The sequence below is a fragment of the Lutjanus erythropterus genome, chromosome 8 (assembly GCF_056507025.1).
Source record: "Lutjanus erythropterus isolate fLutEry1 chromosome 8, fLutEry1.hap2, whole genome shotgun sequence".
NCBI lineage: Eukaryota > Metazoa > Chordata > Actinopteri > Lutjaniformes > Lutjanidae > Lutjanus > Lutjanus erythropterus.
In genome coordinates, this window is record NC_139324.1 from 18,058,892 (window position 1) to 18,564,177 (window position 505,286).

Genomic DNA, 505,286 nt, shown 5'->3' on the forward strand with positions numbered 1-505,286 from the left:
ATAGGAATGACCAATTAAAGGTGTGGGGAAATAATAGCGGCACACTACCAAGCTACATGTTTGGCCTTGTCACCCCACTTTAAGTCCCCTGAATAATATGTGCTGCCTGGAGGGGATGTCCCTTATATAAGCCTGTGGCTTCCTGAATGTGTGCAAATAAAAAAGAAAAGAAAGAAAGAACAAGAATTGGCATAATCTCATCTTCGTTCCTCTTTTAGTCCATGGCTCTTTCTGACTAAACCCTCATTTGTCCTGCATTGTATAAGAGGAAATCACTAATTGTAATGCAGCTGCTGTCAATTTTAAGTTAATTTGAGATTTGTAGCTCACAGTTGCTAAAGTTACAGATGGGCTTCTTAGAACTTGTGTAACTATTCTCAGTACCTTTTATGAATCGAAATGGAGCACACCGTTGCAATTGATCTTGAGACGAAGTTCAAGTAAAAATCTAAGAAGATTTTCATATATGAGGCCAAAAAATCATAAAGAAATGTTTTTTTTTACCAAGTTTGGTGTAGAGGAAGTCAACTGGCCTGCACAGACCACCATCCAGGACCTGCGGGATAAACTGGAACACCAAACGTGAGTCAAACCTCATATTAATCTTTTCTTAGTGGGGAGTTTCATATAGTTACATCTTTATTTCCTGGTATTATTCAACAGTAAATTGTGTTAGGTGCGTGTGAGAGAGCAAAGAGAATGAGCAAAAGCGAGCAGGCAAACAACCAGTCATAAGACAAACGCAGAAAATAAGTTGCACAACTTGAATCAAGATAAATTTGCATCTGATTTATATCTGAGTTCCCCTTTTTATTTGAGGAGGACAGTGCTGAATGGAAGCTCCTGTTCTTTCTCTTAACAGAGTTTCACCCTTGATGAATTCCAAAAGAGGCAAAGGGAATTCAGCTGGAGGTGAGCCGGTCCCAGCAAACACACGAGGCTCCTCGTCACATGTCTGCAATTTACATTCATTAGCACACAATGTGAACCTAAATGAGACAAATGCTCCTTTTCCATATGTACAGTAAAGGACCACAGACTGCGGCCCTGGACAGTTTTCAAGGTGGAAGAACTGAAACACTGGACTGAATCACACAACTTCAACTGTCAGGAGTTACCATGTATTTCTACCCCATTTTTCTGATAGGTCACTGTCCTGATCAGACGCACAAGTGTGTATGTGTGTGCATGTGAGGGTTATCCAGCTGTGAGAACAGATCTGCCCATTAATTAAAAGCGCCCAGAGGTCTCAGAGCCTCTGATTTAGATTTAACAGCCTGTTGTCCAATGAAAGTACATCAGAGCGTTTTGTGTGGAAGGATTTCAGTCGCCTGCACAGAGCTCTGACTTCAGCGCCATCCAGCACTTTGGGGATGAACTGGAACAAATTTTGAGTCAGGCCTTATCACCCAACGTTCCAAAATCTGGTGGAAAGTCTGAAACTAGATGAGTTGAGGTTTGGGTCTGGTGTCCGCATACTTTTGGTCCAGAGTCACTTACATGTAAGATGTCAAATAAAAGTGAAAGGTTCCATAATTTTCACTGAAATGAAGTGAAACTGAATTGTAGAGCAGCATTAAACAAGACATTCTCAGATGATATATAAACAACAAAACTGCACTGGAGTACATGTACATGCTACATTTCACCACTGAATGGTGTTTTGAGAAGGAAAGAACAACAGTATGGATGCACAATAAATACTAGGGCAGGTAATTTATTGGCTGGGAATGAGAAATTTACTTATTATTCACATAATGAAATTATTGCTGATAAATGTTATCTATAATAATATCTGATTTGACAGATCATGTCAAAGCATTAAATGTGAATTTGTGGAGTAAAATTTTCTGTAAAAGCAAAAGTATATTTGTGAAGTTTTTGGATGATAATAAACATCTGAAGAGTCTGAACAGGTCTTTGTTTCTGTTGTAATAGTGATATCAGTTAGATTTGCTTTGGTCAGAGCTATGCAATATTAAATCATCCATCTTTGCTCACTACATCTTAGCGTTTCTAACCCTTGGTGTGAATACACTACAGGTTGAAGTTATTTTTAAAATGTGAAATAATCAGTTATCTAATCAGTATCGACAATGAGAAGCAGTGCCTGGTTGCATAAATGACCATAAGATTCAAAGTTGAAGAAAAGATTCTGCACTTTTCATGTGGCTACCCAATCAGTGCTGATGGTAAATGTTGTCATGCGAAGGAATAAATTCTGCAGTGCTGCTACACTGACTGAGAAAAACAGAGTTCTTCTGCTGCAAAACCTGTTGTTACAGGATGTTTCAGCTTGGATTTCTAGTGTCCGTCTTTGGGTAGCCAAGGGGTGTATTTTTGCCACCTAAGGCTATATTTTGGCCAGTAAAGAAGCTATAAAAGCTAGCATGGTGATAACACAGCGGCATGGACGTGGGAGTCACAAGCTCACCCACAGTGCATCCTGGTACATGTAGGCACTGCTGCACGGCTCTGTGAGCAGGAAAACTCACTTTTCTTGGCCAATGTAGCAAAAAATGAGGAACTTATTGCTTCAATTGACTCCATCTACCATCCAAGACATCTTCACGAAAAACTGCTAAGTTTTCAGTTTAAGTTTGTCCCTTAAGCAACATATTTCCCTAAGCTCATGGGTTCACTTAGGAGTGTTGCATAAAGCCTCTCAGGCTGTTTCCTTGCCCACGGCTGTGACTGTCGTAATACAGAACATGTGCACTTCAGAAAAATGTCAAACTGGACAGAACATGAGAATGCTGTTCTCCTCAAACAACATGAACAATATGAGAAGCAAGAATGTGATCTGCAGTAAATTTAAGGCAGCCATAAAAAAATGCACACAAGCAGAAGATGTGGACAGATGTAAGCTAACTGACAAAATCAGAGTGAGAATTCTGCTGTGAAAAGAACTGCAAATGAAGTCATGACAAAACATGAAATTATTACTGTAACAGCAAGAACAACAGACAAACATTGACAGGAGTTAACAATTCAATAAAACAATTCAGACAAAGTTAGTATATGAGACAGAGTTCGGTTAAGATTTTGTTAGTCAGACTCAACGGATGCAAACGGTGAGTTTAAGTCTGCCATTGGTCATCCTGGGTTTAGCACTGTCAAGGGCATGTACGATTTGTAGTTTAATATGGTTTAGTTTATTCGAAAGAATCGAGCAATACCTGCACATATGGCATTGTCACAATGAAGTCCAAGACTTATTTCCATTGTGATTGGTTTACAGAAATACACATACAAAGGAAGGGCATTTTTCCCTGTTTTTTAAGTTTGAGTATAAGTCTAGGAGGATTTTCATATATGAGGCCCAAAGTCCACAAAGAAATGGTTTTTTACCAAGTTTGGTGTAAAGGAAGTCAACTGGCCCACACAGAGCACCATCCACCGCCTCTGGAATGAACTGGAACACCAAACGTGAGTCAGACCTCATATTAATCTTTTCTTAGTGGGGAGTTTCATATAGTTACATCTTTATTTCCTGGTATTATTCAACAGTAAATTGTGTTAGGCGCATGTGAGAGAGCAAAGAGAATGAGCAAAAGCGAGCAGGCAAACAACCAGTCATAAGACAAACGCAGAAAATAAGTTGCACAACTTGGATCAAGATAAATTTGCATCTGATTTATATCTGAGTTCCCCTTTTTATTTGAGGAGGACAGTGCTGAATGGGAGCTCCTGTTCTTTCTCTTAACAGAGTTTCACCCTTGATGAATTCCAAAAGAGGCAAAGGGAATTCAGCTGGAGGTGAGCCGGTCCCAGCAAACACACGAGGCTCCTCGTCACATGTCTGCAATTTACATTCATTAGCACACAATGTGAACCTAAATGAGACAAATGCTCCTTTTCCATATGTACAGTAAAGGACCACAGACTGCGGCCCAGGACAGTTTTCAAGGTGGAAGAACTGAAACACTGGACTGAATCACACAACTTCAACTGTCAGGAGTTACCATGTATTTCTACCCCAGTTTTTGGAAATGACATGATCTGACAGGTTGCTGTCAAGACCAGTCACACCATATGTAAGTCAGTGAAGATGCAGAGGGCTGCAAGCAGATTTTTTTCCCCAATTAATTGGTTAATTATTTAGCCTATAGGCTGGTTTGCACCCGGCCTCATTTGCATTATTTCCCATGATGCAGTGCTGAGAGTTTAAGTTTGCAAGAATGGTTCATATTTAAACCCGATTAAATCATGGTTCAATTCATTATGTTGCAGCAAACTAGCTTAAAATTAAGAGTGATTAAATTTAAACCTCAGTTTAGTTTTTATTCTAAACCTAATTAAATTTAGTTCTTAATTCTTTAAACTCCGATTTAAAATGTCATCCAGTATTAACTTTAAATTTACACTTGAGCACTTGTTCAAACAGCCTCTCAGTTGCTGTGCCATGCCATTTTTAATATTCTATTATTTGGGTATTTAGGCATCTGCATAGACTAACTCTTCCATTAGCAGCAAACAATCTAACATTTTGTTTAGAAATTTCAGATGAAAGTTTAATGGTTTTCTCTCCTCTTAAAGGCTACTTACTAGGTTCAGGCAGCACTCAAATTAATTTTTTATTCATTTATTTTAATTTGGGTAAGCAAACAAATACATAGGCCTACTGATTAAGCTTAACGCTAAACTTGGATTTACTTGACTGAGATGATTTTTAATGACTTTTTTCATTTTTAAAAAGAGGTGTAAAAAAAAATCTGTCACAAGTTTGCTTGTTTGGTCTAACCAACAGTTCAAAACTAAAATATATTTACTTAACAATGGTTTAAAACAAAGAAAAACATCAATTCTTCATATTCAAGAAGACATAAACCCATTCATTTTGACATTTCTTACTGATAAATGACTGAACCAATAATAAACAGAGAAGAGAATAATGAAGAAGTTTAAAAGAAAAAAAATCACCATGTGGCAAAGCTGTTAACAATGCGTAGATAAACACTGACAACATACTGATTTTTTAAGATGTCAGAAGCCAAGAAGGTTGGAGACCGCTGATTTAATGTCTTGTATTTCAAAAGCTTGTTATATTCATAACATATATCCATCACGTTGAATTGTCATCTGAAAAATAAATGTAGTGGAGTGGAGTTGAACTATAAAGTAGAATAAAATGGACATATTCAAATGAAGTACCAGTACCTCTAAATTCCACTTAAAGCTACGGTTTCCTCCACCATAACCACAAAATATAATGTCAAAAATGAAATTAAAATCTAAATAAAATTCTCCTCCCTCTTCCTTTTAACTGACAAACGTACCTCTCGCTGCGTCTTTGTCTGGAAAGGTTTAGGTTTTTTCGTAACCAGTACATTTACTCAAATACAGCACTTCAGCAAACATACTTAGTTACTTTTCACCACTACATGCAGGACATTAACAGGAACAAAAGATAACAAGATTCAAGATTCACTTTATCCTTACTCAGGGTGGGAAATTTATCTTGGACTTATCACCCATACTGCAGTCATAAGATACAATGTCTTCCATTAACAAACAATACACATACAAAGTTTCTTAAAAAAACACACACACAAAATAAACAAGCAAACATATCAGCAATAATGATACAAACAAAGGAGGACCCTGTTTCCTAAGGAACCTAAATTGCAACAGGCCAGCTGCAACCTCCACAACCTCAAAAAACTTGTCATAAATACATGTCAAAATACTACTACAAAATAAATACATCAGAATAGCGTTCTAAATTAAATATTGTTGTGCTGCAGAGATGTCACACTCTACAGACTTAAAGCGATAGTTCACCCAAAAATGAAATTTCACTCAAATCTGCTCACCCCTGTGCTGATGTGAGGATGGGTGAAGATCTCCAGTTCACAAAACACTTCAGTGGAAAACAGCGTTGCAGCCAAATCCAGTACAACTGAAGTGAATGGTGACCAGTTTTAAAATGTAAAAAAAAAACACAAAATGTCTCCATACTGCTGGTGTGGTATAATCCAAAAGGTCTGTAAGCTAAGACATTAAAATTTTACTCAAAAAGACGTCATTTACACCGTGTCTTTAGCCTAAATGTCAACTGTAGCCTCTGATCCGCATGCACACTTTTGTTTTGAGTATTGAAAGCTCGTTTTGACCAATTTTTGATTTAATATTGAAATTGTGACACCACTACTATCAACTGTCACTGCAAGGACCTGTGCTGTTTGACCCCTTTAATCTTCCATGCAGTTTGCATCAGCCACAGCATCAGCTTAACAGAAAGATTTCCAAATCAAGCTGCAAAGCTACATCTCATAAAGAACCAACATGTCTGTCCAATAAAAATAATAATAATAATAATAAAAATAAATAAATAAATAAAAATGATGAAATACAAGTGAGTCTTTAAAAGTTCTTTGGCCATTGAAAAGTTCTGGGGAAAAACATGAATCCCCAATTTGAAACTGAGATCTGAGGACATCAAGTTTTCATATAAACAGAAAATATCACTTTGAAAGAGGAAAATATATACTTGTGCCAAATCATTTTGCTGTTGAACCCCAGTCTGAGAAAGGAAACCACTGTAGAAGTGGGGTTTGTTGAGAGAATATTCAACACGCGGTGCGTGTATGTGCGTGGGTGTGGGTGGGTGTGTGCGGGGTGGTGGGCGTGCGCGTGAAGGCTATCCAGCTGTGAGAACAGATCCGCCCATTCATCGAAAGTGCCCGAGGGTCGCGCAGCCTCCGACTGCAGATTGACCAGCCTGACGTCCAATGAGAGCGCGGCAGAGCGTGACTCACCCTTTCCCGCCTCCAATGGCAGCGCGGTCGAGAGGCGGACCGCAGGAAGCACACTTGGTTGAATGGCCATTGAAGCAGCAATCAGCGGTAAATATGTTATGATGCCACGCTCCAAAGAGACACCGAGCGGACTGTCCGAGGATAAGGGAAGGAGCGCACGTTGGCACGGGGTGGACACTCTGTGAAATGCTGCCGCTGAGCGGCTGCGGAGTCGCTGCTGTGCGTGGAGTCCGGCTGCAAACCAAACCAGGAGTCGCTCTCTGGGGATTTGAGCGGTGATGGACAGCTGTTTGACATCGATTCGGCGTGGGGGTTAGGGATAAATTGACCGTGCAGTGACACAGGCGATACCATGGACCAAGGTGCTGTCTTTAGCGGCTGCCTGAGGAGGAGGAGGAGGAGCGGCTGCTGAGTTATCTCCTCCGCTCCCATCAGAGCCAAGTGAGCGAGGAGGATCGTGATGATGCTTTTTGGTCAAACGTCAAGCTCCCACCGCCGTCCAGGCTGCGATGTGTGCTCACTACAGGTGCATGAAGACCTGACGGGACCAAACATGGGATTCACCTTTTTATCTGCCTCCACCTCCGTCCTCTCTGTCCACAAACCGCTGACAGGAATACAGGAAACATGTCCGCAGATGTAACGGCTTCAACGCGGGGGATAATTGATGGTTTTGCGCTATGCTCTCTGGGGACTATCTGAGTTGTGTAATGGTTTTATTTCGTCTACAGTGCGCACTGCCGTGCAACCTCCCAATGGATGGCAGTTAATTGGGCTCAATGATGTAGAGCCAATTCCACCTGGATCTCATGTTCCCTCCTCTCGTGGCGGAACTGGCTCCCCTGTGACTTTTGCGCATGGTCAATTGTTTTTATTCCCAGAGCTTTTCGCCGCTCCCGGTTATTGCTTTGGTTGATTCCATCTCAGTTTTTAAAGATTTTAGAGTGAAAGTTTGCCTGTAAAACACTTGTCAGTTTTAGATTTAAAGCACCCAAGCTGTCAACAGTGACCAACTATGGAAAATTCAACGTATGAAAGAGACTTAATGTTAAATAGTTCCCTAACATAAAATTTCAGCCGAACAAAACTTTTCCCGCAGTGTTTGTTTAAGCACAGTTCTGTTGTTGTGTCCCGTCCTCCACCATGTCCAGATCAAACAGTGTCAGCCCACCCGGAGTCGCTGCGCCCGGGCTGAGGGGAGGGACCGAGCACAAATCAGCCTGGGGCGAGTCTGAGTCCGTGGCCAACGGGTGCCCATACTCAGCCAGATCCCCGCGCAAGAAGCTCACCCGCACCAACAGTCGGTGGAGGGAAGAGGATGATCCGGAGCACCGGCAGCCCGGGCGAGCCTCCACCACCGTTAGCAGGGTCAGCTTCAGGTCCAGGTCGGCTTGGCAGGACCATGGCGAGGAGAACCGAGACAACAAGCGCGCGTCCCCGAAACGTCCAGACGGCGAGGTGAGACCCAAGTCCGTGGAGTTGGGTCTGGAGGAGCGGAGAGCTAAGTCGAAGGGCGACGAGGAGGAGGTCATGCCCGAAGTGAACTTTTCTTTCGTGGCGTGCTGCACCAGCGTCATGCACATTTTCAAATCCAAGAAATTCCAGTCGGATAAGTTGGAGCGGCTCTACCAGCGCTACTTTTTCCGTCTCAACCAGAGCAGTCTGACCATGCTCATGGCGGTACTGGTTCTGGTCTTCACGGTTATGCTGGGCTTCCACTGCTCCGGTGGGACAGCGAGGCCGAGCGTGACTTATGTGGTGGTATTTTCTGTGGCCATCTTCCTCACACTCATCCTCATGGTAGTGTGCAACAGGAACGGCTTCCACCAGGACCATATGTGGATTGTGTGCTATGTGGTCATCCTGGTGGTGTTGGTGATCCAAGTGATCGGAGTGCTGCTCGTTCAGCCCAGAAGTGCCTCAGAGGGGATCTGGTGGACCGTGTTCTTCATCCATGTCATCTACACTCTGCTGCCTGTCAGGATGCGCGCTGCGGTCATCACTGGAGTTATACTTTCCGCCATCCACGTGGCTGTTTCTTGGATGTTAAACGGCATGGACGGCTTTCTGTGGAAACAGGTATGTGCAGGAAATGTCTTTTATTTATAAACTATAAGAATAATGTGCGCAGAGAGCCAAGATTTCACGCCTGCAGTATTGTACTGTGCGCAATAACGCACAGCACAACATTGTAAAAAGAAAAAAGTTTAGAAACCTTATGGTGTCAAGGCTCATAACTCAAACTCTTAATTTTTAAAATAAATTAAATCTCTCTCTCTTGTTGAGATTATTTACTTTTTTATTTAGATAAGTTGGAATCTTTGAGTTTTAGAAGCCCCCCACACATACACACACACATTTTATTTAAAAAAAATGTTCACAGTAAGCTGTAAACCTGATTTCTCAATATTTGGGTGACTGGAAATTAAATGGTTACAGTTTAAATTATTAACCATCATTCACTTTAATTTCAATTCGTTTACTCAAAATTTTTAAAAATACACTATTTTGGGGATTTAAAGAAAAAAGTTAATTGTCTCATCAAAGTGGTAGTTAGTCGGTAAAACTTTTTCAACACTTCAGAGTTTTGAGTTGGACTCAAAACTCAAACATCTTATGAAGCAATTTGTCTTGAAATCTTGCTTTTTCTTAACTCTCATTTTCACAGTGAACACTGGCATTTCCATTAAAGCTTCCTGCCGCTGAACTTGATTATTCTGCCAGTCAAACAGAAGTAGTAATATGATAATAATAATAATAATAATAATAATAATAATTTGATTTATTTCAAACATTTAAAAAAATGTAGAAAAACCCAATACAAAACAGAAACAAACAATAAATAATGATCAGACTTGCAATGAGAAACATAAATTAACGTTTGATGTCTGAAAATAAGTAGGAAGAAGCAATATGCTTGTCTAGCTTAATCCTAGTCTATACTAATGCATCAATAATCAAACTGTTACATAAATCCACTCTCCTCTCCACATAGTAATAATAACCTTTATTTAAATATCACTCTGCTTACAATGTCATAAAGTGCTTTAAGAAAAGAAATAAAAAGCAGATAAAATGAGAATAACATCAGAGAGAGCAAACACAACAAAACGAATAAGATGAAGTACTTAAGAATAAAAGAGTACACAAAACATGTTTGAAACATTTCCAGAAGCTTTCAGTTGTACCTGAACAGTAGTATGTTAATGAGTAGTCTGTACTATATGAGCAGATCTATTGTGGCTGGAAAGAGTTCCTCACAGCAGTGGCATGCACAGAGGTGCAGAGAGAGAGATGCAAGGTCAATTCTTCACACAGCGACTAAGGTCACAGTTTATGTTTCACAGTGAACGCTGCTGAGGTCAGACTCTCCCAAAGTTCGTATTCATCATATCAAAATGACAAAGATGCACAGGAGATCCAGAGTTGTTTGAGAGAGACTAGGGAGGCTGTGAGATGCAGCCATGTGGAGATCATATGATGACGGGCTTTTCACCACTTTTTTCAAGTGTGGCCATTCAAAACAAGTTTAAAGGCAAAATATTCATTTCCAAAAGAAGTGCAGTTTTAAACATAGTCCCTTTTGATCATCTCTTATGACCCACTAGAAGTGTGTGTTGGTGGCTGTAGTCTTTCAGAAACCCTGCCCTCTAGTCCTGTAGTTCATATTTTCTCATTATTTTGCTATGCTCGGGAGTCGGGGTGCTTTATCAACCCAAAATGTCGACATCTGATGCTCTGGGAAAGAGACTCAGCAATCGGCTATCTTTCTGGCGCGTTTATGAACAGCTCGGACAGATTCCACTGATTGTACCTTCAAACACTTCTGCCCTCAGAGGTGGTCCAAACTAGATTATTTGAACCATATGATGACCAAAGTTTAATTTTTTCCCACAGGTTTTCTACTAACCAAACAGCTTTTTGGTTAGCTAGAAGTTAGGTGCACTTTGACTGATCTTTAACGCTCAACCATTTTCTGGCAGTCTGCCTCTTTGAAGCCAAAAATAAGTTCATTCTTCCTACTTGACACTTTTTCATCAATCATTAACAATAATTGGGGAAGCAACTAACTAGAGAGGATCTAAGTTGACTTTTAGTAAAACAAATGTTCAATGAATCAACAAATTCTTTTTTATTTGTTTTCCCTACATAAATCATATTCATTCAACTTTGTTTCACTCTCTAGTTTTCCCCTGGATCCACAGCCCCCTCTGGAGTGGCTCTATGCCTCACAGTTTGACAACCACTGTGTCTTCTAAAGAGGCAACTAGGCAGAGCAGGGGGGTATTCGAGGGGGGGATATTAGGGCAAACATCATACTTGGAAGAGAGTCTGGAAAAAGGGGTATTAAAGGAAAAAAAGAAACAGATAAATCAAATAAGTGATGCTTTTTTCCTGGCCTGTATCTGCTCTTTGTTATGGTTGCAGGCTATTTCTTTAACAAACATAAAATAACTTAATTGATGAATTGAGCTTGTGATTGGTAGATAAAGACTTTGCTATGGGATTTAGCTGCTGGTTGCCACGGGAACTGTATCAGCTGCCTTGTTGCTCCCCAGGCGTGCAGTTTAGCACAAGTACATTCATACAAACTGCAGTCAGAATTTCCTTTGTGGTCCGAGTTGCTTGAAGTTTTCTATTTCTTTTGAAATGTGACTATAGGCAGTGTTGGAAGAAGAATTCAGACCTTTTACTTCAGTAAAAGTACCAACACCTCAGGGTAAAATTACTCTACTACCAGTTAAAGTCTTGTCCATGAAATTTCAGACACAGTGAAAAATGTTAATGACGGTTTCCTAAAACCCAAAATTCTCAAAGGTCTTGTTTTGTCCACAATTTAGTGTACTGTCAAGGAGTGAAAAAAACAGAAAATATTCACATTTAAGAAGTTGAAATCCGAGAATTACAAAAATTAATTGTGTATCAGAACACGTGGCAGATTAAAGTTGACAACTAACTGATTAAACAACTAGTTGTTGCAGCTCTTGCAGCAGCATTTTATTTTGTTTTAAGCTTGTGACTAGTTTTTATACTATGGGGCATTTACATAATGTCTATGATAGTCTCTAGTCGTTTAAACGTAGAGAATCTGACAAATCTTCATTATTTCACAGCTTCCTGACTGATCAGTATCTGAAAAGACAATGGACAGTTAAAATCTGGAGGGACATTAGGCCATTTTTCAAGCTAAATTAACATTTAGCTGTGAGACAACAGCTAATGTTAGCATTAGCCACCTGCTAGCTAACATTATCGTTTGAAAGTGTTTCGTGATATGATAGGAAAGGCATCTCATTTTATCTGTTGATATACCAGAATTAAATGATGCCTTTCTTATAATATCGTGTAACTTTATCAAATGTTAATGTGAACTGGGGGATGTTTAATGCTAATGTTAGCTGTTGTCTCACAGTAGCTACTGTGTTATCAAATATGTTGTTTTAGCTTGAAATATCGCCCTGTGTCCCGCTCTGGATTTTTATTGTCCATGGTCTCTTCAGTGGCTGATCAATCAATACTTGATGAAATGATAATTATTTATCAGATTTCATATGTTTACAGCTTACAGCCTGAAACACAGCAGTACAACAGCATTTTAGCTTCCAACCCTGAGCATAATGCCAAAGGAAAATGGCTGCCGTGTGACTATGGTGAATTGATAACACCTGTGTTTACAGTACTATTTTATGTCAATATGGCTGCTGTGAAAAAAAAGTCCTTTGTAGTGCAGTCGAAGCGAAAAGCTGCACAAAATGGAAATACTAAGTTTAGTAGAATTATCTCATAACTATACTTAAGTACAGTAACTGAGTTAGTGTGTTTAGTTACTTTCCATTGCTGATTACAGGTGAAGCACAGAGGATGTAACTTTTTTATATTGGACTTTAATTTGGAAACATTTTATAACAAATAAGAAAAAAATAGATGGTCTGAGGTGTGTCCAACATTACCAAAGGTCAGAATACTATCATGATCTTCTGTTGCATGGTTTTAATAAATCTGATTACATTCACCTCTACTGTTACATCTCATTGTGATTGATAATGCAACATGACACACATCTCAGCAGCCAATGTGTCACAGTCACACGTTCATTCAGCTCTTTCTTTCGTTCATTAAGGGTGAGTAGTAATTGTTACAGTACAATGTACACAGTGGCTTCCTGTCAGGATGGATTGCGTGTATTGTTTGTTGTTTGTTGTAGTATTCCTGTCACAGACTCTTTCACGTAATGACCTCAGTGCAGAGGATGTTTATCTGACATTTGGGGTTTCATGTTTTATTTTTGACCGGGTTTATTCATAACATCTTTAAGCAACAGCTTAAATATGCAGATAATCTAAATCCTGCTCTTAACCTTTAATGTTGGCCTCAAGCACTTTTCTAACCATGGATTTGAATCATATTTAGGACTAATTATTTTATTATAAAGTAAAGAACAGACTGCGGGTTAAATCCCTGAGATGGAAGCTGTTTTAAATAAGAAAAAGTTGTTTGCTCTTAAAGCTTTGGAAAGACTGATTTCAGGTTGTTTGTTTTACTTCGTCTGGGCTTGTGGTAAACTTGCAGTTGATTGTTTCAGGGGATACTGGTTTAATGTGCTGCTGAGCCTATGTGTTCCTCATAAAATCCTTATGCCTTGGGTAGTATTTTTACAACGTCAATATTACTTTTAAAACATTTCTCCAATGCTGCTGGACTTTGTCTGTAATAAAGATGCTTACCCAAATGGTTTAATTTTCCACCACTATTATTTAAACTTGCTCTAAATTGAATCGTCTACTGAAATCTACAGCTCTATATTATTAACCCCAAACTGCTCTCTGTAGTGTGTTTGTGTGTGTTGTAACTTATAACTCCGCAGCTCCTCTCTCCCACCACATTGTTTGGGCGACTCACTCAGTAAACTGTTTTTATCAGGGCTTTCTGCTGGTCATAAACATTTTCTCTAACAACTCTTCTATAGTAAGTGCTTCTATTAAGAATGATTATGGAGATAGTTACCCATTGTTAAGGTCTTTTGAGTCTAAGGACCTCCCTGAAATGAGATGATTTAATTCAAAAGAGGTTTACACTTGAATCTTGAAACGCATTATTTGGCCAAAAGTATGTGGAGACGCCCGTCTATGTACTTTGTTGTACTGTTGGTCTGGGGCTTTCTTTCATGGTCTGGGCAAGGCCCCTTTGTTCCAATGAAGGGAAGTCTTGAAGGGATAGTTTGGATTATTTGAAGTGGGGTTGTATGAGGAATTTACTGATAGTCAGTGTATTAGCTACAGCAGATGGTGGTCGGCGTGCCCCAGTTTGGAGAAGCAGAGAGGAGAACTGCTGTGGAGCAACAAAACATATTTTAGCCCCTTAAAAAAGACCTACCTAAAAAAATCAATATCAGTTTAAGTGTGTGCGCCAGACTTAAAATAGTTTCACTGCTTTACTCTGCCGTCAGACAGCCATTTCCAGCTGCTGTAGACAGGGACAGCAGCAAAACGCCACAGAAGTTAACTGCTTAATATGCTGATACTGATGTAGTCATTTTCTTTAGTCTAGATTTTAGTCAGTGGCCTATCAGGTAAACTAGGTCTCCAACATGATGTTAGTGAAAGCATAAAACATACATTTTAGATGAATTAGCTTGAGATATACACTTTGAAATAACATCAAGAAAACAAAAGAAAATATTCAACATGTTCCTGCCACGGTTTTCTGCCAGTTATTATAAAAAAGCATTCTGATTATTCTATATCAGCAGAATAATGTCTATATGGATAGAAGGTTCAGGTCTCTATAGTTTTCGCCGTGTTGGATAAATAAATAGTATGTTAGTCTACTTTTGAAGCCTTACAGAGGGTCAGACATGAGCTATTTAACAAAAGACAGCATGCTCCATAAATCAGAAAAAGATGTCTAACACTATATCTGGGCTGCCAGCTTCAGAAAGAGAACATGAAGTTACACATCATTGAAAAGCCCAATGAAAATGAACAGTTATGACTACTTATTCAGTCATCATCAACATGCAAAGAATGTGTTTAACACTGGAAAGGACGTTGGATTTCACTTTTTCATGTTTTTGTTTCTTTGGGGAATCTAATGTTTGGTTACATAAGCAGAAACCAGGCTGATAGTTTAGTTTTTTTGTGTGTGAATGGCATGTGACCCCGCATCTATTTGTATTTTCTGTGAAAGCCACATTGTCATTTGATGTGTTGATGTGAGTGTGTGGGAACGAGCTGCTGTATTTGTTGTTCTTTCCTCACCATGCTGTTGTTTTTAGCATATCTGTTCTCCCCTATTTACATAGGACCCAGCTCCTCTCTCAGTTAGACCACCGCTGTTTGTGTGAGATCCCATGATAATGACATTTCTTGTACATTGGTTTCTTGGAAAATGCTGAGTTTCCCCAAGTCTTTATATAGAATCAGTCTTGTAACCTTTTATTTCACTGGACTTAACACCTGTACCGGAAATCACTGGATTGCAGTTTCACTTTCATTTTCAATACTGATACGGTTGTTTTTTTCTTTGCAGACGCCATGAGAATCCAGGTGTCAGGAACCAACAGTGCTATTTACATCTGAGTGCAAATATCCAATGTGGCTCTTTGCACCCCTGTGTATATAGTTTAGCAATGTAAAAACAGTCACCCAGTTGTCTGTAGACAAGTAGCCAATGTGGCTATTTACACCCGCATGGCAGAGATAAACCATAGTCTTTTCTTAAACCTAATCACGTGATTTTGTTACCTAAACCTAACCAAACTTGGGCTGAAAACTGAATATAATAATAAAAACCGCAAAATAATAAGTAAACTAAGTTAGATTTAAAGTAAACACTGACTTCTACTTTAACACGAGACTCAAACCCCAGTTTCCTGGAGGTGAGTCCTGTGTTTAACCCATTCATAACCCATAACCCCCCTCTCTACTGAGACTTTGTAGCTCATTAGAGCTAAACTAGGCGATCTGGTGTAAATGGCTCAATTGCTGCCATGTGACTGTTACTCAGCGTTTTTTTATTTGTATTTTTTTTTTGGTGATACATTTCTTACATAGCTTTTCTTCTTTTAGCTCTCCATTAGTTTAACTAGTAAACATCTACAGAAAATCTGAGATGAATTAACTTTCTCATTGTCACTCTTCACTTGATGTGGCCCCAAAGCCGCCCTGTCACCAGTAGAGTATCAACCATGTGATTCACCTCACTAATATTGTAGTTCATGATGCATGGAGGACTATATTTGAAAAGAAGCTTTCAGCTGCAGTGCCCTCATCTTTGTTGAAATTCCCAGAGATGACAATATCCAAGTGACACTTAAAACACAGGTTTGTTTGGTAAAGAGAAAACAATGCTGTTCGAACCCTGGTAGCACCAGATAACAACACCGGGTGGATTTAAATGTGAGTGGGTGTCTACCTGTGTTTCGTTTTGCCAAACCCTGAAGCTTGTTGAGACTGAATAGGAAATGACATTGCAGCACAGTTTGTTTCATAAGGACAGTACAAGGAGACCAATTTTGACAGGATATGATGCAGGACAGAAGTCTTGTCCTGCTGTGACCTTTTCCAGGAACCCAGGAATTTTTTTTAGGAGTTCATCCTGTAAGCAAGTATTTGGTGATTGAAACATCAAAAGGTCTAAAGGTGACTGGGTTAATACAGGGCTAAGTTTGGTTAAAAACTAAACATTTTTAGCAATCCAAAATTTATACGGACTTTAGACAAACAAAATTTGTATTTTTCTCTAAAGATGTAGAACAATTTTAACCCATGCACCAAGGCAGCTTTTGACTTGCAAATCATCAAACCATTCTAGTACTTTATGACAGCTTAGGAAGCTTAAGGTGGAGTTTGCGGTGCTCAGCTGCAGTCACTTGTGTACAGCAATGTTATTGACATCTGAAAGAGTAGATTACTGCATGTAAAGTTTTCAGATTCACAATGGACAGTTAAAATAAAGGATAAAGATTAATTTGACAGAATCATTGATACTGTATTTTATATCCCCTGCATTTTTCTCACTTGTGAAATCCCAGCACCCACATTATCCACAATGCACTATCACAACTTTAGGGTAGTTTAGGGCCAGCCAATGTTGACTCATGTGACATCACGTGAGACAATCAGATTAGATATCAGATTTTTTATACAGCTTTCACAAATGCAGTAGGTACTCCCCGAGCTTTGACAGACTTCGATCTGTACAATCAGTTCCCCTTTAAAGGTGGAATATGTTACGTCATAGCGTTTGAGTCAAGGCAGTCGATGTAAAGCTAAGACCGTTATTCCAAAAACAAAAGCCTGCTGATCTGAAAATACACATTCTGGACTTCAAGTTCAGGGACTTTCTGCCTTACTACTTTTGAGACTCTGTTGACATATTGTTCAGTTTAACTGTTAAATGACTATTTAAAATAATTCAGTGTTAATTTTATCTTCATAAATAAAAATGAAACGGGTAGTGTGGCCAAAACAAAGACAGGCGTTCTGCACCAGAATGGAAATTTCAAAGTAGAACATCCTGGCTGTAGTGTTGTTATCAGTGAGACCAGTATTTCAACTTAGTGTTTTTCCTTTCCTTTATATCAGGGTAATTTTATGATTTAGTACAGTAAATATATTGCACATTTCTCCTTAAAATGACCAATTGAATCATTGAATTCCTCCGCCTTCCAATCAGTGTTAAAAAAAAAAAAAAAAAGCAAGAGCAATAAACACAGTAGCCAAGTGAGAGAACCACAAGTCAAACAGTTTTGTATGGTAAGGAAAAAAAAACACTGGAAAAACTCTATATATCCCTTTTACATTGGTTTGCCTTTCTGGTGTCACCTCTGCATATCTCCTTTTCAACATCCATCATGAGTAACAACACAATTACTTTGTTTTGTCATCTCAAATCTATACTGTGACAATTCTCAAGATATGGTGGAAATGCAAGCATGATTGTGTTGAAGGAACTCCTGAGTTATTTCCTAAGTTTGTTTCTGCGACTATGTGGTTGCTTCCATTCTTCTTCTCTGCCCCCTCCTGAAATTCAGGGAGGAGGGCATATAAGCGGACCAGTTGCAGTTGGCAGGATGCCAGTGGTAACAGGGTTCTCTGCCTGTCTAATTGAATTGCTTGGTGCCCATAACGTGTGGAAATTCAAAACAGATGTCCACATCATCTCTCTTCCTTTACCTGCCTTCTTAAAGCAATCTCTCCTGGTCCCGACCTGCTTCAGGATATGCTTTTAATTTCCCTGTGAGACCCCTGGAGGACGAGCTACATGTGCTCCAGAGTGATGAGAAAGAAGTGTCCCTCGTGAAAACTGTCTAAATCAGACTCTAAACATCAGATTTCACATTGATGGGTTCACCTTTAATCCTCATCCCCTGTGACAGCGGGCAAATTTCTGCTGCTGTTTGCTTTGTTTAATTGTATTTCACAATGAGAGCCGCCAGAGGCTGAGGAGCATGACAGACGATGCTGCTGTTTTAGAGACCATATTTGAACCAAACATGGACGCAAGGCAAGCCTGAGTACCTTTCAGAAACCGCTGCTGACGCATTCCCCTGCGAGTCCAGAAAACTGTGCTCGGTGCTCTTGTAACTTAGCAACAGCTTCTATTTCACAAACACCATCCAACTCCTCTCATAGTTTCCCTGGGAGCACCTGTGTGTGTTTTTTACCTCCAGCCATGGACTGCGTGCACATCATTTGGTGTACTGGGTCCGACTGAGACAGATAAGTTGTGTGGACTCCTCATATCGTCGTCCCTACGCACTGTGTGCAGGATATGTGCAATCCCTGCTGTGTAAATAAAACCATTATTTATAAAATCTGAGATACGGCCAAAAATACTTTTTGGTTTATAAGATTTTTAAAGGGACAGTTCATCCTCCAATGAAAAATAGACATATTTTCCCTCCTACCCGAAGTGCTATTTATCCATTTTGATAGTTGATTAGTGTGATTTGCCAAGTTTCTGCGATATTTGCTGAGAGATGTCTGCCTTTTCTCCAGTGTAATAGAACTAGATGACACTTGTCTTGTGGTGCTCAAAGTGCCAAAAAAGTACATTTGAGAAACTCGACAGCAATGTGTTTTTCCAGAAATTATGACCCATTTACTCATATGCACATACAGTACTATGTGTACAATTTAATGAGATCCAAGTGCTAAATAAACAGCTTAACTACTGTTGATGCACAAAGCAGCCATACTGGATTTTCTGCTCACTCCTTAAAATACATATTCATCAGTTCATCAGGTTTTTTTAAATCACAGTGCTACAGTGGTAGAGGGCTCAGTAGTTGATGTCTGTCAGGCATCGTGCTGTATGACGACATTAACCATCAGCCCAACTGTAACTGATGTCTGAGTGTTTTCTTTATTATTTAATAATGATTAGAGAAGGTGCTTGTAGTTTTGTTTCCATATCATAGAAATATCACTGCAGCAAATATGTGACATTTAAGCATGAGTAGATGCATGCTTCCCTCTGCACAGTGATAGTTGACACTGTCTGCTGAGAAAGGCTGAGAGATGTGGATGATTTTTTCTCCTTGTCAGACAACTTACTGCATGTTTAATAAAGAGAAAACATCCTCTACTTGTGATGTCTGCATGTTGCTGTAATTATGAGCAAATTCTTTGACAGTGAAATTAAAAAGTGAAGGATAGTTTCCACATTGTTGTGTTTCCACTGTGGTGAGCTGAATAACACTTGGCTGTTGGCTTCATTGCTTAATTCTGCTCATCTGACATTCATTAACTTTAATTTGTTTGTTTGCTATGTAGGAATTCTGACTCGTGGTGATATTTGTAGGGGGAAGTATAAGTAATTATGACACACATCTATAATATGAACTTATGCAATTCCCCTGAGAGCTTGTATTATAATAAGGCTGACCAGTCCAGTTTTGTGATGATGATGATTGTTACTGATGCTGTGGTTTTAGGTTAGGGAAGTAAATAATAATTGAATCAGTCTTCATTATTCTGAGCAAAATCAGTTTTTTTCATATGTAGACTAAATTGCCATTTTGATACCACTTCATTATTGAGTCTGACAATAGCCTCTTGTTAGCCTTTTTCTGTTTGGTATTGGTGTGTTTTCACCCTAAGCAACAGGATGTGGCTGATATATCCAGAAGCTTTGTTAGCAGTGGCTAGGAGCCATTAGCCTGGTGTTTATTACGCATATTATTGTGCAATTTTCTTTTCAGCTTACACTGGGAACTGCTCAGGCTGTTATATTTATAGCATTTACCACTGAGACTGATATGTGCTCTCAGTGTGATGCCGTTCATGTGCATCATACGCTAAATATTGTGAATATCAGCTCTTCAGCACTTAACATGACATCCTGACCTGAATGCAGGAGGTGAAGAGGATCATTGCTGCTGGTTATTTCCAGAAGGCTGGGGTCAAGTGTCCTGTATCAAGTGAGGAGGAGGATGATTGCGATCATTAATACTGTGTGACTGCATGGCCAGGTGATTGGAGGGGAGATGAGAGGGCATGCCATCCTACTTGTTGCCAAAATGACCATAAAGCATCCCCCCCGTCTCCATCTTCTCGTGCAGAGATGTTATTTAGCTGAATATGTTAGTCTAAATGTGATTTTTTTTTGGTCTGAATGCCCACTTAAGCTTTTTTTATCCCTTCACTGTCACTTTTTGTGTGTACAACTAAGCTGTTAATGCCTTTCAGAACCTTTTAAGACTACTTGAATGTAAATTGTTACATACATATGTACAATTCATTACACTGAAAGAACAAATGCAGCAAAATACAGAGAGTCTTTGGAGAGATCAGGGAGGCAGTGTGATGAAGCCAGGAGGAGGGTATAACAGCAGGCTTTTCATCACAATTACAAGTGTGGCATTTTAGAACGATTGTAACAGTTTCGCATTTAGATGTGGTCCTCATGTAGCTGATCATCACAGTGGAGGTTTTGTTTTTTTATTTAAACCCATTCTTATTGCAGGTTGTTAAATACTGACAGATTTGTTACACTCACTTGGCTTCTCATACTGATGCACAAGGTACCATCTAGTATCTGATCACATGTCCCCAGCAGCAGCCTTGGTTTGATTCCAGCGTGCTTCTCCCCTCAACGCTCTCTCTCAACCTGCCATTTCCTGTCTGTCTACAAGCTTTCCATGCAAATAAAGGCCAAAAGCCTTGTGATGCATGTCACATTATGTAACTTAAAACTGATAACATTTACCCCTGGTTTCATACTCCAGACTTTCTCACTCTTTATACTACGCTACCTGATGCTGATGGGTTAACATTTAAGTTACCCAGAAGACAGGTATGCGTCTCAAACAGATGCTGAAGTTTGCTTTGTGTGTCTGTATGACTTACCGAGGGACGTGGCAAAGATGGAAGAATGAGAATGGGCTGATTATGACTGCCATACCTGTAATAGTTGTGCATTTGATGCATTAAAACTTTGAATCTTGAACCTTGCTAGTGTGATTGAAAAGCATGAGAGTTGAGCTGAGGGTGTCTGTCTGCTGGCATTTATCTGTGCCTTAAATTGTTCAGAATTCAGTCCAGATTTTGATTGCACAATCTTTTCTGAAGGCTCTTCCATCATCAGCTTTAAATGGATTTTGATGGTCATTAGGAAACTCAGGTGGTACCAAGTTTTTACCCATTTAATGTGCTATTTGTATCCAGGGTCTTGATTACTGTCAGACATGGGAATGTTATTTCACGCCTCAGCCTTGTTAAGTCTGTGGTAATCTGCAGTGTTAACATTACTGGATGATGACACTTAAAGTTAGAACACGACCCTGTGGTTTGTTAGACTATGAGAAAATTGTTTTTCCAACAAGTGATCTGAGAACTGACTAAACCACTGAGATATAATATTAGGCAATAACTAATTTACCCAGGAAGTAAACAGTTTTCACCCACACACATTTTATTGTTAGTCACTTTATTTTTAGAGCAAATTCAAAAACCAAAACATGCTAAAAAGACTCTAAATTTGTGTAAGCAGTGTACAAGTAAAGGAGTTGCGCAGTTGTGCAAGTAGAAGTTCTTTCTTTGTCCACAATAGCTAATAAATGATAGGCATGCATAGGGCAAAATGCTCACTTGGGCTCTTTTTTTCACCCTTCTCATTCTTCCTAGTGAGCCTCATAGCACTTATATATTGAGTCTGGCCTGTATATCAACCAAGCATTCCACTTTGAGTGGACCTATGAAACAGTTGTGAAGCACAGCACACATCTATTACCAGTAGACATTTTTTAAATGCATTTATGTAAGAAAGACTGTCGTCACTATCCAGACTAGAGACAGAGGAGCGTTTTGAGCTGTTTTACTTTAAAACCACTGTTTCTTCCTCATCAGTCTCTGTGCAAGACTTCACACCAGCTTTCAGTAATTATCTCTGCCAGGCGTAAGCCTTGAGGGGATCATGCGTTTGGTTGTGTGTTACATCTGTCTGTCTTTCAGAGGCTGTAGCACGCTCTGTGAAGGTAACAGTATCATATGAAACTGAAGATGATCCAAGGTATTCATTAGAACCAACCGTGTCATGTTGGGAAAGGGGCTAAATAACACGCCAAATTTAAGTTTTGGCAAGGGAAAAATTGGCATAGCTATTTTCAGTGGGGTCCCTTGACCCTTCATCTCAGTATGTCTGAATGAAAATAAATTCGGTGGGTACCCACACCTCTCCCAGTCACAGACATGCCCACTTTATCCTAACAATTATTATAAGGATAAAGTGGGCATGTCTGTGAGGGATGTCAAACTTAATCACAGAAGGGGCCAAAATTTAAAACACAGTCTAAGTTGCGGGTCAAACAGGATTAAACATTTATTGAACAGTTTTTCTTCAACAATAACATAAAGCAAAATAAGAATATTTCAGCTCAGAATATTTAAACTCACATGTTAAGCTCACATATCTAGTCAGCAACAGTATTTCTGCCGAGGCTTACATTTGAAAATGCTTGCTTTTTGTCTGGACATAAGATGTTGCACACTTAAATCATGCAGCGCTTCAAAAACTGTCTCTTCGTAAATGTCCAGGCTGATTTGGATGATTTGGCTATCTCTACTGCCACTATAAAACTAACTTTCACAGCAGCTTCACTTTGTGATTTTGCTTTTGTGAACACAGCCTGCTGTGACACCAGATTCTTTTTAAACTCTTCTGCTTTCTGTAGCTTCTGCTTTGTGTCCAGGTTTTCGTACTCGTCCTGATGTTATGTCTCATAGTGCTGTCTTATGTTATATTCTTTAATTACGGCCACATTAGTTCCTCAAACAAGGCACACAGGTTTGCCTCCGATGGCGACAAACAGGTTCTCTGCCTCCCACCTGCTTTCAAAGTCCCCTTTTTGTTTGGCCATTTATTTTGGAGGCTAGCTTAAGTGTCACTGTAAAAGTGCTGACTGATGCATTCATCTGCTGACCACTGATCAATGTGTCATTAAAACAGCGGGGAGGAGGGGTTGGTGCACAGGTCTTCACTTGTGTGGCTGCTGTTGCAGTGCATTGTGGGATTAGTAGTATGAGTGATGGGAGTGCTATTTACCGGCGGGCTATTCATAATAGACATGAAATTATCTCGCGGGCCGTATATAATTGTATCGCGGGCCAGATGTGGCCCGTGGGCCTTGAGTTTGACATGTCTAATAATAAAATCATACATTTTTTTTTGCGTGCATTAAACTTTTGTGGATTTAATGAGCACAGTTGTGTTCATGTGTGATGGTGCAGTCATTTGATTGTAGTGAGACCGTTTCTTTGAAACTTAAGCATGATACTAGTTACTTGGAATTAAATTTAGTTATGATGATCTAATAAGCTCTAACATAAACCTTCTGAATAGCCACAACCTCCACTGGGACAGGCAGGCTCCAGGCTCCAGTCTACTAATAGCTAACATTAAGTGTAAAGCATTTACAATTATAGCTTTTTTGAGTTTCTACAAAAATATATGTTTCTGTATCTAAACATTATTAAAAACGTTGCATAAATCTAGACAAGAAAACTCACACTATTAAATAAACTATTCAGTTCTTGCATTTGGCAGTTGTTGTGGCTTTGTAAGGGGTTATTCACCATCTGTTGCCTGGCAGAGAAAACAGAAAAACAGAAATTATCCACCTGGAACTCCATCACTAGGGAAAAGTGAGAAAACAGGATTTTCTATATTTTGGGTGACATAACCATTTAGGCCGTGTGGCTTCTAATGATCACATCTACTGTGTTCCTCCACTGTGTTGGAGAATATCTGGCCCAGTACAGAGCACATACAGAAAATGTCTGTTGCATATTACTGCTGTGCTTTGTGAACTCTGTGACTTTAGGTGAATTCCCATCGACTCTTTTCACACAGCCTGTTCAAGGAGGGAATGTTGCTCTTATCATGATAAGAAAAAGAGCACAAGAGCAGAATCACTTGTTGACCAGCGTGGTCGTCAAGATACAGACACTGTTGTGTTGCATGTCAAGCCTCTTCTACTTCCAAAAACGGCGTGCTACATACAATCACACACTGGGGCGGCATGACAGGCCTTCTTTACGACAGTATTGAGGACTCATGAGGAACGATATCCTGAGACGTTAACACTTAACAGAAAAAATGTTTCATGTTATGTTTGTAAGAATTTATTATAACTGAAAGTGGTGCAGGTCTGTTATACTGCCCCTGAAATACAGGTTCCTTTTAAATATAATGCTGGAGTATAAAGTGTTAAGATTCATTTCACCATATTTACGCTCACGGCGAGAAGCTTAATGGGAATCTGAAAAATCGTTATGGCTTCCTGATTGATCAGCAACTGAAAAGACTATTGATGGTGAAAATCTGGGGAGACGTCAGGCCACATTTTGAGCTAAAACAACATTTTGATAACCCATTAGCTACCGTGACACAATTGCTAATGTTAACATTCCACCACTTCCTAGCTGACAGTACCATTTGATAGTGTGACACAATACGATCAAAAAGGCTTAAAGTGATTTTAAAATATCACTACACATCTTGGACACATTTATTTAATGCTAGTGTGTGACATCAGATGAAAATGCTCTATGGTGGAGTAAGCATGATATAACATGGGGGCTGCCAGATAAAGCAGAACAAAAAAGGAAACTTAAGGCCTAACCTGGGCTTTATGGATTTTTTTTAGAACAAACTCTTCTCCATTTTTGTTCAGGCTCATGCACTAAAACATACTATAAAATAACTTCCTCATAAATCATCCGCTAGGGAGAACGGAGTCACCATCTCTACAGTACATCAGTATGGACAAAAATACTACATTCACATTGGTAGGCTAAGCACACAGAAATGATGCATTTACCTCATAAATGAGTATGATCACTTACTCCTTAAATTCCACTGGGAACTATGCATCTGTGGTGTGGTTTTGATCTGTCCTCCACGAGGCTTTCATGTCCCACCAGCAGCATTTCAAAAGTGGAACATTCTTGCCAGACTGATTTTGATAACTGATTGTACAGGTGATGGTAACGCTCTGAGAATCACAGCAGTGTGCCAGCAAAGGCAGCCAAGAAGACTGCTCGCAAGTAATCACAGCACGTAGATGTTTCAAAATTCAGCTTTGCAAATGTTTTGTCAGGAATCAAATGAATCCAACATGTCTGTTACACATTATACACAGAGTTAGTTTTGGTGAGAAGCAATGACTGCAAAAACCTTGTTAGTCCCCAGGAGAACTCCAGAGGGAACTTTGTTTGTTTTATTAAAAATAAGCCTGCAGTAGATGTTTGCAGCAGTGTCTCATTCTGGCTGTAAAACAGGGTTGAGAACAGATAGCAGGTGGATAGGTGTGGGGTAATAAATACAATTTATAGTTTCATATGATTTATTAATGATATTGTTGTTGGTTTCATAGTTCATCACTGTGGCCTTTAGGAACATTAGACAGGTTAGTAAATTAGACATTAGACAGTCAGTAGAAATGATACTAGTGTAATAATCCACTCATCATGTTTATCACAACAAGCATTACAGTGTGCTTTTACTAACGTGTTAGGGAATGTGATATTGATTTGCTCCTCGCAAAAGACGCGTCAGGCTTAGCTCGTTTCACAACCTCAGTATTGACTCAGTTTTTCTACAGTTGTTGAACGTCAGGAGCCCAACGGTCATTTCCCATGGTCAGCCCTCTGTGGCTGCTCTATTGCCTGCTGCTGACAGCTCTTTGATATGAGGAAGACGTTTCCCTGCAGTTTCCTCCATGATTTTTTTCTTTATGAATGAGTCACTGACTTAATGAGAGCTGTGTCCTCTAAAAATGTACCCTCTAAGTGTGCTGGCATGGGAAACCTACTGTATCTGTTACATAGCCATGAACACGCGAACAGATTATTTCCTCTTGATGAATGAGAGTCCAGGGCACAAAGCAGCTGAACTGCTGACTGGCTGGTTCAGCTTGGATGGAGGTCTTTATTTATTCACCTTTTCACTGCATAAAGCTACTTCTTTGTACCAAAACGAAAGTAAAACCCTGGACAGAACTGTCCACTGTGATATTTTTTGTACATTTGTAGTTTTAAAAAGATCTACAGTCGCATTCCAAGACGCACTCTTGTGGTTGACCCATTTAAGACAATTTGAATGGCATGGAATTTGCTATTTACTATTCTCGCCATCATCAATACAATAGAAGAAGTAACAGTATGCGAAATGTATGTGAGCTACAAGGTTGCTACTTTCATAAGCTCTCTTAGCTTTTTTGGTCTAATAAATAAATAAGATAAACTCACAAAATGTTAAAGGAAATATTCTTACACCTATTGTCTGAAATAAACTGCACACCTCCGGAATTAAAGTTTCTCTTTTTCGGCCTGGTTTGGTTGAAAAGAAATCCTTAATCCACTGCATTAGATGTGAGAATATTCTACCTCTCTGCTTCCTCTCTGATGCTTGAGCCTCTCACTCCTCTCTGCTTAACATCTGTCCTGTTCTCGTCTGCTTGCTCCATTGCCTCTGGAGTCAGAGTCCTGGTCGAAGTCATTGTAAATCACCTGGGTGCAGTATTCCCTGTCTTCAAACTGGCCTTCCTCAGTCTCAGAGGCTGTGTTCAGTCCAGATCCAGCCCTGTTCATTGAAAGGCTGCTGAGCCTGGTTCTGGTGCCCACGGTGTAAACTTAAATACGCCAATGATGATGAAACTGCAGGTTCAGCCACACTCGAGACATAATAAGGCCTCTAGCTGCAGGCCTAACAAAGCTAACAGCAGCTAGTATGCTAGCTACAGCCAAGGATAGTTCATCAGAGAGTATAACATGCAGCTGGTAACGGTTACTCTGGTGATAAGCTTAGCTGGACATATTTTACACATTGCTTCATTTACCGACTTAAGGGTCTAAAGAAAGAGGGTGTTGTTTGCCATACAGATTGTGCCCTATTTCATAACTTACTTATGAGGCTGAGTTGCACTACGAACGGAGCATAACATGTTAAGCTGCAGTGAGACTATCATGTCTATTTTGGTATAACTTTTCTCGAGTGATTTAGTTTTTTGTCTCCCCCAACGCTCATCATCATTTCACAGTTTCAGCCTTCCACTCTCCTCAACATTTTAGCTCAATTTTCTTTTCTCTCTCTCTCTCTCTTTTTTTTTTAACGACCGGGCTTATAATTTGCATGTGCACATTCATGTCACTTTTCATAGTATTTGCAGTCCATTACATTGTACATGGTACTTGCACAAAGCTGTCCAACTTGTGGATGGTAAATGGTTAAGATAGAAACCATTAAACCACCCAGATTAGTTAGAATTTGGTATTCAGACAACTATTACTGTCAGTCTCTGATATTAGACCCACCAAGGTTGACCTAAGAATCTGTGTTTTCTTTCCTTTGAACGGTTATAGCGACAATTTAGTGACATAGTAGCTCCTTGCTCATGGATGCCCAGGTTGATCATAAGTGCAATTGGTGCTTGTATTTCCTGCGTTGTGCATCTTTAGACACCCACTTGTCATTTGGAGGAGGCATGTTTTGCTCCTCCACTGAGAAAACTTCCCTTACAGAGCTACATTTGTGCATACCACTATGGTTCAGTAATCTTAGAGTTCCCATTTTGCATTCCTGTGCTAGATTATTGTTCTGCATGGTGATAACTCTAACAAGGCAATTGTCTCGCAGTGAGTCAGCAAAGAAAGAAAGCCTAAGAGGGTTTGTGTCAACATCACAACTGTGATTCTGTCACAACTATTGCTGGCACACATGCAATCAAATGTTCTTTTGCTTTTGTAATCTGAAAGGCTCCCTGAAACATTTTTTTAAATACATAATTTCCTTATCATTGACAGATTCTTCGTATTGCTTGTTGTTATCTTGTTGCTGTGCAACCAGATTGCTTCCCAGAGTATTGTTCCCTCTTCCTAGAAGAGTCCTAAAGTGTAAGCAGGCACTGCTGCTCCAGTGTTTGTATGTGCATGGTGGCAGAAAGTAAGTCCACAGACCTGCCAGCCTGAGGACCTTTTTTTTTGTTTTGTTTTGGCCATTTTTGTCCACAGCTGGGGTGACCTCATAGACCACGACTCCAGTCCAAAGTAAACTTCTTGACCTGTAACATTTAGCCGGAGAGCAGTTTGTTGTAAGCACAGACAAAGAGTGGTGGTTTAAAAATAGCAACGACTAATGTGTTTTAATGTGACCCAGCTTCAAAAGAGGACATTATGTTTTGTTTTTCTGCGTGACTGTGTGTTGTGCCACATCCATTTTTATTAGGTGAGTCCCCCTTTCTGCCGGCTGCACAGGGGATGTTTTCCTCTCCCATCTCGCAAGCTTACCTTATAATCAATGAATCAGAGGCACTTAATGAACAGTGAAAGCAAATCTCTGCAGCGGCCTGCAGCTGGAATAGGAATCTGATCCCAGGTTAAACCTCATGAATACAACTTGTATTCTGATGTGCATGTCTCTGAGCCTCATGTGTAAAACCATCTGTCCATGATATCCAGGGAAACAGTAAAGCCAGCCATGAGAGAGGGACTAACTGTGTCTTTCACTTTCCACCTCGCCATATGCTTCCCAATATAACCACAGCCTCTGACTGCATATTTACTCATCCTGTTTTTGGTGAGGGAGGGCTTTGATAGTTGTTCATGGAGAGGGGAGTCATTGTTTTGGCCATTTGTAGTGTTCACCTCACACATTTGTTGTTAGTTTGATGATTATTTATAGAATGTCAGTGTCATAAAATGAAGTTAAAAATACCATATGTTAAAGCTACACCAATCAGTAATTTGAAATGGGTTACTTTGTAGTATTTTGGCCTCCAGTGTTTGGGTTTGCACTTACTTAGTTACATAAAACAGACTCCTTAAAGCAGAATTGATTGATTTTGACCGCCTGAGGGCAGTAGAACAAGCTATAAACACATTGTTGCCACATAACCATGGCATAATATCATGACGTTGATTTGACCATGTTAACAAAGAGTTGCCTAAATACACACACACAGGTATGGAGCAACATTATCATTCATTTTGAGTTGTGTTTGTGCCCATGTTCACTTACAGGTGAACAAACTATCATGATAATTATGTTTCATATCGGTCGTGTAATCCAAAGGATGGTGAATATTTTTGACCAAATAGTTATTCCTAAAATATTGTTACAATATCATCAACAGTATTGATACCGCAACAATATTTTAGGGACGACTATTGATGCTTTTGTAAAATCATCATCAATAATATAATGACTAAGTGGATAAAGACAAATAATAGATCAGCTAGAACAGTCTGGTAAGTTCATCACTTTACTGTTATACAGCCTTTAAAAGCAGGAAGAAACAGCAATATCATGTTATAAGAAAATCCAAAATCTATCATGATATCTAGTCACTTATCACGATACGATATAATATCGACATAGCACACATAGTCATGTAGCACAATAACTGTGGTCAACTTGAATTTTTGTCACTTATAATGGAATCTGAGGAATCTTTTCGGTTCGTGTTCACTAAGGCAAAACTCAAACAGTCCAGAAATTGTAAACCCAAGTCATGTGATGGAAATGTCGTTTGATTATTGGTCACGCTGTTGACCCAATTTCTACCTCGATATCAAATGTCATGGACCACCGTCAGGTTCTGTTCATGTTGATGTTGATCTGCAGCAGATATCAGCAGACTTTAGCAGACTGTGCGTATGAATGTCTCATAAGGCAGCTGGTGTGTTAAATCATTTAATAATGCATTTCTGACCTCATCATAAGTCCCCTGCCAGTCAACATTTTGTAAGTAAATGCGCTATTAGCTCACCAGTCACTAAAGCAATACTTGTCAACCAATCAGAGACTGCGCTCTTGACTTGTGTGTGACAGCGCTGATCAGTACATGTATTGATACTGTAGATTGATGTGCTGATCTTGCATGTGATTGACCTGTCAAAATAAAATGTGCGACATAATAACGATTATGACGTAATTAGCTCAACCTCACAATAGATTGCGGTTATAGTTACAGCCCTAATTCATGTAAAATTTCAGACTACTCCTGCAGCCGTCCCTACTGTCCATTTGTACTCTTAGTATTTACTCCTCTTTGATCATACAAAGTGAATGAACTAGTCACTTGTCTCTTTTGCATAAGTTTGTGATTTAAAAAAGACAGGTGTATTATTATTATTATTATTACAGATTCTTGTTGCACAACATAAAATTAAAATAGTTAAAGCATTGCAATATCAAACCATTTTGTCACAGTGTGTAACTATTTCTCTGTTCAGACAGTGTTGTTGAAGACCCCTGATCTGATCAAACCATGTATGCAGAGCACAAAACGTGCTTGCATGCACAGTAACATAGCACGCCTCACAGGCTGCCTTTGTCAAGGTGGCACGAAGAGTCCTTTGAGCCCATTATGTGCCATTATGCTAAATGTGAAAAGTAATTCCATTATCATCAGTAATGAAGGCAAATCTATTGTCCTGTCGTCAGGTCGTTGATGGAGAGAGTGGGCCAAAATGGTGTTTTTCTGTTACTCATACAAAAGATTCACTCGCACATTTACAGATGACTCACCAGTGAAACAATAGTGTGAGAAATGTTCCTTGATATAATTACACAATTGATCATGCAGTCTATTTACAGGCCCGTGCTGTAAAATTTTATGCATTTTTTAATTTCATTTAAATGTTTAATTTCTTACTGATGTTCTGAAAGATAAATGTTTGATTTTTTTGGACCTGCACAGCAGTCTGATCTGGTCTACTTGGCATCAGACCTCACTCTAACTCCCACAAACCCCCTTCATAGTTTTATAGAGGCACCATTGTGAGAGAGACATAAAAGCAGCCTGGTCTGGAGGGAGACTGCATAACAGAGGCTGGATGTGGGGCAGCATGCCCATCGCCAATTACCCCTCCTGCACTGGGAGTAGAACAATTTGGGGCACAAATATCCCATATGGAGAGCAGGCATACAACAGACAGAAAACTAATCTCAACTGACAACCAAATGATTGTTTTCATTATAGATTAGACTGTTGGTTATTTTTACGATTATTTGATTGAGAACCCAATGTAAAATCTTCCAACCAGCCAAAAAATCTAAAGACATTCAGTTTTCACTGATAAAAGCTGGATCCAGAGAATGTTGAACCACTTAAATTATTTATTCATTATCAAATGCTTTCAAGTAGTGAACCAAGTGAACAGTAGTCTAAAAATAGACTCTCTTTGATTAGACGTCTCGGTTTGCGAATGTATCCACACATTGTTTATTCTCACTGTGGGGAATCATGTCGTTTTATGTTCTGCATTTACACAGCGTGTACTGATTGAGGAGCTGTGACTCTGTAGCTGTTGCATCCTAATGTTATACAAAGGAAATGGTTTCCCTCAGAGAAAATAACTGTTGTCTGAGTGTATTTATTCTCACCAGAGAGAAAAAAAAGAGTGTCTGCACATCTGTTTATTCTTTTTATATTTAGAAAGGGCTGGCTAGATTGAGCTAAAACTGGCTCTGAAATTATAGATGGTCCATATCGGGTGGGAAGAGTCGTCTTTCAGCTCTGAGGTTATCATTATTTTGTGGCTGGTTGTCAAGGAAAAGCCTCGGTCCTCAGATCCCTCTTCAGTGATGCTTCCCACATGTATTATGACTGCAAGGCAAGAGCAGTAACAGGGTGTGATAAGGCTCAGACTAGTCTCCCCACCTGGCCTTATATGGATGGAGTTTGAACCGCAGGATACAACTGCTCACGAGCCACAGGTCAGGGATTAGTTAGAGCTGTCATCCTCATGGAGCTTCCTGATCCACATTTCTGCTCTTGAATAAAACCCATTCAATGAATTCCCAGTGAATGTAGCCACAGAAGCAGAACTGCAGGCAGTTTGTGGATCTCAGAGAATATACTGTATACCATACAACTCAGATAAGAGGTAGAGCGCTCTTATTGAAGCCCAGTAGTCAGATTACATATGTAGAGTGTTTAAGTTTCATTCATCAGTGGCACAAAAGCTCTGACTTAATAATCATGCAGATCAAAGCTTATTTTTTACCAAATCAGATCAGTTTGCTGGATCATCCATTCAGACACAGGATGGGATTATCTTTGCCGTTTGCACCAGCAGGACTTATGCCTGGTCTTAAGCTTAGTTGGCTGTAACTTAACATTCTGAGTCTAACCTTATAGTTACACCATCTATGCTTAAAGTGATAGTTCACCCAAAAATGAAAATTCACTCAATATCTACTCATCCCTGTGCTGATGTGAGGATGAGTGAAGATCTCAATTTCAACACTTTCAGCAGAAAACAGCATCGCAGCCAAAAGAACTGCGTGGAAAATTAAAACAATACAGGAGGTAAATGAATGATATTCAGTTAGAAATAACTGTGTGATGGTGTGAGCTGCACTTATCTGTCCAGCTGACCTTTATGTGACATTGATGAAGCGAGTTATTTATCGAGACAGAGCAGCCAACATTCTGAGTCAACGCACGACTGGGAACACAATGTGTTCTTTTTACGTGAAGAATTAAATAACTTAGTAATTTATAACATTTGCCAAATTTACGAGAAAGCCCAAACAATGAAGAATTTGTCACGGACAAAATATAACAAAGTTTAAGTTTCTCTCAAAATTGCACAATTTTTAAGGGAGTCTGGGATGTTGCCACTAGTTGTTACTATTTCAATGGTGAAATCAATTAAAACAGACATTGTCACTAACATCTGGCCATCTAATATTTTTGAACAACCATTTATGTCCTCAGTTATTTCTCTCTAAGTTGACTGTTTCATTTTGTCTCTCTCTCCTCTTATTTTCTTACTCTAATAAACTAAATTTCTTACCTCAGTGTGAGCTGAAATTGCCTTTTCTCTTTGATCCTCAGTAATGTTGCCGCAAATTAGAAATGATTAACTACAAATTAGCAAACAGCAGGAGATTGTTAATAATGTATCCTAGCAACACAGGCTATTAAGCAACAGCCATAGTCTTGTGGGCATTTAAAAAACCAAAAGATGTTCGCAATTTGAAAAGTAGCATTGTCTGTCAGCCACCAGCAGTGCAGATCATGTGTTTGAGATGATATGAAATGATTGTTTGACTATAACACTTCCAATGCAGTTATTCAAATGATGAGATTAATAAGAAGTACTTTCTGCAAAATTTACTAGAAGCATCAGAAGTAAGTCCTTGTCACATCCAAACTAACCTTTTTTTTAGGTGGCTAAAATCCATCTACTGTAGGTAACTGACTATGGATAAGTACCTCATACAGCCTGACTTCCAGTATTCTGAATCATTACTTTAACCCATAATAAAAACCATCGCGATTACTTGTTTATATTTTGTCTCTAAATCTGCAGCTAGAAACATTAGTTATCAAATAAATGTAATGGAGTTAAAAAGTACAGTATTTGCCACTGAATTGCAAGTAGCAGAGTAAAGAACAAGTAAAGGACTTGAATGAAGTACAAGTGTCTAAAAATTGTACTTTTTCGTGAGTGACCATGGATTTACAGCTCACTATGACACCCACGACCCTTCAAACTGCACCGTCTTCTATATTTACTGTGTTCATTGTTATATAGTTTTCCATTAAAAATGTTTCAGATTGTTGTAGATTATAAGTACATTTCAAGGTTTATAAGCAACGTGTGAGGTATTTCAACCAGAATACACCAGCTCAAACGGGTTACTAAGTGAATACTTTTACTTATATATCAAGCATAATTTCCTGTACCAAATTTCCACTCTTAAAAGAACAAACTGGCCAGTGAGGGCTTGTAAATATGTGCAGGGAAAGGTGATTTTGGGAGAAAAAAAAGATTTGCTACGCAACGTCTTCATAGAGTACAATAGTGTAACATATGCATCCATTGACATGTCTCTTTGTTGCAAACTGGAAATTTATTCTTTGCTACAAGTGTGAGAGAGAAATAGCCTGTACTTGGACTTCTGCGAGAAGCTTTGCTTCTTTGCAGAGTTCACCATGAACAGATTTGGTGAGGTTCACTAATGGGAGCTTTGAACAATGAAGCATAAAGCCCTTGCTCTCATTTACGCTGTAAGACTAATCCACTCACCATCAAAACCATCAAAAGGTGTGACGTGTGTATTATGAGAGGAAATTAAGCAATTATCGCTTCTTATAATAATGAACACCTCTTCTTTCTCACCCGTCCGATCCATCCTGTGGTCATGTCTACAGAAAGTTGCTGTAGCTGTTGCCATGAAAACACCCAGCTGTGTTTGATGTTGTGCGTCTCTCCTCCTTGGTCTTGTGCCTTGCTAATGGCTTTCTCAGCTTAGCCTGTCAGAAATAACACAGCAGAACAATAGCCAATAGCTGGAAGAGAACCTCTGGCATTCTTGTTGCAACAGAAGCACCGTTGTTGGATAGTTGGTTTGTATGAGTGCCTGAATGGACCTGTGTACTTTTCCTTCATATGGATTCATATGTAATGTGTAAAAAAGCCTGTAGGGAGTTATTGGAGTGTATGTTTGTCTTGTTTATGGATGCTGAGCTGCTGTAGAATCCCTAAAGCCTCTTGGTTTTAAATGTTAAATGTCAGGTGCTTGCAGAACAGATAGCTTCTGACCAGAAACACCACATTTACGTTTGTCTGGAAACTGACTCAGTAACATAGGGCATATGTAGTTTTGTAGCACTTTTTTTTTAAGGAGAAAACACCAGATTTTCAAGAGACTAGCCAGTTGGTCAATTCATTTGCTAGGTAATGACTGTGAAGTAACATAAAAAGTCTAATCATCATAAAATGTAATCCAACCCGATCAGGCTAGGGGTAATAAAAATTAAACACATTGGAGCGGATGATATAAGTAGTTAAAGAGTGAGCCAACTCGCTTCCTTCTCTTCTCTGTTGAGAGAAGCACATGCACAGTAACAGTAGGACATTAGCGAGAAAATGGTGGTGGGTAAAGATGAAGTTAATGAGCTGAAGCACAAGAGAGCATTTCATTTACTCTGGAAACAGGGGTTTAGTCGTGTGGGGTTAGAGGATGTGGGTAGGGCTGTGACAGTAACCGCGTTGCTGTGATACCTACCCCGAGGTCGAGCTCATTAGCATCATCACTGCAAATTTTATTTTGAAAGGTCAATCTCACAGTGTATTTCAGATCAGCCATGGATCTATTAATACATCCATGGATCAGTGCTGTCACACACAAGTCAGGATAGCATATAGATGCTTGCTAGCTAGCTAATTAATCGACATCAATCATCAGCTAGCTAGTTACATCTAATGGCTGATGTTGGCAAAATGCAAGCTAACTAGCTAACTAATGAGCATTAATCGTCAGCCAGGTAGTTAGTTATTGTTTTATCGTTAGCTAACTTAAGATGTGACGATATACAGAATATGTGGCTATCATAGGTCCTCCAGCAACATCTTTCAACCATCCATGACCAACCAAAACTTTTAACCATCTTAAGAAGTTGTTTTTCTTTTCAACATAGACGAGTCTAGCACAGAGCACAGAGCTAAATACAGGAAACAGGAGAGGAGAAGGTTGACCAAGGTTCCTCTGGGTACCAAGCTTGCTCAACTGTTATTGGAGCACAGAACGAAAAGGGGTGGGACTTAGGAAAGTCAATTTTACATGTACAGCATGAATACTCAGGTCATGGCCTGACGATCAGATGGTACAGTGTGAACACATAAATCGTGAACTTTGGCTTTACGTTGTCGACGATTGACTCGTACCGTGGGAATAAACATTCTGGAATCGCACAGTGTAGCCCAGCTTAAGTCGACAAACAAAAAGGTCAATAAAGTTGCTCATTTGTACCACAGACACTTTACTGGAGTACTCTGGAGATGTGGTGCTGTAGATACTGCATGTAGAGATATGTTGTAATGAAATGTTGACACTACCAAACAACCGTCTGAAGGGTTTGGCAGACTCAGCGCTGCAGTTGGCATATTTTGAAAGGTGTTACAGTGTAAACTGTCACTGAACAGGCCAGTTGTAACTGAGACTCGGTCCAACAGGCTTCCAGGGCCTACAGTCTGTTTTGGCTCGGTGTTGTGGAAATCACAGCGTGGGTGTGTTTGATCACTCAGACAGAACTGTCATGGCCGCTGGCTCCCAGACACCCAAACACAACAGACGGGTAGACACAGAACATCACACGGGCCGTGTGGATAAAACTGTGGAAACAAGTGGAGGCAGTGCAGAGGAGCATGGGACATCTAACTGACACGCATGCATGTCTCTGAGTTCAAGCTCATGCTGACATTTATTAGTGGCCACAAAACAAGCTCCTACTGTGAATAACTCCTATTTTGTTGGAGGGTTCCTCTGCTCTGCTCCCTGGTTGCTATTTTAACTTTTTCTGTTATGCCCCAATTGGAAGTCAAAAAAGTTTTACCATCATCCCTCCAAAACTGGTAAATTCATTGCATTTTTATCAGTAAATAAAAACTATATTTGGACAAATTATGTCAAGAACATGAACTACATATTCCGTTTCATGTGGAGTGAATGGGGGCAAAAAAAGTAAATCAAACCGCCAGTTTTACACGCAGAAGACACAAGGCTATCCTGCTTTTTTCACGATGACCTTGAGAACGAGACAAATGGATGGGTTTGCCTCGAGAGCATAACTAGTTTTTCTTCTCTTCTCTGTCAAATGTCTTACAATTCAGAATCTTGCATGTATGCAAGATCTATAAAACTCAGATATTCACAGACGTTTTTCACACGTTTTGACTTTTCATAGAAGACAGAACATTCAAGTCAGAGAAACTTTTGTCAAAGAGCTGATCATTTATACACTGTAAAACCAAATGTTCAAAATAAATGAAATGTGTAAGTAGTGAAAACTTTGTTTAGACATCCTATTAATGTAACACTTTGAGTGACAGTAGAATTTTCTTTCTTATGTGTTTATTAAAATAATTATAACATAATTTTCAGTTAAAATGAATTTTGGGTGTTTATACCTAAAATAAATCACTTCTGTTACTGAAAATATTTGAGTTGGCTAATTTTATTTTACCTGTAATCAAAGAGTACACAAAACCATATCTCTCTGTATTAAAGCTCCCTAACTTAAACCCCCAATTTTTGAGATATAAACTCAAAAAATTGACTGATTGCCTCATTTTTGTCAGTACTGCTAAATGGTTCTACAGTCAGACTTGGCAGGAAAAGCTCTGCTCTTTTTGAGTTGGCTGTCAAAGACACATGGCAGCACTGAGGATTCTGCTGGGAGAGCAAATCCCCCTTAATAAACATGTGCATAAACAATGAAGAGACAGTTCTGTCTAGATTTCTTTGGTGTGAGTTGCTGTAGAAATGTCTGCCCCCTCTCTGCTGTAATGGAATTAGATGGCACTCGCAGTGCTCAAAGTGACAAAAAATGTATAAAAAATGCAATGTCATTTTCCGGAAATCATGACATGGTTACTCAAGAGTTTTATGTAGGTATTATTTTATGGTAGAATCTACTGGAACTACTTTCTTCTTGCAGTAGAATCTAAAACATCTACTTTTCTTTCTACTAGAAAGAAACTAATCTGCCCATTTAAAATCCTAGAACATCACAGATATCAGAAAAATGTTTCAGAGGGTTTATTACTTTTGCTTTATTTTTTTTATTTGTCCTGTGACCTGACCAGGGTTGATATTAATGATTCTGATTCCAGTTCTTTGAAGGACCGGGTCAAAACAGGTCACATGTTTATTTCATTTTAACCACATTGAACTGACTGGATAAAGGAGCATCTCACCCCTGTGAAGTGTTTTGTAGCATAGCATTTATTAAATTGAGGTGATTCACATAATATGTGCTATTCAACTGCTAGTCAAAACAACTTAGCAACAGCTGAGTAAAGACTCGACTTGGGATTTAATAAACGCATTAGGAGACAGGGAGATGTACATGCATGTCTATGAGCATAGGCAGATATCGAGGTCAATATATGGTAGGTTTTTGTGGTAAATTGATTGGAAATAAGTATTAGTGAAATGTGTGTAGAAATTGATAAGCAATTAAAATTTATTCACGATTCCTATGGAATCTGATTCTGGATGCCCAAACCTAGACCTCACATGTGCTACAAGATGTGATGAACTCTGTAGAAAGTAATTGTAGTTGTAAAACATGCACATCTTACAAAAAGTGAACCAGATGCTGGACTAAGAGTGTGTAATAGCCAGAACAATAGAGTCAGCAAATAGACCAAATGTTGACATGAACAAACTAATGTTGATTATTTTTTTGATTGGCATTAAATAATTAATTCATTTAATTGTGTATTATTATAATGGCCTTAAATTGGTTTGCACATCCAGTCATGTAGATTTCTAAGAATTGATTCTAAGAATTTCTTGGAGAAAAAGAATACTAAAAAAGAATCTTATAATATATTGATGCCTCTCATTCACTTCCACTGCACACTTGTGGATATTGTTTGTAAATTAGCTTAATTTGGATTTCCAGTTATTAAACATCAGTGCTTCTTTTTTGTCCACATTAGTCACACTGGCATGTCGTTCTTAGTACCTGATATTGTCCACTTTTGGCTCTGTTTGGACTTGGTTTTCAAAATGGTGTTAAGTAATAAAGTAATAAATATACAGAATAGGGTAGAGCTGCACATATACTGAGTGAGGCTGAGCATTAATATTTATCCCCTGCTGTTTCAGAGATGGTATGCTTGGTATGTTGGAGGCTTGGTACTTTCTTTCACTAAGCTCTCTCTCTCTCTCTCTCTCTCTCTCTCTCTCTCTCTCTCTCACTCACTCACTCACTCACTCACTCACTCACTCACTCACTCTCACACACACACACACACACACACACACACACACACTCACTCACTCACTCACTCACTCACTCACTCACACACACACACACACACACACACACACACACACACACACACACACACACACACACACACTCTCAAACACACACACACACATAAACACAAACTTTCTGACTCTCTCTCCCACACACATTGACAGTTAATTGTCCCTGAACAGGAATTATTGGTTCATTCAGCTGTTACTACTCCTAAGACAGCCACGAGTCCCTCATGTAACATTACATTTGAGCACTTGCGGTGTACATTAAAAAAAACATGACAATAATTTTCTAAATGTGTTATCTTTTCAAACAGCGCAGGATCACAACTCTGCGGGTAAACAACAGTCTTTCTCTTATATCAGCAGCCACACAGTGTGACTTACGTTAGCAGTGCTAGCAGCAGCCTGCTGAACGGGTTTGTTCCAGTCCAGTGGTAATATGCTAGTTTATTGTGACATAGTCTAAATAAACCTTCCATTTTCCAGATCAAAATGATGTCAAACCATACTGGTTTTACAAGCTTTCACTTTGCTGATAACAACATTTGAGCAGTAGCGAGGGAAGAGATGGGCTGCCGTCTGCTAAAGCTGCTGACTCCACCGGTGGTGGACGGCTGTGTAACATCTTGGAAGCAACAGTTAACTGGCATTGTACACTGATAAATATTGACGGATAGTTTAATTGACTAGCACTCCTCCGAGTCCACCTGTTGCACAACTGTATTTCTACAGTAGCCCTCTTGCTGCCGCAATCACAAAAACAAGCGCTCCCCCCTCTCTCTCCTGTGTCTCCTCTTCATTTACTTAAATCAGACGGCGCTGAAAACAGCGACAGGAGTGACACTGTACTGTGTCGCACCATCAAACTTTCATAATGTGCAAGTGTAGAATAAGTTCAGGATTGCAAATGTAGCATTAATTGAATCAAAATGTAAAGACTGACACACTGCATTGTCTTGTATTGTATCATGACAGAGCTGATTCGTATCGAAACGAATCATTGGCCATTTAAAGATTTATAAGACATATCGTATCACTGAACATGTATCGAGATACGTATCGAATGGGTCTCAGTCAGTGAGATACACACCCCTAATGGAGACACTAACTAAATCCTACACACTGCTCCTTTAAGTGAAACCTAACTCCTGTTGTTAGGGGTCTTTCTCTCTTTCAGTATTTCTTGCTAGTAGAAAGCTCAGATCAGGTCCCACCGATCCATTTGAAGCCTAAACGATACATTTTTACCTAGTCAGTTTGTTAAAAAGTCACTTTTTCTCTAAGAAGCAGGAGAATTCTGATCTGGACTGTTTTGTTAATAGGGAGTTTGCAGTTTGCTCTCATTTTGAAGAGGATGTTGGAGGCTGAGATAATAGGCAGCCAACTGGCACAGAGACACAAATGTTGCTTACATGGGAGTACTAAATGTGGGCATCCAAACTAGATACAAAACACCAGGTCTCAATGTGTAGCCAACTTTATGTCCATCTGCTCTTGAATGGGCCCAGACTTCAGAGAGGATGGAGACTGTGATGCACAGTTGGATGTACTAAGTAAAAAATTAGGGTTTTTGCTGTCAAAAAATGGTTATAAAAATGTGCATAGAAACTTCTCAAGCCATTCCTTTCTTATGTCCATCCATGAGTTTAAGATGTTTAAAACACTCACGTTAGCCAAAGTTTGGCTGAATCCTCACGCTGCCTCTTACTCTCCCATTGGTCCAAGCTGCATTGGTCTGAATTCATGTTGTAATTTACAAGATCAAATTGTTGCAAAGCGAATCATTCAAAGACCTACTTTCTATGTAGACAAACCACCAGACATAACTCAAGTATTTGGTACCACATGATTTAATTTTCATTAATTTATCCCTCTTTGCACTCAGTCAAGCTCTGTGTTGTTGGACAGAAAGTAGAGCGTCAGTATGGTCAGTGGGTGAGACTGAGCATGGCTGGACAGGACATTATGCTGCAGGCATGGTTTGAGAAGTTTTTATCAACATTTGGAAACTTCTTTTAAGTGCTAAGACAAAATATTAATGGATGACCAGAGCTGACGAAACATGAATGTTGGCACCAAATTTAATTGGAGTCCATCCAACAGTTTGATCATTTTTGCATCACAATTTTCATTTTCACTGAAAAAAAAAAAAAAAAAATCATGATAATGAGGCATTTGTTAAGATCTGTGCCAAACACACACATTATAGTGAATCGTGAACCTCGTGGTAGCACTGAATGAAAAGTCAGGGATCACCAAAATCAGAGGGGTTCATCCTCAGGTGACCATGAATGTTTAAACCAAAGTCCATCTTACAGTTGATATATTTCAGTCTGGAATAAAATGGTTCAAATGACCGACGTTGTCATCCATAGAATCACTAATGCAGCCAGTGATTGCCACTGTGGGCTGTTAATCATACGTTGTAGCCACACTGCAGCTTTGTGGATGCAAGGTGGGCACTATTTTTGTTCAATCAAGCTTTTATGTAAATCAAGTTCACAGTTCAGCCAACATTGCTCTTACAGTGTAACACATGACCATACACAGACATGAAGACATTAGTGTACCAGTGTGATAACAAAGAATGGTGGAACTTTTACTTTTTTCATATATACACAACCATATATTTTCTTTTCATAAGCCCAATAATTATCCCTCAAAGACTGACTGCACTGTGGCTTTTGTTTCCCACTCAAAGAAAATATGCCAAATGACTTCTGCTGACCGTGTGAAACTGAGTCAACATATACTCTAAACTGATAAAATAAAGACCTGTCACAACAACATGAGAATGAATTCTCGGAGTGAGCACAGAAGAACTGAACGCGGCCCTCGGTGTTCAGGTGTGTCACTGAAATTCATCACAGACCACACACACTCCTTCCCTGCTGTAACGGCTCACTTTACAGCATGTTGTGAATATATTTTAAATAATAAAGTATCCTGCTGTTGTAATCTTTATTGATCTTTATTGAAACTGCCTTCGCCTTGTGCTTTGCATCACTGTCAGTGTTTATAGTTTTATTTAATTATTGTTATCTTGCATGAAAAGCAGACTCATGTGGACTAGTTTTTTTTAGTGTTTTTAGTTTAGTATTTTAGTGTTCTCTGAATGTAAATATTAAAAACACTGCAACTGCAAAAGTTGTGTGGGATATTCAAAAATGCTGCATGTTTCTTGCACGTCAATGTAAATTAGTTTTAAGAAACCGTTTTTTGGTATGTGTAGCAATAGAAAATCTGCAAAGAATCTTAAAAGACGTTTCACAGAAGTTTCAAACAAAACAGTACCTTTTTTTGTTTTCTTAATAATGGTTTCTTTTCCGTTTTTCTGCCAATTTTGCTGAAAAAAGCATGCCACCAAAAATATAGAGGTATATCTGTTCAAAACAGTTCATGTGGGGCCAGCTCAGGGAATGCATGGCGAGTATTACTACAGGACAAGTCATCCCAGGAGACAAATTCGTGTTTCTCATCGTGTTTCATCATTCGGGCAGACTAAGGGACGCCTTCTCAGTCCACTTCTTTTCTCTCTCTAAGCTCTGGGCTTCTCCAGTAACACGGTGAGTGTGTTACAGGATATTTGTGGCATTGTTTTAGACCATTTCATAAGGCTGTGTTGGTTCTGAGGCCTTGAGGTAAGAAGGAGACTGAATCCTTTCACCTCTCGGCTTTGAATACATCCGTGCAGGCAGACAGAATTCCTACAAGTTGTCATATCTTTCTTTTGTCAAGGTGGATAGCAATACACTGGGTGCACGGACCTACCTGGCTATTAAAAAATGGATTTGTTTCCTGTGAGAGTTTTCAACGCACTGGAGGAAAATAGGTTTGAGTGCTAGGTGTTGACATCAAAGAGTGCAGCTGTGTCTCCTGTATGGCCTGTGTTGAAATGCAGGGGTCTATATTTGGAAGAATCTCTAGTTAGTCAGTGTCCCCTCTCAGTGTCTCTTCTCTTTTGATGCATGGTATGAAAAATTAAACATGCTTTTTCTTCTGTTTGTCAGTGGGCTTGTCTTTCTTCTTCAAAGGCATGACTCATAGACTGACCTTTTGGTTCCCAGGAGTTCAGCGTCTCCTGTGAGGCATTGAGGGCTGCTTGAAATCATTTGGCGCCCCAGAAATGTGCCCAGTCAAAGTAGAGTGGGGCGATATGTTAAAATTTTTCAAATGACCATCGTCAGCCCATCATCATCATCATCCGTATCTTCTACTCACCTCCCACCTCCTCCCATCCTCACCAGTCTCAGCTGGGAGATGTGCACAAGTGACGAATTCACTGTTATGCATGCTGCGTACATTCACTACATCCAGTAGATGAAATAAACTCACAGAGTGCCTAGAAATTACAAGTTCTGACACGAAACACAAAACACGAAAACGTACACCTTCTGAATTCATGTCTCTCTCTTTTACCGAACTAAGGCGACCTTAATCAGCTGGTTAACTCCTCAGAAACCTCGACAGATAAACATGTAAAACTCACCAGAACCATCTTTGTTAATCTGTCCACTCTTCCAACAATCACCAACTCTGGTTTGGTCAAAATAAATCCTTAATTCACCATGTGAAAACAGTGCAAAGAGTCTTACTCTGCAGGCTGTTTTCCTCTCACTCGTCACCCAGGTCAGCTCACTCATGGTCGGCTGAGTGGGTGTGAACTGCGCCGCTGGATGAGAGTGTGGTGCAGAGCAGAGGCTGTCACTCTGCAGACTCTTACATTAGCAGAATAAAATGACAAATATCGCCCTAAAAATTGGCCGAAAAAAGCAAATGGCGATGGATGCAGCCCATCGTTGACAGACAATATATTTATTAAATCGCCCAACCCTAAGTCAAAGCCAAACTGTTAAATTGCTTCTTGTTCACATTTTATTTCTGAACAGTATATTTTTTGGTGCTTTACACTCTTGAGATGTCAGCAAGCTGCAGCATTGAAGGTCAGAGGACATGGGGAGGGACATTTTCACACTTGGTCCAGACAGTACTTCAGTTTGTGACATGGTTTGTGTCTTCGCTTCTTGGGAAGGAGATTGTTTTGTTCTGTGTTCTCAGTGCAAACATTTTCAGCTGCCTGCTGACATTTTTAAAACTGCAGTAATCAATATTATTATATTATTGATGAATTAAATGACTGGTTGTAATGTGAAAGGGATCCCTCACAGCGATAAACCCACAAAGATTTATCTCAGTAGCTCCCCTCAGCTCTCTCAGGGGCTTTAGTGTCTTCCAGCTGATTTAACAGGTGCAGTCTCTGTGTTTTCATCAATTGGATTTCCAGCAGCTCTATTAAATGAAAAAGATCTGATAAATCCACTGTACACACAACCAGCACCAAACAAAGAGGCAAACAAAGCTAGTGTCCAGCTGAAGAGCATAGTGGAGCATTTAGCCTTTAAAATGTCAGATATTTGGGCGCCCCTATAGCTCAGTCGGTAGGGCGTGCGCACCATGTATTGAGGCAGTTAGTCCTCTGCAGCGGCCGCTGGTTCGAATCCCGCCTGCGGCTCATTTGCTGCATGTCATCCCCTGTCTCTTCACCCCCCTTTCCTGTCATACCTTCAGCTGTCACTGTCAATAAAGGCAAAAATGTCAAAAAAATAACCTTTAAAAAAAAAAAAAAAAAAAGTCAGATATTTTAGAAGTTGGTGGGGATTAAATGAATTTTGGAAGGAGACTTTTGGTTAGCTGGGCTGTTGCTCCTCATCTTTCTAGATACACATTTCTCTGTTGTTTTGCTGTCTAATAAAGGCATAAAATACTAAAATGCTCCACAAAACAAAAAGTGACATAGCACCCAGTGAATGCTTATGTTGCTCTGTGTCTGCTGGATGTGTAAATGAAAAAAACAACTGTTTGCTTTGCATGTTTACCATAACTTTATATGTTTAGAATATGTCAGTGTTGTTTACACCTGCTTTAACTGACCAAAGTGGCCAGAAATATCAGTTAATGCTGCTTTACATATTTTAAAATCGATGCTTTGCTAAGTCCCTCCTCCGAATAGCAACGGTCCAATCATAGATTAGCAACCATAGCACTGGAGCAGTGTGCATGTGGGGCTCGAAGAAGAGAGATAATGAGTTGAGTAAAGACGAGCACAATCGTGTGAGGAATGGATTAAACTTTGTCTTTATCTGCACACTAGCTGTAAACATTAGCATGTCCAGCTAACTAGCTTACTACCTGTAGTAACATTACCTCCAACCAAACTTGGCTTTGCTAAACTCATGGTAGCTGGTCAAAAGTCAACTATAGTTGTAATCTACATTCATTTTGCATGCTATGTAAATCCTTGTTGACTCGATCATAACATGCTGTTTCAGAGTTGGATCTATTTGTTTGTCTTTTGTATTATATGAATATATTATGTAAAATATAAGCTAACAATAGCTGACTATCAGTGCGGTGATCAGTTGTCTGAATGAAATCGATGTTTGCTATTCAAATAAATGTTTAGCTAAAAGGAGCTGAATCACCACTTTATGGGTTGCTGACATGTCCTGTTAATTTTGCTCAACTTACCTGGTTGTTGGTTATTGAGTCTGTTTATCCTCCTTATTTGTTCATATCAGGAGCATGGACATATCATTGTCAACAAGCTAATTAACTTGAAGGAAAAATCTTCATGACAAGGTTACTTTACGGCCTGTCGCATTTTAAAAAAAGACAGCAACTGTAAACATCCCATACAAAACATGAGACGCGTGTGAAAGCTAGCTGGGTCTGTGACAGTGATGAAATGGCTCTGATTATATAAGAAAGTAACTCAGATGGTGCAGATTACATCAATAAATTAGGTCTCAGTAATGGTGACAAATGACCAGATTACCTATAGATGTTTTCTGTGTAAGAACACACTAAGCCAGAGATCTGTTGAGAAAGAGTGAGAGAGGAGCTCAAACAAACTGTTTGCATGTTTACAGGCATCTCCTACAGTTTCCTCCTGGGTCATGTCTAGAAGGGAACCCTTGATTTGCAAAAACCTCATGGAGAACATGTTTTAGGTTAGAGTAATCACTCTTGCAAGATTTTTCGCAGGTCCCATCTAGACACGACTGTCCTCCTGCCAGCGCGGCCCAGAGGGAGAGGAGGAGAGAGACTGCCACGCTGTTTTCAGAATAAGTCGCTAAATTTGTTGCTACTCACTTTTTATAAGTAAAGTCACTAAAATGGTCTGAAAAGTAGCTTATCTGTTGGCGACACTGGTTGTGCTATGTGGACAAGCTGGTTGCGCACGCATCTGTGATGACGCTGCACTGAAACCAGTACCTTTTAAGCAAGTTTTGATATTTGCTTTGCTGAAAATTTAAAGTAGACATTTTGTTTCATCAGCAGATCATAACCTCTTGTTCCCTGTGGCCGTAGTTCGTAGTGTATATGATGATGGTCAGCATTAATGTGTCCAGTGTAAGGGGCGGTAGCTCTCATATTTAATACGGACTCTGTTAGTTCTCTTGACCAAAGTTTTGTGGTGGACCCAAGACAACCAGGTTTGGACAAACATTGGCTGAAAACACCCTTAAAAGTGTTCTTGGTGGAAAGCATGTATGTGTTAGTTTGCTGTACATTGTAGGTATTTTGAAGTATTTCTCTCATAGTCTTTGGGTCATCATTACAGTTTTCAGCAGTTACATTAAATGATGGCATTACAATATAGATACAAACATGGCCATGTTCAATACAACATGCAAAATACATCATGCCTGTAGAAACATGAAGAAAAAACAAGAAAAACATAGAAAGTAATGTTTCTATCATTAGTGTGAGTATTTGCTAGCATGTAGATGTAAGTATATGTAGGTTTACTGTATGTACTTTTCATATTTATTTGCTTTCTTTTTAGTTGTGAATTTGTATTCATTTGTGAAGCGCAAACATGTTTTTTTAAAAGCAACACAGTCTTTGCAGGTGCTGTAGTTCATTGCTACTCTTTGGTAGCTAAAGAATGAATGAATGAGTCCAGACTAAATACTATGAATATTCACCTTCACCTACTAAAATATAGTAATGCATAATGTAAGTACATGTAAGTAATGCAGTAGTCTCCATGTGATTGTTTTCTATTGAAAACGGAAAGCTTTTCATTAAATGAGTTAAATTTTAATGTATAGTCGTAGAGTGCACTTTGCCTTCCCAAAGCAGAAATAACACAGGTGTCTAATAATAGCAGCCTTATAGGATCGTCATAGTGATAAGAAATATATTGCATACACAGAACTCGTACAACAAAACCTGTCTTTGGTTCATGCAATTTGATCTGCAGCTGGTTTGTTCCTGGTTACAAAGGCATTAATACAGCAGCTGACAGCTTTCGAGGTAAAATCCGGCAACAAATAGCTGCAGGAACTCACATGAGAGACTTTCACCCTCTTGTACATTGCCCTGCAGAATGAGGCTGCAGAGGGCTGCTCACAGTAATCAGCATGGAGCACATGATCAGCATTTATCCTTAAAACACACAATGTGCCTCAGTGTGCTAGCCAAGGGGGTGTACACTTGTGATGAATATAATAATCTAATCAAAACTAAAAGTAAAAATTGGTCTGACACAGTGTTGCAGTACTTACCAAGGGGCAAAAAGCGTTAACAGGGGGCTTTTTGTTACTGTCGTAGACTTTTGCTAAAAATAAACTTCTAGGTTTGCCTCAGCCAGTCCAAGAATTTGAGTTTTTGGAAATTCAGTAAATTGAATTTCGAAAAATGCTGATTTGCATTTCCATTCCGACTTTTACTGTGGTAGGTTGTGCTGAGTCGCGCCCGAGATGGACCTACACTCAAGTTGGGTCAAAACGTGTTGGACCTGCCTCCAAGCAGGCTGCAATGACGCTTCAGCGACTACAACCAACCTGTGACGAACACAATAATTGCGCGTTGTCAGCTCTCAATACTTTTGTAGATTCTAACTCGGTCTCTGTGGTTTGAGGTTAAGTTTCTCTCCTGCGTCGCTCTTTTTACTGTTCCATGTTCACTTCCAGCCTTATAGGGGTCATGTTAAGTTTCTGCTAATGAAAATCCAACATTTCCCAATTTTGCTGCTTCATAATTAATGTTTTAATAACATAACAATGGGCTTTAATTGTAAAGAATTTATTGGAAGTTAAGTGTTTATCAACTATTTTATAGCCACTCGACTCAAGCTATACTTGTTCTCAGTTAGGACACACCTTCAAGTGGGTAGCCCTGTTCTAATGCAGATGCAAATTCCTGTCATACTGGTCTGACATGTCGAGTAAAACCAACTCAAGCCAAGCCAGCACAGCTGCAGAATAGGGGTGATAGCTTGAAGCGTATGGCCGCTGACCAAGCTGCTGTATTTGATCAACTGCGAATGAGAATGTGTTGCTTTTGGTCATGAAGCTACTGTAAGGAGTGATACTCAATCTGAGAGTAAATAATTCATGATAAGCCTGGGCTTTCAATTTCAGGTCAAAATGCCCTTTTAGTACATCAGCTTCTTGTCGACTATCACAAGAATGTTCACAATGTGATCATGTCAGCCACAGTAAACACAACAACAAACACGAGCCTTCTATAGGATTTTTTTTTTCTTTTGCAAACTGTATGTTTGCACCTCAGTGGGTGGGAAGTCTGGCGATTTTAGCTTGTGATTATGATCTAAGTTTTTTGCTGTGTACCAGTGTATTAAACTGTGTTATCAGGAATACAGAACGTTGCATTACAACAGCCCAGGACATTATGTTTTGGTTCAGTTGCTGTTGCTGTCATCATTTGTGTAGGCTGGATGTTGGCCGCCAGTCCTCCACAGACATCATGTTGTGCATCTCTGAAAGATACACAGGAGTATAAATGAAAAGTCTGTTGAAAATGTGGCGAGAGCTCAGGAGTAGAGAAGAAACTCTGAGCCTCGGGGTGGATGTAAGAAACACTGAAAAAGAAAGGTGTGGGAGAGATGTAGGAGGGTAAAAACTCAGACTGCTGGGTAAATATTGACACCTAGGCTGTCTTGCTCTGTTGTTTTTATGACCTCTGCTGGCAATTATTAATCACCTTCTGAAATAATGTCGTACACACACACACACAGACACAGACACGAGCACAGGGACGATGTGAACTGGCACGTTTCAGGTTACTATCATCACTTAATTTGCAGACTTATTAGACATATATCAGATTTCTTACGTTGTTGCTCTGTATATGAAATAAAATCATCCACCTCAAAGTGAAAACTGAGTTATTAATACTGTACTCACTAAATCCAGTAAGGCTCCTGTAATAAACAACCACAGGACACATTAGGCCTCGTAGCTCTATCCCTCTTTAGATTGCTGAAGTTAATGGAGCTGTGTTTTCTTTACAGGAGATAATGAGGTAAATGTTTTGACTTTTGCGTCCATATCCAGTCATTTGGCTGCAAGGTACTTGTAACTGTTTGGATAACTGTGTTCAACATTTTAGGTATTGTCCTGCATCTGTAAAAAATCATTCATTAATTTATTATGTCTTAACATGAGGGCGGGGCGGCTGTTTAGCTCAGTTGGTGGAGCGTCCGCCCCATGTGTGGAGGCTGTCGGTCTTCTGTGGTGGCTGCTGGTTTGACTCCCGCCTGTGGACCTTCGCTGCATGTCATCCCCCTCTCTCTTCACCTCCCTGTCTACTCTTGAGCTGTCCTATAAATACAGGCAAGAAAAGCCCAAAAATATAATCAGAATTTATATATATGGTGAATATTTTACTTTTTTTTTTTTCTTTTTTTTCCTTATTAAAGACATGGCTCTGCCAGACAGAACAATGTCAAATGAGGCATAATAACTGTTAATTATCGATTAATATATTTTAAGCAGCTAAATTCTTAACAGCGCTTAATTGATTAATGACTGATCATTAACATCCTTACTGGGATCATGAACTATATATAAATAGTTTATATAAACAGTGTGATCACATCATAATATGATTCTACAAAAGAGATGAATTCTTTCCAGGTGTAGTTTACATGTTATTTAAGTATTCTTCATGCAGTCATGGACAGCTAACAAGCTAATTTATGGACAAATATACACACAGTTGCCAGTTTATTAGGTACACCTAGCTAAAACTAAGGCAGTCACATAATAGCCCTATACTGAGAGGTGTTTTTGATATTTAGTCTGCCCTGACCAGGGTGGACAGAATATTAGAAACACCTCTCAGTATAATGTAATACAGTTCAACAGCTCCACAACCTGCATCCTCCAAAATGATCATAGAGTTAAAAGAAAACCTTCTCTAACAGTCAGTGGTTTGTGCACTACTGTTTTGAAGCCACGAGTTTGGCATCGAGGCCGTCGCCATCTTTGTTTTTTGTAACCAGAAGTGACCATGTTTGGATGAGAGTGTGGAGCTGGTGGGTGACGCACTGGCAGTTGGGCGAAGTTTGGTTTTGGTTCGTCTGTTATGTAGGAAAAAAGACTGCCTGCCCGCCCGGCCACAGACTTTCTCATATAAGAGCTAAACAGCACACCAAAACAGAAAACAAGAAATAGGCAGTGTTTTTCACAGAGTTTTGATTCATATTTGATCAGCACTGTCTACTTTGACAGTTTGATCTGAGTTTTCTGAGCCTGCGTTGCTCTGGATGAACTCCACACCCTGCTTTATCATCTGGTTTACTCTGAATGGGACCATATTTTACAACATGAACATTATGTTGGATTGAAGAAGAATTAAAACTAGCAACTGAGACCATAAACTCAACATATGCTCAGGATCAATAAATGGAATTGATCAGAAAAGTCACATGAGTTTCTGAAAATAAATCTATACAGTGGCATTTAATTGGACACACAAACTAATTATTATCAATTGACTAGTTATTAACCCTCTATGGTAATGTACCCATTTTCAGCCTTTTACACTCACACAATACTTCCTCAATTATGGTGTAGTACTTAGAAAAAGAGGCAGGATTTAATAGCTGTGTTTTAATTTGTCACAGGACTCTGTGGAGGTCATTTTGAATCTCTTTTTTGTGGATTTTCTTTTTTCTATTGTTTAATAATCTGGGGGGAAAAGACTTTACACTACAAGATGTGAAGGAGTTTAATTTTTAATTGTCAATGTACTTTATTTTATAATTGAGTAATGAAAACTGTTAAAATGTAAATGCTACCTGGACATAACATCTCTTCGCCATGGATTCCCACCAAAACATTTTTAGTATTGTGCATTTAGGTTTATTTAAAGTTCAGTCAATATAAAATAGGGTGTGAAATGTATTTATACTTTATTTTATTTTAACTTAAAGATGGCAGCAACAACAAATGGTTGCAAGATACTATATGTCAAAAAAGACACACCAGGAAAAAGTGAATAGAGGTTGTGTTACTGTCTATGCTTACAGTATTTGGCTTCTCTACAGCTGGAACTTTCCATAAATCACTATTTTATTTCATAAATCAGTGGCGTTGATATGGTCATGTTTTAAACAGCTTTCTCTTTACATAAATGTGTCCATAAATTTGCACTTTGCTCAACATACGTAATGTGACAGATGTGTTCGTGGTGTTGAGTACAGTTTACCTGCAGATGTTCATTTGCTGGTGTGTATTGCACCGTATGGCGTCCATTAATCAAATGATAACAGAAACAAGGATATACAGAAGAGTAAAGAGTAAAACACCTGTGGGAGTGCCATTAGGCAAACAGCTTTTTTTTTGCCTGGAGTGTTACATCACATGTTCTCTCTTCAGTGGTAATTCAGCTGTTTGTGTATAAACCATAATCTGCTACTACAGCTCGCATGGAGCACCGTTGCTTTTGCAGGTTCTTGAGCTGAATTTAGGTTGGATGTGTTTTAACCATTTTCTGTGAAAATGACTGAGTGCCCTTGACTGTCTTCGGTTCAGCTGGTGTTGAATATTATGAAAATGAGTCGGCGTGAGCGAGGTGAGCAGAACAATACGCGTGAATCACCGAGGGAGGTTACTGAAAATGGTCTTCCCTAATTATGCATGTTAAATTTGAGAAGACATTGATTTATTTACATCTCTGAATGGCGATCATCAGCAGAGACCTAATCAGTTCTCCTCTGCAGTTATTTGATAATAGATTTTATTGTTCTTACCCTGGGGATGATCTCTGTATTAAACATGGGAGCCATGTTTTTCTGTGCTCATTTTTCTCTCCGTGCCAAGGAAAAGCCCATAGGTTTCCAAATAAGGCCTGGGTGAGTGCCGGCAGTATTAATAGAATAAGACTGCTGCTGGGGAATATTTGTATTGACCTGGTGAAAGACTTTATCTGATGCATGCCGTTTCCATGGCAGTGTGGGGGTGGGATGCTACAAGACCATGGTGGAGCTCCGTGTGCAGCTGCAGCTGACTGGCTAACTACACTGTAGGTAGCAGGAACCTACCTTTTAAATGTCAAATCTGGATGGTTTCAAGCTGATTTAAAGCAGGAGTCTGTGTTTTCCACATTTTTATGGTCTTAACAGAAACTTGCACATCAAAACAGACAGACATCAAGTCTCCCTGAGGGAAATAGTACATCCATCTCTGCTGGACTTATTCCTCAAACATATTTGTAATGTTAATGAGCTCCAAATGGACATGAAAACAATATTTTTTTCTGTTAGCTGAGTTTCAGCTGTCAAGAGGCATTAGCCCCCAAATATTACAGGTTCTTGTTCACTGAATGTTGCTGAGTCATGCAACAATTTAGGACAAAAAATCCTTATCACCGAGATAAAAAAAGAAGTGTGTCCTGTGAAATTACAGTATTAGTCAAGACATTAAAAGAGATGTGATATATTTATTAAACTAAATCATAAAATAGCTATAACATGTCATCAGAGATTAAGTAAACATACAAAGTTGAAATACTGGCTTCACTGTCAACACTGCTACAGTGAGTATGTTCTTCTTTGAAACAGCTGTTGTTATTTCCCCATTTCAGGTTTATTAGAGTATTAAAATTTATGCTGAATGTTCACCAAATGAGTAAGTATCTATTTATGAGTCATAAGAAACCGGTAATAATTTTGTGGAAGGAACAGATGTTTATAACGGTTGAATTGAACAATATGTCAGTAGAGTCTGGCAGGCAGAGAGGCAGGCAGTCACTGAACTCCAACTCCAGTGTGTGTATTTTCAGGCATTTGTTTTTGGAATAACAGGCTTAGGCCCTTAGACAGTCAACAGTTATAAGGGGACAAAGGGAAAACAACTAGCTTCAACCACAGATCATATGTTAAACAGAACTTCAACTGTCTGTGGCTTCAGTTTACTCTTTATACTTACAAATGTCGCCTTTAACAGTTAAGATTCTAACAGTTTTGACTCTTGAACAAGGACTCTACTCGATTTACTCTACTGCAACATTATGCAGAGAAATCCTTTCGCCTGTAAAACTTTCCCTGTACTGAGAGGATTGTCTCTTTGATGCGACTCTGGCGTGACTCAGTTGGATTACTTCCTCATGAGGCCATTTGCTGCCTCTCGCTGTTCTGATCTACATACAGTATAGTTGGCTTTTCAACCACAGCTGGTTACACTCAATATGACAAATCTCTTTTGAGCTGCGTTGGGTGTTAACTGAGCTGTATGCATACGTTATAATAATCAAGTTCTTCTGCAGGGTTGCATATGTTATTTTTGTGTTTATTTAAAGGCAAACTCTGTAGCATCTTCCCAAATTAACAATGTATTGAACATAATCCTTCTAGATCCTCACTTATGAAGTGTGTGGTGCTGTCTGTATCTGCAGAGACTCTGTCCCCTGCCTGTATTTTTTTATTTTCTCATTATTTTGCTGTGCTTGATAAATTCCTGGGCTTCAGTCTGTTTGGCAGTGGTTTGTAGCCCCCTGCCAATACAGCACACAAGCTCTGAAGAAGGGACTCTCAATGTAACAACCAATAGTTACATCACTTTCTCCACCCTCTGCTCTCTGTCTGTGAGAGCTGCATAAAGAGATATACTATACACTCGTGCAAAAATGCAGAGGCAAAAAAGACTGCGGGTTATGGTGTGAGTGTGTTTACTTGTGTTTTGGAATACAACCATGAAACAATAAGAAAAAAAAAACGTTATCTGTGTTGTTCTCGCTAACGGTGCTCGCTCTCTTTTTTCACTCTGTGTCTCTCTACCTCTCTGTTGTTTCACTGAGCCGGGGGGGAGGGGCTGTTTTCTTCCAGCTAATCCAGGTGTGACTTTAGTGCACCGATTTCTAAATCGATATTTTCTTGTCTATTTTCATCTGAATTACTGTCAGCGGCACGTCTGTTTCTTTATCCTCATCTTTGTCCCATGATTGTTTGAAATGAATTATTTCTCTGCCTTTGAGACGTTTTTTGAGAATATCTTCTCCAGATGGTTAAACATATGCAAATATAGCACTGGTTTATTTGCAGTATGCAGCATTTTGTACAGTGAACGGCTCAGTAAATCACACAAGTTTTTCAAAGAAACACGGCTATGTCAGGTCATCTTCACTGCTGAAGATATACTGATTGTTTTTGTAGTTGACTAAATTTTAAATTTTGCTTGGGGGAAGTTGTAAGTTTGTAACATCTTGTATAATTTTCATTCAAACCTTCATACAGGTGTACAGAGCTGTCTTTATGACCTGATATTTCTCACTGTTGATGGATCTGTCATGCTAATAGTTGCTGCAGCATCTCCAACGATGAAACCTCTTTCTCCTTTGCTATTGTTGAATTCTCCAAGATTAATACTCACTGTGTGCTGACAGATGCTGCTGAATTATGTCTGATCATTTGTTTACGCTGAAGGAGTATGAATTGTTTAAGCTTGGATACTTTGAGAGCTTCCTCGGGGAGAAGAGCTTTTTACGCCATTTCAGTAAATGGTCAGTTCCTTGACAAAAGTTTCTGCGACTGAGATGCTGTTTGGTAAGTTTTGTAAGATCATGGAAAATAAATCTGTTTCTGTAAACTAGTATTTATCTAAAAAGTAATTTGTCTTCTGTCAGTCAGTCCAACGTTTCAGTTAGATAAGAGACATAAATAGCAGAGTAACCTTTTCTAAATTCACCACCTTCTCTCTGTCTCACACCTCGTTTCTTAATTTTCCTTGGTCGTGCCTCACTTCCAGGCTCGTCTTCCGCCAGCCACTCCTCCCTCTGAGTGTGCTTGGTTTTTGCATGGAGACCTGCTGAGGGGTTTTTGACTTGATAAAGACATGCTGTGTTTGTTCAGTTTGTTCCGGCAACAGAGAGGCCCGTGGTGTGAATGTGATTCAGCTGGCTGATTCAGCCCATTAAATGGCTCTATGAAAAGAATGGGCTGCTGGCTTTGACTTGCTGCTGGCTGCCAGTCCCAGGACCCACTGTATGCCTGGCACTGAATGGAAACAATGTCTTTTAGCACTGGTGCCTTGGACACATGACAGCATGCAAGCTGTTTGATATGTGGAAACTTGGACAGGGTCTATGAAACCTGAAGGTACTGATTTGTTGCAAATTAAAAATTCTGGTTTTAGTGGGGCACACACATGCAAGTGTGGACCAACAAAGGCTTTCCCACAGTGTCCAGCTACCTCTCCTATGTAGCCTATGGTCCACCAGCTTCTGTAAACCAACCAGTACATTTACATGCACAAAAAACTGATGCTCAAAGAGGAAACTGGACAGTTCAGAATTTTGGCCTTCATTTGGAAGCATTACTTAATCATTTTATCTGTGTGGTGATACAATATGCTGCTCCCCATCTCTTTTGTGTGTGTGTGTGTGTGTGTGTGTGTGTGTGTGTGTGTGTGTGTTGGAGGCCTGACATAGCAGTAAGAGAACAGACGTTGTAGTGAGGGCACAGCTCTTCCTCCCAACACAAATGTGGCTAAAAAGAGTGACCCCATCTGTGTTCTTTTGCAGGCTTTTTCACATATAAACCCAGCTGTTACCAAATAGCAGTGAGGTGGAACACTGATGCGCTGATATTGATGATATGAGCATGTATTGCTACGAGTAGTATTTCCTTTTATCCTGCTGCCCCGCTGTCAGAGCAAAACTTTCCTTGTCTTACACCTCTAACACGCTTGGTCAAAAACATGGTTATACATTTACATGACCAAGAAATCTGCTTCATCTAGCTGCGTATGACAGGCAGAAAATAGGTTTCTCCTTTTTATAATGTGTAAGAAATTAGCTTACTGCAGAAAGCTGGTAGTCAATCTGGTTACATGCATTTGTGGGTTTCTGGAGGATCTGAAGACTTTATGTCACACCATGGCACATATGCAGTCAGATATTCAACAGCCAAACTATGAAGTGCCTAAAATATTATGTGGTGTTCCTTAAGGCTTAATATTTGGCCCAGTTTTATTCAGTTATATTTTAGCTACATTTTTCATGACAAACCAGTTGGCTTTATAATCTAGTTATCCTCAACTAAACACTGATAACACTGTGTCTGTGCTTATTGGTCTTGGAAAGATGAAAACTTGTTTTTGATAACAGTAAGCACAAAAGTTTCAGTTTCCACAGTTCAGGTTCAGGACAAATATTTTTTAACTTCTCATTTTTCATAAACATTGCTGTTACAATATATATGTGTGTATTAGGGCTCTCAAAGTTAACGCGAATTCCTTTTAACGGCACTAATGTTTTTGATGCACGATTAATGCATGTTCTATTATATTGGCTTGACACATAGTTTGAATCAGAAGCGAGCTTCCCTGTCACCTGACAATGTAAACAGGCTTGTCTGTTCAGAAGTATAGGAGGAGGGAGATGAGTGAGTGCTGATCGAGCTGCAGCTCCACCTGAAACCTGGTAAAAGTGAAAATAAGGCTGATCCACAGCAGAGAGAGAGTGTGTGAATATGGACAGATGTGTTGACTTGATATAAAAACATTTTATGATCATGAATCATAATGTTACCATACACTTCTGTGGTGCGTGATTTTTGAAGTCCAATTTGTGTACTGTGAAATACTTAATTAATTCATGCTAATTGATCATAACAGTGAGGGAGGAGAGACGAGCTGCAGAGAGGAGGGAGAGAGGGAGGGGGAGCGAGTGAGTTAAGTACCAACTACCAACTGATATAAAAGCTTTATTGATGATGAATCCTGATGTTGCTGTACACTTCTGTGGTTTGAACACTACAGATAAAAATATATGTTTCTGTAAAGACCAAACTGACAGACGCTCATCTCCTCCACAAAATATTTGTCACTGCGCTGGATTATGTCATGATGAAGAATCCAAACTCAGTCTCTCCTCTTCATCTCCTCGGTGTGTGTCGGTGCACAGTTTGCTGTCTGCTGTTGTCTTAAACATCCTCACTGATGTAAACTGTCAGAGTGACACTGATGTAAATGATCCTGTTGCCTTAATATAAAAACATGAATATTGTGCTCTGTTTCATCATTTTTTAGACTGAGGAGAAAATCATCACCTTTATTCAGCCCAGAGGACAATATTTTATTAAAGAAATAAACTATTATTAACAATAATAATACTAAATAAATAAATCCATATAAATAGCGACCTTTTCACCACCACCTTTACAGCTGGTTCTGTGGTGTTGGAGTTTTAAATCTGAAGCCTGCAGTGCACTAAAGAAGCTTCAATTGACTTTTCTATTGCTGTTTTTAGTGCATTTTGGCCTTAAATTGAGCAGGTCAGTATGCTCATCTGTGCCTGATGGACTGATGGGTTTGTCATGTTATTATTTGAACATTTTTTTTTATGCCAAATGCAGTGCCTTTGAGGGTTTCTGGACAATATTTGTCATTGTTTTTAGTTAATGTATTTTATTTAATAAAGTTACATTTGAATTATACTTTAAACACTTGAAAAATATCCCTTTAAGGTACATTTTGAATAAATAAAAAATGTGATTAATTTGCGATTAAATATATAAATATACATAAATATATAAATAGTAATACGTGATGGAAGAGAAAAAGAAGATTTCCTTCCTGGCCTGGTTACCTGTTACAGTGTAAATTGAATTCCAGCTCTGCTGCACGTTGAATCTTGTTGGATAAGTCTGTAATTTGTAACACATTATCAACTAATGACCTGTCTTCTAACAAATCTGTCAGAAATCTCAAAAAGCTCTAAGCTTTACTTTGAGTTAGAGGGAAAACAGCTGCAGGCCTGGAAAACCTACATCAAACACTTCATTTCTTTCTCACCACCTTTCAGCCTCATAGTTGAGAAGCTAGAATTGGGCAGAATTCAGCACTTTTATTTAAAAAATCTGAAACAATTAGTTAATTAGCACTATAGTTACATATTTATTTTCTATCAATCAGATCAGTTAATCAATTGCTTGTTTCAACTTTAATAAAGTTTCTTTCCTTACTTCATAATGGATGCTCTTCATTGTCTCCTAAAACAAGCTGCTGGTGCTGCTGAAATCTGTGACCTGGAGGGTCCAGGTGTACATTCAAGACTTAAGCTATGTTTACATTTTGCACTAGATTCATAAACACCTGCATACACACTGTTCTTTTTACAGATCTCAGTCATCAGTCACCAGGAAGTTGTGCACCTGTTTGGAGAAGAACCAAACTTGCTCTGTTGTTCATGCACCAGTAGTGTAATTCACAGCAAAGCAGTCCTCACTCTGTGCTTGCTGATAACACATTAGAAGTTAAAATTAGTGATGCATTTATTGTTTTATTCTCACATTGCTGCATATCTGGTGTGGCAGTCTGTGAAACAAGCTCAAGGAAAACATGCAGTACACACACTCTTATAAATGTTGAGACTGTTAAGAGATATGATGCTTAAATGCTCCCAAAAAGTCACTCAAAACCCTGTGAACTCAGCTCTGCCAAATTTCTGTACACCTTTTGGAAAGAACATGTGGAGCTAGACATATTTTAGCAGAATACTAGTCTTGGTTTATTATTTATTTATTTATTTTCCTCAGAAAAGATGTGAGTGTTAGATACAGACAGCAGCACCTGAACTAGTCCCTTTGTTCAACTGCATAGAAGAGGTTAATGTTCAACAGGGCATAAAATCTCTCTGCTGGGTGTGCAATTAAAAGAGATTCATTATTTGTCTGGAAAAAAGTGTAGTTAGTAGCAACAAAAAGGAGAGAGAAAGGGAAATGACAAGTGGGATCTGGACCTGGGACTTGCACCTGAACTGCTCACTGGGATGCTCCTTCTTCGAGCTCTAAGTCTCTCTCTCACCCTCTTCCACAGATAGTGTCCAACATACTGATCTTCTCCTGCACCAATATCGTGGGAGTGTGCACCCATTACCCCGCTGAGGGCTCCCAGAGGCAGGCCTTCCAGGAGACCAGGGAATGCATCCAGGCTCGCCTCCACTCCCAGAGGGAAAATCAGCAGCAGGTGAGAGCAAGCACGGATATATGGTGACAAGAGACAGGGATGAATGAGCGGAGGGAATGTAGGGTCCAAAAAGCAGCAGAAACAATGGTGATTAAATCAAATGAACTTGACTTTTAAAAGAATACTTTTGCATATTAAACACATGGTGTACACTTAAATGTTTTCTGTGAAAAGTGTGGACAGTAGCTTGATCCTTGGTGAAGTATGGCAGCTGCAGTGATGGATGCAGGCTGCCTGAGGGGCAGGGGAAAAATAAAGTGAAAAAGGCACCAGCACAGTAGCCACAGTATGTGCCAGAATATAAAATAGGCTAATATGAGATTCACTCATATTATATTTAAAAGAGACTGTGTGCACACATGTGATTCCTTGACTTCGCCTGCCTTCTATCTGTTTGTGTTTTAACCAGATCATTTTAAAAACTGATAGATTTTTAATCCAAAGTTGCCCTTCTCAGGCATCAACATGCAATAACAGAGAGATTGTGGTCTTACATTGAACCAGGTCTTTCTTCCTCACCAATTTAGAGCAAAGAAATCCACCGGGTTATTAAAATTCAGATCTGATTTAATTGCCACAGCTGAGACACAGCGGAGTCGTATCAGTTATTATTTTGTTCTTAATTCATCCTAAATTGGACAAAAGAGGCTGTACCTGACAGTTTGTGGCTGTTTAGTTCAGAATGTACTCTCCTCTGTAAGGGACGTACTGCAGTTGGGGAATTAAACATTTTCCAGTTATCTGTTTTGTGTGTTTTGTAAAAGCATATCTTCTCATAAACGCCTCTCCCCACCTATGTATGTTTTTGTATTTGTATTTCCAACAAAGGGAGAAACTCTGGGAAAAACTGACACCTTTTATATCACATAACACCTTACTCTGCTGGTAAAATATGGTGTAAGTTTGTACTGTGACTTCTTTTGACCTCATGTTCTGAGCTTGTATTGTGTCTCTTTTAACTAACCAAATTCAGAATGCTTTGCAGCTGTAAATGGGAACAAAACACTGCATCACAGTTTTCCAAGCTCACCCAACATTTGTTTTACCTACAAAGAATAATCTTTGGTTTCAGCTCACCTTTAGCAACTCATATGACAGATTTTTTATGTAATTTCTTTCAGCTTTTGTACTGATGATTTAAACAATTGGGTATCATATCAGTCACCTGAAAGGTTTGGACTTTTAATTTTGAAACACTGGATGTCCAAAATAACTCCCTCCACTTTGCAGCTCTATACTTTTGTCTATACACCATTCAAAATGGTGCAGCTGGGAAAACCTGTGTATTTAAAGATGGTTTACTTTGGCTACTTGTTGAATCAGATAGCCAAAGTAATCCAGATTTATTTAAATGGGAGTAGGGTTTTTTATCACTGTTGGCTACAACAGAGCATTTCATCTTGGTGAGTGTTTTTCTCAGAATGAGGAGAACAAGTTGAAGCTCATATTTTATACTGCATGTCAACCAGCACATTTCACAGAAAATCACAAGTGGGGACAAATACTTTCCATGAACACAGTTAATCTAATAGACCAGTCTTCATGCAGAGGACCTGTTTCTTCTGAAGTTATTTGTATAAACATTATGGTTTAATCACTATGAAGGCCTTTGCTCATTTCTATTGGGGGCGTCTGTTGTTCTCGGACTTATTCAGACTTATTAATCACATTGTCTCCCCTCAGACAGACAAAGACCCACCTCTTAATGAACGTACTTACCCGTATACTTGTCCGCTGAACTTACTCTCCCCCCACGCTTTCTTTCAGGAACGTCTCCTGCTCTCAGTGCTTCCCCGTCATGTTGCTATGGAGATGAAAGCTGACATAAACGCCAAGCAGGAGGACATGATGTTTCACAAGATCTACATCCAAAAGCACGACAACGTCAGGTAACAGTAGGCGCCTCCCCCTTCCTTTGAGGGAGAGAAGATGCGATGATGAGGGGAAACAGATCGAAGCTGATATAAATAACACATCTCCACAGATCATTTCAAGCTTTCTGTTACTAATAATCATATTTGCCTGCTCACACAAACCTTTTTAAGGCTGCATTGAGCTGCATTGAGTTTTGGCCACAGGAGGAGAAAGATTAGACTGACACAACACTCACAACAACAAGCCTTTGTATTCAGTAGTACTACAGTATATTAACTCATCAATAGAGAGTGGTCTGGAGAAAATTAATGTATTCAGCTCCACTGAGTCATATGATGATCTTGACTTTTTAAGGTGCTACTGAATCTGATTCAGAAAAGTTCAGAATGATATAATATTATTAAAGTCTATTGCAGGTCGAACAGGAAACTTGGACATGCGGTAAAAGCGTACATGAAACTGAGTAAAAAAACTAGTTAAAATCTCTGTCAAACCTTTGAATGCAAACTTACTGCTGTGTTGATTGTTATGTGAACTTTGCAAACAAAATAATGTTATTTTTAATTTGAATACTCCACTGAGGATGCACCAGTGACATCTTTTAGCCAAAAAAAATCAATATCAGGTCAAGTATATGCTATATTTAGAGTATAGTCATTGCTTTTCCTCGCTCCCGGACAGCCCATTCCAGTGGGAAACCACCGTCTCTCAACCACTGTGAATTTAATAAACAGTAAAGTAATCAGTGATTCTTCGTCACAGAACACAGGAGTTGCTGCTGCCTCGATCAGTTAGTGTGTTTGTATTACTTTGTGACTTTGGTGTTTTGAAAGGTTAGTTCTGACCAAGTCACACAATAACACAAACAGCTCCTGTGTCTTCTTCTCATATGCTCCTCCAGGAAGTGATTGGTCCTTCTATAAAAGATTGTTTGATATGGTGTCGACTGAATCTCAAAGAGTGCTTGTATGTGGAGGAGATATGAACATAAGGTTGTCCAGGATGGATTAATCCAAATGTAACCCTGGACACAGTAATTCCATAATTAACAAAGTAAATTCTACCATGAAAGAAATCAGTATTATTGATGTTTGGCGAGATCTACCCATCTAGCCGAGACTACACTTACTACACTTCACCACACTCCACTTACTCAAGGATTGATTATTTTTTTAAATTTAAGAGAGACAGGTTCAGAATCCAATCATGTGATATTGGAACTATTGATATGTCAGATCATTTACCGATAGAGATGATGGAAACTAAATTCAAACATATTAAACAACCCCCCCGGTAAAAGAAAAAAGGATTTCAAAGAAAACAATAATTGAGAAGTGTCCCCATCTATTGTGTGGGATGCATACAAAGCAGTATTAAAAGGTAAAATAATTTCCTGTTTCTCATCACTAAAGAAACTCAAACAAGAGAGGCTCAACAATTTGTACTGTAAAACCAAAAAAAACCAACAACATAAGAGTAGAGCAGAATCAGATAAGGCAGTAGCAATTAAGAAACTGCAAAATGAGATAGATGAGACATATTCTGATGAAATTAAAAAGGAATTGACATTTATGAAACAGGGTTATTACGAGGCAGGAAGCAAAGCTATGAAACTAATGGCATACAATTAAGGAAACAGCAGGCAGACAATACTATAAATAAAATAAGATGTCCTAAAACAAAGAAAATACAGTATAAACTAGAGGAGATCCAAAGTAGCTTTGAGGACTACTATAAAAAATTATACTCCAACCAAGACAATGGTATATTGAATATTTTTGTGTCAATTTACAAATCAGGAAATGGATGCAAAATAATATCCAGATTATATAAAAGTTTTCAGGACTCCTCAAAGGCAACCACCCAACATGTAAAAAATAAATTGGAAAGAGAGGGAGGAATGGTCATATCTGAAGATGAGTGAGGGGATATATGCAAATCACAGTGGATAACTACATCTTCACACTGCTGGAGGGAATCCAGATGGAAAAATGTCATGAGATTTTTCATTATTCCTGCCCAGAAGAGATATCAAGGTGTTGGAATGAATTGTTGGAGGTTTTGTGGCACAGATGCAGGCAATCATTATCATTTATTTTGGGATTGCCCCAAAAATTACATCCTACTGGTGGGAAATTCATAAATGTATTTCAAATCACTATTTCATTTGATGCTCTGACAGTGTATATGGGTACTGTAACACTGAATCTTCAGACTAGAACAGACAAATACCTAATGAGAATATTACTTATCGGAGGGGGGAAAGCTGTGACAAGGAAGTGGTTACAACCAGATGCTCCAACATTAGAAATTATTTATGAAATCTACACAAACCTTTTCTATAAAAATGCAAATAGAAAAATTTAGAAGAATGTGGTCAAAATGGATTGGGTTCATCATTTCACAGAGACTTGACCTTCAATGACCTATGAGGAGCGGACTCAGATAAATGACTGTGTGACATTTTTTGTTCAAATGTTCACAATTACTAACAGTAAAATGGAAAGGAGGAAAAACAGAAGTTAGACGAACTTTATTTGACTAAGTTTAATGCCATTATTTGGGTTATGTCTGTATTATTATGTTCTTATGTAAATGTGATTTATGTACTTGAATGTCTTGCAAACCAGGAAAGTGAGTGATGACAAGATTAAAACAGTGATAATTCTAAATATAGTGTACACTTAAACTGATATTGAATCTTTGAGATGGGCTTTTTTAAGTGTCTAAAATAAGTGTTGCTGCTGACCTTGTCCACAGCAGTACATCAGACCTTAATCTGAATATTTTCTGGTGGAACCAAGTGTTAAAGAAAGGTTTAGATCTGCTTAGTTTAACAGTAAGTTTAGCTAAACTATGATTAGCCATAATCTTTGCTTAAAATAATATTTGCTGGTGCAACTTAATGCATATTTATCAGACATTATAAATTATAAGAGTAAACTCACCACTACTAATTACATAAAGTAAGGTTACTGTTTCAGGTTTACACCTTTAAGCTTATACCTTCAGAACTGTCATGAGGAGGAGGTGCAGGTGTTGTGAGCAGCTAATATATCAAATGTTCAGGATTATGGTCAAAACAATGTTGAATATGTCGGTGCAACAGAATTGTAAGATAAACCTTGATATAGTCCAGATTAATTGTGAATGGTAATAGTCGTCGTGATGGCCCACCCACAGACAAAAGGCAGAAGAGAAGGGAGAAGTGCAGACGTTGCCATGACAATGGGCTGCATGGTATTTTCCCAGAGTATTTATCACCTGTCTCTACATACTGTATTAGTAACCATGCAGAGAAATATGTCATGACAAACAGTTGCTTGCCCGCATAAAGAAAACAACCAAGAGTATGAATAATTAATTTTATGTTAAACAATAGATTTATGCCTTTAACACCTATTTCAACCTACAGAACTTATAGCATATTCCAAAAAACAGGATTAATGTTGTTATACTCAGATGCAGACTCAGATTTTAAAGTCAGCAGGAGGAGGTGGAGGTGATGTGGAAGGACACCCTCTCTTCAGGTGTGCCATCTGATTGCTCTGTACACGCTTAGAAATAAAGGTGCTAAGTAGAACCATAAAGGGTTATTTGGCTTGTCCCCAAAAACTATTTTTGGTTTCCAGTAGAACCTTTTGTAAAGGTACCACTTGGAACCCTTTCGGAGGAATTTACCTAGAACGCAACATAAAGGGTTATTCCTAGAACCCTCTCTGGGGGTTCTATCCAGAACCTTTCCACCATCTAAGGGTGCTAACAAGAACCCACAAAGTGGTATCTACTAAGAACCCTTTTTATATTACAAAAGTTTCATCTAGAACCCACCTAGGGGTTCTACCAAGAACCCTTTTATATTCCAAGAGTTTTATCTCGAATTGACTTGGGGGTTTCTAGCGAGGACCCTTTTATATTTTAAGGGTTTTATCTAGATCAGACCCTGGGGGATCTACTGAGAACCCTTTCATATTCAAAGGTTTTTATCTAGAATCTATGAAGGGAAACCCTTTTATATTATGATACAAAAAAAACCCTTGATGAAAGATGTCTCTTTTTCTTCCTAAATTGGTTCTTTGGATGAAAAGGGTCCTTGATGGAACCTTTAGTCTTCAAAAGAACCCCTGGATAAATCTTTTCTTCAAAAAAGGGGTTAGGTAGAACCTCTTCTCCTTCTCCTAAACAGTAGAGGTCTGTAAGACTGAACATTTGCCATAAATACTGTATCAGCACTGAACACCCAGAGCATTATGTCGACAGGTTCAGGTCCTTCAGTTATTTCAGACGACGGTGGGTTTGTGTCTATTAATGGCAAATACTTGCTTCAGTAGTGAGATCTCTTTCCCAGTATTTGATTTATTTACCAGCGTTATTTTTTGTTTATTGTATCTGTTTCATCAGCTGTTCCACGTGTTACGCCCAACTTATATTTAAATTGACCCTTCCAGGCTATCCAAGGACTGATGTAGATTAGCTACCTAGTATTCTAGCATTTTGTTAACATTAGCTAATATAAGATGTGACTATGTTCCTTTTACAGGTCCCCCAGCAACATCTTTTAACTATAATGTGGTTTTCTTTTCAACATACGCGAGCCTAAAACATAGCAGGAAACAGGAAAGGAGAAAATTTTGTCGACTTGACGCTGGGTACCAAGCAAGGAAGGGTCAATGGCTTTCATAATGTTAAATGTTGATACATACCACTGTTGGTTTATTTCAAATGTTCCTTACCCTTGAAATGAAGCAATGTTTTGTATGCAGTTGATATCAGTGAATATAAAACATTTTTGTATAGCTGTCTGAATGCTTTCAGAAAACTGAAGCAGCTCACACTCAGACACATGCACTCTTGATTGATAAATATTGATGTTCACCTTTGCAAATCACCAGAGCAATCAGTTGGTCAATATTAGCTGTTTCCAATACCTCAGGAACAGTCCTGATGGTAGTGTTGTAACTTTACACTGTTGCATATATCTGCTAAATAAGCATTGAGTAAGTGAGTTTGAAGGTTCAATATTGACCTTTTGAAATAGCATTTACAAATACCCTCTCAGTCCACTTACTGGAAATTCCACAGAGCTTTCACCCACATCTCATGGTCTTCATCAGTGCAGTTGTCAGGGGAACATTTCAGGTTTTATCAAGTGAATAGAATAGAATAAATATCTATGAACTAATAATTAAAATCAATGCATTTCTCTTCCTGTATGCTCCTTTAATGAAGCCTCCCTGAAAATAATTTTGTTGGGTAAATTTCTGATGTTATTCTGCCTGCTGAAGAAACCCTTTCCAACTGTCGGTCAAAGTCGGTGAGGATTATGAGCAGGCTCAATAGTGTTTACGTGCCACTGATGTCTTGCTTTTGATGTGGATTCCCAGCACATATTGGAATTTGCATCATGTGACAGTAGGGGTCATATATGGATAGGAGATCACCTCTTCCTAGTTGATGCTTTCACTGGTTTTGGTGTGGAGGGGTTCTTGCAGTTTCAGTGAGTTGAATGACTGGTTTATCTTACTAGGCTTTAGTGTTTCGTGTGAACACTAAGCTCACAAAGTAAGAGATCATTTTAAAGTGTGAAACCCTGTAGTTCAGATGCAGACAAGCAACTGTGGTTAGGTTTGTCACCACCTTGTGGAGTAATAAAACACTGCATCAAGGTGATACTGAGAAACTATGTGTGTGAATGCGTGTGTGTATCACACTGTGCAGTGAGAGTTCTATGGCCTGTGGCTGTCACAGTCAGGTGGAAGCCCGAACCTTGATACATAATAGGTGTTATTGAAGCCCTTTATCACTTTGATGTGTCCATTTGAACCCTCAGGGGTCACAGCATCAGGTCACGTACTTAGAGCTCTTATGCACAAAGGCCTTTTCATCACCATTAATGCGATCATTATCAGGAATTCTGCTTTTTTTGTTGTCTAAGTTTAATAAGAGTTCAATAAAATTAAGAGCGTAGATTGTATTTGTTGTTATTGTACTTAAGTAGAGTTTTCAGGTGTCTGTACTTTACAGACAGTATCTGTTTTCTTTTTACTTTTATTCCCAATTTTAGTAAAAAATATCTGTACTTTACACAACTTTCAAAACATTTCATTGCACACTTCTTTCTTAACATCTAGGTTCGGTACTAACAGATTACATGAAATTGGGATCACGTAATTAGATTACAAAGAATATGTAACTATAATCAACCTGGATTACAAATTGTGTAATTACATTATAGTTACGTTGTCATGGATAACTTGATTATGTTCTTGATTACATATTGAAAATATGTCAATTTTAAAATTATGTAATGTTTTCTCATGATAAATGATGCTATATTCACTCTGTAGAAAGTGTGTTGATATAAGGGGTGTCTTAGAAAAATGCTGCACAAAAAAGAGCCACATGCAAAAATGTATTTTATTTGCACTTGAAAATTTTTGAGAAAAGGAAAAAAAATATTTTTGATGTGGTGACCATTTTTTGGTACAAGGTATAGGATTTTCAATGTTTGATTTTGAAGTAATCCAAAAGTAATCAGATTGAATTATATTTTCTTGTAATCCAATAGATTACTAGTTACAAAAATTGCAATGTAATTTGTATTCATTAACTGACTACATTCAAAGTAATATGACCCATCTCTGCCCAGCATCAAGTCCATAATTTTAACCTAAATGCATGTCACAAACAAGAACGCATAGAAAATACGATTTCCTGGTATTTTACACAAGTATCTGTACTTCTACTTGTGTAAAGAATGTGTGCACTGTTGCCACCTCTGGGCAGGGGTGATAATTAGATCAGGACATATCCAGGGCATGTGACAGAAGTTACTGAAACCAATGTGCACTGAGCCACATGAGCACTGAATGAGCATGCATAAACAGACCTATAGCCATTATAGCAATACAGCTGTTGGCTACAGTTAAGAGGAAAACACCACAAAGGTTATGTCAGTTCACAGTGGATGGATGCATTGTAGCTGTCAAGCTTTAACAAAACTCAGTGCTCACTCCTGTGAAGACACTATGCTTAATGTAATTAGAAGACACAGACAGTAATCTGCATGTTGAGTTACAGCAAACACAAACAAGACTAAAAAAGGAGAAAAAGAAGGTGAAGTGTTGTTTTGGTGCTGTAGAGTGTCTTACTGTAGGTTTTTTGTGACTCACTGGGGAGTAGGCGGCACATTAGCAGCATCCGCTAAGCTTGGCTGAATTCTGTCTGTGGTCATAAGTGTGTGGTTAATGGGTAGCTAACCAGGTGTGACCTGGCCTGTCGGGGAGCGGCCAGTGGCTTTTGGTAATTGGGGCTCTGCTGAGAGGCTGAGTAACAACAGGAAGAGAAGTGACAGCTCCCACTGCTGCAACTAAAGAGTAAGAGGGGGAGCAGAGGGAGGTAGAGACGAGGTTTGAGGGCCTGGAGCTTGTTGCTACAGTAGATATGCATTAGAGTGTGTTTCAACTGCCATGTCCTCTGTTCTTAGTTGAGGAGTCCAGCGCAGTTGAAAACAGATGTACCTGTTTTTTTTAGCCTGATGTCAGAGTGAATTGTCAGCTTGTTATCCTCCTTTTCCCCATTCAGTCTGGCATTGCCTTCACTTTAGCCAATTCCCCTGGGCGAGGGGGTATTTGATTTTCTCTGATCAATCACAGAGACCAGCGTCATTTTGTGTTGACCCACATACGCTGTCATGCCAACATACTATGTTTTCTACCCACAGTCTATGGTTTTGTGAGAGAGTGTGTGTGTGACGGGTGGTTATGTCACTTTAGTTAGCCACAAAGTGTGTGGATAAGCTATGTGTTGTGTGTACTGCCACAGAAAAACAATCAGAAGTCCCTGGAATGTTACAAAGGCGTCTTCACGGCAGAGTTGGTCCACGCTGTGAAAAGCTAACATTAGCTAGTTAGCAGCTGTAGTAGATGTAAGAAATATGCAGCACGAGTTTTCTTCTGGTCCTCACTTTGGTTCTTTAGTTGACTTAGTCATTGCTATCATGGTTCTTCTATCTTGTCTTAAGCAGCCACAGTTGTTGTTATTAAACTAAAAAGATATTACGTGTTCCATTCACCTGAGGGCATGAACGTCCGCAGGATTCGTGTGGCGTAAATTTCGTCATCAGAGAGTGTACGCATAGGTTATAATAGAGGCCTTTCTCCTGCTCAATTCTGGTGCACAGCTTGAAAATGGCATGAAATAACCTTTATCCTGCCCTGTGGAACCGATTGGCTAGTCATTAGTCACCTTGCGGCACTCATTGGTTGTTTGTTGTTTTTTTACACAAGTAACTGCTGTTATATGAAGTGATGTGAAGCGGGTGGATTCTAAGGTCTGGACCCAGGGAAAGCGTGCAACACAGTTTATTCATTAAATATGCATAATTACATTATCCTTTGACCCAACCAGTGCTTTTAGGCTTTTACCAGGTTAAATCAAGTCTTCAAGATTTCAGTTGTCCACAAGTAAGTCAATCAATCAATTTGGCAATGAAGTTGTATTCAAGTCTCACATCTGCAGCTCTTCTGTCTTCATCTGTCTACACCAAAGAGGGAATTAGCAGCATCAGTGTTTAAAAGTTAAATCATTGTAACGTTTGTTACCATTGACAATATTGTTGAGGTTCAACAAAAGGCACCTCAATATATTTGCTAATGATTGCATCCCAGTAGCAGCATTTTGTACAATAATTCTGCAGTACCTTTCCCTAAGAGTGTGACATCCCACATGTGTTTGTCCCTGGGAGTAAAATGATGTCCTGTGGCTTCAGCAATGAGGCCAAAATGTGTGCTGACTAAGGTATTATGCAAGAGGGCTTTGGGGTGGATGTTTTGATGCTGCTGGGTCGCCCTGTCAGCGTTTGGGAAATATTCAAAACGCTGTGACTGTGGCTGCTGTTGCTGTTATGTAGGCCAGCAGCACCCTGAAGAGAAAGACATGGAAAGAACATTGCATAAATTAGAAGAGCTGACCTTGCCTTTGTTCTCCGTGTTGTATTTGAAGTAAGGGCAAGAACTGACGCTGCACAGCAAACACATGGTGTTAGTGTGTGTGATGTTGTTAATTATGCGTGTGGGCGTCACATAAGGCTTGACCTGAGAATATGTCCTTGGTGAGCCGATAGCAACACACATGCACGCAGCAAACATACAGTATATATACACACACACGTTTGCCACTATAACGTTTAAGTAAAGGAATATGTAGCCTATTAATTGTTAATAGATTATTAATTGTCATTTAGAGGATTTGTATCCATCCTAAAGAGGTGTCCAAATGGGCTGATACATAGGGCTGTGACCTTATGGATTTTGTCTGATCACGGTGATGAAGTAACATGCTCCCGGGGGTTTGTGATTAGCTCCTTTAAGGACTGATTGATGACTAAAGGGTTGCAAAACAGAAAGAAAGACAGAGGGAGTAGTGAGAAAGAAAATAACCATAAACAAAGACAGTTCTGGATAGGATGAGTAATGCACAGACGTAAATGGAAAGATGGAGACAAAGAGACAAAGAAAGAGAGGGAAAAAAAATCTGAGCCAGACAACAATGTGAAGAACTGAAGGGTCTGTGAAAGATGTTTTTTTTTTTTTCTCCCAGGTCGAGGTTAGCACTCCACCAGCAGAGCAGTGGGGTTAAGCAGCTGGGGGGGGTGGGGGGGGTAAAGGCAGCTGGCTGGGGGCAGTGGTACTGTCAGATGAGAGGGGATCACAGGGTCGAGCAAAGCCAGCTCAGCACAGCTTTGGTTCAGCTGAGACTTGACCCAAAACAGATTTTGTCATGGAGGCTCAGCAAACAAGAGAAGGAACCACCTACTTAATATATCACTCTGTATTTGTTTTCTGTTTTTCCATTTTTCCTTGTCAATCTATTTCTCTTTGCCTCCTACTAAGAACTATCAAGACAGTTTTTTGAACATCTACATTGCCACTTCCTCTTCTTACTCAAATTAAGACATGCTTCATGCTTCATGTCGAAACATTAGTCGCTTCACCTTATTTTATGTGCGTAATGCCTCATCATTCCAGATCTAACATCAGTTGTCCTGCCTCTTGAAGCAACGGTCTGAGATTAGCACTCCGTCATCATGACTGATTTGTATGTGTCTGCAAGAGGGATTAATGTGTTTATCAAACAGTGATATTGTATCAGAGTTGTTAAAGTCAGATATATGCTCAGTGGTTGATGACTGTCAGCCATCTGTGATGGATGAGGGAATCGTCAACTGGCCCAACCCTAATAGTTAGCATACTACAAATAGTTAACATTACCTTTCATTCATTCATTCATTGTCTGTAACCACTCATCCTTGAAGGGTCATGAGGAGCTGGAGTCTATCCCAGCACATTGGGCAAGAGGCAGGGTACACCCTGGACAAGTCACCAGTTCATCACATTACCTCTCTTTACAAAATTAGCATTCCAAGGTTGGCTTCTTCTCCTTTGCACGACCAGGTTCACATTCTCCCCCTCCTTCTATTCTGTGGGTTTTTCCCATACAAATAAATACCAGTGTTGCTTGATTCTTGCTTATCTTCATTGTTTACTGCCATAGTGGTGCAAATGGATCACGCACATTGATGAAGTTTTCTTTCAACTTGTGTCGTAGCCTGTGATTCAGCTGTGTGATCATCATACAGTCTGCACATATCAAACTTAAACATATAAGATTGAATGTTATCACATGGCTCAGAGGTTAAATGGTATTAATATTTTAATTGGGCTCACTCTTATATGTCCGTGTGTGGGTTTGCATTGTGCTCCCTGTTTTGGCTTCACGTGCTTCACTGATGTGGTGATGCAACTATATTAAAAATAACCATTTCTGATGAGGAATCCCTTGCTATGAATTTAGACATAAATGTTTAAAAATGTATTACCTTTTTTGGGCTGGCAGGCTGCTTTGAATGTATAGGGTGACAAGAAGGAAGGTAGGTTTTAGTTTTAGTCTGCTGCATTATACATATTATTTTCATATCAGGGTGTTCTTTTTTGAAGCACAGATGCACAGCCAGTTTTTTCTAACATGTGAGCAATGCAGCTGTACACGAACCTCACATTTAATACTACTCACTGTTTTTGTGCATTCAGCTTTGAATGTTGAATTGATCAGTAAAGGCTGATTGTCCCAAACTCAAAATATAAACTGATCTGAAAGCAAACAAACAATTTTAGATAAATCTCCGAGGCATTCATATTTTCACAGAACTGTGTGGTTATTTTAAGTCCTTTCACATCTTTGTGTTGCTATCAGTTGGGAAAACTATTGTCTTAAATTCTTGTGGTTTCAAAGGACACAACATCAAACAACCTGTAAGCAAGTTAACCCTGACATCGCAGCTCGATTTATTTCATCAGTCCTTTCCCCTTGTGAGTCTCCAGTGCCTCTCAGCTCAGGATTTCCTCTGCAGTCACTGTCACTTAGAAAAGCAAAACCCGCGGATTTAATGTTGTGTACTGAGTAAGTCATCACCAAGGTAACGATTAAATGGGAGTTAAAGACCCCAGGTCTCTTTCTCATACCCTCTGTCCCTCTCCTGTTTTTGTAGCTCTCCACCCACTGTTGCCTCTGTGGCCTTCCTCTCTGCTTCACTGTGTCCATGAGGGAGGGTGGGAAGGGATTGATAATCCAACAGGAAATCTGCGCATTATGCAGTTGACTAAAAATAGCTTCATCATAAGAAAGCGAGCATAATCTGGCTTTTACACTGCAAAAATACACGTTCTAAATAAATTTAAGATGAATGATGAACTTTGAATCTACAATAGTAGTGGCATCTTTTATAACTGAACATTCTTGAATCATGTGTCTTTCTCCAAAAAATGTTCTGCCCTTCTGTCCTATGTTTATAGGACAGCCCATATAACCTTTGAGTAAATAAATCTTTTCCCTAAAAAAAAAAAGTTGCTTTATAAGCCAGAATGCACTTTTTGAGACTGTTTTTTATCTGATTTTATTCCTATTTATTGTCTATTATGATGCTATATTTTATTATGTCACTATTTTATCATTGCACTGCAGTCACTGATCGAGAAACAAAATTTCGTTCTCTTGTGTATGTAAATGCACAGTGAAAATGACAATAAAAATCCTTGATTCTTGATCCTTGATCCATAAAATGAACCATTCCTAAGTTCTGTCCACTTTATCTCTTCATGGTGGCTATTTTTTGCTTTTACTGATTGAGTTCTCTGACTTATTGGTCTTTTTTTTTTACTACTGCTATGTTAAATTTCAGCCCCATGAATGACAGTATCCAGTTTTATAACACACATGGTTGGGTTAAGTGACCTCCATATCATGTCAACTTCCATGTCCCAAGATGGCTCCCTATTTATCTCAATGGAATTAAGACCCTTTTCATGATGTTTCCAAATTTTTGAGTAAGTTTTCAGGTTCCTCAGCCACATCTTTAAACCAAATTCAAAATTTGGTTTTCTTTTCAACATAGACACACCTAGCACATAGCATATCTAAGTACAGGAAACAGGAGAGGAGAAAGTTGATTGAGGGACCAAAAGGGGGCGGGACTTAGTAAGGGTCAGTTCATAATCATGGTTTAATGTCAAGGTTTAAGTCAGTTTAATGAATATGTCTGTGATTTGGACTAACAATGTAAATGTTGAGGTGCACTACAGTTTGTTAAAATTTTAAAGAGGCTTTACATGAAAAGCAATGCAATGAAAGCACTGATTACTGCATCCACACTTCCCTTCAGTCTCTCTAGAGCATCCTTCCCTACATCTCCCTCTTTCATCCTTCTGTCTCTCTCTTGCCTTCCTCTTCGAACGTCACTGATTTTCCCCAGCAAGACAGACTTGTCTCTGAGCTCAGACACATTGGTCAAGTGTCTGGTTTCACTCGACCTCCTATGCAACGGTTCGCAGAAAGCAATCAATTATTCTCAGAAATGTGTACCCCAGAGTGGGGACTCCTAATCCTCTTCAGCCTGAGACCCAAATTGAAGAAATTTAGGCATCTTGAGACCCAGGTTCATTAGAACATGTTAGCGCTCCTGACATGTGGGCAGCCAAGAGAAAAAGTCAGTGAACCCTGAAAAAAAAAACACTGCTGTAACACTCAGACAAAATATCTGTTACATACATGGTATACAAACTCACATAACTGTATGGGCGTGTGTGAACATAAACACCCACACATCCTACTCACACATACTGTACTGTACAAACACACCATGTTCTTGGCTGTGTAGCAGGCACCTATCCTGTGAGATTCATGTGAGCTTGTTTGGTCTGAAGCTTTTGTTTATTTATAGTTCTCTCTTGTCCTTCCTGGGGGTCTGACTCAGAAAGCCACTTCTACATAGTCAGGAAACTGTTGAAATATCTGGCTTCACAAAATTCAATAATGACACTGCTCCCTGGCTGTTATTATGTAGCTGGATAAGAGCTGGCTCTGTTAATCTGGGATTTTATAATCCAGCTGCGAACGTATTCTCACATCAAATTGGACAAGGCTGTAACATATATATATGAATCGTCTGCAACATGGACACGTAACTTTACCAGTAACCACAAGAAAATGTGGTTGATGCAGGAGCAAGTGTAATACAACTCATGGATAAAAAATATTAAAAGAGAAAATAGAAAATACAGTATAATGATTACCACCCACTCCCTCACAGGATGTACATTTTGAAGTGTGAAATTTACTTAATTATTTATCCTTTATTTAGCCAGGAGGGTTGCATTGCGATACAATATTTCTTCTGCCAAGGAGTCCTGGTCAAGATGGGCACCGATAATAAATGAAAAGGTTTCATGTGAAAGTACAGATGACATATACCAATCTGATATAAAACATGCATCTCATTGAAACTACCACCACATAATTTCACTAAATCTGTCCCGTTCATCATGGCGTCATGTTAGACTCTTGTCAGAAATTGTATTTCTAAGGTATTATACAGTATACAGACTATTATCCACTCCCAATTTTCCCCTCAGTGGTGTCATCATGGTAGGGCACTGGAGGGCTTTGTCTTTTGAACTGTGTGAATTTTAGATGTCCCCTCCCTCCTCTTTTAAAATATTGTAACCGACTGAGTGATGTGATGTTAACTGTGCGTGATTCTGTCACTGTTAAGAATGTGTTATGTTCAGCTAGAGTCAAAAGTTCTGTTATGGCGCTTACTGAGTTTTCCTTAATGTCAGTGAACGTGTTTTTCCAGCAAAGTTTGCGTGCCTTAGACGCTGTGAAGCCTGTCAGTCAAGATCAGCACCTATAACAGTGATTTGTGTGAGATACCCACCTGTGATTAGCAGAGGCTCGATGAGGGAGGGTTGTTGTTATTCATGCTTGTTCTTGTGTGTGTGTGTGTGTGTGTGTGTGTGTGTGTGTGTGTGTGTGTGTGTGTGTGTGTGTGTGTGTGTGTGTGTGTGTGTGTGTGTGTAAGCCCATGAGCAGGAGTTGTTGAATTAGCCACAAATGCAGAGAACACCTTGTAAAAGTGGACAGTTTTTTTTTTTTGGCATTCAGGTATAAAAAGCCAGCAAACCGAGTTCACGTCTCGTAGCCTCATAGTCAAGGGACGCTACAATATATTCAACAAAACATTTTACTGTACCCTTTTGTCACACTGCACTAGGGAAGTCAGGTTTTTTTTTAACTTTATGCCAGATTACATTAAGAGCTGTAGTAATATCAAATATTTTCAAGCCAAATTAAAAAAAATAAACCTGGCTAAAAGCAACATATATGTCAGGGGGATGTATTATCATACAGGTCCCAGTGCCATGTGTTTTAAATCATGTGTTTTAATGTATTCATTGTGACTTGCGAGGAGCTTCAGATAAAAAATGAGCTCTGAGCTAACTCTGGCACTGTAATTTGAATAAAAGTATGGCCACTGGACAAGCTGGTGGGACTGAGCAGCTTGCATAAGAGCAGCAGTGGCATGACTAATCAGTGAAGTCAGGGAGTAATGTCAGATTATGACAACTGCCTTGTTAACTTTTGCGAATGTGAATCAAAAGAGTCAGCTGACACTTATCAGCTGATGGCCTGTTTTGCCTGAATTAACACAGTGCTCCATTCAAAAATGAGTTACTTAATGTTATAGCCAGTTGGCCTGAAAACACTATCAATTATATAACTATAAATACATATACCATTCTGTAGCAATAATGGTCTAGTGCATGGCTTCTTAATGTTCAGACCAAGAAGTCCTGCACCGAAATACAACACTAGCATTGATGACAGAACATATTCTCCATGACATTTGCTGGTTATCACTAGTTACAGTGCAACCAGTAGCCATCTACAAGTTGTCATACCTAACCCCTTTTTCAGCACTCCAATAAACACTTCAGTGGTGACTCAGTGACGATGTACCTAGCCACGTTTGGCTGATTTGTAGCTGTGTCGCTGGTAGTGTAGTATTTGATCAATGGAGCCACAATGCACTGAGTCAAGCTCAGTATTTTTGTTATATTTAGTCATGTTTGCCGACTTCCTTCCTCACTCGCTGACGTATCCGACGTATCCTGGCTTTTCATGGAAGTTAGAGCAGCTAGTAGGCTAGTAGGAAACCCACCACTACCTTCCGTATTCTTTGCGTTTAAACATTCTTCCATGTAGCGTTTTTAGACATTTCAATGCAGAAATGTTACATAATCTACCTTTAAGTAGCAAAAGACACAAGGCTGGTTTTGCCTTCTGAGTTTGAGTTATAAAGTTCATCACATGTTTCACCTCAGGAGTAAATCAATGATCAGAGAATAAATATGCTTATTGAAGAAAGAAATGTCGAGCGTGAGATGTGACTTTGTGCGGTAGAGGGTTATGATGCTTCACAGAACAACTTGAACCATTCAGGACAAGCTTGTGGGTTTTCTCTGTCTCCCACAGTGAGTGCTGTGCCTATTGCTGCCTCTACCTGCCAGCCTGTTCCCCTCGTCCTTGTTTGTTTCGGATAGAAATGATTAAGCCCGATGAGATCATCTATCCTGCTGTTGTGCCACTGTTGGGAGAGTAATGAAAATGGCTTAAATCACAAAAGACCTTTGCTATATCAAATTAACTCGTTCTCAGGGAAGGGAGGCTAACTTTGTACAAGTGTTAAGTTACTGGCAAATGCATTTGGTCCCACTCTCTGTCTCCATGCCATTTTGTCAGGACACAACCTCATTGGTACAAATGGTACAATCTGGAAGATATTACAGTCAATTTATCACATTAAGACATGACTTTACAAAGCCACTTCAACCACAATCTCACACCTTTCACTTCCATCCCAGGCTTCAGTGGTACATCTTGACCGAAGTCATTCAATCACCCTTCCCTACCTCAATACAGTTTTCTGTATTTCAACTCTTGTCTGGTGTATCAAGTTGAAAGGCCGTAATGGTTTCCACATCAAGTATTTTGTGGGCTGTAGCAAGGCAGGAACACTTTCTAAAAAAGCAAAAAATGTTAGAGAAGAGCTGACATTTGTTGAGAGGAGGAGTAGAGTCTTTTGCAGTGATGATACTGGGAGATTTATACCACTGCACAATTTAGAGTCACCACTTAACCTAACCAGACTTTGGAAGAAACCTGAACACAGAAAGGACCAGGAGGTCAGAAATCCCAGCCTTCTTTCTGTGCGCTAGCATGCCACTCAGATCTAAACTCCAGAGATCAAACATGAATTTGCAGAATTGCTTCAGAATTAGCTATTCTCACAGTGATGATTGCAGTGGAGGGATGTTGTATTGTTTTATTATGACATTTTATTTTGGTTGAGGTGGTTTGCAACAGCATGGAGTCATAAGTTTTGGTCTTGGTCTCTTCAGGAGAGAAATGCTGACTTGGCAATGGGTGGTGCAGGGAATTGATTCTCAGCAGCCCTCTGGGTTTTGCTTAGTTTTCAAACATAAACATAATTGATTATGTTCACATATGGGAAGGCGATGAGGAAGCATGCTCTTGTTGCAGCACCCATATGGGTGGAATAAGGGTAGAATTAATCCTCTCTGGGCTGAACATGCATGTAGATCCCTTGACTTTGCATGGCTGTTTCTTTTATACTTGTATGTAATACATGTGCAACTATTTTTTATCAAAGCTGCTTCTTGGCAGAAAATGAATCAACCTGCTCGACGCACATAGTTGAGATTTGGGAGGGGTGCACATTGGCCTTTCTGTGAACCTCTGCAGCCTGAGGTTACCCAAGCACCCTTCTCTATGTAGATTCACAGAGACTTTTACAGTGAATGCATCTTCACAGAAGTATTATTCTGGCTAGATATGTCACAGTGACGACATTTTCCCACAAGACCAATGTTACTGATTGTACTGGACATTTTACAAGAAAAGATGTGAGCAGTGATGCTCAGCACCTCCAGGGTTAGAGCACTTACTTTGATTTTTAACACTAGATCTTTAGATCACCCCTTTTAATTTGAATCTAATACAGACTTAGAAAGTTCTCTCTTTAATAAAGGTGAAATTCTGCACTTATCATGTTGATGTCTGGTCAGTGGTGATGGTAAATGTGTTCAACTGAGGCAATATATTCCTCATTGTGTGCTATATTGACCAAGAAAACTGAGTTTTCCTGTTCACTGAGCTGTACAGCAGTGCCTACATACCAGGATGCATTGCTGGCGAGCTTGTGACTCCAATATCCATGTTGCTGTGTTATCACCACCCTAGCCTATAGCTATTACTTTGTTGGCCAAAACACAGAATTAGGTGACAAAAAGAGTAATCTAGCATGCCCCCTGGCAACACAGCGGTGGAGACTAGATTTCCAAAGTGAAATAACATGTAGTTCTTCCTACATCACTGTGACATCACTGGATGCAGGAAGGACAACAAATGCAGCAGAAGAACTCAGTTTTCATACAGTTAGCAAAGACACTGCAGTGGGAACTGGGAATTCCAAACAAGGAGGAGGACGAAAGATTAAATTTAGTTTCCTCTGTCTTTGTGTTTCTGCAGCATCTTATTTGCAGACATTGAGGGTTTCACCATGCTGGCATCCCAGTGCACAGCGCAGGAGTTGGTGATGACCCTTAATGAACTCTTCGCCCGCTTTGACAAGCTGGCAGCGGTAAGATCAATCACACACATGTTCACTGTATGTACAGTTAAAGCCACAAACTGCTCACATTTTCATTTTGTGTTTTCATTCTAATATAGTTTAACTTTATTTTGAAGAAAAAATGTGTTTTTTCTTTTGCAAATAATTCATCCAATGCATGTCAAAGAAGGGTTAGGGTTAGTTGTTAATGTTAGTGGGCAGAAAAGGTAACACTACATAGAAATAATTTATCAATTCCCAGCACACATATAGAAACATGTTACTTTTAAAAGATACCACTCATGAAACATGGCTTGTTCAGGCAAGATCCTGTGTCATACTGAATATATTAGGCATCCACTGTTACACTTACATGTGACATCAGATTTGAGGACAGACAAGCCTGATCACATTTCTGGTATTCTTGAGAACTTTCCTGCATGTAGTGAGTGTGAACAAGGTGAATAACGAAGTTATCAAAGTTTATTGAGTTATTCACCTCAGTAGCCTTACTGACCATCCTGTATATAATGGATGCAATGGATAATTAGTGGCAAAGGTCTGTGGAACAGCAAATGAGTTACAGTTCACCTGCTTTCACTGCAGTCTGGTTTTTATTTAATCCGGTTTTGCAACAGTATCTGACTCACTTGGTACATGAGCATGTAGATGCAAGAAGACGTTGTGTGGCTCTTAGTGGTAATTTCTGTGCAGAGCTGTACCACTTTTACTTTCATCAGTATACTGTCACAGGTGTGGAGAGAGACTTAAAAAAACAGCATGCAGGCAGAACTGAGGTTAACAACAAATTAACTTATGTGAGCTAAAACATGGTTAAGAATATACTTAAAACCCAAGTTAAAAAAATTAAGTCTGAGAACAGTTTTGGTTTAGGTTTTTGCTGCAACATGTGGGCGATCTCTACTTCTTTGCTACCTCATGTCTCTCCAACTGGCAGTACAGAAGGTGAAACCAAATCAACACACTTATCTGCCTCAGTGTCTTATTGCGTCAAGAGTTCATATGATATAAGATGAAGTAGTTCAGATATATAAACCAGGGATGACCCAAAATAATCTATTTACTAAATTCACTGCAATCAAAACAAATCCATCACAGCATCCACCACTGACATCTATACAATGAATGAGAGCTCTCCAAAAGTGAGGCCAAAACATTTGGATCGCCCCCTGGTGGCTGACTGCAGTATAGGCCACAAGTCCATCCCCACCCATTTTAATAGATAGGACGTGGGTCAACTAAAACATCAAAGTACACAATAAATATGTTTTTCCCAAAGATGGTTTCAATAATTTTTTGTAGTTCTTACAATGCTGATGCCTGTTCAGGTGTTTTAAAGAGGTGGGTTCATGCCATGATTGACAGCTGTGCCCTGCTCTGAACACTACTGCACAAACTCTGGCTCCAAATGATGTCACCAGTGCAAGATGTCAGTGCTCATATCAGGGATATTTCAGCTTCATTTTTGTGCAGTAGGAGGAAGTGGAATGGTGACGTCTATGTATATTTATGTCAGTGGTGTCCACACACCTGCCCTGCGTCTCCTTTTCAGCTGTGAGGAGACAGGGAGAAAAAACTATAGAGCCCAGTGCACCGATCACAGCACCCAAATGTCAAGGGCCAATATAAAAACCTTTCAAAAGCCCAGAGCATGTTTTATATTTTCACAATAAGAGAAAAGTCCCACACTTCAACCCACACAGCTATGATATAAGAACAAACAACAGTATTGTGGTAGTAGTAGTGTCTTTGGCAACTTACATGAGAAAAAATCACCTTATTAAAATGTGGAAAATTCTCCCCGACACAGCCAGCCCTTCCTACCGATTCTTTGGCACACTGCCTCCCTGAAAACAGCACCAGTCCCCAGCAGTAAGAACTGGATAGGTCCTGCTGTTTACTGGTGTTGATTATATGATGTGATTTCAATCAAAAAACCTGAATTCAATAATATCTTTGTTGCTTTCCCCAATATACTGGTGGCAGGATCTGTCTCACAACACAATCTTATGATATCCATAAGATTATAAAGATAGAGATACTTAGTTGGCCATTTTTAGATTTACAAATCACAGATATTCACCACAGTTATTGATAACAACTTCACAAATCTAAAATATAAAGCTCAGGACTTAATCATCTGTGTTTTATCACAGTTGGGATGATTTTTAAATGACAGATGCTACAAATCAAGCTGTCTTGTGTGACACTTCAAGCACTCTGTGGGGCCTTCTGGTGGCCACAGGGGCCGTAAGCAGACGTATAATTTGCTTACCCGTCAGGCATAGTACAATGGCAAAAACTTTATCCATTGGTACACGATGGTCCTGTTTCAAGGCTCACCTCTGGTGTTCCTTAGTTTGATGCTCAGATTAGACATGAAGCCGTGAATATGTGCACAGTATGTAAATGTCAACAGACCATCAAGTGTTTGGCAGAGGAGTGTTACGATCACAGGCTCCCCAAAGTTCACTTATATGAGAAAGACTAGAGGAAGACAGTTTGTCTAAAGCTCGAGGAGCAGTAAAGGTGGACGTACTCTTTGAACCTCCTGTTCACAAAGAGGGACTAGAGGGAGATGGGCTCTTTTCAAGATCCTGTGCATGAGGAGGGCTACAGGAGGAAAGGCTGTTTTGAAGCTCATGGACAAGAGGAGTAGTAGTTGCAAGGTAAATAAGACCTTGGGCCGTTTGTGATTTATACCATCTGAACTGTCTGAATATTAGATGTATTATTAAAACACTGGTAGTAGAGTCCTGAATAATCCATAACATACAGTGGTTCTTGTCTTTCAAGACTTTAATCAGCATCATATTTTAAATTCAAGTTGACAGAGAAGGTACTTGGACATTAATCCAACAGATCATATGGAACACATGAAATACAATGCAACTGCCACGACAGGAGGGGAACCAGCTGGTCCATTAAAAATGAATGGAGCAATGGACTTGATGAAGCCAGAGTGGGAAAGGTGTAGCAGAATTGACTGAATACTGATACTTGACTGCAGCTTGCCTGTGGCAACACCTTCTCTACCTCAGCATCCATTTGTTCAAACGTGTCTGTGAATATTCTCAATCATCCAGGTCATGGTATTCGTATCAAGGTTGTAGTAGGCAACTGGACTTGATAGAGTTCTTGAAGACGTTTCACCTCTCATCCAAGAAGGTTCTTCAGTTCTGCCTGACTGGTTTGGGAGTACAGGTATTAAACTTCATTGGGTCGTTAACACCTAGGGGAGCATGTGACTCATCCGCCTGCCCTTCCATGAAGTTTAATACCTGAACTCCCAAACCAGTCAGGCAGAACTGAAGAAGCTTCTTGGATGAGAGGTGAAACGTCTTCAAGAACTCTATCAAGTCCAGTTACCTACTACAAACCTTGATACGAACATTTGTTCAAACCAAACACAGTTTCAAGGTGTTTAAATATTTCATATTTCACTTAGAACAGGGGTTCCAAGTCTGGGGTCTGGATCCACCCAAGGGGTCGCTAGATGAATTAGAGGGAGTCAAGCAGAAAAAAAAATTCTGTAGATGTGTGCTATGCAACAGTAGACTTATTTTTACAACCTTTGTTTTTTCACAATGAATTATTGAATACATTTATTCTCATCAGGCCTATACAACATATTAAATAATACAACAATCTAATCACTCTTTGCGTGAATTGGTGCCAGCTTATAAACACACAACATCACAATATTATGTAGCTTTGTTTTAAAATGATCGGGAACCAGTATCATTCACGCTAAACCCTGAACTTCCAACTTTAGACACTTGAAAAATATCCCTTCATGGTACATTTTGAACCCCCAAAAAATTGTGATTACTTTGCGATTAATTGTGATTAACTACAGATAGTCATGCGATTAATTGCGATTAAATATTTTAATCAATTGACAGCACTAATATTTAACACTAGCCAGTAACAGTTCTCAAACAGTTACATTAGCTGAGACAACATTTACACCACCACCACCAAAATAAGTGAAACACCTGAAAGCAACTGTCAGACCCAGGCTAGCTGCTCTTAGCACAGAGAAAGCAAGAGGTCTCACTCTGCCACTATTTCCCGTACCATAAACATCAGCCACATGGTCATTCTGTTCTTCTTCTCTGGAACAGGCAGACTACTGTTTGTTCATAATGTTCCTTTTGACAGTTATTTATATTTGTGCATATTTCAATACTACACAGATATTCCATCAGTTTCTTCGTTCAAGTCCAGTTATCCAGGTTGAGTAAAGTGTGCAGAATGAAAAGTTTCTCCAGCTGCTCCAAAGTCTTTGAACAGCTTCTGTCTTTGAAGTGAGGAATTGCACCATAATGCGCAATGTAATTTTCTTTTTGCTGAAAGTTGTTTTATAAAATTGGTACAGACCAAAGTATCTTTCAGGTAGCAGTATCAAAGTCAAGGTATTGGTATCAGTAACAAAATTTTTGAGTAATACCCAGCTCTAGTCGACAGCAACCACACTGTCAAGGCTGCCTGCAGTTTACTGGCCTCCTGAGCTCAGGTATTAGTCAATTCCAATTATCTCAAAATGCCTAGTAATGGGTCTGATTAATTAGAGTTATAGAATACAGACCGTATCATCCAATACTGACATTAATAAATGTACAGTGTTCTAGTGTTTAGAGATGCAGCTCCAAAATCTGTACTTCACATCTGCCATCAATATCCTGCAGCCAGACATGTGTTTATAGCACATTTCTAATGTCTGAGCCACAGCCTCATAAACGGCACATTCATGAATATTGATATTTTCTTCTTCTTATCCAGAAGCTTCATTGTTTGCCAAACTAATGTTCAATGTGTGTCATTTGTTTATGAAAGGTGAAATGATGTGCTAATCAATATGTATGAGTGAACAGGCATTATAAACCAGAGGCAGTGCTGCTGACACTTTTATGTCCATGCCAGATGTACCTTGTCTCTGTGCGTGTAGACATGCACACACACACGCACACGCACACACACAGATGCACACATTCACTGTCTGTGCTCTTTACACAGTGGGTCTTTTTGTATTTTCCCAGAGCCATGTGCTAAAGAGATACTCAGGTGGCTATCATGAGACACAGCGTTCTCCCAAGCACTACAGATCCACACACACACACACACACACACACACACACACACACACACACATACACACACACACACACACACACACACACACAAAGATGCAGCTATTGTGGAAATCTCACTTTTTGTGGAAAAGTGTTTTCAGCTCTGTTGCTGAATGTGCAACATTGATCTTATTAAAAATGTTAAGAAGGTAAACTTATCAAAAAACATTTTTTAACATGATTTACACAATCAGCATCCACAGAGCAACATTAGCATTTATTTTGAGACATGTTTGTGACCACCTGGCAAATGTAAGTCCAACATCCACAAAGTCCTGAGAGAAATATCTGGTTTGTTAGCTGCTGAATGTGTAACAAGCAAGGTAAAGCAAAGCAATGCTTTTTCAAATCAGATGAGTCTTTTGATGCTAAGCATAGGTATAAAATTTTCTTTGTATTTCCACGCCAAAAACACATTCCTGGCTGTACGCCTCCTCTTGTGTGGTGTGTGGTAGGGGTAGTGGGTAAGCACAAATTGTTATTTATGGGAAATGCGTCTCTTAATGAATTTTTCAGACAATTGATCTACTATTAAAGACAGTAACTGTGTCCAGCATAGCAGAAAATTGAGGTGTAACTAGAATACAGTTACTCATATTTTGTATTTTAAATGCATTGTACATACACACAATAGTGTTTGGTACACACAATAAACGCCCACAGGGATTAAAAAAAAAAAAAAAGCACTCACACAATAAAAATCCCAGGTTCTGCTCATCACCTACGGCAGCCATTGAAGGATGAATGATGCATGTGAACAGACTGAGCTGTACAGGCTACTGTATCCATGGGACAAAATGTTAAAGTGAAGTCTTTTTTGTACTTCACACACAACAGAAAATAATGAGTCTCTGTACATTTCAGTAAGTTATCTTTTCCTAACAGGAGAACCACTGTCTGCGGATCAAGATCCTGGGAGACTGCTACTACTGTGTGTCTGGGCTGCCAGAGGCGAGGGCCGACCACGCTCACTGCTGTGTGGAGATGGGGTTGGACATGATAGAGGCCATCTCGTAAGTCGCCCCCCCCCAGGGTTAACAGGGTATCACTGGTTAACGTGTGACTGCAATAAAAATGGCTAAATATGTAAAATGATAATGAGAGCTCTTGTCTCCTGAGAGTATTTGCAGTAGCGGTACAGTCAGTGGGAAACTACTTGATGGATGATTGCCAGATGCAGTTTTAGTTACATTTCATAAGAATTGTTTATTAGTAATAGGAGCTGGAATAAATAACGTTGCTTGTTATTTAGAAATACTTTTCTGTTATACATCCGAGAAGCACTGGTGCTCTCACTCTCAGTTAGCTCCTATAAATCATCACAAAGCTGAACTGACATCTGACATCCGATGCCACTATTCTTGAGGTTACTGTTAAAGACTCGAGGCTGACACATTGATTGTAGTCGTGAAGGATGTGAAATGTGTGTTTCTCATTCCCTGAAGGGCCTCCCTGCTCCTCAGTGTTTTTTTTTTTTTTTTTTCAGCAGTGCCCCAAGTCTCAGGATCTGCCTCACTCTGCTCTGTTAGCATTATCCCCTCCATACAACAGAGGAATTCTACTTTCGTATTGTTCATTAGTTTTTCATGTTCTTTTCTTTTTTTTAGTTAGTTTCCAGAGGAGGTTTGTTCATTTCAGTTTAGTTTTTATTGTTTAAAAAGGTTCATTTCTAATCTTACTTTAAAAAAATGATATGGGGGTTGTGTAAAACTAGATGTTTCCTGTATATTTTGTGTGTGTGTGTGTATATGTGTTTATAATTTCATTTATTTTATTTTAGTTAACTTTACACCATATTGTTTCATTAGTTTTCATATTTGCTCGTCTAGTTTTTGTTTCAGGTTCAGTCAACAAAATGTTTTTCTCACACCCAGTTTTAGTTAACTATAATATCCTTGCTAAAGATGTTTTCCACATCAGCCATACTTATATGAAATAGTAGCATAAACATAATTGTTTTAACGATACTAATTAAGGTCCTGTTCCATTTAGTGTGGCAGAGCCTTTCCTGTGAGGCAACATACATAACAATAGCAGAACAGTAGCCTGACTTTCTTTGACTTTAATGGAATGAAACCATAATTACTATTAGTAGGAGTAAAACAAAAAATGAGAGGCATATTTATTTGTAAGTCGCACTGGTGCTCCTTGTTAAAAAGGTTAATTGCACTGTCTCAAAATTTGCAGACTGTAACAACAGTCTGTTACACTATTTTAGGCCATCTTCTTTCTCATCCAAGGCTTTTAATGTAAACAGAAAAAATAAAACAGGATGAAGAAACATTTAGAATATCGGTTTTAAGTGTTTGTGCAGAGCATTTGTACTGCCATGATAAGCCATGTCCAGTTTACAGAGCACTACATTGTTCAGTCTCCGAATAAAATACTCCCTCACCTTAGATGATTGACTGCAGGTTTTTTTAGCCACAGCGTCTACTCCTGAGTAGTCATGCTTTGAGCAGGCGCAGCCATCGTTGTAACGTGCTATTGTCATAAAGGATGATGTTAATTACATTGATGAGTTCCAACCCCCACTGGGCCACAGAGTGCTGTTCAGCCTCTTTATTCAAAGTTTATTCATATTGAAGGTGTCCAAATTACACCAAATTCAACGCTGTACTTCCCCCGACACACACCTGCACCTGAAGTAGGTCACTTTAAAGATCATTCACAGTCATTTTTAATGTTTTTTGCAGGCTGGTACGGGAGGTGACTGGGGTGAACGTGAACATGCGAGTGGGCATCCACAGCGGCAGGGTTCACTGTGGGGTCCTCGGACTCAGGAAGTGGCAGTTTGACGTCTGGTCAAATGATGTCACTCTAGCCAACCAGATGGAGGCCGGAGGCCAAGCTGGGTATGTCTCTCCAGTTGGAGTCACCCTTAAACTAACAAACAAACCAGTTAATTTTGCTGAATGTGCATGCACTGCTTATAATGTTCTGCATATGAATGTATCTGTATAATGAACATTTATGTGGGTGTTTATGTTGTTTCCATTTCAGACGTATCCATATCACTAAAGCCACTCTGAATTATCTGAATGGGGACTACGATGTGGAGGCGGGAGCAGGGGGAGAAAGAAATGCCTACCTGAAGAAGCACAACATAGAAACCTACCTCATTGTGGGCTGCAGTCAGAAAAGGGTACGGTCCACCTTATTGTCTGAAATTGCACAAGAAGAAACACACACATAAAAAGATACAGCATGTTGATGCATTGATTGATTTTTAGCCACTTGGGGGCAGAAGAACTCCACAACAAGCTGACTGACACACAACATACACACACAGCGACTTATTATTACCTTGTAAAGTTGTTATGGCTACTGTATCAGCAAATATTACACATAAGGCAGCGCAGACTGCCTCACTGTGCTGCCTTATGTGTAATGGTTGCATTATTCAACTGGACTTGTGTTCCTGTCCACTTGATGAATGTGTCATTTTTTTGGTCTCCATCAGCTCCTGAAAATATCTGACTCTTTAGCCCCTAGTTTTTCTTTTTTCTCCACGTAGATGCTAACTGCGTCTGTACTGGGCAGATCATGTACAGTGTATTAAAGCTGGGGTAGGCAATTTATTTTTGGTGTCATTGGTCACAAGTTCCATAATAACCTTAAAGCATAATGTAATTGAAGAACTTCTGCAGAAGTAGACTTCTGCTTATCTTCTTGGCTCCATCTTCAGAGAAACTTTGGCCAATCACAGGCCGGTAAGATAGTTGACTGTTGAGTCTCTTTCCAAAGATGATGACCCGGGAATGAGACTCAACAATCAGCTATCTTTCACCAGAATTGCGTACTGCACCTTTACTCAGCTGGTGCTGGAAATGACATGCACATACACAGAGGGGCGGATTTAGTGATTTTGAAGCCTACAGCAAACACAGGATTAGAGGCCTGCACATCCTTTGTTCTCCCAGTTTTTCAATACTTAAATAAATAATAGATCATAAAAATAACTTTTTTTTCATGGTGGAGAGCAGAGGATGAATTGAGGGGTCACAGCCTCAGCCCTGACACCAGATGTCATCGCCAACATAAGTTGGTAGCGCTGGTATCCAAGATGTTTTGGCTTTTTGGCAGGAAGTCGAGACGTGTCGTCCATTTTTATGTACAGTCAGTGGTTTAAAACATAGGTAGGGGTGTGTCATATTGGATTATTCACAATATATTGTTGTGTTTTTTCATGATAAAAAAAAATATTATGATAATGCCAATAGAGTGTCTAAGTTACACCCCCTCCAGTAGACCACCATGATAGACCAAAAATAGATTAACAAATTATTTATGGATCCCACTTGAATTGTGCCACGAATTACACATGTTTGTCAAATTATAAAATAGTTTTTCAGGTTAAGACAATCGCAGTTTGTCGTAAAACTGTTGAAGTATAAGACTGTGAAGCTACGTTATTAGAAAGATTACACACCCAAAAGTTGCATAAGTGACATCATGATTTTCTTCCGAAAGCTGACGTTAGCCACTGAAGGTATGATACCTGTGTGTTTTCATGCCAGGATGTAGTCGCACAACAGCAGGTTGTTCTCGTTCTTTCTCTTCACAGCTGATGGAAGCACCAGAAGCTGCTGGATAAAACAAAGTTACACGGGGCAGCGAACTAAGTGTTACTGACATATATCACCAAGCAGTTTCACACAAAACTAAACTAAACTATGTTAAACCTACCACAAACTTTCTTGAGACTTTCTTGGCTTGTAAAATTATGTTTCAATTTGACAGACGTGTGTAATTCATGGCACAGTTTGAACAGAATTGAAAATTGATCTGACTCTTGCCATAGACTACTGAATTTAGGTCCCATGGAGCACACCGGAAGGGGCGTGACTTAGGCACTCTGTATTATGACTGGTTGACAGAATGACGTCAAACAGTCACACACAGCAATAACCAGCACGCCTGGAAGCAAAAGTACCAGCGCTGCCAGCTCCATGATGGAGGTGTTAGTTCCACAAAAGATCAAATGTACCATAAACCGGTAATATGTAAGAGGTGAAAGAAGACTGTAACAACAAAAGGAGGCAATACAACAAACTAATTTCAGCTGAGTATGAGGAAAGCCAAAAATCCTGGTAAGACAGCTATCTTGAGTTCTAAACCAAAAATATTTAAATACCCTGAAATATTGTGATATTATTTTTGGGCCAGATCGCCCACCTCTAAACATGGGGCCAGTGACTAAGCTGCCATATTTGATGATTTGGGAGTGAGAACATGTTGCAAACTAGGTCATGTTTTAATGTGAAGCTGAGAGCTGGTGGTACATGTGTATCAAGGCTTGAAACAACACAGTGTAACTTTGCAAAAAAATTCACTGAGACCATTTATTTTCATGTGGGTGTTAAATTATTCTGAAGATAACAACATGACATTTTTGATAAATCATCATAACCAAACTGAAAGTGCTGCTAATGATGGAGCTAACAAAAAAAGTACACACAGCCAGTCCATATTGTACATATCACTGTTTATAAACTGGGATTTGGTCCCATGTGAACTGTGTTTCTGGGAGGAATGAGTTCATCTGTGCTTCACTGCGTGAGCTCCGGTTTGTTTATGACTGGACTGCTTTAATCAGCTGTCCTTGTCCTCCAGCAGGATCACAAGCTGTGACTATAGATAGTGTGTCATGTGAAGTGATATCTTCCTCTCAGTTTGCTGCGCATGCTGTGAGACAGAAGGATGATTGTGCAGTCTAATTATTTTGGTTATAACTTTTTATTTTTTTATTTTTGAAAAATACACCCTAGAGCCAGCATGCCATACTAATATCAGACGAGTAATAAATAAAATAGTTACAGATGGTATCTCCGGATATCATATTTTAACACAACACCCAAAGCAAAAGTGATTTATTATCCGGAGCATGAAAATACAATCAGTATTGAAGTTGGTGGATGCTTTAATTTACTGCTTCTCACAGTATGATGAATAAATAAATGTTAAACGTTGGTGTTTGCAGTGGGAGGAGATTTTCTTCCTGATAAAATTCTTATCCCACACAGGAAATGATCACACTTTATTTTAGACTTCACTATAAACAAGCATTCAAAGTGTTAGTCAAAAACTAGAAATAATTTGTTCTTTATTTGACATTAAACAAACAGCTATACCCTAATAAGATACCATACACCCAATGGTGCAATAATAAGACATAACAAGCCATAGTTTGTATCAAATTATAATAAAATAATAATTATAATAATATGTAATATTTAATATATAATAATCATAATTATATGAAGAATTTGTTCTTTAGAATTTAGGGTAATTAGTGACACATTACAAAAGAACTGTACTGTAAACTGGGAAAAAATACACTTTAGTTTACAGTGCAGCTCTGTTGAAAAATATCCTTAATTGCCCTCTAATAAAGGGTCTAATAAAGAACATATTATGTCTAATTTTCGTCTAATTTAATACAAAGTACAGCTTGTTATGTCTTAGTGCACTGGAAAATAATGTGGGACCCACATAACAACACAATGTTTGTTACTACTGGTTTGGTTTTGACTGCTTTATGGTCATCTGGTTCTGCTGGGACGAAAAAAAAGTTACGTGAAATGTGAATCAATGGATTCAGAACCCATCTGGGTTTGAATTATGATTTGCACAATACAACAATATCTGTGCCTTTAAAAATATGGAAGAGATGAAAAGATTAGCTGTGATCAAGTTTCAGATCCTGGTGAACCTTTAAGCGTTTTTCATCTGAATGAACGCTTGGCCGCCACAAGCCAGTTATCACTGTGGTAACTTTTCTGACACCTCCTGCTTAAAACCAAAAAAGTCAGAAGGATCGTGAGCAAAACTTTACTTTACAGTACTGGCTTTGATCTTAAAACCTAGTATTTCTGTACTGCAGAAATGATGCAAGATATATAGGCTGTTTTTCTGGAGGGTCTTAATAAAGATGCAGTAAAGAGTGTGAGTATCTTCTAACCAAGTAAAAGTTGAGTCCCAAAGTCAATGTTATGAATCTGAGAGCTCTGTGATTAAAAAAAAAATCTATCAAGGAGGTGGAGAATGATGGAGAAAGTATTCTGATCTTTTACTGAAGTAAGGGGGAGGGTCATTACAGTGAGAAACTTTCTCAAAATAATCATTGTATTTTGTAATTTGTAGTGTATGTTATATTTATAATATGTATTTTGTGATATTAAGTAATTATTTTGAGATGCCAAGTCATTATTTAAACATACTACATAAATCAGTGATACTAAGTCCTTATTTTGAGGAAAGTTTCATATTTCACATGATATATTTATATATTTTTAATCACAATTGCAGAAATGGGCTTCCTTATTAAGTATAAGTCCTGAATTGAAACTTCTGCTCAAGTGCAGTACAAGAACCTCAGAGGAATACTTATAGTATTTGGAAACGTACTTGGTTATTTTCTACCACCACAGAAGGATTTTGTAAGTTCATCAACATCCAGTGAATATATTTTAATGCACATCACTGTCTTTATTTCTTACAGAAAGAGGAAAAGGCCATGATAGCCAAAATGAACCGACAGAGGACCAACTCTGTCACCCACAACAGCGGTCACTGGACTGACCGTCCGTTCTACAACCATCTGGGTGGCAACCAGGTCTCCAAGGAGATGAAGAGGATGGTGAGGACCATTTAAAAAGTAGTCATTGTTATTTGTCTCATTAAGAGTCTTGACCCTCTGCTTTGTAGAGCGGCTGTTATACTTGTCGGTGTTATTAGAGTGCCACAACCAGGTGACTCTCCTGCCAATATCTCATCTCAGCTCTCATTTGGCAGTGAAGCAGACACATTGTTAATACCCATAATCCTTTGATCTGGAGTCCTGATAAGCAGCGGCGATGGCCCTTCATGACACACACCACCTCTCACACCTCTCAGCACTCGGGGAGACAACAGCAACGTGTAGGCGGCCTCGATGGAGCGGGTACCACAATAGATTGTCAGTCCACTGCTGCCTGTTGAGCAGGTGGAGAAAAAAAAGACCCTGCTGAATTAGATTATTTAGGAAAAGCTTCAAATACAGCAGCAGAGGGAAGGAATCAGATTGGGATTCATTTGTATTTAGCCGTTTCTGCTCAGCAGACCCTGAAAACAGTGACTCACTCAGTGAATGGATGCACCCACACCTGACACACAGACACACACACTTTTTGTGTTTATTCTCACATCATCAGTCCGCCCACCTCTCTCGGTGAATCTATTATAGGGAAGAATGTGAGGAAGCCCAGGCCTCATGTACAGTTCTGATTATGTTTTAATTTCACATTAATGTTTTACAGCGTCTCAAAAATGTTTTTTCCCCACCAACTTTTTTAGACTGCAGTCAACTGAGATTCTTTCTGTCGATCATTTTGTTTTTTTGTTTGTTTTTGTCAGTCAGTGTGCATTACAAAAACAGGACAAAAACATAGGGACTTACAAAAATGCAAGGGGATAACATTTCAGAATTAAAAATAAGGGTATCTTATATAAATATAGTTTTGTATTAGCTGGTACACTTTTTTTAAATCCTTTTGACAACAAGTGAAACGGGTGGTTGGTGATCGAGTTTCAGCTCTTGTTTTTTTAGCTGCATCATTGTACACAGAGCAACACAAAAGCATGGCAGGCTGTAAACTTTACAAACCAAGTCTCGAAATCACAACAAACCACAAAACTAACTATGGTGGAAGTGGAGTAGACTGATGACGCACAAGTGATGCGCTGCAGATGCTGACAGTACTGTCAGGAGAGACACTCTGGTGCGCAGCAGAATGGATGATTTTACCGTCTCTGATGTTTTCACATCACAGATGACAAATAAAAGCCATTAAAGTGTGAGTCTTACTGGTAAAGCACTGATATTGGTAAAGGCTGATATTGGAGTTTAGTGTGCTGCTGAATAAAAAAACAAAAGAAACGAATAATCAAATATTTGTACTGAACAACCAAGTCTGACTGGACTGACAAACTGACACAGCCAGGTGCAGCTTGACGTACCTGTCATTCCCTGCTTTTATTCTGAATGTTTCCACAAATCCTGCTTCAAAACAGCTTTTTAAGACTGTGTGCTCAGTTAAGTAATCCATGTGCATGAATTTCTACATCAGTTCTCTTTGCAGAGTGTCTATTTTTGCCTGGATGAGAATAGGCACATGGCAGATATTCATTTAATTGCACTCCTCGCCCCCTTAGTTTACTTCAGAGTGACAAAATCATTTTGCGGAGAATGATGCAGTGGGTGAGGAGGTTAGACACAAGAATTTCTTGCGAGAGATAGGAGTTTGAGTACCAGTCTTGGCAATCTGGAAGTGACAACAGTTTGTTGACTTACCTTTTCTATTTCAGTCACACTTTAGTTAGGTTTAAAACAAAGATACCTTGTTTAGGCAATAAAATTATTTGGTTTGTTTTAGGAATAGATCATGGTTTATCTCTGGCATGAAGGTGTAACTAGCTATATACACTTGGATGTAAATAGCCACATTGGTACAAATAACATTGTTGGCTACTAACACCTGCATTCAAATAGTAACTGCTTTTTTTTTTAAAAGAAAAAAGCAACAACAGATTGGTGGCAAGAAAAAAAAACAGTGTAACTGAACAGTCAAAGAAAAGACTGCTGCCTACTAAAACTCCAAACACAAAATCTCAGGAAAAAAAAAAAAAAATAACCCAGTAAAATCAGAAACACTATATCTGTGCTCAGCATTAAAAAAGTTCCAGGATCAGGCTTATCTCCTGTCATCCTGGATGAGTACATTCAATTACTGGTGCTGACATCACGTCAGCGGCTGTGATGATTTTCTTCATTTGCCTAATATCATCGTGTCACCGAAGTGTCTGTGTGTTCTTTACGCCCTGACTCACAGAGCCCTCTCAAAGTTTGCAGAAACATTAATGCTTCTGACATCAACTTTATTTGCAACAGTTTAGCCCATCTTCATCATCCCGCCCATCACTCTCCCCCTTTTCTATCTCCACACTGCTCATTAATCACTCGACAGCTCTGAAGATAAAGCGAGTTGTAGAGAATGAAGAGTCAAAGACGCACAGAGGGCATGAGAGAGAATATTTATATAGATGGGAGGGAGGGGGGTGTTATGGATAGATACTCTGTCTCGTTCTGTTGATCCAGGCACAGATGGAGCCCAGCACTGGACTGTGAATGACTTATGAGGCATCCATGAGTTCACACATGTACTTCTCTTTACTACTGCTTATTAAACTGCTCTCATATGGCGAGAAGATGAGAGGAAAGAGTGAAAACAGCAGGGATGCTTCTATTTTAGCTTCTACGCTGCAACTATTTTGGTAATCAGATCATTCTCAGGCGCGAGAATTAGAGAATTAAATGCTTGTCTTTGTCATACATGGAAGTAAACTGAATATCTTTGGGTTTTGGACTGTTTGTCAGAGACGACAAGACATTTTAAGACATCACCTTGGACTCTGAGAACATTTTTAAATCACACTTTTACAGATAAATGATTCACAGATTAAACAATAATGAAAATAATCAGCAGTGTTTGCATGTAGAAGTCAGCTGTGCTCTTTGTTCTCCCTCTGAATTGATAGTGATTTATTTATTATCCAGAAGAGGGAGCTAGAGAGATGCATTTGATTACAACATTGTAGTACAGTTGTATGTGGACATGGATGGATTACTGAATGAGCCTACAGAGCACAGACCGAGGGGCACGAGGGGACCCCAGAACCAGAGCCTCTGCATGAGGGTAACATTATTTGATGGAAAGACCTCAGAGACAAGTAGGAATGTCATGATCACATGTTTAATTCTTTTATTTCTTCACATTACAGCTGCATACTGAGGCATTTTAAATCGGAGTTGCAGAACTGTATTCTACTTCTCTGGACTTAAACCCAAAAAGGCAAAGTTAAAAACTTTTAGATTAATTTGTTATTGATTTGTTATTCACTGTAAAAATAAACTCTACAATGCAAGTTTATGTTTATTATCTACAGAGTAGAATTATGTGATATGTGAAGAAGAGGGTGACTATGAAATAATATGACAACATGCATAACTTAATTGTGGTAGGATTTTTTTGGATATTAAATAAAATATGGGATACTGATCATTTCTATAGTTTCAGTAGAGATCAGCATAACAATGGTGAAATCACAGATATTTCCTCTTCCCTCCTTTTACCCCTTTTGCCATTCTTAAGTTGGATATCCTCCCAAATTAGAGCATCGTAACATGATAAAAATAAATACACTCAATTCACACAATATTGAATGGGATATATAGGAGGGGCAAAACCCCGAACAAGACAAACAAAACAAGAAAAACAAAAAAAGCAAAAATCCCCCAAAAATTTAGAGTGAAAAAGCAAATTTCAATACAGTTTCAGTGCAATTTTAATGGAGGGAAGTAGAAATGGAGTTGCAGCCATTTATTATTTAAATTTGAATTAAATTATGTAATTAATACATTTAATTCAAATTACCTAACAAACAGAACAATGTCCTCAAACAGACTTCAGCATTATAACATTTATGCAGGAAAACTCCACTAAGTTTGTTGCCTGTTCCTCTTCTATCAATTTATGAACTTTTCATGACTTTTCATTCTTACTCAAGTCCATTTTAGGAAAAAAAAACAAAAAAAAACTTAGAGGTGAAATTCATCCTGTTTGTCTGTGAAACACTGTAACTTCTACTTTTCATCCGTTTCTATTTTTCACTTGTATGATCACTTTGTCTGATCTCAAAAAACTAAACAAACTGCAAAAAACTTAAACTTCTTTGCTTGTTGACCACAGTCCTTGTGTCCTGCTGTGCAGAGCTGAGAATGAGGGAGATAAGAATGGAGTGGTGCCAATCTTCAGCCCAGTTTGACACAAAAATGTTCATTTTTAGCAGACACCTGCTTGACGTTTCCTTCCTGCTCGCTTGTCTCAGCCGCAGGGAACCTTTTCTTTCATACCTCCTGTTTTATTTCATTTTCTTTGGGTCAGACTAGTTATTAAATCATCAGGCCACCAAGAACTGTTATTTTCAAAAATTATAGTGCCAGAACTGAAATTGATAATTGTTAAATTAAACAAGCTGATGTGCAATCAGATGGATGATTGCTGGGCTGAACTCAGTTTTTAATTTAAAGAATTGACACTTAGGACATTATAATGATTTGTAACAATGGTACAATAGAAATTATACTGCCATAAAAAAGTACAGCTACATTTTTTTTGGATGAATCATATTAATTCAAAATTGATTTAAATTTAAATGAAATGATTTGGATGGTGTAGATAAATAATTAATCTGCAAGTTTAAAAGTGCAAGTTTATGCTGAGCTGCCTTTCATCAAATAAACTTATATATATCCTTCTGTTTTTGATTAATGACTTTGGAGATTTCCCAGGCTATAGTTAATTATTTTTCATATTGATTAATATAGATCATTTATGATTCAGCAAGTATTTTTTATTCTTGCAAAAATATCAGGGAAAAAAAAAAATAATCCAGAGCCCAAAGTGATCTTTTTTGTCTGATCACCAGTCAAAAACACAAAGATATTGCATTTACAAATGGTATAAAACAGAGAAAAGCAGCAATTCACATTTTAAAGAAGCAAATGTTTTTTGCTTAATAATTTACCTAGTTTTGCTAATTATGGGCAAAGTTAAAAAGTGAGCGCACTCTGGTTCTCTTAATGTCAAGGCAACCGGCTAAGTTTTTGTGTTTAAAGTCAAACTCAATCAATTTTGCTGACCTAAATCTTTTGATTTGTTGAATTTACTTTTCTTCTTCGGATAAATTTGAATCATTGAGTTTCAGAAACCCCAAAATATCTTTATTTCAAATTTTGTTAACAGTGAGCTTTGAACCCGGTTTGTCATTATATGGTGCCTGAACATTAATGGTTAGAATTTAAAATATTAAATTATTAAGCATTATTCACTTTCACTTCAATGAATTTACACAACACTTTTTGAAATAAATCATCTTAACTAAAGATTATAGGTTGGGAAGCTTTTTTTTAAATTTTATATCAAAACTTAAGAGCTTAAGTTTTATTCAGAACTCCAAAAAAATGTGAAGACAGTTGGCTTGAAATGATAAGTTTTCATCCAGTTTTTCTACACTTTTTAACACTTACACTAGAGGTTGCCATTTCCAGCTAATTGTCTGTTGTTGTTTTTTCTCTCTCTTTTCTGTCTCGCAGGGCTTTGAAGACCCCAAAGACAAGTGAGTAGTGACTGTGTCTCAGTTTGTTTTGTCTTTTTGTCTGTTTGAATCTGGACTTGTTTTTAGTCGCTCTCACAGTCAGCAGTCAGATCTTGAGAAAATAAGTGAATCAAGGAGCCACTTTGACATCAATAACAAACATAAGCCCTGAAGGTAAATGTAATTACCACTGTTAATGACTGGTAGGTCAGAATTAATGACTTCGAAGTAGCTGTTTGAGTCACTGGATGTCACTGTGAGCTTTTAGAGGATGACTGTTAGTGAATAAGGATTCGGGTTAGGGATCTATGAGGCCCCTTAAGTCCTGCAAGGTGCACTTCAAATATCCTGCATTTCTAAATAAACCCAATAGGATAATTAACTTCAGGTAATTAACTGTTTGTGCACTCAAGATAGTAACTTTCATGTCAGTCTGCAGGGTTTTATAAATTAACGGTAGAGAATATACTGGAGATCTTCTCATTGATGTACCTTTTAAAAATTTGACACAGCCTTTTTTTTCCCACTCCTTTAGTCTCAGTTATATAAAATAACAATACAAGGGAAATGTTTTACAAATATATTACATGTGCATTAAAAATAGGCCCATCACAGAATGCCCATAAAAATGCAACTGACCTCAATTCAATTAGCTGCAAGCAACACTGTACCTTAACAAAATATTAAGGCAAATGGGGAAAAAAAGAGCTCATTTGCAGTGCATTTCAGAACATACAAAGACTCACATAAGAGAAAATGTTTCAGTCTTGCATAGTGCATACATAAACTGTATAAAAGGAAATTTGGCAGGCTTCATCTCCTCATTGACAAGACTCTGCAGGCATATAAATAATTTCAGCCGCCCGTCCGATGCAATAAAGCCTTATCAGCAGCACTCTTCATCGTACTTCATTTGTTTCTGTAGCCGGTTGTGTTATCTCTCCATCTTCATAACTACTGATTTCTGACTGATCGCATTGTTGTTTCTATGCTGCTGGGTGAATGGCAGGAGCAAAGGTTCTAAGAGTTTTAGATTTATTAGATTACAACATGATCTATTTTTTTTTTTAAATGTCCCGAGAATGCACTCAGAGTTTGGTAAGACTGCTTTTTCCTTTTATGCACCCTGGGCTTGAAATCCAATATACCAGCACAGGGTAGCACTCAAATCTTTAAATACCTTTAAAAGTCTTTTACATGCTTTTTTAAATGTGAAACTGCATGTGAGGCCATTTTGACCAGGACTCCCTGGAAGAAGAGATCTAGTATCTCAATGGGACCTTCCTGGCTGAATATATGATAACATAAAAATGAACTAATTTAGATTTAAAAATTAAGAGTTTTTTTTAAATACCATGACCATTTAAATGAATGAGACTGAGAATTTTTCATTGACCCCTGGCAGAGAGCCACTGATCACTAGGGTTCCTCAGACGCCACTGTGAGAATCACTGTTATAAATCAGGGTATCAAGGTCATTTATTTGTCAGTATACAACACAGGGTTGCAAAACTTGTAATCCATTCATTCTACACACATATGGAAGATATATACTGAATTAATAGAATAGAATTAGAAAACAATAAAAACAATATATACATTTATTTATACACATACTGTATGTACAGCCAGGAAACTCACCTGATATACATCAATACATCAAACACTCCAGGAAAACATGTGGTGTAGACAGAATTACGTAACCACCTGATGAAAACTTGAATCTGAAATCAATATTGCATATTCCCCTGCAGAAAACTCTTATTTCCTCAATAGGCTTGTTAATTATATGATGAACACAAGACTTTCTGCCAAAATTAGTACAGTTCTGCATATTTCACATGAGAGATTTCCATCTGTGCTGCTTAGTCTGTGCTCCTCTCTCTGATTTGAAGGGGGAGGCTCTTAATTTGAAAAACCTGAGGCCAATTAGATCAATATTTGATTAAAATCACAAAGTTCAAGATAGCCATTGTGGATCAAACCTGATCAAACCACACCCACAGAGTTCTGATGAAACAGATTTGCTGAGTTTGTAAGTGGTTAAGGCTGTTTTTTTCTGTTTATATTGTATTGGATATTAGGATGGTGTATTAAGGCCATTAGGTTAAGAAAATATATGGACCTGGCAGAGAGGGGTAATATTCCAAGATTAAAGTCATCCATTTATGAGAAACAAAAGTGAGATTATGAAGTCATAAATTTGCAAGATAAAACTCAGAAATTGTCTAAAATTAAAGTTACATTTTATTAACTTTGCAAAGTTTTGATTTAACTTGACTAGATCTTGATATCACATCATCCAAACCACGCATCAGGAACTACAACCCACAGGACAGATGCACGGATATGAACAGCAACTGAAGTGGGATTGGTTGCACAGCAGGACACAAGACAACAGATCGTCAAATTAATCAATCCTCAAGTATTTCCTCATTGCTAAATCCAAAAACAAAGCATAATTTCCATGGAGGCAGGAAGTAAGGGAGCTGAGGGGCTGCAGCACCCCCGAAAACCAGGCACTGTAAAGACCTTCAGCTGATACAACTGTGATCATGATCTTTGATTACCAGTATCTACACTGAAAACTGAAATCTCTGTTACCAGACAGATAGATCCACATTATCTAAGCTATTTTTTTCCCCACAAATTTATGACTTTATAATCTAAGAGAATATGAAGGGTTATTTTCATAAATTTGTGATTTTCTTCTTAGAAATTAACCACTTTACAACAAATTTACAGCTTAATCTAAAATACTAGACCTGTCCCTCAGCTCCACATTTTTTTTTTTAATCTGGTGGCCCTTAAAAGCTGTTATATATATTACAGTATATATAGTATATATCCTGTAGACAAAAGCAATAGTGCTGATATGATATAAAACTTTGTTTAACCATCAGTGAAGTGTAATTTACTTGTAAATTTATGACCCCCCTCCCCAGTTCCATTTTTTCAACCTAATGGCCTAAATACACTGTCTTAGTATATTATATTGTTTAGTATTATATGAATATAGAGTATTTGAAATAAAAATTTATGATTAGAAAACCAGTTTTCAGGGATCCTTAAAAAGGAATATTTAAACAAAAAAACATAAGATCTTCAGGTCAGTTAAGCTTCACTTAGCAGCATTCAGTTATCAGCCTGTACTTGAGAACACTTTGTTTCTGCAGTGTCTGTGTCCAGCATTTGTTGTGATGATTTTTGACACGATTAGTGTTGACAAATTAAGTGATTATGCAGCCCTTGTGATTGACACAGCGACAAATTTGGCCTCAAAGTGATTAAATGTCTTTGTCTTCGCTTTAAGTCACTTCATGTTGCTGTGGAAACCCAGGCAGCTCCTAACTGGCATTCACTGTACTTTGACCCACATGTCTTGTAGTGTCTGTAACTGTGTTCAAATTCTTTGAGAGTTTAAGTCTTTTTTCAGAATGTGTTGCGTCATTTTGTCTAAATTCAAAGGCGATACAGTCCATGTCCATCACTGTCCAGTAGAGACGTTCATAAAGTGGTGCAGTGACTCATCTCATCCAGAATCTAAAAAAGACAGAGGAGAGGATGTTTCATGCAAAAGGCTGTCAGCGATCAGAAGACTGCAGTCACTTATAAAGGAGTTGTCCTCCTCTGCTCCTCCCAAACTGTTCTGTATCTGTGAGTTTGTTCTGACATCATGCTGAGCTGGAGCGTCCACGCTGACAGCCTCTGCTCCGGGCTACAGCACAGATCCTGCTTCTTATGCAGACAGCTTTCTGAGCTCAGAGGAAGTACATGCTGCATGTTTTTCATGCTCTACTAGAAAACATCACTAGATATGATATCACAGCTTAGTTTGCAAATCTGTCTGTACGACTGGTGCAGTCAGTGGCGTGTTCTGTCTGCAACAGTCTCATATTCAGTCCATTAATGTGGAGTTGTGAAGGCTAATATCGATACCATAACCTGAATGTCAACCATGACCAGATGATTCAGGAGTAGAAAACGTGTTTTAAACTGCTACAAAAATTCTCTGCTGCCATTATATTAAAGCCTTACTTGCCAAAGATTACGACATTATTTAGGGGTGACCCTATAGCTTTGGGGTTAAGATGCCATTCTTTACTTTATACTATGTAATAAACACTTCAAATGCCCACTAAATACTTTTAAACAGTATATATATATAAAAAAAGATTTACTTGTGCCTGACAAACTGGGACATCTGGTCACCTTACAAATCAGTAAGGTTGCTCCATAACTGCTGGATGTGTAAACGTGTAAGAAACTGTTGTCTACCAAGTTTACCCTTTTTACATAAAGAGTCTCAACTTGTTATCAATTATTGAAGGTTTGATTTCAAAAGTTTAACTGCTGGACACAAGATGTCTTCTTTACTTTAAAGTCGAGTCTGGGTGCATGTTCACTGGAGGCTTCAAGTTTAAGAGAAACTCCTCCTGAATGATGAATGTGAAAAGAGCCTTCTCATATCAAACTAAACATCCAAACCACACAGTGAAGGTCAGACATCCAAGTGAAGTCACAATTAGCAGCAAACCTGACTCATCCAACATGAATGCAGTTCTCAGTACATCACATACATTTTCTCTGTGTGGGGTCGCATTCATTCACCCGCTTCACTTTTCATTTTCCTCACGGGGGTTTCCCACCGAGAACATGAAAATTTTGAGGAAATACAGCCTCACACACCGGCATACTCACTGTGATCACAGTAGCATGGCATCTCCATCAGCTGCTTAGTGCTTGTCAATAAGGCTGGAGAGTTCCAATCAATCTCAGAGACACTTTGTGGATTTTGTGATTAGTGCAAGACAAAGCGGCTCATCAGTCTTTTGTAATTGAAGGGAGTGATGGTGTTTTAGGTCAACTGTTCCTTCTTACTTTGCACATGATTAGCTAAATGTTACTGTGGGTTGTTAGGCTGTCATACAACAATTACAGATGATTTGCGGTGGTTTCTACCTTGTGTTAAAGAGAAGTAGCTTCTTGTTTTGTTTTGTTTTTCCTAAGAAAAAGTTAAGCTGCTGTAGAAACTGCAGAGCCTTTTCACATGTCCTGAGATATAAATGTCACCTGGTCTCATCTTGTGTTATTCAGGCATTTCATTTTCAGAAACACGCAGGAGAATCTAAACCCAGAGGACGAGGTGGATGAGTTCCTGGGCCGAGCCATCGATGCCCGCAGCATCGACCGCCTACGCTCCGAACACGTCAAGAAGTTCCTCCTCACCTTCAGAGAGCCTGACCTGGAGAAAAAGGTTAGCGCGTACACACATATACACATAGTGACACACACTGCCAATACAGAAGCAAATAATTGGCTGTGACAAGCAATCTTCCCTGTGCTAAAAGCTCTCCCCTGCTCACTCTTTTCTGTCCCTTGAGGAAGTCAGTCAAAGCAAAGTTTAACAGAGAAAGGGAGGAACTGGGTTTTAAAGGGGGAAGAGATCACTACTAAAGGAAAGAGGAAGTAAACTGCTTCAGACAGTGAAGGACAGGCTGAGAAGAAATGTAAGAGTTTGGATCAACGCAGAGGAGTTTGGGGAAGTTCTGTTTTCAAGTTTCAATCACTTTCTTCCTGTCATGGTAAATGTGTGAAGAAGTGAGGACCTAAAGCAGATCAAGAGCACTTTTGAACTGTTTGCAGAGCTGTTTTTAAGACTTAATTTATATGGCAAGTCCAGGTAGGGTTTCAAGACTATCATGTGTCAAAGTAGACTTATTACTTATTTACTTAGTAATGAAATAAGAAAAGCAACTTTGTTTTAAAGGTGGAGTAAGTGATTTAGGGGAAAGTTGGTTGATTGACAAATGAGACTCAACAATCTTTCTCCAGAATCATTAACTCCATCTTTAAGTTCTGTGAAAATATTTTTGACAGTCATGGCCAGAGGCTTAATGTTTTCAGGTTGTCCATACATATGTACTTACATACGCCTGGCTGTCCATCCGTCCCATTCTCATGAACACAATGTCTCATATAATATTATAACAATATTTCTTCAACTTGGTACAAATGACCACTTGGACTCAACGTTATCTGATTAGGTTTTGGTTTTCATAAGTCAAAGGTCACTCTGCCCTCACAAAACATGTTTTCGCCATAACTCAAGAGTTTATACATTATTTATGTATAAACTACACTATTTATACATTATTCTGACGATGGTTAAAAGATGGGGACCTGTAAACACAACAGAAATATGTATAGTCATATCTAAAATAACCATTAGCAAAAGGCTAATTAGCTTGCTAACGGTTGATGTAGATTAGGTAGCTAGTTAGCGAGCATTTTGCTAATATTATCCATCAGATGTAATGTAATGCTAACTAGCTAAGTATGTCATCTTTTAACCATTGGTTGTTTTTTCAATGTAAACGAGCCTAGCAGATAGACAGTACGAAACACGAAAGGGCAAAGTTGACCGAGTAGACAGAGTGAAAGGGGCGGGACTTAGAAAGTTTCAATATAGTTAGAACCTCAGTTTTCCTTAAAATATACTTAATACATTATAATACTACTACTACTCCTACTACTACTACTACTACTTATTATTATTATTATTATTATTTCCTACAAAGTCTTTACTATATGCAGTATGTTATGAGTGTGGACAGACATAGATGTAAACTCCAACTTCACTGGTTGGCAGAGAAATGTGACTATGAATTTTTTTTTTTAGATAATTAAAAGGGGTTTTAGCCAAAGACTTATGATAATTTTCTAAGCCAACTATCTGTTATTTAGTTTTTGTTACAGTGCAAATCTAAATGTGTAAATACAGGCGCTTTACTGGTCAGTAACAATATAATATATCAGTACTTGCGGCCAGTTACTAATAAATAGGCTAAAAAAATTTACAGTACAGAATTGCTAAATTTCTGACTAATTTTGCTACATTTATAACTGGTGTCACCATTATACAGTGTCCTCCAAAAAACCCTGTCCAGTTATTATTTTTTTTTGTTTGTTTTATTCATTTGTAAAATGTTGACCTAAGTACATCTTGGTTGGTTTGTTAATGAAATGTGTTATGCATTTATTTCACAAAACACATTTCAGCACATTGTTTTCCACATATTTTCTAGGATATCTCAAATATCAGTACAGTCCAAGTAAATTCTGAAATCTTCAGAAGCAAACTGTTTCAGGCCTAAAACCTGACATAAAATAACAGCATTTGAACATTTCCTTTTCAAAGTTGTATTAACTGTTTTTTTTTTTTACATAACTGAGACCAAGGCCTGTGCAGATTCATACTAATCAAATATTCAAACTCTTGTTCGAGTTTACCAGCTCAAAACCGAAGACTTAAAAGTTTTCACTTTCTAGTCTCAAGGCAAATCAAATATTGATTGGACAGGGTATGAAGGGCATTGCTAGAAAAAAAAATCCCAGATTCTGAGAATAAAGAGGTAGAAACTGAGAAAAAAGTTGTCATTTCAAATATGAGAAGAGAACTCAAGAATACAGTGCAGAAAATCAATTCCAACAGCTTTTGAGTCCAAGTTTAAAGTTCTTTTTTTTGTGATTTATGTCTGACTTGAATGCAAGTTACAAGTGTGCATTAATATGTTGCGTTTAAGTGCTAATACCAAAACATGAGGTTTGTCCCTGCACTGATGTGACAAAGTCTTTTTTATTTTGGCCAATTGATTTTTGCATTGGTTTTAGTTTGCTTTCAGATGGACAGGGAGGGAGAAAAAAAGTGTTGTCAAATGTTAAAATGCTGTTTTATCCTCAGTCCTCTTTGTGTTCCCTCCTGCAGTACTCCAAGCAGGTGGACACCAGGCTGGGTGCTTACGTCGCCTGCGCCTCCCTCGTCTTTCTCTTCATCTGCTTCATCCAGATCGTCATTGTGCCAGCGTGAGTCAACACTTTGATATACCACTGAGTAGACTCTGTGAAATATGCCCCCATCACCAACTCAAGATTTTCTAATTAAAAATGGGATGACAGTAATTTGGCTCTTCACAGATACTCTGTCATTACTGTCAGTTTGCCAACAGCAGGCCTAACAGAGACAGATGCTGAAATCATCCATGTGTCCCCTTTATGCTAACACTGCCATCCACAATCCTAAGTAATGTGTATTTTCTCAAATGTGATAAAATGAGAGCTTATAACAACTCCATAAATGAAACATGAGACAAGAATAATGAATATGCTGTTTTGTTCTCATTATTTGTTTTTGTAATCACACCACAGTTCTACCCAAATAGAAACATGAATATATTTATAAACCACACAAACTGTTTTTTCTATAGAGACAGTTAAAGGGTAGTTTTGGGATTTTTGAACCTAGATTCTATTTTCCCGTGTTTTTCTGTCTAAGCGACTAATGGGGATAACAATTTTTTGAAATTAGACCAGTATTGAATGATTTTAGAATAAGACTTAATATTGAATGACACTTGGCTAGACACAAAGTGGAACCGTCGGAACAAGTAAAATATAAAGACAAACAATTTATTTATTTCTCCATGATGTTGTCAGACATTTATAACAATCCGAGCCTGACAGTGGCGAAAACAAGCATGTTTAGTGACATACTTAGTTGGGGTGGCGTGCACGTGCCCCAGCTAATTACATATCTTGTTTCACTGCTGCTGGCTGCCGCGCTCTTCCTCAGTGCTGGACCACGGTCCCATTTCTCACTTTCACACAAAAACATGGGAAAATAGGGTCCAGGTTAAAAAATACCTAAGTTACCAGGCCAAAGTTACCTATTACAGTATACAATATCATTATGTATTCAAAACCTGTAGTAGGACTGTAAGAAAACACCAGAAAAGTCAACAAATACAAGGATAGGCACCGGTTAACTCACAGTTTAAGCTCACTGTTTTGACAAACTGTCCAGTCCTCTATTTATTTTAATTGTACAACATTAGTATTCTCACATCATGGTCATCTCACTTCATGATTTCCCCTTTGGTGCTCACTGCTGCCCGGTTCCGGGGCACTTATCTAATTTGCCTCTGTGAGTCAGATATAATCAGACAGGTTGTAAACAAGTTGACAGTTGAGGCAGATTATCTAAACCACCTTATTTGAAGGTAAAACTCAGAGTTCGTCCTCCCATAATGGTGCTAATAATTCCTCAGTGGAGAGGAAAATTGTGCGCACACAACCACAGTAAGTACAGTAGTGGAAAGTTGAAACAAGGAGTCAGTTTGTGAACTTTGTCTGAAAGTTTGTGTAATGACATTCACATTTGCTTTCTCCTTGAAGTAACTTTGGTTATAATTGATAAGGGATTTGTTTGCAACCTGTCTGTTCATCTCACCACTCGTACTTGTCTTTCTGGATACAATCACTATGCAGTATTATTATTATTATCTCCCCCAGATGTAAGCCTGTCTGTGACCAACAGGGCTGGAGCTACTGTGCATGTCTGCAGCGAATCGCATGTACGACTGGGCCTATCAGTCTTTGGTGTTTTGTGCACATTAATGACTGTAAGCTCAAAGACTTCTCATAGTTGCTGTGATTCAAGACATCACCAACTTTTAGGATAAAAACAAGGCTTACCTTGCTGCTGCTGCAGGCTCCATTGTGGCCTCTGTCAGGGCTCAAAGACAGACATCAGGAGATCCAGGAGAGATTAAACTTCATCTTAATCAGCAGCATCTGCAGATGAATTCTATGCCTGATATTTTAGAATCCACTGAACTTAGGCACGATGCAAACTGGATAAATCAGACTTATCAAAATTGACTGTAACTGTAAATGTGAGAAGTTGAATATGATAGTGGTTACTTATTAAATTCAGTTAATTCTCAATTGCGACAACTTCCACTGGAACATGAAGGATCCGACCTCTGAATAGGCCACATCAGTATATTTAGAATTTCAGGGTTTTTTTTGTTTTGTTTTACAAAAATGTAGATTTCTTAGATTTCTCCTTACAAGGTGCCACACCTTATGTTAGGTAAATATAAAGAAATAATGACATATTCTTTAATACGCCAGCTGTGGACAGTCTTTCCAAATGTTTAGTCTATCCCTTCAATCTTTGGAGCCTCACACGTCCTGCACATTGCTTTAGTCTTCAGAGTATCTGTTGCAGCCTCTTCCCTCGTCAGCCTTACAATCAGAATAATAAAAGTGGAAAAAAAAATTAAGAAGCAATTTTCATAACACAAAAAGCTGAACGCATGATTTTTAAAAGAGAATATCAAATCAAAATCGGTGTAATTGAAGTCAGACAGGAGCCAAGATTAAAAAAAACTCTTAAGATTTTGTCTCACGGCACACCCTCCTCTCTCCTTTTTTATCTCAGACTATTCTCCCTGCCCATCGCTCGGTATTGATCTTCTTTAGCCTGTCTCTTTATTAACCTTTCTCCTCGATCCTTTCATCATCCCACTCCCCTCTTGTCTTTTATTCCTATCTTTACCTCTCAGCCATCCTCAGAGTCCGTCCCTGTCTCTTCACCTCCTCCTCCTCCTCATCTGTCCACCGCTGTTTAATCTGTTTTCCTTAATCATTTTCAGTGTAATCAGGCCTTCTCTCCTGTGTTTACTTTGGTCTCCTCCTTTCATTAGGATTTTATGTAATGCACACAAACATTTACTTCCATATTATTTAAATTGACACAAAGCCAAAGAAATAAACAGTGTATGTATATAATAATGTCACCTGACTGTGTCATCTGCAGCTCCGATCTGATGATGGGTTTCTTCGTCACCTGCCTCATTATCCTGATGGCTGTCATGTTCGTCTCTACCGTGTACTGCTGTCTCGGGGTGAGTTGTCTCTGCTTGTGCAGTAAACTTGACGCCTTGTGCAGATCAGACATCAGTCTGTCTTGAGTGATGAGAGATAAGAGTGTTTTTTTTTTTTTAAACAAGGATGCAGTTTTATAGAATATTTATCTCAAATGTCATCAAGAACAGCGAAGGACTGCTTCTTATTTCTTTCAGACATTACAGAGACAGATCTGTTAAATCTTTTATCAGGCTGTAGTTTGATGCTGTACTTGCCTTTGATTCCAGATAAAGTCAGTGATCTAGAAATTTTAACATAATCTGCTCTTGACCTCATAGCAGGTTCTTTCAGATAAGAGTTTTTAAATAATTTTCTTAAACAAAGGGAAAGTGTCACTTTTCAACTCTACTATGAAAGTACACATTGCTACAGAGGTACTTTTGGATGTGGGATTTGTGTATCTCAGTCTGACATGGTTTTGTCAGTCTGTTGTATGTGTACCTTTTAACTAAGATGATCGGTCCACTGTGGGCATTGAGATGATTGATATTCAGCTTTTTCATGATCAAACCAGTTGCAGTGGACAGCCGCTGAGCCGACTCCACTTCTAAGTCAACACCTTGGTCAGGGGTACTGATGGAGAATACTACTGGAGAATAAAACTGGAAAATTGACCAAGCATATATATTGTTGATGGTGGGGGAAACCAGAGCACCCATGGGAAACCCACGCAAGCACGGGGACAACATGCAAACTTCACACAAAAATGCCATCTCCGACCCCTCAGCCTTCTGGCTGTGAGGTGAAAATGCTTAACACTGTGCAAATTAAACTTGACAAATTCGTAAATGTGTTTCCTATTTTGTTGCGACCATTTTGCCAGATTCAGGAGAGTTGCAGGTCGTGAGTGTAGCTTGAATTTGCACGTTGTGTCACTCTTAACAACTGTTAAGTCTCTGATTGCCCCATTCAATATTCATGTATTTCACATATCACAATCATGACATCAAGTAGTTCTAGGGGGCCAGTGTGGGGCAACTTGGTCCAAAAAGGGCTAATTTCACTACAAATGGGTAGGAAAGGTGTTAAAGTATGAACCTTTATTTTAATCTTATTTTTTAACAATATGAAAATAGTATGAAGCATGATAATCTAGTACACAGCGAATAAATGATTCCTTAGATTATGGTGTAAAACAAAAATGGAGAAAGTGGAAGTACAAATAAGATAAGATAGAAAGCATCAAAAGAAAAAATAGGGAAAAGCTATATGCACAACAAGAAGAATATAAACACAGGAAATATAAAAAAATTTGTGATGTGATTTAGACACCATTAAAATGAAGTCCTTTATTTATTACTGTATTATTATTTTCCCCCTGTTTAATGAGCTTTTTTCCTCCTTTATACTTTTTTCCTGTGTTTATGGTTAAGGAGAGAAGTCATGACGTTAATGATGATCATGATACAGTTTGCATCATAATTAATGTTCTTATGTGATTTTTGTTTCACGACTTCAGCTTTGTTATTTGGTGTGCTATTATTCATTGTAGGGTTACGAATGACTGTTGTCTAATCACTGTCGGCATTAAAAATCAATCACTCTGCTAGTTGATCATAACATAACAGTTATTATGTGGTATTTGTGTGTCCATCCACAAACTCAGTAATTTAACACACTTTTTCACTTCTTATCCTCATTTCTTTAACCCTCTGAAAATTCCACCCAGAATCCTTTCTTTTTATAGGAACAGCACTGAACAGCACTTTTTTGTGTGTGTTTGTTGTGTGCGCACGCTCGGATGTGTGCCTGAGCACACTTTAAGTCAGGAACAGGAAGGGTGATGATGCCAAAAGCAGAACTCATCTCACAAAGGAGGCTTTTCTCCTTCTATTTCCTGCTCTCGCCGCCTGCTGACAGGTCATAAGACACATGAAAGATTTGTGGAGCTGCTGTCGATGGTTTTCACTGATGAGTCATGGTTCTGTTTTGGAAGAAAAAAAATCTTCAACTTGTACATCTGCTGAACTTACAGAGTGGACTTTCTGCAACACTTTGTTTGAAGGGGTGTGCATAAGACCGACATAATACTATCATAACCACAACATGACACCTGTCATAAACATGTTTATTACACATACTTATTAAGTACTCTATACTGATTGGTCAAGTACAGCATTTTTTGACAGTAACCATATAATAAATGGAATAATGTGCAGCACACCCCTCCAGGGTGATTCAGGACCCCTCTTCAGTGCGTCATGGTCCGACACCCACCATTTTCACCCACCATGCTCACTGTACATTTATCTCTTACCTATGATTGCTGCCATTAAGTGTCATTCGCTAAGCTGACATTGTTTGAGATGTCTTTGTTATGACAACTTAACATTAACCACAACCTCCGAGCCTGTCAGTTGCCAGTTTGACAGGAAAATACAGAGTTGAGTTGGTTGTCATGATGGTATGGTGTCATGTCGGTCTTATGCACACCCATTCAGATAAAGTGTTACCAGTTTTTCTGTGTCAGTGACAAGGTGACAAGGTAACTCTCAAACTGACCTGCAGATGTGCAGCGTGCATTTAGGGATTTATTTACCTAGTGGTTGCAGATGAAATCCAAAAAAATAGTCAAATTAATCAAATTGAATTCAATAAATGTTCTGAATTATTTCTTTTCTTTCTTCACAGCTCTTCCCAGTCCCTCTGCAGAATTTTTCTAAAAGGATAGTCCAGTCCAGACTGAACAGCACTCTGGTGGGCGTCTTCACCATCATCATTGTCTTTCTTTCTGCTTTCATCAATATTGTAAGTTCTCACTTCCCCAAATAGTATTATTTTTCTCCTCATAACACTGTTAAAGCACTGAGCATTTTGTAGTCGTATTCAAAAACCACCCATGTTTCATAAAAATGAAACACATTGTGATCATTCTGAGATGCCCGATTGTCCTCTGCTGTGTCCTTACTGACCTTTGACCTTGTTCAGTTCACCTGCAGCAGCCACGACCTGCGGAGCTGCATTAAGGAGGAGCTTAACATCAGTCTGGACAGTGTGAACGCCTGCCACGCCCGCCTCCTCAACTACAGCCTGGACACAGAACATGAGTCCTGTGGGGACGACGCCCTCATCTGCAACTTCCCAGAGGTATCATCTGCATAATGTGATTTCTTACTCAAAATACCTTGAGGGCGTGTTTTAAAGCAAAAGAACATAGTTCATTCCATGGTTTATTTCAAAGAGAAGGAAATGTAAAGGTAGTAGAAACTGAGGCTTCAACTCAGAGGAGCAAAAAATTTGTCTGAAGCAGTAAAGCTAATTATTTTTAAGCGTTTTTCAGGGAATTTCACCTTTTATGACCAACTATGTTGAGTCGCTTTTTATTTTACACTTTGTATCACATTAGACACAAACTAGCAGTAATATGCTCTTTTTAGACCCTCATTAGACTTTATTAGAGGGTAATTTACAATAGAACTGTTCTGAAAACTGAAGTGTGTTGTTTCCCAATGTTAGACCCTTATTAGACTTTCTTAGAGGGTAACAACAGAGCTGCACTGTAAACTAAAGTGAAAACACATACATGCTACTTTTTTAAAACAATGTTAACCAGGCCAAAATTATAGAGGTAGAGGAATATTTTGTCCACAGGTGACTGCACAGACTTCTGGTAATATTGCACACAGATAATGTGATTTGATCAAAGAAGCAAGGCATCGGTCTTGGCTCCTCTGCCAACTGTAAAAAGAATTTGCAGAAAGAATTTGCTACATATTCTGCCAGTCAAGGAGTCTAATTCATGGGTAAAATGTTTTTTTTCAGTCTGAACGCCAGGCAAGAAACAGCAGTGTGGCTGTAAAGTACTGTTGGTTTTAGAACAATAAGAATAAAAGATGCTCTCTATCTCCTGTAGTGAAACACTTGTAATTGTATAAGATTTTGATGTTGTTCCGCTGACAAGTGACTTCATTTTGAACAGTAGCAGAACAAATGGATGCTAAGTGAGGGTAATTGCAGGTGTAAGTGTTAACATTTGGTTTGTACAGTAATGTGTAAATTAACAGTTAAGTGGTCAAAATTGTGGGTTTATTGGGTGTTTTATAATACCTCTGGATGTCACTCAGTCAGTTAGAGACATGTTACAGAATATAGAGTTTGACTGCTAAACATAAAAACAAATGTACCTTTCATAACGTCCTCTCCCTCAGTACTTCTCGTCCTGCGTGCTGCTGAGTCTGCTGGCCAGCTCCGTCTTCCTGCAGATCAGCAGCATCGGTAAACTCTTCCTCATGCTCTTCATCGAGCTGCTCTACCTCCTCATCCTGGAGGTGCCCAAAGTGAGCCTCTTCGACAATCAGGACCTGCTGGTGATGGCCAACGTCATCAACATTGCGTGAGTATCTTCATTTCTGCCATATGTCTGTGTGTTTTTACGTCTGTAATGTTTATATCTTTGACAGTGTGCAGATGTTCTAACTGCTGATTGGCTCTTCTCTGTTCCTTCCCTCACAGCGAGCAAATTAATGGAACAAGGTGAGACTGATGGCAACTTCTATTACCACAGAGACCCAAAGCATCGCCTCTGTCATCTGATTAAGCTAACAGCATCATTATCACTGTGCCAGCACAAATGTGACTATAATGACCTACTGGCAACAGATGCTAACGCTAATGAGCCAAGATTTAGAGGGCAGCTTGTTTTTGTGCCACAGTGTTCCTGCAAAGTACATCCTTACACTCGCAGAGTAGAATTTAATGTTATACCTGAGTGTTTGATGATTTGGTAGTTCAGTACTTGGAACAAAACATCTGAAAGCCTAACGTGTGTGTGTTTTGACCTCCAGCTGCGCGATGGACTCCAAGGTTCCTCTGAAGATCATGACCCCAGTGGTCATCACCGTCTTTGTTCTCGCCCTCTACCTTCACGCCCAGCAGGTGGAGTCCACAGCCAGGCTCGACTTCCTCTGGAAGCTGCAGGTCAGTTGGTGTGTGGGCTTGGTAGCTATATTTTGGGGGTCCAAAGGTCAGGAGCCCGGGTCTGACCAGCCATTGTGGGACTAAAAGGCTGGACCCCACAAGTTTGAAGGGTTACTTGAGGGTTAAGACTTGGTTTTAGGATTAGGGTTAGACTTAGGTTAGAGTTGGGGTAAGTCTTAGGCACTTAGTCGTGATAAGAAGGACTAGAGTAAGGGACTAAGGAATGCAAATGGTGGGTACCCACAAATATAGTAGTAACACAAATCTCTGTGTAAGTGTATTTCTATATTTTGGGGGCAAATAGCAGTTCTCCATGAAAATGTTAGGGTTATGACTTGGTTAGGAGTAAAGTTAAAGTAGGTCTCCAGGGAAGGAATATTAGTTACTGTAAAGAAATGTCCCCATAAAGGAGCTATATGGAATTTTCAGAACACTCTGGTTAAGTGAACTGCAGTCTGCATCCTGTTGCTTGCACGCATCCTCACACTCGGGAGGCATGAGTGAGTAGGTTTGGGCAGTATCCATTTTTTCATATCTTCATACCCTCCTATATTTTACTGGAGTATACAGTAGGAGGTATTTGTGTAAAACTGTAGATTGTACTTCAGGGGCAGAGACATTTTGTCTCCTTTTTAACTAGAGACTAACTCCTGGTGGCATAAGCTGCACACTATAATACAGCATCTCCCCATCAGTATAATAGAAAGAGGGGTGTCTGTGTTTATCATGATAATGAAAATCATATTGTCTGGATTTCTTAATACTCTGGTCTACTGTATATCTTTATACTGCCCAAGGCTATGAGTGAAGATCTTGCACATCAGCTAAAACAGCACCATGACATAGACAAGACTGATTGACTGGCAATATGTTGATAGATGAGATAAGTAGCATTAGACTTGTGTTGTCGTAGGTGCTGGTCATTTGTTGACATCAGCAGATTTCATGTCTAAGCTAATGTTATATTGTGTTGCACAGTGTTGCCATGGTAGGGGAGCTGAAGAGAGGCAAGGCAATTGGGAGCAGTCAGGATTTTTCTGAAAAAAAAACTTCCTGAGTCCTTCATGTAAAGATCAGTCCACAGGCCGTGCAACTGAGAAATTAGTCAAAGTCTCATGTTTGTTTTGTTTGGGTAGGAGTGCTTCATGGACATGCATACACAGAAATCACAAAAAAAACCTCCAGGGCATTCTTTTAAAACAATTAAAATGTCATGGCACGTGTTTTAGCATTACATGTCTGACTGCCTGACAAGGGCTTGATGCCAAAATGATTCACTTTGTATGTTTTAAGGTCTAGCATGACCATGCCATGACAATTAAGCATTTTAGGTGTTTTAAAAGAGAGTGCCTCGGAGTTATTTGTGATTACGATCAATACCTGTAAATTGCTTCACATAGTAACATTAATTGATTGAAATGTGTGTGTGTGTGTGTGTGTGTGTGTGTGTGTGTAGTGCTGGCTTACAGATCCGAGACTCCTTTAGGGAACTCTGAAAGATGTTGCAATCAAGAAAGCCAGTGTTTTTTGGATATTGCACAATACATTTTTCTGGCAAAGATCTGTCTGTCTAAAAGACTGAAACAAGAAACAACAAGAAAAGGATGCAGGCCTCACCAGAACCAACGAGCGTGACTGATTTTCTGCCGCTGGCCCCCTCTGCAGTGTGGCTGAGCTCGGTCAGGTCCACTCCAGTCCTCCTTCCCTTCCTTGTCACTGGTTTCAGTTCATTCAGTTCATGTTCTCAATCAAAAGCTGCAGTTTGCATTGATTGGCAGTACGCCATTCTCATGTGTCTATATTACCCTTTACCCTTTTGCCCTCTCTCGCTTCTCTAGCATCTGCTCTCAGGCTGGCTCATATTATGTGAGACCAGCTCTCTTGAGACGGACAGCCAATTAAAAAAGACAAGAGACAACCTGTGACTGTGAACATATTTATTTAAAGGACTAACACACCAAAAATCAATCTTTTGAGTAACACATACTCAGCCACTGTTGTAGTGGATTGTGCTGCAGGAGTGGTCTGAGAGGTGTTCGTTGTTGTGACTCTTAGTCTCCATTGGAATACATTGTCATGAATCCAAGCTAAAAACTTTTTGTTTGATACTCAGATGATTTTAAGTGAAGTGTTTATTCAACAATCAGAAGAGTGTCTTAAGCGATGCTCCAGGGATCTGACATCTCATGGAGTTACTGAAGCAGGTTGTGTTGCCTGTGGTTGGTAATCCAGTCAAGGGGATAAACAAGTTATTTATCTAAATAAACTCTGAGCTGCTGGAGGGGTCTTTATGTTACAGCTCACTGCTGTCACTGATGGCTGTTTTGAGGAGGGTAAAAGTTTAAGTCCAAAGTTTGTTTTTGATACTTAGCAGTTGTGGTGAAGTAAATGTGAAAAACTGGCCTGAGGTGTCATTCAGCATAAAGTAGATATAACGGTGTCAGCAGTAGTAGCTGTGGACCCACATTGACAGTACATACCATTATCATATCCTCTGGGAATTAGGGTTGGGCAGTAGGTTAAAATATAACCCCCTCCAGTGGTTTCAGCTGGGTCATGTATGCAAGCGGCTAGTTTGCTATGGTTAGCATGCTTCATATGTTCACTTTATCCAATAAATAAGCAAAATAAACTCACAGAATATCAAGAAAGGAAATATTCTTACATTAATTTTCCTTATTAGATGGGAAAAATGCAACATACACTTTCTGATTCCAAGTTTCTCTCTTGTACAGAACCAAGATGTTTAATTACCTTTTTAACTCATCGTAGAATACACTTCATTCAAACTCAACACAAAAACAAAATAAAACTCACCATTCTCATCACATCTTTTTGGTTAGTCTTTCCACTATTCACCAACTAGGGTTTGGTTGAAATAATTCCTTAATTAACTGCATTAGATGTGAAAATATTCTGGCTCTACAGGCTGTTTTTCTCTCACTCGTTCCTGCCGCTCTGTGGCTCAGTGGATGTATACTGAGATTCTCTCCCTGAGGAGCAGTTCTCGCTCTTCTAGGAGGCTGACAATTAAATGAACAAAATGAAATGACAAAAATTGATTTGCTGATGGAGCTACATGAAAAGTCAGGGGATCAGTAATGTCAGAGGGATTCATCCTCTGAGGACCATAAATACAAAATTTAATGGCAATTCATCCAGTAGTTGTTGAGATATTTCACTCTGGATAGTCAACAGTATTGTTTTTCCCTTTATGATTCTTTCCTTTTTAATAAACATCTCTTTATTGAATTTTCAAAATATCCTGGTAAACATAATACAAGAACATCATATAGAATATAAAATATAAAACCACCCTCCAATCCTCTAGTCTCTTACTCATCTTACCAAACCATCCCTGCAATAATAATAGAAATTGCACAAAGGTATATAACAAAGAAGAAGGATCCCATCTGCCCTCCCAACACACACACACACATGCACACACACACACACACTAGCAGAGGAACAGAACTGAATCACACACACATACAGCTACACAAATTGATCCACACATTCTTGCTTTCCAACTGGAAGTTGTCAGAGGTCCAAAACTTTGTGCCAATAAAAGTACGGTAAAGGCCAACCCAGAACGGAACCAGATCTGTCTATTATTAGAAAGCCGGGACACAGACCCATGCAGAACCGTGTAATGCTGGACCCAAACATTGCCAGTATTGATTTCACAGCTGATTGCTACTAAATAAAGTTAACCTAATGTAACATCAGCAGCCCGAACCTGGCATTGAAGCATGAAATCCATGCCAATAAAGTTTGCAAAATACAACCAAGTTTTCTTTAATCCTCTGCTGCTGATTGAAACAGCAAGGCTAATCCACTCATTATTTTAGACTAAAAGCCCACTCACTGTCAGGGTGAAGGATGATAAACACGACTCGTTTAGGATCAGCTTTGCAGTTTTGCTGCATCTAGCATATTAAAAGATAACTTTGACTGTTTGCCCTTTGACCCATAATAACGATTGCTTGTTCTTGTTCATATCGTGTCCTTCAAGCACGATATGAATGAAGTCTACGTTTTGCTCGGCCTTCTTCCCTGTGAGGGTAAATTTAATCATTTTTGATTTTAGATTGTACATGACATCCTTCCACCATCTGGCATGAAAGGTGGTTTACGATCTTTACATCTAAACGGAAGAATTGGTTTCACTCAGGGATTTAAAAACTGAAAGTGGTCAGCACTGATTTACATTTATCACAGGTGGACAGTGGATACAAGACACAATCATTAACTGTTGGATGTTTTGTTTTAAAGTGGAGGTCATAAAGTCCTGTTCCCATTGTGTGCTAAATAAATCTCAGTGAAATTACCTTTAGTCCAGCCTGTGTAATTTCTCTATTTAATCCCCACAGGCCACAGAAGAGAAGGAGGAGATGGAGGAGCTGCAAGCCTACAACCGCCGTCTGCTCCACAACATCCTGCCTAAAGACGTGGCCGCCCACTTCCTGCAGCGAGAGCGGCGTAACGACGAGCTCTACTACCAGTCGTGCGAGTGTGTGGCAGTCATGTTCGCTTCCATCAGCAACTTCTCGGAGTTCTACGTGGAGCTGGAGGGCAACAATGAGGGAGTAGAGTGTCTGCGGCTGCTCAACGAGATCATAGCTGACTTTGATGAGGTGAGATGTGAACAGATCCAGCTGGAAGTTCTGTCTGCATGTGAGGAGCAAGTTTTAGCTGATTTTACTTACTTAATGCTTGTAGCACAGCACTTTAGCACTTGAAAGGTCATGAGTTTGAGGCCTGGTTCAGATAAGTTTTCCTGCACCGTTTAAAACATGTATGCTATGTCTGTATTAGAGAGGATGGATTAAATACTGAATCTGACTGTATAGTTGCACTTTTTATGATTGTATATGTCACAATAAAGTTGATATTTTACCTTTACTTTAAAATGCGAGACTAGTTATACAGATTTAAAGTTTATAGTGCTCGATGAAGGTATATCTAATGCTAAAAGTTTAATCAAACATCCAGTAGACATGCAGCAACATCAGCATTGATTTGAAATTGTGTCTTACCACCTGGTAAGGTGCCAGGGGGCTGGACAGATTTTAAATGTGTAAAACAATGCACCTTTTATTTTTTCTTTGTTAATTTTCACAGTTGTAAAAGAAACATTGTGTACAAAAGTATTGGAAAAACAAAGCACCTTTGTAATCCAAGATTAGAGGTTAACTTGATGTTTAAATAGACAGAATGTTGCATTGAACATCTTTTTTTAAATTCAGGTTGACGCTTAAATTCTATCTGCTTAAACAGCCTGAGTAAAAACTTTTAAAGTGTCTCTGTTCTTAACAACAGACAGAGAGTTAATGGGCTAATTTGCCTCTTAATAAAATAATGATCTTCTAATAAATAATGTAAATATCCATAAACCTAAAATGTTAACAGGCTAGTTAAATAAAATCACGATGATATACAATACTATACTTGTCTTTACATAAATTTAAGGACTTGTGCCCACAGACTGTCAGGTGAATAGGCCTGTTCTAGATGATGCATTATGTTCACCAGCTCATCTCCGATCATTCTGCAGTGTGGTCAACATTAGACAAAATATTTAAGACAATGGAAGGGAACCAAGACTCCAGAACTGAAAAAACAAAAAAGTTAACATCATGGTGGAAATAGCATGTTATGAATGTATGCTTTGGAGAATAAGTGGCAACTGGGGGGAAGAGGTGTCTGTGTGTGACTGGTTCTGGGCTTACGTTAAAATTGAAGATGGGTCTAAATATACATGAAGTTGCTCTGTGATTATGTGATCCTGTAGTATGATGAATGAAAATATATGTGTGATGCTTTTTGTTGTTTTTTTCACTCTGGATTTATGTACTGGAGTCTGCCTTCATAACATAAAATATAAAAAATGTCCTTAAACATTAACATCAAAAATATTCATCAAATTTCAGAACTAAAATTCTTTGCTATTATAGAGGACATAAAAAATCCTTAGATTTGGATTCAGATTCAGAACCATTAGCCAAAATTATCATGTAAATGCATAACTAAACTTTGAGCGACATGCCGTAAAGGCAGGTGTGTCATGAGTAAAACTAAAGTGGACATAAAAAGGTGCTATTGAGACATCCCTATTATATACTTCAACCCTGTCTCTCCTGCCACCACTAGATCATCAGTGAGGAACAGTTCCGTCAGCTGGAGAAGATCAAGACCATCGGCTCCACCTACATGGCGGCCTCCGGCCTCAACGACTCCACCTACGACAAGGCCGGGCGCTCGCACATCCGCGCCCTGGCTGACTACGCCATGAGACTGATGGACCAAATGAAGTACATCAATGAGCACTCCTTTAACAATTTCAAGATGAAAATAGGTGAGCTGCAGAAAAGGATGAAGGGTGTTCCTGTTGCTTGGGGATTTTGCTGATTGAGTAGTAATTAAGTCTTATGCATCTTATATTTGTGTCCTTTCTTAGGTCTCAACATTGGCCCTGTGGTTGCCGGGGTGATCGGGGCCAGGAAGCCTCAGTATGACATCTGGGGGAACACAGTGAACGTGGCGAGTCGTATGGACAGCACTGGTGTACCGGAGAGGATCCAGGTAGAGGCACTGCCAAAGTATTGTCGTGTCGTTTCACTAAATGAAAAGCAAAGTAAAATAAAATATTTCTCAAAATAAGTACTTCTACACAGTTAATGTTTAGATAATGATTTGTCAACAATTGTTGTGACACAGCAAAATTGTAAATTGTAATGTCATAACCATCAGATACACAAGTTTTTTTTTATGCATCCTATCACTTGAATTCACACTGATAGTTTTGTGCCACATCAGCACTGTCACTGAAAATCAGCCTTTAATAGTAACAAAAAAATGTGTTCTCTCTCAATATGAAACAAATCAAAAAAACATTAAAAACAATTGTCCTGCTGTCACACTATTCACTTGATATAGAAAGAAATTATGAATAAAAAGAGTCATTAAAGCAATACTTGTGGAGCTCAGGACTGCTGTCAGTTTTGTTTTGCCATCTTGGAGTTAGCTCCAAGCTAATTTTTTTCTAAAATTAGAGATTCATCTAATGTGCCTGAGCTCTGGAAAACTGCCTTTCAGACACGGCTGATGGCTGGATTTAGAAAAAGTCTCTTCAAGTTAATGAAAAATGTTAATTAAAAATGGCCATATTGGTTTCGCTCTATCAGATGTGAAATCATTAAAACTTAATAACTCAAAGCTACTTTGAACACAGATGGAACCCTTTAATTTCATCTCCGCCGTCTCTACTGCACCTTCTGAAAAACCATTACACAAGAGCAAATATGAACCACTGCTTCCTAATGAGCATGAAAGTGACAAAGCAACAGCACAATTACTCTTGGACTTTCATAATATTCAGTATTCAAATACAGACAAGCCGAGGAAACTTGACAAAAGAGTTGGTTTTATACAACTCTATAAATCTGATTTATGTTTGTAAACCATGCAGAATGATAGATGAAGCATAAATAAAAATATAGCATTAAATTGTGTTTGACTTGCACTTCATTTTCAACTTGTGTTTAATTGAAGACAGTACAAAGACAAGATATTTAATGCTCAAACTCATAAACTATTGTTTTTCGTTTTGATGCCTGCAAAACTTTTCAAAAAAAGTTTGGACAAGAGCAACAAAAGACTGTGGAAGTTGTGGAATACTTAAAAAACACCTGTTCAGAACATCCCACAGGTAAACAGGTTAATTGTTAACAGGTAACAGTGTCATGATTGGGTATTAAAGGGTCATCCTCGAAGGGCTCAGTCCTTCACAAGCTGTTATAACAGCAAAGCTTCATAGTAAGGGTTCAGGTACTAGACTGGCCTTCCTGCAAGTGTAACATACAACATTGAGAATGAGTACATATTTACCAAACACAATTAAGTTAATCAGTTTGAATATTAAATATCTTGTCTTTGTATTGTATTCAATTGAATATAGGCCCAAATGTTTTTGCAAATCATAGCATTCTGTTTTTATTTATGTTTTAAACAACATCTCAGCTTTTTTGGAACTGGGGTTGGTGACTAAACTCTCAAGCCACATTTCAAAGAGCTGGATAAACTGAGTTTACTTTGGTCTGTCCCCCACTGCACGCCTGGGTGCTAAACAAAGACAAACTAATAAGATAAACCTGTCCACTTACTGTTCCTTCCTGCCTCTGTCCTCAGGTGACGGCAGACCTGCAGCAGGTACTGAGCTCCTATAACTACACACTGGAGTACAGAGGTTTGGTCACAGTCAAGGGCAAAGGAGAGATGATGACCTATTTCCTCACCAGTGGACCATCTAACAGTTAACCCCAACTAAATGATGAACAGACATGCTGGGGTTGGCGCCTTAACTCTGCCTCTGACATAACAAGCAGGCTCATGGACCTCTTACAGCGGACTGAGACTGACTGGATTGTCCCCTCTCACTGCGCTGATCCTTTCTTAAACCTGCTGAGGCCACAATGGGAAAAGGATGAGGAGATTCATCCTGAAGCTCAGCCTGCAGAGGAGACTATGAGTGATAGAAGCCTAACTTGCCTGAATTTGCCATTGAGACCAAAGATGTCCAATCGGTGCAAAAAGACAGATGTTGCCAGCTGTGTGAGTCTAGGTCCTGCAGGAAAAACGCTCTTGAAGAAACTTTATTGGCTTCAATCTGCAAGATTTTCTGTGGGTTTCAGACAAACCCACAGGAGGACATGAACTATGTCACTTCCTCTCTTTCTCTCTGCCTTCTCCTGCTGAACTATATAGGTACATATAAAACAGACAGTTTTATGTGTATGTATATGATTTATGTACTGTATGTAAAACACATTTTGTCCATTTTGTCGTGATAAGAGGTACAAATATCTCAAGCGTGGACCCTCAGCCAGCACCGCAGCACTATCCGTCCTTGTATCGGTATCTGATCACGTCAGTAATTAAGAGATGGATGGAGGAGCCGCAGTAAGTTGTCTTATCGGGGAAGAGTGCGTCTTACGTGTAAGAAGGTCTGTCAGAGACAGGTAGGACTGATTTTTGTATGAACAGAGAGAAAACACTCCACAGTAATTACAGACAGCTTCTCGTCAGACATAAAAATTCACAAACTCACACTACAGTATCGTCAGCAAATACATATATGAAACACGATGTCAATGAAGAGCTTTTTCTAATCTTCGACATTTTGTATTTTGACTTCAAAACACCAAACTCTATATATACCCTATAAATATTTTAAGATTCTATATTTTGTACATTAATATATTAGAGAGCTATCTATAAACACCGATGTGTATTCAGATGTACATACCGCATCACTCTCATGTTGGGATTTCAGAAGTCCTCACTGGTGTTGCCTGGTCTTAATATAGCACCACTTTAAGCCTCAGCAGAGCGACGCCCCTGAATGCCTGTCCTTCTTGCTCTTTTCACTGAACTGAGCATTTACGATCTGCAGGACGTCAACTGCTTGCTGATTAGATGGTGTTTCTGACAATTTTCCCTTCACTAGTGTGTTTGAAACTCACGTTGAGAAGAAAGTGTTTCAGCTGAAGTGGGTGCGCTCTCTGAATGACAAACTAGAAAACAGGAATGGATTTGTCCTTTTTGCACACCAGTGCTTTCAGCCGTCCACACCTTCCTGCATCGCTCCACACCCCTGTCTTGCTTGCTCAATCAGATGGTACGACCCAATGAATGTTCAATGATCTCCGATGAGGCCTTTAATATGAACTCTATACTGACGATGGCGATGATGCTCATCCTGTGGACGGGGACAGACGATCCCATGTGGAAATGTGCCCTTTTATCTGCAGTTTTGTTTTTTTTTTTCTTATCAGAGCAGTTTTCTTCAGTATTACCGAATTACTCAGCATGTCATCAGACAAACGGTGTTAAACCTGGCGGTTTCACAGATTTGAGTGATCTTTTTTTTTGTGATGTTATTACCAAACGTTACAGCTGGTTCTGTTTGTCTTGGCTGAGTCACAGAATACAGTAATCAGTAAATATCTGGACGGTGTCAAGTTTTTACCTGAGAATATTGAGGAATTTAGCACATTCAAGATGGGAGCTTAAAGGATAAGGCTTATTTTATTCAATATTTTCTTATCAACATATCTTATGAAAAGACCAGCATCAACAAAGTGTTTGTCTATCTCTACACACACTGTACCTTCACCCCCCCCTTACAACACTGTAAACACTATACTTTTTAGCCAACAGGACAAGTAGAGCATTTATTAAGACTGTGTATTTGATACACATTTGTTGTCCCAGGACGTTGTATACGGGATTGACTGTGGGGTAACTGTGCCACTACTACAGAGATTAAATAGAATCTATTATTAACAAACGCCATTTCAAATTGTTAGAAAAGTTGGACATTAATTCTGCTAATTAAATTTGAATTTAAATAATACATTGCTGCTTAAATCAAATCAAATCAAATTATCATTCTGTTTCTTCTTCTTCTTATTATTATTATTCTTAAAATCAGAAATTGATATTTTTCTTTTGCATGTAGTCCTTTTTTTCCAACTAGATTATTTTGGTGTGAGTTGCTGAGTTTGGGTGAGTAGGTAGCATTTGGTTTATGTTGCAGAAAAGAAAAAAATAAGCTTAACAGTTTGCAGTACAAAGAATGTAATTTATACAGAAAAAAGAAAGTAGTTCCTTTCATGAAAGTGTTAACAACAAGGTCTGTGGATTATTTTGAGTTGCTGGGTCATGATTTCTGGAAAGAGACACTGCTGATGAGTTTTTCATATGAATTTTTTGATGCTTTGAGCACCTCAAGGTTCCCAGCTCCATTGTATTAGTGAGAGGTCAGACATCTCTACAGCTGATACCAACTAAACTGCGCAACTCGCACCAAAATAATCTAGCTGGATAAATAGCAATACAAGCTAGGAGAGAAATATGTGTTTTTGACTTTTTAACACTGTCCATGTTAATGTCTTAATTGTTTTTGGACAACAATGGAGCTCTAAGGCACTGAGGAATAAGATATATCAAGGTTTGAGGTGATACACAGGCAGTACTTGTTAGCAGGATCAACGCATTGGTGATTTTGGTCTTTTATTAGCACCTGCCTTATCCTTTAAATGTTGAGGGTTTTGCTTTTAAGTTCCTGTCTTATTAGGACAAAAGAAACTTGGCACTTATTCCAAATGTTTGCTTTGAGCCTGTTGAATGACAATAAGCTTGCACTGGTCTACTCTGGTGGTTTCTGTTTTGTTAATGTACTGTACTGCTGCAACTATTCTCTTCACACACCACTACTAAATAAGTGTCATCCCCTCTGACTCAGTGAATGCAGTGCCGTTCTACACCCACGTGAGCCCCTTTCTCTACTACTGCTTATTGTGCAGGAATGTGCCATTAGAAAACACAAGGGGTTAGAGAGATGGCACAGATCAGAGACGAGGGATGCAGCTTCAGTATGAGGTGCCTGAGCAGATCCTTTTTTTTTTTTAGGTTTAAAGAGTAGAAGAAGCTCACCTCCTTTTCATTTCTGCAGCTGAGGATCCTCATGATGACTGATTGGATGAGAAGGGTGAGGCAGCATCTGTGACAGAAACCAGCTTCAGAGACAAAACCGTTTGTTGTTTTGTTGTCATGCCAAACACTATGCTCTATTTTTTTTACAGTCAAATAAACTCCTGAGATGTTTCACAGGTACAACATGATTGTTTCTGCTTAATCTGCATTTGCAATCAAATCACTAATGCATTTAAACAAAGGTGTGTTTACTTTGTACATGCTGTTGTCTCAGTATACTCATATAGGACCAAAGCTCAAGGGTCTTCATAAAGAGCAAGACAACAGAAATATGCTATATGGACAAAATGGTTTTGTATTCTTAATCAGTTTTTCTTTTTAGTTTTTTGTTCAATTCAGTTTAGTTTCAGGTAGTTTCCAGAGTGGGTTTGCTTGTTTCTCCTTAGTTTTTATTGTTTAAAAATGTCAACAATTATAACTAATATTTAAAACTATTTTCTTTTTATCATAATGTGGGTGTATTTGTCAGGAGGGAGACTGTAGAAGTTCAGAGTAGGTATTACAATACAAATAACGCTTTGTGAAGACAACAGACTCACAGTCTGAGTGTAGACATCCCAGTCTCAGAGATATGCACCAGTGCCTCCTCATGCTACATTTTAGTTTTTTCTTCTAAAGTCTACTTCATTGTCATTTCAAGAAACTAATTTTTTTTTTCCCCCACACCTAGTTTTAGTTTTTAGTTAATTTTAGTTTCTTCTGCTTTCTGCAAGGCCCCTTACTTTCAGTTCCTGTAAATCTGAAATGCTGCAGAACAAAATATTTTAGACCTGCTTCTGACTTTATAGCAGCAGTTTGGGGAAGAACTTTTCCAGTTTCAATATGACAATGCACCCGTGCAATAAACCAAGTCCAGAAAGAACTCAGCTCAGGTATACACATACATTGGCTATATACAATAGTTTGTTAGAAATGAGACATTTGCAGTGAGAAACTGCCCCCCTGTTAAAGCTTTCTTATGTAACATTGTTTGAAACCTCTCTACATGAGCTGGCATTGTGCTCAAATTTGAAGCCATTTTTATGTGTTCACATAGCTCACCAACAGATGGCAGCAGCACTACATCTCTTAGGTTATATATGAGGTTCTTTGTCTTCTTTTCATCATGTTTATATATGATTGAAGAGATGGAAGCGAAATGCTAATCTGCTGATTAGCACCCTGAGTGTCACCTCATCCATTACAGCTTTAATATCTATATTTATATAGAAGTCAAATCACTGGCTATTACATTGAATAAGAATGAATTAGGGACTTGGTTATTAGTTGATTCAATAACTCGTGCAATGCATTTAAGTAGCAGCGCTGGACTCAATTTAAATTAAGCAGCTTTGGATACAATTTAAGGATCTCGGATGGCCAGAAGTGGAAAAACAGGCCTGCAAGCAGTAACCACAATGGTGTTTATCTGGCTTTTCTCAGGGGAACTCAAGCACATGTTGGAGCAAACAAAATCCTCAGAGCTTTAGATTTAATGATTTTAACCTTTTTGAACAGCCAACCTGTGAGCCCCTGACTGTGTGAGCTTTGCCACAAATACATCATCACCAGTGACATTCACTTGAAGCATGATGAGATCAAATTGTGCCTCAAGTAGGTGGCAATTTATACCTGCAGTTCTCTCGTCATTGAAAAACACACTTACTGCTAGGGAAAAATATATACCCCTGCTCCATTAATCTACAGATAAAGGAAACTGCTGTTACTTGTAATAAGGCACCCACACATAACATCAATTATAATAACTGTATTCATAATACCTCTTGTGGGAAAAAGCGTTTCAGCTGCATCTGAATCATGAGGCAATCTGTTGCTTGTTGTTGCTCCAGAGATAAAAATGAGTTTGGGGGGAAAATTAAACAAAACTCAGCAGTTTTACTACATTTGGCAGCTGAAACTCCAGTGCTCATTTACCATATGCTGCAGGCTCCCTTCTCCAAGGTTAGATAAACATTTTCTTTAAATTATAAAGGACCTGGATCTGATATACTACTTAACAGGATATTTTGAATCTTCTTCATAATTACAGCAACAAGCATCAGATCTCATTGAATGCCCCATTAAGCCCCAGCAGTGCCATGGTAAAATAAAAAGGAAAAAAGACCACATTCAATATTTGTTGAAGAATGGATCATCATTGTAATGGTAATGTCTCAGATTAGTTTAATGTTCACTGTTCCATAGCTGAGCTCAGAGACAGAGTCCTCATACAAGAGTAGATATGTTTCAAGTGGACTGAAGAGGACCAGAGCACATGATGATGAATCAATGTGCCTTCGTGTGCAACCAAAAATGGAGAAAATCCAAACTCTTCTGGTCTCCAATATGCTTTAAATCCAGTGTTCCAACACATTTTTTGTGCCATATCAAATCCATTCATTCCCAGATCTTTATTTCCTGAATTTAACATTAGATCGATTTTTTCATGCTAATTTTTCTATTCTAATCATGACTGTGGGACTTTAAAAGGCTTGCTGTTACACTGTAGTGTAAAATAAAACAAATGAAAATGTGAAAATTTGTACAAGACCACATACATTAAAATTTCAGCAGTTCATTCGCAAGTTTTAATGACCTGGAAATGATCACATTCATTTTCCATATTTGGATAAAACAGTATAAAAGCCTTGAATTTCACTGTTCCTATTTTACACAACACTCCCACACTACACATTTACTGCAACTGCTGTGTGTGGAAGAGGAGAATGTGAACACAAACAGTCTGAGCCAGTGACGCTCAATTCTGATCCAATCAAATCTGAGCCATATTGTGAAGAGGGCGATTAGGTCATGTAGGTGTGGTACCGCTGGTGAAAAGCAGAGGACATTCAAAGAGCATGATGATGAATCATACGAGGTTCAAGTGTTGCAGCGGACCCTGACAGATCTGTAGTGCAGATGCCAGATGGACACAGAATGAAGCTGCGTAGATATACTCCTTTTCATTTTCACTTTTAACCTCTTCCAGTGAGAGAGAGAATTAAAAAAAAGGTGTTATGACAATCTTGGCATCCTGTTGAGCTACTCATGAACAATGAACAATAAAGTCGCATGACTCAATTCTCTACTCTTCTCCATTTGTTTTCTATTATTTGTTGGGATGATGCAGGAAGCAGCGAAATATTCCCACAATTCGGTCAACAAATCTCACACTGCCTAACCATGATGAATGTGGCATCTCCTGGCTGTAATTATGTTAAATGTGAACACTGTACTCATATCCATTACAAAGGCAGAGTGTGAGAGACAGAGTTTTTTTTGTCTTCATAAGTGGCAGGCGCAACCGTGTCTGAACCAGCTCAGTGGGAGGAAAAGCACACCAGAGGCTGCTCAGATGATGCGGGTTGCCTCTGGCCCCGACAACACAGCTACGCATCTTTACTGCTGCCAACACAGACCTGTTTATTAACATAGTCACTTGACACTGGCATATGCTTGAGGCTGTGTGGGCGAGGAAGTAGGGTATGAATGTTAACAGGCTGTTTCTGTCTACTGGAGCAGGAGTTACTTTGTGACAACCAGACACCAGTATGTGTTTAAAAAAATTAAAAAATGGAGCAGTTGTAAAGCAACAAATTAAACAAATAAAATCTGTATAAATCTTTACCAAATGTCACTGAACAATCACTCTGTAAATAAATAGCAAAATGAACTGTCTATAAAATGATAAATATCTGCAAATCATTTTCTTCTGAATACAGAATACATTAAAAACTGAGATGAGGGCCACACATACAAGGCAGCATTGCATAGTTTTATACCAAGTCCTAAACCAGAGTCCTGCACTGGGCCAGGTACACAAGGGTGCATGTGCAAAAAAATGCATCTAAACAGTAAGGGGAAAAAAACACAAACATCCATATAGCCTAGCCTTCAACCAAGCTTACATGTTTTGTTGGCCAAGCTCAAGAAAATAGTTGGGCAGGGTACTGAACCTCAACTATGTTTGGGTACAGCCAGAAGTCATCAAAGCCTGGTTAAATTCTTCTGGGCCACATACACTGCATCAAGCATTTTTTATGTACCCCTGTGACTTGTTTTACCACATCTGCACTCCACATCAACATGTTGCACCTTCAGAATTTCACATTGCACATTCAGAAATTAGTTAAAAGATTAGGGGGCCCGTAATAGTGTCATATAGTCACATGATAAATTAATTAATGCAAAAACACTTGCTAACTAGCCGGCTAAATTACACAACTCATTAGCTAGCTTGTTACCTAGTGTTTTGCTCTGTAGCAAAACGCTAGCTAACTAGCTAGCTAATATACATCAAGGAGGAAGTTGACCGAGTTTGCTCAACTGTTATTTGAGCACTGACCAATATGAGATATGACTTAGGAAGGTTCAACTGACATGATTCTCTGTGACGTTTCTGATGCGTTTTGCATTTTAATCTGGGTTAATTATGATTTGATCTGCTATTTTCTGGTTTAAATCATAATTTTGCTAATTTTAGACAGCATTTTATTTTCTTGTACAGGTGCTTTGAGTAATTACAAAATATTGTATAAGATACATTTAATGAATTTTTAAACCTTCTGGTAATGAGAGTAATTACCTGTGCCTGTGATATATGCATCTCCCCCTGCCCCAAGGAGCGCGCTCGTCAAATATTCCCATACAAATAAATGCAGGGGGGAAAAGCATCAAGTGATAGAGTTATCAGATTAGGTAATTATCTAAGCCAGATATGTAGCTAGAAAAAAAAGTTTGTTCTCACCGTCCATCTCTTTCTTTTTTGACTGTAACTCCTCCAAACTGCTTTTTATCTGGAGCATTAGTGACTTTTCTCAGATGCCTCTTCGATTTTTTTTTAGGCTTAAACAACATTATAAGAAGTTGTTTGGCAAGAGCTTGAATGTAACAGACATTTAATTATAAGTAAAAGTCCTGCACTGCAGGTTTAAAATGAAAAAAGAAAAAGGTTTTGCATTACTCAAAGCAAGGTACTGAAGTATCAATGTGGTGTTAGTACTGAAAGGTACTGTATTTTGATACATTTCTGATAACAACTACAGCACTTTAAACAGAGTAAGTGCATAGCCTATAAGTGGGGTTGCGTGTTAAATATAACAGGTAGCTTCTGAAATTTTCTGTAGTTTTAGAGGTGCAGGAAGCAATGGTCTTGAAAAACTGGTCATATGCAGGACTCTGGCCTAAACTATGGCTGCATTTAAAGGAATTAAGAGTGAATATCATAATCAAACAATGTGGTAGGGAGTAGAAAACTCCCAAAAATCAATCCAACAAGTTCGACAAATGACTGGGGCTGTGGCAGAGTCTCCTCCGAGTCCACACTGAGATCGGTCACTGTCCACTGGTGCTGGGATGAACAGGACGACTGCGGTGCTGCAAGATTTTTGGTTTCTCTTTCTGAACTGGGTGCATTGTTTCTTTTTCTTTTTCTTTTTTTGTCGTTTCCTCTGTCCTCGGGCTGGCCAGGGTCATCACTGCTGCATTTCCAGGGCACGTGCGAGACTCAAGGTCCAAATGTCCTTTGTGTTTTAAGTTTTTGTCAAACATTATAGTCTGGCGCTTTTCCCAGTGGTTGCCTCAGTCTGATTTGCAGGGTCATGAAGGCCCCCACTGCAACATGGAAGAGGATCTGCCACATGTTTCTCAGTTCATACAGATACATGTTGGACAGACAGATGAGTGCAAACGCCAGGAAGGACTTACTGTTCCTCCACACAGAGAAGTAGGCGAACAGGTAGCACTGAAAAGAGAAGGACAGGAGAATTCGAATGCTGCACAGTGTGTGACTGACATTGACCAGCGAAATGTTTTCATCACTGATGTCCTTCATGGGACAATAAGTCTGCTCAGTAAGTAAGAAATCCTGTCTGATAACTTTGTTCCCCCCATCAGTCTACCAATTTGTGGTGCTCCATTTAGTATTAGGAGCTGCACAAAAGGAGCTGATGAAAATGTTTTAGAGGAGGTAGTGGGGTGAAAGGCATTGAGCTTTTGCTAATGTTAGTCTAGCTGACAAGCTGCTGAGCTGTAAAGTGCAGGGCTGTTAGTCAGCCAGTCAGCCAGTGATGGGCTGCTCTTACCGCAGACTATCACTTACCTGATACAGACAGGCTGCTGTGCCGAGGAAGAAGGCAATCACATAATTAAAGTCTTCATCGTCGTTCTGCAGACAGAAAGAAAAGGGTGATTTTTTTTTTAGCACAAGTCATCCATATCTAGACAAAGCATCGTGAAACCAAGAAAATTCTCAGGCTTCTATATTTCTTTTTTTCAGTCTTATCTAGTTTAATAGGATATGATGTGACATTTACTTTTCCAAGGAAGAGAATGGACAGCATACGTCAGACTGACACTCTTATACACAAAAGTTAAATGAAGTCTACAAATTTTTTTTAAAGAAAATTCGGGTTAATGTCAACTTGGGTCTTACAGCATTTGATACTTTTTGCCATTAGTTTTATGGGTTATGATAACTATGACATTGTATGGTATAGTGGTGAAACAGAATATAGTTGGCCCATGATCCGTACAGATTCATGTATGGGATACATGTGAGGTGTGGACCAAATTCAACCATCATTGTAAAATACAGTTCTACTGCAGCTGTTACTTTTTAAGTAACAATTCCCTAAAACTCGATGGAGACTTGCAGTGAAAAGACGAGACAGATGCCTGCTGTGTTTTACTCTGAAGCTGACTTAAAAGTGGTCGCTTTCACACCCACTGAGTGAAATCCTGTAGGCTGTGACTTTCGTTATTTTCGGTAGTGTAATTTGGAAACTGGGCATGCCGTCCTCATTGATGAGACTGTGTTGTTTCTTGCAACTCCGGCAATATATGCTGCCTTTCCTTCGACACACGACTCTGCTTGCTCACCAGAGCAGCCCTGTCTCTCGGCCTGTCTGTGACACAGCGATCAGTGTTGATTCCCATTCCCTTAAGTGACATGTAATCAATCAGTCTGTGGAGTACACTGTATGGTATGTTACTATGATCTGATTCATGTCTTAGAACTTTGATACAACCCGAAACATGAGTTTTGTAATCCCTGTATTATTATGTTACAAAGTCAGACAGGACAGGAAATACAAGTAGCCAGGCATTTAGTCAGTTTATCTAAACTGCTTTGTTTGGAGGTAAAAACAAAAGTAAGCACATGCATAAAGTCAGTAATAATTCAAAGATGTCCAAGTTGAGCAAGGATGTCACGTGGTAAACTGCCAGAATGGAAAGTTTGGGTAATTATTGTACAGTCATTTTCTCTTCTAATAACTCAGAAATGAAGTTAAGTTTGTTATATTTATTACATTCATAATTGTAATATTACTAATACAACTGACAGCCCAAACTATGAAAATAAGACTCTGGTTGTGTGAAAGCAGATTTTCCCTTTAAGAGAAACTAAATCTGTTTGAATGCCATCTTTGTTATGTCCTCACCTGAAGTATGCTCTCTATAGCGTGGACTCCTCGCAGCAGGTTCAGGCCTCCACAGAGGACACTGAGCACACAGGACACGATGCCTGGGAGAGTCACTGGCTCCAACATCTGTGTGGGAGCTAGAAGAGAGACAGGACATAGTATTACAGACTCAGCACAATGTGCCTTGACAAATGAACTAAAAAGGCATTAAGGGAAAATCTGCTTTCCAAAGCATATGACAAAACATTTTCTGAAATGTCATTATGAATAAAAACTATTAGATGCAGGATAAATGGATAAATCCTTGAATAGAATTGATAAGTCAAGCATACATTGTTTTTAAATTTTCTGTCTTCCAAAACATTCTGGCACAGTAAAAGGAGTGATGCGTCACTATTATCAGATTAGCATACTTCATCCCCCAGGACAAAATGATTTATGTTCTCAGAAAATGGAGATTGGCAAGGGCAACCAACAGAGAGCGAACAAAGCGTGGAGAGCGGCCCTGAAGAGGATGTCAGGGGGAACACAACAGCTCTAAGTGACCCGCGGTGGCATCACTTAGCTTGGGGCAGCTGAGGTGTGACGGTGCGTACAAGAGGGTTGTTTTCTGGAGCAATTGAGGGGAAGGGGCCAACAGTGGAGCCGTTTGACTTAGCAAAGGGATATCTGACCACCAGATACACAGCACCATTAAAGCCACTGTATTTCTTTTATTTATTTTTTGTTTTTAATGATATTTACTGAAAAACACCTGGGGCGACATATAAACAATCTGTATTACATAAACCTGCATATCCCATTTCTCTCACATAAACTGATATTTTAAAAGAAGACTGCACAGTGAGAATGTATGTATACTTCAGTTTGACTACAGATAGCTGTGGGTAACATGAAATATGAGGCATAGAAAAACATTTTTTGTTTAGGATGTTTGCCAATGTCATTGATTGTTCTGTTCTGACAGTGTTCTGTAAAATGCCAAAGGCATAATAAACTTAACTTAAATTCTTCATATTTTATTTTATAAGTTTATATGTGTATTTGTTATCATTCTTTTATCTATATTTAAGCCATTATTTCCCCTTATTAATAATCTTTTTGTTTTGTTGTGATATATGAAGCACTTTGCAAAGTCTGTTTGAATATGAGCTCTGTAGAAGAATCATTGATCATCCTTCTGATATTTAACAGTTAAGAGATTCTGCTAGAAATATTTACAGGTGCATGTGATGAATTAGTGGTAGGGAGCTATAAATAGCCACAGCCGTGCGTAATGACAGCTGTTCTGGCACTGTTGGAGAACCTCGCTGATGCAACATAATCTGTGAAATTGCTCTGCTTCTTTGCAGTTCTTCTCACTGACAGGTCTAATAAGGAGGTGACACAGGTCCAAGTATGCAAACTGATAAGAAGGCAATATGACTGACACATAAAACAGAACCAGACTCCCAGCTTTATAAACCCGACTAAAAGAATGAGGATGCATATATCTCTCTTTGTGCCAACACAGTATTAGTATTAGGGTTCTATGCATCTGGCCCCTGGAGTTTGTAAAAGAGCCAAATCAGTTTAAACTGATATACACCCACATTTTATGTTGTCATGCTTCCAAAAGTTTCCTGATGCAAGTATACACTTTTCAGTGCAGTTTAAAGTAAAAAATGTCCTCTCATATTGAGGGAAGCTGAGAAAATGTTTAAAAGGTAATTGAAAGTGAAGGAGAAAATGAAAGAAAACACTAAATTAGCCCTTAATCTCCAAAAAGTAATTATTTTAACAATAAATGTTGAGTGTTTCATGCTGGTATAGATTATTTAATAAGATAATAATAATATAAAACTGTTTATGATATTCAAAATTACAGCTGAATTAAACTTTATTTTTTGTTTAAAAATCAAGCAATATCTTTCAGCAAGATAATTGCCTACAGACATATTCTTTCATGTGACACTGTGCTCTATAAACTGATGCCTACTTTTCAACTATAATTTGAAAAAAAGGATGATGTTGATGCGCTACAGTGCAAAAACACGAGAGTAGAACTACTACAACTATTAATAAAGATGCACAGATGGTCTTGAATCTTGGCACCGTGCTGCATGTTTAAAACATAAAAACAAGCATTTTGTCTACACGTTTGATATGAACTGGTCAATAACCAAACAGCTCAAAAAGCAACATGAAAAAACTCCCAGGAGCACCAGTGCATCCAGTATTGTTCCTCTACTGGTGTTGTAAATGATCTAGTTTTGAGGAAATCACCTTTGACCTTTCTATGTCATTTTGTTACAAAGACCAGTGCTACCAGTGTTGATGCCAAATAATGAGAGTGAGATAAGAAAATGTTTTATTGATCCCTAGAAAGGAAATTAAGTAGGTAGTCTGTAAACCTCTCAGATAGTTGGATGGAGTATGTATAGGGCGCATATATGTGTGTGTGTGTGTGTGTGTGTGTGTGTGTGTGTGTGTGTGTGTGTGTCTATGTGTGTGTGTGTCCTACCTATACCCTTGTATTTAGAGGGCATGTGCACTGAGAATCCATTGATAGCCCGCAGGTCCTCAGGGGAGAGCTGGTAGGGCGGTCGCAGCTTGATCTCTGTCTGCATGTCAGCCAGGTTGATCTTGGTGGACAGGGAACGCGGGCTATTGTAGCGCTGTTTGGTTTTCTGGATGAAAGTGTCTGATGGATGAGAGTGAGCACAACAACAAGGTGGTTAATAACAAAGGGAGCAAAACAAGGGAGATAAACAGAAACAGATCATTTGTATGTAAGAGTAGGACATTCTGTCAGGATTAAAGCAAGATTTTAGTCTTTGCAGTTTATAAAGTTTATATCCCAAACATTCCCTGGTTTAGCTTTTCAAATGTTTGGAGTTGCTGTATTTATCTGTTGTCATATAACTAGAAATCAAATGTTTTTGCATTTTAGATTGTTGGTTGAACAAGCCATTTGACCATGCCCACTTTGGGCTTTCAGATCTTGTGATGAACATTTTCCATTTTCTGACATTTTACAGGTTACACAATTATTAAATGTGTCCCTAAAAAAATTAAACACTTTCATCAAAAATGGCAATAACCATGCAGCCCTTCTCAGGATGCACTGTACTGTTTGGTTGGGATCTTTGTAGTAATAATAATCTTTATGTATAATCTTTATAATCTATATATCTCTTGTCCACAAACGTGGAAATTTGCCTTCTGCTTCACAAGTTGGTTTTAAAGAAATACATCACATTAAATTACAATACACACAATAATAACAGAAAATACACAGTGCAGACAACAATAACAGGCTGCAATCTAGATCTTGAACTAAATAATTGTAATGTGTTGTTGTTATTTCAGTTTTGGTGCTACCACATTCCCTTACATTCCCTTGCCTTTTTACATTTACTACAGTTGTATTCCACAGAGTACCTTTTTTGAGCCCAAGATGTATGAATGTATTTTGTTCAATTCAGTTTTTTTTTTAGGGATACCAGAAGAGAGATTATGAAAAAATGTAACAATGAGCAAGAGCAAGATTTTCTAGTCTATAAAAAGAAACAGTGAAAACTAATCTAATTAAAACATGCTTTAACGCAAAGCTAATTTTGTAGGAGAAATGTGTATGTGTTCTTATTTAACAATTGATTTTTTTTCCTCATTATTGATGAACAAAGACACCAATGCCCTTTAAATCTGTGGTGACATCATAAGGTTCACCATGTGATAGCTGACACATGCTGTAAAACTCCCTGGAACTCACCAAATTCAATAAAGGAGTATGGTCGCACAGCGCTGCTGATTCGTTTGGTGTCATAGGTGACAATAAACTCCTTCTGTAGCTCATCCAGGAAGCAGAAGGCCAGCACATTGGGGTAATTTGCGGTGCACACCATCAGGTATCCAACACCCAGTGAGCTAGTGAAACTGAAACACACACATGCACAAACATTATTGCTTTTCACACACTGCACTTTTTTCTCTTGACAGAAGCCCTGACTGTAATTAGGACACCAAGCTAAATACAGTACAGATTAGAAGAAAAAAAAAACACAATGGCATTTTTGATTCTGCTGGCTGCTGCTCTAGACACAGAACAAACACTATTTCAGCACATTTGTGCCTAAAATGTGCACATTCACAGCTAATTAAACACAATACCACATTCACATTCATATGCATCTTGGCTGCTACTCTATCTTTTGGCCCTGCAGCATTAATTGATACACAGAGCACAAATTAAATTCCCCAGATACAAAGACTTCTACATTTTCTGAACAGCTCAGAGCACAAATGAGGTGAAAGCCTGTTATCACAATATCTAAATTGATGTGAAGCATAAATGTCAACAAACAGAACAGACTGATGTGATTATTATCATGTGGCTAGACAAACAAATAAAAGTATAGAAGACATCTGAAGAATGAGACTGAACCTGACACAAGCATGTCACTGTGCAGCCGTGCAGTACCTCAGAAATCAAGCAGCTGACTAATATACAAATATCAATGGGGGAAGGTGACAACACAAAATGTTGTACACACCATAAAAATGGTGGTGTCAATAACCATGTCTCCTCTTCAGGAACTTTCCTCGGGGAATAAGAACCTAGGAGGAACTCAGTGTGTTTTGACTCAAGGAACGAGTCTAACCCCCCAGAAAAGTCCCTGTTTGGAGGGTAGTACTTTCCAAAAGTACAAGAACTTGGGGGTGGGGCTTGTGGTGCGGAACATTTGTAATTGGTCAAGTAGCATAGCAGCATTTTATTTTATTTTCTGCAGCCACAAACCATTTGTTTTTTGTTCACTGTGCTTCAACACATCAACAGAAAAAAAAGGCATACAACAGATGGACTGACCGATGATGGGCAGCATCAGCATTCTTTTATAGTGCATAAAAATGATGTGTAAAAACAGCAGCGGCTTTTTAGTATGTAAGCAAACTTATTTGCCTGATCTTCACAGGTCTTTAGACAGTGGTGGAAACACACCCAACAACAAACTGGAGGAAATTTTCAGTTCCTTGAAAGGTAATTCCTGGGACTAAAAGTTCTGGTTACTTTGGGTGGAAACATGGCTAAAATCAATGTGAATGTATTATAAATATTACACTTATAATAATTATGTAAAGTTAATTTTATACAGCTGATTTCAAGAGCTGGCATCACAAAATGCTTCACAATAAATGGCAGAAGATTCAAAGCGCAATTGCAAAGGGTAATTGCAAAATTACAATACGATGCAAAATAATCACAATCTCACTACAGGGTCTATCAAAAGTATATGTTCAGCTTATGACTAGTGCATCACCACATCTGTCATCTTACTACCAGTGATCTCTGTTTCCTTTTATCTTAAAAGCCTTTGGATAAGACGCATGGACCATAAGTCCCTATAATATTTTACTGATACCACATCAAAAAACATGTCATAAACTCACCGTTGAGTAAAAAGAGAGAGTAAAGTTAGTCTTCAGGTGTAATAATCCCATCCGTTACAGTGTATTCTAAATCCCTATAAATATCCAAATAAAGTCACTCATTAAGTTTACAGTTTACAACTGTGTTATTTTCACACATAATAATACAAGGAATCTCATCCTGCTTTCATGACACAGAAATATAACAGAGATAACAACAGCCTGTAAAAGGCCCACAATATCACAGAACAGATTAACCTGTGACTTTAAACACCACTTGCCTCATTCTGACATTCACTGAATTCTGACTCTCTCTTCTTCAGATGCTTCAGGCTCTAATTGATTAAAGAGACTCTTATCAAAGGAGATGGGTTGTTGAAAGGTATAGCTGGCTCATTAATGGCCCAATTCTGAGTTTCTTTTGAGCTCATGTTCTCTGTCTTAATAGGACTAATTAGCTCTTAACAAACAGTGCATGGGAGAGTTTCAAAGCATTTCCCTAAGCACCACTGGGGCTTTTAGAAGCATTTTGACACCTCAAATGAAGGCCTGGCTGTCAAATCACTCAAATTAAAAAGCATTTTTCCGTCAAAGTTGTGTTAGAGCGGTCAAGAGGAGAACAGAGAAACTGTCAGCAGTAGACTGATTAATCACCCATGGGTGTCAGTGGATGACGAAAATGATCTAAATCTCTGATGCTAAATCTCTGTATTTTATACCATGAATTGAAAATATGTTAAGTGAATGAATTAACAGTCATAAAAATACTATTCTTATTTAGCAAGTACAAACAGTAATCCAGATTTAATAGGGTATTTATTTCGCAATGATGACCCACTCACTAGAGCCACAGTGATTAATCACTTATTATTTGCCTATTAAATTAATTGCCAACTATTTTGACAATCAATTAATAGAATCAATGTTGAGTCATTTTTTAAGAAAAAATATTTTCAGCTTCCTAAATGTGAATATTTTCTGGTTTCTTTACTTCTCCTTCATAAATTGAATATCTTTGGGTAGCAGACAAAATAAAATATTTTAGGTCACCTTGGATTTTGGGTAACAGTGACCAACATTTTTCAACACTTCCTGACATTTTACGGACCAAACAACTAATTGATAAATTGAGAAAATAATCAAGCAATTAATAAATGAAATTAAAATAATTGTTAGTTGCAGCCCTACCACTTACTGTACAATATCCTGCTTATTACACGGCTACTTACATAAAAATAATATTTTTTCCCAGAATATTGATATTAAAGAATGATTTTAGTGATTTAAAAATGTTTTTATTGTTTCCACAAAGTCCCCCAGAGTTTATGATCATAACTGCGCCCACAGCAACAATTTGTTACTCATAGCAGTGGTCAGCTATTCAGAAACAACAGACTGTAAAATGCTGTAACTGACCTATCAGAATTGGGTATTCAACAAAGCCATGTAATAGGGTTATTAAATATATGGTTCGAATGTATAAACAAGAGTCCCTTTAAAGTGACCAAACATTAAGAAAACAAAATCAAAATCCCATGTGACCTACTTGACATTATATGGTCCAGTCCTAAGTGTGCAGCGGTCAGGGAACTGACTAAGTTTCTTGGAGAGACCCTTGAGGTGCCTCTTGGTTTCCTGAAGCTCTTTGTCCTGCTCATAGTCAGTGGATGCAGAGAGAGGCAGGCCATCCCCGACCCGAACCACAGAGGCGAACAACACCATCGACATCTTAAAGCTCTGGTAATCTCACTGAAGACCTGCAAACAGATAAAAAAAGGGAAGAAAGCTTGATGAGAGTGTAGCAAAAACAATTAACCATTTAATTTTGTTGTCATTCTCATCTAAAAGAAAATATTTGTTAAATATGATTAAAAAAAAACACTGGTGTGAGATCTTAAATAGTTATGGATACAAAGCACTTTATAAACTAAAAATGCCAGATATTCATTAATTTTAGCTTCTTAAATGCTTTCCTCCTCCTCCTCCTCTTCCTCCTAAATGCTATTTGATGTTGGACTGTTAGACAAAACAAGCAATATGTCAATATCAGCTTGTGCTCTGAAAAAATGAAACTGTCACAATTCCCTGACATTTTACATACTAAATAAACAGTAAAAAAAAAAAATCAGCAATCAATAATCAATACAAAAATCAATAATGAAAATAATTGTTGCGCCTGAGAGCATATATTGCAATTCAACCCAGAGTTTTTTCATTGTTTAGTTTCAGTCCTTGTTTAGAGCTTTCATGTTCCTTTTTTTCATTCCCATCCTACATGGGTCAAGCAAAACTCAGACATTGCTTTCCAAAGTCGGAAACATCCCACTTTAATAATTTCTAGTTTTATAACAATTTTAGACATTATATTGATGGCACTCAGGTACTGTTTATTTTGCTGTATGGGTAATGTTTATTATTGTGAGGCTGTAATAACTGCTAACTTTCCTTTATTGCCTACTCAAAAACACTTGAGAAGTCATACATTCATTCTCTTATTAATACACATTAAATATTCAACAGTTTACAAGGATACAAAGCACTTTATAAATTACAGCAAGATTGTATGATTAGATTTCAGTGATTATTATTATTATTATTATATTATTATTATCTAAGCATCTTAGCAATAAATGTGCAAGATTTACATCCCATTATAGGTGGGTCCCACCTCAATAAAATATAAATCTTCCACAATAAGATGAATCAAATATGTATATTTATGATGTTTTTCATTTTTCCAAAGAGCTGAAGGGGTACACACACTGCTATGTGCTGATATTGCTTATAATATGTTGTGTGTGTTCTACATGTTGCCTTTGAGTGTTTGCAACCCTATTAATTTCTTACCAAATTTACATCTCTTCAATTTTTCATTTCCCTATAAACCTTGGGTGTGAAGTGAGTGATCATGGTGCTTGATCTGTGTGAGGCACACTGTTGTAGCTGCATTCTAAGCATAAAGATGAATATCTTATATACAGCATGATGTTGTCAGCAGCTGTTAGAAACAGTTAGGAGCATTCAAAGTATGTTTTGATAGTAAAGAAAGCTTTAAAAAATTTAATTATTAGACAACTGGAGAACACATCCACACTACAAAGGAAAGGCAAGGCAAGGGAGCTCTTCCAGAACAAAGCAGAGAAGTTCAAAAGAAAGTGTTCTGACGGTGGGAGAGCCTATATTAGGTGCCGTTTTCTCCAGAGGTATTTTCATGCCAGTGGAACATTGTGTATTTTTTTTTTTATAGCTGGTTAGTTATCAAACCCAGTCACTGCTTTGTAATGTTAAAGGTAGAATATGTAGTATTTCTTGTCAATGCACCATTCAAGTTGACCCATCCTCCCCGGCTCAACAAACTAGAGACATGGAGAGTGAATGAAGTGGGGGAGTGCCATTAGCAAGAAGAAAGTAGTGAATCACAGAAGTAAAATAACATCACAGCTGTTAAATAGGGGTGCCGCAATTTCAACGTTAAAGGGATAGTTAACCCAAAAATGAAAATTTGGTTATCATTTACTCACCCTCATGCCAGTTGAAGGTCAGGTTTATTTTGTTAGTCCACAAAACACTGCTGGAGTTTCACAGGGAAACAGTGTCGCAAAATCTCCCAAACAATGGAAGTGAGCATATAATGACCGAATTTTCATTTTTGAGTGAACTATCCCTTTAAATTGAAAATCCATCAAAATTACCAAAATCAAGTCAAAATCAATATGGCAGACCTCTCTTCACAGTACTCATTGCTGGAAAAAGGTCTGGCTCCACACATTGATGCTCTGCTATATGGGGGGAAAAAAAACCTTCCTGACTTGTTTACATTTTTAAACCAATCACAAACATCTTTGGTGGCACTAAGCCATGGGTTGCAGCAATGGTGCTGGCTATCAAAACTGGCAGCTCTCACAGACAGCGAACGGGGCAGAGAGACAGAGACAGCGATGTAACCATTGGTCACTACAGTTTTATAGACCCCCAACCTCACAGCCTCCATGCTGTATTGGGGGGGGACCTAACCACAACTGCCAAACAAGCTGAAGACCAGAAATGTCCTGAACACAGCAAAATATGAGAAAATAATTAAGTAGAGGCAGAGTCTATGCAGATACAGCCATCACCACACACTTTTAGTTGGTCACAAGTATTGACTTACAGTAGAAGGAGTATTTTTATAAAAGTGTAAAAACTGCCTTTCAGGAAACTCATGCAGAGTATGCATTTCCATGAAAAAATATGAAATGTTGGGTGCTCCCATAGCTTGAATTGCTGAGGCACAACACATTTAGGTTACATGTTGGTGTCACAGTAATAATGTTTAAGGGCCTTTTCTGGGCTCAGTGATGAACATTAGCTGTCGGTGGGTGTTTGGTCGGTGGTGTTAGAACCATGGACAGCTCCATACCATTCATGAAGGGGCAGTGAGAGGAAGCATTTAATCATGACGTACTTCCACCGCCTTCATGGCAAACATCTTCAAAGCAAACTCAAGAGCTCAGCATTATCACCTGGTTTAATTAACTAATATAACGAAGAGATAGTATGATCACGGTTTGACAGAGGATTTGACGCCAATGTTAGCTAGCTAGCTAAAGCTTAGGTGCAGTGGGTCACTAGCTCATGAGTAGGTTTACTAACATATGTCGACGTAAAACTAAGCCCAGCGGTTGTTGGTATTAACAGCAAGTTTCGTGTTTTCAGACGTTTCCTCATAATGTAAGTGGCAATAATGTAAATGAACGGAAAACTAACCGACTAGCTTAGCTACACCAGGCTAGCCACCGTTAGTGGCTAACTAAATTAGCTTGTTAACCAACCGCCCAGCTAACGTTAGCAGGCTACAAAGCTAACAGCTAGCTACTTTGCATACCCAAAACTCCAGGCAAAGCTATGGATAAACCTGAACAAAACACACACGTCTGACAAACTGAGATACTTAGTTTAGTGTTTAATACCTGGTAAACGAGTGTAGCATCATGTGGACATCTGTGATATGCAGCTATGAAACGTCAGAAAGCAGAGGCAGCCAGCAAATCACAGGCAGCGGTGATCACTCTTAACGTTTACGTGGCTGTTCCGCTGTGCATTATGGGTAAAGACAACCTCTCATCAGCATCACAGTATTTTTTACAAAACGTTTCATAGTTCAGTGAATAATATTTAACATTTAATCTAACTTATTTTTATTATATGTTATTTAAAATATTATCTGCATTTTATTTTATGTATGCACCAAGAGTGAAACACTTTTTCTTAATGTGTGAGTAGGTATGTTGTTCTGGGTTAACATGGTGCAAATATTTTATGGGGTCCTTCAGGAAAAAAAAAAAAAAAAGAGAGAGAGAGAGAATATCTGGCTTAACATATTATGTTTTCCATTCAGAATACAATTCTTACATTAAATTTAGGTAAAACACTAATTATTATTTTTTATTATTATTTAAAAGTAAAATAAAATGTACAATTAAGAGATTCCTCTCATGATTGAAAGCATGGTTTATTATCTTGGAACATTAATAATCAAAATTCTAATCTGTTGGGGGTTTTTTTTCATTCTAGACCACCACATTTGTCTTATGCTCATTACACTGAATCAAATAACACTGCACTGGTTTATTGGAGAAAAAATATATTAAGATTATAAAGACAACATAAGCCTCTTTTGCCATAGGTTCTAATTATAGCAAGTTTAAAATTGGACCCAAGTAAAATGGTTGCCATATAGTTCCATGCCAAATTGGCAAATAATTATCAAACATCACATCTAGTCTTTTATATCTGTGGTTAAACTTATGTCTCAAATTTTAAAATGCATATTTGAAATTAGATTTAGGTTTATTACAATATTAAATAGATGCTCCTTGTTTTGCTTAAATAAATCAGTTTTTCATTTATTTTTATTTCTCAGTTCTTTTTCATTCATTTTTGTATGTCTTCAAATCTCTCTATCTCTTTGAATCTAATGTTATTGTCTTTTTAAGTTGTTAATTTGTCTCTTAATTTATTGAGTGTTGAATAATAACAGCAGCAATCTTGTTTGTAGTATTATGTTACTATATATATATATATATATATATATATATATATAACAAAATACTACTAAATAAATATCCAGGGTTGATAGATGATAAATAGTTTGCTACTGCATTATATTCACTCATTTCTCTTTAACTGAGAATGTTAATATTCATGAACTCATTTGCTTTGTGATAGATATTTTGTTTCATAATTTAAATTTTCACTACATTTAGGTTACTTGCTCCAGTTGCAACTTTCCCTTTGAAAGCCAGCAACAAATTAGCCCTACTCCCAAGCTTGCTGCAGTTTTTTTTTAATGATAAAATTAAAATAACATGAAAAATGAATAATGTGTACCCACAGCCTGCCAACCGGTAGCGCTCCACTCAAACCTGAAATAGGCCATTCACTGACATCAGCATTTTTTTCTTATTTTCATACATTTCCTGTTAGAATATGGAAGAAAATACTTAAGCTACAGGAAATAAAAACAAAAGTACAGAGATGGTTAGTGGCCTCATCCTTCACACATTCCCATGCAATCTTCCCAGAGCCCAGGCAATGTGTCAGCCTGAAGGGACCTCCTCAGTACCCTCATGGCCTGTGTGTGTGTGTGTGTGTGTGTGTGTGTGTGTGTGTGTGTGTGTGTGTGTGTGTGTGTGTGTGTGTGTGTGTATGTGTGTGTGTGTGTGTGTGTGTGTGTAAGAGCAGGAGAAAGCCAGACACACAGAGTGAAAGTGGATGATGGATGTCTGCTGCTGCTGACAAGTTGATGAATAGCCACAGGTCTCGGCAAATGTTTAGTGCAGAGGATGTCAGGTGAGAGGAAGGCAGTGCCGTCATTCACAGTGACACAGTCTAAACAGAGGTGCAATCACATCAGAATTCAAATGTCTCAGTGTAAAATGTGTCTTTCCCAGGATGTCATCATTATATATTTCAACTATGAGCTCAGGAATCCATGAGAATTACAACATATTTAAAAAATCTACTCGCAGAGCATTCTCTTGGTTCAACTGTTTTTGACATTTTATCCAGGATATTCATGAAATGTGGTTTTGAGGGACTACCTGTCTTGGATAAGAATTAATATGATAATAGGTCTAAAAGTCTGATGACTGTTGTCCTTGGAGACAGTTAAACTCATTACACCATCAGAGCAAGCAACCAACTTGACAACTGAGCCTTTCTAAGTCCTGTCCCTTTTTACTTTGTGCTCCAATAACAGCAGGTACCTTTCTCATTTCCTGTAAAAGCAACATTTAGTTCAGGGATTCTCAAAGTGGGGTGGGGTCTGTGAAAAGCTTTGAGATTCATCTATTTTATTTACTTTTTTAAGCAAAAAGATTCATTGATAAATGATAGGTCATCAGTTACATAGATTGCATCATAAATTGTCATCACGTCTACTGCCTGACCCGCTGTGCTTATATAAATCATATACACACAGTTATGGCCTGGCTCTGAGAGCTGATAGCAGATAACAAGTAGCTTTTAAATATATAGATAAATAAATAAATGCCAAATTAACCACAACTATGAAAAACTGTACCAGATATCAAAAACTGTAAAGCATAGCTCCTCAACAGGGGTTATGGGTCCCCTCGGGTCATAGATTACATTCTTATCTAACGAGTCTGAAACTCTAATACACTTCACTCCCTTCATTTAAGCAGGCGTCACCCACTATTGTGGAAACAACAAAATGGACAAATTTTTAACACAACCAACAACAGCGACAATTGAATAATGATGAAGCACATAAATATGACAACGAGTACCTCCAATATGGCTTTATTGAACTGGACGGGCTAGAATCTAAACATTTTATTTCATGAGGGGAGTGTGAATATGCTCAACAAAATCACAGGGAAACATCCTCTGGGGAATGACAATATCTAAATCCAATTTCATGCCAATGTGTGCAGTAGCTGGAGACATTTTGATAACTTACTCTAATGTAGGACAAACTAACAGAAAACTGACAGACTGTCTCATGCACCTTTATCTGTCTGACTTGTTTAGAGGTTCAGGTTAGATCTCCACAGATTTTACAAGATCATTTTAGTAGTCATAAGGAGTAACATAAAAACTGTTGTATTCTATCTTTTGTGTCTCTTCAGGAGGTATGTGGACACACCTGTCCACATACTGGAGGGCAGAGGCGGGACCAAGTCATTGTTTTGTAAGTCACAAGTAAGTCAAGCCTTCACTCGCAAGTCCAGGCATCCTGAGTCTAGTCCCACGTCCTTAACTTTGAGTTCTGAGCCCAAAACAAGATGTAATGTGCTCTTCACCAAATGTAATGCTTCAACTTCCACTGTGAAACTCAAAATGTTGAACAAACTGGAAGTTATTGCCTCTCTGTCTGTAATTTTTGACCCACACATTTTGCAGAGTCATGCTGTCATGTCATGCTTAGGTGTCCACATAATTTTGGCTTGGAGACTGTCCACTGCTCTGTTCACTGGACAGTCTCATTACATTACAAAGTTGGAACTAAGAGTTTGATTGGCATGGGCATTCAGAGACAGCATATCTAAATGCATCTGTGGAAATTTATCTCAGTCTCTGCTGCATCGCATTTGATCATTCTTGCTGAACAAGTCTCCTATGAGAATTAATTTAAAAAAAATGCAGCTGCAGACTATTCAAATATTGAATTTTCTCTGGTGTTGTGAAAAAGTGTGTAGCTTAAAAAACAAAACAATATATTACTGAGAACCAATAATAGAAGATAATTTGAACAAAAAATATATTTAACAATATACTGCAATATTTTATTATGTTCAATAGTTAAAGATCATGTATGTTAAAATCATGTAAATTAAAGTTGTATAGCCTCCAGGGCATTGCTGACTGCTGCCAAATAAGATTCAATACCTGGAAAGGATTCGATCTTTACCTCAAAGGTCGTTTCCACCAGAAACACTTACAGACAACAGTCAGCTGCTACTATTTAACATGGCGTGTGGATTTCCATAAGTCTAGCTTACGTTAATTTGTAGATACATCTATTGTTAAACATGGAAGCTGTTCATTAAAGGCCTGTTCATCTCCCATAGATGGCTTAACCAGTCAGTCAAGGGTAAGCATATGACATTTTCATGGTACAGTTCTGATAGATGGGATGGAAACTAATTTACCACTTTCTATCAGCAATATCATAAAAGGGATGTTGCTCTTATCAGTGTTGACTGACAGCTCCATTGAATAGCACAGAGAGTGAGCTTATGGATCTTTCAGCAAAGGGTACAAATCATTTTGATTACTGCCTTGCGAGAAATGAGCTAAAGAAAATCTTTATCTCAGCCAAGCAGATACTCAGAGGTCTATTTATTTCATTGACTTCTTGGTGTTTTAACTAATTTGTCCCAGTGTAGGCGCATCGAACAGCAAAATAAATGAATAAATCAACAATGGGAAGTTGCTTTTTAATGATGCTTCTGTAAAAAGAAGAGGTCATGGGGAGGGCTTTATTAAAAAGAAAAAAAGAAGAAAGGGGTGACACAAAGAAGCAGAGGTGAAGCAGAGGTTGGGCAGGTGGATGAAGGCAGAGCACAGATTGACGTCAGAGAGATAAAATTCCGAACAGCCCAAAACACAATTATCCATAAAGGGTAAATGGCTTCTGTTAAGGGTACTTGCGTCCGAGCAGACCTTGACTTTGTGTGAACAACCCTGTGCCCTCCATTTCGTATGCTCATTTTGCACAGGTTAAAATGTTCGTCCCTCCCCTCCAAGAAAACCCACAAAGAAGCAATGAAGCAATGGAGGATTGAGAGGGTATTTCTGTCTGTGCTCACAGGCATTAATCAGCCTGCTATGGCTCAAAGCCGCATGCATCCTAACAACAACAGCACTTAATCTAAGCAGACCTGTGCGTGACCTGTAGACGGCAGACACTAAACACAAGAAACTTCAGTCTTAAAGTCACTCTCAGGGTGAGACTTGAGGTGGGTACTATGAGGACGCTGAAACCACTGACAGGTGAAGTGAGTAATATTGATCATCTCATTACAATGGATCCTGTCAAGGGGCGGGATACATTAGGCAGCAAGTCAGCAGTCATTTCTACAAGTTGATGCATTAGAAGCAGAGATGTCAAAATACCACAATTTTAAACTTTGATACAGTACAAGTACAAAGATGATACTAAATACCTCTTTCAATACCATAATAAAAAGAAAAAGAAAGTCACTGTTTTCACTGGTCGCTGTCTGACAAATTTCATAAAAGACATTAAGGACTGAGCTGAACCGAGGTCCTGGATGAGCAGATTCAGTACTTTTGCTGCTATAAGTAACAAATATTGTATCGTTTTAAACTTGTGGGATTGAAAAAGAACTGAATCAATTAATTATCAATACTATTCTTTTGACACCACTAGCTGGAACCAGGAAAAAGGGCAAGCAGAAGGATAAGAGCCTGGATCCACTTGAGGTTTTCTGCCTGTTAAAAAGAAGTTTTTCCCCCACCGCCTCAGTGCTTGTTCTTGGTAGGAATTTGCTCTGTTTGAAAAGACCCCTGAGATAACGCTGTTATGGTTTGGAGCTATACAAACAAAATTAAATTGAACTGAATTGAATTGGATCTGGAGTGGTTTTGAATTGGGTCAGATTATGATGGCTAGATGTCGGTTGTCTAGCCAGCAGTATGGCCAGTGTTAGGTGTGTTAGCTTCACATGCAGCCCAGTCACCAGTGGTTTCTCAGGGGGGAGGGTATGTCAGAGTCTCTTCCTGGTGAACTTACAAAATGATCCATTGTGGCTCCTGGAATGTCTGTACACTTGGGATAATAATACAGTGAACTGGCCAATAGTATGTAGCTAATTACCCATCATCCCATACCCCCATTAAGAACCCATGCTTTCCAGTTTTTGATATCTCATTAATTTCTTTTTACTAGTTTTGATTAATTTGGCTTCATTATATATATTTAAAAGTTATGTGCTATGGTTTCAGTGCCAGGCCATAACAGTGTATTTATGATTTATATAAACACAGAAGGTCAGGCAGCGGTCTTGATGACAAGATTCTCACTGACGTCACTGTGAACGGGGTCACTTTTAGGTCCAGTGCCATTTTCCAGCTATTTCTCATAATAAAGCCATCATTGTCAGAACTGCTGAGTGCTGCTCGTGGTCCATTTGTTTCCCTTCTGAGATGCAGAACTAGAAAATATGTCAAAATAAACAGGCCCAAAAACTGCTTTCAGCAGGACTGTCCATCAGCCCCGTGACCTGACAAGGTCAACTTCCATTTATTTTATTGTGCCAACAGTGTAACTCAGTGTTTCTGCTAAAATAACTTAAAAGATGTTCTCACGCTCTGGATATTCTCCAGTGCTGCATCAATGAAAAAATTATCACATTATGTTTCCACAGTGTCTATTTTTGCTTTGCAAAGTTTTAACGGTGTTTTCTAACTTTGAACACAGAAAAAATTCATTATTCAGCACATAGCACCAAGATTTGTGACTACAGATGAGACAGTAAACACTGGCCATTAAAGTATACACAGTGGTATTGATGGCACTAAGAATGATCAGTCATAACAGTAATGATGTTCAAACTTTTCTATGATTCTTTTTCACATTTATTTTGTTACTTTTAGTGGTGGTTAATTACCACTATAATCTGCTTTAATGGGGCTGCTTAAACTGAGTAACATGAATGTTGTTTAGTGCTTCCCCTCCATTTCCCATTAAATTAACTAGTTTGAACATCTTCACCTTCATTTTTTATGAAACAATAAATGGCCAGTACTCCCTCAAGTATCAGGGTGTACAGATGTGTCATCTTTAAAAATATGTAAAAGGAAATTGTCATTCTATTTATTTCATTATTTCTAATTAATTATTGACATGTATGTATAGATATATATTTTCTTTTCTTTTTCTTTTCATCATTTTTCCAGTATTGCTGTTTATGTATTTCTTTGTTTTTATTGGATTGCTGTTTACTGAGTGGCAAGTTTTGCTGCTTGTGTGTGTGCCACGAGGGGATTGTGGCATCGCTTGGGTGTGTGTGTGTGTGTGTGTGTGTGTGTGTGTGTGTGTGTGTGTGTGTGATCAATGGACCTGGGGCCTATGCTACAAAGCAGGTTCAACAAACCAAGTGTATCTTTAAGTGATCTGGCTTGACTAAACCTAACAAAGGCAGTCCAGGATTAGCGGTCACACGAAGCTAGTTATCAACTCGTCAAGTCAACTTAGAGTTTCCCGATCAAGACATGAGCGCCTTCACAGCATCTGACCAATCGTATCATGGACAAGACACCTGACAGCACACCGGCAAACATTACTGCATGTAGCTACCACATGCAGTGGGACAGACGGCAAAAGAAAAAAAATTGTTTTGTGTATAATAATAAAAATAACGATAATTCATTTATTCTATAGAGTGCTTTTTAGGATCCTCAAAGATAGTTTACATCAGTTAAAATGATCAAAGAAAACACACTAAAGTATTTGTAATGCACAACATTAATCACATATTAAAATCAGTTAAAGGTGTAAGTTAAAATCCTCTCACTGGTTTTCCAAAGCCTCTCATGGGCTCTCAGCTGGGTTTTTCATAAGGGTGCCTGTTTTCAGGTAGAAAAAAAAGACTATGGACACAGAGCCTTAAAATATCAGTAGCACCATCATTAGAGCAGGAGTAGATCTGACTATAATTACATTTGTGTATTCAGGTAAATTAATGTGCTCCTTAGACATATTCTTATTGTATGTGAGACAGTTTTAGTCTTATTCTTTCAACTGCACCCGGCGCTGTCAAACTGATTTGGAAGAGAAATATATAATTAAATACATTTACAGATCATGCGTATCTGCAAACAGATCAGATGATCAAATGTATTAAATCAAATAACTATTCTTCTTTATATGGACACATTTAGCATAATGCACCAGTTGGTCAGAGCGCAGAATAAAACACGACTTAAAACGCAAATAAAAGGTAAATATAAAAACATAATTCATAGTGACCAGCAGGCTGACTTTCATGTTTTTAAGTACAACAAGTTAAATGCTTTATGTCTTCAATCAGTCATTGTTGTAGGATGAAATGGGTGTATAAAAGCACAATGAAAAAGAAGCACAAAGAAAAACACTTCCCTTCATCCACGCACTCAATATGATATGATATGATAGTAAAAATAATATAGTTAATGTCACTACAGGAGAGACTCTTTCCTCACTGTATACACCTGCTACCATACCCTACTGTTTTTACAGTTAATTAAAAGGTAAAATGAAACACTTTAAATGAAATGTAATTAAAAAAACTATTTAAAATATTACAATACAACCACTGCCCATTTCTATAAGCTGTCAACAACAGAGGTGAAGTCTTCGTAGCTGCTGTACAGCTCTGTTGTCCAGATCTTCTTCTGCCCTGCAAAAATGTAAATGTCATTATTACAGGGAGATTTACAGACAGGGAGATTCTGCACCCATGATAATTCGTGTCCCACTACTGAGGACCGTCCTTCCCTTTGCGCTTGTATTGTGTAGCTCTGCACAGTGGAGGTCTGAGTACAGGAGAGCAGAGTAATGTTTTAATGTCTCCAAGGGGCAATTTGGCTTGAAAAGAACATCAGTAAAAAATATTGCTAACTATAACTATCACAAAGGCTTAATTTGCCTCTATGTAGTTGCTAGGGTTCATGGGAAGTTAAAGAGTAAATATGTAACTGATTACTGTTCTTTCTGTTTACAGCATTACTTAGAAGGTAACTATGTAAGTGATTATGAATTCTGACAGGATAAGCAAATTAAACACATTTAACTACATTTATAGAGGCAGAACAACACCAGTAGTTTTATGGAAAACGTTCACAATCTTTCCCTGCAAGTTCTTGTTGAACATAACAGTAAAAAAAATAAAAATAACAACAGGGTCACGTGTTTAATTTGTTAAGAAGTATGCAGGCTACACTTGGACCTGGAATCATGTGTGGCAGACTGTTGCTTCCACGCAGACATTTGTAGTAGGGCACGTCTACACTGTTAATAGTAGTGGTATGTGCCACCCTGTAAATACTCATGTCTGGTGGATCCTGGATGTACTGCAAGTGTCACTGCTGGCCCACCCATACCTCATCAATGGTCTCCGTAAATACACATACATACATACAGTGTGTTACAGTCACTTTAGATACACCACATTATCTATATCAATACTGTAATAACTGTTTGTCTTTTATACCAGGTGTTTTGAAGAGGCTCACTTCGCTCTTGTCAGCCCAGCCGGACCTCTCAGCTCCACGGTGGCCATTTAGATGAACCAGAATGTTTCTTGAGCCCTGAGTGTGACCCTCCACACATGATGCTTGAGCTGCTCCCTGGAAATGTAGTGGCGGGCAATATCGTCAACAGAGACAGACTTCACCCTTCTTATTTATGGTTCTTATTTCTTATGGCTTTGATCAGCAGGTCTGTGCAGCTGTAGGCCATTGTAGACACTGAAAAAGACACAAGGCAATGCCACAACAGCAGTACAAACATTATAATAATAATAATAATAATAATAATAATAATAATAATAATAATAATAATTATTATTATTATTACCATTATAACATGTTTAAGTTACCATGGCGATCTACCCCGGTAGGAAGTAAACCACCGCTGTAGGACTGGAAATCCAGTTGATACTACAAGTTACCTTGACAACCACAAACACTGCTTCATACTCCAGGTCCCTTGGAGCTGTCTGCAGCTAAACTCATCAGACTACTGGACTGATCAGCCTAATATTTTGTGCACATTCATCACTGTGTGCTGAAGGGCCTCTGTGATTCACAATGTTTGAAAATCCGTTTTTTATACGTCCATGCCAGTGGCAGCCCGGCCAGAGACATTCTGTTTTGGGTCATCGTCGATATCTTTAAACTTTATACTTAGAAAAGTACGTTTTAATTACAGTTACTAATCAAAATGTTGGTGATTACAAATAAGTCATATCCAAATATTCTTTTCGGGTTACCTGGCGGAGATTTGAAGCCTCATTTTTTAATGATGTTCTCAGATTTACTTAAAATGGTCTCTCACTGTGTTTGATTAATAAAAGATAATACAAAGAAAATTTGTGACTTAAGCACCTGTGATCTATAAATCTCAAATCAATTTAAAATAGATGGCGTCTGCCTTACAATCAGGGATTTGGTAGATGAGACCGCAGTGGACTAAACAGCTGGTTGTCAAACAAAGACAAATATGTCAATCACATTAGTTATAAAGCTGATGGAAAGTTCATCACAATACCCAGACATGACCAGCAGAAAATCCACTTAAGTCAAGTCTTAGAAATATGATTTGATATATAGCTATGGAGGAAATGACACTTTTAAATTTCTTTTAATGTTCTTGATGTTAAGCTGTTTTTTTTTTCATGGCCATCAATCTACTATTACTGTGGCGTAAAGTTGTTGTTCAGTTGTTCTTGACAAACCATGTTTTGCCAAATATTACAAACACATTTTTATTTCTTTTTACATTTCCTCAGTTTGAAGACTCAGTTCTTCATTTCAGAATTGGCACAAAGACAATATGTAAAACTGCTCCCAGTGAATTTAAGAAAGTTTACTGACTGACTGAACTCTGTACTGTATATTTATTCAACTCATCAGTTCAAGTTTAAGACTTCAGGTTAAAAGAACTAATTTTTCTAAGTTCCGAAGTTTAATTAACTTGAATAAATAAAACCTGGTTACTTAAGTTAATGATAAAAGATCAGTTGATTCCCCTGAAGTCCTGTATGATTTTTTTAAAGGTGTTGTTAAATAACACAAGCAAAACAAAGATGTGTACATTTTATAAAAACAAGTGAAAAAAGTTTTGGAAATGTTTGACTTTATTTTATTTTATCTTGGAAGGTCCTTACTGCATGGGGCAAACTGTACGTATGGCTGGGCACAGAAAAAAAAAATCAACAAAGGCAACAATGACTTCTTGGCATAAGTGTGACAAATTCCCACACAACATGGATACCTTTGGGATAAGACAGAGGTGGTCTTTCTATTATTCAGCATACGTGTGATGTCACTGTGGAGGCTCCTAAACAAAAACAATTGGACACAGTAAACAAAAGGTCATTGCTTCCCCTCAGGAGGAGATTGAACACCTAATTACAGTGATATGTCAACACCTAACTGTGTAATGCACTCTTTCAAAATGCTCTTACATACCATGAAATGCTAAAGAGTCACGTTGAACACTGAACACAAAAAAGTGTTTGGTGCCAGCCAGAACATCTGAGACGGTTTAACTCGGAATGAGACCATTAAGAGTCACAATGATAATGTTTGACGAGAAACGCTTCAGTAACATCTACTGACAATACGTCTTATTCAACACATGTTGTCATGATACAGCACAGAAAAAGGACAATTCAACTGTTTGTTTTTTTCTCGGGATACAAATGTAAACAATATTTAATTTGGTGACCTAAGGGCTCAAAATTATTCCGCTGGAATGCAAAATTACAAACAAACTAGTTCCCTTTAATTGTGTTTCGCTATCCCTGAGAACCTTATTCATACTGAAAGAAACCAAAGTCTTGAATAATAAAACACAAGTTCAGCTACAGATAAGCCTTTAAATATTTATAGTGGCCAAAGCGTGGGAGTTGAAAACACACAGCATAAAAAAATTGCCACAAAAGTAATGATTATGGCTCTGAATCAATGATGTATATGCTGCCAGAGGAGGGAGGAGGGCTGGAGCTTTCACTCACTTAATTCTTAATTACTCCTTGGATAAACTGTGAAGTCATCCCTGGGTATTTGATGGAGGGCATGGGAGATCAATGTCCGAGCTAACTGAAGCTGAGTGATTCCAGGCCGAGACACGGCAGAGACCGAACCGTCCAGGGTGCTCTCGTTCAGGCTCTGTGGTGTTGATCAGTTCAGCAGAAACACATGGGCATAAAACAGATTCAGTACCCTTAAACAAAAACCCTGAATGCCTAAAGTGTAAACCAGTGGCCTGAATGATTCTAGCATCTCCGTAAGCAATGCGTGAATGCAGAGGGAATGGGAGGAATACTGGGTGGAATCCATGATGACTTCAGTGCACGAAGGGAGGATGAATATCTTGGACATTTTATTGTCAACATGCAATATTTAGCCACTGGATGTGAGCATCTCCCGTAATTATGTAAATGAGCCCTGCTCTCATTAAAACACTGATAAAATCCCATTCTGAATGAACAACAGAGGAGGTGCGAGAGGTAAAAACATCACTACAGCTCTCTATGTCGGTAATATTTGGAAATGTACGAAGCATGGAAACATCAAGGAATATTTGGCATTTCATTTTCTTGTTTCTGGTCCATGACTTGAGGGAACTGCAAGGGCACCAGGCCTCTGATTCTCTTCCACTTATCATTTTTAACCATTTTTTCAGCAATTCCAGCTATTTTATTAAGTTAAGGCCACAGTTTTAAGCAAACAAAGTTGGTAAATCCTTTCTAAAAGCAAAACGAATCATGAAAGCCCAAAATCATACAGAATATTGACCTTTAGCCAGGATTTCACCTACCTCGCGTTGCTACAGTATTTTATTACCCACAGTAGCACTCACATTGTACTGATTTATCTTCCATCTGATCTGTGAGAACAGCAAAACAATATTCTGGATGCTTCTGGACTTGAAGCTTCTGTACAAACATATTGGAACCAAGAGGTGTGTAATCAATCAATAATCACAATGTGTCTCATCTAGAGACGGAGCAGGGTTGATGGGACTGGATCAGGACCCCTGTGGAGTGATTGACAGTGCAGCCTCCACTTTTAACTAATGATGCCCACCACCGCCCACTACCACGGGTGTGTCAATCAGTCACACAGACCCCCAGGGCGAAGCAGGGGTCAGTATTGCATAGATACAGTATAGGGTGTAGCTTTTCACATATGCAGTCACAGTGTTTGGGCAAAAAAAAGAAAAAAAGAAAAAGAAATCACTTTTTTTCTGTGTATTTTCTGCCCATCAGAACATCCATGAAAAAAGAAGTCTCAAGTGGTCGGTCTAACTGTAGGTACTCTGTTGGTATTATTACAAACGTGATCACCATGGTGTAAAAAAATAGCCTTTCGCTGAGGTCATCAAGTCTCCCACGTCAGTGCTGATAGGCCCCTTGCCAGGGTCAAGGGTCACAGTGCAATGACAAACTGTACAGTGCAACGCCCCCTCCCTGCACACCGTCCTCAGAGCTCCTCCTTCCTCTTGACGACCTTTTCCTGATCACGTCCTCGTAGGCTGCGCATGAAGCCTGTGAAGCCTGCCTCCTGTGGAGAGAGGAATGGTCAGAGTCAGTAAAGCACAAGTTTCAGTAATCATTTCACAACTGGAAGCAATTCATCAGACTTGAAATGCCTTTTTGTAATCCAATAGAGATCAGAGCCTCGTCCTTAAACATTATCTCAACTTAGCCTGACAGCATGGAGATAAGAGTAGTAAAGACAGGAACCAAACATTGTTGTTCAAGGTCAGTCTGTTTAGCTCCGTCTATAGAAAAAGTCAAGATCTGTCCATATTATTCTCTTCTGCCAATTGTCTAATACTCCACTCATGGCTGTGGTGAGCTGCATGCATGACACTGGCCATTTATTCCATAAATAATTCAGTTATTCAGTACAACATTTTTGTCTGCCTGTAGTGATCCGTCCACAGGAGAAATAGTCTAGTTGTGAAAAAGTACAGCCAACATCCGCTCGCTTTGAAGAACACATGGTGGATTACTTCTGAAACAAGGAAAAGAAATAAGGGGTGGGAATCACCAGAGGCCCCATCATACGAAGTTATTACGGTACTTAAAGGAGCAATATGTAGCAATTGCATCCATAAATGAGTACTGCAGTCCAAATAATGAGTTGGAGCCTTAGACTGTATATTGAAGAGCTTGAATCTCTCTTTAATATATGAGCTATGGTTGAAGCGAGTTGGTTCTTCCCACCCCTTCCCTCCAGATGCAAAGAAAGTCAGGCAGGCTGTAGAAACACTGCAAGAGCGCAAGAGGAGCACAACAATGTAACAAGCAATGACAAGTCCTACACTGTAAGAAGACCAGCTGGTTATTACTGTCAATGGTCTGTCAATGTAAAGCCTGCTGCTGTCCTAAAAAAAAAAAGCCCACTGCTCTGAAAATACACACTCTGGAGTTTGAGTTCAGCGGCTGCCAGACTCCCTGAACATGTGGCTCAGTGTAACCATTTTAAACATCTATGGCTTCTACAAGATTATTAATGATTTCGTATGACTTGTAAACAGATACAAACTCATTCACTGAACATTCAGCATTAATTCTAATGCTAATTAACATGAAAATTCCAGCCTGGAATATTCCAATTTAGAATGTTTACTTAATCTCTGATGACATATCATGGTCATCTTAAGATAAATTACATTAAATAAATTACAGATTTCTCTTTTAAGACAAGATCCAATATTATTCCGATTTTGAACATTTTCACTTATGTGATATAATTATATTATTGTTGTTGTTGTTGTTGTTGTTGTTATTATTATTATTATTATTGTTATTATTATTACCATTATCATCATCATCATCATCATCTTCGTCGTCGTTGTTGTTGATATTATTATTACTATCAATAATTGATGTAATAAAAGATACAATATTGCTACCCAAAATACTGTGATACATTTTTTTACCCTCACCTCTAAGACAATTTCTAATAGTAAAAATTGTGCCATTATGAGTTTACATGCTGTAAACACGTGTTTACATGCACACTGCTTCAGTGGAACATAAAGAAACATAGTTCCTTCTTTCTCTATATATGTGATTCTAACAATATTCATATTTTATTGTCTGGATCTTGGACTCACTGTACCAACTGAGTTCTTTCAGCAATTAAGAAAGCCATTTTGGTGTCTGTCTGCCTGGACACTGATGTACTTCCTTTTTGGCGAGTAGAGCAGCATTCTATTGTTTGTCTTCAGATTTTGTTTATGTTTTTATATATTTTCAATACCATGTCTAATACACAATTAAATTAATTAATTAATTACTTAAACATAGTCTTGAAAGTACCAAAGTAGTAAAAAACAAAACAAAACAAAAAACGTCTATAGTAAGTGCTCATTTGAGAACTCAGTTCAGTTTTTATTGTCCTGCTTGAAATTTGATTTGCAGCACAACAAAACCAGACACTGTTCAATGACTTTTTCTGTACCAGCACTGTATGCAGGTTATTAATAAAACTGTGTGCCTAGGATTTTTTTTCTTGTGCTGTAGTTTCAAAATAGGTATGTTTTTTTTAAAATACTAATATTGTATTGCTGATAAAACAAAAGTAGCCAGCCTAAGCACATACAAAAAATTGGCATGAAACGCCTTTGGCAATGATTGTTTGAATTATGTACGTGCAACTGCAAAACAGAAACAACGTTCAAAGTGCAGTCACAAGCAGTCCTTTTATAAAATAAATAATAAAATAATTAATCATTTAATATCATAGTAGATATCTTACAAACCGTTTTTTTATTGTTGCATCCCTAATTACGACTTTATTCTAACTTCATTTGAATTGGAAAAAAAAAACAAAAAAGAAACTGAAAATGGAAAGACATTAAAGGAGAGTCCAGATTTACAACCAAATGACTGATATAATTGAGACAACTCAAACTGGTCTGACTTTTTAGTCAGGAGGCAAAAACGTTTCAGTTCCAAACCCACACACACTACAGGATAACGTCTACAGACTGTTTGGGATCATGCTCTCCATGATCCCTGAAACATTTTCTATGGTCAAACTGGAATTCTGATTGGGATCTGGCAAATCTTTGTCTTAAACAGGGAGCCTATGTAAGCTAGTCACTGGCTTTAGCATACACGCGGTGTATGTTGTGTGTTTTGAGTATGTAACCACACCAATTAATGGGTTTATATGAACCTGCTTACTTTATTAAAAAAGACAAAGGGATTCTTGTTTTTGAGTGTGTTGAGTTTCAGAGACTGCACATACCAAAACCCCCCCAAAAACTAAAAAGCATGAGAACAGGTGTATGTAGTGTCACTTACCCCACGATCTCCATTGTATTTTTCCACAAACTTGCCATAGTTGTAGTAGTTAAATGTCGGGTAGCCCTCCACCCCTTCCTGCTTACAAAGCTCGTGGTTCTGTCCTTTTGTACAGTCCACAGCTGCATACACAATCTGAGGGAAAACAGAGCAATCACCTTTAGTGTGATGTTATACAAAGTATAATGTAACACAGAGCTAAAGATTTCACTTGTGTAGGCATTTCACACGCTGTCACCTCAGATGAGATGAGTGGGAGTTTACCTTAAGGAAATGAAATGGTAAAACATAAAAGTTAAATTTAGTGGAAATCAATAACTCCTTCTTTCAGTAACTTAAAAGGCAGATTATACAGGATTTGTCAGTTGCTGTTTGTAAATGCACCAGAAAGATAGTGGATTGTTGAGTCTCATTCCAAAGTTGTCAGTTTTAGGTTGGTTACATGTCTTGAGTACTGCAAAATAAGAAGAAAATAAGAAGATACGGGCTGGGTTTCTGCACAGCCACCACCACACACCTTCAGTGGATCATAAATAATGATTGAGAGGGATTATTTTTATACAAGTCTACACATTGTTTATTTTTTTTAGGAAATTGCTGCAAAGTATGCCTTTAATACTAAAAAATAAAAGATTTAAAAAAGTTTGAATTCATCAGATCTTTGACACATTAAATAAATGTTCTAATAAAACGTACTAATAGCATATAAGCATACACTGCAGCAAGAAAGCCTTCATTAATATATGTTTGAGGAAAAGTTATACAATGGAAACCTGTGTGTATTTTCATGTGTTAAAAAAAAGTTGGCGGTTGTTTCCTCTGATGATAAACAAAGTGCTAACCATGATGAAGTTTAATGTAGGTACTCATTTGCCCTGCCTCTGGATATTATGCCTCCTAAAACCTTTTGAAAGCAGGTTTATAGAGGATTTGGCTCATATTCATATCATTATATTTCCTTGTTTTATTGTTCTGTAACAATGACTTTAATTCACACCTGACATTTTTATTGTTTGGGCTCCATTAGTTATTCTTTCAGTGTCTCTTCAGCACACAATATATTTCTGGAACAAATAAACTTCATTATAATTTTAGATCAACACTAAAAAACTGAACACAGTTGATATTGGAAGAGAAATTTAATAGGGAACTCAATATTTATCCGGTGTAAAATGGCCATTTACAATCTGTGCTTGCATGTATTCAGCTGTTCTAGCAATGAGTGGGCTCAACACATTCTCCTTGTCCAAATTTAGCCTACAGTACTAGTTTCTCTTTCCAGGTTACAAAAAATGACAAATGCATTTCTCTTCAGCTAAACTATTTGCAGTGGGCTGTAGGGAGAAAAAAATCCCACAACAATCACTCCTACATAAAAACAACAAGAGAGATTTATGTTGCGAAGCTGTTGCATCGATTAGTGACAAGCTGCCCCAATGAGGCGTAAATGCCGCCTCACTGATACATGACTCACTCAGTGTGTCCTTTTGGACAGCTGAAATGTCACCCTCTCTCAGGGTGCTGAGCGCTGCACATTGAACTTGTCACTATCAAATAATCGCTCCGCGTCCATCTGTCTGCTCGAGCTGAATGTGGAAATGACAGATCTGCTGCTAAAGGAAAACATATTAGACACTTTTTTCAGGCCGTCCAGCCGTGAAGCAACACTCCAAACTTCTTGTCCTAATTATAAAATACAAGGGCCTTAAGTTTTTCTTTTCGGGCAAACGCAAACATTCAAATAGTGAGAATCTGCATAAGCGCCAACATATTGTTCATGTGCATCAGCAGCAAAGACATCTGTGAACACAAAGGGTAAGTCAGGGAAGGAAGTGAGTCTTTTGCATAGTAGGGAAGATGGAGCCTATAAAGGGATGTTCCTCCTCTAAAGTCTGTTAATCAGGTGTCTTAAACTAGGCCTCAGTGTACTCCCACAACCAGAGGATTTCATGGACTTGCTCCAAGCTGTGTATATTCAGCAGGTTTGAGGTGTTTAACCTTTGAAATTTAGCTTACACTGTGTAAAATCAACCACTTTATCTGAGTGACATTTTTTTAAACTGTGACCACCTCTAAGTTAGGACAGTTTGAGACACACAGAGAAGACTTTAAGCAGCAGAATCAAAAGCAGTTGCAACAAGGAATATAATGTAACTACTGGCTCCATCTGACTGCTCATCCCCGAGTGTAATCAATCAGAGTTGCTGTGAATTGACAGCAGAAAATGAAGCCATGGAGTCACTGTTCTTCAAAGGTCCGCAGCCAATTCCGTTATTGATCCATTTTTCAAGTGACAGAGGACCTCACATCATGTCATTGATCCAATAGCAAAATTTCTGAGTAGCAGCATATTACCAGTTGGCTTGGTCTCATTCCACCAGAATCACACCAGAGAGCAGAGCAATAATCAATCTGAACTGATAAACTCAGAACTATGAGCATTGGAACTTTGCTGTGAGGACAGAACTAGCTCTATGTAGATGTCCCCAAGCTGGTCTGCAAGGCTGGTGCAAGAGCAGATCAATAAATATTTCAATCACTCAATATCATTTATATTAAAGAGAGACAAAGTAAATTTAAAAGAAGTGCTTTCACAAACTCCTTCGATTTTATAAATGTACTCCTGTATTATAATACATACTGAAGTTGTGATACAGACCTAATTGTGCTCAAATTAAGGATAAAACTAACAATTATTTTCATAATCAATTCAAAATGTCAGAAAATAGTGATAAATGTTGAACACTGTTTCCCAAAGCCCAAGATGAAGGTGAGGTGATGTCTGTTTTTCCACAGCCCAAAGATATTTGATTTACTGTCCTAGAGGCCTAAAGAACTGAGAAGATAATCATATCTGTGGAGCTGAAATCAGAGAATGTTTAACTTTTAAATTGTTTTCTTAAAAAATGCCTAAACATTATATCACAATAGATGGAGATTAATTTAATAGTTGATAGCTAACTGAGTCATCAATCAATTATTGCAGCTCTAGCTCAACTGAACCACAGGAATAGAATGAATTAACACAGCAAGTGAACCAGACCATGAACGAAATACTACTTTCAAAAGACAACAGAAATTTCCACTAAAAGTAACAAAAACAACTGTGAATTATTTCATCTGAAATCTGATTGACCAACCCAAGTGCCACCTCATTATCCTCACGCATGATTGGCTCTCTGTCCAGTGAGAGTTTGGACCAACTGTTCATAAATGTGCAATTGTTTTCTTTTGTGTGCAATCTACTTTTAAGTTTTTTTTTTTTTTTACAAGGTCACTGTTCTTTAAGGATCACTTTGCAACACAGGGATAATGAGATGTTAGTTGTAGCTCCCTTTATGCTACGCACAAAAAACGTGCAGAAAAAAATATATACAGAAAATGGGTGAATAAATAATAAATAAAAATACTGAATTCTTAAAAATAAATCTTTTTTTCATGGTGGAATCCTGAGGATTAATTAGTCTCACAGCCTGATGAGAGGTAGGAGGTACAGTTTCTTTTTGAGAACTAGATATAAGTACAGAAGTATTCTATTACAATTGTCCAGTGCCACTGTCGTGTTGTGACTGGTTGGACTATTTATCTATCAAATAAGAATTTAAGAAATTGTAATATACCGTAATGTTAATAATTAAAATAGGTATGAAAAATGGTAATATGAATAACAGATGTGTGTGCATATGTGCATGTGCATACACATATTTTATGCCACCTCTGTATAATTCAGTGCCTCACTTGGGCGACCCCAGTCAAAAAAGTCTGGACTGGCTCCTGCACAAAAGACAGCTGTGGTGTTATTTATTTAAATGTTGATTTTTCAGTTCAACTATTCTATTTGTTTTACTCAGTCTAATTTAACTTTAAAAACTCCCTGTAATGGGATGTACAATTGTGTCTGTGATGTGATGCAATTCCTGCTGCAATGGGATGATGGGGTGGATAATTATCACTTTTTATCACAAGCAGGGTCTTATTTTCATAGCCCTGGCCATCATTTGCATTGGTTATGACAGCACTGTACTCATTAAATGAATTGCTGAAATCTGGAACACAGCCATTGCAATAACAGAGTCAGACAAGGCAAGAAACTGTCCTGACCAAGTAGTAAAGAAGCCAACAGTTTATCCAAAATATCCTAACCACTGTATATGGAGGGGAAAAAACAAACAAAAGTGTGCCCACCTGAAACATCTATATTAATTGCTCATTACACAGTAAAAGTGTGCACACAACTGCAGCAGGTATGACAAGTAAGATATGAACCAGGAAGCCTCTAAACTGTTGCGGATGTTTAAACACAACAGACAAATAATTTTACTGTTGTCTTGCTGCTAATGTTTCTCGATTTGTCTAACTTGTTCTTCACAATGCTGCCATGTTGCCAAATCTCAGTGTAGGGTCATAACGTTGCATTAAAGGTAGGAATGATGAATGACCTAATCATGAAAGATGATGACTTACAAAAATAAGACCCAAGTTGTGATAAACCCAAATTAACCTTTAATAAACCAAAGAGACTGATATATCTGCCACCCCTCTTGCCAAGAGAAACAAGGTGTGGTTTATCAAACTGGCGACGACTGCTGGTAATAAATGTATAGCTTTGTTATGGAAAAGTGCTGATTCTCTCTCTATTTCCATGTGGCTTAAAGACATTTCCTCATACATGGCATCAGAAAAAATTATGTTCAATTTCAAAATAAAAATCACACTTCTCCTGATCTGACTTTAGGAGCTACATGGGTAATATTTCACAGCTTGTGGAGGGTTGACGATAAGTTATATTTTACATGTGCAGGCATGCATTGTGTAGACATGTCTAGTTTAAGGTGTCCCTGTAGCTCAGTCAGTAGAGCGTGCGTCCAATGTACTGAGGCTATCAGTCCTCTGCAGCGGCCGCCGGTTAGACTCCCACCTGCGGCCCATTTGCTGTTGGTCATCCCCTTTTTTGTTTTCTCCCCCTCTGATATTATTTTTTTTTTTATTACAGTCCTTGTCTGGGGTTGGAAGGGAGTAATCATGTGGGATTATTATTTCATCTTATTTATTATATTCATTCTTATCTTTAAAATTTGAATTCTGTGTATTATCCTGTAGGCTGCACTGGGTTTGAGAAAAATTCAATAAACATATTGTTAAAAACTAAAGGAAGGGATCCTTCTTAACTGAGAACCAGCTGAATATCAACAAAGAAGAAAGGGAAAGTTACAGTGTCTCAGGAAGTTAAAGTCTCCATTAAATGGGGTGTTTAAATGTGCACAGTGTAGTTACATCATTTACAAATTACAATGGATAGCATGGAGAAATGGGAGTACCAGTGTAGAAAGCTAAGCAATGTACTGATGTGGACAAAGTCAGCAGCCAAATGTATTTTTACGCACCTAATAAAAGCCAATATCAGTTTAAGTGCACACTATATTTATTATTTAGATTTTCACTGCTTTACCTTGCCATCAGACAGCATTTACAGATGAGAAACCACCATCATATAATCCAAATATCACCCTCTCCAAAGCCAACACACTTCTTTGGCAAAAACTAATTTCACCTTGCAGACCACAGCTGTTGCTCATCTAATGCTGCCTCAATTGTTGTTTCTTAAAGCATTCCTTTGGATTTCCCAAAGTTACGCAAAAACACAAACAAACTAAGAGATCGAGGCAGCTATTGACCAGCAACTCCTGCGTTCTGCAGAATAAAATTACTGGTTTTGCCAAAGTAGTCTGGTGGCTTTGGAGTGAGTGGTACTTGGGTTGTATAACAGCAATCTGTCGACAGGACACGTTGTCTGACAGCAAGGTAAAGCGGTGAAACTATTCTAAATATAGAGTACACTATGTGTTGCTGCTGATCCTGTCTACATCAGTACCTAAAAGTGCCTCATACAACTCCACTACAAAAAATCCAAGCTATCCTTTTAACTTTACGTTGACTATAGCAGCACCAAGACAGGCTATATTGGACAAATCCTTTAAAAAAATTTAATTTTCTGATGAAACAGTGTTCTTATTACAGACAACAGACAGCTTTTGGACACAAGCAGTTCCAGCCAATGTACCCTTTAATGCTGGTATTGATTAGTATTTGGGGAAAAGACAAATAGCTCAGGACAAACCCTGAACACAGCTCTCCTGCTGTCATACAGCACAGAATGAGAGTTTTAATTGTTTGCATCTTCAAAGCCCAAGCTAAGCTTGTGTTTGTCTTTGGTAAATGAGCCGAGGGCAGCTAATAGACTGTGATCAGCACTGGCCTGGTACAATACACTGGGGCTCGGCTTTATAAATAGAGAGGATTGCCAAGTAAACACATGCCCAGTTCTCAGATTTACTCCTGTTCAAACACAACTTCACACCTCCACTGGCCACTGGAGGGACAATGAATGGGAAGAGATCTTAAACTTCTGCATTTATATAACCTTCACAGGTATGAGGGTCCCCTGGTCTTGCAGCTTGTGGGGGTTTCATCATAAGGATACTGATCCAAACATCACAGCTGAATGGTGAAGCAATGCCAAAAAGCCTTAAGCTGTTGTGGCCCCGAGATACATGATCTCAAAAAAACATTTCTGACTGTTCTGAAAGTTCTAACTTCTCTCCTAAAATACTAAGTCAATATTTTTTTCCATTAGGTTATCGAGATCTCAGTAGTATGTGTTTCTTGGTGCCATTTTGAGAATCATTGCTCAATTAAGGGTATATCAATTATATATATATATATATAATATTTTCATGTCTCAGTCTATGAGTCAAAGCATTGCAACTCCTAATTCCAAAAAAGTTGAACCGTTGTGTAAAACGGAAATTAAAATGGAATTTAAAATTTGCTAAAATTTTTCAACCTACATTCAATCAATACAGTACAAAGACAAGATATTTAATGTTCAAACTGATAAACTTAGTTGTTTGGGTAAATATGCACTCATTCTGAATTTGATGCCAGTAACATGTTTACTACTGTGATACATCACCTTTTCCTTTAATAACACTCAGTAAGCGTTTGGGAACTGAGGACACTAATTATTGAAGTTTTGAAGTGAAGTGAAATTCTTTCCCATCCTTGCTTGATATACACCTTCACAATCCTGTATGGGGTCTGGGGACTCTTACTACAAAGCCATACTGTTGTAACACGTGCAGAATGTGTGCTGACTTTTGAAGTTACTGCTAGTAACAATCTGGATGGCCCTTTAAAAATGTCCCTGATTTATGAAAACATTTTGTCAGAGCACACTTTTCCATTTTGTATCAGTCCATCTCAGATGAGCTTGGGCACAAGATAAGACTGCAGTGTTTCTGGATGGTGTTGATATATGGCTTTCGCTTTGCACGGATGGGTCTTAACTTGCATTTGTAGACACAGCAACAAACTGTCTTTATTGACAGCGGTCATCTTAAGTGTTCCCAAGGCCATGTAGTAACCCTCAAATTATGTGGGTTTTTAATGCAGTTTTGAATACAGTGCTGCCTGTGGGGTCAAATATCATGGCATTCAATGTTTGTTTTCAGTCTTGCCCCTAGCATGCTGAGATTTCTCTGGATTCTATGAATCATTCAATGATATTATAGACAACAGATGAAGGTGTTGTAGGAGAGATCGCTAAATTCCTTGTGGTTTTGGGTTGAGAAATGTTGTTCTTAAACTCTTGGACAATTTGCCCACACAGTCTTTAACAGAGTGGGGAACCTTGCCCCATACATACTTGATGTTGAAGGTTCAGGTAACACTTTAGATTACAGTCCTCAAAGTACTGCGTAATTATTCCCGAATTACAGTGTAATTATTTTGAATAACACAGTACCAGCACAGTAGCTACCAATATGTGTATATATATATATATATATATATATATATATATATATATATATATATATATATGTATATGTAGGTACTACACTATAGATTCTCCCAAAAACTACCCCAAATGTCCAGATAATTGCTCAGTAGATGACGCTTATCATGTTATAATAGAATAGGTACCCAGTAGTTAAAAAAATAAATACGATATAATTTCTTTGTAAAAATTGTTACCCCCCTTATTCCATCTTGCTCCATATTACCTACATAAATATATTGGTAGTTACTATGCTGGTACAGCAGTTTGTTTGTTTTTTTTAATTAAACCTAACTCCAGAGTAATTACGCAGAACATTGTGGGATGTAATCTAATGCATTACCAATCTTCCAAACAGATGTTTTTTGAACATTCTACAAATTTGAGGATTCTTTTGTTGCCCCTTTCCCAACTTTTTTGGAATGTGTCGCAGGCATCAAATTCAGAAGGACTTTATCAGTTTAAACATTAAATATCTTGTCTTTGTTCTGTACTGAATTGAATACAGGTCGAAAAGTATTCACAAATCATTGCATTCTGTTTTATTTACATTTTACACAACACCCCAACTCTTTTGGAATTGGGATTGTATTTCTTTCTAAGATTAAAAAAACATTTGCTTTCATAATGTGGAAGACACGCTGTTATTTCATTACATTGATACATTTCAGTGTTTACTCCAACAATGAAGGAATCAAAGGCGTGTGTGAGTTGTTGAAGTTGTAGCTCAAGGGTGATAATCAAAGGACAAACACATGTTCAGCTCGTCTGTTGAAGTTTTATGTTATCGAGAAATGTTACAAAGGATTGCCTCAGAAAAATAGATGAATAAACTGTTGAGAACACGTCAGTTTTATACCATCTGATAATGATTTTGAAAAATTCCAAACAAATGAGAGAGTAACATTGCCTGAGCACTATTGGAACAATGTGCTGTTAACATCAAGTATCTCGATGGAACTTTAAAAATTTAAAGGCATCACTGTGTTTTCTTTAAGGTGAATGTTACTTTGACATGATAAATTGTACCTCAGAGTATTGCCAGACACGCGCCCAAGTTTTGCAAGTGTGTGTGTGTGCGAGAGAGAGAGTGAGTCACACAATTATGGAGGTTTGGAAATACTGAGCCCTGCAGTCAGAGGGTATTAACAGGAAGAGCAGGAGTGGGAGTATGTCAGGACACGAGTCCTAAGGGAAAAGGAATGAGAGGGAGTAGAGATGATGGAGGAAGAGGAGGAGTGTGTCCTGTTGTGATTGCATGAACCTCCAATAACCCCAAAGCCCCAAGTGTGCCGAAGATTTGATGAGAGTGTGTGGGCTTTAGCTAAGTGGTCAAATTCCTAGCTGACACATGGAGACAAATACCAGGAATGAGGTGGATGAAGTTGTAAATTTTGAGCTACGAGTTTTCAGGATATCACTGTTTAAAGGTCTTATTAAATTATTACAATTTCAATATGTGGCTGCAGCCTTTCATGCTAATTTCAGAATATCTGCTTATTTTACAAAATTCTGATCTGACACCTTCTGAGCTGTCGGCAATATCCAAACAGCATTTGTGCTGAGTACAAAAGATAATTGATTATCAAGTGTCACAACATTTGACCATTTAAATCAGGGGTTGGCAATTATTTTTCATGGAGAGTCACATGAGAAATTGGTCAGGCTGCTGTGGGTCAGACACAAATGATATAAGGTCCTGGTAATGGCCAAATCTCTAATAGTGGAATGGACAGAAGTGTTCTATATAGGGCACTTCTATTATTGATCACCTTTTCTAAATTGCCATGTGACGAAATGTGGGCTAATATTTTGCTGGTAATGTCCAAAACTGGATGTTTCACAGTGTACCATGCATGCTGCATACGGGTTGCCACAATAGTAGCAGCAAAAGTAGAAGAAGAACAGCATAAACAGCATGGATATACCAACACTGAGTGAATAAAGTTACAGTTTAATATAAAAAAAATACAGCACGTTATCATTACCAATGAACACAGCACTGACCCCTTTCAAAATAAAGGTCTGATAACTGTTTAATGGCAAACAAACTGCTATTGACTGTCTTTGCTAGTTTTTTTATGGTTTTTCCTATGATGCCCTTGTGGGCCACATGAAAGCTTTCAGGTCTGATTTAAATTGAATTTGCATTTGACTGCACTACATACAGATGGGAAACCATACTGAATACACAAGAAGGTTTCAAGAATGCTCAGATATTAGGGGAATTATTGATTTATTTCATTATACCCAGAGTCACATGACAAGATCGATATCAATTCCAACTCTGTGAGTACAGTGCACATATAGGCCTGTGTGTCTAGCATTTGTTCAGCATATCTTAGCACACTATAAAATAACAAAGTGTACAGACCACTGTAAAAACAGTTAGATTGCAGTTTTATATTTTATGACTAACAACTGCTGGGCAAATTGACAGGATGCAGCATCTCAGACAAATGATTGTTCAGTGTGAATATGGCGGTAACACTTTATAATAACCACTTTTAATAAACAGTAAATTGATAGTTAATTAAACTTAAATAATAGTTATTTTACTGTTAAACATTCAAATAATACTTATATATTCTTTATCAACCATTTATTATGTAATTGTAGAGTTTTATGAACATCAGATAATATTTATAGACACACTGGCACTGGCACTGTCCACAGCACTGAAAGGTGGGCTGCAGGATTTAATTCTGGCCTGTTAAATTAGCATTTAGCATCTGCTGGTGCCCAGGTGAAAAAAGGACAAAGAAATGATTACTTGCTGTGTCACACTGAAAACCGTCCGGTTCCGGCCTCTGGCAACTTGGAACTTGCTTGAGATTTGAAGGTTAAGACTTCAGACAAAGTGCTGACTAATTATTTTATATAACACAAACTAATAAAGTGTTACAGTTATGGTCAAGTTTAGTGGTTTGGTAGTTTATTTGTCTACCCTTTGTTTTGCTTCAAAGTTATGCACCTTGTTTGTGTTACATGTTATTCATAGTTTCTTTTATGTTACATAATTTCAGATATTTGTTTCTGCATGCCTAGGTCCCATGTTGGACAGAATTTCTTTCTTTTGTTATTCTTTTTTTTTTTTTTGTTCTGTGTACTTTTGGACAAGTGTGTCATGTGTAGGCTGTTAAAAGTAAGCCTGAGTAGGACAGGTTGGAACTTTTTTTTTTTTTTGCTTTTAACAGAGGCTAACAGTTTCTCCTTTTGTCTATTCCTTTGTGCTAAGCTAGGCTAAATACATCCCAGCCTCAACATTTCACTGGAAACAGAGATGAATTAATATTGATCCTCTCTTCTAACCGTGGGTCATGACAAATACCTAGTTTTGTTACTTTAAGTGTCCGCTAGAGCTGGAGGGACCCTTGCTGCACAACAGTGTGTCATTGAATGAGTGAATGAGCAACACTAACCTTGCGGTCCTCTTTGAAGAGCTCTGCTGCTGTGGTGAAGTGGGGAACAGAATTTTTACAATGTGGACACCCTGGAAGAGGAGAACACAAAGACAGGACATAATTGCACCACAACATCTAGATTCATGTCACTAACAGCACCATATACAAGCAGTAACATCAATACAAAAAAAAATCACTTCCACACATCATTTATTCGATTCTCTAACATGTTCATAAAGCCTGTGGCCCCTTCACAGTTCCACAGTTATTTAGAGCTTTACGCCACATTAGAGATGGTTCACTTGTATGTTATGAGAGACTGTAAATTTTTTTATTGCTGTCATAAACACAACCTCCCCGGCTCTGTCTGCTTCACCAGCCATCCGTATACATTGAGTCAGTACTTATACAAATACAACACAGGGTACCACAACTACAGATCACATTTACAGACAGCGGGTTCACTGCTCATAGGTGGAGGCAAGATGATTCAACTGTCTACATGAAGGCTGTCAAGGTTGTATGTCAACTATAAATCTGTGAGGGATTTTCTGATTGTAGATACATCATTGCTAAGAGGGGAATGATGTGTTTGCACAGCACTTGAAATCAAGCGTAATAACTGTGATGACGTCTGTTCCCTCCGAACCTCTGTTAAAGTCTGACTTCTGGACTGTAGACGCTGCTCGTTTGTTTTGTTCTTTTCTTGCAAATGTCAAGAACCCCATTCATCTGTTGATTACAATCAAACTGCTGTTGCTGCTGTTGGAAATGGTGAAAATAACAAGAACACTTCTTGTGTTGACAAATAGATTTTCCAAGGAGACAAAAAGCAGCCTGGCAGTGGGTGACTGGATGAAAGCAAGTCAAACAACCTGTGACAAAAGTCATAAATTAGAGTTGGAACTGATCCAATCCAATATCAGTTGCTGATACTTCACTCATTGGTTATCAGACAAATGTCACCAATCCATGTACCGATCCAGACTCCACAGTCTGATGTTTTTGTACATGCAATTTTAAGCCTATAGCTGTAGTGGTAAACAACAAAGCTAAGTAAAAATCAAGCCCTTGCAGTAGTGGTCCCTGGTACCTGGACCCGGTCATGGCAAAGGAAAAGACACCAACTTGGGATGCCAATTTTGCAAAGAGAGCCTGACATAACATTAAGTATTTGTAGTATGCTAAATAATGTAAAATACCATACATAAACATATGTTTGTGCATTCAGATTGGTTAGTTAGTAGACACAGGTCGTAGCAATAGTCATATTAAACCCCAGCCTATCTTTGGCAGAGACCATGAGAATGGACATCTCTCATACTATGATGTAGGCTCACTGTTTTGGAGCCACGATCAAGATATTGTTTCTTTCATGTTGGTCATCTTTCATCTGGGACAGCCCAAAATAGCCCAGTGTATAGCAGACTTAAAATGTACAGGGGGAACTTAGGCTGGACCATGAACCCATCATAATGTAACATGAAACAGTCTGCGACTGAGTAAAATAGTAACATTAAGCAACTCAACATGTCCTTAGCAACTTGTAATTAATGGAATTGGACTGGAATTGAAGATTGTGCATCTCTATCATTTATGAGCTAAATTTCTAAGAAAGTATGTGGATAATTTCTTTAATTTTTTTGATGGAGCATCTTTTTCTCATATGCCATCAGCTGATACACGTGACAGGTTTTGACAAGTTTACATAATGCTAATTCTGACGGTGGGATCACCGACGATGGGTTTCACAGAGGAGAAATTGTGGTCTAACTGTACAATGAGTACAGTAGTACAGTGCTGAGTGTTGAGCTCATCAGTGATGACTATTTTGGTGGACAAACCATTTGCTATATATGATTTTTGAATATGTCATCCCAAAACCACTGGGATTAATCTGCCTCTGTAACAGCCTCCTTCTAGCATAACAGTTTATTAAAGCTTATAAAAGCAACTTGTATCAAAATGTATAAAATAAAATATATTCAGCTACCCATTGTTGACACTGGCCCTGTTCTAAACAAGATGTCAGGAGTGAGTCATTAAGAGCATTAACACAATGATCCCTCTGTAAATGGATTTTAAAGGCTACAAGTGCACTCACTGATGGCGGCCACAGTTATAATTAGGTATTTTTATGGTAGTGTACATGCCCACAAGCATTCACAAACATACTGATAAGTCTATCTTCAGCTCAATTATAAATCAACCCTGCAACCATTCATTTGCCTTCCTTTTCAGAGCTGCCTCTCTAAGCCAACATTCAGTGCCACTCAAAAATCCATTTCCTGCTGAAATAACCTTTTAGTTGCATCATTAAATTGCCTTTAAAGGTTCTGTTGCCATTCTGAAACTGGTATATCAAGACCAGTGGCTGCTGGTGAATTTTACTCCGGGGGAAAATCGCGAAAATCTGGCAAACATCTTGGTATCGCACCAGTGTATTTTAATATACATAAAGGGCCTTTATTTGTACTTGCAGAACTAAATGACCATGTTTTATAACCTAATGGAACATGTTAAGGTAAGTTAAGGTACTTCAATTTGTGCAAATCATTTTTAATAATTATATTTTATTTTACTATTTATGCTGAAAGACTAAAGTAAACAAAAAGTACCTCAATAAGTATGAAAGAAATCTGATACCACAAACATTCAGACAATGGAAGAAAATTATGAACACACAAAAAATTAGAAAATAACAAGCTTTAAGAATAAATAAATAAATTAATTAAAAATTGCCATCTTGTGGCTTAAAATTTACTTTTGCACATAAATTATCCCAGAGAGATGTAAATGTCTCAGAGACTCTGTGTTTATTTGTCTTTGACAGGTTTATATAAAGTAACTACTTTAAGGTGTCATCCACTTTTCTACACAAAACAGCAACTATTTCAAAATTTGTAAAAGACCAAAACCACACATTCAGCTTCTGTCATCCAGTGGGGGAATGTAATGTAATGCAAGTATATTTACTCAAGTACTTTACCCAAGTCCAATTTCGAATTACATCCATCAGATTCTTTAACTCTCAGCTTCTCTTCTAATCTTCTCCTCTTAAAACACGTTGTTTATAGTGACTTCACGGATTTTATGACTCCATTCTAGCAGCTGATGTGCTAAACTCCTCCAACTATCAACACATCTCACTCTGCTGTATTAATTATCAGATGCAGATTGAGCAAGTCGCTCTCTGCTGCCACTCAGAGGTTGACGATGTGTAAACCAGCAGCATTCAGATGAATGCAGAGGGCGCAGGTTCTGTGCGCCCCACCAAGCTCCTATCTCTTGTATTGAGAGGATCAAACTGCACATGTACAACTTATAGCGAGAGTAAACGGATGAAAAAATTGCACCCCAAGCCGGAAACACATGACCTATCTGTAACTTTGGACATCGTTAAACATTTATTTTAATGAAGATTACACCTTTTACTCACCAACTACACAATACTGTCATTGCTCATTTAAAGAAATATACAGTATATATTTTAAAGTAATTAAGTCTTCATCACTGAAGTTTTAGGATGGGTGGAGAGGTGGGGTGGCGCCCAAGCACCCTATATTGACGAGCCGCCACTGATCAAGACACACAGTAGTGTGACATACGCCACATTTTACCTTCACATGAAGAGAACAGACCGACCAGACGCGTCACTCTAAGTGCTCAGAGACTTCCTGAGTGGAAGCAAGAGCACATAAATTAACAAAGGGCAGGCAGCACACTAAGTACACTAAGTACAGGAATCTTTCAGGTTTTAACTCACAACTCACATACCTTCTATCATCCAAGATGCTTAAAAGTAGCTAAAGGTAGATCTGCTGTTGATAATGAGACCTGGCACTGTCATTTCTCTCCTCTAACTGCAAATTTTCACTGGCCTTTCTCAAAATTATTGACAGAGACAGACAGTGAGGTGGAGAGAAAAGCAGACAGATGAATACAAAGAGCCTGCCAGGTAGATGTACTTCAACAGACTTAAGTCCTCTGTCTTTTCACCATCAGTATAAAAATGTGCAAACTACTGAAGTAACACCAAAATGCTTTGCACAGAACTAAGCATCACTTAGCACCATTTATTCACATGACACCAAATGGGTATTTACTAAATTAGACAATGCTTTAGTATAACACTGCATCGATGCAAAAGGATTTATCAACTCAGCATTGCCTGAGGTCAGGAAAGAGCTGACAAGAGAGAGATGTGATAGCTTAGTTTTAGTTTGGGTTCAACAATGAAGATTTGAAACTTAAAATTAATAACCCAAACCTTGGTTTAATGGAGCAATATGTTAAGACCTTAGCATTCAAAAACAAGTACTGCAGTCCAGATAGATAGTATATTAAAGAGGTAGGGATGCACCATTACCACTTTTTTTGGACCAAGTAAAAGTACTTACATTTGGGTTCTTGCCAATACAGAGTATCAATATGGACACTTAAATAAATTTTCATCAGATGTTCCTCACTTTCTAAATGTAACAAATTGTTGTTGCTGTTTCCCGCTCATAACATTTGCGAACTCCTTGACCTCTGTGTTGCTTTGGTTCTTTAGATGCTTTATCAAATTACTTGTGTCAAAGGAGATACTTTTCATAACGTGGTATTGGGTGTGGTGGTATTGGAACAGTTTTATGAATATGAGTACAAGTACATGAGCACAGTATCGGATCAATAACTGATGTTGGTATTTGTACATGCTATAAATAGGCTGAAGCAAGTTGATTCCCTGCTCCCCTTCCCCCCAAACTCAGACAGGTTGCCTGCAGGTTGCAGGGACACTGAACCTACACAAGCAATTGTCAGTTGTCTGTCAGTGTAAAGTTTAGACCATTATCCTGAAAAAACTCCAAATATACACACTCTGGAGATGAGGTTCAGTGACAGCCTGCCTTACTGCCTGCCTGACTCCATTAAGATATTGCTCAGTTAAACCATGATTATAAACATCTACTCCTGCTAAAAGATTATCTGTGATTTCTTATGACTCACATATAGACACTTGCTCATTCAGCACTAAGTTTAACTCACTTTAAAGTGAGTAAATATGAAACGGGCAAAAAATGGGCAAACAGAGGTTTCGCATGTGCATGGATACATACTGTCTGTTTTGTAACCATTGTTGTTGAAGAAGCCAGTGTTATATCATGGTAATTTTATGATTTCATACAATAAGTATATTACATATTTCTCCATTAACTGACAATTCAGAAGCATCTCTACCCTCAGTGTCTTAACAAGGAGCTATATCTCCTCATATGCTCTATTTAACGCAAGATCCCTTACTGATGAGACACCAGTGAGCATGGTGCAGATGGGGTGAGCTGGGTGCAGATGGGATGGGCGGGGAGGTAGGGCAGCAGGTTGTTGCTGCCTGATGCACATCTGGAGCACCTCTTTGTAGAGAGAAGCACCAAAGGGCCCAAGAGAGGCAGCAGCCTGACCGCTGTGCCCTGTCTGGCTTTGAAGCCCTCATCAGACACAAAGGTGTAAAAACAGGGACAGAGGTGCATGTGCATGTCTATGAGTGAACTAATAATCAAGCGAGTTAGCCACTCTGTATTCTTTCTGCATCCGTGTTGTGTTTGAGAACTCAGATGAGGAGTGTCATAACACTGGGTCCTTGCATTTTTAAAGAAATCACTTTCAAAGACAAGTTCATAGACAGAAACCCCCCTTTCTCTTTGTGGAGGTCTAATTTAAAAGAAAACCAGCTGAGTTATTCAGTGCCAAGGACCAGGGGTACTCTTGAGAGTTTCCTCAAGAGATTCTACACTTAAAATTGAAGTCTGACTTCACTCAGTAAGACGTGTCCAGTCAGAGAGCAGATTAATTCAATATCAGAAATGCAGTCTACTAAATTTCTAAATTGTTTGTGTTTGCTGTTTGTTTGTTAAAGCTACCTACTAACTCAAAAAAGGACAAATCTGACATATTAGCATCTTCTTATCTTTTATGGCTTTATGGATCTGTGTTTCTGTCCATCTGGTGAATGTAAGTCTACTCAGTTCAGTTTTTGTCTCCATCAAACCCAGAAAAGGCTGGCTCTTATGCTGCTAGATGTTACACTTTCCTCAACAGTTAGTGATTAATTTTGTCTGTCTGCTGTTTGGTATTCGACAGGCAACGCACATCGGGCTTTTCAGGGCTTGTTTTTTGAAAATAAGTGCCTGCTGGAAACTGAGACAGAACCAGACAGAAAATGTGGCATAAAACCAAAACAAAGAGCTACAAAAGGTTAAAAAGCTCAGCAGAGCTGCAGAGATGGTATTAATTCTCTGTGGGGTCACTGCTTTATATGTGATCATTTGATTCATTGTTACTATTAAAAATATTAGCAGAGCTTTAAAAGCCATTATCAATTAAATGCTATGACACTGATCACACACAAAAAACACTTCACTATGTCCCTCACCATGCTGTAATTGAAACTGCCAGCTGCTGCAAAGACATTACTATGGAAACATGTTGGTATCAACATGGCAGCCTCCATGTAGAAGGACCGCGGACCTCTGTAGATATAAAGGGCGCATTCTAAGGTAAAAGAAACATTATACATGAATAAAAATATTAATATAACATTCTGTTTCAGCCATATTCTGCCAATAGACCCCCCTAAATCTTACACACTGGTCCTTTAAGAGGATAACCACTTTTTTCTGGGACATCTTTTGGTCAATTTTGCTTTTTCTCAGGACTTAACAATAAGGCTGCTTCATAAGAACCCTGAGATATGAGGTGGAACAGTGATTTGTTTCCTTTGTTTTTATCTTGCACAAATCTATTCTCAGACACTGGAGTCATTCCTCAGTCTCCCCATGGCTTAGGTGGGGTTTATATACTGTGCGATGAGGAGCTTGACAGGCAGTTCTGAGTTATGTATGCACACTGGTTTAAACACAGGATATGATCACACAAGCCCAACACAGCAAGGCTGTGATCCCAGTTGGCTCCAACAACTTCACACACACTTAAAATTTTGATCAAAACAGGCAAGCATATCAAATTCAACAGTTTGTGAGACGTATTCGGTGCCATTGACAGAATGGACTCTCGGGAGTAATTCCAGACCTTTCAAACTTCCAAACTTTTTTGTTAACAGGTGTTAAGTAGAGTTGATATAAATTACTGTAATCTCTTACAGGGAGCGTAGAACATGACCAGTGCATGTTTTTTCTTCTTTAGTGCCTCTCGAAAATCCTCTGATCCAAGATGGCTGACGCTGGAGGGTTTGTCTTCCCAAGACTGTTCTGGTGGAGGAGGTGCCTGGGGACTGCAGACATGAAAGAGAACAAAGCAGTGTTTATTATGTGTGCTACATGGAGGAAAAACATTACATTCTATTTATTTTATGGGGTAGAAGTAGTATAAAGAGTGATATAGTGTATAGATCAGGGGTTTTCAAAGTGTGGCCCTGGAGGCAATGGTAGCTCTCAGGAAAATTTTGGGCTGGAAAAAAAAATGCTTTATAGTTAAAAAGAAACTGCTAACAGGTGAATCTAATTTTAAACAACATCTTCAGACCAACACAATGGGTTTTCCTCGGCGGCCCTAAAACTCTGAGAACCCTTGGCATACATTGTATTTACCTGACCATTTCCGAAAAAGAGAAATGCTAGCATGTGCATACTAGTGATATAACAGGACCCTCAACAAGTGAGGCTTAATTTCAGCCTTGGTTAATTGGCACACTGGACAAAAGAAAGTGCGGCTAAAAGGTTTAAGTTTTAGAATTAAATGAGACAGTTTAAACGTGTTAACTTTGCACAGGCAGTGTTTGTTTGACAGCAGTAAAGAAGTGATCGAGCTGGGACTCACTTGTGCATGAACTCGATGATCTTGTCTTTGCTTCGGAGCTGTGGCAGCGTATACATCTCCTCACCTTTCTCGAAATACTTAAGAGTTGGGAAGCCGGAGATCTTGAAGCGATCCCCCACAGCCTTGTGGACTGTGGCATCCACTGCTGCCAACACACCCGGACTCTGTAGAGGAATAACAACAAGCAAAAAGAAATAATGACTGTAGAGTAATCTGTCCAATTAGACCAATTAAAGTCCCTTGGACTAAGCTGTTACATGACACCAATTAACTCCAACTACTTTAGAAACAATCCGAGTTCAACCTTTGCAAAGCAGCACACTCTGTGTATATAAAAGTGCTGCATTAGTAACACTATAAGTGGAGCAATAAGGAGAAAAATAAATGATATGCTGGGTCTTAAGGGCTCAGGGTGAGAGAGGCTCCAGTCCATCCATATTAGATAATGGCCCGGCTTTTCCCATTGACCTCCAGTACCGGGCAGAGAGCCACAAGGAGAAGGTCCAAGCGTCGGGCCGGGGGGACACTCATGTATGAGATAATTGCTACAGTCACCAGGCTGGAGTTTTATAGGCCCTGCCCCTGGCTGGGGAGTGTTAGATTACCACAGAGGACAGAATGGCGGAGTGGAGAGGCGAGGAACACACCCGACTAATCAGAAACACATCGAGAGCCGGGCTGCAGGACAGACCGACCAGCGCGTCAGCTGTATCAGCCAAAAGTCTTCAGGCCAAGAGAAGGGATTATTATGATCTGTTAATGAGGCGCCGTAACACCTGTGTAGTTGTGTTCATCAGAGTGTGAGATATGAAAAATGAACAAAACACACAGGCCTGTGGAGATGCATGCTGTGCACATGTAAACACAAGCAAAGGTCATGAAACTTACGTCTGCACCCTTGTTGAGTATTTCAGCAGCTTCATCATACTCTGGCTTCATCTTCTTGCAGTGTCCACACCCTAAAGGATTAAAATCACATATTAGAGCCTGACCGATGACGTATTTCTGATACTTGAGAGTCACCAAAACACTGATAATTAATACCTCGCATTTTTGCATAAAGACTAAACAAACATTAGTGGTAATAATCCCTCCAAACTGGTAATTAAATCGTAGAGATAAAGATATGAAGTGATATGAATGACATGCAAACAGCCAATCATTTAACAGGTGTGTTGTTCATGTGTGTGTGTGCACGCATGCACGCATGCACGCATGCACACACACACACACACACACACACACAGAGTAAACCATGAATTTATTTAAAATTACAAGAATCATAAAAAAAAAACCATTAGATAGGCTAAGGCTTTAAAATTTCCAAGGGAAAGTAAGACTAGTTTTGAGGGCAGACTATACAATAAATGTCCATAATACCTGAAACCAGTTCTGTCAATATTAGTGTGTACATGAGGGAAGTTAAGTAGTTACTGGACTGTGTACAGTAATTAGTAGATTTAAATGAGAGATCTGAGGAAGTCTTGAAGCTTCAACAGAAGAGCTTTGTAAAAAAAAAAAATAATAAGGTCACTGTAGGGTAGTCAGTCCAACCACGTGATGCAGGGAACAGCTGCGATGCAACAATATATTGAATATCACAATTAAAAATGACTCAATACCATATGGGACAATTTTTTGCACATGCTTAGGTCATGACTTGTTAGGAAAGCCGAAGCACTTTAAGTTAAAAGGAGAAATTAATGTTATATCAACCAAAATACTGTACATATCAGGTTAATGGTTTAATAAGGGGCATTTTTTTTCAAGTTCACATTTCAATATAGCAATAAATATCATATCATGGACTTTTTAATTGTAGTATTATGGTATATGGTATATGGATAAATAATACAAACACAGCATATGGAAACATATCATCTCATATTCATATCATCTGAAACATATGAAACTGCACACTATAAAACATTAACAGTATGTACTGATATGTCAATGATATCAGCCTGCTTCTGTATCTACAACAGTCATATCAGTGAGAATAAATAACCTCTCAGTCTGGCAGGAAATAACAAGAAACAACTGTATATTTCTGGAGAAATTACTTCCATAAACCTAATGCTGAGAGCTTTGATGGTGCAAGCTTTGCACAACATTACAACCTCAGAGCTGTCTTGTTGAATCAATGCATCAACAGCTGTAATTCTCTGGTGTCTTGCTGTTTCACCCTGGTTTGTCAGTGGGTTTACTGCTAGCATGCTGAGGGTGAAACTGTAAATGAGATGACACGAGTCTCTCATGTTTAGCAGGAGTTAAGTCATGTCTGATTACTTCCTACATGTTTCACTCTCTGGCTGGCATCGCTGTGTCTTATTGTCAGAGTTAGAGACAAACTGAGTGAGACTACGAGCTGGGTGTGAGTGAGTGATGAGTCCAGCAGTGAAAGACAGAAAGCAAGGAGAAGATAAAGGAGTAGGTGTAGGCAGAGCTGGGCAATGTGGTTAAAATCAATATCAGAACTAGTGGTGCGTCATAAAATATTGTTCATGATAATACCAATAAAATCTTAAATGTGTCATGACTTTACATTAACATTATCATGGCTTTGTTTGGCAGTCGCAAACACAGCAGAAAGTAATGTTGCTGATGACTCTGCTGTGGAGGATACTTCCAGAAAAAAAAAATGTAGTGACCTTGGTAGCGGAAAAATGTTTTTGTGGAATCTGACCGAATGCAAAACAACCCTCAGATCTACAAAAAAACACAACGTGGAAGCAGTGTAAGGACTCTTAACAGAAAAAGACGGCAACACAGACAAAAAAAAACAAAACAAAACACAATTCACCATCTCAAGCAAAAGCACCTGGAGTACACAGTGAGCAAGAAATGAGAGTATAATGTGAGATCTAGCAGCCAGAGACAAACTACATTGGCACAACCTAACATAAGCTAAACCTTTGGTACTTGCACTCGTTGACAGAAAAAGCGGACAGTGATAAAAAAGCAGTTATGTTTTCTGTGGGTGCAGATATGATGGCAATCCAGTCTAAAAGGAAGGTTTCAAATTTGGACAGTGAAACAGTGAAAAATGAAACATGTAACACAGCATTCACAAATGGGTCCTGCAGGCAAAATTCAAAACACTGGAGGAAGTTGTTTCCCCCCACCTTCTCCTCCTCAGAATCAAAACTGAGGCAGGTTGCCTGCAGGTTGCAGGGACATGGACCTCACAGCTGGCTCCAGAGAGTACAATAAACAGAACTAGTCTGTTTGAGAGAATAATCAAGCCCTGAATCTACAGTCAAGTGCAAAACGAGCACTACATTATACTTCTACAATCAATTTGATCAGCTTTTTATAATTGCATCAATCATCTGTCAATTTAAAGCTAAGGCCAATATCCCCAAAAACAACTCTGAAAACACTCTGGAGTTGGGAGTTCAGTGACTGCCTGCCTTATTTACTGCTTTCCAGACTCTACAAAATGGCTTAACTCAACCCTTAACATCTACTCCTTCTAATAGATTATTAGTGATTTTGTGTGAATCATACACAGACACTAACTTATTTACCAAACATTTGGTATTAAATTTAGCTCCACATAAAGGGAATAAATGTGAAATGGGCAGTGTGCAGAATCACGCTTGCCAAAACAAAAACACATTTCTTTTGGAAATTTCAAAGAAATAACTCATTGCTGTTGAACAAGCCACGATTTCAGTTTAGCATGTTTCCATAATCTCTGAGGACATCGCAAGGTCATTTTATGATTCAATACAGTTACACATACAATATATTACAGATTTCTCCTTTAATAAAACATTCCTAAAAGAAAATGTTTTTCAAAGACAGCGCTCCCAGACATGAATGAAGAATACTGTGATAACACAGCAGCAACATGATCTTCTGCACACTACAATGTCCACATACATGTGCTTCTGTGTTTGTGTGCTGAGGTGTGCAATTAATGATAATATATTTTTCGTTTTTTTATCATGTTGTCATTAAAGTTGTTATTACAAAATTGTCCTGCAGTATTCTGACCAAATATTAAGGCAAAATTGTTAATATATCTATTGTGATATGGCAATATATTGTATATCAATCCTGTATGTGTAAAAGAAAAACTCATAACATTCTTTTCCCGACAAAAAGTCACAATTCAATTCTACTGAGAGTCACTTAATGATAATATCAATTAACTCCCAGCTGTAGAGAGGGCTGTGGCTTACTCAACTTGAGCGCAAAAATATATCAATCAGCCAAATGCTGTACCTCTTCGTCCTTTAATTAAGAAGCTGGATAGTATCAGTGATGTTCTTGCTCTATATAACTCTGTATTATCTGGAGGTGGTGTCTGTTTGCAGGTGTATGTGCACATGTGTTAGCAATTGTTCTTTTTAACAAATCTGTTGAAGCTATGAGGATCATGAATAAATTCCCTGTTTTGTGCGGAGGTGTGTTTAATATTGCATGAGCAGCAAGAACACTGGTGAACATTTTATCCTTAAATCTAAAAAGACTTTTAAATACATAACACAATATTTGTCTCACACAATGTACAAGATGTTTCATCTTAAGATATAATGAATATGCCGTTTGATCAGGGATGAGCAGTGTGTGTATGCGCTCACAGTGCTGTTGTGCACAGATGCATGAAACAAAGTTGGTATATTTCCAAAACCTGGTAAATTGCCCTTGTCAAAACAGTTCAGGAATTCCCTTATTCAATATACAATACAGTGCTGGTGCAGGCTATAAATCAAGTCTGATATGACTTATGGGAAAGAAAAGCTGCTTCTTTTTCAACTCAGTCACTGTAGTGTGTGATCATCAGATTGTGTTAAGGCTTACCGGAGAAACTGAGGGAAAGGACTGTTCGACCCTTCAAACTGATGAGTAAGAAACAAAACCAAATGTCTCTTCCTGTGCTATGCATCAGCCCTGCTCTGCATTCAGAACAAGTGGTGCATGAGGGGCATGATCAGTGTGTGTGAGTGTGTGCATGTGTGTGTAAGTGAGTGTGTGTGTGTGTGTGTGTGTGTGTGTGTGTGTGTAGGGGGAGGCTGAGAGAAACACACTGAAAAATTGCTGACTCAGGCTGAGTGTGGGGCAGAAGAGCTCAGAGTCAAGACAACGAACAAACTGGCCACACATCACAGTTGCTGTAATAAAAATGGATACACGTTAAAAAGGAAAAGGCCTGGTGAATTCACTCTGCTTTACAGCAAATGTTAGATGTTAGGGTGTTGTTAGGTCATCGTCTCTGGGTTTACTGCTGCAGTAAGCTCAGCCTGTGGCTACCTGCTAAGTGGCCAGTCAGGAGAGCTGTTAAAATCAGACTTAATAACTTCCCGATGCAGCAGCTGGAGCTCAAAACACAAACATTTAGGAAACAAACATCATTTACAGCCAGATCCGCTGGAACAGCCTTCAGTATTGAATAATTTTCTGCGCTTTCTTCAAACAACACTGGCAGAGAGGAACTTTTGTTTGGGTCCGGAACATAATCAGGGTCTGGGAAACAGAGCGTTCAGCGGGAGATTTTGCCGCCGTAAGGGACTGCACGCAAACAACCCCTGCTGAGTGCTGTTCAGAGGACGGTGAGAATGGCTGTGCTGAGAGGTGGACAGAAATGCAAGCTGATGGTGGTGGCTGGGAGACCATTAATCTCACTCTGACAGCAGGGCCATTAAGAAACTGCATTGAAGCAGCAAGGCTGGGCATCTGTGTGTGTGAGACAGAGAGATATGCGGTGTAATTGTGTGCAATAAATGTTTGTGTCATGGTGTGATATATGTTTGATATGTGTCACTGTGTGTGTGTGTGTGTGTGTGTGTGTGTGTGTGTGTGTGTGTGTGTGCATATGTGTGAGAGCTGAAAAGATTTAGCTGCCCGCCCTTGATCTGAGTGTGTGGGCGAGTGGCTGCTGTCCGCAGGGTGGGTCAAGTGCAGGACAAGCTTCTGTGAAGCTGTGACACCAAGTAAGGACCGGGAGGACTGTTGTGCTTCCCCTATTGGTCAAACAGACATCCACTCACACATTTTTCTGCATATTTAGGATGGTGAAAAAAAAGTACCCTGAGTTGTTGAGTCATGTTTTCTGCCCTAAATAATGATGCCAACTAATGACACTCTGCAACACTGCAAGTTTGTTTGATAGTGTGTGGTGACTGGTACATGGTAATCTGCAAGTGAGAATATGCTGGAATACTCACTACAAACCTAAAACCTAACAAAGACCCTGTGTTACTATCTAAAGAAGTAAAGTTTGACAACAGTAAGTCTCTCCGTCAGAGAGACTTGACATTTACATTTTATTTGTTTCATTATTTCATCATTGATATTAGGACCTAAGCAAAGTCAGGCAGTTAATATTTTTGGTGCTTTTGTTTTGACACAGGTTTTAGTGAGATTTTAGTGAAGATAAGGATTTTATTTCCAGATGTTACAAACCTTTAGACGAAAGAATGAAAACCGTGTTATCAACTCTTTTCACGCAAAATCAGGTGAAGACACGATATCATTAGTGATGATCTGCATTAACCTGGTGCAATATATATGCCAGTATTTATCTATATGTGTCTATGTATGACTGCACATCCAGTGATCAATAGTGACGTATTTCTTCAAGGGAAAGACACTACTGTCAAAAAAACACAAAAACCGCTTTGTTGCTAATTTTGAAAGAAATTGTACTATATCACTATAATTGGACTATGTACTATATATGGGTTTTCAAAGTTGCCATAACTAGCGAGAATGTTGGTACATTTCTGAAAGAGAATTAAATCTGTTCTGTAGGCTAATGCATCAGAACTAAGCTACACAGATGTGCATGATACCAAAGCATGAATACACGTGTGTTAATTAAGTGACTTGAAAGTAGAGCAATATATCAATTTTGTATAGATATTGTAATATGAGAGTATATATATCGTCTTTGGATATTGTTAAATTGTGATATGTAAGTGCTGTCTTTTCCTTGTTTTAAAGGCTGAATTACAGTTAAGTGATGTACAGTAATTTTCTGAACTTACCAAACTGTTCTAGCTGTTCTTTCATTTGCCTTTACCAACTTAGTCATATCCACATTACTGATCAGTATTTATCAAAAATCTCATTGTGTTAATATTTTGTGAAAGCACTTATAGTCATCCCTACAATATTGCTGCAATATTGATCAGTTTCAATATTAAGTTATTTTGTCAAAAATATCATGATTGATTTCTTCCATATTGCATTCAATATATATATCCCCTACTTGAAAGGCATGGTTTTGGTGCCAATAACACCTGTGATCAATTGGCAGAGAAATTGTACTTTAGATGAGAGGACGTGAGTTCAACACAGAGATAGCTATGTCATGTGTTTAGTCTAGCTTGGTAAAAAAATTGGGAGCAGAGGAAACGGCCTAGCTCAGTTCAAGGCAAGTTCCAACAACTCCTGCACTGTCTGTTTGTATTCTTATTTAGTATGTACAACAAATAAAACAATATATGCACTTAAGTATACACTATAGCTACTTTTTGACCAAAAGTGGGTCCAAGTGGCCACATCTACATCATCTCAGTCTGTCCTTGTCTGGGCGTCTTGCGTAATGGTTGTTTTCACATTCCTAACACACTGATGTGATAAATCAAATTATGTCACTTGGCTTCAGCTTTTCAGCAAACTATTTAAGAAAATGTATTTTTTTCACGACATCTTTCTTGCCAACTGGCAGAAGTTACTTTAAATATTAGTACAAAGTATTTTCGAGATTTAGGCAGTGAATAATGATATAGTGGATGTAGCAGGTCCCACTGCACTGTGTGTGTGTGTGTGTGTGTGTGTGTGTGTGTGTGTGTGTGTGTGTGTGTGTGTGTGTGTGTGTGTGTGTTAAAGATGTGTTTTAATCACTTCAACAGCTAGTGAGAGTGTGTTTGCCCTCTGGGTGGAGTGCAGTGCTCCCAGCAACCTGGAGGTACGAATGCTCTGCAGTATATAAGTATGTGCTTAAATTGTGAAAACAATGACTCATCATTATGGTGAAAGTTAGGGAAAAGGCGCATATTCTTATTTACTTATTTATTTATTTTTAAAGCACAGAGACTGAGATGAGCACAGGAGGTGATGTATTTAGAAGCAAGAAGAGGTGGTTAACGTAAAAAAATCTAGAGGTCCAAAGACTGGTTTGCACATACTTCAGATTGTGTAGCTGAGGCCCCTAGAATGGGTGAATCTATTTGCATGATTTTACAGCTATGGGTCACATTCATCCACATGCAAAAAGTCCTTTGGGCAGCTCCATCGCACACAGGAGGGCTGGACCAAAGCAAAGCAATCTGGAAGTGGAAAAAAAATCTAACCCACTGATAAAATCTGGCATGTTTACAAAGTTCTGCGTAACAACAGCAGTATGGTGCGTGAATAAAAATGACAAGGAGGCTTATGTGAACCATATGGCACCAATGAAGTATTCTGTTGTGAGGAGGAGCTTGTGTGTGACTATGTGATACAAAAAGCTAAAGCTACTGCAGCCAGATTGTCTTTGTTTTTCATTTCTTGATGTTTTTTCAGTTACTTTCTCCAGCTGCCTGTTAATACTGAGCATGACAGTGAAACTGATGTTATTTGTGTGACTAAACAACAGTTCTACTCGAGAGAATCTGCAAGAGAATGTTTTGCACAGCAGGATGGAATGCAAAGCTCTTCTGAAACACTGCTGCACATATTTTACAATTTAAACTACTGAATTCAATGCATTTATGACAGTGAAAGGGGGGTTCTTAAAGGACGAGACTGGAGATGCAATACTTTATTTTTTATTTGCTGTCAATAAATCCCTTAGGAAGACCAAGACTAACAATGAACTCATCTACTTGGCATTGTCTGTTTATCTCACCCCTGATATATCTTATTTTCTTGCAGTGCCGGTCCTCAGAAACATTTTGTGTGACTGTGACATGAAATGCATGTATTATCATGGTTATCAGGCTATCATCTGTGGTCCATTTCAATAACTCACTTTCAATAGTGTACATTTAATACATTATTCAAACTGCGCCCCACTAACAAGTGTCTGTCAGGTGAGGAATAACAACTAGTAAAAAGCTACTGATTGCATTGCAACTAGTGGCATCTTGTGAGTGTCGTGGGAATTCGGTGCTGTCATCAACATTATTAGTTGTCATGGAGGACTTGGCAGTTTAATATGGGAGTGAGAAGAAAAAGCCATCTTAGAAACAAACATGGTATGGTTAAGGAGAAAAACTTCAGGGAAAATGGATTAACTCGTCAGATCTTGGAGTGACAGACGAAGTGATGTGTCTTATCTGTTGTCCACGGAATTTAAATGCCATTATGAGACCAATCCCAACTCCACAGACAAGCTCATGGTTTTTTTTGTTTGGGCCTCAATCATATACTGGCTCCCAAAATTTTCTTTCAGTCATCAAAACTTCCAAAACCCTTAGTATCAATCAAATAATGGATTGATTATGAAAATAATCATTAGTTCCAACCCTGCTCTTTTTTAATATGCTTTCTTACTCACAGGGGGCGTAGAACATGACCAGGGCTGCAGGATGTTCTTCCAGGAAGCTGTCAAATGACTCGTCGGTCAGGTGAAAGACCGGGGAGTCGGTCTCCGACCATGGCACCTCAGGGGTCTTCGGCTGGGGGGCCTGAGGACTGAAACAGGAAGGAGGGGAAGGCAAGGGCAACATAGGTGAGGGACAATTTAAAAAGCAGACACATTGCAGCTGGTGTGTAATTTGTATGGAACAAAAATCAGACACAGCTGTAGTTTGCACTCCACCCAATACGACACACACTACCACACACACACACACACACACACACACACACACACACACACACACACACACACACACACACACACACACACACACACACACACACACACACACACACACACACACACACATCTGGACTGAAGCAACCCCGCCTTGATGACGGAGCACAGTGCTGCAATGCCAAGACCGAGTGGACACAGATATAAACAAGTGTACACTCCCTGAACTTGTGCACAAATACACAAAAAAGTCATTTAAAAAGACACATACACACATCAACAATTCTGCAATCTTTTCTCATCATCACACACTCTGTCCTGAGCCAATGTGCTGAAGCGACATGAGACTGGATATCTAAAAAAATGCTAAAATTATGTAACTGGGGTGCTAAGAATTGCTGCTGCATCTCCTCCAGACACTTATCTTTTATCCAGAATGTCATCTGTCTAATATACATCTCTCTGATACATAAAACTCTCAGGATCGTGGGTTTATCAGGGACTGAAGCTACACTTTGGCTTTATCAGATGACATCTTTGGTTGCTCTTGTACAACATAAGGTGCAGTTCCCTCCTGGGCTGCCTCTACAACATTATTGCTGTAACACTGCAGCAGAGGGCCGATATCATCACCAAGGATACCGACTCTCACCCATACTTCTATGTCCACTTAATGCTGTGAAACTAGACTCTAGAGTCAGGACTAGGATCACATATATGTGAAGGGATGTTGGTACAACATACAAAAGCAAATCAACAGCTTCTTAAAATAATGGCCTAAGTCATTTTTATCAGGTTTTTCAGAAAACACAAAAAACTGAACCCAACATTGAATATATGATATTTATTAATAATTAAACTCAAAAAAGTTATGGCAATAGATGACTTTTGACATACTAATAACAATGTCTGTCCCTTATGTAACATACGAGTATAAAAAATAAATGACCTTTGTGACTTAAGCAATTTTAAACCTTTACATTTTTTGTTCAATGTATTGTATTTTTCAGTATTTTTTATTTAATGTATTGTCTACTCCATCTGAGTCTTGGCCTGGTACATGCTGCTTCTTCTCTTCAACCATGGTCTCACTGTCATTTTCAGTGGATGAGGCCTGATCAGTGTTAGAATTGTCAAGTGCTTCTCCTACCAAAAAGGAGAAACATTTCAAGCCTTTGAGGTGTTACGGTCACAAATGTGTGATCATTCTGAAAAACATTCATTGCCTTGTGGTCACTTGTGTTAAGCTACATCAGGGATTTCCAAAGTGGTGTGCATGCACACGCTGCTTCTAGACACTGCACATCAGGCATACTATAATATTGTTGAAATGATGTTATGATTACTACTATTATGTTCAAGTGATATTTTCATTAAATAAAAACACAAAAGTAAAGAGGGTCCTTTGTAATCTTTTAGTTATACACAATTTCTAGTTGTTAGATTACGATACGGTACTCAAATCTTTGTTAATTAGATCATGTAATGTTGAAAAAAATGAAACAAAAACTACAGATGAAACGTTTGAAAAGACAGAAAGAAGTGCATCGAAAGCCTATCACTTCTAACAGACAGATTCTGGAGCATTCCACTCTTTGCTAAATGCTAGCTTCATGGACTTTGCTATTTTGCTGACTAAAAAGACTGAATAAAAAGACTAAAAACTATGCAATATTTATAGCCTAGCCTATATTATAGTAAACCTCATCACTTACCAATAGGGGACGAGCCCTGAATCATGGAAATAACTTCAGTGGCTAGGTGGATTTTCTTTCTTCTTGAAGTAGCTGCCATCTTAAAAAGTTTGTAAGACTGCCTAAATCACATCGTCTTTTGACTCAGGCAAAATAAAATAAGTCACACTCCATTATACTACAGGTATAGAATTGCATGATGTGTTCAACTGATGATGTAGGCAATTTTATCAGAGGTGGCCAGCATCATGAGGAGATGATTTAGGCAAAAAAAAATATTTTTTGTCAAAAAATTACTTGGGCCAAAATGTTCCACTATTTCAAGAGTGTGGCTCAAAACTAACTGTTGGATTCTGACCTCTATTGCTTCTGTTGGCAAAAAAACAACAGCTGTATTGTTTGCCATTGGTGTAGAATTTTCTGTCAGTATAAAAAGCAAAGGACAGTAAATTAGTCCAGTGTAAAAGGGTGAAACAAATGAAACTGACTGGGGAATAAAAAAAAAAAACAGACAGCTGAACGTAAGAGAAACTTCATCAAAACTTGGGAGGCAAAGTAGGGGTGATAAACGGGGGAGTGTAGATAAAAAATCTGAGGCAGAGAGTGCTACAAAAAGAGCACAATGGACACAACGCCTCAAAATATGAACGCAGCAAATCAGACTATTCTGGGAAAACCTTTCAAGACTGTTAACTGCAAAAACCCTTTTCAGCTTTTCCTCATCTGCAGCATCTCCAGATGAAAAAAGGCTCTGACACGACAAACTGCAGATGTGATGAGGCTTGCAGGAGGCCGGTCTTCCACCTTTTTATGAACATATGGAGCATATTTATGTGCCAATGAATAATCTTAATATAGCGGTGTAAGGTCAGTCCGTTCATGCTTTATTCTTTTTGTTTCGTGCCAAAACTAGAATTACCACCACAGTGGGTGGTTGGTCAAGTTGCAGCTTACATTCACGTCTGTTCAGACATATACAATACATGTTGTGAGGTCTTTGAGTGAATTAAATAAAAAGGTGCATGTCCAAAAATGAGTGCGGCAGTTCAAATAGTGAGTTGGAGCCATAGAAAGGATATTAAATAGGTTGAATCCTTGTTTAATATACAGTCAATGGTTAAAGCAAGTTGTTTCCCCCCGCCGCCTTGTCCCTAGACTCGACAAAGGTCAAGCAGGCTGCAGGAACACTGTAGGAGCCCAAGGTGAGTGCAACATTGTAATTTGACAATAACAAGCGATGTGAAGTCCTCCACTATAAGTTGACCAGCTGATTATAAGTTTGTCAATATTAAGCATAAACTAAAATTAACAACAGTCTCCCAGACGTGGGTGTATCAACAACGTGGATTTGTTTTTGCATCAGTGTTAACACTGACATTGCAAAGAACATAATGTTTCAAATCATTGAGTGGTTTTCACTTGTGAAAGACTTGTGAAGTGATTTTAGTATGTGTGAACATTTTCAGCACAACAAAACTGCATTGATACTGATAACCATAATAGTTTAATAATCATGTTATGAAATTCTCAGGTCTAGCCATAATCAAGTTGACCTTTGAACTTTTGGGCATAAAATGTCATCACTTCACCGTTTTGACCATTTTCACAGATATAAGTGAAATTTTGCCATTAGTATCATAATTCTTGAGTTGCGGCCAAAAACGTGTTTAACAACGTCAGAGTGACCTTGACCTTTGACCGCCCAAATCTAATCAGTTCATCTTTGAGTCCAAGTGGACTAAAGTTTGACAAGACAAGACAAGTTTGATGGAATTCCCTCACGGTGTTCTTGAGATATCATGTTAACAGAAGTGGGACATATGGACGTACGGACATACAGGCGTACAACCCAAAAACATAGTGCCTCTGGCAACAGCTGTCATAGGCACTGTGGCATAATAAAAAAGAAGTTACAACTCTGTTTAACCACTGTTAATCACTATTTTAAATGAAATATGAGGTGTAATTACACTCAGAATTATCACCCAATTTAAAACATGGCAACCGTTCTGTCAGCTTGATTGCCTGATTGCCAGCCTGGCAACCACTTCTAAATTATACTGCCAGCCCTGAATAAGCAGTGTAGTAAAAGCTTAGGACTGGGGAGGGAGTTGTTATGCCTTTGGGCTAAAGAGAGTGTAGCTGGAATACATCCTCTGCCTGTCTCACTCCATTTCCTGTGATAGCTGTGAAAGCCCCGCTCTGTGCCCTCTGGCTACAGCCCTGTGGACAGTCATGGCTTTCCAGCCAGGCCCTTAACGCAAGTGGAACAGGGAGACGGAGGAGACAAGGAGGCAGGAGAGCCAAGCTGTGGTAGGAGTCAGGAGGTTATGGGCAAAGAGCGTGAGCCAAGGTGAGAAAGAAAAATGAGACAAGAACAGAGCAGGTGTAGATTGATAACACTGTGGCAAGGTGAGTCAGGGTGAATAGAGGAAAGAAAAGGTGTGATGAAGACCGCAGTAGAAGGAAAAGGTGATGCCAGAAGTAAGGTAAAAGGTAGAAGCAGTTTACTTATTGTAGGAGACAGAAGGCAGAATGTAGTTTGGCTTCGTTCTGTCTTTTTATTAGATAAAACCGCTTTGGACACAAAAATCCTGCAGTCTGCACTTTAACAAGTCTACATGCATCTTCAGTGGGTGAAGTGATTGGGACCATACTCACTTTTTCAACCAGTCTGCAATATCTTTGGCTGTGGCTCCGTAGTTTTCATAGTGGTACAGGAACTTCCCCTTCCTAAGAGACAACAGAACACAAGAACAAGATGATCTCAAAACCATCTGTCAGCAATGGGCATGATTATAGCTTGGTCCTATTCAAACAGTTTTCAGCACTGCCAATATCAGATCTGTCATTTGATACAAAACATCTTTGTAAAACTTTACTGGCTGTACTTTGACATCATATTTTATTTAAAAGAAATACCCCAACAAAAATCTGTCTTCTGATCATTACACACTCACTGCCTGTAGTAGTAAAAGATGGATCTGAGAAGTTTGTAGCTTTGGATTCACAGAAATTACACTGGATTCAAAAGCCAAACCCAAAGACTTAAAAGCATAAAACACGTCAAAACCTTCATAGAAATTTCTCAAACCACTCCAGTAGCACAATATAGCCTACTTCTCCACTGATCCATATGTTCAGTATGTTACAATACTGACAGTTGGGATTTAGAGCTATGAAGAGGCAACACTGCAACAAGAAAGCAGCTTATGAAATCATTCAAGGACAATTGTTTATAACACAGTAAACATAAGGATCAACAGTAGTGGAGTGGTTAGTGCTACAAAAGTGTTTTCTATGGATATTTTTTCATACGAAACTGAGTCACAGTTGGAATCCATTGTTACTGTTGTCCACCTGCTGTCCTCCACAAAAGAACATCTTTCCAAGTGGTAAATAACATTTGGATCTCAAGAGATCTTCAGTAGAATATTTCTAGAACAAAACCTCTCAAATACAACAATGTTAATTATCTTAAACAAAACAAAAGAATTTTTAAACTGGTTATGAAATTTAATCCTGATGTCTCTATATGACCTACATAAGCAAACAAGGACACCAGTGAGAAGATAGGCTATTTCTATATACAGTATAAGAGACAAAGACAATGCTGTGTAAGACTTACAAATGAACAAAATAGCCTAATGATATACATCAGGACATATCTGATCAAAACAGAGACAGGGATGGAAATCGAGAACTAGATCCTAATTGTCCAATCCACTGGAACGGTTTGCCTCCAGTTTATCAATTTCTTTTCTCTTCATGCCAGCATGTTTGTCTGACAGGTACACAATGCAAAAAGAACGATATCAAACTCATGTATATACACTTCTGAAAACTGGCAACAAGGAGTCATGGCAGATATGAATAAACAATCCAAACTGTGGCTTCATTTTACAAAAAAGATGATAATATTGCTTGTTGTAATGTCAAGAATGCGTGGAAACAGCAGGAATACACTGATACATCTTTCTATGCTACATGGACTTAAACAATTCAGGAACAGTAATATTAATTTTATTTACACAGCACCTTTAGAAAACAAGGTTATTAAGTGATTTACAGTAAAAACAAATGCTAAATGAAACAAATAATAAAAACAATTAAAACGAGTAAATAAGTAAACAAGTCTGCACTTGTATCAATAAAATCTTACCAGTTCCCATCCCTAAATAGAAACAAGCAAGCCCGAGAAATCGGCTTGTCCAAGGATTCAGTCATGATAGTTTTTTATACTTGAGGCTAAGGAAACAAATCAGTCAGCACTCAAGAAGTGATGGGGTTTGATTCTTTATTTCTTCCTGCAGAACTGACACTGAAGAAACTGAGTAATCTATGTCATGTGTGGCGAACAAAAAGAATCCTGAACACAATCATAGCAAACAGTAACATAACCCAGTTTCAAACACAGAGAGCTGGGTCAGACCTTTGAGACACAGAACAGCTCAAAACCTTAAGAAAATGTTTTATGAGAGCTGACAAAAGCCTCTAAAAAAGTTCAACAATGATTGATACTCTTTCCTCTGTGTCAAATTATGTATCTGAGTTTAAAAGTGCACATAAGAAATGCCAGTGACCAATCGTAATGCATTTGAAATGAGCTTGAAGCATCTCCTCAGCTCCACAGTCTGAAAAGATTCCAAACGTAAGCAGATTTCCTTCACAGGAATAAGTCTATCTACTCTGCTATTCGCTGTGACTAAATGAAGCCTGCAAAGCGGATGCGGTGGCTCAGCCCAGTGCTGAAGAATCAGTGTCAATGGTAACTGGCTCTGGGCAGTCTGATTCTGCAAACACAGAGGGTGATGATGACCGTGGTTGCAGCTCCCGAGATACAGAGCAGACACTATTAAAGGTGATACACGATTACACACCCTGGATTTGGAGCTTAAAACTTGCATTTTAAGTAAACTGACTACTGTGGCGGAGAGCTGCTGCTTGGAATTCAATCAGTGAGATTTATGACCACCTCTATATCCACTTGCTTTATCTCTGCTGCTGTAAAATAGACCAAAACCTTGTAAAATCAAGTTGTGCAAATGTGAAATAAATGTCATTTTCCCAACAGTCTCTGGTGTTTTTCTTGGTTAAAGGACATAAGAAGGACAAAGAAGAAAAGTAATAGTTTCACTTTTGTTTGTTTAATTGATAGAAAAGTTGAGGTGTGCTGCTGTGTTGGGTAGTAAGCTTTCTTAATCTGCAGGACAGGAAAGGTAAAAGACCTTGAGCACAGTTACAGCGGGTGCAACAGTGAGATAAGTCCAGCGGTGTTGATGTCGATTTACCCTGCAGTGATTAGCTGCTGTTTATCAGTGAGGGGCTCATTACTGAAGCCAATGGGTTCGGATGGTCGTTAGCTAGCCCTGCGCTGACATTAATGTGCTCCCAGCTAACGGACTGGCTCAGGCTCAGCTACACATGAGTGCATGGGCGTGTGCGTGTACCTACACACACACTTGCACAAGAAAGAATTGCATGCGTACAGGAAGAAGGCAAGAGCACACACACACACCGACTAAACCACAGAGGCACTTAATCAGTCCCGGTCTAATTAAAAGGCCAGACTGGAATGAGAGAGTGTTTAATGTGGAAATGGGGATGATAAAGCTAGTGCAGGAGGAATAAGAAGCAGAGAACAAAGCGGGAGCTACGCAGCACGAGCATACGGTTAGCAACACTGTAAATATGAGGACGGTGCAGGGATGCTCTGGCTGGGGGGTCTGCATTAACAAACACTATCAGTCACACTCTGAGCACCTACTGTGAATGGGGCTATAAGCTTTGAGTTTGTGTGTATGTGAGTCCAAATGCATATTTAGACATCAGGGCTGAACAGTAAATTATCAGATTACCAACTGCATAAATGTCATCCAAACACTAAAAAGAAACACAGCTACATCAATGCCACATGCTGCCATAACATGTTCTTGAAGATGACCAATTAATAATTAAATTTGCCAACTTCCTTTGAGTCTTCAGGCAGACAATGCACTGTGTGAACGCATCCCCTCCAATCTTTTCAGTGGGACAGCTGTATTTGCGCAGTGTGGTTCCAGACGCCGAGGGCTCTAGTAAAAAAATATGCAGCAAAGTCTGGCAAAAAAGTTAAAAAGTTCTCAACTTTAGCCACAACTCTGCCTTGGCCAATCAAATACGAGTGAACGAACACTGACTTAACCAAACATGGATTCAATCCAGTGGTAATAACTTAGTGGAGTTATTACTGTGCAGTGTTTTTACTCAAACTACCCTTCCAGACTGATTGTCACACCAGTATCTGAAGAAACAATCCTGCACCGAAGTCCATTGCGTTATTTTTGTAAGGAACTGTAAGGAAGTTTTTTTCAGTTTTTTTGTCTAAGTGACTAACTGATCAATCAACTGCTCCAGACAACTGTGCGCCATCAAAGTAAGTCCACTATAAGAGCTTGTTTTTGCTATTGGTAAGTGTCTCAAAACATTGTGGGAATGATACAGCCCTTTAAAGAGTAAGATATGTTTTGTTTAACCAGGAACAACTGTTTTTTTGTTTTGTTTTTTTTTTTTTGCTCTCGCCATATTAACCAGACTCCCTTTGCAAAATTGTAATTGTAACATAGTCATCCTATTTTTATTTAAATTCAACAGAAACAAAATAAAGCTCATCAAAAATGTCTTGGCTTACATTTCCACTCTTCCAACAATCACAAACTTTGGTTGTTTGGTTGACATAAACAATATTCTGCCTGTATACACCATTTCACATCGCTTCTCTGATATCTGCCCTTACTCCTGTCCTGATATTTTCACATATAGTGTGATGAATAAAGGGTTTATTTTGACCAAAGCAGAGATGGTGGTTGTTGAACAGTGGAAACACGAGCCAAAAAGACTGGTGAGTTTAATTTTTGTTTCTGTTGGGTGTGAATGAAGATGATGATGAAGATGTTAAAACTGCAGTTATCAAAGGGACTAGTAAGTTTGGTGAGAGCAAAAAACAGCTGTTTCTGGTAAAAAAAATGCATCTTACTCTTTAAACAAAGGTATATCTCTGTCATGATCCTTTACATAATGCTGTCAGTCACTTAGAATAATAATCTGAGCCTGTCAGTGGCAAAAACAAGCCCTTTTAGCAGACATACTTCCATGGTACAAGGTTCCACTGAGGGATTACATTGCAGCTCAGTTTTGCTTCTGATGGCTACATCAATACTGGACCAATTTCAAAAACTGTTGTTCCTATTATCAAATTTAAAAATTAAAAAAAAATGAAAAAGACACAAACATCCATAAAATATCAGGTCTTACAATATCTCTATTCTTTACCAAAAATAAAAAAATCAGCATTTTATCCAAGCAGAACTCTGGTTTACAGTACATCATAGCCAACCACACAGCAGCACCTGTGTCCTACTTGCTCCCTGCCAGTGACACCCAGCTGCACCTAACAGTTTTGACCCCACCCCTCCAGTGAGTTTACTTTTTTCAAAGGGAAAACCAGAATATCCCAAACCTTGTCAGAAACTTTCTCCTTCACACCTGGCAGAAGTAAGTTCTAAACCTCAAGGGCCACCATTGCAAGTTGTGAGTCTGTCGCCATCATGTCTCTTGGTGCTTAAGAGGTCTGGACTGGACTTTCTGTTTGAAGTAGCCCTACTCTGATGTTCTGAGCCTTGGAAGTGAGGGCTGAGCCTAAAGTGAGACGGATGAGAGGACTCGACTCACTCAAAGTAGCAGAAGGTTGGATAGCCTTTGACGTTGTACTCCTGCTTGAGGCCATCAAACTCAGCCGGGTGCACATTCATTCCTGCCAGTACCTTAAGAAAAAAAACACACACACAAAATTAAGGGAAAATGAGGTGTGAGTTTTTATGGAGCTGAAGAAAAGTGAAGGCAGGGAGACAAGAAAGAGAGAGGACATGAAACATCAAAACAGAGGGCTCCAAAATTAAAAGATGGATTACTCCAAGAATGAAAAGAGACTGCACTGTGACACCACATGAGGATAATGAATGTTGATGAGCATGCTGCAATCAAACGCTCACTTTATGTAATCAACTTTTTATTGACATTTTAATTTAAATCACAGGCAGAACAGAACATGAGAAATTTACACGAAGAAACCCCTGACTATAGATGTGATTTACACAAAGAAAACCTACACAAGAAGAACACTTTTAATATTTGAAAAGCAAGCACGTTTATCCAAGAAAAGAGACAATGTTGCCATTTTAGATTTTGCAAACTTCTAGAAAAAACAAAACAAAAGGTTTTCCTGGTGATAGTGCCTGAAGAACAACTACAGAATGTTGACACAAAATACAAAACATCCACTTTACAGTGGCATTTTTAGAAAGGCTAATGCTAAACTCTACATTGTCATACTCAAATTTTATCATACAACCTGCACTCTGGCAGCTTCATCTGTGCTTCGAATGTTATGTCGAATATAAATGCTCTGCTCAATACACTTTAAATGTCAGCAGGAAAAATGTGTTAAAATGAGCATGTGAGCCTGAATGCCAAAGGCTAGTTAATATGATGACATTCAGTACTTAAATTGTCAAATGTTTGGGTGTTATGCTAATTTAAACATGTTAAAATGCTAAGACGTAGTTAATGTTCAGTACATAATGTTTAGGTATGGTGTTACCTGTTTCTTGGTTTGTGAACATGCTGACATTTGTTTACCAATGTGTGCAGTCAGTCAGCATATTAAAATGTGAATGTTTAGCATATTACCAGGTGTTGATTTATGCATCAGCATGTTTGTGGTGGACACAACTGTTAGCTTTAATTTAAAGAGTTTAGCCATTAGTTTTGGAGGTATGTAAGGTTTTGAGCAAGTGGAACTTTTGATATACTAGTTGAAATTTTCACTTTGAGACACATTGGACTGTAAGCATTTTTAGTATTATTCAGTCTTTTATATGTCAAAAAGTGATTTTATGCAAAAGGGAGGAAACATTTCTGCATGATGCATTTGCTTTACTGTCCTGTGATATGAAAGAAGATTGTGTTTTTCAACGGGATGTAGTGTTCCAGTCCTAAAATTATAGTGTGTAAGAGTCAGCCCCAAATTCAGTTATACCTAGCAAAAATCCAGTGCCTAGAAGACAACATGTAAGTAAATAAATCGCGAATGAGTGAAAATACTCTTTGAATACAGACATAAATCTATTTTTGATATAAAATCAAACCGCTTCAACTTTCCAGGTTCCCCTTGAGGAAAGACTGTACAACACACTGTTCGTAACAAAAATAGCTTGAAGAATGTCCATGAATCATGGCAGGCTCTCTGTGCTTTCTGCACCTATTCAAGTTGGCAGTGTTATTCAATAATCACTGTTATGTAGTACATATCAAAAATGGTATTTGGAGATAATACTGAATAATACAGACATGATACAATCAAAATAACTCCCACATTAATCTGAGAGTTGTATTTAGCTACTTCAGCTTAACAAGATGCAACACTTCAAACACCCTTCCTGTGTCCATGACACAGAGACAAGAAATGTGTTGTACAACCTGGCTGACCACCAATTCAGAATTCAAACCACTTATCAACAGCACAATTTAGTCTCTTGCAATAACAGACACACAAAAATCTATCAACCTCACGCACACATACACACAAACCTGTCTATGTTCTATACAGGCAGCTTGTATGCACACTGTTAATTTCCAGTTAAGAGGCTTAATTTTTCACTACTCATAAGCCTGATAATCAAACAAACATGCAGTTAATTATCTTTTCATTCATTTCCTGCTTTGTGTGAGGCAAACACGCTGCAGTACTCTTCTTCACTGTCTCCGGAGGCAACTAGCCTCTCTGTACTCATTCTAGGTCGACGTTTTCCCTAAGATCCTTCTTCCTCTGGCACTTGAGAAGAAGCATTTATGAACACAAAGCATTTGTTTCCCTAGCTGATCACACAGGCCTCTGGTTGCTTTTGTGCATGCATCTCTCCAATGCAGTTGAAAAACATTTCAACAACTGGGAACAGAGCACTCCCTCCCAAGTTTGCTTACTATTGTAACACTGCCTGTCTGCAAACAGACAACACAGGTCTTTAGGGGACCCATGAGACCAGGGAAGAGAAGAAAATGGGATGAAAACAGAGGGGAGAGGAAAAGTTAGGAAGTAAACACAAAGACTGGGGCAGGCTAAACTGACATTTAATCTATACAGAAGTTGTAAACTTCAGCTCGAAGGACATTAGCCCTTAATTGTGGCTGCAGGTGCCAGCTAAAAACCAAGTAAGAAAATCATTTAATACACTCCCTGATTGTATACCTGTACAATAATATAAAGCACCAAAACCATTAAAAACTGATTTCTAGACAGGATTGGTAGGCTTTTGAATGACTACTGTAATTGGTTGGGTGGGTCGATGCAAACCAAAACACAGATGAAGTATAAATCAAGTCCAGCAGAGAGGGGATCAGGACTTCTGAATTGCCTTTAAAGGCCATCTGGGTTATTATCCTGCTGAATCAAAATCTATGGCGCAGAACTTGCTGAGGTATTGTACTTGTGAGAAGTTTTGCAGGAAATACAGCTATGGAAAGCTTTCATTTAGGCCAGAGTGACAGACTGCACTTTTGCAGATTGCCAAGCTAACCATCCAGACATTCGCTGCTGACACATCTCATCTAATCTGCAAACATCAGAGAAGGACGGCTGCAGATCAGAGGCTGCTAACGCAATAAGACAGTGGACCAAGTGTGCAGGGGAGAGGGGATTTAGCAGACTTACATATTTCCCCTTGGTCTCTGTGGCTGCTTGCTGGAAGATGGGCTGCATTCTCTTACAAACGCCGCACCCTGCAACCAAAATACAACATGGAACAACAGAAGTTATTACAGAGGACTCAATAGGAACCATCGGTCTGACAGCGTCAATACAACTGTCAAAAGATTTCCCATTGTCTGCCAAGGGAATGTTTTTTTCGTCAATAGCAGCTGGCAGTGTGCTATCTGCTGTGAAAGATATAATGGACTGAAAACACTGACCATAATAACTGAGCACAACATATGGAAAAGCTCACGTATTGTATTTACTATTGAGAAGCAACAGGGAGACAAGACAGATGACTGCTTACTGAGTTACCACAATTAAAATGGTGTTCAAGTGATCAGCAGGTTAATCATTTAGCCAATTTACAGAATTGTATTGTTAAAGCCTTCTATTGAGGGAAATGCAGTACACTCACTGTCTCCAGTTCTTAAAGGAACAGTATACCCCAAAATCAAAACTATGTATTTTTCCTCTTATCTGTAGTGCCATTATACATCTAGATTGTTTTGATGTGAGACTGACCTTCTCTCAAATATAATTGGACTAGTGTTGTCAAAAATATCAATAAATATCAATACTTAATATCTGAAATGCTTTCAATGCTCATTTTTCACAGTATCGACATTCTGGTACCACCTGTAGTGTTGTTTTCTCTTTTCTTCGATAGTGATGTTGACACAAACCAGTGCACTGCCAACATCATCACATTTGCTATCAAGTTATAGCCTTGTTATAATTATCTTTTAAATAAAATCTTTTTTGTTATTTTCATGTTATGGAAAACAGTATCAAATATCAATATTTTTCAAGGCATTGTATTGAAATGAGAAATTCCAGTATTGCAAGAACACTAAATGGGATTAAATGGCACTCGGCTCGTAAATCCACAGACCTTGTTGTGAGCAGTTTCATGTAGGAACTATTCTCCTTTGAGTAAGAAAGTGGTTCCAGGAGATTCTACCAAAGAAAAAAAGCAGTTTCTATGCCAGATTGCTCAAAACAAGGTCTGTAGATTATCCTGAGTAAGAGGAAAAACTGTGTTTTTGATTTTGTAGTGAACTTTTCCTTTTTACAGTGTAGTTTTATACTACTGCAAATTGAATAAATCTGTCTGGACTGCCAGGTGAACAAAAGAAGCCATTAGAAATGTCATCCAATTTTAACATTTTTGGGATATTTTACAGACCAAACAATTAATTGAAAAAATAATTGTTTGAGTGATCATTCATGAAAAGTTTTCACCCTATTCTTCATTATGCGCCAGGTTTGATGAATATAGAAAAAGTCATCACAGTATTGATTTTTACAGTATAATATTGCCAGGCATGCCCCACTTTATTGATTAAGTCCAGTGACTGTATTATCTCTCTCCAAATGACGCATCTTATGTAGTACATTTTTCATGACTTCTGGACAATAATAGCTGCTGTCAGCTTCCCTGGGCACACTGTCCTCCGATCACAATATGTTCAAGCAGTCCAGCAAGAAGAGCACCATTTGTCCTAGTTACCATGAGCTACTGAATGCTGTGATAATGAAAAGACTCACAGGGAGCATAGAACATCAGGAGAACAGGCCTCTCCTCTCTCTTCAGCAGCTTCCTGAAGTCCTTAAAAAGAATGAGAAAGACGGGAGAGGCAAGAAGATGATTAAGAAGCTTTATTATGTATAAACAAAAGATATATACAGCATATAAAATAGCTGGAAGTGTAAATGCTAAATTTGTCTAAGAAAAGCATCACTAATGTTGACTAAAGCTTAAAGTCAGCAGTCACATACAACATCTTGATTCCTCCGACAGCTTGCTCCAGGGCAGAGTTCCCAAAGCATCTCTCTGTTTAGCATACAGAGCTTTAAAATAACTAAGCACGCCATCAACTTTGCTTTTTCAGCAGTTTATTAGGCTGTGTATATTAACACAGAGTCATCACATCAGCAAAGAAAGACAAAAAAAGGACTTTTTTTCTTAGGACGCCAGCAAACCAGCCCCCCTGCTAGTGTCTTCTCCTTATCATCACCTTCATCAACTCAGCTACTGTGCTAAAAAAAAAAAACATATTCAGCACAATCTTTTGTTGACACCTTCAACAAGCCTCCAGGCATGAGTGGATAAGCAGGTGAAAACCGACAGGACTCCTGTTCATTAAATCAAAGGCCTTTCAAAACGCAGTATATATCTAGTGTCTTAGGTTTCCAGGTCGTGGGTGGATATGTGTTAGTAGACAGGGCTGCATGCGTAAACTCCAAGAACTACACTGGGCAGCTCTTTGATGATAAAGCCCTGATATGTCACTTTTATGTGTGGAGTTCAGTGTTGCAGAGTGTGGATATGCTGCTGCTGTGCTAACTTCAAAAGGGGATCAAACCCTATAAAGACGGGAAAGGAGGGGAGGCCCTGCATCACATTAACTACTTTCTCACTGTCTTATGACAGTAACTGTGTCAGCATTAAAGGGATAGTAGATTTTTTTGAAGTGGGGTTGCATGAGTTACTTATCAATACTTGGGGTATCACCTACAGTAGATGGTGGTTGACACAATACACAAGTGTATGCTACAGTTGGAATATTTCATTGGCAGTGTCATCATCTACTCACCCTCCTGCCAATTGAAGGTCAGGTTCATTTTGTTGGTCCACAAAACACTGCAGGAGTTTCACAGGAGAACAGCGTTGCAGAATGTTCCAAACAATGGAAGTGAATGGTGACCAGTTTTCAAATGGAAAAAAACAACAGCCCCAGAAAACATAAAATGCCTCCATACCACTCATCTGGCATAATCCAAGTTTCCTAAAGCCCTGACATGTCATTTGCATACCGTCACACCACACACACACACATCCAGTTCAAACAGTGTGCATGTGAACGTGGCTCCAAGCTAAGGATCTACAGTGAAGATTCAGGTTAAAAACATGGTGTAAAATAACATTTTTTTTAGTCATCTAGGCATGTTAGGGCTGTTCGCGAGATTCTGCAACAGTATTTCTTGTAAAATTCCAGCAGTATTTTGTGGACTAAAAAACTAAACCCAACCTTTCATTGGTGTGAAGACCAGTGAATAATGTCAGAATTTTCGCTTTTGGGTGTACTATCCCTTTAATTTCACAACGCAGAGCATCTTAGTTGCCAGTCTTCCGCTGAAACAACCTGTTAAAGCAACCAATGAGATAACAGCTGTATGTGATGACACAGGCAGAAGAGACCACAGGCAGCAGAGGGAGAAACTGATGGTGGAGTCTTGAAAGGAACCCCAGACCTGCGGAAGATCTCATGAGGGATCATTTTAACATTTGTGCAACATCACAATGAAAGAACAACATACACAAATCTCATGAGAGTTTCACAAATCAAGGGTTCCCTTCCAAACAGGACCGAAGAAAAGTGGATCCCCAAACTATATAACAAAACATTAAAGACAGATTACAATCTTGCTAGTAAATGTATTGCCTGGTGAAATGTGATTGTGATTCATCAGAAAAGATCAGAAAAGTCTGTCTAACAGCAAGGTAAAACAACAGTAAAAAGAAAAGCGTACACTTAAAATAATATTGATTTTTTTTTTAGCTGGACCCTTTTTTAGGTGGCTAAAACATATTCTGCTACTGATCTCGTCCAAAGCAGTACATTACTTAGCTTCTGTGCTGGTACTCTTCTGGTTCTCCAAACTGGGTGTATGTTGACCTACACCTACAGTAATACAGTGACTTGTACTTGATACCTGATACTTGATAAGTACCTCATACAACCCCACTTCAAATAATCGGAACTCTCCCTTTAATGTTCTGGATGTCTTCAATTAACAGTGCAACAAAAGCTTCTTTAGAATTTATCCAAAGCTTGAAAAGTTCTTTAGGTCACTACTTACTTTTTCTGTCTCTATGTGGACAACGTCTTTTGCCTCAGGATTCTCCTCCCACAGTGGGGGCCCTGATGGGTCTTTTAAAAATGCTACCATGGACTGAATGGAGAAAAAAACAGAAAAGAATGCTGAATCAGGAAGAGTCTGAACAAAGGCAACACTTGGATCATGAAATAACTTGTCAACACTGGCACACAAATTATCCTGTAAACAACTGAGTGACTGGTATTGATTAACTTGAGCATTGCAGAAGTCACACCTAAATTTAGTGCAGGCAGCACTGTAGGCTGTGCCAGGTGGAAGCTCATATAAACCAACGTGTTCATGCATCCAAGAGGTGTAAAAGCTATTTCAATACCTTTAAGTGTCTGGTAATGGGCTTGGTAAAGCTCGCTGTAAATATAATGAACCATATGCCTGCAGAGGCAACAGCAGGAAATATTTCATTCAGTAGCGCTATAACAATGACACTGTAGACACGGGCAGAATATTTAATGATTACGATGTTATTATCAGGATTGCTTGGTAATGGTTTAAACTGAGACTTTTGGTGTTTTATTGTTTCAGAGGCCTTTCCATCTGTCAGGGAAAGAAATATGGAAAAAAAAAACACTAGCAAACAAAATCATAAAATTCAAAACAAAGCAGCAATAATTCCCAGATTTCCTTATGATGAGATTTGTCATTAACTCAGAAACCAACAGAGGAAGTCAGTACATATTTTAGAGAATCTTAATTAAGACTGAATAGTTTGTTTTTTATATCTAAAGCACAGTTTGACTTTCAACACTCACTGTCACTTGTGGTGAAAGAGGGGAAAGTAGGAATTGGTGACCATCGATTTTTTAGACTTAAAGCTACTACAAGGAACTTTCATATTTTGATGATTCTGGGGGCCCCTATGGACATAAAGTCAAAAATAAAATTCTCTTAACAAAAATCTCCTTCTTTTTAACAGTCTGACAATGGTTTTGTCTTTGGCCACGAGATAAAAGTCAAATATTCCCTCTCATTCAGCTGTTTCCTGTCTCTACCAACTCCTGATGGAAATATCTAGCTCTTTAGATGCTAAATGCTTGACTGTGTTCAACAGCTAGTTGCTAGCTATGTTTGTCTGCCATTTGGTGCAGTTTTAAAAGTATAAAAACAGCCACCTCATATGGATGAAAATGAGGCTTTGAGAGTGAGAGTGAACCAAAACAGGAGAGATGTGAGCCAGACTTCTAAAAGACGAGCTGGAACTTGCTGTATAGCTCCGTAGAACCGAGGGGAGCTGTAGATTCAGATTCATCACTGTGAGCGACCACCTTTCATATTGTCATGCTGTTTTAACATGGGTGTAATAAAAATATTGATTATAGCCAGTGTAATCAATATCCTGCTAAATGTGACCAATATTATTATTTTCCATAGAAAACCAGGCAAAGGTCTTTAGAAATAATCTTCTCTTTAATGGACTGGTTTAAAAAAGGAACCAGAGAGAATCTTAACATCAAGCAACCCCCAGCACTGTATGTGGCGTGTTTCATATAGAAGAAACAAAAGATGATTTTGGTTGGTTAATAAAAAACTTACATAGATTGACAATATAGGCCACAAAACTCATTTATAAAATTTTGCTACATTTTTTTTAATAATTACAATCCCAATATTAGTCAGAGAAATCACAGTTACATATTTTCACTAAATTACCTCTACACAGTCATAATAAAACAGAGGTAAGTTGCTTTTAACGTACTAAATGAGTACATTTAACGAACATATAAACACTGGGCTCTGCAGGAAAGTATAATATGGTGCTGCATTTGAGCTGAAAGCTCATGTAACAAATGCAGAATTTCAGCTGTGCACTCACCTTGAAGGTAGCAGGCCTGTTGTACTCCGTGTGGAATGTCCCATCTCTGCAAGACACACGGAGCACAGTGCTCTCAACACCAGGAGTAAACGGTGAACAACATGCTTCTTAAGCTGCAAACACAGTAGTACTTCCCGGAAACCACTGAGGTGTGGAAAAGTGTCTGACAGCCAGTTTCTGTTACTCACTTGTAATGCAACAGCTCTGCTCCCCCACGTTTGGAGCTTGGGTCCACCTTCACTTTCTTACAGAGTTTACGGCCCTCTGAATCTCTGAAAGAGATGGAGAAAAAGAGATTAAAAGACAAAAATAAGGGTCACATTATGGAGTGATCTAAAACACACATCCCAGAATGCCACAGTTATTAAATTGGACAAAAAATATTAAGTAAATTATTTTGAAAACATTTGTATCCATCACTTTGAAAATAATAGCCCTGCATTTGATTAAAATCTTATGCAACATTTCATACAACGCCGCCCCCCCCCCCCAGAGTCCTTCCTTCATTCCAGCAAAAGAGTTTATTTAAATTCTTCTTGATGAAACTGTTGAGACAGAAGGAGCAAACAGATCTGTTCTAAGCTCATCATCTTTATCGCCATCTTTCACATAAGGCATCATTTTTCTTTTGTCTTAATATAATTATATACATAATTATCCTTCTTGTACTGCCACCATTATTCATTTTTTGTTTGTTAAGTTTGGGAATATACTTCAGCATGTTTTTGGTTAAATCTTCTGTGAATTAGAATCAGGAACGGTGGAAAGACGATGCTACATGAAGACATAACTGCATTAACATTTCATCAGATCAATCTAATCACATGTACACCGTTACAAAACAAGGCTCCCTGCTCCATTTATCAGTTGTTCAAGTGTGCATACACAAACACATACATTTTGCAAAGGAAATGCAATTATGATTATAACCTCTACTGTGGGTATAGCATAGAAATTGTGGAAAAATTAACAATGTATAAAATGTATAGAGGATTATTTATGTAACTGAAAAAGGCGATAGTTGGAAAGGAAATAAATATGCATCTAACCACCTACGCATACTTCACACTTGCTACAGTGAGGCATTATCAGCAGCATGAAACACTCTTCTCTTCTGTAATAAAGCGCAAGAAAAATATGAATTCATTTAGAGGGAGAGATGGCGAGAGATCTTAGCTGAAGAGAAGGCCTGATGCTAACAGATTCAAAGAGGTGGAATTCAATTATGCATCCAAGACCCACGGCGAGCCAAATATAATATGCTCAGTGTAGTTTTGTATTATATAAGGAAGAGTTAATCTGTGTGTGCTGTATTGACAGACAGTATTTCAAGTAATGATTGTGTGCTTCATGCCATATTCTGCTGACTCATGAAGGCAGATGGCACTGGTCGGGACACACCAGGAGCAGATGTGACCTCGACATGTATATGGAGATGACGTGCAGTCATCCGATTGAAAGCCAGTCTGCTGCTTCCAGTTCCTTGAAACACTGTGACAAGTGACAAAGGCAAGGAAATCCCAAATGTGAGAAGTAGACAAGGGAGCCTTATTCAAGTAGACATCCATTCAGACGTGTTTAGACATATATACAAATTAAACAATAATGTGTGTCTGATATGTTTATTTCTACAAAAAAAAGCATAATTTACATATTAAAATCCTTAAAAAAAAAGGTGTCAGCTCTTTCTACCTCATTAAAAATTCCAGAATCTATGAATATGCTAAAAAAAAAGTTTTTCTGCCAGACACAAGATGTCTCCTACTTCACCGTTATGTCAATTCTCAATATATGTGCACTGGCAGCTTCAAGTTTCTACATCACACTTGTGTTGATCAGCTGCAAACTGGGCTTGGATTAATTTCCAAACTAGTTGTGATGTCACAAATCATGCTGCTAGGCACACCCCTTAAAATCTAATTTACAATTAGAACAGAAAAACTTTTTACACTTTTCAATTTATAGTTTTGTTTTTCCTACATACTATAGTTTACAATGCTCACCCTATAACAGACATACATCTAACATTACATATATTTATTGTAAAACAATCTAAAAAAAAACAATCTAAATATTTTTCACAACTGAACAACTGTTCATTAAAAACTATAACCTGCATCATAGCTTTTATTTTGCAGTGTTTTATAAGATTTTTTTCGTGTTAAGAATATCTGTGGATCAGTTTGGAACATCTACACTAATCACAGCCTCAGTTTCTTTGTGCACATACCTGTACCTTTCCTGCCTTATAAACATGGATATGCATCTGTTCACAGACTGCTGTGATTAGATGCATATTGTTTTCATACAAGACAGCTATGAAAATGTGAAAATGTTCACACACACACACACACACACACACACACACACACACACACACACACACACACACACACACACACACACACACACACACACACACACACACACACGCAAACACACACTTATCTCATGCAAAATGTTTTAATAATTAGTTGAAAACTGAACTAAGCTGTATACTGCTGTCATGAAATACCACTAGGTATTGTTGACTGGAGGAATGTGAATAGGTCACACACCTGAGTCAGACCAGCAGGTGTTACTCATTTGGTCTTACATCTACGGTAAAACTGACTAACAGAAAAAAGGCTGCATGCCATTATACGTCTTTACTAAAGTTTCTGTGAATCAACCAGTGAAACGGCAGTACCTTTCAATGACAGAACAAACAAAAGCAGTGAGACGTTACATGACTCACTAGCTAATGTTCAGTACAAAAAGAACAAAGGCTATGAATAGCATTTCAGCAGAGGTCAGTCCACCGGAAGAGCACAACTGCTGTGCATTCATCTCTTGAGTGATATTAGTTGATGCGTCAATGCCAAATCTCTAAAGCTGCAATGAGCAGGAGGTCCATGGCAGTGAAGTAAAAATGTATGAGTGGCAGTAGATTCCAAGAAGAACTAACCAAAACTGCAGCTTCTGAGATTTGAATATTGCACTTGACCAGAATGTCTGATATTATTTTGTGCAGCCCTCATTTATACAGTAAACAGTTGTCAGCAATGAAGTTCACATGCTGTTCTATTCATTGAATGGACAAGAAAATGTTCTCCATTCATGATTATTTGTCTGCTGAAGTAGATTTTAGAATATTTTACTGTTGACCATATGAGCACGAACTAGAGAGCTAGAGTTGCATGATACATTTATTTTTCAGAACTCAGGTCTGAGTTTTGTTGCTCAGACTATTGTTGCTAGCAGTTACAATAACATACTCACCAAGTTAACTGCATAGATTTGGGAATGTGGTGACAACATTAAAAAGAAGACTGACAGAGCAAGAAACACCAGCATTCAGACCATCAGACAGATTTCAACTAATTTCACGTTAGCCAACTTATTTGGGAAAGAAATTAAATTATATAAATAATCAAATTATAACCCACAGTCTGTTGTAAACATCCATCACAGTTTTTTGACCTTCATTTGGGGTGCGCTCAGGTTTGGTCTGACTCTCAAATTTAAACATTTAACACAGCTTTCCTTTCCTTTACAGTGTTGTTCACTTATCCCAGCTAGTTGAGAAAACTGGCAGAACACAACACAATAAATTATGTCCCTATGTGTGTCATGTTTTAGGCACTATCCAGTCACTCCTAATTTTTTGTTGCTGTTCTGTTTTTTCAGAGTTAGCTACCGTTAATGTTTCTGATTCTTCTGCAAGAAACATGTTAGCAGTTTGAGTTGTCTTAACAAACCCATACTTTAGTAGCCGTGCCAAACAGACAGATTCATAGACTGTTTAACCAAAAGCTGAAAAAGCATCAGGAAGTTTGTAGAAATATAAATGTTTCAGAAGGCTTTAAGTATGGGAATAAAGCTTGGTCACCACAGGGAGCCACATACATGGAATATTTGGTGGCCATTTGGTGGATTGTTTAAATCTGTTGGATTGTCCCATGACCAGACCAACAAAAATATCGGCCAAACCTACAAAAATAAGTCTTACGAAACCAGAATTAAAGCACACTTAGCAATGTTTGAAGACAAAACATTTGTACTCTCTTTGTGACCAACAAAAGGGTTTTTAAGACTCAAAAGTGTGTACCCTTTCTTATACTTTTGTGATAGGTTTTTGATGTACCCAACTAAAAACACTTGTATAACAAGGTGGCTAACCAACGTGCACCTTTAAGGTTGAAGAATCACATAAAAAAGTTAGAGCCAAAACTTCATATTAGGCCAAAGTCAACAAAATCCCTTTTGTAAAGGATTAATAATGGATTCATCATGCAAAGAGGATGAAGCCCTGTATGCCATTTAATTATTACTCTAAACCAAAACACAAATCCTAATCCGTGCTGTGCTTGTTTGTGCTCTGCCATTCTCATTCATCCTGACAAGACCATGTTTCTTACCATGTTTCTATCTCTGCGTTCTAAATTCCCAGAAGAATGGGAGCAGGGCAGAACAATCCTGTACTCCCTTCCTGTATGAGATCATCTATCCCTCTGGCGGATCCCTGTTGGCCAACACTCAGGTCCCTGTCATCTGTTCAAAGTGTGTCATTCTGGCCTTGGTGGCCCTCTTCCTTGGCAGTGCTGACCGTTCTCATGCTGTGATATGCGCGCCACTCTCTCTCCCCCTCTGTCCACCATGAGCTCACAGCTGGAGCTTCGATTTGGAACCGGCCCATTTGAGATGGTGGAGAAACATGCCAAATAGCACAATGCTTTGCTACAGAGCCTGGCACCGCATCCATGCGTCCTGCAGTGATGAACCCGGCTCGCTCTAGCTCCCCTGGCAGGAATCTGGTCCAGTATAAATCTCTGCTTAGCGATAGTACACACTCTAGCAGGCTGGAGTTGAAGGAACAAAGAGATGATACCATACTACCCCAGACAAAACGGGTAACTGAGTCAAAAGGTAAATAGTAAAAAAAGACTTTCAACATGGAGAGTCTGTGAAGGAAAACATGGACACCAACAGTTCTGATAATTCCTTCTGATTGTTTTGAGTTTAGCTTTCCTTCCTTTCCATCTGCCTGGTCTTCAATCCCAGATCAGCTTGAGAGACATTGTGAATGCTGCAATGAGCACTAGGTGTCAAAGGGGAGTTACTGCCTTCCTTGCAGTTTCCTGTTTTATGATACAGTCTTTCCTCTCTGGAGAAGAAGACAGTTCGTGCAGCTGATGGGTTGGCAGGTTTAAAAAAATGAAATAAAGTAAGTGGAACTGAACACCAGGAAGGGCAGAAAGAACAACAAGCCAAAGTCAGATCACTGGGGAACAAAGCTAACTGTGCTTAGAGAAAACAATTCTTACTGGAGTCTTGGGAATATACAGCATTTGCTTAATGTAAACACTTCCACCGTGTGGGCTGGAGATAGATGTACCCCTGAGAGACAGATGACACATAAAGTATATTGTTATGCCTTTAAGGGGAAAGTGTGTGTGAAGTATGAATTTAATAAAAAAAAAAATCTAATATTTTTTAAAAATCCACATGACTAGAGCTGCGCCTTGCTTTTATTTTACTGAATATCTGGCATTTTTTAAATCCTTGACTGATTAGTCAATAAAATGTCCAAAAACTGAGAAAAATACCCATTAATGATTTCTCAAAGCTGAGGATAACATCTTCAAACTGCTTGTTTTGTCTAGACAACAGAGCCAAAATCTTGTTTACTTTAAGTCTTTCGAACTGAGAGTCCCTCATTTAAAACAAGGGTTCTCAACTGGAAGTTGGAACCCCCAAGGGGGCTGCAAGATAATTTCTGGGGGTTCCCAGAGGGTTGTAGGAATAAAATAAAATAAAATATTGTGGAAAGCAGCATGGAAAGAGAGCCAGGACGCAGTGGAAGGAAACCTGACAAGACATTAAACATCACAGACAGGCACTCAAAAGTATGAGTGTGGTAGTTTTTATACAGTAATCATCATGCACAGCAACCTGATTACTCTGGGGGTTCTTGACCCAAAAAGGTTGGGAACCACTGATCTGAAAAATAATTTTGGCAATTTTAGATATTTGCAACATGAAACTTTTTTCTTTTTTTTTCTAAAGTTAAATGAGGAAAAATGTATTTCTATTTCTCAAAGCAAGGCATCAGAAGTGCATTGATGTGGTGCTGGTGCCATGGTACTGTATGGCATAGGGTTGGCCGATTGGACAACTATATCAGCTATCGACGATGGGCTGAATCCACCGATTGCTTTTTTTGGCTGAATTTTAGGGCGATATTTTGCTAATGTAATAGTCATCCAGCAGCACAGTACACACCCACTCAGCCGACCATGCGTGAGCTAAGCTGGATGAGAAGTGAGATGTAAGCAGCCTGCAGAGTCAAACTTATTATACTCTTTTCATGCGGTGAAGTGATTTATTTTGACCAAACCAGAGTTGTTGATTGCTGGAAGAGTCGACAGACTCACAAAGTTTTATATGTTTTTCTGTCGAGTTTAAATGAAGTGGGTTTTCTGGGGAGTTAACAAGCCAATTAAGGTTGTCTTAGTTCGGTAAAAGAGAGAAACTTGAATTCAGAAGATGAACAGTTGTATTTCTTTGTTACAAATGGAAAATAAGTGTGAGAACATGTAATTTCTAGAAACTTTGTGAGTTTATTTTGCCTATTGGACATAGTGAATGTATGCAGCATGCGTAACATGGTGAATTCGCCGCTTGCGCACATCTCCCAGCTGAGAAACAAGAGGACGGAGGAGGTGGGAGGGGGGATGATGATATCGCCAATTGCCAATGGATGGGCTGATGATGATTGTGTGGAAAATTTTAACATATTGCCCAACTCTAGTATGGCACTACTCTAAAATGATACCCAGCCCTGGAATCGACTAACTGATTTTCGCACTACAGAAAGTCTGACAAAGAACCACATGAAGCATCATGTAAGAAGGCAGAGAAACAACACACTTTAGCACACATCAATAAGCAGGTTATTTCATGATCATTAATGTACCATTTTAGGATAAAACCTAGTCTACACAGAAAAGAGAGAACTGAAATGGTATATAAGAGATGTAACATTAGACCAAAAGTTCCAGCAGCTCTAATAAATGAGTGGCCTCCTGTCAAACTGTGCTTGTACAATAGGAGCAGCGGAACAAGGCCCCTTACACCCTGGTGGAAAAGCCATAAATTGCGCAGATGGATGGTGGCAGAGACATTCTTGGGAGGACTAAATTGCTCTGCCTTTACAACAGCTGTCAGAAAATTTCTTGGACAAAAGAGGCCGTAATGTTGAAAGAGACAGGGAGTCAATGGATGTGATGGAGGAAAGTCCTACAATGTGTTTCTTAAAAATCTTCCCATTACTTACCCACAGTTGACCCAGGCAATAGTCCCCTGGCCCTTTACTGTCTGGGCCACATCTGATAGCAGTTTCAGGTGGGAGTCCCCTGATGTGGCTGCAGACACAGAGAATAAACTATGGTCAGCCTTTTACCAAAACCGTTCAATAGCTCACGACATCCCAGAGCCTCGAGACACAGAGGACACTGTCATGTCAAACACAGCGGAGAGGAATTGAGTTACAGTGGAGCTCAGTGTCTTACTAAAACACCAAGTGCTAAAGAAAGAGATCACTGAGTTTCGGATGGAGGGGTGATGGAAGAGGGTTTTCTAATACCTTTCACTGGATGGGTTCAGGGAGTGGGTTTAAGTTACATCAGCTTTCAACATCTTACAATAGTGTGACTAAGCAGGGGATGGGAGGATTATATGGTGACACAAAGACCCTGCTGAGGCAGACCAACTTTCCAGCAAAACAGGGGAAGCACAGCAGGTATGTTTTGGCAAACTTTAGTTTGTACCTGGATGCTGCTTACTACCATATTCTGAGCCATGATGAGCATCAAGTGTGAGCTCATTCAAGGACGACATGGAGTTCATGACCGCTGGAGACTTGCACAATCTACCGTGTCAGAGAGAAAATATTGCTGAGCTGTGCAGCTTGCTTTCCGTTAGGAAAAAAGAGAAACTAGTGAGTAATAAACTGTACCAGCTATAACATTACCCACAGTGATATTACTGATTTTCATCAGATATGGCAAGCAAAATAGATTCTTGTGAATAAAGTAAACGAAGTGCAATATTCTAGTCCTTGTGTAACACAATACATCATTTTTATACTTCCCTTGAAACCAAAATGTGGTTTATTCACTGCATAAATAGAAAGGTTCCTCTCAACGCTCGAGGCCAAGGCTATATTTAGATTTAAGGGCACTGCCATAACTCCCCAGGGTCCTGCTTCACACAGGGTTGGTAACAAAAACATCTGGCAGTTCAGTGTCATTTTATTGCCATGTACGAAGCAGGAGTTGAGCAGGTACTGACTGATAAATTTCATAGTATGCTCATTGTTAAAGTTTGATGGGCAACAGGGATGTGACTGATTGTAGAGGGTCAATGGCTGACGATGAGTAAAGAACTGGACAAAATTGTCTTTCAGTGTTAATTCTGTCAATTAAAATTTTGACAAAAAGTATTTGTTGATGTCCTTTTATTTTAGGACTAAATTTTAATTGCAACTGGTGACTTGTCCAGGGTGTACCCCGCCTCTCACCCAATGTCAGCTGGGATAGGGTCCAGCCCCCTGCGACCCTTTGGGAATAAGCGGTTACAGAAAATGGGTGGATTGAATTTTAATTGCGATGTAAATAAAAAATAATAATAATGACAACATAAATTACGACAAAATCTCTGGCTCTTTTCGGTCAGACAACCTACAACCTACAACCTATATTAGATCACAGTAATCAGCCATCCCAAATCACAATCTAAATGCCAAGGTAAAGAACAGTTATGCAAGTTGACTGATCCGATAACATGTAGACTCAGGGCATGTTGCCTTGCTCCGTTAACACTCAAGACCGACCAGTGTGGGCCTTACATGATACATATTTACAATACTAAAAAGTATGTTTTGTCAGTTAATTAATATGATCAGTGTCTGATAACCAATAATGATACATCAATAATGACAGAGGCATTTATTTTTATGTGATATGAAAAATGTGTTTAGTCATTTAGTCAGCTTAGATGTCTAAACACAGCAATACTTAATTCTCATTCAACCTTTTATAGCCAGAAGAAATATCCTTCAACCATTACAGCATCATCAAACTGCCTGAGAAAATTCTGACTAAAACAATAACTAAAATTATGACCAAAACATTGACTAAAGCTCATTTTAAAATTCTTGTCAAACTTAACACTGCTCTCTTTACTCCAAAGGGGGAATGAATGTGATGTGGCTTGTAGTGGTGAGATAATTGGTTAGTGAAGAGGACACTAAACCAGCACAGAAGAAAATCTGTATGAGAGGGGGGACCTTTGGTGCCTTTAAAGAAGTAAAGTGTGTGACGTTGCAGCCAGTGATCAATCAGACCCACCGCTGGATATGTGGAAGCCTTATCCAATGCCCTTACAGAGGCTAATATGAGCCATGAATTATGAAACAAATAAATCTATGACTGCGGGGCTGTAAGTCCTCTGCTGCTTATTGAGGGGTAGGAGGGTATTCTGAATGAAAAAATGACTAATACCAAGCAGCTCCTTCTATTAGCCTGCAGTGTGCATTCCTCTCCTTCTCAGAAATATGCTAATGAAAACAGAATTAAAATCTACTGGGATGCATTAGGGGTTCCCTAATGGTTGGAAGAAAACACTGCTTTATAACTCTCTTTGACCGCATAAAGTGTTTTATTTTCTATTTAACTACTACTCCCTAATTCTATAAGTATTTCCAAGTTCATTATTGAGATAGACTACTACAGGCTAAAGCTGCAAAAAATATTAATTTGAATATATCTTGCGATACTAATTACATCAGATTTGGGAACAAGCCAGAGCACAATTGCACTTTATCACAGGATGTCCATAGGAATTTGGCGTTTTAATGTTTGACAATTACAGAATTTTCAATTATTCAAGCAAAAGTGGTGAAATACCAAAAATATGATTACCTGCACTAATCAATGGCTATTAAGTTCTCTTATTATGTGCAATGGGAATGTGCCCATTGTGTGTGTGAGTGAATGGAGTGTGGACTGGTAGCATGGAGAGGTGCCAATTTACCTTTAAAAACTGCAGAGGTGCCCTTGAGTAAGGCTCCGAACCCTTAACTGCTCGGGACATTGCTTTCTGTAGCAGCCCATCACACTATCACCTCTCCCACCAACTGCATGTCTATGGGTCTGCATGTGTCTGTTTCAAGCATACGTGTGTATAATTAACCATGGAGTGAAAAAACTGAAGTTCCTCCAAGGCGGATGACTAAAGTATATATTTGCCTTCTCCGTCATATGTTATTTTAGAATTGTTGAGCTAACTGTGCCTGTACTGTACTCAACTTATTCACAATTGAATGAAATGCCATTTAAATGTCATCTTACATCTGTAAATTGATATATTTTATATTCCTTGAGCTGGTTTGTTGGAGCAACACATAATGTGTGGAGAGACAATAAAATGTTTCCAGTCTTAAGCATTTTGTGCATCCTGTTGTCACAAGTGATCTATTCTTTGAGAAACCTTAGCTGTTGGAATGCAACTGTGGTGTTATGATGTTATGTAATTATGCACTAGTACAAGTACATAATGACATCAGCACTAAAAACACATCTCACTCCAAAACAATTTTCATCTAAGAACAAAAAAACAAAGAATTTATAATTGAAGGGGAAATTTTTCTTGGTTGACATACTGGCTAAAATATTGTATGACAATGAAATATCTATGATCTGTGAACAGTGACGAGCTGTTTGATAGTCATTTAATTAATACAAGCATTATCCATGAGACATAGCTGTAACTGTCTGACAGGACTGCTGTCTCCGCCTCCTCCCTTGAAAGGAACAATGGATGCTGAACCTGAAATTTATGCTGCTACATATGAGACTATATGTTGTACAAAACATCTGATATCATCCCTTTTAATCAGGTCTATAGTCTAGGGATGCATCATGATTTTCATAAAGCCATTAAATTATAATAAGCACAGATTTGCAACAGCTGCTGTCTAAGTTTAAAAGTGGAACATCAATGTAAAAAGAAGTTCTCTGCCAAGTCCAATGATGCCTGACGCAAGGCTCTATGACAAATGGTTCAAGAGCTATGAAAGGGGATGTGACTAAAGTATGGGGGTGAGGCAAACCATCACCAATGAAAAATGAACCATGTTTAAGCTGGCCCCACACTACAAGAGTTTTGGTCTGTTTACTTCAGATTCAGCCCTCATGGGAAATTTGGTCAGTACCGGATTTGGCCCAGATTATTAAGTAATGTGGGGCCGCGTTAATAATTTTCAAACATGTTTCTTTTTTTGAGTTAAAATCTCAATGATTACATCAGTACAAAAGTGAAAGACAGGTATTGCCAAACAACAGTAAATATTTTACCCCTTGTGACTAACGTTAGGTTAGATGTTGAAACTGGCTTAAAATCTAACCTCTAGTTCTCGCTGAAGAATAGACAACCCACGCTGCTTTCATGAAATCACATGAGACCAACTGACTAAATGACAAACTGAGCTGAATATACAAATTGTATATTTTATGTGACTATCTTCTGTTCTTAAAAAATATATTTTCTTGGCACACTCAGTTCTGATCTTTCCTGCACAAGGACAGTAGAGCATTTGCTACAGTTCTCTGACTGTGATCTGTGAAGGATAGTCCAATAGTTCTCGGTGGATTTGATTGAAATGCCCATCCAACATATATTCTTAAAAATGCCCATTACAAGCGGACATCTTCTCTAACCTGTCTTGGTGTAGAGCACTAGAACGTTGGTTCTTGTCCTGAGCAGCTTCTTGAAGTCTTTGTGGTCGCTGACCTTCTCTATCAGAGGAGAAACTTTCACCGCCTCCAGCACCGGTAGCAGCCACACCTGGTGAAACACACAAAGACAAACACAACAGTTACCAAATCACTTGTGTGATGATGCCAACATATAACAATACAGACCTCAAGTATCGAAAGCTGGTATTGAATGTCTGGTCAGATTCCTATACTTCACATTTGTACACTTTGATCACATAGTTCCAGATTTCATTAAAAATTATTCCACTTTAAGAGTCTATTACTAAGGCAATGTCACCCAAACAAATACAACAGAGCAGACATGCATTTCTCTTGTTTAATAGTTCCCACAGGATGATTCCTATTTTGGTGACCTTTCCCTTATCAGACCATATGTTCCACTTGTACACATGAAATCTAAAATCTAATGCACAGCTGCTAAAGCTCAAATAGTTATAAAATTAAATTATCAGCATGCTGTTTATTCTGCCTGACAAATTCATACTGGTTATAATGAACCTTTAGGGGCCACTGCTAGGATTTGACGTATTAAAAAATTAGTGTGGAAAGCTATGTGGCAAATAGATATATCACTATCAGTTTCATATAAGTGAAATGAGTGTGATGCAGAGAGGCAGAGCTACAATCTTCTAACACTGCAGCAGTCCAAAGCACTTTGAATCAGATGTCAGAGTGGCAGCAAGGGCTGACTGCTCTGGTTGCTTGTCTTATCTCTTTGCTGCAACTCGTAATTGCCATAACCAAAATCAGCAGCTTTAACTTGATATTTACGCTGAACTGGAAAGCTATACCAGAGCTCCAACACTGCACATTAAGTGATGTTTTTCACCAACTATGGCACAAGCGAGACAGGATCTTGCGTCTGATATCAACCTGGACTCAACATGGCTTCAAAGTCAGCAACAGGTGGTTACATATGCATCATTAGTCTGAATCGCTTCTTCCACTTTGCAAACACCAGTCCTTGGGCTAATGGTGTGAAACACTTAATATGAAAAACAAAGCCCATATTGAGAGGCTTACACTTTAATCAAAGACAACTGAGAAAAAAAGCAAGACTGATTACACTCAAGCCATATGAAGTTAATTCCATGCATTCTAATCGTCTCTGTGCCATCACCATTCATTAAAAGCCCTTCCTTTCTGCCTACAGAGAACTAAATTAGACACCAAACATCGTCTGCTCGCTCAGCGGATCTTGCCTGATGACTGGTATCACCTGGAATGAAAACAAGCACCTGTCAGGCCCATTTTCTAATTTTAATTCCCAACTGGATGCTCTTCTGAGGTGAGTCTGATGAGAATCTTAAGCAGAGAATTTAAGTGTCCTGATACCTATATGTACGATATATCTGAGAAGAATTATCAGTCTATCAGAGTATTATTTTTATTTTGTCACTTGAATTCAGTGCATGAGTCCGATTATGTTGATGATGTGACAACAAAATAAACACAAGCTCTGTCAGTATTTGGCGTACGTAGTATGTAAACATCATTTTGAAGGGTGGGCTAATTGGTGGCTAGTGAGGTGACCCCGTCTGCATAGTTGGCCATTCAGTGGAGAACAACGAGCCAGGGGCAAGACTAGGAAGAGATGAAAAGAGATGGCAGACAGTCTTACTTATCTAAGTGAGATAGGAAATGTGATGCTTGATAGCAGGATTAAAATGAAGTAAATCGATCAGGATTCTTACTTAGTCACTCGCTCACTCTCTCTATAAACACTGGAAAGGTCAATTGTAGTAAAAGTCCCACTCCTTTTCATTCCATAATCCAAAGACAGTTGAGCAAGCTCAGTTTCTCACAGAACCTTGGTCAACATGCACCTTGGCTTTACTATGTTTACCTATGATGAAAAGACAACCATTTTTTTAAAATGGTAAAAGATGTTGCAGAGGGACATGTAAAAGCAAAATATACATACTCACTCTCATCTTAGTTATGTTTGCAAAATCACAGCTAATTAGCTAGCTACTTACATCTGAGCGCTAAGGTTAGTAAAATACTTTAGTTAGTATCAGCCCAATGAGAATTGCTCACCTGGTGCATATGTCAAAAAACAATTTCTAGCTTCATGGTTTAATTCCAGGATATGTGGCCCACTGAGTATGCACAGTAGTGTTTCTGCTCCTCACCCTGCTCAGCCCAAAGAGAGATGTAGTTTCTCCCCTTTCAGTGGACTACCATGGGATTTAACTTTGAATAAAATATGAACAGCAGTCAATGGCGAGAGACAAATCCTTTATTGATCCTGTTTGAAATATGCTACTACACTATATGCTAATTACAGTCTTAGTCAAGACAGCCACAGTTTTGCCATAAAACTGTTTAACTATAAGACTGTGAAGATATGGAAGTAGAAAGACTAGGGCTGGAGTCATTCATTGACGTAATTAATGACGAAAATACGTCAATTTGCGTGCGTGCATCGTGCGTCGATGCGTCGCTATGAACTGCTGCGCCCGGTCAGAACATAGATCCATTCAGAGAACAAGTGGCAGGGAGCAAGACTCGCTGTGATCACCTAAAATGTGGGTGTATTTTAGACAGAGATGCAAAAGTTTGTCTCTCTGTAGCTGCACAACCTGGACACGGCTTATCACAGCAGACCAAACTGCTCTGCACGAGTGCTGGAAATGAAGCACTTAGTGACCTGTCTTCCTCCTGCAGCTGCAACATTGCCCTGTTTACTTTCTGTCAGCACCCAAACACAATAAATGAAGACTGTCAACACGTGTTGCTGTTACAAGAAGTCACTTAAGATAGATTTTCTAGAAGTCGCCCCCGTGTTAAAAGTGATGTCTGCACCACTGCTGTTAACTTTACACCATGCATCATCTCACGGTATTATTCTGCCATTTTGTACTTTCCGTTCACTTTATCAGCCACATATGAGATAGAAATGGCTAAAAATAATGTTTAAGACTGTCTGTAATACATGTAAGTCGGCATAAAAATATCGAAAAGTATTTCTTAGGCTCACACTGATGCAAAAGTACACTGACAGATCATTTTACCTGCGTATGAATCAAATTTGAATCAAAATACTGATTGTCCAGGTCAGTGAAAGGTTGACAATAATTACTGATTAAATTAATATGCATCACGACTCCTTTTGAATTTGAGGTGCAGTATTTTTCTGATCAGGCATCTAACATTAAGTCTATTAAATACGGTAGAAATTAGACAAATTTTAAAATACGCCACCATTATTATTATTATTATAATGCGCTTTATGTGTCTATTTTTCAGATTATGATTGAATAAAATATTGAAATATTAATGAGACAAGTTTTTGCTATGTGTTTTAGATGAATTAACTGTTATGCAATTATATCTATAGATTAATCAATTAATCAAAAAAAATAAACAATAGATTAATCATTAAAAAAAAATCGTTAGGTGCAACCCTAAGAAAGACTACACACCCAGAAGTTACATAAGTGACATCATGACTGTTTAAGTATCAGACTGTGAAGATATGGAATTAGAAAGACTACACACCCAAAGTCACATAAGCGACAGCATGACATTCTCCCTCCAAAAGCTAATGTTGGCCACTGAAGATACAATGTCTATGTGTTTTCATTCCGGGATGAAGTCACACAAGCAACAGATCTTGCTTGTTCCTTTTATTCCCAGCTGATAAAAGGACCAGGAGTCACTGGATAAAACACTTCAGGTTAGAGAATGTTACAAGGGACCGTGATTAGTGTTGATGACACAGAGGAGAGATGTAGTTTACTGAGTAGTTTTACACAAAATTGAACTAAACCACAACAAACTTATGACAAACTGGAACTTTCTTGTCTTGTAAAATTATCTTATAAATTGACAAATCATATGTAATTCATGACATAATTCAAATGGGATCAAACAATTATTTAAATTATCTGTGTCTCACCATTGACTATTGGACATTTTTTCCAAAGTAAGGTCCCATGGGGACTGGAAGGGGAGGGACTTCACCTCTTTCTAGATTTTACATTGTGATGACACCACAGGTTGTTAACATCGCTATTCTTGGCTCTAGGAATGTTTTACAAATATAAAACCTACATGGATCAAAAATTCATAATACTAAGTCATATTTCTAGGCTTTACTCTTCATCCATGGCTAATCTGCATCAGTTATCAATTGTTTGCTAGCCAGTTAGGTAGTGAGACAGTTGACAAAGGTTCTGTTACATAGCAGGCTTGCTCAACTATTACTGGAGAACAAAGCAAAAAGAGGCAGGGCTTAGGAAGGGTTGGTGTTCCTCTGGTACAAATAATGACAAGGTGAAACAGCTATCTAACTTTAAATGGTGCCTTTGGTATATAATACTGAGGGGGGAAGGGAAAACTCAATGTGGCACAATTTTTTACAAAACAGGAAAGTGATGAAGTGTACCGCGGAGTTGAATCATCCCAATATTAACTAAATAATGTTGCTGAGTTCCAATATCTTGTATGAAAGATGTTTACATATATTTGCATTGTAAATATGACTTTATTCTGGGTTAGACATGTAGGCACACTTAGTTTCTCCAAGGATGTTTAAGGGAATACTCCACTTTCCAGCTAGCTGATTTACAGAAATTACAACAGAACCCAGAGTCACAAAACATCAGAACATCTCATATCACTCCAGCACTATAATCCACGTCTACGATTGATCCAGGTTCAGTATGTTCCAAAGAATACAAATTTCTCCAATAAATCAATAAATACTGTATGCTTCCTTCAGCAGACCTTTAGAGCTACGAGGAGCGTTTAGAAAAGTGTATATTGACGTTTCTGACAATTTTATAACTGCAGTAAATCCAACATGCATACAGCTGCCATCTTCTGTGAATGATTAAGTTAAGAGCCATCTTCCAGGCAGTAGTGTTTGACACCTCACAGTTTTCCGCATATAGTTTTGTGGCCAAAGTGACTGGAGAATGTTAGTCCAAGCAAGTCCTCTTACCTTGATGAAGATATTTTCATCAAGGATTATTAAGTCTAACATGGAAAAAGATCTGATTGCAAAACAGCTGCTTTATTTTGTAAAATGCAGTTTTTGAACAAGTCATGCTGATGCTGACCACCAGTCATACATGAATCTGAAAACCACCACAGGTTATTACTTAGTTAACAGACATATTTCTAGGCATTTCCTGTAGCATGAAATGTACTGGCTGATATCTACACCTACAGTCCAGGCAGCTGGGACTGACACTGATGCTGTTGTCAAGCCAACCCTGCTGATGGCTGTGATATGATGTGATTCTTCCACCAACTGAAGCGTGCGTCATCTTTCAGTGACAGACATACAATAATAGAAATAACTGGACTGTGCTGACAGCTTCCCCACAAGACATCATATATGACAGACCCATTCAGAATCAGCATTACTGCACTGCAGATTATTTAACACAGGGTTTTATTACAATGAAGCACGCACACAGGTAGATATTTTAGAAAACATGAATGTAGCAGATCAGTGTTACATTGAGTGCATTCAAAAGATATGAAAAGTGGAAGTAACACAAACGAAATGATAATAAAAGCAATTGTGATGAGAATTCAATTCATTTTCATGGTCCCTGAATTATCTGTTAAGTGCTGGTGCTCCCCTGCTTTCTGGGGCTGCTTGCCTCAAACAATAAATGGCAATTTTTCAACTTGAACTGAAACAGATAAATGCAAGCAAGTCATGATAAACTACAGAGCAAGACTCCAATTTTATCAGATCACAAGAGTCTTAATCAAACGCTTGTCTAGTTATCTCTCAATAGTTCAGTCCACAAGCACTTTCATCACATGGACCTTTTTGGCACGTCTTAAGGATAAAACAGGATTCATAACTTTGAGCCCAGGAGGACATATATGTAGCATTTTTTTTTTCCACAATACAATCTCATGAAAATGGACGCTTTTTCTATTCATTGTGTTAAAATTATGAGATCTGAATAAATTAAACAAAGTGCATGAATAACCAACCCATTTAAGTACATTTTTGTCACTTATGAATATGTGTTCAAGAACTCACATTCAATGCTAGGCCTATTTATATGTGGCAGCTCTAGGTCCTAATTGCATATGCACTTGAAGCTCTTGTATTTTATGAAACCTGCACAATGGATCAAAATGGAGTGTGCAGGGTGGGTTCAGTACAAGAAAAAATGGGCATATTACTGGATTCAGTTTCTCACTTGATGATAATGAAGGTCTGTATCAATGGATTTCAGGAGTAAGAGTTCTCTTCCTCTTCATAACCACGCCCCCACCCCCAAAACACAAACACACAAATGGTGCACTTAGACTGAAGTTTCATACATCCAATAGTCCCACTGACTTCCAAAGCAGCAGGGATAATAGCATCTCAGTGAAATGCATATATGCATCTTAATGTATAACAATGAGGGCATGATGATCTATTTTTTCCTTGAATTTCTAATAACTGACCCTCATTACCATCACTAAGTGGGATGCCAATCCATGAATATGTACATAGTTTCTTGCACTGAATCCATCATGCACTCTTCACTGTAGTGTGGTCCATTATAAAGATGATGGGTAAACAAGCAGCATTAAAACTTGCCTTTAATGGAACACAAGATGCAGCTCCAATCAGTAAGCTACACATGATACGAAATTAATATTTCACACCAAGTTGCAACCAACGATTATTCGATCCACACATCTTTTTAATGAAGAATTTGAAAATGTAAATGACAGTTACCAGGGCATAAAACCAATGATAGTCTAACAATGGCAAAATCAACATGTGTTGAAAAGTAAAATTGAATCAGGACCTTAAAATTGAAAGTTAAATAAAATCTTGGATTTCGAAAGTTGTGACACCCCTACTATCAACAGATATTTTTTTTAATTTTTGCTAAGAACCACACACACCACACAGAAAAAAATAGATGAGACCCTGAATCTAGATAAAGCCTTGCTGTGCGGCTTCTCTAACCCTTTAATATGTGCACTGAAATGAAAAGCAAGTCGCTCCTCAATGCACATGTGCTGCTTACACAGCCTGGGCCTTAGTACAGTCAAAAAAGCTAATTTAATAGATTTTTTCTTATTTCAAATTCATGTTAATTTGACAAAGACTGAGTCTGACTGTTGATATAAAATGTATCAAGTGGGAACAAAGGATCTGACACATAATAGATCATCACTGATTATAGGATTATGCTGGTAATATTCTATTTTTCAGCTGTCAAAAATCAAGTGAAAAAAACTAAACCAATGATCAACTGTATTGCTTGATTTATGTTAACATCCTTCAAGCCAAAAGTAATAGTAAATACTGTCTCAATCTTGGGTGATAATAATTTCACTGTCAGAAAAACTGTCAACAGATTACTTAAATCCACAGTATTAAAAATTTGGAATAACTCATGTGAATATTGCTCATGTTCATAGAGTAGAGTTTTGGTTTTGCAAAGACACTTGTGAGGACAACAGCTTTGCTTCACTGACCTCTGTCCCCTCTCTGTCTCAGCTGGCAGGTGACTAAGAGAGAGAAACCCCGCCAATGACTACCAATCACTGAGCTGTGTACAACAACAGCTCCGGAGGCTTCTTACACTCTGCTGTCACTGTGCGAGAGCATAATAATGGTGCATACCTTCTTTCCCATTATCACTATCTCCTCAATACACACTACAGGGCTCAGCCTCACTGGTACAAACCAAATCAATGGAGATGAGATACAAGGACAGAGGACAGCAGAATGATTTGGTGTAACAAACACAAACAAATTTTTCACACATTTCCACAGGTATCAAGCTCCACGAGGAATGCCAAATGAAAAAGAGTAAGACAAAGCATGGAGAGAAGCAAGCATTTTTTTTTTACCCTAGTCCAGTAGAATTGTGACTGGTACCATTTACCATCTTTATGCTGATGATTCAATTCAAAGGCTATAATTATTTTTCTTGATGAATTTGGTTATCAATGTGTACTAGAGATGTAACAATATATAACTATATCACAATAAAAAATGTCACAATACTGTACAGTACTGTGAGAATATCTACCATGATATTACATGATTATATTTCATTATTATATGTTACTGACTGCTGCATTGTTTGTGTTTTGCAATAGTACATACATAATAGAAACATTAATTCATGCCATTTTTTGCACATTTAGTTCATGGCTGACTACTACTTTAAGTTAAAATAAAAATTAAGTTTTATACGAACAAACAATACTGGGAACATCAGATTTATTATTTAATAAAGGACATTATTTCAAGTCATTGTTTCTCTTTGATTTTTAATAGCGTGATAAGACCTTTTATCATGTGTTACTGTACTGTGAGTTTTTGGTACTGTTACATCCCTAATGTATGCGTACTAAACTGAGTGTATGCACTAACACTGGTATATCTGTGAAAAGCATATATGGTATACTGGCCCGCAAATGTATCAAGGCCTTTTCACACTAGCAGCTTTTTTTTGTTTCTTTTTCTGGCTGTGTGGTGCATACTTTCACTCACAATGTGTTTCTAACTAAAATCCATTGCCTGTTGACTCACTACACTTTTTTTTTCAGAGAGCAGTATTTATTAGCTATATTATAGCCAACAAAGAAGGAATAAAAGATATAAAGAAATTGTAAAGAACAGAGGGGGCAGGACCAGTTTTTTTTTTTTTAAACTTCCTCTTACCGCTATTGAACATGAACAATATTATTTACGTTCATTATTTGTTGTTAATGTGCTGTTGAGGATCCAGTTTGTCTTTTTTCTTTTTTCTAGCTTGTTTTTATTTTGTTTGTATTATTTTAATATATTCAATAAACTTCAAACTGATCTCAACATTATATTTAACCAGGAATTTGTACAGATCAGTGCAGTCCAATCAGTGAAAGGTTTAAGTGCTATTTCACAGTAATTAAACAGTACCGGTTACTAGGGTTGGGCGACTGGATGAGTATATTGTCTGTCGACGATGGGCTCAATCCATCACCGTTTGCTTTATTTGGTCGATTTTTAGGGCGATATTTGTCATTTTATTTTGCTACTGTAATAGTTTGCAGAGTGACAGCCTCTGCTCTGCACTGCGCTCACACCCACTCAGCCGACCATGAGTGGGCTGAGGTGGGTGACGAGTGAGAGGAAAACAGCCTGCAGAGTCAGACTGTTCAGACTGCTTTCACATGGTGAATTAAGGATTTATTTTGACCAAAGCAGCGTTTGTGATTGTTGGAAGAGTGGACAGACTAATAAAGATGGTTTTGGTGAATTCTACATGTTTTTCTGTTGAAGAGTTAACAAGCCAATTAAGGTCGTCTTAGTTCGGTAAAAGAAAGAAACTTGAATTCAGAAGGTGTATAGTTGTATTTCTCAGTTTAAATTGGAAAATAAGTATGAGAACATGTCATTTATAGACAGTTTGTGAATTTATTTTGTCTATTTGACATAGTGAACGCGTGCAGCATGCGTAACATACTGAATTCACCACTTGCTCACATCTCCCAGCTGAGACCTGAGAAGGTGGGGTGCTTGCCCAATCAGACATGTCTGGGCAGGTTTTGCTTGCCCACTGGTTAATTTTAGTTGCCCTGGGCATTCGGGCAGCCGTTAATGTCGGACCCTGATTGGCTGTACCCAGGTATGTCAATTTTTTCTCGTTTTTATTAAGTAAAAGGAGCCCTAGGTTACATTCACATGTTGATTACATCTTTTTTGCCATGGCGCAATTTATTTTTCAAAGCTTATGACTTATTCGCAAAATCATGTCACACTTGATGTGAATATTCAAATGGGTTGAAATTTCACCTCCAAAATATTTGAAAATTTGTGCTGTTTTTTTTTTTTGTCATCACTGATATGTAAAGGCCTTTAGTCTAACTTGTGACATTAAAGGCCAGGGTTTACTGAAAGTGACTCCAAATCCACAGTGCTGTGACCATGCTCAAAACCTGGGCTCCGTTCAAATGCCACAGAACCAAACAGATGCCAGCTCTCTGATAGGGTCTCAATAAGACAACAGCTTAAATGTCAACTGGCACATACCACGTGTGACGTCTCAAAAAAATCCATTCTCATAATTACAATGTACCTGAAATCCTTGCATCATCAATCATACCACAACCATGCATGAGATAACTGCAAGGTTAAACTGGCAGGTGATTACATAATTCAGTGCAGGAAAAACTCAGACTCAACATTCAGAGGAAACCCATTAATGCTTCATATATCAACCTTCCTTATCTGCCATAAAGGTATGTCCTGTCACGTTCCTATAAAGAAAGTGGCGCTTTCTAAACAGCAGGTGCCCAGCCCCTGCTTGCGAGCCCACACCCTCCATCTGCTGTGACAAATCTGCTTAATAAATGGTATCCAGTTCTAGGGGCAGCACTGAATCAGCACAAATCACACCAGTGTTTTTCAAGTACTTGCCTTGAGTTTTGTCTGACTAATGAGCCAGTCAGGTGTGTGTTGGTGTGTGAACAGCTCCTTGTAAAGGAAGCTATGCATCATTCAATAACACACACAGGGCACTGATTTAGAGGCTTCTTTGCTCCAAAATGAACAGAGGAGCAATCAATTAGCAGCTTTAACAACTATTTCAACTTTTAGCAATGAGTGTCGGGGGAGAGGCTCGGCCAACCAACCCGGTCCCAAGCCTCTGTTGTGGGATAAAAGTGGTTATCGAACCTCCATATTTACTGGCCAAAATGTGTCTGCAGAAAAGGAGAATGAAATAAAGGTCAAGTACTGAAAGCCAGCCTAGGATGATTAAAGTCCTGTTTGTTTCTTTAATCAGATATCAAGTGTTATCATTTTCATTCATCATTTTGCTCATTATGGATTTGTGTCTAAACAACATTTAACATTTTACACTACCAAAGCTTTGTGGGACTACTTAAACTACTAGTAAAGCTAAAAAGATTTAATTAAAATTGATCAGTTTATCAACAGAAAATTGGTTGTCACCTTAACAGGTCCCAGTTTTCCCTTCATTTATTAGTCTGCCAAATATTTTCATCATTAATCTTTTAGATTATAAAATGTCAAAAACTTATGAGAAATGTTCATCACAAGTTCCCAGAGTCCAAACTGACATCTTCAAATTGCTTCTTTTGTCCAACAAGCAGTCCAAAACCCAACAACATCAAAATATTTGGCAACTAATTTTCTTTCGCTCAACTAATCATCAACTAACAATCCCTTGCATCTCTAAAATCAGACCTACAACCTGCAAACAGACATGGAAAAAAAAAAGAATTCATCACAATGCCCATTAGTATTCTTGAGCTGTCTGTTTGCCATTCAATGTGTATGGAGAATTGAAAAAAGAAAAAAGCAAGGTCTCCCCAAACCCAGATAAATTAAACTAAACTCATTTTTTGAATTCACAAAAGTATACGGTTGAACCTTTGTTTATGTGTGATCATGATAGTGTGTATCCTGTGCACAGTGTCTGAAATTTTGGCTGAGAACCAAATGCCAGTAAAATCTGTTTTGGGGGGACAAATCAATAAGACCACTCCTCCCACAGCTGCTAACCCAACTTATTCTGTGAATCTGAAAACGAAATGTCACTGAGAGCAGGTAGGGTCACATATATTGATTATTCTGGCCTAAAAAAAGAAACGGTATCACTGACAGGGAGACAACATTTTGAGTTTACCAGCCAGGGGCAAGTGAACCAAACAGCTCATTTTTTGTGTGTGTCTGGATTAAATTGTTTTGACAGGCAGACCTCTACCACCCAGACAGTTGCCCTCTAACAAAGTGCTGCAGGGTTTATACACACCCTTACGGAATCAGCTCCATGGACTACAAAGTGCTACTGTACCAGTACACACATGAACAAACACACATGCCACACTTGTTCATAGACAACACAGGTGACTGGTGGTGGGTAATGGAGATAAAATTAGTCACAACATTATAGCAACAATGATATGTCATGACTTGGGCTGCAGCAACTAATCATTTGCTGTTTGTTTGTTTTTTCAATAAAATATTTAAAAGTAGTTAAAAGCGTCAATCAAACATACGAAATTGCTTGTTTTGTGTAACCAAAATATAAATAATAAAATAAAACAGCAAATCCTTACATAAAGAAATTAGAATCATGTACTGTTTGGCATTTTGTTTCTGAAAATGACAAATAATTTAAAAAAGAATATTAACAAAATAACAAAACAAATATTATAAAATAAAAAATAATTAAATTATTTGAAAATGGACTGCATTTATATTGTGCCTTTCTAGACTTCAGACCTCTCAAAGCACTTTACACCACATGCCAACACTCACCCATTCACACACAGAGAGGCTGCCATCCTCCTCATCAGCAGGAGTTTGTAATGCTCATTCAAACACACACCGATGGCACAGCCTTCGGTAGCATTTTGGGGGTCAGTATATTGCCCCAAGGACTTCGACATGCAGACTAGAGGAGCCAGGGATTGATCCACCAGTTGTGGATGACCCACTCTACCACTGAGTCACAGCCATCCACAACACTTGACATAATGTCCATTTGACTCTCATGTTAGAGACTTAAATGAATTTTCAGATTTGATGGGTATCTTATGATGTGACAGACTTCAGCAAAATTAATCTTGTTGCTAGTCATTTACAGATGAGAACTATGAATCACTCTATCTAGATTTGGGAACTTTGTCACAGTTCTTATACAGTCCGGTCCTCATGCATTAGGACAGTAACGCATGTTCTACTGCTGTGTCTTCATAGTCACGTACATTGAATTTAATTATGAGGATAAATAGCAACTTTAAACTTTAATTTGAGGGTGTTTCCATCTAGACACAGGAACAGGTCACAGATCAATAACCAAATATTAAATAGCATGACTTTACTTACAGGAGAAATCCGTAACATATTTACTGTAACAGCCATGGTGTCCTCCTTTGAAATTTCTATTTCACATTAATTTGAGTTCAAATTAATGCTGAACGTTCACTGAATGAATAAGCATCTGTTTATGAATCATAAGAAACCATTAGTAATGTTGTAGAAGGCAAAAATGTTTGTAAGGGTTAATTGAGCAATATGTTAATGGAGTCTGGCAGGCAGTGAAACAGGCAGTCACTTAACTAAGAAAGTGTATTTTTGTAATAGTGGGCTTTTGATATCAGGATAACAGGCTTAACTTCACACTGACAGATAACTGAGAATTGTAGACAGCTAATCAGGACTCATCATTGCCTGAGCTTCCCCGAGTCTGGGGAGGAGGGGTTGGGGGAAAACAATTCACTTCAAACCATAGATTGTGTATTAAATAGGATTTCAACCTACTTAATATACCAGCACCAACTCACCATTTGGACAGCAGTATTCATTTTTCCATGTGCAATTGCTTCTTCAAGGTTATATTATCCTGTCTAATTGATTTTGGTCCCTTAAAATTGCGGCACTGTGTATAAAAGGGAAACAGTTTCTTTGCCATAACACTCCGAGTCAGCACTTTAACCTCGCAGTCAAGACTTCATTACAGATCCAGGGAGCTGTGGCACAGTGCCAAAATGTCAAATAGTGTCACTGTCCAAATGCCTACAGAGTGCACTGTATATACACACCCAAGCTCCACCCTTGTTTGCAAAGGCTGCTGATCAACAGGAAGCAGTGCAGGAAAAGGTCTGTATCAGTATTAAGAACAGTGGTCTGGTGGCATGAATAGGACAGATACACACTTCCGCACCAATGGAGCAGAAATGATTAGTCAGTGAACTGTTAAAAGGACCATACCAGTGTGTTTGCAGGTTTTAGCTCCCTCAAATCATGAACAAATTAGGAATATTCAATATATTTGTGGACCATTTTTGTTTGAGATTTTTGGGAGTATTTTATTATAGTTCCAGACAACCACTGTCTTCCATTTTAGTTTTGTAAAATAAAGTTATATTATTATTTCTTGGTAATATAGTTTAAGCCAGAAATAATTAGACAAGTCTGCACAAACACACAACAATAATGTGACTTTGACAAAAATGAATACAGACTGGATGCTCACTGTGATAGATTACATCAAGACAACTTCAAGAGTCTGTTCATTTATTTTCATAATGTATGAAAACACATATTTAAAACTAATATAGTCTAATACAGCAGTTCTGTAATTAATTCTACCTGCATGAAGGTTATAATGTTCGGTTCTTCTTGAAACTAATTTAGAGCGGAGCTGATTTATGACGACTTTGGAGGATGCAATTTGTGATGTTGAACTGTACTGTGTTATACAGTGGGGTGCGTCTGTTATTGCATATCCTCACTAATAAATGGGGTGGACAAAATAGAAAAACCTGTGAGTATAACACAAAACAGCTCCACAAACCACATCATCCACATGATCAAGAAAAGTTTAATCGACACCTCTCTACAAATAAACTCAAAAGTCACAAAACAGTCTCTTGTTGCCTCACTCAACAAGAGACTGAGGACAATCTTCTTTTCTCAAAAGTCTTTAATGAAGCCTTTCAAACTGGGGCACTGGCATGGCATAGTTGTGTGCTTACTGTTGGGGAGAATGGGGCTATTCTCACTGCCATTCGCACCACCGTTCAAGCAACTAGCTTGCATTTAGAAATCCCCAGATGATCGGTATGCAGCAAGATCTCAGATTGTCTGGTATCGCGAGACTGCTCTATCACAGTTTTAATAAAATTTAACATTATATTATTCATGAAGGGAGGATTAATCAACTCGTTGCAGAACAGACATTTTGACATGGCATAACAGGAAACTTACAGTTGTATTAATGATTGCTGCAGTCCACTTAAGGGAGGTCCTGCTATTGTGCACGTCCATTGCAGGACTGCTCTGTCAGACTGCATCAGCTTTAGCTAGGCGAGGAGAAACTACTCTTTCTATCAGAAAGAAAGTAGTTCTGACAGATTCAACTGTAGAAAGAAAGTAGTTCCTACATGAAACCGCTAACAGCAAGTTCTGTGGACTATCTTGAAAAAATGGGGTCGTGATTTTTGGAAAGAGACAGTGATGTTGATTTTTTCAAATATATTTTTGGTGCTTTGACTCCCACAAGCTGAGTGCCCCTTAATCACTTTATATCCAAGAGAAGGCAGACATTTCTACCGTCGATATCTCCAAACCTTTGCAACTCACACCAAAACAATCTAGATGGAGTAATAGCACTACAAGCCAGAGAAAACTTAGGTGAACTGACCTTTTAACTTATTCTTATCACCACATAAAGTACAAATCTTAACATGAGCCACCAGCCAAATGCTGGCAAAATATGCAAATGGATGGTAGATTAGCTTCATTCACCAGCCACGGGACAATCTACGAAGTGGCTGGTAAAATTTGTTCATTCATTATCCATTTAGCCAGTGGACAAAAGAAGCTCATTTTGCACCCCATGCACTTGTGCTCTATAAATACACTTGAACATGAACTTGAACTGTTCTTCAAAGAGGAAGCTTGATGGTTGTGGTCAAGAGCTGCAGCAACAGCTATATACAGGGACCTTGTATTTAGATTATTTACCACAGTCACTTTAAGTTATTCACCAGCTCAAACATTGGCTGTGTAAACCTTAATAGTTTGAGGAGCAATTTCACAATGAGAATTTCATTATATTCTTACATTTTATGGAATCAACATTATCCTAGATAGATTAGATTAAAAGTAAATAAATATAATGGTAAACTACAGACCTGCTTTAACCCATACTGTGTCATTTTCATTCAGTGAAGATTAGTGTATGCTGCCTGACAGTCACATGACCTGGAAGGATACTGTAGTTATTTCTTTCAAAGGGCATTTCATCAATAGACCAGTATACAGTAGCAGGCTCACACCCACCTGTGAGTGGCCAACACTGTTGTGCAACACATAAAGTTTTGAACTTTCATTTCCTTTTATAAACTCAGCTGCCTGAACAGATGCGTTTCTGAGACTCTGACTCCTGCTAATGGCAACCGCCTAACCTTAGTTACAGCAGGGACCAGACAGCAAACAGCGCAGTCATTTAAACACGAAGGTGTAGTTTAGAAAGAAAAGGTGAATTAGCTAATTAGCTCATCACCGGGTCTGGTTCTCCTGAGTTGACCGTTGACTCTGTACGTTAGTTATGGCTCAGACACAGGGGAGGAGACCCCGTGTACACAAGCAGGCGACCGCTGGTCAGAAAACCGCTCTGTGTGGGCAGTTACATAAACACATACAGTGATTTTACCTGCGCCACAAAAACCGCAGCACACCCACGTAAGTACGAGCTAGTTAACTAAACCTGAGCCCCAAGTTCAGTCAAGGGCTGTCAACTTTACCTCCTGCACGGAGAGGCTAGGAGACGCGGTGAGGAGCTATTCGGATTTTTTTTTTTTTCCTCCTGAATTCCTGAACGGACACAAACACCCTCCGGCAATGTCACAGAAAAAACCACAACCGTTCACACGACACACAAACAGGAGGCTCGTTCCACTCACCAGCAGAACCAACATGATCATTTTCGCTTCTCTCATTCGACTCCCGAAGCGGTTCCAAGAGGCCATGATGCCGTTGCCACGTCTGGATACGCAAGCGCAATCGGTTTTCCACGGATTCTTGGGCACGGCGCAAGGCTCCATGGGAGATGTAGTTTTGAGCGGGTATTCCGTCGGTAGGGGTTGCACCTGCCTTCTCCAAGCGACCGGATACCCCTGTCATGTCTTTTGAATTGCAAAGATGATGTTTGTGCTAGACTCTACATTATTTTGGTTTTATCAGCATAACGCGGCCGTATCGCAAGACAATTAATTACACAAGAGGGTAATTAGTAAATTGACTTGTGACTGAATGGCCCTTAATTAGCTCTTTATCAATTCTGTTTCTGTTCCTTTAGAAAATTTGGTTTGATTATAGCTGTGAAACGTGGTCCACAGCATCTGATTTATGCAGTGCTTGGGCCAATATGCCTATATTAGGTAAATGCAAAGAAACTGGTGATAACTTTAAAGTAAAAACAAAACAAAAAAGGTTTTATAGCATATTCTACTGTGTAGCCTACATAACTAATTAAATGTACCCATGAAAGCTTCATATTTGGAAATGGTAGGAATAAAATAATGAAAAACGTGCAGCAGTCACTTGCATGAACCTTAGTTTTCAGTTTGCCCATCAGTTGTATAAAGAAAGAAAACAGCAGTTCTGAATGGAGTTGTTTTTACTGATTGTTTCCTCATCACTTTCTTCTAATAAAAGTAATACACACCTGCTTATAGTCAACATCATGTTAGTCAGTGATAGAATAGAACGTAGTTGAATAGGTGTGGGGGTTGTTTGTGCTGTATCAGTGTGATGTACAGCTGCATAAATTAATGTTTATTTGAATGGGGTTTGGTTTACACTGATTGCTTTCCTTATCGTGATGATGCACGAGAAGTAATCATTTTGGCAACACGCTTGTTTAAATCAGGGTAGTCACTAGAATAGAATAGAAGAGATGTAAGGGTTTGCTTGTGTTGTATCAAAATGATGTACAGCTTGCATAAATGAATGTTTTTTTTTCAATGACATTTGTTTAAGAAATAAAAAACCATGGAGAATTCACTTTAATTAATATTTTTTTTTCAATTCTGTATGCCCATCAACTTTAGTTAGGCTGTGCTGTATCAGACTGAGGTATACATAATAAAAGCAATGTAAATAAGTTCTGAATTGAGTTTGTTTTGTCCTATTTTTTCCTCATCAGGACCTCCTAATAGGCTAGAAGAGAAGAGAAGAGAAGAGAAGAGAAGAGAAGAGAAGAGAAGAAAGTTGTTTGTGCCTCATCAAAACTGTGTAGACTACGGCTGCATAAATGAATGTTTTTTTTGAAAGGAGTTTGGTTTATACTGATTGTTTTCCTGATTGTGCTATCAAACAAGAAGTAATTTATACATATTTCAATCCTACACCACTAGAATAGAACAGAATAGAATAGAATGGAGTAGCGGGGTTTGTTTGAGCTGTATCAAAATAGTGTGCATCTGCATAAATTAATGTTTTCTAAATGGAGTTTGGTTTATACTGATTGCTTTCTTTATTAGGATGTCGAACAAGAAGTAGCCTAATAATTTACATGTCTGTTTAAATCCTACACCTAAATACTCACTGGAATAGACTAGAATAGACAAAACTAGACTAGAATAGAATAGAACAGTATAAGAGGACAGAATAGAACTGTAAATAGAACATTTTTGAACATTCCCTTCATTATTTTTCAGATCAGTTTGACCATCAAGATAAACAAAAAATATATAAATTCTGAATGTAGTTTGGCTTGAATAGAATAGAATAGAATAGAATAGAATAGAATAGAACAGAACAGAAGGGTTTGTGATGTATCACACTACTGTAGATCTGCATAAATTAATGTTTTCTAAATTCAGTTTGGTTGATATAAATTGTTTCCTTATCCTGATGCGAACAAGTAATAATTTACACGTTTTTAAAATAGTTTGCTAATTTTAATGCACAGCAGGATTCGTAAAGAAATAAAACAACACAAACTATTCGTCTGAATAGAATGAGACTTTCGTCCAGAGTCTAACCATCACTTCTATGTGTTCACATTCGAGTTTCACTCCCTACAGGACAAAACAACAAAGCAAAGAAAACACATAGATGCCCAGCGGGGTTATATTGCCAGGTTACCCCCGTACACAGCAGGTTGTGTGGAGTCCAGGACAACAACATGCGGGGCAAACCTTTCCCAGAAGTCTCTCTGTCTCTCCCAGGTCCATGCTGTGATTACTGTCTGGGTTTTTTTTTTTGCTCTAAACGGACGCGCTTTTGCGACACTCATCCAGCTCTCTGGGGGTGTCCATGCGCACTTCTTCCCTATTGCGCTTGCAAATCGGCCCCATCTTTGCTTACTACACACACACACACACACACACACACACACGCACAGACACACACGCGCACACACACCCTCCCCACCCCACCCACCCCGGTCCCTCCTCAACCCGTGGTATCGTCCGACGCTCAAGGAGAGAGAGCGCAGTAGTTGGCTGCAGGTCGCTCGGAGAGTGACGCACACAGCGGCTGAGGACACACAACACTAGAACCCGTCTATTCTGTCTCTACTGAGTCTGATTCTCTCCTCGTCTCTGCCTCGCATTGTCATCAACTTGGGGAATACAAACACATTCGAAGGTAAGAGGAAAAACACTTTTTTCTTTCTTTTCTTCGGCAACATACCTGACAGGACTGGTAGAAAAGCACTTTTTAGGTGTGTTGTGCGTCAGTTTCCAGCTTGTGTCTCGCTTTTATGCGAAATTGATGTAGCTCGACTTTGATTTAGGTGCTGTTTTCTATACTGGAGATAAAATCAGCACGATAGCCTGCTTTGACGTGTGTAACCTGCTTAGACAGAATTAAAAAAAAAAAAATCCCCCTCCATCATTAATGGATACTCGCAAGCTTTATTCAGCCATGCTGTGGGGTCCGTTTTTCTCTGGACCATTTTTCTGTATCAGCAGGGTTTGAGCAATATGGCTTTTTTTATTATTATTATTCTAAATGTCAAGCACTTTTCTGCGCTTTTGCCCACTTTGACTGTTCGAGGCGAGGTGATTTGTCCGTTGATAGCATGTGTTATTCAGAGCAGTTAGCAGTTCCTTTATGCCGCGCCAGTTTTACTTTCCACTCACGTTTCATCCCAGGATCAGAGGAGCATTTGTGGGCTGCAGGAGCTGCCTGCCTGCCTGCCTGCCTGCCACATTTGCACCGTCTCAAACTTACTTTGCGCTGCACGCTGTCCTGTGAGTCCCGACCCAGATGAGATGTAAACTTTAAAAAATGAACCTTCACGGGAAACTTTATTGATATGGTCTCGAAGGAAAGTGCATTGTCTAAGTGTTGTGCGTCTTAATTGCATTGTCCTCCACAAATTGTCTTTATTTAAATGTGGTAGCCTAATTTAGACCATGAGTATGTGGCACAAAAGTGACCACCTTGTTTTTCTTCCCTGAACTTTACTATATTTTGTCGCCCGACTTGAAACAGCCTACAATGACCTCATTGCTCATAAGTTCCAATTAACAATTTGGCTTTTAATACGCAACTTTTGAGCACATACCGACTGTTTTATATTCTTTCAGTCTCTCCAAATCCCAGCAAACGTTCGTGGGACTAATTCTGCATGAAAAACACTTAAAATCAGCTCACAAAGTCATTATTCATGAGCTTGTCACTTGGTTGAATTGCTTCTCCATTTCTCCCCGATACATGCAGACACTCCAGATCTGTTTTATTTAAAATTCTGCAGAGGGATGAGTGTCCGACAGAAAGCTTCACACAGTGGGGATGTCGAACAAAAACAGACAGCGCGATAAAATAGGACATTTCCCTCTTCTTGCATGTATTTTGAGTTGATTATTCTGAAATGCATTGTTGGAGCGGGAGACGGGGCTGCGTTGATGCAGGAGAGCGACAGAGGGCAGTGTTGAGCAGCACTGTACAGCTGTGATGAGAACACCTTTGTCAGGTGAAGTCAGCAGCATCATGTGCAGGACTCTCTGCTCCACAAGTGTGTACAGACAGCTCGTCTGTGCAGCACACTGGACAAATGAAAACCTACAGGGTCGTTGCTTTAATGGATTATTGCTTGTGTAATTTTTTTTTTTTTTCTTCAGGTGATTAAATGTCAAGCACTTTTGAACAAGCTTTTATCTGCAGGCGGTTTAGCAGGAACAGCTTTCAGAGGCATTTATTCCATAGCTGGCATTTTTCGAGGCTTAAAATATCACATTCGACTAAATTAATCAAACAACTTATTCACTTGAGAGCTGTTCTCCACTACCAGTAACCAGCACTACCACCACTGGGGCTTTAAGAAGCTTTTTTAGAGCAGCACGCTTTTCTTATCTGTAATTTTATTGGTGTCTTTAGCAGCGTCAGTGACAGACACTGTATTATTCATTAACACTCAGATGGCTTTCAAATGCTGAGCATGGCTTGTTTGAATTTTGGGAAACGTGTCAGATGATATAAGTTTGTGTTGCAGCTTTTGTTTTTTAAACCAAACTGTAAAAATAAACTTTTTTTACTTATGAAATATAGACTGCCTTAAAATTTTTAAGTTGATTGAATTTGACAAGACAAGTTGAGGTAATTTTGTAATGATTCAAAAATAAATGTTTATAGTCAAATAAACTTAATATGAATTCAGTTGTACTTGTTCAGTATGTTTAAGAAATTAAGTTGAACCCACAATTTTTCAGACAAACCAAAGGCTCTGGGGAAAGTTTTAAACAATGCAGGCCGGGAAGTCTGCTAATATGCTGATCATGTTTCTTTAGAAACTGAATTTAATGAGTTGATAGAAGCCTGTACAGTACATTCATTCAACTCTTCATTTCATCCCAAGTTAAAAGAGCTAGAAATTAGAGGAACTCATGTTGATAAGTTATGAAGTTGGTGAAAAAGATTAGTTGTTTAAATGGCTTTATTTTATAGTGACTCTGCTTCTGGCTAAAATATGCAATGGAGAGGAATTATTTGTTGTTGTGAAATCATATTAGCTATAATTAGTGATCCAATTAAACAAATATTCATATTATTAGTTTTGCTACAGTGTTATTTCTCTAATTGTCTTTCAGTAGACTAATAATTGCACACAGTCCTGTTTCATTAACGAATCAATTCCCCCTGTCTGGAATTAAAAACAGCACTTGGCACAACTCTTGCTTTTATTTGGTTAATTTATCAACACGTGCAAAAGCCTTATATCTCCCCCGCCTTTTGATTGATATTCATATATTCTTGCAGGTTTTGTCCGGCCCACATGCTTGTCTTATGGATGATTAACGCTTTTGTTATATGAAGAGCTGTTTCAGTATCCTGGGTCAGTCCTTTCAAATGGAAAACAGGTTTTCATCTTTGATGAACTTATGAGGGCTCTTGACAGGTCCTGGTGGGGACCAGACCAGCAGAGCAAAAGAGATCCGATACAAAACAACTCTCTCTCAAACTCTTCTTCTTAGACCACCTTTATGTTCACTTTCCCCTTCTCTCTATTTCTCTACTCGATGTCCTTGTAGATACAGTGTGTGAAAGTTTTTGATTATATGAGGCTGTATCTTTGTGGCATCTGATGTCGACATAAATAATTCATTTTCATTAACAAATATGGTAGGTGCGGAGTAGATGAGCTGGCAGCTTCTTCATCAAATTTTTAATGATGCATATTTAAACTGTGCAACGCGGATTATTTCTGTTGTCAGGCATCATTTGAGAGGGGACAAACGGATATGAAAGTTTAATGTCTGGAGAACTCGATCTGTCCTCTCCTCCATCCAATATTACCTCTCTAAGAAAAAAAAGATGCCATGATCAGCACAGTCTGACCTCCAGGAGTGTGAGGGGTGATTGGTGTGTGTCTGTCTGCAGCGATAACGGGAATATACAGATAACAGATGTGACCCGGTCTGTCTCTTCATACAGTTACCCTTCAGATATCCTCAGGTCTATAATAGTAGAAAATACGTTTTAAAGGAAAGACGTGTAATATATTTACTGTAATAAGCCATAAAATAACCATGATATCAGAGACTGAGGAAACATGCTAAGTTGAAATACTCACTAGTCTGACAATAACGTTACAGCCGTGTTGTCCTCCTTTGAAATGTCTATGCCAGTCTGTAACTTGTTTTATTGTTTGCCAGTTTCACCCTAATTAGGCTTCAAATTAATGTCAAATGTTTGCCAAATGAGTAAATGTTTGTTTGAGACATAAGAAATCATTAGTCATCTCAAAGGAGTTGATATATATATAACTAAACTTAAATTAAGCAATATGTTAACTGAGTTCAGCAGGAAGTAAGGCAGGCAGTCACTGAACTCCAATTTCAGAGTATGCTTTTTTTTTTTTGAGAAATTGGCTTTTGTTTTTAGGATCACAGGCTTAATATTACATAGACAGACTGACAGCTAAATACATAGACAGTTCATTAGCTACAGCAGATAAGCAGCAGTTGTCTCTTGTCATCGTTGAATTATCTTGCGCTCGTCTTATGCTCCTGCAGTGTTCCTGCAGTCTGGAGAGGAGGAGGCAGAGAGAAACAACTCGCTTCAACTGTATATTAAGTAGGATTTCAATCTGTTTAATATACCGTCTATGGCACCAACTTGCTATTGGAACCGCAGAACTAATTTTTGGACACGCAGTTGTTACATGTTGCTCCTTCTTGGAGAGAAATCCTCTGTCTTCCCAAGGTTGACACACTGTTTTGTATTTTCAAAGTGCAGCTATTCACCGGCCCAAAGCAAGACGGAAAGTGGAAAGTGACAACTTCTACAGCGTGATATTTCTTCTGTTAGTGTGTCATTCAGCCGTTTGGCTTTTCATGCACGTCAAACAAGCTCTCCAGGACATCTGTCGCCTCTCATACGAACCAGACCTCAGTTTATTTATGCGCTGTAACACCTCATGCTCTTTTTATGAATCCTGACTTGAGAGCGGCCATGACAAAGATGCATTTCCACGCTTTAAAACCCAGGAAGGATGCTCTGAGAACTGCTGCGAGGCAGTGAGTGACTGGCTGAGACGTGCTCTACCGACCGTTGATCTTGATTTTGCTCCCTTTCTTTTTTTTTTACACTCGCTGAACCTTGCGTGTGAAAGTGAAGCAGAGAGATTGTAGACTTTTAAAGTGGCCTTCTTGAGCAGGATTCACATGGTAATTAGGTCAGGGCACGCTGAGGAAAAACAAAGCTGCCCGCATGCAGAGAGAGAAGAAAACATACCGTGGTTTTGTTGAGATGTTTCAAGGAGAGAGAAGAGACACACGGAGAGATGCTTCCTTAAAGTGGCTCTAAATATTCAGAACGGTGAAGCCGCATTGGAGAGTCTGTTGCTCTCTGTTATGTTAATATAATGCCAGATTTCAAATCACAGTTTCAGCTACTGTGACTTGCGTTGGCAGCCCTGGCCTCAATATTCACTGTGGTCTTTATACCCAGAATACAAAGCTGTGCTGCCTTGTCACCTGAGTGTGATTATGCTGTCCCACAGCACTGACATAAATGTTGCCATTTTCTATTCACACCCCCCCGAAGCCCAATTGAGGTCCCGTGCCCGAGAACTCCTCATTTGATTTCATGAAATTACTCCTCAGCTATTTGTCGACTTGTGCAGCAACATGCAAAATATTTTTTTGTAAGCTGACATGACCGTTCTGTGGCCAATTTTACTGTCAGCCACAAGAGTATAGCTTGACAGACACATTTTGCTCCCCTCCAACAGCACCCTGATGAGAATCCGCCTTTGACTTTTAGTCCAGCCTTTTGTTCAGCGGGTTGAGAATGTGCACGATAACCAGACAGTTTGAGCCGTGAGCAGAGGGAGGCCGGCGGTCTACGTGGTGCAGTCTGAGCCGGTGGGTGGAAATGAATAATTCCACGTTGTCTGTCTGGGTCCCCTCAGACTCCCAGGATCTCATTGTTTCTGAATGCAGAGTGCACTTGGCGTGGCCTTCGCTTGCTCGCAGCGTCTGTCTGTTTGTAACCTGGCCTCGCTCTGCCTCAACACACAACCTCGTCGTCTGTGAAATCTGATACAGCTGCAGTGTCTCTGCGCTCTGTCTGCAACCTTGCTAATTAATGCTTGATGCGACCCAACAGTCTCAATTTGTCTCTGGAACGTTATCATTGTTGTTTGCCCTCCTTTCTCCTGTGTTGTTATTACCGTACCTTTACAAATGGGGTGAATGGAGATGAAAAGGGCAAAGCAGTCTGTCAAGCAGAAAAATTATCTGCAGAGAAAAGTGTTTCACTTAATATGCTATTTTTTAATGGTGTTTAAAGTGGTAGTTAAGAGATTATTTGATGAATCAGTGTGTTGATCAATTAGTTTTATCAATTACAGCATTGATCATGTCAAACATTAGTGTTTCCAGCTTCTTACTTTTGAGGATCTGCTGTTTTTCTCTGTTTTATGTGACTGTAAGTTGAATATTTTTGGTTTTTGACTGTCAAGGAGGTAATTTAAAGAAGTCTCTGTGGTATCTGGAACAGTTTTCACATTCAATTTTCTGAGATTTTATAGTCTCTACATTTAGTTAAAGGCATAGTTCAGATTTTTTCGAGTGTTGATAGTTGGTGTGTTAGACAGGGAGAAAGGCACCAGCACAGAAGCTAAGTAATGTACTGCTGTGGATGGGGTCAGCAATAAAATGCATTTTAGCCACTTCAAAAAGCTCCATCTAAAGAAAAAAATCAATATCAGTTTAAGTGTATCCTTTATTTATAATATTTTCAGCACTTTACTTTGCCATTAGATATCCCTTTCTGAGGGGGAAACAGCAGTTATATAAGTTGAATATTGCTCTCTCCAAAACAACCAAACTCCACAAGAGAAATCAGTCATTTTACTTTGCACAACACAGGAGATCTGGCCTACTGCTGCCTTGAGCATTTAGTGTATTTGTGTTATTGTGTGACTTCGTTTAATCAAAACTTTCCCTTTAAAACACTGTAGTTGCACAATAACGCAAATAAACAGAGTGGCAGCAGTAAACCAGCAATTTCTGTGTTGTATGAAGTAGGATTACTGATGCGGCCGATGAGTTTGGTTCATTTGGAGAGAGTGATATTTGTCTTTTATATCATCGGCTTCCTAACAGAAAAGGCTGTCTGATGGTGAAGTAAAGAGGTGAAAATATTATAAATATAGCCTACACTTAAACTGATATTGATTTTTTTTAGGTGGTCCTTTTTTAAGTGGCTAAAATACATTTTGTTGCTGACCCTGTCCACAGCGTGGGGCGTGTCAACCATCATCTACAGTAGTACCATACAAGCCCACTTCAAAAAATTCAAACTGTCCCTTTAATTAATTAAACAAACAAACAGCTGACAAATTAATCAATAATGAAAATGATTTGTTTGTTACAGTGTATTAAGTGTTATTGTAAATTCTCAGACTTGCACTGACTGCTTGGCAGTCAGAACATACAGTTACACTGTGTTTCTCCTCTTTTGGTCATTTGAAGGACAGCTTTTAAACTGAAGGTGTTTTCCTTACAGCGTCAATACCATTCAGTGTTTTCCTTCTTTTCACACATTCTCATTGCTATCCCTCTTGGTGTTAGATGAGGTGTGTGTGTGTGTGTGTGTGTGTGTGCAAGCATGCGCTCATGCATGCCTGTGCGCATGCGTGCATGTCTGAGCAATTTGATTTTTCTCTTTGTATGCGTGCGAAGCGGACGTGAAGGCATGTGCCTTTTCTCTCCTGTCCCTCCTCTGTTCAGCCCCGGCAAGGTCTAAGCAGGGCGAGAATAAAAGGGGCGCGAGAGGAGGAGAAAGTGCTCCCACAGTTGATTTGGCCATTGTGGGGGGAGGAACACTATTCCCATTGATGCTCTGGACGCATGGCTGAAACCCCCAGAAGCTTTAGGAAGGGAGCTTATTCAAGTCTTGATGTGACCCGGAGGACTGGGTTGGAAGATGGGTGTTGAGCCCATTGTGGGGACGGTGGGAACATTGTCCCCGCTCCGCTGCTTTAATACCACTCTGAACCACTGGCTCAGTGAGCTGGATGGGCTCTCAGGTTGTCCGTTTTTGCTTTACAAGACACTGGAGAGGTCTCTCATGTTAGAGGTCTCATGAATTTTCAAAGTCCTCATAAGAGATCTGAGAAACACTGTCCAAGAAGGTCCCATCAAAGTATCTATTACAAGCTTTTAATTTAATTTAACTATTTAGCGTACATGAGCTGGGACAATTTAATATCCTGTTATGAGAGTTTGACCTGTTGTGAAACTGTTGTTGTGGTTCCTGGTCGTACCGTTTCTTGACCTTCTTCACGAGAGACACTATTCGTCATTTAAAGTGTAATATTATTTTAGAGGTAGAAAGGCATGAAAAGTTTATCTATAATCTTGATTATAGAGATGAAAATTATCACAGTTATCAGTATTGTTGCAGTATTGTTAATTAGGGTGAAGGAAAATATTGATATTGCAACATTATATTTTGTGACAGTGACAACAAGGTATTTCTTTCAAATTCCTGAGTTATCTGATAAGTATAATAACTTCTTTTGTGTTGACATAAAATCACCACATTAAACCAATATGTGAACAGGTGACAAATTAAAGTAAAAACCAGAATAGTTTAATGTGTTGGATCAGTACACCATGAACAGCATTGTTCTAAAACTAAGTCCCTCATTTGGAGTTTTAATGGTGGTGCTGATAAACCGCGTCTGACAAGCTGCTGCAAAAATAGAGCTGTTTAGCTGAGTTTTGTTCTGGTGACTAAAAGTGGAAACCACCCAGTGATAAAGAAATTCAGGAATTTTATTTTAACTGCAGACAAAGTGAAAAGTGTGCACATTCTCTCAAACACTAATAAGATGTTTGATAGAACAAAACAGAAACAAACAATGCTGATGGTGACACACTGTAAAAAAAAAATTTGGACAAATCATAATTCTAAGGCAACAGCATTTACTAAGTATATGAGTTGTAAATAAAACTCAAACTCTTAAGTTGTGAAAGAAACAAAAATCCCCAGCCTTTAATCTTTAACTGTCATTTTTTGTCATTTACTTTTCTTCTTAAATAAAAAACTAAATCTTTGATTTTTAGAAACAAAAAATGTATTTCAATAATTGTTGAGTAAATTCATTACAGTGACAATGTGAATAATGGTTCATTTAATTTTCAAGCAAACTAAATAATGACAAATTGGGTTCACAATTATTGAAATACAGATTTCTGGGGCATTAAGAAGAAAACTAAATTACCGCTGCAAAAGATTATAGGTCAGCAAAATGTGCTGCAGTTAATTTCAAAACATAAGAGGTTGACTGAAATTTAGTGAAGCCATTTGTATTGAAATTAGACCTTTTCTCAACTGTTTTTTAACAGTGTAGAAGCCCTATTCTGATATAAATGTGGTACTTTTAAACATTTATCTTTAATGTAGAGTATACATGTGTCTTATGAGCTATAAACACTAAGTTGAAATGATAATACATGAAAACATGAAATAGACAAATATTGTTGAACACCATCAGACTCTTACTTTTTTTTTTTTCTTCAGCGTTCCTCTCAAGGATCTCTGGGTCTCAGGTATTTTACTTTGAAAAGCTCCATTGTGCACTGCTTTAAAAACCCTCCTAATGGAATAAGGCTCATTTCTAGCCTGCCGTACCCTCCAAAATGGTTGTATCTCTTCCAAATGGAGTCACAGGGTGAGAGCTAAACTCCCTTCTTGAGTCTGTGCTCAGTCAAGTAATAGGTTTGCAGTAAGCCCTCAAACAAGGCCTGGATTAGGACATACTGGAGGCTCCTGTGGTATTTATCTAGCTATATATTTACACACTGACAGGAAACAGTGACTAAAACATGTCTTGACATTTATTTCTTTTGTGTTTGGGATTATTTGCCATTGTAAGAGACTGTCATGATTCAGTTTGTCATCTCAACAATACTAACTTGTTTGGGGGGGTATTAGCTCAAGCAGATCAGAGTGTCTGATGTGTTTACCTAAACTTTTATTAGAGTTGGTTTGTTTCCAGTATCAGACTTTGATTAACTGCCTCTGGTAGGTCGTATAACTGGCTCATTAGAGAGCACAGCACATGCGTCTCCACTGGTCAGCAGTCTGGTGTTTGTGAGTGTGCCTGTTTGTTTGTGTATCCATGTGTCTGCGTGTGCATATGTGTGCCTTCTATATTCACAGTAATGGCCAGGAAATCAGCAGTTAGCGATTGCCGGCAGCTGGTCTCCACTTTCACTGTTACCCACAACCCTCCATCGCCGTAGCACATGTAATTGGACAACCACATGTCAGGCTGTGATTTGCAGTATGAGCCTAATGATTCCGCAGCACTAAATCTGATGAGAGCAGTTGTCCCTTTGTCAGATGTTGGCTGGAAATAAAATGTAATGGCTATATTCACTGGAGAGTAGAGAGTAACTGGTGAGAACGTTCTCACCAATGTTGTTTCCATGTACTCCTTGACTCCTGATAGGATTTGTCCCAGCTCTTGTTTTGCCTGATCCACATAAATTCCCTGTCATAACTGAAGCAAAAAAAAAGGCATTTACGCCGGACTGTATGACCTTGTCAGGGTGAATTCTTATATCATGATATGTCAGAAGTGTTGTCTTTTCCTGGTTTTAAAGGTAGCGTTAGAGTATTTTCTGGACTTAGGAGACGATACTAGCTGTTCTATAATTTACCTTTACCCATGTCATTATACTCATTATATCCACATTACTGATGATTAGCAAAAATGTCACTGTGTTAATATTTTGTGAAAGCACCAGTAGTCATTTCTGCAATATTGTCACAATATTGACATTGAGGTATTTGGTCAAAATTTTAGATTTTGTCCATATCGCCCAGCTCTAGGTTAACCTTGATAATGATAAATGTAACAATATTTTTAAAGAAAATACATGACTGACGCCACTGAACTCTCCATGTTTTTATTAGGAGAGTCCTGTACATCATTTGTACATCCCCGTCATCAAACTGTGTCCTAGTCTAATATGACCGCTAACTGAGCAAACTAGCTAATGGCAGCTACAGCACAGTTTGTACCCATGCACTGGTGGCTTCACTTACAATGCAAGATTACCGCCATTAAAAAGTAACTTGTTACAACCAATCAGATCAAACTCTTGCCAAAGCTGGTCAGGAGAAGAGCGAAAAAATCTTTTCCATGGAGCAAAGCCTCTTAAATTCTGATATAACTAATGCTATCTCAGTATCTGCACTAGTGTCTTCAGAAGCCATCATTGTTTGGTTGCTTCCTTCTCGCTGGCGTCATACCTAAAACCACGCCTGTAGCTGCCAAGTAGTCCCTCCTGGGATGCTGATTGGCTGCACCACTTTTGGTGCAGACACAAGCAGATAACTTGAAGCCAGGCAAGACGGATTCCTGGGTGATCTCACAAATCCACCTGCCCCGCAAGGTAACCATTGTAGTGACCTGTAGTAAAAATTGCAACACCTTGCCTTTTTTCTTGCAACAAACTATTCAATGGAAAATGTCATTGCAAGTGTCTAACCAATATTTATTTTCCCCATCTCATCTTGCTCCTGACACAAGTGTATGACTGCCCCATTTAGTTGTCACCCTACAGTAAACAGCAGAGCAGAGGATGCATCACAAATAGTCTTTGAACTGCTGAGGAACGCAACACGGACGAGTCTGGTGACAGGTGTAGCAGCTGGAAAATCAAATGCGCTGCAGCACACAGATACACAAACCTTGCCGGGGCTGTTTTTTTTTTTTATAGTTTTTTTTATTTATCATTTTGTTAATCTTCTATTTTTTCTCATTTACATTTATATGACAAGTTTATCTTTCCGTGTTAGAATCCAGAGCCTTAAAATGTTTATGCTGCGTGTATTATTACTGTCCCTGACCCAAAGACACAAGGCCTGCATGTTGGATAATGACATATTTCCTAAGCTGCTGCACTGAATCAGAAAAAAACCCTTTTGTTGCCTGATCTTATGATCTGTTCACTGTTTCAATATATTGTGTCCCCTCACGGTGAAACACACTATCACGCTGACTTGGTAATATCATCTTTCACATGTCATTCATAGTTCTTCATTCCTCGCAATCCGATTCAATGAACAATTTCCTCCACAATCTGCTTTCAGTGCCTCTGGTCAATTTTCTCTGGAAGAGTCCGCGTTAAGAGTTATATATATCTGTACATGACACTGCTTGATTCTGAATTGAGGGATGAGCGACAAGGGGAAGCAATAACAGAGACCACATACTCTTTTGTGTGGCAGCAATAGGCCTATTTCACATCTCAAATGCCAAAACATCTCAACATTCTCACAGAGAACCAGACCGTGCTGTTATTCTGTGTCTGCGTTTGATAGCTTTTCCTATTTGACCTGGGTAGCAATGAGCACCTAGCTATACCCCAGCTTAACCTGCCAGACGTTCAGGAGAAATTATTCTACTCCGTCTTCTGACCTTTTTGTTCGGCTCTTGCCAGAAATCTCTTGGTCTGAATCCAACAGACAGACTGGAGTTTTTCTACACCAAAGTGGCTGATTTGTGATTCATGGCGCGTGTGAGCTTAAGGCTCATTTCTGGAGTTGAGGCTTGCAGGGGGATGGTGCTGCAAGAGTAGCTTTAATCAAGAGCTCATTAGTTAACTGGTGCTGAACATGGAGAACATACACAACCACATGTCTATGAAATGAGCGTAACAGCTAACACTTTGAGTGCGGACCCTTCAGAATATGACCCAGTAGTCCTCGTTTGATGTTTGACATGAGGATCAGCTGCGGTGCAACATAAAAAGGTTGCTCTGTCTGTCACCAGTGACAGGTCTGACAAACAGGGGTGAAACAAATGCACTGTAAAAAAAAAAAAAGACTTCACTAGATTTTTCTTTTAGATTTGAATCGAAATTAAACTAAAGGAACAGTAACCCCCCCGTGCTATTTATCCATTTACATTGTTTTGGTGTGAGTTGCAGAGTTTTGGGGATATCAGCCATAGAGATGTCTGCCTTCTATAATTGGACTAAGCTTGTGGTGCTCACCAGAAACTAAAAATAAGCTAAAAAATTCAAAACCAGTGTCTCTTCCCAAAAATCATGATCCACTTTCTCAAGATAATCTACAGACCTTGTTAGCTGTTTCATGTAAGAACTACTTTTTTCTGGTAGAAAGAAAGTAGCTCCAGTAGATTCTAAAATTGTTCTGGTTGATTTTACTGCAGAAAGAGAGTAGTGATTATGAATAAATATATATTTTTGATTTTGTGAACCGTCCCTTTAAATTTTGCATAAATTTACATAAATTGAACAGTTGCTGACCTATAATCTTTTGTTGAGGTAATTTACTTTTCTTCTTTAGATAAATCTGAATCTTTGAGTTTTAGAAAACCCAAAATGCATTTCAAAAATTGCTGACAGTGAGCTGTGAACAGGATTTGTCATTATTTAGGTGCTTGAAAATTACTCAACAAGACATTATTAGATGGTAAAACTTTTTCTGAACTTAAGATTTTGGGCTCAAAAATCTAAATCTATTTAATTATATTGTATTGAAATTTTGAGTTTCTCAACTTTTTCGTTTTGACAGTTTGTCTAAGTCAAGTGAGTGAAACAAAAGTAAGATGCATGTAAGTTTGACCCTCTCAAGCTTCAAATATTCAGTTTGTAAACACATTTTTTGTGCCCCACTACCTCTACAACGCTGCTTAGTTTGGTTTGCGGTTGGCTTTGGTTACTATGACGATAGAAGTGGCTCTTGGCGGGGGCAGGAGGGTCTGCTTCAGACCGAGGCAGACAGAGAAAGAGAGGAGTGTGACAGTGATTAATGTCCTGGCAGAAGCAGAGACAGTCGACTCTCAGGGCTCCGTCGGCACCTTCGGAGTGTAAAGAAGCATGCCGGCCTCCAACCAACACAGTGTCTCACTAGCACAAGAACTGGGAGAAGTTTAATCACAATCACCTGAATTATTTATTGTACAAAAATCTATTACTTTTCGACTTGGAGGATGAAAGCTGGAGTAAATTGAAATGTTGGATTAAGCCAAGAAGGAAATGAGATTCACCTGTGTGTCTCCTAAAATCAATCCTCACTATCCGGCTGATTAATGGAAAAACATTTGTCTCAGCGTTTGCCGGCTGCCACTCGCCTCCTATTCTGAAACATCAAACAAGCCGAGGTGGCCTTTTGCAGGTGGCGTGGGGAGAATCACGTGGCGTCGCGGTTACCGTGCAGCCTGTTAACAAGGAAGTGAAGTGATGGAAGACCAGAGGCCACACGTCTGTATGATAGAGATAAGTAGCCAGCTGTGCTTCCTCGTTCCACCGTCTTCCCCAACAAGAAGCACTGCCTCTGGATATGTCTTAAAGTGATGGAAAGCTCACAGTATCTGCCAAATAAACATCTTTTTTTTTTTTTTTAACAATATTTAGATAGTTTGCTTCTGCACTTGCAAATCTGCAGCTGTGCAATGTATCTATGTACATTTACTCTATTATTGCACTTAGAGGAAAAATCTGTGATATATTCACTGTAATACATCACAAAATGACCATGATATGTCATGATACATGCTAAATTGAAATACTTTTCTGACAACATCCGCAACAGCCGCAACATCTTCCTTTGAAACTTCTATTCCAGCCAGTAACTTGTGTTATTGTTTACTGTCTGGCTGAGCATCCTCAAGTCCTGGAAGGAGGAGGCCGGGGGAACAACGTGCTTCAACCATAGATTGTATTTAAAATAGGGATTTGACCTACTTAGTATACCCTCTATGGCTCCAACTTGCTATTTGGACTGCTGTACTCATTTTGCAATTGTTACATATTCCTTTTCAAGTACAAATCTGAGACACTTGTACTTTACTTGTGTATTTCCACTTTATGCAGCTGCATACTTCTACATATCAGAGGCAAGTAGCGTACTGTTTCTCTCTGCTACATTTGTTGCAAAAACAAAAGCCTACTGCTGAAAAAATACACACTCTGGAGTTGGGGTTCAGTGACTGCCTGCCAGACTCCATTAAAATATTGCTCAATTTAGCATCATAAAGATCTGCTCTTTCTAAATTATTATAATTTCTCACAACTTATAAACAGACATTAACTCATTCTGCTTTAGTTTGAACTCTAATACACATGAAACAGTCAAATAAATGGACATATTGGCTGTAGTGCTGCTGTTGGACAGGAGATCATGTAATTTCCTATGATCATGGTCATTTTATGATTTAGCATAGTAAATATATTATAGATCTCTCCTTTAAGTAAAATTTTGAATGCATGACATTTACCTCTGGAGCATTTTCACAGTGTGCTGTTAGTACCTTTACTTAAGTAAAGGATCTGAATACTTTTTCCATGTCTGAGCCACATACATACATGCACACACCTTATTCTCCCTTCATATTGGACACACTTTTGTATAAAGGAATGACCTCAAAGCTTTGCTGCAATACCTGTTCCTCTTTCATGTCCCCCACCTGAATCTCAAGGTCCATTACAGCTCCTTTTGATGATCTTGGTCTCTGGTTTCCGCACTTCACCACACTTTCCCTCCCCTGCCCCTTTGCTCAGCTGCTCCCCCATAACACAGCGGCTGAAAGAAGCCTCTGTTGGGCTGCTGTAGTGCACAGTGTCCATGTGAGCGCCATGTACTGCTCGTCTTCAGAGGGAAAAAAGCCTCTTCTTCTTCCTGTCCAGTGACCTCTGCACCTGGTGCCCCCGCCCACCACCTTCAAGCACTCTTTGCTGTCTGTGACTTGACCCTCTTCACCTCCAGTCTTATGTCCATAGCAGCTCAAAGCACACAAACTATTTGATGTCGGTGTAAGAGTTACTAAAGACATGATGAATGAGCTGCAGACATACTTGCATTCCTTTGTGTATTCATTCAGCGACAGAAGGTAACATTACCTTGTCATTTTCCCCCCTCACCTGTCGAGCTTCTTCACCGGACCTCACTGGAATAAATGTGTGGGCCTGTTATCATATTCCTGTTTACAGAATGCTAAAGAACCACAGGTAGTTTCAACAGGAAGGAAGTGGAGCACTTTCTAGCGATGTGTAAATCAGCTGCTGGATGTTTGATGGCAGAGTAAATGTCTGCCCCCGCTCACAGCAGATTGCTTTTGCTAGTCTTGGCCAGCAGCCCCATTCATCACTCGCCATGATAGCAGCTTTAGTCAAGCCCTTTTTTAAACCATGGCTGGGTCCCAATAGTGGTCCTGAGTGTGTTTCTCAAAATGACAAATATATTAATGTTTGAAAAAACATCTGGATACAGCACATGGTGTGTTGGGAACACCCAACTCATTTGTAAATTAATTTTTAATAGTACTTTTAAGTCATACTGCATCATCAGTTATAGTGTTACAAACATTTTATGTCTTTATTTATAGGACAGATAAGATATGAAATGAAAGGGGGACAGTATGGGGGAATGACATGCAGCAAAGGGCCGTAGATGGAAGTTGAATCTACAGCTGCTGCAGAGGATGCCTCAGTACATGGGACGAATGCTCTACCAACTGAGTTACCAGGCCATGTTGATGACGGAGGCCATGACTTCATTTACTTTACCTCTGCTTGCACCAAAGATAAGATAGCATGATACATTAAACCATTACTGATACTTATGGAAACATCTAACAGATGATATACATACATGTTCTTTAGCAAATAAACACTACCCTCAAAGTGGAAAACACCTCCGTTTTGTACTTTTTGACTCACCGAGTTCAAATTTTTTTTTCACCATTACTCTGGCAAAACCATTAGGTTTATTTTCATCAGACTCAGTGTGGGGAAGTCCCTTGTTTCTGACTGACTGAGGAGAAAAGATCCACAGTGCAGCTGTCCAGGCAACACTTACATCCCTGTTCTCCCCTACCAATGGCGTCTTCTTGTACTCTTCACTCTGTGAAAAGCTAATCTTAGCTAGGTTGTGATTTTTTCTTGTTTTTACTGTGTCAAGAAGAGCAAACTGAAGCTGCAGCTTCTAGCTCTGAAATGTATCTGGAAGACCTCCAGATTTAGAATATTTTAATTGTTTAATTTAGCCTGACTCATAGCTGCTAACTAGCTAGCTCACTTTCTTAAAGTAGTCACTGTGCAGTGAAATGGTCCTCGTCATTTTTTTCCTATTCTATAAAATTTTTAGATGAATATTACAGCTACATTAATGTATATGTTGCGTTTTACTGCTGTAGATGTTTAAGGTTGAGGTAAAACTACTTCAACTTCATATAGTGCAGCGTAGTTTAATCTACAGCAATGCATCACATTCTACAAGGTCATTATATGTTTGCATAATTTAAGAACTTGTGTGTATCAAAATATGTATTGAATATCACAGGATAGCCTAAAAATATTGAGATATTTTGGATCAGCCATATTGCCCAGCCCTTCAGTCGGGAGATAACAGGTGACAATGTGTTTTATGTTTGAAAAAAACCCCAAAAAACCAAAGACTAATGGATGAATCACTCAGCTGAGAACAACCATGTGAAAACACTATAAAAATCAGAATGAACATCAGCCTTGTCCTTTCAAGATGAAAAGCTCTCAAACATGAGAAGGGACTCATCAAATGTATCACAGTTAATTTTGCGGAAAGCAAAAAGGCCAGTGCTTTGGAAAAAAAAAAATTAAATATGGTATCTTTTTTTTAATGAAGGCTGCATTGGATTAGCATTTTTAACACCTTTGAGTTGAAAAACTTCAAAATAAGCTAAAGCTGATGAATTTAAGTCCATTGTTCACTCTCCTTACAGCTCTGGTTTGGGAAACTATCTGGTTCTTTCGCTGCTAAATGTTCTGTATGTTCACCAGCTAGTCTCTAACTGTGTGTCTGGTGCTGGGCAGGTTGTGTGCTTTGGGTTTATCAGAGCTTGCTTGCTGAAAACAGCTGCCTGCAGCTGCTGTAAACAAGGCTGACGAGGGCACAAAGATCATGAAACTATATAGCATGTGCAATAAAAACAAAACAATGGGTAAAAGAAGCTTAAAAGCTTGTTAGTGCTGCAGAGTTGATGATAACTCTCTTTGGGTTTGTCGCTACCAGGGATTCCACTCACATTAAATGTGTATCTTCAGGGATAAAAAAGACAAAAGGGATAGATTGGATAATATGAAGTGGAGCTGTATGAGATACTTATCAATAGTCAGTATATTACCTACAGTAAATGCTGGTTGGCACCCCGTCAGTTAGAAGAGGCAGAGAGGAGCGCCAACATGAAAGCTGAGCAACGAACTGCTGTGGACATCAGCAGCAAAAGGTATTTCAGGTACACTATATTTGGAATATTTTCACCTCTTTACCATCAGACAGCCTTTTCTGATGGGAAATGTGGCATTTTATAAGCCAAATATCTCTTTATCCAAACAAACCAAACTCCATAGACAAAATTACTTATTGTACCTCACAGAACATGGGAGCTGTTATTTTGTTTGTGTTATTGGTGAACTCTTGAGTTTTGGATTCGCCAAAATCACACAGTAACATGGACAAACTAACAAATTGAGGTTGTGGTAGACCAGCAGCTCCTTTGCTCTGCAATTTTGCCACGCCTGATCTGTCCCCTGTCATTCTAATGTGTCCTTGCAGTCTCTTACTGTATAACTGGTTCAGTGTCCAGAGATCTGACCTTGTTTCTTTGCCTCCTCTCCGCACTAAATCCAATTTACATCTAACCCACAAGGCTTTATTTACCTCATTTGCTAACACTGTAGTGGTTTGTTCTGTCCATAAGCACCTGGCTGGCTGAATGGTTGTATGATGAAGGCAGATAGATGAATATTTACGTTACGTCATCGCAACAGCACTACCAATTACCACGGGGTCAGACCGGCAGATGTGTGTGTTATTTAGACACATGCTGCTCTCTCATTTTCCGCGGCTCTCTTGGTTTCACTTCTCATCTCAGCTCCAGTGAATTATGATGCCCTCGGGGAGCAGAGAGAAGACAACAGGAGAGAAATACTCGTCTCACAGCTCTTTCAAACAGTGCTCAGCAACTTTCAGGTTGCAGACACGGGTGCTGAAGGTTTCGGAGGCTTTGACTGAAGGTCAGCGGCTCAGACAGCTGGCTGGCACAACTCAAGTCTGTTATTACATGCAGATCTCTCAGTTTATGCGCAGAGGGGCTCTGTACTTTCTTGTATTGTACACTTATCAGAAAGGAGTTATGTGAAAATGTGAAAAAGTCAAAGTGATCCATTCAAGGACCTGCAGTTTTTGGTTTTATTTTTCCACCCTGGAGGTTGCTCCTTGGGTGCAGCATTGATGCTGGGTGCTGTCGACACTTCTGATGTTGAATGGTGGGTTGAGTTCAGAGGTCTGTGCAGCCCAGTCAACTTACTTCACACCAAACTGGGAAAACCGTTTCTTTAGATCTGGCTTTGTGCACGGAAGCATTATTGTGTTGAAACAGGTTGTGTTCCCCCAAGTGTCGCCACAATGTAGAAGCATGCTATTTTAAATATCACTCAGAAGCACAAACATGTCCCTCATTTGAACTGCAACTCCAAAATAGAAAGTTGCGTATGTGAACAGGGTTGTGCAATTACAGAGAGTTCCAGTCAACAGACAGTGGAAGTAGGAAGTTGTTTCTCTCTCAGCTTTAGTTTTGTGCTCAGAAACTCCTTTGACTATCCCTCAGTAACCGGCCCCAGCCACCAGCCACCCCGATGCCCCTTGCTGCTTCGACAGCGTGCCACTGCTGGCATGACGCCCAGACACCCTTGGCAATTTACAAACCTGCGGTTATGGCTGCCGTACCCACACGTCTTTGACTTTGCTGAAGATGTGCTCCTATTCATTAAGGTGGCACAAATGACAGAGGGCTGCTTGTATTCTGCGGCGAGAGGGATAAACAAGACATAAAACACAAGGCTGTTGTTCGGGGACAGCCAATTTGTGGTGGTTAGAATGTGTTTAACTTCAGGTGTCCTCTCTCTGTCCCGCTCTTTTTCTCTCCGTCTTTCTGATTGTCTCTTTTCCGAGTTGAGATTTGTTTTTGTATGAAAAAGGTAACCTGCAGGCGATGTAAATGAGTGTTTTCCAGTGGCTGCATATTTCTATGAGAGATTTATCTGAGCAAGGAGCTCTTGGTGAGTCTTCAGTTCTTTGTTCTTTTGTCAGTTGTGTGTCTTGGATTAGTTTCATCAAACACTAAAAATGATTTCTATAATCTTCAACAGGTAATGCATTTTCAATCACGGCACTCTGTAAGATCTGAAAGAGATTTAAGTTTTAACTTTTTGTTTTGTCTTGTAATTCCCATCAGCTTTCTCAGCTCTGCAGGCGCTGCCAACACAATATAACAGCTATTATACCTGAGTATCCTGTTTACACAGCAATTTGCCTGTTCTATGAAGGCACGCAGCCATGTATGGTATCAGCGGTTTTATGAGATTTTCAGTGAATGTACCATCGTAACTATCCAGCTGTTGAAACCAACATTTATCAGCACTTTCCAAAGAGAAAAGCTTTCAGGAACAAAATGTGTAATTATTTCATTTGTAGAGCTAACAGCTCATGTAACAGATACATGAAAACCTTTTGGAAAAAGCAGGGCTATCAAGTCAGTTGGTTGCTTTTTTGTGTTTGTCATTTAATAATTCAAATTCAAAAACAAAGTGTCATATTTTTGCGATCTTTTTAATCGTCTCAGTTGTGACACCATGTAATGCCACAGTCAGAGTGGCTCTAATCATGATGTCAGGGACACTGACCTTAAATTTCTTTAACCATGTTTTGGTGAGTGTGTATGCATCAGTGTATTTTCTCTGCATCATTTATCTTTAGGAGTCTGATATTTACACAGACATTTAAAAAAAGACAAAGAAACAAATTGTCTGATTTCAGGCTCTCAAGTGTAAATATTGCGAGTTTTCTTTCAGTAAACTGAATATCCGTGGGGTGTGGACAAACAAGACATTTGAGGACGTCGCCTCGGGCTTTGGGCAAATGTCTTCTGAAAGTCTTTAAAGTGACAGTTCACCCTAAAATCAAATACAGATCATCATTTTTTGCCATTTTTCCGACTAATTGATTAATCAAGTATATGATGGACAGATTCATTGACAATGAAAATAACTGTTAGTTACAGCCCTAGTCCAACCTATTTTAAGTTTTTAATTTAGGTCCCTCGCCTTAGCATTTGATCTTCAAGCTTGTTTATGTGAGCACTATGGTAATATTGCACCACAGGTACTGCATTGGACTTCATTGCAGTAAATAGCTTTAAGTCACAGTAGTTTTTCCCCAAAGAGTGGCATTGAACTATACAGTAATGGTGGATAAAACTGTTGTATAGATAACTGAAGGCCTGATTCAGCCTTCACTCCTGTGAAACAATGTCTAAATGAGGGCTTCTGTTATTGTTGTGCTTAAATGCTGGAACATCATACTTTGGTTTTCTGTCCATATTAATATGAATTAATGGACATAGAGATAGAATTAATTATTTTAGTTTAGTTTGTTTCACTCATTTCAATGTGTACTGTACAAAACCAGTTTTACAAAAACAAATAATATGCTGTAGCTCCATCCACTTAAACAAAGTCCATGGCTGAAAAAGGAAAGAAGAAAAAAGGAAACTTATATTATCCGTACCTTTCTTAAAAATACACCTCTGCTTTAGTGTCATATGCACATATTTAATTTAGAAATAAAATTTCCTTCTATGATAAGTTTCATTTGATCTAAACAACTTCTGTAGACTTTCAGGTAATAGTCTGTTTCTGGTTTTGTACACGACTATTAATATTTTTAAATCAAGTGAATCTTTTCAACACGTGACTTGATAAACAGTTTATAAAAAGTGGTATGTTCTCTGACATTCACCTTGTTTTCTAAGTCTTATTGCTCTTTTCTGTAATACATTCAAAGGTTTAGTTGCACCACACTGCTGTGCAATAACCAAAATATGGAAGAATAAGTGAACAGTAAAGAATACAAAGTGGAGAAAAATCTGTGTCCTTTACTTTGGCCAAAAGTGCAATATTTTTACACACTTTTCTTTCTATATATTGTAAATGAAGTTTTCAAGTAAATTTTTGTTCTGTTATGACCTTCAAAATGTTGCTCTTTCAATATGAACTTCATCTGCAGCCACTGTGATTTGATCATGCTTTATTCTATTACCAAAAGAAATACTATCACCATCCACTGTAGATTCCCATTTAACTTGAAATATGAGCAGATAACCACAGTATTGTGTTCAAAATTTCAGATAGACTGAAGGAAGCAAGTGTTAGCTTGGAATTAGACATCTTTCTGTGCTGCATGTAGTGGAAACAAGTAGCTCGGTGAGCAGATATTGTTTCATAATTTGGAAGTGGTGTAATTTTAGATCAGTATTATAAAGCAGAATGGAGACTTTGTGATGACTGAGGCTGCTAAGCTCTCTGATGCAGCAGAATGACCTCGCTGCCGTGAAATATTCTGAAATGAAATGACCTGGCCTGGATCCAGCACAGTGGCCCTGCCTCTGCTGACAACAGCCATTTGATACTGAAGACAGAGGACGGGACAAGTCCTCTGTGCTACTGTATACGTCTGTGTGTGTGTTTGTGTGTTTCTGACACTCCCTGTGATCTAGTGTGGTGGCTCGGCCTCCAGGGACACCCAGACAGCTGGCTGGCACAGGAATGTGACGAAGACTAAAAGACTTAAGCCACCTCGAGCCATCCTCCTCTTCATCCAATGCCACTCCTCTGTTTTTTTTCTCTGTCTTTTCCTATGCCAGTCACACGCACCACAGGTGGATTTCAAAGCCTGTACTGTAAACCCAAGGCTGTGAGAAAAGAATCGAAGATGTGCAAAACTGACAAGAGTGAAAAGGGATTTTTTTTTGGCTGACGATAAAAGCATTACTTTCCACTCAATCAGACGTATGTGTAAGAACCACTGAGTGGATTGATTCAGAATATGCACTCCGGAGCTCATTTTTTGTAATGGATGTTGTGGCTGTGAAGCTTTAGTGCACCTCGTTGTTTGAGTTTTTTATGTTTGAACGACTACATTCTTAATAAATTGATGCTTTTTTATGGGCTCTCTTGCTGACTGAGTCAAACCCATTTCAGGCTTACTGTTTTTCCTATAAATGATTCACAACGGCGCTTTAATTGTGCTGCATCTATCAAGATTAGGAGCACATCATCCTGCCACTACACTGTTTGTAGCTTAGTTACTTACTGGAATGGCACTTAATTCAATGGCTTCTGTCTAATTTCTTTGTTCAAAAGGTCCTGAAATGTATTTTCTTTATCAGCTTCGTAACAAGGAGGCTAGGTGTCAAGTTAAGTCAAGTCAGTTATTGATAAGAGCCTGACCAATATATTGGTTAACCAATATTATCAGCCTGATATTGGCCTGCCACAGCTATGTCAGTCTATATCCATCAACATTTTTAATTTTGAGGGATTATTGCAAAAAATGGGTTTATTTATATATTCTATTTTCTATATATTTTATTCTGTATAAAGTATATATTGGTATCTGACCCCAAAAGAGGAAAGAGGGCCAGATACACCAGATTTTTTCTATGATGGAATAAACTATTAGCTGAAGAGGAGCAAAAGTGATGCAGAAATGAGGACAATTCTGGTTCCATAAATGTGTATGTTATACTAAATCAGCTTAAAGGGATAGTTCACCCAAAAATGAAAATTCAGTCATTATCTACTCACCCTCATGCTGATTTAAGGTCGGGTTTATTTTATTTTATTTTTTTCCACAAAACACTGCAGGAGTTTCACAGGAAGACAGTGTTGCAGAATCTCCCAAACCATGTACGTGAATGTTTACAGTGTGAAGTTTTCAAGTAGAAAAAGTTTTTTAAAAAGTTTAAAAAAAAAGTTTTTTTTTTTTTGAGTGAACTATCCCTTTAAATCATTTGAACATTTCAGTGATTACATGATAGAAGAGGTTCCAGCTTTGTTTATTGTTGTATAAACTCTTTCAAAGGTTACAAAAGCATTTACAACTAAAACACAGCTGCATTTTTTTTTAAAAATGCAGTAAAATATCTGATTTATCTGTCAATCCTTGCACCAAGTTAATTTAATTAATATATTAAGTTAATAAGTCATTTAAATTGAAATTTAAGAATTTCAAAGAAAGATGAGTTATGAGCCTTTTAATGTTTATTAATTTTATCTGATATATAACATTTATAAAAGTAGCCTCCAGGCAAAGCAAGTTGAGTTTCCCTGCCTTTGAGGATGTGAGAGTTGGTTTTCTTTTTGATACCAACCAAAATGTGTCAGTGCACCAAGAATAGACAACTCTGAAAGTACTAAAAGCTGGCATCAAATGACTGGTCAGGTTTGTAATCTTATATTTACTCATTGATCAGCTCGTTCCTGTTTTTATGTCAACATTCTGATGTTTAACTTTTGATGAAATCAGTTTTTTAGTCAGTGGGGTTAGAAAGCTGCTCACATGTTTAGACAACACGTAACGTTTGAAAAATTTTACTTCTTTGATTTAAAGAATCAAGAAAAGTATCAGTATGGTATCAGCACTAAAAGTATTTTACTAGTATGTGTATAGAAGAAATTCAGATTATACTCTGATACCCTGATAGACTTTTTTCACAGCTGTCATATTGATATGAAATATAATATGGTAAATACAGGTGTCATCAATGATACTAATTAAAGTCTTGTTTCGTTTAGTGGTGCACCTGAGCAGAACTTTAATTAGAATCAATGGGAACACCTGTGTTTACCCGACTGTTTCGTGGTTAAATGGCAGCCGTGAAAAGGGTCTATTGTTTTTGATAAAAAGGTTTATTCTTTACCTGGAACCAGTAAAATATAATATAAAAAATATTACCTCGTGATCCTCTCTCTGTTTTCCAGTGATTCTTATTTTCAGGTGATTATACCCAAATGAAAACAAGCTCATGAATGGTACATTTAATTTCTGCCATATTCTCCCAATAAATCAATGGAAATCTTACACACCAGACCTTTAAGCATTGAGATATTCATGAACGCTCATTTATTCCATGTGTTAAGTAGCTGAGTTTATATCTTATGTCCTCAACAACCCCAAATTGTTTTTTGTGGACTCCTGGATACTGTGGAGTGCAATGAAGCAGAAATTGAATAAAGGTGTTGTTAAGGTTGGATGCAGTGTAGGAGAGGTCTCATTCATGCTTGATTGAATCCCCGTAAGCTTTGATCTGCTGCTTTGAGAGGCTGACAGGAGAGGGAAGCTTGAATCACCACTTTGATTTGGTCGTAGAGTTGTGTGAGGAAATAGTCTATCTTCACTTGGCTGATGAAACCTGAATGAATTATGTATCACTTACAAACTGTCTCATGTTGGCTGTTGCAGTAGGTCCCAATGATATGTAAAAAAAATAAATAAATCATATTATGATTATTTTCACAGATATTTCAATTGCGATTTGTGGTTCTAGTGGGAATTTACATTTCATTTTCACTGGAAAAACATAAAAATGATGATGATGTGATTTTTGCTGGGTTCTGTACCAAACAAACGTGCTCCCTTATGTCTGGAGAAAAGGATTTGTACGCCAGGGCACCTCTGTAGCACCGCCATGCATTTCTATTGGTATGTTGTGACACATTTTATCTTCATCAAAATATTGCAGCTTCTGTGATTTGGATATTGCACGTTGCTGTATTACAATTATGATAACATTTCAACCATAAAGGCATAGTTCAGATTATTTACAGATGTTACAGATGTATCTACCTGCAGTAGATGACGGTCGGCATGTCCCCGAAGCACGGAAGCTAAGCAACGTATTGCTTTTGATGGCGTCTGAAACAAACATATTTCAGCTACCTTAAAAAAAAGACAGCTCTAAAAAGGCTGATATCAATTCAAATTATTTGTTATATTTACAATGTTTTCATTGCTTTACTTTCCCATTATACAGCCGTTTCCAATGGGAAACAGCTACTATAAAAGCCAAATACTACTCTCTTTAAACCAACCAAAATGATTAATTTTACCTCACAGAACATCAGAGTTGTTGGTCTACTCTGCTGCTGCCTTTATCAATTAGTTTGTTTGTGTTACTGTGTGAGTTTGGCGATTTAAAAGGAAAGTCCTGATTCACTGAAGTCACACAACAACACAAACTAACTAAAAGATCACAGTAGTCTAGCAACCCCTGTGTTCTGTCAGGTAGGTTAGGTAGGTTAATTTGAACAGAGTGATGTTTGTCCACAGCAGTACATTGCTTAGCTTCTGTGCTGGTACTCCTCTCAGTTTCTCCGGCATCTACTGTAGGTAAAACACTGACTATCAATCCGAACTCTGCCTTTAAGTTTATTCAAAGTGCTGTCAGAAGTAAGTTAATCATGTTGTGCTTGCTCAAACATTTCTTCTGGGTGAGTTGGAAATCAGTCGGAAGCAGACTTTCAGATTGAGAATGCACACTGATATCCGTGCACATACACATTCAGACAGTGTAACACGCTTTAGTGCTTCCTTTTATTCCCCCCCTCAGGCCATGCTCTCTTTGAACCTAAATTAATAGCCTCCTTTACTGCGTCACATATAATTTGAACCTGTCTCTCCGTTCTGCAATTCAATCTTAATTGCTAAGTACTTCCATTTCAAGAGTTGTTAAGCAAACGGCGTGTATGACAGATGAGTCTGTGGCAGTAAACACCAAATTACTTAATCAAACGCTCTCTCTATCTTCCTGCTGCCTTTCAGAAAGTCAGGAACTCTTTGCTGTTGTCCCAGGAGAGGAGTTCGATAAAAAGACGGGGGCATTGTAACCTGCCACTTTCTTTTCTTTACTTATATCCTCTCACCACAATGATGAATGGGGGTTTCATTCCTGTACTTTAAAAGATGGATTGGGAGCTAGATTCCCTGCCACTCGTATGTTAAATGGTCTAATTTTTGCTGTCTCCTGCACCTCTTCTTGTCACACTTTGAAAATTTATCTCTGTCTTTTATTCTCTCCTATTTACTGTGTATCATCCTTATCATCTGGGTTTCTTTTTAATTCCTGACATCTCTCATTTTGGGGCTCTCTTGTGGCACTCTCTTATCATTCTTTGCTTGATGTCTTTCTCTTACAAAGTTTCTGCATTTTCACTGAGCTGCCTTTTCAATTTTTTGGCTCTTTCTGCCTCTGCTCCAGGTGGGATTTCCATTGATTAAAACCAGACGTGGCCTGCACTCCAGTGTTCACCTGACCAAGCCCAGCTCGGGAAGATGAATCACTTGCAGTCGTTTTCTATCAGTCTACTCTCTTTCCACATCCATCCCCCTCTCCTGGCTGTCGACTCCAAAATGAAATGAGCCCCAGACTGATTGTGTGTAGGTTTAGGAGACAATAAGGTGGTGCACTTTTTTTATTTTTATTGTCAGGTTTAGTGTTTGTACGCTGGGTTTGAGGTAACCATTGGTGCTTGAGGTTCTCTCAGTTGGGTCAGAGTTCTTTCTTTTTAACTCCCAAAAGAGTTTTGGTAAAGGAATGACAAAAATCAACCTGTTCAGTATAAAATTTCACAGCCTGTTGGTTTGAACGGTGTACCTTAAAACTTTTTTAGCTCAATCCTTTGCAGAACACAGCACCTCAGTTTGGATTGACAGCAGTTAAATTTATTCCAGTGGTGACCTAAGGTCAAGGCTAAAAACAAAAGTGTCAAAACATCCACAAAAACTTATCTATCCACTCCTCCACCATCACCCACCTCTCTACCATTGCCATCAGTGTGTTACAAGAAATCCTAGTTTTGCCAGAAATCACCAGCATGCTCACAATTTGCTACTTGTGGTGGAGTTTCCAAGCAACTGAAGTTAGACTTGTACAAAAGTTTTTGGAACATGCCAAGCATACTTTGAGGTTTTGTTTACACTGCAGGCAAATCAGATTTCGTTCTCAGATCATCTCTTTGAGACAGACTGTCCACACTTTTATTTGCCAGCGACCAAATCTGATTTGTGTGTCCAGACATCTGTCTGCACGGGCTGCTGTTGTACCAATGTATGCATCAGAAGCTACATATACTAAGGGCTTTCCAGTGAAGAAGCATGAGGAATGGGAGAACCTGTGCAGAAACCTGTTGTCCAGACTTTCTAAAATCAATCAGGATACAATCTGGATAAAAATACCTATTTGGGCTTGTAGTAGTTTCTCCACAGCATAGATATGGATCAACGGTGTAGATGTGAATTATGCTGCAGTAGTTGTTGGACACGTTTCCATGGACACTAATGTTTTGGCCATTTTTTGTTGTGACATAAGGTCACCCTGAGTTAGTGCTATTCTGCTGCGAATCCATAGTTGCCATCCTCTACAAAGGAGAAAGTTACAAACATATCTGAGGCACCTTTCAGGGCTTCGGGAGAGAAGTGTTTGATGTTCAAAGGGCACAAAAGCTAACACAAAAATAGACTTTAAGTCTGTAGCTGTTTGTAATAGTTTGGCCAAGGCTTCTTATGCCTTTGTCACACAGCATGACTTTCACGCTATGCAGCTTTTAGCTTCTTAATCAGGAATATTGATGATGTTGTGCTTTGCACACTAGATGACTGATCAGAGACACATTGTAAGACCTTTCACCTGAGGAGTCCCCTACAGAGCTGTCTGGTCTCCAAAATACATTTTACCATGGAAAGCACATGCTAGAAGGGACATTAGATTATTTCCTGTCTCCACAGTGCTATCTCAGTGCTGCTGCGGTAGAGGCTCACTGGCTGCTGCTATGCCGCTCTTCTGTCTGTCTCTCCCCCTCAACCTCTCTCCCTCCCCAGGCCAATGACTGTTGCATGTTGCAACTGTTGCATGGCTCCCTGAGCCGTCACAGACTCAACCAGATATTAAACCTGCTTGATATGTCTCATGCATCTGCGAGGCATCAGCAAACTCTCAGCAAGCTCTTCATTGTGTCCGTGATTGTGCTTTTGTCGGTGATCTCCAAAACCTGATGGCGAGTATCCTGTAATGTGAGCTCAACTTTAGTTCCAACTGAGGGTGACTCCAACTTTGTGGCAGAAGTTTTAGGAAAGCCCTTTGCCTTTTGGAAGTCCCAGACATCCAGCCCTGACTTCAAAACCATTGGGAATAGCTGGAGCACCAAGTGTGATCCAGGCCTTTACACCCAACATTAGTGTTGGATCTCACTAATGCTCTTGTGTCTGAATGGGAGCAACAGGGATTTTCTCCAGCCAGGTTCAAAATGTGGAACGTGTAAAGTCTGAAACCAGGAGAATGCAGGCTATTACAGCAGCAAATTAATGGACATCGTGAACTATCACAGACTGTATCGGTGAAATGTTAGCTTGTCTACATACTTTTGAGCATGTAGTGAGGATTTTTGGAGAATTATTAAAGTCCCAAGACATTAAGGGTTAAAAGGTCAGAGAACATCATGTTTGGTTCATCTCTGGCATGATTAATTCTTATCTTTCATATGTTTTCATACAGGGAGAGTTTCTTTCTCACATTAGGAGTTGGGGCTGCTGGCTGAAAGCTGTGTTAGCTTAATGCACACAATACATTAGGCTGATGGAAACATTTCACTCAATTTTCTACCCATAATTTACATAGTGGAGGGAATAAAAGCATATGAGCTGTGCAGCCTCACCAGCTGAAAGGGGTACTGATTGCCATAATACAGCTGATTCCATGTCTGTTTGAATTTGCTTTGATGCAGCTGCATACAGCAAAGGAAACAGAATTTAGTTTTAGTTCTGTGTAAGACTTCTGCAGGCAAGCTCTCCCCCTGAAGGTGTGTTTTTCTCTGGATTTGCGTGGTGCTGCAATGCGCCCTTCCTCCCCTCTCGTCCCTCTTGTTTCCTCCTCCTCATCGCCCACTCTCTTTCTTTCTTCCTCAGTCGGGGTGATACTTACTGCTGCTTTGCTCAGCTCAGCTCACTTCTTCCCTTGATGGCATCTGACCAACAGGGAGAGGAGAAGTTATCCTTTCTCTTCTTCCCTCTGGAAGCTGGTGTCCTTTGGCTTTATAAATAATTCCTCGCCCCAGTCCTTTCCGATCCTTATCCTTATCCTCAGGGCCCCATGCCTCTGAGCCCAGTGTCTCTTGGAGTAAATATGCATGCGAACGGCAGGTGCAAATGGTTTTCTTCTCCTCTCAGTGCCACATACGGCTCGCCCTCCTACGAGAGAAGTTACCACTTCAGGACTGCATGAAAGAACCAGTTCCTTCTTTCTGTATTTTTTGAGTGTAGCTGCTCTCCACCCACTAAGTCAGGGGATTTAGCTGGATGGTATCACTGTGCTATGTTTTAATGATGCAGCTACTGTCAGAGTTTTCTTCTGTTGAGATGTGAGGTAGAAGAAAAGTGAGAGGGAAACGGAGATCAAGTGTTTGGGATAATGAGGGACAGAGGGTTTGAGTGTGCGCTGTTGGGGATATTCTCTCAAAGCTTTGATAGGAAGATTCAAGTTTCCGGATTAGAGATGGGGAGCACATGCTCTGTACACTGTGCAGCAGCCAACTCTGACTGCTGAATGAAAACTGTGCTTCTATATGAACTGACCTGCTACATTGATTTAACTGCAGCGATCTAAGCGTTGAAGTTCAGCAGCGTTTTATCGAATCTGTATCCAGTATCGAATTTCTTATTGAATCCAAGTTCTTTCAAAATATGGCGCTGGTATCCTCTGAGAATAGTTCTGGCTGTGGTTCAAACACATTGACCCTGAATCCAGTATTGAATCAAATTAGATTTGCTTTGAACATTTGCTAGTAACTTAAATCAAAAATAACTAAAACATGTTCTTGGGTTGATGACTTGTTATTTATTCATGCATTTGTATAATTTTTGTTTTGTGACTAGTATGAAAGGACTACGACTTTGATTTCATTGTGCAGCTCAGTGTTGTGGAATGATAAATAAATGAACCTAGTATCTTGAATCTTCATGGTTGAATGCACTTTATTGAAAGTCACTTTGGATGAAAATGTCAGCTAAATATAGTCACATCATGTAATGTATCAGTGCTTGACAACTGACCCTTCCTAAACCTCTTCTCCAAACAGCAACTGTTCAATTACAAAATTAGCAGCCATAACTTGGCGCTGTCAAACTTTATTTCTCTACGTTCCAGAGGTGGGCATGGGGCGCTAATGTTATGTTCACACTACCAATGACAACTCATCAAGCTAAAAATAATTTTCAATGGAAGCATGAAAATGAGGTCCAACACTTGTTGCAGTGCGTCAGGTGTGAGGTGCTACATATGAAAGTTGAGTCTCATGAGTTCTTCTTATTAGCATTACATTATATCAGCTATCCACGCTGCTAGGGAGAATCATCATTTCAATTAGCAACGAGAAGCTGCTTTTGTTTACCTCTCTGTCAAATCAAATACTGACTAATTACTGCCAGTTTTGCAGTCAAATCTGCCACTGTTATCACTGTAACCTACATGTGCAGTGCGAGAATGGAAAGCTTGACAGATGTAGCAACAGTAACTAAGGAGGGTGGGACTTAGCAAAGGGTCAATGGTCGGTATATTACCAACAGGGAACTGGATCTAAAATGGAAGTGACCGTCCCAAAACAAATGTGTGTGACAAAAGTTATAAATACCTTATAAATAACTAAGTCAGATAGATTACATATTAGCTTTAGTTAAATGAGCTGCACGTTTTATACTTTGCCTTTTGCAACTGAAAAATAATTTAAAGATTTGATTTTCACTCAGACTCAAAGCTTAAAAAATTTGAATATTTTACCAACCTGGACCTGAATCCAAAATGGAACTGGCTATCTGAACCCTCTTGGTCCCGTGTGACTGTTGTTGTGTCTGTGTTATTTGTGGCTAATCAAGAAAAGAAATACAAAGGAAGGATTAATTTTCCTCCAGCAATTGTGAGGATTAGACTCTTAAACATTTAGAAGGCAGCTGTTTCATTGATGTTCAGTTCTAGTTTGTTTTTCATTCTTCTACAGTTCATCAAGCCTGACTGTACCATTATGTAAATTTGTGCTACAGAATGTGCTGTTTGAATGTAAAGCAGAATGTGAGCATAAATTCAGTTACTCATTCAAACCACAGTCAAGAATCACATCATGTTTGCTTTTTTTTCGCTAATTAGGGTTAAAGCACACAGAAGCAGAATGAGTTACACCAATTAATGCAACAATGAAAAAGAGCACGGTGATTTTAGTGTTTGATAAATATGTTGTGCGGCACACTTCACATCACTTGAGCGCGACAGAGTATCACATGTTCCTCGTGTTTGTGTCAAGTGCTGTAAAATGGATCCAGGTCTCGTTCTGCCTGCTTGGCAAAGCTGGCGCGGCCATTTGGCTGCTGCACAATTTGGACGTGTGGATCAATATTCAGCTCGATAAGTATAATGTTGGTCTGAAGCTGAGGTTGCTGCTGCTGGCTGCCTGCAGACAATTCAATCCCCCCGCTGTGCACTTCACTCTGCACCCGCACGACAAACTGTACCTGGAACGATCGAGTTCAGTTACAGACACGTGCATGTGAGCCTTTCCCGCAAACAAGCAGTCAAGGACACAGAAATAGAGACGTGCACACCAAGAGCACTCATGTACACACATACACTGTAAATGTTCCATCACACGCACACACACACACACACACACACACACACACATACAACACCCAGTACTGTAACCACATTTACTCCAGGAGCAGACTAATCAACAGCCTGGGGACCACATGAACACTCTGTTGGAAAGACTTTATCCCACAGCAAACACCTGGTCCAGGGGAGTAAAATGCACTCACACAAGCTGACATACACACAGGCACACAGCAGGATTGTGCTTCAAGCAGCACAGACTAGTTTAAAAGCAATGTCCAACATGCTGCAGGTCTTTTGTATCTCCTCTCTCTGATGTCTGTCTTACTGCTTTCATGACCACTCTTATTTCAGTTCTTTGATGCATCGTTTGCAATAACTGAACTTTAAATGAATTTCAGTCATTTTTCATGAAAACATTTTTTTTCCAAATCCAATATTTAAAGGGAAAATTGGCCTCTTTTTATGTGGGCACAGTGTTAATGGTAAAAGGCAATCAGTTGAAAAAATCAGCTTGGATTTCTACTCTCTGCCTCTGGGTAGCCAGGCGGCATGCCAGATGAGTATTTTTGTTACCTGTGTTTCGCCCAGCAAACAATAATTATAGGCTAGACTGGTGATGCACTGCAACATGGGTGTGAGTGTCAGAAGCTTGCGTGCAATGCATCCTGGTACATGTAGGCACTGCTGGCATAACTCTGCAAGTTGGAGAACTCAGCTCTCTTGGTCAATATAGACAAATCCAGCAATGTGCCGGAAGTTTAAAAGCTGCCATTGCTGTGATGGCATCTCCCTGCAGTATGAGCACAAATGAATGTGAGTCGTCATAAGAAGTTTACAGTTTTCTACTTTTAGACTTACTTTTTGTGCAGCATTACGTTTGACAACAATGTCTAGGAAGTCATGAAGAAGCTGTGCAGTTCAGCTGCTCCAACAGATGTGTCAAACTTCAACTCTGGACAAAAACGAAATGCAAAATACACAAACCTTTACTTTATGAAGAGTGCCACTGTCTGAGGCCAGAGACTCTACAGAGATTCAGTGAGTGTACAGAGGACCGGACACAGGATGTGTCAGAGTGGATCAAAAATATTAACAGAAAGGATCCTTGTTCCTGAAGAACTTACATAACTGATGAAAAAACAGAATTCATATATATATATATATATATTTAATATATCTTACTCAGTACTTAAACACTTAAATGTAGCAGAGATGGCCCGTCTTTTCTCTTCTCTACTGTCCATTTCTGGCCATTGTCACAACCAACGTTTAACTACTATGTAACATTTGAATAACGTTAATAAAAGGAACCTTCACCACTTACTGAAGGCCGCTGTCAATCCAATTATCTGTGCTGTCACTATTAGCAAGTAATAGCAGATACAGTGTCTAGAGGGTAAACCCAGATCCACAAGATCTTGCAAAAGTGGACATTTTGACTGAAAACATGAAAAATCTCACGAGAGTCTCACAAATTTGGCATTCCCTCCTAGACCCAGCCAGCGGACACAGAGAGTTACGGACACAACGTGCCACCGCAGCAATGGCAGCGTCAAAAAATGGCTGCTGGATTCGTCTATAGCACTGAGTGTTGCTTTGATTGATTACATTTACAACTGACACTCATTGAACATTCACATAAAAAGTGGTGATTTTTTTCCTGTAAGTAAATAAAATAAATCATACTATGGATGTGTACAGGATTAACACATTATACAAGCATATTTTGATTTTTGAGTATTTGAGAATATTAGTGCAATAGATAAATATTGACTAAAGTGTGTTATTTTGACTAAGGTGAAAATAAACATGATAGAGAATGTTAAGGTACCAGTAAAAACTCACTCATCATCACTGCTGGAACTTTTTAAAGAACTGAATCACAGAGTTCTCCTCTGTTCTTCTCGCAGGTGTTAGCTTGTTCTCATTAGAGGCTGCTGTTTAACGGAGCTGTACTCCTGAATGCCAGCAATGTTAGCCCACAGACTCCTCTTCACTGACAAGATGAGGCTACCGCAGCCAGGCCTGAAATGATAAGGAAGCTGGATGACCTTTATCACAGCAGACATTTTGACTTTTTGTCAAAATCCAGGTGGAATTAAGGTTAATGGTGCCTCTGTCGCATCCAGGTGACCCTGTAAGCGCTACCAGTGAGTCATGCAGAATACCAGGATCCTGGAAATGGCATAGCTGCATGATATGCAGCCATAGCCTAATTAATATATTGATCACACCTGCGCTCTTTCAGCCATGATTTGTTAAGTGCATTTTGTTGCCATCAGCTAGACCTGTGTGTGGACACGTTGCATGGTGCAGGTTTTACTGAAGCCAGAGAAAAGGAGAAACAGAAAAAACAGAGAGGCAGTGTAACAGGAAGGTAAAAAACCCCCAGAAAAATCAGTTTTGAGCATGCCATGTTTTAAAGTTGTGAATTTAGCTTGTCCAGCTGTATAGGTACTGCTAGCAAAGGGCTAGCGGCTAGTGCAGGCAAAAGGCTGTGTTTAGCTATAGCAACTAGCAAGCCATGCTAGTTTAGCTACCATTGTTTGATAGATGTTTTCAATGATATGTTATGATAACTGTTGTAAGTACACACACAGTGATGCTGGCACAATAGGCAATTTGAAAAGAATAGGAGACAATAGATCTTTTTCACAGCATCCATTTTGACATGAAATAGCAGGGTGAACACAGGTGAGACTAACGATACTAATTAAGGGTCTGTTCCATTCAGGTCAAACAGAGTCAGGGTGCTGCTATTGTGCATGTTGTCAAAATGGCTGCTGTGAAAAAGAGCTATCTGATAATGGATGGGATGTCAGATCAGTGTTTGCAGATAGAAAATACAACCATACCTGGACTTAAAAATTTTATGTACTGAAATAACCTGGGAAGGAACCAGGATACTACATTGAATGACAAAACTATGCTATGAGCACCATATTACACAAAGGCATCATCTGAACAAGACAGCATATTAGCATATTACATTATATATATATAGAGTAATGCCTCCATCCCCATCTGTCAAAACAAAAGCCCCAGAACTACACATTGCGTAACTGCTGTACCAGCCGCTTTGTCGGTGTGTTGCTGATATGACAGTGTGATCAGTCGTGCTGATGTGTGACTGAAATAAGATTTCATTATGGATTTACTGAAATGGCAAAGTGATCAGAAATTTGTTCTTTTTTTGGAATTATTGATCGTATGTCATACAGCTGTTAAAATTATGGTACAAGTATGGTTATTATCGTATATCTGGCAACAATGTGTCTGGTAAATGCAACATTAATTTTAAATAAATTGACCAAGTAAGTAGAAAAAAATCATATAATATAGTTATAATAGGCCAAATGATTTTGCCTTCTTTTTTATCACCAACAGCACCAACTTGGGATTATTCTACATAAACATTTACTATTTCACCCAGCTGCGGCACAGTATTGTCTGCATGAGGTGATGTCATGTTTCTGAGGACTTTTGCATTCAAATAGTATAGTTAGCTCTCCATCATTTCTCCAAGCCGGTTGGTCAGCCGTGCACTTTGTAGCATTAAAGCTAACGCTGATGTATTAGAAGCCCCGGGCTTCTATAATGGAAGTGCCACTTAATTACGACAGAGACCCACTTGAGCTTAGTGAGCAATCAGATAAAAACACATGACACAAGGTCTGAAATTGCTTTTCACGAAGATGGAAGTAGAGGAACACACATATTTATATAATGCTTACTGACAGTGTATACATGGGAGTGTGGATGTGTAGGTGCATGGATGCAAACAGCCACCCTGTCGTCATTTGCATTAGTGATGCTTTTATTCCCTCTGCAGCTTTTACATTTAGACGTCGTCTTAGATGTATTAGCTCATTTGTCACCACTCTTGCAATAACACAAGTGACCTCTCTGTCTCTGAGAACAGGTTCAGAGGTCACGTCGTATATAAACAGGTGTCAAGTGCTATGATGGAAAGCCAAGGACATATGAAACTGGGCTGGAAACCCGGCCAGGCTGGTAAGAGTACGCAGCAGAATAACAAGGGTAATGGATGACTTAGCCTGACAACGTGATGCCATGGTTTCAGGTTGTGCAAGTTAAACCGCATTGTCTGTAAGAGTCGACCTTTTTGGAAGCAGCATGTATGTGTGTGTGTGCTCACGTGTGACCACGACCCGTCTACAACAGCCACCAGCCTCTTGGGTGTGTTGTATTATTAAACCGGTGTAATTGCAACTGTCTCACTACATCTCTCTCTCTGTCTTTCAAGCACAATTGATTTCATGTATTGTGTTAAACATAGAGGGTCTTGCAGCAGAAGGTGCTGTATGTTGTTAAAGGGACCGTTTATGTGAAGTGAGGTTGTGCGAGGGTCTTATCAATAGTCAGTGTAGATGGAGGTCGGCAGAGAGGAGAAGCAGAGAGGAGAACAAGTACAGAAGCTAAGCAAAGTATTCCTGTGTACAAGGTCAGCAGCAAAATGTATTTTAGCCACTTAAAATAAAAGGTCCCTCCAAAAAAAAAAAAAAAAAAAAAAAAAATCAATATCAGTTTTAAGTTTAAGGATATTTAAGTTTAAGTGTTAGGATATTAAAATATATTTGCTCCTATACCTTTCCATCAGACAGCCTTTTCCACGGGGAAACTGCTGATACGTAAGCCAAATAATGCTCTCTTCAAAGCAACCAGACTCCTTAAGGAAAATCAGTTATTTTACCTCACACAAGAGCTACTGGTCGACCACTGCCTCAGTTTGGTAGTTAGTTTGTGTGTTAATTTCACCAGTGGAGTCTGGTGGTTGACTAGAGAGCAATGTTTGATAATGTATAACGGCAGTTTCCAGAAAAGGCTGTCCGACAGCAAAGCAGTGAAAATATTCTACATATAGCATACACTTGTACTGATGATGATTTTTTTTAGGTGGACTTTTTTCCAAGCTAAAATCCATTTTGCTGCTGACCCTGTCCACAGCAGTACATTGCTTAGCTGGTACTACTCTATGATTCTCCAAAGTGGAGGTCTGCTGACCACTTCATACCACCACTTCAAATAAGCCAAAAGATCCTTTTAAATTGATTCACTTTCAGTGATGCAGCCTTGTGAATTTACTACGGTTCTGATTCATGGCTTCTTGTCTGTTCCAACAACAGCTGAGACTAAAGGTATTTTAACATTTGGAATATTTCATTAAGTCCAACTGATGGAAACTGATAAGATGGTGTGACAAAATACTACTAGTACACACTAAACTATTAGAACTGTTGGTTATTTGCAGCTGCCTCTCTGCACTGTCAAATCCAACATCACAATACAGCCTCATCTCTTTGAATAGTCATGTTTTCTGTTGGCTTTAAAAAAAAAACATCCTGTCTGTCCTCTGCTCCTGGTCGTGATGCTTCTCTGTTTGTTTTGTTGTGTTTGTTTCAGCCCAGATTTGTCCTTAGGCTGTGGATTGTAAAGATTCAGTTTAAGTGTTAGGGGAGTTTTGTATTTCCCCCATGCTGAGGCTTTTAATAGTTTAAGTGGAGGACATTGTTTTCCAGATTTGTTGACAGAGTGTGATTGCCCTTTTATGTAGTCTGATCAGTGCAGGTATCTTTGCCCTGTTCTCATTCATTATTTGTCATGTTCTCTGAACAGTTCCTCACAGAACTCTGCAGACATGCTTTTAAAATGGACACTAATTATTTTGATAAATTCTTGATTTGTAAGTGGACTCTGGGAATTGACTAGATCCAAAGTTTTCTGCCATAATCTAATTGAAATATCTACCAATATTTGACATTTTAAGCACATCTGGACCCATATACTGGAGTGGCAATGTTATTGAGGCTGATGTTTGTGTTGGTCAGTATGCAAAAATGTGACAGCACATAATGCACCAATAGTGCTTGAGGTAATTTAGAAACAGTGTCATTACACGGTTTATCTGGCAGACTCATTGTTTACTCGGCTCAGTGTGAGTGGAAAGAGAAACAGCACAGCTGAGCAGAGAGAAGCCCTGTGTGCTTTTCCTCACTGATACTCATTGCGTGATGTAATTTTGCTGTGTTGTTAAATTTTGGACCTAAATAATTACACTTTTGAAATGCTTTGTGCGTTTTTTCAGTCTGTAATTTTTTGACCACACAAATGTAAAGTGTATTGCGACATTTCAAACAGCTGTGTTGACAGACATCACTGACGTAAACAAATATTCATCAGCATCAGAAAACATTAATTACTTACTTTAGATTCAGTTCCTCTCAGGCTCCAGATTTGTAGTTTAAGTTTTGGTGATGGAGCTACACCATAGTTTCTCAAAGTGCAGCCCACGGGTTAATGGGGGCCCTCAGAAACAATTTGTGTGTATCATTTGGTTTTTTATGTGATACAAGTGCTAAAGCGATATTTTTTAAATGGTACCAGTGACTGAACAGTGCCTGAACCTTTTTTTTAAAAGACGAAGTACAAAATGACAGTCAGTGACATGACAGCATTTTTCATTGCTTGCATCATATATTAGCTGTTATTGGTTTAAAGTATACTATATATAATATAAATGAATACTAAATACATAACAAATTTACATAAGAAATTCACATGATAAATAAAACCTAATTCAAGTAGAATAAATTAACACTACATAACAGTTACAGCACTAATAACAGCTAAATTAAATAGAGGGGAACTATTTCAAGAGACAGCTCAGGCGTGTGGCAACAGAATTAAGCACCATAATCTCTGTTGTGATTTGGTCTGGTAGGTACTGGCTGTGTGGGAAGCGGTGACATGTTGGCACCAGATTCTGGCACCTAACTCCAAAAGTATCCTGACTCCGTTTCACCTGAATGGAATGCAACCTTAATTAGTGTCATTTGTAACATGTGTGTTTACACCACTATTTCATGTGAAAATGGTTGCACTGAAGAACGTCTGTTGGCATGATAAAACATTAATTGTTGTCGTTCTTATAATGAACCTTTAGTTTGAACACAGTTTTGTGCACTGCAGCCACACAGAGCTGTGTCTGTATTGTTGTTGGTGACTGGGAAGAAAATTGAGAGTTCAGTGGAAATCACCCTTAATGGTCATCAGAATCAGAAGGATCAGAAGATACTGGACTAACAATATTAGACGGCTCTATGACTCTACAGCAGAGTATTGAGAGGTTTTTTTGGACGGCTGCTGGTTCAGTTTGTATCATGTAGTGTGTCCTTGTTAAGTTAAAATCCGGATCTTGTGTTTGAGACTTTGGGTGGCTTAAGAAAAAAAGTTTGTTTAGCAACAACACCCTGCTACACTCTGATGTAAACTGGGAAGCTGCAGGCAGTAATTCGCTCCTAATTAGACATATTCCCTTTACTGCCCTGAAGGAGGAATATTAAACTACACAAATATATAGTGTGTATGTGTGTGTGTGTGTTGTTTGTGTATTCTTGTGTGTATGTGTGAGATAAACTCCATGAGTTGTTGAGTTGTGAACTCCTGCTGCCTTGTAACTTGCCTCTTCACCTACTTCCCGCTAAGTCTTCATTAAACTGTCTGATTCAGTTAGCAGTAACCGGGGCTTAATGAGGAGAATTTGATTTTCACTGCTGGATCCGATGGCGACCGTTGATAACCACTTCTTATGGACAGGAATGAGGCAGACGCACTGTGGTGAGCTGCAGAAGTTTTGACAGTCCAAAAGAAAGTTCCAGATTGGAGCACAGGAGTGTGATCTGAACCTCCTGACTGCTTTGTCGGTCTCATACTGTAATCAGAAGTGCTGCTGGTTATAGAACATCTCAAGTTCTCCACACGCAGACTCACACGCAGACACACACATGCCGGCTGCCAAACAGGCAGATGACTTTCAAGGACTAATTCAACATTAGAAAAGTGGAGAGACAGTAAGTAGCTATTCTAATTGCTGCTCTATCTATCTATCTATCTATCTATCTATCTATCTATCTATCTATCTATCTATCTATCTATCTATCTATCTATCTATCTATGTGTATGTATGAATGTGCGTGTGTGTGTGTGTGTGTGTGCAAATGCATTGTCTTAAGTTAAGGGAGAGAGTAACAGAGACAAGATAACATAATGAAAATACTACTGAGTAAAGCTCCTAATGGCTTTCCAGCTCTGCTATTAAATATCAGAATATAATGATGTCTCATGCATTTTAATGTAGATTCAGGCCAGTTATGACAGTCACCATCTCTTAAAACTTAAACTGGAAACTGGTTATGAGGCCATTCTGTACAGAAAAACATTAATTTGGGGAATACTGAGATTGTGTGATTTTATAGGAAAAGAACAGGTAAACAGGGCTATGACAGATTTTTTTCTTATCACAGTGACAAAGAAGCAAACTGCTGCAGCATGGCCCAAATAATTGCATTTCATTGGACCTTATTGAAGCATACTATCATTGGGGTAGCTCCTTTAAGAAATAGGGTGGTGTGTAATGTACGTGCAGCATGTGAGTGAGGGAGAGCAAGTGGGAGGTGCTGTAATCCAGCCTTGAACTACTTTAGGGATGAAATCCACATTGATAAATCCAACACTGAATGCTTTCTGTACTTTCTGTACAGTTGTTGTTGTTATTAACATGTTGTTAGCTGCCCACTGGCGATCCCAAGATGCTTTGGGTGGAGTCAACCAATCAAATGCTATATTCCTGACTTATATGTAACAGTGTTGATGCGGACAGTTGATGGTTTTCTTAAAACTGTATTTAAAAAAAAGCAATATATCACCTTGCTCATAGTATCAAAATATAGTGAATTGTACTAGAGATGCGGCGATTTGAATTTAAGGGTCTGATCTGCTGATTCCGATTTTGGCTGATCCCAATTTTTAGTCAACAATAATTGACAGCATTCACAAACATTTTTGCAACTTTTCTTGTAAAAATTAATTTGGATGTTCAGAATAAAACACTGACTATTTAATATTCATTAAATACTATTTTACATTTTCTCCAAAGTCCTCCAGGTTACAGCCAGGTCTTATTATAGTTTTATAATAAGATTATGAATACGGGGAACGGCATCTCGCGAGATGTCGTGGTCGCGATTTCACGTGAACTCCCGTGAAAGTAAATGTAAACAAACTGGAGACAGACACTTTGCAACAGTTTGCTGCACTAAAACTTTGCCATGAGAAACACAGACGCAGAAGTTAAACGAGTCTGGATGAGAAAATGTTTGAGGAGACACAGGTTGTTTATTCTTCAGCCAGAACAGGAGGTGAGATTTTAACTGTCTCTCTGTGAACAGCAGTCTGCTGCTGGCTAACATTAGCCTGAAGAGCTAAAAGGTTTACGGCTGTTTTGCGACAGCAGGTGCGTTCGAGATGAGCCAGGCCTGCGCAGAATCGATCAGCGGTGATTGCTGCACAATGCATGCCGGTTAGATTTGTTTCCGACTTGATCTCGACTTGCTCTGACGTCATGCACACGTGGGCAACGGTAAACTCACGAGATTGAGGCGGCCGCAGTGTGTAGAGCCAGGCGCCACAGTTGGCTTTCCAAAGACTACAAGCGCCTGGCTGTCACCTGATTGATGAGCTGTCAGGCTCTGATTGGCTCTTAATTTTGACAACAAACACCACATGTTGTATATAATACTATTTTTTTGTGTAACTGTAATATTTAACGCTGGATATATTAGTCTGATGTAGCGCAATGACGTTTTAATTTGTCAACAAGCAGATGTATTGTGGCTCATAATAATAATAAAGTTTTTTTTATATTTGACTTATCAGAAGAACAGTTTCAAAGTGCTTTACAAGGCAGACAAAAGAACAAATGTTCCACGTAACAGAAGGGGATCTCTGTTTCTACTTCAATCAGTGATCAAGAGCACACTTTATTGCTTCAGCTATGAACGTGGTCTTCAGACTTCAGATAACCTGCAGGTGATCTAACAGGATGTTAGTGTCTCTTCCTGTATGATCTCTGAACTTTGCTGGAAACTCTCCGACTTGACTGCAGCTTTTAGTCTCACCTCCTGCTGCAGCCTCCTGATCTCTTCTAGTCTTCAGGCGAGGCGCATTTCATCTCGATCGTACCTATTGTCAGCAGCTCTGTCTCGTTGTAGACTGTCTGTCTTCTCGGAATCTGTTGCTAACACCAAATTCATGCTAGCATGTGTCTGATTTTGTGTAGCTGTGATCAGCACTGTGGTGGGTGTGTTACCATGGTCAGTTTGTCTGTTGCACGCATGACGCGACCGTTCTTTCTGATGCACAGCCCTAGTGATGTTCCCAACCAGATTTTTGTGTTTGGTTTCCACCCAGTAGTATAGCAGTGTTGTAATCTTCACTGTTCTGATCACACAAAAAAGTAACTCAGATTTTTATCCTTATGATGGTGTGTTTGTTATATAATGACATTTTTCTTAAAATTACATTTAATAAATAGTACATCACTTTGCTTGTGAGCTGTTGCTGGCTTGTTCATGCAGTGACCTTACACTGGAGTACTTGCCATCAGCTCCAAAATCAGCTCAGCTTTCTTTGGTATTAGATTTCTACCAATTAATGTAAAAGTGAAAATGTCTGAGTCAGAAATAAATAGACTAACTGTCTGAGCTGTGTTTGCCTCGTTTCATGCTGGCCTTTATGTGACCTTAATTAATTGCTTGTTGAATGTATGTTGCTTAAAACTTTTAGGTAAGTTCATTAAATGTTATTTTGTTATCGCCGATTCTTGTGGACCTCTGACCTTGAATAAAAATCAGATACAGAGTTAGTAATAAGTTTGAGAACCCCTGCTGTAGACTTTTAGACTTGTGAGTTTTGCACAGTTGTGTTGTCTAATAATCAGGCTGAGTTGCCATCTTACTTTCACTTCATAACATTGCATTTATACTATCTTTTTTTCAGTTTGTAAGAGGATGTTATTTTGTCCCATCTTCCTATGTATTATCAGTGAATGCCATAGTACTGTCACTATCATTTTCAATCATTTTCATTTCAGAAAAATGCTGATTTAAGAGTTCTGTAACTCAACTGACAACTGAACCTCTACAGCTGAGTCAGTCTTACCCACACTTGTTTTCATTTTTCGGTCTCTGTTTTTCTGGCTCTGGCACAAGAAGACGATGTCCGTAGACATAATCCTGCTGACAAATCTCTGATTGGCTCGGTTGTCTTCTCTGTGGAAAACAGCCATCAGTGAACATGACACAAGACCTATTTGATTTGCCAAAAATCTGAGTGTTTCTGAGTGTTTGCAGTTATTCAGAAGTCTGGAACCAGGGCCCTGTTCTTCAAATTTGGCTCACATGTTATCAGAATAAAATATTCACGTTTATTCTCATTCAGCAAATTTGGTACTTTGAAATCTTTTTGAGTATGAAGTTATGTTGAGAGGTTTATTTATTTAAAATAATTTAATATATTATTTTCAAGATTAATTGATTGAATATTTAGTCTATAATATGTCAAAAATTGTGAAAAATACTCACAATTTTCCAGAGCCCTAAGTGACATCTTTAAATTGCTTCTTTTGTCCAACTAACAGTTCAAAACCCAGGGACTCTTTATTTACTGTCATAAATGACAAATTAAAGCATTAAATCATTACATTTAAGAAGTTGGAATCAGCAAATGTTTGACATTTTTCCTTTCAACTAATTTTCTTTCGAGTAACTAATCTATTAATCAGCTTATCGTTGCAGCTCTACTGTTAAGATATGACAAGTTAATATGTTTAACAAAGACTGATGTTGGTGCTGCATGAAGTTGAAGTTCTCCTCGATGCAAAAACTATTCAGTGATAATCATGAGCCTGCTATGAAAATGAAAGCTTTCTGAAACCTCTTACAAATCAATCAATCAACAATTTCCAGCAAAGTCAATAGTCAGAATCTTTGAGTTCAGTTTATGTCTCACAGTTTCTCAAACTATATTTGGTTTGGTTCTTTTTAGTGTACAGACTTTTATTTTGCAGTATATTTTATCAAGTATAATTATAGGTAACACTTCATTATGAAAATTGAATTGTTAATAATGATTTGCAACAACAGAACTTAATGATGTCACAATAACATGTTCTCTTCAAATACCATAATTAAATCAACACTTTAGTTACAAATCTGAGAAAGTGAGCAGTTTGTATTTGAAAATCTGGTCATAGTGCGGTTTAGGATCATCCTAAAACGTCTTGGTCATGGTCTGGCTAACTATCAATAAACTTCACATTTGCAGGTTTAGACTTAAAGAATTGTGACTCTGACAGCAGTTCAAGATGAATTTTAAACCAGTTTTGAAAAACGTCAACTTGGATTGATAACTCGTTATCAATTTACGAAGAACTGGGCCTAGTCATCGGCTCTGATAGTATCTGCTGTTATCAACTTGTTATTTATCAAATCATATCTCTGCAGTGTGATTTGCATCTCACTGAATGTAATGTGCCTGTCAGTTATCTGCTAAATAAAACTTTACTGAATTTGAGTAGTTCCAGACTTTGTTTGTTTGACTGTCTGGGGTAGAGGCATCATTTCAGGAGACGTGTGTGTGTGTGTGTGTGTGTGTGTGTGTGTGTGTGTGTGTGTGTGTGTGTGTGTGTGTGTGTGTGTGTGTGTGTGTGTATGTGTGTGTGTGCGTCTGTGTCTGTGTGTGTGTCTGAAAGAGAGTAAGACTATAGGTCACAGACTAAGCAGTTTATGAGAATTCTTCCCCCTCACTTGTTGCAGTGAATAAAGCCTGATCCCACACTGACATTAGAGATTACGGGGACTTTTTTTGTTTGAGTGGACACTTCCCGCTGCTTAGCGCTAAATTCTCAGCTTAGCTCCATAGAAAATCCCCTTTACTGCATTTGTGTACCTGTCTTTCTGGCTTCACAGTCTTGTAGCTGGAGCTGGAGCATCTGGTAGAAGAATTTTGAACTGGATTTTAATTAACTGATAATAATTTTGATAATCAACTGTCATTAATGAAACCAAAGGCCAAGTATTCTCTGGTTCCAAAGTTTTTTCTCTGTTGTATACCATTGTAAATTGATTTTAATTAATTTTTAGACCCTTGGTCAGACAAAAACAAGAAATTTGAAGATGTCACCTTTATAGCTGCAACAATTAGTCATTTAATTAATTAGTTGTCAACTATTAAATTAATCACACACTATTTTCTGACTTTTTATGGACCAAACAACTAAGAAAAATGATGGACAGATCAATTGTCAATAAAAAATTATTTACTTACAGACCTTACCTTAGATTCTGGGAATTTCTGATGGACATTCTTCGATATTTTCTAATATTCTACAGACTAATAAGGCAAATAAGTTTGTTGAAAAACTAATCAGCAACTAATGTTTTCTCACACGAAAGCAAGATTTCTAGGCCGGGGCATCTCTGCAGCACCACAGTACATCATTATAGTGCGGTTATGTCATACATTTTACCTTCATCAAGAAATTGCAGCCTTGGACATGTTCTAGTTCTGATATTTGGATTATTTGCGCAGCCTTAACAACAATCGATCTCTCTTTTATTAATTTCTGCCATTCTGTGTGGAAGTGAAGGAAACAGCAGCCATATTACGGCAGCTGACGCTGCGAGAAGGATGGCAAGTCTGAGCTGCTCTTTCAGGTTGCCGTAGAAACCAACCAGGGCTATTTGTTCCAATTTGCTCTGAGGCGTTGAGATCAAAAAGCTTGGAACCCAAAGTGCTCTCTGCATATTAGCATCTGTGTTTGATTCAACACAATTAGGCATCCATTCACCTCATTTACATCTATACTGTTAATTTACAGTTGCAACATATTTAGGCTGTGCTTTCGATGCAGCACAAGGCTTCTCACGTTATATGGGTTTTAGGGTTTTATGTGTTTGAACTGTATTAAACTTTGTGGTTTGTTATTGTCCAGTCTTGATGTAAAGGCATCTTGCAGGTCCGTCTTTTACTCCAGCCCCCCAACCCCATGAAGTCTCCGTTTAAATGCTGTTCCTGCTCTGCCTTCTCTGCTCCATTGATAAGTTGGCGGTTTGTTTACGAGAGCGCCAGCACTTCTTTGTGGCTCCGCGCTCTGCTTATGAGAAGGAGGCGAGCAGCTAGAGAAAGACTCACCCCTCCCCCTCGTCTCTCTCTGTCTCTCCCTCCAGAATCGGTTTGAAAAGGACAGACGGCCCTCTCAGCCCCCTCCCCATACCCCAGTGATGCTTAGCTGGTGAGTACACTTTCATCTTTTTTTCACTCAAAACTTTTCATGCCACTTTTGTGCATTTCTTCGATTACTTTCTGCATCTTTTACCTGGATTTCTGCTCTGCATGCTTTCCACAACTCAGTTTGGGTTTTTTTTATTTTGTGCTCAATTTTGCTGGCAAACATCTCTCTGGTCTTGTGGATAGCCTCTACGATGAGGGACTGTGGTCATTCCTTTTTGTTCATTCTCATCTTTACTGAATGTCTTTCTTCCTCCTGCCCCCCAAAAATCTGTAGCTTCTGTAGTAAAGGTAAGGCAGCCTTTTTTTCAGTGAAAGCCCTTTTTTCTGACAGAGTGAAGTGATTTGAAAAGCAGCAGTGAGAGTATGGCAGTGGAGGGTGGAGGGGCTTTCTACAGGCTGCTAATGGACAAGTTTTACCTCTCTCTCTCTCTCTCTCTCTCTCTCTCTTTCTCTCTCTCTCTCTCTCTCTCTCTCTCTCTTTGTGAATCATTCTGGTGCTGACAGCCTTCAGCCTAATTGACACTATATGGTGAAATCAGTGCTCAGATGAGATGTGACCTCATACACAACTGTGACATCACCTCCATCAGAACAGACTGTGACTGTCAGTGTATTTGCATGCCTGCTGCTAATTTGATTTTTACAACAATAGGGTCCCTCAACACCTGAGGGTGATTTTTTTTTATTATATTATGTGAAAGAAGGCAATATGAGTGAGAGACAAAGACACACAACAAAGGCTCCAACTGGACCCAAACAGAGGAAAATAAAAAAGAAGGGTCTTTATCATTACGGCACTGGTGTCACACTTGAAAGTTGTCAGTGCAGAGTAGTGGTGAGTGGGCAGACCACTCCATCTTTCCCCTCTCAGTTTCACAGGTTATCAGCCTGAGTGATTGAGTCACCGATATTTTGTGTGTTGTCACTTAAATATTTCATGGGTTTTTGAGGTACTTTTTTTTTCATTTGTATGTTAATTCAATAATTTAATTTCATGCAAGTTACATTAGATTACACTGACCAAATATTGATATTATATCTATATCATGATATGAGACTAGATATCATCTTAGTTATTTTTATATCATCATATTGTTACATGCATAAATGTTGTCTTTTCTAGACATATTAAGATATATATCCTATGTTGTGGCATAGCCTAAAGATTTTGACATATTATTTATAAGCCAGATCCCCCAGCCCTAGATTACACTAGATTTATAACGAACTGGAGTCTCTTGGTTTGTAAAAGACAGACAACAGACAACATTAGTGAGTTAAGTAAACTGTGATCAGACTAATCTATTTCCTGATGATCAAGTCCGTTGTTGAAAATTTTTCTACAAGTTTCTGATAGCTGTGAAATGTTGTTTTAGAGTTAAGGGTTAGTTCATAATCTAACAATGAACAACTAATAATCAGTGGAGGTTTGTAAACATTTTATTTTAACATGTAATAGTTGCATACTATTAGCTGTTATTAGTCTTGTCAGTCATTGTAAAGAACCCTCCAGATTCAAATAAAAGGATGAACAGAGGACTGAAAAATACACATTTTTTTTTAGCAATATGTATTGATATTTAAACCATCTTCTTAAAGGATACTTTAGTTGCAACCTGTTTTTTATTTGCCATGGTGAGCAATTTAATTTGACTCGCCACTGAAAGTACAGCTGTGGAACGTTGATGTAATGATGTAACGACCCTCTGCTCTTTTTTTATTTTGGGTATTTTTTTCAATATGAAGCATCTACATCATCATCATTAATCTGTGACTTCAGTTTGGTATTCATGGTAATCAACCTCTGCTTTGTTTGCATTAAAAGGGCATGATTAAGACTTTATGTAGATTAATACATCATAAATACTCTGTTGTCTCCCTTCAGGCATAATTAGAGATTATGTGAATTACCCAAGAATCCTGAGCCAACATTTTGCCTGGAGCCGTGTTTTTTCTGGTTTTGTTCAAAACATTTTTTTTTCTTAGTTGTCTTCTGTAGCTGATCATTTGAAAGATAATTGTTGAGAATAAAGTTTTTCATTCATGAATTGCATCAAATTCAGATCATAAAAGAGTGTTTTAAAGCGGATTTATGGTTTGAACACATACAAAAGCCCCAAACTCCACAAACAAGATAATCAAATCTTATCATCTCTTGTAATAACCTTGATGATTTATCTGCTGCAGAACATCAGCTGCCATCTGCCATCAGTTATTAAATGTACTGGAAACAAAATGAGGACCAACTTTATCACAGATGTGAAAGAAATATTTTTAGGCTGGCTTTACACTGTGATACTTTCACACAACTTGACAGTTACATGAAGCAAATAAAAGTAATCACAGTCTCATTCAACACGATTTAATAGTTTATTTCACTAAGATTAGCTGGCAAGATTGGTATTTTTTTTCAATAATTGTTTTCTCGCTAAATTAAATCAAGTGGGATTTGTCATTATAACTACATTTGTATCTCTGTAACTTATTTTGTATAGTGTTCTTGCTGGATATCACTTCAGCTGTATTGTAATGCTTTTTCTTCAGGCACTGGTCGGCTACTTTGTTTCATGATGGCTGTTGCCGCCTTGTGACATCAGTATTAAATTGTAGCTTGTTATGATTAAATTTTAGATTACAGCTCTGCTCCTCATCAAAATGTTATATTAAAGCATCACTATAACTAATCTAGCAGTAAAGATATTCACCTGTTAACTAATGTATTGTCTATGACAATAATCTCCTTTGGACGCATCCAATATACCATTTTCTGTGTTATTATTTTATGCATTTCAGCGATAAATTGTTGTCAGTTGAAATCAGTTAAAATCTGTTGAAATGTTTGGAATGTGGAATATTTAATGTGATCACCTGACACGTTTGATTGGCTGTTGATAAGTTGCTGTTAGGGTTCATCACCTGATCATGGCCCTGAATAAAAAACAGATCCTGTTCTTTTTGGGATGAAACAATGTTCAAGCTGGTATTGAACAATCCTTTACTGCCAAAGACAGAAACCTTCAACAGCCAATTCATCATGAAAAGCACAGACCGCTTCTGCTCCAATCTCACCCTCTTCTTGCTCTCTTTTTAATATCCCTGAAGACCAGCCCTGGCATTTGCTCACGTTCTCTTGTTGTACTCCCCGTGCTTAGCACTCGCCTCCTTCTCACTTATTCTGCTCAATTCAATTTGTGGCCTAAATGTCTTTCCCTAATATGTGTCATTGGAGCAGAGCAGCGCTGCTCCCTCTCTGGCTGCTCTAAGGAAGCTCCTCTATGTTTGTCTTGGTTCTCTCTGCTCCTCTGGGAGGAGATCAGGGACTCCAGTCGTGGTTGGCATGTTGTCTCCTCCAGTCCCACTGTTGTTTGCTGATATTTAGTTCAGGATGACAATAAGCCGGAAGAAAACAAGCTCCTTTCAGGCCAATAAGAGAGAGAAGGGCTGGACTGCGAGGGAGAGAGAGGGACCTAGAAAAAAAGGGGGGACAGGGGACTCATCCTTAGATGGGGATTCTCTTTAAAGCTTTCTGTTTGTGGCCCCTAGGGCCGAATTAAGTGAGCGTCATTATCCCTGGCAAATTACCACGCTGCCTTTGTGGTCCAGCCATGGTACATTAGGGCGCCTTAAAACGTGGCCGAGCCGTGCCCATTCAGCTCACAAAGAGAGGGGCCGCTGGCAGATCCTTGGCCTGGCTCACAGAGGAGGCATTCACACCACATCGGGGGGATGGTGACGGTGATGGAGAGGGTCTTCTGCGATGAGTAAAAATCACTCGGACCAAGGCCGATGTGACATCGTCCTCAAGCACATGCCAGCTAATGATGTCATCACTTGGCTACATGTGGAGTTTGATCAACCATGGAAATCCTGAATCTGATAAGGAGACTGAATGTGGTGTCCGTGCCAGTTCTGTAGACCATTAACCATACCGGCATTTGGATCCAGTCTTTCAGTGGGCTAATTGCTAATTAGCCATGTAGCAACAAATCATCAGCTCACTACAGATTAGGCCGTTTTTTCCTTCAAAGTTTGAAATTTAAACTCTTAAATTACACCCGCTTTCAGATCGCTGTCCCATCTTACCCAGTAAAATCATGGATGTAAAGGTTGTCTGGATTTGACCTGAGAGTTTATTTGTATATAACATGAGAGTTTATATGTTTATAACCTGAGGACGGCAAACCAGCACTTACAGAGTCAGGAGGAGGGACAGAACAAGTAGCAAATACAAGATGAACTATTGTTGACTTGATCCACGTGTCAAATTTAAGACAAACTAACTGAACTATCTTGTTCCTGTGTATGTTAGGATCTGCTCTTTCAGATCTCACAGGCACTTGATTTAAGTGCTGAAACAATGACTTGAATATCTTTAGCTTCAAGATGGCACCTTGGGCTTTAGAAATTTGCTCATTTATGTTATGATCACTATCTCGCTATGATCACTTTTTTGTGTAATGACAGTTTAAACAAGGAGATGTTATACACTTGATTACTTAATTTAAGAGCTAAAGGACAATTGTCAGCTCTTTATTTTGTGTAGTCATTAATGGACTTCCAGTGGTTGTGGTGCAGGAGGTAGAGTGGATTGTCCACTAATCACAGAGTTTTTGAACTGTCCTCATGTCAGTGTGTCCTTGGTGTGAATAAGTGAATGAGAGTCAGATTGTAACATGATTTGTAGCTAAGAGAAAATTCAAAAAACAGGAATTATTTAGTGTATGAGGGGTACAGAACTTAGTATAGTTTAACTAAAATCCTGGATGTCTATGGAATTATGATTATGTTATTTCATCCCACAGACACTCAACAACTGAGCGAAGTTAGCCTAATGTTGCTGTTTTACATAACTTCAGTCTGTCCTAAGGCATTTATTTGTTTCTTGGTTTATTAGTTTAGCTCTCCCTCTGATAATTAATGTAATAACTTATGTAATATTTTTTCACCTCCATTAACTAAGCGTCCCCTGAAACTGCTCGGAGACTCCTGGCTCTGCTCTGCTATATTTCATTACTTTGAAGCAATTTATGTCATATTTATGTTGGTATTATCCTGTTTGATTATGCATTTCAAATTCAAATTCTGAATTTATCTCATTTATCAAAATTTATTTATTCAAATTTATTCATATAGCCTGACAATATTGACCTTAATTTAAAGAATTTCCTTTATGGATCTCCAATCTCATTAAGTTCTTTTTTTTTATTAACTTTTTCATGCCATTTTCATGAGTGACCACTTTCTGACATAAGGGCAGGGTGTGAAGTCGTATATGGAATTATTGGAGGGTTAATTATGCTAATTTACAATTCTCATTAATGTGCACTGGCAGATCACTTAAACAGTTCTTTGAAGTTATGAGTGTATGCTCAATCAGACGTGGCTAGGTTTGGGTACTGAAATCCAGTGCCCACATGACCAATACATATCAGACTGATTCATGACGCAGATTACATTGCCTCGTATTGGTGTCACACGCCTGAACTGTCTATTGACTTAGTTATCCTCTAATGCAGACATTACAGACATCTGCTCTGACAGTAAGTATCCTTCCGTTAGCTAGCAGCCACGGTAAACACAGTTAAAATGCCAAGCTAAATGGTCTAAAGTCTATCTGCATTTCATTCAAACTATGTCCAACTAACAGTTTCATAATTGTGTGTAAATGAGATAAGCATCTGACGTCACATTGGATGCAATTGTTTTGATACCCCACCCTAGACATGGCACACTCATACAAGCCCACTGTACAAAAGAATGTAAGAAAAACTTAACATAAGAATATGAAAATGTTCTTGCATGAGGCCCAGTGTGTCTAACAGCCTGCTTCACATGTTGTGAAAAGTAAACCGAGTGTTAAAAACATGCACCAAACTGGATGCTCACTGGATGTCAGGAAATGTCTTCAAGGGGTCCTGAATCTCTCTAGCTGGTTAAATTTCTCAATTATCTGGCTGCTTCAAAGCACATTGAGACACTGGTCTGGCTTTAAGATGTAAAGTAATGAGCAGGTGCATGGTCCATGGAAGAAGAAAGAACTGGAGATGTTTTGTTTGACCTGGGCATTGCTTTAGTTTTTCGTGGGGCCGTTTGAGATGATTGGATGAACCTTTTTTTCTTTTATCTCTCCACCACTGGGAGGAGGAGGAATTCACAGAAGTTGTAGGAGGATATCTGAGAGGGAAGAGCAGACGCTGTCTGAGACTGTGTGAAGGATTTCAGCCATTGCAGTGGGCTTGCAACATATAAACGTCTGTCAGTTATGGATGGCATCCGTTACAAGCTTTGGTGGAAGTTTAGTCTTGGTTTTGGACATCAGCATGTGGCTCAGACTCAGTATAGAGCGATCAGAGTTGATCCTCTGGGCCTGAAACGGTTGAATCAAGTCTCCGCCAAACGCCCATAAATTCAGAGTGTACCAAGAGCTATAATGTCAAACTCTTCAAAGGAAACTAAATAAGAGGGCTGCTGAAGGCACGGTAAAACTTCTAGTGTGTGAAATGTTTGTTCTTGGCACCTTGCCTTTATTTATCATCTAATCAACTTGAAACTTTACCTCAACGATTGATGTCTCCTTTATATTATTTTTCTTTCCGCGATAGGTGGGGTATTTCATTACTTTCCTACATTGTTTCCTGGTTTTATGAACTCAATCCCTTTGCTGAAGTATATGAAGGAAGGGAGGAGGCTTTTGTCCAGGGGCCTCGGTGGAAACCCAGAGCCTGTAAATCCTGCACTGATCTTTGGATCATTAAACTGTGAGCCCTGCGTCCTCTGGTTCTTTATCACCAGGCCTGGATCCCAGGCCATAATGGAGGCTAACTGGCTAATGATTAGCTGTCCTCAGCAGTTACTCCAGAGCTGGCTGCTGCTGCAGGTGCCTGTTTGAATGGGAGGAGGCTATGAAAACATAAATCTGGTCTCAAATACTCTCTCTTTTTATCAGCCCAACTTACTGTCTTAATGACAGAAACTATTCTTCAGCTTAGTGTGTAATGTAAGTGATTTATGTATGTATGGAGTGATTGTGGATTTGTACTTTTTAAGCCACTTGTGGCCTTGACAAGTTGTTAAGCTATTCATATAAATAATCCACACACAGGTGGAGTGGTTTGTGTACAGGCTCTTGTTGACAAACAGCATTTAACTCCTCTTCGTGCTGCTGAACCAATTGCCTGATCTCTAAACGTTATCTAGATTTATTGAGCTGAGAGGAAGATGAAACTAACGACTGAGGTAGTGGTTTGGATAATGATCACCTTTTCTTCATCTTTCTATCAAAAATCCTTGATTACTTTAGGTTATTCTGGGACTCAGGAGTGGAGGAATGTAAATGTGATTTATATTAGACTAGGATAGAAAATACCAATGATTATTGTGTCTTCACTTACAAAGTTTGAATTAACTATCTTTGAAGAGGGCTTTGTGAGGACACCAAGATTCTCTTACCTTGGTCACATCACAGACTCATCCAGCATAGAAACTGATCCACAGTCCTTGGGAACTGTGGACACTCAGGTATCAGTATTTTTTGTGACCATGGCCAAAGGGTAGTGGTTTGTAGGAATGTCTTCTCTCAGACATAAGCCCCTAGCATTTCCAAGTGGTATTATTGTTGTGCTGCTGTAGTAAATACAACAGGTGTTGTGTTGAAATCTGTTTCCCCGCTGCAATGTGTTCCCCCTTACTTTACTGTGCTATGCCTAACCATAATGTACAACTGTGGAGGGCACCGCTATGGGAAACACTATCTGATGGGGGAACAAACTGCAACACAACACCAGATGGCTTTCTGTTTCCTCTGAGCTTAGTTCCATGAAGAAATTATCAAGAGTTTTTTGGAAATAACAGAGAACAAAGAAGTATGCTCAGTGAAGAGGTACACTGAAATAGTTTTATATTGAATAGTTTTACATTAAATTTAGTAACAGACATAAGCTATTGTAATGATTGGTATTGTGTTGTAATACCATAGTTTGTTTAACTCGGGACTGGCATTGGGGTATCAAGGGATTAACCTTAGAAAAAAAACATTTGGAGAAAAAGTGTGAAACGGTTCATTAATTTAGGCTGTTATGGAGACATAATTTTCCTAGGAAGATCATGCCCAGTGGCAGACCAATGAAAACAAGGCTTATAGGGAATCAATCTATACTCAGATGCTGTCATTATTCTATAGCAATTACATTGTAAATTACATTTACTTCACAGTGATAAGTTAAAGCAAAACAAGTTACGGAGTTACAAAAGTTCTACTTAACTTTGATGTTGGACAGTTCTGCAAAAGAACAAAATCTGCCAAACTTTGACCAGTGTCCGTTTTTGAGCTTTTAATACCATCATTTTTTGCATTAATTATGAAGTTAATTGAAACACATGGTCAGGAAAGGTTACCTTGAATTTAAAAAAGCTTATTTGACATCTATTACATGCCCGTGCATCCTAGAGGAGGGATCCCTCATCTGTTCCTCTTCTTGAGGTTTTTGGGAGAGTTTTAACTCACATGAGTTGACAGGTGGATGGATGTGCCTTCAGCAGTAATGCCAGTGCTGTACCAAATCGTCACGGTGAAAGGGGAGCTGAGCCTGAAGGTAAAGCTTTCAATTTACCAGCTGATCTATGTTCCAACCCTCACCTATGGTCATGAGCTTTTGGTAGTGACCAAAAGAATGAGGTCATGGATACAAGCGGCTGAAATGAGTTTCCTCCATAGGGTGGCTGGGCTGAGCCTTGAAGATAGTGAGAGTAGAGCTGCTGCTCCTTTGCATCAAAAAGAGCCAGCTGAGGTGGTTCAGGCATCTGATTAGGTTGCTTTTTTTGGTGGTTTTGTTTTCTGGGCACGTCCAACTGGGAACAGACCCAGGGACAGACCCAGAACTTACACAGGGGATTACATATCTGGCCTGGGAACACCTTGGGGTCTCCCAGGAGGAGCTGGGAAGCATTGCTGGGGAGAGGGACATCTGGTTAATGTTGAGACCTGAAATGAATCGAAGGGTGAGGTGAGGGTAGAAGGTGTCATGTGTTACACAGATTATAACGTTATTGTGATAAATACAATTGACTTGACTTAATTTATCTCTGATGGGAAGGCAAAGTCCAGTCTTTGGCATCAGAGTCTGACATGCAACATACTCACCCACAACTCTAATCTCAACATCATCTCTGCCTCACAACGTATATTGGTAACAGTATTCCTAGGGATACTGAACTGGTTTGCTTGATCACAAAATGTGATTACTGAGTCCGTCTTGAACTTGCTCTTAAAAATACTCACTTTAGAAATATCTAGGAGAAACCATGGACAGTCCAGGCTGATCAGTCACAGTTCATTTGGTCTACTTATGGCTTTCCTATAGCTGTTGTAGCTGTTGTGGTTACATATGGAGCCTGTAACCCCCTAACACACAGGCATAAATCCAGTTTTATTGTGTTAACATCTCTGAAATCCTAGTAGAGACCTTTGATTTATTTTGGGCTAAACCAGCCTCACCTGGCAAAGCAGAACTTAACTGTCTCCGCTTTGATTTTTCACTCAGTGAGAAAAACTGACTCTCTGCAGCCAGTGGGTTGTGGGTTCCTGGCTGTAAACTTGCAGTTTGCTGCTTAATCATTCAGTAAGGATTAGTGGCACTGTGTGTTTTCTAATTATAGGCCTGGACTGTGCACTCTCCTCCTCTGTGGGGTCAAATCTAGCCCACCAGGCCCTCAGCCAGCGGCTTACTCACAGCTACACTCAACTGCCATTTTCACACGTTTATTTCTGAGTCGTTAACTTGCCATCTTTTTATTGTTGTTCTCTATTTTTCTTTTTATCACTTTGTGCTCTCTCTTCTGTCTGTTTCTCTTTCTCTCTGTCTCTTGTTGAGCTCGCAACAAAGACTTTTCATTTGAATAAAATAAAACTCATTGAGGTAGCTGTCAAAATAAATCACTTCCTGTATCAAGGAGGAAACAAGGAATTGCCTGAAAGAAAAGGACAACGATTCTCTTTTTTCCTCACAATCAATCAGTTCCCTTTCACGTCTTTTCACATCTTTTCATGCTTAGGGAAGAATAGATTTGATTAACCCCTCTGGGAATCCTCATTATCCATTTCCATTACAAAGGTGTTTGTAAAACACTTGGATTTGAAAGGCCTGAGTACAAAAACATAGATCAAAGGGATATATTGATGCCTATATGAGCTCCGAAAGACAATAACAGAAAAATGATGGCTGCCAGTCTCAGCTTAAGCGTCTGTCTTAACAACAGGCCAGATGTGTGTCCTGCATTGTTGAGGTTAGTGATTTGTTTTTGATAATTTTGACTGCTTTGTGTCCCGGCTATGAACTGAGATGCTTGAAACAGAGGTAGGCTCCAGTATATGAGCTGACAGAGAATTTTGAGATCAGAGTGGGTTTTTTTCTCTGCTGGTGTCTCCTCTGATGCCCACTGACATTAAAATGCCTTCTTTCACTTCCTAGATGAAGTGAGCCGAAACAGTGGGCTTGAATTATTTATTTATGAGTTTATTTTTATTATCAGACCCTATTAGGGCCTTCTGGGGGGTTCCATTGTTAAGCTGAATCAATTTCAGTTCTTCAGGGGACACCTAGGAATGGTTCAATCCATTTTTAATCAAAGCGCCTTATTAAACAGGAGTTCAGATCAGATTAGTGTGTCTATTTTCCCATCAGTCATTTGACAAGTCTGTGATGTGGAACCACATGGTGGTTATGAAGATAACTCCACATTCTCCGAAATAATTAATAACAATCTCAAAATAATTTATTTACATCATTAAATGTGTTATGATGCAAAAGATTTAATTAACACTGTGACATTTTGGAAAATATCCTTGCTTGCAATCTTAAAGGGATAGTTTGGGTTATTTGAAGTCGGGGTGTATGAGGTACTTATCCATAGTCAGTGTTTTATCTGCAGTAGATGTGAGTTGGCACATCCTCAGCTTGGGGAAGCAGAGAGGGGCACCAGCATGGAAGCTTTTGCAAGGAAAAATGACTGATTTCGCTCATGGAATTTGCTTGGTTTGAAGACAGCAATATTTGGCTTATGTAAGTGCAGTTTGTTGCCAGAAAAGGCTGTCTGACAGCAAGGCAAGTGGTCAAAATATTCTAAATGTAACAGATTGGACCTTTTTAAGTGGCTAACATACCTTTTGTTGCTGACCCTGTCCACAGCAGTACATAGCTTCCATGCTGATGGTCCACTCTGCTTCTCCAAACTGGGACGGGCTGACTGTAACTAATATATTGACTATGGATGAGTACAGTGGATGTGCACATATAAACACGTTTGTTTTCCTGTGACGGACCCTTGTGAATGTGGGCACATGACTAAATTTACATTACATGAACCCAGAGATTGGTCTGAGTTGGCTTTAGCTTAGTTTTATTTATAGCTGGCATTAACATGTGATCTCTATCTTAATAACTTGTCTATATAATGACATTTGATCAACGGGCCTTTGCATTTACACCTGTATTAGTAAGTGTTCTTCACATCACCTCTTAGCCCATATTGTGATTGGCTCTACATATGCAAATTTGTTAACAAACATGTCAACATGTGAACAAACCAGCAAACATGGCACATCCCAGGTCAAGGGACAGATGTAACTGATTTTTGTAAGGGAAGACTTACAACTGCTGTTATCACTTGTTAATTTTGCTTAAGTTAGCAGGGCAGGGTGGATTTTTTCTTAAGAATAAGGTCATGTTGTGTGTGTTTCATTTATACGTGGCTGACATCTGATCACAATGAGACCATGACCACCTCCAGATGTGGTGTTGCTGACCAATTGCAGACCAATTTCAATGTGGTCATTCATTTACACCTTGAATTAAAACACAATTTCTTTATTCAGATAAGATACACAGATACAGATTGCATATTAATAGCAGCTGTAAATGGGGCCTAAAATTGTAGTTTCACCAAATATGAAATCTGACGTTATTCAACAACTCCAGAGACTATTTACAGAAGAGAGTGACTGGTGTGAATTTTGGCAAATCACAGCTGAAGTGAAAATGAAAGTGATTTATTTTCAGCTCATCTTGATACTTGAAAACACAACAAAGGTTCTCAAAACGTGGGGGAGGATAGGACAAGGTGGTCGTGCCAAACAAATAGAAATCAATATCACAAAACTAGGCCTGACGAATTCCTACCTCTGAAAACAAAAACACAAAGAAAAGACTAAAAAAAGAACTTCACCAAAACAAATAGAGTTGTTGCCAACCAGTAATCCTTGTGTCTCTAGAAAAAAGTTAGTATGCGAAAAGTGTAAATGGTACCCCAACTCACCTCACAATGCAACAACATATGCAGATGCTGGCAAGTGAACATCACCTGCTGAGGTAAACGCCACACAAACACACACACACTATTAGTTGAGTCTGCGACATCGCTTCTTAAAGGTCACCAAAGTTGAAAGTCCACGCAAAGCACAGACACAAATTCACAAATGTGCGACCGTGTCTTTAAGGTGTGCTCCTTTATTTAGTTCCTTAAATGATGATAGGTCGGCTCTACATCTGAGGGAACCAATGAGCAGCATGACTGGACTGCACAGCTGGAAACTTTTCTTGCCTTCTGATGAGGGGGCATGCCAGAAAAAAGTTTGAGAACCCCTGAGGTCTACAAGTTCCAAGACTTTGCTCCTTTCACAGAAAGGATTGCAACAAATACCACTTGAAGCTGCTCTGGTGGATCTGCTCTTCATTAAAAACCAATATACAGATTTTAGGCCAAATGCTTGTTTGGCCTAAAACAAATGTATTTCAATACGTGTTTTATCCTCGAGTTTCTCGCCTCCACATTAAGTTACATTTTCAGTTTGCTTGGACACATGTATGGAAAAGCTGTTTTTTCTCATCTACACGTGGCTTTCAGTTAACTTTGTCCACACTCTTGTATAAACCTAAAGGATTTTATTTCATTGCTCTCACCTAGTTATGCCATATTGGAAGAGATACATTCACTTTGACATATCAAAACGGGATTACATGTAAGCCTTGTTCTTGTACAGGATGACCTCCTCTTTTTGGTAGAATTAGGTTTCTTTACAGAAATAATTACTCTGAGGTTTGGGGCTGAGAGATTTCTTTGTGTTTTCAATCTCCGGATTCTTTTGTGTGTCCCCACCACCCCAACTTTAAGGAGCCGGACTGATAGAGAGGGTCTTATTAGTTCTGCTCTCTGTGAATATTAAAGTGTAGAACGAAAAATAGAGGAATTCACAAAAGAGTCGTAATTGAAAAGGGTGACTATATCAACCTTAATAAACTGCATTGATTAGTTAATGGTTAAACTGGTAATTAGATCTTTGAAAATCTCTCTCTTTGTACAGCTGACTGATAGCTCAGCTCTTTGTAGCTGGAGAATTGTACGTTGTTCCCCAAAAGATATCTTGGATGCTTAAATTCTGGCACATTATAAAAACCATCCACACACACTCTCTGATGAAGATATCCACACTGCAGCCTCCAATTTACAGCTCAGCTTGATCAAACTGCTCATTTACAGAACTAATGAGAAAATGAACAAAAATTAAGGAATCATTTGGTTGTTGTATTTCATCAAGAAAAGAGGCTGCATTTCTCTTTCTGCTGCGGGTGATTATATCACAATTACAACACAACACGGTCTCTTTGGTGAGGGCGACGGCTCCCTTTTGGAATCATAAACATAGTGTTGGAGGCGTGTTGTGTATCGGGGCGGTAAACAATGCCACCAGTGATCAGACTTGTTTTCATTTTCATCACCAAATTTCCTGGCATAATGCCTGGGTCACGCATCAAGAAGACCGTAACGAGAAATTGTGTTGTGAGACCACATAGCAATTAAAACAGGATACAAGATGTTTTTTTTTCTAATTACATCACAATGGATTTAATTATAGCTGCATGTTTTGCAAAGCAACAGTGTTGCAAATAGTGTCAGGCTTGATCATCTGTCTTTTGTTGGTGACAGGATGTCCCCTCGCTCTCTGGACTGTAATCAGTGTCAGAAAAGACACTTTGATATGGGAACCAAACACTTGCACTATTTGGGAGATATAGGGGAGTTTAGAGGAAATGGAGCAAATGATCCACTTCAGCCTTTTTGTCCATCTCTCCATTTGATTCTAACATGTAACTGTCTCAAAAGTAATTTACACTTAATGATCTTTTAAATGATAACTTAATGATCAGTAACCACTGATGAACTTTCTCTCAGAGGCTGAGAAAACGCCCATTCTGAGCGCTAAAATTCCACAAAGTTTGGTGGCATCAAATAAAAAAACATGTACTCAAAGGAAACTTCTTAAAAGCTGAACCTGAGAGAGTTCAAAAGCGATGTACTCTCTGACAGCTTATAGTGCTCCTGCAACCTTAATTCCCTCCCCACAACACTTCCTCTTCCTCCTTTGCTTTCTGTCTTTGTGAGAACAGCAGGGTCTGACAGCCCCAAGCTGAACAGTGTGAAGTTTGTGAAATGGAAATGGCTTTGTGGTTGCTCATAAACGTCTGACCACTTTATCTCTTATGGTGTGTGTGTGTGTGTGTGTGTGTGTGTGTGTGTGTGTGTGTGTGTGTGTGTGTGTGTGTGTGTATGTTGTTCAGATAGCTACATGTGTCCACATTTTGAGATGGACTTAGTTTGTCTGAGAATACATCTCCACTGAAGACTGCTGATCAGATTTTGCTTTCGTGTTCAGTATGAAAATAACCAAAAACATTACTTTTACAATATTTCTGCACAAGCTGCAGAATTTTCCTCCTCGTGCAGTGCAGAGCATGGGCCATTGTTACAGAAGACAAATGTTTTCCTGATTTTCTAGGGCATCCATAATGCTTTGTATAGCCTCCATGTTGCAGATGCCAAAATGGTAGAATCATTGAGTGTAGAAACATGATAAATGTAGGTGCCTCAATACAAGGGGTCACTGAGAGGTTTGTTGACATTTTATTTTTAGGGTTGTGCTTAAGACTGAGATGACACTGTCATAATCATGCAATGACAGTGTCATGAACATGAAGGTCATCAAACTGGCCATCGCTGGTCTGGGAGGATGTGTGGTCTCGGTCGACTGGCCGTGCACACCCTTCAAAAAACTGTTACCATGACTTTTTGTGTATTGGTACAAAATCATACAAGGAAGTGGAATACATCATGATAATTTGTTGTGTGGCAGGCTTAACAACATGATCACCTGCTGGAGACACCTTTGTTTGCTCAAGATGTAATTTAGCTACAATTGACTTCTGGTACATGCTACTACGTTTCCTTAGTAATTGTCGAGCTGCATGTTTTCCACTCTGAGTCAACTCTCTGTCTCTCTGTCTCTCTGTCTCTCTCTATCTATCTATCTATCTATCTATCTATCTATCTATCTATCTATCTATCTATCTATCTATCTATCTATCTATCTATCTATCTGTCTATCTAAGTGTGTGTGTGTGTGTGTGTGTGTGTGTGTGTGTGTGTGTGTGTGTGTGTGCTTTTAGGTTTACCTGAATTACAGTTGTAAAATGTTACTTTGCAAAGATCCAGATTTCAAGCTGTGGTCTGCATGAAAACAATACACAGTACAAGATATATTTTTGACAAAAGATTGAGTTGTATATTTCTTTAAGAATAGGAAAAAGGGTGATCCAATGTGGAAATGTATATTGTGTTGTGTGCTGTTTCTTCAAACTACTTGTTTATTCACCTAAAACCCGGACCGTTCCCCAGTACAATTTGGCTGATTAGATTCTCACAGTGTGTTGACTGTGTTCACAGTCGTATTTTTAGTCTGTCTGGTTGTCATGAGATCACATGAGATGAATTTTTATGCCACAGGAGCAGGATGAGTGTCTTGTCAAAATCCATGGAAAGTGCCAAACTAACAGACACATACGATCCAAAGTGATGTTATAAATAAATTTTTCTTCCTACAAATTGAAACATCAACAAAGGTGTGGCCAAGTAAGTTTGATTTTATTTGAAATTAACAAAGATGAGCTGATCTGTAAATATCTTGACCTGAAATTGTGTCTGTGTGCATGTGTCTGTAAAATTCTTTCAGTAACATAAATGAAAAAAATAACTAGAGATGAATTACTGTTTTGCAGTCACAGTGTGCATTTGATGCTTCTTGTACCTGTTTTTATCAAAGTTCACTGAAAAATACCAGTATTTTTTTTAAAGGAGATCAGTGTAAAGTGATTCCTATCTGGACTTCATGTCCTCGTGCATCCAGTAGATGTATATGTTCTGCTGCTGTTGCTGTGCTGTCTGTTCTCAGGGCTGCAGATGTAATTAGGTGCTTAATCAGCGGCAGTGGACACACCTGGGCCTGGTGTGTCCCATGCAAATAAAGCCAGACAAGCAGCTCTCTTTGCTCCACACACCTTTGCTTTAGGATTTTTGTTTCTCTTTCTTTGCTTTTACAGTACAACATCTATGAAGCACATTTTTCACTCACCCACCGTCTACACTATGACTGTACAGATTCCTCCCATGTTCTTTTGTTCCCGCAGTCTAAGAGCTGTAGAAAAATGTCTCGTCCAGCTTTTTTCTGTTTCTGTTTTTTGGTGTTTTTTGTTCCTTTTGACTTGAAAAAAGCACATTTCCCCACTGTTCCCTACAGTTTACAGTATATAAGCTCCTCTTGTGACGAGCACGGCTCAGAAACATAGAGGGAAAATGCAAATTATGCACCAGACCCCTTCATAGAAAGCAGTGGTTAAACAATGATAGGAGACGGTTAAACGTCATTATTTATGCTGAGGGTGGTATTTTTAAAATCTGTTTCACCTGTATTTTGAATTGATATTTTTAAAATAATGAGCTGCATTCATTTGCACAGTGTCTCAGTCAGCACTGTGCTGAAGCTGTGGGTGAATGTGACTCGCTGAAAATGGGCCGAATGCTTATTATATCACCGATCAGACCAATTAATGCAAAGGTGACAGTGTTTGGTTTTTCCTGAGGTGATGCCGCCAATGCTGCTGACCTGTTGCATCTGTTGTGGCAGCAGAGCGGAGACCACTGAGAGTCTGAGGAGACTAGTTAAGCGAGGAGCTGCTTTGCTGAGGCTGCTGCATCATCTCCAATTGATTTTTCTCTGGACAGTACAGGGACCTGAACACACACACACACACGTATACTGTACTTCCTCACAGACATCCACACTCTGACAGTCTTCTTCTTCAGTGTCACATAACGTCTTTATTTTTGTCTTTTTATGAGTAGAGTACGTGTGTGTAATTGGAGGCTTTTGAAAGCAATTGTTTACCAGATTGTTATATAACTGTCAACACCAAAATGAATGCTTCTTCTAAAATTCCTCATTTTGGAATCACAGAGGCGCTCTCGACTGACTGTGTTTTTGTGTGTGGTTGGCAGGTGAGCTTTTATTAAAGTTGTGCAGCCAATCCCCAAGTAGCACAATGGTAGAGAGTGATGAATGCCCGCAGCTAAAATCCAATAAGATGGATTTGGTGGGAACAGCGGCTCCCACTCACTCACTCACTCGCACACCATCTCTCTTTCTCTCTCTTTTCTGTCTCATACTCCTTCCACCTCGCTCCATCACACACGCCCAGTCGCTCATCCACCAGCGGGACTCCAAATCAGTCATTTGTTCGTGCCAGATCAATGCTCTGTAATCAACAGGGGGGGCACATTGCTGGCCTTTAATGGAATGCCTCCTACCTGTGCTGCCCGTCTTGCAGTCTGAAGTGGATTCACCGAAGCGGTCGGTGATCAACAGCAACAGACACGTCAGCTGTCTGCTGGTGTCTCCATTGTGCATGACCATTCAGTGCTGAGAGATTGCAGCCTGCTGTACAGGGCACTTTGAAGGCTTTGAGAAACAGCCGCATGAATGCAATAAGCCTAGACTTAATTACATTCACACAAGATTTGTATTGGATTCCAGTGTTGCTGCCTGGCAGTGAGGGCGAGCAGTGCTGACTTACTGTACATTTAAACATGCCCCTGACTGTGTGTAAAGTTTAACTGGAAGAATTATGAAAGCATAAACGAATGAATGAAATCTTTCTTGCCCTGTAGGGAATGCAACTTGCATAATTTACCTTTACAACATTCATATTAAAACTTTCAGCAATTTACACTAGTAATAGGTTAAAAAAAATCAAAGGAGCAATATCGAAGACACTGACCTAACGCCGTGATATAAAGAAAGCTCTGTTGCCAGGTTAGATTTGCTGAGCAGGTGGATGCTGCAGGTGACAAAGGGTGTGATACCTATTCTTGTTTTCTTCCTGGAGATGATATATCTCCGCCCCAGCGGGTGAAACTGCATCTTCACACAACAAAGGGTTGGATGGATTTGCTTTGATCTCATGAGTTCATGAATAGTCATTTCACTGGTACTGCACACCAGGTTGCTGTACCTTTTTACCCGAACTGACAACTCAACAGTGATGGCTGTTTGTTAACCTGACGCACCAGATGGTTTGTTACACAGAACCGTCTGAGACGTCGTCCTTGGAAACTGTTTGAAAAATGGCAGGCACTTTCAAAAATACTTGGCATTTGATCGGATGGATTATGTGTGTATCACCAACTATGTCTGTAATCACATCAACAGATCATATGAGTTGGGGGAAGAGGGAGAACATCTTTTCATTTGGAAGACCCTCAGTATTTTTTGTTACTGTTCTTTAAATAAAGAGATACACCTCAGTTCTGATTAACTATCAGATATAAGCATCTATGCCATCGTGCAAAATACCTGGTGCAAATCGGTGGGGCTCCTTTACTGGGTGCCCAGTGTCATGCTGAACTCTTAGCCTAAACAGACATAATTCGCAATATATAAGATTTCATGTATGCAGGCCAAGGCAATCAACAAGACTGTACTCTAAATAATAAACTCTGCTTTCTCTTTGACATATTTTCCAGACTTAGTCCAAATTGTAACCGTGATGTCAAAGCAGAGAAAAAAAAGAAAAAAGATTGTACATGGTAACATTAGGTTTTCCATACTACACAATATTTGGATTGTGGGCTATTTGAAGCAGCGCCATACATGGAAGATTGCTTTTCCAGAAACAACCACATTTTCAATCGCGATTCATATTTGTGAATAAATATTTTGCAATTTGAATAATGAATACTGGACATAGATTTTAAGAGATATTTTTAGAGACAGTTGCAAGTGAGCCCTGAACGCCAAACACCTGTGGTTCAGCCACAGGCGCATAACTTGAAGCATGGCAAGATGGATTCTTTCATGATCTGGTGGTCTTGTGAAAACAGCTGCCTGACAAGGTAAGCTTTTTGTTGCTATTCTTAAACAATCTATGTTTCTGTTTTCCTGAGAAGCAACAGCCACACTAATGATAACTGACCTGTCCATTGTAAAGGTGGATAATATATACATTACATTATATTATTCTGTCTCAAGTCTTTTGGGGGAAGATTGGGTGGATTGTTAGATGTGACTTTGACATTGGAGACCAGTTCTGCATCTTTGAACTGAACCAAATACATTTAGTTCTAACGATAACTGACTCTTCAGCAGATCAAAAAATGATATGTCATTTTTAGGACAGTCACATGGGTCACTCCTTGAAGGCACTGACAGACAATTTTTTTCATGTAGGTATCAGGACTTTTAGTATGGTGGAATTCTTTCCACCAACACGTCATGCAGAAAGTTAATGCAGTAAAATAATAACTGTTTCGATCTGTAAAAATTTGTGTTCTGAGATTCCTTAAAAAGTTGTAGCACTGGTGTTGTCATTGAAATTCAGATTATCATCTCTGTCTTATTATTGGAGCACCAGTTATGAAAATGCTTCAAATTCTATCAGAATGTTTTTGCTGTGACTGAGATAATGGCCTCTTAGTGTAATTTATACATTGGGATAGATGCAAATTTAGGCACAAGCAAACAGTCTGTGAGCAGAGGCAGATTTATCTGTACATTTACAGGTAAACCTAAGGCTTTGTATAAAACCGTGGTACTTTTTTGGGTGTGACTGAAATGTGTCTGGTCAGATTTCTAATCTTGTTTGTTTATTCTTTGAATCTATTACTTTACACACTTTTGTAGGAAGACAAAGTCCTTGTATCTATGTGTGTGTTTAAACAACATTCAACATTTGAAAACTTCGTCTGTTAAATGAAAAAAGTGTCAGAGTTTGTGTCAAGAGGGTAGTAGAAAAAAAGAGGAAGGAACCCAGTATGCTGAGAGGAGGCCAACTGGTTCAGTTCAAAGTGATGATTTCATGAACAAAATCAAAATACAAAACCAACAAATGAGGCCAACAAAAGCAAACAAATCGATGGGACAGGCAAAATCCCCAAAAATCCAATAAAATAGGCAGAAAGTCCAACAAACAAAGTGAAATCCAGCAAGTACTAAGATACTCTGGGAAAGGTCTTCAGCGCTTAAACTAGACTAAAGACTAAACTGACAAAGACCAACTGGCAAAGAAAGGAAGGAGACACACAAATACACATGGAGGCTAATCAGGGGCAAAACAATCAGTTATCGAAAAAGGAACAAGACAAAGACAAGAAGTAAAACAGCAGAGACATGAAGAAAGGCAAACAACAAAATCCCCAAACCATGAAAAAAGATATGTTTTAATGGTCCAGTGTTTAAGATTTATGGAGGTTTATTGGCAGAGTATGGCAGAAATGGAATATAATCCCCATTAACACAGTTGTTGCAGGGATGTAGTTTGAATATAAGTTTTTCAAAATGTGACCTTGTAGCAACTTAAGTGTTGTAACCAGTGTCAACAGTTCCACCAATTTTTTGGGGATTTGAGGCAAGGTGTTCGCAATATGCAAGCTCACAGTTAGATGCTACTAAATCCTACACACTAGTCCTTTAAAAAAACAGTGTTGTCATCATTTTGATGCAGAAACACAAGTATCGCAGCGGCACTAGTCAAAGAATTCCAAACAATACCCAGCCCAATTTCATTACTGGTGTTGTGTAATTATCTTACAGGATGTGAAACAAAATTTGATCCCTGCTTCCTGGTTGCTTGTAGACATCCTGAGTTGCTCTGCTGCCCATTAGCATTCCACAGGGATATCAGGTATGGGGCTCGCAGGTTGTCATAGTGTTTACTGTACCAGCTGCTTCTCTTTCGCATAGGTAATGTGAATTTTTCTGGTCCCTTTAATAATGGTGTTTTGTCATTTTTACTATGCCATGTAAAAGCAGAATAAAAATGGAGAAACACTTAAAAAGGTGACAAACAAGCAGTCCAACACAGAGCAACCACTCCTTAGCTCCACTGGCTTTCTAGTCCTGTATTTTGAATGATTGGTGCCTTCAATTCCTCCAGTATCTGCTGTTTTGTTTGATTGCTGTTTAGCTGCTGTTTTCGCCAAGCACTGCTTCGAGAGATGTGATCAGTCACAATGTCCAATCTAGGTGCACAATGCCCATACAAATAGCTTTTTTTCACATTAAAAAATCCAAAGCTATTCCAAACTGTGACAATTTATTTGCCCGTTGTTTTTCATTCATTGCTCGCAGTGTTCTCTGACAGGAAAGCAGCTCGCACAGAAACAGCATGTTAAGAGCTGGACAAGTGGTCTGTGTTGTGTCTGGATGACCGCAGCCCTCTGAGCTCGGTGCCGCCGTCCCAGCCGTGTCACTCATAACATAGACACTGCACAGACACAAAGAGCTCTTTAAACAGCAGCCACCAGCTTGTCATCGGGCTGCCTGTGATTGATCATTTTGACACAGTTCAGTAGTGCGTCATTATTGTGAGGGGTCTTGAAAATGTGTCTCTTTTAGATGAGCTGTCATTCCTAATAAAATATTACTGTGGACTAACTGTAGATCAGAGAAAGCTGATGATGCTTAGAAAAGGAACAGGGAGTTTAGATCATTGCAGTTAATGCTTTGCTGTGTTTAGAACTGCTGTTTTTTTCTGCTTTTCCACCTTTAATTTTGCATTCCTCCTGTTGGAATACTAATTCAAACATTTACTTGGTTCTTTCTTGAAATTCCGACTCCTGCGAGAGAAGGCCTGGCATTTGCGTTGATCAGTCATGCACTCAGATCATGCCTTCTTCCATGTTCCCATGTGTACCATGGTGTCAATTAAACCTGAGGTCTGCTGTGCTCTAGCGGGCTGACTCTGTCTAATGGGGCTCCATGCAAAGAGACTACCCATAATAGAATTACTAATGAGACACACTTGCGGAAAGGGCTCAGTTATCATCACCATCTCATCTGCAGCGAATATTCACTGAGCTGTCTCACTCTCAGAAATAAAACATTAGAAACAACTGGACAAAACCCTGAGCCTAGCCATGAGACTTCATAAGAGCTCATGATGCATTAAATTCCAATGAGCTCCAAACCTACCTGGCTTCCTGGTGATTAAAGCTGCTTGTGTGTGTGTGTGTGTGTGTGTGTGTGTGTGTGTGTGTGTGTGTGTGTGTGTGTGTGTGTGTGTGTGTGTGTTTCGATTGGGAGGAGGAAGTGTGGTGTTGTACAGTTACAATTCAGATCTATCAGGGTAGAGAGGAAGGGAGCTGACAAGGAGCAGAAGGGTTTATTAGTGCTCTTCTTTCTGCTCCGTGCCACAGAAATAGAACAGAGAGAAGATGAGCGATGCTGCTGTGGAAGAGAGACCCACACACTTTCCAGCAACCTGAGAAGAAAAGCAAAAAATAAAGTCAGAAATATAAGGCAAACGGAAACTGAATAATAAAATGAAGGATTTTACAAAGCTGTGGTTTTGTAAATCTGATGTCAGCCAGGAGTTTATTGAATGATGTGTTTATATTTCCAGTAGCAGTTGGAGTAAATGGAGGAACTGAGCCATTGTCATAAACAGCAATTGTCATCATGGCTGAATGGACAAAGAAAAGAGCGTCACATAAACTCAAAAGTCAAAAGAAAACAGAGGGAAAACATCTAGTTACAGTATTTTAACTGAGTAAAAATACCTCAGGTAAAAACATCAATCCTAATGCAATTTTATTTCATATGAATGGTGGCCTTGAACATTTGACACTTGAAATCATGTAAATGCTCTTTCAGTTAAATCTTTATCTCTAAAAGCAACAACAGCCACTGTTTGGTTGACTGATCTCTGAGAGTGTGCAGTAAAAAAATACAATGGCTATGAGAGCTTAACACTTAACAGCTTGCACATTCTCTTTTTACGTCTAACTCAGACGTTTCCATATAGCCTAGCTTTTGACTACAGGAGGCACTGGGAAACAGTTTGACCAACTGTAGTCCCGTGTGAAAAAAATGCGGCCCTCTCATTTATTTGAATGAGCCCAGTCTGGTGCCACAGCAGGGGGTGTAAACAGAGAGGGCTCAGTATCATCCAGCAAAACAGCTGAACCCGCCAATGAAAGATAAAATAATTTACCCTTCTTAAATCCTGCACCTTCTAGAAACTCGGTCAGCTTTCTCCTTTCCTGTTTGGTGTACTTACGGTGCATTCCATTTAGCTTGGAGATCGGATCTGGATATGATGTCATGCTTGAGTTAACCACGTTTCAGTACATTAAACAAACTTAAAAACCTTTTTTGGTGCTTGATAACACATTATGTGGTATTTTGCACAAAGACACACCATAGCAACTTGTCCACCAACAGAAATTGGACAGTACTGTGTAGGGATGTCCCGATACAACTTTTTCACTTCCGATACGATACTGATATTGTAGCCTTGAGTGTTGGCCGATACCGATATCAGCACGAATCATACATACTTTTATTTCTTATTTTGTAGTGTGGAATGTTAGAAAAGGCTTGATCAAGTGATGTTACTCAAACAGAGAACAATAGTCAGCAACCAGAGTCACCTAAGGATAGAAGTGCTGGAGCAGAAAATGGACTGCTTATCGGAGCGCTTGTATCGGAGATTTTAGATGCAGTCCGATAAAATCCGATACTCGTTTTTTGGCTGATATCGGACCGATATCCGATATCAATATCGGATCGGGACACCCCTAGTACTGTGTGAACGACTCCAGGGGGTGTTCCAGGTCAAATTCCCAACTGGAAACTCAGAAAGTCTGACTTCTCAGTTCAAATGGATGCATTATTATATATGCTATGTGCTAGGCTCATATATTGTTGAAAAGAAAACTAAATTTTGAAAATATTTTATGATGTTGTTGGGAGACTCGTAAAAGTGACTTATGTAGTCACATGTATGTTAGCATGTCAGTACAACATGAGCTAACTAGCTGGCTAATATATATATATATCAACTATCTAGGTGCATCTGGTTAATGTTTGTGAAATGCTAGCTCACTAATCTACGTGAATTATTAGCTAGCTATTCACCTAGGATGTGACTCTTTTGTGTCTGTGTCTCTTTTTCAGGTCCTCAAGCAACATCTTTTAAACATGTTCAAAGTTTGTTTTCCTTTTTCACAAAAACAACCATAGCACAAAGAATATAAGACAAGGAAACGGGACAGGAGAATAGTGACAGAGGCTCTGCTAGGCTCAACGGAGCAAAGAGGGGGTGGGTCTTAGGAAGGGTCAATTGCCACCACAAAAACTTTCAGGAGTTGAAAAATCCTGTGCAGGTTTCTTTTAACGCAGAGCTGATTTCAGTTTGAATCCCAGCTTAGCCTCTGGCAAAGGAACAAAATAGGTTTTGTAACTCCAAAGCTCTACCCAATACATCCAGGTGTCACCTTGTTTGAGTTACGACCGTGAGCAGCAACGATAACTTCAAGAAATAGCTATAGTTTTATTATGGTATCATTTGATTCTGGTGCCAGTATATACTGTTTATTGCAACAGCAGTTTTTGCTGTTTTTCCAAATAAACATTTTTCTGTCCTGTATCCCAAAAACAATTGGTGAAAAAGCTGCGATTTTGCCCTATACTCCAAGCCACCGAAGTCCAATCAGTCACCTGGAAAGCTGTGGGTTTGAATTTGATTGATTATGAGCAGGCATAGTTGCTGAAAGGGGTTATTTTTTTAAAGTTACACTATATATGTCCCCAACCTATCTCTGTACTGAAAAGTGCCCTTCAGAGATTCAGCTGATATAAGTTGTTCTCTCAAATGTTCATAGTATTTTTTAAACAAATAGGTATGAATATCAAAAATCATATATATAAACATGATAAAATACTAAATAAAACATGAAGTGTTTAGAGTTTTGGGTGATATTATGGATATCTAAGCAGCAGGCAGGCTGTAAACAAAGTTGTTGTGGCTCCTTAAGGGGACTGGAAGAATGAGTGATTATACCTTCAGGGTACGTGTGTGTGTGTGTGTGTGTGTGTGTGTGTGTGTGTGTGTGTGTGTGTGTGTGTGTGTGTGTGTGTGTGTGTGTGTCTCCTTGTCAGCACTGTAGGTTTGTGTTATTGTGAGGTTTGTGATATGGAGGTCCCTTAATGCACTCCTGCCAGTGTGCAGGGTGAGTGATCAGGGCAGTCTGTGGGATTGAATCCAGCCAGGTCTGCCCAAACACCAGGCTCTGTGGCAGCCGGGGGGCTCTGTTCATTGCCCCCCTGTCTGTCCCTGAGCATGGCCACTGCTGATGGGATCATGGCTGTGGATCACTACTGCTAATAACACTCTACACCCCTCCTCTCTCTAATTGGCAAGGGGTATTGCTGCTTCACACTCACAAACAGAACTTAATTGCCATGTCAGCACAGGGAATACCAATCATACAGCAGGGAAGAATTGCTTTTTGGCCCTTTTTTCTATATTTGTAAAGATTTTGCTTTATTGTACAGCTGGAATAGTAAGTCAATTAATGATTTAAATTATGTTTAAAGTAAAAATGCCAAATGTTCTCTAGTTCCTTCTTATCAAATGCTGGTTTGCTGTGTGTCTGTTTTATAAAATTGCAAATGGAACACATTTGGATATTGGCAGCCTTACTTGATGTTTGTTCAAGTTGGAAGTAGAGAGCAACCAGAAATGTGGGGGGGCGGGAGGGTGGGGGATGGTTGATAATAGAAAGGATCCCTTGCTGGATTACACCAAGAGGTGTCAGGAATTCTTTGTATGCCACTTACACGCCGGACCATGAGGACGATTCCTGCAACAATTTGCAGGTGTGTATGTGTGCACGCATTGCCCACAAAAGTTGGATGATAATTTAAAGCTCAAAATTTTATAATTATGATTAACTACATCTAATGTGAAAGTGGTCCCTGTTATGACAACATCACAGAGAATTCTCATCAAACTCTACAGCTTTGTAGAGGTTTTATGGCACACTTATGTCTCAGAGCTCTCATCAACCTTGTTTCCAGCACACAGACAAAGTCGCAGCTGGTGAGTAAAGGAGAAGACAGAGCCAGACATTTTTCTCAAGACTGAGACTGAACCAGAGATAGAATGAGAGGAAATAACATTCAGCAGGAGTGAGGAAACAACTGATTGCTTTCTGTTGTGTTATTGTTAGACTGGTATATCTGAACTATCCATATAAAACACCAAAGTTGCAAACAAAAAAGGTAAATCAACAGCTTCCATGTTCTGCAAGACAAAATGACTGATTTTGCCCAAGGAGTTTGGTTGGTTTGGAGAGAGTGATATTTGGCTTATATACTGTAACTGTGGTTTACCGTTGGAAAAGGCTGTTTGACAACAAGGGCAAGTGGTGAAAATATTCTAAATATAGCATAAAACTAAACTGACTTAAATACAGCTATTTACAGGATACATAGTGATGAGTGTATCTATGTAAGTCTATGTAAGATTATTAACTGTAACAAATGTAATAAAAGTAAACTTTGATGTAGTACTGTTCATACACCTAGATTACATGTAAGCCTACAGCTACACATTTTCTTGAGTAAACTCTAAGTTGTTATGCCTCCAGAATAATAACACAATAGCTAGATATAGCAAGACCAACATAAAAAGTTTATGTCAGAAGAAGCCAGTTGCATTGTAGTAATGTCAACCGTGACCTCCACTGTGTGGTAATGTATTTCATGAATAAAATAGACATATTACATATCTGTCCAGGAGGAAGAGGCCAGTTCAGGATACGTTTTGAATCCCTTCAAATCCGGCAATTCAATTTTCTCCAGGTGTTGAATGACCAGCCAATGTTGCCTGTTGACTGTCTCTTTTTCTTTGTGCTGATCCTGCCCCAGTATCAGCAAATAACCACCAAATATAACATCAAAAATAAAATATTTTAAAGAAAAAGCGCTCCTGCTTACTTTTAAATGAGCACCCTATTACCCACTGCAAAACTGTGCCTGGGAAAATGTAAAGACAGGCTCTTCCAGTCTGCATGCCAAAAATCATTTTGTGGGGAACTGGACCTGGGGACAGGTATTTAACCATATAGAAATAGTCAGTCTTCTCACTGATGGTCTCGTTTGCTTATGTAGGCCATATAGAGGCATCAGGATTAGACTGAGACTGTTTCATCACCAGTTAATAACAAGTTGAGTTTGATTTAATATAAATGATATACATTTATTTATCCACTGTATAAACAGTTTACTCACTCTCAGGAACAGTAATTATTCTTTAAGCATTTCAAATGCTCAAGTAAATATCACGTCATACACTATGGACATCAAGATAAGTCTGTAATAATGATTACACACATGCAGCAACAACAGTATCAACACAAACACACATTAGCTGCAGAGTTTTGTGTGGTTCAGTATTTGTGTTGGTGTTGCATACTGTACATGCTGCAGCCACACACTATGTCTCTTTGCAGCTCTGCTCATCATATCAAGTGATATGTTTTGATCCGCGCCCTCTTTGAAGTCGGATGTAATAAATTTGCTCATCAATTACACTGTCTGGCTCGGCCTTCTGTGCGTGTTTTGTTTGGTGTCCGCTCCAGTTAATTAGAACAGAACGTGTCGTGTCGTCCTTGAGATAGCAGCTAATAAGTGTGAGCTGTCTGGATCGCTGCTTCATAATGCCCGCTTTGCTCTCCGAGCAGAAAGGAACAGCATGCAGAATGGAGGGGTAGCCCAGTGTGTGTTGCAAATAACGCACAGGCGGTACTCGTGCACTCTGCAGGTCGTGTGTGTGTTGTGAGGGCGGCCTTGCTGAGAGGTCCTGCAGAGTTCTCAGACCTCACATTCACACTCTGTGTTGAAGTGTGAGCTGGTTTAGGATTCCTCGGATGGTTTGTGACATTCCAGCTCCTCGATGTTTGAAGCGATGAGATAGTCCCGACACCACTATCTCATGTTATCAGCTGTTATCAGCCTGGCCGCCATCGCCCTGTTGGGTCTGTAAGTCATCACAGAGACATGTTTAAAACACTACGCACTGAAAGATCTGAAAACATGCTAGGTTCTGGAGAAGGCCCAGAGACCACCAGGGTCTCTGAATGCAGAGCTGGAAAGTACATTTACTTAAAGGGGCAGTTCACCCCAATATCAAGAGGCGGACAGACATCTAGACAGGTTTGGTGTAAGATGCAGATTTTGGAGATGTCACCTGTAGAGATGTCTGCCTTCTCTCCAATATAACTCAGCTTGTGGTGCTCAAAGTGCAATTTCATGTGTGGAACTACCTTTTTCTTAGTAAAAAGAAGTGGTTTGGTGGATCCTTGTGTAGACAGAAAATACATGAAACTGCTCACAACATTCAGCCCATCGTTGATAGGCAATATATCCGTCCAATTTCCCAACCCTAGTAATGTGCTACTAATCTACCAAGTATGATACAAGCATCTAAAATAATATGAAATGCTCTTAGATGTATCCATCAGTGATAAAAACAGAATCACATGATATTTTTTAATAATATAACACTGTGAAAGGGGCCATTCTGTATAATGAGTTCTTTTACTTTTAATACTTTAAGTACATTTGCTGATAATACTTACATACTTTTACTGAAGTAACATTTTGAATTCAGGAGTTTAACTTGTAATTTGTGCTTGTTACTTGTACTTTTTGATAAATTTTAGACTACAGTACTACTTTTACTGAAGTAGGTTTCACTGTACACATGGACTGATGTGGAATTTCTTGGCTAATAACAATAACTGAGAATCATCTATTGTGGTTGATACCAATCTAATTTACAGATAACATTATACTTGAAAAAAATGTGAAGAGGTAAACAAAGGCAAAGGCAAACAGTTTGGATTGACCAGTTAATTTTTCTACCAAGAATCCAATTTTTGTAAACCAATATTACAATTATTTTCTTGTAATTATTACAAGAAACAGTATGTCTTCATTATTTTCTCCTTTAAAGTGCTAACAGGAGGCAGTGCAATTAATTTGAAGTCCTCTATCTGCCAGGGACATGATTATACTTGCAGTGTTCAATCACATTTCCAGAGTAACTGCAGCTATTTATATCCAATAATTACTTTATTCCATTACTGGACATAATTATATTGGCAACAGCTATAAAATGCATCCCTATGAATATATTGTAAAATTGTAGTCTGTAAGAATGACAACAGGATTTGTTGACTGTATTTATTTTGGTAGACCGTGCAACAAATATGAAATTGGGCTCTGTGGTCTGTCGGGCAGCAATTACTGATTATTTTCTTAATCAATTAATTGTTTCTAAACTTTTACACTAGTCCTGTGCCCACTGCAAGCTCCCTGAGGTGTCATCTTTCAAAAGCTTATTTTGCCTCAAGAGCAGTTTAAAATGGCTTCAGTTAATGTGTAATGAACAAATAAAAGTTGCAAATCCTCTCATTGAGGAGGCTGGAGAATGCGAATGTTTGTTATTCTATTCATATTTGATGAATAACAAATGATAAATCAGTGATTAAAGTTTTGATTGTCTGAAAATTGTTGCAGCACTAGTGGTGTAATGTGTATCTTTTTGTGGTTTGTTCAAGCTGAAAAGTTCAGATCCTGCCCTGGAAAATTTATTCAAACTCTCTATACACATCTAATCAGTTCTTATTTTGCGCAAAGAGCATAGAAGCTCAGATAGCAGATAGATAGAAGCTCATATTAACCCCCCCCAAGCCTCCTTTTTCTTTGTGACCTTTGGCTCTCCAATTAACAACCTCTGCTCAGAGCATTGGACGGCCCTCTTTTGTGGCCGTGTCAAGTCAGAGATGTGTTGGACAGACCTTTTGTTTGAGTGGTTACTCATGTCTCTGCCTTTTTGTTCCCTAATAGCCCATCATCTGGGCACTGTCCCTCTGACCTCGCGCCTCTGACATGTCGCTCTGCGAAACGACAGAGAAAAGGCCACAACTCTGAAGACTAGAAATGTACAAGAAACTATATGAGCATGTTCTGAATACTAAATGCACTGAATGCATTAATAGGTTGTGCTGAGTTTAACTGACAAATCTGAGACTACTGGTTTTGATAGATTTGTTTTAGTTAATAAACCAGTTATACCAGTGATTCTCTACCTTTTTGACCCCCTGACTTCTAAAAAGAAAGCACTGTTTGCAGCCCCTTGTCACATGTTTATACTGAGTTATAAGAATCAAAAGACATTTTCCTGTCTGGTATTTTTGGGGAGGTAAAGTTATCCAGTTTTTGCAAAAGCAACAAACTAAAATGAACCAAAAACAGATAATTTTGTGTTTCATGTCCTGTATGGTGTCTTAGGAGCAGAAAGGAAAGACAATTAGTCTTCAACAAAGTTCATCATTATTTAACCAAATAATGAACACTGCCTGGTTTTAGCTTCTCAAATGTGAGGATTTTCTGCTTATCTCTGCTTTCACTGTAAACACAATGTGCATTACTGTTAGTCAGAAAAAGCAAGCAACCCAAAGACGTCACCTTGACTTCTTTGAACCTGCAATGGGCATTTTTTAGATTTTTCTAAAATGTCAGATTAACCAACTAATTGTATGTTTCAAAACAGGATGGATACAAAATCTAGATTCATATTGAAAACTCTTTTATTAAACATTAAAGAAACACTTAAGCGTTTGAAATGGTTAGTTTGGATTCACCAAAATCACACAATACCTTTAACAAATTAGTAGATGAAGACAGTGGTAGACCAGCAACTCCTCTGTTCTGCCTGGTAAAATGACTGATTTCACTCATGGAGTTTGGTTGGGAGCGATATTTGGCTGAATGTAAGTACCTCATACAATCCCACATCAAATAATTCAAACAGTCCCAAGGCCTCTGGTGTATTTGATATTTTTCAGAATTTTGTCTATTCAATTAGACTCACTTTTTACGTTGCAAATAGTAATTTTTCTAAATTCTTCGTTCACAGCTGTGCTGAACAACAATGTTAAATCCTTTTCCATTGATATTTGAGTGTCCTGAAACCACGTTACTGGGATTGGTTTGCCTGTGCAGCCTGTCCCCTATAATGCACCTGAGCTCAGCCTGTATAGTAACTCTCTAATGTGAAACCGGTGGCCAAAATTGAACAGTCTCTTACTCCCTGAGTTCTCTGAACTAGTTGGGTGAGTTCAAATCAATACACGCCCGGGGGCCCCCAGTTCACACAATGAAACAGTATCAGGTAGACACAGGGAGAAATGCAGTCGATAATATCACATTATGGTTTCAGTGTGTGTGAATGAAGGTGTGAGACTGTGGTTGACAGTGCCAAGTGAAATCATAATAGAGTTTCTGAGGGCCAGACACAGTGTGTTATTACAGACTGGGGATGTGGAAAGGTATAAAATGGCTGGCTGTTACAGGTGTGTGCTTCAAGTGGGTGGTTTGAGTCTGTGTGTGTGTTTCCCAGGTTTCCCAGTGTATGTCTTGGATCATATGTAAATGTACACATGTGACAGCACGGATGTGTGTCTCTTTGTGTGTATGTGTGTGTGTGTAAAACAAGAAAAATAGAGAGACACTGTGGGATCCCCATTAATAGCCATTTCTTTGGCCTAAGCCCATTATCCTTCAGTCAAACCTTTCCTTAATCACTTCTGCTCAAATCATACTCTTCTCCTGATTGTTGCTGCTGACATGAAATAGGAATCCACTCGTACAAGAGGCCACATTTGTTTGGTCATCTATTCAGTGTGGTGCAGCTGAAGTCATACAAAAACCCGGACACTGAAATCTAATAAAATCAGGGTGACGTACTCGGGAGCTCTTTGAGATTGGACATTGTTGCTTTATTCTTGTGGAAATATAATTGTTTTTCTGAGCTGGTGTTTCTTGGTTGACTTAATGCAATCTGTTGAAAATTGTCAAATTGTTGCAACTATTCACAGTCTTGAACATATCTATGTGTTGTCACAAGGGTTTTACATGTTAAGATTGCCACAACATGAAAGTAGAGAAAATCAGACTCAAATATCCCTGAACTTACAAACCCCAATTAAAAAAAGGCGAGTACAAACATAATGCAATTATTTGCAAATGATTTTCAACAAATATTCAGTGTTATGACAATATATGTAATATTTAAACTGATAAACTTTATTGGGTTTTTTTTGTAATTATACACTCACTCTGAATTTGATGCCTGCAAGATGTTCCAAAAAAAAAAAAAAAAAAAAAAAAAAAAAAAGTTGGAACAGGGTCATGTTTACCACTGTGTTACATCATCCCTTCTTTTCACAACACTCAGTAAGTGTTTGGGAACTGAGGGCTAATTGTTGAAGTTTTGAAAATGAAATTCTTTCTCATTCTTGCTTTATATATGACCTTAGGTGCTCAACAATCCCGGGTCACTGTTGTCATATTTTGCACTTCATAATGCACTACACATTGTAAATGGGAGACGAGTCTGGACTGCGGACAGACCAGTGTAGAACCCACGCTCTTTTACTATGAAGCCATGCTGTAGAAAGACATGCAGAATGTATCTTGTCTTACTGAAATAAGCAGGTATGGTTCAGCACCTTGCTGAAAATTTCTTTATGCATCTAAAAAGTGCTAGAAAATTGTGACGTATGATGCAAGAGATGAGTGCAGGATTAGCCATAGCCATAGCCATAACATGGTAACAATGGTGATGTGTTTATAGTGACATGTCTCAGTGTGATCTCTGTGTTATTAAATTCTGAATTGCCTAAATAAACTCCAGTATGAGCAGACATCTGACTTTGTATGACTCCACTCGCATTTCGTGCTTCTTTCATCTTCCTGATTGGAATAGTAGAAATATAAGCTCCCTTGGTAATAGTTTCATTTCCAAGTGTGAGATGAGCACACGTAAAAAAAAAGTGGAACACACACAGGTATGTAGGTTGTATCCATGTGGGTATGGAGAGGAATATTGATGTAGATGTGTACAGATGTGTTAAAAATGTACATGTAGAAGGGTTTTCATGGATATACCCTCCTGGAAGTAAAGATGGAAAACTGAAAGTTCTTTTAGGACTGAGGATGATATGCACTCTCTGTGCATATACATATATACATATGACCTGGAAAAGGTTTTAATGTAAAAATATCAAAAAGTTTCTGTTCCCTCTGAAATACTGCATTTTCCAAATAAAAATAAAATATAAATAGCAAGGACTGAATTAATATATTCATCTGCTTTTACCATTTCATGTCCAAATTCAAGCACATTTGTGCTAATGCAGAATAAAAGAAAAGTTGCACAGATGGTGAAATATCATTTATTCTTTCCTACTAGCACCATCATTGTCAGGCTAATTTCAGTAGTACTCAATCAAATGATAATCGTTTTGATTTGTGATCAATTTTAGGGAATGATTTCATTAGTTTGAGTTTTACTGTGTTGCTGAAACTCTGGCTGCTCCTCAGACACCTGTGTCTTCTGTTACAACTGCAAGAGTAACTTAATGTTATTAGCCTAATTTGAGAGAATTAATTATGTAATCTGAGGACATGATTTAGTAAGTCAAGGGCAGCAGTTATTAATTTGATGGAACAAATTACTAATTAGTACACACAGATTATTCATTTGACGATTTAAATTACTAATTTGTGCGGAAAAGTTCTTCCCCTGATCCCTTCCTGGCTTTGTAGAGACATAACTATAAGACAATTACTTACTCGTTCAGGAGCTTTCAACCTTATCTGACAGTCTTCGTCAGCAGATGATATTATCTCAGTTGTCATGGATCTGTAGATTAAACATTAGCTGTGCCTGAAATAATGTATTATTCACTATAAAGTGCTGTATATCTATTTTTCTGATTTTGAATCTGAGGGCGGGTTCACTCATAAACTTCTCGTTCCTTAAACTAACCAATGTGAGGATGATACATTGCTTCAGTTTTCCAGCTGGTCTGGTTTGTGTTCACAAAGGAAAAACTCAAAGTGTCTAGAAACCGTAAACACGCCGTTTGGTGGAAATGTTCGATTATTGGTTTGAATGTGCAGTCGGTGGGGAAAAAGGATGACAAATGACCCAATTTCTACCTGGATGTCATACATAATAGAGCACCAACAGGTTCTGTTCATGTCGATGTTGATCTGGAGCGCATGTCAGCAGGGTTAAGAGGACCGTACATATAAATGCCTCATAAAACAGAGGGAATCAAATAATTTAATAATGCAGGCGATTCTCATTTTGTCATGAGTCCAGGTTTGCCTCCTGCCAGTTGACATTTGGCTAGAAAACACACTTCTAGTTCATCAGTCACCAAAACCCAAGGAGAAAACATTTTTTAAATGGTAAAATTATATACAGTGGTTCGCTTCTGTGATTGGTTCAAATGCCGTTCACACCAGAAATGAACCACTCCAGAGTTCACTGGACAGTGGTCTGGATCCACCCTTTTAAGGCAAAACAGAGTGGCTGTTTGGTCCAGACCAAAGTTTGAGTCCACTGTTCACAGCGACCCAGTAAAAGAAGTAGAAAGCAGTATTGTCCACTGCAGTGTAGACTACTATCTGAACAAAATCCAAATTCAATGGCACAAAATGATGATGAATAAAGTTGGAGTTCTGGAGAAAGTTAGGTCATCTTATACTGGGAATGGGAATGAAACTCAGTGATCAACTATCTTACCGACCTGTGATTGGATGAAGTCTCCTATTATGCTAGATTTTCTTGAGTCTGAAAACAAAGCCAAGAGAAGGAGCAGAAGTCCAGTCCTTCCTCTGATCACTTGAATTACAACATGCTGAAAGGTTATTATAGAATTTTTGGCCAATGATGCCAAAAATAAGATGCCTACCACAGTTTTAATAAGTGTGCAAAATCTCAATTTACTGCTCATTAAAATGATTCACTGTCTGTAATTTAGGGAGCGTGAACGAGGAGGTGATTTAGGACATGTCTACAGTTCCATGACAAAAGAGAAAAACCTCATCTGCTGTGATTTTTTGGAAGGGAGACACACACATGCTCAGGTAGCAAACCACACACATCCAGTGCCTTTTCCCCCTTCCTTCCGTCCCTGTGTTTTGCTGTCTCCTCTGTCTTTCACATCACAACTCAGTTGACAGTCCCACAGCTATATGAGTATATCAGATGGCACCTCCCCTCAGGCACCATAATGCCTTGATTCCACCACAGCTTCTGATTTGATATCGGACATAATCCAGACAGCGCCTGCCAGCCTCACCACCTCATCAGCCCTGTCACTCAATGTTGTCCCTGAACGCACACACACATACATACACACACACACACACACACACACACACACACACACACACACACACACACACACACACACACACACACACACACACACACACTGTTTTCTCCAGTCCGAGGTCAACCTTGCCTCATTCTTGTAGAAGATCCTTTCTCCGCTTGTGCCTGCCTTCTCAAGCATAAGTGAAGGGGCTCAATAACAAGAGATGCTTGCCATGACCCCTCTGTCACCCTTTCTATTCCAAGAAGAGAAAGAAAGAAGATCTTCTATCTCGCCCTGTAACCATCTTCATCACACATTCTTGCATCCTTCCCCCAAGTGTGTTGCCTACATACTTGGCCCCCGTTCCCTTGAGACCCTCATGAGGCCCCCTGCCCACCCCCCATTGCAGTGCAGGCATTAAAGAGATTGGTGGGGTTGAGCTATTGAGTTGAATTAGACATGGTCAATGTAGCTTTGGCTGGACCAAACCCCCTGAGGGCAAGAGTGGGAGAAGTTGAATAGGATGGGAATATGGTGGCAATATGCATCCACAGTGTGGTTGTCAGCATTTATCACAATGTTGTAAGGCTGGTTTGATTTGTTAGTTTGATTAAGCAGAGATACATGTGCAAACCCCAACTCTAAAAACCTTACCTTGTGTAAAACTTAAATAAAAAAAGAATGCAACAATTTGCAAAAACCTTTTGCAACTTATTTCAGTTGATTACAGTACAAAAACAACATATCTAATGTTCAAACTGGTAAACTGGTTTATTGTATTTTGTAAATATACACTCATTCTGAATTTGATGCCTGCAACACCTTCCAAAAAAAGTCGGGCCTGTTTACGACTGTAATACATCACCTTTTCTTTTAAACAACACTCTGTAAGTGTTTTGGAACTGAGGAAATTAATTGTTGAAGTTTAAAAAGGCATTTTTCCCCCCATTCATGCTTGGTATACGATTTTAAGTGCTCAACAGTCAGGAGACAGGTCTGGACTGCTGAAAGGACAGTTAGGTACTCAAACTCTTTTACTACAAAGCCATACTGTTACATATGTAACACATGTTACGCATGTAACCAATATGTATTGGCATTGTCTTACTAAAACAGACGTTGTCTGGGTGGCGGCATATGTTGCTCCAAAACCTGTATGTACCTTTCAGCATTAATCGTGCCTTCACAAATGTGACAGTTGCCCATGATACCACAGGCACTACCTCCATACCATGACAAATACTGACTTTTAAAGGTGGCGCTGGTAACAATATGGATGAGCCTTCTCCTCTTTAGCCTGGGTTACTGTGACAGCAGGTGTTTTTTTAGCACTTCACAACTTAAATGTGTTGCAGGCATCAAATTCAGAATGAGTGTACACAAAAAAGTTATTCAGTTTGAACATTAAATATCTTGTCTTTGTACTGTGTTCTGTTGAATATAGGTTGAAAGGTTTTGCAAATGCTTGAATTCTATTTTTTTATGTACATGTTTTACACAGTGTCACAACCTTTTTTTGAATTGGGGCTTCTAAACACAAATTCTGAGCCGTACTGTACCTATTTTGTCATGAACTTCGTCCGAACTGAGCAGAAACGGCAGTGAGATAAAAATGACAAGTGTGAAATAAACTCTACTGCCTTTTTGCTCTGTTTAAAACCGAGATGCTTGATTTACACTCAGAACTGGAAACATCGATCTTGAGTTGAGGTCCGTGAGGAAACAGGTGTTATTTCCTTCTGTTGTAATTCATTTTTTGTGTGTGAGGGAGAATTCCTGTGAGCTTTTGGATGAGGAAGTATTGATATTCCTGTGCCATACATGCTAATGATGAGCGTTGGGAGGACTGTTGCAGTCTGTGTAGGAACAACACATTTTTCATGCACTTAAAGCTCTGGAGGGGCTTAGCTTGAAATCCTGCTAAAAGATGCTTAACAATGATGTCTAATCACTTCTAACGAATCAAAGAAGAAGGGAAAAGATTCCTCCTCCGGGAGCGTTGCTGCAAAAATTACCAATTACATTTCTTATCTGCTATCCCTGATGACAGATTTTTTTTTAAAAGCAACAACATTGATTTATTTTATTTTATTTTTATACCCGCTGGTCACACAGGCTTCCTTCCTTGTTCCGTTCCAAACTGGCATAAAATAGGCAGTTCTTTTATACAGGTGGCAACTGCTTCCCACAGGGCCAGAAGCAATTTAATCAGTGTCGTAACAGATTCTGATGAGAATTCACTCAGCGAGTTAGCATTGAGTTGTAATTAGAGGTACTCCCCTTGCAGGCTAAAATGGAGCAGGCAAAGGTGCAGTGGACTCGGGAAACTCTTTTGGTTCATAACTGTCTCTGGAGTGACGGAAGAAAGAAATGAGGGAGCAGAGTTCAAACCAAATAAGGAGCGATAAGAGGATGAGGGGGTTCAAAATGAGATTGGGGAGAGACTTACAACTGGTTCGAGGAGGATCGACACACCTGCCGAGAGGCCCTGCCGCCTGGAGGAATGTGATGGGCTCTGACAATCGCAGGGATGCATTCTGAAGAGCAGCAGTTATGGCCCTCCTGTCGGCTTCTTTTCCCTGAGTCTTCTCTTTAGCCGAAGGCGAACTGTAACATTTGGAGCCCGGGCTGTCAGAATGAACCATCATCTGACACGACAGTTTCAGCTAAATGAAAGAGGGAAGTGGGAGAAGGGAATCAATTTTTTTATGGAGTGATCATTTTTAAATCCTTAGGCCCGTTTCTTTGTCAGCTAAGAATATCTACTCTCTACTGCTTGAAAACCTTTCTCAAATGTATTTATTAAGACAACCCCTTTGAAATGGAATATCTCATTTTGAGCGGCTTCCCCACATTTATCACGATCACTACGTACTGTAACAACAGAAAAGTAACAAAATAGAAACCCAGTTATCAAAATGATCTTTCCAGTCATGACTCCTTACAGGGGGTGTCAAACGTACAGCCAAAGTAGTTTGTAAGGTGGGGGATAACTTAACTTTCTTAATTATTAGTTTTTCACTTTAGTTGATGTTGTGTGGTGATACCAGTACTACTACACAGGAGAGAAAATGTCTGGAAAATTAAAAGAATTCACAGATCTTGTCAAGTTGCTCAAATCATAAAGAAGTAAAATATTAAATAAAGTAAAATTATTCAGTTTCTAAATACATAAATGTTTTGTGCATTTGTAGATCCACTGTAATCTGTGTGTTGGAATGCACTTGTAATGACAGTAGACTGACTGAATGTGGAGAAACTGAGACATTATTGATTTTGCATTTTCCTTAGACATCTCAGGCTGTTGATCAACTGTTTTGTAAATGGATGGCTCATTAATTCAGCCTTTGCTAAGCCCCTCCTCTGAGCAGCGGCTGTCCAGTCACAGGTTAGCAAACATAACTAAGGACCACAGGCCTGTCGAGCTTTGTATTTGTTTCCATGTTGAAGTTGAGTGTGTGGGGCTCTAAAAAGTGTGATGCTTGTGTTGTAAGAGTGTGGAGGGTGGTGTCTTTTTTTGGTCTTTCAAAAATCTTCAAATACACAAGAGCAAATGTGTGAGGAATGGATGTGAAACACATTATTTTGGTCATTATGCTCACTATCTACCTGTGTGAATGAGTGCAAGGTTGTAAGTTGTGCATGAGCACAGCTTTTGTTAAGAGAAGTACGGCCCAGTAAAGTGAATGACTGAACGCCTCGTCAAAACCATTCATTCAGTCATTATCTGCTCTAACATTAGCTGCAAACATTAGCATGTCTGGCTAACTAGCTTACTACCTGCAGTAACATTACCGCCAGCCAAACATGTAGTAGATACCACTGATTAAACTGGGATTTGTTATGTGGGTTTTTGAGGAGAAGGGTGCGGGCTGGTCAATGACAACACATCTCTCTCTGACTCGCTCTGTTAAGTCTAAACTGGGTTAATTTAGCTCTTATCCTGGCTCTTCTCCTGGGGTGATCATGGTCCTGGGGGTCTGGGTGACCGTCTCAATGTCCTCCGGAGTAAATCTAGTCCCTTCTCTTCCTTTTTCAATGTTAATGAGGGTATTTATGTCATCTATCAAGTGCTGTATTTTATCCTCTGAATTTTATTTTGCCGGGGTGTAGCTTTAGCCTCACTGTTAACGTATTAACATGACATCATATCGTTAAGTAACTTAAAATGTTTTTGACACTTTTACAGGGTTATTGTTTTAAAATGTGTCAGATGGAAACATTAAAAAGTCAGCTGGAGACAGACTTCTCAGCTCACTTAAGGAGTTAAGCACTGGCATTAGCTTACATTAGCTAGGTGCATTTATGAATTCTGTTGTTATTTATTTCTCTGTGGATTCGAAGACCTATAATTTTAAAAAATTACTGTCAATATCAGATGTATGTTAGATCTGCCTCCATTACCACTGTAAACTGTGAGAATAGAGAGCTTGACAGATATAGCAGCAGTAACTAAGGAGTGCAACAGGTTTAATTATGAACATTGTTGGAATGTACTTGTACATCTGATCACTAAAAAAAAAGGAAAAACTCGGGGGTGGTGTTATTTATAGGTTATTGTGTACTGGTTTTACTGGTCCAGCCCACTTGAGATCAAATTGGTCTGTATGTGGCCCATGAACTAAAATAAGTTAGACCCTGAAAAACTCACTGAGTGACTCCTGACTGGCAAATAGTTTTCATTGTTTGTTTTAAGTTAAGTCTCGTTGTTGTTAAATTCACATCATGTACAATGCATATACCATTATCACCTAATTCTAAAACATATTGTTCACATTTGCCCACTTCAAACATTTCATTGTCCTAATCACTTCATTTCCTCCTACCGCGTTGCATCAGTGGGCAGTCCGCCATCCAGCTCTCCTCGGGATACTGTAGAGGTCTGTGCCGAAATACACCCAACCCGGTTCCCGCTGCTTGACTAGCAACTTGCTGTTCTGTTGCCATAGATACGTGTTGGCATTGGCAGCGAGTTTTAAGAGCCTGTGCTCAGGAAAGGCTGAGAGGTACTGGCTGCAATCTGGAGAAAGAGTGGAAATGATTTGTTTTAAAATGAGAGCTTACCTTGTTTATCTAGGTTGAGACTTCCAAAATTATCTTCCATCAAGGTACTGTGGACTTTTTTATTATAAGCCACGGGGAGAAAAAAAAAAAGTTGTTGTACTGCTTTGGGTTGTTTACAACAACAAGCCGCACCATGCTGAAGCATCCCAGTGAGATATTAATGTAGTACACCTTAACAGGAAATACACCGCCTCTAGCTTTTAAACATTTAGGTCAAATTGCGTGTCTACTCTAAATTGTCAGAGCACACAGCCAGAGGTAAAAGAACACATTTACATAATTACTGTACTTTATTAGTTAGTGGTACTTTCAGTAATTGAGTACTTAAACTTTGACTTCATTTCCAGACTTTTACTTCACAACATGCCAGAGGAAAAATCTCTCTGTTTGTCATACAAATTTATCCAGCAGCTTTGGTTATTAGATACATTGCAGATAGCAGAAATCTTAGCTTGCAGGCCATGGACAGACAATGTGCTTTTATCAGTGGTATTGAAGAGTAAGGACCACAGCTTCTAGTAGGACCCAAATTACATTTGCAAGTATGTTTACATACTGTTAAATGGGCCGCAGTGGCGCAGCTAATTAGCTATCTAGCCTATAAACTGACATTAGCAGTGTAGTTTTTCCCCAGTGAATGTTTGCAAAATGCGTGTTCATGTTTGTGAGTTAGATAAGAAGGAACATTGAGCAGGAAAGTTAATGTTGTTCAAAGTCTGTCGCTCCTAGAACAGATAGAACTCCTAGAATATAAGAGAACAGTGATGTTATTGCTGTATGCTAATATAGTTTAGAATAAAGCGATTTGATTGGCTGCTTAGAAATACTGAAAGCTCTCCATCTACATAGATGGAGAAACAAAATAATGCAAATGGGGGCTCTATCATTAAACCGAAAAACATACGTAAAAACACATACACATACAAAAAATACTCTCTTAGCAGCAAAACTTGCAATGAATAACAATGAACAATCAATTCAATGATCAATTAATTGGTCATTAAGATCAAGTAAAATTTAATCAATGTATGAGCATCATTTACAGAACTGTATTGTTCATCACCGAGGATGCTGACATCATAACCATTATAACTACAGTCATCGTTCTTGGTGTGGACGGCCCCTAAGAATCTGAAAACCTTGAAACAAGGCATATACTTAATGGTGTGGTGCCCCAGCAGAGTTTCACAATACCCCCAGTCCCCTAACCACACAGCCCTGTACATGGAGGCACCACCAGTGTAGAGACTGGAAATTTTTCACAATAAGTGTTCATCTTTCATGGTGGCTGTACTATTTCAGGACCGAAAAATTTCCTCTTTCTCTGCAGATACACCATTTTCACAGCATGACGGCAGTAAACCTGTCTCCTCACTGATCACAAACTTATTGACAAAGAGACGTGTCTGGACATCTATTAGTCCAATCCACACAAGTACCCTGTAAGTCCTTGGCATATAGTACACCTTTAATCGACTCATCTTATCCAGCAGGATGTCTGAATGACTGACTGACAGACAAACAGTGGCCCAGTGAGTCTTCTAAATCCACCGTGTGTGTGTGTGTGTGTGTCTTGATGGAGACAGCTCACCCAATGGTATGGATCGTCCTGGTTCCTTGCTGACAAACTGCTGCTAATCCAGAACACAGCAGGAAGGGAAATTGGATGGACTCTATCAGGCCTCTTTGGAGTGGCCTTGAAGAGTCTTGCTTGGTATAAAAACACACACACACTTGCATACAAGTACACATACGCACTCAGGAGAGGATGTTGGCGCACAGCGTGTGTCAGTCCTGCCCACTTGCTGTGACCCAATATGGTGTGTGACCAGCTGTCCATGGCTGGATCTTGCCAGTCTTCAGAGCTGAGACGGTCAGTGTGTGTGTATGTGTGTGTGTGTGTGTGAATGTGCGCATACATCTGGGTTTTCTTAAGTGTGTGACATGACTTTCTACAGACATTTTTGACATCCACACACTAAACTCACCCTGCTGCTGACAGCACAGTTCCCTCTGTGTGTGTGTCCATGCCAAGATAACTCATCCACCAAAGTCTGAACTTACAGCAGAGTCCTGGTCATCTGTCATGATCTCCTGCCCTGCCGCCTCTCACTCCAGCTTTTAGACTAATGAGAGGATTTGTAGAGTCAGCCTTTGACTTTCAGGACTCGCTGATTTAATGTGAATAAAGCACCTGCCAACTCCACTCCTATGGATGATATAGATAAAGAGGGGGTGTCCTAGTGGGGAAACATCATACCCGGTTAGCATAATGTTCTCGGTTTGATTTCACCCAGGAGAACCTTAATCACATGTCATCCTGCGCTGACTCTCCCCATGCTTCACGTCACTCTCTACTGTCAGGTATCAAATGAAAGCGAAAATTGAATGTTGCTGCTGAGGGAGTGATTTTGTGCACTATACTAAGGCAGGTCTCTCTATAATATTTCTGGTTGTATTGTACTGCTTTCTGCTAATGCTGCATCAATGCAGTCATGTCTCCTAGAAATTGTTTATATCCCACTAAAATTCAGCAAATACACTTAGAAAACAAAACAAAACACTGAGAGAAATGTAATGCCGACTAAATAACATTTTCTATTAAAGGGGTATTTCAGATAATTTGAAGTGGGGTTGTATGAGGTACTCATCAATACTCAGGGTATTACCTAATGTAGATGGCGGATGGCAAATCCCCAGTTTGGAGAAGCTAAAAGGAGTACCAGCGAAGAAGCTTCGTGCTGTGAACGGGGTCAGCAGCAAAAAAAATATTTTAGCCACTTAAAAAACATCCACCTAAAAAAATCAGTATCAGTTTAGATGTATATTATATTTAGCTTTCAGTGTTTTCAGCACTTTACTTTGCATCAGACAACCTTTTCTCATGGGAAACCGTATTCACATTAGCCAAATAGCGCTTTCTCCAAAACTACTTAACAACTAAACACCATAAGCAAAATCACAGATTTTACCTTTTGGAACAAGGCAGTTGCTGGTCTACCATTGCCTCAGTCTGTTAGTTTCTTTGTATCATTCATCCTGACCCTGTCCAAAGCAGTATACCTAAATCATGATATTTCCTTACCTTAACCAAAGTGCTTAAGTTGCAGGAGTCAGGACACGAACCCTGGCCGGTGTCACAATCCTGCACTTTATACATTCAGCATCTAAACCAACCACCTCATCGCAACTTCAGTGTGTTACAGTAAATAATTATACAGATTCTCCCCCCAAAAAAACATGAAAAGGAAACTAGAAGTTCAGGAAAAAACAGGTGCCCATCTGTCCAAAGTCTCCAAATTAATTAGTAAAGTCTTCACATTAATTATGAAACAAACAGACTGATCATGAGATGCTGAAAGTGAGAACATATAGTCACTCTTTTTAGTTTTAATTAACAGCACAGCTGTGATATTTTTAAACACTGAAGTTTATCTTTTTCACTTTGGTTAAAGAAAGTATCAGTGCTATTCAATTTGGAAAGTCACTCCGACTTGAGACAAAAAACAAATATGATTGATAAAGCCTAAATAAAGGTATTACATCATGTTTATGTTTACTATGTGATAAGGTGACTCAGAGATATTATATAGGAAAATTATAATGGTCCAAGGATTGAACCATGAGGGACACCACATGTAATCAAGGAGACAAGCCCATTCAGACCATTTTTTTTTTATCATTCAAATATGATGAGACATTATAGAGTCTTACAGTGTCAAATGCTGGACTCATGTCAAGCAGCACTGATGACAGAAATCATCTCCACCACATGTTTTCTTGTCTTTCTTTTTATGCTGTACAGTCAGTGATTTTTAAACTTATTAACATTAAGAAAAACCTGTGAAGACAGAGAAAACTGAGCTTGACTTTGAAGTGGTGTTTGATCTGAGAAATCCCACTGTGATGCGATCTTGCAATGGTTTTGGTAACGGGAAACAGAAACCAAATGCAGACAAGCAGCAAATGGCTGCTGGCTAAAAGATAGTTTACTTGGTTGTTGGGCTGGATTACAGCCTGCAAATGGGAGACAAGGTCAGTCATCCACTCATAGGTAAAGGTACCTGGGATGGATCAAAAACTAAGATAGCAACAATCAAATCGCTGAGGAGAAGCAAAGGCCTCTCATATTTTTCAAAGAATCAAACAGCTAAATCATCACTGCAGGCAGGTAGTGAGGCAGTCAGCTGATACACATGAGAGGAACATCGTGGGCAGGTGCTGCACCACTGGGTGGTTCCTAATCTCTTTTTGGTCTGTCCAAACTTAATGAGATCAGGTGTTTTCAGCTAACTAAAACCTGGAAGACACCAACTCTTAATCAATTTAATGCACATGTGTGAAAATATGCAGAGCTGGACGATTTCCAGGGACAGGATTTAGGGTCTAGAAAACAAAGACAGAACACACACACAAAACTCAGGAAGAGGTAGAGACATGAGAGGGAGACTATGTAGATGTCAATGGTGTCATCGATTTTTGAGAGTCTTGACTTGATGGTGCACTCCAACATTCATGCTTGCTCTGTAAACAACAAACAACTCTTTGAAAATCAGACATCTGTGGCGTAAAAGCTGCTGGCTCAAGTGGCCTGTGTGTGTCCTGGAGAAGAGATTTAAGCTTTTTTTTCCTGTTGTTGTGACGTTTCAGTCTGGTGAAAAATAGATGTCGTGTATATGTATGGCTGAAACTTTTTTGACACAGAACACATAATTTTGTGTCTGTCGATGATATCTTAATGATTCAGTGTGTAAGATTTACAGAGGGTTATTTGAAGAATATGGCTGAAATTGAAAATAATATTAAATAAATGTTTTAATTTTCATATAATAAATAAGAATCATTGTGTTTTCATTACCTTAGAATGAGCCATTTATATTTTCAGTGGAGCCAGTCAGGGACAGACAAATCAATAGGGCCCTGCACAACGTCCACTGTTGTTTCTCCTACATGTTGGAGGGTGAGGCAGTGTGTTTACAGTCTGGAAATGTACTGCTAGATGCCACGAAATCCTTCTGACTGGTCCTTTAAAGAAGCTTTGTTAAACACCTTATAAAATTGAAACAGGCCTCTATTTGGTGAGATCAGAAGAATCAACACCAGACTTTTTAGTCAGGGTCAAACACAAGAGTGTCTTAAAAGTCATAGAATATTCAAGTACACAATAAGAACCCTATATGTATGATGGCGGCCTGAAATGGCCGAACGATGGGCTCTAAATCTTGAAACACATCTTGTCTGGCTGAATAAAGTCTGGTGCAGAGTACATTAAAGACTTCCACCTGTTCCATCAACAGTATGTTTGTTGGCAGTAGTTGGGGGCCTGTTGACTCCACTGTTTGTAATGACAAACATGGGCACTCTGTGCATTTGCCTAATTAGTTACCAGCTGTAGTGAGAGGGATAATTGATTGCAGGGCAATATGGTTGATTTGCAACTCAACCAAGCTAATAATTTGTTATTGATTGAAGCATTAGTGAGGAAAACACTACAGAGAGATGTAACCCAGCCAAAGTGCTGCAGAAAGTTGATGCTCTCAGTTTTTAATCTACTTAAATAATATTACACCTCGCTAAGCTAACATCGTAAGGAGCGCAGGGCGGGAGATGATGAACTGCTGGTTTCAGCTCAGCACTGTAGACTCATATGTTATGACTGGAGGAGATTGCATTTACTCAGGAAGTACGAGTGTGTCTGTATGTGTGTGTGTTTTTTGTGTTGGAAACTGTGTGTGTGTGTCTGCTGGCTGAATCTGGTTAAATAATACTAGACTAGATATTATTCATGTGTTGATTTGCATCACATACAGAAAAAAAAACTCTTTTTAGTGTACAGGAATCAGAGTGAATAGTTGTGCAAACATTTTTCCAGCACAGCTCTAAGAGGCACAAATTTAAAGTGATTTCCTTTCTGCTTCACTGACTTGAGGAAACGTCTGCCTCATTGAACAGTCCACAACTGCATTCAATTTTCTCATTTTAATCAGCCATTAAATTAACTCCCAAAGTTTAATTGCACATCTTAAATAATTATCTCAAGGTTAGAGGTTAGGTATTTCTTTGAGATGGCTCATTGCTGAAGCATTAGAGTTTTCTCTGCAGTTTTTCCACTCTGTGTCCTTCATACCCTCTATCTCTCCCTCTCTGCATTTTAGTTTACTCAGCTTTATATCTTGTCTTTCCAGCCACCCTCTAGTTATCTAACATCCTTGCTTTCATCCCACGGTTATGTCCTTTTTACCAAATTTTATACCTTTGCATTACTTTCTTGCTCTGCTTCTGTTCCTCTATGCTGGATGCAGAGCCGGAAGCCCTCAGGAATTGAAAGTTGGAGAGAAGAAATGATTTTGAAGTGACTCAGAGAGAGCTGCTTTTCTTTTGAAGCCAAGTGTAAAAAATGTTGCATTGAGGTGCTGAGGTTCTCTCTTCTCGTCTGCAGCTGTATCCCAGAGGCCCACCTTGGCAGTTAGAGGAGAGGTCGTCACCATGACAGTGTCCTCACGGGACTCCACGCCCTCGTCTATGGCCGGCCTCTTCCTGCTCCTCCTCCTCCCGACTGCTCTCGCGCAGAACTCTGCTGCCCTGACAACCCCGACCGCGTCGTTGTTTGACCCGCTGACCCAACCAGAGTGCACGAAGAAAGAACATCCAAAGGTTTCCATTCAAGGTCAGACATCATCTATAACTACCGCCACTATATGATTACATGGACGCAAAAAATCTGGTTACTGGAAGAATCAGAATCTTTTTTTTTTTGTCGCTCTCAATGTACTTAGACAGGAATTGAATAGACACAATCTGACTCTCTGTCAGAGTTTTACAACAACAGGATTTTATCAGGCATAAAAGAGGTTAGCTATGCCCTAAGGACCCCTGTCTTACTTCCTGGTTTAAAAAAAAGCAGATATACTGCTCATGCATGGGCAAACTTTCTACTTTTTTGACAAGTTTATTAAATAGTATTGCTATCATATGTGTCTCTGCCATAACAAGGCAACTCTTTGGCCCTTTGAAATGAAATTTAAAAAATTAGCATTTACTCAACTCTGTAAGACGTCAACTCTGTTGGATAATACATCTTATGGAGTTGATTAATTAATTAATAATAAGAAAGGTCAGTGCCCTAAATAGATACCTGTATAATGTATAACACCTGAGTAACTGATTACTCGAAGTGGATGATTATGCACAGTATATGCATGTCTATATACAGTACATCGTGTGCAGGATTTGCTGTATATTGATAGTGACAGTGCACAATGATATGTACATGTTAAAAGCAGGACTGTGCATTTAAACTATAAAAATATAATCTGTAAAAATGTCACCTAGAATGCTGGTTATGGTCATTGTAACACCTTTGCTGACATACATCATGTCAGTAATCTAATTTCTCTTCTTATTTTCTACACTGTTGAACCATGGGTAGCTTATTTTAAGATTTCATATTTATTATCTGTTTTTTTACAAAGAACATTTGGACTGAGAGCAACGTGAGAGAACGGGCTCTTATTTACAGGCCAAGTGTGTATGAATTAAAAAAATAGTCATCTGTTCAGCTGTTGATACAGACTTATTTAGACTGAAACCTGCTATTCTTTATTTTAGTGTCAGTTTCGGTTTTTCAAAGATGTTGGATTTAATTATTTGAATACTAGGACGCACTGCTTTAAGTAATGATGTTGACTTTACTTTTGTTGCGCTGCTGCCACAGCAGTGTAAAAACCTTGCTAGAAATCTGATGAAGTGTACACATGGAGGAGAAACCTGGCCTCTCCATGGCAGAGATTTTTAAAGATACTGTGTTTTATTTTCATTTTGTGTGCGATTCTCACCTTCTGAGATCATTAGCAAAATCACTGAAAAGAAGTCAGACGGGATAAGAAACACGATCAGACAGGTTGTGAATAAACCCAAGGTCAGACAGGCTTCTTTGGAGAAGACACATGCAAACCGTAAAATTAATACTCAAACTTTCACTTGTAAACATCATTCACAGTTTATAGACATACTTTCTACTTCAACCCTGACTTGTCGTGCAGACACAATTTCCTTACAATGAGAGATTGTTACTCACATTCAAGATTACCTCCAAATTAAGTGGTTTAGATAAACTGTTGGCTGTGTTGCTGTGTTCCTAGATCTCAGCAGTTACTTTGGTAAATAAATTGTTATCATAACTGATAAAAATGAAGGCTTATGAGGAACATATGGTTAACCAGTGTATTTCCCAGCGTAGATGGTGCTACTTCCCCAGTTTGGAGAGGCAGCACGAGTACCAGCGTGGAAGCTAAGCAATGTACTGCTGTGGACGGGGTCAACATGCTCTAGCAACCAAAAACAAAGTAAAAAAAAGTCAATATCAGTTTAAGTGTACACTATATTTAGAATATTTTCACCACTTTACCTCGCCGTCAGACAGCCTTTTTTGACAGGGAATGGTCGTTAAATAAGACAAATATCACTCTCCAAACCAGCCAGACTTCTTTGGCAAAAACAACATTTTACCTCACAGAGCACTGGTCTGCCATTACTGCGATCGGTTATTTTGTTTGTGTTAATATGTGAATTTGATGTTTTAAATGGTAAGTTTGTATTAACACAAACAAATTAAAAGATTAAGACAAGTTTGGACCAGCAAGTGAAGTCTAGTAAGTTCGGGAAGAGTGATATTTTGTCTACATAGCAGCGGTTTCCCATCAAAAAGTCAGGTGACAAGGTAAAGCAGTAAAAAAAAAATATTCTAAATATAGTATACACTTAAACTGATTGATTTTTTTAGATGTGCCTTTTTAAGTGGTGTTTTGCTGCTGAACCTGTCCACAGCAGGACATTGCTTAGCTTCCTGTACAGATACTCAGACTGTTTCTCCAAACTGGGAGCGAGCCAGCCTCCATCTACAGCAGGTAATACACTGACGACCAAGAAGTACCTCATATAACCCCACTTCAAATAATCTAAACTACCATTTTGATGTTGAGGAAAAAGGAAAAAGAAAAAAGGTTGTTTTTAAAATCTTAAACTTTTCAACAGTCTGAAAAAAAAATCAATAGTAAATGTCAGATTTTGGTGTCTGGGCTATAGTTTCCTTCTAGACCAAACAGACCAGTGCTCAACAAACATACAGCAAGGAAGGCATTCTCTATTAACAGTATATTGATTGAAAAATGATATATAATGAACCCATCAGAGGGTCAATTTGTTCTCTGGCCATGCTCCAGGCTTAAGGCAGAAAACCTTTTGTGTGGGTTGCTACAAGGTGCTCCGGAAGATAAGTAACTGATGTGGAAGCAGAAGTTATGGAGTTAATTTCAAAATAAGCCACATAATGCATTTAACATCACAGGGTGACACATAAAATTGTGAGAATAAGTGAGAATGGGATCTACCATAAACCTGTACGGCTGTTGTGGTTTAAAATCTCTCTCATCGCCTCTTAACATAGGCAATGAAACGGTTTGTGCCTGCTTTATGTGTTTCGAATGAGGTTCAATGCAGCAAATTATTGCTATCATGTATCTTTAGGCAGACAGTTCCCCGTATATACTTGCCTGAGAGAGTTTAATATCTTTGGATGTAACAGTCTACACAGGTTTTCTATGTGCGTGAACATATACATGTCACGTTCCAGCAACAAAATAAAGTGTTTTCATAAACATATCCCTATGCCAGCTGCAATAAAACCACACGGTTTGGTATTCGGAAAGGTCAGCATGCAGCTATAAAAGAACAACAGAAAGCAAAAGGGGACAAGATAGAAATGATTGTGTAGAATAATGGCACTCACTATCTAGCCCGTTCATCTGTACAGTGGGCCAAGAAACAAGGTCCTCCTCGCGGCGTGAAATGGAACAGAACAGTTTGGGGCACAGAATCACAGATAGATATGGCAGAATGAAAGGTAAACACGCACAAAATTGCTGTGTTTATTTTTGAATAGGGTTGTTTGTGTTGCCTCTGCCCAGAGCGGTGACTAAGATTGGAGGACCAAAAAAATCACTGGTGGGGATCGAGGGCAGAACCACAAAAATTGAAGAGGTGGCCAGAAGGTTTTCTTGTGATTAGAAATACTCTACCCCCTCCAAACCGTATTGCAGACATTTCCTCAAGTCTTGTTTTTTCCTCCTTTTGCACGGCAGTATTGTTCCCCTCCAAGTCTCCCTCTGTGCTCGAGGGCCAGCTCACCCATGTTGTAGCTCTGAACTCTGGCTAATGGAACTGAAGATGGACATAAAGAGCTCTGTGCCATTTGGTCCTTTTATGCTGGACTTTCTGTGTTATTGCAGTTTTAAGTTTGAAAACTGGAGCCTCTTCCTATTGGATTTTCTCGTGAAATGGCTATTTTCATTCCTCACAAGGCCGAGCTGAGGTCACTTATATGCTCAGTCTTTGCTTCTGTCCTGCTTCACCCACCAGGCCTCCAGATGTCCAGATTAGCCCGAGCTCCGCCAGTGCTTCACTTCAAAGGCGTGCCGCTTGAGAATGGCTCTCATGGCAGGGAGCTGCAGGGCTGCTGGCCTGTCAAAGCGGGCAGAGCAGGGGCATTATGTGGAGGCAGCCGTATAGAAAAGGCCTGCACAATGAAAGTGTCAGCGAGAACCTGAGATTAGCCTCTGTGATTGATGAGCGTTTTATAGCGGCTTGTTGAAGCGCTACCTCAGTCACCTGGAGGAGGTCGGGGAACGGGCTAAGAAGATTTCACTGTGGGCATTCAGGAGTCTGTGCCCATCTATACATGCTGTAAGTGCATGTGCCTGTAATGACAAGTAATTGTTTGTGTTTGTCTGTTTGACTGCCTATCTAAGTGGGTTTTGTGTGGCAGTTAGTGTCTCTGTGTGCGATGCAGTGAGATTTAATTCTGGCAGTGTGTCTCTGAGCAGGGTGAAGAGATCCCCTGAGTCCAACCCTCCACTGAAGCTTGCTATCTGTATTACAGCCCTGCTTCGTCCTCTTGTTTTATGCATTTCTGCTTTGGCTTCATGAACGCTTGGTTGACAATTTACACCAGCCTGAATTTGTCATGTTGGGACAAATTTATTGATGCATTTATCACTAGTTCAGCAACTGTTTAGGTCTGTGGACAGACGATTAATCTTGAGTCTCTTCTGGGCCTTTGATAAAAGATGTACTCTCTTAAAGTAAAACTTTATTACAACTTACTTTGTTTTCAGACTGTTCTATCAGCTAAGATATAGGGTCAGTCTGCAAACCCTGATCGATGTTTACAGCTGACAGTTAGGGTATTAATTTTACTGTTCACTGTCATTTTCTTTTTCAAATAACTTTATTTAACCTGCAATAAATTATTTTTTTGGCACTTGGGGGCAGAGGAAACACGTTATGAACACTGACATATTATCACTGTTTGAAATTGGTATAGCAAACTTGTTAGCAAACAGTTGCTTTTTTTTTGCACCTGATGAACGCAAGTCCAATATTTACTCTCTTTTAGGTGTTTTTAGTCTCCACCATCTCTTGAGGCAAATATCTGGCTCTTCAGCTGTTAAATGCTCTGCTGCTCTGCTCTGCTTTTTCTTAAAAAAAAAACAAAAAACAAAAAAAAAAAACAGCTGCCAAAAAGGACAGTGAACTCAAACAGCTCAATTGCGAACTGGACAGCTACATAATGCTCTCAAAATCTCTGTAATGTTGAGGGGAGCTGCAGGTTCAGGTGATAAATTTCCACAAGTTCGTTATTCCAACTCCCTTCACATTGTCACATTCTTTTCAGATGTTCACACAGTCTTTATTAAGATATAAGGATTTACATAATATTCACACCCAAATGCAATAAATACTAGTTTCTGGACAGAAGTACATGTCAAAAAAGGAAAAGGGTCAACACGTTACATAATGCCCCAATGAATATTTATTAATAAAGTTCAAGATGGGTTTATACCCGAAACGTTGTATGATGTTAAATGTTCATGTTCATGAAGCATTATCTAGTGAGTGGACTCTACTTCTCCTTTTATAGCATAATAAAGAAAAATAAATTAAAATGGTATAGTTTATGGATACAGACTGTAAAATTTTACAAATTTTAAAGATTTACATTTTTAGTAAAAAAAAAAAAAAAAAAAACTACTGAAAACCAAGTGCCCTCAAGGTAACTTTCTTTGTGTGTGCAAATGAAGAAGAAGATTTAAAATTTAGAAAATGTATTTATATAGTGCTTTTCACAGACATGAGTCACAAAGTGCTTTACACAACCTTTAAAAACAAATACAAAAGAGGAGGAGAAAAGAGAGAACACAAGGAGAAAGACACAGTGTACAATGTGACAGCACACTAAAAACATAAGTGAGGACCTCGTAGATACAGGTCACACAAAACGCCTGTCTGCTGAACGTAAGAGTGGAGGCAAAGAGTTCCATAGTTTAGGTGCTACGGCCTCAAAGGCTCGGTCACCATGGGTCTTAAGGCAAATACTGATAGCAAATTTAGGTTATTGGACCTAAGAGGGCGAGCAGAAGAATAAGGGTGGAGAAGTTCAGCGATATAAGCAGGTGCTTGGTTGTGAAATGTTCTGTACGTTAGAGTGAGAATTTTAAAGTGTATCCTAAAAGAAACAGGGAGCCAATGAAGAGACTTGAGTATGGGGGTAATATGGGACTGTCTATTTGACTAAGTAAGTTATCTTGCAGCAGTATTTTGGATTGCCTGTAGGCGATCAAGGCCAGACATGCTAAGTGAGGAGAGAAGTGCATTACAATAATTGATGCGAGATGAGATGAAGGCATGAATAAGCATTTCTGGTTAAGTTTTTGAGACTACAGATCTTAGTTTATTAATATTTCTTAAGTGGACAAAACAAGATCTGGTCAAGTGTTTAACGTGTGTATCAGATCATGTGGATTGATGGAATATGACCCCTAAATTGAGCTGAGCATTGAGTTGCAAGTAATTTTCTGCTGTCCAGTCCCTAATGGCATTCAGACAATCACGGATCCTAGATAACCTAAAAACCTCATCGGATTTAAATGAAAAGAGGAGCTGATTGTCATCTGCAAATAAGTGGTACGAGATACAAAATCTGTCAATTATTTATTTATTTAGTTTAGGAGAAAAGCAGGGGCCCCAGGACCGAGCCCTGCGGTACATCACAAGACAGCAGAGAGGAGTCGGACACAAAGTCTCAGATAGAGATGGAAAAATTCCTATCAGGGAGATAAGAAGACAACCAGTCTAATGCTACACCTGATATGCCCACCCTGTCATGTAATCTCCTAATCAGGAAATGATGGTCTACTGTGTCCAACACAGAGCAGAGGTCCAGACGTACTAACACAGAACACTCACCTGCATCAGAGGACATTAGAATATCATTTGAAACCCTCAAGAGAGAAATGTTGAGGAGTGCTGTTTGCAAAACCCTGACTGGAACTTAAATAAATAAATATTGTGCCTCACCAATGCAGCAGTGAGCTGATTGGCCACAACTTTCTCTAAAATTTTTGATGGGATACATGTATAAAAATGTATACACACAGGTTTATAAGTTTAAGTCAGGATTTAAACGTCCTTCTCAAGTCTAAGAGAAATGATTGGTTTAGAAAATCATTTTGGACGCGTGATTTTTCTCCTGCACTGTTACAGAATATTAGAGAAAGATATGGTAGGATATAAATACTGTAGTTGACGTCAACAATATGTATGATCAGGAGAAGATGCAGCAGACAATCTAGACCTCTCAGCTATCAGCTTTACTTTGGCCTTGAGAGCATGTTTTTCACTCCAATCTGCTGGAACACAGCAAAAACACTCCAGATTGTATGTTTGTGTGTCTGCTGTTCCAGAAGACGTGCCAGCGTTTTATGTCAACCACACCACAGATGCATTGCAGGAATATGGCATTGGAATCACGTAACCTCCACCCACAGGCACACACTGTACGAGCCGCCAGCCCGCTCTTGATTTAGATGGATGATACTGGCTCTCAGCATAAGACCGTGGGGTCTGATAAGAGCATGGCATGAGGGCAGAGAGTGGAACGCTCTGAATCTAGATATGGAGTCTGTTTTGGGGAATTTATGGAGTCAGTTGTGCATTATGTTATGAGGTCCACCGAGCTGGTTCTTGGAATGTGTGTAAAGGGTCGGCCTAGTAAAAGAAATAGATAAACTCTCCACCTCTATCGCACCCGGCGCAGCAATATCCATCAAGGAAACAAGATGTTTCATAAGGGAGTATGTGTAGGAAAGTAATGGTTGACAATAAGACCTTTGGCTCAGGTACCACTACCCCCTCCTTCACAGAGAGAATGAGGAGTTGTCTGGATGGAGCTTCTGATTTGCTCAAATAACTCTGAAGAGAGACAAAGGAAGTAAAAAACAACTAGTGTCATTGCTCATTTCTTGTTCAATTCCTTGCAAATCTGGTCGATCCATTTGCTTTTTATACCCTCTCCTTATGCCCTGCCTGCCTGTATTATTCTCTCTACCCATCTTATCTCCCCTCCTCTCATTTGTTCTCCTTCTCCTCTCCAAGTTCCTCCTTTTTCTTGCGCCCTCCTTTACTTTCTCCTCATTTCTCCTTTTCCATCACTTTTCTCTCTCTCTCAGCCTTCTCTTTTTCTGCTCTATAATAGTCAGAAAAATGTATTGCACACTTTGTATGAGTCCCTCTATCTCTTTCATCGTTTGGGTAATGGTGCTGTCTTTTAGCCGTCGTGTCGCCATCTGAAGGGCTCTTGAGCATGAGAGCGGTGCCCCTGTAAGACAGTTCACTTGAAAGAAAAAGTATTCGTCATGAATTTCTGATCTTTTTTTTTTTTTTTACGTTCTTCTCTCACTTTGCCACCTGTCTCTTGTTTCCTCATTCATGATTACAGTGGTGGGCTTAATTGGAGTGGTGCTATCAGAGCCGCGGTGTGTTTGCAGCCATCAATCAGGTGGCTGAATAGAGCTGAGTTTAGAATGCCGCTGGGGCCAGCCTCTCACCCACTGTTGGTATGTCAGGATATCTGATGCAGGCCCCAGAGATAGCAAAGAGAAGCAGAGAATAGAAAACATTTAAAGGCTTTATTGCCACTTTAACTGAAAAGTAGAACGGCGGCAGGAAAATTGCTCTCTTTGCTTTTCTGTGTCCATGCTGTCTCCTGTTCCCTCGGATGGCCCCTTTTCAGACATGTGCCTCATTGTGTAAACGCGTTGGTAATTTCACATGCCGTCCTCATGTTTGAATAAGCCCATGAGTTACCTTTTTACAAAAATCAAGCCACCAAATTTACCAGGTCACACCTGGTTTCTTCTTCTTCAGCATTTCTCTATACTCCTTTAAAGCTACTGCAGGGAGTTTTTAACTGGTTATGAAAAAGTCTATTATTAATTAAGTTCATGTAAGTTCAATCAGGAAAGAGAAGTGAATAAAATAAAGATAAGGTTTATTATGACAGATGATTTGTGAAATATTTGGCACGTGGACTTAATTTAAGTTGAGGGGCGTCTGTGATCAGGGCTGCAGAAATAAACCCCCATGAAGTCCAGACACTGGTGGTGGTGGTTGAGGACTCTGCTGAGACTTGGAGGATGATGAGGATGATGAGGATGATGAGGATGATGAGGATGATGAGGATGTTGAATCTGCGAAGACTGGGTGGTGATGAGGAGGTGGAGAGGTGCACATAACATCAGCATCAAGGGACAACACCGTAAGCACCATATTCTTTTTTTCCTTACATTTGTTCAGTGGGTGTGTACTGTGACACTGAATTAAAGTCGGTCCCTGAGCAGCGGCTCTCATTTGTTCCTCAGACGCAGAACATAATTTCATAAAATGACAAAAATAGCCTAAAATAAATCACACAAAAAACAACACACGATGGACACACAAATTACCACTAGCCAATATATTCGTCCAACCCTACACTGTGCAGGAAGTCAGACACTGGAACGCCCTACAGAATCCATTTGATTTTCAAAATGAAACACCCTGTGGAGACTCCCAATCATGAAAACAGACAGTAAAAGAAACCATTTACCACTTCTACCAAATCAACAAAATCTAACCAAGTCAAGATAACTACGGACAAAGACAACAAAACATGGACTTTTGCAATTAATATTATCTCCGGCAGTATCTCTGATGTCCATACAGGATAAATCATTTTGATGGCATTTCTGAGCAGTTCCACCATCCTAAATTCTCTCTGTAATACATTTTTTTGAGTATCCTACCTGAAGAAAATTAAACCTGTTTCATCACTTAAACACCCCAATAGTCATCAAACCATAAAGGACTGTCCACACCATGTACCAACAATAACTATAAATGTATAGTTTTAAAGTTGTCAAGTGAAGGAGTCCACAACTCTGAAGTTGAAGTCCGGACTCTACCATCCACTTGAGAGCGATTTCTAAAACTATACATAGTTACATAAACAATACATAGTTCTTGGTGTGGATGGCCCTCAAGTTGCACTAAACTTTCTTACCAACTTCTTGCAATGTGAATATTCTGGAAAAAACACTTAACATTCAGAATGTGAGCAAATAGAAACCAAGTAAGAGTAACAAACGATTCAACTGCTGTCAGATTGCACAAAATAAGCAGCAGCAGTTTATTTTACTTAGTAAATAATGAAAAGAAGCATAATAACTTGCAAGGAGCACTTAAGAATGAATCTGCAGTATAGACCTGTGCACCAGTTTGCCTTTGTCTACGGGGATGCTTAGACTAGAACAAAATCCATCACTGACGAAGCTTGTTGGAAAACTCTTCATCACTATCATTATTTTTCAATTCCTTATCTCCAGGAGCACCTCTCCGTTCAAATATGACATGAACATTGAACACTGACGTACTATCCTTCACAGTTGTTTGAATAAAGTTATCGCTGAGCATTTTATGTTTGAACACCAAAAAGGTATCACTTTAATGGGTAGATGAAGCGGGCAATTTAACAGATATGATGTCTGAATGATTTTGATGATAACTATGTTTGGCTGTCTGTCACACTCTCTTTCTGAGAGAGTGTTGCTCACATTTCTGTCAGTTTTATAAAACAGCTACGGCACTGTGAGCAAATTGTCAGTAGCCTTGGATGTTGCTTCGCCATTGGTTTTGTGAGAAGCAGACAGACATCTTTACCGGTTGCTGACTGAGAGGCTATTAGCCTCCTGGCCCTGGCACCATTCCTCCTGTGGCTGCTCAGTCCCCAGTCTCTCCAGGCTCTTTCTCAGCACTGCCCATAACCTGCAGACCCCACTATCTGAGTTCAGTCAAGTGGGAGGAGGGGAAGGGGGAGGATGGAGCGGCGGAGGGATGAAAGGACGGAGGGATAGAGGGAGAGTTGTGCTCCACTGAGGCACGGCAGCTTCTCTCAAACTATCACCCTCCACAAGTCAGCCACGGCGAATCTGAAGTTAGAATAGGAGAGATAGTGAAGAACGGCACAGGCAAGGAGGGGTGGAGACTGGAGCGGGCAAAGGGCGAAGAAGAGTGATATGAAGAAGACCAAACAAAACATATTTCAAGGGATTTTGGCCAGATAAGGCTGAGGTGTGAAAAGATCTGGCACTTGAGGGAAAGTTTTGTCCCTTCAGTGCTGAACAACAATAGAAAATGCGGGGAAATGTGCCGTTCATGGTGCTGCTTTAGCTTTATTTACACAAAATGTGCTTACAGTAAATGGATATTGTATGTAAATTTGTGTATTGTGGAACAATACACGGTGTCATTATTTGGCCACAGCTCGCTGTTGAACGAGCTAAATCTATTCAGAAAGCAATCATATATGAGTTAATTGACACTGGAGGTGATCCTTCATTCACAGAATCATTTGCCAGATGGCAGATAGCAGCGAGTCTTCATGTGACCTGTTTTGTTAACAATATTGGATCGACCACCTTGCCCCGGAGATAGCCATTTTTAATATTGCCTCTTTTCAGCGTGTCTTATTCCCATTAGCAAGACATTGTGTTCCTGTGTACCCCCCTGAAGGAAAATGATGATAGACAGCTACCTTTAGCACAATATGTGTCATTCATAGCTCATTAAACAGTGCAGTGCTCGAGGCGAGAAATCAACTAGATGTCTGATTATAATGCTAATGATAAAAAAATGATATTGTGCAGCATGTTATTAGGTGAATGTTTGCTGTCCAACTGAGAGTAAAGAAGTAACGACGTACTGAGGTTAAGAGAAATAAACAATTTTAGGGCTGCAACTAGCAATTCTATTCATTATTGATTAATCTCACAAAAAAATTCTTGATATTTCAATAAGTTGTCTGGTCCATAAAATGCCCAACGTGACATCCTCAATTTTTTTTTTCCACAGCCCAAAGACGTTCAGTTTACTGTCAAAGGGCTTTTCACACTGCATTTAGCCCCAGGCTAAGGAAGCTATTAGCCCCAGGCTAAGAGAGCCTGCACAATAGCACAATCAGATCACATTGGTTAACCCCAGCTTTAGCCGAGAGCTCGTTGGCTCTGCTCCGGAGCAGAGTTTGTGGGATTATCCCCTGAAAATCAAATCAATCAGTGTGAATCATATAGCTCTAGGCTTAGGTTAGCCTTGGGTCAACAAAATGTTTGCGTGAAAGGGGGAAAGTTATCCCAGGGTTATGTGAAAAGCCCCAAGGAGGACTAAAGAAACCAGATAATGTTCTCATTTAAGAAGTCAGAGAAATAAGAGAATTTGGACATATTTTCTATAAAAAATTACTCAAAACAATTAATTAATTATCAAAATAGTGGCTAATTAATATTCCAATTAGTTGCAGCTCTACACAATTTTGCTGTAAAGTTTTTTTGTTGTAGAGTGTCATTCTCTATCAGTGGTTTGTTGTACACTTATAAGATTTCAGATATCAGTCAACGGCCACAGTGGTCTACAAGGACTTAAATGGATTTTAAAGCCATTTCCTAACCTGTGCACAGTATCTCATTTTAATCCCACTCACCCAATCCTTTAATGCCTTTAATGGTACCAGTTCTCTCATTTTGTATGCCATCTCTCTCTTTGTCTTTATTTCTGTCCCTGTTTGGCTTTTACGGAGCTCTTCTGGGTAATGCAAACATGCATAGCAATGTTGGAGGACTGAAATAGTGAGAGCTTAGGATCTGACTTATTTCACTTTTATTTACACGCACAGCCAAAAGTAGAGCAGCGTGGTCACCTGGTCACACACCACTGCAGTTCAAACCCTTAATGTGCTGGTACAGGTTTTCTTTTTTTTTGTTTTGTCTGATTTCTGCAGTCCAGCCTGTAGTTGTCGCAGTTGTTGATTCCTACTTTTAGTCTGTGGAGGGCGTAGACCATGATTGTTGGAATAGTGCTAGTCTGTGAAGCAATGTTGGCATGGTGGCCACAGTCTGAATTGCAGCTCATGTAACACACTTTTCCCACAGTCATTACAAAATAAACTGCAAAATCATAAATAATTTTTTCAGATCTACACACACGCTTATTTTCACAAGGTGAGCTATTAGGCCAACTAAAAATCTTGAAAACATCTGTTCAGTAAATTATTTTTGTTCCTTGCTTGAGAAACCTTTTTAGAATCGGGAATATAGTGGAATAAATGGCACCATTGTGGAACATAGTTTCCAGTTGTCTTAACATATCCATGGTGTAGACAAAAAGAGATGGTGTACACAGACCACAAGCACCTGATCCATCAGGAACTTCCCATCCAAATTTGTTCAATGAGGCGGAGCCAGAGGCACCACTGCCTGAAAATGGACCTGGACTTCTCAATGGAAAGAGCCACGCTAGCATGTCTGTGACACTGTGCTTTGAGCTAAATGCTAACATGCTAGTGCAAAGTAGGTGAAATAGCAAAATATTAGCAAGCTAATGTTTGCTAATATACACAAAACAGTGTTGCCGAGGGTGATGCAATTTTTTTTGCAGTTATTTGGTCATAAGCCAAAGTATTGATGATGGCGTTTGATTGTTGAAATGTAAGGAATCACCATAGTTATACCAATTCAATCTGAGGCAGACATGATTGTGTTTGCAGATTTCATGGCAGTCTATCCACGAGTTGTTGAGACATTTTACTCAAAACCACAAATGTGGAGCTCATGATCACCAAACTCATTAGTATTCTTCCTTTGGGGACCATAAATGTCTGTACAAAATTTCATGGCAATCCCTCCAACAATTTGTTGGGATGTTTCTGTCTGGACCAAAGTGGTGGACTGACTGACTGCTCTGCTTTGCCACCCATAATCATGCTGCTAGCATGGCTTAAAAATATGTATTTTACTGCTCTGTCACTTGGATGTCTCTATCACAGGGGTTCTCAAAGTTTTGATGACTTGAGTGCCAATTTAGTCAGCACATGACCGAGGGACACACAGGAAAATCCATGAGCTAGGATTTGTGATTGGTCTCATACTGGTGTTCACATCTTTGCAGATGAGGCAGATCACTTTTTCTGTCCCCTGAGGTCTTATGAATTAGAGTTGATCAATTTTTCCTGAAACCTCCTTCTCTCCTCAACCTGCAGCATTTTTTCCTTGGTAGCTGACTTTTCCATTTCACTTCCACATTAAACCGTAGAGTCATCCACCTAAATCGGTGACTTTAGTTAACAGCACTAGCAGTGATGACAGAAAGTAAATGCTGCAACTCTCGCAAGGTGCCACTAGTTGCCAGGAAACCAGTCATGTTCTACAAGTTGTTATTCCTAATCTGGAAGACACTTGTTAGAGTGGCTCAGCTTGATGCAGTAGCTGAGTAGTGTGTAGATTTTGGCTATTGAAAGTTGAAGTACTGAAATAGAATGATTCAAATATGATGCAGGCACTTCATGTCACATCGGGGCTGCTTTTGGTGCCCTGGCCCCACTTTGAGAACCCCTGCTCTAGCAGGTTGTTACAGTACTAAGTGTTCCTTCAGCTAAAATTTGTGCCATCAAGTGCCAGATTCTACTTTATACCTTTTATGTACACAAAAAAGGTACACATATGATCTCAGGAGGACCCACTATGCCTATTATGGTACATCTGTGAAACCTTTCAGGACAAAAACCCTATTTGAGTTTGCAGCATGCCCCTAATGGCCGACACCATCATCCATCTTCCCAGCTCAGAGATGGACAAAGTTTGATGGGCCAGCTGACAGAATATGGAGGGACTAGACAAAAGTAAGATAGGATCTTTAACAAGCCTCACCCTCGGAGCTCCAACTTGAGGAAATCTCACATAACATGCTGGTGCTAAGCAGGTATGATCTTTACCATGTTACCACCTTAGTTGCCAATGCTATTGTAGTGCTAATATTTCCTAATTAGCACCACATATAAAGTGAAGCTGAAGCTTATGCAGATTAATTAGTTATTTAATGATAAACCAAAGTATTTGATCTGATGATGGGTTGACATGAATGTGTATGCTAATTTCATGGCAATCCATCCAATAGATGTTGAGACATTTTACTTAAAACTCCAAATGTCCACCTCATGATGACGTCATTAGGAGTCTTCTTTGGGGGACAATGAATATCTGTACGAAACTGCATCACAATCCATCCAATAGTTGTTGAAATATTTCAGTCTGGACCAAAGTGGTGGACCAACTGACTGACTGGCTTTGCCTTTCCTGTGGCTCTAGCTAGCATGGCTCAACACATCTGCTGCTTACTGCTCACTCTTTTCAGTACAAAAATCATGTTTAAGTTTGCAGCATACCCTTAATGGCTGACACCATCCTCCTATCTCAGAGACAGACAAAGTTTGATGGGCCAGCCAGCAGATGAGCTCAGTGGCTCAAATTTGGAGGGATTAGATGAAGGTAAGATTGGATCTTTATCAAATCCAGCCATTCCTCTGAGCTCTAACTTGTGGGAATCTCACATTCCATCAGGTTTTAAGCGATAAACGGATCGGATTGCTGGTGTTGTGTGGTTTTCTGTGTGTATGTGTGTTTGTTTGTACACACAGAAGGTTTTTTTTTTTTTTTTTTTTTGGATCCACAGTATGTTGTGCTTTCATTCCCTCCGCTCTATAATATGTTGGCATTTTCCAGCTTTGACTGCTCTCCATCCGGACTCGGTCTAATAGCGACTCAGATCAGTCGGGGTGCCACTTCACTCTGCCCACATGCTGGCTGTGTGGGAAGAAGCCGAATGTTTAAAAACTGTTAGATGGAAGGAGATAGAAAGGTTGTGATTTATGTCTGTGTGAGACGAATGTCTGCAGCCACTGTCCTCATCCTTCTCCTCATCCCTCTGGCAGCCACGGGCTAATGCGTTAATCCGTCTGCCTGCCGATTGCAGAGGGGGAAAAAAAGGACACCATAATCGTTCATCAAGTCCAGCTTGGGGCCCGTGAGTCAACCATGAGGGAGGGGGCTTTCATATTCATCCTGCTTTATTGTCCCTTCTTTGCACCGCCACCCGGCCAGACAGTTATGAGGGAAACAAGTGAGCAGCGCCTATAAAACCACTTGTAAGCAGGAGGATAAATGTCAGTCAGTGAAAGACCCCTCACTGTCTGGAAGGCCTTTCTAAGAGAGTAAACAAGCTCAGGGTTCACGAGCTCTCTTGCTTCTGAATCAAACTCACAGCTTTTTTTTAATAAGCTTTTGAAGAGATATTCATGATGTGGGGAAATGTTTATATGAGCGTAATGCTTCTCAGGATTTCAAGTGATTTATGCTCCACATTAAACTCTCTGAACTGAACGCTAACAGCTCCTGTTTTTACTGTTAGGAGCATAATGCTTCTATGGGAATAATTCTCTTGTTATCTATTTCTCCACTGCACTTTCTTATTTTATGGTTCATGTCATATGCTCGCTTTTAATGGTCTTATTTTATGGGGAGAATAAGTCACTTTAACAGTCTGTCATTTGTCTAAATGACATCATTTTCTATTTCTGGATGTTTTCCAGAATATATTTAGTATGTAACGTGGGGGGCGGTGCTTGGGTTTGGGTTGATGGGTGCTATATTTTAGCCCTGCAGACTGGACTGAGATGAGCCTCAGGTTGCAGTATAGTTTTTATGAGCAACAGTCCTGTCTCTGTTCTCTGTTTTAGCCACGTTTCTCCTGTTGTATAATCTCTCCATTTCTGTCTGCTTTCATCTGCAGCCTTTTCTATTCTTTGGTAATATAATATGACTTGGAGAACAGATGGAGAACAACACAGGATAAGTCTTCAGGCAGCATGTACACTTACACCTACAGTGTTAATGGAGCATCAGTGACAAAGCTTCTTTTTGGCAGAAAATGCAGTATACAGTTTTAGTATAGTACAGAGGTGTAACCAAGTCATTGTTTTGCAAGTTACAACTAAGTATTTGCACTCACATTCCAGGTCAAGATAGATATGTCCCAAGTCTTAAGTCCTAAACGTTTGAGTTTTGAATCCTAAACAAGCCATGATGTAAAAAGTAACAGGGAGTTTCCAGCTTAATTGATTTACAAAGTTAAGTAGCTGTTAATTAATAATTGGCTCACTAATTGTATTACTATTATCATTATTTTACTGTTCTTTGTGCAGCTTACAATATCAAACAATGTTTGAAGTTGTAATTTTCAACCTGCATGTTTTGCAAACTGTGATTCGTTTGTGTTGACCACTTCTTAATTTCTGTATATGAACAAAATTTTTTTTAATATAATTTTTTCCAAGTGCATCTCAGTAAGATAAGATAAGATAAGATAAGATAAGATAAGATAAGATAAGATAAGATAAGATAAGATATGTTCTTCAAATTTCTCGCCTCCAAATTTTTAGATGCTCTCAGATTGGTTTAAAATAAAGTTGATCTGGGAATTATGGGGAGATTACTGTAAGTGTTGACTTAGTAGTTGCTTCAGGAAATAAATTGATCCATGGCACACTTTTTAAATAACATACTTTTTCATCTTTGGTCTTGGGAGAAGTTACCAAGTATTTTCAAGTCAAAAGGCGCAAGTCCAAATGAAGGCAAAAGGCACTGGTGTTAAAGTCTAAGTCAAATTGCATTTTTTTTTTTTTTTTTTTTGTCAAATGAAGGCTAAATTTGTGGCTTGAGTCTGACTCAAGTCCAAGTCATGTAACTCAAGTGTTGTTTTGCACTCTTTTGTGCATATTAAAAATAAAAGTAGGTGTGTGAGGATAAAAAGTTAAGACCATACCTTAATTTTCTCACCTCCACACACCTAGCCAATCACAGCGTGAAGCAAGCGTAGAAGACTGCATAAAAAATGGTCAGACGCAGCCCATTCAAATTTGACAAAGAGGTATGGGAGTAGGAGGTTTTAGAGAGTACAACTATCTGACAAGTGCTGTGAGTGAACCAAATCGATGCCTTTAGTATCCTGACAAACTGTTTACTACTAAATTGCTTTACAGTTCAAAATCTCAGAATCAAAAATACATATTTTCCCTCTTACCTATAGTGCTGTTCATCCATCTAGATAGTTTTGGTGTGAGTCACAGAGTTTTGGAGCTATCAGCCACAGAGGTGTCTGCCTTCTCTCTAGTATAGTGGAACTAGATGGCACTCAGCTTGTGATGCTCAAAGTCCAAAAAAAACTGTTAACTGTTATAGGAATCATGACCAGGTGACTGGTATAAAGCAGGGAAACATATTACAGCTCAAAAGTTCTGAAACTGGAAAATTTCACGTTAAAAACTGCACAGCAATTACATCTTCAACATTTCAAACTTTTAGTGTTTGTGTGCTGAGAATCTTTTGAATGTTAATGACGTGTTGCTGTGCATGTTAATCAGTATTTAAAGAACTGGGGCACACATATACACTCTGTTCACACATGCTGCAGTTTTGTGCAAACATGTGATCGTGCTGGATTCTTTGAGTCAACTTCAGGACTGTTTACATAAGATTGCGAGTCTAAAGATGGCCCACACTCCCCTCTGCTCCTCCAGCTTCGGCCTCTGCAGCCATTAATCAGAAAGTGATGAGCAGATGGTCCTGCTCGCCTCCTTGCACCGGCCTTGTATGGTTTCTACACCCACCCTGCATGTCAACGATGGTCAAGCTGTAGATGCATGTTTGAATGTGAGGAATGGAAACAGTCTTTGTGCGTATATGTCATATAAATATTTATAGAATGAAGAAGAGATGACCTCTTGCAGAATTTGCGCTGTGTTAGAATTATACAGGGACAGCTAGTGATTTATTATGTGTGCTGAGGTTATCACTGATGTAATCCTGTGTGTATATAAAGTTCTTACAGTCTGTGGTTTGTTTTTGAAGGTTACATTACTTCTCTGATCTGGCTGTCTGATAACAATTATTGTAGTACCCTCTTCATGTTTTTGCTGCCATGTTTTCAATGAGACTAGAGCTGTTGTTGATATAATGAAGCAGTTATATATTTTTTTTTTTTGCTTCAGACAGTGCTAGTGTGATTTTCTCATTTATGTGCTGCTGGGCACTACATATATTAAATATGTTACAGGTCCATTGAGAGCTGAACAATTTGTTAAAAATGTCTGGTTTTGATATTGTAAACATTATTAAAAATGTAATTATTGTCTGTAAATTGAAGTCAATGTCTATTTTTGTGGTTTAGATAGTATTTTATTACATGAAATGTCTTACGGTTACTTTGAGAAGTAATTAAGTAGTAAGTAGTAAGTAAGTAATTCATTAAGTTTAAATTAAGACAGGGACACACATTACGACAGTTGAGAGTCGATTATGATGATGACATTAGAGTGATGACTGATTGGACCATGTTTGAGCAGGAAAGTTCCAGTCTGGGTCAGTTGACAGTGGTCAAATAAAATCCTGTATAGTATTGTGTGGTATGCAAATTTCATTTAAGTTTCATTTAATAACTCTGTGCTTTTCTTCCTACTTTTTCCCTGCTTTTCAGGCTTTTTCAGTGCAAATTGCACTGCATATAAACAGTGCAAACAGCTGGTTGCTGTCCTGGTTTGTTTTGGTACAAGAACATGCAGTACAGCTGGTGTTCATACAGGATTTTAGGGGGTCGTCTACCGCCAGAACTCCACTCTTAACTGACCAGGCATTCAGTGTGTTGTCTACTGTGAAAAAAAAAGATAAATGCAATGTTTTCTTGCTCTGTAATTAACTTTATCAGTTTTTAAAAGTTTATGTCTTCAGGGGAATGGGCAGGTTAAGGGTTTGAGAACCAAAGACATGGCACAGATGTTGAAAAATATTAAGAGATGGAGAGAAGAGAAGTTTTAGTCTGTGTCATGGCAATATGGACAATAAGAAAAAATATGCAATAATGGAGGTCTCATCCTTTAAATTCGATTTTAAGTTGTATTGCATTGAAAATTGCAATGTATTAAATATTTAAACATTTCATTATTAGATTATTCATTCAGCTCATCTTAGCTCAACTGCAAAACCTTGAGTGAAGCTCAGTTCAACAACAGCTTAGTGAAAAAATACTCTAAAAAAATCATACAGAAAGTTAGTTGAATCAACTAATCTTTTCTCAGTAAGTTAATATAATTATACAACATTTCTCATGTTTACATTCAGAGCTTATGAACATGAGTTCTAACTTGAAATCTTTTGACTTGATATGATGAGTTGAATGACTTTAATCATATTACCACACTTCCATGCATTGTAGAAAACATATATAGAAAACAAACATATATTTTGTATGTCTCTAATACACTTTAAGATAATTCATGGTTGCTTCATTAAAGTGCTGCAAACATATTTTCTCGTGTACAACTGAATTAATATCAAGTTTATGTGACTACTAAACTTTATTTGTTTTGAAATATCACAAAATCACCTCAGCATCTATTCTGATTTAGTCCAATTAAAATGTTACAGCCGCTCGGACACTAACTTTTTACAGTTTAAACAAACAACTTATTTTTACAGTGTACGCATTCCTAATCAACATCTGGGAAAAAACAGATTGTTGCAGGTAACTCTCATTTCACTGAAGTCCCCTGTCAATACTGGCTCCTTTAATTACAGTTGGTGTGTTTCCCTGTATATTTCCCTTCCGACGAGCGTGTGTGTCATATCTGTATCATAAATCAAGAGCACCATACTGTAGTGTAGCTGCAGCCTTCTGTCTTTTTATCACTCATATCTCTAGTTATGTTTGCAGATGACAGGGCCATATGGGCCCCATCAATCCTAAACCCCGTCCCTTTGCATGATGGAGAGTTGTTTCCCTGTTCTCTGTGACTTCTTTCCAACACTTTAATGTAGTCTGGCACCCGCTGCCTTGAGCTTATACAGGCCACTTTAATGTTTAAAGAAAAGGAAGGTTTAAGGTTTTAAATGTTTGATGACTGCTTGAATGAATGAATCAAGTTATCAGCAGTGTGACCGAATGTTTCACCATTTCTTGGTTTCATTTGTTCATGTTCTGAAAACGCTTTTTAGAACAAAGCATGTCCTACCAAAACAAAACAAACAAAATTACTAACACTCACACATTTTTGGTAAAAGAATATATTGTAAGTGTTTGTTGCCCTTCTGAAACAAAGCTAAATAAGGATTATGGTTCAAAATGTGTATTTTGATAAGAGATGACTCTTAGCAACTCTCAGAAATAAAATGGCTGCTCACTCCGACAATGCTGTGAAATGAAAAAAAGTACAATTTTGTCAACTCTGCAAGACGTCAGCGCTGTCAAATATTCCTGATGGAGCCGACATCTCTGCTGACAGAGGTTATATCTTAGTTTTCTTTAATAATTGAATAATGTGTTCGAAAAGAGTTCTTTTTCAGTTTAATAAAATTAAATAAATAAAAAAATATGTTACAAGGTGTAATAGCCAATAATTTGATCCTTTAAAATATATTTCTCCCAGCATAATTGAAGAGTAAAAATCAACCCCTCCCCTCAAAATACAGTAGATATTAGACGGGAACTGTGAAGTGAGCAGGTTCACAATGTTGCCTGTATTGATTTTTGAATCATCATTCAAAGTCTTTCTTCTTTCTCAGAGCTTTGTAGAAATAGCTAAAAGCTATTCAGCACTGCTTTTCAGGTTGGTTAAGGGAATCTGAATTCCCACTAACCGCTGTGACACTGTGTACAGCGTAGGGAATATGGTAAATCCCTTTGTGCTGCGCAAAACTCCCATGTGGTGAAATCCGGTTAAAGGTCCACTCTTTGGGTCACACAAAGATTGAAGAGTTCTGCTCTTTTCCTGCAGTTTTCTGTGACATTAAAAGCCCCGCCAGGCGGCCCCTCTGCTCTGCTGCTCTGAAATTTTGATTTGTAAAAGCCGGTTTCAAGCAGCGCTGAGGTTTCAGCCCTGCTCATCACACAGAGCCGTGTTTGTCCCTCTGTCAGGTTGCATCTGGATTGTTGTGCTGATGTGGCCTTGACACCTTTGTCCCTCTCTGCAGGACAAAAACCATCGCAGCGCAGGAAACTTTCCCTGCAGTGCTCACTGCACTTTTTACCATCACAGCTGTGACTAATAAATTTTCATTATCAGTTAGTGTGTTGATCATTTTTTTTATATAATTCCTTAATTAAAATGACTAAAAAAATCACACATTCCCAGGGATGATATCTTATTATCACTGGATAAAAGGCCTCTGTGTGCATTCGTGAACTATATTGTATTCTATGTGTATTGTTTGTGAATGACACTGCTTTTATCTCTCTCTCAAACTTTTTTCCAATATTATACCCTTTAAAATATTTTTTCAGACCAGCACAAAACATTTTTGGTAGAGAAAAAGCTTATATAAAAAGATACAATACAGCACTGTGCCATCATATTCTTCCTGATACTGGCAGTATTTTGTTTGCTCTGTTTTTGCTTTCTTTTTCATGTCTTTCTCCGTGTTTTCAGCTATATTACTGCTCCTTTTCAAACACAAATCCATTTTCTTGATTGTTGGTTGTCAATCAATACCGAAACTGGCTTCCTGCTCACAGTGAACCTGATTGTATTTGTTTCTTTCTTCTCCTCGGAGGTTTTACAACATTTGACAGTTTTCAGCAGTTAATGATTGCACTGAAAACAGGAATATTGAATATAAAATGTGGTTTAATCAAATTTACATTTACATTTTTATTGAACATACTTTAGTATAATAATATCAGGGATTATGCATGACTGATATTTTTTAAATGTAAAAAAATCTCATGGACACCATGTAGTGATCAAAAGTACCCCTCAGGGTACTTTTGCCCCCATTTAAGAAACTGAACTGTGGCCTGATTGAGCCTTTGCTAACCTCTTTCTTTCTTTCTTTTTTTTTTCCCTCAGCGCTCAGTCCATGGATCTCCTCTTTTTCCCACCCCGGAGTGAGAGACTACTCCCAGCTCACCCTTGACCTGACTAGAAATGAGCTTATTGTGGGTGCCAGGTAAGAAACTGTAAATCCACTCAGCTTTTCACCCCACAGAGCACATTACTGAGAATGTGATACCCTTTCTGACTCACTTATAGAGTGCGGTTTTTCGGATAATGATGCTTCTTAAGTGCTCTGCTGAGGCCTCGTTGGACCAAGTCAAGCTTTGGATTTGGCAGAAAGGATAAATACAGAATACATGTGTCATACCACAGTAGTGTGTGTGTGTGTGTGTGTGTGTGTGTGTGTGTGTGTGCGCGCGTGCATGTTCTTGTGAGCTGACATGAGTGCAACTTTCGCCTGGTTTGACCCTGTTAAAACTTCATGTACACACAAATGCATACGTGAAACTAAAAACAATGACTTAAGGCTGATGGACAATTACAGTATAGCCCTTAATTGGCTTTGCTTTAAGTTGACAGCGGCTGAAATGGGCTGTCTCTTCTGGGGTACTTAATTTACATTATTAAACTTTTTTTTCTGGATAAAAGTCTGTCATATTGTGCACACACTAACATATCCTGTTTCCCTCTCTCCTCAATCCAGAAACTACCTGTTCAGACTGGACCTCAGCAACATGTCGCAGATACAGGTAGGCATGCTAATGGATCTATTTCTCTGCTTTCTGTCACTGCTGAGGGTCGTTGTGCTCTGGTGGTTTTAGAGTTGTAATTTCTTGTGAATATGTTGCTGTCTTCCTGTGAAACCAGGGTTTATGGACCCTGGTTTGATTTTTAAAAAAGCAAAAGTGAGAATTATTAACTGGAAAATGTTGTATTCTTCACATTTTTGTGTTTTCGTTTTGGTTGTTTTTTTTTTTTTTTTTACCATTTGTCAGATTATATGATGATATAAAATATAGTGAGAACAATGCAGCAGTTCCTCTTAAAAATACATTTGAACATGTATGTACGTGTGTAGATTTAAGATACGAGTTCAGGTTGTGGCTGGAGTCTGACTAGTCACATGAAGGTCCATAAAAGATAAACTAGTGCCAGCCTGCGTGTGTGTGCATATGTGTGTACGTGTGTGTGTGTGTGTCCTGGTAAAAGAAGCACAGAGCCAACGATCTCATTCATTCTTTACATGTTTGTAACGTCTGGTGTGTACAACCATCTGATTAGATGCTCTGGGAGCAGTTTATCACAGAAGTCTAACAGAACGAGTGACGAGAGCAAACAGAACCCTCCCGTCACGATGATATTTTAATGCTTTGATGAACTATTCAACCAGACATTTTTTCTTACACTACAAAGACTGTTTTTTGTTAATGAGACACAACAAAACAGCGGGTGAGCAGTCCTTCCCTCTGTTGACTTTTACTTTCATCGAATTCCCAGACTCCGTTAAAAGCTTCTTCACAGCTGTCCTGTGTGTTGGAAATAATATCTTTATTTAATTTCATCAAAATTTTTACTACAGTTTGTCACTCTGTAAGGTTACAACCAAAGATGTTCAGATGAACCACTTAAAATTTCTCATATAAGTGTGATGTTGTCACATTTATACAGAGATGATATACACAACTCCATTACTTGAGTAAAAGTATCCTGGTCAAATATTACTCCAATACAAGTAGAAGTTGTTCAGTCGCATTTTTGTAACCTGCTACCTGATAATAAATTAAATCAAAATATTAAAAGGTATAGATAAAAGAATCAGTCATGTAACGTCAGAGCTTAGTTTTGTATGTATATGATGTATTTATAAGAATGTTATGGCAGAAAATATCATTGTATTTTTACATTATACATATTTTGTTCTTATAATTTTGACTTGACGTGTAACATTTCACTGCACATCCTGTGGCGTGGTCCTTTTGGGGAAACACAGAATCTTACATGAGTACAATATTACTTGCAGGATGTTATATAACAGATGACAAATGACAACAATAAAATAAAATGAGTTTGAACTGTAAAAGAGTCCCAGTTGCAGTGCTCATATGTGGTAGTTGCATCAGTGAAAAATTGACATTTCTGACCACCTTGTTTGCTGATTTTATTGACATTTTTGTTGGGGTTGGCAGTAATATGACATCTTTCCTTTGATTTTCTGTCAGTAAAGTTGACATCTTTGTAGGTGATGCTTTATGTCTGGTGAGCCACAACAACCTTCTGAAGGCAGACTTATTCCCAGCTGTTTCAAATATTTAACAAACAAACAAACAAAAACACAAACAAAACAACAAATCGGGGCAGAGGTGGCAACAACACACACATTCTTTACTCAAGTAGAAGTACAGGTATTTGTGTAAACAAAGATTTGAAGTACTGATTCAACATCTTTATTCAAGTTAAAGTAAAAAGTAGCTGTCTGAAGAACATGTTTCTGTGTAACTGAACCTCACCTTTTCTCTACAGTTGATTCTCCTTCTGTCTGTTTCGTCTCATTATGTCTTTTATGTTGTTTTTTGTCCTGTGTCTTTTATGTGTCTTTCATCTTGTCACATCTTTTAGGTTTTGTTTTATTTTGTTTTTTATCGTGTTACATGTTTTTCATCTTGGTACACTGATTTTTGTCTTGTTACATATTTTTTTTCGTTTTGTTTTTCATCTTGTTTTTGTCTCATTTTTGGTCTTGTTATGTAATTTCTGTTGTCTTGGTATGACTTTTAAATCATTTTTCGTTTTGTTATGTCTTTGTCATCTTGTTACACATTTGTCGTCTTGTTTGGCTTTTACATTATTTTTCATCTAGCTACATGTCTTTCGCCTTGTTTACAGCTTATTTGTGTATTTTAGTCTGTTGAGTGTGTGATATACACTGATGGAACAAAAAACCAATAAGATGCATGTAAGCTGGATTTAGTCTTGATGTTGTGAAGGTGGCGCACTATGATGCAAAATAAAAATAATAGATAATTTTAGAGTTATAAAGTTCTAAAAGTTAATAATAGGGATATGTATTGACATGACAGTTGAAATTACCTTCTGCTGAAGATAAGAATCAACATAATTTTTTTTGTATTATCCTCCATGTTGCAGAGGATATAATTAAATTGTAGGGTTGTGTTGAGTGTGTTCACATAGACACTTGCATTTTTGTGTGTCCTCCACCTGTGGGTGTAGTGTGTGTGTGTGCTTCGTGAACGGCCTGTGGTGATGTGAGTGCAGAGCGGTAAAGGATCTTTGGTATAGCTGCAAGTGTTAGCTCTGGGGCACAGAGTTGCCGTACAGTTGCATCAGGCATCACAGATGACAAGCCCCCGACACTCTGTGGGACTGTGTATCTAAACTGGTATATGACTGTCACTGAGTAAAGAAAAGCAGTCTTTATATAACACAGAGTGCAGCGCACAGTTTCCGTGCTTCAAATGACTGCAGGATATCTTTGTGTCAGTTTGCCAAAGTTTTCCACCGCTGCAAGGCAGATTTAATTAAGGTTAATGTCATTTCTTTAAGAATGTAAGCGAAGGGGACAGGAGTGTAAAGCATAATAACACACCATGTACTCTCAGTCAATAAAAAACAGCAATACATTTTTCATCACTGAGTAAATGCACTGTAGACCGTAGTGGTGGTTTTGCATGTTTTGGCCCATTAAGTACACATCCTGTGTACTTCCAAAGCGTACCCATATTAGACTGAGAGACTGATTTTCCACTTTCCATGCTAACATGGGATTCAGATGATGCCAGACAGTGCTATATAAAAATCATCAAGATAGGGAACTTGCTGTCACTGTGAACATTTAGTGTGCTTTATTTTGACAGTTTTTGAAGCTCTGACATTTGAGATTTGAGATTTGACTGCTGAAAAACAATCAAGCTGTGTTAATGGATGATAAAAGCAGCATGGGCATGTCAAACAGCACGGGTAATTTGTTAAATTCATGCATGAAAACACACACAATAAAGAATCAGTATTGGAATTATTGTCCTGGTATGTGTAAAGGTGTGGATTTGACTCAGTTTACGTTCATTATAGTTACACAGGACAGCTACAAACAAGAACTGTCTCTTTTTAATTATTTGTACCTGCAAATGCATTATCATGTGACTTCTTAATGGAAAAAAACTAAATAACCAAGAGTAGCTCAAGAAATCAATTTGCAGCATCAGTTACATTATTATTAAAAGGACAATGACAGGCATTATTTTACACAACATTTCCCTACAGGATGAAAGCACATCACCAGACTTGACTTTGTCTGACAAAGTCCTCTTTCACAGCAGCCACGACTGAATGACATGATGTGTACAGCTGCCACCCGTGTGTCACTGCCGATATCAATGCGCCTTTTGTCTGCGTGTCCTAGTTGTCTGGTTTTGTAGGAGAGAAGTTGACTTATGAGGCTTTTCATTTGTTTTCACCCCAGTTGTGTTGTTCTCTGCAGCTCTATGAAGCTGTCTTTGTCCTGAAAAAGACATCTGCCATCTTAACATCCTCATGACATGTTGGAAGCATGCACATATACACACAATCTCCCACACACATACACTCAAACATACTACCTGAAGTCTCTAAATTTGTCTTTCTCCCTCACACACACGCCTACATACACATCCTCAGCTTATTGTGAGCTATAGAGATAAATGAGGTAGATCCTTCTTCACTCTGGCCTACGCGGAGGTGTCATCCGTGATGCCAAGACTGAAATCAATGAGAACATTATACAAACTGCCCAGTGAAGCAGAGAGGAGGGTCTGTACCCCCATGCTCATTTGCCAGTGAACGAAAGCTGTCCAAAGAGACGGAGGAGGGCGGCATCTTAAAATACTCCCTTTCTTTTGTTGTATAACCGAGTGGAAAACAAACCCAAATCTCCCACTTGCCAGTCCAAGCCTCTGCTTCCACATCAAAGACTCGTTTCTCCTAGGCATTTCCTTTAGATTCCTCAACCAATGATATGTTGCTTAAATATCCACACCACCTGTCACTGGCTGAGGCTGTTTTCACATTGGGTTTGTTTGTTTCTGACCAAACTTGAGTTCAACTGCACTGCACTCCCTCATGACCCTCGGTTTTCTTCATCAAAGTGTAGCTCTACTAACATCACCAGGAAATTATGTCAGCACCTGTTTCACTGGCAAACAAGAACAAGTGGTCTGAAGGAGTGTGATGACCATTGTTGGGAATAACAGAAAGCAAAGTAACTTACTCCACATAGATCACGAACCCTTGAATATAAAACAAATCACTGAGATCACTTGAGAAATAAACAAGTTTTTTTTATCCAGAAAAACTGCAGCATCTCCAGGTAGGGCTCGGTATAGTTAAAAAAAATCTGATTCCAGTACCGATACCAGTACCCTTAAAGTGATTCAGTCAATACTTTTTTCAACTTCCATACTTTTAAATGTTTCGTTTGGCATATCAGCACACTGAAGTGCCAACTCTGTCAAATACCCCATGCTCGACTTCATTAGCACAGACATACAGACTGTATATAGGGTTACAGCTACTAGCTGCAGGAGTAGGCCAATCCTGCTGCACTAAATTAAAGTTTTCTATATATATATATATATATATATATATATTCTGAATATAGGTGTCGTTTGACTGGAGAAGTTTCGATACTAATTGGCACTTTGTTATTTCAGTCAGTTCCTTACAGGTGTTGAGGATTGATGCCCAGCTCTATTCATTGGTCAGTCTTGACCTGTCCAATATGGCGGTGACACTAATGTAACGCCTCAACAAGCTGAAGCAGCCAATGCAGTGTCTACGTATTCTATGGCCCTCAGGTAATAAATGTGTAGCTTACAGGTAGACAATAGTCATTGCTGCCATCTGGTGGTTGAGGATAATAACACCTATTGGTGATAATGGGTACAATGATAGATGAAAAGTTGACACTTGTCACTAAATAATAATACGTAATGCTCAAGTGAAGTACAAAAAACAATATAGCTACACTAAAATAATGTTTTATGTGAGGTTCAATAAGAAGATTAAAGCAGATATTTGAAAGTAGCGCAAAAGCTATCCCAAGTAACTAATTACTACACTGGTTGGCCCCTTTTTATCCAAAGCAACTTACAATAAGTAATTTCAACCATGTGGAGACGATCCAACAAGTGCAGGGATCATGCAAGTACATCAGACTCGTCAAATATGCTGCAGTGCTACATTTAAAAACAAAAAGATGAATTTTTTATTATGGGCCACGGTGCAGTCTGAGCAGTTTTCAGTCTGTGGTGGAAGATGTGTGAAGCAGCAGACAGACATGATTTTGTTGAGTGGTGTGAAACAACTAACTCGTTCATTTTGTTGAGTTCAGTGCAAAGACGCATATTTGCTAAGGTTTTTTTTTTTTTATGTTAATTTATTCATTTTTCAAAACAAACTGGCAAAACATGAAAGCATCTAAATCAAAACTGCACTACATGTAGGTTATCAACAACAATATAAACTATATAAGGAAAAATACAAGAAAAGATAAGAATGCAAAAAAGTTTGTAGCAGTACAGCATAAATCATCTGTCGTCCAATTTGCACGGGACTAATGTTACCCAAGGACTTCTTGTAATATGAACAAACTGTGGAAGTCATGTTTGATCTTACTCCTGTTTGAATCTGCCATTATAGTAATTTGTAAAGTAAAAATTTCACTGCAAATTATCAACCAGATTTCACCAAACACGGTGGTCCTGTGATAATGTTAGTCCAGTGTGAATTGATATCTCTCTGATTTGTTTTTGTTTTCTATTGTCAGACAACTGACCAAATATGAAATTTGATTGCAGTTTCATAATGTACTGAACAACAGTCAGCAACTGTGCTGTAAGATCAACTATATTGACATTTAAAATAGCTGAAAATGTGTATGTGTGCTTGTAACACATGGAGTTCTATATAATGTATCTTTATTATTAATGTGTCTGCTGCACAGACACTGCTGCTCCACTTCTGAAATGTAGACACAACCTTCACATCATATTTGGGGGTTATTGTCGATAAAGTCGAGCAAAATACAGGTTTTGTTTATCCAATGTGAATGTGCTGCACAAAACACCAGTGTTTCTAAATCACATGTGGTCTCCTGGTAATACAAGTTGTGCGTGAATAGGACACAAGATGTACATGGTCAATAAGAAAATCATGCAGACACAGTCCAGATATCAAAACATTTTATCTTTTGTGAGGTGGAGAATGGTTCTGAAAAGTTGGGCTTCCACTTTATATTAAGTCTAAAATTTAGATGTCAGAGTCATGGCCAGGTTTAACAAAATTTCCTTTAAATTAGAGGTGCTACTCTCCATTGGAATAACCTTGTGTATTTCTTGCTGCAATACAGTTGGGGACTTTTCTTTAATCCCCCTGGAGCAAGTTCCACCGTCTCACTAATAAAAGGAGCTCAGCTGATAAAAGACACTAGACTTTCCAGAGGGCTGGTGCAAGTCTGAAATCAGCCCTCACATCATTAACCAGTTGCAGTGCAGTTCATAATGCCATGATATTGAGGTACTGCTTCTGTTTGTCCTAGCTTTAGCCTTGAATTCTCTCTACATTTAGTCTGGCTCAATACAAAACAAGGCCAGTACAAGCACTGTTTGTGAGGTTGAAGGGTCAGCAAATATCTGCTGTTGAATCATGATTGCTGTGGATTTTGTAGTATTTCCGTTAAGCTTATAACCAGTATACATACTGTATATCATGACTGAGCTGACAGTTGTATGTTGGGAATATCAATCATTATTTTTGGGAGCTTTTTGTGCCCTTATTCATTAGTACAGCTGAAAAACAGAGATGAAAGCAGATATAAATAATTTCTTTACATGAGGTAAAGGGCTGCAGGTTGGAATCAAACCTGGGTCACTGCTGAGGATGGTGATAATTCAGTATACTCAGTTCAGCTTGAGAATTTAATGATAAAGATTTGTTTGCTCATGTACTGACACCTGGACTCCACAACGCTCTTAGAAAAAAAAAAAAAAACATCTCATCCCATTGGTCAGTGGGGCATTTTATCTTTCTCGAAAAGGTCGCAGAGGTAGTCTTGTGTGACATGCAATGCCTATCCAATGCACCATAACTATTTAGCGGTCTGTGTAAGCTCCTCTGCGCTCTGCTGATGCTGCAGCTGCTTCATTGCTTTGCATGTGTCTCCACAACCACCACTGCTGCTGCTGCTGAGCTTTAATCAACATCCACACCCCTCAAGCATCTACCTGCTCTGACTCTTTTCTCTGACGGGAAGATATATGCTGTCATCATTCCCCAAACTTCTAATGTATGAGGAGGATGAGCTTAGGGCCAGTACACTAAACATTAACTTTCCTATGGGAGTATTGATTGTGTTCTGAATACGTACGAACAGCAGCACAGCTTGACTGGAACCAATCACAGACGAACACGTTCTTGTCCCAGCTTGTCGACTACTGAGGCTGCTTTGTCACACCCCTCTGTGTCTCATACTGATGCACAAGGCCCCCCTCAGGGGCCGTATGAGATACTGCCAGAAAGCCTTTTAAAGCATTTAGTTAGGTTTAGGCACCAAAACTACATGATTTGACATTACATATGTATGTGATGCCAGTGAAGCTAGTTGCAAGACAAAAGTCAAAAGAGCATGTGATCATGTGACGCACATAACGTTATGTAACTTAAAACCTTTAATAATGTTTTCGTTTCACATGGGACATGAGCCTTCCTAGCTGCCCCACCTCCACCATATGTGAACTTTCTCGTTCTTTGTACTTTGTTGAAAGCGTGACAAAACATTGGTAATGCAGTTGTGTTTACTGCAGTTTTGAATCCATTTGGAATTATCCACATGTTGGAAATTCCTGAAGCTCTGAGTTATGTTACATGGTGACGTTCTTAAAAATATTTTACTCCATGGAAGCTATTTTTAAGGATGGCTTGATATCACTGTGTTGGCCTGGGTTGGCCTTTTTTTCCCTCTGATATCAGATCCAGTGATTTTGGCCGGTATCAGACCAATACGGATGAGTATTCTTATATGCAATTCTTCTTTTTGGTCCTTTTCTTGTACCTTGCATGTCTTTGAAATGTAGACGAGAAAACCACTTTTAAAAAGTCACCTTAAAACATTGCTCTCACAACTTAAACCACGTCAAAGCTAAACACTGTGTGCTTGTAAAGTCAAAGACTCAACCTCATTTGAAAGTAGCATCAACTGGCAGTGTGAAAGCGAACTGCAGCAGCTCCACTCAGGAACCGAGTTGACCTGTAGAAATGGACCCAGCCCTGAGGGACACAAAGCATGACTGACTTTACCTTAAAATAAAGGTCGTCCATTGAGAGCAGGTGAAAGTCATACTGATGCTATTTAGAAACGACTCGCTGATTGATTGAAACGCAAACCAAAGAGGGTGGCCTGCTCACAGTCTAATCACAATGCTGCATTCTCCACTCTCCCATTCATCTGTTGGGACTGGTCAGCCAGAGCTTTCCAAGTGGGCCATTATCACGGCACTGTAACCGCACACCGCTGTCACCATCACTATCCTTCCCCCCCTTTTAGTGTCCGCTTTCGTCCTCAGTGTGAAGCTATTAGAGATTGTATGTATTAGTGTGTGTGTGGTTTGTGTTGGTGTGTGTATCATCCAATGGGCTAACCGTGACAGCACCAAATTAGAGACCAATCCGCCTCACACCTAAAGCCAAAACAACCACTCTCTCGGTGCTAGCAGAAGAGATGAAGGGCTGGACGTGTTTTTCTTGCTCTGTGTGTGTGTGTGTGTGTGCGTGCGTCCACATGCCAACTTTGCAGTATTTCAGTGGCAGCAGGTTTTGAAGGCAGACCATGCCAGAGGGGAGGGGGGGGGGGGGGGGGGGGGGGTGCACTGAGGTGCTGATTCCAGGGCTTTTAAAGGCTCAGCCCGGGCCGTTCTCTTCAAGCACCTGGGAGAACACCTGCCACGGCTATTAGTGAGCAGGGAAGCGTAGAGGAATGAATGTGTAGGCAATCAGCAGAGAAAGAGGGTGAGGGAGACAAGGAGAGGCAGGGATAAAAGAGGTAGGCATCCAGGAGCAGGAGAATGAAAGACAGAGAAGATAACAGGAAGAACAGGAACGAGAAACCGAAGCAAACAACGAGAGAACACTACTGAAAATCACACACACGGTGCTAAGATGAAGACAAATGAAGAGAGGAGCGAATGTGAGAGAGAGTGTGAGGGAGGTGACAAGCTTTTCAGCGTGCTCCAGTTCAGCGTTTTCTCTCCGGACGTTTTCTCAAGTGAGCCACTGTGTGTGTCTCTGTGGAGTCGTACAAAATAGTTTCCTGCTCAGGACACGTCCATGGAGAGCTCTCAAAGCTTTCAGGGATGATGTTTCTTACACAGGCTGCCTCCCTGTTTCTTTGTTTTTGTGGTGGAGAAGCAGACAAAGCAGCTACAGGTTTTCAATAAATACATAAGAAAAACAATTCCCTACTTACTGATAAAAATATCTGTGTGCAATCATTATATTATGAAGACGAGATGATAGGAGGGTACAAACAAAGGAAGCAAGTAAAGACACATTTATGCTAAATCTTGAATGAACTGAACAATTGAACATATTTCAAATTATTCTAATCCACTATTTGAAGACACAAACCGGTCTTAAAACATTGGAACATGACGGTGTTGTTTTGATAGAATTGCATTCTATATGGATTTTTTTCCCCTGATATTTTTTACTTGAAGGAGAATTACAGTTTATTATAACTTACATTTTAGTTTTGCATCTTTGGCAGTCAGTTATGGAGCATAACATTAGCTCAGGCAAAGAACCAAAGTTGCATTAGTTGATTGGCATCAACTGCTGCACACCATTACTGGTTCATTCATCACCTGCTTGGCTACCAGCTGACTTTTTACATCCAATCATATTCATGCAGGCGTACATGGTGGCTTGTATACCACAACACCTCTCACCATAAACACTGTGGATAGCTTTATGACAGTGTCTCATGTGTTACAATGCACACCTTTAGTCGGACTGAGTGGCATTACATCCTGCAACATGGCTGCCTTTAGTTGGGAAACTGCAAAACGTGAAGTAAAACAATTGATTATCGGCATAAGTTAAAGGCAGTTGGACTTGACAGTGATCCTTATAACTTACCAAAGAAACAGTAATTAATGGACATTGACATTTGGCCAGGAATCGGGTTTCCTGATATTTATATGATAGAGAGGAAGTGTTGAGGTTCTGAATGCAATGCGTGACTGAAGATGCTAAATATTTAATTCGTATAACATTAGTCAATAGAGTACATAAAGTAAGATTTTACACAAAGATTCAACTCATCTGACAAAAAATGGCATCTGCAAACCCACATTTCACTGTCTGGATTCTAGTTCTGTGAATTGCAGTGAATCATATACTTCTCTTTTCTTTTGCTTTTGACAGTCTGCTGCTCTGGTTTCTTGTTGAATCTATTTGTAAAGTCAATCACACAACAGCATTTTAGATGTGCTTTTTTGTGTTTTCATGGCCAATGCTGCCACTCAGTCATCTTCTTGCTACTCAATGGATGTAACCGCGGTGACTCCGTCCATTGTGACATCACATGCAAACCCCCTATTGTTGATTTAAAAGTAGAATCGATAGGATTTGTCTGTGCTGTTTGTAAAGGTTCCTGAAAGATAGTTGATTGCAGAGTCTCATTTCCAGGATGTCAAATACTGACGTTTTGGGTCGGCAAAGCATCCTAAATACAGCAAAATAATGAAAAAATAAGGAAATACAGGCAGAGGGCAGATTTTCTGCAGATACAGACACCACCATACACTTCTAGTGGATCACAAGTGATGACTGAAAGGGACAATGTGTATATGAGTCTATACATTGTTTTTAGGCTAGTGTTGCATACTGTGCCTTTAAATAAGATCTAATGTTCAAATATGTGTTTGTCAAAGGGAATAGACCTTTTCTGTGAAATCAAACTGTATAACCATTTATAAATCACTATAAATGGTCACTTCCTCTGACTACAACCATCAGATATGATAAGATTTGGGAAAATGGCAGAATTATGTCTGACAGAGCAAGAAACTCAGGCAGTCAGATGATCAAACAAGTTGTAAACATGCTCCCAGGTTAGCCAACAGTGAAATTATTTCCCATTATCCTCTGTAAACATCCACCACTGTCTACAGATGGACCATGTGGTTCATATTTCACCCACAGTACTTACAGTGCTGTTTTTCCTTTGCAATAGGGAATTATTACTGATATTTTGGGTGCACTCACATTTGTTTTTTCAACTCAGCTGTTAAACTGCTGTCTCACAATCAATGCGCTCGTTTTTTTTTTGGCCTCATCAAACTTTGTTTTAGCGATGTTGCAGAACTGCTGTGTTAACATAACTGTTATACCACGGTCTGGGTGAATACTGGATTCTGATTGGTTGCAGGGCGTCCATCATTCCTGATAACAAAGTAGTTCCGGTGAAACTGTTCACAGTTTTAAATAACTGCACTGAATGAATAACTATAGCAACAGGGACACACTCAAAGCCTCTGTTTACAATTTATTGCAACACATTAACCTGCTTATGTTTAATTACAACACTAACTGACATGTCCTCTAACCTATTTGGAGAATATGACAATTTTGATGACTGAGACGCAGCAGAAGAGCAAGAAGCTGAAAAGAAAATAGAGAAACACACATAGGGAGCTAACAGTGGGAGAATAAAGTGCCTCATCCTTTTACCACTACAGGATGCCGACTATAACACATAAGATTCAAAAACACTGCTCCTCTGAACTTATACTTTGATATTAATCATAGTTATTGTTAAGGGAACCACGGCATTGCTGGATAGCTAGTCTTGTTGCTATAACATACTTTCAAATTATATTTACTTTTTGTCAACTGTATGCAATATTATTGACTTGTTAGCATAACGTCAACTTTCTAGTTCATAGCCTAGCCAAAAAGTTCTATTAGCTGAGTGGGCTAGAAATATTGCCTGTTGCCAAATTGTTTTCAAGGTCTGTGCTTTTAACGAGAGTAGTGAATGTTTCCATTGCATAGGAACCTTATGGGATCATAGTTATTTTTCCAGGTATTAGTCAAACCCTCAGGTGTTACCAGGGAACATGGTCTCTTGCCAACAAGCATTATAATGGAAAATTTAAGTCAATAAACTCAATCATACACAAAAAACAAAACAAAAAAAAAATAGAAGAAAGATAGAAAGATGTATCACAAGTCCATTTGAGTTTAGATGTGTGAGTAAATGACGTCTTATGTCATCATCTCTATTATAATATGTGTGCAAACACAAAGCACCCTGTGCTTTATCCACACACTGTACCTCAGACACAAACACACACACCATCACCCATCCAACTACCTCGCTGTGGGACCACACAGCCATCCTACTCTGGGAGAGCTGAATCTCAGATGCTGCTGCATATTCTTAGATTTTTGTGTCTCTGTCCTCCTTCTCTTTTCATTTTTAAACTCCTCTCTATCTCTCTCTGTCTCTTTCTTGTGGGATGTAGTGCTGGTATCAGTGCTGGTGGTGGTGGGTCTGACTGCAGTCCACCCACACGTTCTGTCCTAGCAGCACCCACTGAGCTCTTTCCCTCTGTTGTGCCGGTCGGGCCTGATCTCCGCTGCAATCAGAACAGCAGCAGGAAGGTGGTGGGAGGTGTGTGTGTGCGTGTCTGTGTGTGTCTGTGTGTGACGGGGGATAAAAAGGAGGAGTGGGAGAGTGGCAAAAACAGCAGAGGTATAGAAAAGCTCAAGTATTCAACGGGTAAGAGAGGAAAACGAGAGCTGAAGTAAGAGCTCCGTTTCTGTCATCTGTTTCACACTTTATTTTTCTTTGTATTGGGATGGAGATCTGCCAGATGTGCTATGAGCAACCCCACTGTTGTCAAGAAAAAAAAATAAAGAAATAACAGCAACTTTTGATGGGCAAACTTTTCATATATGAGATGGGAATGAATGCAGCACAGTGATCTCTGTCTTTCTCTCTCCTCCTTCCTTATCTCTCACTTTCTTTTGTAGTTTCAGAGTAATAGAAAATAACACAAGCGGAGCCCTGTTTAGATGGGTCTTTCTTTCTTCCGCATGTTGCAAGGCACTAACAGGAGATAGAATATTGATTTGTCTCCCGCTAACATATTTGTACAAGACCGCAGAGCTACAGGATTATACTTTATGTCTTTGTATTTGGCTGGATTGTTTTTTTTTTCCCTGGTTTGTGTGAGTCATGGTAGTCAGTGTTGTCCTTGTCAATTTGTGTCCAATGCAGCATTCCAGAAAACCAGAAAGTTCCAGAAGGTTTTCCGACATCCACCTACAAAAAGGGCAATGAACACCACTTAAAGTTGGAGACTACTTGTAAACTTGGGGCAAATGCATCTACCCCAGCCTCTTGAGCAGTTGTTTGACATCACACAACAATGGCAACACTAGGACTGTGACAACAACCGCATTACTGCAATACCGTGGTCACATGATGCTTACTGTAGTGTTGAGCTCATTACCATCATCACCACAAATTTTATTCTTACTGGTCCATCTCATGTTGAAATGGATTTACTAATACACCTATGGATCTGCACTGTCACATACAAATCAGAAACACAGCCTATGATTGGTTGACGGACTCAACCCAAAGCATCTTGTGGGCCGTCAGTGGGCAGCTAACAACAACAATAACTGTTTGTTGCAACAAATGGATAAATAACTACAGAGGATATTCAGAGTTGGATTTATCACCAGGGATTTATTTTACCACATCTCCAAAAAAGATGCTACAGACAAGACAGGATTTAAACGCTTTTGAAAAGAATGCAAAGTTGTAAAGGTAAAGCGCTACAATTAACATTAGCTTAACGTTAGCCTTTTCTGCTCTGCTTACTTCGGGGCTAACCCCCTTTACTTTTCGAGCAGTGCTGTCACTCGACCGCTGCTTACTTTCTCCCTTACTTGCATGCTGCACACACTTCTGCACTGTCCAGTCCTTAATGGAGCTGTGCTACGCATATGACAGTATGCTTCAGTAAAATCCAATAAAAAGTCATTAGGAGGCTGCATTGCTCAATTGAATGTACACTGGTCAAAGAAACTTGTCACTTTGTCAGGGTCAGCCATGTGTTGGTGTTGTGCATCTGGAATGCTTTGAGTACGGAAGTTCAGTGTTTTATATGGGAAATTCTGACCTTCGATGTTGTCTTGAATACAGCAAAATACTGTGGAGTTCGTGTTTTTAGCCAAGACATTTCTTCACACCCCACTGCTCTAAGCCCATTCCTGACATGCTGTATAGACACATACACTCATGTAATCACTGCAACTATAATGTGGTTGTAGTTATATTCTGTTTGCGTATTTCTGTCTGTTCTCCTTTTTCTCTTGCACTCACAGATGTGCAGTTATTTTTCGAGGTCAAGGCATCAAAGGCTGCAGCGTTGAAGTCATGTGAGAAGATAGTGAAGAATGTAACTCCTGGTATCAGCCACCCAGTTGGTACGGGGTCACAGATGTACTGACCTTACTTTTTACTGAGCTTAAGTACCAGCATTGACAGAGATGGAAGAGGCTAGGGATGGAAATAAGGAGAGGAAGAGGATAAGAATGGGAAGGAGCTGTGCTGCAAGTAGAAATATAGGAGCGAAAAGAGTATATTATATTATTCTGTTCCTTGCTGACATTTTTGTAGAAATTGAATTCATGCATTTTGTACTCTGCTCTGGAAACTAAAAGAACACCATGTTCTGTAAATTGAAAAAGCAGAATGGGAAGTGCAAAGATTATTATATCACACATTTAAAGGAATTCTCACAGAATAGATACAAAGATATTTGCCAATTACTTACACTAACCTCCTGCAGGCTTGAAAGGTGGCTCTGAAATGTTTGTATCTGTCCTCAGGGAGGACAGCAGCTGCAGTCAGCTTGGATTCACAGCAGTTGGTTGGATGGACTCCAACAGTGACAAAGTTTCATGCCAAAAAAAAAAGAAAAAAAAAGAAAAAAAGAAAAGTACTAAAATGTCCATAGAAACTTGTCAGATCACTTCTGCAGCTCACACAACTTTTCTCATATGCTCAGTGTGTGTCCAGATGGACATATCTTAATCAGAATATTTATTTGTTTTGTTTGAGGCAAGGCTGGTCATTATTGTTGAATATGACCAGTTTATTTAATTTATTTAGCACTTTAAAAAGCAAACAGGTTTTGCAACATAACTAGCGCTTGGTCCATTAGCTCAATGCTAATGTAGCCCACTTATCGCTATTTTATTCATTATATGAACCTTTAATTTTGTTTTCGAGTTATGTACTGGAATAAATGTCCTCTGAACTGCTCAAAAAACAAAATAATATCTGCTGACTTCCCATTGCTAGCTCAATTACTCTAGCTTCACCACTCCAAACTGACAAGCTACGGTTACATGAAAGGGTCAAAACACAAACTCAAATAACAACTATTTGGAAGAGAAATTGAGTGCCAGGAGAGGGCAGCACATATATTTATATTTCATTTATTGTTCAATACTTGGCGGGCAGGAACAGCTAGATGTAGCACTTCACTTAAAAAAGTGTATATTTTTATTCTATTGTACTTACCACATTTAGGTTTTTGTTACTTTATGACATTGGTGAATCTAAACTAACCTTTTAAGACACTCATCACACTATATCACAACCAAACTAACTGATCAATTCGAGGTAGACCAGCAACTCCTGTATTCGTAAAACTAAAATGACTGATTTTATCAATGGAGCCTGGTTGAGCAATATTTGGCTCATACAACAGCAGTTTCCTGTCAGAAAAGTTTGTCAGATGGCATGTTAAAGTGGTGAAAATATTCTAAACATAGCATATACTTAAACTGATATTGATTATTCTAGGTAGCCAAAATATGTTTTGTTGCTGTACTTTGCTTAACTGGTTCTCCTCTCTGCTTCAAATTGGAGGAATGCTGACTGCCAACCACTGTAGGTAATACACTGACTATGAATAAGTACCTCTTACAACCCCACTTAAAATAACCTGAACTATGCCTTTAACTTGTGAACCCATTCAAAATAAAGCTCTTAACAGAAACTGACCACACATTAAGCAGTATGTGGACAATTGAATGAAAGGGGTACTTAAAGGTACGCTTGCACAAAACAGCTCTTTAATGACAACAGCAGGAGTAAATATAATTTGTTTGTTGCTCCCTGAGCAGTGCGTGCAAGTGTAGAGAAGTAAAGAGAGGAGATGGGAGGGGGGAGGGAGGTCTTTGTCAGTCCATCAGATAATCCCTGCATAGATAAGACAGCAACAACATGGAGGTGGAACATAAACACCATATTACTGTCTGCATCTTCTCATATCTGTCTCCATCCACCTGCCTTAACCCACCGCTCCACTCTTACTTATTTTCTCTGTCGCTTCCTCTGCCATTGTGCATTCTCTAAATCCGATCTAAGGAAAAAAATCACAAGACCTCTCTCATCTCATAAACATTATATTTGCTCCTGATGTGGGACTGCTGTTGCATTTATATCAGGTTTATTCCTTCAATGAACCTTTCTCTCTGTGCCCATTCATTACACTGCTCTGCTGGTTTTCCATTGTCATTGTAAGGAACAATCAGGTTGTACATCAGTATGCAGACGCTTCTACTCCAAACAGCGTTGTGTGCATTTTCCACTGTGCTACAGCTGATAATCGACGTACATACCAAAGCAAAGCTGCTCATTCATCCAAACCAGTGTCTCACGTCCGTGTAAAACTAAGACATGGTGGGAGAGGGTTGAAAAACATGGTGAAAAAAGTTCAGCTTGACTTCTGATTTTTGTCTCTTTAAGCTCCAAAACACACACATCCTCACTCTGATCCCGTAGGTATGCTGCTGTGTAACTGCACTGATCCATGTGGCAGAGCACAGCCAGGCGTTTCCCACTGATTGGTTTGCCCTTTTTGTAAATGCATGGGCGTCAATGGAGTGGTGGAAAGGGACGACTGTGATTTTTTTCATGATTTCACTCCAAAAATACTCTTCTTGGTTATACCCAATTTCAGAACCCATTATCCACGGTATGATTGGACCCAGAGTAGAGTCTGGTTTTCTTTTTAGCTGTTTTTTTCCCAGAGCAAGACTTACTTGCTCTTGTGGTCACCTCTATTTTGTGGTGTCCTCATTTTCCACGTGGGAGACTTTTCTTTTTGTTTGTTGTTAGTTTTTTTTTTTTTTTTCCTGAGAACATGTCAGAAGTTCTGAGACAGGAGTGGTCCCCCGTGTGTTCGGGGCCTGGGATTTGTCCTTGACGTGGTGTTTGTGTTAGGGGTTGTTCAAGTTGAGCTGTGGTCTCTGGCTCCCACAGCCGGCTGATGATGAGCAGCCCCCAGGTGGCTGTCCTGCTGTGCGACATGATGGTCTGTCTCCTCAGAACTAAAGACCTCTTTACCAGATGCAGGGCTGGGATACAGGCTGACAGTGGCACTCAAGCAAAACTGCACTGTGGTGGTTTGCACTGTAATCTGTTTTTAATACTCAGAAATGCAGAGTTTGAAAGTTATAAGATACATTTTGCTTTGCTCTTACTGAGTGTTCTCTGTGCAGTTTTTAATATATTTTATGGTCAGTAATTTAAATGATTCTTGCTATGTTTTGGCTAATGTATGTTAGTTGTTAGTTGTGTTGTGTTATTGATGTTTCACATCATAAAACCACTGTGTCAGATTTTAAAATATTTTTTAGAATATTCAGAAAACGAAACACAGGCCATACTGTAAAATGTCATGACATTCAATTAATGATTCATTAATTATATTTTGATGTGTATAGATACAATTACTTTATTTCCTTCTGCTTTTTTTATGTATGTTGTTTATTTATTTGTTTGTTTTTTCTGGATAATTGTTTACTGATTGGGTATTTTTTCTTCTTGTTTTACAGTTGAGGACAAAATGATTAGTTTTTTCAAAATTTTCCCAAGCGCTTTTTTAACAGAGCAAGGAATTTTCAACATAGCATTTCTTAACATACTTGTTTTCTTTAGAAGGCATAAATTATTTCTATTTGCACACAATAACAGAATTATTTCAGAAAAAAACTTACCTGGGTCAATATTATTACCCTGTTAAGAACTGACCTTTATAACGAGCCATAGCACAAACCACTGTTGTACAATGATGTGCTTTAGCTTTGTAATTCTCAAAGCTTGTAAAATCAAGTTAAAACTGAGGGTTATCTTCCAGTTTACACACACTATACAAACTTCAGTAAGGGTTTGAGCTGTCACTTGAGAAAGCATCATGCCAAAAACAAAAGAAATCAGTTTAGACTTGATAAAAAGAATTGTTGATGCTCACAAAGCAGAAGAAGGATGTACAAAGTTATCACAGCGTTTCCAAGTGTCAAGAACTGGAGTGAAAAGTTTCATCAAGAAATTCAAAGAGAGCCACACAGTACAGAACAAGTCTGACAGAGGTAGGAAGCGAAAGATTTCAAAGACTCTGGAAAGAAAACTAGTGAGAGACGAAGAGTGAACTGGCAAGATACTAGTGAATGACTTTGCCAAGTCAGGAATTGTAGTTTCAAAGAAGACAGTCACTAGAGCCCTGCACAGGAATGGACTGGGAGGTTGCAGACCAAGAAAAACTCCACTTCTGCAGAAGAAACAAGCCAGAGTGAAGTATGCTAAGGACAACCTGGAGAAAGATTATGCATACTGGAAGTGTGTCCTTTGGTCAGATGAGACAAAACTAGAGCTCTTTGGCCATAGAGATGTTGTTTATGTTTGGAGAAAGAAGGGAGAGACGTATAACCCAAAAAAACACCGTCCTCACAGTGAAACATTGTGGTGGGAGTATTATGCTGTGAGAATGCTTCAGTGTGTCTGGAACTGGGAATCTGGTCAAGGTGGAAGGAATCATGAAGAAAGTATATGTGCAGATTTTGAAAGAAAACCTCAAGCAGTCAGCAGCAAAACTGGGTCTGGGTCGTCACTTTGTCTTCCAACACAACAACGACCCAAAACATACATCACTCCTGGTGAAGAACTACCTCCAGAAGACCAAAGTGAACATTTTTGACTGGCCTGCACAAAGCCCTGACTTGAATCCCATTGAAAATCTGTGGGGTGAACTGAAGACCAAAGTCCATGCCAGAAGACCATCAAATCTGGAGGAGCTTCAGAGATTCACCAAAGAAGAATAAGCTGGGATTCCTCAGGAGATGTGTCTGAGACTTGATGAAATCTACAACAAACGACTGCAGGCTGTTATCCAGCAAAAAGGATACATAATTGAGTATTAGGATCAAGGGGGCTAATAATTTTTACCCTGGTAGTTTTTGTTTTTTGTGAAATAATTTTGTTTCTGTGTGCAAAGTAAAATAATGTAAGCATCCAAAATAAAACTGTGATGTTTGGAAAAGCTGTGTTAAAAATTCCTTGCTCTGTTTAACAGCACTTGGGAAAGGGGACTATGGGGGGACTAATAATTTTGTCCTCATCTGTATCTGTTTCTTGTTGTCTTTTGTGTTGCATTCTCCATCAAGATATGTTTGGTTAGTTTTGTTTTTGTTAGTGTGTTTTGTTCTGTTTTTGTTAGGTTAGTCAAAGAGCTGTTTTGACTGTTTGCTGTCGTTTGGTCCCAGCATGCATTGTTTCCCTGAGGTGGGTCAAGGTCAGGAGGGCAGAGCCGACCTTAAGGGTCACATGGTCAAGTGTCACTGGTTGTTCCTTTAAACAGGAAATGTCTTGCGCAAACTCCCTCATGAGCAGAGGTTGTTGGGAACGTCCCAGCAAAAATAAATGCGTTTGTTATTGTAGGTGTTTTTTGTTGAAACATTGAGAATTCCTCTGGGACATGAAGGATTTACATTTGGTTATGCTGAAGACACACTGACCTTTTCTCAGGCAGGTAGTTAGTGAGAAGTGGAGTATGTTCCCCCCCATACATACCCCAACATGCATATGTAGATTTGTCATCTACATATGCATGTCACATACAGCTCCAGTTCTCACAGGGCTGAAGAGCAGAGTGGATTCATGGAGAAAGCAGAGGATCAAATGAATGAAAGGCCACAGGATGAACATTAAGCCGACCCCCTCAGATATTCATACCCTTGATTCACCAACAGCATCAAGCTCCTCTCTCTTGCCCTGAGTTTGATGACTCATGACTGATTTCATTCACACTGTTCGTTAATTTCTCTGCTGTAATTTGGCTGGAGATTTAATTATTGATGTGGTCTTTGTCAGACTGTGGGGATAATCTGTGTGCTACAGAGCTGAGAGCAAGAGGAGGCTACTTGTCACCCCGTAATGTGCCGCAGCTTGGCGAGCCGGCTGGGAAAGAATAACGATCTCTAATGGCATGCAGAGTGTTTTTGCAGTGGTACCTGCATGTATACATAAGGCTCAGTATCGATTTTGGTTTTTACAAAAGTGGTTTTCAGGAGGGCTGTCCCTGACTAAAATGTTTTAAAGTTGAATCAGATTCGGCCATCCAATACAAATAACTGACAATTCTCTCTTGTGTTTTTCTGTTTAGTGTCCCACACTAAATTCATATATCAGCCTACATCAGTATGTTTTACCACCAAGACTCATATTTAGATGCCTTTTCTTCATTATCTGTGATGTGAAAACAAAAGATTTTCACACAGTCAGAGAAAGTAAAAATGTGTTTTCTCCTTTATAAAATCAGCACATTGCAGAGCCTCGCTCTCCACCGGCCGCTGCTTGGGGCAGCCCTAGTTTTCACATGGATTTGTATCCCTATGTGCCAGAAAGTTGTTGTGTTGGCTGCTGCCAGAGAAAAATAATTGCATCTGGCTTTGTCATGAAACAATAAATACATGGTGTACTTTCAAAAGACTGCTGCAGACTGATGACAAAAATATTATAGGAATATTAGAGTAATACTGCAGGCAACAGTGTGTCTCTTCACCACATCCACTCTTCCACAACTACATGTTGCTACTTGCCATTTTGATCATTAAGGTAACACGCTTTATAGAGAATATTCTTCACAATATAGAGAAAAAATCATTATTTGTAGTATATAGTTAGGAGAATGTTAGAGATTCAAGATGAAAGTGACAGAAAGGCGGGACTCAGAGAGAAAGGCTCAATTACAAATCCGTCTGCTACTTCAGTACCACAGACAGCGCCATGGATTTATCAATACACAACACAGCTGCACAGCTGGGCTACTGATATTTCAGAGCCGTAGTCAGGCACATAGATTCTTACCTGGATAGACCTCAGTTAGATAAAGCATCAATGAGTCAGAAAGACTAGACTCACATACATACATATATACATTTTTTGTCATTTTACTAACAAGGGGGGGCCTCTGTACACACTACATAAGTTTGAAACAGTGGGGTTAAGAACTCTACTGAAGAATCCAGTCAATAATATACTGTAGTATTTTACCCAAAAAGGTAGGTCAACTTCACACAAATGGCAAACAAACTCAGTGGATTTTGAGGAAAAAAGTAAAAAAGTGAAATGAAAGGAAAATTTTTAAAATGACCAATAATATCATCCTACCTTTTTAGTGTGAGATATATGGGGTGAACTTCACACAAATTATAACAAAAAAAATTTGATAAAATGTTTATTACTCCAAGTCATATGAAAAGTCCTAAGAGATCTAAGTGGTGGTTTAAAGGTGTTTCTTAACCATTCCCTGGTACCACTTAAAATAATTTAAATCATCAGTCTAGGCTACTTGTGTACACAGAAGCCTGAATTGGCATTAATTGATACAAACAGTGCCACTGCTTAACATTATTTAAACACATTATTTAAATATCACTTAAAGTAGCAATTTATACTTTTATATAACTGTCAAAATATTTGTGACTGCCAAACTGCCACTAATAAACATAAGTGTTGCCAATGATGAACATAAACTTCTAAAACTTGTAAAGAAAACTAAAAATAAAAAAAAAAGCACTGTACTGTTATAATTTTCCATTTGCTCTGTACTGCATCCGATTCCAAGTCTCATGTAAAACTCTCAACTTCTGGTTGATTGTGGACAGAACTGAGCTCTTTGTGGTTGCACCTACAAGAGTATGGCAGCATGAGTGGAAATTACAAGCAGTTAGTACGTTAGTACGCATTTGTAATCAATAAGCAAAACACAGTTTCAAAAGCCTCACAGTTGCAATTAAATGCAACTGAGAACATTATAACTTTTATAAAAAGGTGTACTGGCACCTAACAAATATTATTTTTGCTTCATACAAATGTTTGTCAGCCTGTGGTCTTTTCAAGAGGAAAAGGAAGAGAAAAATGTGAAAAAATGAAAAAGGAAAGCACGAAATAGCTGTAATCAGTATGATTCACAAGGATGAACAGCCAATCAGCTGTCTCACACTTACTTCCTCTGCCTTAGACGCCGACTCATTGTGTTGAATTGGCCAAATGGCCACTGATAAGTAAGAAATCTACAGACAATGGTTGGCCACACACTGCCGGAAAGCGCCACCTGTCTGTTTGGTGCATCGAAAACCAGAGAGCCAAGACAAAGCTCCTGATTATGCACCAATGTCTCAGTGTAACATTTCTAAGGGTTAAACCACAGAGCTTTTCTGCTGGTATTTAGTAAGTGGAATTTTAAGATTCCTTTTTTTTACCCCTGTTTTCATATTTAATAAGTAATAAATGTTCTTTTAAATGAAAAAAGAAAAATATGAGCTCTGTGTGTACAATATGTCTTTAAAATCACGGTAATGTGCACATTTATCTGTGTTACCTGCATCTTTAGCTGCCTCTGTGTGGGTGCATGCAGTACAGTAAGTGTTTGAGGAAGGGAAGGAATAATCTACTGCTCTGGTTGGTTGGTCATGGAGAGACTGTCTGCTTTCACCTGTCAGCCTCCCTAATGTGGAATTACAGTGAGTGGGAGGCAGCAGCAGGGGTGAGTGGGCAACCACGTACAGGCTGTTAGCACATACTGAACCATACAATGTATTCAATTCAACATTTTTACATCAGAGGAGGAGAAAACAGCTTCCCATTCCCAGCTGTGATCGTTTTGTTGTAAAACACCCACTGCTGTGACTGTAAAACTGTTATTTTACATATTAATTAACTAAAAAATAATCACTCATAGATAGCATATTTCTATATTTCTTTCATATTACCAATGGAGGACTCATATTCAACTCTTCCTCTATAATTACCATAGCATTTTCTGAACATTTCATTCTTTTTTGTATCTAGTTAAGCATAAAATCAGTTGTGGACAGCTCTGCAATCGTGGCTTTCAATAGGATGTTACGTCCTGTCTTCAAAATCTTGCAAACCTTGTCATAGTTGCCATAGAGGACAACATGTCTATTTAAGAACTTTCCATTTATTTCATGTAAAGTAGGGTGATGTATCGTAAGCACCCACTATCAATAATACCAAAATATCAACTACTAAATTTGGCAATGAATACTTGGTTGGATTGTTAGTCGTGTTTATGATCAGATATTTCCAGCTTTAAATTCATAGTTATGCTAATTATGTATTTAAAGATACTATATTTGTATGTTTATATTTAGAAAAAGCTCTTGGAGAAGCAGAGGAGAACCAGAGTGGAAGGAGTACTGGTGTCCACAGCAGGACATTGCTGAGCTTCTTACACCAGTACTCCTGCTGCTTCTCTAAAGTGGGGTTGTATGACTGCCATCTGCTGTAGATAATACACTGACTGTCATTAAGTATCTCATACAAATCCACTTCAAATAATCGGAACTGTCCCTTTAAATATCCTGACCTCGTCATTCCCCACCTGCTTCTCTTCACACCTGTGCCTCGTTCTCTCATTAAGTCCCAGTTAGAATAAACTTAGTTGCCACATTGATTCCTCCTTTTCCTGGTGTTTCAACCGTTCCTGCATGCCCTGTATGTATCTTGCTTCCTCAAACTCTGCTTGTCAGTAGTTTATATCTGTATTTAAATCCACTGCCTCTCTATAAGCCTGTTCATCGACACTGAATTCTTTTGATTCAACCTGCTCTGTCAGCCAGCATGTGGATTCTCTTCCCTGTTGCTCGTACCTGAACCTGACAGATGGGTATTGTTAAAAAAATATTAGATATTGGTGCTGCCACTGAGATACTTTCCAGTTTGAGGAATATAATCTGCCCTTGATTTTCATTAAATGAAATGCTCCAAACATGCCAGTACATCAGTGTTTAGTGATTTCTCAACACAAGCACTCATACAAGAATTTTACATAAAATTACCTGTGATTTAATTAGTAAATATATGATCAAATAATGTATGAAGCAGTAAATCTGCCCAAGCATTTTATGTAAACTGCACACAAGTTTTGGTGTTTGTACTGACACATCATAGCATAGTGATGTTCAATACCCAGCTCTGTCAGCACCACGTCATATATTCTAAAATGTAAAACAGTACCCAGCCTTAGTGTGAAATTGAATCATTTTCGAGAGGGCAGTCAGGCATATTTGTTGAACTAGACTCACTCTGGTGCTGCAGGATGAAACATTTGTCTAAATGCAGCTTTTCACCCTTGAAGACAGGCTGAAATAGTACAAGTTGTCAGGAGTGTTTGTAGCATTGTGTTCATGGCTGAATGACTATCTGCTGCTGTCTGTCTGCTGCTCTCTGCACTCACTGTATTTCTCAGCACTGTGAACATTTAGCCAGAACTTTTCAAATGGTCTGTGTGTTGAACAGCAGACACACACACACACACACTCTGAACTCTCCTCCTCCATGTCTGCAGCACTGTGTAGATGAAGGTGTAGGCTAGTGACCTCATGCTGCACTGAGTCAGTCTGTCTGTGGAAAGTGGTGTTTGACAGGGAGACAGAGGTATGAGCAAAGGAGCTGGTGGTTGACGTGTGTGTCAGTGCACGTACGTGTGTGTGTCAGAGTGAGTGTGAGAATGAAACACAAAGGAGAGGATGTGGGTGTGTCCATGAATCGGTGTTTAGAGGCAATGAGCTGCAAGACAAAGGGTTGTTGAAAGTCATGTTTCATCCATCTGTGGTTTTGTAAGTGGCTTTGTAAACCCTGTGTGTGTTTGTGTGTGTTAGTATGTGTGTTTACAACAATGACTGTCAACCCATGGGTGTTTATATATTGTATGTAGTTAAGTATCAGCACTTTACTCAATTATTCATTCATTTATTTATTTTCCCATTTAGTGGTAAAGGTGGCATGATTCTGGTGAATTTTCATATCAAAGTATACTTTAAAAGGATAGTTCAGATTATTTGAAGAGGGGTTATTCAGCCAAAACCCACTTTGTCTAAAGTCACCAGACTTCACTGGCAAAATCAGTCATTTTGCCAATGAATTTTGACTACCGCTGCCCCGATCCCTCAGTTCATTTGTGTCATTGTGTGACTTTGGTGTTATAAAGGTTAGTTTGGATTCCCCAGAGTCACACAATACAACAAACAAAGCGACAGATGGTGGTAGAGGTAGATCAGCAACTCCCGTGTTCTGTGAGGTAAAATTACTGATTTTGTCAATGGAGTTTGTTTGAGTGAGAGAGAGAATTTTTTTTTTCTTATATAACAGTATATTATATAACCATTTCCTGTTGGAAAAGGCTGTCTGATAGCGAGGTAAATTGGTGAAAATATTATAAATATAGCTTACCCCTTTTTCATTGATACAGATTTTTAGATGGGCCTTTTTTTGGTGGCTAAAATATGTTTTGCTGCTGTCTGCTGGTACTCCTTTCTGCTTCTAACTGGAAGCATGTCAACCGCCATCTACTGTAGGTGATACACTTGACTATTGATAAGTTCTCCAAAAACCCATACTTCAAATAATTCAATGGATCCCTTTTATTATTGTGATCAAATGTTTTTAGATTTAACATGACAGAAGAAAAGAGCCAGATCATTCCATAGGATTGGGAACAAGGCCAGTGCAGTTCTATATGGCCTGATATCTGTTTCCAGTACATCCAATATTAATGTCCCATTGAGCTTCATAATACATGAATTTAACACAGTTGTGAGTGTGTGAGAAACACATGAACACAGGGCTCACAAAGTAATAGCAGCCAACAGTTTTAAAAAATGAAATCACAGCAAGGAGTTGGAAAAGGACGAGGTGTGATGAGACAGTTTGCATTTGGAATGTGTACTGCACCTCTGAAGTTCTGCTGTTGGAGTTCAAAACTGCAATTTAGTATTTTGTTCCTGCTGGGGTTGATGAAATCCTGTCCAAACCTTTCTGCCACAACAGATCCATACCCCTGCTCAGTATTGAAGGACCGATTTCTCTTCACTTTATTGAAGACACGTTTGATGACACTGCATATTCAGGTCCCAAAAACCATATTTCCCCCAAACAACACAGACAGTTTTCTCCAATAACAATAGTTTTTGAAGTTTTTCTGCCAAAACATCATTCTGTCCAACTTTTACTTCTTGAAGGACACTGCGCCTCAGACTGCAGTTCTCAACACTGCTCACTTCAGGCCTGGATTTGCCAGCAAATAGCTTCTCCTGCTGGGCGTGACATGCATGCAGTTTCATGCTTGCAGTCTGAAGCTCTCACACACTACATGATATAAACACAACAACTAAAAATAATTATGTTGTGATAAAATTTGGATTTCTCTCATAGAAGTCCAGGAGCAGTTAGGTGCAAAAAAGAAATCAATAGGACCAGAGAAACAACAAAGCCTCTTTTATTAGATTATTTTCTTACCATTTGGACAGTTGGCAGTGAAGAGGCAGACATGAAACAAGAGGAGATGTCTGACAGGTCCCCAGCCTAAACCGTGGCATCTACTGTAACCATTCGGCTACCACAAAGCGTTGTGACATAGCTAGTAGTTAGCTAGTGCTATTACAACACACACACAAAATGGGGAGGATATGCAACAGCTATAAACTGCACACAAGAAATAACAATTTGAATGAACTTAATTGCTTGTTTCAGCATTAAGTAATTATGTTGTTTTAACTTGGGTTAACTTGCCATTTCCTTGGGTTAGATCAACTCAATTTATTTGGGTTGGTCCAACTAATTACTTTAGTAAAGAAAGTTGATCCAACCAAGGTTAATTAAGTTGGTCCAACAGAATTGCTTCATGTTGAAAGACTTGGTCTGGACAATTTAAGCACATGGAAATACTTTCCCATGATTTCATTAAAAAAGAATACCTTTTGAGTGTAACTCAGACCTTCATAAAAAAAAAAAAACAAAAAAAAAAAAACAAATATATATTCAGATTGCAACAAGCCCTCAACGATCAGCAGGGAGAATACTACAGAGCAGCTTCACTAAGTTATACCCAACAAGAAAACAATTAAAAGCTTGTTTGTGCTGAACACTGAACATCAATACACAAATTGAATTAACAACCCTCAAAAATACAAAACAATCGCTGCATTGTCCTCAGGGGTGAGTTAACCATGCAGACAGGCTGTTTAGCAGTACAAGTGTGCCCCAACAGTTGTAATGATAGGTGACAGATATCGCTGCCGTTTCATAATTAATTAAACTCATCTGTGTCTAAGTTTCACAATATTGCAGTCTCCTGCGCTAAACCAGGAGAAACCAGTGCTGTTTTCTTTGTATGCAGGTCTGGCTGGAAGTGCGACACATAAATGCCATTTTTCTTTGTCACGCTACAATCATGCCAATAAAGCTAATGAATTGAATTGAATAGAGAAATACCAGACAAACATATGTGTTTCTCCAGTAACAGTCCTGAACACTCCGAAACTTAACAGATGTCACCTTTTGTTATCAAACTAATGATTAAAGAAATAAACATTGTGTTTTCTGTTTGGACCTTTCTCCTGCAGCAGTCCGAAAAATGTCCCACTGGTCCATTGGACCAAAAGCGCATTTGTCTTACAGCCCATTATTTGGAAAACTAATGCCTACTCTTTTGAAGGCCCATTGCTCCTAAGATACAGTGGTTAGGGTTAGTATGTTATTGCAGAAAGAGGAAAGACAAAGTATTTTCAGGGTAATAGGCCTTCAGAGCGATGGATGTTTGTTTACAGAACAACAGGCCATTGGACAAATGGGTTTTTGGTCCAATGGGACGTTTTTCAGCCTATTGAGATTTTAGAATAATTGGCTGTTGAAACAATGGGATTGCACCTTTTTCTGTTTGACAAAACACTGCCAAACTGTATTTAAAACCCAGCCCCTGAAACAGGAAGCAAAGATGATAAAATTTTGGTCATGAAACTACATGGGAGCTATTAGCAGCAATTGATGACATTTCTAAAAGTTGATTGCATGACAACATATAAACTCAAGATCTATTACGCAAGGACGTTTGTGACCTTTTCAAAGGGCGGCACAGAATCAAGAAGTAAAAGTGTAAAGTTAAAATGGTGATTCAGTGACTGAGTCATTTTGCCTTTGACATTAGTAATCAAAACCAAACATAATCTGGGGTTTACAGAACCATGTAATATCAACAGTGTGTCTGACAAGTGGCTAGGACAAGCACATGATGCGTCACTGGCTTCCCACCTGTGAACACTGCCAGTGGTGTTCACTCCTGTGTGGCTGTATTGGTGATTGAGTGTTTCTCCTCTGCACCACCTGGACAGCAGTTTGTGCCAGAATTAGCCATATTGTCAAGTTTTGTGTGTGTGTGTGTGTGTGTGTGTGTGAGCATGTGTGTGTGTGTGTGTGTGTATGTGTGGGCATGTTGGATGTGGGTAAAAAAGCAGATTACATAGAAGAGGAGACTGAATGGAAAGAGGGATGACACTGAGGGGCTGGAAGTGACAGAAGAATCAACAGTCTGTAAGAGTAGGATGCTCTGAAGTGAGGACACCTTGGAGAGAGCAGATACTGGAGATAGATGATCTTCCTCTCAGTGAGGTGGTGGGTGAATATGCTAATTTTTTACCCCCCTTGTCTCAACGTGAGGTAACATTTAGAGGAAAAAGCCTGCGGTGAAGTGTAGCAGGATGACTGAGGATAGAAACATGAGGAGCCTAAGAGGAGGTAGTTTATGAGACACTGATTTTTCCCTTTCCTATGAATTTCTTTCAGTTTTCTGATTTGCAAATTACGTGATTACACGATTTAGAGCGGCAAAAAAAGTCCTCACACACTACATATGTAATTCTCTTTTATTCAGATGATGTTTCGGCCCGCAGGCCTTGTTCATGATCAGCATTCACAGTAGGACGCAGGCACCGCTGTGTGGCATAGCCTGTTACTGTAACACATCTGATGGTGTCTAGAAAATCTTGTTCCACCAGTCACAGCCACAGTTATACATATGCAAATACACCTAAGGAGAACACACACGGGTAAGCTCACGCACTTCTTTTGCTTTTGACTCTAAAAAGCAAAAAAAAAAAAAAATCGATTTCATTTACATAGATTATATTTTGTTTGTATTATATGTGATATGTCGGGCATTTATGAAAATTTGTTGGCCACAATAATTTTTATTTTGGATACAGAAAACAATATTATTCAATGCTTTGAGAAAATTTGGCACATTTCAGTTGGTTTAGTTCTTGTTTTTTACCCAACAGGAATGTTTTTATTTCACCTTGTTAAAAACAACTTTGTCAGTGCAATCTAAACTGGTCAATGTAATACACAGATTATGACAGCAAAGGAATTATTTTAGTGAAGATCTATTAAAAAGACAATTATTGTGTCAGATTGCAAGTATTGATCATATTGATATTGTGGAGGTCTCAGAAACTCAAGTATCAAATATGATGCAAATGCAATTACAGGGTTAAGGCCTTTTCACACCCTGACAACCACCCAACTGCAAGAGCGTTTCCAGGCGGTCATCGCCTGTCCAGCAACCGTTTCTTACCACTGTCATCAAAACCACTTCCCCTCTGCCACCTTCTGCTCATTAAAATGACCAGACAGAGAGTTACCACAAGTGTGCCACTGTGCAAAAAGGCCTTTAGTTGAGTCTGCGACTTTGTCAGTCATTGTTCACAAAAGTTAAACTTCACTCGAAGCAAAGATGCAAATTCACACATGGGTGACCGTGACTCAAGAGGGCTGCAGCTGTTCAGAACTTCAGACACTATGCTTGAATCACTCATATCACGTATAGAGATTTAAAGGTCCAGTGTGTTCTCTTCCATGGAGTTGAATCATCATGTTTCTGTAGTAACACAGAACAGACAAACCAAAGACAGGCTCTAGATAGGGCCTTTTCCTGTACAGTAGGAAAGGGAGAGTGACTTTTTTGGTTAAATATATTCAAAAATATAATACATGCTAAACAATGTACAACTGACTGTACATATGATGTAAACATGTAATACATACAAAAACTATGTGTTAGGGAATTTTCCAATTTTAAGTATCATACTAAGACCTTGGAGTCATTGAGAGGCCTGCACTAATTCTTTACAGACACGATGCCTTTCAGATAAACAAGGGAACAACCTGATATTGTTGCTATTGTGGCTAAGATCGGAGAGAACGGAGGAGATGTGACTGTGATCTGTTTTGGATAACATTGACCCTGAGCTGTGGAGCCAGGGGTGCTAAGCTGTAGTCTCAGACCTTGTGTATTCATAATTCCTGTGTTTGGATTTGCAGACCAATAGGCTAATTTTATATGCTGTTGATGTGTTGGGTCTGACCTTATTTGGGCATAGGTTCATCATGACCTTATCTGTGAATGTTTAAAGACTGAAACTCCAGAACTGAAGGGAACATTAATGCCAATCGTGTACTGGTTATTCCTTCATTCTCCTTGATCAAGTATTATTAAACCAGTTTCAGCATGAGACATATTGGACTCCTGTGTACTTTTGGGCAAGAGATAAAATCCACGACACTATGTGATTTAATAGACAAATTTAGTTTAGTTTATAAATACATTAGTATAGTATGCATTAATTTTGAATCAATTTCAAAACAGATTTACAGAAAAAGTTGAACATCAGCTCTGGATGAACATCAAACACCTTTATCTAAACGTCAATCAAACAGAGGTACATTACAGAGAACACTTAAAGTCATAATTTATAGTCATAACTATTCATTCATATCCATGAGGTGACAGGTTTCTCAAACGGTGGATCCAGTAGCGTTCCCTCCTGGAAAATAAAGTACTGAAATTACCTGCTCTTGGGGGGAGTGATATCCTCTCAATCTCAATATATCTTTGAGAGGAAATGGGATGATTAAATTCAACAAAATGTGCTGCTGCTGCTGGATAATTCATGTTCAGCAATACAAGTTTTCAGTGCTCTAGTCATCATTCCAACATTTGACTTACCACAGCAAAACCTAAGATAAATAAACCATTTTATATGTTTTAATGCTCCAGAGCAGGTTGGATGACTAAATATTTAAAAGAAATGTTCCTCTGAAAAGCGTTTACCACTATCGATGTGTCCTGAGTGTTATTGGATTGAATTTTGTCACACTCAGGACATTTTAGTCAGAATGTCTTTAAATGATATTTCAATGCATCATCTTAGGTTTACATATTCCTCTAGGTAGCTCAACTGTTTCTTAATATAGGCTGTTACTCAGATTCTTAACTTTTTAGGCTGTATGTTTAAAAAATGTTTCATATTTTCAGTATTTTTCATACGTAGACTAAATCACACCAGTCCAATCCCATTATGTTGCTATACAAATCTATCTTGACTGTAACAAGTGCCAAACAGCTTCTATTCAAACAACCATTACTCCCCTGACACACTTATTTACAATATTCATGAGTTATAATTAGTTGTCACACATGATGTTAGCAGTGTGTCAGTGGCCTTATCAACACAGTGCCACATTTCAGGAACGACCACATTTGCAGCCACCGCTGCTCAGAAACAGTCTTTACTTCATTAGTGTTTCCCGCTCTCCATCTCTCTCGTTTTTCCTCCTCTTTCTCTCTGTTTCTGGTAAAAATAGAATTCATTTTCAAGCCCAGCCACCATCTTTCTGCAGTAAAAGTGATGAATCTTGTTTCCTGCTAATTGTATTTTTTTTTCTATTTTATTTGCCTATAAAAAATTCATGTTTTCCCCCGCTCTTCCCTCCTTTAAGAAAGATGCTGGGGGCAAGATATTCTTATTGTGTCTAAAGAGTGGCGAAATTGGGAGAAATTGGGTGTCAGGCTCTGGTTTAGATTGGGAATTGATGGCAAGGAGAGCACATGGCTGTTGGCTTTACTAATAGATGGAAATGAACTCTTAACATGTATCTGAGGCTACAGGCGCAAATAATAAACAGACTCTGTGGCCTTCAGTGTATTTGGGCATGAAAAATGTCTAACTCATCTCAGGAGAGGCAGACAACCATTTAATTGCCTGGTATTTTGTGCATCAGGGACAGTTATTTAAATTACATTTCAAGTGTTTTGTTTTGTTTTTCTTATTTCTTCTATATTTAGGCTTCTACAAATTACAAATTATCTGCAAGTTTGATACTGATATTTGAACACAGACTCTCCTCACAGATGCAAATGAGTTTGGAGTCTCTTGGCTTGCTTTCAGTGTCCAAAGGATGTTATCAGTGAGTGGAGACCGAAATGCCTCTGCTAATTGATCCTACGCCCCACTACTTTTTGCTCTGTGTTCCAATAAAAGTTGACCAAGCTTGATAAGCAGCAGAGCCTTGGTCAACTCTCTGCTTTCCTGCTTCCTGTACTTAGATATGCCATGTGCTAGGCTCGTCTACGTTGAAAAGAGAACTACATTTTGATGTTTAAAAGATGCTGCTGGAGGACCTGTATAAGTGACCTATAGTCTCATCTTAAATTGAATAATGTCAGCAAAATACAAGCTAACTTGCTAGCTAATCTATAGCTAATCTCAGTCATTAGCATAGATGTGTTACATACAGCTGAACCTGAACATGCAGGGCCTATTCAGTCCAAACAGAATTGCTCACCTGGTGCAAACTCCAAAATAGTTTTCTAGCTTCCAGATTTACTTCCTGGTTTTACAGCCCACTGAATATGCGCAATAGCGTTTCTCTCCTTGCCCTCAACTGCGAGTTCCCTCTCAGTCCAAAGACTTCACATTGTGATGATGGCACATTTTTAAATCACTTATATCAGCCCCAGCAGCATCTTTCAACCGACTCCAAAATTTGGTCTTTTAATCGTAGACGAGCCTAGCGCAATGAAATGAAATTAGCTTGCACATTCGTCTGGTTCCAACGCTAGGTTTCATGTTGAGGTTTGCCTGACAGTGGCTTCTAGAGGTCATGACAGTTATGTCTATTTCTCAGAATCCGAAGTGAAAGTATGGATGTTGTTTTAGTGCCAGAAAACCTTTGACCCCTCATGCCCACTGGATGTGTCACTTTCTAGTTGTTTCATCACATCTGTCTTTATAGTTCAAATGTCTACTGGAAGTGTTTCAGAAGCAGTTTTAAGCAGTCTGTTCGTTAGAAATATTTCTAAAAATGATTGACAGTGTTTGGCAGTGACATTTCTTTGTTTTACAAGCATTTTTGAATACACTTTGCACCTCATTTGTGATTGATGTAACAGATACAACAGCTTGCAGTACTGTGTGCAACATGCTGTCTTTCATTTATCTTATATCTGTATTTCATAAATATTGCATATTAGAAAATGAAAACTATAGCATCCCTTCTCCTGAGACTTGGAGGAGAGGTGACATGTTTGTTTGAAACACAAAAGTGGATGTCACACTTCACAGATGCAAGCTGTTTTGCCAGAAAATAAACCTGATGTGCAAATACGGTGTGAGAAAAAAGTTACATGTGCAAGTGAAACAGACTGGGTCTTGTGCCTAAACGTAACCAAACATTAATCACCTAGCATTGGCAGGTCAAATTGTAAAGAGGATTTTGTTGAATTTATATAGACTATTTTTTTCAGTTTTGAAAGTTGGGATGTCTAATATTTCTACTTTAGTAAAGAATAACAGCCCTATGATATGTCATCAAAGATTAAGGAAAGGTGATAAATTGTAGTACTCTGAAAACAATGCTACAACCAATTAGAACAAATTTCTACTGCAGCCTGAAACTTGTTTTATTGTTTGACTGTTTCATATTAATTCGAATTCAAATTAGTGCCAAATATTTGCTGAATGAATAAGTGTCTGTTTATGAGTTGTTAGAAATCATTATAAACCTTGTGGACGCTGTAAATATATATGACGGCTAAATTGAGCAATATGTTAATGGAGTCTGGCAGGCAGTGAGACAGGCAGTGAGACAGGCAGTGAGACAGGCAGTCGATGAACTCAAACTTCGAGTGTGTATTGTCAGAGCAGTGGGCTTTTGTTTTCAGGATAAGAGGCTTAGCTTTACATTGACAGACAACTGGCAGTTATAAACAGCTAACTAACCTACAGTGTAGGACTCTTCATTGCTTGTTATTGTCAATTACAATGTAGAAATAGTGTTGCATTCCTGCAGTGTTCCTGCAGCCTGCCTGAGCCTCCTTGAGTCTGAGGGGGGAAGGGGGAAACAACCAAAGACTGTACACCATGTATTGTTACTTATTGTTCTCTTCTCCCAAACTTGTCTTTTAATTTTGTTATCTTTTGTTTTTTAATTTGTCAAGAATCTTATCTTTTTTTCATTTTGTTTTCATAATCCTCAGTCAACAGAGGTTGAACTGTGACAGTGAGTGAATCAGGGTACTGACCTATTCTCTGCACTACAAATGAATAATTATTCAGCAAATGAGAACAGAATCAACATAAATTATGTGAAAATATTCTGCTCTGTGTTCATGTCTTACCTTTCATTGTGTTGGATTGTTGTTAACACAAACATTTTTCAGAGAAAATGCTGCCCACACGTTAAACAGCTTTAATTCATCCTGTTGATGGCAGCCAGACCATTCAAGCTTGAAGCTTCGGTACAGAGGGAAGGTATTTGAGGGAGAGAGGATGTTGAGGCGGAATTGGTATTCTCACAGGCTCTGTGTGAGCGTGGCTTTGTTCCAAAGTGGTGTGAAGAAGAGGAGATGGACAGAGAGAGGGGGCGGGGGAGGGAGGGGCAGGGGGCACTTTCTGGTGAAGGTCATCGGGTTAAGCCGATGGGGATCCTTGGAGACGGGGCTCTGCCGAAAAGATGGTAATGCCCCAAGCCATGATTCATCGCGAAGGCATCCATCACCCTGTGTGTGTGCGTGCGTGTGTGTGTGTGTGTGTGTTTACAATGACGTCATCCCATCAGTCCCCGGGCTGTCAGGGGCTGACAGGCAGGGGCTGTGGAGGAGCAGTGTTTTCATTTCAACAGGCGGAGTGATGGACTGTTGCAGCGGGGGCGGGGCTGCGCTCTGAATGGCAGGTGCCACGCTGTTCGCTGTGCTCATGGGAAGTGGATTTGAGGTTGTTGCTGGCTGTCTGTGTACTGTTTGGAGGCAGCACAAGCAGCATGACTAGACGGTCGAGCTCCTGCAGAGCGCATTAGCTGCTTCTGGTATTTTTATTTCTTCGTCTTTTTCATGTTCAGTATCTGCAGCTCAAGTTTCATTTTAATCACAGTTTACTTTATATAGCCGTCCCCTGCTGCTGTCTCCCTCCCCGGTGCAGTCTGCAGCAGGTTAATTGAAGGGAGCTGCTGTGGGAGACAGGGAGATGAGCTGTAACTATCAATACGGGCCAGAGCCCATTTACCGGTGCTCTACCGGCTGCAGGAGCTAAACATAGCTTTATAACACTAATGAATTTGTCTCAATCTCTGACTCTAACCTGAGCAAAAGAGAACAGAGGTTTTGTCTGGATTTTATGCCTAGTTCAGTTTAGCTTGATTGAAGCTGTGCTTATCAATACTTTAACATGAACAATTCATCAAATACATGGCATGCTTTTGTTGTAGTGCATTTCCTTTATGCATTTAACCTTAATCCATTCGACCGGGGGACCTGCAGATCTTTTTGAAGGAAACAGACACAGATGCAGTAGACATTTTTTTTCAGATGACATGAATTACATAACTAATAATGTTTGGAGAGGAAAACTTAATGGTTTGTTTCTTGCAGCAGTTTATTCTTTGGGTCCTAGGGGACCTCTATCTGTAGTCTTTGTATGTTAAAAATGTTGGTAGGATGACCATTAATGTGAAAACAAACCTATTGTAAAAAACAAAAAACAAAAAACAATTGATCAAATTTGTTGCTTGTCTCTGGACTCTGCAGCTCCCTTCAGCTCTGTGGAGCATTTTAGTGTGTTTTTCATGGCCCTCAGCTATACTTATTTGGTTCACCCTCAGCGCTCTCATCAGCCTGTTTTCCAGCTGCATCAGCAAAATTAGCAGCCATAATGAATGAAGTGGAGAAACTAGCAGCTAAAGAACAAGCTATTTCCCTCTGGAGTGGGTGGAAACAAGAACAGAACCATAAGAGAGTGAATGTTGGACATAGATTCGTCAAGTGACTATAAGCATGACTCTGCACGTATGTATGTTTTATTATTTTGATTGACAGAAAAATCTAAAGGCTGTCCATCATTTTGACAGTTTAAAACAGTCAGACCAATCCACCATAACTTAAAGTAATTCACACTGTCAAACATACAATGTGGAGGTAAATCTGTCAAAAAAAAAAAGAAATTCCATTCAGAGCGTATGGGTATCATTGCTGACCTCGACATTGTACTCATCGTGTCCCACTATCTGGGTGTTTTGCAGAGCTACAGTTTTTTAGTGCACTCTGCGGGCGCTGCAGGAAAAATAGAATCATACATCGGCCTTATGTGGTGTTGACATTAAAAGTTACTTGTACTATGTTCATCTTTTCTGTCCATGCCCTTACACATGCATTATGTGCAGGTTTGTTCTGTATATTATAGTATAGTATAATGTATGAGTTGTTTTTGAAAATTAAATGCTATTATTAAGTACAGAGGTTCCATACATTTTTTTCTCAGCCAAGTAGGGCTGGGCGGTATACCGGTTCGTACCGAAAATCGGTCTTTGTTTTCGTTATGATATGAATTTTTCATATACCGTCATACCGGTGAATAGCCCAAACAACGTCCAGAACGTGCGCGGTGGCAAAGTGTTTCAGCGGGGACCCATTTCACTGCTGCGCACCAACACCACAGGTATGCTTGCTTGAACATGTGTACCAGGGATGTTCCTGGCAACTAATTTCTCTGTTGATTAGATGCCAAATTTAATTTAGAATAGTCACTAAGAAAACACAAGGCAAAATGTATTAATTTATAATGTTAAACACTGTCCGAAAAAAATACTGTGTGTATTAAGAGCAATTTGAAGACGTTAATCACAGTCTACAATCGCCAAATCGTACTTTATTTAAATGCCGCTGAAATGCGCGCTACTTCGCGCTGTGCAATACAAACCTTACATGCTTATGCTTCACCTTTTTAGACTGAAGAGGGTCACAGTGTCTGCAGGTAAAGGACCCAGAGCTTATGTTAGCTTCCAGCCTGACACACAGTGTGGCTAACGTTAGCAGCTAGTAGTAGCAGCAGCAGCTCCGCCTGCAGGTTTATGTCTGTGTCTGTGCTTAATGCGGTCACATTTCTCCAGTGGAGTGAATATATATCAGCTTATTCTGTCACAGTCTACAATCATCCGTCCGACCTCGCTGATGTAAACATCTGGTGTTGCCACGGCGATCGGTTCATACAAGCAGGGTGAGAGGAGCTGCTGTCTGACAGAGACGCAGCCCCGACTAGTGGCGTGCGGCAACAGATAACTGGCATCATGCATGAATGAAATATTGACAATAAAAAAAATATTTTAAATGACTAGTATTTCTGGTGCCGACTAGCGTGGGTGGGGACGTTTAATTGTATAGTCGTCCATGTGATGGTAACCATACTTTGAAGGGGTCATGCTTTTACCTGTCTGGACATAAAAAAAAACAAAAAGAAAACATGATACAGTCCTTGTGACAGTAAAATGGGCTATATGAAGACCATCAACTGCAGTAATTCTGTTCTCAGTAGAAGAAATTGTGGGTAAGAACACTGTTGCATGAAAAAAAAAAAAAAATACCGTCAAATACCGTGAAACCGATCTGATTTTTTAAAAAAACGTGATATGAAAATTTTGTCATACCGCCCAGCCCTACAGCCAAGTACCCTTTACAAAATAAAAAATGTATGTCCCTTGAAATAATTGGATGTAGCCTACTTTTTTTTGCACTTCTGCTTTACAGACTTTACACTTCCAGTTGTGAGAAAGAACAATAAAAAAAATGTTAGACCATTATTTTAGGTTGTTATAACAGAATGTAATCCATAAGATATTTTATATATTATATATTGAGCCATGTAGCATTCTGTAAAAAAAAAAAAAAAAGAATAAATGTAAAAATTTAAATAAATAAATCTGCAAAGTTTTCATACACCCATGGGCAGAGTCCCCAGCTGTTTGAGAACCGCTGAAATAGGCATTGTCAATCATTATTAAAAAATGAAAACTGAACAAAATGCATTAGTTGATCATTTGCCACCAGGAAGCAGAAAAACTCCAAAACAACAGGCACACTGACATATAATAACTTTATAAAGTGGTTTCACTTGTATAGAGTTATGTACATATTTCTCTTCAGTATTCTTTTTGCCCTGGTTTGGTCTCCATGATCTTCTGAGCTGCTAAATGTTCCACTTTCCTTCCAGGCTAGCTGGTTCTTGACTTTGTGTGTCTGCTGCTGGGCAGCAAGTGCACACTGGGCGAGTTTGTCGATTAGTGGAGCTTTAGGTTCTCTAACAATCAAATGTGGCATCAAAAATGTGGATTTCCTCTGCAGTGTTTTGGCAGCACAAATGGTTGGCAGTGTGAACAATCAAAAAGCAATCACTCACTGATGAATGTCTATGAATATATGCTTATAGCAAGTAATAAAAGAAATTCCAGGACAATGTGCAGATGTTTGACTAGCTCATTAGGCTGTGGATAGGACCATTCAGTCTGGTGTTTTCGCTCATTAGCTAGAATTTATGCAGAGGCTAATCATCCAAAATCATGAACTTCCACTCCTTCAAGCATAGTCGATTTACTCCATGATCTGTGAAATAAGATCTATTTATATACTTTAAACACTCTGCAAGTTGTAAGTTAACATTTTGTCCCCAGAAAGATTTTGGCAGTACTTTTAAGTTCTCATTAAATGTTTTATTTCCATTTAAATTCCTAAAGAGCTATATTCTCTGCACAAAAGGATTGAAAAAAATGTGATTAACTCTAAAGTATATTTTCCCAGCAGAATTTCTCACTAAGTCTTGGGGCTATACACTGTGTAGTCCCTTCTGCTGAGCTTTAATTAAAGCAAAATGAGGATCCAAAAAAAGGCTCGAGCGATATCACTGCAGGATAAAATCACACCTAAAAAATGAAAGTGTCCGAGACTGAATATATACGGTGAGCTGCACCATGAATTAGCTTTAGTTTTTCCTCCTGCTGTGTACTGTTTGTTTGAGTCCTTCATTTGGCTCTTGGAATACTGACCCAGTTTAGCAGTGACTCTTGGTTGGCCTCAGTTACGGGCTCCCCTGAATGTTTGGTCACAACTTTGTCCCACTGGCCGATTGTCCTGGGAAGGCAGTTCGCAAGATCTAGATAATTATCTGCTGTGGGTCCTCTTGTGTATCGCAATAATCCCTTTGGGAGAGGAGAGAAAAGAATAAAGAGAAAACAGACAGAAAGATGGGGAATCAGATGGATTGATCCCAATAATGGCAGACTTTTTTTTACTTTTAGACATTTAGGCAACCTTCCTACTTGGGCAGTGAGATCAGAGAAGAGGAGGAGATGGAGGAGGATGAGTAAAATGAGGCCAATGACACACAACAGGGGGTCCTCTGGCAACTTGCACATATGCACTTCAAGCCAAGAGAGGGACATCTCTCAACCCTCTTAACAAGAGCCAGTGCGGCTCTGGTGGCCAAGCAGCCTGTGTGTACGTACATGCATGAGTGTGTTTGCAGAACAGTCCTGCAGTGCTGCTGCCTGCATCCATAATTAAGCCCAAGACACAACCATCAACAGGAATATAATTGGCTGGTAGAAGTGAAAGGGGGGAGGTGGCAGAGCGGAGGCGAGTGCTGCAAACTTTCCGAGCGAGAGATAAAGAGGGGAAGAAAGAAGAAGAAGAAGATGGAGAGAAATCCATTTACATGCTAATGCCATCCTCAGCCCTTCAACTGCCTCGTTGGGTACCTTGCCCGCTACCCTCGAATAAGCTCTTGGCTGGCAAGCCGGTCGCCATGTTTACACAATAAACAAACAGCAATGAGGTTAAAGTCTTTTCATGCATCTTTTTGTGCGTGCCTACAGTATTAGCAACAGTCAGTTGTTGCGTAACTGTTTTGTAGTATCTGAAGGACTCAGCTGACTGCTTTTCGGCCTCTTTGTCATCCCTGGGCTTTTTCTTGTTTTTGTCTCCTAGGCGACAGAATGGGCACCGGACGAGGAAACCAGGAGGTCCTGTCAGAGCAAAGGCAAAACAGAGGTAACCTCGATCCCGCCCCCAATTACAGCACTTCATGTCAGCGCCGCCTGGCTTACAGAGAGGCCATCTTGATATCTTCTGCCTGTTGCAGTGAGGGCCTTATGGGCCTCATGGGAGGGCTCAGTACAGAGCAGCTATTTCAGACCCTTCAATCATGAGTTGTTTTTCTTGCAGAGAAGAGAGAAAGGGCAATGGGAAGGAAGGAAAACGCACACAAGACAGCTTGGGGCAAGATATCGAGACACAAAAGGACGTCTTTTCAAATATGTCTGATAACCGACGCTGCGATCAGCTGTCTTATTTCGATTATTTTGTGAGAATTGATTGCAACGTCATTTTTATCTCCCACAGTGCCTACAGAGTGAGGGGTGATACCTAATCCACAAAACAGACAATCAATTCTTTGCAAAGCCTGTGTCTCCAAAATTACCTCAGTTCTCTGCCAAAACACAAAGCACCACCATTTACAAAAATTGATACTTTCATTACTAATAAATCGATTTCATGCCTTTGTTAAAACCGATTTGACTCTTTTTACTGACACACAGACTTGATTTATTGTAGTGTGTCCGTCAATACCACAAACAGGTCTTCATTCAGAACCAACAAGGATTCTTATGTTTGAACAATAGACTTACAGGAGTGAAAGCATGCAGACACTGAATTGCTTTGCTTTTGGTTCCAAGCCAGTCTGACACCAGAGGACGTGGTCGATTGTTCTTCTCAGCAGCATCAAAGAATATTTAGCCTGCCGCCTCAGCTTTTCTCTGCTCCACTGTAACTTTTTGAGAGCTTTCTTCTTCGCCAACTTCTCTGCAGATTGAATGTCAGAACTACATCAGAGTCCTGCTGGTGAACAAGACAGAGGTCATGACCTGTGGAACCAACGCTTTCCAGCCACTATGTATTACCAGAGAGGTACGGACAAGTATTTTTTTGTGTGTCATTTTGTATTATGATGAGAAAGCACTGTAGACTTAACCTGCTGCTCCCTGTCTCTCCTGTTTTCTCTCCCTCTCCCTATCTTTTCTTCCATCACAGGTGGGCAACATGAGCAGTGTGCTGGAGCGGGTGAACGGCGTGGCTCGCTGCCCATATGACCCTCGTCACAACTCCACAGCGGTGGTGACAGAGAGCGGAGAGCTATATGCTGCCACCGTCATCGACTTCTCTGGCCGCGACCCCGTCATATACCGCAGCCTGGGCGGCATGCCACCTCTGAGGACTGCGCAGTACAACTCGAAATGGCTCAATGGTACAGTAACACAGCAAGAAATACTACATACAATGTTCCTGAAATGTTTTTTTTGTTTTTTTTTGGGGGGGGGGCAAGACAGCTGCAGGGGAGAGAGAGTGGGGTGATGACATGCAAAGGGCCATAAGCGTGAGTCAAACCCACAGGCACTGCACAGGACTCACTGCCTCACAGAACACTCTACCAACTGAGCGAACAGGACACACGTGCACTGAAATGTTAATTGGAGTATAATTTATTCTAGTTGAGTTTTTCATGAGCTCCAACTAATGAATATTTTCATTACTAATTTGTGATGATTATTTTTTCAATTAAAGAGATAGTTGAGATTATTTGAAGTGGGGTTGTATAAGGTACTTATTGATCATCTGTGTACTAACTACAGTAGATGGAGGTTGTCCCCCCTGTTTGGAGAAGCAGAGAGGAGTACCAGCAAGAACAGTAAGCAGTGTACTGCTGTGGACAAGGTTTACACATATGCTATTTCGTATTTCTATTTTCACCACTTTACTTTGCCATCAGACAGCCTTTTCTGGTGGGAAACCACTGTTTTCAAGTGAAATATCATATCATATTTCTCCAAACCAACCAAACTCCAAAGGAGAAATAAGCCATTTTGCCTCACAGAACATGGAAATTGCCAGTCTACCACTGTCTTGATATGCTAGTTTGTTTGTGTTATTGTGTGACTTCAGTGTTTTAATAGGAAAGTTTGAATTCACCAAAGTCACAGAATAACACTAATAAACTAAGACATTGAGGCAGCGGTAGACCAGCAACTCCCGTGTTCTGCAAGGTAAAATTACTGATATCATCTATGGAGTCTGGTTGTTTTGGAGAGCACAATATTTAGCTGATATAACTGACTTCCCATCAGAAAAGGCTGTCTGACGGAAAAGTAAAGCAGTGAAAATATTCTGGCTACAGGGCACATACACACTGAGGTGGGTCCACAGCAGTACCTTGTTTCGCTTCCATGCTGGTACTCCTTCAACCCCACTTCAAATAATCAAAATAATCCCTTAAAGGGGTTAATCATGCTTAAAAAGTGAAAAGCAAATATTAAAAGGTTCCCAGAGCTGACAGTGATGTTCTCAAACTACTTGTTTTGTCAAACTAACACAAAACTCAAAGATGTTTAATTTACAGTGATATAAAACAGAGGAAAGCAGCCAATCCTCCAATTGGAGAAGCTCCAAGCAGCAGATGCTTGGCATTTTTGCTTGGTAATAACAATAAACTGATTATTAAAATTGTAGATGAAGTTTGACTGACTGGCTCAAGTTCATTTCGGAGTTTACTGGTTTGAGTTACAGCTTTGTTATTTCACAGGGTCAGTGTTTTGTCTCAGACGTGAGAAATCTAATCGAATAGGTTTAGTAATCTGATCAGATCTAAACTCTTGTTGGATTTCAAAATAATCTACTAAAGGTGAAATTGTAGGGTGAAGGCTTGTGTCAAACAATCTCTGGAAATTCCTTCTGTTACTTTAAACATTTTCCTGGGCCTGGCAGGGGCAGCAGATGGGCCAAGAGTGCACTTTTCCGTCCAACAGAATCGTCTCTTTTGTTACAGCCAAGATAGATCAATCCGACAGGGCTGTTTTCAAAGGATTACAAAGACTGTTTGGATTTGAAGTTGTGTGTGGAGCACAAAGCACAGGTTAGGCATAGGAATCGGTGGGATTTATGGAATGGTGGAGAACATGAAATGCTGTCAATCCTGCTGGTGTTGGTGTCAATAATCTCCCTGCTGCTGACACTGTGCCTTTTCCTCTGAACACGCTGCAGCGGAAATCCATTCACACACACATCCTGACTCCAGCAGAAATGTAGATGGACCTTCCACTGGAAGAGGCTGTCACACACCGCATTTGTTATGCAGAAATAATTAGATTACTGGATTCATGGAGGTGTATAGAAAAGAAAAGTGGGAGGAGTTATTTTAGGCTTTATCCAGTATTCTAGAAATAAAGGTCAAATTTGATTCTGCTTCACAGACTATTTTAGGCTGACAGTTGGAGCACTTTAAGACTTGAATGGACATGAACCTGTCCTATTTAAATTATAAACAACTGTGTTACAAAATATCTGGCTTTTATTTGATTTTTTAGGCCATTTGCATTTTGAGTAATAACATCCAATCACAGAACGTAATATTCTACTCTGTGGTTCAAACGTCTCAAACATTTAGCTGTTTTTATCCGTCTACTCTCAGGTTTTGGTACCACACCTGAAAACTACATCCAGAGCCACTGGCTTTTGCTAAGCTGCTAAATTTGAGCCCCAAACTTGACCTGAGGCTGTATTTTTGCTTTGTTTCATCCTTTGCTGATTACTAGTTGGTCAGGTTAATGCAACATGCTGGCTACACTGTTTCCCTCTTCTCACTGGGCATTGTGCATCTACTTCCAACATATGATGCACAATCAGGGAACAAAATCTTAATAAATAACATTTGAAAATAGTGAAATTCCTTGCAAGCCTGAAGCTTTACCCAACAAACGATCAAAGAGCAGAGCTCTCAGAGACGAAGTGATTCTGCTGCAGCCAGAGTGGTGCATGTGTGTCAGAGGAGACAAGAACAAAAAGTAAAGTAAAATGAAAATGCAGATGATTCATGTTGGTCTGGAAATTCAAGGTAACATCTTCAAACTGCTCGTTTTGTCTAATCAACAGTTGAATACCCAAAGGTATGTAATTTACAATGTAATGAAACTGAAAAAAGCAGCAAGGGGTCAAATTTAAAGGAAAAATCTGTAATATATTTACTGTAATAGCAATAATAATCATAATAATAGCAATAAAATGAACATGATATGTCATCAGAGATTAAGGAAATATGCTAAGTTGAAATACTAGCTTCTCTGATAACAATGCTACAGCTGCGGTGTCATCCTTTGAAATTTCTATTCTGGCCCATAACTTGTGTTATTGTTTGCCCATTTCATGTTAATTAGCATTTAAATTAATGCAGAATATTTGCCAAATGATTAAGTTAATGTTTATTAGTCGTAATAATGTTTCAGAAGCCATAGATGTTTGTAACTGTTAAATTGAGTAATATGTTAATGGAGTCTGGCAGACTATAAGTTAGGCGGTCACTGAACTCAAACTCCAAAGTGCGTTCAGAGCAGTTGGCTTTAGTTTTCAGGATAACAGGCTGAACTTTACATTGACAGACAACTGACAGTTATAAGTGGCTGATGAACTTACAGTGTAGAACTCTTCAGAGCTTGTCATTGTCAAATTACAATCTTGTGCTCGTCCTGCGCTTCTGCAGTGTCCCTGCAGCCACCCTGTGCTTCCTGGAGTCTGGGGAGGAAGGGGCGCTTCAACCATAGATTGTATATTAAATTTAATTTCAACCTATTTAATATATAGTCTATGGCTCTAATATGCTATTTGGATTACAGTGCTCGTTCTTAGTCATGCAGTTGTTAAACATTGCTCATTTAGATGCTAGAGACAACAAACGCTTGATGTTTTCTGCTCGATAAAAGACTTAATCGATTAATACATCATCAGAGGTGTTAATTGATTTTCTGTCATATGACTAATTCATCAATCAACCAATCATCAGAGCTCAGTGTAACAAACAAAAATTAAGATCTGTCATGCCAGCTGTGTAATGATGAGAAGCAGGTTTGGACTGTAGAGCGCTGACCAGAGCAAAGGAGAGAGGCATGAAGAAGTTGAAATGGAAAGATTAAATGCAAGCAAAGATGGTAGATGGGAGAGGGTGAAGGTGTGTGTGTGCGTGGTGGGGAGAGAGGAGGAATGAGAGAGTTACGGGGCAAGGAAGACGATGAGGATGAGAGGGAAGCACAGAAGATAGACTGAGGAGTCAGTGAGCGATGTAATTATTCCTCTCGGCAGGGAGAGGGTGAAATTACAACACACAGCATGCTTCACACCACACAGAGGCTCTGCCTGTGTGTGCATGTGAGTGTCTGCTTGTATATAGGACTATATATGTATTTGGACTGTATGCAAGCTGCATGTGCTTCCGTGTGCGTCCAAGTTAAGTACGTGTGTGCGTGTGTGTGTGTGCGTGCGTGTGTTTGAGAGCAACACACATGCACAGAGAGGGAGTAAGTGGGAGGGAAAAGGATGAGTAGCAAAGTAGATAGTGTCCCCATCAGCATAATCACAGCCGGCTGCACACACAGTCAAACACACATGTTGCACTCCACTTTAGCTACACACACATCCGTGCCGTCACAGACAAAGCCTGCTTTGCTTCATGGCTTCTGTGAGGGTTATGGAGTTGTGTTCCCGGTGGATTTGGGGTGTGAATGAAAATCTCATTTCCAGCTCTAAGCCTCTCCAGTTCAGGAGAACTGAAGGCAGGGAGGGGGTCCTGGATCTAATCAATCTGTTCCCTTATTGGATTGGTAGCCTGCCAGGCACCGGCCAACTGTGTCCCATCATGCATCTGAATGACATGGGGAGCTATAGAGTTTCCTGTGAAATAATCTAAACAATTTCTCTGTATTTCTCTCAATCCCCCAGAGACTTTATATATAACAACATATTTATTTATATTCCCATTATTCACTCTCACTCCCCTCTCAGCTATCATAAAGGTGTGTTTTAAAGTGTGCATGTACAGTCAAAAGCAATGTCACAATCCCTGTATTTACTCACACAAACACATACAAATATATGACATTTCAAGCTTTCTCAAGCGTTTTTAAAACATCTGATTAGCTTTAGCAAAATACTTTTGGGTGCACGGGTTGTGTTTTGGTAAGACTTTACAGTAAGGGTATATGAATCATCATTAATTCATACCTGGAAAAAGCCTGAATTCATGTGTTCATTCATTCATGCAGTACTGAACTGTCAGGAATGCACAAGAATTAACAGTATCTCATACATAAATCGTGCGAGAATAATATTATAATTAATGTAACAACTAAGGTATTTCAGTCATCACGATTTCTGACTTTTTAATGATGAAAAACCTGAATAATTGGTGATTGAAATGGATGAAATTATTTATAATGAAAATTATAATCTAACAAGAAGATTGCACTAATTAGAGCTGGTCAGATAGTGAGGCACCTACTACAGTGTAAACACATCTGCCAGATGCTGCCAGTGGAGATGACATGACCCCCACATACATTGTCCCGAACTGAAACAAGATTTCGAACTGAAGCAGTTGTTGATCCTTTGCAGACCCAAGTCACCGGTTAACAAGAGAGAGAAGTCAGCCATCAATGGTCATATAAAGCAGAGCGGTCAAAATAGTACTACTGCCATGCAGTTTTACATCTCCACCAACCAATCAGGGTACAGTTTACATCCATGTCTTGCCAGACTCATATAATGCATGTTGTTTGTAATAATATTCATCCTTCAGTCCAAATTCCCTCAAGGAGTTCTGAGATATAACGTTCACAAGAATGCAATGTCCTGAGAACATAATGCCTGTGGCCACGTCTGCCACTGACGTGGAACCATAAAAAAGGGTTTTTCAAAAATTGTGAATCACAGAGATAATAATTAGTAATGGTACACATAATAACAATATAGAACTGATTTTATTTGAACAATCAGGAAAAAGTAATGCTTAGTTAGTAGTGTCCCTGTTCCTTTTTGCCCTGCGGAGTTACATATAAAGACGACATGAACATCATAATAAGTAAGAAATCTTGATGATTGACATACCTTAGTATTAACATGTTGCTCTTGCATTTAGTCATGCATGCAATGCTATTTATTCTTGCACATCCTTTTTAGTACATTAAGTACTATATGTATGAATTCATGATAATTCATGTACCCTAATTATAGCGTTACTGTTTTTTTGTATCAGCATAACAAAGAAACATTCATATTGAAAAATTTAAATTGTTCACTGCCAACTAAAACTGTTCATCCAGAATATATATGCATAATGTTCACATTTCATTTGTTTTCCTTAATCCTAACAAATAGAGCATAGCTTTAGTTGATGATGCTGACATCAGCTACTTCACTCAGGCTTTAAAATCAGCGGCTCATTTCAGTGTCTTGACTATCAGCTGACTGTTAACATCTCATCATATTTTTACAGGTGTGCATTGTGGCCACTATAACCCGGCACCTCTCACTATTATTCTGCTGATATCTCCATTCCCTGCTGCTGCTCCCTCCACCACTGTAATGTATTTGTTATGTGCTAAGCCCTTGGTGTTGTTGACTAGATTTAATGTTGAAGTATGTTTTTATTATGTTGGATTAGTTCTCCAGCAGAATCTTTGTCACGGCTTTAAGAGCAGCAGAGAATTTTCTGCCATATTTAACCACATAACCATCAGTTAGGAATGTGCATAAAAGGAATGTGACCAGAATGAAGAATGATTCATGCAGGACTGAAAAATATATCCAAATAAAATGTTAAATTTCATTCTGTTTCAGTTGATAATTCTTATGATTATTTAATGATATGTTTTTAATGAAGACCAGAAAGAAAAAATGAATTGAATTACTTTATTTTGAATTTAACCACCCTACTTTAAATTCAAGCACTGTATTTATCAGGTCACACAGATAATAGACTTAATAGGCTTTTAAAAAAAATTGCCCTCTCTGTACTTTTTATGAAGAATTTCCTCAGCAGCTGCACTCATTTTCTCACTCCACGCTGTTTCTGTTGTTGTGTCACATGTCAATAGTTCATCTGAACAGCACACCTGTTAAATGATTGGCTGTTTGTTTGTCTCTTGTGTCACACTCCATTATCAGGGAATATTATGAGTCTGTTTATGAGGCACGACATTGAACATTTCATTGTTATATATATACATGTGTATATATATACATATATACATATAGATATACATATAGATAGATAGATAGATAGATAGATAGATAGATAGATAGATAGATAGATAGATGGTCAACACTGACCATGATGTTTTCCTACATTCATTTAAGTCGCCTAAACCCAGAAACACGTGGGACACAGAATGTTTGTTAACCTCAGTCTTCAGTGTTGAAGTCCTGTGCTTTGAATCACTGTAACTTCTGTGCAGTGCAAAAAAAACTAGTTGACACTGAACATAATTGAGGCAGAAAGTACATTTTCTCCAAAACCATTTTGGCAAAACTAATTAGTACAAACATATTTTGTAAGAGATTGAGTCAGACATTTTTACTTGCTCTTTCTTGTTGTCTTTTTTTTTTTAGCCTCCCACTCTCATCCAGAAGAGAGGCATGTGCAACAAGAAAGCACAAAATTAAAGAACCTGTGTGTATGATTTAGTGGCATGATTGCAGATTGCAAACATGTTGCCAAAGGCCCTTCAGGATTGTATTTAGAACCAGTGTTTGGTCTGTCTTTTCTGGGCTACTGTAGAACCCATGCCCAGACACTGTAGAACCCATGCCCTTTGTACCAATTGTAACCAATTCTTATTTTTGGCTGATTATATACTAATGAAAACATACTTATGAATGTTATATTCCATTCCGTCCGTATTCTTCCAATAAGGCCCTGTAAAATCTTACACACTGGATCTTTAACAAAGACTAAATTAAAATAGTCTATCTGTCCTGTTTGGAAATAACCAAGCTATAAGGCCTCACCCCTCCCCCTTTAATTACTGTAATGTATCCTTTTTACATTCGTGCAGGATGTGTTTGTGTGCATACTAAATAGCCTTGCTCTTTGTATTGTAACTGTGTTTGATCTAAAACGTCATGTGATGTTAGTGATGGCAGCCACACTTCTCCAGCACCCAACCAGCCTGCCAGATTGAACAATCTGTTTACCACTCAGCAGGATGCTGGAAAAACTCTATCCGTCACATTTGCACCCACGCAGCTCCAGTAATGTTATGCAGAATCTGTCAGCTCCACCTGCCCTTTGCCTGACACTCGTACAGTATGCATAAACACAGGTAGGCAAACAGAGAAAAACTCTGGTGTACATCTACAAAGCAGCTCAGGCATGCTACACACACACACACACACACACACACACACACACACACACACACACACACACACACACACACACACACACACACACATTATCCCTTACATTACATGGCTGATACATGCATAAACACAATTAGCTCCTTCACATGGCCTCTAGCTTGAGGTAAAGTAGCATTAACGCACTACACTGATTGTCTTTTCAGACTATGTTGCAGTAATTGACAGTCAGCCAACAGGCATGACACCATTCACGTGTTCATCTGCACGCTTGTTAGCACCAATTAACTTCTAAATGGGGGTTTACATTACAGTGATTTTTTTTTTTTTTTGTCACCGATATAAATATTAAAAGGTGCCTTTGAGTGTCATGGATGATAATAATAATAATAATAATAATAATAGTGATGATGACAATACTCTGCTTTGTCTGTTCTATCTTCTTAATGACACATTTGCTTGTTAAGCCTTTGATAATAAGTGCAGATTGAGGATGCCCTAGTTTGTTTTTTAAAATGACTCTGTTGAACCACAATTCAAAAACAATGTCTGATTTTCATTAGTTAATTTTCAGTAAATTTTTATTTATTATTACTTTTGTCAGTTTCAACTTATTTCAGTGACCATTGCGGGGTTTTCTTTCTTTAATAAAAGGGTACCAACAATTTTGTCCATGTCTGTATATATATTTAAGCTGAATATCACTCTTTCCAAAACCACTAGACACCCTTAGGAAAAACAGTAATTTTACTTCACAGACCACAGGAATTGATGGACTTTACTGCCTCAATCGGTTAGGTTGTTTGTGTTATTGTGTGACTTGTGTCTTAAGAAGTTGAATGAATTAACTGATCAAGGCAACGGTAGATCACCAACTCTCATTTTTTGTCAGATAAAATGACTGTTTTTTCTTCAGGAGTCTGGCTGGTCTGTCTTGTATAATAGCCGTGTCCCATCAGAAAAGGCTGTCTTTAATAATAATAATAAAAAACTAAAATTTGTTACTGACCCTGTCCACAGCAGTACATTGCTTAGCTTTCATGATGATCTTCCTCTTTGCTTTTCCAAAGCTGGGGCGTGCTGACCACCATCTACTGTAGGTAACAAACTGTACTGATAGATAAGTAGCTCATACAACCCAGCTTTCAATAATATGAACTGTTCTTTTAAGTTTCAGAAACTTTAGAACACTATCTCAGCTTGTCTCTTATTGTCTTTTTACGTCACATGTACCTTCACCTGCGTTCGGTTCAAACCATGGATTGTTTTTTGTCATAGATGTGAAGTGGAATTAGGAGGCTGCTGCGGCTCTGTGGACAGTAGATTTGTCTCTTCCTGCTAGATTTCAAAAACTTATTCTCTTGTAAAAGGCCTTGCTAGTCCCTGAGGCATATTCCATCATAGCTGTTAACAGGTCATGCCCACTGTGTGTGTGCGTGTTTATAACATCAGCATCTCTCTTGTTTTCTTGTTTATGGGTGTGCATGCATGTGTGCAAATGAAGCTTTATTCTGCCATTCGTGTTTGTGCCTGTGTGCAAGTATGTGTGAGTGTGTGATATCACTCGCGATAAATGGGTCCCGGTGGGAAACTGAAGCGACAGCAGCAGAGGACTATTTTTTCCGTTTCATCGTTTCTGCACGCGACTAGTGCTTGCCTGAAAGAGGTAAACAGAGCAGTAGAAAACGGTAGACACGAAACCTGAGTGATGAAGTCACAAACAGCACTGTGGATGTTTCTTTTTCTAAAATTTTCTGTTTCAACCTACAGCTTAAAAATCAGAAATGTGACACAAATGCAATTATTCTGTTCATAAAACAAGTGGGATTTGAGAGAATTAATCTACAGTTTCATATAGTGACAATAATTGACCTCGTTTCATTTTTTCATATTATTTGAAATAGAATTCTGGCTTCTTGATATGTCAGCTTCATTTTACAAATTCAACAGATACGTGACACCAACATGGACTCAAATTATTACCACATGTAGAACGTGGTGTTCTGTATTTTTCTAAGATGTCTGCTTTTCATTGTCAGTAACTCTATCTGTACAACCAACCAACTATATCTGTATTTGAGTAGAAGACCAAAACCGGATTGGACAAAAGTTTTATTTTCTAACATGAGATTCATTGGCAATGCAATTGTTGCACCTATAAAGTTTCAACATAATTTTAAAAATGGCACGATTAATTCTGCAATGTATTGATAGATAGAGAGAGAGAACGATAGATAGAAATAGATGGATAGAAAGATAGATAGTCCTCTATTGATTGCAAACTGGGAAATTCTCATGTTTCAGCAGCAAATCATAAGACATAGTATGTGGACAGTAAGTATACAATACATATACATGTAAACACCAAAAGACAAAAATAGATAGAGAAATAAACCCCTTTCATTTAACAAAGTCAAAATAGTTGACTACAAAGCATAAGAAAATCCTTGGCATACTCTGTAAATATTAAGACAAATATCTATAGAATATCTGAGAATATAGAAAATATATACAAGAATAGACTATACTAAAATGTAGAAGTATATAAGCGTATATACACTGAAGCAAATGTAAAAAAAATTAGCATACTAGAACACTGTAGAAAAATATCAAAAATGCAAAAAACATAAGACAAGTGTGCAATGATATTGTTGTACTGTTGATTTGTTGATTTGTGTATATCACCACATTATTGTACTGTACTTTTCATCTGTCTCAACCTTTCTTTTTATTTTTAGGTAAACTAACCATTTATGAACTGTCTGAAGCTCACCACCACCGCCTCCCCTTTAAGGGAGAAATATGTAATATATTAGCTGTACTAAATCATAAAGCAACTATGGTGTCTCATAAGAGATTAAGGAAACATGCTAAATTGAAATAATGGCTCTTCCAAAAACAAAACTACAGCCAGTATGTTCTCCTCTGAAATTTCCATTCTAGGCCAGAATAACTGGAGGAGTTTTTTTTTTTTTTTTTTTTTTTTTTTTTTTTTTTTTTTTTTGCCCCTTTCACATTTATTAGAGTTGCACAATGTTTGCAGAATGAGTTGGTGTGTTATGAGTCGTAAGAAATCATCAGTAATCTTTTAGAAGGAATAGATGTGTAAGCATTAAATTGAGCATTATGTTAATGGAGTCTGGCAGGCTGTAAGGCAGGCAGCCAGTGAACTACAACTGCAGAGTGTGTATTTTCAGTTCACTTATAAGCAGGATAACATGCTTCGCTTTACATCAACAGACAAATTATTGACAGTTATAACCAGCTGATCAACTCATAGTCTGGGACTCACTGTCACTTGTCAATGTGCATATATAATGTGCTCATCTTGCACTCCTGTCTAGTGTCCCTGCAGGCATCCTGCTGGACATCTGAGTCTGGGGAGGAGGGGGCAGAAGGAAACAACTTGCTTCAGCCATTGATCGATTATTAAATAGGGGTTCAAACAATTTGCTATGCCACTTATGGCTCCGATTCACTATTTAGATTGCAGTACTCATATTTTAGCAAATGACTTTTTTCTCCTTTAACTGGGGGGGGTATTGAAAAATCAGAAACTGAAAAAAGATGTCTTATAAATCAAAAGATTCTGTTTCTCATTGGAAATAGAAACTTAACAGGAAAGATATACGGGTCTATAAAATATCCCTCAGTTGAAGTGAATAACATTGGTGCATTAAATCAGTGATTGATTAAAGTAGATGCAATCTTTTATAGCCATGCAGAGTTAATCATAGAGCTGACCTTTTTCAGAGTAAAAATGAGCAACTTCAGAGAGAAGTTATAAGAATGCATAATAATGTCTTTTTGTGGAATTATTTGTGCTTTCCCAAATAATGTATTCATATTCGGCTGGATCCCTGCTGAATACTGTGTCATTTTAAAGGTGTTTTAATGGACATACTATTCATACAGATAGATAGATAGATCTGAAATATATCTACTACTTAGTTGCTTACTAAATATTTTCTAAATACTACTTAAACACATACTTCAATGAAAACTGTTTATGCAGTGGTCTATGTATTATCCAGAGCAGCCAGGACATCGTTTTTGGAAAGACACGCTGCCATTGAGTTTCTCAAATGTGATTTTTAAATCCTATGAACACCACACAAGTTCTACTCACTTCAATTGTATAGAATTGTCTACAGAAATATCAAACAGAAAAACTGTCTTCAAGCCAAAGCTGTCTGCAGGATTAAATACTGCAAATTAAGAAGAAGTACTGATTTGAAGAATTAGGGTGAACTGATCCTTTGAACCGTTACAAAGACTTTGATGTTAAACCTCCAGAAATGCAGATGTTTAATCAGCCTCAATGTGCTGCATGCAAGACTGCATGGAAGTTTAAGCTCACTGCATGCTTACAGCAATGAATTAGTATTCTGTGATAAGTGTGTTTACAAAGGATGACAGTAACGTCCCTCTCAAACAGTTATTCAGTCTGCTTTACGTGATAACCCACCCAACAGGGACGGCCATTAATCATTTGCTGTGTCACCCAGGGCAATAAAAGCAGCACAAGCATCCAGTTAAACAGACATAGCTCCATGGATTTACCATCAAAACATCAGACGGATTTATTAGTAGCCATTTTTTCTCTACTCCCCTCCTCCTGCCTCTGCACCTTCTCCTCTCATTTACACATTTGACTTTGAGGCTCTTTTCCAGAACATCTTAAGTAGGAGTGCAACAGTAGAATTTTGAAGTTGTTATTGCAATCAATAATAAGGAGTGGAAAGGTCAAAGGAACATCTAGAAGATAAATGTTGCAAATATTTTTCTTTCCTGGGAGTCACTTTATAATGATCCTCTTTCCCCTCCTTCCTCCCGGCAGAGCCCCACTTCATCTCAGCCTATGACATCGGCCTCTTCACCTTCTTCTTCCTGAGGGAGAACGCAGTGGAGCACGACTGCGGCAAGACGGTCTATTCACGAGTGGCGCGGGTCTGCAAGAACGACATAGGTGGCCGATTTCTCTTGGAGGACACCTGGACCACGTTCATGAAGGCAAGGCTCAACTGCTCCCGCTCAGGCGAGATCCCCTTCTACTACAACGAGCTACAGAGCACCTTCTACCTGCCTGAGCAAGACCTCATCTACGGCATCTTCACGACCAATGTGTGAGTGATTGCATATGGACACGTGTCAGTTTCCTGATGTTGCTCAGGGAATTTTAAACATAAATGATCTACTTTTACTTAGTGCTATTAACTTCACTTCATTCACTCATGTTGACTATACACAGTAGGTTTGAATGTTCCCTCCTTTAAATTTTAAAAATATTTCTCTGTAGGAGTTCATTACTTTTCCCAGGAAAATCAGCATTTCTCAAAATAAAAAAAACATAAAATCAAAATAATGATGTAATATCTTTTAGTAAAACAACATTCCTCTCACATGTATACATTCTCATCCACACAGAATGAATTGATCCTCTAGCCTCTTACAAGTTTTCATACATCCAGGTTGTTATGCAGATATGGAGGCATATGTGACCATCTTTATAGCAGTGACCTGTGTATAGAAAATCTCTTACACGCAGCCGTGTGTATTCTCTGTCCATGCTTTGAGGCACAGGAGGGTTGTTGTTGGCTGTTAAGTCGATGCCCCTCCTGCTCTGGATGGAGGCTTGTGTGCCTTATTCCGTCATTTGTTGAACCACCTGCATTTTGTTTATCAATTTTGCGGCCCGCTTTATTCATACTTACTCTGAAAAATAATTAGCCTTGCTAATACCTCTGGGTTTCAGCAAGTATTTTTCTTTGGAAAAAGGAGGAGGTTTTGATTCAAATTCCTGGTAGTACAGGGATTTCAGTTCCCGGTAATCAACCCTAGTACAGATCCCTCCACATTTTACTGTACCTGACAGACACATTTACACATGCTAAAGACAAGCCAACACTTTGTTCATTATTTAAAAGTATAACTTAAAAATCTTGACTGTCATTGTTATTATTACTCCTCTGGGAGCAGTATTATACACTGTTATACTGTACACTTGAAACTCATTATTTCCTTCATAGTCACCAAATTTGTAATTGCATACTTCCTTAAGGGGCTTTGATCAGATAATTAATCTCAATAAGCGTGAATAACAGTGGTAACCTGATGCAGTGTTTATATTCAGCTATAATTCAAATTCAGCAGAATATAACAGACGGAATTCAATGAGCTAGAAACAGTTTGGACATTTTTCGGACATTTATCATCTAAATTAGCTCAGTGTGTGAGGATGATGAAAACAAATTAGGTGATGAGGTGGGTTTATTTTTAGAACAGTTCATCTTGAATCTGTCATTTAGCCTTTGTTATGTGTTGATAGTGACAAAGAATCTACACAAATGAACAAATACAAGCTTTTGCTTGTACACCACACAGGTCAAACAGAGAACAAGGCATTAAGTGTCTGTAATGTAACCCTTTTCCATGCATTAGTCCTCAACATTGTCCTCGCTGTTGAATAGAAAAGATGAACAACCCCCAGAAAACAAGCTGCAGCTGTGCTGAAGAGCCCTTTCAACACCAACAAGAATATTAATGGGGGAACAGTGACACACACACACCAAAACACTTCAACTCCAACCTCTTATCATTTAGCCCTCAGATTTCATCACTTCATAAAGTTTGCTACTCCAACAGTTTCCCACCTATGCACAGAGAAGCTGTTTTCCAGAGTTTAGAGCCTCCCTGCTGCTGCTAATGATCAGTGTGGTTGCATGCAGTTAAGCTGGATATGCAGACTGACTCACACTCCCTCTGGTGTTCGACTGCTCCAGGTGGGGGTGTTGCATACTTCATTACAGAGAGGAAACACTCAGAGCCAAAGTGTGTATATCAGAGCTCTTGTTGTGCTTTTTATTAGTAAAAGTGTAATTGCATCATATTTTTGCCTGAACCAAAGGTGGCAGCGTCTGTCCATGAGTTTCACCGGCCAGCTCTTCAACACCATAATAATCAACAATTATACTGATATTAATAATTACAGATCACAATGTTAATCTGTAAAAGTAGTTGCTGTCCCTTAAGTTAAGGAATATTTCTAATGATTTTGGTGAACTCATGACCTTCTATCAGGTTAAATTTTCTGCTTAAGTAGGTTAACTCTTTGGTCTGAGACAAATAGCAAATTAACACATAATAACAGCTTTTGTAGTGTACAGTTTAATGAACACTGCAGCCTCTAGAGTCCATTAGCAGGGCGCCAGAGGCAATTAAAAAAAGACTAAGGGTTCATACAGGTGCTGGAAATCCTTGAAAACACTTTTTACAATTTTTAATGTGGTGTTTTCCAGGTTTAAAAAGTATTTGGCTTTTGGATGAACTGCTTGAAAGTGCTTGAAATTCTAACATGCAACTTCTCATCATGGGAAAGTCTGCACTTATCATAGCAGAGAATTTTCTATTATGCTAATGTTACACAAAGGACCATCATTAGGCAACAGTGAAACAGGAAAGGTTTTAGTGAAATTGAAGTAATTTGTCAAGAGATTGTTTTATATTAGCTCAGCCAGGTTATACTAAGTCTTACAGACAGTAGGACCTCTGTAAAGGAATAGTTCAAGATTTTGGTAAATATTCTCATATGCTTTCATTCTAAGAAAAGAGATCAACTAGAGACCATTGTAAACCTCATCATGTGAAGAGGTCACACCAGCTGCAACATTATTACATGAGCACTCAGCGCTCATGCGTCGGACCGGCCTTTATTTTAATCTCAAATACACTCCTGTAAAGTTGTGTGACTGCATCTTGCACAATTGCGACCACAGACAGTATGATAATTAGTGGATGGAGCATTCGTGATGTCACCCAGAGGTTTCTGAAGAGACACTTTGAAGCTCACGGTGTGGTGGCTTCAATCTTGGCAGTGCCTGACTCTGCTAAGTCCAATCAAATAATTGGCAGAGCAGTGGAGCATAGGTGGAGGTGAGGTGGCCAAATGAAGCGACTACTTAGCAGCTAGCCACCTGTGACTGAACCCACCTTTCAGTCAAAGCAGACACTCCCCTGATTATGCATAACTTTAAGCATTAAGATAATTTATTATGGTGAGTTACATAAAAATTCTGCCCCCACGTACATTTGTCATGATGGGAAATCAGTTATAGAGTCCAAAGCCATTTTTTTTTGCTTTTGAAGTCAGCTTCAAGTGGCTATTCAAAGAACTACAGATTTTGGCACTTCTGCATTGTGTGACATTATCATATTGGCAAGATCTGTCCACCGACAAACACACAGAAATATAAAAATTTGGCAAAATACTCAAAACCACAGTAGGTCTCTCACACACACCACACCGCATTTGGCCATGGTAACACTGAACAATACCAGCCACACTGTCGGGGCTGGTAATAACAGTGGAGTTAGGACCAACATACATTACATGTGGATTTAACTGAATCTGTAGCACACCTGATAAACAAAATTGCTCTCCGTACCTTATCAGTATTCTGGAAAGGCAGTTAAGATATAGGGTTGCACATTAAGAAAAGCAGTTTGTGGAGTCACGTGCCAGTTCACAAATCATGCAGTTTTTGGTCTAGGCACAGTCTCTTCCTCTTTATCCCCACAAAACAGAAACAAAAGTCTCGCTATGATAAGTGACAGAAAGAAAAAGGAGCATGAGGCAAACTTCAATGGAAACAGAAATAATTTTACTTTAGTCTGTATTTCATTGTGGTTACTTACCAAGTGAAAAAATATACAGATAAAGCACTTCAGATAATGGCCAAGCAGCAGATTTAATCTACCACTAAATGCTGAAATGCCATTGAACTGAGAGATGGTGCAAATATCAAGCATATTTGATTTTCTCCATGTGATTCTCTCCAGAGACGAGCTGCAATCCAAGCACATGTTCACATATCTTTTTAAATTTGGCAAGTTGACTTTAAAGTCTTCAGATCTGTGACTCGAGTCTGACTTTAGTCCAAGCATTGTCTTGGACTGTACCGTGTGTGTGTGTGTGTGTGTGTGTGTGTGTGTGTGTGTGTGTGTGTGTGTGTGTGTGTGTGTGTGTGAGCAGAACCTGGGTGAGGTTGTTGGTATTCAGATGTATTCTGGGTTCTGTCAGGGGAGACGCTGAATCCTGCCTCTCACCTTCTGCTCCCTCACCTGTTAAACTGCCGGTGTTTGCCACCACATGGCTGCTTTCCCTCAGCATGCAGCCATCTTTAGCGAGAGTGTTAGGGATGGTAAAGAGACTAAAGAAAAGAGTAGCCAGGGGGATAAAGAGAGAGGGAGAGAGAGAGGGGAAGGAAATGCGACAAGGTAATGAGAAAAATTACTGAGCTCTAATCTTTTGTCCATCGTCCTTTGTCTCCTTCTTCCTTGCCCTTCCTTTCTGAAGCAACTCATCGGTCCTCCCTCCAAAAACCGCCTCCCTCGTCGGGGTTGGATATGTTAATGCAATCACCACAAACACTGTCTCCATCTGTCTGGCCTAAATTGAACAGGCTCACAGCTGCTCCCAGGAGTTTGGGGCTGTAAAACAGAGCAGAAAGAGTTGGAACAGAGTACTTATCCCCTCTGTCTGCTCACAATCTGGGCCAGGTCTCAACACTGTACACTGACCTCCTCCCACTCTGTGTTACCCTTATGACATATCCTGTGATATTCCATAGACCATTCTTTGAGCCGATGTCATGATTATTTCACAGTGTTAGCTGAAGGCAAAACGAAGGAAAGACTGGTGGCAAACACAGAGGCCCCATAATCAAGCTGAAATTTCATCCTTCCTGTGTTGTTGGGTGCCATAATCGAAGAAGTAATGGCTCAGAATTTAAGTTTTATGTCAGACCAGCTGTCTCTGCCAGTCAAAAAAACCTCAGAACAACTATGAAAGCTGTGAGATGTGTGAGCCATGAGAAAATAAACTAAATGAACTCAAAATAATATTCTCACACCTATTTACATTATTAAACAGAAAATTACAGCCAATCACCTTCTGAATTTAAGTTTCTCTCACCTACCAAACTGAGATGAACTTTAAGTGGCCTGTTAACTCTGTGAAACTGGCTTCACCAGACACAGACGTAATAAACCTCACCAGAACTGTTTTGTCCAGTCTTTCCACTGCTCCAACAATTGCCATCTCTGGTTTGTGTTAAATAAATCCTTAATTCATGGTGTTAGATGTTAAAATAGTCTGACTGGCTGATATCCTTTCACTCATTGTCTTGCGTCAGTGCAGAGCAGTGCCTGTCATTCTGCAGACCATTAAATTATTCAAATAAAATGAAAAAAATCATCCAAAAACAACCACCACCAGTCATTGATATACTAATCTAATCCAACCCAACTGCAATTGTAGAAAGATGGTCCATCCATTGAGTGGGCGTGTACAGGTCAGCCAGTCTGCTCCCATTGGTTAATGTGAACTTTTTCAAGTTTCACTCGCAGCCCTGGGGAGTCAGCGACCATACATGTTCAGAAAAACTCAGATTTTCTTCAGCCATCTTTAAAAAACAAGCCAATAAAATTTGATAGCTAATGTTAGTTAACATGTTTAGGAAATAGTTTTGCCTCCACCAAACCTCCGCTTCATGACGCGAGAAACAATTAATCAACAGGAAAACCAGGAAATATTTTCGACATAAAATATGATCTAGTTTCACCCAAATCAGTGAATAAAGTTATAAAGTTGTGCCTTTGTACAGTCAGGCTCAGCCCTCAGACACACTCTGCTCCAGTGGATGGATGTATTCTCCTTCCATGCTCCAGTGGTGTCATGAGCAAATAAAATTTACTGTACACCCCTGAGTTCATAGTTTAATTTCTAGTAAATGACTACATACCAGTAAAAATACCCGAAAATACCTACAAAAGAACTTTTATAGCTTTTTTACTTATAGCACACTACATATGAGATAAAAACACACCAATTTATACTTAATGGGAACTTAATCAATATTTCAAGTAATTCAAGCAAAATGCAAAAGTTATTTGGCTTCTCAAATGTGAGGATTTGCTGGTTCGCTGTTTTGTAGTTAACTGTAAAAGATCTTTGAGGTTTTAGTTGGACATTTTACAACCAAACTATTAAAGAACTAGTTATAAAGCAAAATCAGAACCTGAAATGTAGTATCAGACCTTTAAATGAATGTCAAAAACACTGGATCCTGCACATTACAATAGAAATCAGTAGCATGTCTTTTTATACTGATTCTGCCTGATAAACACTGATGTTTTCATTCCCCTCATTCCCAGTTTGTTTCTGTTAAAAAAAATGTTTTTTAACTGTTTTAAAAACTGTTTTCACTATCTGAGTAGTGCTTCTCATGAATGGCATACTGATTTTGATGGGTAAAACTGGCAGAGTGCCACTGTAATAAATCAGTCAAAAAAAAAAAAAAACTATAATAATAATAATAAATTGAACACAAAATAGCACACAACAGATAAATTAGCAATAGAATTAATCACTGTAGTCCTACTTCGGAGAGGGAGAGGAGGGAGAGGAAGGGGAAAAGGAAGGAAATAATTCAGCTGTAATTTTATTGAGAGGTGCAGCAGCCATCGGAGCCTGTCGAGCAGTTATGTAGTGGAGGTTTTAGCATTCCATCAGAATAAGGACACTTAAGACCTCCGAGCACGGCCAGGGCTTTTAATTAACTCCAGGCCCTTATTGGCAGGGTCCTTCTGTCGTGGGCTCAGAGCACAGCAAGATTCTCCTGCTGAGGTGTCTAACCTGCCATTACTAACTAATTATGAGCCTCCTTGTCTATTTCTGGGTGACTTCACTGACCCCTCCACTTCACTAGTTCTTATAGGGTCTCATATCTGAGAGGTTGGGGGTGCGATAAAGAGGAGTTCTGAAGCAATTGGTCCATAAATTGATAAGAATATTGACATGAAATATTTGACACAATTATGATAAATTATTGATCTTTCATTCATTTATGGAGCAAAGCTGGCAAACATTTGCTGATTCAATCTTCTAAAATATGAGAATTTGCTGGCTTTTTAAAAAATATATCATTAAGAATTAAATATCTTTGCGTTTAAACTGTTGGTCTGGCAAAGTAATCATTTTAAAGAAGTCGGCTTTGGCTCTGAAAACTTGTGAAGGACATTTTGATATGATAAATTGAGGGGAAAAAATGACAGTGTAACAGACTGAATTGTCAGAGCTTCTAGGCAGGATTAAGAAAGGGAGTGTCATCTTTATATCCAAAAAGTGTGGGTGAGATTGACACTGTTTATAGCTCCTCCTAACAGCCACGCTCGAAAGTGGTATAAAAAGCTGGTAAAAAACGTGTAGACACAGTTAATGTTTAAATACGGAGCCTTTCTGTGTGGAGTCTGCATGTTTTCCCTGTGCCTGTGTGGGTCTCCTCCAGGTGCTCCAGTTTCCCCAACCATCAAAAACATGTATATTAGGTCAATTTTCCCGTCAGTACCCCTGACCAAGATGCTAGCTTAGAAATAGAGTTGGTCCCCGGCGCTGCATGGCAGCAGCCCACTGCTCCTAATACTAGGACTGGTTAAATGCAGAGCCTGAATCTGACTTAATAATTGTACTTGGTCACAATAAAGTATCTTTATTGGATAATTTTCAATAGTCAGTATATTACCTTCAATAGATGACAGTCAACACGTCCCCAGTTTAGAGAAGCAGCAGCAGGAGTGCAGAAGTAGGAAATTAAGCGATGTACTGCTGTGGACAGAGTCAACAGAAAAACATAGTTTAGCCATCTAAAAAAGGACCACCCAAAAAAATCAATATCAGTTTAGTGTACACTATATTTAGAATATTTTCTCCACTTTGCTGTCAGACAGCCTTTTTTTTAACAGGAAAACCACTGTTATATAAGCCAAATATCTCTTTTCTCTTGTTCAACATAATTTTACATCACAGAACACTGAAGTTACTGATCTATCGCTGCCATGATCTGTTCAGTTTGTTCGTGGTGTGTGACTTCAGTGGATCCAAACTAAACTTTTAAAGCACTTAAGTCATACGTACAGTAACACAAACACACTAACCAATCAAGGTAGCGGTTGACTGACAATGTTCTCCAAGGTAAAATTACTGTTTTTGCCAAATGACTCTGGTTAGTTTGTAGATAGCATTATTTGGTTTCCCACTTGAAAAATGCAGTCTGACAGACACTAAATAGAGTGTACACTTAAAGTCATATTGTTTCTTTTAGGTGGCTAAAATAGTTTTTGCTGCTGACCCACTCCACAGCAGTATATTGCTCAGCTTCCTACACTGGTACTCCTGCTGCTTCTTTAAACTAGGGGTGTGCTGACTACCATCTACCATCTAGGTGATACACTGACTATGGACGAGTACCTCATACCACCCCTCTTCAAATAATCCAGACTATCCCTTTAAAGTAATTGTTCCTTGTATATCAGGCTTCGTGGGAAATGAAAATTAAGTTAATGAGGTGATTCATACATGACTGGTTAAAGCAAAACATAATAATAACCTACCTTTTTCAAGCAGAAATAAGGTAACTGTAACATGGCAATTCAGTCTAATTACCAGGCTAAGTACTCATTAACTGCAGTCCTAATGAGCCTTATGGTCACTCAGTGCCATTAAACTTTTTCATGCATTTCAAACTCACTGGGACACCTACATAGTATGTGCAACCTGCCATGTGGACGCAGCACACCTCTTCATAGGACTCCTAATAAACCTCCTATCCATGAAAAATACGTGACTGACTCCTGCTGAGATCAGACTCGACGTGGGTGAGAAATGATATGCTGGGCAGCCAAGTAAAGCAGGTCACATAACTGTACAATATCTCTGATTTTACGTTCTCTTCCTGTCGTATCAACTTGCTGACATCAAATCTACCTTGAAATGAACTGCGAGCCCCCAGTGGAAGCCTGGGCCTGAGCTGAATACAGTTTGACAGAATCTGTACCAGCTTGTGTACCAGCGGTTTTTTATCATTCCTTTCACAGATATTCTTTAAATTGAACCCACTATTTTCACTCTGTTTGGTTTCTCTCACTTAGGGCCCATTTACATTTGATTAGAAGCACTGTGAAAATAGGTCAAGTCACGCTTCAAGTCAAAAAATACTACAGCGATCACATTTTATCTCTCAGATGGTCATTATATTCAGGTGAACTGTGCACTTCTGTACAATAGCTCAAATCTAACACCTGGATTTTTGTGCCACCTATTGAACCTGTGGTGTTGTTTCATTGTTTAGTGTAGGTGTTGCTGACTCAGGCTGCCTCTGAATGTGACTGTTTTGGGCCAAAGCTGTTGCTTTTGCTGGCGTATTGTTGTGCAGTATAAAAATATGTATGGATAATCCTGGCAGCCTCGGTTCAATTTCTGGTCCCTGCAGCCATGAAGCTCTGCTGAGTGGGCCATTTTCCTTTTCTGCTGCGATGCAGGTATTCACTGAGGTTGAAACATTGGCCTTAATGTAGTTTTAGCTGTTCCTTTTTTCACATAAAATGAGGTTAGATGCATTAGCTAAAAACCCGAGGTTTCACCTGGACTCCGCTGGACTCATTGATGTGTGTGTACACAATGCATGTGCAAAGATCTGCTCTCTTGTCAAATCAGTTTATTTATACAGCACATTACAAACAAATGTTGACCAAAGTGTTTTTAAGAGAGGTTAAGAATAAATAAGAGAAAGAAAGAAAGAAAATAAATAAAATTAAATAAAATAGCTAAAAAGTGATTGTGATGCAAAAGTGACTTCCAAGCCCTTTTAAAAAATAAATGCCTTCACAAACCCACACCTTTTGAAAAACATCCAAATCATCCATTTTAGCATAATATTTAAATTCTAACAACACACATTCTCTGACCAAAAACTAATAAACAATCACAACCCTGTCCTCTATCTATTTTTTATTTCTTATTTAAATAAATTGGCAACTTTGCTTAGCTGAACAGGAATTCAGCAGTTGACCTTTCCTCTTCTTTCATTTTACTGTACGAGAAAACAAATGTGAACATCTGTTCAGTAAATCGCTCACCAAAAGATGCCAGTAAAGTTCTAAGTGCTCTAAATAAGGACATTAATCTAGAACGTTGTACAAAACAATGAAATATAGTCTCCCTTACAGAACAAAAGGGACACTCATCTGAGACTGTAGGATTTAACACTGGTACAAATGCATTTTCTGCCACAGTTTAATGTAAACGACGCCATTATAAATCAACAGACCGTCTGGTCAACAGTAGTTGATCAAACAAGCTCCACACAGGTTTGACCTCAAATTTAACTGTGAAATAATTCATCCATGGTGTGCCTTTGAGATTTTCTTTATTTAAGCTGATGAAATCACAGATTTCGGTGGCATCCATATTTGACTGACCACTTCTGCCAGCAGCCTCCAGTCTTTCACAGTCTGTATGTTGTGGCCCGATGCACAACCTGCAGAAAAAGCCAGTCTCATGAGGTGTTAGTTGTTCATTAAGAAGGAAAGGAAGGAATAAAGAAAGAATTCAACGGCCATACCGCACAGAAAACAAGTGAATAATAAAGATATAATGCAACACATAATGTAGACATAATAACAATCAAATTAAAAAGACTTAAGAAAAAGTAAGTTCATGAGCAGAAACATGTAGGGAGGTGGTTTAAAACTTGTAGTAGCAGATATACCAGCATCCAGCCTATAAAGATAAGGTTATTGAGTGAGATGCATATCAGCCACTTGTGTTTACCAGACAGACTCCCTGCTGTACTGATCTGTACTGATTGTGGCTCGTAGAAAGCCAAACAGACCGGCTGACTGAAGAGTTCATTACCTTTTGAACATCTTTTTTTTTTTTTTTGGCTGAACTGTGCTACACCTCCAGGCGCTTGTGTGGGAAAACTGTCCTGGCATTTAAAGCGATAAATTGTTGAAACAAGCATTCGGATCCTTTACTTGAAGGATAAGTCTGGTGTTATTTTATATTTTTTATTGTCAACAAAGCTTGCCTAAAACCAACAATATGTCTGTGACACAGAGGAATAAGATGCAACAGACTTTGGATACACCCACAACACTTGTTAGTAGGATCAGCTGACTGTTGATTTTTGTCTATTCAGGTGATTTGTTGACATTAAGAAAAATATAGAATAACACCAGCCACAGTGTAAACATATTCAGGAAGTGTAGAAGACATATTGTAGGATCAGTGGGGAGCAAAACAACTAAACAAAATGCAGGTGGTTAAACATGTGACTAAATCAGCCATGCAAGCCTCCACCCAGAGCAGGCAGAGCATCGAGTGCAACTTTACAGCCAACAACAGCCCTCCTGTGCCTTAGAACATGGAGAGAGCCACGCATGGCTGCATGTAAGGGATTTTCCTTTGCTGTCATCGCATGCAATAACATGTAACCACTTGGATGTATAGAGGATCCAGTCATTCTGTATGAATGACACTGTGTACATTTGAGAGGAATTGTTGTGTTACTAAACGCTATTACCAGTGATCTGATGAATATTACATTTCATGTTTAACTGATTTTATTGTGAAAAATGCTGATTGTCCTGGGGATCTTAATGAACTCCTACAGAGAAATATTTTTAAAATCTGAGGGAAACATTCAACCCTGCTGTGTACAGTCTACATGAGTCAGTGTTCAAACTTTGAAATGTCCAAATCCTGTGCTTTGATTTAATGAGTGTTCAAATGAATTAAAATTAATTACTGATGTCAGTTGAGAGGCAGTGATACTGTGGTAGGAAGCTAAACAATGTAAACATATTCTAGCTACCTAAAAAAGGCCAATGTAAAAAAAAAAAAATCACTATCAGTTTAAGTATTTGCCATCAGACATCCTTTTCCAATGGAGAAAAAAGCAAATATTTATCTCTACAAAGCCACCAGAGTCCTTGACAAAAGCAGTAATTTTACCTCACAGAGCTGCTTGTCAACCACTGCCTCAATCTGTCATTCAAGGCTGAGATTTAAAGGGTGTGAACAAATTAGTTCAAATAGCTCAGAAAGGGAAAAGGAGAGGATGACAGAGAGGTGAACAGGGATGACTTCTGTAAAACAAGACAGGAAATCAAGCTGTATTTCAGAGGACAACCAGTGACAGGATCAGGCTGTTGGGACGAGATGAATCACTTGAAGGAGCTTCACTCATAATGAAAGTGATCATCGTGGTGCTAGGCCTCAGAGAGCAGCAGAGCAGTGGCAGCAAACAGCATAGCAGATGTCAAACAGCTTTTCAATCACTTTCCTGGGCTTTTAGGCAGACTCAAAACATATGGGTTGCATCCATTAGTGCGATAAACCTTTAGTGCTCCCCTTCCCTCCGTTCTCTTGGCTTTATGTGCAGCAACACACTGTCAACGGAGAGATCTCAAATAATCTGTACAGCATCAAGCTTTCTGTGGTAGAGTTTGGCTTCAATGCGAGCTGTAGCTGCAGTACAACCACAAACCCACAGTTTAACTTCCTATTATGTCAAACTGTGTGTTTGTGTGTGAGAGTGCGAAAACTGTTGTGGCTGCCGCTCACTTACTGCAGCTCATTTGCCTGTGGTTTCCTCCAGCTGGGGTTTGGTTACTGCCGGTTCACCACAGCCCTCGCTCTGCTTCACACACTTTGTCTCTGCCTCACTGTCACAATTGTCTGCACCAGAACCATTGAGAAAATGGAGAGAAAAGGTCCTTTTACTGCAGTCCAGAGGCTGTTCTCTTTAGCAGCCTGCGAGTCAGTCAGTGAGCCACCTGTTTGGCCTCCTGTGCTGAGCTCATTTCGAACTACAACACACTTTTCCACCCTGCAATAATGACAGAAAACATCAGTTTTCTAACGATCCTGGAGAACTAGATAAGTAGTATTTAAGCAAAAACCAATGAAATACATCACAGATGTCTTAATCAAGCTGAGAAACATATTAGAGTTAAAAATAAGATATTATGCAGATGGAGAAAAGGAATCAAGACCATGAAGTCAAGAATGAATAACCATGCACAGTCCATGTAATTAAATTACAGTTAGTAATCAAAATGTTGGTGATTACAAAGGGGTTTACTATATATACAAGTGTTCTTTTCGGGTTGCCTGGTTGAGAGCCGCACTCTACTGAATGCACTTTTCTAGTTCAACATTATTTTTTATGGTGTAGCTGTAACTCACTGTCTCGGTGGCACAATTATGCTTACTGTTTGTATCACATGATTGAATCTGTGCTGCCAAAATGTATAAATGTGATAAATGCAGTAAGTAATAGGAAAACAATAAGTGTGACAAATTTATTTTGTTTGACATTTTTTGACATTACCAAGGACTAGACTGTCTTATATACCCTGAACACTGACACACTCATCTATCCTATCATATACAAGCATATGCTAAGGATTGACAATCCATGGGCATATAGGTAAAACTACCAAATCAAACGTAAAAAAAAGCTGTACAGACACTTTGTATACAGTCAGTGACCTGTGAACTGATGGCATTTCTGAGTGTAACTGCAGCAACAGTAAATAAATATGCAGTATGGCATGCCTAGCTAATACATGACTATAAAAAAAATTAAAATAAAGAGAATGGAAACAGAGCAAAAGCAGCCCAGGGGTTGATATCCAGACATTTAGGCTCTACAAAAACCAATTACCAAACCCTGAGACACAGCTTTTTCAGCAAGCAGCAGTATTCACTGATTTATACTCTACCCAAGGTACCAAAACGGTTCACAACGCACCATGAAATCCTTACAATAGTCTTTCATTCTCTGCCTCGCTGTCTCTGTCTCTGTTTCTGTCTGGCTCTCGCACTATAATATCATCACTCAATATCTTCTAACTGATGGTTTATCAGCATCCCACCAACCATGCCAAGGCAGCAGGCTGTTTACTGTGCTGTAAAAAGTCTGAGTGTGGTGCCGGGTGTTTGGGAAAAGAGAAAAAAAAAACAGTCAGCAGTAGTAGGCAGTTAAGAAACTCATTACCTTGCAGCACATTATGGCCGAAGAGCGTCACGATAATAAGTTTACTCACACCAGTTTAGCTGGGGTTTACTCTCATATGTGACACCTGTGAGGTGGCCGTGTGTGTGTGTGTTTGCACATAATCTGTACAACTGCCTCCCATATCCTCAGCTTAATACTGTCCTCATTCACTGTGCAGTGCTGATAGCATAGCTTTAGCCTCCAGCTAAAGCAAGCCAGAGACGTAGGGGCTGTTTAGTGCAGGTACAAATGATAGGACTTCCATTAAGAGGATAGAACACATTGCAGAATGGCTTTATTACACAGCTGGTCGCTGCTGATTTCTGATATAGCTTTACATTTACTGCCATCATGTAAACTGATATGAATATTATATTTGAAATAATGTCTTTTTATTTTTTCTACCTCCTCTCTCTGTCTCCATCCCTTCCTGTCTTCTCCCTGGTATCTTCCTCTTGCTGTCTTGTCTCCCCTGTCCATCTCTCCATAAAGCAACAGTATTGCAGCATCTGCGGTGTGTGCCTTCAATTTGAGCGCCATCACCCAGGCCTTCAACGGACCCTTCCGCTCCCAGGAGAACCCTCGCTCCACCTGGCTTCCCACGCCCAACCCCATCCACAACTTCCAGGTTAGATTAACCACTTCACCACATTCAGACTAGTCTAATACCAGCTACATCCATTCGTTATAGTCTTAACACAGTGCTGTTGGCTAACTGTGACAAATACCGTTGTATTACCTGTATTGTAAGACACAGAGAAATAAAGTGAGTCCCTTCAGGAATTTGTAATCTTGTGATCACAAAAAATAGAAATGTTCAAACGCTTGAATTGTAATGTAGTGTTTTCAAGTTTTGAAAAGTGCCTGGATTTTGGTTGAAGTGCTTGAAACTGCTCGATATTGTTACATGCAGCTTCTCATCATCAAAAAGTCTGCACTTTTCAAGCCATGTTATGAGTAATTTGTAATAGAGAATTTTCTGTTAGGCTATTGTTACACTAAGGGCTATCATAAGATAACAGTGAACAGGAAACATATACACACACATATATATATATTGAAGATCAGCAGTGGTTTTCCTTCTGTCTCTACTACTTAAAATCTTGAGGTGTCTGACATCTGCTTCAGTTAACATTCATTTCCTGCCTCTTCCTTGGTGCATTTTGTAAGTACCAGTCTCAGCAAATGACTCCAAAGCACACTTGACCACACTGTGAGAACACTTTGTCTTTCCCTATTTGTCTCAGAGACAATCCAGCATCATGAAGTGCTTTAATGCTGACTTTTTCATTTTCAGTGAGCTCTTGATGTGTTACCATTGTGAACAGGAATGAGGAATTTCAAACTGAATTCACCTTTTTATACCCAGATTTGAGCCGACTCACTGGGCTTCTCTGAGAAGTCAGAAATTAATCAAGCATAACATTCAACCATTAAAACAATTTTTTCTGTTCAGGAATGCAAGTAAATAACTATAATTTGACATCTTAATCAATAAATAATAATGTGCTTTACTGTTTTTTTCTGTTTTTTGTAAACCAGTAAATTTGAAAATCCATGGATAACAATAATAATTATATTTTAACATTAAAAATATAATTTTGGTTAAAGACATTGAGAGGCTCATGCTTGTAAACATTGTAAACATTAAACATTATTGGCACCTTCTCAGCTGATCTGTAACCTAAAAAAAAAAAAAGTTTTAATATTTTGTGAACTAAAATTAGCATCACAGCCTACAACTATGCTGTGGGAATTTTGCTTTAAATTTTTTTGGCTAGTCTTAAGTCTCCCTAACCTAGCTACAAATACCAAATCCAAAAAAAGAGAAAAGTCTCAGAGGAAAATATAGAATTGAACAGTAGCAGCTCCAGACAGATTTTTTCTTATTTTTTGTCTGAAAATTGGCTCTTTTGATAGTATAAATTGCTGATAGTTTTCAAAATGCAATTTTTACACAAAAAAAGTGACAAACTGTAACTTTATAAACCTAAAAATATTTCATTATGATCCAATTCAGAACCAATTAAAAGTCAAATCAAGCCTCAGACGAACACATTTCCTTGTAACTGCAATGGAAAGCACTCTGTTTTCAAGAACAAGTCTTCAGGCAGTTCTTGCTTTAACGGAAAGTGACATTTATTCAAATTAACAAAATTGAACCATCTCTAATGTGGTATCCAACACCTCTTGGTGTCTGGAGCTCACTGGCGGCGCTGCACAGCATGGATAGATGTATGTTTTAAATGGATGTTTGTTTTGTGGAGCCCAGGAAGACCAGCTTTGCTTTAGGGTACAGCTAATGGGAATCCTAACAAATAAACGAGTAAACTAAGGTTTCTTTGTAGACTGAAAAAAGTAAAAAAGCTGTGTAACTGCACAGGGCACTTCTGAGAGCCAAAGAAATTCTGAAACCTATTTTTTATCTCATAAACTTATTGTATGTACTGATTATGACTGATATAACATACAAATAGCCACAAAGCACTGGGGTGCAACTTTTTAATTTTCATTGTCGATTAATCTGTCAGTTATTTTCTCTACAATCAATTTGTTGTTTCGTCCATAAAATAAAAATGGTGAAAAATGTCAATCACTGTTTCACAAAGCCCAAGGTATATCTTGTTTTTTTTCCACAACCCAAAGATATTCAGTTTCCTGCCAAAGAGGATTAAACAAACCAGAAAACTGAGAAATCTTACAAGCTGAATCCTTGAAGAATCACTCAAAACAATAAATCCATTACAAAGCACTACAAAGCACAGTGTAGTAGTTTTTGGGAAAACTGCTGCAAATTAATGTTTGTTTACACAAGATCCTGAAGGGACTGGTCATTACTTCACAAAGAAAAATATAATGTAAAAGAAAAAAAAATATAATATTAGAAATCATATATTTAACAATAAAGATATCAGGTATCTTCTAAAGTTGGAAAAAATCACTGTCACACTTCCAAAACTATCTACTGCTCTAAACATCACCAAAAAACGAATCTATGAACAAATCAATCTCTCATTTCAAGTCTCAAAGAATGAGCAGAAGCAGCTGCAATCCACAGCTAAGCTCTGCAGCCCAAACAAAGCTTTCAGCGGGCTGTCATTTCGTATTTATTCTCCTGCATTGTCTCAAATAGCGGTTGCTGTGGTCACATCACAATCACACTGTAGTTTTGATCCCCTGAACAAGCTGCAATTACTGAGAATAGAATTAAAAATTGAAACAATCTAGCCCGACATGGTGTATTGATTCGTAAAGCACAATAAGTGGGTGTGTGAGGTACTTATGCATTGCTACCTTTCTGCCTTCCTTTGTCATTTTCCTGTGTCTCCTCTGGCTCCTCACTCGTCTGTCCTCTCCAGTGTGGCACTATAGATGACGAGGGTCCCAATGAGGGTTTGACGGAGCGCAGCCTGCAGGACGCACAGAGACTCTACCTGATGAATGACGTGGTGCAGCCAGAGTCTGTTGATCCTCTGGTCATGCAGGATGACGTTCGCTTCTCCAACCTGGTCGTGGACATCGTTCAGGGCATGGACACCCTCTACCATGTTATGTACATCAGCACAGGTTAGTAAAGGAGGAGAAAGGAGCAAAACTCTGACTTCACACAATTTGTAAAAGAAATATCAAGCAGAGAAGTGCATTTTAATTTGCCTATAAACAACATCTTTCTCATATTTCTCCTTGTCCTTCTTGTCCAATCAGAATATGGCACCATCCTAAAGGCACTGGCTACACCCAATAAAAACCTACAAGGTTGTTACTTGGAGGAGATGGAGCTTCTCCCACCGGGGGTGCGAGAACCAATCCTTAGCCTGCAGATCCTGCACAGCGACAGGTCGCTCTTTGTTGGGCTCAACAACCGAGTCCTGAAGATCCCGCTGGAGAGGTGCTCCACCTACAAAACTGAGACGTGAGTATTGCACAAAAAAAATATTACTGCCCATGGATAAGCAATCTTTTTAACTTAACCGTTGCAAAAGAAGCAAAGGTCTGTTTATTCAGAAACACATAAAAGCTTCATGTTATAAATTCATGAGGTCATCTGCTCTGTGTGATTTCAAACAAGCAGACAAGCAGAATCACTTGTTGACTGGTGCACTGTTGTGTTATGTCACATGTTGACACACTGGGGCAGCTTTCTACCTGCCACTGAGCCTTCGTTGCACCATTATAATAGGCCCAGTCCCAATGTCCACACTCATTGACTTGTACTTTTGAGGTGCGTTAGTTCACAAGGGCTTACGGCTGTACCATTATCATGTCCTCAAGTCCATGAGGGCTGTTACAGTGGAAACATCACTTTTGCCAACAAGGGCCTCCAAAATCAACAAAATATGAAAGTTCTGTGTCATAGCTTTTTCCCTTGAAATCTCTGACTGAATATGTTTACATAATTGCTTTTTAATATTTTCATTTTATGCTCTTCATATGTATATATGTTATTTAAATTCGATTTGTAGTGCAGAGTGCCTTGGCCTTGCAGAAAGTAAATAAAATAAAAAGAAATAAAAAATCTGAAACCCTCAAGGTAATGTGATATGTGATGAAGTGCTGTCCCATTTCTGTTTATACCATTTTGGGCCCTTACAGCCTCCCTCAAACACTACCAGGTGACTTTAACTAAGTGTGAGAGGGTTTAGCGCTTAGGGCTTTAGAGGGGACATTGAGACTGGGGCATGTAATCATGGTCCTGAATCAGGACCGCTGACTGGGACTCTGTTGAGGTATCATACCATGTACTGTGGTTCTAACATCCCTGGTTTGATTCTGTAGGAGACATATGTTTGCATGTAATTCATCCTTTCATTTCCTGTCCCCTCCACACTGTCTGCTCTGATTTTTGTGAGACATCGTAAAGTCCCACCACAAGAATTAAGTGATGAGCCATGTTAGAGACACTAGTCCCCCCTTTGTGAAAGCACCCGTAGGTATACACAATGTATATTTAATTGTTCATTTTATGCCTTTTGGCAGTGGACTCATTTGAACCAGGTTGGTCCTCTACTGAAGGTAATTATCTGTCCTCAACTAGGATTAATGTCTGGAAGACCTCGCCTATAATCATTAAAGTCCTTATGGAACCAGACAAATGACTGGGGCGGTATCTGCTCACTAGAGGAAATTAATTTGTTGTGCTGTGTTTTTTTTTTTTTTTTTCTGTAATGAAGTTCTGCATAATACAGAGAGAGCACTGTTCTGGCTTTTGTTTGTCTGAATCAGAGGGTAAACAAAAAGTGTGTGTGAAGCTACCTCGTACACTGCCAGAAAAGTTTCTCTGAAGGCACGTTTGTGTGTGTGTGTGTGTGTGAGCTACAAAGGCACAGAGGCCTTCGGCTCTGCCATCTCCACCTCCAGTGTTATTCATGTGAAAATCTGCGTCTCGAGGGTGAGTGAGGGGAGAAAAGCTCACTGGCTGTTTGTCCAACCTTCTGTATCTCATCAGTGCTCTCAATCAGGATCCTCAGCCGGCCACCTCAGTCCTTCAAAGTCAACTTCATTTTAGCATACAAATGACTTGATGCTTTTTTCACTGTGTGTGTGTGTGTGTGTGTGTGTGTGTGTGTGTGTGTGTGTGTGTGTGTGTGTGTGTGTGTGTGTGTGTGTGTATGGAGGGCGGTGTGCTCAGTGTGATTTGTGTGTGGGTTGGTGCTTGGATGGGTTCTCATATGCGCACTGCCTGATGAGTCAGCTTGCTATTTCTAGTAAATCCAAACTCCTAGACACATGGGAGCAGACACACACACGCACACACACATCAGGTAGGGAAACCATTGCATTTAATAAGATGTGGGTGAGATAGGCGAGATGAGGAACAGGAAGAAAGAGAGAGAAAGGCCAAGAGAGATACAAATACAGAGAGAAAAGCCGCGCGAGCAGCCACAGTCCTATTTAAGACACAGTGGGGTGAAACGATAAGAAGAGTGGGCTCCAAGGGCACCAGAAGCGGGGGGAGGGCCGAGGTCGAGCCGCCGTCTTTAATCCAGTCTGCGATATCCTGCTCACCTCTGCGGCTCGCTCACTCTTTCAAAACGAACTGCAGCCGAAGGCAAACTGAGCTGCAGTAGCTATACGACAGATGTCAACCTGTCCATCAGCGTGACACCTGAGCTCATCTGGGGGGAATCAAGCAGACAGAAAAGGGCAGATGGATGACAAGAGATTAAGAAAAATAGCAGGCCAGGTAGTGAATTAATGCTTGGGAATATGACTTTGGCTAATATTTACATTAACGGTTAATCTTTTGATAAGTGAAAAATGCCAACCATAATTTGCCTGAGCAAAGGTCCATTATCTATAAGCGTTTATCCTTTGAGGGGTCAGGTGGACTGGAGCCTATCTCAGCTGACATTGGGTGAGCTTGCCAGTTCATCACACAGCTGACACACATATAAGCACCCTTTAAACTGGGCTAAAAAAAAAACACTAACATTTTATTTTCAATGGGAAAGGGTGCAAACAGGATTCACCCCCAGGTCAAATGACTGCAGTGGTCACTGGTATTTGTCGGCTTCAGCTTCAATCAGCAGTGATATTACTGATGCTAATTTTCACTGTTTTGGCAAAGACAAAGAAGGCTTGTCTGTGACTCTTTTGTTCCTTTTCCACACATGTTGCTTGGCTTGACTTTGTTTGACTCGGTGCTCCGCATAGCAGAACCTGCACCTGCTCAAAAGTGTGTATTTACTAATGACACACTTGAGTGTCTCTGTAACGGTGAACAATTTATTTATTATAAATGCTTCACAATGAGAGTCCCACATTGTTTTGTTATCTAAAAGCTTTTATTATGACACAGAAAAATCAGGAAATGTCTTACCATGACTCCTAAAAGCTGAAAGCAAACATGAAACAGTACAAGGAAGCAGATACCTGAAAGTGCAAACAGCGATGCAGGAGAGAAACTAAACTTCAGACCAAGAAATTCAGTTAAAAGCTACAAAAGTACCGACAGCTAAACACACAGACGCTTTTCAAAATTGTTTAGGGTTTAGCCATGTATAAAAAAAAAAGCAGCATATATATGATACATTTGGTTTAAAATGGTAAAAGATGACAAACGACCATTCACAATCACATTCACACCCATGCTGGGTATAATGCTGATGCTACATTGACCACTTTGTTCTGTTAATGCAATATGTCAACATCACCACCATATTGGACTGTGCCAGATTGGCCTGTGAACAAATACATGAAATTATGAATTATTTTTATTTATTTTACCACAGCTTTCCCATTTTCATGTATATGTTCACACACCAGTCTTGCCAGGTCCAATATAGCAATGACATTGATGTATGACCCAAAGGCCAATGCAGCGTCTATATCTATGTTCACACCCAGGGGAAATTTTTTTTCCCAGAGGCCAGCATATTTTCTGAATCGCTGCCAATCTGAACCTCGCATATTTACTCTCTGCTACCAAAACCCACAGCTTGATGAGGCTCTGAGCATCTGCTCACTGCTGAGCATTTGGTATTTTCTCTGGTTGCCAAGAGTTGAAAAATGTTCAACTTTGGGTAAAACTGCACTCAGTGCTGTCACTATTTACCAGTGGAGAAAGAACGGGACAAATAGGATGCCACAAACTGTGTCCTGCTCGTAGTCATTGAATCAGGCTCCGTCAAACTTCAGTTGTCAAACCAAGCAATGGTCCACACCAAGATGTTTCCTCGCCCACAAAATCTCTTGAACCCACATAGACCAACAAGTCTGTCCTCTCCCTGCGTGTTTCAGACTTCCCCTTATCTAGAGCAAAGACCAAGTAGGCTGTGGTACCTTGTGCTGACATTTTTACGTTCAGTATTTGTTGACAACTCAAACTATCTGGGAAATTATGTACTTGCAAAACATAAATTAACTGTTACTTACACAGATATTCAGTATCATAGCAACCAAAGCATCTCAGCTGAGGAAACACTGCACCTCCGAAGAGCTCTTAAATGCTCATAGCTGGATGTCTTAAGAAAAGCACCTAGTGTCTGGAGCACCTAGGGGGAGGCCACGCAGACACAAGGAACTCCACGCAGAAAGGTCGCAGCCTGCCAGGGAGTCTGAACCCAGAACCTAGACCTTGTTTTGTTAGACCAACAGTCCAAAATGTAAAAATATTAGATTTAGATTGATATAAAAGAGAAAAAGCAGAAAAAAGCCCCCACATTTGCGATGCTAGAGTTTTCAAAGAGAGGTCCTTTTATATTACTGTTGTGTGCCCTACACACAGGCAACCACACACACATTTTCACAGTAGAAGGAGCAATTAGCCAGGGAGAAGTTATTTGCTTTGATAGATATTGACACAGAGGTTTGAAAGCAGCTTTCACATTTAGGTGAAGAAGGTAGATTTGCTGAGACACGTGTTCCAACACTTTGTCGATCTTTGTATTTAACAAACTCTGCTGGTGGAAAACTGATACCTGAGTGTAATATCAGACTTGTTTTTTTCCTTGAGAGTACTGTTGTTGTAAACAATAGGTACAAAGGCAAGGAAAAGGTTAAAAAAAAAAAAGAATTTGACAGGGTGTATTTTTTTCTGCTATAACTGTCCTACTGGAGCAACACAAGTTAGCATTTGTCAGTAAATTCTTTAGGGCTCTCTGAGTTACACCAGATTCAGCTTTCATTAAGGTATCTAAGATATCTCATGCTGCTTATCTGTAGGAACACAGCAAGATGCAAAATTTGTGGATTACTGACAAACTGAAATCTGTGTAGGGGGCTCGTCCAATTGAGTTTTTTTCCAAGACGCTTGTCAAGACTTTGAGTGAACAGTTTCTTTAGCCCTTTCCAGAAACCGATTGGCCTTCTAAACCTGGTCCCAGTGTGCCCAGTATTGATATGTCTGCAGCAGTACTAGATTAAAGACTTAGATTAAGGCTTAGGCTTTGTTCAGACTGCAGGCGAATCAGAATTGTTTCTCAAATAAGATCTTTCAGACATAGATCAGATTTATGTTCAGACACCACTAACCTACCCACCTGGGTTGCTGTGGTAACAACGTAGGTGCCAGGAACTACGTATGCTGGTGATGTGGCTTCCTAGCACAGAGGCATGAAAAATGGAGATCCATCTTCTCACACTCAAAAAAAATGCACTATCAACTGGTGCAGAACTCCTCCATCATGCCAGACTCATGGTTTACATTACGATGCTCAGCCTCTCTAATGTGCTTCTGTCACTCTGGATTTGACTTCATCGTTGTCTGTTGTATTGCAAGAGATGTAAAAGATATTTTGAAATCCAATTTGAGCAGCTAGAGCGTCCGGACTGAGACACATCTGTAGATATCCAACTGGAATCGCATTTCAAACCAGCTCCAAATGTGGCTTTGCATCTGATTTGCCAGTCCAGACATTCTAAAATATATCTGGATACAATCTGGACCTGCCAAACAATGGATTTGGGCTGGTAGTCTGAACAACGTCCTACAGCTTGATTGCACAGGACACAGCTGCGTTGCGTTACGACTTCGCCATGTCTGCAGGAGCTGATTGCGGCCATTACAGTGTGCTAGTCAGCAGCATCTTGGCAGCTCTCTGCTCTGCTCCACTAGAAATATGTGCCAAGGGGTGCTCCCATAGTTCAGTTGGTAGAGCGTTCATCCCATGTACTGAGGCTGTTGGTCCTCTGCAGTGGTCACTTGTTTGATTCCCGCCTGTGGCCCATTTGTTGCATGTCATTCCCCCTCTCTCTACCCCCTTTCCTGTCGTGTCTTCAGCTGTCCCTATCCAATTAAAGGCAAAAGCCCAAAAAATAATCTTTAAAAAAAAAAAAAAAAGAAAGAAATATGTGCCAAGTCTATTTTTGACGAATGCTGTTGCACAGAGCAGATTGCACAGGCAGCAGTTCAGACACAAAAACAGGATAGAGAATCCGGTCAGTTTTCAAAATGACAGACCCTGTGCAGACTTGTGATTAGAAAAACAAACATAAAAGAAATTACTTAACTAAGTAACATACTTACCCATGGTAGAGGCACAAAATGAAGGAATCAACTAAATCTGACAAAATAAACAAAATCAGGCAGGCAAAACGCTCCATTCCTGAAATGCTCCTGGGACATGCAGCTGTGTGTAGGATGGATCAAAACCATGGCACAGACCCAACATGCTCAGGATCAAGGAGTTGCAAACATGGGAAACTGAAGTATCACAGCCACCATATCTGCAAAATCAGATATTACCCTGCAAGATTGACACATTTTCTCAAAATTTTAATGCAGTTTCATGGAAAAGCTGCTGGAAAATCATCCATTTTGAACTACATTAGTTACAAAAACCCGCATGAGACCTCAAAGGATTTAGTAATGCGTCATTGGGAAAAGTTCTGTAAAGGCTCTAACTTTGTACCACATTAGCACCAAACTCGGGTTTCGCTCTGACTGCTTTCCTTTCTTTCTTTCTTTTTTTTTTTTTTTTCCTTTAACTTTCTCTTTCCATCTCTCTGGGAGTTCTGTTCAGACTACATTATAAAGACCCACCTGCTGTCCTACTCTTTGTGTGAACACACTCCCAGACATTGTACTGCTGACTGAATGAGCCACTCTCTTCGTCTCCCCTGCATTGTGTGTGGTCGTCCCATTCACATACGGCCATGCATCCATTCACTCACTGATAACAGCTGAATGTACTCAGATGGTTTTATAGCTGACAGCAGCTCGTCTGGAGCCACACATGCTGCATTTCACCATCATACACATTCATATAAGTGAAGAATGGCGGTATTTACAGTACTGTGACGGCTGTCAGCGACAGAGAGAAGGTGAGACATGATTTATGGATAAGTCATTACCTATCCAGTTTGTTATAAAATATCCAGCTGGTAATGGAATAAAAGATGGACTGTGACTGTAGCTGTAATGCAGAAATGCTTCATGTATGTCAGTGTGCATGTTTGTCATTGTTTAAACATGGAGTTAAAACGCTGACTCTTATAGTTTAGCTCACGGCAGTGTGTTTGAATGAGTGCATACAAATGTTGCAGTCTCACTAACTCAATTATGTTTAAGTGCTTTTATGTTAACGTTTCCTTTGTTATTGATCCGTATTGGCAACTCTCTCAAGTCTTGCCATTCTGAGAGAGGAATAATATCTACATCATCATCTTTAACTGAAGTGCTTTTTTTGTTACACTGCTAAACCTTTTCAGCAGCCAGTGATTTGTAGCCTTTTAGTGATAGCATGCAGACAAATGCTACAGCTTGTGCTCTGTGTGTGTGTGTGTGTGTGTGTGTGTGTGTGTGTGTGTGTGTGTGTGTGTGTGTGTGTGTGCGCACATGTCTGAGTGTGTTTGTCCTCTATTTGTGGTAATTATATTTGACCTGGCCAATTGTCACCTCTGGCTAACAGCACCACTCTGTCCTCTACCCAGTGTCCATCTCTCTATCTTGCTCTGTTAGTGAAGTGATTTATTTTGGCTGCAGTGGCATGCTAGCTTAGCTGCAATGTTGCATCCATCAGGGCTTTTTTTTCCCTTTGGCTGAAGAAGAAAGGGAATAGAATAATAGCATAGTGTTTTCAACCCCTACAAAAATACTACAGAGCACCCACAAAGATTAATTTAATCTAATATTAGTTCTAATCAGAGTTGAGTAAAACTAGATTTAAAATGATTTCAAATTAAGCAGAGTACTATTGCACAATTAAAAACTAATCTCAGTTTAGTAAATCCAAGTTTAGTGATGTAAACCTAGTTCAATCATCATGGAGATGCCTGCTTACTCAAATGAAAATAAATAAATATTTGCTGGCTACTTATACAAACCTACTTCTGTTTGCTAGCAAGCTAAAAAGCAACTAAACATTATTATTTGCTAGCTAGCTAAGAAGTTAAATAAATGTTACTGCTAGCTAGCAAAAAAGTACAAACCAAAAAAGATACATTGTTCACCAGCTAAAAAAAACTTAATATTGTTTGGTAGCTAGTTAAAAAAAAAAGCTAACTCAAAGTTATTTGCTGTGTCTCAATTTGGATGCCTAATGCACAAATTTCGCCAGGGCAGTGCTGTTCAAATCGAGGGCAGCCGTTGTGCCCTTAATGGAAATGCTGATTGCAGCTTCTTCTTCTTCACAGGTGAAGCTGTGTGGAGTTTTACCAAGACCCACCAAAGTATCTACTGGCTTGTTTATTCATTTGTGTTCAGTTTTACTTCATTCACTATGAACGTGCTTTCAATTTTATTTGCTTTTGTTTGAGCTCTGTTTCTTGGGAGGTGAAAAACATGCCATAATCTCTGTTGATGACAAGCCAGCCCTCCCTCCAGCTGAAAATGCACCAATTTGTTGATTTATATTTGATTCGTCGTACAAAATATTTACAAACTTACAGTAACTTACTTATAAATAAAGGTATTAGTGGCTTTAATCCCACAACAGTACTTATTGATAAAAATACATGCATGACTTATGTCTGTATAGTTCTGTGTTCGCCGCGGCCACTATAGTCACCACTGCTGCTTTCTCCGTCGCCTGGGCTGCCATATTCACAGGTTTGGTAACCCCACCTCTTCCACTACGTAGTCAAGATGGTAACCGTTGAGGGCGTGAAATGTCCAGTGTTCCACGCTCAACTGTTTGGCCATTATGAGTACAACATTCAGGTACTTGCTTATTGTCCAAATTATCAACTGTAGCGAAAAAAAATCATAAATTCAACTGGGTCGAGTCTGTCCCTTAATCGATCCATCTCAAAAAGGCAGCTATTGTAAAAGTCAAACATTCAATGTAAATTTAAAGTTAATATTGGATCACGATTTAATTTTGTTTTGGTGCATCAGAATTAAATTTTATTTTGTTTTGACTAAAATCTAATGTGGTTTTAAGAGCGATTTGAATTGAATCTCTCAATTTTAAAATGGATTAAAAGTTTAATTGAAGATCATTTAAAGTTAAACCATGATTTCATTTGGTTTTAAAATGAATCTTTGACAGTGCAACACAGTCATAGCAAAGTAAGTACACTACTTTCCTTTACTGAGTTGATTTACTCATTTGTTGTAACTGAAGCTGTCAGACAGGGAAGCATGGTTTAACATTGGGGGGGGGTCAAATGAAAGTTTTAAGTTTTTTCTGAGTGTTTTCGCTGTTGGGGATGAGGAGAAAGAGGAAGGAGCATGAGAAGGAACAAGATAAGAAAAATATGGAAATAGAAATAACTACAAGAGGGCTGCAAAGGAGGAAATACTGAATAAATGATGAGGATAATAGTGAGGAGGATGAAACGGAACAAATCAGCAACTGCATTCCTGCAGCCAAACCACCGCTCACACATCTGCTTACATAAACATTACGTTTTATTACAAGAGGTACAATTGTCCTGCTGGTGATAGTTACATTTCCGCCTGAGGGCCTTCGGTTCAATTTGCTGCGCGTGTGCGTAGGAGCGGTTGTATGTGTGATTAACAGTGACCTGGCAGCAGTTACAAGGCCGAGGCAGTTCACCCTGCCTGCAGCAGGAGTTTAAAACAACATCAGGAAACAGCTAAGTGGCCATCGAGGAAAACCACTGACCATTAGCATCCCTGTCACAGTCTGTGTGTGTGGCTGCTTGTTAAAACAAATGTACTGTACATTATGACATATTACAGTGCAGCTTTTGTTGTACTTTAGCATGAATCCCTATAGGACCTCTATACAGTGATGTGGACTTCCCTGTCTGTCTCCATGTGAGGGGAGCTTGCAGGCCCGTCCATGGCAAACCCAATTTACTATCGACACTGCTGCCAGCCTGTCAGCAGGCCTCCAGAGCTCACTGCTGCTAAGCCTGTATGACCAATCAGAGGAGCACTTCACCAGCCAAGGACTGAGAGAGAAAGAGAGAGATGGTGTTCACACAGTGGATGTATTTATTACTGCTCCAGAATGCTGTTACTTTTATTACAGGCTTTGTTCTGGCTGCAGCTCAGTGTAATCATTTTGCTCTGTCTGTCTCGTTCTCTCTCTCTCCACTTCTGTCTGTATTGCTTTCTCACCCTCCTACTCCTCTCAGACTTGACTTGGACCAGCGCTATCTTGTAACCTCCGGCTCCCCACCTTTAAACCCCCTGATACCGGCAATGTCAAGCTACTCTGATCACTGTTTCGGGTGGATGGTTATAAAATGAAAGATAAATAAAAATAAGCAAGTGGCTGTGATGGCCACCTGGATTTAATAAGCACTGAGGATAATGAATATCTTATCGAACCTAGTAATCTTGTCTGTAAGCAAAGAGCATTTTCATTTTTAGCCAGCATTGAATGCCACTTTCATGGGTTAAAATGACAAGCACGTTAATTCTGTGAGTAAGGTGATGAAAGCCCAAAATGAAATCTTTGGCTGTCGTTTAGCTAATGTACAAACTGGCATCTGTATTTGACCAAAGAGTGAATGTTAAGGAAAGAAATACCACTATGTAACACCTGTATGGAGAACCTAAAGTTCTAGCAGATACATATATATATTTAATATATATATATATATATATATATATATATTTTTTTTTTTTTTTTTTTTTTTTTTTTTTTTCCTGGTGGCTCCATACAAGTCTAGGATTTTGGGTGGACTGTGTTTTTGCAGTTCAACACCACCAACAGTGAGTGGTGATTCTTATCAAGAGAAACAGTTCAGATGATTGTGTCACTCCAGTTTCAATTATTTCAATCTCAGCATGGTTTCACACCTGTGGTCAGTTTACTCGACTTCAAATCACTTGATGAGTTTGTAGACTTGAAGTATTTTCCTCTTGGTTCAGGGTCTTTTCACGGAGAAAAATCCAAGTGAACCAAAACTGCATCACAAGAAGGTAGATTCAGGAGGAAGGTCCTGTCTTAGTGCCTACTTCTGTGAGAGAGCATTGTTATACAGTTTAACTTGGTGCAACACCAGAATTGGTATTTCCTTATAACCGTGGCACTAGATGAATATAACATGCACTTCAAGGAGCTGTCTCGAAAAAATACTTCACACTTTGATAAAACTTGAAGAGTACACCTGGTGTTGGGGTAGGATTGAGGTCGGATCAGGTTCCCACCACAAGCAAACTTTCTGCCTGGCTACATGTCAAAGTGTCCTTGAGTAAGACACTGAAACCCCAGTCACTTTGGATAAAAAAGTAAGTGGATTCCCAAATTGCAAATCCCAAACCCAGATGTATGGGGAGGGCTGCGTCAGGAAGGAAGGGCAGGGCAGGTCGGTGCTGGTCTGCCAGCAAGCAGATGATCCACTGTGGCAACTCCTAACAGGAGCTTCTGTCTTCTCAGACAATAGTTCATTACTTATCCCAATTCAGTCTTTGAGTTTCAGTACTTCTTCATAACTTAAATTAGTCACAAATCTTGAAAGACAGGGATAAGATACGGGATTTGAAGGAGAAGGGTGGCATCTTGGCACAGTGGTTAGTGATATCACTTAACAACCAGAGCTTCCTGAATTTGAAGCCGCAAGAGTTTGCGTGTTTTCTCAGTATCTGCATAGGTTTCTTTCGGAAGCTTCAGGTTTTTTTCCGCTGTCCAAAGGCATATTGCTTCATTGGTGATTCTAATTTTTCCATAGGCATGAGTGTGAGTGTGAATGTTTGTCTGTCTGAATAAGTCACCTTTTTTGTCGTGTCCAACGCACCATGACCCTGCAAAAGGTTGCTTAAGCAGATTCAACCCTGGTTTCAGGTGAATCAGTTCTATCAAAATTCCACCTGCAGGACCAAACTGACAACACTGTTTCTTCAGTTTCTTATCTATGTCCACATTTGTATAGTCCACCTCTGCCCTGTCAGTTTCTTGTGTCTTTCCCTGTCTATGTTTCATCAGTTTTTCCATCTTTCTGCCATCTATTACCCTGTGAAATACTTATATTTTAATGTCCTCTATCTCTCCCTGTCTTGTAGTCTGTCTCTGTCTCCCCATTGTTTCTCTGTGATGGTGCAGCTCCTTTTTATTCACTGGGGTCTAAAATTGTACATGGAGGACAGCAGGCAGTTTTTGGCAGACAGCCATCTCACTTTTGTTTTCCTGATTTTTTTGGGACCCAGCACCATCAGTCTTCAGCCCGGCTCCAACTGGGCCTAATTGGATGTATTAGCGCTGAGTGCTAGCAGGAGTTCTCTGTGTTTCCGATTCATCATGAGCAGACTTCCTGAATGGCCAGCTCAGCCCTGCACAGCGGGGAAAAAAGCCCGGGGGACGGGCTCTCTCCCCTGGAGAGAGGATGAGGAGTGAGCGCCTGTCAGCGGTGGTCTCCTGAGAGTGGCTGCAAAAAATGACATAGCTCGTGTGGAGAGATGGAGAGGGGCCAGCGTACGCAGACATATGCTTAACTGAGTCGGACCCTCCAGACAGTCTTTGTTAACGTATTCCCAGAGTGTCACAGCTACGGCTAATAATGGCTGATTCCAATCCATAATTTATCAGCTCTGGTGATCATATTTGCAATTATACACTGACGGCCTGCCATTAAAGGCGAGGTGAACTATTGTTTTTATGTCTAGTTGTTAAAGGGCTTGTAATAAAAGGAGACGCTGGTTTTTACAGCATTCACAAACGATTTAAAATGCCAATTACACCCCCACAGAGAGGATCCGGCAGATTTATCTTCCGATGCCACTCGTCCAGACATATTGTTATATAGGCTGGTGGGTTTTGCAGCTCAGTCTGTTTAAAATTTAACAGGCCATGTTCCATGGCTTCTCTGTTTTGATATAGTGTGCCACCGGGCATGCATGCTGCTGAATTAAATATCAGCCAGCGCCCTGCAGACTTGTCATAGCAATCCTCTCACACATGGTGTTACACCCACAGTACAAAGACACGCCCTTACAGTGTACACTGAAAGAGGGATATTCAAAAAACACACGTCATTATGTACACACAAACACACACACACACACACACACACACACACACACACACACACACACACACAGTCGTAAAGTTTAGATGCCTCACGTTCCTGTGTATCTGCAGACTCAGCCTCCTGTCTGGGCTGACATCCCTCTGCACTGCCTGTTAACAGAAATTAGCTTTTTCTATTCTCATCACACGGCCCTCTCTCCTCCCACACTGCCTCTAATTGACTTTTACAATGGCCCTGTTTTTAAAAAACGGTGAGCCGTCAGGACAGGAAGGCACTGAGAGCACTTGGCAGGTGTTTTATGCAGCTACGGAAAGGTCAGAGTGGGAGATAAACGCCTTGGTACACCCCCTTTTTCCAGTCCAATAGTAAATTCTCATTTATTAAATGGCCCCTGGTGAAGGAAATTATTGGAAAAAATACTGTGGCTGCAAACCTGTGCCGTGTTCCAATTCCAAATATTCTATTCATTATACATAATCTATGCTATATATGCCATAATTTTTTTTGCCTTTTGGTATTAGTCTAAAAGAAATCAATTTATTTTAGCATATTGTACCAACAGAAAATGATGTAATATGTATTACTGTCAATCAAGATCTGAACTGCCACTGTCAATGAAAGTTCACAAAGATGCAGCATTTTCCACGCTGTCTCACGATCATCCAAAATTTGTCTTTTTTTTTTTTTTGCAGCTGTGAGCAGCTCCTTGTTTCCTTTGTGCATGGCATTATGGGACATCTGTCTCTGTCACCAAGTGCACGAAAAAAATCAAGTACCTTTAGTGTACATACTGACTTTTTGGGGTATAGTTAAGTTTGTTGTGTTTGGTGTCTTCCAGTGTGACCACACAAGTATGCTTTTTGATTAGAATTACACCACATGGCCAAAAGTATGTGGACACTGAGACATTACACTGTGTAACTGAACACCTCATTCCAAAATATGGGCTCTAATCTGCTTCTATAACAGCCTCCACTTGTTTGATTTCAGGCTTTAAACCAGATTTTGTAATCTGGCTGCAGAGATTTTCTCCCAAGAGCTTTAGCGTGGTCAACTACTGACGTCATGTTTGTCCTGTTCATCCCAAAGGTGTTGTTTGGGATCAATGTCAAGGTTCTGTGCTGTCCAGTTTTTGCACACCAGACTGGGAAAACCATTTTCTTTATGGACCTAGTTTTGTGCATGTTTGCATTGCAAGTTGAAACCGTTGCCTCAAAGTTGGAAGCACATTATTATATGCTTTTACACGATCATGGTTGCCTGGCCTTATTTGTAGGGATTTCCCAATCAAGATATTCTGACTACCGAATCTGATCCAACACTTCTGTTTACCTTAAGTCTGATTATATCTGATACATTGAAATAACAGCTGTAGCCTTCTAAGTTATTTTTTATGAGCTTCTTGATTCAAATACCTAAGCCCCTTGTTTACAACCAATAAGGTAATTTACTTATAATAATAATAATATGATATAAATGAAAGTTAAACTTCCCGAATGCATCCCGAAACTCACGTAGGGCGGTGATTTCCAAAGTGTGGGCCACGACCCACTGGTGGGCCTTGAGAGATCATGAAAAATAAATAAACACGTTTTTAAGAACTAATAAAACAAAGCCTTTGGATTTAAATGATGATATTCTTCATTTATCTGGCCTAGTTTAACACGTGTTACACTGTATTTGGTGACCTGTCACATTAACAAGAGAATGTATCTTACATGTCGTCATTGGTACGATTAGTCTCATCAGAGTCATAATTAAAGGTTTGGGTGAGCCGCAGAATATTTCCAGGGGTAAACAACTCACTTCAACGACAGACTGTATATAAAATATAATTTCAACCAGTGGTGGACAAAGTACTCAACCCCAGTACTTGAGTCAAAGTACACATACTCCTGGTCAAATATTACTCAACTACAAGTGAAAGTTGCTCAGTCAAAATTTTACTTGAGTTAAAGTACTAGAGTACTTAGTTTTAAAAATACTTAAGTATTCAAAAGTACATGTTTTTAAAAATACTTAAGTATTCAAAAGTACAAATTACAAAGTACATTTTCTAATATCAGTACATGCGGTATTGTTTTCACGATGCATTTACAGAATCTTGTAACTCTCTGAAACATCTAATGATGCACTGATGCTTGTAGAACCACTCTGCTACACAAAGCCTATAGAAACACCTATAAAAACTTTACCATAGAAATACAATCAAAACCAAAAAGGACAGTTATTGTCATTTTCTGACTTAACTGTATTAAAATCACTGTATAAAAGCAGATTGAAGTTAACTGTAAGGAGTTCTCCAAGTCTGTTAAATAACTGAGATTTCTTTCTGTCCTCAGAGGCAGTATATACATGAATTATGCTGTATTTTTCACCACGAAAAAACCAATCCAACTTTAAAAGCTACCTGGAATAATGAATAATTATAATAACATCTTGAGATTTAATTTTGTCTTTCTCCTGCCATCACCATTACTGAGTTTTGTTTGAATGAAAGAGGGAGAGCTTGCTCGTTCTTGTTACAGAGAGCGCCTGGATGATGTATTTCCACTTTTACATCAATCCCATTTGAGAGCATGTACTGTGATTGGTTTTCTTTTGTGAGGAACACAGCATGTGACCAACTGCATTTTAGAAAAGAAAAAAAACACCAACAGCTGACTTCAAAGCTCAGTCGAAAAGTAACAACAACCTTCCTAGAAATGTAGTGGAGTCAAAAGTACAATATTTGTCTTTGAAATGTAGTGGAGTGAAAGTAATAAGTTTCCAAAAAAACAAATACTCAAGTAAAGTACAGATACTCAAAAAATGTACTTAAGTACAGTACTCAAGTAAATGTACTTCACTACTGTCCACCACTGATTTCAACCTATTTAATATACAGTCTGTGGCTCCAATTTGGTATTTGGACTGTAGTACTCGTTTTTGGACACACACTCCTTTAAATTTGCAAAGTAAGGTGACAAAAATCCCCCTCCCCCAAAAAGGAAAAAAACAACAACTGCCAATCACCAATAGCCAATATATTCACCCAATCACCCAACCCTAAAATGGTGTAGCTTTAAGATTTGCCTTAATGTGAACAAAGACAACTTGTCTAAACACAAACAGCTTCAGATATAAAGTACACAAAAGTATGTTTCCTCATACTTTTGGCAGCACAATTCAGTATAGTGAAGATTTGGGACAAAGTGGTGAGTTCAGACTGAAGACTGAAGCTGACCAACTATCAGCATATTTCATGTTTTATCTGTGTGTGTTCTTGTGAACACACGTGTCCCTGCAGCTGTGTGAATATCTAACCCCACACCATTAACCCCCATCCACACCTGCACTGCAATCAATTTGTCAGCATTTCTTTACAGCTGATACATTTTTTCTGGTCTGAACGGCTTACAGCATGATATACTCAGTCGAGCTGTAGTCATCCTTTTTGATATTTCAACTAGCATTTTTTTTTTTAAATGAATGCAAATAGGGTGAATCCAGAACTAAACGTGTCTTTCCCTGAGGTCAGAAGCCTCACAGCCTGCCTCCCAGCACACTTTCCTTAGAGCTAATTAGGCCTCACATCTCTCCCACCTCTCCCTTTCATGTAACATTATTTATTCCATCCTTGAAATACGTACATGCTAATTGTTCCGCTTAGCTGATCTCTGTAATAGTGTGTGAGTGTGTGTGTTAAAGGTGAGTAATCAGAAAGCCAAATGAGAAGCCGTGATGACGATGCACAGTCACACATCAAACCGACACAGATAGAATATAGTCGACCTTGATCCAAAATGGCAACACACTCCTCCCTTCGCCCTCTCAAATGAACTATTAGGTTCACTGAACTGTGAATTTGTGGCCGACCTCATTATGATTATTGTTTCATCTGTATCGGAGATTGCATCCCACGTCGCTGTAATAGTGTCGCTTAATTAAAGTAACACACAAGAAGGTTAGCGGTGAAGGAAGCCGTCCTCTTCCGACTGCACCGCAGAGAACGAATGGCCTGTCTCTCCTTTCTCCTCCTGCGCTCGGTCACTCTTTGTCTGCGGGGTCACCTCTGATGTGCTGGCTACGCAGTAATGTCTTTATTGGATCTAAGCCGACCCCGGGTTCACAGAGGAGCCCCGGACCTGGCACAGAGAGCTGTATCAACACTCGGAGATTCCTCAACCTCCAGGCTAAAACACTGCAGGGCTCTTCAAATAAACTATGAAGGTCTGTGCCAGGAAAGAAAAAAAACACAACAACAAGAAGAATCTCTGCTTTCAGCTGAATGGAGAGAAAGAGGAGGACGGGAACCTGCAGCACTGTGAAGGAGGAGAGTGAGAGAGGATAGTCTGAAGAAAGAGAGAGACAAAAGAGGGATATGAAGGAGAGGAAGGGAGGCAGAGAGTGGAGGGGAGTCTTTGAGAGAGAGAGGGGTTATTCAGTCGATGCCTTTATCCTGCGTTCCTGAGGCATCCAGATCAGCTCTGGCGGCTTAGCCTCGTCATTAACAGCTTTAGATTTAATTAGGCGTCATTAAGCCTCTGTTTTACTGGAGGAGCTTACAAATATTTAATCACTGTTTGGGTGATGTACCGTGTGTAGTGTTGTTTGTGTGAGAGCTGAGGGAGGAACGATGCACCCAAAGTCTGATTTTGTCTCTTTTTTGTTATTTATAATGCATGTACAGTGGCTGAGGCCGGTGTGTTTGGATGTGGCTCAGTCACACTGATGCCCGGGATTTTAATGCTGGACTTAACACACTGTCTTTACTTAATTAGCTTCTTTTTAGTGATTTCTCTATGTTCTTGTAACCCATTCCACAGTTTTATTTATTTTATGTTACAATTTCTGTTCATTTGAAAACTTGACACTTTTTTGAGTTAGTTAAATATATTGCCATACTTGCCAACCCTTCCAGTTTTTCTGAGAGACTCCTGTTTTACTTTGCCTTCTTCTTCTTCTTCTTCTTCTTCTTCTTCTTCTTCTTCTTCTTCTTCTTCTTCTTCTTCTTTTCCTTTGTTTTCTCCTGGGGCCACAATTCTCCCATTTTACTCCCAAATTTTCAAATCTTTTTTCCTTTTCATTTAAAATAAGAACTTGTTTCTGACACTGTGCAGCGTGCACCTCCCCTACAAGAAAGAAATACTCAACCAAATTTCAGATGTCCTATGAAGAAGAATTACCATTTCAAGGAGAAAGTTTTAAAAGGAGAGAAAGAGAGAGAGGAGAAAAGATAGGGCATGCAATCTGTAAAATCTCTCTGTAAGGGGCAGGGGCAAAAAATGAATTAATGCAAACGGATGAATATTAGTTTATACTCACTGTTCATGCAAGTTCATTCCAGAGAGGCATTACTGTGTTATTTTCCTTCTTTAAAGAATTCAGGAAACAAAGGTTATGACACTCAAAGTCGAGGGTTGACACCCAGACCTCTCACTTTGGTTTCAAAATCCTCCCTGTTTTTGAAGTCACAAGGTTGGCAAGTAAACTGCATTCATGTGCTTCCTCAGATGGTTCCATTTCAAGATGGAAAGTCTTTCTTCCACAGTCAGTGTGTTCATGAGCAATTCGGATTCCTGTCCAGGTCTACAGTGTTAATTGAAAATTAAATGAAAATGTAGTATTTGATGTTGTTTTTGTTAGGTATTTTAGGGTGACTATTTTGCATCTGTCCAGGGACTACAGATGTAAACAGACAAACTGTCTGTCTCTGGAATGATTCCTGTGGTGTTTATTATTGAACAATTATACTGCTCAATTTGCTGACAAGAACTGTCTTCCCTCCTCCTCTCTATTGTCCCCTGCAGGCTGTGCTTGGAGGCGAGGGACCCCTACTGTGGCTGGGACTTCAGGCAGCGCAGATGCACCACACTGGAGGACAGCTCCAATATGAGCCAGTGGAAGCAGAACATCACTGTTTGTCCGGTAAGAGTAATGTCACCGCAGCATTTACTGCAAGAAAGGCTAACGCGGTGTCACATCTGTCCCCATGGAGCTGTAAGACTCAGGTGCCGTGTTGATGTCATCTCACACATGTCACAGAGGTTGGCATCACCAATGACTAACGACCTTTCAGTGTGTGTTGTATGAGACAGGGCAGGATATTGAAGCAGAAGAGGAAGAAAGATAGGTGAATTGGACTGAATTGAACTGGATTAGATTACTCTGAGATCATCTGGATTGAATTTGGCTGAAGTGAAGTGAATTGCAGTAAATGTATTCCCCTATAATCCTTTGAAAACGCTTACTCTCCGTCTTAGAAGGAAAAGTCCTGCCTGGCAGCACAAGCTCCTGTACTCTAAACCTATTTCTGCTGCACACTCTGAGCAGTCTCTGATGGCTGAATAACACAAGGCTGATGTTTGCTGATCTGATCTCGCTCTCGTCACGGCTGATGTTTGTCTTCCAGCTGCGGAACCAAACCACCAATGGCGGCTTCGGACCCTGGGCGCCGTGGCAACCGTGCAACAATGACGACGGCGTGGATGGTGTGAGCTCCTGTTTGTGTCGCTCCAGGTCTTGTGATAGCCCCGCCCCTCGATGTGGAGGCAAGAACTGTGAGGGCCCCACCATTGAAGTCTCCAACTGCTCAAGGTAGGGAACAAAAAAGATTAAAGGGACAGTTAATCCTAAAATCAATATTACATATATATTTTTTGGAGATATTGGCCATAAGATGTCTGCCCTCTCTCAATTATAATGGAACTAGATACCACTCAGCTTGTGGTGCCAAAAAGTGCCAAAAAACTAAACTTGAAATGCTCAACAGCAAAGTCTCTTTCCGGTTACTTCCAGTAGACAGAAAGTTAGTTCTTACATAAAACTAGGGTTGCAACTAATTATCTCTTGACCATTTTGTGGATTAATTCAATGAATTGATCCATAAAATGTCAGAAAACAGTGAAAAATGTTAATCACAGAGCCCAATGTGACGTCCTCAAATGTCTTGTTCTGTCCACAACCCAAACATATTCAGTTTTGAAAAAAATCATCAGTTATCAAAGTAGCTGGCGACTAATTGATTAATCCATTCAGCACTGCATGAAACTGCTGACAACAAGGTCTGTGGATTACTTACATTAAAATATTTTTGGTTTTTTTTGGTACTTTGAGCACCACAAGCTGTGTGCCATCTACTTCAATTATATCTGAGAGAAAGCAAACATCTCTACACCCGATATCTCCAAAACTCTGCAACTCACACCAAAGCCATCTAAACTGATAAATGACACTACAGACCAGAGGAAAAATAAGTGTATTTGGTTTTGGGCTAAACTGTTCCTTTAAATTACTGAATATCACTCGTCCAATCACTTGTCACTTGTTCACAGGCCCATTGTAATCAGAAATAAGATGTTTTCAATCAATTTAAAAAGACCACAAAGTGATCATTGTATTAGCTAACAAGGAGGAAGGAGTCCATGTTATTCCCCAGCTTGATTGCAGAATTACTTGGAGTAAAAATAAAGTTATAAATCTTTGTGTTATGAACCCAGATCTCTACATCTGCTGTTTATCATGTAAAACAGGCCTGGACTGTAGCCTGGTAGTTCACTTGGTAGAGCATTCACCCCATGTACTGAGGCTGTGAGTCCTCTGCAGCAGCCGTGGGTTCGACTCCTGCCTATGGTCCTTTGCTGCGTGTCATTCCCCCACTCTTTATCCCCCTTTACTGTCATCTTAAGCTGTCCCATAAATTAAAGATATAAACACCCTTCAACATATATATATTAAAAGTCCAGACAAGATTTAGAGAATCAGTCATTCCTTCATCTCCAACATGGTGAATTATTTCAACAGTCTCTTGTTCTGTCTTCGTAAAATGACAGTTAGAACTGTGGCATTTCTGAATGTGCTGCAGTTTTTAACAAGAACCAGGAGAACAGAGCACATTAAATCCCGTTCTTAAATCTTTGTAGAATAGATTCCAAACTCCTGTTTCTAGTTTATAAATTACTAAGCAGCCTATGGGCAAAATACATTTTGATAAGCATGAAGAATATAAACCCAACAGGTCCCTTAGATCTTTAGGAAGCAGACGGTCTGTAGTACCTCAGGTCAGAGCCAAAAGCTGGTGAAGCTGCTTTTAGTGACTATGCAGATTTATTCATTTCTCTCCTGCACTTTTCCTTTATTAAATTTTGGATATCTTAATACTTTACTGCAATTACATGTCTTTTATTCTACTTCAACTGTTGCTCTAATGAATTTCTTCTCCTTATGAAGAGCACTTCTCTGTGTTTGAAAGGTGCTTTACAAATGAGTGTACTTTGCCTAATATAAGGCTGAAGTTGGGCATTTGCCGTATATAAAGTAAAGGCTAATCTACTCAGCTTGGTTCATGGCAAAATAAACCCCAGCAGGCACATGCAGGACACTGACGTGAAGCGTGAATGGATTTACTTTACTATAACGACCTGCTTACTGTATATTATTCTCAAAAAATGAATCATTTTAAATGAAATATTGATTTTAAAATGATTTTATTAATTTAAAAATAATTTTATTGCTCCCACTAAGTCCTCTAGAATTTATGATCAGAACTGCATCCATAGCAACTGCTGTAATTGACCAGAATTGAATATTCAGCAAGGCCATGTCATATTTAAAAACAATATGGTAATAGGATCTACAGTATATTATGAATAAAAAGATGGTACAAATTGAGATTTGATGAGCTTATAATGTATTCTGGACCAGTACACTAGACATTGTCAAGTTGAAATTATTATAATGCTATGATTGAGCACATTAAGCCTGTCATTTTCCAAATGAGTCTGGTCCAGGATCAGCAGAACTCTAACGGCCTTTCTTTAAACTCTACTATCATTGCTGCAATGTCCTGATTGACTTTGAAGCATCCACCGCAGGGCCCAATTTACACACTGACAGAACACGAGAAAGGTCATGAACGTGAGGAATCTTATTAGAAAATGTAGGTGACATCCAGGTTCTCCTTGTGACACCTCTAGCTGCCTCTGTCTGCAAGGGAATCGGCCAATCAGCATTACAGAGAACAGAGCGGAGACAAAGAGCTCCGGCACCTTCATCCCACTGGATAGCTATGCCAGATTTAATCCTTGGTGTCGAAATTGAATTGTGCTTTTGCAGAAAGTGGCAATTAAATCATGACAAGTGCTACCCAGGAACAAAGCACTTAAGCAAATTGAATGAATGTTTCCCAGTCAGAATGAGCTCCCTGTGTGTTTGCATTTCTGTTTTCAGAAGCTCAGAATCAGACTAATGATTAGACAAAGCTAAAAAGCAGTTTCTTTTTTTTACCCTTTAGCATTAGAGAACACCCCGTGAAAGTGTAACACTAAAAGCACTGTTGAATAATTATGCAGGTTTCAGAAAGCACTGTGAAGTAGGTTGCTAATACTTTTCATGTGTCTGTTGCCATAGAAATGGAGGCTGGACGCCCTGGTCGTCATGGGGACAATGCAGCACAACCTGTGGTACAGGCTTCGAGCTGCGCCAGCGTTCTTGTAACAACCCCTCACCCCGACATGGCGGACGAGTGTGCGTGGGACCGAACAGGGATGAGAGGTGAGGATGACCAATCAAATAATGAACCCAAGCTTATAATATCATCTCCCACTGAGACCACCTGTGCTACCACCTGTGTCACTTTCAACTTCTCTGTGCTGTGGTATGCTGCAGCAGAGATTAGATTTATCTTGTATTTACTTAGCCATATTGCTCAAGTGATACCAGAGCTGTTCTCAGGTCTTTTGGGGTCTTTTAGATCTTTTTGAGGAGCTTAATGTAAACAATATAGGTTGATATCATTGCATTAATTTACAGTAAGTGTTAACATATAAGAAATTTAAGCATTCTTACTCCACATTCCATTCTCCCTCTCTTGTCTGTTTCGTCTTGTTAGGTTATTTGTGTAGTTTTTATCTTGTTGCGTCTGTTGTCTGTGACATGCACTAATGGATACATCAAGGACCATCTTTTCTGTTATTGTCCCATCCATTTAGACTGAGATGTCAGTAAGGCTGCAAGCAATGACGCACAATAAAAATACTCAATAATCCTCCTCAGATGCATTAAAACTAAATTAACAAGCCTGTTTTGAAGATGTAAGGAAAGTATAAATTAAAAAAAAAAAAGTATAAATTGCATTTCAGGAAAGTGTAATCTAGGTCACTGAATTGAACAAATAATTAATAACATCATTATTCTGATGAGGGATGTTAGGACTCACTTCATCATTTTTGTGACTTAAGTTTGACTCCAGTCAAAGCCTCAGGTCTGCAAATCCCACACTTACCGTTTTTTTGTTACAATCAATCCCCCACCTCGTCTCCCATCACTGCCATCTCCACAGGTTCTGCAATGAGGGGGTGTCCTGTCCTCAGCCAATCTTCTGGTCCCCCTGGGGCTCCTGGACCAAGTGCAGCACAGAGTGCGGGGGAGGCGTCCACTCCAGGGTCCGCACCTGTGAGAATGGCAACAGCTGCCCAGGATGCGCACTGGTAGGACACACACACACACACACACACACACACACACACACACACACACACACACACACACACACACACACACACACACAAATATACAGACAGATAAATAAAGAAATAGAAGAACATCTGTCAACCTCACAAAAATCTGTCTCCCTGCCTCTGTCACAGAGCTTGAAGGCTGTAGCAGACATTTATAAGTTTAAGGGCAAATGAAAATAGTTTTTTAAACAGAGCCATGCTGTTGCTGTAGCTCTTTAAGCTCACTTAAATGAAAGAAGGAAAAAATCATTACAGAGGTGAGTGAAGATGGTGATCGAAGAGATAAATACAGATCAGTTAGTGACAGCATTAAAAATGTTTTGGTATCAGCACTTCCTGGACTCAAAATGGATTTATTTGAGGTGCTCTTTGGACAGGGACACACGTGTACTCAAAAATCATAAAAAGTCCACGTCACTCTCTTTTAAAACAAAAAAAAAACTCCAAAGCATTTTGGCATCAAGGCTTTGTCAGGAAGGTAGCTATTGTTTTTGACAGCATGTTTCCAAAAATTGACAAATCAAATATCAAAACAAAGTGTCACATTTTTTTTTTTACATGAAAAATGCAGGATGATTTTTGTCAGTGTGAGGATTGATTCTGATTATTGTCTCTGTGGACTACTTGAAGTTCAGTTTGTAACAGAAGTATCTTATATCTAATGTGAGAAATATTTCAGTACCTTCATACACATAGTACATATAGTTATGCTTTTTATACAAACAGTACAGGAAATGCCATTGTCTGCCATCAGCTATTGGCATAAAATTATCATATTTTAAGGTATAAAAATGTCCTCTCGGCCAACACTTGGACAAGTATCTAAGAAACTAAAGGACGGTTTTATTTTGGATGTTCATGTTTACTGAAGGATGAATTCTATTGGTCCTAGTGATGGGGTGTAATGAACATTGAAGCTTGTGAAATCTCCTAGCAAGGCTTTACACATTTAGCTTTGTTTTAAATTACGAGTATAACTCACCCCACAGCGCCCTTGACTCCTGCCACCCTCTCATTCAGGAGTACAAGGCCTGTAATCTGGAGGCGTGTCCAGAGGTAAAGAGGAACACTCCTTGGACTCCCTGGATGCCTGTCAATGTGACTCAGGGCGGAGCGCGTCAGGAGCAGAGGATGCGCTACATGTGTCGGGCCCACCTGTCGGATCCACATGAGCTGCAGATTGGACGCAGGAAGGTGGAGACACGCTTCTGTCCCAATGACGGTACAGCAGCCTGTGAGACAGACAGTAAGTTTACCAGCCAACAGATACAGTGTTGGGGTCCAGTCAAGGGTAAATAAAATTAATTCTACATTTAAGAAAAGGCAGACTTGGGCGCCCCTATAGCTTAGTCGGTAGGGCGTGCGCACCATGTATGGAGGCTGTTAGTCCTCTGCAGCGGCCGCTGGTTCGAATCCCGCCTGCGGCTCATTTGCTGCATGTCATCCCCTGTCTCTTCACCCCCCTTTCCTGTCATACCTTCAGCTGTCACTGTCAATAAAGGCAAAAATGTCAAAAAAATAACCTTTAAAAAAAAAAAAAGAAAAGGCTGACTTTAAAACAGATTCACATATTGGCATGATAGTTTAGAAGTTGTTTGAATCTGAACCAGTTTCTCTGCAGACTAATGGAGTATTGTGATTAACATAAAGATGACACATAAAACAATAACTAATTCATTGTAAAGTAAGTAACACCAAAAAGGGGTATCACTTTACAGTCAGACTGTGTTTATAGGTCATTCATAGATAGTTTATAATTAGGCCATTAATTAGCTTGTGAACACTTTACAAATCAATTAATAAGCTGTTACACAGTAGTACGGTTAAACAGTAGTAAGCTGTGAATGGATCTTGCCAAGTCATGAGCCCACATCAGTGTCTAAAAACTGTCTTGTAAATTGTTTATAATTGTTTATCAATGATTCAAGTGTTTACAACCTAATTAACTAATTAAAATCCATTTACAAGTTGTCTTATTGTACAGTGGTGTCCCAAAAATGTGTCTGTCTTCCTGCTGCCCCTCACATCTTTGTAAAAAATAAACTGATTGCCATCAGATGATGGGTCCCCTCATCATAAACCCCTTAACGGGCCCCAACAGAGCATCTTCAGTGGCCATTGTACAACTGTGTGGTCAACACAGTTCAGTAGTCCATCCATGGATGACATACAAATCAACTTTGAGTGCTTTGTTCCACCTGATACTCCACTGCACTCTTACACTCTGTGCTGGTTCTCCAATTGTTCTATCCAGACAGGGCTTCTGTTTGCTGAGTCTCCTTTCTTTGGAATTAGCCCCCAGTGCAAGTTTAGCAGGTGGACTCTCAAATTATCAAAAGGAGGTCCGTGTCTGTCTCTGTGCTATGATCCATTGTCGTTTCACTGGCTGGATAAACCTTCAAAAGACTTCTACCTTACAACTAGTAATTTCACATGTTAACTTTAATAACTGTCTCTCTTATCACCATTAATTATTATTTTTCTATTCGTGTGTGTCTCTGTGTGTGTTTGAGTGCCCATGGTGTGTGTGTGTTTGTGTGATGTTTTCATTTATCCTGTAATCTGTGCAGACTCCTTGGGGTGATGCTGCACTATAAATAAACTGACGTTAAAGTGAAAAAGTCTCTTGATGTTGTCAGTTCAGCTTTAATGCTCCAATTTCCACCTTAGGGACACAGCTAACTGAATTAATATATGTGAATAAGTAGTAATAATCTCAATTCTGTGTGGATTTTTCCTTAAACTATAATTAACCGAGTTTTAAGTGGGTAGTCGATAGAGAACACTGTGCAGAGAATTAAAAGGCAAAGTTGGAGCAGATTTCTTCAGTGTATGTATGGAGAAATGTCAACAGCATAATAATCTGTTATCTGTCCTTATGTGTGTACAGAGACACATACAGTCCTGCACTGTTACCACAAACAAAAAACCTCACAGTGTGGAGGAGGCGGCAAGATTTCTTCCAGCAAGAACCTGACATGCTGGAAGAACCCCCCTGTTTAGACCTGTTAGCTCCCCTACATGCTGTTAGTGACAGGGTCACAGTCCAGCACTCCCACATACACACCGACACAGAGACAGCTACACAGGGTCACAGTCCACTGCTCCCCACTGGTGGCTTTTTCATGCCCCCCTCCCTCTGCTGAATCGATTACCTGTCTCCCCCTGTCAGCCTCCTGGGGGGGGGCCACATCGACTCTGACAAACGGATGAAACGCCGACAGCAGGGAACTGTGGGATGCATGTGAGACACAGATAGAGTTTGAGAGAAGGACAGGCAGAGAAATATGCCTGCTAGCAAAGTCATATACACTGTGTGACTTTGACTCAAAGAATCGACATGCTTTAATCTCTCTTCAAATTCTTTTAAACTCTGTGTGACAGCACTACATATATTTCTGTGACTTAAATCTAACCCAGAACTGTGCTGTTTCCTTTTTCGTGCTCTTTCTTCATTTTACAGCCCTTGTCGAGGAGCTCCTGAAGACTCCAGTGGTGAGAGTAGCAGGGGCCGGCTGGTCATCCTGGGAGACCTGGTCGAGCTGCTCCCAGAGTTGCGCCAAAGGCTACCGCACTCGTCGGCGAACCTGCGCCGGACCAGAGGGCAAGAGCGCCCCTGTCGCATGCCGTGGCTCTCCTGTGGAGTACCAGGACTGTAACGTCCAGGCATGTCCTGGTGAGTGAAGACCAGCAGGGGATTTGAGAGAGGACAAGGGAGATAAGGGGGGCTAACATCCTCTATTTCCATCCACTTAGTAGCAGAGAAAGTGCAGGGGCAGAGGGGTTGTTTAGTTAAGTGCTAGTCTTGTCTGTCTGACTCACTGATCCTTCAACTGACTGAGTTTTGTACAAGGTAGAATCTATGACCCTGACCACGGCTCTGAAATATCAGCAGCCAAACTGTCCTGTGTATTGATGAATCCATGGCGCTGTCCGTGGTGCTGAAGTACCAGATAAATTTGTAATTGCAGCTTTTTCTTTCAGTCCCTCCCTTCTTTCAGTTTTATCTTGGAGCTTTCTCTAAATTATTTACTATAAATACTCAGTTCTATACTATACTGTAACCTAAATAATGTATAGAGTAGTGTCAACTTTATAATCAAAGTTACAAGTAGCATTCAGTTGCATCTCTGCTGCTGAAGATACACCCCCAGACCCTTGCAGGTTAGGGTCACTCTAAACTTCCCATTGGACCATCGACCATGTTGAAATGAACATACTGGTGAAGACACCAAAAACAATGTCTACATGAATGCTTACTTAGGGCTCATTGTTTTAAAACTCAAAGAAAACCCAGTGATCTTTTAATTTTTCTTTTTAAGTATTTTAATGGTCACACACTATCAACACAGCATGTGATTTTTTTTCACCATTCTGAGCTGCGCTTGAAGCAGGATGAGGTTGTTAACTGTAAACTGTGGTGAAGAGTGTTGTCTTCTGAGAGCAGAAATATCATGCTGCTAGTGTGTAAAAATCTGATGGATAACAGATTGTTAACATCTTTTTTTTTTTACTTAATAATCATTGCACTAGATAGCCTTTAATGAGTTTGAAGGTATGAACACTTAATATGCTGTTTTTTTCCCCATCAAGTTGTTCCAGCAGTCTCCAAAAAAAAACTAACACTCAGTGTGCAGATAAAGTCAGCTGTTGGCTGTTTTTCCTAACTTCTTAAGGATATTATGTCGTCATAAAGAAAAGACATGCACACACTGAGAGACAGAGATAAAGACAGAGAGTGAGGAAGGTCAATGGTGGTAGTAAAATACTGCTGAGTGGATCATTAGCTTCATTAGCTAATGGTTACCAGCAGCTGGAGCAGTGAGCAGCAGGGAGAGTCCTTGAACAAATAAAGTTTTCAATTTCAACTCCTGTTCAAATCATAATCTCTCGACCTAGAACTCTGCTAGCCCCAGACTGACAAGGTACACTTACTGTATCAGACTGAGGACAGGCAGACATACTGGACATACAGAGACACAATTGTCCAGACAAGCTAGACTTTAATATTCATGACTTGCATATCATAAATTAATGATTTATGATTGGTAGGTGCAAAGCTGCTCAAATTCATGCTGTGTATGTAAATGCCAGTTGTTGGTGTCCACATGACATCTTTAGCGACTAGCTTAGCAACCCACACCTGTAACCTACGGACGCCCAGAGAACGCAGCCCTGGTTACCTGCCACTGGGAGGTAGCCAATCAGGACACCTATTGCCACGTGTGCAGCTGGTCTCACTGCGTCTGTCCTGGGTAGACACGCAGGTGATAAGGACAAGGCCAGTGACAAAAGAGAGAATGAGTGCAAAATAGTAATTGATGATGAGATTAGAGAAGGATGGAGGCAATATAGATTCCCGAGGAGATTGAAATGAATAGTGTGGTAGGGTGTGTGCGGAGGAAGTAGGTGTGTAAGTGTGTGTGTGTGGGAGAAAAGGCAGGCATTGAGTCAGTCTGTAAGTCACACTTAGCCTGAGTTCAATTATGAGTTCCATTATAAGAACGTCTGACCTGAAAAATAGTCCTTTAAGGAAAGTTTGTATTCCTGAACCTCCAGTTTCAGCATGATGTCAAATGGACACATCTGTCCCTGCAGACAACAGTAAACAATTATTAATTCTGTTCAATTCTTTCATTTTCAACATGGCATATTTTTGAATTAATCACCATAGCACAGATGTTTGCATGTCTTAATGAGTAACATCAGGTCACCTCTCAAGTCGACTGAGAAAACTCCAATATGAAGTATTATCAAAGCCAGTCTTAAGTATTCATTGGTGGTGCAAGTCAGTTGCAAGTCTCCTGGTAACCAGTAAGAAGTATTTGAACATCTGATTAACACAGAGTTGTTTTAAAATATTTTACAACAGTCCAAGTCCAGGCTCAAGTTGTTCAAGACAAGTCTCAGCTTAGTAAAGAAAATTCAAGTCCAGCTGTCAGTTGAGGGAGAAGTCAAGTCTCAGTTCAGTCCTCGTCAAGTACAAGTCTCAAGTGAGTCCAAGTGTAGGCAGAAGTCGCTCGAGACAAGTCTAAGTCAAGTCTCAAGCCTGTCAACAAAAGTGAAGTCTCAGCTCAGATCAAGACAGTTCATGTCAAGCTTCAAGACAGTCAAGACAAGTCCAAGTTAAGCTGCAGGTTATTCAAGAAAGTCCAAGTCAGACTTCAGGCCATTCGAGATAGAAGTCAAGTCTCAATTTCATGCAAGTCAAGCACAAGTCAAATCTCAAATTGGTCTAATTCAAGTTCAAATCAGTCCAAGTCAAGTCTCAAGTTAATCAAAGTCAGACATGTCCAAATCTAGTTTCAAGTTTTGTCAAGGTAGTCTTGAGTAATTTTCAAGTCTAAGTAAACATGCTTGTCCTGCCTGCTTTCTTAATTTGTTATTGTTACAGAATGTCTGTGGCTCAAGTAAGACTCAAGCCAAGTCAGTCTAAAGCTCTGCCAAAAAATCCAATTCAGATTGAAGTTTCTGGTGTTCACAAGCAGCCATGGAGGTCAGGAATAGCATGTTTTACATTTTTGACCTAATATTTCTGAACATAAATGAAATAGGTAAGTCACACAGGAAGCAAGGCACACAGTAAGAGAGTCATAAAAACAGTATGTCAGTCAGGTAGTCAGTGGGTTGTTTAGTGATTCAGTGAGTCACTCACTCAACTATTCAGCCAGGTAAACATCCAGTTAGTCAGGGAGTCAGTCAGGCAGATCAGTGGATGGCTGTGAGAGCTAGTCAGACTTAAGTGGTCACAGCCTGCTTCACTCTCAGTGTCACACTAATCCACTCAGCTAATGGAGTTTTCTGCAGCACTGTGACGTTACCTGGCAACGCCGCCTCTCTCCGTCAGTCAGACGGACATCAGCCAGTCAACCAGCCAGTCAATTAATCAGTCACACTCTTCTGATTAGATCAGATGAAACATTAACGGCCCCCATGGGAAGACTAAATCAATGGAACAGTAAGACAGGACGAAGCAAAGACAATGTAGGATATGATCAAGAAGAGAGCAAAACCCTAGATAGATAGCAGAACAAAATAGCTTCATATTGAACAAGTATGATATGACAAAAGAAAAATCTGTGACAGACAGAATGTGTTTATTGTTTGCAGGACCTCCCTTTCACTGACGTGGTTGTGGCTTCTACCACCTGGGTTCCAACAGGTTGACTATAGCCCACGTTAGGCTTAGCTACAGCTAGACATGTGATAAAGGTCTGTTCAAGGTCCAAATGTAGGAAAATAAATAAAGATGCCCAAGGGGTACAACAGGTATACAGTCTGCATCAGGGCTAAAACACATTTTTACAAGCAGCCTTGTAGCCAAGTTGTGTTGTAAGTCTCTGAATACTGACCATTAAAATGTACTTTGTGTTAATAGCACTTTTGCGTAGTAGAGAAAGTCCTTTCAATTAGCTAAATATTTAAAAGGATAGATCGGATTGTTTTAAGCGGGGTTGTATGAGGTACTTACTGTCAGTGTATTAGCTACAGTAGATACTGGTCAAGAAGCCCCCAGTTTGTAGATGCACAGAGGGCAACAACCAGTCTCCTTAGGCAACATCAGAAATTTTACCTTGCAGAACATGAAAGCTGCTGGATTGCTGCCAACACAACACTAACACAAACAAACTAACAGATTGAGGCAGTGGTAGGCCAGCAATTCTCATATTTTGCTGGGTAAAATTATTGATTTCACCTTTAAGTTCTGGTTGGCTTGGAGGGAGTGCTGTTTGGCTTATACAACGGCAGATTCCCATCAGAAAAGGCTGTCTGAGGGCAAAGTATTGCAGTGAAAATATTCTAAATATAGCGTATACATGAGCTGATACTGATTTCTTTTTAGGTAGACCTTTTATTGAGTGGCTAAAATACTTTTTGATGCTGACCCTGTCCCCCAGCAGTTCACTGCTTACCTTCTGTGTTGGTGCCCCTCTCTGCTTATCCTAACTGGGGGAGAACCGACCAGCATCTACTGTAGGTGATACACTGACTATTGATGGGTACCATATACAACCTCACTGCAAATAATCTGAACTATCCTTTTAAAATATTAATGACCTGCCTGCTGCTATATTTATTATATATGTGTGTTTGTGTATTTCAGTAAATGGTGCGTGGTCCTGCTGGATGTCCTGGTCTCAGTGCTCAGTGGGTTGCGGTGGCGGTCACTACCAACGCACGCGCTCCTGTAACAGCCCTGCACCTGCCAATGGAGGGGACATCTGCATAGGACTACACACTGAGGAGGCTCTGTGCAACACACACCCTTGTGATGGTAAGGTCACGCATAAATTCAAAATCTACCTCTGTCATGGCACTACCGCTTGGGTTCCTTTCATCATGCCACCAGGCAATCATCTCCCACACCGTTTCATTTTTGTGTCTTCCCCTTCACTAAATTGCTTCTTTCATCATTTCCTAATGAATAAACCAGGTCTTAGATATATGAAAAGATAAACAGAATCATGCTGAGAAAACAACCCGTCCTCCCACCGTATCGTTTCCTGCTGTTCTCTGAGCGCCATGGCAACCTCTCTGGAAAGGTTTAAAAAGAGATCTACTTGTGTTGTACTATAAATATGGAAATATTACATAATTCGTCTGAAGTTTTTAATGCTTATGTATGTAGAGTGCATGTTTGAAAAACACAGGATTGTGTGTATATCTATCTTTGGATCCTGCCATAAACTAATTTATCAACAGACCAATTACAAAATTTGTTATTACCCCATATTTTCTGAGTCTCTTCTAGTGGTATTTCATCATGCTGTTTTATTTGCCTGGGTTTCAGGATATTAATTTCTTCTTCCACCAGTCTTGTTTCAGTCATGGACCTCATTTGCATGCACACAAGTATCCTGGTTTTGATATGCCGTTTACATGGAACAATATACAGGTTTCTGACCATCAGTGTCAGGATAAAGCAAACCAGGATAAAGTGTTTACATATGATGAAGTTTACATGTGCAAAACATAACCAGGATACTTTTGTACATGTAAATGCACTCATTTACGTTTTGTCCAGGATACAAGGACGTCTGACTAAAGTCCACCCTCCTCCAATGCTTTTTCTTTCATGATTTAATTTTGTTATCCAATGTACACCTGTCTACCAGGTGTGCAGTGGAGAGCAATCATTTTTACATTTTCACCAAGCCTACTACGGAGATGAATGAAATTTTGTTTGTGCTGCTCCAAGCACTCAAAAACGAAAAAAAAAAATTAATTTAATTTAAAATTTCAAAAGCAAATATCCTTCCAGAAAGAAAGGGTCCCAGTTAGTCTAGGTCAGTGCTGCTCCAGACAGACCTGCAAATAAAGTACTGAACTGCAAAATCTGACATGCCATCACCATGACCGAGCTGTTGAGGTCGGCTCGGTCTTATGCAAATGTTATTCCCTATGCAGGAAAACATCAAGGCTCACAAAGCAAAAACACTCAGCTTTTCTTAAATTTAACATGTTAGTGAACTTTGATGACATTAGTAATCAAGGCAATCCTCAGAACACTGTCAACAGTTTTTGTCTGGCCTCAACAAAGCAAACTTAAAGAGAACTGTTGACTGTTTAATACTGTGGACTATGTAAGATGAACATGTTTTCTGAAAAGACATGTTGCTGTTGAATTTTTTAATATAACGTTTGAATCCCATGAGCGCCACAAAAGTCATTTTCTTTTACCTCCATTAGGAGGGGGACAAAAATCTCAGAGGTAGATATCTTAAAAACGGTACAAATAAAAATAAAACTATCAAGACACTACTAGAGTGAGAAAATGTTTTATTCATCAGCGTGAACTAATCCTTTAATAACATAACCATAACACAAGAGGTGAAATAACAGACACAGACAGCAACACAAAAATGCAAAGAAAAAGAACTAAAACAAACAAACACAAGGTGTGTATGCTAAAGTTGACTTGGAATAAAGGTGTTTAATGGTGTTCTTTTTTTTTTCTTTGATTTGGAGTTTACCCTTGCTTCAACCAAAGTCTCACTATGTGATGATGAGATGTGAGATGTATAACAAATGCCCCCCCAATCCCTCTACTCCAATTCTGCTTCCACAAGGACACTGAAATATTCATGAGAGATGTGCCTGCTAATCCAGGAAAGAAAAAAGCATCAGAACTCACAATAAGGGTTTGGCCCGACTCTGATTGTAGAGTTTAATATCAAACAGCCTTCAATGTTTTGTCGCCACACAGTGATTTTCATATATTCTTTATTCATTGGAAAACAAAAATGGCCGGGACACATATTGTCTGGGGCCTTCATGTATCTGTGAGTACAGTGGAGCCTTGCAGATGATTTCTGCCTGAATTAAATAGTTGTTTCCGCTTAACTTTAATTTTCCTCAGCTGCTTTTCATTTTGAATCAGCCCGGCTGTCATTCACAGGGAGAGAAACGCTTACAGTCAGCCTTGCTGGTAATTACAGACAAAGAAAGGTAAATGGCTTTTTGTCTTTTTTCCTCCCTTTGTCGAGATGGTAATCAGCCTCCTTTATCAGGTTAATGTTTTCCTGTTTGACGTGGACCAACACGTCCTGTTGGACCGGTGCCGGCCGCCTGTCTGATAACAACCTCTCCAGCCCTGATCCATCTCCTCGTCCATTCATTTATTGACAGGCGCAATATCAGTCATCTATCGGGGTCCTCCTGGAGCTGCCATCCTCTCTGCATGCGTAATTGGACACAAGCTGGTTGTCAGTCACAGGGATATTTGATGCCCCTGTCGCAGGTCATTTGATTAAAGTTTCCACCAGTAATAGAGGACAGCAGGAAGGACTGTTGGGACTGAATACTAACGAGAAGCCCCGGGCCTGATGGCAGTCCCTCTGACTCAACAGTACGATCACGCAGGTTGTCCGGGTGACAAAAATAAATGGGAATAAATGAAGCAATTAAAGCAGGCTGAAGTGATGCATGGTTATTAAACACGTTTGAGGTGGTCGGTGTGTTTTGTGTGTCTAGATGGTTGTGCGGCAAGAAGGGAGCAGATGGTGGAGCCTGAGCAGCCTGTCGGTGAGCACCAGACTGATAGGAAAGGTAAAAGAGGCCCGTCCTCTGCCTCTACTCAGGCCCTCTCTGCCAAAACTGCACACTTGAGAGCACCCCGAATAACAAACCCGCTTTTTCATCAGCCTTTCATTGCAGTAGCCTGTGCTCCCTCCACTCCGGTGCTTTTAAATACAGGGTGAAAGAGTGCAGCAAGTGCATGGTTCAAAGGGAGGAGCTGAGACTTGGGAATTTTCTCTTTCCTCTTGGGTAGGAGTCTTTGTTTACTGCTCGGTCGCCTGCTGCAGGGAAACAGCACTAAAGCTTGGCTCAGGAGACAAACATCTCCGCTATGCACAAAACAAACTCTCCACGGGTTTACTCTTCCAATCCTGTTTACATCACAAACACTTTCTGGTGTGTTTGGACTGTTTGGCTGGCCAGGAAGGTTAGTGGCCGCGGGTGGCAGCAGCTTGGGTGGGCGCGTTGGTTTCCAGGCCGTCTGAGTTTGATGTGGTCTTGTGTCTGGGTTTCTATTGATTGCTCTTTTCTCTGTGTTTAGGTGGCTGGATGGCCTGGTCGCTGTGGTCAGCCTGTGATGATTCAGGCTTGCAGATGAGGAGTCGGGTGTGTGGTGCTCAGGGCAACACCCCCTGTGTGGGGAACAGCACTCAGCGCAGAGACTGCAATGAAATACCTGGTGAGTCAGTCATCTCTCAGATACACATTGCACCTGCCCTCACCTATTAGGTTGAGGTTGGCCGTTCAAAGGTTCCTTGAGTGAGATGAGATCAGAACACAACCAGTTTCCTTTGCAGCCATTAATATCCCAAAATACACAGCATGCTTCTCACTTGCTTCTTCATGCTTTTGGGTACCTATGTCAGGAAATATGATATGATGCCTTTAAATTGAAACTGAAAATTGTCTCCTTTGATGTGGAAAGCAGAGTACATGATGTGCTTGCTGTTCTAGTGGTTTATCCTATTTAAAATCAGTGGTGAATATTCGAGCCTTTCCCCTTTATATGAATATTAGCATTAGGAGGTTGTAACGTGGTTTTGGAATAAACATACCTTTGGTCTGATTGACTTTTTGACTCAGAAATGACGGATCAAGCCAATGAATGATCTGTTCTAATGCAATAACTAGCTTGGCTGCAGCTAACTCAGCTGTTTTTGCATGTTTGTACACAACTGTGTCATCTGCATACATTTGTATTTCTCTATCATGACACTGTTTGGGGATTTCATTAATATGTAGGCAGATTAATAGGGGACTCAACAGGGATCCTTGTGGAACACCCATTGTGCACTTCATTTTATTGGACAGTGCATCACAAATTTTAACATATTGCACTCAATTAGATAAATAGGAAGACATCAAAGCCAGTGCTCCAGATGACAAGTTAAAATTGGAGAGTTTTGATATAATAATATATAAAACATCATGGTTAACTGTATGAAATGCTTGGCACAGAACATACATAAACATATAGCCCCAACCACTCCTCCTCGAGCCTTGATTTAATTTGCTCTATTAAGTGCAAGGAAGCAGTTATGGTGGACCGATTCCATGTCAAACTGCATACAATGCCAACTGTAAGTGTTTGTGGTAATAAATGTCATCAGTTGTTCAAAGACAAAATTTTAAATAAGTGTGACAATGATAGATTTCCAGTTATCAGAGCTGTGTTTTGATAAACAAACATGGCAGCAAAACGAAAAGTATCTCTACATTTTGAGCTTATAAAGCCATGATTTTATTCACTTGTGTCTTGTTAGTCTCTACCAGCTTGAAAATTTGGCTTGTAACATTTAAAGGAGTACTTTCCAGATGAAGACAGAAGCAACAGCAATATGGTTTTCAAATAGCTCACGCTGTACTCAGAGTTTAAAATGAGTCCCTCAGTGTGACATTATCAATGATTTCCCAGATCAGTTTACTGCTGCTTTTTGCATCGTTCAATATATTGAGATAAAAATTAGATTTAGGTAATCTTACCTCAAGGATTTGTAGATCAACCAGTGTCGGTGTCTCTTCTAGTTTTAATTGCCTTCCTTAGTGCAGCATCTATACTCTTCTCCTTCAAAAGTAACAAGCTATGGTGGTGGCCTTGTTCCAAAGCAAGAACATATAAATTCTACCTAATTAATATGCAAAATATCACATTGTGATTTGTTCTCCACGCAATATACTTCTATTAATTACAGCAATGATAATCACAAGATATTTATGAATGGTCTAAGTGAAAGACCCATCTATCCATCCTGATCATTTCCCCAATTAGACTTAATAGCTGTTTACACTGCGTTTGTCTTTTGTTTACTTGTGTACTTGCATAATATACTTATTTTAACCCAAACCATGATCTTTTCCTTAACCTAACCAAGCACTTTTGGTGCCTTAATCTCACTAAACTGCGATTGTTTCATGTTAACAATGTAATGTACTTAATTACATCAATTATGTAAGCTACAGAAACATGGCAAACCACAGGTGAAAACAGTGCACCAATGAACAAGCTCCATTCTTAGCATGTCCCCAGTACCCTGTTCTCAGCCACAGACATGCCTCAAAGTAGCAGCATTTAATTTTGGTACACAGCTTTTGAAATGTTCATAATGTTCAGAAATGTTCATAGTATCATTGTCATTCAGTGTCGTAAGTCATCAGCCTCATTCACAAACATGTCCATATGCACAAACATGCCTTACTGGTGTGTGTGTGTGTAGCCAACATCCTGTTTGTGCACTAAAGTCATCTGCTTCTGTTAATTAACCATAATTAAGTCCATGTGAATCCAACAAGTTAGCGATTGACCCTGTTAGCCCCAGCGCACCTTGTTATGCTGCTGATGATCTCAGAAAGTTTCTCCTGAAATGATCTTTCATGGCCTGCCAGCGTTGGCCTCTCCACGCTCAGAATCCCTAATGAGCGCAGGCGAAGGCGATTAATATTAATGGGTTGTCACAACACCAAATCACATCTAATTTTATTGCAAATTTCAATGAGGCGATGGATGGATTTGTTAAGGTCACTTGCAGAGGGGAGGCGGCAGCGAGGAAGCTAAAAAATTAGGCCAAAAAATTAATCAGGAGATGTGGCACTGCAATTAAGTCTCACACACGCATCAACCCTCCCTGATCCCATTCTTTCCTTCTAGGATTTGTGGGGAACAGCATGCGTTGTAGCTGTAAATTATTGTCCTGCCGTCAAGTGTCTCTAACAGCAACTTGGGAGGTTCAATTTGACAGAGCAGAGCTGTTATTTTCTCTCAGTCTATTTTTCTCTAGAAAGTTTTGTAATTCACTGACGCAAAAAAACCACTCCATGGACCGTTTATGCAACATTTTAAACGACATTTCAATTTCTCATTCACTGTTTGTGTTTCCGCATGTGTCAACTCCCCTGATGTTACAGTCAGTGGTTGTTGTCTTCTGAAAGCTGTTTCTCCAGTGTGTGTGTGTATGTGTGTGTGTGCATGTGTGTGTGTGTGCATGCATGTGTGTGTCTGACCCTGTGTTCCTCTCCTCTCTGCAGTCATTCTGCCTGCATCTGGTTTTGATAAGGACCAACACTGTGGAGGTAAGTGGATAAACAGCTGCCTTCACTTTGTTTCCGTGTGCATGTTAAGGTTAGTCCCTGTGTATCCACAGATGTCTGTCCATGATGTGTGTTTTCATGCATTATATGTGCATTCCCATGTGCGTGTTTATTTTAGTCTGTGCAAAATTGTGACATTCAATCAGGAGGAGGAAAAAACATTATGTACACTGTGATGTTCCTGGAACAGGCCAATGTGGAAAATCCAATTGAAAATTGAGACACATTCAAGAAGCAATTTTGCTTCATCTTCCAAGGAAAGGCTAACTGACATCAACACTGAACACTTTTCTTTCATAACCTCAAAATTACTAATAGGAAGTAAAAAAAACAAAAACAAATGTACAAACAAAAGTGCACGTTACTGTCCTTGAAAAGAGATCAACAAAAAAGACAGACCAAAATTTCTTAAAGGGATTGTTTGGATTATCTGAAATGGGATTGTATGAGGTACTAATAAGTAGTCAGTGTATTACCTGCAGTAGATGCTGGTCAGGACGCCCCATTACAAGGAGCAGAGAGGTAAGCTAAACAATGAAGTGCTGTGGACAAACAGGTAGCCACTTAAAAAGGGTCAACCTAAAAAGAAAAAACATCAGTTCAGTTTTAAGTATTTTCACCGCTTTACTTTATCATCATACAGCCCTTTCTGATGGGAAAGAAAAGAAATAAATAACAAAGAAAGCCCATGTAAAGCTTAGTAGTCTTCCCTTCTGTCATAGCCAGCAGATCTCTTATAGAAACCCAGACAACATTTCATGAGCTTAGTCCAGTCAGAGACACTTTATTTTGAAAATTTGCCATTCATAGCAAAGTGTTTTACACTTATATTTAGTGTAAAAAAGACTGAATGAGCTCTGAAAGAATCCAAGAAGCAACAAGCATTCTGCTGAGAGAACTAATCCCCCTTTAACACATACATGAACATTCAATTTGAGCTAAACTCACCAAATGAAAAGCTTAGCTATGGTGAGGTTTTGGTGGTGGAGGATGCAGAGACAGCAAACAGAGCTGGCATGAACATATCAACAGACTAATATTGGCTGAGCTGTACATCTGTATGAATAATTCTGCTAAGCACGGTTCTTTCCCACCTACATTTATTCAGAGAATGGTTTTGGTGCATAGTTTAGAAATTTGACAATGTTTTCCAGGTGAGAAAGTGGTTTGAAAAACCAATAACAAACCAGAAATCTAAACAAGTGTTGGAAAAGATCATGTTATTGTTGAGAAAACTGTTAAATTATCTGTTGTACTTCCCACAGAATTGAACTGACAATGTTGCGTTATTTCTTAACAAGGGTTGCACAAGGTTAAGTTTTACTGAAAAAAATCCTAGCAACATTACACTTGAGACAACTGTTTAAAAACAAATGTCAAGGCAAGGTTTCCACTAGATTTTTTTAATTTGGAATCAAACTCATAGTTTTTAAATATACTTAAAGTTTTGTGAACCTAAAATCTTTTTGGGTTAATTTACCATACAATAAACTTGAAACTATGAGTTTTAGAAAAGCAAATATATATATATATTTCAAGAATTGTTCACACTGAGCTGTTAACCTGATTTCAAATTATTTGGGTGCTTGAAATGTGAATGAATGTAATTGAAAATATTAAATTGTTAATCATTACTCACTTCACTTTCATGAGTTTACTGAACTTTTTAAATCTAAATATTTGGGGGTTCCTAAAACTCAACAATTCAAGTGTAAGAAGAAAAGTAAATTATCTCTACAACGCATTATTAGTTGGCACATTTTTTTCAAATGTTAAGAGTTTGAGTTGGACTCAAAACTCAAATCTATTCAACAAAGTTGCCTTGAATTTTTGCAACTTCTTCATTTTTACAGTGCAGCTACATGAAACAATTTATGAAGCACAAACTATTGAAACAAAAAGATTAATAAAACAGTAAAGGTCTCAAAATGGAGAGAGCAAACCAAATCAAACAGTGAGAAAATCTGTGAGCTCTGACCAAATGGTACATAAAACATATATTATTGGTCAATACATTTTTTAATCAGTTAAATTCTTAATGCCAATTAATCTGTTAACATCCATAGAGCTGCTGAAAGCTGTGTTCATCTAATTCAGAATGAGAACTGTGTTACATTTGGGATGTACATAAAGCCATGAGGGAATGAAGTTTTTCAAAATGTAATGTGATAATGTATGCTGAGGCTTTAATAACACTCCACATCTTTTCCCAGCATTCACTTCCATCCACCTCATCGCCACCGGTGTTTCCTGTTTCCTCGGAGCGGGGCTACTGTCATTTCTGATCTACGTCTACTGTCAACGCGTCCATAAGCCTTCACAGGAGTCTGCCATCATTCACCCCACCACCCCGAACCACCTTAACTACAAGGGCAACACCACGCCAAAGAATGAGAAGTACACGCCCATGGAGTTCAAGGTAAATGATCGTCGAAGAGCTTTGTAGCTGCGTCTTTTAAAATATTGCATAGATAAAAGTAATAAAAATGTAAATACAAGTACTATTTACTTGGTGTTATTCACATGCACAAACACATAAAAATGTAAATGTTGAAGATTCAAGGGCAATGAATGTGAGTCATGTTTTATTTAGGGTAGGGCCTTTATTCATGCATTTATCTCAATAGAGCACTAACCACGGAAGATGAATTACTGTTCATTTTTATTCCTCCTTGCTCTTATACAGAACGTATAGGTTTTAAGCCTTTCTACCTGCACACAAACCAAGTCCTTGTTAATGGGGCTCATTAGTTTTCGAAAGCCCTCGACCTCCCACTGCTATCGGTCTACTGTGCATTCACATTTACAGAAAGTCAAGAAACTATTTTCACCAGAGGCTCGTAGACTTTAAAGCAATTCTGTGTCCTATTCTCTATAACTTATGTGGTTTTGCTCAATAACTGATTGTTGATAATTCAACTCTGGGAGATTATTATTGATTTTTCCATCTCTGTAACGTGCCCTAAAGCATGATTGTGATAACCACGTGTAGAAAAAGAACCCAAAACCTTTTATGACCTAAACCAAGGGCTGACTTGGACACAATCACGGATTCAAGTTAATTAGATTTAGCTGACCTGACACTTTTTTGTTACCCATGGGTTAAGGTTACCCATATTGCCCATTTTATTTTCCCAAGTGGGGAAGTGATTCACTTCAACCTGTTCTATTCAGTTTCATCCTCCAGACTCTAGGGCTGCAACAAACCTTTTTAATATCAATTCTTCAATCTTCTGATCATTTTCACAATTGATCAATTAAAGGAGAAATATGTAACATATTTATGTTCATATGTAATAAATAATAAAATGACCATGATATGTCATCAGAAGTTAAGGAAACCTGCTGTGTCCCTCTTTCAAATTTCTATTCCGCCCATAACTCGTGTTATTGTTTGACCTTTTCACAGAAATTAGAGTCCAATTAATAAATTTTCACCAAATGAATAAGCATATTTTAATGAGTCATGAGAAATTATTGATAATCTTTTAGAAGGAGTGGATGTTTACAGCTGTTAAACTGAGCAATATTTTAATGGCGTCTGATTATATTATATTATGGATTTTATTAAATTGAGTCTATACATTTTTTCAGGAAAGTGTTGCATATTATGCCTTTAATTGATTACCAAAATAGTTGGCAATTAATTTTCTTTCTCTTTGCAGCTCTACCAAAATCAGAAACTCTCACTGCTTCCCTTGAAAATTATGCACAGGTCTCTCTCCCTTGCCGCCTCTCTGGATGATCATAGAGCACAGTTCAGATAATTAAGGATATTACAAAAAGACTTTTTAACATTGTTTTCAGACACATAGTTAACTTGCCAATCAGGAGGTGACACTACATTTCCCATTAAAACCAATCCATCAGGCCTGACACAGTTGTACGTCATTGTCTTTGATTTGACCGATAAGTCTTCAGTTTATGGCTGAATTATTCAACCTGGTCTTTCTTGGTTGCATTTCATCATTTCAACGGCACCACCACCATTTTTTGGTCTGAACATGGGCTTTGTCTGACTTCAGCTAATGTGTGCCAGCAGGGATTCATCTTAACCTTTCCCGTCAACCTTATCTCTCTAAGATCCCACCACCATGGCAGGAACATTGTGCCTAACCACAATGACCCATCGCTGTGTTTTTGATCTGGTCAGCCTCCTGACACTTGTTGTCCTTGCTGTTTTTGTCGTTGCTGTTTGGACTGTGCTGACAGCCATCATGGTGCTGAGAGCCTGAACTCATTAGCTTTAATGACCAGAAGGGGCCAGACTCTGTTGGATGTGCAGGCGATGTCACTGTGTCTACATCACTGTTTATCCAGCAGGTTCCCTCTCCTCCAGGCCAATTTATGATGCCCAGCGTTGTGTATTTCACCGACTCTAACCTGATTATCTTCCTGCCTCTGTCCCCAGAGCTGTTCAGATGGATTACATTAGTCTAATGCTTCCCCTGGAAAGAGTTTCACCTTATGGTCGGCTTTTACCAGAGACTCAGCAATTGCATTAGAATAAAATGTGGGTTTTAGACTTGTTTTTATTTAAGAGAGCTGTAGTGATTTCCCACCATCGCACAGATTAGTGTATTGAGTATGCGTGACATGAACTAAATTAAATTTATTAAATTGGTTATGAATACACTTACAGCACACAGGCTGTAACCTTGAGGCTAGCGGAGCTATTTTATTCACCTGCAGGTAGGAATTACTAATATTACTTGTAACCCTTACAGAAAACACATAACATGCCTATAATTGACTCTTCAAAATACCTGAAAACATCTTCCAGTGTAGAAGAATTACGTCCAGTGATGAATCTTATTCTTAAAATAAAGCAGAACTCAGACTGAAACTAACAATTATTTTAATTAATCTGTTGATCATTTTCTCATTTAATTTATTGACAAAATGTCATTAAATTTTGAAACATGTTAATATCTGTCACTCAGAGCCTGAGTGTCTTTTTTAATCCACAACCTAGTGATATTCAGTTTACTGTTCTAGAGGAGACAACAGAAAATATTTGCATTTGAGAAGCTGATATCAGAGGATTTGCATTTTTTTTCTTAAAAAATAACTCAAAACAATTAATTAATTATTAAAATAGTTGGAAATTAATTTTAGTGGGTGATAATTAACAGATTAATCAACCAATCATTGCAGCTCTAACTAGAACCAAGAAAAAATAAAGATGATTTCAGAAAATACCTAACAAGTTGTTTTGCATTGCAAACTGACTGAAGTATTATTGGTTTCACTTCTTTCATTTGTTTTAAAGGAAAACCTCAACATTTTGGGAAATAGGCCTATCTGCTTTCTTGCCGAGAGTTAGATGAGAAGGTCGATATCACTCATGTATGTGTGGTAAATGTGAAGCTACAGCCAAAAGATGGTAAGCTTTGCATTAAGACATGTGGAAACAGCTGGCCTGTTCATGTCCAAAGCACCTCTTAAGACTCATTAACACTTTAGGCTGCATCATCTTTGTTTAATCCATTCATGAACAGAAGTGTAAACAGGACAATATGTGGTTTTATGGGTTTTATATGGACTATTTCTGGGCTGGAAGGAGTGACTTCCTTGAGTCCTCACTAGTTGCCTGGCTAGTTGGTCAGCCGATTGGCCTCTTGTAGCTATATCAGCTACATCAGTATCTGAATATATGTCGTGTGATTTGTTCTATTTGTGTTTTTTTATTTAAACTTATTTATAATTATTGAAATTATCAGTGAAAGTTTAAGTTTATCTATGATGTCATTTTGGACAATTATTGTTATTGTACTGTAAAATATTGTGCCTCTCTTAGAGTGTTTGATAAGCATGTTTTGCAAAATCACTGCAATTTCAGCCACTATAGCAATATTGCCCTAATTTGCAGTACAGATATGTGTTCCTCATCAGAAGAAAATTAATTTTCAGAATACTCAGTAATATTGCAGTACATGTCAAACCTATGATTTATGAGCAAGACTGGAAAGGTTCATTTTTCCTTTATTTCTCTGCTGTGTCGTTCTAGACGCTGAACAAGAACAACCTGCTACCAGATGAAAGATCCAACTTCTATCCGACGCCGCTCCAGCAGACAAATGTCTACACGACCACTTACTATCCCACAGCGCTCGGCAAATACGACTACCAGCCCAATTCCTCACCTTCGCCATGCAGAACCTACAACCACAGCAACAACAGCTGAGACACGCCCCACTACTGGCTCTCTGAACCCCCCCTGCCACCGCCCCAAATGGACACCACCCCATCGCCACGGTGACATAACTGAACCGACATGAACTGAATTGTTTCTCAGAGCTCGGCCAGGTTCCTCTGTTCGCCATTGCCCCCCTCCTCGCTCCCGTAGTCTCTTCCGCATGGTAGGGTTTGTGTCTTCAAGAGCGTTTCTGGAACTTTCCATCGGGAGATGTGGGTGTGGACAAAGAGGGCCGTGTTCTGGTGCAGTCAGGGACAACCAGCTCGGGGGTGTGTTATTGTAAGGGCCTGACTGGATATAGCAGTGTCAACACAGAGCTTCATGTGGGAATCCAATGGAAAACTCTATCAGGACAAGTCATGGCTTCAGACAGCTTGTTATGACCAGAACACCTCAGCGCAAGTGCTGAGTCGAGCATTCACAACTCCAGAGATGAACATGAACAGAACATTATAGGAATATATATTACATTCCTCTGGATCTGGGTCACCATTTCACGCCTCTCCATTACTAACCACATTCTTAGCCCGTAATGAACTTCGAGTCCCTCAACAACAAAAGCACTAAGAACAAACGGTGCATATTGTTTAGTCCAGAATGGCGCAGAGTGAGAGAACAACAATAAAAGAGTAAACTCACTGAAGCTGATGATGAATTAAATTAAAGATCAATATCAGCTTGGTTGTTATGGGCGGATGCCACTGTTATAGTAGTATTCATGTGACAGAAAAGATAAGAACTTCAGAGTCATTTAAGATTTTGGAAGGCTGTTTGAAAGAGTCACAACACTAAACATCATCCTGGTTTGGAGAAATAGTCTCAAAATCTGCATATGATCGGAATGGGAAGCAGTGTGAACTGTACATAAAGCTTTGGGAATGCCTTGGGTGCCTGTATGCAATAGAGGGCATTGGCGAGATTTGTTTTCTTTCTATTTCTTCTGTTTAATTTTTTTTCCAAGAACAATAAAGACTTTTGAAAGGGAATTGATTGATTCTCCAATTGATTCTCCAATGGATGCATTGATTCTACTGAGTGCTAAATAGCTCGGTGGTCATATCAAATATGGCCAGTGTGCTGAACAACTGGATGGGGTTTTCTATGATGGTAGAAATAAGCTAGTAGACTGGCACTTGTTCTGTTTTTTAATGTCTGTTTTTTAAGGTGATATTTGTTTGATTCTCAGACGAGCCGTAGCATAGGAGGAAATATTTTGTTAAATAAGATATAGCTGATTAATTCTTGTTTTTCTTAATTTCACACATTTCTTTGTTTTCTTGATTTTTCAGAAGTTTGGTAACCATTGCATCTTCAATACATGAAATGTTAACAAATATAAAACAATAAAAATATGGTTTTTACAAAGAATGACTGTAACAAAACATCCATTTGGCCCTGCCTGAAAAGTAAAGGAAAAAAAGACTAAATTATGCTTGCTTAGAGGTTTGCCTGGGTGAAGATCAAAATGAGTGCATGTGTGTGTGTGTGTGTGTGTGTGTGTGTGTGTGTGTGTGTGTGTGTGTGTGTGTGTGGATGTGCGTACATGCGAACACATGTACACTATCTCTGCGTGTCTGTATGCCTGAATGGACAAAGGGGATTGCTGTATTTTGTACAATGTAAATGCTTTCATACATATGACTATATATGAGGAGGTCTGTAAATGCGATTTTTTTGTGTGTGTGTGTGTTTTCCACTTTCTGTCACTGACACTCCAGACAGTTTTTTTTTTCTATATTTCATGTATGAGATGTTAATCATTGTAAGTTAAAGCATCGCGCCTCTGGTTCCTGCGGAGTTGGAACGGACACTATTTATAGTCAAAGCTTGGTTTATAAAGGGCATTTTCACAGCTATATTTTATTATTATTATTGCCTGATCGATGAATGCTAACCCAGCAATGCTTTTCAGTTCAGCTACTGTACATGCACGAGATGAGAGCTCTATCTGTATATAGGAGCAACAGCCTTCTGCAGCCCATTTAATGACCCTGCAGAGGATCGTGTAAATGTATCTGTATATTGTATAGCTAACACTGTTTGTTTAAAAAAAAGCCTTATAGTTGTTTAAAAAAAGTGCAGCAGCTAAGTACACAACAACCATGAGGTTTGTTTGGGGACAGAGCTCCACAATGTGACTGACCGCCTGTGGCTTATGACCTTTCCCAGCTGCTCAAACATCAAATTTCCAGAGACACATGAGTCTAGACTGAAAAGAACTCCGTGTAGCACTGATAATATCAAGAGTATCAAACATTAGAGACTGCAAATAGTCACATACAATAGAAAAAATAAATTTAAAAGAAGTCATTTTGATCTAATGAGGCCTCTATTGGCCTGGTCCAAAAGCCAGTCATCTGATTGGTCAATTTTGAGCTCTGTCCCCTGCGATGTGAGGCTCTGTGCCCTTCTATGCAACTTACCAGGTGTACTGTTAGACCTGTCATGTAGACTGTAATCACTGCCTTTTAGACACTGTGAATTTTTTGGTACCCTATATTTTTGTATATTGTACATTATAAAGGATAATAAACCTTGATGCCAACACAATAGCATGGCCAGTGGGCTCTGTCAGAGGTAAAGTTTTGGGAAGGATTTGAGATTTTAAAAGGAGGTGGAGCTGCCGATGGAGAGTCAAAGATGATAAGGTCTGACCTCTCTCCAGATCTCTGTAAATCAGAAGATTTCACAGTGGGAGGTGGGCCTCAACAGGGGGTCTGCGAACAGTTTCAGGGGAGGCTAAGTGAATGGATATGAAAAAAAAATATTACATTAGTTATCAAACATTCTATCAAAAGCTCTATCTTAAAAGGAAATCACATAGAATTGCCTCAATGTGTGTGATTTGGTTAAAGAGATAGTTCAGACATGAAGTATTGAATTTCACTGTTATTAAATGCCTTAGGACAGACCTTTTTTAAGTACATGGTGTAGTCTGAAGTCATGTAAGACATCAATGTTAGGCTATCTTGGCTCAATTCTTGAGTGTTCATGGGATCAAATAATAATCACGATTGCCACACCTGGTTCTACATGGGTGCAAAATTGCGGATTAGATCCATTTAATATTTTGCAAGGCCGTAGATCATGCATCCATGGTGTCCGCAGCTGTCTGTGTACACCCCTGTTTGGAATATATTCATGGTGCACAGACTGTCTCCTTGTGCACCTTCTGTTTTCGTTCATCTATGTGCAGCAACACAACATGCAAAAGGATGAGCGAAGGTGAATATAGAGCAGCAGCTTTTTTGAGTCGTAGCAAGGGTTGTCATAGACAACCCTGCGAATACCATGACCTGGATGACTGAGAATTTCCACAAACAAGCTTTTATGATTATTAAATACTCTCAGCCAGTCACATCACTGGTCTCATAGCTCTGAAACAGCTGTGCCAATCATAGTTAAATGTGATAATGACAGCTCAGCAAAACTTGACCTCAGAAAATATCTGGGTGGTTCAGAGCATCCCGACATGAACACACATCGCCACTTATCTGCATCCACAGACAGACACATGGAGTGTCAGGTAGTTAGAATAATAGAAGCAAAAAATGATGAAAACGAAGTGTCTGGTGGCTCCCGACTGATCACCTGCACAATGGCATCTTCAGAGGTGCATCATACAGAAATGGCTAGCAGGGAGAACTGCCTCTACTTACATGTGGTGATGATTACATTGGACCAATGTATTGGACCCATCATAAGGGTTTTTTTTACACAATAGCACTGTGATGTGTTTCAAGAATAAAGCATGAGCTACTTTTGCTGAAAAGAAAGTTGGAGAGATTATGAGCCCTGGTAAACATAAAATAAAATTAAAAAAAAAATGAATATTGAGTTATAACTGATGAGTCTAATGTGTGTGAGATCTGTATGGTTACACTGCAACAGCCTGGTGTTGTTTTCAGGCAATTTAATGAAGGTAAACACAGTCAGCGGTTGTGTGTGCAGCACTTCCCAGAAGCTGTGGATATATTAACATACAACTGGTGCCATTCTGACTCATAAAGAAAACTGTTGTCGAAAAGGAACAACATGTCTTCACTTACCACTGTTTACAAACCTTTTCCAGTTACGTTTCAGCATAATCTGTTCATCAGGGACCCTGTTTGGTCCATAAGACAATGTTTTTATTGCTGTTGTTGGCCCACACTATAGATTCTACTGCACCCCCACATACGTTAGGCTTAAGCAGTATAAAGGTATTACAGTATACCAGGGTATTAAGAACTCAGGGGTCAGTCTCTGCACTGCAGTGCAGCTGAGCAGACAAACATGGCATCTCGGGCATAAAGTTACAGGACTGACTAGTAAAAAATTAAGAAAAATGCCTCTTTTTGGAGTATTTTGGATTTGGTCTCAATGATACAGGTAAACCAGCAAACAGCAGACTGTTGGTCTGAGAAGCGTGTTGTTGTCAGTGTGTAGCTTTAGTGAGTGTGAGAGAGGATGAGTGGCAGTCTGATTACTGTCTATAGTGTCTGAGAGTGACAGTGAATGCACACTGCGCGGAGGAAAAGGTAAGCAGAGAAGTTGTTGGTCTGGCATTAAATGTACAGCATCAGTGCTGCAAATGTACAGTGAAGGTTTCAGTAAATAAGGGCTGCTGCAAAGCAGAGCTCCTGTCTTTGAGTGTGTGTGTGTGTGTGTTGCTTACCAGCTGTGGGAATAGAATCACTGTGATAATCACTTCTACCTACATAAAGAAAATACTACATGACAGTGGAGTACAATCAAGTTTATCCATTTTGCACAAGCCTTACACAAATAATGTCATAACACTGTGCACCCCGGTAAAATTTCAGGAAGGTTGTATGAATAGATACTGCCCAAGCCCAATACACATCAAGGAACTCGGTGAAACTAAGCTAAACTACAGGGGTTTCCTTTTTTCAAGCTGTGTCTGAGGTGTGGCCTACACTGTGGAAGCACCCTGCTTTAAGTTATTCTTAAAGACATGTTTCATGACAGATTTTTTCGAGGAATGTACACAGTGTTTTTCATCCAGCTTCAACAGGTTGGCTCAATAAAAATGCATTGTTCTGTGTTCAGATAACACTTCATTACATGTAAATGAAGAAAAATAAATCTCACCATGCACCAGATCCTTAATAGTTACACTTTGCTGCTAACCAATGGAAGAAATCCTTCAACTGTGCAGGGGTGAAAAAGTCTATGCATTGAAAGTCAGTAGAGATTATCTTGTGTAGATACAAGTTCAGTCAGAGGGACAACTTCTCTCCACTCCACCTCTTAAGTCATTACACAACCTAAGCCACACATTACCTTCTTAATAACAGCAATCACAAAGGTGAGAGCCTACATGGCATTGTTGGCAGCTATACTATTTGCATCAAAACCACTTGAGAAATGAAGGTGAAGGCTGGTGTTCAACAGTCTTCCAACACTCCCTGAAGAGACCAAAAACCATAAATTAATTTGTTGTGCTAAAAGTATCCGTGTAGAGATGGACTGTCACAGCATATGCCTTTGTGTAATAGAAATCCATTTATGTCCAAAAAACTTTGGAAACAAAATGATCCATACTGTTGGTTTAAGTGACATATTCCTTTGCCATGAATGATAACATATGAAACATCAGTAGGGTTGGGTCAATGGACAATGCCATTGCTGATGGCTGACAATCAACCACTAAGCTCTCTACTATCGTGATATCATGATTTAAAAGTCCTCTGTATTTGAGGATGTGTCTCCTCAGTGTCGCTGTGAAGCAGAGGTTTTGTTCCATTTCTGATATGTGAGAGAGCAAATATTAAGAAGCTGTTGCTAATTATTATTACTACTTATTATTAAACCTGGTGAAGCCAAGACACTCGGTTAAACCCATACATACATACATAGTAATAAGAAGAACCTCCATCCCTCCACCACAACGATTTGAGGATCGTGATTGTACCTAGCTTTGTTGCGTGTTCCAACAAGCACAGTTGGACATGTTGCCACATAGAAGCCAGCGTGATCTTGAGGCATCCACTGGTTAGTCAGGGCCTGAAATTGGTGTGGTAGTGCCTTATCACTGGTAGGTGAATTGAAGCAACTGAAGAGGGCACATGTCTGTCTGCAGCCTGTCCTGGACAACAGTGGAGTTACCAGTGACGTGGCCAGCGGTGTAGGGGGAACAACAGGGGCAAAAATCTGCAGAAAGTAAACAGAGTGAAATGAGATTAACAACAGTTTCATCCTTTAGCACTCTTAAAAAATAAGCCACCCTGCCTTTAACTGTATATTCTATACTAAACACACAGGCCAGTGAAGCAGCACTTTGAGTCGGACATGTCACAGAAGTGCATCCTCTCCCTTCATCTCCAGGACAAATGATTGCGGCGCTAGAATCCTTCGCTGTATGAGAAAAGGGGAGATGGATGGGGCAAACGAGCCAAGTAGTCAGGGTGTGTCCAGCAGAGTGCCCGTGGATCACTGCTGGTGCCAGTGGCCTAGACACCAGTATTTTATCATTACACTACAATGATTCTGCTGCTGTGCAGAAAATCACGATCAGTAACGGAGAACAGCTACTGTCACACAGGACAGGAAAAGACAGTTAATAAAATCTGATAAAACATTCTGTGTACACTCAGTCTTTAGACCTCACATAAATAACTGAGTGCACTCTTTGTATTTTGCACCAAAGCAACTATATCACCGGTTGTCAGGTGCAAGAGCAGCCCACTCTTCATCCTCTAAAACACAAGCGCACGCCCATGTTTTCACATATCCCTCCTGTATATGCCTTTCTCATATAGCTGTACCTCTCAATTAGCGAGCAGCCTCTCTGCAGTTTTATTAATGGTCACAGTGAAAGCATTAATCAGTTGGTATTCTGCTGACAGACGGATGTAGTGATCGACACTCTGGCAGGCAGCCAAGAGGAGGTCGCCAGGAGGAGGCTGTGGGCTGGAGGAGGCCGCTAAGATAAGATGGTCGAGGAGTCAGGGAGGAGACAGCGGCAAAGGAGTGGGAAGGACGCATGCTCGGCTTTGTAATTCATCCTCTGTGCGACAGTGAAGAATGAGAATAAGGCTGAAGAAAACGGAAGAAAACACCAGCTTTGGCTTTGTGATGATCACTGATATTAATGAGAGTTTTGTTAAAACAGAGATAACAGCTATGTGAAAAATGAGTCGGTTGCTTCGACAAACAGGGCAGTGCACTGAAAGTCACATTCATCATGAATTATCTTGGAAATTATTGGCTACCTGAAAGCCATTGTTTATAAAACTGTTAACATTTAAGAGGAACGAGGACGTTTAAGTGCTTTTTTAAAGGAAATGGTGGCAAGTTTTACTAAGGTCCACTTTATAACGGGTTTAGAAACTGTTACTACAGGGTTTTTTAATGGTCAATCATAATGTAGGCTTACTAAACTAGAGATTAGACTCTTTTAAAAACTTTTGGTTTGCCAGATTACAGAAAATTACTTTGGTTGGTGCACATTCCCTACCATAACTATTGTTCTATCCAGTGTAATTATAAGCAAAAATTCATTCATTAAAGCTGCATTAATTGATTTTATGAGCAAAAAACTCCAAAACATGCTGACAGTTATAAAAGCCTCTAATTAAACTATTCAAAAGCCTCTAGAAACATGGCTTTAAATAGTAAAATGCATATATGATATCAAAGTTTAGTTTCTCAAAAAGCATCTGCAAAAATCTGTGCAAATATAAACATTCATAACTATCAGAAAACCTAATTCAAAAACGGCACATTTTATGTCGATACCATTTCTCAAGACTGTGTGGGCATGGCACACTTAGCAACTGACATGGATTTTTTTATGATTGGTTTGTGGAACTGAGTAATTTTCATAATAAATGTCTAAGCAAAAGCACTGATTCAAACCCACTGCAGGCAAGTAAACAAAAGCTTAAATTACATTATTTCAAATTTGGATTAAAACTAATTTGTAATACTTTTTAGATGCTTACTATTATTTCCATCAACTCCTGAGAAAAACATCTGATTATTTAGCTGCTGGATGTTCAACTGTCTTCACCAGCTGTTTGCTCACTCTATCTGCCATTCGGTGCTGAACAGGTAGCTCACAGTTGGTTTACTCACTTTGTTTCCCTTTTATGTCTATTTAAAGCCTGCATGACAGAACGTGCTTATATAAATTCTTTGATGCATCACAATGTGGACAATTCTGCATCCATACATAAATGTCAAAAATGGAACTGAAGAGGCAGAAATTAACTGCAAAAGAGCAGTGCTTCAGTTGGACTGTCTACAACATACACACGCTAAAATTATGTTATTATCACAGCCTGTAATTCATCTTCAAAAAAGGCAGCGGTTGCAAGAATGTTTCTAATATAAAGTCCAAATGCAAGTGTATTATTACTATTTACACCGTAATGCTTTGCAACTCTTTGCAAAAAGTCATTCAAGGAGAGGAGGCATTTCTGACACAATTCCACCTACTTCCAAGGTGAACGGGGAAAGAAAACAAATCAGAAGAGCTCAAAGTCCCAGCAGCACTTGTAGTATAAAGAACAGATTCACTTTCAGACCAATACGTTTCAGCTTGTATCTCCACTGCGGTCATTCATACATGTTTGACAGCCAGCAGCAGTCCAGCGTTGGTCTGAGAAACCTCAAACACTACAAGCACCCAGCACTGATCACAGTTGCATAATATGACCAGCTGATGTTTATTCCGTGTTTTCATGTTTACAGAGCGAGCAGCCGGTTGTTTTTGATGTTTGTTGTGCAGCGTCCCAGGAGGCGTCCAGCAGACAGACGTGTCTGTGTTCTCACACAACGAGGCAGGATGGGCAGATCACACGGTGTCTGAAGTTTGAGCCAGAAAATTCTCTCATCGTCTGCAAGGATTGAGACTTTGTCGTCTCCGTCATCACAGCCCTCCATCCTCCTCTGTGGGAAAACAGGATAATTGTTTGATATGATTCATCAGCTTAGCATTAATCCACTGGCCAGTTCTTCTGTGTGTGTGTCTAAGTGTGGTCTGGGCAAAGCCTGCCTGGGAGGAACTCCAAGGGAATTGGTTGTATTGAAAATGTAATCAAAGGAGTCAAGAAGCCACCAAAGTGCAATCTGTTGTAGAACAAAATCAAGCTGTCTATTCAGGTCTGCCCCTCTAATCTGAAACTGTTGATGTTTTATTCACTGAGCAACAAAAAAACAACCAGAAACACAGGCACTACACCTTACTTACATCTCTGACTACTCATTTCAGCCTGGGGATGGTTTCGCAAAAACTGTGACTTCAACACTAATATTAAGGTAAATAATAGGAGGGGGAGACAACTGTAGTAACTATTGTCCTCTGCTGTTGGCATTAACTGTTACTATGGGAACACAAGTCTAAGCTTGACGACTGTGTTGATGGCTAACTTTTCATCAGTGATGAAAAGTAACTAAGTACACTTTACTTAAGCACTGTACTCAGGAACAATTTGAAATACTTGTCATGCACTACTTTATACTTAACTACACTTCAGATTAAAATAGTGTAGTTTTTACTCCACTACATTTATTTTAACAGATAAAGTTACTGGCTACTTCACAGATTAAGATTAGACAGGTTGACATTATTTCATATGATAAGCTTATTAAACACAACACATGACTAAATATTAAACCAGTGGCTCCCAACCATTAAGGTCCAAAAAATGAATATAAATGTACGTAGGTATCAGAACTTAAACTGTGCATTAAATTATAGTGACTGTAAGATCTTCAACATGTCCAGAAAAGTGAATTCAACCTTCAAGAAGGCATTGTCTTCTCTTGGCGATATGTCTGAGCTTCTCATCTGAAACTCTGCAGGTCCGAGACAACAATAAGTTTCCTCTGAGGAAAAGTCTCCACAGGGTTCCCAAACTGTCAGTGTGTCACGACGGAGAGAGCTCTGTGTGTGAAGGGGATCAAAGTTCATGAACTCTATGATTCACAAATCTTGTAGTGTAACAGAGTTAAAATTGTGAATCTGAAATCTGTCAATTAATTTCATTATTTTGAGTGTGTGAATTTTATCTCTATGAATTATTTTATTTACCGTCATTTTGTTATTTTTTTCCTTTGAAAATTGCCTCCCTGCACTCTGCCTCTTCCGTACCTCCTGGGCTTCCGTAGCCCCTCCCTTCTACCCCTCACAGTGCCGTTTTGCATTGCTGAGGGTAAGTTGTGTGGAAAATGCTGCCGCTGTATTATATTGTTCTCTTTGAATAATTAGCAATTTGGGTTGTAACCGTTGATGAATATTGTTTACTGTTAAATTTCGCTATTGTTACCAATCCTTTTTGTGTTGTTTTCACAACGAATTTAAGTTTTATATACGTTCTTAGTCCATACCACTTCACTGTTTTTGGCGCGGTTTGCATCATGGCGGACGCTCCGCGTCACAGTATTGAAGCAGCACCACTTGAAATTCCGCATTTAAAAATAACTGTTTGGCATGTTTAGGGGCAGAATAGCAGATGGGAGAGTCCAGAAGACTTAAAAGAATGTGTTATGTCTTCTGCAGGTATGTGTTTTCCCTTTGTTAAGTTATGAATTTTGTTGTTTCTGTTAAGTCACTCCACCCCATACGCTGTTGTGTTTCAGCCACAAGGTGGCATTGTTGTCCTTCTTGAATGAAGTTTTTCATGATTTTTAGGATGTTTATTGTTGAAAGGTGTTATTTGTAAATGTTTTCTGGTAGAATTTCATAGCTCTTGATAGAGAAATGTGTATGTAATATATATATAATGTTAAGATGGTGAACTCATGCATTTTGAGAAAAAAAATGTAAATCAGACAGTGCCGTTTTGCATTGCTGAGGGGGCAGAATAGCAGATGGGAGAGTCCAGAAGACTTAAAAGAATGTGTTATGTCTTCTGCAGGAGATATTAAATGCCAGAAAACTACCAGCGGCTGTCTTCTGTTACACCTATCCATACATCCGTTACACTGGTGCCGTGACCCTTCGGATCTTCCGATCAGCTTGATGCTCATCGCCGTGGATGCTGTGCCACCATTCGGATCTGCATTTCAAGATTTCTTGTGGTTAGATTTATGAAAGAGTGGTTTAGGGCACTCTACTTGACAGTTTTGCCTTCAGAAAATTGGAGTAATTCTTACTTACTGCCATTTATATTATTTTTGTACTTCTCGTTTACCTGTTGGTGTGAAATAAGTTTTGTTTCTTTTTTTTTCTTTTCTTTCTGAAAATACACAACGCAAGTACATTTAATGTTTAGTAGTAGCTGCTGAGATCATAATGGATAGGTTTGCTAGTCCTACTTTGCCTAAAGGTAGGGGTGTTTGGTTCAGAGATATTGCTGATAGTAGGGCTGTGGGACATTCAAAGTTCATGTCTGATGGTTGTGCTGATACGGGGTTAGGCCAGAGCCCAAGTTGTACTCCTGTTAGTGGGATAATGAGGGAGGGCCCCCAGACTTCCACACCCCACAGTGATGTTGATGCTATTCACCACCTCACAGACATGGTAGGGCAGTTAGGTGCTCAAATTGGTGAATCCATTGTTGCCAAGTTAATGTCAGCTGGTGTTGTAAACATGACTAGTGATCACCAGGCTACTTCTCCCATCCAGAACGCACAATGTGACGTTGACAGACATACCCTCCCACAGGTGACAGTCCATGTTAAATCTAATAACGACCTCCAAGCATTTAGAGGTGACAACACTGACAAATACTCAGTCCAGGACTGGATTGACATGTCCAAAACTCACCTCAGGAAGCAAGAAATTCCTGTGTGTGACCAAGCAGAAGAAATCATGAGCCACTTAATGGGCAAGGCCAGAGATGTTGTGAAGATTGCCTTGCGTAGTGACACTTCACTTGATGCTAAAAAGAAGCCTGAACTAATATACAATGTTCTTCTCCACTATTTCAGTGAAGCTCCCTCATGTCTCCCTCTTGCTGACTTCTATGCTACCCTGCCCAAGCACAGAGAGAATCCAGTTGACTACTGGATAAGGCTGAACAAGGCAGCCGACCTAGCTCTTGAGGGCCTGCACAGACAAGGGAAGCAGACAGAGAACATGAATGATGAAGTGGCTCTCATGTTCGTCAAACACTGCCCCGACCCAGAACTATCTTGCATCTTAAAGTGTAAGCCAATTCGTGAGTGGACCTCACGTGATGTTCAGCTGAGGATTGATGATTATCAGAGGGAGTTAAGAGCTAGCAGCAGAACCACTTGTGCTGCACAGCTGAAAAGCCACATCACCACTGTCACCACTGAGCAGCCCAGTCCACCATCACTGAGCCTGACAACATCTGAGCGGTGCCACGCCCCAAGTCCCTCCCCCTCTTCCACACCCTCCTCTCTCAGAGCCCAGCTTCATGGTTGCCCCTCTGAAAAATCTGCCCCAGTTCAGGGTGGTTCACTGCATTCTCAAGGCCAAGCCTCTGTACCAGTTGTGGCACAGAATCTCCAACAGTCAGAGGAGAGGCTTCTCGCTCGTATGGTCGACATATTTCAGGAGATGATGGAGAAGATGCAGCAGCGCAACACCTTTAATCCAACTCGGGGTGGTAGGTTCCAGCGCGCCCCCCGTGAACGACGTCCCAGAGAAGCAAGTTGTAGAGTTTGCAGTGACACAAGTCACACCACTGTTTCACACTGCATGTCTGAGAGACTGTGTTTTGCCTGCCTCGCCCCTGGCCACACCAGACTGAACTGCCCTGCCAATGACACCCCCCAATCTCAGTCTGAGGGAAACTAGCCGACCTGTATTCGGAGGGAGGCAGTACAGGTCACACCAGAAACTCCCGAAGTGACGACATGACTGATGTGACGTGACTGATGCTGAGACTGTTTACACCTCTGTGAGAGACTCATGTAATGACTCTGAAGTTGTTGTTTACCAGAATATCCACAAAGTTGGCAACAGTGACAGTCTCTTCTACACAACAGTTGACATGGGTGGGACAGTGAAGATGGGTGGAATGTTGGACAGTGGCTCAATGGCCTGCAGCATCAGTGAGATGGCTGAATCAAAACTGAGAGCAGCTGGAGTGATAACTGACCAAAACCTGACTGATGTAAATGTGATCCTTGTTGGATGTGGCGGACTTCGTGTTAAGCCAAAATGTGCTTTTGATGTGGAGATGGAAGTGTACGGCTGTAAAATGTTGGTCCCCACGCTTGTAGTCCCAGGACAACATGATGACTTGATACTGGGGACCAACGTCATAAAACATATCCTGCATCAGTCCAAGCTGTGCGAGTCTTACTGGGAGACAGTGTCCAGCCCCTGCCCAACCAGAGACCCTGAAACTGAACATTTCCTGTCCATGCTGTCTGGTTTGAACCCCTGGAAAGGTGAGGATCTCCCTGACAAGGTCGGCACAGTCAGGTGTAACTCAGCTACCTGCCTTGAGCCTGGCCGTGAATACCTCATATGGGGTAAATTGCCCAAAAACACTGCTGTTTCCCCAGGCAGCACCGTTATGACAGAGCCCACGTCATCACGCTCAGCTCCCAGGGGTGTTTTGGTTGCAAAGATTGTAACGACATTGTGGGGAGACAGGTGGGTCCCGCTGAAGCTCATCAATACGTCTATCAAGCCTGTGCTGTTGAGACGCAATGCAAAGCTGGCTGATGTCTACCCTGTTGTAGCACTTGAAGACATGGATGTTGCTGAGCATTCGGAGACTCCCATTGCTGCCTGCTCTCAATCAGCTGCGCCACCTACTGCGGGTGCAGGCCCCTCCACAGACAAGCTCAGGTCAGTTGGACTCGATGGTGTTGACATTGAGTCATGTGAAGTGTCAGAAAACTGCAAGAGGAGAATGGCTGACCTTGTTCTGCAGTACGAGGATGTCTTTTCACGCCACCATCTTGACTGTGGTGAGGCAAAGGGTTTTGTACACCGCATACACCTGTCAGACTGCAGACCGTTCAGGCTCCCATTCAGGCGAGTACCCCCTGGCCAGTACCAGAAGCTGCGCCAAGTGCTGAGTGAGATGGAGGAAAAGGAGATCATCAGAAAATCAACCAGTGAATACGCATCACCATTGGTGCTTGTGTGGAAAAAAAATGGGGATCTCCGCATCTGTACAGACTTCCGCTGGTTGAATAGGAGAACCCTGAAGGACGCTCATCCCCTTCCTCACCAGGCAGATTGTTTGGCAGCACTGGGAGGAAACTGTCTGTTCAGCACAATGGATTTGACCTCTGGGTTCTACAACATGCCACTCCATGAGGATGACAGGAAGTACTCAGCCTTCACTACTCCCATGGGTTTGTACGAGTACAACCGTCTGCCGCAGGGCCTCTGCAACAGCCCGGCAAGTTTCATGCGCATGATGACCAGCATTTTCGGAGACCAAAACTATCTGAGCTTACTGTGCTACTTGGATGATCTGTTGGTGTTTGCACCTGAGGAGGAGACTGCCTTGCAGCGGCTACAGATGGTGTTCGAGAGGCTACGTAGCCATAACTTGAAGCTGGCCCCCAAGAAGTGTTTCTTCCTTAGGAGGTCTGTTAGATTTCTCGGCCACATGATAGATGAGAATGGTGTTTCAACAGACCCAAGTAAGGTTGAGAACATCACAAACATGACAACCACTGACCTCATGGAGCCTGATGGTGTCACTCCATCTCAGAAGCGAATAAGATCCTTTTTGGGGATGATCAATTACTACCAACACTTCGTTCCCAGATACTCTGCCATCGCCAAGCCGCTCTTTGACCTACTGAAGGGCGAGAAGAGGAAGGGCAAAAACTTTAAGAACAAACTGTCAGGCAGAAAGTTGTGTGCTTCTGACTGGACAACAGAGCAAAATCAGGCTTTTGAGAAACTGAAGGCTTCTCTGGTTCACAGCGCTGTCATAGCCCACCCTGATTTCAGCCGTCCCCTCATGCTTTCAACTGATGCATCCCTGGATGGCATAGGCGCTGTTCTTTCTCAGATTCAAGATGGTGAAGCACGAGCCAGACCAATTGCTTTTGCCAGCAAGTCATTGTCTCAGTCCCAGAAGAACTACCCAGCTCACAGGCTGGAGTTTCTGGCCTTGAAATGGTCAGTCTGTGACAAGTTCAGTCATTGGCTGAAAGGCAACAAATTCACAGTCTGGACTGATAACAACCCATTGACTCACATCCTGACAAAGCCAAAGCTAGACTGTTGTGAGCAACGCTGGGTAGCCAAGTTGGCCAGTTATGACTTTGACATCAAATATGTCCCAGGTCAACAAAACATTGTGGCTGATGCCTTGAGCCGTGTGCCATTTGTCAAGGAGAGTGTTGGCCGCAGGCTGCTTGCTGAACCCTATGAAGGTCTTCTCGCTGTGGTCAAAGATGTGTCAAGTTCCTCAGTGCAAAATGCCTTCCGATCATCCAGTGGTCACGAGAAACCCTCTCCAGTGAGTGTTAATGCCCAGCTCACATACGGTCTCCCACACATACACACTCAGTCTGTTGCAAGGGAGGATGTGTCCGCCGTACTGCAGTCGCACCTTGAGTGGGATGCTGGTCCGAGGTCCCGTGCTGTTGAAGTGTTGCAGTTTCTGCCTCAGTTGGTTCCACCTGGACAGGACACCTTACCAGCTTACACAGAAAAGGACCTCCGTGACAAGCAGTTGGAGGACGGTACTCTCTCTCGGGTCTTGTACTATGTTGAGAGACATCGGAGGCCTTCTAGGAGAGAAAGGTTCAAGGAGTCCATCTCTGTCACAAAGTACTTGAAGCACTGGGATAAGCTAACTGTGAGCAATGGTGTGCTATACAGGATTTCAAGGGACCTGAAAACAAAAGCGAGACGTTTCCAATATGTTGTCCCTGACTCCCTCAAGACTGAAGTCCTGCAGGGGATTCACGATGGAGCAGGTCATCAGGCCCAGTCCAGGAGCCTCAGCTTGACAAGACAGAGATTTTTTTGGCTACATCTTGACAGAGATGTGAGAGACTATGTCCGTCATTGTCAGCGGTGCATTGTCAGCAAGACAAGTGAACCTGAGGGAAGAGCTCCCCTGGAGACTATAACATCGACTAGGCCACTAGAGCTGGTCTGTATTGATTTTTGGTCTGCTGAAGACTCCAGGAACAAGTCTATTGATGTCCTAGTGATAACAGACCATTTCACAAGAATGGCTCAGGCATTTCCATGTAAAGACCAGACGGCTAAGCAGGTGGCAAGGGTTCTGTGGGATCGGTATTTCTGTATCTTTGGCTTCCCTGAAAGGATCCACAGCGACCAAGGTGCTAACTTTGAGAGTCAGCTGATAAGTGAGCTCCTCCGAGTATCAGGTGTCAGGAAGTCACACACAACCCCCTACCACCCTATGGGAAACGGGAGTGTGGAGCGTTTCAATCGAACCCTGGGTGGCATGATCCGTGCATTGTCCCCTGAAGAGAAGGCTGATTGGCCACGACGCCTGCAGACACTGACTTTTGTGTATAATTGCACGGCCCATGAGACAACAGGATACCCCCCCTTTTACCTGATGTTTGGCAGAGTCCCCCGCTTACCTGTTGATGTCCTCTATCGTACTGTCCTTCATGACTCTGCAGTGATGAGCTATGACAAGTATGTAGCATGCCTTGCTGATGATCTGAAAAAGGCGATGGTGATTGCCCAGGACCATGTTGTGAAAGAGCAGAACAGGCATGCTCAGCTGTACAACAGGAGAGTGAAGGGATCCAACATTGACATCGGTGACAGGGTGCTCTTGGCCAACAGGAAGGAAAGGGGTAAGAAAAAGCTTGCCGACCGATGGGAATCAACTGTCTACACTGTGGTGGACCTGAACCCAGAGACACATACGTACAAAATCTGTGACACAGTCACTGGACAGGAGAAGGTGATCCACAGGAACTTGCTGATGCTGGCGAATTTCCTCCCTGTGGTGGATGCATGTGAAATGTCAGACCCTGCCTCATCCATGCCTGCCTCAGACTCCTCAGCTCCAGGAACTGATGGTGTCCAAGAGGATGGAGGGACTTTATTTGAGGAACAGAGCAAGATTCTATGTGGAGCTGATGGGGACCTTGATTCTGAAAGTGACAAAAACTCGCCTGTGACTGTGGAAGAGGCACGGGGCCCCTTAACGGATCCGGAACCTGTGGACTCTGAGAGGAGAACCATAGAATGGATTACGCAGCTGTCTTCACCACGTCTATCAGAAGCAGACGTTACTGACGTTACAAGCCTGACCTCTGACCCCCAGACCTGTTCAGTCTCACGAGGGGATCGCTGGACAGTTCAGTCTGTGACTTGTGACTCTGTTCCTGTGACTGTTGTAGACATTCCAGTAGGTGTGAGACAGACAGACCCTGCCCTCAATACCATGACACAGACAAACAGTACGTCAGACGCTCTGCAGACTGCTGACCAGACCTCATGTACACGCTGTGATCATTCCAATACACAGACGCAGGTTAGGTCAAGATTTGGTCGTCTAGTCAAACCTGTGAACCGGCTCATACAGTCAATGTCCAGACAGGATGTTGTTCGAGATGAGTTCAATGTTAAAACCATTTGCAAATCTGTGTTCCAGGCTTTTGCTAACTAATACCTTCGATATAGAGTGTGCCCCTTTGGGTCTGTTGGTTTTTGTGTTGATATAATGTTCTATTGTTTTCATTTTCTACTGTTTTTTGGGCTTACACTACACTATGTGTTGGGTTTTTGTGGGGTGTATAAGGCACCCTGTTACCAGTGGCTGGGTTGAGAGATAAGCGCTGCTCTCATACCACTTCATCCTCAGGGGATACATTTATTGTTGGTTCTCATGCTGACCCCTCGTGCTTTGTGACCTTGTAGAGATTTATTTGATGTATATTGTGTAGTTGGTGCTCATATTCGATAAAATTCAGTGGGGGTGGGTGTAACAGAGTTAAAATTGTGAATCTGAAATCTGTCAATTAATTTCATTATTTTGAGTGTGTGAATTTTATCTCTATGAATTATTTTATTTACCGTCATTTTGTTATTTTTTTCCTTTGAAAATTGCCTCCCTGCACTCTGCCTCTTCCGTACCTCCTGGGCTTCCGTAGCCCCTCCCTTCTACCCCTCACAGTGCCGTTTTGCATTGCTGAGGGTAAGTTGTGTGGAAAATGCTGCCGCTGTATTATATTGTTCTCTTTGAATAATTAGCAATTTGGGTTGTAACCGTTGATGAATATTGTTTACTGTTAAATTTCGCTATTGTTACCAATCCTTTTTGTGTTGTTTTCACAACGAATTTAAGTTTTATATACGTTCTTAGTCCATACCACTTCACTGTTTTTGGCGCGGTTTGCATCATGGCGGACGCTCCGCGTCACAGTATTGAAGCAGCACCACTTGAAATTCCGCATTTAAAAATAACTGTTTGGCATGTTTAGGGGCAGAATAGCAGATGGGAGAGTCCAGAAGACTTAAAAGAATGTGTTATGTCTTCTGCAGGTATGTGTTTTCCCTTTGTTAAGTTATGAATTTTGTTGTTTCTGTTAAGTCACTCCACCCCATACGCTGTTGTGTTTCAGCCACAAGGTGGCATTGTTGTCCTTCTTGAATGAAGTTTTTCATGATTTTTAGGATGTTTATTGTTGAAAGGTGTTATTTGTAAATGTTTTCTGGTAGAATTTCATAGCTCTTGATAGAGAAATGTGTATGTAATATATATATAATGTTAAGATGGTGAACTCATGCATTTTGAGAAAAAAAATGTAAATCAGACAGTGCCGTTTTGCATTGCTGAGGGGGCAGAATAGCAGATGGGAGAGTCCAGAAGACTTAAAAGAATGTGTTATGTCTTCTGCAGGAGATATTAAATGCCAGAAAACTACCAGCGGCTGTCTTCTGTTACACCTATCCATACATCCGTTACAGTAGCACCATCTAACTGCTGATACTTAACCATGCATTACAAATACTGGCTGGATCGTGGTTTGGTTTTAATGTTATAGAGTTTGTGAAACTCTAAAGCACTTTTCTTTCATCACTCTCTCCCTCCCCTGCTAGTATGTATCAGTTCTGGCTGTGTGTGTTACACACAGCTGTTACCTGATTGGCTGCACTTTGACAGGTCAGTGACAGCAGGGGTCAAAGTTGAAATAATTTCAGTGTAGTGTTCAGTGGCAAGTTCAAGCGGCGCACCACACCAAGGGTGGCGCTAGGGCTGGGAGATGTGGCTGTTAAATAATGTCTTTATAGACTATGCTGTGATCCAAGTTATATATCTCAAAATACACATTTCCTCTAAAATACCATGCAGTTAATTCACACTATATGCCTTATAATAGCATCCATAATAGTGATGAACTTACAGAATATCTTGCATTGCTGTAGATAGCCAACAGTATATAGACTAGGGCTGGGTGATATGGACAAAATTTAATACCATAATGTGTTTCACCAAATACCTCAAGTAATATTGCAACAAAATTGTAGGGATGGCAAAGTGCTCTCAAAAAATATAAATGAAATAATTGATAAATAATCATCAGTAATCAGATATAATGACTAAGTTGATAGAGACAAATAACAGAACAGCTACAACAGGCTGGTTAGTTCAGAAAATTACATCACTTTACTATAATGCAGAAAAGACTAACTCTACAACATCATATCATGATATAACAGTGTCCAAAATCTAAGACGATATCTGGTCTCATGTCACAATATCGATATAATATCAATATATTACCCAGCCTAAAGTAGCACCTCTGCATTGTTGGACACAGCCACTTTCCCCAAAGGAAAACAATGGCACAGTCAGTGCAGAGCGGTTTTACCACTGCTCATTTTTGGACACCTTAAAGGGCAACATACACTGGCAGTGTGTGACATCCAACTTTCCCATTTCCTATATGTATCACACGTCAAGAAAAGTACTGTGTCTGTTAGGTGTGTCCAGTGTGTGTTATGGAAATCAAATGACAGAACACTACATGATGCTGCCCGTGTGTGTTGCACTTAATGTGCTACATGTGTGCATGGTGAGTAACCTTCATTAGAATGAATGGATGACGTCCTGGGGTCCAGTATTCAGTGTAACAACTTCAAAAAATTGCAAAAGCAAAACTAAGACTACCTCAACTCTATATACCAGTCTGACAGGTGTTTGTGAAAGCAGGCCTTCGAGGTCATAAGGTCGTGTAGTTGAAGGAGAAGTTGGGATGCTCTTCTTGCATTTCCTTGTAATAGGACAGGATGGGTTAATGGTGCCACGCGTTAACCCCGGCTGACAGAGAGAGATGAGAGGGAGAGACGGAGGCGGCAGTGATGGAGGGTCCTCTCCTCCTCCTAATAAAGCAGAGAGGAGAGACCAAACGATGTTAAATCACCTCCAACACCTCCCTCTCACACAGAGCCAAGCCTCCACATTTGGCCGTTAAAGTAGCGGCTACAGAGTCAGGGGGCTGTTTCCAAGAATCTCATTTGACGAACATTGGGGTTTATGGTAGTTGCGCTGCGCAGGGCTTGAGTGAGCCATTTGTGTTTTATTCAATCTACTTAACCAGCTGACGGAGGTTGTAAAGTCTGGCAGACGCATTGAGTGGAAGCAATATTGATGACAGTGTCGTAAATAAAACTGCTGATGGCACGGAAATATTGATGGGGACACGAGTACCTCTGAGTGTGAAGCAAGGTAACATAACCTCACTGCTCCTCCTGCATCTCATGGAGGTGTCAGAATCTTGCAACGGAGCAGACCACCGCAATTTAATTTTCACACTAATACACTACGATTACACTTTGCCTGCTCATATATGCCCATAAGGCATAATGCTCACTTTATGCCAGCTGACATTTTGCTCCACAAACACACTGTAGTCTTCAATAAATGCTCCTGGATTTATACCTGAACCAATGCCACGGCTGGTTTCTGTTGTGATATGGACCTCCACCCCCCACCCCCCCCACCCCACTCTCCTTGTGACAGGATTAATGCATCCAACAAACCGAGAGAAGCCATTTACAGTGACATTTCTTTTACAGAGTTATTCAGTGTGAATCATTAATACAGCCCTGGGTTTAGTTTTTTACAATACAGTTTGAGCTTATGCCTCTATATAGTCCTGCATCTGAAGCATGGGATTTAAAAGTGCTTAAACAACAAAAAGGGGAACATAGGTATTAAAATTTCAAAAAATAAGAAAGTGACAAAGTAACTGCAAAGCAGTTTCAGGCCACTAATTTGCCACACACTCTGACAGGCTTTTAAGCAATTTCCCTTTCCTTGCGCTTGTTTGATGCCTTTTCCTGCAATGTCACCGAAACACACGTGCATCAAAGACATCGGTTCCATTAACTGACAATTTCTTTCAAAGAAAATCTGCCATAAGAAGGTTAGAAAAGTTTTCTTTCTTCCGTGCCCTCAAAACTCAGACATCACCAAAGCAGACAACAACAGATTAAAGGCAAATTTTAATCATACTGAGTCTACAAGACAAAAAAACTACAAAATCGTATTCATAGCAGTGTGTTTACACAGACAGCAGCATTTGTACTGACCTCTGATGGCTTGTTTTAATGCTACACAACACTGCAGAAATGGACGGGGTAATGAATGGAGTACGAGGTAATTTTTCAACATCTCTCTTTCCTTCCAGCCTCAGGGCATCATTACTTCCAGTACTTATTTAGCTTCTCTCCTCCGCCACCTCTCCAAACCAATAACTCAAATGTTCTGTTCAGTAATCAGCTGAAATGAGTCATGGTGCATCTCTGTACCTGCTGCAGAGCGAACTGGGCCCGCTTTGTGGAGAAAAAGTGCATAAACACCAGATTTCTTTTTTCATCTCGTTCATGAGCGCTCCTGTGAGATCAGCGCGGCGTGTGGGCGTTGGAGCCAGGAATGCGTAGAATTACAGTCTGGCTGAGCACAGTTTTGCTCTGCATCCCAGCTGTGAAATCAGTCAATCCGGAAAATAGCTGCAAGCTTTTTGGTTTTGAGCATCACAGGAAGATTTGGCAACAACTTTCATCTCTGCTCCCCCACTTCCAACCCAGGTAAAGCCCTCCCTGAGCCTGCGGTACTCATGGCGGAGGCAAACCAGGGCTCCACTGTGTTTACCCCGAACACGACAAACAGGTTCATTGTTACGAGGTCTCTCGTCATGTTTATGCTCTGCTCTGGTTGCCTGTTGGTGGAGGGATCAGGAGGTTTACAGGTTTACAGCACCTTCACAGGGACAGACTGAACACTGCGTTCAAGTCCCTGCACAGCGTGTGAAAATAAAGAGCTGCACAACTGAAATGACTTTAGATGGATCTACACTGTCTGCTGTGTGTCTGCTCTCTTTTACTTTTATCTTTCTGAGGACCGTTTCAAGTTTAAGACGAGCGTGATGACATTATTGAAAAGTAAGGACTTTTTAATCAGAACAGTAAAAGCAAGTCTTAATCCTCAAAATCAGGTTCATGTTTAGGGAAAGTTTGAGGCTGCAATGAACAGCTTCTTTCATTATTGATTAATCTGCTGGTTATTTTCTTGATTAATTGTCTAGTCTATAAAATGTTTCTACTAAAATAATTTTTAAAAAGGTGCTCATCTTTCCATAGCCCAGCATAGAGTAGTATAGTATAGTGTTTTCAGTACTCTATTGGACCGACAGTTACTTAAAGCAGTGGTGTCAAATTAATTTTCATGGCAGCACATCAGAATTATTATTTGCCCTCGAGAGCCACTTGTAACTGTAGGACTATATAAATGTACCTGCTTGTTAGCATATTACATAATTGCCCATGAATTGATTATTGGTTTTAGTAGTAGCTTGATAAAAAATAACTAGCTAAGTAGAAGTGCAGGAAAATAATGGCAGAAATTGAAGTGTACAAAAATTAGGCTATAATTATTCAAAACAGATTTGGTCAAATATTGTGCTCTCTCTCTCACTCAACCAGATTACACAGGCAAAATCTGTCAGGACATATGATATGATATTGTGTAACTTAAACTTTGGTGTTTTAGAAGGTTAGGTCAGCTTCACCAAAGTCAGACAATAAAACAGACAACTGTGTTCTCTGATGTGAAATTCTATTTTAGTGTGGTTGAGCGATAGAGAGCAATATTTGGGTTATATAACTTCATTTTTCCATCTGAAAAGGCTGTCTGAAGCAAATGAAAATACTCTAAATATGGTGCACATTTTGATTTAGATTTTTTTTTTTTTTAGACTTTTTTTTAGGTGGCTAAAATGCTGCTCTCTGCTTCTCCAAACTAGTCTATTGCTCACTTATCAACGCTATTGACGAGCAGTGATAAGTACCTCATATAACCCCACTTTAAATAATCCAAACTATCCCTTTAAAATATACAACATACATGACGAAAAAGGGGTACATTTTTACATTTGATAAGCTGAAACAAGAGAATATGTGAAAAATGATGAGTGAAAATGTGTAATGTTGTTTAAATTGATAGTTTATTATTGTGTCTCACCAAAAACATACACACCTGCGAGATAAAAATAGAAAACCATACAGAAAAATCTGAACATCATTGCCTTAATAAATGTAATAGTAGTGCATGGTGAGATTAATGCATTGTACTCGTGTTTCCATTATTTTACTCATCCTGTACATCTAATCCTTTTCCTTTTAAGTTTCTAGAAGCAATGTGCCCGAGACAATACAATATGCAATGAAATCTGTTTCATTCAGGTCTGGCACCAAAGGAAACAATTGCAGCTTTTTTTTTCTCTCCAGCAGAGGATTTAAGACTCAGTGGAGTGTATTTGGGGCGTGTCACTTAGCTCTAAATTGAAGCCTCAATTTGCTTTTTCCCCCCGTTCTGTATTCATCAACCTCACACATATTCACACTTTTCTCTGTTTCTCACAAACACACTACACATCTCTCTGCCATATCTCCTGTGGCTGTTTGGCATCTTACTGCAGCTCTCTGACGTCAGCATCAGCCCGCTGATGGTCGACAGCATCTGTCAAGCTCAAATCGGGAGCTGGTTCTCTGCACCACAGGTACAGGGATGGGTTAATGAAACCACCGACCCAGGCTGGACACTCTTTGACAGGCTGCACCTCTAATTTTCTGCCCAGTGGGGTCACATAAGCAAACCTCACAGGTTCCAAGGCAACCACAGAGAAGCCACCATCACTGTGATTTTACTTTTATTTTCCCTTTGGCACTGACACATATAATCATAATTCAGACAGACAGCTCACATGAATAGACCATTATGTTGAAAGTCTATTGCTTAGTGTCTGCGTTCTGACCTTACCTCCCTACAAGAAAACAAGGTCATGTCTCAATCAAGGTTTGGTTTTTTTTTTATCCAAGTACTAAGAAGTAAGTGGGTATCTGACAGTACAGAGTCTGATTCAATACTTATGTTTACTTTAATGATACAACTGCCCAGCGCACAATCAAGCTGCAATCTGAAAATGAGATAAAATAGAAGTAAAATGCCATGCCATGGATATTTACATTTCTTATGTCTGACATAACATAACGTAACATAACATCTGTATAACATATCACTCTGTTGGTGACACCAGCGTGCAGAAAGCACACAACACAACACTAGCAAAGTTTAATTTCGGCCTGTCATAAAAAATCAACTTAAATTGGTGACGACTAATATGACCAGCCATCTGCAGTGTTTGCCATTCAACCAGTGAAAGTGATGGTCAGTGATGGCTAAACGTGAGAAGTTTCTACCATGTGTTGGACACTGCTCTATGTAACAATGAAAGAGACAGGTGAAATAAAACATTCAGAAACTGATTTGATTCGCTTAGAGTTAAGCAAATACATGGATTTTGTCAGTCCGGGTGTCAGAATTCACATCAATACTGCCAAATAATTTTTCACATTCAGACACTCCAATTTCTCTTTCATGCAGTGAAGTGTTTGAATTGTAGAGCCCTGCTCTCCCTACAGAAGTGCAGCTTTGCAACACTCACCGGCTGAGGTTGGACAAAACAATGTAGACTACAGTAAAGGAAGGATCAGCACTGAGTTTATTTGAGGCAACAATCTGCTATGTGTGGCCTGACAGCAGTAGCAAACACCAAGTGGCCATTTCTTTGCTGGGAAAAGCTGTACCAGCGTGAGCAGGAGAGAATCAGCTACCGACAGAGTTTCTGCCTCAAGCCAACACTCAAAACATCCCACCCTCATCAAAACTTAAACTGCAACTTTGGACCAGTGGTTTGCTTGCATCACGTTGTGAGAGTACATAAAAAAATAATTACTGTAATCCCCTGTTAACGGTTCCATTTAGAAAGGATTATCCAGGTATAGCCCTATCATTATGCTTTAATTTAAGGAGATGCAACAAAATAAGCCAAATTAAATGTACTGAATGGTATGAACTTCCTTATTCAACAGCCAAACCAATACTGAATGGATTATATTGATGGCTGTTTCCCCAACTGATAACACAACCAAGCTAATCAGAGCTTTGGAGGCGGTATTGAGTATGAGGACATCATCTACCTGTGCCAAAACTGGAATCCAATACAAACGACTCCTACATCTTGGAACCATTCATGCAACAGTATTTCTCCTGGGGTTTACAGCGAAGTTTCCACTCCTTTAAATAACAAATTATTTTTGCAAATTGACAGCATAGGACTACAACTAATGATTATGTTTTATTATAGATTAAGCTGTTGATTATTTTCTCAATTAATCATTAGTTGTTTGGTCCATAAAACATCAGAAAATGTTGATTACAGTTTCCTAAAGCCCAAGGTGATATCCTTAAATATCCTCACAATGTTGATGTTGTTTTTTCTGACTAACACACTAAAATACAAAGATATTCAACGTACAATGATTTTTAATTAATCATATTTGAGAAGCTGGATGCCAGTGCAGGTGTTTTTGCTTGATAAATGATTGATAATTATCAATTACAATTGCTGTTGGTTAATTTTAAACTTTAGTTTCTGTTGTATTTCACATAAATCCTGATACGAGTCCTTACAGTTCATCAGAGGTACAGGGAGTCACTTCATGAAATCCACAGGTTCAGCATCATCCGGTCAACACTGCACAGGAGGCCACTGTTTGAGAATGGAGCTGTACTGGTATTATCAGGAACTAACTTAGCCAATTATTCAAATACATCACTTGTCATTATTGTAAGCGTGGATACAAATACAGTATAACACAGCAACTATATCCACCCAGGACTTTCCAGTCACCGACAGTATCATAAGAACTAGCGTAATTTGTTTGTTAGCAAGGGTTAGCTAATTCAACAAGCACCACTCCGCTGGGTTACGGTGGTGTTTGCTGTCAGTTAAACAAAATTAAGACAAATAAAATTTTCTTCTAAGTTTTACAACGCAATAAATCAATTTAAAATCTAGCTTTTTCAACAGACATCAAACACGTTTTGGTTTTTTGTTATTTTTGCTATTCTCTCTATCTACCTTTTGTCGTCCCACCCACTAAGAAACGCTCATTATCGATTGGCTAACAGACAGGATTGACAGCTTTTTTACCAATAAGATTATGAGAGATTCGAAGCTGCTCTGAAATACAGAAATTTCAGATGTTTCTAAAAAATATAAATAAATAAACGGAAATATGTAGGTCACTTCACTAAGCAGAAATACACATTTAGAAACTGAAATATATTTCAAATGAAACCATAAAATTATACAATAAAATTAGATTAGGACAAACCAAACACAGATATAGATAGAGATATTTTATTTATTTATTTATTTTTTCTGGCCATAACACTGGGTTGTTGTAATCTATATCCTGTGAAAATCCAAGCAAATTCACAGCTGGTATTTTCAAGAGAATTATTATTATTTTAAAGCGAAAACCTCTTAACTTTTCAGCAGAGCCACCTATCAAAGAAAGGAAAAAAAAAAAAAAAACAAAAAAAAAAACATGTTTAGTTACATCTGATGTGTAGGTCAGGGCATGTCTGCAACACTACAGTACTTAATTATAATGCTGTTTGTCACAAATTTTTCCTTTATCAAAAAAAATATAACTTCTGGGATTTGGATATTACACTAGGCCTTAATGCAATTTTGATAACACTGTATTTTTCGTAATGGTGCAACCCTAACCAAGGTTTTTCAATAATTTTACTGTCAACAAGTCCCGTCTGAATAATTCTCATAACAGTAACAATTAGTGAATATCACCTATGCAGTAGTAAATAGTGTTTTCTAGCAGACTATTTTCAGCTGTGAAATAATACACATTTGGTTCTCTAGTGAGTATTTTCAAAAGCAGGACAGTGTATGTGTGATTGACTCAAAATAAACTACAGTGACTGTGTTCATGGTCAGGGTTAAAGCCTACAGGCAATAAGTGTTGATACTTAAAATATACAGTAACATATTTTTTAATGCTTTGTAAGACAATTGGAATGGCTGAAAGTGGCTTTACATATTCAACAAAGAGACTTGTAACACGCAACTTAAAACTGAAGCATCTATATAATTAAAGGGTGAAAACTTTGATGGGATGCTCACGTTTCACATTGTAGATTACTGCTCTTTTTTTTTTTTAATTAATTGCATGTGTGAAATAACTTGGAAACCACTTTAATTAAATTTTTGCAATCTGTGCATTTTACTCTCATCTGACAAGTTGATGTGTCACAGATTATTAATTCCTCTCCTCAGTGTTGGACTCTGATGTCCAGAGACATGGGTCAGAGTGTCATCCTTCTTTTTCCAGTCCTTTGCTGTTAAAAAATGTTTTTGTAAGCTCGTCCAAAGCTCAAAGAGGTTTAGAAAGACTTGTTCTGATAGAAAGTTAATTGAGCAAACCGTTCCCTTAGTGCCTTCATGGTGCTTCAATGTGCCGTCACAGGCTATGCTTCTGAGGCATACCATCTAAATGGCCATGAAAGGAAACATCACTCACCAATCTGCCCTAAAACAAAAGCATCTTCACTCACCTTTCATGAGGAGGAAGGGCAGCAGAGACAAATGAAGTTTTGGGGGCGAAACAGCTGCATATCGTGACAGAGGAGCCCACAGGAACCGGCAGAGGTCTCGGACTCCTGTTTGAAAGCCCATCTACATTAGCTGAGGATGGCGTCTGTGGTGGAGGTGAGCTGTGATTTAAATAGGCAGCCTGCCGGATCAAAGCCTGTCTCGCTGTTCTTCTGGCTGCAGCCTTTCCGCTTGCATGGTTATCATAATTGCTCTTGCTCAGAGGACATGCTGCTTCCGTCAGGGCCACGTCCCCCTGCATTAGAGTCGAGGAGCCTCAGCCAAGCAGAACTTGGCTTTGCAGGTAGATGCTTTTTCTCTCTCCTCAGAACATCTCAGGAAGTTTGACACAGCTAGTTTGAGGAATAATAAGAAGGCACTAAATCAGTGACAGCATCATGGATCATCGGCTTGAATCAGCCAACTCTAACTTGACCTCCTAACATGTTTTTACTGACCTTTGAAATCACATTTTATTTTCTCCTCCTTAAGTGAACTTCCCTCCAAATCTATCTACTACTTATGAATATCAGACTTACCAGGTCTGTAGGTTTAAAGTTGTAAAACTGTGATTTCAAAAGAGAATCGAGGCTATGGTTAGCTTGAATCATGTTAGTTTAGTCTAGTTCCATTACATTCAAGAGGAGGCAGACATCAGAGACAGAGGAAAAATATGATTTTTTTTATTTGGGGACGAACTTTCCCTTTAAGGGCATTAGCTATTGGCAGGACATGTCAAATCCAGCACTTTAATGGTGAGATGGTGAGGTCTACTTATATGTGAAAATAATAAATGAGATGGATAATATTTTTGGGTAACCTTCTGGCATTTCCTCCTTTCGGTCCATTATTTTCTCTACATGCAATAATATACTTCACTTAGCATGGGCAAAAAGACAAGCTGTACTCAAATCATTATCCAGTATTTTAAGTTTTTGTCTGTAGTCTTTTTGGTAATGTGGAGAAGCAGCAGTAACCAGACACCACTGCTTTAGTGATTTGCAAGTCAACTACTTAAATCATTAAAATAGAGTCATTTAAAAACATTGCATTGACAGCTTTGTCATTGTTAGACTATAGAGTCTTGATTTCAAGATCAGCAAATGATTGGTTTTATTCCCTGACAACTGTCATTTACATTTTCAAATTCTTCTTTAAAAACAGTCTATATGGTATCAAGTGTGATATACCAGCCTCTTCAGAGTTGCTTTTTTTCAGGCACCCACCAGATGCTGCAAGTAGGTGGAGAAAGAGAGAAAGAGAATACTAGGAGAATCTGAGATTCTGCTTTTAATTTTGATAATTGAAACTGAAGGCTCATTTCAATCAATTTTCAGTTAAATATTGAAATTGTGACACCCCTTCTCATATGTACACAGTTAAAAGCAGTTGCAAGCTTTTCTTGCAGCAGTTGAGCCACATGGTGTTTAAAGATGCCATATGATACCAGAGAAGACAGCTTAGATTTAGTTTGAAAAATATTCCACATAATGGGTGCAGCAATACTGAAGGCAACCCTCCCCCATTCAGTCCTATAACTCTGTGACCCAGTCTAGTGATGTCGTTGCACAGCTTGAGATGTTGGTTGACAAAAGACTTGTCAAATACAGTGGGAGTTTACCGATTAGTGCTCTCTAAATAAACAAAATAAGGAAAAGTCAGCCAACAGTGCAGTACTGGTCACAGTGTTGATTTTGGAAATCCCTTACCCATGACAAAACACAGAGCATTATATGTGGAGCCCAGTGGCATTAAGACACAGACCAGTGCATCACTATAGAGTGTGTCCACAATCCAAGACTGGTAATACTGTAACCTGTAGAATCTTCTTCCCATTGAGCATAGTTAGGGCTTATTTGTGTAAAGAAAACCAGTTCTAGGGTTAGTTTCCAGCTAAATTTGAGATGTGTGACCCTCTATTGGGTCAGTGTATATTTGTATAAAGGATACTACATGGGCTTAAGAACACTTTGGACAACTGTTGCCAGTAAACAAAGTTTGTCACTACAAATGCAAAATTAAGACCCTACTGTGCAAAGTGAAAGCCATATATCAACAACATCTACAAATGCCAACTTCTCTGGGCCAAAGCTCATCTGAGATAGACTGACAGAACGTGGGAAAAATGTGCTGTGGTCTGATGAGTCGGCATTTTAAATCATTTGTGGATATCATGGATGTTGTGTTCTGCAAAGAGGAAAAGGAATAGCCAGATTGTTAGCGGTGTTGTAACTTCAAAAGCCAGCATCATGAGTAATTGTCACATTTGTGAAAGTCCCACTGATGCTGGAAGATACATACAAGTTTTGGAGCAACATATACTGACATCCAGACTAAGTCTTTTTCAGGGACATTGCTGCTTATTTCAACAAGACAATGCCAAGACACCTTCTGCGCGTGTTACAACTGTGTGGCTTCAGAGTAAAAGAGGTTGGGTGCTGAACTGACCTTCCAGCAGTCCAGACCTGTCTCCCACTGAAAATGTGTGGTGTACAATGAAGCACAAAATACGACAATACAGACCCTGGACTGTTGAACACTTGAAGTCGTATATCAAGCAAGAATGATAAAGAATTTTCAAAATTTCAACAATCCTCATTTCCCAAATTCTTAGGTGACGTAACACAGTGGTAAACGTGACCCTGGCCCAACTTTTTTGGAAAATGTTGCAGACATTAAATACAGAGTGAATATATATTTTTGAAAAACTATTAAGTTAATTAAACATTAATTTGAAATATGCTGTCTTTGTACTGTATTCATCTGAATATATTCTGTTTTATTTAAGTTTTACCCCACTTTCCGGCTTCTCTGGAATTGGGGTTGTACTCTAATCCCAGATTGAGTGTAAGTTATTGACAGAAAAAGGCGCAATTGCCCATTTAGCACCTTTGCTAATCACAAAAGTTTGGAGATTTGCGTCACTGAGATCATCCCCTTTAAACAGCAGCAAAGCACGTGCAGCTTTCCAACATGACTGCAGATTACCTTTCACAGTAATTTAGGTCAACTACCATTAAACTGTTAACCATAAATGTGACAATATATAATATACTGAGCTTTCATACCTGTCATATATGGGAGAGAGTGTTTATTGTGTATTGTGTGCATGCACTCAGCTGATGCTTTCAGACCGAGCAACTTGCACTTAACGAGCATGTGCGAGTTTGATATGTTGCTTTGGACACACGACTGTCACAGCCCATAAACCTATGACCGAAAGGCTCTGTTACCACTAAATCAACACATTGTGTGCCAGCAGCCATGTGTGTGTCTTCCTTAAATCTCCCATAACTCTGCCTCTTGGTTTTTATTTACGCTGGTGGAGCATTTATATCTTAATATATGTTGTGTTTTCCCACAGGAGCGGCCAAATACCTCAAATTCACCAGTGATGAATTGGCAAATTAGTGGCCAGCTGTCAAATGCCGGTAGCTTGGGCTTTTGCAGCCCATCGCTCCTAATCAAGAGCACCTAGCCCTTTTTAATATGTTGAAGATAAAGTAACAGCCACTGTGATAGCAGTTGTGCTAAATGAGCCATTTGAAAGCCTGGCTCATTTTTCATAATCCTGGAGAAGTCAATTAAGGGACTTGTGAAGCTCAGGGAGGCCCAAGGAGACATTGAGGTGCAACGCTAGAAAAGAGACACAAGTGAGTTTTAGTTACAAGAGAGGAAAAACAAGCGGCGACTCAATGGGAACACAACAGGGAAATGTAAGAGGCGCCGACTGAAAGGAGGAAACAAAAGCTGGGATATACAAATGTCAGATGCAGTGACAGCGACACCAGTTTTCGTCAGCCAGCCAGCTGCTTTCGAAGCTTCTGACAGGCAGAGCAACAAAAGCCAAAATACCCAAATTGCTTGTGGGTAAAAGAAAACTATTGTTTCACTTTGTGTGGCTCCATCCTCTCCCCAGAGAGTTACGATACCGTAGCCCACACTGACAACGAGCCAGAGGAAAAAATTGGAATTGCACTCCTGCTGAAAGGCTGTTAATAAACAGTTAGCGCTGTGTCTGTGAACAGTGGGAAATGTATGCATCATTACCTTATCTCTCTCTGACAAGAAAACACAGCCACCTCTTTTGTCCCGTGCTTGTTGGGGAAGTTGAGTGTATTCGCTTATACTGAGGCCTCATTGTAAAACAGAAAAGCGTTTTCTCCTTAATGACAATCCCTCTGTGTGAGCAAAATGGCTCCACTCTCTGTTGTAATTTCCACATCAGGTAAAACTAGATTGAATCAGATTATCTGCCGTAGGTTGGTGCCTCCTGCGGCTCCTCTTTGTCTCTGACATGAATGTAAAAAACTCAACGGGTGAATATTTGCTTTGGCCGAATTGAAGATCTGACTGGTTCATCCTTTGATTATACAAGTGAGTCACATTTGAATATGTTTGTTTCTGTATCTCATGTTTTTCTATTAAAAGGACAGAATAAATCTGTTTTGCATTTAGGTTTGGTTGCACAATTAAATATTTGATTTATGAGACCTTTTTTGTTCATGGATTTAAATCCCAAAGGACCACTTTAAAATAATCCCACAACAATGGCTGTTTGGCCACTGAATGAAAAAAATGCTATTTGTCTTAAATTAAAGTAGTTGGTGTCCAGGCTGTCTTAAAAGTCTTAAATTGGGGACGCTTGGATAGCTCAGTTGGTGGAGCGTGCGCCCCATGTACTGAGGCTGTGAGTCCTCTGCAGCAGCGGTGGGTTCGACTCCTGCCCATGGCCCTTTGCTGTGTCATTCCCCCACTCTCTCCCCCATTTTCTGTCATCAAAGGCATAAAATACCCCCCCCCCCCCAAAAAAAAAAAAAACTGTGAAAACAACCATGACTTGTCTTAAAGTATATTAGAGACACACAGCAAGTTTTCATCATGTTTTCTTCATATTATAAAAAAGAAGGGTCTCAGGAGTTTTAAGTCTCACACAATGCATCCTGGGAATTATGATAATATCCTGATCACGTGTCTTTAGAAATGAGTTGATTTGACTCAGAACAGGAAATTCATTCAAGTCACCAGTTTCCAGAGTGTGTGTGCTCATTCCAGTTTAGTTTGTATTGTTTAAAAATGTTTTGTTTAAGTTTTAATCTTTATTAGTTTTAGCATTAATTTTAGGGTTTTTTTTTTATAATATGGGGGTTGTTTGTCAGGGGAAAGATTTAAGATGTTGACAATAAGTATCACTACAACCAAAAACACTTTGTGAAGGCAGGTGGCTCACAGTCATGGAGACATCCCAGTCTCATTAAACATAATAGGAACCACTGTCTTCTCATGCTTGACAAATTTGATCATCGACAGACTAAAACTGTATTTTATTTGTTAGCTTTCTAAGAACTCAGTATTGTTCTGTTTATTTTCTACGTGTGTTTTTTATTTTTATTTTGGTTAACTAAAATGTTTATTCACACCTAGTTTTAGTTTTTAGTTTAGTTTTAGTTAACCATAATAACCTTGATAGTTAGAATAACTCATGTTTATAAGTTCTGAAGTGTCTAGAAATAAATACTAGAAATCTTAAGTTTTAATAACTAATAGATAAAACTTGCATACTTCATACAGTATTTATGTTTTGTTTATGTTAATGAAAAAAGGTTCATTCCACTATTCCATTACCATTCCAAATTGATTGTAAAGTTTAATTAAAAAGAAAGTTTGTTACATAAAAAGCTTTGAATGTTTAATTTACAATCATTTGAAGCAATCGAACAACTTTTCCTTGAGACAGTTTCTTGGACTTCCAACACTACAAATAAACAAACACCCACAATAAAATGTATGAATTAATTACTGTACTCTGTTTACTCTTTTTGCAGGTTTACATAGTTTATTTATGTGCAGAATTATATGTTTTTTGTGTTGCTTTATATGTTACATGATAGATTTTGGCTGAAACTGTGTCAGTAAACTGAAAAGCCAAAAACAAAGCACATTTTTGTCACTGCAGAAATTGTGATGAATACATGTAACAGCTCCTCAAAATCCTAACAGATCACCGTAAACCAACAGTGGATTAAATTACATCCCCGCAGGCCTGGTTTGTAAATGCTGTGCAATAACTTGAGGCACACCCAACCTGAAACTGTCCCATCTGATTGATTTTATGCGGGGCCGTGTTCATTCCTAGCTGTTATTGTTCTTGTCATTTTTGGTTGGTGAATCTGATTCTTGACAAAAGTCTTTGCTTAGGTCAGGAGCTGCTGCCAGCTTGAATGGCACTAGTTCAAAGGATCACAGAATAATTCAGATCAGAGAATAATTTTGTGGACGAGGTGGTGACATTAATCTCAGCATCTTTAAGTTCACACACACACACACACACACACTGACATTAATTGGAACCAGACTGGAGACTTCAACAGTGTGTTGCATGCAGACCCGCCCCAGAGACGTTAGTTCTCGGCAGCAACAGAGCATGAGCTCATCTACAGCTGGTTTACCAGGGGGAGGGGACTATACATACATGCACTTAATGGAGGGTTTAAGTACCGTGAGGTCATGCCTATAGGCCATGCATGTTCATCCTGATTTGTATGAAAACTCAGATTGTTTCCTTGAACGCAGGTGTCCTCTGAGTGCTTCTTCTACTCCTGCCATGGGACGATGTGTGAAAATGTTACTGTGCTGCCAAAATAACACAGCAAGTAAGTTCAGGCCACACCACAGAGTGATGTAATCTGATCCCCAAAGGCACAATCTGTGATCCAAATGTAAACAAAAAAGAAAAAAAAAAACACCACTGGAGACCATCCATCAATCTAAAATCAACTGACAGGTTTTTAATAACACAGACCAACACTGAATTATTTACCACGACCCTCAGTTATTAACGTTTTCAGATCTGTAAAGAGATCATTCAGATTATCACAGAAGCAGTGTTATATAAAGTACTTATTGATAATCAGTATATTAACAGATTTGTGTTTACATCAGTGATTTAACTCGCAGAACACCGGAGTTGCACGTCTACCCCTGCCTTGATTTGATATTGTGTGACTTTGGTGAATCCAAACTTTAAAAACACCACTTCAAATAATCAAAACTATTGTTGTTTGAAAAAAAAACTTTCAGATGGGCCAAGAGTCTTTTTAGGAAAAAATCGATAAAACACACAGAGTCCAGCAGAATTCAGTGTGAAAATAAATTTCCTGTAGCCACAACAGATGAGGTAACCCAAAAGGCTTGTCTGGCTAGAAGGCACACTGACTTGAAACTCAGATGACTTCTTTTGTATCCAGTGAGGCTCCTCCTATTGTTGAGCTTAGATTTTAGTAGTTTAAGCTCCTCCCTATTTCACAAATCCAGGAATTTGACACCATTGCTTACAGAAAATTTCATTTAAATGGATTTTATCTTACCATTATATCTGAGGCCTAATACATTGTAACCCATGGGACTTAAACATACCAGTGATAACACTTTCACCATACATTTTGCTCCACCAATATTTTTTGGATTTCCTTGACAGTTATAAAATAAAAATAAATGGCACGAAGCCTTTCGTACCAAA

General features: G+C 39.2%; 4 protein-coding genes across 8 annotated transcripts; 2 read left to right on the forward strand and 2 right to left on the reverse strand.

Annotated features, from left to right (window-relative positions):
- Positions 1 to 6,360: 6,360 nt before the first annotated feature.
- On the forward strand, positions 6,361 to 123,202 carry adcy5 (adenylate cyclase 5). The gene is made up of 21 exons (XM_084724796.1): positions 6,361 to 8,840; positions 59,195 to 59,344; positions 61,112 to 61,233; positions 79,166 to 79,277; positions 85,289 to 85,416; positions 87,100 to 87,258; positions 87,407 to 87,548; positions 91,908 to 92,045; positions 97,599 to 97,621; positions 102,698 to 102,857; positions 105,369 to 105,466; positions 108,264 to 108,351; positions 111,005 to 111,121; positions 111,302 to 111,460; positions 112,522 to 112,706; positions 112,826 to 112,846; positions 113,158 to 113,290; positions 117,664 to 117,927; positions 119,444 to 119,648; positions 119,751 to 119,875; positions 121,481 to 123,202. The coding sequence occupies exons 1-21, from the start codon at positions 7,905 to 7,907 to the stop codon at positions 121,607 to 121,609; spliced, it is 3,594 nt and encodes a 1,197-aa protein (XP_084580922.1). The 5' UTR covers positions 6,361 to 7,904; the 3' UTR covers positions 121,610 to 123,202.
- A 6,704-nt stretch (positions 123,203 to 129,906) lies between these two features.
- sec22a (SEC22 homolog A, vesicle trafficking protein) lies at positions 129,907 to 142,723 on the reverse strand. The gene is made up of 7 exons (XM_084724035.1): positions 142,611 to 142,723; positions 139,208 to 139,418; positions 136,007 to 136,170; positions 134,756 to 134,935; positions 132,271 to 132,389; positions 130,929 to 130,994; positions 129,907 to 130,571 (listed from the first exon to the last, which is right to left on the reverse strand). The coding sequence occupies exons 2-7, from the start codon at positions 139,387 to 139,389 to the stop codon at positions 130,371 to 130,373; spliced, it is 912 nt and encodes a 303-aa protein (XP_084580161.1). The 5' UTR covers positions 139,390 to 139,418; positions 142,611 to 142,723; the 3' UTR covers positions 129,907 to 130,370.
- A 10,792-nt stretch (positions 142,724 to 153,515) lies between these two features.
- pdia5 (protein disulfide isomerase family A, member 5) lies at positions 153,516 to 234,119 on the reverse strand. Its single transcript, XM_084724797.1, has 17 exons — positions 233,980 to 234,119; positions 217,501 to 217,627; positions 213,057 to 213,144; positions 205,927 to 206,010; positions 205,739 to 205,784; positions 203,890 to 203,982; positions 201,574 to 201,634; positions 199,984 to 200,051; positions 196,947 to 197,038; positions 191,898 to 191,969; positions 187,282 to 187,418; positions 178,674 to 178,744; positions 177,786 to 177,949; positions 177,110 to 177,240; positions 169,986 to 170,056; positions 158,727 to 158,861; positions 153,516 to 155,967 (listed from the first exon to the last, which is right to left on the reverse strand). Exons 1-17 carry the CDS (start codon positions 234,043 to 234,045, stop codon positions 155,887 to 155,889), a joined length of 1,587 nt encoding a protein of 528 aa, XP_084580923.1. The 5' UTR covers positions 234,046 to 234,119; the 3' UTR covers positions 153,516 to 155,886.
- A 2,411-nt stretch (positions 234,120 to 236,530) lies between these two features.
- sema5ba (sema domain, seven thrombospondin repeats (type 1 and type 1-like), transmembrane domain (TM) and short cytoplasmic domain, (semaphorin) 5Ba) lies at positions 236,531 to 469,893 on the forward strand. Of its 5 annotated transcripts, none has more exons than XM_084724799.1 (24): positions 236,531 to 236,671; positions 282,641 to 282,705; positions 317,772 to 317,877; positions 329,614 to 329,841; positions 352,327 to 352,426; positions 352,958 to 353,003; positions 393,621 to 393,683; positions 394,503 to 394,601; positions 394,725 to 394,938; positions 407,710 to 407,995; positions 422,264 to 422,399; positions 425,131 to 425,338; positions 425,477 to 425,684; positions 444,391 to 444,508; positions 444,993 to 445,177; positions 447,989 to 448,132; positions 448,920 to 449,067; positions 450,118 to 450,343; positions 452,561 to 452,773; positions 457,202 to 457,372; positions 460,658 to 460,795; positions 463,639 to 463,683; positions 465,915 to 466,120; positions 469,712 to 469,893. In XM_084724799.1, exons 4-24 carry the CDS (start codon positions 329,661 to 329,663, stop codon positions 469,886 to 469,888), a joined length of 3,312 nt encoding a protein of 1,103 aa, XP_084580925.1. In that variant the 5' UTR covers positions 236,531 to 236,671; positions 282,641 to 282,705; positions 317,772 to 317,877; positions 329,614 to 329,660; the 3' UTR covers positions 469,889 to 469,893. The 5 variants fall into 5 exon arrangements, with proteins under 5 accessions (XP_084580925.1, XP_084580928.1, XP_084580924.1 ...); XM_084724802.1 differs by lacking the exon at positions 317,772 to 317,877 and adding an exon at positions 460,072 to 460,146; XM_084724798.1 differs by lacking the exon at positions 317,772 to 317,877.
- Positions 469,894 to 505,286: the final 35,393 nt, after the last annotated feature.

What these genes read in the sequence shown, in the direction of transcription:
- sec22a (XM_084724035.1), bottom strand. Translation starts at nt 139,389, where the DNA reads ATGTCGATGGTGTTGTTCGCCTCTGTGGTTCGGGTCGGGGATGGCCTG. An exon ending in ACTGGACCATATAATGTCAA is followed by an intron (nt 136,171 to 139,207) that starts GTAGGTCACATG and finishes TGTGTGTTTCAG; the next exon opens with TTTCACTAGCTCACTGGGTG. An exon ending in CTATAGAGAGCATACTTCAG is followed by an intron (nt 130,995 to 132,270) that starts GTGAGGACATAA and finishes TTCTGTCTGCAG; the next exon opens with AACGACGATGAAGACTTTAA.
- sema5ba (XM_084724802.1), top strand. Translation starts at nt 329,661, where the DNA reads ATGACAGTGTCCTCACGGGACTCCACGCCCTCGTCTATGGCCGGCCTC. An exon ending in AGAGCAAAGGCAAAACAGAG is followed by an intron (nt 393,684 to 394,502) that starts GTAACCTCGATC and finishes ACTTCTCTGCAG; the next exon opens with ATTGAATGTCAGAACTACAT. An exon ending in CACTATGTATTACCAGAGAG is followed by an intron (nt 394,602 to 394,724) that starts GTACGGACAAGT and finishes CTTCCATCACAG; the next exon opens with GTGGGCAACATGAGCAGTGT.
- adcy5 (XM_084724796.1), top strand. Translation starts at nt 7,905, where the DNA reads ATGTCCAGATCAAACAGTGTCAGCCCACCCGGAGTCGCTGCGCCCGGG. An exon ending in CCAAGGAGATGAAGAGGATG is followed by an intron (nt 92,046 to 97,598) that starts GTGAGGACCATT and finishes TCTGTCTCGCAG; the next exon opens with GGCTTTGAAGACCCCAAAGA. An exon ending in CAGATCGTCATTGTGCCAGC is followed by an intron (nt 105,467 to 108,263) that starts GTGAGTCAACAC and finishes TGTCATCTGCAG; the next exon opens with CTCCGATCTGATGATGGGTT.
- pdia5 (XM_084724797.1), bottom strand. Translation starts at nt 234,045, where the DNA reads ATGGCCTCTTGGAACCGCTTCGGGAGTCGAATGAGAGAAGCGAAAATG. An exon ending in ATTGCAGACTGGTTGAAAAA is followed by an intron (nt 187,419 to 191,897) that starts GTGAGTATGGTC and finishes TTCCTGTTTCAG; the next exon opens with TCCTCAGGCCCCCCAGCCGA. An exon ending in ATCATCGAGTTCATGCACAA is followed by an intron (nt 177,241 to 177,785) that starts GTGAGTCCCAGC and finishes TCATGTCTGCAG; the next exon opens with TCCCCAGGCACCTCCTCCAC.